The sequence below is a fragment of the Carcharhinus amblyrhynchos genome, chromosome 21 (genome assembly GCF_965287045.1).
Source record: "Carcharhinus amblyrhynchos chromosome 21, sCarAmb.v2.hapA, whole genome shotgun sequence".
NCBI classification, from domain to species: domain Eukaryota; kingdom Metazoa; phylum Chordata; class Chondrichthyes; order Carcharhiniformes; family Carcharhinidae; genus Carcharhinus; species Carcharhinus amblyrhynchos.
The window spans coordinates 45,616,098-46,192,813 of NC_137344.1; the positions used below are offsets into that span (position 1 = coordinate 45,616,098).

Sequence of the window (576,716 nt, forward strand, 5' to 3'; positions counted from 1 at the left end):
ACACACTGAGAATCTTCTCTATTTATTTTAAAGCATAATTTAAAATTCATTTTCAAATCTACATAAAAGTAGGGCTACTGCATAAACATTTGAGAAAATCAGGACACAGTTTATCTAAAAGGAACTAATGTTCTGCACAAGAATATGGAGCAAAAATGTGGTAATACAAGACACGTTTGCCACTGAACACATATCCTCCCTGTTTTGCTTTTGAACGTTCCCTCATCTCTTTCAAAACTGCTGCGAAAAACAGTGAAGAAGCCATTGGGCGCCGGTCCATTCAGAGAGAATTTGGACATTTTCAGACATTGCTTTCAGACATTGTCCTTTAGAAGCTGCTAAAGCTGGAGATCTCTCTCACTTACAAGCCAGCAGGAACAGGAGGAGTAGGGAGTGATACTTTATACCTACCCTGTATAGACTATCATACAAATACATATCTTCTCCTGCGCAAGTGTGTTTATTGATTCATATCAAATGTTGCACATTGATTATTGAGAGGATTTCAGTTCATGTTGGTAACGACAAGTATATAAATATATATTGGTAAATATGTTAAATTTTCCCGAATGCACTTGACTAAAGAGATGTACAGACTAGATACGTTTCCATGTACAGAAATGGAATTTACAGGATGGATGACATTGAATCTTACAGGTTTTAATTGATAAAGGAAACATAATTAAACCAATTAGAAAAATGTTTCTGGATCTTGAACAACTATGGGAGGATAGGGTGGGGAGGGCTGGAATCTATCACTCACTAGATAACGATTATAGTTATCAACGCACAATGAACTCCAGCAGTTAGGTTATGTTTGACGAATATAACACTGTCATTTGAAAGGTAATACTTCTTTTATTGTTATAAATTTTGAACTCCCTTCTTCCCAAAGCAAAACCCAGCTGCGCGACCTGAATATCACACAACTTGTGAGCACAATTAAGGTGCTGAATATACTAAATCTTGTCCCTGCTGGCTGATAAAGGAATACAGTTTCATCACAATTAGCATTCCTCACTTTTTGGTAAAACACTATTTTTAGTATATATAGCAGTGTGCATTTGACTTGAAACCCCCAAATGACAACATTGTTTATTTTAATGTCTGACTGGAAATAGATGCCTGAAACCAGAATTATCACCTCTGAATGACCTTCCTATGAAATGGAAGCATTTTTTTGGAAAATAAAACAGCTCTGTTATGAAGTAACTTTTTCATTTTTTTTTTCTTTTTTTTGCAAAAATAGTCTCTTTGCAGCTTCAACAATTTTCAAAAGTTTATTTTTAAACAGATGTACAAATCTTAGAGCAGAACATCACCTTCCCTGGGTTTGACTCTTTTGCCTCTCCCTTTCAGCTTTTGCCTCGGTACAAATGTTTTGAAAGGTTTTTAAAAAAAAGTGTAGATTTTAAATTTTTTCTGTGTTTTAGTGATAAACAAAATGTGGTTTAAAAAAAGAACAGGGCTGCTCAAAACCTGCTCTTGTTTTCTGTTACAGAACTGTGATATTTTCAAGGGCAAAAAAAAGTTAGATTGTTGAATTCATCACTCACTCATCAATTCATCTATTTCTCTGCATTATAACCAACAGTGATTTTTACACTGTACTTTATTCAAATGTAGATCTATCTTTGGCAAAATCTATTAACGTGCCCATAAAAAGAAAAAAATCAGGAGATCCTTCGCACTACATTAAGTAGGAGCCAACTTGGAGTGTTCGACAGGTACCTTTTTATAGAACTGATTTGCGTGAGAGTTAAGCCAATTGTCAGTAACCATCAGCTAGTAACACTTTAGAGCTGTGCCAATGTTTTTCCTCAATTTCTTTGAAAACAAGGGTGATTTTGAGACAATTTTTTAAACTATGGAGCTACTGAATGGAGCAAATCAAATGATTGTAGATGTGTTGAGCGTAAAGGAAAGAACCCATACTGTCTGAAGTGTGCAACATTCTTATTTCTCTAATGGTGAAATGGGAGGTACATTAAAAATGAAAGCACTGCTTTTAAGATTTCAGGAACCTGCGATATTATTAAGATAATTCTATATGTAGCATTTTGTTTGGTGGAAAAAAGCTCCTCAGTCAATTGAAGTTATAGTAATGTAACTAATTATTAACCAAGACTGGACTGAGCGAAGTGTCAATTTGATGTAACTAAGATCAATAAGATCATCATTTATCTTTCTTTGAGGTTCTTATGTTTGATCTTATTTTTTGCTTTTCTTCCAAAATGATCACATTTGGGATATATGAACAGGGGGAGGCCATTCTCCTCCTAGAGACTGCCCCCTCATTCAGCTAGATCATTGTGCCTTAACTTAATTTAGCCACTTTGGTGCATTAACCCTTCTACAACAAAAAATCTTCAGCAGCTTTCTGGGGGAGAGTTCCAGATTTTCACTACTCTTTGTGTGAATAATTGCTTGCTGTCACCATTGCCCAACAGTCTAGTTCTAATATTAAGGTTACGTCCCCTTGTTCTGGATATCCCCACTGAAGGAAACAGTTTCCATCTCCTCTTGGGCAGCAGAGAGCTTATTTCATCAGGTGCTTGATGGTGTTGGCCTGGTGATCTAATCCCATGACCAGGTTAAAAATTTAACATCTTGGCTACATAGTGACTGAAATCAGAAAGTTGCTTTTCAAGTAGGTGCTGACAGCCGACGACAGACTCTGATAATTGACGGTTAACAATAGCACTTGAACCATTTTTGTCATCTATCCAGGTATTCAATTGTGATGGCAATCCTCAGTGCTGGGTCTTTGGAAAGTATTTTACAACTATCGGTCAAAGCATCTCAAAGCATCAAAAATGAGATCAACAAAATTGCATACGTCACATTTCCGAAAGTCTAGGTGATCCCTAACAACTCAGAAGAATTTCTGCCCTAAGAATCCATTTAGTTTAATTTAATTTCTTAATGAAGAGCCACCAGTTTTGATGCCCTGATCGCACAGACCCACTATATGGTCCAAAATATACCTGAATACAGCATAGAATTCAACAACTATTAAATACAATTTCTCTATAATATATACTACATAAATATTAACATTGCACTGCACTGTGTCTATTTGATCAGTATTTTCTCTGCAATGTATTCTATATGGAAGATAACAGGATAGGAAGAAATAGGTTGCAGCAGTGGCTACTTTTAAACCTTTGAAGTTGTACATTATCAATAATTTCCTCCTTGTGCTGGAGTGATTTCTACTCAAGCCCAAGGAACGTGTTACAAATACTTACATTTAAATAAACATAATTTTTAGCTGGTAAGATCTTAACAAGAGTGGTCCTATAAAGTATGTGCAACGGCTGTAGTTGGATAACCTACAGTATTCTGACAAATGTTTCCACACTTACATACACACACATCCGCCCACGCACGCACAAACTAGCAATGATAGAGATCACTGTAATGCTCAGACTGTCTGTATACAGTAATCTGCAATGTTAAAGTGCTGGTGTGCTTTGAACTAACCGAATCAATGTGATTGAGCTATGAGGGTACAATGTAGAATGCTCTCGAACAAAGATCTGGCACACGTATAGCACTGGAAAGTCCATGACTGGGTCTGTGCCCCAAGAAATTAAATGTCTTAAAATACTGCTCCATATATTGGACATCAATAGAACAATTTGCTCCTTGTCATTGGTAAGATCAGAATTCATTAACACTCCCTACAAAATACATAGCATGATTTCAATCTAGCTTTGGCTGCTTTTGGTGAGATGACCTACAACATAGGCCTTGACAGTTTGTTACATAAGGTGCAGTCACTGTGGTTTTAGCAGCCTATGCTAAGACCTTTAAATTTCCCATTCCCCAATTTTCCCGCTATTTGGAAGATTGTTTTTGCCTGATCTCCTCTGATACCATCAACACCTCGGTCTTTCCGCAGGGTGTATGTGACTGAAGTTGCTGTGGGAAAGTACTCAGCAGGTATACCTTTGAGAGGTTCAGAGTCAGGGACCTTACATCTTACTATATAGACCACTCGTAAAGAGAACAGGAATCACTGGGACTTTTCTCAAAATGGGCCATAAATGTTATCTTCATCAAAATACTGACTTTCTTATTGGAATTAATTAGATCCTCAAATGACATTGGTCCAAGTTTTGATGGAAAGCAATAAAATCTGATTTGGGATTGGACACATAAAACTTCAGGGTACTATCACATCTGGAGATATGTAGGAGGAGTTGCCTAAAAGAGATAGCACTCTCGACAGGACAGCCCCCAAGCCTAACAAGGCGAAAAGGTCAAATTCAAGAAATAATAGCTGGAATTCTCTGGCCGTTCACACTCTGCCGCTGTTGTCAGCAAGAATGGAGAATTTGGAGCTCAGCCAAATCTCCCTTCACTGTAGCAGGACCAGAGAATCCCAGCTTTGGGCGAGGTCAGAGAATCCAGCCTAATGTTTTTGGTTTAGAAGCCCATGGTTGTCCTTGGAAAATATTAGTTTTTAGTTTATTTATTTGTGTCACAAGTAGGCTTACATTAACACCACAATGAAATTACTGTGAAAATCCCCTAGATGCCACACTCCAGGGTCTATTCGGGTACACTGTGGGAGAATTTAGCATGGCCAATGCACCCAAGCATTACAGGCTCTGGGAGGAAACCGGAGCACCCAGAGGAAACCCACAGGGAGAATGTGCTAATTCCACAGACAGTGACCTGAACCATGATCAAACCCAGGTCCCTGGCACTGTGGGGCAGCAGTGCTAACCACTGTAACACCCATTAAGCTTTAGGGCTCCATCTCCCACTGCATCACAACACTTCCCCACTTCCTACATTCCCCTTGTTTGGAGTTGCTACCGCATTCTGAGACATGGAAAATATCAAAATATAATGGTTCATAGCTGCTGGAGGTATGTTTTCCAGTGTGTGCAATATATCTGGTCAGAAAATTTACTGATTTGCTTGGGATTTTAAACAAAAACTGACATTTGGAAGTGAGTAATTGACTGGAATCTTTCAATATACTTAATGCAGGTTCTAATTGTTATTTATCTTAGGACATAATTATGACACCCTCCATGGATTCTTGTTACAAACGTATCTTACTTCACAGTAAAAGTCTATATGATCTGAACTTGACGACATTCAGGTAGCAGAAGGGGCAACATGAATTTTGGGGCAACATTTGCAGAATTATTCCTCGGAAACTCGGCAGCGTTCCTGCACCTTCAGGGAATCACAGGTGGTGTGGAATTTGAAAACAAGTGGAAAAATGGGACCGAGTCACCGAACCTGACTGAACGCGAATGGTTACGGTGAGACCAATATCCTGAGGAGCAAACTATTTGACAAATAAATAAGCAAAGATAACAGATCAGGAAATAAACATCAGACACAGCAATACCCTGCGACCCATACAAATGCCACAACATTAAAATCATGTCTTGGTTATATTATCTTTTAGAAATTCAGATGACCTCACAGAGTCACGGTTACAGTGGAGTGCCATTTTTCAATGCCAGGCAATCAATAATTTCAAGTTAACCACACAGATTGAGTAAATATTGCAGTTTATTTTATTTATAAATATTACTTTTTTTTCCTAATATATTAATGGCTGGAACTTTGCTTTGTGACTTGTGGAGATTAAAGGAAAATGTCTAGGCCAACTCAATTGAATTCTGATAAAATGGGTGTCAATTGATAATGTTTATAAAAATAATAATTCTGGGGACACAGGTGTCACTGGCAAGACTGGCATTTAGTGCCCATCCCTTGCTGCCCCATCTGAGTTACAAAGCAAATTCTGGAATGTTCTGGTATTAACCACTTGGCATATTACCTCCCAATTTCATAAGGGAAAATCTTTTCACATTAAAAAAAAGTGACGCTCCACTGTTCAGCCTGGATGAATGATCAGCCAGTCATCTGCTTGAGTGCAAAGGCAGAGCAGCATTGTGGGTGGGGGCTCCAGTAACCCTGGTTACTGTTTGGTTGGGGGGAAAGAGGAAGGGGGGGGGGCTTGGTGGGGTTTTGACCTCCAGTGCCAGTCAGAATGCAGAAATCTTCATTAATGTTAAGAAAGGATGAAAAAAGTGTCTTTTTGGCAACAAAAACCATTTAACGATTCAGTTCAGTGGTCCTCCTCTGGCTGATCCAAGGAAAAATTGGAGAGAGTCAGCAAATCCTTCGCCGGGGAAGGAGACGTGGGCGTGCTTTCTGGAAGCAGTGGGTCCACAAGGTCCACGGACTCTTTGTGAGGGGCGGAGTCACAAGATGGAGCACGCCTTCTCAAACACATGTCACTGCTGGGCGTTTGCCCATGAGTGCCTTGCATTGCTGTGTGCTGGTCCTCTGGTGGCTCTATAGAAATGCAAGGTGGGCTCATTTTCTGCTTCTGCCGTGCAGCTTGCTGGCTGTCCACTTCCTTTGCTGCCTGGCCAATGGCCCAGCAGGATGAGGAGGAGAAATGGTGCTGTGGAACTGCGTCAACGGACGAGCAGATCTCAATTGAATGTCTCCGAGGGTCATCTAACCACGATGTGGGCTTGGCCAAGAATCCTTGAGTGTCCACGCTGTAGAACCTTTTGACGTCTTTCATTGCGAGGTTTCCTGTGCTGCTGCACATTTTTGTGGGTAGTGTCGGGCACATGGGGGGTTTGGAAGCTCTCTTGCTGCCACTGTTGATTTGAGAGACTTCCTGGTCTGCTGAGTCAGGGAGTTCCCTGAAAGGGTTCCGAGTGTGACGTGGTGAAACTGTCACATAGTTAGTAATGTTGCATTGGTTACGGCTGTGCTGTTGGATGTGAACACTATGCTTGGTCGGTGCGCTGGGTGAGGCAGGCACTAACACCACAGACGGTTGCACAACAGAGACATGGGGTACAGACACATTCAAAGGTGTTGGTTCATTAGGCTGTATCTGCAAATTTTCCTTGGACTCCATACAGAGTGGATCTAGAGAGTCACTTGTTACAGCAACCTAAATTGGGTGTTAAAAGTGTGGGGAGTGGGAGGAACAGAATAAGCCAAAGAAAGGTTAGCATGCTCACAGTTGATAAATGCTTCGGTGCTTTGGTAAATTATTTGAAAATATGTCAACTAATGCTTTTTGTGCAAAATCATAAAAAAAGCAAATGTTTCCGTGCCCAACACAGCTGTATCTAATTTCACATGTGCTTGTCAGTCCTGGTTAAGTACTAAATAAGCCAGTAATAATTAAATGCAGGCAAAACACTATTCTACAATGGAGCTTCCACTGATAAAAATAACTAAAATTGAGGGATTTTAAGCTTTCTAATGCTGGAAAAATACAGTGACTTTAATTTGGTAGTTATGCCGTGATAATATTTTTCTCCACACATCCAGATCCCATGGAGTTTTAATCTAGGATTTTCCCTTCACCAGAATAATTGAGGCTGTCAGCAGTAGGGTAGACAGCACATGGGTTGTGGGAGGAGTGCCGGATTTAGCAGCCACTTCAGATGTCAGGGTAATTTTAACCTACACGTTAATGGCACACTGGTGGAGTGCAAGATTGAACAGAATGGATACCTGCACCACAAATGAATACTTTGCTGAAACCTTTTCCAGCTGAGGAGGTGCAGTTAGAGAGGCCTGATCATTAAAGTCCCTCAGTTTTATTGTTTTCTTTGCCCTCCAGTGCTACAGTGATAACGGCCCTCAGCATCCTTGGGCTTGTTGCTGAAACTGCACCATTGACTGGCTTTTTCTACCTTCACTACCCAAGACTGTGTGCATAAAGACTAGGTAAGGATTCTCTATTCCTCTTGTCACCTCCCAAATACATGTCTGGCCTTCCTGCATTTCAGTGTATGGGTCTCAGCAATCCTCTGTGACTGACTGCGGTCCACTTGCTCTCCTCATCTTTTTCAATAATGATGTAGTCTTCAATGGTTGACCACACCATCCTTCTTCAATGCTTCCCCTTCATCATCCGGCCTTGTAACCACAGCATCTCCAGCAACACTTCCCCTCCTTACTGCTGCATCATTTCCTGTGTAATTCCTGAGGGACTTGTCTTTGGCTCCCTTCTCTTCCTCATCTATATGCTGACCCTTGAGGTCAGGCTCCATACGTACACTGACAATGCAGCTTCTCCTGATCCCTCCACTCTCCCTTAGCTGTCAGGCTACTGATCTCCATTGAGTTCCCTATGACCAGTTAAACATTGGGAAGACTGAAGCCATTGTCTTCACCTCCCTCCACAAACCCGTACCCATATTATCAATCCCATTTCTCTCCCTGGTCACTGTCTCAACTTAAAGCCAGCTGTTCAGAACCTTGTGTCCTTTTCGACCCCAGCTCCGTTTCTGACCCCTAATTCTTTCCCTCCCAAAAAAGCACCTATTTCTATCTTCATAATATCACTCTTTTCCACCTCTGCTTTAGTACACTGGTGGCTGAAATCCTCACCCATACCTTCAGCACAGCCATATGAGGATATTTCAACAATGTCCTGACCAGCTTTCCATCCACCACTGCCCTGTAAAACTTCAGGTCACTACAAAACTCTGCTACCAATACTTTGTTCTGCAGCAAGCCCTGTTCATCCAGCATGCTTGTCCTCGCTCATTTGAATTGGTTTATGATCCTGCAATGCCGCCAGGTTGAAATTCAGAAAGGGCAGGATTGTGAAGGTAAATTGGCTGATTCTCCTCTTCCATGTATCATTCAATTGCAAAATGGGCAAAAAAAGATAAAGGCCTATTACGCTAAGTCTTCACTACTTTAAACTGACAAGAGATTTCACAGGGTATGGCCAAGGGGGTGCAGAGACACTGAACAGAATTTTGAGTAGACAATCTAAATTTGAGGATATAGGTGAGAAGACAAGATGGAAACTGGAAAAGAAAAAGTAACTTTCTTGTACAGGTACTGGCCATCATCATTGGGTGTGACGTCAGTATGGCTGCTGTTTGGAAATGTTATTGCTGCTGATCAGGCCTCTCAGGTTGGATTTATGCTCCATTAATGGTAAGGTAACGCCATTAAAAAAAAAGCCTATTGTATGGTTCCACCTGGCCTAAACTACCAACTTGGACACAGAGTTCCCAGTGCGTTTGGAAAGAGTTTTGGGGAAAGTCAGTGTGGAAAAGGAGGGGAATTCCTCAACAGCCTAATTTGATTCTTGCTCACTATTAATGTGAAAGGTGTATAACCAATCAGTACTGTGTAACTGTAGGGGGCCTTGTGGTGCAGTGGGTAGCACCCCTACCATTGGAGCAGAACTCTGAGTTTGAGTCCAATGCCAGGAATTATTGGCCATGGAAGCCATAGTTCAACAGGCTGATGATCAACTAGGGAATCCTTCTATTGTTTCTACCACTTCCCCACTATTCCCCCTAAAGGGTGTGAAGATATGGTAACAACAGCAATAATGTATAACCAATGAATAATGATATGAGAATATTAAAATGTCCACATCAACTTCCAATCTTTAGCAATGTCTTTCGCCTTCTCGCATTGGCGGCAACAACATGAGGTTTGATCCCTGCTCCAGCTGAGGTGGCTTTAGGACCTGCCCCTTTGCCCTACCCAAGGTGGAGACAACAGCACTGGGGGTCAGTTCCGCCTTTGCACAGAGGGCTGAAGGAGAAGACAACCCCCAAATGGAAATCAAGAGCAATGTATAACATGGACATCTGAGTTAGGTATTCTACACTATTGCATAAAGTCAAAATTACCCTCATTCTAAACTTTTAATGGCCCGTGACTCTATTCCTCACTGATGCTTGTCAGCTGTGCTGCCTTTTTTCAAACACAATTAGAGCATTTGCATGCAAATTATATTTGTTGACAATAATCTCACATTTTGAATCTAATTATTTAAAAAAGTATATATTCAAAAATAGAAAATTTTTGCACCACAATCGGAGATTAATAATCTAAAAAGCCTGTCGAACATCAGATATGTAACCACTCCTACTGAAGTAAGCGGGTGAGTGTGAGGTGCAGGAAACTCAGCTTCAACACACAAGGGAAAAACGTTCCACACATAAACACATTCATTGTGACCACACTTCAGTTAATGACCTGTGCATGATGACTGTATAGTTGAGTGAGAGGGGGAATGGGTGAGGAATGGATTAATAACAGGAGTTTCTGTGAAGAACAGGATTATCGCTGAGAGAGCCAGGATGAAAATAGCTTAGCTATCTGGTGTTGAAACATAAAAGAGAAGGTGGCGGGGTCGGGGGTAACATCAGACAGAAATGAAGAAATTCAGCAAGAATAAAGCAAATAACACACGATGTAATTCCAATTCTCTCAAATACACCATATACAAAAAAACATTGCATTTCTACCATGATAAGTAATCTTCTAAAAAACAGTTATTAATAGGAATTTTCAGGTCATAAATCAAATATTTCTGTTTATAGTGGAACTGGCTGGACACTGCAAGTCAAGATGTATACAGGGAGTAAATAAATCTGAAAGCACTCAGGCAGGATCTACAGAAAGAGACTTAATGTTCCAGGTCAAACTGACCTGTTTCCAGCACTTTCTATTTCTAATTCAGGTTGCAGCATTCACATTATTTTGTTTCTGTGATGCAATAACACCGCTGTGAACACATGAACCACTGCCATGTTTGTATCACAGTTTCTGTATCAAATTTCACCCTACGAACCCTTTTTCTTATTCTTTCATGGGAGGTCAGTGTCGCTGGCTAGGCCAGCATTTGAGAAGGTGGTGGTGAGCCGCCTTCTTGAATTGTACAGTCCATGTGGTGCAGGTGCACCTGTTAGAAAGTGAGTTGCAGGATTTTGACCTGTTCTAAGTCAGGATGGTGTGTGCAGTGGAGAGGAAGTTGCAGATGGAAGTTGGGGTTAGCACTGCTGCCTCACAGTGCCAGGGACCCGGGTTCAATTCCCGGCTTGGGTCACTGTCTGTTGGAGTTTGCACATTCTCCCCATGTCTGCGTGGGTTTCCTCCGGGTGCTCTGGTCTCCTCCCACAGTCCGAAAGATATGTTGGTTAGGTGCATTGACCCAAACAGCCGCCAGAGTGTGGCGACTAGGGGAATTTCACAATAAGTTTTTTGCAGTGTTAATGTAAGCCTTGCTTGTGACTAATAAATAAACTTTACTTTTTGGTGGTGCCCCCCTACACATCCATTGTCTTTAACCTTTTAGGTGAAAGAAGTCAAAGGTTTGGAAGGTATTGCCAAAGGAGGCTTGCTGAGTTGCTTCAGTGCATTGTGTAGATGGTACACACTGCTTTCACTGTGTGTTGGTGGAGGAGGGAGTGAGTTTTAAGGTGGAGGATGGGGTGCTGATGAAACAGGCTACTTTGCTATGGATGGTGTCGAGCTTCTTGACTGTTGTTGGAGCTGCACTCATCCAGGCAAGTGGGGACCATCCCATCACACTCCTAACTTGTGCCTTTTAGATGGTGGATAATGTTTGGGGAATCTTAAATTAGAATCGCTGAAGAAAATGGTCAGCTTATCATCCTCTTGGTTAATTTTGGTATTAGTCATCTCAAGTTCCTTTAGAACACTTAAAATGCTCAGCTTGATAGCCCCTTCAATGCCATGGCGAATGAAGCAGGGAACTATCGTCCCCTGAGTTTTTGTTTAATTCAAAAAATTGCAATACCTGGACATGTTCTTTTTTGCTTGCACAGGACAGGTCCCTATACATGAATATATTCAGCTTTGAGCAAGCACTGCTGAGCCATATTGAAAACCAAACCTTTAACCTTGAGTTTGTTGCTAATGTAATTCTTAGAACACTTGAGTCTGGAAAGGAACTATTAACAAAGACAATGCAATCATTGTAGGGGGGCTTTAATTTTTATGCAGATGGAATAAATCAAATTGGCAAAAATTGTATGGACAGCAAGTTCATGGAATAATTTTGAGAACTTGTTTTGTCTGATGAGAAAAAGTTAACTAATAAACTGACAGTAAAAAATCCTCTGGAAAATAATGATCATAACATGTTAGAATTTCTCATTGAATTTGAGAGTGATGCACTTAAGTCTAAAACTAATGTACTGAACTTAGATAAAGTCAATTATATATGCATGAGAAGGCTAAGGTAAGGAAATTAGATTAAAAGCTATAATGAGAATACTTTTATTATTTAAAGAGCTATTTCAGAAATTTCAACAATCCTCCATTTCGTTGATAAATAAGAATTCCACAGGCTAACTAAAGAGGTTAAAGACAGTATTTGATTAAAAGAAGAGGCTTAATTTGTGAGCCTGAGGATTGGAAGAGTTTTAGACCCCAACAAAAGATGAAAAAATAGATAGTAAAATATGAGTAAGCTCAGCATAAGTATAAAAATAGATCAGAAGAGCTTCTATAAGTTTCGAGAAATGAAGTAGCAAAAGTAAACGTAGGCCCCTCAGAGACTAAGGCAAGAAGATTATAATGGGGAATAAGGAAATGGTAGATACATCAAGGAAATATTTTACATTTGTTTTCGTAGCGTAAGATACAAAGAGCATACCAGAAATACTGAGGAATCACTGTTTTAATGAGAGTGAGGAATTTAAAGTAATTGATATTTGTAAAGAGAAAGTACTGGAGAAATTAATGGGACTAAAAGTTGACAAATCCCCTGGACACACTAGGGTCATAAAAGGGGTCGCTGAGTTGTTGGTAGAAGCACAGGTTGCGGTATTCCAGGATTCCATAATTCTGGAGAAGTCCTACTGGATTAGAAGGTGGTAAACGTAAATCCACTATTCAAGAAAAAGAGGGTGATTAGAAAGCTGGAAATAGATCAGTTAGCCTGACCTTGATCGTTTATAAATCCATTATTAAAAAAGTGGTAGCAGGGTGCTTACTAATATGAATAGGCGGAGTCAATGTGGTTTAGTGAAAGGGAAACTGTGTTTAACAATTCTATTAAAGTTTTTTGAGGATATAAGTAGCAGTGCAGGCAGCGTGGTGGCATAGTGGTTAGCACTGCTGCCTCACGGCACCAGGGACCCAGGTTCAGTTCTGGCCTTGGGTGACCACGCACTACAGAAACAGACAAAAGTCTGACCTACGTACTGTCAGGTGCAGAAAGGTTGAGAAAAAGAACTAGCAGTGTATGTTAGGGGGATTAGTGGGATAAGTACATGGCATTACAGAGGATAGGGCCTGGGTGGGATGCTGTGTTGGCGAGTCAATGGGCTGAATGGTCTCCTTCTGCACTGTAGGGATTCTATGTAGTAAAGAATAATTAGGGGATGGAGTATATTTGGATTTTCAAAGGGTTTTTGACAAGGTGTTATACGGAAGATAACAGCTCATGGAATTGGGGATTGTATAACATGGATAGAGGATCAGTTTACAGACAGATTACAGAGTTTGAATAAACGGGTAATTTTCAAGTTGACAACTGTTGCTTGTGGGTGCTGCAATGATCCATGTTGGGGCCTCAGTTATTTATAATTTTAATATTAATGACTGAGATGTATTGAGCGCAGCGTATCCAAGTTTACTGACAATACAAAGGTGGTTGGGATAAGTTGTGAGTATACAAAGGGCTCTATTTAACCATTGCGTCGTGTCTGTTTTTGGGCACAAAAACGTGGTAAAGTTGGGTGTGAGGCCATTAATGCAATCTCTGCCCGCGTTCCCGCAGATGGCCACTTTACTGAAACCCGGGAATGGCGGCGATCCAACTCACGCTCGAAACGGGTACAACAGTGATTTAAATGCATTTGCATGCATTTCAATTGAATTAATGAACTGCCCGCCCAATTCCACCTTTACAGCTGCGTTTGCTGATCTGGAATTGCGCCAAAATGAACCTGCAAAAGGCTGAATTGGGGGCTCCAGCTGCTGAGGAGTGCGTTCAGTTCTTTCAACGGCTCTTTGACTCAGATCAGTGGTGGGGGGGAGGAGGGAAGCGGGTTAAATCATTGTCTGGTTGGGGGGGGTGGCGGAGGAGGAGGAGGAGGAGGCAGGTCAGATGTATCTCTGGTTGGGGGGGGGGAGAGGGCCATTCGTTGTCTGGGGGGGGGAGTGCCGATCATGTCTGGTGGTCTGGGGGGTGTGGTGAGTGAGGCCAGACCATTCTCTGGGAGGGGATGAGTGAGGCCAGACCATTCTCTGGGAGGGGATGAGTGAGGCCAGACCATTCTCTGGGGGGGGAATGAGTGAGGCCAGGCCATTCTCTTGGTGGGGGGGGGGGGGGGGCGGAATGAGTGAGGCCAGATCATTATCTGTATGGGGCGGGGGGGTGTGGTGGGGGGAGGTGTAGGTGTAGGGTGAGGCCAGATCATTTTCTGAGAGAGTGAGAGGAGGGAGGTGGGTAAGATGTATCCTTGGTTTGGGGAGGCCCAACTGTTCATTGGTGGGGGGTGGGGGCAGATGGATCTCGGGTAGGGAGGCAGGGGGTGGGTAGTGGGGGTCCGCTGCCACTTTGTGGGCGATCGGTGGGGGGGGGGGGGTGGGGGGATAAGGGAGCAGGGGTGGCGATTGGTCTGGGTAGTGGGGAGGGGGGGTGGATAAGGGGGGCAGCGATGCTTGTGGGGGCCTTCGTTCCCAGGCCTCTTCCTCTGCTGTCAGCAGCCTGGGAGCGATGTGACACGGGCACACTTTTTCAATTTTTTTCTAACTCCACATGCGCAGTTCAGAGCTCCGACTGTTTCAGCAGCGCTAAGCCCCGCCAACAGCGTGAATGGGACTGGTGATTTTCTTTTCAGGCTGAGTGTGTACGGGGGCGACTGAAAGCAGACTTCTAAGTCAGATCTACATTACGCCCAGATTCAGCACTTAGAATAAAAATGGTAAAATCGGGACCAAAAGAGTTTGCAAGGGGATTTGGAGTGGTTAACTAAATGGGCAAGAAGGTGGCAGGTGGAGGATAATGTTGGGAAATGTGAAGTTATTCACTTTGATAGGAAGCATGGACAAAACAGAATTTAGTTAAATGCTGCAAAGTTATTAAAAGTTGGTATCTGGAGGGAGTTCACTAGATTTTTCTTGGATAAAAGGGCTTTCCCATGAGGAAAGGCTGCTTAAGTTGGGCCTGTGTTATGTAGAGTTTAGAAGAACGTGAGGTGATCTCACTGAAAATTGTGGGATTCTGAGAGGCTTGACAGGTTGGATACTAGAGAGGCTGTTTCCTCTGGCTTGAGTCTGGAAATGGGGATATAGGCCTGGATTTTCATCCTTGGTAGTGTGATTTTGGAAAAACTCATGTTGAGCCCACTCATCTTGGGAGAAAATGGCTTCAAAGGTGAGGTCTCCATTGGGGTCATGCTGGTTGAATCTGGAAAAGGTTTGGAGGCAGTCACAGGAACATACATTGGTTTGGCTGATAGCTCAGACACCATTAATCCTGTTGAAGCAGCGTTACCCCAAAGAAAATGTTGTTTGATTGGCAGTTCAACCCCTCGGTCTCTGCTGCCACTTTCACAATGTTTAGTTACATAAGGTTAAGTGGTTTAAGGGGTTTGTGGTTTTTGTTTTTGATGCTTTAAAGGGTATGGTGATTGACTTTTTGTGACATTTTTATTAGTTTGGCTTATTTTCAATACAGAAAGTCTTGAATTGATTACTTTTAAAAAAAACTTTTCTTCCACTTCTTACTGTCAATATAGGGTTCATTGGTTCTATACAATATATAATAGGGTCAATAGACATGAGTGTTTCATAGCTTGATATAAAGGCATGGGGTAACATGGGAGTTGGGTGGAAGGGCAAAGCCTGGCATAAAGAGGACCGTTTGAACTTATCTTTTAAAATGACCCCTCAAGGGTTCACAATTTCTCTGAGGGGCTATGAACCATGGTTCTTTAAAAACCTGGTCTGACACCATGAAAATTATGGAGGAGTAAAAGATGCCCACCTTGACAATAGAGCCAGCTAGGTTGAGAGTGCAAGATTTGGGCCTCTGACAGAAACCAGCTTGCACCCTTTAAAGGCACTCCAGAAAATCAGAGAGCCTGGGAATGAGGTCAGGATTCTCGGAATCGGGACATGCCCACCATTTTCAAAGGATTCCCGAGTCACTCTGACTTGATAAAAATCCAGGTCAGAGACCCAGGATAAGAGGATGGCCATTTTGAGATGAGACAAAGAGAAGTTTTTTCTCTCAAAGGGTTTTGTATCTTTAGAATTCTCTACTCCAGAGAAGGTCAGGCACTGGATATGTCCAAGATTGAGATTGATTAACTTTTGAACTTTGAGGGAATCAAGATATGTAGGACTTGGTTGGGCAAGTGGAATTTAAGTCAAGGATCAGAATGATATTAAATGATGGGGTAGGCTTGAGGGGCTGAATGATCTAGGACTAGGGGGCACAGCCTCAGGATAAAGGGGGGGCGGTTTAGAACGGAGTTGAGGAGGAACTTCTTCACTCAAAGTGTGGTGAATCTCTGGAATTCTCTGCCCGTTGAAGTGGTGGAGGCTGCCTCACTCAATATTTTTAAGACGCGGGTTGATAGGTTTTTGATAGGCAAGGGGATTAAGGGTTATGGGGAGAGGGCGGGAATGTGGACCTGAGCCACGACAGATCAGCCATGATCTTATTGAATGGCGGGGCAGGCTCGAGGGGCTAGATGGCCTACTCCTGCTCCTATTTCTTATGTTCTTATGTTCTATTCCTCTTCCAATTTGCTATGTTTTTCTGCAGGCTCGGTAGACTACACAGGATAGGATGAGTACATAATAGGAGTACACATGATGGGAAGGGTACATAATATCAGAAAAGATAATGGAATGGGTGGATGGCAAACACATAGAAAGATGAGGCACAGATCGCAAAGTGCTACATTGCTTTCCTAGAGAGGGTTGTAGGATTGATTCACGGGAAGATCTAGAGGGTGAGAAAGAGATCCAAACTTTGAATCAAATATCAATTTTCAATGAGAGCCGTTCTGTTTCGGTTCTATCTTTTGGGAAGAAAGCACTGTCAAAAACAATATGAATAAGTGTCAGTGTAAAGATATGGCCATATTTCTAGTAATGCGTAAACAAGCAAATTGTGCAGATAGAAAGCACCCTTCAGGGAACCTGCAAATCAAGGTCTTGTGTTGAGACTGGTACAGTCTGCCGTCGCTGAAACCTACCTGCCGACGCAGCATTCTGTGAGCACTCACGGACCTCCTTGGGGGAGGAATCTTCGGGATAGTCTCAGAATCAAAACTGTTCTGCCGGCTGACTGGGTGGAACAGCCCGATTGGAACCTGGAGGTGTCCAGTGGTACCTATGGGCTGGGATTGAACTGATGTGGTGGAACCTAGGGAACAATATGCAGTAACAGTTAGTTATTTACCAGGCTCATCCATGCCTGACAAGATATTCTTCTGACATTTCTTTCTAGTTAACAAACAAAATAGCTCACATTTACATCGCATCTTTCATATCTGCAGAACACCCGAAAGTGCTGCCTATTAATTTTGAATTGTAATCATTGTAAATTTGGAGACAGGTTAGGCTGCAAATTTGGCCAAAGCAAGTTTCTATGTTCGACAGCCTGATAAACAACCAGTTAGTGTTCAACTCATCCCAAGAGACAGCACCTACAACAATGCAACAGGTCCTCAGTACTGCACTGAAGTGTCAGACCAGTTTACATGCTGAGTGGGGCTTAAACATACAACCTTCAAGCACAGGAAGGAAGAATCACTGACTGAAATTTAAAATCTATAGAATCCCTACATCGCAGAAGGAGGCAATTCACCCATCGAGTCTGCACCGACAACAATCTCACCCAGGCCCTATCCCCGCCATTCATGACATTAGTCCATGTATCTGAATCAAGGGATTAGGATAGGTAGAATAATGGTAGTGATGACGGTGAGCTAGAAGCTGTGATATAACCACAGGCTTACATACAGAAAATTAAAATGGATTCCTGAGAGTGAGTTCCAGGCTGGAAACTATTCGAAGAGTTTGATACTTCATATGAACAAAGTGTTAATTGGACAGGCTAGAATCCATTCAAACAGTTCAGATGTCAACATCAGCAGTGTTTATAACCAGGGCTTAGAATGTTCTCTGAGCCCTGAAATGAGTTGGCAGTTTGCAGTCAATCTCTTGTATTCATTTTTTCCCCTGTAATAGATATTGGGAAGCTCTCAGAGATAACAATCTTATATTTTGGGTCTGCTGTTTTGCTGGTGAGAGCATTTTACAGCGAACATCAGCAGAACCCATGCAGTCTACACAGGAGGAATATCAGAAAATGCTGGAAATACTCAGCATTGGCAGAGAAACAGAACATGATGACCTTTCATCTGAACTGTTCTATGAAAGGTCATTGATCTGAAAATGTTAACTCCCTCTTCACAGCTGCTGCCTGACCTGCTGAGTATTTGCCTTTTATTTTAGATTTCCAGCATCTGCAGTATTTTGATTTTGTAGTCAATACAAGTTAGGGATTGACTATTAATTGTGCTGTAATTCCAGCGGTGAAGGTGGCCAGGTTGGCATGTGCACTAAGGGCAGGACCAGAATACAAACCAGTCATCACTGCCTGGAGAAAAAGTTAGATTTAACCAGGGGACAATTCCTTATCGCGGTGGCACTGCTGCCTCTGGTATTGGGTGAATGTGTGTGAGGTTTGCACATTCTTCCTGTATCTGCGTGGGTTTCCTCTGGGTGTCCCAGTTTCCTCCCACAGTCCAAAAGATGTGCTGATTAGATGGATTGGCCATGGTAAATACATGGGGATTATGGGGATAGGGTGGAGGAGAGGGCCTGGGTAAGATGCTCTTTCAGAGGGTCAGTGCAGACTCGAATGCCTGAATGGCCTCTTTTTGCACTGTAGACCTCCTAAGGTTCTATAGTTCCCTTAACAGCAATTGCCACCATGACAAAATAGAATCTTGTGCTCGGGTGAGTTAGTTTGGTCAGATACAGAAAACCAACTTGAGTTTCTCTTTGCCAGATACACTGACAATAGTGAGTACTGCATTGAGTAGATCAAATGAATGATTGACAACTAACCAAAACTCATTCAAACATGGATGAGGCATACCTGACTGTAACTTATGATTACTCTCTGACCTCTGAAGGCCCTGCAAGGGAGCAGGGTCAACAGGTTGAAACATGTAGCTATCATTGGGTAGAGAGTGTGTCCGGCCAACAAAAGGCTTCCTCACAGTGAGGAGGTTCTTCTCTGCGATCTCCTCCTTAGCCTCCTGTTCTTGAGTGCCCTCACCCTGCAGGACAGAAAAGGCACCATTAGATTTGTGGGACACAGGCACAGATGAAAACTGAAGGAAGCTGAGCTGTTGATAATGTGAAACACACTCATGCAAGAAGGTCATCAACGGCACAGTAACATCCTACAATTACAGCAACAGAAATGCAACAAAAAGAGAAGTCAAAACATTTCAGCGAGACATGTTACATCACTTTGCTATAAGGCAATGGATTACAATATAGTTACGCGGCAACACAAAAGACACAGTGGTGTGTCACAGATTGATAAGTCACAATACTGGGCATTCTCTGCAGTACATGAACCATGACAATGCCAATTCCATCAGTCGGCCGCTTCATGCAAACATCTCATATTCTCTGCTATTTTCTTCATCCAATGTCTCCAAATGAATAACCACAAGCTATTAGCCATTTTACTAGCCATCTCTTCAACTACTGATGCAAACTAGCTAGCTGTTACACAAAGTCAGTAAGGTACGCTTGACAGCAAAGAATAATTATTGAAAAATAAATGTTTAATGAAAATCTCGGGAAAAAATTAAAACTGTAAATTAAAACGATGGGCTAGAAACTTGCCTTGCCTGTTATTGATTTACTCTGCCAGATATTCAATTCTATTGACGTTAATGTTGATTAGGTTAAATCACTAATTTTGCCCCACTACCCAAGACAAATTCCTACCCCTTCCCATTCCTTTCTTTATTGATGCTACTTCAACATAAAATGGGAGCTGCATGAGTCCAAGTCAAGGACTGAAATGCAGGCTAGAATCCAATCAAACAGTTTAGATGAAGATATTAATATTTTATATTCAACTTGTCTCCATTTATTGGCCTTTGTCTAGAAAGGGGTATGATAAAGACAAAGTTAGAATTGAATGAGACAGGCCCTTGGAATTTGCTAGCATCTGTAGCAGTTTGGAGAAGACCAAAAAGCCATCAACCAAATAACCGACTCTTACTCTGCACAGAAAAACTGGTCAAAGAACTGGGAAAACTGGTTATTATCAGAGACTAAGAGGTGACTTCCATTCGTTGGTGCTCATTCACTCAGATGTGCTAGCTGGTGTGACTGCATGACCTGTATTAGATGGTGCTAACCTCATAAATGCATATCAGCTAGTTGATGTTTTTTGTGCTACCTTTTAGTCCCCAAACTACCTCCAGAGTCTATCATGTAGACACTCCTCCCGTAACAACTATCCTGTGAATCCTTGACTTAATCAGTGGATCGTCCACTTCAAAAGCTTCCCTTCTGTTATTGTGTTTCATCTGTGTGACCTTATTCTGGTATACATTCTGTAACACAATGTCCAAAATGAACAACTTTTCACTTAGTCAATTCTCCCCAGTCCTCAAGGTGTGACTCCTGGCAGGGGTTGGTTTCATAGGCACTGGTTGTCCCCAAGTATCAGATTCACTCAAATGTCCAAGAGTGAAGCTGGAAGTAGATAGACTATCTGATCATAGGGGAGTACCACAATCAAGCCTTCTATCCTTACCCTTCCCATTTATATCTACTCACAACGAGTCCAGAAATGAATTTCTGTTGTACAGTTATGTATCCGTGATGAACTGAAGCTGCAGCCACATTTGGGAGAATTGATGAAAATGTCTAAGAGCAGGGACAGCAAAGGTGGCATTTATTTCTTCCACCTTTTCAAAAAAAACTGCCTTGCCTCTTCAGCCCATGCAGAATCTTTAACCTAGAATAGTTTTTAAAAAATAGCAAAAACAGAAAATACACAGGAATTAGAAGAATGCGTTCCCTTGTCACCCCAGGTTTGTGGAAACATTGCACTAATTCCAAATACTTTGAACTATTTAGGCAGTGTTACTTTTATTCAATTGAACCTGCCATTACACATCTGTGTCTTGTGACTATTAAGAAAAATTGTTTCTGTGCACAGGGTCCATTTCTCTGCTTAACAAAACCCATTAATTCAGGACAAACTGGCTGCTGGAACCAACGCTGGCCATTAATCACATGCTCTTGCATGAGGCATGATGGGAATAGTACTCATTGTCATCGGCAACGGCTACAACATAGCACAAAAACATTTCTGTGCCACTGTACCACAGAGACACAGTCAACGATGGGATGACACCAACAAAAAGCACAGCCAGATCTAACAGAAGACAGATACAAGATCCAGAAATGTTGGCTTGAGAAAAAGGAACTGTTTGTGCGACAGATGAAAGCATTAGTCTACACATCAGCCTGGAAATGTCGAATGCTTGGGCAGTGGAGAGGAGCAGATGGTTTTATATATAAATCAGGGCTAGAAATACTCTTCCTTTATGCATTTCCCACCAAAGTGAATGCACAATAATATCACATTAATAGAATTAGATGCCCGCAGATCATCACCTGTAACATTTTGCCTTCAGTTTGAAATGTCCAGAGTCATGCTAGCTGTCAATAGTTTTACAACACGATGTTCCTTAGCCTCCTTTATGGTTTTGTAATGTGAGGACACAATGGTGTTCCCAGTGTAGAGTCTAATCAATGCCTTCCCATCAGATGTTCTCATTTTTAAACAACATTTTTCTGTGGCTAACACTATATGACGAACTCAGAATTTAAAAAAAACTCATGTTTCTTCGAGTAAGTGTTTTAAGTACCCTATGTTGTGGGTCCCATAATACCACGGTCAGGTTTTCTAGGCAGTAGTTGAACGGAAGCATAGAAAAACCACGGCCTGAGGCAGGACTAGCTTAGCCCAGCTAGGGGGCATTGTGTGCCTGCTACACCTGGTCTGTGCAGCTGTGGAAGGATTCCTTCTCCTGACAGCTATTGAGAGGCTCCTGTCTGGGGACAGCTTAATACCATTTGCTGTTGAAGTGCTCGCTGACGCGAGTTACCACCGAATGAAGTGATGGAAAGTGACCATACCTTTGGGACCAGAATCTAATAAGGGGTCACCACCTTCAAGAAAGGAGGGGGCGGAGAATTTGTTCTAAGGTCTATAGTCGAATGTGTTGTAGGTGGAGAACTGTCAAGGAGCCCAAGGGTCAGTGGGATTGGAGGAAGTGACCATCGATTGGTGTTTGAGTAACAACATAGGAGTTGTTTCTCAAAGGTCTGTTTCAGAATCACATCGGGTCACATTTAATCTATTGCTAATATACTTGTTTTCAAATGAATAGAGTCACATCCCTTTTCTCCTGAACTGTACAGGACTTAAGCTGGCGTAGCCATGTCCCTTGTATACCTCTCAATAGCTAGATGATCAATTCTTTTTATTGGTTTACCTTTACACCAGACTCCTTATTTTTCCACTGAGGATCAATTTATCTTCGACTCCGTCTCAAGCCAGGTCAGTGAGCTAACAGTGAGAGCTGACTCCTTTACATCTTTCTCTCACCCTGGGTTTTACCTTCCGTCTCCTGAAGGTGGCGATTCCTGCAGGGCAATTCCGCAGCTGCTGGGATCTGCTTAGTTGCCTCTGTACAAACTTAGACAAGAAATACCTGCCTATTCTGCAGCTACTGGGGTATCACAGAACAATTCAGTCCCCAGCATGAATCAGCATTCCTAGCAGGGGTCAGGGGACAGGGTTTGGAGAAGGTGACCTCTCCACTGCCATTTGGTTCTGATGAATATTGAGGTCCAATTATAGTGCCCATGATACTCGGCTTAACAATTCAGCAGAGAGCAGTTGCTCTCAAGTCTCCAGGAGTTAAAGATTAATCCCAAAGACTGCTGTGAGCAAACCGGCAGACAAAAGTCACAGGGACATTTGAACAATTTTGCTTCTCAGTTATAAGAAAAGAGTTACGTGACTAGGCAGAGTCATCTCTGATGAAATCTCTAGAATACCCAAGTAGAGCTGGTAGCAGTCAATTTGGTTCTATGAAGGTCTGAATACTTAAGTGTCACAGACAGGTACAGTGCAATAACTGAGCCAAATGTAGCAGCACAGGCAGGTTGTATATGAGTCACTGTGTTCATAAAGAACAGAGATAGGAGATCAGTGACGCCAAATACAATGGTTAAGCCAGCTCCAACGCAGGCACATATTAACTTACTGACCTAAATATTAAATACAAATCATAATCTAAAGACACTTCTGCCTATTTTATTGTAAGGGTGAAACTGGCTAGGATGCTTATAGAGCATGTCTGAAAGGCATTCTGATGGTGAGCCAATCAAGTCATTAAGAATAAAGGCATCCATAAAACTGTACAGATCCCTTTGTACTGCAATGGCACTTATAGGACAAAGCAGATGACAAGGATATAAACTTTCTACATCCAACCTGCTTTGAGTTCTGTATTCACACACTGCAGAATATGGAATTTACAAAGCAGGGTTACAACATGGTTAAAATTTGAGCTGGTGATTTTAAGTGCTTATGTATAAAACTTTTCAAAGAAGGACAGGACTTTGAACCATGTGTTGTATCTTGGAATATTATGGAGCTGACTTCAAAAAGCTGGAGAACGATGTGTTAGTTGTTCCAAAGCCTAGGATCACAAAGTACTGAGCCTGAGGTCAGTCAGGGTTCGGTGCGGTCCTTTCACTCACATTATAAACGGATAACATAAAGTAAAAATGGATGAGTATTTCGAGCCCTGTTATAAATAGTGGAATACAGGTGTGAAGTATGTACATTGCTTTCCAGCGTATTTAGTAAGAATACGTTAGCATCATCAGGCAAAGAGTCATCCGTCAGTGCTAACGACCACGATTTCTCAGACTGAATATCAGACGTCAGAGAAACAGCCTCCATCTCAGCTAGAGGGATCTAAATAGGGGAGAGACGACCAGTTGTGAGAAACTAGGACAACAGTTCATAGATGGACTTCACACCTCAACAGTCTGCACGCTCACTTACCAGAACTCTCTCAAAACGGTAGCAGGTTCTTAAGTACGGATCCACTACAGCCATTGTACATTCATCTTGTTTGTTCACTTCCAATTTACTCCCCGGCCCACCACATTCTCTCCAGTGAGCTATTACTGTCAGTGCATTATTGTAGGAATGTTCACCACTGATTGGGTCTGCCCTAATTTAATTGACTACAATCCTTGCGAGTTATTGCCTGGGTTCAATTTGGTTCTAGAATGAGACCCAACTTTACATGTTGACGTTGTTTTAAAAGCACATTTGTATGCTGTCCTGAGTAAATAGGCAAAACACCCAGAAAACTGACGCCACTGCCCACAGGTGTGAAAAACGTTACAAATGTGCACTCACTTAGTCTGACTGCACACTTCCTACCAAGTAACATGAAGGAAATATGTAGACTATTCAGCCCCTTTGGCCTGCTATACCATTCAATTAGATTACGGCTATTCTGTACCTTTTCCATTTTCCATAGTTCTTTGAAAATTACCCCTATCCATTGGCTTCACATCACGGATGGCTTCATCATTCCATCCTGCTCACTGTCATTCAAAAGGTGTGGTTATGAAGTCGCTATGTGGTTACAGTCAGCATTGCAAATCAGTCACACATCATAACCAGGTTTGGAAAAACTCTCCTTCAATGCCAATATGATAAAAAGTGGTACAAGAGAAGATAGGTTAATTGATTCCTTTGCGTCCATCTCAACTGGAGGCAATGCTCCTCTATCATACTGATTTAGATTATTTCTCTGTTTTCATTTAAGTTTGGGCCTTGGCTCAGGCCTGGTTCCTTCCAGAAGGAAAAGCCAGTTCACAATTTTCAAATCTTTGTAAAAATCACTCATACTGGCAGCAGAAATGCTGGTGTCCATTTTAAGGTGTACAGGGCCAGTTCAGGCAAGGTTTACTGCTACTCTTCAATTCTGAGATTTACTGTGTTTTTCCTACTTGTATGGGGATTCCTCTGATTCCTCACCAGTGATTATTCTTCCTGTGACAGATCCTGGGCACTAAGTGTCATCAGAGGCCAGGATTCTGTGGCCCCCTCGTGTCTGGTTTTCCAGTGGCAGAGGTGGCCCACCATTAGTCAGTATCGATATCTTCTGATCCTGCCAAAGGCAATGATGTTTTCCATGGCTTACTAGCCATGCTATCGGGGAACCGGCCAATGGCAGGCTGCCTCTACCACTGGAAAACCCACTGCGGGGACAGTGGGGGGGGGGGGGGGGAACTTAGCCAGAGTTTGCAGTGTAATGTGCACTTGTTGCACTGCACAGTCTTGATAAGATTGATGTTAAGATGAACATTGCTTGTTTGCAGCCCGTTTGTTCCCTGCACAGCATATTCCCAATTGCTGCATAGTCACACATCTATGCAGTTTAGAGGGAATGTTGTTGCCAACCTTTCAGGATCATCTTGGATTCTCCAGGAATTAAAGGTTAATCTTTAGGATAGTGTTGTAGGCAAACTAAGGAGTAAAATCATAATGAGAGAAGGGGCTGGTATTAAAATAATCTGTGTGGTATTTACTTTCTTGGAACCCTTTCATTTATTTATTATATAAATACTGATAATGTGAAGAGGTTGGGAATTAAAGGCTGTTTGATTGGGCAGGGTGGCTGCAGGATGGAATCAGATGTTGAAACCTCCAGGCCACAGCTGGAGCACTGCGTGCAGTTCTTGTCACCATATTAGAGGGAAGATGTGATTGCGCTAGAAAGGGTGCAGAGGAGATTCACCAGGATGTTGCCTGGGCTGGAGCATTTCAGCTATGAAGAGAGGCTGGTTAGGCTGGGGTTATTTTCCTTAGAGCAGAGAAGGCTGAGTGGGGGACCTGATTGGGGTGTACAAATTTATGAGGGATATATATAGGTAGACAGGAAGAAACCTTTCCCCCTAGTAGAGGGGTCAATAACCAGGGGGAATGGATTTAAGTTAAGAGGCAGGAGATTTAGAGTGGATTTAAGGGAAAATCTTCTCACCTAGCATGAGGTGAGAACTGCAAATCACTGCCTGAACGGATGGTAGAGGCAGGAACCCCTCACAACATTTAAGAAGCATTTAGCTGAACACTTGAAACGCCACAGCATACAAGGCTAGGGATCAAGTACTGGAAAATGGGATGATAGGTGCTTGATGGCTGGTGCAGCTATGATGGGCTGAAAGACCTCTTTCTGTGCTGTAAAGCTCTAAGACTCTTTGAGTGTAATGGGGGCTGCCAAGACCAACTGTGATGGATACAGTAGTGGAGCACAGTCCTTAGCTAGTTTGAAATTGGGGACTGTACCTTTGGCCTTTCAAAATAAATCATTTCAGAAATGTCTCGTCATCTGCATAAAGTCTGATTAGGATTGACGAACATTAGCAAATCTTGTAAAGTGGATGGCACAGTGTCTCACACTGACTGCAGATATTTTGGAATTCTTGCAGATACTCAATTCAGTGAAGGGCTTTGACCTCTGTTATATTTTTCTCTTGGTTTTTCTTACTTGGTAAGTCTAAGCTGGATATTTCTCCACTTAGGCAAGCTAGCTCTCCAACACCATCTGTATCGCAAATTTATTAGAGATTTTTGAGCGTGTAACTGGTAGGGTTGATAAAAATGGAGCCAGTTGAATTTTCAAAAGGCAATTGATAAAGGGTCACTCAAAAGATCAAGATAAGGGCTCTCAAAGTTGGGGATTATATATTAACATGGATGGAGGATTGGTTAATGGACAGGAGGCAGAGAGCAGGGATAAATGAGGCAATTTGAAATTGGAAGGCTGTAACTAGGGGAGTGCTGCAAGGATCAGTATAGGCAATTGATATTAATGACTTAAACAAAGAGACAGAGAATAATAGATCCAAGTTTGCTGGCAATACAAAGCCGTTTAGGAAGGTAAGTTGTGAGGGGGACACAAAGTGTCTGCACAGGGATACAGAGTTCCGAAGAAGAGTCACATTGGACTCAAAACATTACTCTGTTTCTCCTTTCCAAGACAATGCCAAACCTGCTGAGTTTTTCCAGCACATACTGTTCTTATTGCAGATTTTCAGTATCCACAGTATTTTACATTTTTATGGAAGAACAATGCATACCAGGAATCTCAGGAATGCTGTGATTGTGACTATATTTAAGAAGGGGGTCAAATCTGGTTCTAGTAACTATAGAGGTGTCTCCCAGTGTTTGCCACAGAAAACAGCATCACAAGGATTCTCCTCAATTGACTCCTCCCAATGGCAAGGAACTCTTTCCAGAGTCACAGTGTGGTTTTCGCCCGTTGAGAGGCACCAGACATGATTTTCACTGTGTGGTAAATTTAAGAAAAGCACAAGGAACTTCACCAACCTGATTACAGTACCAACCTTTCTTTGACCTCAAGAAAGCTTTTATGCAAAAGCTTATGGGCTATCCCTCAGAAATGTATCACCATCCTGATGATATGCAAACCATCATCCTCACCAATGGAACCACCACAAACACTACTGTGCCCTGTTTTCCAAATTATACTCCTCACTTCCAGCAAATTCCCCAGAGGTGTGGAGATAATCTACAGAACAGACATTAAGCCTGTCAACTAACACCACCTTTAATCCAAAACCACAACCACTGCAACCGCAACCGTGGAGCTTCATGAACTCCAGGTCATTGTTAAGTCCTTTTGTGAAACATATGGAAAAATGAGCCTTTTAACAGACACTCAGAAAACTAGGCTCCTCTTTCAACCAGCACAACAATTCCCCCATCGATTAAGACAAACAGTGAGATCCTGGGAATAGTGGACCATTTTCCATTTCTTGTGAGTCCTTTTTTCGCTGAAGGTAGACTTTGATGATAAATTCATTTTTGCCTCCAAGGTGCCAACTCAGCCTTTGACTGACAGGAGAAGAGTATCTGAGGATGAAGACTAAATTCATAGTTTACCAGACAATGGTAATCCCTGTGCCCCATAGGCTTTGAAGACTTGGACAACCTACAGCAGACAACTCAAAGGACTGGAGAAGTGCCACCAGTGGTGCCTCCAAATTTGGCAACAAGAAATTCGGACCAACAGTAGCGTCCTTTCCCAAGTCTTGTCCAGGATCCACATAATTCAAATCACTCAAAACTAGCTCCACGTGCTGGGACATGTCGTTTGTATGTCTGAAAGCAAAGTCCAGAAACAACTGTTCTACTTGGAACTCAGTCGTGGCAGAGACCCTGCAACTCATGGGAGTCTCTATCTTGTGACCAACCAAAATAGAGGAAGCTCACTTGGGAAGTTATTGAATGCAGAGACTTCAAATGGGAACATACAGAGGCCAAGTTGAGGCTTTGGAGGGAGTACACAAACATCCAAAGAACCCATCTATTCAACCCTTCAAATACCACCAACCACACAAGGCAGAGTCTACAGATCACACATTGCATTTAGCAGGTCAGAGTGGGCAGAATCTTTTCCATCCTGAGGGACTGTCTAAGAAGAGAGGGAGGAAGGCGATTGGCATGTTGGCCTTTATTGTGGGATTGGTGTCCAAGAATAAGGCAGTCTTTTTATAATTGTAAGAGCTTTGGCGAGACCATACCTGAAGAACTGTGCGCAGCTTTAGAACTCCTGTCTAAAGATGGATAGACTTGCCTTGCAGGCAGTAGAGAAAATTCACTCGATTGGTTCCCTGGATGAGACGGTTGTCCAATGATGAGATGCTGAATAAATTGGACCTTTACTTTCCGGGGTACTAAAGGCAATTGACAGGGTAGACACTGACAGGTTGTTTCCCTGGCTGGTGAATCTAAAATATAGGGGCGCAGTCATAGGATAAATCAATCATTTAAGTCTGACAAGAGGAGAAACTCTTCACACTCAAAGGAGTTGTGAATCTTTGCAATTCTCTATCCCAGAATGCTTAATTGTTGATTGTATTTAATGCTGAGACACAGATTTTTTGTCTTCAAGACAATGAAGGAATGTGGGAGACTGGTAGCAAAGTGCAGAAGGTCAGCTATGATTGTATTAAATGGAGGAGCAGGCTCGAGGGACTGAACCATCTACCTCTACTCTAATTCCTTATGTACTTAATGGTCCGGATTAATTGTCTCTCCACAAGCCCATTCTCTATGATTCAAAGACAAGGCTTCTTCACAGATTTTTATCTCTTTCTCCTCCTGCCTCCTAACATGCAGAAGTAGTTCACATAACAGGGGTTTGTCAAATTCTGCCAAAGAGAATAGGTGAGGTTAAGCAATTACCCCACTGTAAATTCAAAACATATTGACAGTGGGGGTAAGGGCAGAATTCAGACAGAGGATGAGAGTATCATTACTTATATCCTCCTTCATTATCACTGGTGAAGACAGTTACGACCTAATGCCAAGCAGACCCAGTTCAGCAAAGATATCATCTTCCTCCCTCTTTTCTCTTTCTGCTTTATCCATATTACATGCGATTGTTGCAACTTTATTTGATCACCTTTCATATCAACCATCTTTTTTTTGGATTGGCAGATGGTCCTGCAGCTGGATGCCTTTCCTGCTGCTAATCCTACCCATTAATCCAGGCTGGAGACTGGCACTGATACCTGTTGGCTTTCTTGCACCAGTGGCTGTCATTGCACCACTTAAATCAATCTTCGATAATAGCTTTCACCAGGCGAAACACACTCAGTGTTGACCACTGAGGGATTACTATGGACATCGTGTGTGTCTGTTAAGCAGAGCAGTAAGTGATTCTCTGATGGATCTGCTCAAAGTTAACCTGACAGGCCTCTTCCTGGATGAACCTCAATTTATTAACTTGATCAGAATGTCAATTTGAAAGAGTTGTTGCAGCTTTTCTTTGCAAACTAGATGTGACGGTGTTTCAGAATAGAAATCAAAATCAGTGGAGGATGATGTCTTGTGTGTTATCACTGGGGGAATAAAGTCAGGATATTTGAAGGTAGCCCCAATTACTGCTGGATATCTCAAACTTGAGCCGACGCTTATCCAAGTGCAATCGTATATGAACAATTCTTCCAATCTTCATCAAATGTATACAGACAGGGTGGAAAAGAGGAACCATCATCCCAGGCTTGGTTAAGAGGCAAACCTCCATCCAAAATCCATCCAAAATGCGTCTTGAAATAAATACTGTTGTGCTGAATAAGTAAGAAATGCATTGTTGTTGTTTTTAATAAGTGCTCAACATGGATTTTGTTGTGAGATCTTTTGCACCTTATGATCTCCAGGATGGTAAGTATTCATTGCTGAGAGCATCTCCAAATGTAACATGGGAATCGATCAGGATCCATGATTACAACAATCATTGACTTCTACCAAAAGACAATTATATTCTGGCAAAAACTGTACTTCAGGATACAAAATAAGGAAACGGGAACTTCCTGTTGGCAGGATACAAACGGAGAAAAGCATTGATCGTTAATGATCCATATTTGCTTTGGAGGACTCCTGTTGTAGTAATAACATTGGGAAAATTCTGTAACAAGTAGTTCCACCAGTTCACTGCCTCAGAGGTGAAGGTGAAGACTAAAGCACAGTTACAGTGCTGCAAGAAGAGGGGTCCTTGAAGATTGTCAGCAGGGTACAAGAGAGAGTTCCATTTCAATATTGAGCATGGCTACTGCTGTTCTCCCAACACAATCACCTGACAAGAGTAACCATGGAACAATAACCTGTGAGTGCATCTTTTAGTACCAATCCTTTCTAATAACCTTCTGCCAATAAATAAGCTTATCTCTAATTGATAAGCGGCAGGTTAATCAATGACTCTTAAACATTCAAATTTAAGTTACCAATGACTAGCTTTATATTCCAGCTGGGCAAAAAGGATCAATTTGTACCCCTTTTGTGAGGAATTTCTGCATTCCGGTCAGAGACTGCTGTCTCCTCATTTATTCAAACGTATCACTCATACAATTTTGTGTTAACAAAATTTCAGACTTAAAGCAGTGCTTCTTACCAAGTATTGCTGGCACATTACCATACCATTCTGATTCAGTATGCAGAGAAAAGCAAGTCAGTAAATTTACGCCACTGAGTTGAATATCACGTAAATATCACATGTATATACAAGCTCATCTCTCACTGTTGACAGTCATTGCAGACATTTGCAACATAATTGTCTAAAGAAAACGTTTTAATATTTTGTAGCAAGGCTCGCTCCCTGCAGCTTATGGCTTATTTTTGTTAACTTTCTCCCTTTCTTGTCAGCTGTGCTGATGGACAGTTCCACAAATCCTCGTGACTCAGCTAATTGACTATTCTTCACGTGTAACCCAGCTCATCAGTGGACTGTCTGGCCATGGAGGCTTGTCCTATTGTGTTCTTGTTGGCAATCACACTTAAGGCAGTAGCCAGCAGGACTCAGAATTCCAGGGGCTAATTTCCCCCCTTCTCTAACTGACTGTGGCAGAAGCCCATTGGAGTGTCCCCACTGATACCTTGACTGAGGTTAGCTAACTCAATCCAGACGAAGGGTTAAACCCTGAAACCTTTCCCTGGCTGATATGATACAGTTGCACAGTAGGGAATACCTTGCACCATACGAGCAGGACCCAGCAGCCTTGGGGGTCAGCAAGCCAGTCAATAAAGTAACAAATTCCTATCACAGAGGTGAAAAATAAAACAAGGTAAGCATTGCTATAGTCACTAACAGGACCACAGCATTGAGAGTTCCTGGTAAGAAACAGAATGGAGAGTGACGTTACATTAATAAATGCCTTCTATCACTTAAACTGTTGCCATGATGAGGAAAATAAGATACTTCAATTTGTTTAAATCAAGTACTTTCTGAATGTGAATGAGCTTTGTTTTCAATGTCACTTTTCCCCCCAATTCATTGATTTGACACCAGCACAGGTATGTTTTTGCATCATATTAATTCTTTCCAGTTTCACTCCTTTTCCTGCATGCAGTGTTCATTTGTAAGGACAAGAGGTATCATCATTTTCCCAGGGAATAACCATGCACATAAGGATTGCAGTTCAACTAAATGGGGTGAATGTAGGCAATAAGTAGTCCCAGACGTAACTTGCCATCAGCTAACCAGCTGTAGGGATATGCACTCAACCTTGCTACCTTCATGAGTAAGTCATGGCAAGTTCTCAGGATCAAAGGTCAACCTTTAGCAGTACAATTATTCTGACCATTGGCTTCCATTGTTGCCACCTGCTCCAACACAATTTTCAGAAGGCGTTTGACAAGGTACCTCACAAGAGGTTATCGCAGAAGGTAAGGGGGCATGGAGTTGGGGGTAGGGTGTTAGCGTGGATAGAGGATTGGTTGTCAAATAGGAGGCAGAGAGTGGGGGTTAATGGGTGCTATTCGGATTGGCGGTTGGTGACTAGTGGAGTGCCCCAGAGGTCGGTGCTGGGGCCTCAGCTATTTACCATTTATATAGAAGATCTGGAGGAGGGAACCGAATGTAGGGTGTCGAAATTTGCTGATGACACCGAGATTGGTGGAACGGCAAATTGCGCGGAGGGTGTGGAGAGTCTGCAGAAGGATCTAGATAGGCTGGGCGAATGGGCCAGGAAATGGCAAATGGAATTTAATGTTGGCAAGTGCGAGGTGGTCCACTTTGGTAGGAATAATGGTAGGAAGGACTATTACTTACTGGGCGACGGTGCAGAGGGACCTCGGGGTCCTTGTGCATGAGTCGCAAAAACCCAGCCTGCAGGTGCAGCAGGTGGTCAGGAAGGCTAATGGGATGCTGGCCTTCATTGCGAGGGGGATTGAATATAAAAGTAGGGAGGTCGGCATTGGTGACGCTGCAGCTGGAGTACTGTGTGCAGTTTTGGTCGCCATACTTACGCAAGGATATTTTGGCCTTGGAGGGAGTGCAGAGGAGGTTTACTAGGCTGATACCGGAGTTGAGGGGGTTGAGCTATGAGGAGAGGCTGAATAAACTAGACTTGTACTCATTAGAGTTTAGAAGAATGAGGGGAGATCTCATTGAGACGTATAAGATGATGAATGGGATGGATAGGATAGAGGTGGAGAGGCTCTTCCCGCTCAGAAAGGACAGTAGGACTAGGGGGCACAGCCTCAAGATAAAGGGGGGGCGGTTTAGAACGGAGTTGAGGAGGAACTTCTTCACTCAGAGGGTGGTGAATCTCTGGAATTCTCTGCCCGTTGAGGTGGTGGAGGCTGCCTCGCTAAATATTTTTAAGACGTGGGTTGATGGGTTTTTGATAAGTGAGGGGATTAAGGGTTATGGGGAGAGGGCAGGAATGTGGAACTGAGCCACGACAGATCAGCCATGATCTTATTGAATGGCGGGGCAGGCTCGAAGGGCTGGATGGCCTACTCCTGCTCCTATTTCTTATGTTCTTATGTTCTAACCTGGAATATGCTGCCTGAAATGATAATGGTAGTTTTCAGAGGGGCATCGGGTAGATGTTTAAAAATGGAAAGTTTGTAAGGCTATTGGGAAATAGGAGGGGAGTGAGACCAATTGGATAATTCTTTCAAAGAGCCTGCATAGACACAATGGACACATTAGCCCTCTTGTGCGTTGCATGACTCTATGATAATTTATGATAATCTATCACACTCTTGAGAAGCTGACTGGAGAAAATATATTGCTATTATAATGTGACCCTTTCTCAAAGGGTGAACCTGGCTCTTAAGTAAGTAGATGCATCAGAGTGATAACTAGGAAGATCTCAGGATCAGTCTTTAGCCTGGTTAAGTTCAGATAGAGTAATAGGGTATGATGGTTAGCCTCCATGGGTTACAGTGAGGAACATGAGTCAGGGTTTCCACTCCCAATTGCTGTTTAATTTCCAATGGGGAAGAAGTAAAACTGACTTCCTGATCAACGACACCCATTTTATACTGTCACATGATGTGAACAATACCTTCCCCTCCCCCTACATCCTTTCCTTCCTCCCCATCCACTGGCTCTCTAAAATGAGGAATGCATTGAAAGTCATATTATATCAAATTTCAGGCAAGATCACTGAGCTTCTGATAGTGCTCAGATCGTGGCAACATGTAAGGAATGGAAAATCCCCAGCGGCTCAGGTGAGGTAATACTGAAGGGGAAATGACAAAAGGGGGTCAACAAGAGTTCTCATGAACATTCTCTTGCTCAGCAACATGTTTTCTTTAAATGTTTCCATTGAAGACATTTACATTTTCTTGTTGCTTCCAGTCACTGCCATGTGACTCTATTGACCAGTTACCAGGCCGCAGGGTTAGCAAAGGCCAGGGAGGAGATTCATTGCAGAGAAACCTGAGAGCAAGTCATCCGCCAACCTTCCATCATGAATGGTCTGCACTGTGTGGGACACAGAAGGGATGAGAGGGGGAGTCTTTTCACATTGTTCAAGGCAGGTCCTTTACCCAGAGAAACAATGATCTGTCTGGTTTCAGGGTGTGTGCAATACGAAATATTTAAAGTGATTTGGATTCTTCATGGTCTGGGGCCAGCGAGCATTGAAGGTATTCAATTGATTGCATTAAGATGGCACCAGTTCAAAAAGCTTTCTGACAACCTTTAAAGTGAGTCCTGAGCCCAGCTAAAGGAAAAAAAGGAAACACAATTACGCACAATGCAAGGCAAATAGTCCAGTCTCCAGATCAGGAACCCCAGTCTAACTCTAAGACAAGACCTGAAAGGCCTGGAACAGGCAAGCTCTATGATGGGCCCATGTAAAATATAAAAGTTTCCTTATCCAAAATCTTGGATCTCAGAATTTCATTTTGATTGCTCTTCTCCTGTTAGCTAACATCCAAATCAATAAAATGGATCATAATCTCACACTGACAGAAGCAAAGAAGTATTAAGTCATTACAAGGTAATGAGACTGGGGTAGTTTAGAAATTTTTTTTTCAATGTTCTCCTTTTGTTCTCCTTCTCCCAGGAATGCTGACTATTGCTGAGGAACCAGGTATCTTCATGTGTGAGTCTAGAGAATGAGTGTCTGGAGTTATTTTAAATCATGGAGGAGGGACGTTCCTGTTTAGCGCAATCCTGCAGTCACCCCACACTCTTGTCCAGAGGAAATCTGTGAACGGAGGTCAGGACAGTGCCAAAGGGGAGGCAGTGGCATCGTGATATTGTCACTGGACTAGGAATCCAGAGATCCAGGATAATGCAGTGGGGACCTGGAATTCAAATAACACGCAGATAGCTGTGTTTAAAGTCAATTTTTAAAAATCTGGAATTAAAAGTCTAATGATAATCATGAAACAGAGATGTCAGGGGTAAGTTTTTCACTTGGTGGTGAGTGAGTGGAATCGGCTGCCGTTGGTGGTGGTGGAGGCGAACTCGTTGGGGTCTTTTAAGAGTCTTCTGGATGAATACATGGGATTTAATGGGATTGAGGTTATAGATAGGCCTGGTAGGTAGGGAAATGATCAGCGCAACTTGTAGGCTGAAGGGCCTGTTTGTGATGTAGTTTTCTATGTTCTATGTTCTATGAAACCATTGTCGATTGTCACAATAAATATCTGGCTCAATAATGTCCTTTAGAGAAGGAAATCTGCTGTCCTTACCTGATCTGGCCTACAGGTGACTCTAGATCCACAGCAATGTGGTTTTCTCTTAACTGCCTTTTGAAATGGACTAGCCAGCCCTTCATTTCAATGGTAATTAGGGATGGGTAATAAATGCTGATCCAGCCAGCGATGCCCACACCCCATGAATGAATTAAAAAGATAATTTCCAATTGCATCACATAAGGGTGCAAATACAAACTGAAGCCACTCTGCTGCTGCCCATCCAATCCAAGGATTGAAACTGGTGCCTCCCTAATCCATACCAATAAATACCACATGTGGGGTCTGTATTGCTCTGTCCCTTTCAACATTATTGCAGAGTATGTTTAAATACACTTCATTGGCTGTGAAGTGGTGTGAGGCATCCTGAACTTGTAAAATGCAAGTTCTTCTTTGAAGGTTGTTGTTAATTAGAATTAGAAGGCTTGAAATAAGATTAGAAGTTTTCATTTTAGCCTGATCCTAATTAAATTCAGTTGAACCACAAAGTGGTTTAACTCAAAGTGAGAAAGTCAGTGTTAACTGGCACTGACTTTTTGAACTGATCGTGTACAAACTGTCACGTCCACATGTCTCTCCACAGGCATTAGCCTCGTCTCAGTTTGAAGCACTTCTGCCTCTCAGTCAGAAGACTGGGGTTTAAGGCTTACTCCAGACGCTTGAACACAAATTCTATGCTGACATGTCAGTACGGTACTGAGGGAATGATGTAATGAGAGATGTTGTCATTCAGATGTAACATTAAACTGAGTCCCTGTCTGCTCTCTCAAAGTTACATAAGAGACCCCACGCTACTATTTTGACAAATAATGGGGCATTCTCTCTGATGACCTGGTCAATATTTAACCTTCAACCAACATTATGAAATAAAGATTATCTGGTTATTTGTTACATTGCCACTTGAGGGATATTGCTGTGAGAAATTTGCTACTGTTTTTCCCTAAATTACAGCAGAAAGTACATTTCAAAGTACTGCATTAGCTGTAATGTGCTTTGAGATGTTGTAAGGTTGTGGAAGTTGCTCTCTAAATGCAAGTCTTCCTTCACTTCAAGGCAGCTTGTCCTTTGATAGGCATTCTAAAGTTTCCTTCAGAAGGTGAAACACTTCCCAAAGAGACTTAGGACTGGATTTTCAAAGGAGATTTGAGGTTGGGACCTGGAGCAGGCAGGGTTTAAAATTTGTTGTCCCAGAGGTTGTCTTGGCATTTTCAAAGGACCAAATGGAGTGCGGGAATGGGAAACTCCCCCTTTCCTGCCAATTAATGACCCTTTAAGCTGCTTAATGAACTTGCAATTTTCAACTTTTAATTCGATAAACTCAAACAGTCAAGCACATGTTTGTGCTCACCTGTCATTTTCGCTACAAGGCCATCTCTCACCATTTAGTTAAAGTTGATCTTTCCTGGACTTCCTTGTGCCAGTTTCAGCATTGATCTGTAATCTATCTTGAATGGTCCTTTTGTCACCATGGACACTACTGATCCTCAAGGGAACTGTTTGCTCTCATTGGCAAGAGAGCAGCAGGCTTTTTCTCTGGCACCAGGCAGACTGCTCTGAGCTGCAAGAGGCGTCCATTGTCACTTATTGGGCATCAAGATCACCTCCTGCCCAACTCGGCCATTTGAAATTAAAAATAGCATTGTGAGTGTGAAACACTCAGGAGCAGGGTTGGGATGTATCCAGGTCAGGTTCCCAATCCCAACTTTGAACATTTAGTCCATGGCAAGTGCGGAAATATAGAGAAATATAAATGATAATGCGTTATTTACTGTGCAGTACATTCTATCAATTTCCACTCCTGCAAATTAAGAAATGACCCTTATACTATATTGATCAAAAGTGACACTATTGAAAGGCCCCTGCTGTATCATCTTCAATGCATTCCCTTCGCCTCATTTAGCCTTAGTCTTTTGAGCCATTCTTAGGTTCCAGATCTGAACACAGGACTTTGGCAGAGAAGCTAGAATGATTAACCTGTTTCTCAGCACAATGTTTGTTTTGCTGTGGGATGGCATAGTTGTGGCAGACTGAACCTGAGAGGTTATCCATGAGGGTCAATTCGCCTTCCAATGAACCTTGGATCAGCAGGGAGACGTTGTCAAAAAATTGCTTGTCCTGTGTATGCAAAGTATGCGGGAGGGAAGGGTAAAGAGGGCAGAGGGTTTAATCAGGGAAGGGAATTGGAAGTGGAAGGATTGCGTCAATACATAAGGTGTGGAAAGGAGATGGAAAGGAGAAAGAACATGTAATTAAATAAAATCCACACTTGGTAACAGTGAAAATATTGGTGCGCAACATTGAGAAACAAAATGATTAATTGCGTTCTGATGCTGTACTTTTAAGGAATGGTTATTTCTCATTGGCTGCTACTACAGATGTATCATACTTCCAGATACTTGTTTTCAAGAGTTTTGATGACACGAGGTATTAAATAATCTTTACACCAACATGTCTGACAGAGTAGGATTAAAATTTGCTAACAGTTCTCGTTACTTATTCCAAGATTTCTCAATCTGGTTAACTGCAAATGTATTTTCCTCTATTCATTTTTACTGTATTACTTCACCTGACTGACCCTGTGGAAAATGATTAAATCAAATTAAGGCAAAAGAGGGAATAAAACCCACAACATTCAGCTTACTAAGAACACATATTTAGTCTAGTTTCAATGTGGAACAAGTTGTTTGGACTCCTAACCATGATTATGGTTGCCGACTGCTTTCAGACAGCACTGATCCTTGTTCTGTTATGAGCACATTCTGCTATTTGACCTTTATGCCACTATTAACACCTGCTTTAGTCTTTAACACTATCATTACCACTCCCTTTGTCCAGTGTCCATGACATCTTTGTCAAATCTTTCCTGAACTCCCACCTATTGCTGACCTTCTACTTTGCTCTACCTCTTCCATATCCTCTCTTCAATAGCTCTGAAGAAGTCAGATGGACTTGAAACGTTAACTCGGTTTCTCTCTCCACAGATGCTGCCCAACCTGCTGAGATTTTTCCAGCATTTTTCTATTTTTATTTCAGATTCCCAGCATCCGCTTTTATTTTAGAGTTGTTGGTTTTCCAGGAATCTCCAGAAATTAAAAACTAATTTCCCGGATACTGCCAGCAATCCAAGGAGAAAACTCAGAAGAACTGCTAAAAATATTATCGAGTTTTTTCTGATTTTCTTTGAACACTTTCATTTATTAATTGAGGCTATTGACAGTTCAAGAATTATCCATTCAAATAAGTTCTGTTCACTTTACTCTAGTTAAGGGAATGTGTTGTGTTGTGGAAATAGATGTGTTGGGTGACCGATGTGGAACTATGGGAAAGAGGTGGTTAGAGATGAGAAATCATGTGATGAAGTTTCCAGGAATATGACCAGAGTTGGCAACTCTATCTTTGACTGGACGATATTTAAACCCAAACCCAGGTATTGGATAAGCTATTACTGTTGGGGCTTTCTTAGTTCTACTAACAGTGGTGTGGAGGAGGTGCACAGAAATAGGCCATGACTCAGATCCACAAGGGCTTGAAATATACCACCAAATTTGACTTAGTAAGGGACCTGCTGCCTGCCATTGAGCCAAAGAGATAGGGATTGGGCCTGCACTGGGGTCTTCCAAGGCTTGGAGTTTTGATTTCCCTGCATCTCTGTGAGTCCTGACAAGCCTATATGCCCAATGTGATGAGGCATACCAGTTTCTAAGCACAACTGGGTTGCATGGGGTTGCAAGGCATTAATTGTCCATTTAAGGGCCTAAATTGGGAGTGGGGCAGGAAGGCTGTCCATGGACTTTTCCTCCTCAGATTTAATTGTGGAAAAGGTGAAAAGGAGGCAGGGTCCCCAACCAGCACCTCCCATTTGATTAAATGCTTCCTCACCTCCAATCACATCTCAAGAGAGGGCATTAAATTCATCTCATAATAAGGGAGGAGCCCAAGAAGGAGCGTTAGCAAGAATGATCAAAAACTTGGCCAAAGGAGTTATAAGAAGGGTCTTAAAGGAGCTCAGTTAGAGAGATGGAGAGTTTAGGTGATTGAACTTATGGATGCCAATGGTGAAGAAAAGGAAGGAGGGGGGGGGAGATCAAAAAGCAAAGCCAAAATTTGCACTTTTATCACACCACTAATGTAAGAAAATGTCCATCTTTGTCAGAGGTATTGTGGACCTTTCTGTTTGGAGGCCCCCAGTGTCAACAGCAAGTACACCCATGCCACATGCAGCATAAAGTTCACTTCACTTTGCTTAAGCATTCAGTCCAACACACCTTTCAAAACGAGCCATTTTGTTGTCTGGGTGAACTTGCCAATTTAGTGGTGAATTTAGAGTTTTATTGTAGGCTCATGGATATTAATGGCTGCCCAAACTTAGTTCAAAATCTGCACGAATGCCAATCGTTCAGTGAACGGTTGGGGCAAAGGGGAGAGAGATATATTGGTGATTAGAGCTAGAAGAGGGGAGAATTTCGGGGTAGTGTAGTTGTTGGATAGAGGAGGTTACAGAATTAGGGATGGGTCAAGGGCATGAAGGGTTTTAACGCTGAAAGCAGAATTGTAAATTTTACGTATTAGGGGAGCCAATTGTAGTCAGGAAGGTCAGGGTTGAAGGGTGAACAGGCCTTAGTGTGGAATGGGATACAGCAACAGAGTTTTGGATGAGTTGATGTATGTAGAGCAGTTTATGGAGGATGAAAGGCTGGCTAGAAAATTATTGGAGTCTGAAGGTGACAAAAGCACAGATGATGGCATCAGCAGCAGACAAAGTGAGGTTAGAGCAGAGGCAATTGCTGAGGCAATGTGATGGAGATGGAATTACAATCTTTGTGGTGAAGAGGATTTGGGGTGGCAGGCTCAGTCAAATAAGATACTGAACTTTCCAACAACATGGCTGAACCTGAGACAGTGAGAAAGGAGTAGGATGATGTCACTGACAAAGAATACTGTGTTTGCAGCAGGAGATGAAAATAATGACCTTGGTCTTCCCACTATCTAAGCGGAAGAGGTTGCCGTTCATCCAAGTCTGGATTTCTGACCGAATTTGACAGTCTGAGATAGTGAAAAGATCGAGAGAGAGTAGCGGAGATGGATCAGCATATAAGTGGAAGCTGATCTCATGTCCGCAAGTAATTGCAGTAGGGGGAGGCAGAGAGATAAAGGTTCCAAAGTTAAATCCCTTGGGGAATTCCTCAGGTAATGTTGATGGGATGGTTAGAGAAGCCACTGCTTGACAATGATTGGTTTGGTGAAAATGGAACCAAACAAGAGCTGTTCCATTGAATTGAACAATGAATGAGAAACTTTGAAGGAAAATGCAGTTCTCTACTGTGCCAAAGGCTGTAAATTCAGAGAAAAATGAAGAAGGATAGTATCCTAATGTCACAAAGAGAGGCAGTGCACCAGGATCACAGTCACACAGGATGTAATTTGTGGCTTTGACAAGGGCCATTTCAGTGCTACGGCAGAGACAGAAATCTGATTAAAGAGATTCAGAAATATGGAGTAATGGGAAAATCATGCATGGATTTATGAGGCAACAGCACCAACAGGCCTCCTCAGACAGTATCTCTCACATTGTCAACCATTGTCATCTCGAAGGACAAGGGCAACAGATACATGGAAATTCCCTTCCAAGTCACCATCCTGACTTGGAAATAGATTGCCGTTCCTTCACTACTGATGGGTAACAATCCTGGCATTCCCACCCTAACGGCCATGGGTGCACCTAAACCAGAGGGACTGCAGCTCACCTTCTCAAGGGCAATTAGGGATGGGCAATAAATGCTGACCAAGCCAGCGACACCCACATCCCAAGAACAAACTAAAAAAAAAGTTGAAGAACATTGGAGAGGAAGTAGGATTTGGAGATGGGGCAGTAATCTACAAGGTCAGAACAGGTGATTTTACTTTTGAAGTTGGGATAATGACTTGAACGTTGAAAGGGAGAGTGAAATTATCCCTGGAGAGTTACTTGCAGAGGAGACAGGAAAGCAGGTGTGGTGGTCAGCAAAGCTCTTTACTTCTATTGAGAGAAGCACTGGGTCTTTATTACTACCTTCCAAATGACATCCCAAAGTGGTGGTAATCAGGATAGAAAAAAAGAGAAAATCCCCTGAAGACCCAGGGCCAATAATGTGTCATTTAATTCACTCATAGTCGGGAACTCACAACAGGGGAACATAATCGTTCAGTTAGAAATAAATCAGTTGAAAGTAAATTATTAAACCTTCCCTCAGGGGTTGTCAAATGCATCGTTTCAGAGGCTGATGGATGCAAAATTGATAAATGTTTTGAAATTCTCTTCATTATTTTAGGCGCCTCAGCCACTCTTTTCCTTAATTTCCTAATCCACGCCCTCGTCCAAGATATTAATCTTGGAAATTGCCATTGAATTTAAAGATAAACTATATTCTTAAAGTGAGATGGCCAAAACGGAACATCGTGCACTAATTGTGATCTGACCAGCACACTCTATGAATGAATTAGTGCTATAGTTGCATTTAACTCTTTGGGCAAACCCCACCGCCCTTCATTTTCACTGTGAGCTTACACAATAGTTTCTCATGACTATTTTACCCCAGTCCATAAATTCACTCTCAAGTGTTTTCCCATTTATATTGTGATCCCATCTGCAATCCATACTTTCAAAGTTTACACTAACTGTAGGACTGGCAGATGGGAATATGTTGAGCTACATCTGCTATCATTCTACCCACACAGTTATGTCCTTATGTTCCACTATTATCATACCTAAATCTGCCCTTTCTTGATGCATATAAAAATATTTTCTATTTAGCATGATACCATCTGCAAGTGAGTTTTGTTACATCCTGGTTTTGGCACATGGTAATGTCTTCTTTTGTTGCATTCTTTAATTCTCACTCTTTCCATTCTTGCCATTATTATTTGCCTTGAGATAAGCTTTCTTATCTTGTTTAATATTGGTTCTGATGACTCACATGCAACACAGTCGTTCTCGCTGGGATTAAAATTCTTTCACTTGTAATCCACCTGCTGACTAACAATTTCTCCCACTTGCTGGTGCTCGGAGGCCTCAGAGTGGATGGAGATTGAGCTCCTCATGAGAAAGGTTTGTAGGGATGGCAGGGAGATTTGCTAGATCACAGGGGATCTTCAAACAGGCAAACTGGATCCAGTAGGTAGGTGCAGAGGTAAACCATCTCCTCGATCCCCAAGTGCTCGCTTTGATGTTGCTGCCAGGTTTTCTGAGCGCAGAAACCCAGCCTACCAGAGTTAATGCTGAAAATTATATTTAAATTACCAACTCACCTCCTTGGGGCAGGTTGGTCACCTGCCTATCATTTCACCTCAGTTAAAGCCAGAAGTAGGCAAATTGGAGGCAGGCTTGGATTGGAAACCTGATTTTTAAGACTTTAACCCCTTACCCAACCCAAACCCACTTCATCTTGGTTAAAATTCCACTCATAATGACTTCTGATAGAAATTCAGTAAAATAACTGGAGCGCAGTGCTGAGGGAGTGAGTGCTGCACAATGAGATGTGCTGTTTTATGGGTAAATCTTTAAATTGAGGATCTATCTACTCCCTTCAGTGGATGTAAACGATCCCACGGCACTATCCAAAGAAGACCAAGGACATTCTCCTGGCTAATATTTATCGCCCAATCTAAAACAGCTTGTCTGGCTATTTCTTTGGTTGCTGTTTGTGGGATCTTGCCATGCAGTAACTGCCTGCCACATTTCCCTAGATTAAAACAGTGACTACACTTCACAAGTAGCCCTTTAGCTGGGCATCCTGAAACATGAAAAATATTTTATCAATGAAAATTTAACCTTTCTTCTGCCCTTTGGCCATTTGACTTCCCAGTGGCTTCTTAAAATGGAAGATGATGAAGACATTAACAATGAGCAAAGCACTGAAACTCCAGAACTAAAAGGGGGCATTATTAAGCAGATCTTCAAATATGAACTGACCTAAAGGCCCCATTGGATTGAATCCCACACAATATATAGTAAGGTTGCCAACTGTGATTAAATCTATTCCTGGAGGTTTCACTACATGACTTGTTCCCACACTTCAGCCATTAGTCGGTCAACACATCCATCTTTTGTGACTCTCTGCCTCTCTTACACCAATTGGAAAGCAAAAAGACTCATTACCCATTTGGATGATGTCTGACTATCAGCCAAAGAACCCCCTCCCACTCCCCACCATTTAAAATATTTATCTGGTAAAGAGATATGTTTGAAGAAAATTTTAAATAATTCCTCTTTCATACACCTATAATTTCTTTTCTCCAGGGTCGCACACAGCAGTGTCCTGGAGATCGATCTTCAATTCCTCAAGACTCCAGGCCATCCTAGCACGTTGGCAACCCTTAGACATAGGCAGGTTGATTTGTTGATTGACACATGGCTAACAGAATTAGCCTGGTTTGAATAAAACATAACAAATAAATCCTCTTATTAATATCTGACGTAAAGATGCTATTAGGTTGAGGAATAAATTAAATGGAGTCTCCTCTTGATCAATATTATTCTCTTCTTGATAACCTATTCATTTGTATCTCTTTAACTGTTGTACTGCGGTAATTAGAAATACTTTATAATGCAATGTACTTTCCATTAAATCTCTATGGATGAGAAATAGTCACCCTAACTTTCTGTTTCTTACCAGTGGTGGTTCTAAAGAAAATGGCGAATCCACTTTAATTTGGAGTGATTCGGATGGACTCCCTGGGCTGTCACCTGCATCTCCACCTTCACTGCCTCCCCAGGTCACACCTTCCACATTCCCTTGATTGATATTTAACATTTTTAATTCAAGTTCCAGTTCTGCCTCGAGTTCTGCTTCCTCTTTCGCCTCCTTGTTGCTCTCTTCCAGGTGTTTCATCAGCACCGCGATGACTACATTCACCAGCACAAACTGAGCTGTCAGCACAAACGAGACAAAGTAGATTGGGGACACCACGGTGTTATAACAGGTGCCCTCTTGGTTACAGTCTCGCAAAGTATCCTGCCAATAAGTGGATGGGAAAAGCAGTTAAAAAAAATGAAATGAGGAACAGTGCAATAAGACAATTTGATCACATGTTCAATAAGGGAAGGAGTTTTTCATTGAATTGAATTTTAATATGCTTCAGGCTATCCTGTCAGTAAATTGCTCCCTGATATACACTTGGCTCAATTAAAACATTGGGCAGGATCAGGATTCCGCACCCCCAGGATGTGATTTACAAAGGTGGCCCACCATTGGCTGGCGAAGGGATCTTCCGGTCCTGCTGCTGTCAACTGGTTTCCTGTCATCCGCACCCTCCACTACCAGTGAATCTGCAGCAGGGGATCATTGTCGATGGGACTAGAAGATTCAGCTAGAGGGAATGGCTGGAAAATCCTGCCCATCTACTTCCAATTCGATGCAGAAAATGAACTTTAAAAGTTCTATGGTGCTCCAGTTTGTAGGGGTTTAAAATTTGGGGGCACACAGCCAGAATTCACCAAGGGCCTCTTTCTGCACTGTAGGGTTCTATGACTCTACGATTGAAGGGGACTCCAGAGATGTGAAAGTATAGCTATGAGGATATATTAGGATTAATTCCACTGGAGCAGAGAAGGACAAGATGAGATTTAGTGAAGGTTATTTAAAGGATTTGAATTAAGAAAGGCTTCTGATTAGGAAGTCAGTTGAAATCAGGAATTTAAACTATTTACTAAACAAGAGGGAAGAGAGATTAGGTAATTTTCTTTGCACAACATTGTTATGAACATGGACGACATCATTTATTTTCAGAACGGTCAATGAACATTTAAAGGAAATACATGGATACGGAGGAGTGAGCGTGTCACCCCAACCCCTCACAAGGATGATATGGGAGAGAGAACAGGCCCATGAGTTTTGGATTACTCTAACCTCCTGTCTTGCAACATTTTTCACGAGAAAATTAATCTTGGGCAGTATTGCAGAATGGATTGGTGCTTGTTATAAACAATATCGCCCGTTTGGTGTTGTTCCCAAGACACCCACCCTGACAGTTTTAGACATATTTGTAACATCTCTGTGGAATTTCCAACTTGGGTGAGGGGCGGTTGAGTGGATTGATTATCTACAGTTAACCTGCTCAAAGTTTGACAAATTAGACACATAAAAGAGCAGAGACTAAAGTGTCCAAAATATGTTGGGCAGGATTTTCCGGCCCTTTCAGCTGGCACGATCTTTCCGTCCCGCAGAAGGTGACACCCTGTGACGTCTTCCCTGGTGATGGGATGGGCAAGCCATGCAAAACACTGTAGATATTGGCGGGACTGGAAAATCCCATCGGTAGCAATGACAAGTTGCCTCTGCCACCGGAAAATGCACAGCAGGAGGAGCCAAAAAAATCCCAGTCAATAATATGCCAGAGGTATAAGACAAATCATGAGAGGTGCTTGATAGTTATTAGCCAGAAGTTAAGAAAAAGACCATTAAAAGGGCAGAAAGAAAAGCAACTGCAGACAATCCATGTCTTTAAGAGCTGCTGATCTCCAATATTTTCCAGTTCTGGTGAAAGATTATCAACCTGAAACACTCACTCTAGTCATTACTTTTTCCACAGTTGCTGCCTAATCTGCTGAGTGTTCCCAATATTTTCACCAAAACAGACGATTTGGATATTTGTCTCCTTGTTGCTTGTGGTTCCTTGTGTATGAATCAGCAGCTGGATTAGGTTAAAAAACAATAGGGACTTTGCTTCAAAACTAATTAATGTTAAAAGATGTGTCAGTTAGGTTGATTGGCCATGCTAAACTCCCCCTTAGTGTCTGCGTGGGTTTCCTCTGGATGCTCTGGTTTCCTTTCACACTCCAAAGGTGTGCATGTCAGGTGGATTGTCCATGCTAAATTGCCTCTTGTTGTCAGGGGAATTAGCAGGGTAAATACGTGGGATTATGAGGATAGGGCCTGGGTGGAATTGTGGTTGGTGCAGATTTGATGGGCTAAATGGCCTCCTTCTGCACTGTAGGGATTCTATGATTCTATAATAATTGTTGCAAGTATTGGGAAACATTCTGAGGACTTGAAAAGTGCCACGAGAATATTGGTTATGTTTCCTTCCTTATAGATGGAAAGAAAATAGAAAAATTGCCAGCATGTGATATTAAATTTGACTTTCACCAGAGAATGGTGTCAGATCTTATTTGCTGAATTAGAGCCTTGTGTTTTTGAGTGAAAGCTTCTGTAGTGGAGAACAAAGGTTGTCAAAAACTTGCTTTGAAATGTGTCAGGCAGCCAATATCCATTTGATACACCAGGAGAGGAAGCGTTTCCCTAGGGAAAAGTAGGGAACGTTGCAAAAGGAGAAAAAGCTCACCTTCATTATCCCATTCCAGTTGTCTCCAGTTGACACTCGGAACAAGGTGAGGAAAGCCATCCCAAAGTTCCTGAATGTGGCATGTCGCCCCAACCCCTCACAAGGATGATAGTCATCACATTCTACATTTAAAATATTAAAACAAAAACATACATTTAAACAAAAATACCCCAAGTACATCGGGGACAAATATGAGTTACATGGTAACTGTGTGAGGAATATTTCTGAAGGACCTTCCTTTTGAATTAGAACCTCAATCAATGTTAATCAAAGGAACAAGAGTAGGCTGTTCGATCCCTCAGACATGTTCCACCATCCAATTAAATCATGGCTGATCTGTATCTTAACTCTATTTACCCATTTTGCTCCGATATCTCATAACATCCTTGCTAACAAAAACGTACCAATTCATTTTGAAATTTTCAATCGAGTCCCAGCCATAACCGCTATTTAAGGGAGATATTTCTAGGTTTTCATGGTCCTTTGTGCAAAGAAATGCTTCTTGACATCATCATGGAATGGTCTATCTCTACTTTTAAGGTTATGCTCTCTTTGTTATGAACCCCCTCCACTTGAGGAAATAGTTTTTCATCCTTTAATCACCTGGAACACTTTATTGAGTCATCTTTTATACTCAATATACTCAATGAGTATATGGCCTGGATTTTATCATCATCAGCAAAGCAATTGGGTTCTCCCCTCTGACCTCAAAGATCTAGTGATCCTGGTGTTGTGATATTCCCCTAATTCGACAGCAGTTTAAATCTGGTGTCAAGTCAAGCAGCTATCATAGCTTATAGCAACAGTGACGGCAGCGAGATAGTAGGGAACCAAACACATTGAAGTATTTACAGATGGCAAACCAGGAAGTTAAAAGCACTTAATATCCTTCACTTTTAATTAGATTTTCAGATAGTGAACTAATGATTATGATTGGATTAATATAGATGGTAAAATGATGGTAAACAAACCTCAAAAAGATTTTTTTTCATCATATGTGGAGAAATTTTACATTTCACAAATATAAAATAAGACTTTTAGGATCACTGAAGGTGTTTAGCAGTAATTGTAAAGTTAGTTCAGTTTTAAAATCAGTTACACTTTATTCACCAACTTTTCCAAGGAATTTTACGGTGAGGCTAATAGCACGAGTGTGAAAGTTTTGGTCAATTCAATTGATTTCTATGAAATGCTGCCTGGGATGGTGGTGAGGGCTGTCTGGGATGATGGTGACGGGTGCCTAGGATGGTGGTGAGGGCTGTCTGGGATGGTGGTGAGGGGTGCCTGGGAAAATGGTGAGGGGTGTCTGGGATGGTGATGAGATGTGTTAGGGTGGTGGTGAGGGTGTCTGGGATATTGGTGAGGGTACCTGGGATGATGGTGACAACATAAGAACATAAGAAATAGGAGCAGGAATAGGCCACCTAGCCCCGCGAGCCTGCCCCACCATTCAATAAGATCATGGCTGATCTGATAGTGGTTCAATTCCACTTACCCGCCTGCTCCCCATAACCATTAATTCCCTTATTGAACAAAAATCTAACTGTTACTTAAACACATTTAATGAGGTTGCCTCCACTGCTTCAATGGGCAGAGAATTCCAAAGATTCACAACCCTCTGGGAGAAGAAGTTCCTCCTCAACTCTGTTCTAAATTGACTCCCCCTTATTTTGAGGCTGTGTCCTCTAGTTCTTGTTTCCTTTCTAAGTAGAAAGAATCTCTCTGCTTCTACCCTGCCTAGCCCCTTCATTATCTTATATGTCTCTATAAGATCTCCCCTCAGCCTTCTAAACTCCAATGAGTACAGGCCCAGTCTACTCAATCTCTTCTCATAAGCTAACCCCCTCATCTCCGGTATCAACCTGCTGAACCTTCTCTGCACTCCCTCCAAAGCCAATATATCCTTTCACAAATAAGGGGACCAAAATTGCACACAGTACTCTAGTTGCGGTCTCACCAGATCTTGTACAATTGCAGTAAGACCTCCCTGCTTTTATAATCCATCCTTCTCGCAATAAAGGCTAACATTTCATTTGCCTTCTTGATCTACAGATGGGCATTAATTAGTACAAAAGAATATTAGTTCAAGGTAAATATATTTGTGTTTGCAATATCTTACCCAAGTCCCCAAAAAGTTCAACTCCAAGGGCTGCAAATATGAAAAACAGCAGCATGAACAACAGTCCGAGATTCCCGACCTGCCGGAGAGATAAAGACCATGAAGGATTTTTCTATTGGCGAAAATGCAGAACTCACACATTGGGTAGCTTAAAATAGCTGTCTCATCCTCTGTCTTCTGATCATTAACCTCGGATCATTCAAATGCAAGTACATTTTTTAGTTTGATTGATGCTGGAAGCTTCTCCTCTGAATAACTTTCAACTGGCATCTCAGAGAAATTTCCAGAATCAATTATGGTAGTTACGCTTTAATTATGGAGGGTTCAAATTGAAATTGTGGACTAGAAATTTCTGATTGGAATATCAGCATTAGCTTATTACAAACTCTTTATTGTGACCTTATGTTTTCACTTCAAAGGTGGCATTAACCTGTTTAAAACAGCAGAAGATGGTCACATGAATAGTTAATAGTTCAGAGGCAAACATCACAAATGGTAATCTGTAAGTTCATATTTATTACAGCATGAAATAAATATTTCATTTAGCTGTCAAACAATGAGAGGATTAATAAACAGGCACATCAAATATTTTTGCAGTAACACAAACTCGATTGCTTGATAGCTTCATCAGGGTTGAGGTTATGGAGAAAGGAGACAGATGAAATGTTTTTGAGATACAATGTTAGAACCAGTCTTGTCTGCTCTCTGAGATAAATGTAAAATATTACATGGCACTATTCACCCTGGTGCACTGGCCAACATTCATCTCCCAATCAACATCACAAAAGCAGATTATCTGCTCACAGTGCCATTTATGGAAGCTTGATATGCTTCAACTGGCTGTTATGTCACCTACATTATAACAGTGACCATACTTCAAAAAGTAATTCAGGAGCTGTGAGGTGCTTCAGGACATTGAAGTTGGGAAAGGCGCTATATAAATGAAAGTTATTTCCTCCCTTGTTCACAACTAAGAGACACAAACGAGTGTCATGCAGAATGCCATTGAGACAGGAAACTGGAGGAGTTCAGATGTCAAGGACTACTGTCTAGGTGGAGTTAAGCCAGTGGTTTAAAAACCAATATATTGTAATCCTGGGCAGAATTTTATGTAAGCAATGGGGGCAGAGCAAATGTCCATTTCTGAATGAATCTGAGTGACAGCAGACCAATTAGCACAACGAATCACTTGAGGGAAAGGGACATGCGGAATCAGATGTTAAAGCTATGAAATTGCTTCTGACTTCTCAGTTTCATGCAGCTCTTTGCAAATGAGGTTATTTTATTGACGTAATTCCCATTGACTTGTGCTCCATTCATGGCCACAAGCCAAAATGCAAATCTCATACCTTTCAATGCTTCTATTTTTTTTTAAACTGGAGAACATTTGAAAAAAAACATCTAATTATAGGATGATTACACGACTCTTCTGAAAGCACTGCAAATTTTCAGACTGTCATTTTCATGAACTCCCAGACCTGTGAAACTAGATTGATTGAGTACTGTTCTTTCATGCCTAGCACTTGGACCCAGCCAGAGAGGGCTGGCGGAGGTGTCACATTCCATTAGGGAACTTTCAGGAACTGAGTTTCAATTTGACCCTCCAACAGAATTAAAGTTGGTGTCTCTCCCCTGACTATTGAAAGCCGAAAGCAAAATGAGTTGAGGCCTCAATCTGTCTTGTGGCGTCTGTGACTCCTGCACTGATGTGACAGTCGAGCAAGTGTTAGGATGGCTGGTGTGAGAAAAGGAATCACTCATGCTGTGACCATTAACTTTCTCTTCTGGGGAATTCAGATCCCCTGCTACAACTATCAGCCCAGAGAGAGCGCAGAATTGCAGCACAAACCTGTGACAGCAGGCGCAGCAATAATCCAAAGAATAATTTGCAAAATGTGCAGGTCTTGGCAAAGGGAGAAGGGGTGAGACTTTCAAGGCAGACCTGAAACAGGTGTCCTGACTCTGTGCACTCCACCCGTTTTGGCCTCAGCGTGCCTGTATTGAATGAGTGTTGAGAGTTTGGTCCCCCATAGCCCCTCATGTCCTCCATGCCAACCTTTACCCCTCTGCCCAGCCCACATGGTGCCTAGATAGGGTGAAATAGATAGTGTATTTCTTAAAAAAAACACTCCAGACATCTTTTTCAAAGCTTTAAAGGGCAGGCATTTTAAACACCTTGACATCTTGATGGACACTTTTGACAACTGCTTTTGATAGTTCCTTTTGAGATTTTTCACAGCTCCAATAAGCTTGACAGCTAATGCATTTATGCACCTTTTGTATACATTCTTGTCTACTTTTAACAATCCTAAAGGGTACCTTACCTCTTCCAAATGGCACTTGACCTCTTCCAATGGGCACCTGACTTCCCCCAAGGAATATGGGACCAGGTTCAAAGGAATATCCTATTTTTCCATAAGGATACCTCACCTGTCCAAAGGACTCCACAAAGTTCAAGCCTACTCCGACTAGGTCATATCTGTGCACCTCATGTTTCACTCACTTGGGTCACCAAGTGCGGCATTAGTGGAGGCAACTGCTGATTTATGTGAGCAGCTGCCTCTGCAAAATGCACATGTGCAAATCCCGGCATGGCTCCATCCCCTCCCCTGCAAAAATGGCATTAGGGGCAGGACTTGCAATTTTTGGCCAATGTCACATTTTCACTACACTGGAGCATTGCAGTCTTGCAATACTCTGTCATTGCACAAGTTCAGGCATCAGTTTTAAGCATCATTGTTGAGCTTCAAAGTGATGAGGAAATGGCCTGGGACGTAGTGCTGTACTGATATGACAGCTCCCATGAAGACCTTAGTTTCCCTTGGGATTGTTACAATGCTGTGGTGTTGTATTCAACAGCTTCTCACACCAGGACATAATATAAGACAAGCAATGGATACAAGCGTAGTGAGCTACCAGAGCTATAAAACAGATTTGCCATCCTATGATATTGTGAATTTACAGCAATGCGCTTACCTGTGGTAGAGCCTGGATTACGGTGTTCAGTAAGGCTCTCATCCCCACTGCCATCTTCAAGAGCTTCAGAACTTTTGGGAACATAAGTAAAGGTTATAAATGCTGCAGATCTGATAATGTCACAGATGTTTCCCAATCACTTGTCCTTGTGTTGCTAAGTAACACAATTCATCGCCTAACAATGTTCTGTTTTAAATAATTCAGTTAATAAATCTTATTTGAATGAAATGCTAAAATTCCCTTATAAAGTTAATGATATCCTTCTGCCAATCAAGACAAAACAGTTGCTCCTCAAACCCATCTGGTGCTGACCTGATAAGGAACTCTGCTCCCACCTGATTTTTACCCAGTGTTTACTGTTGTTCAAAATTAACAGGCAGAACTAGGACGAGTACAGAAAGTCCAGAGGGGAAGCGATAAAGGAAATAAAGAGGCAAAGAACACGCATGAGAAGAGACTGGCAGCCAATGTAAAAGTGAACCCAAAAATCTTCTAGGAACACTCTAATAATAAGCAGATAGTAAGAGGAGGGGTGGCCAGTAAGCCTCAAAATAAGGGAGAGCAGATTTAGGACTGAGTTGAGGAGGAACTTCTTCATCCAAAGGGTTGTGAATCTGTGGAATTCTCTCCCCAGTGAAGCAGTTGAAGCTACTTCATTCAACGTTTTTAAGGCAAGGATAGATACATTTTTGAATATAAAAGAATTAAGGGTTATGGTGAGCAGTGGGTAAGTGGAGCTGAGTCCACAAAAAGATCAGCCATGATCTTATTGATTGGTGGAGCAGGCTTGAAGGGCCAAATGGCCTACTCCTGCTCCTAGTCCTTATGTTCAATTAGGGACGAAGAAGGGGATCTGCACATGATGACAAAGGGCATTGTTGGGGTACAAAATGGGTATTTTGCATCTGTCTTTATTAAGGAAGAAGATGCTGCTAAGCTTATAGTGAAAGAGGAGGTAGTTGAAATACTGGATGGTCTAAACATATATAAAGAGGAGGTATTCGAAAGTATGAGTTGCCAGGGCTGACTGGAATGCATCCAAAGAGGCATCCATACAGACCCCAGAGATAAGAAGGTTTTTCCTTCTGTTGCCCATTCACTTTTGTCAGAATAATGATTTCTCCTTCAAAGCTTAAATCTAGATAGCACAAGGAATGGTGGGAGGTGGTGGTGGTGGGAGGGGGTAGGGGAAGGTGGGGGTGGGTTGATTTTGAGCTGTGACAAGTGTTCCAGAGTGTTTCCTTTCTTTTTTAGAATCACAGAGATATTTTGACCAGGTACTGTCGGTGGAGAGAAGGCTGCCGAGCAGATGATGGTCGCTGATTCTTCTAACTCTAACCTCTAAGCATGATTCCTGCATTGACAGTGGGACTGATGGGAATCTTGGTAACCCCACTGTCTCCACCGATCATACATCAGTGGTGTACCTGCAGTACAACAGATCCAAATGGCTGTAGATTGAGAGAGCGATGATTACTGTTTGGAGAGTGGATAACCAGCGCATGATCAATAATTGATTCATATTTTTTGCCCGGTATCTCTTAGGTCACAGGGGCTTCAAAATACTGCTGAGCCTAGAGGAGGGATTCTCAACAGAGCCAAGCCAGGTGGCCAAGAGTTAAGGGACTCTAGCCCTGGAATTTAGAAGAGTAAGGGTGGCGAGAAAGGAGTAGAGCAAGGTCCCATCCTGCAATACAATTCCTGGGGGATAGGACTGAATAGGTGGACCATAATTTGTAGTAATAATATCTGGTGGGCCTATAGGGTATTGTGATATAGTTCGAACTGAATAACTCAAAAGGCTCTGGTATCATGATGAAGTAACCAACGCTGGCAGAGAGAGTGTCACTGGACTATTGGATCAAGTGGGGCATCATTGTATTGCCTGACCCTGATCTCAGATCATACAACATAAAAGGAGACCATTTGGCCCATCATGTTTAGGCTGGTTCTATGAAAGAGCCATCCAATTAGTTCCACACCCTATTTCCTTGGAGCCTTGCAATTTGTGTTCCTTCATGTATTCGCCCAATTCCCTTTTAAAAGTTACTATTGGATCTGCCTCCACCATCCTTTTGGCAGAGCTTTCCAGATTCCAACAACTCAAAGCGTAAAAATAAAATCCTCACTTCCTTACTGGTTCTCAGTTCACCTAATGTCAAAAAATATACATACAATCTATCAGCTAGGAGTAACTCCATGAAGAGATGTGAATTCTTAGTTTTAAGAGGAGTTTACACAAACTACAGCGAATAATAAGGTCCAGCTTTACTCACCTCTAGCAATCCGGAGGACTCTCATAATTCTAATGATTGTGGGGTTGATTGGCAAGGAAGCGTTCACCTCAATCTCCTCAAGGGTGATCCCCATAATGGACAGCAGTACAATAGCTAGATCCAACTGGTTCCATCTGAAGTTAAACCACAAAGGAGTTATCACAAGCAACTTTCAAAACTTAGCAGCTGGGCCAAAACTAACATGTGTTTGAAACCTAGGGAGCTGCAGGTAAACCCGAGGGCCCATCAAAGTTCTGTTTCATTTTATTTTGGGAATTTAAATTAGATTAAAGCCTTGTGTTGTTTCTGATGCTGATAATGCATTATGGTACCGGGCACCTAGAGGCTTGACTTCCCTGGTGAATATAATCTGTAATCAACAAAATATTAAAGAGAACATGAATTTCCTCAGCTGTTGTAGATTGCAGATCTCCCAGATAGCATACTGAGGGGAGAATTTTCCAATCTTAGCAACATTGCATTGAGAGATAACACAATTTTATTTCATCGATAGTAATTTCAAATGTTTTCTGATTTCCACATGCAAGATTAAATTGATCACTGTGTATAATGCAGGGGATTTGACAAAAATAACATGACATTGATAGGTCTGATGTTTTAGACAGTCTGGTGTTATTGCATAGACAAAGGTTATACAGTGCCTTGCAACTCACACAGTTAAATTCTCTTCTGGAAGATTTCAAGCAAGTATGGTATGAGGAAACTGAATTTCAATTTCCATTGAATGAATATACGTAAGATCAATGTCCTGATACGGTAATTGTCCTTTTAAGGGTAACACAGCAGAAAAGAGGTCACCTAGTTTTGGTCCCAATGGGGACTCAAGTGTGGGTAATTATCCCAGGGGCGGAGTCCTCTTCAGCAAGAGACATGTAGAGACTGGCTGTGGTCATGTGGCTGCTAACTATTCTCATTAATAAACCTTTAACCTTTTGGGTTCATTAATTGAGTCTCCGAAAGTGCATCTTTACACAAGGTTTTTTTTGACATTATGTGCCCTTTGATACTAGCAGAATTACACCAGAGTGAAGCTATAACATCAGCAATGCCAAACCTTTAAATGCAGCTTTGAAACTGGCAGGCTTGTGTCAGGTTGATCTTAACTTTTGGAGCAGTGGTGTGTACCAGCAAACCCACCCATTTCTGCAGCAAAGGGGCTGGAGGGATTCTGAGGTCCAATGAAACCTCTGTTGAGTAGAGCTGGCGGGTTGGCTCGCCCCTATCAGGCAGCTGTCTCTGGGTTCAGGCTTGGCATGGATATCATGTGGCTTCAGCTGCTAACAAGTTCAGGAACGGATGAGGACTGGGGCCATGATCATGGAGACAAATCTGTCTGTGTCTGGGGTGCTGGTGGAGCCTTGTCTTCCTTCTGACCCCACCAAATAATTGAAAGGATACCTTTTTTTAGCACCTCTTTCATTCTCTTGCCAGTTCTGGCCATAGGTCCCAAATTTGCTGATTAAAAGGGGACCCACTGAAACAGGTTGGTGTTTTTGGCCAACAGTCAGCCTTTGTAAGAGCTACAGAGAACAGAGTTTTGTGTTAACAAGTGCTCAGTCTGTCAGCCCCATTTTGAAGTCTTAGTCACCCCATTAACTCTTTGGGAAGTTAAACCGCTCCTTACTTGACCCCATGATGATGTGGAACCTGAATGGTAAATGACAAATACATGCAACTTGTTATTGTTCCATGCAACAGATTTTCTTGTAAGCCAATAGATAGAGTATCTGCTGCAAAGCATGCGTCTGCACTGCTTCCACTCTGTGCCAGAGAATAGTTGGGACAATTATCGTAGAATCCCTACAGTGCAGAAAGAAGCTTTTCAGCCCTTCGAGTCTGCACCGACTCTCCGACAGACAGGGTGACATTAATGTTACAGCAGAAAAAATGCTGACTGTGAGATTATAGCATCTCTGGGCAATGAAAATACCTTTCTGCGACGGCTGCTCCAATTAAACAGAGTATAAAAGATAAAAAGGTTCAATCCACCTAACTCTCCTCTGTGCCAACAAAGCTAAATAAGTCATACAATAAAACGAGCAATGATCCAACACTTAACAGCTTAATTGTTGCTGCGGTATTTTACCTATCCTTGAAGAATCGGCGAAAACCAAAGGCAATTAGTTTGAAAACAGACTCCAGGACAAAGATAATCGTGAAGATGTAGTTACAGATCTTCAGGGCCTCATCGAGAACCTGAGAACATTAGAGATTAAGATTGAAGGTAAAACATTAAATTAGAACAATTGCAAATTTGTCCTTTTGTGGGTACCAATTTATATTTGACATAGAATGAAATAGCACTGAGGGGAGGTCATTTGACTTCTTGAGTCTGTCCGGGCTCTTTGGCAGAACTGTCCAGTGAATCCTACTCTCTTGCTTGTCCCCATAGCCTTGTAATATTTTCTATTTCTGGTTACTGTTTGGAAAATTACTACTGAATCTGCTTGGTATTATGACATGTTGATTTATTTTGTTCCGGAATTCTATGACTTCTTAACCTTTACTACTGTTCCCTTGAATTTACAGTTGGGAGTATTCACATTTTAATCTAATAATTAAACAACATATCATGTTATTTACCAAGATATATTCATTAGCATTAGCCTCACACCCTTCGGTCAGCTGTGGTTCACTGCAAGCACTCTTGCCTCCAAGTTAGAAAGGGGAATTCCTAATGTGTGGAGGGGCGAGAGGGTGGCAAAGCCCATTAAGCGGCAGCACAGTGGTTAGCACTGCTGCCTCACAGCGTCAGGGACCCGGATTCGATTCCCGGTTTGGGTCATTGTCTGTGGAGTTTGTACATTCTCCCTGTGTCTGCGTGGGTTTCCTCTGGGTGCTCTGGTTTCCTTCCACAGTCCAAAGATGTGCGAGTTAGGTGGATTGGCCATGCTAAATTTCCCCTTAATGTCAGGGTGACTAGTTAGGGTGATTGCATGGGGTTATAGGGATAGGGCCTGGATGGGATTGTGGTTGGTGCAGACTTGATGAGCTGAATGGCTTCCTTCTGCACTGAAGGATTCTATGTCTAAGTGTAATGAAATTAGGTTCTTAACCTTCCTGGGAGAGATTCTCATTTTCTGAGTCTCTCAATATTTTGTGCTCACATTGCCATTTACACTCGCAGTGAACACGGGCTCAAAATCCTGGCAAATCTTTTTTTATATATGAATGGAGGTTTGGGACTTTAAAAGTTAATTCACAGAAATCCTGTCTTTTCCTGATTATTTCTAATATAGGGAAATGGAGGAGCTACTGTGATACCAAGGAGATTATGAAACTTTTGAAAGTGCAACTTGGACGAGTGGGAAGCTGGAGTTGTTAAAATATCTCTTGATTACTGCAAGAATATTAATTCAGATGAGAGCTGGTGTTGGGTGTCAAGAAGTGTGCTTCAGGGTGAGCGTGGGTGGAGGGGGTGCTTGACAAAGATGCCAAAAATGGTGTTTACAAAAGTTGCCAATTTCATATGAAACAGGTGTCAGTTTAGAGTCTTACCGCTTCAATAGCTTCCTCCAGAATAATTTCTACTATTTACATAGGAATCCTGTTAGTTTACTCTGACAGTGGCCAAGAGTTGAAATTGTGTTGCTTGCTGACAAGAGAGATGTCACTGTAGTTGTTCAATAAATGTAGTATACTATTTTCTTCAGTTTTCCAATCAGCCAAATCTTATATGCTCAGCACTGTGCTGTGAATGCGAGTGTCCAGCACTGAGCAACAAACTTTAACACACATATTATTGGTTACCCTGCCAAAGGTATACAGCAGCAATGCTGTATACCAATATTTTGTTCCACAAATGCATCCAGCAGGCTTGAAAGCATTTACCAATAGACATCATTAAGCAAGCAACAACATCAGCAGGACTTCTCATGCCCTTCAATCCTGAACATGTTCTGACGTACGAGATGAGTTGTTGGCTCTTAGTCACATCGCCTGCCAACTCTTACTCAAATGCAGTTAGCGTTAGGAAACTGGAGGTGGTCAGCTTTAGAACTGTGACCAATGCCATTTTCCTGTTTCTAGTTTGATTACAAAATAACCATCCTTACCTTTGGCTGCTGATAATGTTCCATTGCCATGGTGATTACATTCAGCCCAATCACTACAGTGATGAACAAATCCAAGTAATGGCTCGTGCACATTTTGTGGATGAAAAGCCGAGCAGGAGAATAGTCAGAGTAATAAGGTTTACACTGTGCTTCTAAATGGGGGCAAGACATTAAACAAAAATCATTTAGATTTCAAAACCATGACGTATTCTTCTAGTTGTTACTTAGCCATGCATAATTGAGCAAATCTCCTGCCAGAGTAACTCCAGTGTTTATTCAGTGTCAAAAGCAGTCTACAAGAAAAACAGAAGGGCATCCACTTCTAGTGGCTCAGATCTACAAAGCACATCACAGGAATCCAATAAGGTCTGTTGGTGATCAGTGGTGATGAGCTCTGGGAGGATTAGCTTCTTTGCATACGTGACCATGAGTCAGTGACACAAAATGCCCTGAATTAGTCTCCCTCCCTCAGCTTTCAAAAACTTTGGATCTAATATCTTAAGGGGCTGATAACTTGAAGAAGGTGCCTAGCTCCATCCACGAATCATGACTTGAAGTCACAAGAAAAACCAATGTCTTACATTTCCTTGAACTCAGTTGATTAAGATTAAGGGCTTATAACTCAGATTCTCAGAAGTTATGTCACTTGAGCATTCTGTGCACCTTCTTTTAATCACAGTCATCAGAAAATGATGCAGTCATAGACTGTAGTGTAATCGACCAAATTTAAAACAGGACACAAATGTATGAGTCTAAAACCGTTAATTTTGGATTGGGCACCTTGCTTCTGTGATGTGCTTGGTGGAAATAAAACCTTTTCTCACTGGTACAGATCACAAGACTTAAATCAATGGCAGTTTTCTTCTATTTGTGTATACTCTTTAATTGATTAGCTCAATATTTAAAAAAGAAATTGCTCTTCTGCAAAATTCTTGCAAGTTCCACACTGGGTAATGTTGACAGGGTTGTTCTTTTGACACTGAATGCCTGAAGTGATAATCATGAGTAATGTGCAGGTATAATTAGTCTCCAAAGAGACTTGACTACATACAGCCTGTTGCTTTGTGAAACTCTTAACACTTTAGCAGCAGCACTGTAATTCAGTTAGTTGTGTTTTACAAGGACTGCTCAATACAATCATGGGCAAGTGTACAGAAAGAGTAACTTGGAAAGATGAATTGTCACCAAATGTCCCTCTGAAGTTATAGTGAATGTATCTTGATATACTATCTTATTACCATTTTGTTTCCTTCTTTTCCCCCATAAACATAAATTGTTTGAATTCACCTCCCATTTAATCTTCCTTTCCAGTTTAAGAGCTACCCCTCGAGAAAAGATGGATGTAACTTAAAGTTCACTCATGACCTAGTGTGATGGCACAGGCTCAAGGGGCTGAATGGCCTACTCCAATTCCTATATTCTTAGCACTTTTAACATTTTTCTTAGTCAGCAGAATGGGGATGACACAGCCTGATTTATCCCTCGATACCACTAATGCTGCCAGATCTGGTTGGACCACTATTGGGTCCTGCTATCCTCTGCTAAAACTGCTTCAATATTCAAGGCTCATCCTGAAATGTAAAGATAACCCTCGGGTTCTCTTCTACACCATAAACCATCTTCATAAACCCCTCTTCCCCGGGGTCTTCCATTCCCACCTCCAACAACAACTGTGAGGAGCTCATATACTTCTTTGTGAGCTGCCTTTACCCCTTCCCTTAGTTCACCTGCTTTGGCATTGAACTCAGTTTTCTCTAGGATCTTTCCTTTGTCCCCTCTCTGGGCTGAGCTTGTCCATGATACCATCAATCCTCCTCCCACTGCTGACCACCCAACTTTCCTTCCTGGTTCCTATGTCAGCTGGTATTGTTAATGGCTTCCTCTCTTTGGGTTTCAACCACACCTCCTCAAAAGAAACACGCTTGGCCCCTGTGTCCTGCCTCACATCCAACCACCTTTTCCTCTCCATAGTCCCTCAATTTGTTGACTCCTCCCATACTTATCTTCCACACAACTCCATTGCTTGAATTTCTCTGATGAGATTTCCAATCCTGCCATGGTATTGAAACAGTTTATATGATGGTAGTAAATTATTCCTTCTTAACCTTCCAGACCTATCTGTGGCCTTTGACATTGTTCACCTCAATATCCTCCGCCAACACCTCGCCACTGTTGTCTGGCTGGGTGGAGCTGCTCTACCTGGTTCCATTCTTATCTATCTAATCACAACCAGAGCATCACTTGCAATGGCTTCTCTTCCCGCTCCTGCACAATTACATCGGGATCAGTCCTCGGACCCTGATATCATTTGAATGTCAATTTCCATTGGTCTGCTGATGCCATGTAGCTCTACCTCACCATCTAGTCTCTCGACTCTTCCATCAATTCTACATTATCAGGCTGCTTCTCTGACACCAAGAAGTGGATGAGCAGAAATTTCCTCTGACTAAATATTAGCAAGACAAAAGCCATTCTTTGATCACCTAAGCCATTGATTCTATCCTTATATGAGGTTGAATCAGATTGATCACAATCTTGGTGTCATGTCCAGCACAGAGGCGAGCTTCCAACAACATACCTCCTCCATTGCTAAAACCTCTTATTTCCACTTCTACAACATCACCTGATTATAGCCCCTCTCTCAGCCTATCAGTTGCTGAAAGCTCCCATTCATGCCACTGTTAAGTCTACGAACCGTTAACTATTTTCTTGATCTCCTGGCTGAGCTCCCATCTTTCACCCTACATAAACATGAGTTCCTTAAAATCTCTACTGCCTGCATCAAGTACTGACTGCCCTGAGTGATGAGTTCCTTCATTACTGAGTACTGCTAGCAACAAGTACTGATTGCCCTTACCCCAATGTGCGCTGCAATTGCTAAAATTCTCATCATTGTATTCAAGGACTTCACAAGCGCCCCCCACACCACCTCGATTTCTTCAACCTCTCCAGCCTTACAGCTCTTCTTGTTCTCGTGTTTGTCTAATTCTGACCCCTTCCACATCCCTGATTTTAATCACACCACATTTGGAGGCCACGCCTTCAGTTGCCTAGGTCTTAAACTTTGGGAACCCTTCCATCTCTCTTTGGCCCTTTATGGAACTCCATGAAACCAAACTGCTGGCCATCTGGTATCTCATCTCCTTATGTGGTTCAACATTAAATTTCACTTGACAACATTCTGATGAAGTGCTTAGGGATGTTTTGTACATGAAGGACGTTATACAAATGGAAGTTGTTTTTTTTAAACTACTTGCAGATTTGGGCATTTCTTAAGACAAGAAATTTCTTAAATATTTAAAAAACAACATTTTGATCTTAAATTCTAATACTTCCAAATGTAGGACCTTGGGGAGCTAGAGTGACAATGCTTCAGCATGTCCAATCAGCTAAGCCAAAATTTAATTATTTTGTAATGTTATTCCCAGAGGAAAAATGATATTAAAAGATGTTTTTGTAGATTTAAAACTATGACAAAGATTTCCTTTGGACCAAACATCAAGTTGATGCATGGAGATGTTGCTGGGACTGGAGAATTTTAGTTCTTTAGTCATTTTGAATTTGAAATGTTAATTTGGTTTGTCTCTCCACAGATGTCCCACCCCTGCTGAGATTTTCTGGCATTTTCTATTTTTATTTCAGATTTTCAGCACAGTATTTTGCTTTTATAATATTTTCTATCCTGAATGAATAAGAACCAATAATAACATACTTGTGTTGGACATTCATTGCTTGGCAATGGCAGTATATTTTGCTCACCAATGGGATGGCTCCTTGTTACCACCCTTTCAATTCTATGGGAATAGAAATCCAACATTTTAATGTAGATTGTGGGACTTCTCTTTATTCATTCATAGGACATGGGTATTGGTGATGGGCAATAAATACTGGCCCATCTGTAGTTGCCCATCTGCAGTTAAGAGTCAACTACATTGCTATGGCTCTGAAATCATATGTAGGCCAGATCAGGTAAGGATGGCAGATTTCCTTCCCTAAAGGACATTAATGAATCAGATGGGGTTTTCCAACAATCAACAATGGTTTCATGGTCATCAGTGGATTCTTAATTCCAATTTTTTTTATTGAATTAAAATTCATCTGCCATGGCGAGATTCAAACCCGGATCCCCAGAACATTAGTTGAGTTTCTGGATTAACAATCTAGTTTACTAGCCCATTGCCTCCCAACACTGTGCTAATCCCCACCTTTTTGTGTCCCTCTTTGATCACCTCCTTCCAACTTGAAGGAGAACAGGAATGAAAGGGAACAAATTCAGTAAAATTTCCACCAAAATAATAGCTATACCAATGAGTTCCATTATATCATATCCTTAAAGCTTGCTTACACTTTAAACCTTTCTGCACAATGTGTGTTGATCGACTGAGCAGTCCCTTCAATCACACCCAGAATTGTAATTAGTGCTTTCACTGTGCAGACTCTCTTTGCAATCCAAACAAAGTGGTTGGCTAACCAGAAATAACTTGTAAACTTAAGCAATCCAATTTAGCATTTTGAAAATCCATCATGCTGATCATGCAGCTGAATACCGTTAATAGCAACTTTTCTTTTGGTCCTTAACAGCAGAATGTATCTTCATGCAGTTGGTAAAGCTTCGATTATTATAAGACAAATCTTCATGGACAGTCTTTAGTAAGGAGGCATGGACTATTATCCATTTTAGACCATTGATTTGACCCCCATTTATACACTGAGTCAAAGGAAAAGCAGTAACTTTGAAACCTGGATGTACTAAGTTCAGAATTGCAATGGTCTCTTTAAACATTATCTGCATTGTTTTTTCTTCTGGTAATTTAGAGAACAAAAGAAAAAAAAAAAGTAGAATTTAAAAATCACCTCAAAGAGAGTATTTTGGGCACTATACTTCAGAAAAGGCTGTAGGAAGGGTCTACTGGCATATTATCAGGGACGACAGCCATCAGATAGGAGGAGCGATTTGAAAAGTTAGCACTAGTTGTCTTTGAACTTCTAAGTGTTAGAAGTTGAGGGTTTGGAAACTGCTGTTGGAGGAGCCTTGGTGAGTTGCTGCAGTTCATCCTGTAGATGATTTACACGCCTAAAAATGTCTTGAGCTGATTGCTTTGCTTGTATTATGTCATTAACCAATCCACATTCGCGAAATATTACTGAGATTGCAAGCCCAGATGATGCTATTTTCCAGAAGGGATGGGTCAAAAAAAGAAATACAAAGCAACAGTCATTTCTACTTCTATGAATTTACTTATTTAATAGAAATACTTTTAATGCTTTTGGGATGGGTTCCTCAGGACTACTAGTTTCAGTCTGACTTGGTGACCCATCTTCAATTGTATTTATCGTACAGCCCAGCCCTGTGAGCCTAATTAAGTTACACTGTCTGTCAGCGTCAAATTGTGGACAGTTTCGTACCATGCTCCTGCAATTAAGAGGAAGACTGGGTAAAGATGACCCAAATAATGTATAATTGTTATGGCCTGATAAAGGAGGCGACTCACTGTTCCACGATGGTTCCAACTGCAGGGGTTTCAGAGGTGAAAGGACAGCCTGCTCAATTATAGACTCCCTACAGCATAGAAGGAGGTCATTTGGCCCATCGAGTCTGCATCGACTCTTTGAGAGAGCATCGCACACATATTCACCTCAACAATCTCCCTAATTTACACATGTTGGGACACTAAAGGGGGCAATTCAGCATGGCCAATCAACCTATCCTGCATTTCTGCCACTGTCCCCTAGACTGGGTGTTGTTTCCACATTGATTAAGAGTTCAGTTGCTGCTCAATGTAATAAAGCAAACGCATTCAATGAGATTTCTATCATGTTTAATGAGACCATCCTCTGTTTGCAGTTCCCCAGTAGCTTTCATCAGTGGTCCATGACTCCTTACGATCTGTTCAGTAGTTCAAATAGCAAACAGTTTAGTCTTGGGAAATACAGACAATTTCTGTGCCCTTAGTCACACATCAGAATACACATGCTGGCACAGCTAACGAAAGATATTACAGAAAACAATGAGTGGAGATCAGAATCTGAGACCACATCCATGTCCTCAAAGCTTGATTGGACTGGATTAGACTGACTGACACCAAACCTAACAGGTATCAAACACTACAGCATGTGGCCTGGAACATGTGGGGAACAGGAAACAAATCAGCAAATAAAAGTCGCACAGGTCATCAGAACATAACACGTTGGACATACTAAAAGCTGTAAACTCAGCCACTGGACAACAAATATATGAATTTGACATTTTGACGTGATATTCTGAACACAGTTATATGAAATTTGGTTCTGGAAAAGGGGTAAGCGTGTTCTTCTGAGCTCGCCCTCTCATCATCAGCAAGAACTGTTGAATTCTCAATCTGAACTGAAGCAGGCTAACACAACGATAGGAGTTTCATTCACTGCTTCTTACGCTGCGAGACAGGACAGTTCCATTTGCTTGGTGAATCATTTTCATCTGTTGACACATTGAGAATTCAAAGGATCTTGTGGAGATGGTGAGGGCAGGGTGATAAGGGGGTGCTGGTGAATATGACTGCAGCTTTCTCAGGCTCAATTAAAAAAATTAACAAATTCAGATTTTAATTGTTTTATCTCAAGCACTGTGCTCAGGGTATATCACTTGAATAGGGGCAGCTTGTTTGAGTCTGCGTGTTGTGTGCATCAGCAGCCAAGTAGGTTGCAAGTAAGAATGTGGTTTTAAGATAAGGACTAATTTTACAGCTTTTTTGCAGTGGTACATGAGCAAAATATCTTTATCACCCCATGAAACCCTTCAGTAACATTACACCCTGTAACAAGCCATTACTGTGACTCTAATTGAGTAAGTAATTCTTAGAGCCAGGAACATTCAACTCTTGTTAACTTGAGATACTGTGACAGTGTGCAAGCAAGTACATGCCTTGGGACATTTTTCTATGTTCAAGGCGCTATATAAAGGCAATTTGTTGTGTAGGTGTGGGAGTCCTTTGCTACATCTTTCGAGCGTTGCTGTTTGTAGATCCTGGGTCTGAGAATGATGAGACCTGGACTCCAGAATGCTTCAGAATATGATTTAGAACACACTTCAGTCACAGCCAATTATCATTCTGCCAGACAGTAAGAGTGCTGAATCTAAGCTATCACTCCATTCACCCCCTCCCCTAAAACAGTACAAATTTCACCCCATTTCCAGTTTTCTTTAGCTCTGACAAAGATTCATCCAGCCTCAAAACATTCGCTGTTTTCTCTGCACAGCTGCTGTCAGACCTGCTGAGATTTTCCAGCATTTTCTGTTTTTGTTTCAGACTCCAGCATCCACAGTAATTTGCTTTCATCTTAGTTGTTTAATTCACTACCCTGAAGAAGTACTGTTCTTCTCTCTGACAGGATTTCCATTTCTCTTTCACCCTGTCCACCTTCCATTCCCCTCCTAGTGTTAGCCAAGTCTTGATTGTTGATGATGTCCAGATCTGTGTCTTTCCCAGTTTGTTAGCTTACAGATCTGTGGATGCTAGGTGCTTACATTTTTGCTGCCTTTTCTTAAATAATTTTTTGCCAAAAGAAAACAGATTTTCTTATATCACCTGAACATAGCATGTGTGCATCACCTGAACCAATGCATATTAAATACTGTACTGTAAAAGCTTGCCTAAAAGGAAGTAAAGTACGTTTTAGAATATGTAAAATAAATGTTTGATAGATTTGGGAATTTATAATATAAATGTAATTTTTTCAGTTATGCACCAAGCTTTGACTTGTTCAACATGTAATGCTCTGAAGGCTTTGAAGAAAAAGACATGTGCATTGCTAATGGCAGGATGTGTTAGTGTCCTTACTGATATTCCCTAATTTCAAAAATCATTAGTATACATTTGCAAGGGGATACTGAAACATTGCGACACAACAGACAGTTGAACGAACTATGAAGAATCGGTACAAATACATATTTCACACAGACAGTACTAAATCATTAAAAAGAACATGACAAACACACACATGGAGACAAACCACAGTGGTCTTTCTGAGTCTGCCTTTGAAGGGTGGGAATTTTTGGAATGAAAAAAATGGACATAAAATTATGAGAGCCTTATACTTTACACTGTTCAGGATACTATTCAATAGTGTAATCAGCAGGCTGGGGGATTGTGTCCTTACAGAATTTGCCTTCCAATGAGAGACTTCCTAGCCCAGCATGCTCAGGTTTAACAAATGCAAATCTGATTTAAGTTGACTGCAAACTCTGCTTGATATTTATCTCAAAGAGCAGCATTTGACTTAGACTGCAGAATCTTTGAGCTATTAGTTTGGACATTATTGAATAAAGAATTTGAATGTCTGTTTTTGAATTACAAATTGTGATGTAAAATTCAGCAACAACAACAGTACTGTCAATAAGACTATCAAGAGCAACTGGAGCCAAAAGAAATAGATTCCTACAAATGTTCTCCAAGCACGACCCTACATGCATCCATGTCAACATTGACAAACCTTTTCTTTGTACTGAGTTTTATTTATCTGTGCTGATTTTAATGAAGTTTTTTAAGGTGCATCATTGGATTAACCCTGGGTGGGGAGTTAGACCATAACAACAATTTTAGTAAATTCAACAGTTCCACGTTAACTAAATCTTATCCTGCCAACTAAAATCAAATTCTGTGCGGCTGCAGCAATGTGCACTGTGACTAGTAGCGTATATGTTTATTTGTGTTTACTCCAATACTGAAGATTTGCCATTTGTTAGTGGCAATGCAATGTCACCTGTGTGCTCGACAGCACATTGCTCGACTCAATATCGCGTCAGCCTGGTTAACCTGACAATTAGTGAAGCAGATTTACCAGTGAGTTAGCACATTCTTCTGTGCTAACTCACAGGAGAGTTAGCACAACCATCAGAGCCTTCAATCATGAGAAACAACAGTCTGGAATTTCCCAGGGATTGGGTGGGTGGTTTGGAGGGTCCCAATCCTGCTGGAGGAATGGCATAAATGGTTATGGGGCGGGGGGAGGGGGGAGAGTATCCACTGGGGCAAATTCTACCCTTACTTCGTCTCAGGGAAGATGTAATCTGGCAAAAAAATCTATTCTGTGGGCCAAAGCTGGTAAGATCTGCGTGTCACATGAACATTGCACAAAGGTGAACAATTGAGATTTGAGGCATTTGTTTATCAATGAGAAAAGATTGGCCAAGAGATTTCCTTAAACACCTAAAAAGGTGACATTTTTCATAGAAACTCTACAGTGCAGAAGGAGGCCATTCAGCTCATCAAATCTACAAACACAACAATCCCACCCAGGGCCCATCCCTGCAACTCCACATATTTACCCCACCAATCTCACTAATTTACGCAACCTGGGACACTAAGGGGCAATTTAGCATGGCCAATCAACCTAATCCGCGCATCTTTGGACTGTGGGAGGAAACTGGAGCACCCGAAGGAAACCCACAGACACAGGGAGAACGTGTGCAAAACTCCATGCAGACAGTGACCCAAGGCCGGGAATCGAACCTGGGTCCTAGCTCTGCGAGACAGCAGTGCTAACCACTGTGCCGCTTGAAAGTTCCAAACTGGACTGTAGGAGGGTCATATTGTGGTGCCTTAAGAGGTGACTTCACAGAGATGCAATATCACCTTGCTAAGGAGTACCAACTCTGGCACAGCCTTTGACACCGAGAATCTGGCTGGTTTGCCTCTCAATTATGTTTTATTTGCTTGGGGAGCTGTTGGCAGAAATACGCAATGCCTTCATACACTGAAAAAAACTCCCTGAGAATGACATTTAAAAGAAAACTTTTGGACTTGATTCCACAACTGAAATGAGAATCAAAAACAGAAAATGCTGGAAAATCTCAGTGGGTCTGACGTCGTCTGTAGAAGGAAATAAAGCCAATGTTTCAAGTAAAGGGTCACCCAGACTTGAAATATTGGGTCTATTCTCTCTCCACAGATACTGTCAGACCTGTGCAGATTTTTCAGCATTTTGCTTCTGTTTTTGTTTCAGATTCCAGCATCCACAGTATTTTGCTTTGATCTTACTGAAATGAGAATATTCTGATTCGTTACTGCATTTTTTCCCAGATTGAGACTTTTCCAATTAACACTGATTAGCCGAAACAGACAATAAATCAGAAATATTCCAGAGAGAGCATTCTAGGTTTGAGATGACATTCCTAAAACTGCCGAGTGGTGTTTGGTGTGAGGGGAGCAGGGAGAGTGCGATTACTACTCAATTTTCCAACAAAAGTATAATTCGTTACATAAGCCACATTGAAAGGCAACCAATCTAACCATCCCACAGCTGCCTTATTAGATTTACTTGACATTTAAAAGTTAATAATCACTTTAATGTTTGTTGAATAAAATCCAAACCTAGTCCTTATTTATGAAGAAAGTTCTTTCCTGCACAATTTCATTTCATTAACTTTTACGAGTGGGTTTGTCAAATCTTCTTCCCTGTTTATATTGGGGTGTCACTGAAGGATCATCTTCATGTACATCGATGTTATCAAAGTCTAATATAAATGTGCATAATACTGGCTTCAAGTCAATGGGAGATGTTGCCACAGGAGCAACAGAGACTGCCCTTGCTGTGATTATCTATCAATAGGATCAATGCTGCAGGAGCAGGCTAATGAGAGATTTGTTGGGCCAGGTGTGATTTAAATTTGGTAAGGACTCCCCTTAGTACATTAATTTTGTAATTCCAGGCGCTGGGTTTATGTCATGATGTAACCCCAAAACTTAATCTTACTGGGATGCCATCTGTTAGGTGTAAATAGCTCCCTGCCGGATGCTCTCTCTGCCTGTACAGCGACTGGGGACACAAATTAATTCACGTCACATTTGTGGCCTACTGATCTGTTTGCCTACATCTGTATTTGTATCATTTAGTCTCAAACACTAGCACCATACATCTCTTTCAAACATTTCCCCCCTCAGTCTCAACCTATGCCTCTGAGTAATTGACCCTTCGACCCTGGGAAAAAGCCTCTGATTTTCCACCCTATTCAAGTCTGTCATAACCTTGTAAATCTCTATCAGGTCCCCCTGTCATCCTCCAACACGCCAATAAAAACAATTCAAGTTTGTTCAACCTTTCTTCATTGTCCATATACTTCAAACCAGGCAACATCCTGGTAAATTTCTTCTGCACTCTTTCCAACGCATCAACATCCTTTCAGTAGTCTGGTGACCAGAATTGAACACAATATTCCAAATGGTGCCTAACCAAAGTCTTATACAGCAGCATGATTTTCCGATGCCCATGCTCAATGCCCCGACTGATGAAGGCCAGGGTGCCATATGCCTTCTTGACCACTTGCCCACCTGAGTTGCCACCTTCAGGGAACCGTGGACCTGCACGCCTAGATCCCTCTGTATGCTAATATTGCTAAGGGCTCCACCATTTACTTATACGTTTCTTCTGCAGTAGACCTTCCAAATCGCATCATCTCACATTTGTCCATGTTAAATTCCATCTGCCATCTTTCAGCACAGGTCTCCAGCCGCTTTATATCCTGCTGTATCTTCTGACAATCCTTCTCACTATCTGCTACTCCCCCAATTTTTGTATCATCTGCAAATTTACTAATCAGACCACCTACATTTTTCTCCAAATCATTTATATACATTACAAACAACAGAGGCCCCAGCGCTGTTCCTTGTGGAACACCCCTTGTCACAGACCTCCAGTTAGAAAAGTACTTTTCCACTGTTACTCTCTGCTTTCTGTGCCCAAGCCATTTCGTATCCATCTTACCAGCTCATCTTAGATCCCACATGACTTCACCTTCTGTGTCAGCCTGCCATGAAGAACCTTATAGAAGGCTTTATTAAGGTCCATGTATATAACATCCACTGTTCTGGTCAATTTTTTTTGTCACTTCCTCAAAGAACTCAATCAGATTTGTGAGACATGACCTTCCCTTCACAAAACCATGCTGCCTATCCCTAATAAATCTATTCTCTTCCAGATGTGAATACATCCTGGCCCTAAGAATCTTCTCCAATTATTTCCCCACGACTGATGTAGGGCTCACAGGCCTGTAGCTTCCCGGATTGTCTCTTGTGCCCTTCTTAAACAGAGGAACAATGTTAGCTACTCAGAGTTTGTCTTAGTCACCATCAAGTTCCAGGGGTGGAATTCTACATGATTTTCTTTTGGAGATTAAGGATTGGATTTTCTGATCTTGTTTGTACCTGCCTCACTGTCAGCGAGAACGGAAAATTTGGTGCTCAGGCAAATCTCCATTCATTGCAGCGGCACCGGAGACTCCCAGCCATGAACGAGATTGGAGGTTTTCAGCATAAATGTGCACAGCAGGACAGTGAGATTGTACATGGGGCAAGATTCTCTAGCCTTTCCTCAGCATTTTTCTCAGTGGCGTGCCATTTGCTGATGGTGGGACCCTCTCTCTGATCCTGCTGTGGTCAATGGAATTCCTATTGGAAAATCAATGGCAGGGGCTTCACTGCTGATGGGACCAAAGAATATTGCCGATGTGAACGGTCGGGGAATTCCGGCCTTGGATTATGGAAAGAGCAGCCTAGATGGACTAAATGATCTTTAGTTCCTGTTCTTTTTATGCTTTTAAATATAAACAGGAATGTTATTTGGAATCATTGGAATGTTGTTTGTTAGTGTGAGCCCTTGGACTTTAATAACAGTGGGCAGTCGGAGTGGGGATTGATTATAGCTCTGATGCAGATGTTTGAATAAATAATGATAATATAACACCCAATTACTTTATGGAAAACTATAGGTCCAATTTTCTAAGGATTACTGAAGCCATTAACTATGAAATACAACTGGCCAGGATTGCATAATACAGACTGCAAAACACAATCGATATCTGAAGATTACCTGGGAATTAGAGTGAAATTTCACAGAGGCAGGAGGTTAGTAAATTGGATACAGTCCAACATTGTATAATCTGTTGGAAAGAAATGACCTTTTGTTGTGCATCATTTTTAAATGCTTTAATGTTGACACGTGTATTTATAAGCAATTTGTACGGAGACTGCTTCTAACAGTTGGCTAAATTAAAGAGCGTTGAACGATCAATTCAAATTACACGCAGTAAAGAGGCTGAAACATTACCTAATAAGTATAAATAGTGGCTCCTTCGTGTCAGACCTGATTGAAAAGCTGAGAGTCCAGCTTCAATCCCTGTTCTCTGTTGATATTTGCATTTGTATTTTCTTCAGAGGGCAAGTTCCAATATTGGCAGACTGTTAGACACAATCCAATTGGGGGAAATAAATAAAAGGAAATTGAATGGAGACCAAGCTACTCTAACCTGGATCTCCCAGTGGATCCAGAAGTAATGCGTTGCAATTTGCAGATGGGTCAAGTTAGCCTTTTTATATGAATACTCAGGATGATTTGAGCTTTATTTCCACCCTTAGTTGTCTGGAGAAAGCAGTGCACCTTCTAACAGAAAACCACTTCAACTGATGTTCTGATACAACCCAGTACTGGAGTCCAATTTATATCAGGCCAGGAAAGGATGACAGACATCTTTTCCTTAGGGACATTATTAGATTAGTTTTGTTTTTTATACTACAATTCGTCAATTTACCAACTACTATGGCAATATTGTAAATTCTCATTGTCTGAATTATTAGTCACCCCCTTACTCCAATCCCTTTACGATGAACGAAGATAATCTTCATATGAGAGATTAAATAAAATTCTCTAATTTATTTAATTGCATTATCAATCTAATATGACAGCTGTCCTCTATATTGTGAACATACTTATTTTATTGAACCAATTACATCCTTCACCTTTCGCGATCAGTACAAGCTATTTTCGCAACAACAGCTCTACTCATTCTTGAACATCCTTTATCAGAACAATTTCTGATTCTCATTCTTGGATGTGATAATAGGTGCCTAGTCACAAAAAAGAAAAAGTCAGACTTATGAGGATATGTTCTAACTTATGCACGAGACCTTTTAAGGATATAACTTGTACGATCTGAGTTGGCAACAGTTTTTAATATTTTACTGTGGTCCATCTCACATGCTAGCCTCTAGTACTTTCTGCACTCATCTATGTGCTGTCATTCTCAAGAGCAAGGGCCTTGCGCATGAAGATTGTCATAGACCTGCTGGCAAATGGAGTTGAGTGTGCTGGAAAGGAGTTCTCCTTTCCCAGGCAATTCTGCCCAGTTCTCACACCTGAGGCATGGGTTCACGCCCCACTCCAGAGACCTGTACAAAAATCTAAACACGCTGTCCAGTTCATCACTGTGCCCTCAACGGCTGTCTTCAGAAGGGGTGTTAAAATGAGTCCCTACCCTCTGCAGTGGATACAAAAGACCCTTGGTACAATTTTGGAGAAGTGGGCGGGGTGGGATTCTCCCTGGTGTTCTGATCAATATTTGTCTTTCAACCAACATCGCTGAAACAGATTATTTGGTCATTATCATATTGCTGTGTTGTGCCTTGCTGGGTGTAAATTGGTTGCTGTATTTTGCTAAATTATAACAGCGACTACACCCGTAAGGCACTTCATTGACTGTAAATATTTTGGGAGGTTTTCAAAGGTGTGAGAGAAATACAAGTTTTTTTTTCTTTTATTCCACTTCAGAGATTCACATTAAAGAGAATGGCATCTTGCCCAGATTGGATAATTTATCTGTGGCAGAAGGGAAATTTTGCAGGGATTTAAGAAAGAAAATCAGGACTTAAATGGCTAATAGCTTTACTGGGGATGAGGAAAGTCAGATGGTTCAATTTGGGTCTGCACAGGCTAGGTCATTGCTGTCCAGGTTGTGAACTGTCCACTATGTTTAGATGCGACCCGAGCGTGAGTTCATTCGATCACAGTTCTAATGTGTTCACAGGGGTTGGGTCATCTGGACTGAGCACCATTTGCAAGTGGGCAGGCAAGTTTACATTGCCTGCTTGTGCAAATCTGTGATCTGTCATCAGAAGGTAACCAAGGGCAAGTGCTCTCTCCCTGTCGAGGCCAAGTGGCTGATTCTTGCTCTATCAGTCCCTGAGACTGACTCATGGGCTCATATTCTGCCCTGACTGCAAAGCTATTGGTCTTCTGCTTGTGCTAGCTAGCTGGGTGTCCAACACTTATGGAAGCTCATCACCCTTCTGAATCACTCAGAAACCCATAAATATAGAGCTTCTCTTTGCCAGAAATGATGTACATACATTCACCCACTTGGCGATCTCATGCATGGCACCCAAATGCATGTGCATACGTGTGTATAGGTACTGCTGGAATTTAGCTAACAAAAATGACATAGATTATCAGCAGTGTACAGTTACCTGCTGCTTGTCTGTCAAGGCCCACCCTCTTAGCTACCGCATTCCCTTGCAAAGTCACCGTTGGTTGAGTAGGGAGAATCCAGCTCCGAGAGAGGATGGTCCCTCTAGTTCTTGCCAATCATTTGGGTCAGCTGGACAATATTGGCCCTGGAGTAATGTTTGGCTAGCGTTTTAGATTACCAAGTCTCCTATAAATAACTGATAGTTTCACCCAATGATCTTGGAGCAACCTTAACCTCAAAAATTCATCTCCCTTACCCTCTGTGCTTGTTGTTCGTAAGCATAGGTTTCAGCCATTACCATCTTCTCCTAGCTCATGGCCAAAACAATATCTCATTGACTGGAGAGCGGAGTTTTAGCAATACCCGATTTCCTCATTGTAACCAAATCAGGGGCCAGTGAATTCTGGATAAAAAGTATGTTTTCCTATCTGGCCTCCAGGGTCAGCAGCCCTGATAGGAGTTCCCTTATCAACAATGCAACAAAATAAACCTTCAGTGAAGTGGAAGGACCTATGTTAGACAGTTAACAATGTATCTATATCCCAGCCACCCAAATCCAAAGTGCAGCAAGGATCATTTACCAATTAGGTTCTGATGTGAGTGGTTTAGGCAAAGAGGCAGACTCTCTCTCTCTCTCTCTCTCTCAGGGCAGAAGGTGGTCAATAAAAGACTGCAACCCTGCTTCCCGCACACTATGAACTCACCAAATCCGACTGTGTCACAATCTGAGTGCTCGCGAGTGGATAATTTCAAGCAGCAGGCAGACAGAGGCCTCTTTGACCTAATTATAATGACACATTAAAGCAGAAAAATGCTTCAATGAAAGAAATCAGCATAAGTCTGACTTGCTGTCCGTAAAATTGCTCATTGTTCCCAAGTGATTCAAAAGGAAAATCACTTACGGGCTCTCTCTGGAATGTGTTACAGGTAAATATGAAATTTTGATATTGACACAGGAAAGAAACAGGAAAAGAAAGTTCTGGAAAAGTCAAGAGCAGTGATAATATAGACAGGTAGAGAAGTAAAGATAGCTACCTACACTTCACTAAACACCATCCTACAATTACTTATTTAATGACTATTTCTGAGGAAGGATCCGATTTAACTGGTGAATTTGTTGATGCATCTACCAATCAGTCACTGAGAGAATGCCCCCCAATATATATTGCATGAGGCTGCACCTCACATCAAAAGTGTATCTAAGGCCAGCACCCTAACTATGATCTGTGGTCAGAAAATAAAATTAGCAATTGCTGCATTCTTAGGGAGCGGGGAGGAGGAAAATCACTGCAATGGGACCATGAACTGATTACAGCACAGCAGAGAAACCAATTTATTAATACTTGAGACTAAGTCACTAGGAGAACTCTCAATTTTCCAAAGTCCCCTGAGGGACCAGGGTCACAATGAGACAGAAAACTACTCTTTCTTCAAGGACCATCTCAATTTGACTTTGCCACCATCAGAGGAGGAAGGCTTGTCTTTCAGAACCCTAGTGCACATCCCAGTAACTTTTAAATGTGATGAGGTTTCCTGCCTCTACCACCCTTTCGGGCAGTGAACCCCAGGATCCTTTGGGTGAAAACAATTTATCCTCTGACAAGTCTGTTCAGCCTATTTCGCGAGGCAAAATGGCAGGGAGGTTCTGTGGTGCATGGGTAGCGACCCTACATCTGAACCTGAAGCTTCAGGATGGAGTCCCACTTCAGACCTTGACTTGCGTTTGTAATCATCAACCTGGAAATTTTCCCAATATTTCTACATAAATCCTAATCTCTTTAAACTTCAACACACAGTGGGTAAGAATGCTGTGCCTCAGAGTTTAGAGGTCAGGAGTTCCCTTTTGATTGGTCGGGAAGGTGTGGGGTGGGAATTGTACCACCTTCCCGACTCCTCCTCCAGCCAGGCTCCAGGTGGGAAGGATGGAGGAGGGCCTTCCTGCCCGGAGGCCAATTGAGGCCATTAAGTAGCCACCCAAAGGCCATTTAAGGGATGAATATGCCACTGCTGGAATGCCACCTGCGGCCAGCAGGGAACTCATGTCTTGGGAAAACACATCCTTCCCTCACTATTCCCCAAAAGGGGGAAAAGAACGCTGCACGGGTGTGAAGATACAAGAAAATAAAAACACAGCAAACATTGTCGTGTTTACCTGTGGCCTACTGGATGGGTCGGGGCCCTTCGTACTCAGACACCCTGGCTGGAATCTTGTGGAGGTAATGGCTGGAGAGCTGGCATGAGCCCCATGTTGCCTCTTTCCAGAAAGACCTGCCGCATCTTGTTCCATTCAGACACTTGGCAGGCCAATGATGGGCTTCCTCTGGGATCAAGGACCTTGAGGAAGGAAGACCTACGCATCGGGAGTTGCCGGCCACCAGCGGCTGGCAGATTTATTGAACATGGAGGAGGTGGCTGCTACGGGTATGACACCTACCCGAGACCCAGAATTACCCCAGGCCACAGGTGAGCGATAGTGGGAGGGATTGGCAGGGTGTTGGCCATTGGAGAGGAGGGGCTTGGCAGTAAGAACAGAGGACATGGCTCTTAGGAGGACCCCCCCCTCCTTCCTGGTATCCCGCTCCTCGATCAGGCATTGAGAATCTTTGAAAGAAAGACCTCCCCCACTATAGTGTAGCGAGGAAAGGCTCGAACTCAGGCCAATGAACTGATAAGAGATTTACTAACAGGTTAACTATGCACATTACAGAGTATGGGAAAAGGTCTTAACTCTACAGGCCCAAAACTCTGACTGCTGGAACAAGCCCAAGTGAGTCCCCAACTCAGCTTGAGATGGGACCAGTGGGTCACATGACCTTTTCTGGGAAAATGCCCCTTAAAGGGCTCCTTCACTACACCCAGCACCCTGTGAGCTTGCAGTTTGCTCCTTGTGCTCCCACTTGGCGAGCCCCAGCCTATCCTCAAGGATATTTATTGGTGATGGTGGTGCTAAAAGCAGATGTAACAGCAATTTCTCTCCTTGGAATTTCTAGCAAAGTGCACAGTCAGTACTGACTCAGTGCACAGTCAGTGATTTTCCTTCTCTTTGAAGGGACTGTCAACATTGGAATTATTCAGCAAGGCCCAGCCTGAGAAAGATTAATCTTTAACAATTTAACTCAGTTTTCCCCGACTCTGGGTTTGTGTAGTGACAGCTTAGCGGGGGACAGAGCAGACGGTGACGGTTCACATTAGATGTTGGAACAAAAGGGGCAATTTAGTCAGGCATTAGACAGGCACATCGCATCACAATGCATCATCTCGTGCTGCTTGAACTTTCCAAGGTAATTACCTTCTCCAGCATAACATCAACAAGGAGCAAATGCGTAACACAAATAACCCCTTGGAGAGCGGCAAGGCTGTAAACTATTTTGAAATAGCTACCTTTTCCTTTAGCTTGAAGATTTTATTCTTTTACTCTTTCATGCTATTTATTATAAACATTTAAGCTGTGCAAGTTTAAAACAACCACCTCGATGCACAATTTTATCAAGGTTTTACAGGTTTCTACTTGAGAGAGAAGAGGTTAGCTGTTGTGGCTCCAAGTTTGCTAATTTAGTTTAACAGTGGAAGAGTGAAGGAAGAGAGTAAGGTGCAGAAAATGTGAGAGGATGGAAGTAGACACAGACTGTAGAAAAGCTGAGCTGACACCACCAGAAAAGAACAGACAATAGATAGAAAGGAGGAGGAGGCATGCAAAGCAAAATGACAACCTCTGACCTCACCGCAAGTAAATCAGACTACATCACATCCTGCTGAAGCATCTTTACTCTTTGAAACATTGAAAAGGGAAACTTTTATGCATCACTTCTTGTGTCAAAAATTAATTCAATATCGTTGCAAAAATATCTGCAAAGCTACAGTCTACTTTGAAAAAGGTACCTTTTTTAAAAATCTTAAAATAATTTATCATCAATGAAAAGCAGTTTGCTGTGTCTGGCTGCAACAACATGTAATAAAGCAGCTTTGCCTCTATTAACTGTCACAGATGTGACAGTCCATGACCTACTTAAATATTTAGAATGTATAGTGAGTTATTACATGTATAATGTGACCTTTTATCTGTATTTCTCAAGGGGTATTTGATAGTTTTTAAAAAAAATTCGGGTCTTTTTTGCACTGTTTGACTTATTGGATTTTTGAGTTACCACCTGGAACACGACTGCTTCAGTACTCGACTATATTTTAAATCCTCAATCTTTAAACCGTGGTAAAATCGCCAGGGAAACGGCCAAGGCACAAAACAATTCATCCTCCCATACTTGGGGCTGCAGGATAACATCAATTATCTGAAGGAATTTTACCCAGTAGATGGGTCAGTCTACACCTGGACACTCAACCTAATGTGGTGCAGGTACCTATCTACCTGTCATGCACAATCGTAAACATTCATAAACGTTTTTGCAAGGGTGATAGCAAATCTAAATTAGCCAGGCTGAGTAAAGACAGTTTGGTGTTGAAGCCACTATATGCAAGGCTTTAGGGGAGCAAAGTAAAATACACAGTACCTTGAAGACCAGAGTCATAGCTTTTTTTGACCAGGCTCTTCATAGAACTTCTGAAATATGAAGTTAATTGATACCAAAGACATTATGAAAGAAGCTATTTCTCCACACCATTCCCCCACTCTCCTCCCTCAGCATGTGAGCAAAGCTCAGTACTAGCCAAGCGTTGCGCTGATAATTTCAGTCCCAATGTCACCCTGCTATTTCTGATCCTAAGTTATCCATGTGCCTCGATATTATTTGTCCCTTCACTTTTCTGGTGTCACACTATTATCTGTCCCTGGACTATCCTGTCCATCATTGATCTCACACCACTACTGGCAGAGTTACACTAGCTGTCATCTGTGACCTCAGTGCTTTCCTGGATAATAAGATTCTCACACAGCCCTAACATCCTGGAGTGGAATGTGCTTTGATTCACTGGTATGGGCCTGACCTTCCCAAGATTCACAGCACCTGACACTATCCCAGCTCCCTCTTGAAGTGCATCTGGAAAAGCAAAAGTGCTGTCAGGTTTCTGACTTGACAGATGTGGCCGTAATCAAACTTCTGTGGCCTTGTTTAGAGTCTGAGCAAGACATTTCATAAGCTACAGATTTGAAGCTTATAGGGTAGCACTGGCAAGATTTTATTCTGACTTCACTCAGTTTCCACACTTGTCAGCAAGGATCACTGGAATGTGATCAAATGCAGGAACCCTGGTTGCTTTGTCTTTTCTCTACAACCCTGAGTTATTGAGGCCAATTGAAGCCCCCATAAAACTACCTCTTAACTCTGTAGGTACTGCAGATTAAGCCTAGAACCTCTCTGTTCTTCAAGACTTTGTTCTACATTAACTTAAGAACTGAAATGTTTAGTAGGATCTGCACTAAACTAATTTTGTAAAAGTGGCAACTCATTTGAAAAGACTTGCTGACTCTTTTGGAGCCTTCCACTTTTTCCGCAATTGAAATAACTGACTTTGAGTTTTTAATAATTGCCCCATTAGCAGAATCTATCAGCTGGCCAAGGCAAGAGAGATGCACAACCACTTAACTAGGGGTGAAAAACATCTAAGCAAGGCTAAGTCTGGAAACAAAATGACAAAAACTGCACTAACCACCACTAACTACAAGCCTGTCTGGGGGTTGGCATGCAATGCTATGCAGAGGATTATTTTGTGACAATTAAGAGGGCAATGCTGACACTTTCAGTTTGGAAAGAAAAAGGATAAGCTACACCTACCCTACAGAGTAAATTTAAAGTGGGTTCAGAGATAGGTGTGAGTGCATCATGACCTTCAGGGAACAGAATTTAAAATGCCATTGCATCCAGACTCAAAACGTTAGCTCTATTCTCTCTCCACAGATGCTGTCAGACCTGCTGAGGTTTTTCAGCATTTTCTGTTTTTGTCTCAGATTTTAGCATCTGTAGTAAATTACACCAATATATTCCAGTGTTATGTTGAAATGTGTAACATATGGAATCTACCAATATTGGTTAGATTAGCTCAGTTGGCTGGATGGCTGGTTAGTGAAGCAGAGCAACACCAACAACACAGGTTCAATTCCTCTTCTGTCTGAGGTTATTCATGAAGATCCTGCCTTCTCAACCTTACTCCTTGCGAGAGGTAGGGTGATCCTCAGGTTAAATCACCATCAGTCAGCTCTCCCTCTCAAAGGGGAGAGCAGCTTATGGTCATCAGGGACTGGAGCAACTTTACCTTTCCCCACTTATAACAGCAGAATGACATACCAATATAGAACATGAGGTTATGTAGTTGGATATCATGTTGTGCTCTGTGAGGTTCCTAAACATATACTACAACCACATAACACTACATTTTCCTATAATAACCTGCTGCTTCAATCAAGCCATTATTATTAAGCATATGAGAGATCAGTATCTTGTGAGTTCATCTATTCCACCACGACTGAAATATGTGCCACAATCATTACGAGTGGAAATTTCTCCCTTCCATCTCTAATTCCTGATAGATTTTATCTTCTGAAAAGAACTGGTTTCCGCATGAGAAGCCGTTTGACTTAAGCATCCACGCTGTTTGGCATTGGCCGTAGATATGCCGTGTTTAAAGTCATCACCGACATGTCCCTAGTGAACGGTCGAGAAGCAGTCATGATGTATGTCGTAACCCAAAAACCCAATTAAACAGTGAGTGCACTCACAGGTCAATTGTTCAAGACTTCAGCCCCTTTATTTTGCTCAGCATTGTGCACCAGTGACAACCACTGATGGCACAATGGAGCCAATAATATCCTTGCATACTGTGTACTATACTCATGAGAATGCTTTGGGTAAAAGACAGTTTGCCCCCTGGAGAGGTTGCTGCTAAAACATGCAAGCGAGGTAATGACAGGGCAACTGTTTATTTGGGCTGATGGGATTTTATTTCTGGACCATGCAGAGGCCTAACTGGCATGCTCTGGGATATCCCAATTATCAGGCACTGGGGAGGTGGGGGTCAAAGGTCAAGCATGACTCAGAAAGATACAGGAAAGACTACCGACCAGCCAGCTGTTTCTCCTTACTCCTTCTCTTTTTTTCCATACGTCTGAGGCGTTTTTCCTCACGGCGCTTGGCCTCCTCCACCTCCTGGTGTTTCCGGCACTTATGGAAGTTCTCCACCACCACACCAACAAACATGTTGAGCACAAAGAAGGCCACGATCAGCAGGAAGGAGATGAAGTAAAGGAGCATCCATGGATTGTAATTCATGATTGGCTGGAAACAAGAAAACAGCAACAAATAAGATGTCTAAAAGTCATCGATTCACACAGCACAGGAGGCCGTCTTTCAGTCCATTGTGCCTGTGTTAGCACTTTGAAAGAACTATCCAGTTCGTCTCACTTCCTCAAGCTTTCTTTCTCACAGACCCGCAAATGTTTCCCTCTTCAAATACATATCCAGTTCCTTTTTGAATTTGGTTATTACATCTGTTTCCACCATCCTTTCAGGCAGTGGAGTCCGGATCAGAATGACACACTGCATTCAAGAAACCTCTCTTCGTGTTCTAGGTTCTTTTGTCAATCACTTTAAATCATGTTTCTTCTGGTTATCGGGCCTTCTACCAGTGGAATCCGTTTTGCACTATTTATTTTACTGAAACCTCTTGGAGTTTTGAACAGCTCTATTCAATCTCCCCTTAACCCGAGCTCTGATGAAGTGTAATATTAGATTCATGGGGTCAGATTTTCCAACTTTGCTCGCAGCCAAGATTCTCTGTCCCGCTGCAGTGAACAAAGATTTAGCCGAGGGCCAAAGTTCTCTGTCCTCACTGGCAGGGGTGGTGGAGTGTGAACAGTCGGACAATTCCAGCCATTAACAATGCTTCTCTATCTCCACAGGTGCTGCCGAACCTGCTGAGTTCATCAACCATTTGCTATTCTTATCCTCATACCACTGGGAATGGTGATTCCTGTATCTCTGGGACTGGTGATTCCTGTATCACTGGGAATGGTGATTCCTGTAACACTAGCCTGGATATAGCAACCAGTGAGTACTGTCAAGAGCATATAAAGCACAATATTGCCACAACATAGATACAACTCCCAGACACAGAGTACAATTTCACATAGAGCAATTTATGACATTTCAACTTGACATTACCTGTTGATCCACTCCTACTGCATCCAATCCATCATACATAATGTCAACCCACCCATCCTTCGATGCAAGAACAAACAAGGACATCAGGGCCTGTTAGTGGAAGAGGATAAAAGCTCATTAGATGCAGTCATATACTCCGCAGTGTTAATCACTGAGAATTGACAGCAGGAGAGAGTCATTCTGACCAGGGCAGCACAGGTCAAAGACTTTGCTATGTTCTCTTCCAGCAAACATCTTGATCTCGTGCCACCTAACAACCATCATGGCAGCAGTGGAACATATTCATTTCCAAGGCACAGTGCATGCCAAATGTAAGAACAAAGCTAACTAATGCTAAATGGTTCAGAATTGGCAACAGGCGAACAATGTGGACAACATTTTGGACATAGAACAGAATTGGCAACAGGCTAACAATGTGGACAACATTTTGGACATTGAACATTTTAGAATAGTTGACAACTAATTTGAATGCACTAAAAGAATGGAGAGAACAGCCTGAGAACTGTGCCCCAAGTATTTCATAGCTCAAGAAATGCAAATATGTTGTTAACTAAAGGATTAGAAAATAACCACTGACGTTCCAATTTTAAAGTCAGAAGCATGATGCATACAATTGTTTACCTATTGACTAAGTCCTTGTAATAGGAAAATACATAGGACTCTGTAAATATAAATAATTAGAGTGAACAGGATAAACCAATCCAAAGCTCAATGGCGTGAACAAATTTATAAAGTGGCCCAGCTGGCAGACCTTTCAGTTCTGCTTTAGTCCCCTACAGCACATAATCTTGGCCGGACACAACAGTGAAGCCATTAACTACTGGAGTTTGCAGAGACTTTCTTCTATAAGATGTTAAACTCAGGTTCCATCTGTTGTGCTGTGGGATGCACAATGGCATAGCATTGCTGCCTCACTGCGCCAAGTTTCCAGGTGCAATTTTACAACTCATCCACTTCATCCTGGACCACAATGTCTTCATCTTCAACAACCAGTTCTTCATCCAGACACAGGGAACAGCCATGGGGACCAAATTCACACCTCAATATGTCAACATCTTCATGCACCAGACTCGAACAAGACTTCTTCACCGCACAGGACCTTCAATCGATGCTATACACAAGATACATTGATGACATTTTCTTCCTTTGGACTCATGGTGAACAATCACTGAAACAACCATATGATGACATCAGTAAGTTCCATCCCACCATCAGACTCACCATGGACTACTCTCTGGAATTGGTTGCATTCTTGGACACATGAATCTCCATTAAGGACGGTCACCTCAGCGCCTCATTGTACCGCAAGCCCATGGATAACCTTACGATGCTCCACTTCTCCAGCTTCCACCCTAAACACGTTAAAGAAGCCATCCCCTAGGGACAAACCCTCTGTATACACAGGATCTGCTCAGATGAGGAGGATTGCAACAGAGACCTCCAGATGCTGAAAGACGCACTCATAAGAACAAGATACGGTGCTCGACTCATCGATCGACAGTTCCGACGCGCCACAGCAAAAAACTGCACTGACCTCCTCAGAAGACAAACATGGGACATGGTGGACATAGTACCCTTCACCGTCCAGTACTTCCCTAGAGTGGAGAAGCTATGACATCTTCTCTGGAGTCTTCAACATGTCACTGATGAAGATGAACATCTCGGCAAGGCCATCCCCACATCCCCATTTCTTGCCTTCAAACAACTGCACAACTGCAAACACACCATTGTCTGCAGCAAACTACCCAGCCTTCAGGAGAGCAGTGATCATGACACCACACAACCCTGCCACAGCAACCTCTGCAAGACACGCCAGATCATTGACATGGATGCCATCATCTCACGTAAGAACACCATCCACCATGGTACATACTCTTGCAAGTCGGCCAATGTTGTTTACCTGATACACCTGATACGCTGCAAGAAAGGATGTCCTGAGGCATGTTTCAGTGGGGAGTCCGTGCAGACGCTACGACGACGGACGAATGAACATCGCTCGACAATCAGCAGGCAAGACTGTTCTCTTCCTGTTGGTGAGCACTTCAGTGGCCGGGGCAGCTGGCCTCTGATTTTCGGGTAAACGTTCTCCAAGATGGCCTTCACGTCACATGACAGCGCAGAGTCGCTGAGCAGAAACTGATAGCCAAGTTCTGCACACATGAGGACAGCCTCAATTGGGATCTTGGCTTCATGTCACACTATTTGTAACCCCTATGACTTGCCTGGGCTTGCGACATCTCACTTACTGTCCTGTCTGGAGACAATACAGCTCTCTTTTACCTATGCTTAATGCTATCTCCACTCACATTGTCTGCACCTTTAAGACTTGATTAGCTGTAAAGACTCACATACTAATCAGTATTTGGTAGACTGAGTGTGTGCCGTTATATGCGCTGTTTGTGGTCAGAATTTCCCACTCACCTGACAAAGGAGCAGCGCTCCGAAAGCTAGTGGCGTTTGATACCAAATAAACCTGTTGGACTTTAACCTGATACCGTGAGACTTCTTACTGTGTCCACCACACCAAGGGCCAGGGACCTGGGTTCGATTCCCGGCTTGGGTCACTGTCTGTGCAGAGTCTGCACAATCTCCCTGTGTCTGCGTGGGTTTCCTCCAGGTGCTCCAGTTTCGTCCCACATTCCAAAAGATGTGCTAGGCACGTGCATTGGCCATGCTAAATTCTCCCTCAGTATACTGGAACAGCTGCCAGAATGTGGCGACTTGGGGATTTTCACAGTAACTTCATTGCAGTGTTAATGCAAGCCTACTTATGACACTAATAAATGAACTTTAAAAACTTGTTAAAATGAATGTTAAAGCTGCAAAGGCATTAATTAATTAGAGAAGAGCAAATGTTCGTCTTGTCCCTTGGCCAGCATTTTTCCCGCAATCAAAACCACCTTACAGTGGAGTTTGTGGGATGCTGTTGGTATAAAACAGCAGCTCAGGGTACGAAATGGCAGCTGCCACTGTCCACATAACAACAGTCAATGCATCCCAAAGTTGTTTGTTGTGTTCTGAGACATTTGTGCTACACGGCTAGCTAATGCAAGTGACACTTTGAAGATAAAACATAGGAGTTGACGATATAAATTGTAATTTCTGAAAGTGACTTGAAGGGCTGCCTTATAGTATTGTTTGTCTAGATTGAAAGCACCAGGATAAAGGATGCCATAATATCTTGCACAATAAATTGCCTCAATAATTAGGAAAGGCCACTGGTCCAATAAGTAGCAATTCTAATATGACCATCAGTCTCAGAACCTGATGTTCACCATAATTATGAACGATTTAGGGGGTCATTAAAAATACAATGTCTAAATCTATGGATGTTAACAAATTAGGAGGAAAAGTATAACATTCAAATTACAGGAAATTAGTGAGGGCATAATGATAAGTAAAAAAATTACACTTAATATTGGGAAATGCTAAAAACAGGAACTATATACAAACAGTAAATTAGTGGCAAAATATGACTGAATTAATTAAGTAACACAGAGAACTGAAGTTCTATAGTTGATCAAACTCTGAAAGAGATATTATGGTTGTTAAGGCAAATAAAATATTGGGAAATGACAGTGGATCCATAACTAAGGAATACCAACTGTTGGTAAAATTAAGTATCAATCAGATCCATTTCCCAGGATGATACAGGACCAGTACCAGAATTGCCTTATATTTGGGGTCTGGGGTCCTGGTCCTGGCAATTGAAACAACTTTAGGGCAAGTCTCCTCAATTTCAGCCCAGGTTTTGTGCTCAAGTTTCTGGGGTTTGGCTTGAACCCACAACCTTCAGGCTCAAGAGGGAAAGGTACTACAAGCTAAACCATGGCTGACACATTTTATGGATGCTTGACTTCATGAAGATTGCTAATTTGATGGTGGGCATCCTGTTATTATTGGATTTGGAGATCTTACGGCTCCCAAATACCTAGCACATCTCACACAAATATTGTGCAAAATGCATTAAAGCCCTCCCAATACAGGGGCCTGTCCATAATATGGCTGATTAGTATCCCTGAGGCACAGTGCTCATTACTGACAGGGGCTGGCTCAGAGATTTGCTACTTTCCATCCCTGAGGACTGCCTTTTCTGACCAAAAGCTGCACTGAATTGTCTCAGCCCCTCCCTCTGAAAAATGGTCAAAGCCTCACAGGTTCCTAACAGGATGGCTCATGACCCCGGTGCCACGCCTGGGGCATCAGGCATGACCTCCCAGTGCACCTAACAGAGGCTGAAAGCAGCTTGCCTTTGGCTGGAGGTGTGGCCACTACCCAGTGAGTACATTATCAACCCGGCTATCCCCCCACTCTCTCAGAGAATGCATAACATACTTTACAAAACCTCCCCTACCTGCCCCAGGTTGTCAAAGTTGTACTTGTGACGGATCCACTTGTAGTTGGCTTGGAAGCAATCCGATTTGTTGGTGATATTTCTTGTGTCTTCTCCAAGACAGATGTAAAATTTGCCTTTGAAGAGCTGAAATGCAAAGAGATGCAGACAGATTGGAATTGTTTCTATGTCAAATTATTTTATTGGGGAAGGCTATGTGACCAGTGAAAGATGCAGTGCAGAAGGAGTCCGTACAGCTGATGCTGAACCTGAAAGAGTGATCCAATCTGTGTTCTTTCCCATAGCCCTGCACTTTCTCCTTTTTAACTGTACATCCAATTATTGAATCTACCACCTTTTCATACTCTGCATTCCAGATTGTAACAATAGTCTGTCAAAGATAACAATGGGCTGAATTCTATGTGCCCCTGGCATGCGTGTAAATTGGCGCACATCCCACCACCTTGCTGCCCACCCCAAGCTCTCCCTCATTATATGTAAGGTGGGCGGATGCTGAAATTGGCAGCCCTACTACGATATTCAAATGAATAAATTAATCATTAGACTTGTTTTCAAGCTATTTGACCTTGACAGTACACTGTTCCCATCATAAAATGTTTGAGGTAGCCAGCAGGTTGGGAGCAGGAAGCCCAATTTTTAAACATAAGTGTTTAAAGTGTGGAAGGAAGGGGAGGTTGGGGTTTGCATTTGGGGGCTTGCTGTCTGCCGATAGGGGGAGGTGTGCAACACACCTCCTCCCCTCCCCTTGGTTAAACCCCGCCTCTCTTCCTACTCACTCCATCCCCTAAACCACCTCCTTCCCTTCCCCTTCACCTAACCTATCTGAACATGCCCATCCCATGATGCCAGACTGACCTGCCCCAGGAATCCATCAGCCTTCACCATCTTTTCCTTCTGCACACCAATAGTGAAATCTTTCTTGGGGATGCCAGGACTGATGGAGCAGTTTGCCAATTGGATTGGCTGACAGCTCCAGAGGATGGGACTTCCTCCCCAGTCAGGGCCCTTTGTCGGTCCACTTTGCAGGGCTGTATGGCTGAGGGGCGGCTCGAAATGGAGCATGTGGGTTGTACACCAACATGGTTTCCGGGTGAGGCATGTCTCACAATGTTTCCCAATGGCTGACACCTTTTATGGATGCTTGGCTTTACGAAGATTGCTTGTAATGATGGCGGGCATCCTGCTTTAATTGGATTTGGAGATCTGATACCCAAATACCTAGCACATCTTTCGCAAATATTGTGCAAAATGCATTAAAGCCCTTTCAATACAGGGGCCTGTCCATAATGTGGCGAACTGGTGAATTGGAATGCTTGCCATCAGTCAGGAAGGTTCAAATTATTCCTTCCCTGGTCCCATTCTCTGTGTCCTAATTACCTTATGCTCCAAGATTATTTAGGACTGAAATGAGGAGAAATGTCATCACTCAATGGATCGTAAATTTTTTATCCCAGAGGGTTGTGATGGTAAATGGGAAGAAATCAATATTTAACATGAGTAAGTCTGGGTTTTCGGAAACATAGCAACAGAAATAGTCCGTGCAGCCTGGTTGGAGCTTTTTGGCTGAGGTGTTTGCAAACAAGAAGTGATGAGTGAATGATCCAGCCTGCCCTTTTCCTGAGATCCCCACCATCATGGATGTTAGACTTCAACCAATTAGATGCGCTCCATGTGATATCAGAAAACGTCTGTTAATTTTTCATTCGAGGCATGTGGGCTTCGCTGAACCCTGATTTATTGCCCGTCCCTAATTGCTTTCAAGAAAATGGTAGTGAGCTGCCTTCTTGAGCCATTGCAGTCCATGTGGTGTGGGTGCACCTACAGCATCGTAAGGGAGAGAGTTCCAGGATTTTGACCCAACGTCAGTGAAGGAAAAGTGATATATTTCCAAGTCAGGATGGTCAGTGGCTTGGAGGGGAACTTGCAGGTTCCTGTATATCTGTTCAGCTCGTCCTTCTAGATGGAAATGGTTGTGGGTTTGGATGGTGTTGCCTGAAGGAGTTTTGGTGAGATGGTACACATGGCTGCCACTGGTGATCAGTGGTGGAAGAATTAAATGTTTGTGGAAGGGATGCCACTCAATTGGGCCTCTTTGTCCTGGTGGTGTTGAGCTTCTTGAGAATTGCTGGAGCTGCATTCATCCAGACAAGTGGAGAGTATTCTATCGCACTCTGAACTAGTACCAGCAAGTTGTGGACAGAGTTTGGGGAGTCAGGAGGTGAGTTAGTTGTCGCAGGGTTCTTAGCCTCTGACCTTCTGTTGTAGCTCCTGTATTTGTATGGCTAGTCCAGTTAAATTTCGATGGGGAATTCTGTAATGGTAATACCATGAAAATTCAAGAGGTGATGATTAGATCCTCTCTTGTTGAAGGTGGTCATTGACTGGCACTTGTATGGCATGAACTTTATTTGTCTATTGTCAGCCCAGGCCTGCATATTTTCCAGGTCTTGCTTCGTTTGGACATAGACTGCTTCAGTACCTGAGGAATCTTGAATGGTGCTCAACATTGCTCAATCATCAGCAAACATCCCCACTTCTGACTTTATAATGGAAGGAAGGTCATTGATGAAGCAACTGAAGATGATTCAGTCTTGGGCACTACCCTGTGGAACTCCAGCAATGGTATCCTGGAACTGAAATGACGGACTTCCAACCATCTTCCTTTGTGCTATGTATGACTCCAACCAGGAGAGTTCCCCCTCGCCCCATCCCTCTACTCCCATGATTCCCATTGACTCCAGTTTTGTCAAAGTTCCTTGATGCCACACTTGGTCAAATGCTGCCTTGATGTGAAGGGTAGTCTCTCTGTCTCACCTCTGGAGTTCAGTTCTTTTGTTCATGTTTGAATCAAGGCTGTAATGATGTCAAGAGCTGAATGAACCTGGCAAAACCCAAACTGAGTGTTCATGAGCAGGCTATTGCTGAGCAGGTGCAGCTTGACAGCATTGTTAATAACCCCTTCCATCATTTTACAGATGATCAAGAGTAGAATGATGGAGCAGTAATTGATTGGGTTGGATTTGTCCTGCTTTTTGTGTACTGGGCACACCTGGGCAATTTTCCATATTGCTGGGTAGATGCCAGTGTTGAAACTGTACCAAAACATCCTGGCTAGGGGCGTGGCAAGTTTTGGTGCACATGTCTGTAATAATAAGCCAGATAATTGTCATGGCCAATAGCCTTTGCAATATCCAGTGCCTTTAGCCATTAATCAAATTGGCTGAATACTGGCATTTGTGATGCTGGGAATCTCCAGAGGAGGCTGAGATGAATCATCTACTTGGCTTCTCTGGCAAATAGTCATACAGTCATAGAGGTTTACGGCATGGAAACAGGCCCTTCAGCCCAACTTATCCATGTTGCCCTTATTTTTTTAAAAAATCCCTAAGTAATCCCAATTGCCTGCATTTGGCACATATCCCTCTATACCCATCATACCCATGTAACTATCTAAATGCTTTTTAAAAGATAAAATTGTACCTGCCTCTACTACTATCTCTGGCAGCTTGCTCCACACACTCGCCACCCTCTGTGTGAAAAAATTGTCCCTCTGGACACTCTGTATCTCTCCCCTCTCATCTTAAACCTAATTTCTAGTTTTAGACTCCCCTACCTTTGGGAAAAGATATTGACTATCTACCTTGTCTATGCCCTCATTATTTTACAGACCTCTATAAGGTCATCCCTCAGCCTCTTACGCGCCAGAGAAAAAAGTCCCAGTCTATCCAGCTTCTACTTATAACTCAATCCATCAAGTCCCAGTAGCATCCTAATCTTTTCTGCGCTCTTTCTAGTTTAATAATATCCTTTCTACAATAGGGTGACCAGAATTGCACACAGTATTCCAAGTGTGGCCTTACCAATGTTTTGTACAACTTCAACAAGACATCCCAAGTCCTGTATTCAATGTTTTGACCAATGAAATCAAGCATGCCGAACGCCTTCTTCACCACTCTGTCCACCTGTGATTCCAGTTTCAAGGAGCTATGAACATGCACCCCTAGATCTCCTCGTTCTGTAACTCTCCCCAACACCCTACCATTAACTGAGTAACACCTGCCCTGGTTCAATCTACCAAAATGCATTACCTCGCATTTGTCCAAATTAAACTCCATCTGCCATTTGTCAGCCTACAGGCCCAATTGATCAAGATCCCGCTGCAATTGGAGATAACCTTCCTCACTGTCCACCATGCCACCAATCTTGGTGTCATCTACAAATTGACTATGCCCCCTATATTCTCATCCAAATCATTAATATAAATGACAAGTAACAGTAGGCCCAACACTGATCCCTGAGGCACATCGCTGGTCACAGGCCTCCAGTTTGAAAAACAACTCTCTACAACCACCCTCTGGTTTCTGGATCCGCACATACATTACCTTGTTGATCCTTAAGAAGCCCTACTCTCTCCCTTGTTACTCTTTTGCCCTTTATGTATTTATAGAAGCTCTTTGGATTCTCCTTTGCCATATCTGCCAAAACAATTTTGTGTCCCCATTTTGCCCTCCTGATTTCTCTCTTAACTTTACTCCTACACCCCCTATACTCTTCAAGAGAGTCACTTGGTCCCAGCTGCCTATGCATGTCATATGCCTCTTTCTTCTTCTTGACCAGTGCCTGAATATTCCGAGTCATCCAGAGTTCCCGACTTCTGCCTGACTTGCCCTTCACTCTAAGAGGAATGTGTTTACCCAGAACCCTGGTTAACATACTTTTGAAAGCATGCCATTTACCAGACGTCCCTTTGCCTTCCCACAGACTCCCCCAATTAACTTTTGAAAGTTCCTGCCTGATACCGTCAAAATTGGCCTTGACCCAGTTTAGAATGTTAACTTTTGGGTCAGACCTATCATTCTCCATAGCTGTCTTAAAACTAATAGAATTATGGTCACTGGTCCCAAAGTGATCCCTCACTAATACTTCTGTCACCTGCCCTTCCTTATTTCCCAAGAGGAGGTCAAGTTTTGCCCCCTCTAGTTGTGTCATCCACATATTGAATGAGAAATTCCTCCTGAATACACTCAACAAATTTCTCTCCATCCACCCCTCTAATACTATGGCTGTCCCAGTCAATGTTGTGAAAATTAAAATCTCCAACTATTACGACCCTATTTTTCTTGGAGCTATCTGTAATCTCCTTACATACTTACTCGTCAATTTCCCAACAACTATTTGGGGGCCTATTGTACAACCCTATGAAAGGGATTTCCCCCTTCTTATTTCTCAGTTCTACCCATATAGACTCATTGGCAAATGGTCCAGGCTTTTGATTGCAAAGTATATAGCAAAGGCTCCTGATAACATATTGTTGGTAGTGCTGAAGACTTGTGCTCCAGAACTATTTAAACATCTATCCATCTATCTAAACATCTATCCAAGCTGTTCCAGTACAACTATGACAATGCAATCTAGCTGGCAATGTGGAATATTGCCCGAGTATATCCTGTCCACTAGAAGCAGGACAAACCCAAGCTGGGTAATTACTACTCCATCAGTCCACTCTCAATTAACAAAATGATGGGGTGGAACTCTCTTCTCCTGGGACTAATTCCCATTGTGAGGTGGGAATGTGGAGTATTGCCTGCTGCGGGGTTAGTGGGAAATCTTCCAGCTCTGACTTCAACAATTATGCAACCAGATGTTTTGTGCACTACTCTGTTGTGGGCCAGGCCTGATGGCACAATTTTTAAAATTCACTCATGGAACATGGCATCATTGGCTGGTCAGCATTTATTGCCCATCTCTAGTTGCCCAGAGGACAGTTGAGATTCAACCCCATTGCTCTGGAGTCACATATAGGCCAGATGAGGTAAGGACAGCAGATTTCTTTCTCTAAAGGGCCTTAGTGCATCAGATGGGTTTTTCCGACAATCGGTTTCATGGTCATCAGTAGATTCTTAATTCCAGATTTTTTTATTGAATTCAAATTCCACTGCCTGCCGTGGCAGGATTTGAACCCGGGTCCCCAGAATATCAACTGACTTTCTGGTTTAATGATCTGGCGATAATACCACTTGGCCACCACCTCCCCTTAAATAGTCTACTGTCCTATCCGGGTGCTTTATTGAAAAGGTGTCTGACATCACTGACCCACTACTGAAGACGGAATGTGGACTTCCTGAAAATGAAGATGGGTCTCCAGGAGCATTCTGTGGCTGGAAGACAGACCCCCTCGAAGACACGAATCTGCAGACACTCGCACCAGCCACTGCTGTGGTGTTCCAGGGTCTAAGTTGCTGGTGGCCTTCATTCTGAATTCCAGAGGCAGTTCAAATGAGTCTCCACATCTGCACCTATTTTGTACTGGTGTGTTTTCCCGCTGGTGCTGCGGAGAATTAGGCATGGGTGGTTAGGCCTTCATCTGTAGCCCATTAGTGGGATGCTAATGACTTCCATGCTCATCTCTGGGGTGTTTCCTGATCTGCCATGGCAGACACCAATAGAAGATTCAGCAGGAAATTCTCGCGGGCATGAAGCCAACTTTTGGTCTACCACCAAATCCTTCATCACTTGGTCAAAATCCTGGAATTCCCTCCCGAACAGCACTGTGGGAGTGCCTTTACCACATGGACTGCAGCAGCTCAAGGCAGCTCACCACCACCACCACCTTCACAATTGGGGATGGACAATAATTCCTGAGCTTGTCAATGTCACCCTGACCCCATGAATGAATAAAAAACACAGAAAGGAATCTGATTTATAAATTGCTGAAGTGTGCAACCTGATTTGGTTAATTCGCTAAACTGAGGCAGTAAGAGAACAAAGAATAAAGAACAACACAGCACGGGAAACAGGCCCTTCGGCCCAACGAGCCCACGCCACCATTTCAACATTGTGACTCCCCTCTTCCACCCATGACCCTTGTCTACGCTTATGGCACTCCACATTGGAAACCAGATTGATGGGAGACTAATTTAGGGACAATTTGTTACAACAATCAGCCTAAGAGCACATCTGAGAATAGTGAGAGAAATCTGACAATCATGAGACAGAGCATAAACGATAGTTCATGAATCAGCAGAGGGAAAGTTAAGACTTGAAAAGGAAGCTGGAAATAGTGGGAAAGTGGAGTAAGCTTCTGCTTGGCAAGAATTGGAAAACAGAAAATGGCAGATCAAAACAACTGGCGAGAACCAGTATCCCTCATCCGGGACACACCGGACCCCCACCTGAACACACAGAGAGCCACCACCAGCACGGCACACAGATCTCTCACCCTAGGACACAGAACCCTCACCCCTATCCCAGGACACAGTGCCCTCACCCCCACCCCAGGATACACACAGCCCCCATCCCAGGACATAGAGAGCCCCCTACCCCTGTATGCTAGGTTGATTTCAAGAAGGTACAAACCTGCACTCCTAAAATGCCAAAGATGATAAAGAAGGCGCAGCAGATCACCACAATATTCCCAATAGGCTTCAGTGATGACATCAGTGTTTCGACCACAAGTTTGAGGCCTGGTGCTCGGCTAATTACCCTGTTTGGAGCAAGAGAATTTGTATTAATGATTGTTCTGAGGCAAATGATCTTTACACCAGTGACTACATGGGCTAAGTGTTTGCTTTGGAGTGGGAAACAGGAGCCTGTTGGGGTGGGGGGAGGAGGTATTGGCGGGGTACGGGCACAGGGGTTGTGGGAGAGGAGGGGAAAGAACAATCACTGGTGCTCTGGACTCCTTCCACAGTTCAAAAGTGTGCTGGTTAGGTGGATTGGCCATGCTAAGTTGCCCTTCAATGTCCCAAGATGTGTAGGTTAGGGGGATTAGCCATGGTAAATGCGTGAGGTTATGGCAATAGGGTGAGGCCTTGTTAAGACACTCTTCCAGGGAGTCAGTGCAGACTTGGTGGGCTGAATGGCCTCCTTCTACACTGTAGCAATTCTATGAACGAGCATCTTAGAAGATGGAAAGAGAAATGAAGAGCAATCAGTTGAGACAGGGCAGGTGGTGGAATTCCATCGGCCTTGACATACTGAAACCACGGCCGCCAAGGGTGGAGTGATTAGATTGGGAATGCTAGAATTTGGGGGTGAGTTAATATGTCGAAAGATTCTAGAGCTGGAAGAGATTGGAGGACAGGGAGTGGCAAGGCCATCTGGGAATTTGAAAAGAATGTTGAGAATTATAAATGGGGCATTGGTTAACTGGGGGCCAAAGTGGGCCAGCAAGATGTTGTGCAAATGAATGCGAGCCATTTCTGAGCATCGGTGTTTTGGAAGACCACAAGTTTATGAATGTGGGAGGCTTGCCACATTATATTGGAGGCAACAAAGGCAAGGACGAGGGTTTCAGCCGCAGATGAGCTGAGGCAGAAAGGGAATCTGGTTATGTTTCTGAGATGAAAATAGGCAGCCTTAGTGATGGAGTGGAGTTTTGTTCAGAAATCCATCTTGGATTCAAGTAAGACACCAAGCTTGTGAAGAGTTAAGCCTTGGCAGATGCTAGAGGAGAGGGATGGAGTTGATGGCTGGGAGGAGATGAAATTTTTGCTCATCCAGAACTGGATGTCAGATATGCTGTTTGACAAATTAGAGGTAGTGGCAGAGTTAAAAGAGTTGATGGCGAGATAGGGCTGGGTATGATGTGGAACTTTACATGTCTACAGTTGATGTTGCCATGGCAGCATGTAGGTGAAACATAGAGGCCAAGAATGTAGCATTGAGAGACGTCACAGATAACAATGAAGTAACAGGACATTGTGAAGTCATTGAAATTAATTTTCAATGTAGATAAGATTGGAACCAGGCTGTTGTGGAGAGGCCCTGGAGGAGGGGACAATGTGATCAATAGTACCAGAAACTGCAGACAGATTGAAAAGGACAAGGAGGAATAGATTGCCATATTCACAGACATCTAGAATATCACTTATGACTTGAGAAGAAGTGTTTAGTGTGGCAGGGGAAGAAATCTAATTGGAGAAGATCAAACATTGAATTCTGGAAAAGGTGGGCATGGATTTGAGAGGTGACAACAAGCTCAAGGACCTTGAGGAGGAAAAGAGAGATTGGAAATGGGTAGGTGTTTGCAAGGGCAGGGGGAACAAGCATTTTTTTTTAAGAAGAGGAATAATGAAGGGGAAGGAGACATTTTTTGTGGAAAGAACATCAGCTAACATGGGAGTCAGGGTGAGATGTTGGGTGGTCAGTTTTCTGGGAATAGGGTTGTGGAAGCAGGAGGTGGGTTTCATGGACAAGATGAGGCTGGAGTGGACACAAGGAGAGATAGGGGAGCAAGATGCAATAATTATTACACTGGTAGCATCATTTTCTCTATTGAAGATGGATGAAAGTATTCTTTATTGCCTCAACTATGCCCTCTACTCCACAAGATGATCTCATTTTGCGGCCCCAAACCCCTTTGACTATCCTTTTACCACTTATGTGACTTTTGGGTTCTATTTTAAATTAACCATTAATCTATGCTCATAATTTCTTAGCTCTCCTCTGAACCATCTACATTCAGCTTGATTCCCAATTGTATTACGAAACCTATTCCGTCTCATCATTCTGGGAGCTGTAGCTATGGATGCCATTTCTTTCCCACTGAATGTGTTGTGTTTTCTCCATACCTACACCATCTCCATTTTGTTTAATTACAAATTCTCATTCCAATGTATCTGTGCCTGTAACATATCATTGAAACACAATAGCACATTGTGTGTGGATACAGTAACTCCACATCTCCTCAACTCACCTGTGACTCCTTGGGGTTTTAGGAATTTGTCTTGGCTCTTGCCAATAAATATGTCCTCCTGCTCACCTACATTGAAATCAACCTGAAGGGGAATTACAGGCCCCTAATTGCAGTTTTGTATCTCAAAGTGTTAGATTATCTGTCAGAAACACACCATTTCTTTCAAAGTTCACCTGTAATGTAGCTAACTCCCAGGTGTGAGCTCAAGTCTCATTGATGTTATGAAGGTACTTAGCCCAGCTGTTGCCCACGCAGTAAACTACACAGAGATTAAAACGTAATTATTCTTCATCTGTCGGGGGTGCATCTGAAAGCCTTTATATAAAAACTGTTTCTCATTTCATTCCTTTGTTACTGTATAGTTTTAAGCCATCAAATCAGTGTATGATTTTCATTTTTCTGCAGGGCTTGCCCGATTGCTGAGAGTAATATTACGAGGATCACCAGCCCTGTGAAATGCTTTTGCCTTCTCTCAGATACTGAAGCAGATTTTTCCAACTTGTATGAATCATCCCAAAGAGGTCTCAAGAAAAAACGTCCATAGGAATACGTTAAAAAAGCTCCTGCGCGACAACTGTAATGTTTGCCAATATGGTTCCAGCAGGCTGCTCACATGGCTAAACAGCTAATGGAACAGAAATGGAGGTGAAACCACCTTAGGGGCCAAAGCAGTTAGCAATTTTCACAAGTCAAGAGCAGCTGGGTGCACGGGAACACTATCATCTCCATGGCTCCGTCAACTTACACACCGTCATGACTTAAACATGTATCATTGTTCCTTCAGCGTCCGTGGGTCAAAGCCCCACTCCACAGCACTGTAAGAGTATCCTCATGGACAGCACGAAGGCTCACCATCACCTTCGCAAAGGCGACTTGGGATCAGCAACTGCACTCAGCACTTAGTACCAACTGTAACCCAGATTAGAAAAGCTTAGGTTGACAAAGATAATTGAACATTAACGAAGTGTTATTTACATATATTTGTTCCTGGATTCAGTTCACCCTAATGAGGTGTGAACTAATGAGTACCAAAAATAAACAGAGTACTTAAGTCGCCAGACCTAGCAACTTTGAACACAAATAAAGATTGACTATCACTTGTTGGCTGACATAAGCGTCTTCCCAGTTTAAGCAGGGATATTTTAAGTGGTGGGCTGTAAACAGAAAGCTGACACCAGCCTCGCTCTGACTATATTTGATGATATTCATTTTTGCACGCTAAAACAGATTAGAGGGGTTTGCATCTCTTCGTGTAGCACGCTGAAGGACTGATGTGGAATTTCCTCTAGCCCACAGACAAGATTTAGTTTACTAAAGCAGGTCAATTGTGAATCATCCATAATTTTGTGGTTTGTCCATTGGGCCATCCTTTGCCTTTCTAATCTCCTCTGGGGCAGGAAATAGTCAACAGCTGTCACACAACAGCATCGCAGCTGTTTATCTTTCCCGGGCAGCTCTCCTTAATCCTTACACTAGGGTATTCCCATCTATAGTCTAATACAAAGTACCCTCTGACAACTCAAGATTCATAGAAATGCACAGAACTTAACAGCACAGAAAAAGGCCCTTTATCTGAACTGGTTTTTGCCAATGTTTATAATCCACACAAACCCACTTTATCTCACTCTATTAGCATATCCTTTTTCCGAGCTCCCTCATGTGTCTATCCAGCTTTCCTTTAAAGACATCTATTCCATCTTTACTCATCTTTACTGAATAACCTATTCATGAGTTAAACAAGCTAAAGAACGCATGTATAAATAAAATTAGTTTTACCTCAGTTACAATGCCAAAATATCTTTCACTGAAATGCTGATGGCTCCCAGCCCAAAAGGGCCAGGAGTTTGGTCAAACTTTAAGTTTGCCAAATCTCACTATGGGAACACTTACTAGTTAGGAAAGAAGTTGGGCTGGGTAAAAGGACAAAGACTTCTATATGTGATCTACGGAGCGCAGGTTCAAAGGGCACCTGCTCTGGTGGAATACAAATTCTGTAACTCTACTAGCTGGGATTCCAGCTGAATGATGATGGTGGCAGAATTCCCCAGACTGGGCATAAGTGCATTTGTCAAATTCTTGGAGAGTGCCTGAGGAAGTAACACTTCTGACATGAATAGAAGTAGTGCGGGTAAAGCTAAATTGATTGATGTATAATTCCAGGAACCCATGACAATGTACACCTTATGTTCAGAACAATGAATGGTTGGTAATGTTATATATTTAAAAGGTTGCATGATTGCTTTAAGAGCTGATCACATGGTGATGTCATTAGGGTGTTGCACAGGCTATTGTTTTCGTTTCAATTTGTATTCTGTATAGGCATCTCTTTCAATAAATCTGTTGTTGTTAGTTTGAATTTGCATGTGTAAACCACATCTTTTCTTTTTGTTTATAAACTCTTAACATTACTGATGGGAAGTTCACCCTTGCCCCAATTAAGGACCTTAAGGCATCACTTAAAGGCCATTTAAGAAACTTTTCCTGCACAGGCCCACTTTTCAGGTTGGCAATTCGATGATAGCTCTGGTGGGATAGGGGCCCAAAATTGGGTGACACAAAAGGCAGGTTGGCGCTTCCAACAGAAGCCCTCTTCTGATGGGATACCCTTCTCTCAGGGTCTGGAGACCTCCAGCCACATCTTCTCCTTGACCTATCCCCCGAGACCTCAATCACTGCTGTCCTGACACTATCAGGCCTCCGCTACCCCCACTGCAACCTCCTTGACTCCTGTCACTTTGGCTCCTGTACTTAGCTCCAGGCAGCTAGCTGCAGTGCCTCTTCCAGCCACTGCAGCGCTGTTCCTGGAATGACTGGAGGGCTGCCAGCCAATATGATAAAACTAGATTGGATTAAGTTAAAAGCTAAAATTAAGCTTGTAAAAATAAAAAAAAAGTATTTTTGGGAATATGTAGATTTCTTTTATCATAGTGGAGAAATTTGAAATTTCACAAATTTAAAGTTAGTTTTTCAGGGCCAGCGAGAGTGTTTAGCAATAATTATGAAGTTAGTAGACTGTTAAAAACTCAGTTCCACTTCATTCAATGAGGTGCAACCTTTTCAAGGGTTTTCAAAACTATCAATGGAGGTTCTTGTCAATTCACTTGATTTCCATTGATTGCAGTGATTGGGGTGGAGGTTTTCAACACTGCACCGTCTGCCAAAGTTTCTAATCATTGACACCAACTTCTGGATTTCTTTGTTATCCTACATGTGAAGATTTCAGAAGTTGTGGAAACAAAAGTTGACACTTTTGCTAACATTTCTACTGCAAAATCTGAGTGAATAAAAAACATTATAAGGAGAGATTTTCCTCTGACCAACTTATGTGGGGGACTAGAGGCGTGTGTGAGAATGTGTCTGTATGCATGTGTGCATGTGTCCGTCAATTCATTTCCAGGTGCAGCCAGCAGGAAATGGGGTGGGGAATCTATCGTGTTGGGCAAAACTAGAGACAAGCCTGCAATAAAGGGAAACTGGCCACCTGCACTTTAAGGAATAACATATGTTGGTCTGAGAACATAAGGTGGTAATTCAATCTCACAGCACTCTTATGCAATTGAAGCTCTTGTGGCTCATAACATCGGCAGAATCCTATGATTATATCCCTGCCTCCTGCTCTCTCTGCCAGACAATTGTCAATTCTCAAAATACAAAACCTGCCATTTAATTTTCCAAATGATAATTTTTAAAAATTCATTAACTCTAACATACTGTGATGTGACCAAGCAATAAGAAGAGAGATTTTACACACGGCAGGAGCGACAGTTACAAGGGGAGTTGAAAGTAATGATATATTTATTAGAAAATATTTTTGAAATTGAGCTCCCTTACAATAAATATTGTTTCTATTCTATCTGCTAGCAACAAGATCAGAAACCCCAAGGTATATTCTGAAGTGAGACTAGACCCCAATTATTTTTTTATTTTGGCATTATTGTGACAATAAGGTGTTTCACTCCAGATCAGACACAGTAGGGAGCTTTTATCAAAACAAACTTTATTTAAACAATTAATTAACTTAACTTTTACCAATTGAAATACTTAAACATGACACAGTACAATTCTTAACTGCTAGCGTATCTCTATTCATTCAATTCAAGCAATATTCCTCATAGTCTTAAACTCCTCTTCTTGTTCGCAAACAACACAGGTTTGTGTGTTTGCATTTGTTACCAGTCCTAGAACTTTTGAACGTCCCTCAACAGAAAGGGACAGAGAGACACCTGACAGCTCCAAAACAGCAGCCTCCAGAGAAAGAGAGAGAGAAAGAGAGGGAAAGAGAGACTGCTTCCTTCTTTCAGACCTAAGGAGATTAATTGTTGTTCCCTGTAAGCTTATCTCCTCCCCCTCACATGACTCTGTCTCTTGTCTGAAACTTACCCTGAAACCCCAGGGGAAAAAACAAAAAAAAAACGAATGAGCCTTCACTCAGATTAAAACGAATACCCAATTAACTGGGATCAATTATTCTCCTGCATTTTCAGCACGAAGCTGACTGGTTTGCAGACAGATCAGCACCAGGTAAACTGGAGCTGAATTTTAAACATACCCCTTACGAGAAACGTGATAGAAATACATTTCTTAAAGGCACTGTATTATCACAGATCATAGATAAAGAGTTATTGTGCAAGGGACTGTTACCATTGAAATGTCAATTGGCAGCAAGGAATCTCACAGTTGGAGGGTCAGAATGGGGAGAAATTACTGTTGGAAGATTATTGGTTGGGGGACTACAGGTATTGGTAAATTACTGGCTGAGGAACCATCAATGTTGGAGGATTATTTTCTTTAATTTTCCACTCTTCTCTCAGCATCATCCAACTGCGACTCTTCTTCCTCAGTTCCTCTGTCTCCATTTTTGAGGATGTGGTATCAATCGATGCTCACAATAAACCCACTGTCTCCCACAACTCATCGAGTAACTTCCTCATACCTTGCTTCTCGTAAGACTATGTTCCATTCTGCCAGTTTCTCTGTCGCTCTTGCATCTGTTCTGATGATGCAACATTCCAAATTTGTGCCTCTGATAAGTCTTTCTTTTTCCTCACTGTGGTTGACAGAGCTCTCGACCATGTTTGTTCTGTTGTCAGTATTCTTCTCTCATCCTTTTCCTTCCTTGATCACTACCATTGACCAGAAACTAAACTTGACTAGCTATACAAATACTGTGGCTATAAGAGCTGATCAGAGGCTGGGAATTCTGTGGAGAGTAACTCACCTCCTGACTTCCCAAAGCCTGTCCTATATCTACAAGGTACAAGTCAGGAATGTGATGGAATATCTTCACTTGCCTGGATGAGCGCAGTTCTAACAACACACTTGAAGCTTGATACCACCCAGGACGAAGCAGCCCACTTGCTTTTTGACTTGATTTGATTTATTATTGTCACATGTATTACAATGAGTGAAGAGTATTGATTCTTGTGCGCTATACAGACAAAGCATACCATACATTGGGAAGGAAAGGAGAGAGTGCAGAAAATAATGTTACAGTCATAGCTAGGGTGTAGAGAAAGATCAATTTACTGAGTATTGTTAGGAAGCTTAGAAGAGTTAGAATAAAGTTTAAGAAGCAGAGAATGAGGGTAAAAGATAGAATTAGAAGGTATTCTGGGCACAGCTTGCAAGAAGTCGCCTTGTTCTGGCACAATCTAGAGTCATGCTCTAGATTGGCAGCTCATCCACCACCTTCAACGTTCAATCCCTCCACCACCAATGTACAATGGCAGCAATATGTACCATCTACAAATTGCAAAATGCAACTCCCCAAGTGTTCTTCGACAACACCTTCCAAAACCTACGACCTCGGAGGACAAAGGCACCAGAGGCATGGGAACACAATGGCAACCTCCCCTCTGAGCCACGTACCATCTTGACTTGGAACTATACCACCGTTCGTTCACTTTATGGGGTCAAACTCCTGGAACTCCCTCCCTAATAATACTGGGGGTGCTCCTACAGGGACTGCCACAGTTCAAGCAGGCAGCTTATCAAGGGCAATTATGGACAACATATACTGCCCTAGCCAGCCACACCTCATGAATGAACATTAAAAAAAGACTGCTGTATGTAATCTGGAGAGAGAAATTGGCCAGATTGCGTAAAGATGGCAGATTTCCTTCCCTTATCGTGAACTAGGTGGGTTTTTCCAACAATCATCATGATCACTATTAGAGTGACTAGCTTTATATCCAGATTTTAATTATTGAATTTAAATTCCACCAGCTGCAGTGGTGAATTTGAACCCATGTCACCAGAGGATTAGCCTGGGCCTTGAGTCCAGTGGCATTACCACCTTCCACATTGGTAAAGTATAAGTAGCATTTATGCCTCAACCCGTGGCTCTGCTAAAAGTGTTAAGGAAAGCTTCTGTGCTGACCTTTATGAAGTCCTCATTGCCATCTCATAAGAAGAAAAGATCATTCTCCTGGGGGACTTCAATCCTAGGGTTGGTGTGACTCCGATGTCCAGAGCAGAACCACTAGGGAAAATGGGGTGGGAAAAGCCAATGCAAATTGTGTCCTTCTGCTGTCAGTGTGCTCAGCACGGCCTCATTATAACCAGCACCCTCTTCTGTCAGAAGGACAAGATGGAGACATCCTGAATTCTCCTGGACGATGTCATTGTTCAAGTCAAAGATCTAAGTGATATCTGTATTACTTGATGCCTGCTGCTCAGATCACCAACATGTTCAATCAATGATGAACATCCACCGAGCACCAAGACATCACAAGGTGTAAAGATCCAAGAGGAAGAAGATCAACGTCTCGACCATAACGTGGCCTGATCGAAGAGAGGAATTCCAAATGCAACTCACGACCAATCTGAGAAATCTTTACACACCCAAACCAATTTCCAAACTGTGGAATGACAGGCAGTCAGCTGTAATAGACTCCTGTGTCCAGACCATTGGGTTCCAGCATCATCAGCACCAGGACTGGTTCGATGAAAATGATGCTGAAATATGTGACCTTCTAGCCTTCATTGCCTGGAAGAACAACCCAAGGACACAAGCCAAGAAGCCTTTGTGAAGCCACCAGGGCCATTTATTGGCCAAGGTCAAATGGGAAAAAACTCAATCACTCTTCGTAAAGATGACAATGTCATCCATCAATGCTGGTAAGGACATTTTCAGCAACTCCTCAACCATGAATCCACAGTGGCAGCTGCTTCTCTCCAGGCTATCCCCATTGCCCTGTGGTAGAATCCACAGTGAACTAGCATTGAGCTGAAACAAGCAATCAAATGGAAAAAGAAATGAACAAAGCCTGCAGCCTGATGGTATCCCAGCTGAGGCTCCAAAGCTGGTGGGCATTTGCTCACATGAAGATTACACCCACTCATCCTAAAGATCTGACAGGAAAAAGAACCCCCTCCCCCTATTCCTGAGTTCAGGAATGTGACAAGTGTAAATATCTTCAAGAAAAGGAATAAGTAATCCAGTGGAAACTATTGAGATATTTCCCTCTGGTCCACAGCAGGGAAAATCCTGATACTTTTTTTCTGAATCACCTGCTTCCTGTGGCTGAACCAATTCTCCCAGAGACGCAGTGTGTCTTTAAAGAGGAACCTCAGACATAATCTTGGTTGCCAGACAAATTCAAGAAAAATGTCAAGAACAACAACCAGAATTCTTCATTGCAATTATTGACCTGACCAAGACATTAGACTCAGTAAATCATGAGGCTCTGTGGATTGTGCTCCAAAGGTTGGATGTCCAAAAATCTATCTCACTCTGCAATTGCTTTTGGGCGATGCAATTGCAACTGTCTTGAATGGGAGATCAGAAACAGACACCTTCAAAACCTGGACTACAATCAAACAAGGCTCTGTGATAGCCCCAATACTATTTACATCAAAGATCCACTGCTTCTGACGTCAGGATTAAATACCATCTTGGGCTCAGGGGACGTCCTGCCCCAGGCATTGAAGAATCTGTGGGAGAGAATCAACCTATTCAGTCACAGCAAGACCCTGGGCAGAAACTCAGGACCACGATTAGATGCCATCCATGATTTGAGGGGCAGCCAACGCCACTGATAAGTTGGAGAACTATCCCTACTGGAATGTTATAGGTTAGGAGTTTATGTAATAGTTAGAAAGTTTGTCATTCTTGTAAGATTATTATTGCCTGCTTGTGTTTGACAACAAAGACCGCATCAAGTTGACATTACTGATGTTAGAGGTATTCACTATTGGAGGGTTATTGGCGCAAAGGCAGTTTTTCCTCAGCACACACTAGAGTGTCCGAGATTATTCCATGGAATGAGGCTTTGAACCCACATCCTGTTGACTCAGAGGCAAGATTGCTTTCAACTGAGCCACGTTGACATTTGGCTCCACCAAGATTATTGATGCAATTCCAACAGTTTGCAAATGTGCTGTGCAGCCCTGTTTAACAAAATGCTGCAAGGCAAGGATTTTCACCCTGCTTGGGTTGGACTGGGTGTTCTCATTTTTAAGTGGACTATCTAGAAAGTAAAAACAATGTAAACCGAACTACAAAGGTTGCTTTTATTTAATAGCATTGAAAGGAAGTTGTATCTATATCCTTATGAGCACCCAGAGCTTCTGTGCGAAATGACATTTACAATTCATTTTCACCATCAGTGAAATAAACACGAAGGCGGCATGGTGGCACAGTGGTTAGCACTGCTGCCTTACAGCTCCAGGGATCTGGGCTTGATTCCAGCCTTGGGTGACTGTGTGGAGATTGCATGTTCTTCCCATTTCTGTGTGGGCTTCTTCCGGATGCTCTGGTTTTCTGTCATGGTCCAAAGGTGCGCAGGTTAAATGGATTGGCCATAATAAATTGCCTCTCAGTTTGTCTGTGAGTGAGAATGTGTGCCCTGTGATGGACAGGCATCTCTGTCCTGGGTGTATCCTGCCTAGCGTCCAGTGTCTGTTGGGATAGGCTCTGACTCCCTGTGATCCTGAATTGCAGTAAGCAGTGAAATGAAAGTGAAGTGGAGCAAACACCTGGAGAATGTAGCAGGAGGGGAAATATTCAGTGTTGGCAAGGGTAGAAAACTGGATATATTGGACTGTTACCTGTTATATCATGTAAGATTTCCAATGACTTCAACTGACAAAAGAATCCAATGGAGTGTATAATGTGCAGTCAACATAACAGCTTTCTAAAACAGGTGCAGGAGCAGAGGGATCCGGGTGTATAAGTGCATAAGTCATTGAAGGTAGCAGGACAAGTTGACAGAGTGGATAATAAAGTTTAAAGCATGCAGTATCCTAGACTTTATTAATCAGAGCATGGAATACAAGAGCAAACAGATTATAGTAAGAGAACAATAGTTGGGCCTTGACTGGAGTATTTTGTTATTCTGGGCACTGCACTTGAGGAAGGATGTGAACACATTAGAGAAAGTGTAGAGAAGATTCACAAAATGGTTCCAGATTTGAGGAAATGTATTTATGAAGATAGATGTGAGAAGTTAGAACTGTTTTGCTTGGAGAAGAGAAGGTGGAAAGAAGACTTGATTGACTGGGGTCTGGACAGAGTGGTAAGTGAAAATGTACCCAGTTGTGAAAGGATTGAGAACGAGATGGCACAGGTGTAAGGAAATTGGCAAAAGAAGCAATGGCGACATGAGGCAAACCTTTTTCACATGGAGGCATGTTCAATTGAAGCATTCAAAGGTGAATGGTTTAGTTTTCTGAAGAGGAAAGATGTTCAGGGCTACAGAGAGAAGGCGGAGTTGTGGCGTGAAGTGAACTACTCATTCAGAAAGCTGGCACAGGCACAATGGGTGGAATTTTCCTCTCCTGCCTACCATGGGAATTGCAGTGGGCGGGACACGGACTATGCAAAGGTCCATTAACCTTGGGCAGGATTTTCCAGTTTTAGGGCAAGCGTGGCCAGAAAATTCCACCAGTTGGGTCAAATGACCTCATTCTGTGTATAACACTGAAAATGGCGGAAGCATTGAACTGGTATTTTGTGTCTGTATTGAATGCAGAAGACTTAGAGTGCTTTCCAAAGGCACTTGAAAATCAACAGGCAAAGAAGGAGGAGGAATTTAAAATGATCATCATCAGGGAAAGGGTACTGAGAGAACTGTTAGACATAAAGGCTGACAAATCCCTAGGACCAGATGACCTGCATCTTTGGGTCAATAAAGAAGTGGTTGCAGAGATCGCTGTGGCATTGATTATAATCCTGCAAAATTCCTTAGAAGTAAACCTTAGAATTAAAAATGTAACACTACTGTTCAAAAAAGGAGGGAGGCAGTATGCTGGAATGTAGGGGCAGCACGGTGGCGCAGTGGTTAGCGCTGATGCCTCACAGTGCCAGGAACCTAGGTTCAATTCTGACCTTGGCTGACTGTCTGTGTGGAGTTTTCACATTCTCTCAAGTTTGTGTGTTTCCCCCAAGTACTCCAGTTTCCTCCCACAGTCCAAAGATGTGTGGATTAGGTTGATTGGCCATGCTAAATTGTCCTTTAGTGTCATGGGGAACTAGAAGGGTAAATTCTTAGGCTAAGGGGTTAGGGCCTGGGGGTGGGATTGTTGTTGGTTCAGGTTTGATGGGCCGAAAGGCCTCTTTCTGCACAGTAGGAATTCTATGATTCTATGAAACTGTAGACCAGTTAGCCAAACATCTGTTAGAGGGAAATTGCTGGAATCCACTATTAAGGAGGTTATAGCAGGTTACTTAGAAAATCTTAATGTGATCAGGCAGAGCCAACAAAGTTTTGTGAAATGGAAATTATATTTAACTAATTCATTTCAGTTCTTTGGGGAAGTAATAGGCAAGGTGGATAAAGGAGAACCTGTAGGTGTGGTGTACTTGGATTTCCAAAAGGCATGTGTTAAGCTGCCACATTAAAAATTACTACACAAAGTAAAAGCTCATTCTGTTGGAGGTAACATATTAGAATGGATAAAGGCCTGGTTAGCTAACAGAAAGTACAAAGAAGAACAAAGAACAACACAGCACGGGAAACAGGCCCTTCGGCCCAACGAGCCCGCGCCGCCGTCCCACTGTCTCAGTGACCTATTCATGATTTTAGTCTACGCCTAACGTGCGAGGATCAGGGAGGTCCAATTTAGGGACAATTTAGTACCCAATCAATCAGCCTAAAAGCACATATTTGGGGATGTGGGAGGAAACCGGAGCACCCGGAGGAAACCCACGCAACCACGGGGAGAACGTGCAAACTCCCACAGACACAGGCCCAAATCCATGTGTCCGCACAGCAACAGAGATCGTCTCTGAGCTGTCATGTTGCCCTCGAGATGGTCCAGTTTAAGCACACTAACGACATGAAGCAATAGGCAACTCCCGAAGCAACGTCCAAGAGCAGCCCACTACAACCTGCCGCATGCATGCCCCTTGCTGGACTTAAATGCTTGTGGAGACAAAAAAATTCATTATTAAACAGGCAAAGACTAACATCCCTGAGGCAAAACGTATTCCCAAGCCTACAATGTTTAGTAAGGCCTACTATATCCCCCTATATGTAGCCCGCTCATATGGCTGTCTAAGTGACTCTTAAACAACCCTAGTGTGCCTGCTTCCACCACCTTACTCGGCAGTGCATTCCACACCCCCACTACCCTTTGCGTGAAAAACTGCCCTCTAATATTTGTCTTATACCTAGCCCCCCTCACCCTAAGCCCGTGACCCCTCGTTTTATCCATTTCTAATAGCGGAAAAAGCTTACCACCATTTACTCTATCTATCCCCTTCATAATCTTATAAACCTCTATTAGATCCCCCCTCAGCCGACGTCTCTCAAGGGAAAACAGCCCAAGTTCATTCAATCTTTCCTCGTAAGACAGCCCTTCCATACCAGGCAACATCCTGGTAAATCTCCTCTGCACTCTCTCCAGGATCTCTACATCCTTCCGGTAGTACGGCGACCAGAACTGGACGCAGTACTCCAAGTGAGGCCTAACCAACGTTCTATACAACTGCAACATCAGACTCCTACTCTTATATTCTATACCTCTTCCTATGAAGGCTAACATACCATACGCTTTCCTCATCACATTCTGCACCTGCACCGACACCTTCAGGGACTTGTGCACTTGCACCCCCAGGTCTCTCTGCGTATCTATACTCCGGATAGTTCTACCTTTTATCGTATAACTCCCCTCTACATTATTCCGGCCAAAGTGCATCACCTCGCATTTCTCCGGATTAAATTCCATTTGCCATCTATCTGCCCAATCTACCAGCCTGTCTATGTCCTGTTGCATTGCCAGGCACTGCTCCTCAGTACCCGCCAATCCAACCATCTTAGTGTCATCAGCAAATTTGCTGATCACACCACCTACCCCCTCTTCCAAGTCATTAATATATACCACAAATAGAAGAGGTCCAAGTACCGAGCCCTGAGGCACACCACTGGTGACAGACCTCCAATTGGAAAAGGAGCCTTCCACTACTACTCGCTGTCTCCTCCTCCCAAGCCAGTTCTCCACCCATCTACATACCTGGCCTTGTATCCCATGAGCCTTCACCTTTTCTATCAGCCTACCATGAGGGACCTTGTCAAACGCCTTACTGAAATCCATATAGACGACATCAACGGCTTGTCCTTCGTCAACCGTTTTTGTCACTTCTTCAAAAAATTCCACTAGATTCGTAAGGCACGACCTCCCTGTAACGAAGCCATGCTGCGTATCCCTGATCAGATTGCAGCGCTCCAGATGTTCATACATCCTATCCTTGAGGATCCTCTCCATTAGCTTGCCTATAACTGAAGTCAAGCTCACCGGCCTATAATTCCCTGGGTTATCCCTCTGACCCTTCTTAAACAACGGTACTACATTTGCAATGCGCCAATCCTCTGGGACCTCACCTGTGTCCAAAGAAGAGACAAAGATTTGCGTCAGAGGCCCAGCAATTTCATCCCTCACCTCCCTTAACAGCCTGGGATAGATGCCATCAGGCCCCGGAGATTTATCCGTCTTTATACTGTCTAAAAGTCCCAACATCTCTTCCCTCGTGATGACTATATCCCTCAACGGATCCTCAAACTCCTCAAGCACAGCACCAGACATCAGGCCCCTCTCCTGCGTGAATACCGATGCAAAGTATTCATTCAGGATCTCCCCCATTCCCCCAGGCTCCAAGCATAGTTCCCCTCCTCTGTCCCTGAGAGGACCAATCTTCCCTCTAACCATCCTTTTATTTCTAACATAGGAGTAAAATGCCTTAGGATTTTCTTTAATCCTACCCGCCAAAGCCATTTCGTGGCCCCTTTTTGCCTTTCTGATGCCCCTTTTAAGTTCTCTCCTACATTCTCTGTATTCTTCTAACGCTATCTCTGTCCTCAAATGCCTAGATCTAATGTACGCCTCCCTCTTCCTCCTGACCAGGTCCTCAATATCCCTAGTTACCCACGGCTCTCTAATCCTACCCTTCCCATCCTTCCTCTTGACCGGCACGTACCTTTCCTGCAAAGATTTTAGTTTTCCCTTGAGAGACTCCCACATACCCAGCGTCGACCTGCCATCAAACAGCTTACCCCAGTCCGTATCTTTAAGATCCTGTCTAATCCGGTTGTATCTAGCCCTCCCCCAGTTTAACACCCTCCCCTTAGGCCAGGCTTCATCTTTATCCATTAATATCTTAAACCAGACAGAGTTGTGGTCACTGTTAGCCACCTGCTCTCCTACTTCAACGTCAACCACCTGCCCAGGCTCATTCCCCAGAACCAAGTCCAGTATAGCCCCCTCTCTGGTCGGGCTATCCACATACTGCTCCAGGGATCCTTCCATTACACACTGTACAAATTCCTCCCCGTCAGCACCCTCTGATCTCGGCACCTTCCAGTCTACCCCGGGGAGATTAAAATCTCCCACTACCACCACCCTATTCTTCCTGCACTTATCTAGAATGTCCCTGCTTATCCCTTCTTCCACAGCCCTCGGGCTGTTGGGCGGTCTGTAGTACACACCCAACATAGTAACATCTCCCTTCTTATTCCTCAACTCCACCCATAGCGACTCGATTCCTATATCCTCTATACCTCCCTCCCTCTGCACTGCTATGATGCAATCCTTAACTAACAACGCCACTCCCCCACCTCTCAGCGACCCACCCCTATCACGCCTGAAGCACTTATACCCGGGAACATTCAACTGCCAGTCCTGCCCTTCCTTTAACCAAAGTAGAGAATAGGAATAATTGTGCCTTTTTTTCAGATTGGCAAGCTGTAACTAGTGGAGTGCCCCAGCCATCAATGCTGGGTCCTCCACTATTTACAATCTAAATCAATGACTTGGATGAAGGGATCAAATGTATGACAGCTAAATTTGCTGATGATATAATGATATATAGTAAAGTAAATTGTCAAGAGGAGCTAATGGATGTATAAAAGGGATATAGATTGGTTAAGTGAGTAGGCAAAAAATTGCCAGGTGGAGGATAATGTGGGAAATTGTGAACTTGTCCACTTTGGCAGGAAATATACAAAAGCAGTATACTATTCAAATGGAGAGAGAACACTGTACCCTAAGGGATCTGGGTACATGAACTACAAAAAGTTAGTATGGAGGTGATTAGGAGGTGATTACAGCAAGTGATTAGGAAAATAACCCAAATGTTATTGAAAGCAACTCAAAACTTATTGCAAGGGGAATGGAATATAAAAGTAGGGAAATTTTACTGTCGCTGTAATGGGATCTTGGTGAGATCACATCCGGAATTGTGTGTACAGTTTTGGTCTCTTTATTTGATAATGATAATAATTACATCAGAAGCATTTCAGAGAAGGTTCATCTGACTCATTCCTGGGATGATATCTTTATCCTGTGAGGAAAAGGTGAACAGTTTGTGCCTTTACCAATTGGAGCTCAGAAGGATGAGAGGTGATCTTATTGAAACGTATAAGACATAAGAACATAAGAAGTAGGAGCAGGAGTAGGCCATCTAGCCCCTCGAGCCTGCCCCGCCATTCAATAAGATCATGGCTGATCTGTCGTGGCTCAGTTCCACATTCCTGCCCTCTCCCCATAACCCTTAATCCCCTTGCCTATCAAAAACCTATCAACCCACGTCTTAAAAATATTGAGTGAGGCAGCCTCCTCCACTTCAACGGGCAGAGAGTTCCAGAGATTCACCACCCTTTGAGTGAAGAAGTTCTTCCTCAACTCCGTTCTAAACCGCCCCCCCTTTATCTTGAGGCTGTGCCCTCTAGTCCTACTGTCCTTTCTGAGTGGGAAGAGCCTCTCCACCTCTATCCTATCCATCCCATTCATCATCTTATACGTCTCAATGAGATCTCCCCACATTCTTCTGAACTCTAACGAGTACAAGCCTAGTTTATTCAGCCTCTCCTCATAGTTCAACCCCCTCAACTCCGGTATCAGCCTAGTAAACCTCCTCTGCACTCCCTCCAAGGCCAAAATATCCTTGCGTAAGACTCCGAGGGGACTGGGAGGATATTTATTCTTGTTGAACAAATTAGAACCAGGGCATGCAGTTTAAAAATAAGAGGCCTCTCTTTTGAGATAGAGATGAAGAGCATATTTTTCTCTTAAAGGGTGTGAGGTTCTCTAGCAGCCTTTTCACAACACTATTGTATGCTTGAGAATCATAAAACACTACAGCACAGAAGGAGGCAATTTGACCCTCTTGGTTATGCTGGCTATGTAGCTTATATGCAACATTAAATGGGTCAGTTAGTTCAGTTGACTAGAGTACGGAATAGAATAGTACTATGGCAAGGGCCCAACTTTACTGGCTAGGGTAGTTCTTGGGGTCTGCCTCCTTGCTTTAGCTAGTAGAGCTGTCATGCCATAAGCCACGTTTAGCAACCCTAGTCAATGAGGATGCTGCATGAAAAGAGAGAAAATAACTGACATTCCTCTTTCACCATAGCCCTGCAAATCTTTTGTCTTTACCTATTTATCTACCCACCGCCCTATCCCTGTAACCTCATGCATTTACCCTGCTACTTCCCTAACCTGCATATCTTGAGTGTGGGAGGAAACTGGAACACAAGAACAAAACGCATGTTGATACGGGGAGAACATGCAGGCTCCACCCAGACAGTCACCCAAGGCCAGAATTGAACCCAGGTCCCTGGCACTATGAGACAGTGGTGCTAACCGCTGTGCCACTGTGCCATCCCTGCATTCTGCCTCCCTCCTTTTTTGAATAGCTGTGTCACATTTTTAATTCTAAGGTTTTAATTCTAAGAAATTTTGGAGGATTATAACCAATGCCATGGCTATCTTTGCAGTGATTTTTAATAACCCAAAGATGCAACGGTTAGCACTGCTGTCTCATAGCGCTTGAGTGTGGCCACAATATGGCCGAACAAGCTGGGTATCAGCCTGTAAAGACGCCCATGGCAGGGACTAAGAGTGGGGGGAGCTTCCTGGGCAGCCAAGCTTGATGTGGAACGATGTTCTGCTGGTGACCTGTTCCAGGAATGACCATCTATAAAAACAGGCACAATTACATGTTTTGTCTGCATCATTAGACATGAGAAGCTTCCAAGTTTAAGTAACCTTCTCTGCTCAAAAGAGATCCCAATAATGGAAGCTTCCCATCACTTTAAAAATGAGCTAAATTTATTTTTCAACCTTGTAGGATGTGAGTTAGTGAACACTTTTTCTATCTTCAAATGTCCTCTCAGCACTCGCAAACTATAGCCACATGCAACCTTTAAAGGGAAGATGGTGTCAGGGTTAAGAACACGTTAGGGTTTCTGTGGAAACAACGGCTAGCCCATCCTTTATCCAGTTGATGAGTTGCGATTGAGATTGATTTCTGAAACTGGCATGGACAGTGCAGTCTCTCAGCATTCCTGTTGGTTTTTTAAAACAAAGTCTCGATTCCTTTGCTTAGAAACCTGCCTCGATTTACTTGAGTTTTTCATGTGCTTCACACATATTGCAGAGACTCTTCACAACACTGTTAGAGTTGCTCCTACCTGATTGAACAACTATAAGAAATGCAGAAGCAGGTGACTGCTCCATGCTAAAAGAGGGAAAAGACACACAATGAAACTGTGTGGACAGCAACAAGCTGATCAGAAAGTTCATGATATCACTGTGGGTTGCCAAGAGATTTTAGAGAAAGTACGTCGAGCCAGTAACTGCAGTCCCACAATGAGGATTCCTTCATGGAACCCTAGTCAATGAGGATGCTGCATGAAAAAAGAGAAAATAACTGACACTATCCTTTCACCATTCAAATTGAATCAGAAGATCCTTCAGCAACATCAGACATTAGAGTAAACATTACTAATACCAAGACTGTCCTCTATCTTCTCAACAGGTCCCTTCAATCCCCTTTACTCTCCTGCAATCCTCTGAGTTGCCTCTTGAACTACAGAAATGAAAAGGATTCTCAGCAAGGAGCTGTCAATTTTGGAACACAGGAATAAAAATCAATTGTTTTCAGCTGCCCAAGCCTTTCCCACCACTCAGTTTGATTGCGGTTGGTTTGTATCTTCACCCCACTTATCTGACTTGGTTCCATACTCATTAATTCATCTGACTAACAAAACTTAATCAGTCAAACCCTCAGCAACTTTTTGGGGGAGGGAGTTCCATATTTCCACCCACTTAGTATGAAGAAGTGCTTCAGGACACTTCCCTGAATGGCTCAGCTTGATTTGTTCTGATCAGAGCAATTGGCTTCTCTCTATCTTCCTTATTAAATCCTTTAATCAATTAAAACAGCCCAATTAGATCATTCATTAATCTTCCGTACTCGTGGGAGTACAGCATAAGCCCGGTTGTCCTGTGCAACATAATTATATCTTCATAAAAACATGAATATAAATAAAAATAGAAAGTGATGGAAAAATTCAGCAGTTCTGAAGCATCAGACAAACAGAGTAAATGTTTGAGTCCAATATGACTCTTTTGTTTGTAATATGCAAATATAATGTACAAAAATCAAAGGACTGGCAGAGTACAGATTAATGCTTACAATTCTCATTTGTTAGTCTCCTAAATGTAACTGGCAGGCCTGGGGCAGAGGATATAACCCATAATTATATGTCACATTACCTTGTAATGGTGGCACCAATTATCTGTTTGGAGCATCAGGATATCAATAATCCCCAACACTCATTTTGTTACCGTTGTATAAGGCATTCATGAGACTACACCTGGAGTACTATGTTCAGCTTTGGTCACCTTCTTTGAGGAAGGATGTGGTGGCACTGGAGGCGGTTCAGAAGAGGTTCACGAGATTGATTCCAGGTTTGAAGGGGCTGTCGAATGAGGAGTTGCTTGGGCTTGTACTCGCTGGAGTACAGAAGACTGAGAGGGAATTTGATTGAGGTATATAAAATACTCAACAGGCTTGATAAAATAAACGATAACCAAATGTTTCCTCTTCTAGAACAGTAATAGGCAATAGGTCATAGTTTTGAGTAAGAGGGGGGAGGTTCCAGACAGAGATAAGGAGAAGCTGCTTCTCACAGAGGGTTGTGAATCTATGGAACTCACTGTCCTAGAGTGCAATGGATGCAGCATCACAATGGATTTAGGAGATTGATAAATATTTGATCAAAACCAGGATAAAAGGCTCTGGGAAGTGGATTGAGGATGAGATGGAGATCAGCCATGATCATATAGAATGGCGGAGTGGGCTCGAGGGGCTGAATTGCCTACACTTGTTCTTAATTCTTATGTTCCTACGTTCAACGGAATTAAATAAAATGCAAGTATACCCGATCATTATAATTAATCAATTTTGATCTGCAGTTGTCCTCCCTATGACACTGGACCCTTCCCAGTCTGTCCTATTGTAGCAGGAAACCAAGCAGAGCTCCCCAGATCTTTAATATTTTGTTGTGGGAACTTTTACGTTGACCCAAGAGGGCAGACATATCCTCGTTTTAACATCTCATCTGAAAGGCTGGGAGTCTCTGGCCCCCACTCGCCCCAGCGGTGGGTTTTCCAGCAGTGGAGGCAGTTTGCCCCAGCGGTGGGTTTTCCAGCAGTGGAGGAATCTTCCAGTCCTGCTGAAGTCAATGGCCGTTTGTGTTGCCCACCGGCTGCGCCGCTGGGGAACCTGCTGTGGGGAGGGGAGGGGGTTGCCTTCAGCGGAACTGGAAGATCCTGCCGGTGGCAAGGGCCAGAAAATCTTGGCCAGTATCTCTGACAGTGTCGTGCTCCATCGGTGCTGCTCTGTGACAGCTGCTGCTGCCTCTCAGTACCAATGATCCCTATAGGCTGTGCAGTCATGTGGCAATGTGGCAACTCAGAGGTTCCTGCATAGGTTGAGCACAAGTCTGCCCCTTTAAGATACTGCACGTGTGCAGCTGCCCAAGAAATCTTAAAGGGCCCGCACAATTCAGTGAATTGGTGATGTACAAAAGCACAAACATTAGAGACATCATTGCTCGATGCTGCCTCAGAGCATCAACATCAAATATTGGGCAAGATTTTCTGCACATCCATCCCTGCCCCGTGCTTCAGGGCAGAGGAGGTGACCTGCCATTGGCTGGTGGTGGAATCCACTGGACCCCCCACCGTCAGCGGGATTTCCTGTTGTTTAGAATCTCTGCTGCCGGGAAACCTGTGGCAGGAGTTCACCGTCGGCAGAAGCGGAAGACCCTGTGGCAGGAATGGTTGGAAAATTCCAGCCATTGTGTTCAAGCTTGGAAGTGCTGCTCAGAAGTGATAACATTACGTCTGATTTTAGGCTAACATATAAATGCACAAGACCCAACCAAATTCCTCACATACACCTCCGACAAAATGTCCTCCCTGTTGGCGACAAATCCGTAAAATAACACTTAACCTGTTCCTTAAAATCTCGGCCCAGCTTTCAATTGTCTGTCTGAGCCCGAACCCTGTTGGAATGTGATGAGTTTGGTTACCGGAGGGGGCGGAGAGTCCGCAGAAGACGTAGGACTCGCAGCATTCCGAGAATCTTTGTCCCACTGTCGGAAACCATGGAGACCAGGATATCGATGACGGAGATCATCACCAGCAGACCATCCAGAACGTTCCAAGAACTTTTGAGATATGTCCGCTGACCAAAACAAAGGCCCATTGCCACCAGCTGCAAAGGGGAGCAGGAAAGAAGTATTTCAGGCTGGGCTATGGCGGTGCGGTGGTTATTTAACTGGACAAATCACCTACGGTCATGGAGGCCTCATCAAACTTAACAAAAGGGTCTGATTTGTATAATTTTAGTCAGGCCAACCACAAGCTTGCAGCAAGAAGGAATGGGTAAGTCATGTCATGGAGCAGGGTCCCCAGCAGTCAGTGGGGTTGTGTGGGGTGTGGGAAGGGGGATTGCACTAGGCCACGGTCAGGGCTGGAGGTGGTAGTGAGGCCAAAGGCTAACTGTGACACTTGGAGCCAGCACTCCTGCCTCGTTTGGCCCCCAAAACAGTGCCAACAGGAGCTGACCTTCAATATTTCTTTGGTCAGTTGGTGTTTCCCACCTCAGACCTCCTGCCGGGAATCCTTTCTGCTTGGGTCATCCTCCCCCACCTGAACAAGTGAAGTTAAAGTTGTGCGTTGATGATGTCATGAGGCAGGGATACGCAGCTGTTAATTAGGCCCCTTTGCAGGAGCCTCACTGATTGCCCGATTTGTATTGCTAAAAATTTAAATGGAAGTGAATAGGGTCAGGTTCGAGTTGAGTTTCTTGACTCCAATAATTTAGTGCACTCCCCAACCCTCACTGTCACAGGAGGAGACGATGTGGCAAAGAACAAGACCCATCAATTCAAATCCACCATTGCAGGGTGGAAATTTGAATTCAGCTTTTTTTAACAAATTAATCTGAAATCTAAATAAATCTAAAATAAAGCTGCCAATTCATTGCTAAAATGTCAATTGGATCCATAACTGCCCTCTAAGAAGTGGCCTGGTAAACAACTTATCAAACCAGCGGTTCACGGGGAAGTCCCACACTGCTGTCTCATGGCAAATGGGGAAGGGCAACAAATGTCAACCGTGGTCCCCCAAGGGCTGAATAAATATATTTATTTTAGAGAGGGTTCAAAGTAGAACAATAAAAATGGATCATTGGGCTCTCAAATCAATTCTCTAAGATGACAGAAAGGGACATTATCCAGAGGGGAAGTGTGGAGAGGGCTTCGGATTTGTACATTCTCCATGCTATAATTGTTCAGGCGGAGTGAGTGTCCGATGGTGATGCTGGGCCAGGTAAATATGGGTAGATTTTCTATCTCCAATACTAATCCATTCCATCTTGATAAGCACAGACAATGGGAATTTCCTTCAGCATTCTCCGGATCACCCATCACAGCTCTGGAACAAGTCTTTCATAAATGAGATTTATTCTCATCAAATTAATCTACAATGGTTTTTAGCTCCACGTGATCATTTCATGGGTGAAATCATCATCACCTGACCCCACAGTGATGAAAACAAAAATGGACAGAAAGTGAACTGTTTGTTCAGTCAGGTTCTGCTCCCATTATCTTGTTGAGGTATGGAGATGCCGGCTTTGGACTGTGGTGGGCACAGTAAGAAACCTCACAACACCAGGTTAAAGTCCAACAGGTTTATTTGGTAGCACAAGCTTTTGGAGCACCGCTCCTTCATAAGGTGAGTGGTAACTCACCTGATGAAGGAGCAGTGCTCCGAAAGCTCGTGCTATCAAATAAGATTGTTGGACTTTAACCTGGTGTTGTGAGACTTCTTACTCATCTTGTTAAGGGTGTGGCATTCTCCCTCAGATACAGACAATTTTTTGACATTGTTTCAGCTTTTACAAAACATGATGACTGAGGCTTACCTTTACTGCCATCTCAGTCAAGAAGATGACTGTGAAGATATAGTTCGAAAGCGTCAAGAATATGCGCTCCTTTAAGAGAAGAAAAGATTCAGTATCAGAACAAAGGCTAAGTACTGCTGAAGCTTAAAACCTGCAATCAAACCAGAAAATGCTGGAAACACTCAGAGGGTCTGGCAGCATCTGTGGAGGGAGAAGTAAGAGTTAATGGACTGGATTTTGCAGCATGCCATGTTCCCTGACCTCCACCATGAAGGAGCCAGCTGCCTCGCAGACACTTAACATTTTGGTCGGGTGTTAATAGGCTCGGGGTGAGACTTAATCCCCCAATTTGGAAAGGAAGTCCCGCCTCAGATAGCTGCTGGCCAATTGAATTCACTGGCAGACAGCTCTGTAGAGCCAGTAACACCAGGCTTGAGTGATAGTCACTCTTGGGATTATAGCCAATCCTTAAGGAAGAGAGGCTTATGAAGCCTGACTCCAAGGCAAGAGTGGGACATTGGCCGGGAGAGAAGTACGAAAGGGGAATGTGACAACAAGGTGAGGCTGCTGCCTCTGATGGATATTAGGGAATTTCCCAAAGGATATCTGTTCTCTTCTTGCCCGAAATTAGCTCACCCAGTCAAAGCTTCTGGGATACCCTGGACCTGGACCTCAGCGACTCTGCGCTGTCGTGTGTTGTGAAGGCCGCCTTGGAGAATGCTTACCCGAAGGTCAGAGGCTGAATGCCCGTGACCACTGAAGTGTTCGCCAACAGGAAGGGAACAGTCTTGCCTGGTGACTGTCGAGCGATGTTCATTCATCCGTTGTCGTAGCGTCTGCATGGTCTCCCCAATGTACCATGCTTCGGGACATCCTTTCTTGCAACGTATCAGGTAGACAATGTTGGCCGAGTTGCAAGAGTATTTACCATGTACCTGGTGGATGGTATTCTCACGTGTGATGATGGTATCCATGTCGATGATCCGGCATGTCTTGCAGAGGTCTTGCACAACACACGACAGCGCAGAGTCGCTGAGCAGAGACTGATAGCCAAGTTCCGCACACATGAGGACGGTCTCAACAGGGATCTTGGGTTCATGTCGCACTATCTGTAACCCCCGTGACTTGCCTGGGTTTGCAAAACCTCACTTACTGTACTGTCGGGAGACAATACACATCTCTTTAAACTGTGATCAGTGCTCCTACCACTCACATTGTCAGCGACTTCAGGTCTTGAACAGCAGGTTAGGTGTAAGGATTCGCATTTTAATCAGTAATCTCTAAACTGTCTGTGCTTTATATGCTCTGTCTGAGGCCAGAACTCTCCATTCACCTGACGAAGAGGGTAACCCCTCGAAAGCTTGTGAGAATATTATCAAATAAATAGGTTGGACTAAAACCTGGTGTTGTCAGACTTTTTACTGTGTTGCTGGGGATCACATTGCCCTGTGAAACTCAGCCCCTGGAATCTTAAGAACATAAGAACATAAGAACATAAGAAATAGGAGCAGGAGTAGGCCATCTAGCCCTTCGAGCCTGCCCCGCCATTCAATAAGATCATGGCTGATCTGTCGTGGCTCAGTTCCACTTTCCCGCCCTCTCCCCATAACCCTTAATCCCCTCTCTTATCAAGAACCCATCAACCCGCTTTTTAAAAATATTTAGCGAGGCAGCCTCCACCACTTCAACGGGCAGAGAATTCCAGAGATTCACCACCCTTTGAGTGAAGAAGTTCCTCCTCAACTCCGTTCTAAACCGCCTCCCCTTTATCTTGAGGCTGTGCCCCCTAGTTCATCGACTGACTTGAGATATCTGGTTTCAGTTCTTCCAAAATGCCTACATCTGAGTTACAGTTTCAGAGTTTTTTAATAGCGATCATGTCTGTTTACTATCTCACCAAATGTCTGCAAAATGTGGGCAGTGAGATTGAGCTGGAGATTCTCCGTGGCTAGGTGTGGGGATCAGAACAGAGCACTGGATAGAATAGAAAATGGAGGGTCTTAGGAGCAATTTATTAAAGGACTCTTTGACCACAGGTATTAAGATTAATAATAACAAACTATGAAATATTTATATGAAAAAAATTGCAAATACATTCAATTACATAATACACACCACAGCCTTCCTCTCCATCTGTATCCGTGCTAAATAATAAAGGAATGTTCAAACTGATTTAATGAGGCTTTTGCCATTTCAAATTCAGCTGTTAACTGGGATTTTGTTTAAATTGTGACTTTTCCATAGATAGAGTTTAAAGTTTAGTTTATTCATTAGTGTCACAAATAGACTTAGATTAACACCACAATGAAGTTACTGTGAAAATCCTCCAGTTGCCACACTCTGATGCCTGTTTGGTTACACCAAAGGAAAATTTGGCACAGCGAATGCACGTAACCAGCAGGTCTTTCAGACTGGGAAGAAACTGGAGCACCTGGAGGAAACCCACGCAGGCACAGGGAGAATGTGCAAACTCCACACACACAGTGATCCAAGCCAGGAATCAAACCCAGGTCCCTGGTACTGTGAGGCAGCAGTGTTAACCACTGTGCCACCAATGGCGCCTACTCAATAGATAGAGGAACATTTCTTCAGTTATAGAAACTCTTACTCTTTTTTACACTGATTAATCTTCTCACCCAAATGCATGACAACCAAAAAGTCTTTTTCAAAATTTGTGATGGTCTTTTGAATTGTTTTAGTCTGATAGTTCGCCTGATGGGACTTTCCCCATTTTCCCACTCTTTACACTAACACCAGTCGGACTTAACGTTGTTTATCACCTGTTGATCATTTTTCACTGGTCGAATTCCAGAACTGCCTCACTCTGGAAGAGTATTCGTCATTTCTATGTTTGAACAAGGGAACCAACATTCTTAGTAGAAATGGACACTGCTGTTGTGATATTTTAGATTCTGGCCCTTACTTGCCAGTGCATAGTTTAAGTTGGTAGAACTAGTTAGGTGATTAGATGGTTCGGTGGATTGGCTATGCTGAATTGACCCTTAGTGTCAGGGGGATTAGCAGGGTAAATATGTGGGGTTACAGGGATAGGGCTTGGGTGGGATTGTTGATCAGTGCAGGCTCCATGGGCCGAATGGCCTCCTTCTACACTGTAGGGATTCTATTCTATTCTTTTCTAACTTGCTCCTCTCTTTATATTTCTCAATGTCGTTTTGCTTAACTTTCTTTTATGAGAGGCCTTCAGCAAGCATTTTTGTTGCTGTTGTTAATTTTACTTTATTTTAGGACGGGGGCAAGACTGGAGCAGAGGCAGGCAGGGAAGAGTCTCAAAGCCTGAAGCACTGGTCTGTCACAGCTGAAATAACCAGCTTCAGACAGCTGCCTTAGTTTCTGATACCCCGGGAGGTCTGGGGGTGATGTCTGACGATTGGCCCCAAGCTATCATTAAGTGGTTACCCGTCATTTGTGGGTAGGTAGTCTTGTACCCCCTTGTCACCCCCAATTTCTGCGAAATGAAAACAAGGGATAGGATGGAACTGGGGAATTAGTAAGTGGGCCAGAGATCAAAATTCCTGCTCCACCATACTTGACCCATCAGGGCCTAAAAATCCAGTTCCAATGTTGCTATTATGGAACGTGCAACTGGAAGAGAAAGGGAATATTTAGCCATGATGTTTGGGTTGTTATGGTGTGAGATGGGCTCGATGCACCGCTTGGTCTTTTCCTGCTGTTGATATTTAATCTTTTATGGGATGCAGATATCACTGGCTGCTCCAGCATTTGTTGCCCCTCTCTAACGACCTTGGAACTGAATAGCTTGCTCAGCCATTTCAGGGGGCATTTAAGAATCAACCACATTGCTCTGTGTCAGGAATCACATGTAGGCCAGACTGCATTAGGATGGCAGATTTCCTTCCCTAAAGGACACTAGTGATCCAGATGGGTTTTTATGACAACACTGTCATGGTCACCAGCACGGAGATGAACTTTAGATTCCAGATTTTCTTAACTGCATTTAAATTCCACCAGCTGCCCTGGTGGGATTTGAACGCATGTCCCCAAAGCATTAGGTTAGAATCCTGGATAATCAATCCATTGATATTAGCACTATGCCAAAGATCTGTGTTAATGAAAAAAAATGCCTCAAGACAACACGGGTGGGATTTTCCGTTCTGACCAGCATCAAGCATCGCTGTGGGCAGGATGGGAAGACTGACTGCACTTCCAATTTTTCTTTTGCCCAAGCAGACTTCTCCTGCTGCTGGCGGGAATGGAAAATCCCGCCCACAACTTCTAATAGACAACTAGGTACCACAGTGAGTAAATGCAATGCTGACTGATACAATATCCGTTTGTGTTTAAATAATCAATTTAATGATAGCAACAAAATATCAGAGGAAAGCTTCTGAATGCATCAGGCTGATATCGTAAGCAGAAATGTTCAGGCTAACCATAATAATGACGGGACAAAGTAATCATGAGCTACTTTACTCCAAATTTCACTTGGAGTAGGGAATTGCCGAGAGATTCCCAGGCTCCCTGTTCCAAAGTTCCCCAGCCTGGAGCTCAATTTCCATGCATTTCGCCTGCTTTATGTGGTGGTCCCAAATTCTAGTCCCAATGATTGAATTATCACCACGGTGACAAGGGAAACAGCTCTATGTGACTGGCTGTCAGTTTAATAACAACAGGATGTAGCAAAATGCTTAGATTGTAAATTCATGACTCGAAGGCTGCCCCCATCACTTGCCAACTTTACTTATTTCAAGGCCAGCTTCACTCTGTGATTAGTGTCGCCTTCCTGCTACTGTAGCAGTTTTTAAAGAAAATATTTTTTTTCGGTTGATTCAATAAGCAGTTCTCGCATGAAGAATGTAAGAACATATTGCAGGAGAACGGCTTATAAAAGCTTTGGGAAAAGGCAGGAGCTAGCTGGAATCATTGAAGCATGCTGACGATAGGAGTTTCTGATGCCGATCCTTCACAATACAGGATGAAATTAAACTTACGCAGCTTATTCCTCCTTCATGGTTTGAGCTCATTTTGATGCCGTTCAGTGCAAGTCCTGTTCTGATGTTGCTGCTGCATGCACTAGTTTGGACCTCAGTGTCCTGTTCCACATTGAGCTGCATTTTTAAAATCCCCCTCAGTGAGTGTGCAACTTCCACCAGCCTTACAGAACATTTAAAATAGCAAAATACTATGAATGCAGGAAATTGAAACAAAAAAGGAGAGAAAATAGAGGATGGGATTTTCCAGCCTCGCTTGCCCCAATCCTACCCGAGGTCAATGGACCTTTGCACGGCCCACTACAATTCCTGTGGTGGGTGGGATGGGAAAATTCTACCCAGAGTTAAGATTTCGAGTCCATTTCGAGACCATCCTCCACAGCTAGAGAGAGGGACGGTTTGCAGAAGGACGGGGGTGGAGGGTGCAGAGGAAAATGCTGTGCAACAGAGTTCTTTAGAGTTTTGAAGCTCGGATCTCATCCTGTAACAGAAGAAGGAGCTGATGAACAGTTTCATCAAAGTTTTGCTTGCACGAGAAAACCTTCAGCTGTAAGCAATTACTTCTTGGCTTCCTAATCCAGTGCGCTGTGTAAGGGCATTGACAGACTTCAGCAGTCTGGCAAACTATCAGACACTTGCGTGCAGACCATGGAGAATTCCCCTCAAAACACCAAGGGAAGTATTAGAGGAATTTCCAGGGAAATGCTGCTGTTGAACTATAAGCTGGAGGGAAGTCAATGGATCGCAAGGCCAATAATTTTCCCTTTGCATGTTCCACATTAGGTCTTATTAAAGGGGATAGCATACTGAATCATAGGGCGTGAGCTATAGCAGTCATTCCATCAAGGCCACTCAAAGTGGTTCCTGATGGACTGTTGTAACACTGGGCTAAATCAGTCACATTCATTCAGCAGACTGCTATTCAGATTTGACATTCTAAATTTGTAACCGCACTGATTCTAAAGAATGCCCATGGAGAAAGTTTGGCAAAAGAAGAGACTGTTTGGCCCATCACACTTGCTGCTTTCCCAACCTGAGGATGACCTCAATTATAAACTACGGCCACAACTTTCCCAGAAAATAACTAAGTGTCATAACAATGAGAAAACCGATCCATTGGCACAGACGGGACTGCAATCATCCCACCCTTAGGAAATTTATTATTGACACGGCTGTTTGTAATCGAATCACTCTCACCAGCCTCTCAGGTAGTGCATTGCAGATTATAACAAACTTGCCACTGAAAACAAAATCTCCTGAATGCCCCTCTGATTCTTTTGTTAATGATCACAGATCTGCGTCCTCTGATTACCAATCCAGCTACTTTTAAAGTTTATTTATTAGTGTCATAAGTAAGCTTATATTAATATGACAAAAAAATTACTCTGAAAATCCCCTAGTTGCTACACTCCGGCACTGAGGGAGAATTTAGCATGGTCAATGCGCCTAACCAGTACATCTTTTGGACTGTGGGAGGAAACTGGAGTACCCGTAGGAAACTCGTGCAGACAGTGGCCCAAGCTGGAAATCAAACCCAGATCCCTGGAAGAAATGACAATTGGAGGGTAATTCCTTTCTGCAGCATGAGTATCTTGGTTTCCCTCAGTGGTATCTATTCTGTGACTACCATTTGGCAAAATGCTTCATTTTCAGGGCTTTTAAACAAGCAGCAAGATGTAGACTGGCTGATAGTTAGAAGGGCTTTTTTTGTCAGATCCATCATGTGTATCTGGAGACTCCACCACCGCACGCCATCTTCGGATGGGGAAGAGATGGTTGCCCACCTCTTTCTGGAATCTGCCATTGCAAAGAAACAGGGAGAGATGCTGTAGTTTTGCTGAGATTCATCCTGCGCTGTTCTGTAACGCTGCACTCTTTGGCTGTTCCCAGGGAGGTACACTGACACAAACGTTAACTCCTGCTGCAGGACCATCAAAGCTAAAGGGTCTCTATAGTCTGCCTAAAATCTGCTGGTCTTCCAATGAAGTGAGCTGTCCTTGAGTGAAGGTTGCAGATTTGCATGTTCCAAGATCCAGAAGTGTAGGAAAGGCCACAGCCTAAGACCTGCAGCCATCTTTCAATGAGGGGCTGAAACCTGTGCAGAACCTCTCAGGCTGCACGCACCAGTCAACGTTTGACATGAAATGCAAGCAGATATTGTAAAAAACCTGAAATTCTAGGTGTAGTATGGCACCTCGAAGTTTGGCAGCCTGTAACTGACAGAAAACTGGATTGCAGTACATTTTACGTCATGTCAAATTTGAATGGTTATTCACAGTACTTTCACCCATTTCAAGAATAAAGTATATTTTCTGAAAAGAAAAAACTTTGCCCTGTGTGTCTGTCTCTCTCACATGCAAATATCAAATTAAAAAGCCATCAGAATGTTTAGTTAAACTTCAGCTTTTTCACATGTTCTTTATTTACACAATGGGCCAGAGATCAGAGAATGTTGACTGCACAGACAAAATATGAAGTAGTAAGTACACTTGCAACCCATGGGCATTTTCAGCAGCCCATGACAACTTCAAAAAAAAACACTAGTATATTTGTGCTGGCCAGCATGAAAATATCAGAGCTGACTTTTCAATTGTAGGTCAAAGGAAGCGATGGAGTGTTTACCTCAGAACGCCAGGATTCCACTCTGAGAAAAAGCAAGGATTGTTAACAAGATCCGGATCTCATCACACATGACGTACTCAGATCAATATTGAGGTAATGTTAATCGTGCGGGACCTGTTTAATGCCAGATGTAAAGCTTATACTGAAGTGGTATTGCAAGTCTGTCTAATGCTCTGATTATACTGCACGGAAATATCTGTGTGATTATCTGGTACTGTGGCTATGTACCCATGGAGCAATATTGCAGGCTTGGTTAATAACCGATTTGCACTGTGCAGTAATAGCGCAACCTAATTTCTCATGTGGATCCATAGCATATTCTGTCTAACACCCTCTTGTCAATCATAGAGCTTTAGCACAGATCTATCCAATTCCACATACATACTGTAGCGTGATGCAGCAATTCTGCTGAAGGATGCTTTTCATGTATCTGCAACATGATGGAGCTGCTCACTTTGACCCATTTACATCTGTCGGAGGAGATTTACAGCAGTGACAATAAAAGTGTCATCTTTCAACTTTCCAGCATTGATCCCAGAGTTACTCAGGGAGCCCTGTTCATATAACAAAGTTGACCCCAGAGTTACTCAAGGAGCTCTGTTCTTATAACAAAGCTGACCCCAGAGTTACTCAGGGAGCCCTGTTCATATTACAGCACTGGCAATAAATATAAGTGGCTTTGGCAAGCTGTAGCACAGTGCCAGCTTTATCTGGTTTGCTCCCTCATCCTTTCTGATAGCAGAGTTATTTCTTTCCTCTCTTTTCACAGCATATCTTCCCCCCCCCGCCACTTTATTTAAATGTCTGCCAGAGAACAGTAATTGAATTTTAACAAAATGATACTAAGCCCAGCAATAAAACATCACCATGTATACAATCCCCTCCAGCATTGTTTCCATAAATAAGTAAAACATCTTCAATAAAAGTGATCTTTTAATTGTTGCCCTAATTTATAATAATAATAATTTGGTAAAACTGTAGATACATGGACTTTAACCTACATGGGCATTTCAGGATTTGTTGTAGAATAGGTGTTATGAATCCATTACAAACTCTGGGCTCAGATCCTGAACATCTGCATATGACTGTCAAATCTCAGGACAATGACCAAGCTTCTCTTTAACCCATTGGCAGCCAATGTGTTTCTGTCTCTTCTTCTCAGTTGACACTTTGCTGCTCACACACATACCGTGAAGGTAAGATTGTCATTAATATTACTAAATGTGCGCAGCTGATTAATTACTCTTTACTTTCAGGGAAGTGAATCTTTGGAATTCTCTGCTCCAGGTTGCAGTGGAGGCTCAGGCATTGAGTATATTCAGACAGAGATCAATGTTTCTGCATATTAAAAGCATCAAGGGATATGGGGATAGTGCAGGAAAATGGTCTTGAAATAGAAGATCACAACAGATTAATCGTGATCTCATTGAAAGGCAGAGCAGACTTGATGGGCCGAATAGCCAACTTCTGCTCCAACATATTATGGTCTTATGAGCAATGATCTCATTGAATGCTGGAGCAGGCTTGAAGGGCTGAATGGCCTACTCATGCTTCCATTTCTTATGAGGAAAGGTTGAACAGGTTGTGACTATACTCATTGGAGTTTTGAAGAACGAGAGATGATCCTATGGAATCATGAAAGGTCTTGAAATGGGCTTGACAGGTTGGAGGCTGAGAGGCTGATTCCTGTCATGGTGGAATCTAGAACTAAGACGCACAGTTTAAAATAATGATTTAAGACAAGGATAAGGGGTAGGAATTTCTTCTGTCAGTCAATCATCGGTGTTTGAAATTCTCTTCCCCAGACAGGAGAACTGAAAATGTTAAGGGTTGAGAAAAACAGATTTTTGATCAACAAGGCAGTCAGGATTTATGGGGGTCAGGCAGGAAAGTGGTGTTGAGGCCACAATCAGATCAACTACCATCTTATTGAATAACGGAGCATGTTTGAGGGGCCGAATGGCCTAGCCTGTACCTACGTTTCTATATTTCTATGCCTATACTCATCAGCATACTAAATTTATTTCTCTTTATTTCTTTATTTCTCTAACTTTAATTTGTCAGCTCCCCTGTTTGATGTTAATGATGTTCACAGAATTTGACTCATTCAAAAGAAATAAATGAGATGGCTGAAGATGAGATTGTTCTCTTTGGAGCAGAGAAGGCTAAGTGGAGATTGGGTTAGCAAACAGGAGAAACTGAAGGCTGAAGGGTACAAGAGGGTAGAGTTATAAATGGTATGGATGTGTGAAGCAAATATAACATTTCCAAACATGTTGATGACACAAAACTAGGTGGGAATGAGAGTTGGGAGGAAGGTGCAAGGAGGCTTCAAGGGGATATGGAAGGTTAAGTGAATGGACAAGAAAATGGCTGATGGAATATAATGTGAATAAGTGTGAAGTTATTTACTTTGGTAGGAAAAATGGAATTGCAGAATATTTTTTAAATGGAGAGGTTAGGAAGTGCTGATGTCCAAAGGGACCTGATGTCCTTGTTCGTGTGTCACTAAAAGCTTGCATGTAGCTGCAGTAAGCAATTAGGAAGCCAAATGATATGTCGGCCTTTATCTCAAGGGGATTTGAGTACAGGAGTCAAGATGTCTTGCTGCAAGTGTATAGAGCATTGGCGAGACTGCATAAGGAGTACTCTTTACAGTTTTGGTCTCCTTACCCAAGGAATGATATGCTTGCCATAGAAGGAGCACAATGAATGTACCAGACTAATCCCTGGGAAGGAGGGATTGTTTTATGACGAGCGGCTGAGGAAAGTGGGCTTGTCTTCCCTAGAATTTTGTAGCATGAAGCATTTGAAGCAATTGAAACTTACAAAATTGTTCCAGGGTGTGAGAAGCAAGATGTGGATAGGACCCTTCTCCTGGGTCTCGAACCAGGGGATACGGAATAAGTGGCAGCCTATTTATGATTGAGATGAAGAGGAATTTCTTCACTCAGAGGGTGGTGAATCTTTGGAATTTTCTACTCAAAGGGCTATGGAAGCTCAGTCATTGAACATCTCCAAGACAGAAATGAACAAATTTCTGGATACTAATGATATCAGGGGATATAAAGAGAATGGCATTGAGGTAAATGATCAGCCAAGATCTGTTTGAATGGAGGACCAAGGTTGATGGGCCAAATGGCCTACTGCTCCAATTTTTGCACAATGAGTGGTTCGAATTTCTGTGCACTGCCTGATAAAGTGGTGGAAAAAGATTCAGTAGCAGCTTTCAAAAGGAAATTGGGTAAATTCTTGAATGAGAAAAAAAATGTAGGGCCAGGGAGAAAGAGCTGGGATTAACTAGGTTGCCCTTCGGAAGATCCAGTGCATGGCTTCTTTCTGTGTTGGTACTGTTCTACAACTGAACAAAAATAGCCTCGTAACCAATGTTTTCTGATCATTTGAAAAGATAAATTTCTTCCTTTTTTGTTCTTAGTTTTAAGAATGTAAACACATGTCAAACTGGGAAGTCACTCTGCAATTTCCCAGTTGATGGAAACAAGGAATTGGACAAGACCCAGGCTTGTGTGATGCCATTGGGATTATAGCCTAGAAGTTAGCCCTGCCTTAATCATTTTTTTCCTTGTAATATGTCTCATTATTTTATTCATGTGATTCCGTTACTTTGTCTTATTCATACAATCTCACAGCGTAGAATGAGGCTATTCAGCCCATCAAGTCTGTACCAGCTCATTGATAGGACTATCCAATCAGTCCCAATTCCCCATTCTTCGCCCCAAGCCCATGTGAACATTCCAACTGGTATGTAAAATTAAAGCGTATCTTTCATCTTCCTCCAATCCTCATCCTTCAGTTTGAGTTGGGCAAAAGTTCTAAAGTACTGAGTATCTCCGGTACTTCAGCCAGACACGACTTTCCTATCACCAAAGAATCTCTGCTGTGTACCAAAGGGAAGGACTGCAACTGCGGCTTAAAACTAGACAGTCTACACTTGGGACCTACAATGCCAGTGCAAATTGGGCAGCAGATTTATAAGCTCCGCTGTCCACTTCTCATTGGGTGAGCCTCTGCTCGCTCAATAAAGATGCTCATATTCCACAAAGCCCATGGGCTATCAAAGATCTATCAATGATCTCCTGTGTGACACAGTAAGGAATATAACGGAAATGTTAGCATTCGTAATGTTAGTGGATTAATCTTTAATACTCGATCTGTTATTTTAGTATGCAACCCAGGCTACTGCATAGAGGAATGTCATGCAAGTGTGTTAAGCATTATCCTGTTCATAGGATCAAGAAGGGTTTCTATTTGTAACTGTCTAATACAAATGATATGAAAGTCAGCTTGATAAAGGATGAAATGATGGTGGAAAGAAAGTGTAGATTGACAGGGGATGAAAGACTGAGTGAGTAGAGAGTGAGGAATGGTCAAAAGTAAAATAAGTCAACTTGTGTTCAGTTTGTTGGTAGTTATAGTTATGAGTACAATAGAGTAATCCTCATCCTCTTAAAAGCAACAGGCTTTCATACCAGAAGAATCAAGAATCATGCTATTATTGCAAGTTTATTAAGTAATTGGCAATTGCCAACAGCTATGTTAACAATATACTACAATGCTTTAGCTCTGGGGTCAGATTTGTGCAGAGTTGGGCAGATTCTTGAGACCCTTAAAAATGGTAGGTAGGCCCTGATTCTTGGATTCCTGCCCCCATTCCCAATGTGGCAATTTTCACCAGCATGAGATAAGGTACAGGTAGTGAGCCCACACTGTGCACTCCCTTCCTGGTTGGATTCTTTCTGGGCTGGGCATCTCATACCCTCCTACAATGTTTGCACAGTATTTCAAGGACACGTAGTTTACAACCATTCTGAGTAGTTGTGAGCCATTGTCTCGATTCAATAACCATTTTAATAGGTCTTATCCATGCCCTCAACGCTGCCTCCATGTCCTTCTGCCTCCCTGCTCCGACCAGACAAGGCAACTCCATGTCCTCAAACCACCTCCATGCCCATAGCCCCTTCATACTCCTATTCAAAAATCTACTTCAAAAGCAACTGCTGCTCTTACAACTCTGTAGAAGTGTCATTCAGGTCAGACATACTGATTATAGTATCAATAACTAGCTCACTTCAATCCTTTCCAACTAAATATTGACATTGGAAGAAACTGTTCAAAGAAAGAATAACTTATTATAACCTAGTACAGATGTCAATCAATCAATCAAAGCAAACACCTTTGAAGTTAGGTAGAGCTAATCTATTAATGGGTCTTGGAGCTTAGTCATGCATTCATAATGAGGCTATCTGGAGAAACGTATGTCTGGCTATTTGTTTCTATTGTTATAGTTCATAGATTGCCTCAGGATGTGGCATGGGAAGTAGATGGGCGCATGAAAGGGTGTGAGGTGTGAAGACTGAAGGGCCTAACAGTCTTTAATACAAATGGGTCTGCCAAGTTCGGAAATTTCCTGACTCGAGTATCCTGCCTCGATGGCAAAAATCGGGCCCCTAGCCTTTACTTACTTTTTCATCCTCACAATTACTTCATTTGAACCCTTAATGTGGTGTCACAATACTGACCATAGCAGACAACAGAAGTCGATTGTGTCAAAATCATGGGATGATTGTTGAACCATAGAATACCTACAGTATAGAAAAGGCTATTCAGTCCATTGAGTCTGCGCTGATTCTCATAGAGTATCTTACCCAGGCCCTCTCCCTCACCATATCTCCATAAGTCCACACATTTACCATGGCTAATCCATCTAACTTATGCATCTTGGGACACCTCGGGACAATTTACCATGGCCAATCCACCTAACCTGCACATCTTTGAGATGAAACTGGAGCACCCAGAGGAAATCCACACTGACACGAGGACAACATGCAATCTTCACAGACAGTCACCCAAGGCCAGAATCGAAACCATTTCCCTGGAGCTATGAGGCAGCAGTGCTAACCACTGTGCCAGCCAACCATGATTAGATGCCACTAAGTATTTGGCAATGCCATAACCATTTGTGTGCTGTAAGGCCACTAGGGTCCCCTCCATTCATATGGGGAATGCTAACCTTCTCTCCGTTCATACAACTCTGCTTTCATGTTGACAAAAAGAGACACTGTTCATAATTGCTTGACCAGAACAACCAGTGCTCTGGCTGAGAGCAGGAAATAACCACATATAGTTGGTCTTGCCCTGTTGGGATTGATAAGCTATTTTCTTATAGGTAAAGGGACAGGGTCAAGAGGGGGGAATAAATCTGTAGCTCAGAAGCACACTGCTGCTACAGCCAGGCAAGTGTCACTTGGCAGTCATGGAAGTCTTGTAGAAGAACGTGTTCAGCAGAATGACCACCTGGAAATGAGCTCCTGCATGTGGATCTAACTAAGCAATTGGTGTAAGCAGATACTATTGCTCTGTGGCTTAATAAATATTTCCCACAGAAAGTGGAAATTGTATCCAAAGTGTGTTTCATGCCATTGAGACTTAGCACAAAGTCCAGATCCTAGAGTCAAGTGAGTTACCCTGTTTAAAAGTCTTAGAATATCTATGGGTCTGAATTTCCACAGAGGTGGGAAACAGGATTCAGGTTTGCCTTCAGATCAGAACCCCATGTCTGAGGGAAAACTGCTTAAACATAAGAAACAAGAGCAGGAATAGGCCCTCAAGCCTTCTCCGTCATTTGATAGAATCTTCTGGTTGTGGCTTTAGCTTCACTTTTTTTCCAGCCCCCTATCCTGTAACCCTTGATTTTCCTGAAAATCAAAAATCTGTCAAACTCACCCCTCAATTTATCCAACGACTCAGCCTCCAGTGCTTGTTGACAAACAGAATTCCAAACACTACCGACCCTCAGAGATGAAATTCCTCCTTATCTTTGTCTTAAATAGGGGACCCCATCAAAGTTAAGATTTTCACATGGGTGAGCCCTTAATTGTCATAGAGACGGGTTCCATGTCCAATTAAGGGTGGTGGACAGGCTCGTGAAGCTAAGGGGCCAATTCCAGGCCTTCCCAGCTTCAGATAGAAATAAAAGGTATGTAACTGGGAGGGTGCCCTGTCAGCAACATATATAAAAATATAATAAAAAAGCAAATAGCATCCAGGCCACCATGCGGTTGTGGGGAGATTTTACAGCTCGACAGGACAGTGGTTGGCTGTACCAATACCCAGGCAGGCGGTGAAGGCCCATAGGCTGCCGGTGCTTGAGCAGCTTAGCTTTCTGCTAGGTATCTGCCTCGAGGCATCTGAACTCTGCCGTCGCATTGAGAGACAGGAGGCCAACTGAAAGACGCCAGTTGTCCTCTCAAACTTAGGTTCTTCACAAGCCTGGTTGCCTGATTGCTTCCTGGATAGAAGTGGCCTTCTAAGTCTGAAATGCACCTCCTCTAAAATGGGTACAACACTCTTAAGCTGACTGGTGCAAACATTTGCTTCATCATTCCCATTAGTCCCACCACGCCCAATTCTGTTTCCAATTTCAGGGTCAAAGATTTGAAAAGGACAATGAATGACTAAACCCTATAGCAATCCAGAAGGACTGCGGCAGTCTTCTGTGGCTCTCTATATTCCTACCTTCCCATGTATTCTGCCAGCATTTCCAGATCCACATACTCACATCTTGAATTTGCACTGAGTCACCAGCAGAATGTGTGCTGGATTTCTCAGGGTTCACAGATGAGTTTTTTTTCTGTGGCTGCATTGCAACTGTCCTTTGTTACAGAGTGTGTGAAAGTTCAGCCCAAATCTCAGATGAAGCCAGATCAAAAGTGGCACAATGGTGGTTCTTCAGCCGCCGACTATTTCTGATTTGCTGTTACTTTCCAGTCCATTTTTGAAGTATACATTTCAGCAGATTTTATGAAGGACAATGCGACCAATTCTAGTTCATCCCACATTATAAATCTTAGTACTCTAACCCACCATAAATTACTCATAGGCATTATAATCATACAAATCATGCAGACTGTAAAAACTGAGGAGGAGAAATAAAACCTACTGCACTCTTAGGATCGATCTTTGGTCTCTCCATGGCAATAGTAATGCAATTCAGGAAGATAATGACCAGAACAATGTGGTCGAACATCTTGTGCGAAATAATTTTGCTGCAAATGAGACGGACCCTGAAAAAGAAAAATATCCATTTACCATTTAATGGGACAAATACACATGCATCACCTCACAACGGGTGACCCATCTGAACAGACATTATCTAACTCAATAGATTCATAATCTCGCAGGGTTTTGAAAAGAATAAATAAGGAGAAACTGTTCCCAAAAGCAGAGGAATCAGGAACCTGATGACACAAACTTTACATATTTGGCTAGGGAATCAGGGGCAACATCAGGAAATGAAATGGTTGCTCACTGGAACAAAGGTTGGCTAGGGGAAGCAGGTTCAATACTAACTAATTCAAAGATGAATTGGTTAAAGATTTGAAAAGGACAATGAATGACTAAACCCTACAGCAATCCAGAAGGACTGCGGCAGTCTTCTGTGGCTCTCTACATTGCTACCTTCCCATGTATTCTGCCAGCATTTCCAAATCCACATATTCACATTTTGAATTTGCACTGAGTCACCAGCAGATGAGCTTTTTTTCTGTGACTGCATTGTTACAGTCCTCTGTTACAGTCCTTTAGTGCTGCAGCTGCCTATTTGAGGAATTGGCGCACCTTCATTCAAGTGACACTGAGCAGGGAGCAAAGAATAGGACTGTCAGTGGTCTGAACTGAGCGCTGGGCACATGTTAATGGATAAACAAATGGAATACTTGCATTTACATGGTATTCTTCATAATCTCATTACATCTCAAAGCATAATATATTGAATTGGCGCTTTTCAAGAGTAGTCACTGTTGTAATGTTAGAAACAGTCAGCCAGAGTCTACAGATAACATAAACATTGATGAAATAAATGACTGGATCTTCTGTTTTAGATATTGATTGGGGGATAAATATTGGCCAGGAGATCAGGGAAAGCTTCCCAACTCATCTTTGAAGATGCTATTACATTCTTCTATTTGATGTAAATGTACCAATCATATGAGAAGGATTTAGAAAACAATAAAGTGGATTTTTTTAATTAGAAGGTAAGACTATACACAGATAATGTTCACTGGGAGACTGAGAGGCACATCTGATCTTGACTGTTGCTGCTGTACACTGAGTACAGAGTCAAGGGATTAATATATTACATCCGCAGTCAAATTGGGTAGTGATTGACAGTAGTTTCAGAAATGTACCCTTGAAGGTCCATGCACGTCATATCACAACATCTCCTTTTGTTCGAAACTAGAGGCGGAATTAGAAAATGAAATTATTATACCCTCAAAGATCATATAACACCAAGTGTTACTGGATCTTTGACATCCACATGTGAGGACAGATAGGACCATAGTTTAAAATCTCAGTGAAAAGACAACTGACTCCCCCAGTGCCAGTATTAGAATTATAGCCTAGATTGTCTGTTCAAGGTGCAAATTTTCCTTGGAGGCAGAGGGCCTGCCCTCTGGATGAAAGTCTAGGGGTGGGCTCACCTCCACAGGGTGAGGATGCCATGACTTGACTTTATGGCAGTCAGACTGTTAAGTGGCTAAGGGTGTGACTTATGCCTCCTGTCCCAGCAGCGCCACTGGAAGCAGTGGCCACTTTTGGAGGCCAGGTATAAAAGTGGGACGGGGGGGGTGCTATGCCAGATCAGTCAAGCAGGACCCCAATCCAGAGCCGACAGCTAGTTTGCCAGAATTTACCATGTTGTGTGGGCAGGTAAAATAATAAATAGTTGGTCACTTAAGGGCCCCCATTGGCATGAGGGTGGACATGTTTCTTGCCATCTATTCCACTGCTGGTAATGTAGCAGCAGGGGCAGGTAGGTGCCAGGTCTGAGACCCCTGCATACTTCCTAATTTTATGGAACCCCACCTATCAGCACACTCCTGAGGATTTGGGAACACATAAAAACATAATTCTGGCCTAACTCTCTGGAGTGGGATTTGAACCCACAACCTCAGAGACAAAAATGAGGTCAATTAAGCTACCCAGGACTGCTCAGGGTTTATGATGTCTGTGACTTATAAATGCTGTTTTGGCTTATAAATGATTGTTAAAAATAATTGTCTGGGATCTTTTCAAAATTTAGCTTGAGTCTATTAAAAAAATATTATGTACCGTATTTTCTGGCCTCATTGCCCTGAAACTCAAAAAACCCACCCGAGGTCAACGGACCTTTCCATGGTCCATCCCTCAGCTGCTCTGATTCCCATGGCGGTTGGCGGGGGGGGAGCGCATAACATTCACCTCCTTTTGTTTGCAGCTCACAATCCTTAAGATGTACGTCTGCTATTCAAAATTGAAATTGTTTTCAAATCAGTAACTTGAAACTGTGATTATAGTGCAGTCTGCACATTGGTACAATGCCCAGGTGAAAGTGTGACTATCCCATAAATCTCGCCTTTGATGTCAATATAGGCAGGATTCTCCAGTCATGCCTGCTGCCGCTGCCAGCGAGAATGGAGAACTTGGCATTCCAGCCAAAACCCCATTCACTGCAGTGGGATTGGAGAATCCCAGCTGCGGATGAGGTCAGCGGTTTGCGACGATGGTTACCGGGGGAATCAAGATGAATTTTAATCATATATCTACTTTATCACTAAGACCACCTACAACATCGCCTGACTCTATCCTTGCCTCAGCTCCTCTGCTACTGAGCCCTCATCCGTACCTGTGTTACCTCCAGCTTTGATTATCTTAATACACCCCCCGCCAGAATTCTACCCTCTGTCAACTTGAGCTTATCCAAAACTCTTTTGCCTGAGTTCCAATTCTTAAGTTAAAGCCAGGGCGGCACGGTGGCACAGCGGTTAGCACTGCTGTCTCACAGCACCAGGGACCCAGGTTCAAATCCCGGGTTGGGTCACTGTGTGGAGTTTGCACGTTCTCCGTGTCTGCGTGCGTTTCCTCCGGGTGCTCCAGTTTCCTCCCTCAGTCTGAAAGACGTACTGGTTAGGTGCATTGACCCTAACAGATGCCGTAGTGTGGCAACTAGGGGAATTTCACAGTAACTTAATTGCAGTGTTAATGTAAGCCTTACTTGTGACTAATAAGTAAATAAATTTAAGAAGTACACCAAATCCTGTTCATAAGAACATAAGAAATAGGAGCAGGAGTAGGCCATCTGGCCCTTCGAGCCTGCCCCGCCATTCAATAAGATCATGGCTGATCTGTCGTGGCTCAGTTCCACTTTCCCGCCCTCTCCCCATAACCCTTAATCCCCTCTCTTATCAAAAACCCATCAACCCGCTTCTTAAAAATATTTAGCGAGGTAGCCTCCACCACTTCAACGGGCAGAGAATTCCAGAGATTCACCACCCTTTGAGTGAAGAAGTTCCTCCTCAACTCCGTTCTAAACCGCCCCCCCTTTATCTTGAGGCTGTGCCCCCTAGTCCTACTGTCTTTTTTGAGCGGGAAGAGTCTCTCCACCTCTATCCTATCCATCCCATTCATCATCTTATACGTCTCAATGAGATCTCCCCTCATTCTTCTAAACTCTAACGAGTACAAGCCTAGTTTATTCAGCCTCTCCTCATAGCTCAACCCCCTCAACTCCGGTATCAGCCTAGTAAACCTCCTCTGCACTCCCTCCAAGGCCAAAATATCCTTGCGCAGGTGCGGCGCCCAAAACTGCACACAGTACTCCAGCTGCGGCCTCACCAATGCCCTATACAGCTGCAGCAAGACCTCCCTACTTTTATATTCAATCCCCCTCGCTATGAAGGCCAGCATCCCATTCGCCTTCCTGACCACCTGCTGCACCTGCAGGCTGGGTTTTTGCGACTCATGCACAAGGACCCCGAGGTCCCTCTGCACCGTCGCCTGCTGCAGTTTTTCGCCACGTAAGTAATAGTCCTTCCTACCATTCTTCCTACCAAAGTGGACCACCTCACACTTGCCAACATTAAATTCCATTTGCCATTTCCTGGCCCATTCGCCCAGCCTATCTAGATCCTTCTGCAGACTCTCCACACCCTCCGCACAATTTGCCTTTCCCCCAATCTTGGTGTCATCAGCAAATTTCGACACCCTACACTCGGTTCCCTCCTCCAGATCATCTATATAAATGGTAAATAGCTGAGGCCCCAGCACCGACCCTTGGGGCACCCCACTAGTCACCAACCGCCAATCCGAATAGCACCCATTGACCCCCACTCTCTGCCTCCTATTTGACAACCAATCCTTTATCCACGCTAACACCCTACCCCCAACTCCATGTCCTCTGACCTTCTGCAGTAACCTCTTGTGAGGTACCTTATCAAACATGGTCACACATGGTCCCTTAGTTAAGCAAGGTCTACATTTTAAAATTTTTGTTTTTGTTTTCAAATCCCTTTGAGGAGTTTACCCCTTCCGACCTCTATAATCTCCTTCAGGCGTAGAATTCCCTGAGGGGCCGAATCTTCCCAGGAGTGTCAGTCACCGTCAGATTGCCACTCAGTTCCCATTCATCACCTTACACCACAGCTCCGCAATCTTCACCCAGACTTCCGAACCAGGCCTTCTCAGGCATGAATATCCCTGATTTGGGAATTCTTCCTTCAGATAGGATGGGTGGATGAGGGGTAGGGTGGCAGATAAATGGGTGAGGATTAGAATGTGTAAGGGGTCAGGGCTGGTATTACTGTGGTGGGTGCAATTTGATTGAAGTTGTCGTGGGGCTGGAGAGAGTAGTTGGGTGGGGACAGTTGGATGATGAAGTGGGTAGCTGGGCTTTGATGGTGTAATGAGGTTGGAGAAGGGTAGTCGAGGGTTGGGGGTGTGAGCTGATGATCAGGAAGATAGTTGGTGGGTCCACTGGGGAGTTGGGGTAATACAGTTACTTGAGAGTTTTCACCCTTCTAACTTTTCCTGGGTAGCTATTCAGGTAAATCGGAACCATCCAAAGTCTCTGACTTTAACTTAAGATCTTTGGATGGGTCGAGGTCCAAACACCCAGGGCATTTCTCACATTGTCAGTGCATGGGGACTTCCATGGGATCTCCCAGTGCACCTTGAAGGGTATCTCGAGAGTATTACAATTCGGAGATCGGAAGTTCTTGGCTGAGGTATCTGTATTCCACTAACTCCAGCACCCCTGATGGTGGTGCTTTCAGCTACCAAGGCCCAAAGCGCTGGAACTTCCTCTCTGAAGCTCACCAGCTGTCTAGTCTCAATGTCTGCAAATCCTGACCTTTGGTCATTTACTCTCATGTTGGCATTTGTGGCTTGCTGTTGGATTTTGCTTGAGTACATTCCTGTGGAACTCTCTGGGATGCTTTCCAACATTAATGTTACTGTGTAAGTGCAGTTTGTGTGACCGAGTTAGGGGAGGGGGTCAATCATAGAATGCTACACTGCAGAAGGAGGCCATTCGGCCCATTGAATCTACACAACAATCCAACCCAGGCACTATCCCCGTAACCCCACATATTTGCCCCGTTAATCCCTCTAACCTACACATTCCAGGACACTAAGGGGCAATTTAGCCTGGCCAATCAACCTAACCCACACATCTTTGGACTGTGGGAGGAGACTGGAGCACCCAGAGGAACCCCACACGGATATGGGAAGAACGCGCAAACTCCACACAGACAGTTATCCCAGCTGGGAATTGAACCCAGGTTCCTGGAGTTGTGAGGCAGTAGTGCTATCCACTGTGCCACTTCACTGCCCTCAATGATCTGCTGTTTTCCTTACCTCATTATTCTGCTCTTGCAACAAAAATATTAAACATTTTAATGTTCATTTCTTTTATTCAGCAGCATAAGGTCCATCGTTTTTAGTTGCTTACTTGGACTGTGGTGGGAAGAGGTAGAGAGACCAGCCCTCACGCTCCCTGATACAGGGTGGCAACTTGGCTTGAATCCACGCCCGCAACCGTGCTCGTTTGCTCTGCGGAAACAAATCCGCACATGTCAGTCCGACTGTCGAATTTCAGATTTGGTTTCATTTCTGTCACTGAAAACACTTTCAAAGATCAGTATTCAATGATCAGTTTTCACTTCAAAGATCAGTATTCAATGTGCTTCCCTTCTGCAGCGACAAAGCAATAATAGCCATAGCCAACCCTCTTGCAATTAAGTGCAGATATAGTACAATGGATTTAATCAGAAATTCAAACTCCCAAATAAGTTTTTAACGCACTGAATGATCCCGATTCTAACAAATTGTTTCTGATGTGGAAACATCTGCTGCAAAGCACATGTGGGCAAACTCACCGAACATGCCTTGCTGTTAATGTGTTTGCTTTTGGAGAGCTGTCTGATTTATTTGATTATCCTAACCATCTACATCTGCTTCCTCTCAAGTGGTTTTCAAATTTATTATATTTCTGTGGACTGCAGGGAAACAATGAAAGAAATTGCATCCATTTTCTGCTCAGGAATGTTTACTGTGAGCGAGAAAGCTCAGGTCAGCCTGAAACCGTGAATAACCACGGTGGGAGTCTGGGGGTGAAATATAGAGTGGAAGGTAACAGGGAAAAGCTGGAGACAACGAGAAGGTGGGGGACAAGAGACAATGAAGAGGAGAGCTGGAGATAGCGAAACAAATGGGAAGAGTAGCTAAACAAATGGGACTTCCCCTTGCATTTCCATGTTCACTGACGAACATCCAAAGTGCAGCTTAGGCAAATTAGCCATGCTGAATTGCTCCTTAGTGTCCAAAGATGAGTAGGTTAAGGCGATTAACAGGGAATTTACATAGGGTTACGGGGATAGGATAGGGAGTGGTGGGGCAGAAGCCTGGGTAAGCTGCTCTGTCGGAAAGTTGGTGCAGACTCGTTGGGCTGAATGGCCTCCTTCTGCACCACAGGCACTGTATGATATTGCCCATTGTCAGTCTGGGTTAGAGGAGAGAGTAGTGACAAAGCAACCTGTAGGGAAACAGCGTGAAAGAACATCCATTTCTTCTGTTCACACCAGGTCCAAACTCTTGTCCCAGAGAAAATATTCAAGTATAATGTGCAGCTGACTTCTATCAATGTTACAATGTCTGACCTTTCTCACTCATAGACTCCCACTGTGGTTATTCACAGTTTCACTCTGACCTGAGCTTTCTCGTTGTCAGTGAACATTCCTGAGCAGAAAATGGAAGCAATTTCTTTCATTCTTTCTCTGCAGTCCACAGAAGTAGAATTCATTTGATAGCCACTTGAGAGGAAGCAGCTGTAGATTGGTGTCTTGTATTTTTTAGTCACTGCTGTCACTCACCGTATCAATTTCATCCTCAGTATGTTCAAGTTCAGCTCTCTGTTCATCCATGTGGACCTGGTGGGGCGCGGCAGCTGGGGAGGTTTTACCGTTACAGTCCTGGCGATCCACTGGTGGGATCCTGCTGCTATGGATGCTGGGAGACCTGTGAAGACCAGGTACCTGGAGAGTGTCGGGAATGTCAAAGGAGCCCTTAATCTCCAGAGACTCTACGCGCTGAGAGGCTGACTCCTTCCTACTCCCGGCTCGACTGGTTCTCTCATCCTCTGACCCATCACCTTCATCGGAGCTCTCTTTGCCGTCGCCCGAGAGGAGGGACTTGCGCTCGCCTGACTGATGCTTGCGCTTCAGGCTTTGAGCGCGGCCAAGGCTGTTCCAGCTGGAACGCCGGCTGTTCCAGCTGCTGGCTGTACTCCAGGGAGCGTAGGGGGAGCTACGTGCACTGGTCTGAAAGAAAAGAAGCATTGAGTGAAAAGACCAATATACCTGACCAACAGTCCAGGCTCAGTATGGGAACTTAAGGATGATGCCGGAGAACTCTTATTGATCTTGGGCTTTGTATCCCTAGTAAGGCCTAACTCATTCAATATGAGGACAGGGCCAGGCTATTAATCATCGTTGCTATTGTTACAGTAGTACAGGAAGAGAGTGAGCTGGGTGTGTATGTGCTTAAATCATTAAAGGTGGTGGGACAAGTTGGGAGAGAGGTAAATAAAGCATGCAGCATCCTAGGTTTTATTGTTAGGGGGATAGAGTACAAGAGCAGGATTCTGTTAAACTTGTGCAGAATATTGGTTCGGCCTCAGGTGGAGTATTGCATGCAGTTCTGCACACTACACCATAGGAAAGATGTTAAAGCATTAGAGAGAATGCAGAAAAGATTGTGGAGAATGGCTCCAGGGATGAGGAACTTCAGTTACATAGACAGATGGGGGAAACTGGAGATTTGATAGAGATGTTCAAAATTATGAAGAGTCTAAAAAGGGGAGAGATGGAGAAATCCACTGGTGGAAGGATTGTGATGAGTGGTTACGATCTGGAATATGCTGCAGGCAGGTTCGATCAAGGCATTCCGTAAGGAATTGGATCATTGTCAAAAAAGGTTGCGGAGAGAAGGTAGAGGAATGGCACTGGGACAATCACTCATTCAGAGAACTGATACGCACACAGTAGGCTGAATTATCTCCTTCAGTGCTGTAACAATTTAGTGATTCTGTGATAGAGATCAAAAGGACATTGTATTAATTATTGTTTGCATAATGGAGGAAGGGAAGATGAGGGAGGGAAGGATGGAGGGCGCAAGGTCCAGGGAGGAAGTGCCTTTAACAATGTCATTTTGCTTTATAGCCAAAATAAAACTTTTTTTTTAACTGCAGTCACTGTTATACTGTAAAGAATCACAGCTTCCAAATATCATACTGAGAACAACAAGGAGATACTGACCAGATCACCAGTTTTAGTGAAATGTTGACCAACGCGCCTGGGATAGTTTCCATTTCCCTCCTTGGAATTAGGATCTTTTACATTCGTGAGAGGACAGACAGAGCTTCAGGTTTAATGTTGCGCCTGAAAAACTGCATCACCAACAGTGCGGCACTGCAATGTCTGCCCACACTTTGGGTGGGGTTTCTGGTGCAGGAGACAGCTTGCCATTGGTCAGCAGTGGGATCTTCTTGACCCAGTCGCCATGGTACTTAAAATAAAATAAACCTAGCTGCCTGTGTCCCTCAGTGCCTGTTTCCTCACATTGGTAACTCTCATCTCAACCAATGGGGCTGTCCATCTCTGAGCGTTGGACGACCAACACCAGTTGTCCAGTGTTGGAAGCCCTGATTGGATGATGAGCCTTCCCTGCCTTTTGATTGGTAGAAATTTGGAAAATAGTGATGGGCATATCCAAAGCATGAAGTGTGGGTCCAAGACTTGGAATTAGCTTGCACTTCCCAATTCCACCCCGATTAAAACTTCACTCATTGTGTCTGAGTTATTGAGCACTGAGTCCTCATCAACAGAGCTACTGTCACAAGGTATGGAACATTATAAACTGGGTTATTTTTGTCTGTGTGACATGCCCCTATTTGAATGGTTTATAACTATTCAATATCTGGTCTCACTATTAGGAGGACCATCTCTGCTCAAGTTAATGCAGTGGCTTCAATAAAGGAGGAGGGAGGAAGGGAGAAATGATTGCAGATTATTTCCAAACTATCCCCATTCTGTCACAGTAACGTTGCTCTGGTATAGTCACAGCAATGGAAGCAGGGGTGGGAACGACGCTGGTTAAATTTTCTGGCCAGTGTTTCTGTGACAGAATCAGTGACCGATGTGAAAAAGTCATTTCCAAACAAATGGTGTGGACCCACAATATCTCCAGCACAGGGGAAAAGGTTTATTGCAGCATTCCTCGAGCTGCAAAATGGTAACGTGAACAAATTAAGTGATATTGAAAATATAAAGCCAAAAGATCTGCTTCAGATCAGAGAAAATACAAAAGGACTCACCGGTGACCTTTGCTCATAGTAGTTGGGATCAATCGATACGTTGCTTCCTCTGCGGGACTCATTGTACAAATGGGCAGAATCCCCACAAAGCATCCCCTTTGGCGTTGGCATTGGTGTGGCATTGGTATGGATGATGAGCGGTGGCGTCAGACTGGTTTTGACGTCCACATGACCATTCACGGCCATCACTGTCGATGACAAAAGTGATGTTAAAGTATATTAGTCCTGACCCCCTGACAGCTGCAATTTAATCTGTTCTTTCACCATCCTTTTGAACATTTCAGCTCATTGGCACAAGACTGGCATTACCGCCTTGTTGAAATTTTTGAAAAATTATGGGCAAAACTCTCTGAGGTATTGAGTCCCTCAGGTCCCTTGGCAGCAAGGCGGCACAGTGGTTAGCACTGCTGCCTCACAGTGCCAGGGACCCAGGTTCAATTCTGGCTTTGGGTGATTGTCCGTGTGGAGTTTGCATGTTCTCCCCGTGTCTGCATGGGTTTCCTCCGGGCGCTCCGGTTTCCTCTCACAGTCCAAAAGGTGTTCTGGTTAGGTGGGTTGGCCATGCTAAATTCTCCCTTAGTGTCCCAAGATGTATAGTTAAGGGGGATTAGTGGGGTAAATACATGGGGCTAGAACCTTGGTGCTGACTCGATGGGTGAATGACCTCCTCCTGTAGGGATTCTATGATTCCTGAATCTCCAGGAATGCTGTTGGAAGCAAAACAACAGAAGAAAAACCACAAGCATTAAAAATAATTGACATTTTCTTTGAATGCCTTTTGTGTATTAGTTATAAAAATGTCAAATATGGGGAGAAAAGACAATTGAGGCTTATCCAATCAGGGAATGGAGAATTTGTTTGCATTCTGATTTGCTGTGGGAAGATGTTGTGTCATGAGAGTAGGCTTATGGTGTGACCAATGGTGGGAAGGGTGGTTCAAGACAGGAATTCATGTAATAGGATTCCAGGAATATGTCCAACCAGAGTTGGAAAGCCTATCCTTCCTCAAGGTGGATCTTTCATGTAAGATGGTGGGTACTTTGCCTGAGTTCCTTTTTGTCCCCAGCCATTGAGGGAAATCAATAGCAAAGTTCCATTCCTTAACCAATCTGATCACAAAACAGACGCTTAGTCCTAGGTGAAAACTGCTTTGTAACCAGCCACTAGGGCTGTTAGAGAGTGACTCAAGGCAACGTAGTTTCTGCTGTGTGCCATCATTCACTCAGTAGTTGGATAATGACAAACACAATTGCCTATCCAACTCATCCATGGTGACAGGCAGTAGCTCAGAAATCGAATCCCACTGGTGGCATGGAACGTCATGGAGTCTGTCTTTAGTGATTTGTCCTGAATAGTGCACCTGTCCATTAATTTAGCAGAAGATTTGGCACATTGGAGGCGTTGGTGGGACCAGAAAGATGCAGGAATGAGTAGGACTGTGGGTCTAGACTTGGAGTAGAGAATTCCATGATATGGAAATGCCGGCGTTGGACTGGGGTAAACACAGTAAGAAGTCTGACAATACCAGGTTTAAGTCCAACCAATTTATTTGATAGTAAACTCACAAGCTTTCGGGCTTTGCCCCTTTGTCAGGTGAATGGAGAGTTCTGGCCTCAGACAGAGCACATAACAGCACAGACAGGTCTGTGAATTCCAAGCAGGGCAGAGGATCAGAATGCCAAAACAGGGTTGTAGAATTTTATCGTCACAAATTCCGACATAAAAGTCTCATTAAAAAATTTATGAAGATAGGAATTCAACTTTTCTGGGATGTCCTGCATTTTTGTTTACTTTATGTATACCAATAAAACGTATAAATAGATGTCTCAGGAGTTCAAATTACATACAGGATCTCCTGCCAGTTTATGTGGAAGCCCATGTCAATTTTTGAATGCAATAAACCTACATTTGAATCATGTTAAAAAACTGTCTTTTATGGATGGCTATCAAAAAAATGTGGGTTTGCACAGCTGCCACTTTCCTCAGAGAAAAGAAGGCTGAGAGGAGATTTGATAAGAGGTATTCAATAGCTTGGAGGGTATGGACAGAGTAAATAGTGAGAAACTGCTCCCTCTCGTGAGTACATAAAGAACCAGAAGGCACAGATTCAATATAATTGGCAAAAACGGTAGAAATGATGTGAAAAAAATGTTTTCACTCAGAGGGCAATCAGAATCTGGAACGAACTTCCTGAGACGGTGGTGGAGTTGGTTTGATTGAGGTATTCGAAAGGGAATTGGATTGCTATCTGGAAAGAATGTGCAAGAATATGGGATAAGACAGAGGAGTGGGACTAGGTTGAATGATCTTTCAGAAAGCTAGTGCAGACTTGATGGGCTAAATGGTCTCCTTCTGCACTATCACGATTCTGTCATCATGTTTCATATACCCAAAGCACCCACTCAAATATCTGTCTCTACTTCAAACTTAATGGACAGAGCAGCTAAACTTACAGGTGGTGTTTTGAAGGTCCTTTTTGCTTCCACTGTCATCTTCAAGGCTCTGGCAAAAAAAATCGGCCTCGGAGTCTGACTTTGATATGTCTCCCTTGAGTGAAAACGAAATGGAGGCTTTAAGTTACAGACACAGAATGGTGCCAAATTCAGGCACAATCCCCTCATGTTCCCAGTCACTGTCAGTCATCATTGTTAAATTAAACTCTTAGAAGAAAATGCAATGTAATAAATGTGAATAAAATATTAAGGTCCTTACCTCGATTATTGGAAAAACATCTTTGAAAAAGGCGTTAAGTAGTTTGATTTTAATCTTTGAAATAGATTTTAACTTCAGCCGTGCAACAATTATTACAGCATGCTTATTGTGAGCAGCTCCTCATGCGGCACAAAGTGCTTCTTGTTAACCCCAAGATAATAACGCAACTTTAAAAAAATCTCCAGCGTCTATATTTTTCCTCTTTTGCACCACCTGGCTCTTTAGCTCTTCCAAAAAGCCAAGTGTCTCACACATTCTTCATCTGTCAGTGAGACAGGTTTATCATCATAAAGAATTCCATTTGAATGGCATCTTTCACAACCTCAGCAAGTCCCAAAGCACTTTTCAGCTGATTAAATACTTCTGCAAAGTGTAGTCACTGCTGCAATGGAGGAAACACAGCCAATTTGTGCACAGCAAGCTCCCACAAACAGCAATGTGATAATAACCAAATAACAAAGAACAAAGAACAAAGAAAAGTACAGCACAGGAACAGGCCCTTTGGCCCTCCAAGGCTGAACCGATCATGATGACTGCCTAGACTAAAACCGTATGAACTTACAGAGTCTGTATCCTTCCATTCCTGTCCTATTCATGTATTTGTCTAGTTGGCCCTGAAATGCCGCTATTGTATTGTATCTTATCCCACCACCTCCACGGACAGCACGTTCCAGACATTCATCACCCTCTGTGTAAAAAAAACCTCTGTCTCACACCTCTTTTCCCCACACCCCTTAAACCTATGTCCCCTAGTACTTGACTTTTCTACCCTCGGAAAGAGCATCTGACTATCCACTCTGTCAATGCCACTCATAATCTAGTAAATCTCTATCAGATAACTCCTCAACCTCCATCGTTCCATTGAGAACAAACCCAGTTTAAGCAACTCTCCTCATAGCTAATACCCGCCAGACCCGTCAACATTTTGGAAACCTCTTCTGTACCCTCTCCAAAGCATCCACATCCTTCTGGCAGTGTGGCGACTAGAATTGTACATAATATTCTAAATAAGGCCTAACTAAGATTCTGTACAGCTGCAGCATGACCTGCCAGTTTTTATATTCAATGTCTCGACCGATAAAGGCAAGCATGTAGTATGCTTTCTTAACCACCTTATTCAGCTGCGTTGCCATTCTGAGAGATCGCTGACATAAATGCTGAGATCTCTTTGCCTGTCAATACACCTAAGGGTTCTCCATTTACTGTATAATTTCAACATGCATTGGACCTTCCAAAATGCATTTTCTTCAGATTTAGCTCTATCAGAAAACTTCTCTGCCCAGTTCTCCAACCGGTTTATATCTTGCTATATCCTCTGACAATCCTCTTCACAATCTGCAACTCCATCAATTTTTGTGTTGTCTGCAAACTTACTAATCAGACCAGCTACATTTCCCACCAAATCATTTATATATATTACAAACAACAAAGGTCCCAGAACTGATCCCTGTGGAACATCGTTAGTCACAGCCTTCCATTCAGAAAAGTACCCCTCTACTGCTACCCTCTGTCTTCTATGGCCAAACCAGTTCTGTATCCATTTTATAACCTTTCATTAATGTTTGTTGAATGATATATATTGTTCAGAAATCTCAGTCCTTCTGCACCATGGAATCTTTTACAACCAGTAGGACAGTCAGTTTAACATCCTGTCAGGAAGCTTGCACTCCCTCAGTACTGCTCTAAATAGTAAGCCTGGATTTTATACTTGAATCTCTGTTCTGAGACTTGAACCCACAAGCTTCTGACGTAGCTTGGGAGAGAATGCCACCCATTGAAGCACAACAGATAGCTTATTTATCAGTTCGGCAAAATTCCGGTTGAAGAGCAAACATCTTGCACAATATCAACCCACTATTACCTTTTTTTTCATTTTATTTGATCCTTACTATCAATTGTAGCATCTTGACTCACACTTTTTCTCAGGTTGAGTTTATTGTCAGTTAGGGATTATCTCAGTGGAGTAACAGCTTTTCAAATAGCTTTTTTGAAAATGACCACAATGGAATTAAATGTCTGCATTAAATGTTTCCACATTTTGTAAAGATTACTGTTGTCTCCTCCACCCGTGCCACTTAACTATTTAAGTGATCTTGAGTCACGCGTACTGACACTAGGGGTGGGGACCATAATGTGACTTTCTAACTGTTGCCACTCAGCAAGAAATCTCACATTAACAGGGCTTGTTGAATGATGTTAGATCTTCCCTCTCCTCTCTCCTGGTGCTACACCACCTTTCTCCTGAGCTGTTCATTTTCCATACTTGCATCTCCTTGTCTTAATAACTTCTTCTTCTAGCATCACAATTTAGTGCGCCTTCTAGCAGATGTTACTTCTGGCACAACCATCTCAAAGATGCCTGGCAAAATGAGCAGCTTTCCACCCATATAGTGAGCCAGCACAGGACCCCTCTCCCCGACCCCCACTAGTCAGTAGTTTGAGTGAAAAGCATTTGCACTGATCATCCATTGAGCAGGTAATGTTGGGAGAGCCAGCTAATCAGCCTATAACCACAGCAGTGTGGAATAAACTTTGGAACCATTGTGGCATTTTGTGTTTACATTCATTGTGATCTGCACCTCAGAAAATATAAAACAAAAACAGAATTTTGTTGAGAAGGCAGAGTTTATAGTGCTTCCCTGTATCTTGGCTAACATAAAAATGAAGATCTTCATGTATGCCTTTCATGACCTCAGGACTTCACAAAGTGTTTTAAAGTGTAGCCATTGTTGTAATGTGGGAAATATGGCACCCAAGTTGCACACAGTTACAATCTCCCAAAAAGCGATGTGATAATAACCTGTTTTAGAGAAATTGCTTGAGGAATAAATATTGAACAGGACACTGGGTACTTCCCCCCTGTCCCTCACTATTTATTCTTGAAACAGTGCAGAGAACTTTTACACCCACTTGACAGATAGAGGAGGCTTCAGTTTAACATCTCACCTAAAAGGCAAAACCTCCAACAGTGCAGTTCTCCCTCAACAGTGCACCGGTGTCAAACTTGATTTTTTGTATACTAGTCTCTGCAGTGGGATGTGAGCCTATAATCTTCCGTTTGTGAAGTGGGGGCTTCCAACAGAGCTATAGCTGACATCCCATGATCAAATGGTAATGGATAGATGCTTTAAAAATGGTTGGATTCAGCTTTATATCAGAGTATATACTGAGGATAAAACTACAGAAAGAATCCATGCTGTTTAAATCGGAACACTAAGGCTTGAATAAGAATTAATCTGCTCCATCACTCACTTGCACTCATTATATATCAAAGGATGGACTTTCCAGGTCCTCACACAGAGCGAGGAAGTTTCAGACTGCATGCACATCGCAGCATAGCAGCTTGGCTTCATGCTATCTTTCCCATCCGCACTCACTTTGCATCCTATCATGCTGTAAAGCTAGATAACAACACCTTGAAATGGGAAATATTTTACACTTTTTCTTTTGTATACTTCTATTGACTGAAGCTCTGGAAATATACACAGGAGCGCTAGTGTCAGAATGTGAGCTGTAAAGGTGCAGTGAGCTTTCCAGCCACCTCATCACCAAACTCACCACTCACACTCTTTAGATCCCATTGTAACCGACTCTATTGTCAGATCATTAACAGTTAAATAAGGGGGGAGATATGTGTCATTGAGAAAATGTTCTTTTAATCAAAATATCACCTTTAGTTTTGACACTTATCAAATCATTACAATGATAGAGTATAGATAATACCATTGACCTCGACCAAGGAGTGGATCTCTCTGTGCACTCATCACTTTTTATAAAGGATAGGCATCAATGAATCCAAAATGCCAGTGGATTTGGGCCCAAAATAACCAAATTCAATTCCTCTGGGGTCTCAGTTTGAGGTATTGCGTAATTTAACCAACAAACATTGCAACCAATGATCTATTGCTTGCTTCTCCAATGGACCAGGTTTACTTATGGACTGATTTAGTTCATGTTGCAAAAAAATCTTCATTTGCCAATCTGCATCCCTTGTGGAGCATGTTGTACAGGGTTGGCTCCAGATTTGAGGCTTAATTGTGAATTCAGGCTAACACCTTAGATAGTTGTGAATGCTGACCCACGTCCTTTGTGCCTCTCTGCCAAGCAAAATTGTAATTTCTTCACGGACAATAAATATCATATGGCTGCTTGTTGTAATAATTGTTGCATCAGTAATTAAGCTTTAAAAGACATGAGGGGGTGGGGGAGGTTGTGACTTTTGGTCGATTGTGATCTAAACATGAGGGCAAGCAAAGAGATGTAGGATTTCAGGCCCAGAGACCAACAAGAGCTGCGACAGAATAAAGTAGCAAACCAGAAAGTGACAGACACCCAAGAGCGCCAAGAATCTCTCTATGTCTATTGTGCAACAACACCACGGCAGCAACAAGCCAACATCCCAGTCATCATCAGCCTATCATCTATATTCAGCTGGCAAGCAGACAAGGAATGCACTAGGTCTAAATTATTTACCTGAGGTTTTTGTTCCTGGTTGACTTTCTGAACAAAAACAAAAGAGTTCATGAAAGAAAATTTCAGTTCATTCCAGGAAAACTATTTCTGTAAGATAACTGCTTGTTCCTTTATGTTCTATATGACTTGAAAGGTATGCACAGGAAATGTGAGTACTCGGAGAAGGCTGTGTCGAGTCGGCAGAACCCTGCTGTGGTCCAGGAAGAAGAAGAAATGGGACAAAAGCATGATGGGTACAGGACACAAGTGTCAATTGGTCAGGAATGGGGAAATGAGAGAATCAAACTGTTCCCTACACTGTTCATGCAACTTGAGTTTTCCAAAACATACTCCAAATGTCTCTACGTTCTCTCTCAGCTCATTTCAATTGATGCCTCTTGGACTAAAATGTGTAAGACAATTACTTAGTCAACCTTGGTGATTGAGTTAAATGTGATTAATCTGAATACTTTGAGCCAGACCTCTATACTTGATACTTCCTTCTTTTCTTTTGGAGTTACCTGTGATTATGGAGGACCTCAAGCCACCTAATGACCACAAATATCTAGGACATGATGGACAGGAAAGAGTGCAACAAATGTACAAACAATCTGTATCGCTTCAGGTATTTTTGTAATCATTGGCCAATAAGATCATTTTGTAAGTCATGAAGAAAAGAATGAAGTATTCTTGGTGACTGACAATCATTCAGGTGGCTAAGGCGACGTTATTCTTTGTTGTGGAAGGAAGGGCTGGTTTGAATAATGCCACCTACACTAATAGGTCAGGAGAAATGTTTACTACAATCCAGAATTCTCCCTTGATACCTTTTTTCCAATCGTGTTGTACAGTTTGGAACATCCTGCACTACCCTCTGACTTGCCATCTGCTTTGAAATGCCAGTTTTGTTTCATAGCCTGTTGTAAAATGACCTGGGCAATTTATGACTACATAAAAAAAATCCTTTCTCTTCCATCTAATTTCTTACTTGTCCTCTGTTCTCTCTTGGGTAAAGCAGTAGGAATGGAGCGCATACTGTGTAGCCAAAATGTGCCTATTAACACATTGGAATAAAATAAGAATGTTTCTCAGCGTGCATTTCAGTAACAACTGTGAGGACTATCTTCACACTGCTAGCTTGAAAGCAAGGCCAATTGCAAGGTCTTATTGCAAGATGAAACAGAAGGTGATCCAATAGCAAACAGATCCACAATTCCTCTGGACACTGTGGTATTTGTTAAAAATTAGAAACATTATCTTTCCACTGTTCACATCGGCAGGATTTTCCCGTCCCACTGCAGTGAATGGAGATTTACCGCCAAATTCTCCCACCTCGCTACACTGGGAGCATAGCGTGAACAGGTGGTAAGATCATGCCCCATTATCCTAAATGAGAAAGAACTGCAGGGAAGCCTATCCCTGACAGAGTGCTAGGAGCAGTTATCAGGAATAGAATTCTAAAATCGACTTTGATCTTTTCAATTCATAAATGTGCAGCAAGGAATACATTCAAAACAATTACTGATGTCGGGCTTCATACTCCTTGGAGTTTCATTTGGAACTTCAAGATCAGGTGTCAATGAACTAGAGCAGTGCCATCAATCACATCTGGGCTCCTCCGTGATTGCATATAGACAAGCAGTCTGGCAACACAGAGGCAGTGGAGAGGTCAAGAGATATTTGGTGAGATGGGAGTGTGGTGGGGGGAGATGGTGGAGGTGTTATGATTGCCTGGGTCAAGGAAAGGAACATTGACTTTAAAAGATTTGAAACACAGAAAAGCTGAGGGCCAGAAAAGACTCTTCCATGTTCCAAAGAAGAGTCCTATTGGACTTAAAACGTTGGCCAGAATTTTCCGTCTGTTTTTGTCAGTGGGATCTCCTGGCCCTGCCAATGGTAACCCCCCACTGCAGGTTTCTGGACAGTGGGGGGTGCATAAAATGGGAAATGTTGCTAACAGCGGTGGGATCTTCTGGCCTATGGTGGGCTGCTTCTGCTGCCGTGGGACATGCCACAGGGACGTGGAAAATCCGCCTGTTAATTCTGCATTTCTCTTTCCACAGATGTTGCTAGACTTGTTCAGCTTTTCCATCATTCTGCTTTTCTGTCAGAAAAAGACTGTTGGTCCATGTAATCCTGTTATAACTGATGATATCTTGTCCATTTCAATGTTAAACTTAGGTTTGTCCCCAGAACTTTCTTGATAGACTATTCTAAAAACTGATACCTTCAGAGAAATAATGCTTTTAATGTCCTTTTTTTGAAATAAACTGTTCTTAGGATGTGAACATCACTGGCAAGGCTACCTCTTGTTGTCCAAATGTTTATATTCCTATTCCATACCAATTTCAATAAACCACCAATTCTGTGAATTTAAGGAATACTTTCTTTGAGAATAATATACAAAGCTCTTCACAATCAGATAAAAATGGGGGCTGAGGGATGACTATAAACTGGGCCAAAGTGGGGGGCTTCAAGGGATGTCTTAAAGGAGGAGCAGATGATGTGGAAAGGTCTAGGGAGGGAATTCCTGAGCATAAGGCTGAGGTGGCTGAGGGCACAAGTGCCAATGCTGAGCAAAGGGAGAGGGGGTTCAGAGTCAGTCTAGAATGAGGAGAAGAGAGAGACCTAGGGAGTGTAAAAGGGTGGATGAGGTTCTAGAGGTAGGAAGGGAAAGGCCGTTAAAGGATCAAATATAATGCAGAGAATTTTATATTTCAGGGGTTAGGAAATTGCAAGCCTATTTGAGTTGACAGGGACAGGGATGGTGTACAAGTCTGATTTGTTGTGAGATAGGGAATGGGAATCAGACTTTTAGTTAAGCTGAGGTTTATAGAGGGTAGAGGATGTGAGGGGAGAGGGTTAAGAGATCACTGGAACCATCAAGCTTGTCAGTACCGAAAGCATAGCTGAGGTTTTTGGCAGCAGACTGACTGAGGCAGGGATAGAAATTTGCCTTGTTATGAAGGTGGAAATAATCTTTGTGATGGATACATAGGGGTTTGGCAGTTCAATTTATGGTTGAAAATGTGTTGAAAGTGCATAGTCTAGTTCAGTCTAAGACCGTGGCTATGGTAAGGGATTGTAACACATGGTGAAGGTACTGAGTTTATGGTGGGGCCTTCTGTCCTCCCCATATTTAACTTGAAGAAATTGTGGATTTTTCAGTGACTGGAGGTAGAATGAGCAGTCTGACAGCTCAGCGGTGTCGGGATGGGTGGAGCAGCATGTTCCAGCAAGGTCATGGAAGGCTGACCCTATGCCTGTGGATGCCATCTCAAAGGGGCTACATGTAGACAAAGAAAATGATGGGGCCAAGGATAGATGCTGGGCAACCCTGCAGACTCTCCAAGCTCATTTATTCAGATTGGCTGTCAAGCAGTACTGTCCCATTTGTGTGAAAATCAGCAAATGTCGCACTTTTTACATCAAAGGAGATGGAAACCAGATCTTGATGAATACAGACCAATCTCTCACCCGCCAGTTGTGCCAACTTTCATAGGAACCATTCTGTCTATAAAACTTTCAATCGTAACAATCTGTTCACATTCACCAATCTGGTGCAGACATGTTTAAGCTGGTAGAACGGAAAGGGATTTTTTTTTTTGGAGTCCAACGTAAAGTCAAAGCTTCAGCCTTCAGCATTCCTAGAACCTCTGAGAAAATATAGTATCACAGTCTCAGTGGTAAGCTTGTCAGCATCTAGTGAACTGTTGAACTGGGTGCAGCACTTCTCCAGAAGATCCAAACTTAGATTTGTTATTTGATCAGAAAGGTCGCATCAGGGTGATTAGGTAAATGGACCCATTCGAACAAACTCTGTTTCTCATTGTCATTAATAACATGACATTACTCTTTCTGAGAAAAGCTGTTTCTATAGAATACTTAATTTTTTAATTTAGAGACAAGCGCTAACCGAAATAAGGCAGAGATGGACAGAAGGTGGAAAAACGAAGTATTACTTTTGGCACTGAGATTAAGTCACTCAGCTTTTAGAAAGATTGGTTACAATTTGTCACTTTTTACTAAATAGAAATTACACCAACAAACAGGTCATTTGATCCAATTCGTTTATCCAGTGCCTATAGTCCACCCTAAGCTCATCCTATTTCACCATCAGATCCTTTTGTTATTTTCTCCCTCCTGTACTTTTCTAATTTCCCTTCACATTTTCACCAGAGTGGCCTCTGCACATGGCGGAGACAATACTGGACACTGAGATGCCCACCCAAGCTGGCATTGCTGAGCATTTGCATCATTCTGAGGCAGTCACAATTGAGTTGGGCTGATTCTGCAACCAGAATGCTAGATAAACATTCACTAAACAAAGCAAATCTTCTGTTGAGATCTTGAATCTGTGGTCAAAAGAAGTGCTACAGGGACAGTCTGAAGGATTCATTTACGAGCTTTGATATCAACTTCAGGTCCTGGGGGAGGCTCGCCCACTGGCCTCGTTTGAAAGCAAGTGTACGTCAGAGGCAGGGACAAAATGCAATTAGATAAAATCCCAATCTAAGAACTCATCCAAAACTCAATCATCTGCTGACCCTGTCCTGCTTGCAGCAGAACCTTCTAGGTGCACAGAGCTGCCTTAGCAGCCACCATCAGAACCCTATCGAACATCACAGATGACGAGTGCGGGCATCTTCGCCCTGGGAGGACGAACAAGAAGGAAAAGGAGTTTCCCCTGAAATGTATCCACACTATTCATCTCAACCAGTGTACATTGCTGTATGCCCACATTTTCCTTGAACGGAATGGCAACTCAACAGAGGGCAATTGAGAGACAACCACATTGCTGTGTGTTTGGAGTCAGACATAGGTCAGACCAGGTAAAGATAGCAGATTTCCTTCCTTAAAGGATATTAGTGAACATGATGGGTTTTTTAAATGACAAACTTTGATAGCTTAATGGTCACCATTACAGAGTCTGGCTTTATAATTCCAGATTATTTTTTATTAATTGAATTTCAATTCTACTAGATGACACGGTGGAATTTGAACCCAGCATTAACCCGGGGCTCTGGATTACCACTGTGCCGCCATCTCCCCAGTTCTACAGATATAATATGATATGTTAATGGGGCAGAGCAAAGGGCACATTGCTTCATATTCAACTCTGAGCCAGGCTCTAGTCTCAGAGCTTGTGGTAAATCTGGTTCCTGCCACTTGATACGCTGATATAATTTATCTTTCTGTATTCCCTTTTATAAATGGACAGAGTCTGGAATCTAAAAACCAGAGTGTCTAAAACTGGACAATTTTCATAAGTTGTTATGCTGAATTTTCATTTGTTCAGCTAGGTGCTGCATGGCATGGGTGACACAGTCGACTAGTTAGCCACACTGCAGAACAGTCTTTTCGGAAGTACCAAGAGACCCCTGACCCTACGCAAACTAGCTCGACCTGACCCAGCCTGAACTACTCGACCTGATACAGCCTGGGTCCCCCAACCTGAAAACTGGCAAGAACCAAAATCTGACATGGACTCAGTCCCAATGTTGCCAACTGTGAAACACAGAAACTGTGTTTGTGTTCACCCTTATATTGTCATCAGATACATCTACAAGAAATCACAAGTATCATAGGGACAGCATCTTAATAGAGCATAGGAAGAGCCATCGGTCATTCAGCCTCTTGACCCTAGTCTACCATTCAGTTAGATCTTGTCTGATTTGTGCCTTAATTTAATTTAGCTGGCTTAGCTTCCTATCGCTTGATACCCTTACCCTACAATCTGTCAATCTCAGCCTTGGAAGCTCCAATTTTCCCAGCAATCTAAGGAAAAGAATTCTATATTCCTGTGGTCCCTCCTCCTCAGAAAAATTTTTTTCCTAATCCCGCTCCTGAATGGAGGAAGTCTTGTGGAGCAGTGGGCAATGTTCCTCTCTCTGGACTAGAAATGCCAGGTTCGAGTCCCACACCAGGACCTGATGGCCAAAGAAGGCACATTCAAATGCAGCCGAACTGATTGAGTTTCAACCTGCAAAATCCGTCCAACACAAGCCAAAGACAGATGGTAAGAGCAGGAGAGATTTCTGGTCAGCCACAGTTGATGTGGAGCCGCACCCCTCAAGCTATCAACCGTTAGTGAAAGCCTAGCGATCTGTTCCAGGAAAAATCTTGCAATGGGAAAGCCTGCCTTGTGCACCCTCGGTGCGGGAACGAAACAACAACAACTCCTATTTCTAATTTTAAGATTATGCATCCTGGTTCTTGGTTCTCTACCAAACTGCAACCAGTTGTTTAATATTTCAAGCACCTTGATTAGATCACCCATTCCATTCTCAAAGGGACACATGCCAAGGTTATAAAACCAGTCCTCATAATTCAACACACAAAATTCTAGTTATTCTCTCTATTCTGTGTGCTAGAGGGAATAAAACTAACCATTTAAAATGGTTTTTGCCCTTGAAGTGGCCATCACAATGAATATTGAAACACTGATTCAAAAATCAGAGAACACAGCACCTTTCAGTCATTGATACTGATCTATTGATAAATATATTTCGGTTGCACATTCAAATCAAATTCAGAAATATGATCATTCAACCTCAAAGAAAAATACTTCTTTGACATTGATCCTTCGTTTGTCTAAGAAGAAAATCTCTCAAAGGAACCCTGCAAAGGGATCTGTCTTCAATGGAGAAAGAAAAGTCAATCCTCGGCTGGCTTCGCAGTCAGAGGAAATGACTAAGTGTTCACTCAGACCTATTAAAGGACTGTATACGAGAGGAAAAAAGTCAATAAGCAGACAAACACAATTCCTTGTCATAAAAGCAGCCCACAAGGTTGCCAAACTTTGCTTTCCCCCCCAGCCCGCTCCCCCCCACCGCACCCCCACCCATCTGTGCTGTTTTACTTTAGAAATGTCTCAGGTGCGTGATTCATGGTGAACAGTTACCTACCCCAGACGAGTCGACAGGCAGCTGAATACAGCTTAACTGCCCACTCGCGTCCTCCCGCTTCTGGACCTCCTGAAGTGAAACAAACACGGCGACGGCAGTGAGTGAGGTGACTGAAATAAGTTCAACTTAAATATTTCAGACACTTTGAAAGAAAAACATAGTTAATTGAAGAAGAAAAAAGGTTCAAAACAATCATTATTTGTTTCAAACATTTGCATGGAGGTTAGCAGCAGTCTGCATTACGCAATAATATCGTGGTAACTAATATTACTAATGCAGGATATATCATACTTGAACGAATGATACAACCAGATAGATTGTATATCTTATTATTGCCAGAAATTTGCAGGAATAAGCAACTTGAATATTTGGTTTCTTTCATGAACAAAATGATAATGATTTATTTTGGCCACCTTGTAATAGATGTCCAAGCCAGATTGATATAGACTTCTGGAATTCATTTGAAGTCAAAGCCAATGTGAGGCATATGGAACAAGATAAAATTCCCCCTTCTTTATTTGTTCTTGGAGCCATTATTTTGTAAGGGATACAGTAATGCCATCAAGGGCCTGTTACTTGCTGTCGTATTGACAGAGTTTCGTTTAGTTATCCTTGGAGTTTATTTCACTGCTTATCTGTGAGTGAAATTATTAAAACGCAGATTCATTGAATTCCCAGTGGAAGTGAATCTGCAGAACTAAGTGACATCAATTTGGCTTTAATTGACAGCAACCTCGCTCAGAGAGGTCATGGCTCAAGAGGCAAAAAAAATTGTACTGTTGCAGTGAGGTTATGTTGTCAGGACAGAGTAAGAATTCTGCATCTAACTGTTGACACTAGGTGACTGAAATGTTCCATTTGTTGAGTATAATTATCACTTAATGGGTGCAAATTCAAGAAAACAGTTTAAGAGGATGTTGGTAAGTGAATTAACTTCTGAAAAGCATTTCAAGAAATATCCAGTTGAAGACAGAAGAATTTTCCTGAATCTGATTACTTCTCTGATGAAATAAAACTACGTTACATCTATACTTATTGCCAAAATGAAAATCATCCTTAGAGGGCTCTACTGTATTTAAAAAAGGAATTCAGATGCCTCAATATTGCAATGTGGCTTGGTGTTACACTGATTGCTTAATGTACCATGAGCACCTAGAACAATTTATCAGCTGATTTGGAGAAATGGATAACCCAATTAAAATGCGGGAAGAACAATGAGTATCAATGAATGTTAATAACTCCTATCTTAGCACCAAATACATATATATGATTTCTGAGGTCAGGGTTAATATTCTACTAGATTAGTTACTGAAGACTGTAAACAATGATGTCTCTTCAAGAGAGCTGGAGATGTTGGCTGTCTGGTGGCAAATCGAAGTGCTGCAATTGCATTTTGAAATCTTACAGCAAATAAATTGAATGGAAGTGGTGCTGTAGGAAAGTGAGAGAGAAAAGGGAGAGTGAGAAAAAAGAGACAAAAGGAACCAATATAGAGAGGTGCTGTCAGTGATAACAACAACAACTTGCATCTTTACTATAATAAAGAACAAACTTCAGGGAACTATGACTTACAAAGCAAAAGACAGGGGATAGCAGTGACTGTGTGCAGAATATCTTCTAAAAAGAGATAGTGGAAGGGACATGTACGATGCAGTGCACAGGATAACAGAATCAAAACAAATGGCTTTTCTTCACCAGTGGTATAAGACAATATGGGATACTTCTGACAAGTTGACACTTATGCCCAAGGGTAACACTGTCAACAGTAACTGATTAGCTTTCCAGAGGACATCCAAAGCGCCTCACAGTGTACAAGTCAAGTAACTTAATTTACTCTGTGATAGCATACAAACAGCCAGTCACTTCACACACTATACATGGCACCTTCTGTTAAAGCAGCAAAGCCACCAACAAATACCAAACACTTGAGCAGAAACAACAGCCGTTGAAAGCTGAAAGCAGGATAGAAAGGAGAATCCACCTGTATTCCACACAGGATTTGTGCACCCAACATACAGAGGGTTCTCCCTCAAATTTCATGCAGCAGTCAAAGTAACTAACTTTCAGATTATTGCTTCTACCTAGCAGCCAGCATTGTTAGCAAAGCCATGCACTAAACATAACAAAGTGTTTCTGCAGTGTAAATCATTGGCAATCTGGAGAAATAAATGTAGCATAACTGTCAATTTGCTCAAGTGAAGAATTTTCAATGAAAAATGGAAATGGCTTGCATAAGGTGAGTGACCCAAAATTACACTGTAACAATCACTTCCAATGCACAGAGTTTCCCAGCACTCTGGCAAGAACCATCTTACTGTATACCTGAATAAATACTTCGGGTGAAATAATGCTTTTTGGAACAGTTGAACATCTCCCCAAGTCAATGTTGGACAACTTCGATCATACTAGTACAATATAACTTTCTGGAGGTACAGACATGAATCGGTAATCGTGGAAGATTATTATAGCTCTGTCTTGTTGGTTGCTCCAACTCAATTCAAATGAAACAGTGACCACCATTGGTGACTTACATTCAGGTAAAGCTAATCAACTGGGTCTTCTCTTATTAACAAGAAGCTAACAGCTTTCTGAGATTTGCAAAACTCATTTTCATTGGCATTATTGGTAACTAATAACTATGGTCACAGATATACAGATAGCAAATATAAAAGTGATTACCAATGGGTGGTAAAAGGCTGGGAGTGAAAGATTTCAGGTGTAGATTAAAATGGTTCTTGTCAAGAGAATGGACTGATTCTGCTTTGTGTAATATGTTCTGGAAATGCTTGTCAACACCAGAATGCATTTAGAGTAAACCTGTAGCTGTGATCTCAGAGCGCATGAACTCTCTTGGTCGACAACATTTCACATCAGCGATACTATGCATTGATTAACTCACTGCTGCAACATGTTGGAAGCAAAATTAAACCTCTCTGGTAGGATTCAAACAGTACATGTTATGAAAAAAAGTACCAGATACTAGGTAGTGGCCTCAAGGCTGTTATTCAGTCCTGGTTTCAGGTTTTGGGCCATCCGTTTCCATTCATCTCATACAGATTCTCATCAGAATGCCTTAATTAGATTATAAACCCACGATTATTCCCAGGTATTTACCACTCTATATTACTGTTAACATGCTCTATCATTACTAATTAGACCACATCAATTTTATTCTCCTTTTACCTATTTGCAGATTACAAACGGGTGATTTAGAAAGCCAGTTGTTTTGAACAGACAGATTATAATTTGGTCACATAAAAGGCTAGAGTTCAGTGGTTATGATTAATTACATATTTAAAACATTTCTTGTTGTTGCTGGTGTAGCTCTATTTCTTTCTTGACTTTCAGCGCTCTTGTCCTGCTCCAATGCTACATTTAATATTGTAATTCCACCACAGAAAACTGCTCCACGACAGCCAACAGGCACCCCAGCATGTATGGTGGTCAATGTCACTGCCCCACCCCCAGCTACCACACCCTCTGTAGATTTATCATCTGCTTGGGAAGGAGCCAACAGTAAGTGGTCCATGTAAAAGCCCAGGCATGAACTGACCACTTAATGACCAAATTTTAATATCAGATGTGACTGAAGTGGTAGGGAGCTGAATAATTTTCTCTTGGGATAACATGAACATCTTCTGCTAGCAATAGCACTGAGAATGGGCAAGCCTCACTTTTGGGTTGCCTTAACCAGGAATGAGGCAAATAGGAGAAATTTTTGTCTTGCACAGAACAGCATGTCACCATAGAAAAATTTAAACACATTATTGGGTATATTGCCTACCCCTCCCATGACCAGATCTCAAAATGATTCTAACTCACTTTGTGATCAGCTGGGTGTGGAGCTATTTTCCTATTGTCAGAACCTGCTCAGAGATCATGGCTAAAAGCCTCTAACCTTGATGGTGGCTGGGATTCTCCAGTGCTGCTGCAGTGAATGAAGTTTTGGCCTGGCAGTGGGGTGGGTACGGACAAGATTGGAGAATCACTGGCAGCAATTGCGCCAACTTTGAAATAAGCCAGATCCAGTCAATGCTTTGCAATGATCATTTTCTTAACCTGAGGAGAATGGCAATGTTTCTTGAGTTAAGATTTGTTTAAAAAAAGTGAGGTTGGTGTGGTTGTCCATTCCTGCACCTCTTTTAAAATTGCCCCATTTAGTTCCTACTGCCTCAAACCATTTTCCTTACTTCAAACTGGCATTGTCCCAGGCCATGTTAGGAATAAGAGAATGTGACAAAACTGGCTGGCAAAGTCCACTGTATTACTGACATTCTATCTTTTTGACAATTCTGTAAACCCCTCCCCCACTGAGGTTGGTGCCCAGGAGAGGTGCTTAGGGCACCTTAACACCAAGGAGAGCTATTTTTAATTTAATCAAAAACACAAGAACTTAAGAGTGCAATGAGTCGCTGAAATGCCAATAATAACGTAAGACAAGACAGACGTATTCCAACAACATTTGAAAAGTTTTCAACCAAAATGTTAATTGCATGAAAGTTTCTCATGAGCATAATTTTAATGAAAGTTTAAAAAAAAACCTGCCAGTTAATGACCATTAAAATGGATCTGATAGAGCAAGGTCAGAAGCCCCTGGAGCTGCAGGTTGTAGACCTCTGTGCCTAGGGCAAGAGAGTGGAACTGGATAGCTATAGTCTGATTTTAACGCTACTTCCAATCATTTGTAACCAACATATCCAGCTTAAACCCACAGCCAAAAACTAATTATTCGAGGTGAATAGTCCTATCAAAAGTGGACGGTTGCCTGATAATGTGAAATACTCAAAAATTGATGTGTCCTAATGTAGCAGATTGCAGTCCTAACCACCAGAGTTTTGGTTATTCTTCATTAGAGTGCCACTGATTCAGGAACATTCATGGGCTACCTTTGAAAAAGAAGTAGAAACACCGGCATCGATTGCTTTATCTTTAAGGCATTGGAATTTTCAGCTGTATCAATGTTAATAAAAATCTGTTGCCTTTCAAAAATCATTTTTGAAACCTGATTTTGGCATTCAGAGTTAGTGAGGCCGTGAACCAAAGCCAGATCCAATCTGTCTCAGCATCATTGAACCATTCTTGCAGATTAAAGGAAATCAGCGCTCGACAGCAGGGGTTTGTTTTGATCATTTTCTCTCCTCAGGTAGCACACTTTGGGTATGATCCCATATCTCCCAAGTCTCAGGCAAGTAGCAGCAGCCTAGACAGTCGCCTATTCAAACAGCCCAACATGTGACAGCCACTCTATGACAATCAAAAGCTTTCTTAAGAGCTGCATATAGTGGAAGCTCGGAGTCCCAGTCAGAATGGAGATGATTGGTTTAGTCCCTCCTCGGTCAGGCCTGGAGCCGACGCTGATATAAGTGACTGGGTTTAATTTTCCAGGCTGGATTTGTGGTATGTAACTATCCTCCACTCATTGCTGAATAAATAGGGTTGTTTCCATAAAATAGACTCTGTTTGCTGTATCATAGCTCACACTTGCCTCAACCCCAACTCACTGGCTAGCACAGTAGCACCAAGACTCAGTATTGTATATTGTTGCATTACCTGTAAATATCTGTAGCTAGGAATTAATTATTATGTCCTGATCAGTTGGGCCAGTGGGCTGAAGGATGGCAGATGGAGTTTAATTTAGATAAATGTGAGGTGATGTATTTTGGTCGATCGAATTGGGACAGGACCAACTCACTTAATGGTAGGGCATTGGGAAGAGTTATAGAACAAAGAGATCTAGGGGTACAGGTTCATAGTTCCTTGGAGGTAGAGTCAGAGGTGGACAGGGTGGTAAAGAAGGCATTCGGCATGCTTGGTTTCATTGGTCAGTACAGAAATTGGATGTCTTATTGAAGGTGTACCAGACTTTGGTAAGGCCACACTTGGAATACTCTATACAGTTCTGGTCACCTTATATTGAAAGGACATTATTAACCTAGAAATAGTGCAAAAAAGATGTACTAGGATGCAACTGGGACTTGATGGTTTTAGTTATAATGACAGGCTGGATAAACTGGAGCGTAGGAGGCTCAGGAATGATCTTACAGAGGTCTATAAAATAACGAGGGGCACAGATCAGCTAGATAGTCAACATCTTTTCCCAAAAGTAGGAGAGTCTAAAACTGAAGGGCATTTGTTTAACCATAGAGTACCTACAGTGCAGGAGGAGGCCATTCGGTCCATCAAGCCTGCACCAACCACAATCCCACCCTGGCCCTAACTCCCGCAATCCCACACATTTACCCTGCTAATCTCCGACAATAGGGTCAATTTAGCATTGCCAATCAACCTAACCCATCTTTGGAGGAAACCGGAGCACCCGGAGGAAACCCACACAAACACGGGGAGAAAGTGCAAACTCCACACAGACAGTGACCCGAGGCCACAATTGAACCTGGGTCCCTGTACTGTGAGCAGTGCTAATCAACTAAGACTTTAAGGTGAGAGGGGAGAGAAACAAAAGGGTCCAGAAGGGCAGTTTTTTTTCCCACACAGGAGGTGATGAGTGACTGGAATGAGATGCCAGAGGCACTGATAGAGGTGGTACAATTTTATCTTTTAAAAAGCATTTAGATAGTTACATGGGTATGATGGGTATAGAGGGATATGGGCCAAACGCAGGCAACTGGGACTAGTGGTAAATTGGTGGTAAAAAATTGGGCAGCATGGACAAGTTGGACCGAAGGGCCTGTTTCCATGCTGTAAACCTCCATGACTCTATGACTATGACTGTGTAAGCATTCTATGGGACTATATATCGCTGCTGCACTAGAGATAGACATGACGTTTAACAGAACCAGTTCAAACTGTCCTCCTTGTGTGCAAGGCAGCATGGCAAGTTAAACAGAAAAGGCAAAATTTTACGTGCTTGTCCCAAAGCCGTAAAGTCCCACCCGAGGTCAATGGGATCTTTCCATTGCCTGCCCCAATGCCCATGGTGGGCAGGGCAGTAAAATTCTGGCCAAGGAGTTCTCATCTTTCCAAGTTTAACATTTAAAGCTTATTACCTTGAAATACATGTACGCTAGTCCCTTAAGGTAGCAGAACAGGTAGATAAAGCGATTAAAAAGACGCATGGTACACTTGCCTTTATTAGCCAAAGCATAGAGTTTAAAAGCAGGGAGGTTATGCTGGAACTCTATAAAACATTTGTGAGGCCACAGTGAGATTTTTGCACACAGTCCTGGAATCCACATTATAGGAGGGATGTGATAGCACTGGAAAGGGCGCAGAGGAGATTTATCAGGATGTTGCCTGGGCTGGAGAGTTTTAGTTATGAAGAGAGGTTGGATAGACTGAGGTTGTTTTCCTTGGAGCAGAGGAGACTGAAGAGGGACATGGTTGAGGTGTATAAAATTATGAGGGGCATAGAGTGAACAGGGAGAAACTTTTCCCCGTGGTGGAAGGATTAATGATCAAGAGACATAAATTTAAGATAAGGGACAGGCGGTTTAGAGGGAATGTGAGGAAAACTTTTTTCACCCAAACGATGGTGGGAATCTGGAACTCACTGCCTGAAAGGTTTGTAGAGGTTGAAACCCTCACAATAATTTAGATGTGCACTTGTGATACTAAGGCACATAGGGCTATGGTCCAAGTGTTGGAAAATGAGATTAGAATAGTTCGATGGTTTGTTTTTAATTGGCACAGATGTGATGGGCTGAAGAGCCTTTTTCTGTGCTGCAAACCTCTATGACTCTATAAAAGGCAACAAGAACATATAACACCTGCTCTGGTTCTGACCTGTACCCTACCTGCTAGCTGGGATTCAGTGGCTAGTATTCGAGTGACAATTCCTAGAATCATAAAATCCCGACAGTATAGAAGGAGGCCACTCAGCTCATCAAACCTGCAACAACACCAATCCCACCCAGGCCCTATTCAGGTAAGTAAACATATTAACCCTGCTAATCCCCCTGACACTTGCGGGCAATTTCGCATAGCCAATCCATTTAACCCGCACATCTTTGGGCTATGGGAGGAAACTGGAGTACCCGGAGGAAACCTACGCAGACACGGGGAGAATGTGCAAATTCCAAACAGACAGTCACCCAAAACTGGAATTGAACCTGGGTCCCTGACGCTGTGAGGCAGCAATACTAACCACTCTGCCACCATGTCACTCTTTCCCTCCTTATCCTAGCAGTCCCCTAGTCCAGAATGAAGATCAACTAGCCCAGAATGTGGATAAAACTTAGCACCTTCCCAATCATCCTGGCTTTGTTTTTTCCACTGGGGACAATTCAAATTTGCCAATTGAAAATGTTACGGGTTCTTGGAATACATGATTTCGTTACACAGGGTTATGTGACTGGATTTGGGGCACAGCAATGAAGACTAACCATCAATCAATGATTAAATAAAAGCACGGGAATTTAGAAATAGACTTCACAATCGGTTGACAATTCAAATCCAAAATCAACTCCATTAGAAAACCATTTCAAGACATTTTATCGGTGATCATGCAGAAAACAAATGACACCACATTAACTCACGAGGGAATAAACATCCAAGCTTCATTCCGGTGTGGTCCAAACTGCAATCTGATCTCACTAAAGGGAGAGTGCATTCATCTGAATTGCTGCATAATCTTTGCTACTATAAAAGGAAGGTTAGAAGGTGCACCAACTGACATCACAGCCTTAACACTTAGAAACTGTCACGCAGCTCTGTCTACATAAACAGGAGCAGAACCGGAGAATGTTACTGAGGGGGACACACTGTGCACCCTGCCCATTACTGCCTTCCAAACAGCACTTTCAAGAAAACAATCAAAAGGGGTGACTAATTGTGTAGATAACTTTTCACAGCGTTTCAGAACGATGTGTCAATTCTGACATATTTAAAGTACAGCCAATTTTAAACTTCAGAATAACCACCCCAGAACATCAGATTAAGTTGTCAGATCACCACAATTCATGCCAGGTAAACCTATAACAAGGCAGAATATGACAGGGTCGCTAACAATGTGCTGACGTATAAATGCGTTTTTACTGGAAAACCTATTTTTTTATTGACAGCAAGCAGAGCGGCCAGAATTTTCCAGTTGTTTATGCCAGTGGGATTCTCCAGTCCAGCTGCAGTAAATGGAGATGTGGCTGAGTGTAAAATTCTCCATCCTCGCTGCAGTGGCGGCGGGGCGTGAATGACTGCAGAATTCCGACCATAGTGTGGAATGCCACAATTCAGGGCAGCGATGTGGGGTAGGATTGTAAGCCTGCCATGGGTCTGGGGGGAGGGGGCGTAAGATCCCGGGAACTGTAACTCACAATGTATCATCGTACACTACAGTGCATCATGGGATTTTCATTGTATTTCATGGTAATATAATGGGGTACATCACAGCTTATACTGGGAATAATTTATTAAACTGTAATTTCTCATATGGTCTTAGTGGAACAAATATGGTGTCTAACAGCCACTTTATATATCCGTTTTGAACATGGGAATTAATAGAACGCTGATGGAGCATTTTATTGCATTTGTTACTGATGACTTTTAACTTTTTAAAAATTGAATGTCAACAGATTCAGTGGTGACTGCTGAGAGTGCCTTGCTCCCCCAGGTCCTTAAATGGAAACTTTACATTCCATGTTTTCTATCATTGTCTTTGTTCAAGTGACACAGGACCCCTATTGTCCTTGGTTTCTTGTCTACTGCATATTTATCAGGTAGCTGGGAATGCCAGTGAACATTAGAAATCACATACAACAGTAAACCAGGTGGCATTGTCCATTACTGACTCTCATGCATCATTCAAAGATTCATCACATTTTATTTTACCTCAGTCTGAAATCCTTCCACCAAAATGGCAACTAGTAAGTTAAAGAGAACATAGTTGCCAAATGTCATGAGGGCAATGAAGTATAGAGCAGCCAATGGAGAGGTGGAGGCCATTCCATTGTACAGGACCTTGTTCCAGTCCTCTTGAGTCAATATCTGTGGAAGACAAAAAAAATCCATAATGAAATAACTCAAATAAATTTCAAATTGCTCCACACAACTCGTCCGCAGTTTATCATATTCCCAGTAATGTAGACATCCAAATTATTTATATATCAACATTTCTCCATAAATTATGGCAACAGATATACACTAGAGTAAGATTCAGGGGAAGTGGCCTTTGCGAATTTTGGACCATAGAAACTGGAGTACATAAGAACATAGGAACTAGGAGCAGGAGTAGGCCATTTGGCCCCTTGAGCCTGTTCCACCATTCAATAAGATCATGGCTGATCTTTTTGTGGATTCAGCTCCACTACCCGTGCCCCCCTCCCCCCACCAGTCACCATAACTCTTGATTCCTTTACTGTTAACAATTCTATCTATCGTTTCCTTAAAAACATTCAATGAGATAGCCTCAACTATTTCATTGGACAGGGAATTCCACAGGTTCACAACCTCTTGGGTTACGAGTCGGCCACTAAGCCCCTTAGAGTCACAGAATCCCTACAGTGCAGAAAAAGCCATTTGGCCGATCAAGTCCACAAAACTCTCTGACAGTATCTTACCCAGTCCCTCTCTGCTGTCCTATCCCTGTAATCCCATACATTTATCATGGCTAATCCACCTAACCTACATGTCTTGGGACAATAAGGGGCACTTTAGCGCAGCCAATCCACATACAAAGAACAAAAACAGCCCGGGAAACAGGCCCTTCGGCCCAACGAGCCCGCGCCGCCATCTCAACACCACCAGTCCACCTCTCTACCCATGACCCCTATCTAATGTTTTATGGCCATCCAGATTGAGGGAAACTGATTTAGGGACAATTTATTCCTGCCAATCAGTCTAACAGCACATTTTTGGGGTGTGGGAGGAAACCGGAGCACCCAGAGAAAACCCACGCAAGCACGGAGAGAATGCGCAAACTCCCACAGACACCAGCCCAAATCCATGTGTCTGCACGGCAATCAGCGATAGTCACTGAGCTGTCGTCTTGCCCAGTATCTTGTCCAGTTTAGGCACACACTAACGACATGAAGCACTAGGCCAATCTTGAACAACCAAGAGCAGCCCCAGTACGACCCATCGCGTGTATGTCCCTCGTTGGACACGAGGTGGACCGACTTAAAACTTGTGAAGGTTTGGACATCTTTGGACTGTGGGAGGAAACTACATACAGGCATGGGGAGAATGTGCAAACTCCACACAGTCACCCAAGGTTGGAATTGAACCTGGGTACCTGGAGCTGTGAGGCAGCAGTGCTGTGTTGTCCATTGCGACTGCTCCGTCTTTCAATTAGATCATGGTTGATCTGTGCCTCAACTCCATTTATTCACCTCCTTCATATTCCTAATGTAAAATTTCTGGGCTATTGTACCTGAGATCCTCTTAGAAAATGAAATAATTGAGAGACGTTTTTACCTGCTCAGGCATTCATGTATTTCAAACAAGTGAAGAAATGTTCAGTGCATCTACAACTCAACACTTTGGACACGATCTTACCACTCGCTCACCCCATGCTCCCGCTGCAGCGAGGTCGGAGAATTTGGCAGCCAGCCAAATCCCCGTTTACTGCGGCAGGATAGAAGAGTCCTGCCAGCGTGAACAGTGGTAAGATTCCAACCTTTGAGTGCAGTTCCTTCCCTTTCTTTGGATTGTAGAATTATATTCAAAGTTAAAGTTTATTTATTAGTCACAAGTAGGCTCACATTAACATGACAATGAAGTTACTGTGAAAATCCCCAAGTCGCCACACTCTGGCGCCTGTTCGGTGAACTGAGGGAGAAGTTAGCATGGCCAATGCAGTTAACCGGCGCATCTTTCAGACTGTGGGAGGAAGCTGGAGCATCTGGAGGAAACTCACGCAGACACGGGGAGAACATGCAGACTCTGCACAGAGTGTGATCCAAGCTGGGGATGGAACCTGGGTCTCCAGTGCTGTGAGAACATTGTGTCATCATGCTGCCCTAGGGCAGTTTTGAATCTGCAGCAGTTTGGGCTTGCAGCAGTGTCATAAAAACTTATTGGTTAGCCTTTGTTAGAATTCTTAGTTCCATATGGAGTGTGTTTTCTATGCTTAGGAACAAAAGACTCAATAGGATCCATCTTGACCGTCTAATAGTTTAAAATGGTGATACAGAGTTGGCAGTTAACATTCCAAAGTTTTTAGCCAATTTGATAATTCTCCATTGGCCCTTATAGCCTATATGAGATTCATGCAGTTCTGCACTGGTCTTCCATTTGCACCTTTGAAAAACAGCCTTTTAAAAAAGTTAATTCAAAGGATGTGGGCATTGCTGGCTGAGCCAGCACTTGTGACCCATTCATAATTGCCTTTAAAATGAAATTACTCAAATAAGTTTCAAATTGCACTATACAACTGGTCCTCAGTTCATCATATCTCAGGGGAACCTAAGAGTCAGCCACACTGTTATGGATCTGGAGTCACACGTAGGCCAGGCTAGATGAGGACAGCAGATTTCCTTCCTTAAAGGACATAAGTGAACCAGGGTTTTTACGACAATTGATAATTGTTTTGTGGTCACGATTAGACTTTTAATTTCATATTTTTATTGAATTTAAATTTCACCATTTGCCATGGTGGGATGCAAACCCCAGATTACTAGTCCAATAACAATACCACGATGCCACCATTAACAACGCTCCAAAGTCTTGTGCTACCAAATAAATCTGTTGGACTTTAACCTAATGATGTGAGGCCACTTACTGTGAGCACTGACATACTTAGACTCTTTGGTGATAAGCCTCCGTGAACATCCCAAGTCAGTTCTGTTTTGTGGCCGGTGTAGCAGCATTACTTTTATTAAGTCCTGCTTGGCAGCTGATGCCAGCGTCTAGGTGCTTGGCCAGAATTTGTTGCCAAACCTGACCCACTTGCCCAGAAAAAACTTTTGACTGGGTAAGTGGGATGCCAATGCAAGTTAGCAGCTTCCTGTTTCAGACCTGCTCCAACTGTTCTACATTGTGCTTGGCATCCTTACAACAAAAAAAACTCTTATGGGTGCGGATTGTATGGTCGTCAGGAATGCCAGCTGGTCCTTTGCTGATTCAGGTGATCGTGGGAGTCAGTGTTTAGATCCAAGTAGCTATTAATGCTGGACGAGGGCCATTATCAACTACATTGGAAAGTACAGGAGTGTTTCATGATTAAATCTTGCCAATTTTCACTGTATAAACTCCCTGATTTTGAGAATGATGGATCCAGGGTATTGCATAGGGTTTAATTGACCAGCAATTTTTAGAAATGGATGAAAAGTGATTCGCTGGCAGGTGGCTGATGGAAAATGAAGGCAAATGGAAATCTTTTCCTTTGAGAAATGATTTTTAAAAATGACTTGATTCTACTTCTTGCTTGTGGGAGATTGGCAGCTCTACAGAGCAATATTGTCACCATCTGTGCACCAGTTCTACCGAAACAAGTCATAGCTCTGGTGAAGTGCCTTGGGGCATTTTACAATGTTAAAGGCACTATGTAAATTAAAGTGTTGTTGTATAGTCGACTTGTTTACTACATTCTTCTACTGGGGACAATCCATAGGTCAAAAGGCGACAGGCTGGCTCAAAGTTGGCAAAATATTTCTAAAACGCAAAGCAACTTTGTGATCCAACTGCAATAACATCTAGCAGCTCTGCCAAAAGTCATTGCCACATGAGTCTTAGGCCAGGTTGTTGTACGGAAACAAAGTCGGCAATTTTCCATTGCTTTACAACTTATGAAATTGAAACGTAGTTACATCAAGTAGATTTCTATAGATAACTGCATATACTTCACTCCTTAGATCCATTACTTTTGCTCCTGGAAGGCTTCTTCTTAGTTGGCTGATGTAGAGACGTATAAAGCTGCTTGTTTTCACATCACTCTTGAGGGATTGTACAGTTGATGTTGAACTTTGATTATTGCCCAAAACAAAGTTCATAGCTGCGATAGCCTCCAGTTATTCTCCCCTCATCCACTGAACACAGTATTCAGATGGAAATGCGTAAATGTCTGCTGGAACTAGTCCATGTACAGCAGGAAATCTCACAACACCAGGTTAAAGTCCAACAGGTTTATTTGGTAGCGTGAGCTTTCGGAGTGAAGAGTTGGGTGCACAAACAGGGCATGAATAGGCACATACTTAGTTTGCAAGATAATGGTTGGAATGCGAAGGAGCAGAGCTCCGAAAGCCCATGCTACCAAATAAACCTGTTGGACTTTAACCTGGTGTTGTGAGACTTCTTACTGTGCCCACCCCAGTCCAACGCTGACATCTTTACATCATGACTAGTCCACCTAAGAAGCCTTTCAAAGTTTTAATGTATCTGCTGCATGCAATTGCACGTAACAGAATAATCACTAGAGAAACACATTGGCTGGAATTCCTTGATCTCGCAAGTCCTATCACCACTGCCAGTGAGAACATAGAATTTGGAGCTCAGCCAAATCTCCATTCATTGCAGCAGACTGGAGAATCCCAGCCATTGGTGAGGTCGGAGAATTCTGAACATTGTCACAATATTAATCAAGATGGGGTACTGTACTTATTTAATGAGGTATTCATTACAACCATAATAATATTTGTTCATGGAAGGGGCTAATTTTTCACAAATGAGAAGAAATATGCAATAACATTCAGCATTTATATATTACCTTTAAATCAGTAAAAACATTCGAGGCAGTGTTATCTAACAAAATTTGACACCAAGCTACGAAATAAGAAATTAGGACAGCTAACCACTGGCACAGTGGTTAGCACTGCTGCATCACAGGTTCAATTCCAATCTTGGGTGACTGTCTGTCTGTGTAGAGTTTGCATGTTCTCCCCATGTCTGCATGGGTTTCCTTCTGTTTCCTCCCACAGGCCAAAGATTTGCAGGTTAGGCGGATTGGCCATGCTAAATTGCCCCTTAGTGTCCCAGGATGTGTAGGTTAGGATGATTAATGGGGTAAATACATGGGGTTAGGGTTTGGATGGGATGGTCTGTTGGAGAGCAGACTTGATGGGCCGCATGGCCTACTTCTGCTCTATAGGGATCTATGATCAAAGGTTTAGTGAAAGACAATCAAGATAAATGAGGACAGTGAGGTAGAGAGATGGAAAGGTTTAGGGAGGGAATGCCTGAGTTTATGGTCTAGGTAATTGAAGGCAAGGTCAGCAATGATGAACTGTTGAAAACAGGGATATGCAAGAGGTCATAACTGGAGGAGTGCAGAGATCGCAGAGACTGATGGTCTGAAGGATGTTTTAGTGATGGTGAGATATCACATAATGGCCTGAACACAAAGATGAGAATGTTAAAATCAAGTACAGATGTGCATTGTTCCAAAAACTGGAAACTAGCTGAATTCCTGCATTGATGCCAGTGTCATAGTGTGACTATTACGACTGAGCTCCGAGAGGAAATCAAGCTTGTCCAACTCAGAGTATTATGCACATAATTAACAGTTGTACTTGGAATGCTTCATCAATCAATTAGCAATGAGCCTTCCACCTCCCTCTAGTAAATCCAGGCCAATTCTTACTGGAAAGGGATTAGTACCATGCTGTAATGTTTCACATGCTAACTTTTCAACATCAGCTGTGCTAACCAGAGGAGTTGTTGAGAAGGGTCCAAGGACATAAGCACAGAAGGGCGAGGAAAATCAGGCCTATACGGGCATCCTGAAGTGATGTGACAATTGTTCTGTCATCTCTGTCACACTCTAAAATTGAGAGTTACTCTTTCACATCTCTCATACTGTATGTAGCCCAGGAAGAATATTACGAAGAAAGAAAACAATGATATTTTTCAAATCATCGACATAAAAAAATTATTAGCAAAAATGGAGATTTCTGCAGCAATGCTTGGTGGGAGATTAAGAAACTTCTTGTCCACTTAAACCCTGGAGACTTTATTAAAATCCTAGACTGATTCAGCACAGGAGAAGGCCATTCACCCGTTGTGTTTGTACTGGCCCATTAAAATAATTATCCAATTAATCCCATAGCTCTGTTCTTTTCCCATGACCTTGAAAGCATTTCACCTTTAATTATATATGCAATATCCTTTTTGTAATAATCTCATTGAGGCAAGTCTTTCATCACCATTACCATCTATTTACAAAGTGCTCAAAGTGCCGCTTAGCGGCTCCAGAGTACAGGTCAGCCTCATCAACTGCTGGCCTGAGTGGCGCCAGCTGGTTTTAAATCTCTTCGCTGCTCCTTTCCCATTGGGTGAGCTTCCACTCACCTAATAGGGGATCTCGTATTCTATGAGGCCTACAGGGAGTTCTACTGATGAACCATCATAACACTTCTGAAAGTTATTACTGAATCTGTTTAAATCATTCCAAATCAATAAAACTCAGTGCAGAATATCTCCTCACCACCTGGCTGGTTCATTTACCAATTCTCTTAAATATGTCTCCTCAGCTCCTGACCCACCTGGCAGTGTGGACAGTTTCACCTTATTACTAAAACCCTTCAAAATATTGAGTACCTCGATGAAATCTCCTGTGAACTTCCTCTGTTCTAAGGAGAACAATCAGTTTCTATTGTTTCTCTGCCAAAAAACTCAAGCTCTTCACCCCATGATTCTCATAAATCTCCACTGTGCCTTCCTCAATATTTCAACCTCCCTCCTAAAGTGCGATGCTCATAATTGTGCGCCACGCTCAGTCGAACTCTTCCCAGTGATTACTGAAGGTTGAGTATAACGTTTTATACCTGGAAGACAGTTACAATAGCCCAAAGAAGTGAGTCAAAGTTCTTTCTGTCAGGGAGAGTGTCGCCTTCTTTCTCTGATGCAAACTTGCAGCCAAAAAGATGCATTCCCAGAATACTGTAAGGGGAAACAGAATAACATAATTACTGGAGTTAAAGGGTGTTTAATTACAGGATTTAAAAGACACTGTGGGATTATTGGCAACGGTGGCAACATTAAAAAGCTGATACTTTACATAGCTCATTCCGGTGCCTTCCCAAATCCCATTTACTTCATGTAGGTTCTTCCAACAGAGGTTCTGAGCCGTCATGTATTTTTCCCAGTTGACTATTGGATCGATCCTGTAATCTGTCACAGGAAGCAATCTTGGAATAGGATGAGCTATTTTAAGGAGAGATGGTGGATCTGTACTAATGTCACTGGACTGGTGATCCAGGGACCTCAGCTATCACTCCAGGGACAAGAACAGAGAATGCTTGAAAAACCTAGCAGGTCCAGCAGCATCTGGGGGATAGAAAACAGAGCTAACGCCTGGAGTCTGTTTGACTTTTCAGAACTGATGAAGAATCAAATAAGCTCGAGACATTGGCTCTGTTTTCTACCCCTCTGGATGTTGTTAGACCTGTTGCATTTTTCTAGCATTCTCTATTGTTACAGATTCCAGCACCTACAATATCTTGCTTTTTATAATGCTCTCAAGGGATGGGTTCAAATTCCACCAGAGTGGCTGGTGGAATTTAAATTTAGCTAATAAAATCCTCGAATTATAAAGCTAGTCTCAGGAATGGTGACCATGAAACTATCATTGATTTTCAAAAAAATGACAATCACCAATACCTTCTAAGCGAGGAAGTTTGGCCTTTGTGTGATGCCAGACTCACAGCAATGTGGTTGACATGTAACTGCTCTCTGAAATGGCCTAGCCAACCACTCAGTTTAAGGGCAATTGAAGATGGGCAATAAATATTGGCTTGCTAGCAATCTCCACATCCTAAGAAAGAATTAAAACACATTTTCACATTTAGGCACCTCATGGGGGAGATGTCAGACCAAGGAAGTAGTGATTTTGGGATAGTTGGGTGCCATTGAGGTGAATTTATTCTTAGGGTGCTGAATGGGAAATTTTTATAGCACTCTTGCCTCTGAGTCTGAAGGTTCAAATCCCACTCCAGAAACTTGAACACCAGTACAGTGCTGGACTGAGTGAGTGCTACGTTGCTGGTGATGCTGTGTTTCGGTTAAGACATTAAATTTGAGGTTGCGTCCATTCTTCCAGTTGCACATAAATTATCTTATGATAGTACCATCCCTGGTTTTCTGACCTATAATTATCCCCTGTCTCTATCACTAAAACTGACTACCTGGTCTTTCTCACAATGCTAATTGTGGAACCTTGCTCTATGCAAATTGGGCTGCTAATTAATTACATTATAATAGTGACTACAAACATCAGTTCAAAACTGCTTCAATTGACTTTGGGATGCAAATAATATTTTCTTTCCACCATTCTGAAGATTGATACTTGCAAATGTACCCCTGTCCTATATTTACTCCCAATCCATCTTTCTCCTTGAGAATCTCCTAGGAAAAATCCACATTACCCTTCAACAATTCCTTTGTTGTCTCTACATCATTATTTAAAAAAAACCATAATGTTATGGAATAGTTGTTGGCTGGGCCCAGCATTCATTGCCCATCCCTAAACTGCTCCCCATTTCAGGAGGTATCTGAGTGCTGAGTGTCAACCACATTGCTATGGACTCGGAGTCACATATAGGCCAGCCTAGGTAAGGGTAGATGATTTCCTTCCCTGAAGGACATTAGGGAACCAGATGAGTCTCATGGTCATCATTAGACTTTTAATTCCAAATTTTATTGAACTCAAACTTCACCATCTGCCATGGTGGGATTTGAATCTGGGTCCCTAGATCCTGGGACTATGGATTATTCATCTAGTGATGATACCACTGCCTCCTCACATTTAAGGGAGCTGCTGGCATAGTGATATTTCCACTGGCCTAGTAATCCAGGGTCCCAGGGGAAAGGTCTGGGGACCTGGATTTGAATCCCAACACGGCAGATAATGAAATCTGAATTCAATAAAAATTTGATGACCACTAAAACCATTGTTGATTGTTCTAGAAACAATGGCCTTTGGGGAAGAAAATCTTCCATTCTTACCTGGTCTGGGATAAGTGTGACTCCAGGCCCACAACAAAGTGGCTGACTCTTAAATGTCCTCTGGTCTAGGGCAATTCGGGAAGGCCCAGGCAATGACACTCACATCCCATGAATGAATAGGGAAAACAGAAGCTGTTCTTTAATCCCATGATAATCACAACCAAAATATATTGCCCTCTCTCAATTTACTTCAGGATAATCCTATATTCTGTTCTACAAATGACATTTAAACTGAGGTTTGATAGATTTTTAATAAAGGATATGCAAACAAGGCAGTTAAATGGAGCTTGGAGGCAAATCCACCATGATCTAATTGAATGGTAGATCAGACTTGAGGAGTGGTTGATATACTTCTGTAAGTGTGCTCCCTACGTAAACCTTTCAACATTGACTGTGTTCTGCTCTGTGATGCCCGTCTCTCAAACAAAAATCATCCTGATGAATTTGCATCCGAACCTTTGGGCCTTATTTTAACACTGTAAGTGAATGAATGGGTTTTCAGTGAGTTAAAGTCGGTGGTGAATTTACTTCAATCTATTCCGTTGCATGAAATATGAAGACTTAAAGAGTTTGCTTACAAAGTGGAAATAAATTATGGATATGGAAGATCAACTTATTTGAATATAACTGAAAATAGAGATGCTGCAGAAGCTTTATGTCTTGCATTCATCAAGACAAATAGAAGAATGCCAAATTTCCAACAATCATAATTTATACTACACGAGAAAAGGGCTGCTTATTGAACCAATTTGACAATTACTTTCAGTTTATGAGTGAATGGGCCTGGCATAAAGCATAATCTGGGTAGAACATGGAGAAGAACATGAGGCAGGGAGGACTGCATGTCTGGAAGGGAACCTGCCCCAATTTTCTGTCCATTGATTCAGACAGGAGGAAATTCAGGCAGACTCTGTCAGTGGTGATAACGCCCCCATCTGATAGGGTATCAGTAAGATTGCATCTGGAGTATTGCTCACAGTCTTGGTCTCCTTACTTAAGGAAGGATGTAAATGTATTAAAGGTGGTTGAGAGAAGGTTCACTAGATTGATTCCAGGGATGAAGGGCTTGTCTTTGGAGAGAGACCGAGCAGTTTAGGCTTTTAGTTGCTGGAGTTTAGAAGAATAAGAGGAGATCTAATTGAGATTTATAAGATGCTAAAGGAGATTGGCAGGGTAGACATAAAGCGGATGTTTTCCCTTGTTGGTCATTCTAGTATGCAAGGCCATAGTTTTAGGTTAAGGCAGAAATGAGGAGGAATTACTTCACTGAAAGAGTTGCGAATCTGTGAAATTCTTTACTCCAGAGTGCAGAGAACGCCAAACACTAAACAAATTTAAGGGACAGATAGATAGGTGTCAATTAATAGCAGGATGAAGGGTTATGGTGAGTGGGCAGGAAGGTGGAGATGAGGCCGAAATCGTATTGAATAGTGGAACAGGCTCGATGGGCTGAATGGCCTACTCCTGCTCCTAGTTCTTAGATTCTGATTTTCCTCACTACCCTGTTCCCCCAGTGATGCTTTGCAGCCCAGATGCACATAGACTCTTGAGTTATTGTGTGAGGAATGGGGGACATTGCTTCCCACTCACCTGAAGATGAAGATGAAGAGCATCAGCAGCATACAGAAGGTCGCAACATTGTCCATTGTCTTCATCAGGACCACCAGTTGGCGCTGCAGGGCTGGCATAAACCGTACCAACTTTAGCACTCGCATCAGCCGGAAGGTACGTAGCACCGAGAGGCCTCCACCCTGCTGACCTACAATTTCCCAGACACTGGGGAGCAGTGACAAGCAGGACAAATTAGTGAGAGAGTTTGGAATTAAATATTATTCAACTCTTGAACTTCACAACAAGCAGAAATCTCAACAGATGCAGGAGAAAATTGGGGCTTACTTCAGAAAGTCACACTCTCCGATGCAATGTCCAGAATGGGCAGGAAGGGCAATCTAACTCACGATGAACTATGGAGCTGTTTTTGAAATGGGATTAATTAAAACCACAAGTGGGATGATTGCAGGAAGAGAAATTGATCTAATTTGACAAAAAGTCATTATTTGGTGAAGCTGCCGTCATAACACTCGGCATGTGACATCATTGGTCCTGTAAGGGTTCCCTTTACCGAAACAATAAACTCTTGATAAGGATGAAAAAACAAGGTTCGGTTGGGTCGCTTGAGTGTTACAAGGTAGCTAGGAATGAGTTAAAGAAAGGGCTCAGGAGAGCTAGGAGGGGGCACGAGAAGTCCTTGGCAGGTTGGATAAAAGAAAACCCCAAGGCTTTTTACTCTTTTATGAGAAATAAAAGAATGACCAGGGTGAGGTTAGGGCCAGTCAAGGATAGTAGTGGGAACTTGTGCATGGAGTCAGAAGAGATAGGTGAGGCATTCAATGAATACTTTTCTTCAGTGTTCAATAAGGAGAGGGGCCATGTTTTTGAGGATGAGTGTGTGATACAGGCTGATAGGATGGAGGAGGTAGATGTTCTGAGGGAAGATGTATTAGCAGTTTTGAAAAACCTGGGGGTGGAAAGGTCCCCTGGGCCAGATAGGATACTTCCTAGGATACTTTGGGAGGCAAGGGATGAGATTGCGGAGCCTTTAGCTTTGATCGTTGGGTCCTCACTGTCCACAGGGATAGTGCCAGAGAACTGGAAGTGGCAAATGTTGTTCCTCTTTTCAAGAAAGGAAATAAGAATGGCCCTAGTAATTATAGACCAGTTAGTCTTACTTCGGTGGTCAGTAAGTTAACGGAAAGGGTCCTGAGAGATAGGATTTATGAACATTTGGAAAGGTGCAGTTTAGTCCGGGATAGTCAGCATGGTTTTGTGAGGGCTAAGTCCTGCCTCACAAGTTTGACTGACTTCTTTGAGGAGGTAACTAAGAGCGTAGACGAAGGTAGAGCTGTTGAAGTCATATACATGGATTTTAGTAAGACGTTTGATAAGGTTTCCCATGGTAGGCTCATGAAGGAGATAAGTAGGTATGGGATAGAAGGAAATTTGGCCAACTGGGTAAGTAACTGGCTGTCTTGGAGAAGACAGAGGGTGGTGGTGGAGGGAAAATTTTCAGACTGGAGGCCAGTTACCAGCAGTGTACCACAGGGGTCAGTGTTGGGTCCTCTGCTATTTGTGATTTTTATCAATGACTTGGAAGAAGGGGCTGAAGGGTGGGTTAGTAAATTTGCTGACGACACCAAGATTGGTGGAGTAGTGAATGAGGTGGAGGGCTCTTGCAGGCTGCAAAGAGACATTGACAGGATGCAGAGCTGGGCTGAAAAGTGGCAGATGGAGTTTAACCCTGATAAGTGTGAGCTGACTCATTTTGGTAGGACAAACTTGAATGTGGATTACAGGGTCAACAGCAGGGTTCTAAGGAATGTGGAGAACAGAGAGAGATCTTGGGGTTCTTATCTACAGATCTCTGAAGGCTGCCATTTAAGTGGATAGAGCCGTGAAGAAAGCTTATCGTGTGTTAGTGTTTATTAACAGGGGGTTTGCGTTTAAGAGATGTGGGATTATGCTGCAACTATACCGGACGCTGGTGAGACTACATTTGGAATATTGTGTTCAGTTCTGGTCACCTCACTATAAGAAGGCTGTGGAAGCATTGGAGAGAATGCAGAGATTTACCAGGATGCTGCCTGGTTTGGAGGGTAGGTCTTATGAGGAAAGGTTGAGGGAGCTGGGACTTTTCTCTTTGGAGCGGAGGAGGATGAGAGGCAGCTTAATGGAGATTTATAAGATGATGAGAAGGATTGATAGACTGGATGTGCAGAGACTATTTCCCTGGGTGATGTAGCTGTTACTAGGGGGCATAACTATAAGGTTCATGGTGGGAGATATAGGAAGGATGTCCAAGATAGATTCTTTACTCAGAGAGTGGTTGGGGTGTGAAATAAGACTGCCTGTTGTGATAGTAGAGTCGGACACTTCAGGAACTTTCAAGTGGTTATTGGATAGGCACATGGAACACACCAGAATTATAGGGAGGGGATAGCTTGATATTGGGTTTGGACATAGCTCGGCACAACACTGAGGACCAAAGGGCCTGTACTGTGCTGTACTGATCTATGTTTCTATGTAACCCTCCCTCATCTCGTGACTGATTTCCAATATGGTCCCTTGCTTCTCACAATATAATAATGATAATAAGTTTAATTGAAAAGCAAGTAGAAACAAAACACAATTATATAAATTTATAAGACATATACGCTGGAACACCACCACCTTGCCCTCCATGGAATCAGAGCAGGCGAGGGTCTGACAGCGGAAATCTCCATTGGCCTTGGACAGGAATTTCTTGTTTCAGTCAAGTGAGGTGATAAAATCCCAGCCATCGTATTGGTAGATAGTTAAGATTCAGTGTCATGCAAAGCACACACCATTCCTGCGTTGCTCTTGATTTACAGTATTTTGTGGCATCTAATCAGAATCACATTAGCTTGTCAATTTGGAGTTAGTGATTGAAGATTCAACAGAGGGAAAAATATTTTGGACAGATTCTCTTACATTCCCCATGGCGGGATGGTGGAGAGGGGCTGGGGGATGCTGGGGTGAGGGGCTGGTATTTAATTGTGAAAGAGGGTGGTATGTGGCAACTCCACCACCTGACTGCCTCTGCCCTAATTAAATCCGCAATGGCACAGCTTATGGACAGATTTAAGAGCCTCACCCTATGCCACCCAGCAGTGGTGAGGCAGAGGCTTGCCATGCTAGAACTGTGACATGTTTTCTTGCGGGCTCCTGTTGGAGGGGATATCCCTCGTTCAAAGGCACTCCACACCTGATTGAATGTCCTGGCATCAGGAAAGGGGGACTTGCTGAAAACAACCCCTCTGCCCTTGCTGCCAAACCACCTCACCACTCCACACCTCCCTCACCACATCATTCACCTGTGTTTGGATACCTGCTAGATTGGAGCCTTTGTCAGGGTGTTGTGTTGGCAAAAATTACCACCTCCCCTGTGACGCTGCTGACTATAAAGGAGCTGCCAACTTCTAACTGACAGGCAATCCTTGGCAGGTCTCCACTGCTGGGACCCCTGGATCCCAAGGGAAGGCCTACTGCTGACCTGTTTTCTCAAAAAGAAGTGATGCATGGCTCTTGCCAGCTCTACAGGCTGTGGCTGAGACCCCTGCTGCCCCCACAAGATCCCACCAGTTGAAAGAGAATCTGATGTGATGCTCATGACCGGAACTTTCACTCATGATTATCTAAAGGGGTGGCATTATTTGGACTTCATGACACAAAGAGTGGAAAGGAATGTGCAAGATGAGAAAAATGGAGAGGGGAATGAAGTTCACACAAAAAAAAAGACAAGGTGATACGTTTTGCCTTTGTGCATTAATATAAATTGGATGATAGTGATGATAGATCAATAGTCCATATTATTTTTAAAACTTTTTTAAAAAAAATTCCTGTGTTTGATATTTTACTGTCTAATGAAATCATTTTGCATTTACTAATGACAATTTACCTGATGACTACAATGATTCCATCGAAAATGTTGTAAGGGTTCTTGATGTATCCAAATGGCCCATATACCAGAATCTTTAAAAGCATTTCCAATGCAAACAGGCTGGTGAAGACAATATTGCTGATCTCCAGGGCATTCGTCAGCTCTTCTGGCTGAAGGAGGAAACGTAAAAAGTATCAGAATAAATGGAGGATAAACGTTTGTGTCACATTTAGCTATTAGACTTCGGCTCTGCTCATTGGTTTTAGCAGGGTGTTTTTTTTCTGCAATGATCAAAGCAAATGGTGAATACTTTGAAACACCAAAGTATACAAGGCTACAGACTAAGTGCGGGAAAATGGGATTAGAATAGATGGGTGCTTGATGGTCAGTGCAGACACGATGGGCTGAAGAGCCTTGTTTTGTGTTGTAAAGCTCTATGACTCTCTGACAAAGGATGTCACTACTGTAGAGTACGATTGCACTAATGAGGAGTGGCATGTTTGGATGCAGACTAAGACTCTCCCCATTCTGTCTCAAGAATATACCTCAATTCCAAACTCACCAGACCACCCTAACAGCTCCTGTGTGAACTTATCCATGTCCCCACTTACACTGGCCTTTATGAAGACCATTGTTAATTAACGCCCAAAGATGCCCATGCCCATTCAGAGTCAGACTGATCAGAAGCAATATTTCATGTAAAACATTTGTACCTAGCAGAGAGAGAGGACACTTTCATCCCATCAAGTTTGTCTGGTCTCACTAGTGAAGGGCAACATGCTAATCCCATTGTGCCATCTGATCTTCACAATTAAAGGGATTATTATATTAATGTTATCCACTTGATCACAAAAGCCAAGTGATGCTCTGCATGTATTATGTTGAAGGTTCATTATCAACCTGGTGAATGGAGTGCTCTCTTTTTGTTAGCTGAATTTTCTCCCTATTCTTTGATGTAGTAGGAAGGAGGCAGGTACACAGGATGAAGGGTGATAACTAGCAGTGGGAATGTTAGTTGACTTTTCCTTTGTCTCACCCTGGGGAACATTCCTAACTTGATCTCGGCTGAAATTTGCCATCTCAGCTTTGGTCACGGAGTGAACCTGGAACCTAGCTGGCTGGAATATTTCACTGGGCAGTGCATGTAGCCACTGATGGCCAGCTCTCCCCCACTCCCAAAGGTCCTTTAATAATATCCATTTGTAGCGTTCAGCAAGGGTCATGTGCAATAGCGTGAAACATGCTTATGGCAAATTGGAAGGCTGTTTTATACCAGGCTTGACCTTCTTTTCTACGGACTTCAAAACAGAATTGGGCACAATGTAAAACAGACTGACCATCTCGCTTTTGACCTCTTTAGTTTTGTTGTGAAGAACAATTTCATCCTGATTGTCTTCAATGTCTCTATTCCTCAAGGTAGCATTTTGGCCCACCTAAAGTGGACAGCACAATGGCACAGTGGTTCACAGCACCAGGGACCTGTGTTCAATTCTGGCCTTGGGAGACTTTCTGTGGAGTTTGCACCTTTTCCCTATGTCTATATGGGTTTTCTCTAGGCGCCCTGGTTTCCTCTCACAGTCCAAAGACTTGCAGGTTAAATGGATTGGCCATGCTAAATTGTTCCTTGGTGTCCCAAGATCTGTCGGCTAGGGGGAATTAGCCATGGTACGTGCACGGCTGTAGGTCTAGGACGGAGGAAAGGGCCTGGGTGGAATAATCTTTCAGAGTCAGTGTAAATTCAATGGGGCAGATGGTCTTATTCTGCACTGTAGGGATTCTGTGGTTCTATAAGAGAAAGCTGATGAAACACAAGTAAAAGATTCAATGCAAGACATCAAATGTAAAAGTAATTGGAACAAGTTGCAGAAAGAAGACAGGAAGAACATTGGACTTAGCTCCAAAATTTGTGAGGATGGATAAAGTTGTATATAGAAAGACCAAAGATCTACATCTGTGATGTAGAAATATCAAAGTTAAAAACACCAACTGATGTTGTATAGGAACTGAGTGCTTGGGGAACCTGAGACTATCTAAAAAAATTTCAGCCTTCCAGATGGAACTGAAGATTAATTTTAAAATCTTTCTTTGATGCCTGGTGTTGTTATTAAAATTGAATTCATTAAAACAGAGAAAACACTCAAAATCCTCCACAGTATCCTGCTAATCCACCCAGCAGTTGAAAGCACAACTGTGTTTAAGACAATTACTGTGCCTCATGAGTTCTTTGCTAAATTTATTTTGCATAAGGCAGCTAGCTAAACTGTCCTATGAAGAATTTAAATCAAAAGTAAAGATTCGTGTCTTTCTGTGGGTACCAAGAATTGAAAAGTCACACCACTACTAATTACTTAGAATCCATTATTTCCCTCAGATGAGTTGAGTTGCTCATTACAGAAATGTACAAGATGTTTAACAGATGATCATTGGTTGACAATGTGCTAAAAAATGGGCCCTTTTAAGAACTAGGGCAATATTAGTTTGAAGGTCTTTCACAGAAACAGACAAAAATGAAGACTACTGTCCTTAACCATGAACCATGGTTGTACAACAGTGCAGAAAAAAGCAGATTTTCAAACCCTGGGAAATGAGCAGAAAAGACACCCAGAAACCAGAAACACAAAGGTTCAGAATCTGCAAATAAGTTTCAGAAAAATACAAAGGAAATTAGAAAAAGGCTGCAAAGATAAGTACAACTCTGCAAAAAAAAAAGCTGCTGAAGAAAAAAATAAAGAAAAGCACACACAAGCTGCAAGTGTAATAATTGTCTGTAAAGAAGGACAGAGGAAGCACAGACAAAGGCTGCAGGTGAATTACTGAACAAGTAAAAATAGCTGCAATAAATTTTCCAATCCTATCTCCAGCAACATTGGACAGCAATGGGTAGCAAAATAGGTAATTTTTTTGCGTAAGATGGCAAAACTATGAGACTGAACAGACTTAATTAACAAGCCTGAACCAATAACTCTTGCCATACTGTTAATACTGCAGGAAAGGGATTCTGTAAGATGTATACCACTCTAAATCTAACAGGTGAGCAAAGGACACTGATGATAGGGATTTTGAAAGCCTTGAATGCACATTGTGAACCCTGAGTGAATGTTACATATGAACATTATGTATTCAAAACTAGAGTTCAGACTGAAAGTGAGATCATTGAACGGATGCAACTACAGTAATGGAGCTAGCAGAATCATGTGAATTTGGACAGTTAAAAAATGATCTGATTAAAGAGAGATTAATCTCAGCATGAGAGATTCTTCAGTGACAGCAAATCTATAGAAAGTTGAGAAACTGATGCTAAATAAAGCGATTAATGTGTATTGAAATTTTGTGAAACAGCTACAGCATATATGTTGCAGAGGAGACCAGAGAATACATAATACTGATACAGTCCAAGGCCAAAGAGCTGAGCAATTGCAGTCACGTGCAGGATGCAAATACTGTGGATGACAACATTATATGGGAAAAGGAGGACACCCAGCATGAGGGCAGGGGGTGGGTGGGTAGGGAGTGTTTCAACTGCAAGAAGCAAAATCATTTCACAGACAAGTGTTTGACCAAAAAAAAGCAAAAGAAGTCTATACAGATAAACATTGGTGAAGTCAGCAGAAGAGTCTAATGAAGAGCTATACGCGATACAACAGGTTAGCTTAGAGCAAATAATGGTTTGTGACTGTTATAATGATGACCCCCAAAGGGAGAGTATCAAATAAATAAGAAATGTCATATAGACACTGGTGAATCATGCAACATAATGCTGCACGGTGGCACAATGGTTAGCACTGCTGCCTCACAGCTCCAGGGACCTGGGTTCGATTCCCAGCTTGGGTCACTGGCTGTGTGGAGTTTGCATATTCTCCTCATGTCTGCACGGGTTTCCTCTGACTGCTCTGGTTTCCTCCCACAGCTCAAAGATGTGTGGGTTAGGTGGATTGGCCATGCTAAATTGCCCTGTAGTGTCAGGGGAACTAGCCAGAGTAAATGTATGGGGTTATGGGGATTGGGCCTGGGTGGGATTGGGGTTGGTGCAGACTTGATGGGCCAAATAGCCTCGTTCTGCAGCTAGGTTTCTATGATGCAGATTGGCTCAATCTGGTGATTTGAAAATGAAGCCCTCAAAAGTAACATTGAGACTTATCACAGAATCCCTACAGGGTAGGAGGCCATTCTGCCCATCAAGTCTGAACCAACTCTCCAACAGACTATCTTACCCAGGCCCTATTCCTGTAACCTCTCATATTTACCTTGCTAATTCCCTTACCTACACATCTTGGGACACTGATAGACAATTTAGCATGGCCAATCAATCTAACCTGCACATCTCTAAACTGTGGGAAGAAACTGGAGCACCCGGATATAAACCCACACAGACATGGGGAGAATGTGCAAATTCCACACAGATAGTCATCAGAGGCCAGAATTCAACCCGGGTCCCTGGCACTGTGAAGCAGCAGTGCTAACCACTGTGCCAGCTATGATGGCACAGAACTCATACTGTGAGGCCAAATTAGATTGACAACCCAATACAATGGCAAGAGGAAGTTCTAGAGTTCCAGATCATAGATAAGACACAATGGCCCAGTTAGAGCAAGTCTAAAGCCAAGGCTGGTAACACTGAATGTGTCAGTATAAAAAGGGCTGAAACAGACCCCATGGAGAGGGAGACAATATTCAAGTAAATCACAATATGGTTGTGGATCACATCAGAGTAAACTGATGCATGAGCTGAAGGTAAATGACTGGTGAATAAATTTGAATGGCAAGATTTCAATCGAGTGTACACCTTTGAAAATGCACAATAAATTTCAATGAACCAAGCTGTGTGAGAATGCAATAAACAAATTTCAAGAATGCCACAAAGATTGAAAGGTTGAAATTCCACAGCTGGCAACCCATAGTGGGACTTGAAAAAATTCAACCAGATGTAACCGAGAGCATCTGTGCTCAACTAACAAAGCTGCTCCTGCGCCACAATCGGGAAGAAGGAATCTCACCAGTTGAATTAAGTACAGAACTACCATCAAATCCAGAGGTCCATGTGTCCCCAATAACTCATATGGAACAATGGTTACCAAGGCAACAAGTGCCGTGGTAATGAAACCCGCTGAACAAAGAACATTATCCGGATGAACAGCCGATGTCAACGCATGTGAGTTCCATTAAGAGACCTGCGTGCTTTAAAGGCTGTGGGCCGGATGTTCCAACTGTGCTCGCCCCAAGGCTGGAAATTCTTGCCCGAGATCAATGGACCTTTGCATGGTCTGTCCCCATCAGCCATGATTCTTGTGGCAGGTGGGGCGGTAAAATTCCGCCCTGTGTGTGAAATGCATGTGCATTAACTGATGAAGAACTATGTGAGTGGAAAGAGACAATGTGAGTGGAAAGAGCTTTAAGCACAGGTTAGAGAAATGTGTATTGTTTCCAGACAGGAAAGTTAGTAAGATTTTGCAAGTCCAGGCAAGTTGTGGAGGTTACAGATAGTAACTCTTTCCACTCACATTGTCTGTGCCTGTAAGAATTGATTAGCTGTAAAGACTCATATTCCAATCATTATGCATGTAAATTGAGTTTGTGTCTTTGTGTCATTTTTACAATCAGAACTCCCAGCCACCTGACGAAGGGACAGGCTGTCCCGTAAGCTTGCGGCTTTTGCTACAAATAAACCTGTTTGGACTTTAAGCTGGTGTTGTGGGATTTCTTTGTGTTTTAACCCAGTCCAACGCCGGCATCTCCACATCATGACTACCATCGACACTTTTAAAATGTAACTAGTCTGATTTGACAAATCTAGCTTCCTGTCATCACGTGACTATGCTCTGAGACTGCCTTTGCAGGCAGACATCTAAAGGTTAGTTCAATAAAGCCTCTCACAGAAACAGATATTGATGAAGGCAGCAGTCCTTATAAATGAATCACTAACCTAACATTTGTAGCCAAATATCCAACTGTATTTTGAATTTTCTTAATTGTCTCGATATTCTATCATGGCTGACTTCCAAATATTTGAGTAACAAATTTCTAACACATTGAAATTTGCTTAAATTTGTTCACTGAATTTGAAAATATTGTGGATAGACCTCATCAACATTATCTGTTAGCCAGCTTAATGAAGTCCTGATTTGAGTTTCTTTATTCTAGGGTGTAAAACATGTTTGGCATGTTCACTACAGCTCCCACCAACCTTTACAGATGCACCTTGATATGCTCCTGCTCTGACCAAAATCACAAGAAACTACAAAGGATAGTGAACCTGGCCCAGTCCATCACACAAACCAGCCTCTCATCCACTGACTCTGTCTACGCTGCCCGTTGCCTCAGAAAAGCAGGCAGCATAATTAAGGACCCCATGCACTCCGGACATTCTCTCTTCCACCTTCTTCTGTTGGGAAAAAGATACAAAAGTCTGGGAGTGCATACCAATCAACTCAAGAACAGCCACTTCCCTACTGCCATCAGACTTTTGAATGGACCTACCACATATTATGCTGATCATTCCCTATACCCCAGCTATGACTGTAACATTATATTCTGTACTCTTTCCTTTCCTTCTCCAACATTGATGGAGTGATTAAAATCAGGGATGCCCAAGTGTCCAGGTTGGAAAAGTCGTGGAAATGTTAGGGAGTTATCAGTTTTAGGAAGCAGTGAGGCCATGGACACAAGGATGACAATGGAGTCGTTCCAAAGTCAGAAGGCAATGTGAGATGTTGTTAATTGTTTATTGATGAACTAGCAATGTGGTGTAAAATGAACATTGCAACATGTATGTGGCAGATCAATGTCAAATAATGGACTATGGCACTGCATAGAAGAGTGTGGAGTAAAATTACTATTGCTATGAACAGTATATTTTGTTTGTATAGCATGCAAGAAACAATACCTTTCACTGTATCCCAATACATGTGACAATAACAAATCAAATCAAACTCTAAATTGTGCTCAAGTGCAGTACTGAGGGGCAGCTGCACTATTGGAAGTGCTGTGTTTTGGATGAGAAGTTAACCTGGCATCTTCCGGGTGAATGAGAAAAGATCCCATGGCATTATTTCAAAGAAGTGTAGGTCCAATGTGAATTCCTCAATGAGTATCTTACTGATCGTTTGGCAGGTGTGCCAGGGCTTGCAGTCATGCTTGTTGGCATCCTGGCAGGTACGGACAATCATGGAATGCAGGCTTTTCTCTTTGGCAGGATTCTTTTCATTCAGCCCCAGTTATTAAGTGACATACCATTACTGGGGAGCTGATTTGGGGTTAGTCTGGCCTTGATTTCTCACATTCATGCCAGCAAAACAATTTTTAAAAAGTGGGCTAGATGTGGTTGCAACAATTTTTATTCAGACTTTTGAAATTGAACTTGACCACACACATACACACCAGATTCATCCAATTTTCACCCTTTCACTGGGCAAACCAGATCAGAAGACCTAGATTAGTAGACTACCATTCTTGGAAGTGCAGTCCAAGTTACGGTGAAGGTGATGAACTTTGATGAAGAGGCATCTTTGAGGTTACAGATCTCTAGAATCTTATGTATAAGATGGATCTGAATTAGTTCCTGACCATACTGAGACCTATTGCTAAACTAAGCTGTTGCTAAGAGTTAGGCCTCAATAGACCATTCCTTGTTGCTAAGATGTTGATGCAATAATGGGCCACTTGCTGTTGTTAAATTAGTTATGCCTCAGACAACATCGCTGGTTGCTTAACTGGTGATTTGATTGAGCAACAGCTTGCATTTATATAGTGGCTTTTAAATAGTGGCATTTATATAGTGGCTTTAACATAGCAAAACATCCCAAGGCACTTTGCAAGAATGTAATCAGACAAAAATTGAGACTGAGCCAAGGGAGGGGATATTAAGACAGGGTACTGGTGCAAGGCAGCAGGCTGGATGTACAATTTTCCCTTTCAGCAGATCCTTCAAATTACAGATCACTGTCGTGTGAAACCAAGTTTTTATTTTTTTCTTCTCTGCCAGTTTATAAACATTTTCGTTGTTCAGATGCTTCCTTAGCTGATAGGCAATCGTGCTTTTACAGTGAGACTTTTCTGGCTTGTGAGAAATGGAAGAGAAAATCTGCATGAGTTTGCCCTGTACCAGTTAGTTTGGAAATGTGTCTGTTACTTGTGCAATCTGCGTATTGCTCGATTCTGCGCGAGTACGTCTTCAGGGCTGAATACGAGCAGGCCTTGGCAGTTTAATTTTCGTTTAGATTTATTTAGTCAATGCCATGTAACTGCCAAATATAAATGGGTAGTTGCGAGAAGCCAAGTTCCCAGGAGCCATCACACGCTGTTCACTTCCATATCCTTAAAATCTTATCAACATTTTGGGGCTAAATTAATTGTTTTACATTATCGATGTGTCAGTGAAATTAAACTAACTAATTACAGTGCACTTCAACATACAACACACCCGAGACTATCTTACCTGCTCAATTACCATCAAATGCCCCAACTGTGAAGCAATGTGCAATGCAGCGGAACATTTGACAAATGAGCCCAGTAAGTCTCACTCAGCATCAACTGATGAAGAGGTAGGACCCACTCCTTCAGTCTACTCTTAAGGCATCAAGGCTTTGTGTAATTTGCTACGGTTTGGTGGATACTCACCATCTCATTTCTATTTTCCCCAGAATGGAAGGCATGTTCTCTCCTCATAGCAACACAAGTCAGGAGAGTTTAAATGCAAGTTGTTAGAGCCAAGGAATAGAGTGGTCCTTCAAGGCTGTGCAATATAACTGTTGGTGGTCAACAAGTCTATCACTTGGACTTACCTTGCATTAAGTTGATCTTTCTCTCCATCTTAGCTTTAACTGTAACACTACATTCTCACTCTTTTGTTTCCTTCTCTATGACTGGTATGCTTTGTCTGTATAGCATGCAAGAAACAATACTTTTCACCATGTGCTAATACATGTGACAATAATAAATCAAATCAAAAGCAAAAGTTGACTTGTCCTTCCAATCCCAATCTAGCTATCAGGGCTTCCAGTTATAGGTCAATCCATCAGTTTCCATTTGTGAGCCAAGCTGACCAATCAGCAACCTGCAAGCCCTGACAATTTTAAGACTTTTCAGGGGTATTGAGTATAAAAATTGGCAACTCATGTTGCAGCTGTATCGAACTTCAGTTAGGCCACATTTGGAATATTGCATATAATTCTGGTCGCCACACTACCAGAAGGTGGCGGCTTTGGAGCAGGTATAGAAAAGGTTTACCAGGATGTTGCTTGGTTTGGAGGTATCAGCTACCAGGAGAGATTGGACAAACTTGGTTTGTTTTCACTTGAACATCGGAGGCCAAAGAGCGACCTGATAGAAGTTTACAAAATTAAGAGAGGTATGGACAGAATGGATAGTCGGAGTCTATTCCCCAAGGTAGAAATGTCAATTACGAGGCGAAATTGACTTAAGGTAAAAGGGGGAAAGTTTAGTGAAGGTGTGAGAGACAGGTATGTTACACAGACGGTGGTAAGTGTCTGGAATGTGCTGCCATAAGAGGTGGTAGAAGCAGATATAATAGCAACATTTAATAGGCATCTTGCCAGCTACATGAATAGGCAGGAACTACAGGGATACAGACTGTGTACAGGCAAAAGGTCTTTAGTTTAGAAAGGCATCAAATGTCTGCGCAGGCTTGGAGGGCCGAAGGGCTTGTTCCTGTGCTGTATTGTTCTTTGTTCTATTAGCAAGTTTGCCATAGAAACTGAATTGGTTCTGAACTTCTGGGCATGCCATCTTGATCTGAAAGAGACGCACTTACCCTTAGAATCGTAGAACGATTACAGCACAGAAAAAGGCCTCTCAGCCCATCGTGTCAGCGCTGGCTCTCTGCTGGAGCAACCCACCTAAAGCCATTCTCCAGCCTTTTCTCTGAAGCTCTGTTCATGCTTTAGTCATCAGCTGTGCAAAGCAAGGGCAGTAGCCCTTTTCATTGTTTACACATTGTGTCTTTGAAGCTTCTAGATTAAAATACTCAACTTGTTTTTAACTTAAACATTTAAACTCAGTTGTGAACATTGAAATTCTTCCTGTCATGGATATCTAAACTCCCTAACAAAGCATCTGTAACTAGATATGATAACCTTTCATTCTTTCTTTATCCAGGCAGACAAATACATCCCCTCTCTCTTAAGAGCGGCATGGTGGCACAGTGGTTAGCATTACTGCCTCACAGCGCCAGGGATCCGAGTTCGATTCCGATTCCCGGCTTGGGTCACTGTCTGTGTGGAGTTTGCATGTTCTCCCCATGTCTGCATGGGTTCCCTCTCGATGCTCTGGTTTCCTCCCACAGCCCGAAAGACGTGCTGGTTAGGTGCATTGACCCGAACAGGCACCAGAGTGTGGTGACTAGGGGATTTTCACAGTAACTTCATTGCAGTGTAAATGTAAGCCTTACTTGTGACTAACAAATAAACTTTTAAAAACTCTTTTTCTTATATACTGCATTATGTAGCAGACAGAATGTTCCAATGAAAATACGTAAAATGCACAATCAGGCAGAAAGAAGGGAAGTGTTAAATGTAGCCCAAGGTTCTTCAATGCTAGCTTCCATTTAGGAATTTTTCTTTAATCATTCGTGGGACACTTAGATATCTGTGGGTAAGTATGTCCCTTTCACATCAAAGTGGCATGTTCGGAAGTTCAGATCCAATTTAAGCCCACCAAGCTTGCGCCAACACATGAAGCCTTTCTAAACTAAAGACCTTTGGTCTCTACGCAGTCTGTATCCCCCTATTCCCTGCCTATTCATGTATCCGGCAAGATGCCTCTTAAACACTGCTATTATATCTGCTTATGAAACCTCCCCTGGCACCACATTCCAGGCACTTACCATCCTCTGTGTAAAAAAGCTTGCTGGACTTACATTTCTTGCCAATCCCTAATGGCCCTGAACTAAGTAGCTTGCTAGGCCATTTCAGAGAGCATTTAAGAGTCAACCAACATTGTCATCGGGATTGGGAAATCTTTAAAGGTCAAAAGAAAACTACAAAAAAACCTATAAAGAAAAGATGATTTATGAGAGTTAACTAGCTCAGAATATAAAAACAGATAGCAAAATTTTCTACAAATATATAAAACGAAGAAGAGTGGCTCAAGTAAACATTGGTCCTTTAGAGGATGAGAAGGGGGATGTAATAACTGGAAATGAGGAAATGGCCAAGGCATTGAACAGGTATTTTGTGTTCGCCTTCATAGTGGAAGACACAAATAACGTGCCAAAAATTGATGACAGGAAGGCTATGGCAGATGAGGACCTTGAAACTATCATTATCACTAAAGAGATAGTGTTGGGCAAGCTATTGGGCTAAAGGTAGATAAGTCTCCTGGCCTTGATCGAATGCATCCCAGGGTACTAAAAGAGATGGTGGGGGAAATAGCAAATGCACTAATGGTAATTTATCAAAATTTGCTGGACTCTGGGATGGGATTGGAAAACAGCAAATGTGATGCCACTGTTTAAAAAAGGAAGTAGATGGCGAAAAACTGCAGCATACAACGGTGCAGAGGGACCTCGGGGTCCTTGTGCATGAGTCGCAAAAACCCAGCCTGCAGGTGCAGCAGGTGGTCAGGAAGGTGAATGGGATGCTGGCCTTCATGGTGAGGGGGATTGAATATAAAAGTAGGGAGGTCTTGCTGCAACTGTACAGGGCACTGGTGAGGCTGCAGCTGGAGTACTGTGTGCAGTTTTGGTCGCCGCACTTACGCAAGGATATTTTGGCCTTGGAGGGAGTGCAGAGGAGGTTTACTAGGCTGATACCGGAGTTGAGGGGGTTGAACTATGAGGAGAGGCTGAATAAACTAGGCTTGTACTTGTTAGAATTTAGAAGAATGAGGGGAGATCTCATTGAGACATATAAGATGATGAATGGGATGGATAGGATAGAGGTGGAGAGGCTCTTCCTGCTCAGAAAGGACAGCAGGACTAGAGGGCACAGCCTTAAGATGAGGGGGGGGAGCAGTTTAGAACGGAGTTGAGGAGGAACTTCTTCACTCAAAGGGTGGTGAATCTCTGGAATTCTCTGCCCGTTGAAGTGGTAGAGGCTGCCTCACTAAATATATTTAAGACGCGGGTGGATAGGTTTTTGATAGGCAAGGGGATTAAGGGTTATGGGGAGAGGGCGGGAATGTGGAACTGAGCCACGACAGATCAGCCATGATCTTATTGAATGGCGGGGCAGGCTCGAAGGGCTAGATGGCCTACTTCTGCTCCTATTTCTTATGTTCTTATGTAGATGCAAAACAGATAACTGCAGGCCAATTAGCTTAATTTCTGTAGTAGGGAAAATGCTTGAACCTATCATCAAGGAAGAAATAGCATGGCATCTGAATATAAATTATTCCATTGGGAAGACTCAGTCTGGCTTCATGGAAAGCAGGTCATGTTTCACTAATCTGGTGGAATTCTTTGAGAACATTACATGAACAGTGGACAATGGGGAACCTGTGGATGTGGTGTATCTGGATTTCCAGAAGGCATTTGACAAACTGCTGCACCAAAGGCTGCTGCATAAGATAAAGGTGCATCGTGTTATGGGTAATGCACTAGCACAGATGGAGAGTTGGTTAACTAACAGAAAGCAAAAAGTGGGGATAAATGGCTGTTTCTCTGGTTGATGATCAGTGACCAGTGGTGTGCTTCAGGGATCAGTGTTGGGATCACAATTATTTACTGTTTACATAGATGATTTGGAGCTGGGGACCAAGTGTAGTGTGTCAAAATTCGCAGATGACATTAAGATGAGTGGCAGAGCAAAGTGTGCAGAGGACACTGGAAGTCTGCAAAGGGATATAGATAGTCTAACTGAGTGGGCAAGGGTCTGGCACATGGAGTACAATGTTGGTAAATGTGAGGTCATCCATTTTGGTAGGAATAACAACAAAATGGACTATTATGTAAATGGTAAAAAATTGCAGCAAGCTACAGTGCAGAGGGCAGTATCCTTGTGCATGAATGTCAAAAACTTAATTTGCAGGTGCAGCAGGTAATTTAGAAAGACAAATGGAATTTTGTCCTTCATCGCTAGAGGGATGGAGTTTAAAAACAGGGGGGTTTTGTTGCAGCTGTATAAGGTGCTGGTGAGGCCAAACCTGGAAATACTATATACAGTTTTGGTCTCCTTACTTGAGAAAGGATATATTGGCACTAGAGGGGGTGCAGAGGAGATTCACTAGGTTGATTCTGGAGTTGAAAGGGTTGGCTTATAGGAAGAGACTGAGTAGATTGGGACTATACTCATTGGAATTAGAAGAACGAGGAGAAGCATATAAGATTATGAAGGAAATAGATAAGATGGAAGCAGGGAAATTGTTTCCATTGGTGGGTAAAACTAGTAACTAGGGGGCTTGGCCTCAAAATAAGGGGGAGCAGATTTAGGACTGAGTTGAGGAGGAATTTCTTCACCCAAAGACTTGTGAATCTGTGGAATTCTCTCCTCAGTGAAGCAGCTGAGGCTAAAAGACAAAATGTTGTAAAATCTCAGCAGGTCTGGCAGCATCTGTAAGGAGAGAAAAGAGCTGACATTTTGAGCCCAGACGACCCTTTGTCAAGGCTACCACACCGAACGTTAATTAAGGCAAAGATAGATTTTTAAACAGAAAGGAATTAAGGGTATGGTGAGTGGGCAGGTAAATGGAGCTGAGCCCACAAAAAGGTCAGCCATTATCTTATTGAATGGTGCAACAGGCTCGAAGGATCACGTGGCCTACTTCTGCTCCTAATTCTTATGTTCTTATGCCATATGTCGGCCAGACCAGATAAGGATGGCAGATTTTCTTCCCTAAAGGACATTAGTGAACCAGATGGGTGTTTATGACAATTCATTTGATTTATTATTGTCACACACACTGATACACACCACGGTGGTACTACAGTGAAAAGTATTATTTCTTGCATGCTATACAAAGCACACCGTTCATTAAGTACATAGGGGAGAAGGATAGGAGAGGGTGTAGAATATAGTGTTACAATCATAGCTAAGGTGTAGAGAAAGATCAACTTATTATAAGGTAGGTCCATTCAAAAGTCTGATGGCAGCAAGGAAGAAGCTGTTCTTGAGTCAGTTGGTACGTGATCTCAGACTTCTGTATCAGTTTCCTAATGGTACTATGCAGACAAAGGAGAGAGTCCAGAATGTAGTGTTATAATCATAGCTCAGGTGTAGAGAAAGATCAGTTTAATATAAGGTAGGTCCATTTAAAAGACTGATAGCAGCAGGAAAAAAACTGTTCTTGAGTCAGTCAGTATGTGATATCAGACTTTTGTATCTTTTCCCCAATGGGAGAAGGTGGAAGAGAGTATGTCCAGGGTGAGTGGGGTTCTTGATGATGCTTGCTGCTTTCCTGGTGCAGTGGGAAGTGTATGCAGTGTCAATGGATGGGAGGCTGGTTTGCATGAAGCACTGGGCTTCTTTCACAACCCTTTGTAGTTTCTTGTGGTCTTGGTCAGAGGCATACCAAGCTGTGAAACATTCTATGGTGCATTTGTAAAAATTGGCTGTTTGCTTTGAGAAAATGCTGTTGCCATAGTCCCCAGTCCACAGATACCAATGAACCTCATGGAGTATTTGACAATCTCTGCTTACATTTGTCTCTAAGATCGCGATAAGATTAGGACCAAACAACTTACATGCTCACTGAAGAATTAGCTTTCCAAGTGTACCTTGCTGAAAAAAAGGGCTAAATAATGTATTACATTTTGGGTTTAACAATATACCAAATGTTGTGAAATGGAGAAACGAGTACATTTTCTATAGGGCCAGGGAAAATAGCGAAGTAACGGAAATGAATATGCCTAAAAATGAATGCTGAAAAAAATGAAAGGAAAACAGGTGAACCATTGATTTGTGCATAATTACTTCACATACTCGATAAAACCCCAAATGATGATGATGATGATACTGAAAAAGAGACAAGTTGAAAGAGAAGAGAAAGATTGGAGGCTACCGGTGGGCCCAGTATTGATGTGGAACTAGTTTTCATATCCCCATCATGGAATGCTGAGATAAGCTGCTTGAAGATTATTCCTCTCAATGATAAGTATGTGGAAAGGTGCTGACAAGCTGCTTCCAGAATTAGCACAACACTAGAAACTGTGGCACTTAATTACAAGCTGTGGCTTCTGTGACAATCAAAAAGAAGTCAATTACAAGGTGCCAAGCTCCATACAGCTGAATGATAGAAAAAGAGCATTTTTTTCCCACTCTATAACAGATGAGATTAACTGTCATCAACCTATTTTAGACTGGAGGCTTTCAAATACCATGGGACTTTTTAAATGGAATATAGAAACATGGAAAGTAACAAAAGACGGGAACCATTTTGAACACTAAAATGATTTCAGAAAACAACAGCAAGTGACATTATTGAAGCACCTTTAACATACTGCAATATTCCCAAGGCAAAAGTGCACATTTAACATTGATCAGAGAAGATGTCCAATGATGAAGTAGGGTTGCCAGCTGTGACGAAAAGTGTTCCTGGAGATTTCTACATATGACTTACCCCACGCTCCACCATTAGTCAATCAACACATTCATTTTCATGACACACTGCCTTTCTACACCAATTGGAGAGCAAAAATGCTTATTACCCAATTGGATGATGCTTGACCATCAATCAGACTTCTTTTTTCCAATTTTCAATATTTCTATATCTTGTAAAGAGAAATGTTCAGGTAAACAAAACAATTTATAGGTTTACATGCGTAAACCCGTAAGTATTTATTCTCCACCCCCACCCCACCACCACCTTAGTGTGGCAGTGGAGGTGGCCCGCCATTGGTCAGTAGTGGGATCTTCCTGCCCCATTGCTGTCAATGGGGTTTCCTGTTGTTTACAATCTCTACTACTGGGGAACACGCAGCGGGGTGGGTGGGGAGGGAGGGGCGGGGTGGGGTGGGTAGGGAGGGCGGGGTGGGTCGCATATTCTCGACCACACAATCCCACCAGTGGGAAGGACTGGAAAATCCCACTCTATAGGTGGAATTCTCCCATTGCATGGCAGGTTTGGTGGCAGGCAGCAGCAGAGAATCTAGTGGGAGCCAAAAAGTTGGAAACCTGCCAGTGTAAAATTATGTTGCAATTTTCCTAATAGTGCGTTAATGGTGATTAATTGGCTGGTGGTGTGAACACACTTTGCATTCATCCTCCCCTCACAAAACAGCTGCCCATCGGAATCCTATCAGGCCTTCCAATCTGGTATCACACCAAATGTGAAATTACATTGGCCTGAAATGCGATTGCTAAAAAGCGACATGAGCAAGGCGAGTTCGTCAGTTCACTAGAGGCGTCAAGGTGAGCCTTTCTGCCATAGTGCTGCACTGCTCCTGGAACCTGCAGGCCAATCCTGAAGGGTTGGAAACCCTATGCTGCAGTCAAAGCCATAAAGTTTTTAAAGGAGGCTCTTTAGAAGGCACATATAATCCAGAACCAGAGAGCTACAGGGGTTAAATTCATCTTGGACAGGTAAAATCCAGCTCTACACTCTACTAACATTTCCTTTTCACTGATGCATCACACTGCACTGCTGTCCAACATTCTGATGCAGATAGAATGTAGAGATTAATGTAGAGCTCAAACCAATACAGATTGGTCCACTGTCTGATTTATGTAGTAAGTTCCATGAAAACCAAGCATTGTAAGTCTATTGCTTCAAATGCTTATTCTGGCAAGTATCTTTTAAGTGCATTAGATCCAGCCCAATTATAGTGTTTGGAGATATTCAAAAGTATGCATAGACATGATGGGCCTTTTGTCCTTTAACAATTTTGTGGTTCTGTGTTGAATGCTTAAATCTGAGAGTGAAGGAAATTTGATGATGTCTTGGATATTATGCAGTTTGATAAGTTTCTGAAGAAATTATACTGACTCCACGTAAAATGCGAGTGAATTAGGGGAAGCAATATAATTCCTTAGATCAGACAGAGAAGACAGAGGGGGGAAACTGATCAGGTGTACAAAATTATGAGGGGCATAGATAGGGTAGATAGGAACTTTTCCCCTTAATAGAGGAGTCAAAAATCAGGGAGCATAGGGTATGGGGCAGGAGATTTAGAGAGGATTTGTGGAAAAGCTTTTTCAACCAGACAGTGGTGAGTATCTGGAACTCACTGTCTGAAACGATGAACTCTCATAACATTTGTGAAGCATATAGTTGAGCACTTGAAACACCATAACGTACAAGGCTATGGACCAATGCTGCAAAATGGGCTTAGAATAGGTAGGCGCTGGATGGCTGGCACAGACACGATGGGTCGAAGGGCCTCTTTCTGCGCTGTAAGACTCTATGACTCTCTGGCTATGACCAAAATTAATTCAGCAAACATTAAAGAACATCAGGGAGAAAAAACCAAATGGATGATAAAAAGAGAGATATGTAATCTAAGGCAATAGTCGATGATAAGTCTCACATTAAATGCACAAACTCAGTGCTCAGTTAACAAATATCCTATCAATGTCATACAGACCAGGGTCGTCCCACCTTCAATCCCTGATTTCTACCGAATTAATTGATCTCAGTCAGAGGACTGTGAGGTGCTTTGATTGATTTTGATCCCCTGGAATTTGGAAGGGGAAAATAAATTAGAAAGAGATCCTGAATTTGACCACTAATTGGTAGGTCCAAATAGAAAGGGAGTGTGTGAAGATGATGGCTCCACAGTTGAGCAGCTGATCAATACTCAAGATGCACAAAGAATGGCCACATGGGGGGAGCTTCCAAAGAGCTGCTGGTATTTCAGTGCCTTCAGGAGAGCATGTGGGGGAAGGGGAGTTTGTGATAAAGACATGCAAGCAAAATTAACATGTAGGACTAAATTCATGTTAGTGCTGATACAGCTTAAACGTTTTTATAATAGCTCAGCAGCATCACTGACGATCAGCAGACTTAGAAAGGATAGATTGGAGACAGGCTGTGAACACGACAAGCTGTGATACAGATTGTAAGAGGCGGATTTGAAATTTATAATTGCATCTGAATTAGCAACAAAACTGGGCAAGGAAGTCCAGTATTAGTAACAGAGCTGGTGCAAAGAAAACAGTGAAATAGTTGGTGGATGAGAATGAAATGATTGGCATGATGTGTTAATTAAAACAGTGACGGGGGGCGGAGGTGGGCAATGTTTCTTAAAGAAATACACAACTACTCATAACCCATGGTAATTTGAGGCAATAAGATAAGAAGGGATGAGGATAGCCATTCCTCCCATCAACTACAATAAACAACAAATCACCAGATAGTCAGATTTTATGTGTCAGTTGAATCATAAAGCAAAAATTCCTCATACCCCAGAAGCTTGATACAGGAGAATCAACATTGTAGCTCTTCCCAGTACTTGCTTCAATAATTGTATGGCTCATTGGAGTTTCAATTATCAGGTTTGGACATGTAGGTAAGGGTAGAGTCTAATCAGATCATTGCACATGGCTTCATTTGACCTCTGTTCCACTGGTTTGACTATGGAGGTTGTCCTTTGAATAGCTTGTTCCTAATGCAAGAGAAAAGTGCCCAAAGTAAGTGGAAAGAGGAGGTTCAGGCAAGAACCTCTATTTGCTGGTTCTGTGGTTTCCTGATGTTGCTCCCTTCTCCGGAGTGGAATGGTCAAGGTGATAGTCCAGCTTAGTGAGTAATCGGGAATACTGGAGGGTCGCAGCTGGCTGGTGCATGGAATATTGATGAACAATGCTCACAAGAAACTGTTTCACTGGGAACCAGCTGTCCTGCAACTGGCTATGACCACCTCTGTATGTTGTGATATCACTTTAAGAGATAATATATTAATGAATAATTAGCCAGGATGCAAATCATGGGACCAAAATTATTCAGAGGAGATTTCAGCTCAGCCAACAGAATGGAGTGTGAAGAAAGCGTTGCTGCATTTTCCTGTCAACAATAATTGTTAAATTCTTATAGTAAATCTGTCTGCTGAGCAAGCCAATACTACATCCTCAAATAAATCACAACTACATTTAGTTTACCAGTCCTGCGAACCGTTTCTCTTAAACAAGATGACAAAGGTTTGACAATCACAGGAAAAGCCACAGACAAGATTGTGTGCTGTACAAAACATGTATATGCATTGAGGACCCAAAGGACGCAGATGATAAACTATCTAAAAAAGAGACTGTGTTTCACAGAGCAATGAGTATCTGATTTGTGGTATATTGGATAGTCCACTTTGAATTGGTTAGTTGATTTTGAGTCAGACAGTACAATCCACAGGGTCATCACAATGTCCTCGGGTTCCATTCCCCCATAAAAGGCAGAAAGGGTGTGAAACAGAAAAAAAAATCCAACAGTCCAACCAAAATAAAGGAAGGGAAGAGAAAAAGAAAGCCATACAGCTGCTGCATTGCTGAGTCTCCCTGCAGAGTAGGGAAACTACAAATCCACATGTCAACAGAATTCTTATGACAAAGAAAACATCAGGAAGGTGATCATCAAATTCCCCAGCATGATTGGAGGGCCACACATGTCCTATCCAAATTTAAGCTTCTTAGACAAAGAATGGAGCTGAGATTTTTTTTAGAATTTATCCATCACGGAGCTAGATAAACAACCAGTGAAAATAAAGATCACCATTGGAAATGAGGGGTCGCACAGAGTCTGGGGAGGATCAGAAGGATCCTGCCAAGCTGTGGGACATGCTGAAAGACCAGGTTCATATGAAAGTGAACTTTAGAATGCACCTTTTAGAACTGCTGGCTTCCAGACAATAGCTACAAGAATCAATTGATTTGTCAGAAGGTGCTGCGATAAGGGCAAGGACTATGATTTGGAGGCCGAGCAGTTTGACTGGATGATGGAACTTGTGATAGCTTCAATACTAACTGAAGCTTTCCAAAGAGATCTTTCAGAGAGGTTGCACCTGCAACCATTAAGTGCAACCACCAGTATTGGTGTGACAGTCAGGATGCAGTAAGCAAGCAAGTCATGGTGGGAAGTGCGGTCTGCTGGATCCAACATGAAGCTGTCCTGCATTCCAGGATCTTTGCAAGTTATATGTGTAAAAGGACATTGGATTCGTCTATGCCAGGAAGCCACGATCAAACTGTAGCAGTACTCTATTCAGATGGTGTCCTGAATGTTGTGTCCAAACCTAATCATTGAGACACGAGAGAGACAATCAATTGTTGGAGGAAGTGCTGGGAGGTTGTGTAAGCTTGATTCCCTGTATTAGGATTCTGAAGTATGAGGAAAGGATGGAGAAGTTTTGCTTCATTTGTTAACCAGTGTGGTCTTGGGTTTGTAATATATTTGTAGATTGGTATTGCACAGTCTGCAATAATATTATTTGCTCAGTGGACAGTTTTATAATTCATCAGTTTACTGATAAACTGGATGGAGTGAGGACTAGGCTGGCACAGGGGAAAAGCATTCACAGGAGGAGGAAGATGCCAACCAGCTCATGATGCTCACCCTATCTTCAGTCTGCCAACTCAAATTGTAGAAGAAGAAATGTTATTTTAGACTAGTGGAAGTGAAAGAAGGATAAAAACACTGAGATGACAACAAAACTTGTTCTCTGGTACACTCTACCAATATTACAATTTACATTGGCTGTCTTAATGTTGGTACTGAAACATAGAACTGGATTTTGTTGGGTGCCATATTCCCCATTCTCCCACCAACTGAAATGTTCATTGTCAGCCTGCTTTGTCAGATTGCCTGTCCAAAGTCTGGCTGCTCGTTTGGGAACAGAGTGATTGTCCCAGGGTGAGATCTGTCCAATTGCCATCTGGGCAGGAGGGGGAAGTCCTGCCTTAGAGAGCGGCTAGCCAATCAGACTGGCTGGCAGCACTACGTTTAAGCATAGTCACTGCTGGGACTGCTGGTGAACCCGAAGCAGCAGAGGTTACTGGACCTGCACTTGCAGCTAAGTCTGAAGCATTGGTGGGGCCAGGCTGGCAGGCCCAAGCAAGGGCCAGTGAGAGGGTATAGGGTTGACAACCCTCCCAGATTGGCCAGGAGCCTCCAGGAATTGAAGATCAATCTCCAGGGCACTGCTGCGTGCCATCCTGGAGAAATATCATAGGGACATTAATTCATTTTCTTTGAATATTTCACTTTACCAGATACAGTAATTTGAAAATGGGCAAAAAAAAGACTTTTTGGCTGACAGTTGAGATCATTCAACTGGGTAATGAGGCTTTTTCCTTTCTAATTGTCATAAGAAGGTACTGGATCACAAGGATGAGCATGTTGGCTAACTAATGCCTGGAACAAGGGGACAGGTCATGGGATAAGATCTCCAGGAATCTATTTAAATGCAGTTGGCAATAGAGAGGTTGGGGTTTGGTTTGAGAGGCCAGTGAGGGAGCATTAAAGACCAGGTATGAGCTCGTAGGGGGAGACAGGGGATCTCTTAAATAGGCGCAAGGTTGAACAGGCTGCCTGATGCCTCCTCCCACCCATAGTAAAATAGGGTGGGTGGGAAGGTAGTGGGATAGCTACAGACTGTTTTTAAATCCCTCCCCCTGCTTCAAATGCACAAGGAATGGTGGAGGGGGGGTTGTTAAATCTAACCCATATTGTAAGAGATGGGTCTCCCCCTTTTCATTCATTTTCAGAATGGAGCAAGGCTGGTGTTTATTACCTATTTACCCAATTCCCTTCATCATGTGGCTGGCTAGCCCACTTTAAAGGTCACTTAACAGACAACTAAATTGTTATGCGAGTCGAGTCTCACATCAGTTAAGGATGGCAGATTTCCGTCTGACAAAGGATATTAAGGAACCAAATGTTTCTTTAACAATTGACGGTTTTGTGGTCATGTTTACTGAATTACTTGTAACATAACCATTACACTACGACATTCTTAGACCCTCACTGCTGCTGACTTCAGTTAGAACCTGTCAACATGTGAGGTCTGTACCACAAGTGTAAAGCACTAAGAGAGATTCATCTTCAATGCTAAAATTTAAACTCTCTAAAGGAAGTAATAGTCTTCAGATACAGGTGAACAGCTAAAGACAAGATTAATTATGAGACACTGTGGGTTTAGCTGCCAATGATTAAGATTAAATGCACTGGCAGACAATATCCCACAGATAAGAACTTCTGTGCTTCCAACAAGCACTTGACATCTGTACTAAATTGAATAAGCTTTTCAAAAGCCAGGAAGTCAGACATGTGCACAACTCTCTCTTGTCACAAAGAAGTTTGGCTTGGGATTTTCATCCTGTTTGAAAGTTAAAAAGCATTGCATGCTTTATCTTATAATGCCCTTTATTTCGGAAGAATGAGCAGAAAGTCATAATACTAAGAATTTATTTCTCTGCCAATTCCAAGATATAGAGGTACTGACTATGCAGCAACATCTTGCATTTATATAGCATCTTTAATGAAGTAAAATACCCCAATGGGCTTAACAGGACATGATGACACCAAGGTAAAGATGGCAAGGTTACGGCAACACTTGGTCAGGAAGAGGATTTAAGGAGTCTTTTAAAAGAGAAGAGGTAGAGAGGCTTCTGAAGGATAATCCACAACTTAGGCCCAGACAGTAAGAGGCATAGTCAACAATGTTGGAAGGGAGATCTTTCTGGCATTTCTCCTGCTAGTCTAACATTCAGTCTGGGATGAGTCTAACTTTCTGCAGCTCAACACTGGGAAAACTGAAGCGGTTGTATTTGGCTCTGCCACTAACTTTGTATTCTGAATTGTCACTGATTCGATCCATCTCCCCTGGTCTGTGACACCGGCTGAACCTTTGCTTGTCTTGTCTAACCTAGAGCTGAGCTTCAGATCCCAGACCACTTCACATTCTACGAGTGCTTATACTTCCATTGCATTGCGACATTGCTCACCTCTACCACATCTCATCCACTTCGGAGTTGGAGCACCATCACCTGCTTTAATCATCTGTAGACAGGATGACCATAATCTGTTTTTTGCTGGTCTCTCATGCTTCAACCTTCACAAATCCCAACATGTCCAAAATTTTTATCTTGTTTGACACTAATCACCACTCACCCATCACCTTACAACTGTACGCTGGCTCCCTATCCTTCAACATATTCAATTTAATATATTTAATTATGAGATTTTATGCATTCCCGTCTGCTCACCTAAGGGGAGGTAGTGGCACAGTGGTGCTGTCACTGGATTAATATTCCAGCGACCCAGGCTAATGCTTTGGGGACCTGGGTTTGTGTTCTACCACAGGAATTTGAATTCAATAGAAATCTGGAATTAAAAGTTTAATGATGACCATTAAATCATTGTAGATTGTTGTAGAAACCCATCTGGTTCATTAATGCCCTTTAGGGAAGGAATCAGCTGTCTTTACCTGGTCTATCCTATATGTGATTCCAGACCCACAGCAATGTGGTTTACTCTTAAAATGCTCTCTGAAATGACCTAACAAGTGACTCAAGGGCAATTAGGGATGGGCAATAAATGCTGTCCTTGCCAGTGATGCCCAAATCCCATGAAAGAATATGAAAAAAACACTGGTGAAAGAATTGCATTGGCCCTGCTCTGTGGAATCCCTCCTGTCTCTCCTTTCCCCTTTATAAAATTTCACCTTTGATCAGTTCTTTGGGTCCGCTCTTCTAGTACTCTCCTTTTCTGGTTGGCACCTGTTTTCTTCACAGTTTTCAAACACTAATGGCACTTTTCACATTGTGCTGCAGAGTTCATTTGTCACTATTTGGTATTAATGGTACAGCAGAATTACTTACAGCGTGAGACAGCCCATCGCTGATCACTTAAAGGTGGTTAGAAAATCTACAAGGCTGGAATATTTTCACTGAAGTTGTCAAAAATGATTACAACTGTGAAGCAACTAACAATTCAGAAAACTGAAGCATGGCAAGTGATTCTAGTTCTTAAATGCACCCCACTTTGTAATACAAGTTCTCTCAATAAGAGTCTCCTGTGGTTTGTATTACTTCTGTTTTCATTATGGTTCTCAATGTTACAATTCGCAAAATCCAATATTCATACAATGCAGCCATCACAGCGAGAGGGGAAGAAGATGAGGATGTAATGATGCTACTTTGAACTCTGTGGATAATATTTTAACTCATTCAAAACTCATCCACTTATACAGAGTTGAAATTGGACCTGGTGTAAGAGATTCAAGCCATTCAAAATGCTGCCATTGGCTAAATAATTCAGTGAAAACTCCAATAACTTGAAGCAAATATTTAAGTAGCCATTACAAGCACCACAACACCTTGATTTTCATATTTAAGGAGTTTTTTGACAGCTTTCTGGAAGATGACTAGAGCGAATAATGCATCTGGTGCACTAATGGTTCAGATCAAAAAGTAAACTTTTAGACCCAATATGAACAGCTGTTATTTCTTACTGGTACAAGAGGAGCAAACCACAGCTTGGAACTCTTATCCCTTTAAATTAAACTTCTGCGAGGGATTTCAATTACAGGAGCATGGATGTGTTGTTGTAGTTGTATAAAGCCTTGGTGAAGCCACATCTGGAATATTATGGTCTTTGTTTCCTTTTCTGAGGAAGGATGTTCTTGCTCTTGAGGGAATGCAGTGTAAGTTTACTAGGCTGATTCTGGGAATGACAGAACTGATATATGAAGAGAGATAGACCAGGTTAGGATTGTTTTCAGTAGCACGGTGGCACAGTGGTTAACACTGCTGCTTCACAGTGCTGGGGACCTGGGTTTGATTCCTGACTTGGATCATTGTTTGTGTGGAGTTTGCATGTTCTTCCTGTATCTGCACGGTTTCCTCCGGGTGCTCCCGTTTCCCCCACAGTCTGAAAGACATGCTGGTTAGATGCACTAACCCAAACAGGTGGCTGAGTGTGGCAATTAGGGGAGTTTCACAGTAGTTTCATTGCAGTGTTAATGTAAGCCTACTTGTGACTAATAAATAAATTTTACTTTAACTTTAAAACTTTTTCGCTGGAGTTCAGACGAATGAGGGGGATCTCATGGACACTTATAAATTTCTAACAGAACTAGACAGGGTAGATGCAGAAAGGATATTCCCAATGGTGGGAGTCCAGAACCAGGGGTCACAGTTTGAGGATTCGGGATAGACTATTTAGGACGGACGTGAGGAGACACTTCTTCACCCAAAGAATGGTGAGCCTGTGGAATTCATTACCACAGGGAGTAGTTGATACCAAAACATTGAATGTATTCATGAGGTGGCTGGATATAGCACTTGGGGTGAATCAAAGGTTATGGGGAAAAAGCAGAATTAGGCTATTGAGTTGGATTATCGTAATTAATGGGCCAAATAGCCTCCTCCTGTTCCTATCTTCCCTGTTTCTATATTTTCTGTTTCTATGTTTCTACCTATCTCATACAACAATGGAATGTCAGGGCTATACATTAGATAATTTTCCCTCACTGAACTTCTAAAACTAATGGAGTACACAGGGTTCAGTGCTGGGACCACAACTATTTAGAATCTATGTCAATAACTTGGATGAAGGGACCTAATGTATGATTGCTAAATTAGTGAATGACATAAAGCTGGGGAGCAGAGTAATTTGTGAAGAGGACACAGAGAATTAACAAATGGATACAGATAGGTTAAGCTAGTGGGCAGAAAGTTAACATTTTCTTTATTCATTCAAGGAATGTGAGCATCGCTGGCAAGGCCAGCATTTATTATTCATCCTGAATGTCCTTGAGAAGGTGGTGGTGAGCTGCCTTCTTGAACCACTGCAGTCCCTGTGTAGGTACATCCACAATGCTGTTAGGGAGGGAGTTGCAGGATTTTGATTTAGCAATGGTGATATATGCCCAAGTTAGGATGGTGAGTTGCTTTGAAGGGCATTTCCAAGTGGTGATGTTCCCATGTGTCTGTGGCCCCTTTACTTTTAGATGGTAGTGGTCATGTTTTGAAGGTGCTGTTTAGGGAGCCTTGGTGAGTCCCTGCAGTGCATTTTGTAGACGATACACATCACTGTCAGTGTGTATTAGTGGCGGAAGGAGTGAATGCTTTTGTGGAAGGGATGCCAAATCAAGTGGGCTGCTTTATCCTGGATGGTACCATGCTTCTCAAGTATTGCTGGAGCTGCATTCAACAGGCAAGGGGAGAATATTCCACCATACTACTAACTTGTGTCTTATGTAAATGATGGATCATCTTTAGGGAATCAGAAGGTGAGTTACTCACCACAGAATTCCTAGCCTTTGAACTGCTCTTGCAGGCACAGTATTTATAAGACTAGTCCAGTTCAGTGTCTGGTAAATGGGAACCATAGGATGTTGATGGTGGGAGACTTAGCAATGGTAATGACGATGTGAACTAGTCCACTTTGGCAGGAAGGAGAGAAAAAAGTTTATTATTTGAATGAAGAAGAAATTGCCAGAGCTCTACCATAGACAGGAATCTGGTGTCTTGGTACATGAATCGCAAAAAGTTTGTACGCAGCTGTAGCAAATGAAAGGAAAGCAAATTGAATATTGTTCTTAATAGCAAGGGGAATGGAATATAATAGTCTGGAAATTCTGCTACAGTTTTACAGGGTGTTGGTGAGACCACATCTGGAGAACTGTGCAAAGATTTGGACTCCTGATTTAAGAAATGACATAATTGCATTAGAAACAGTTCAGAGAAGGTTCATTCGACTGATGCCTAGGTTAGGAGATATGTTTATAATGAAAAAGATTTTTGATTAGTGGTAACAATTTGAGGTGTGTTTTTTGATTAGAGGTTAAAAATTAGGACTAAGGGATTAGTGGGAAAGGCTAAATATATGCTCTTGGAGGTGGAAGTAGAAAAAAAAATTGACTTGTTGGAAAAGAAATGTCTGAGGTAGTTACAAAGAACTCCTAACAAGATAGTGCTCTTGCCTTTCACTTCATACTGTCACCATGAAGAAGATCACTGATTGCCCCACATAAATTCAAAGAGTTGGACTTCAAGTACATTTCAGATTATTGGAAGCTCTCAGATCAATTTAATTCGTTCACTTGCTATCCCAGAAAGTCCACTCAGCACCCATCAATGCACTTATCTAAAAGGCGACAGTGCTGCAAAGAGTGTTTTAACCAAGAGTGGCTCAATTATCGCATGTCACTCACAGTCACATTCAACTTATCCAATTCTTTGGGGGTTTGCCAACTCAATGCGATTTCAGAGATCACTGGTGTCACTTTCAACAAGTTAACTATCGAGATCAATGAGAATGCCTGAGCTCAAACACATGCAGGCTTTGGGAGAGAAGCAGCTACATGGTATTTGGAGCCGAGAGATGAACAATAATTGATAATGAACCGACGAGTCATTCCACAAAGCATCTTTCACAAATCCAGGAAGTCCCAACTACTCTGCAATCAGTGAAATACTTTGGATATGTAGTCAATATTGTATAAGAATTACACAACCAATTTTTTTCATGGCAAGGCTCCAAAGAGAGCAATGCAATAATGCTCCGGCAATCTTTCAGTGACTTGGGTGAAGGAATGTTGATAAGGACAGTAGAGAGAACTTGCCTTCTCTGATCTTTTATGTCCATCTGGGAGAGCAACTGAAGCCTCTATTTAACACCTTTTTTAAGCATCTCTGAGAGTGCAGTACGCCCTCAGTACTGCACTGGACTGCCAAGTTCCTGTGGCTATGCATTTGATTTGAACCCACAGCTTCCTCAGAAGTGAGACTATTGACACAGCTGACAACAAAACATTAAAGCAAATGCTGCAGGTGCTGGAAATCTGAAATAAAAGTAGAAACTACCCAACGGGTCTGGCAGTACCCGTGGAGAGAGAAACAAAGTTCAGGTCGATGAGCTCAGTTCTGAGGAAAGACCACAGACTTGAAATGTTAACTTTGCTTCCAGCAATTTTTGTTTTTATTATGATATATAAGTATGCTCAGTCTAGACTGGTGCTGTACAATGGATATGATGACAATCCCAACCCCTTAAACAACATAACAGAATTGGTGATGAATTTGTGAGTGCAATAATTCTTATGTTCAAACTGAACCTGAGAAATAGTGCTGGATTAGGCCATTTGGCCCATCAAAACTAGTATGTCATTCAGTAAGATTGGGGCTGAACTCATTTGACTTTCACAGCCTACCGCTATATCCCTCGACTCCCACAGTCTATTATCTTTGTCTTGGATATACTAAACAACTCTGTCCTTTGGGATAGAGAATTCCACAGGTTCATACCTTTTTCAAAATGTTGCCCCATCTCAGTCTGAAATGTCCATCCCTTTGTCCTTAGACTCTGACCCTGGTTCTAGACTCTCCTGCAAACAACATCCCAGATTGACTCTGACATGCCCACAGAGAATTTTTAACATTTCAGTGAGATCATCTCTCATTCTGCTAAAGTCCAGTGGAGCCATTGGTCTACTCATATTGTCACTGAACTAGTAATCTAGAAACCCAGCTCTAGGACCTGGGGATCAAATCCCACCTTTGCAGATGATGAAATTTGAATTTAATAAAAACAAAATCTGGAATTAAAGTCTAATGATGGCAATAAAACCATTGTTGATTGTTGTAAAAACTACCTCGTTCACACTAATGTCTTTCAGGGAATGGCTGGCCATTCAATAAGATCATGGCTGATCAGATTGTGGCCTCAACTTCACAGTCTGCGCATCCATGATAACTTTTGACTCCCTTCTTAGTCAAGAATCTATCTGCCTCTGTCTTAAAAATATTCATCGACCCTGTTTCCACTTCAGTCTAGAGTAGAGTATTCCAAACTTTGCAACCCGCAGAGAGAAAAAAAAGTCTTCTCAGCTCTATCTTCAATTATTTTTAAACTGTGTCCCCTAGCTCTAATCTTGCCCACCAGGGGAAGATCCTTTCAGCATCCAGATATTATAGGCCAATGCAATCAATTGCTCCTCATAAAACAGCTCTCTCATTCTTGGAATCAATCCACTGAAACCCTGTATGCATGGCTGGAATTGTCCAAAATTACCCACTGGGATTATCCAGTCCTGCGTTGTGAATGGGAATGCCAAATTCTCCCTTCTGAATAGGCGTGTGAGTGAGGCATGTGAGACTGGAGAATTCAGCCTCGTATCTTCCAAGATAAGTATATCCTTCCTTAGATGTGGCAGTCAAAAGTGTAACAGTTCTCCAGGTGTGGTCTTACCAAAGGTTAACATAATTGAAGAAATACTGCCTTACTACTCCAGTCATTAAGGTTAGCATACATACATACAATGGTCACCAAGCTGAAATGTTAGTTCTGCCCCTGTCCACAGATATTGCCTCACCTACTGAGATTCTCCACAAATTTAGTTTTTATTTCAAATTTGCAACATCTGAAGCATTTTGCTTTTGTAAAATTAACCTACTATTTACCTTCCTAATCATTTGGTATGCCTGCATCTTAATGTTAGTATGAATCATGTACAATTTTACCCCAATCCGTCAGAAGATGAAAAACATGTCTTCCTTTTATTTATTTCCTTCTATCCTGAGGTTGCTGACTCATTCTGAAGTATAGTGGTACCTCTGCCAAGCAACCTCCGAGACCTTATTGAAATAGATGATGGTTCTTCACTTGAGAGGCTGCATGTTGGGAATTGATTGGGTCCTGGGAGATCACGGGCAAGCCTTCACCCAACAACCACACATTACAGCAGAGATCTCAGACCAAAAAACTTGCAGTCAATTTAAAGTTTAAGTTTATTTTTTAGTGTCACAAATAGGTTTACATCAACATTGCAATGAAGTTACTGTGAAAATCCCCTAGTTGCCACATCCAGCGCCTGTTCAGGTACAATGAGGAAGAATTTAGCATGGCCAATCCACCGAACCAGCACGTCTTAGGACTGTGGGAGGAAACCGGAGCACCCAGAGGAAACCCACGCAGACATAGGCAGATTCCGCACAGACAGCGACCCAAGGCGGGAATTGAAATCGAGTTCCTGGCACTGTGAGGCAGCAATGTTAAGTGCTGTGCCACTGTGCCACCCAAAATATGTGGAATGTTCCTCTTTAGTCTCTGTTGAAAACTGAAACTAGTCTAGGAGACCACAGTGTCTGTAAGTTGAATTACTTGCTATTTCCCCCTTGGGTGATGAGCTTTATCTAGACCAGTGATAGGTAAACTAGGTAACTGAGTGGGCTGCATGAGTGGCCCTCCCTCACTTCATGGGCCCAAGGTTGAAATAGGGTTTGCTCACCAACCTTGACTCAATGAATAAGATTAAATACATTTAACACATGCTGAATGTTTCGTAATGAGTTATAAAAAATGCTTAATCATTTATATGCTAATAGAACTGTCATCAACTTTAATGGTAAGACCAAAAGAAATATTAACATTTTGGACACAGAGGGAGCACACATTTCTCACAGCTAATGTTGTGAGCAATCTGCATGCACCTCACTTCACTTGCCCTTGCTTTACATGCGAATGACATCAATCATTCCGGTAGGAAAAAGCTACGCGGATGGAAATCAGCAGAATGCAGCTACACTGCATGTGGGCAATGGTCAACAAAATGTCTTGCAGGCCACAATCAGAGCCCAGCTAGAATGCATGTGGTCCTTGGGCCATAATGCCCACCATTGCTCCAGACAGTCATTTGTCCAGCTCTTTCTTGAAGGTAGACAATGAGTCAACCTGTTCCACAAATCTATTTATCAGGAAAAGAAGAGCTTCCAAATATCCTACTGGGGTATACAGGCCAACAGAGATATTTCTTCCCTTACATAATTAATACCATTTATTAATTAAACCATATGGGCAGTTAGGGTGTTTCAAACTGGCCATGATTTCTGTGACTCTCCTCTGAACATTTCCCAAAGCCGCAATATCACTCAATGAACTTGGCATAAGAATTTAAATGATGCCTAGTCAAGGTTAATTCGGTGATTAGTTAAAACTGGTTACATAGGGCAGAATTTTCCGGTCCTTCCCGCTGGCGGGATCAAAAGATCCTGTTGAGGAAATCCCCTATGGCAGTTTCCCTAGTGGCAGAATGGACGAGGAATGCAAAGCATTGTAGTCATCAACAGGGCTGGAGAATCCTGGCGGTGGCCAATGACAAACCACTGGAAAACATACCGTGATTTGGGGTGGGAGCTGGAAAGTGCTGCCCATTCTCAGAAGGAGCTTGCTAGGCAGCTCCGAACAGCCCAAAGTTTCGCTAATACACAAGAGACTAGATCGACAGAGCACAACTTTGTCAGAATACTCAATTTGAGAATTTGTTGAGTGTGAAAAGAGGGTCTTTTACAAGACATGAAGCAGTTTGAGAGAGCGAGTGAAAGACAGCAGGAACTGTGACCAAGAGTTGAGGTCTAGAGGCATTAATTATGAAAGCAGCTAGGTGATTACTAAGTGAGATTACTAGTAGAGAGGAGATTGAAGTCCTGTATTAAATATATAGCTTAACTGGTTAAGCTAATTTAACTAATTTATGTAAGTACAAATAATCATTGAGAGTTATTTCAAAACTAGTAATTAATTAGTAAACAAAATACATTGGAATGGCAGACCAGGTGATGTGTTGCAGCTATAGCATGTTGGAAAGTTAAATAGAAGGGATAAAGCAATAGTGCAGATTCACGATATGGGTTAAGATAATTAGGGGATGCATTGGGAAGAAACAGAGCATACAATATAAGGCTGTGCCAACAAATGGGGTCAGAGGTGATGACCTAGTGGTATTATCACTGGACTATTAATCCAGAAACTTAGCAAATGTTTTGAAACCTGGTTTGAATCCCACCTCGGCAGATAGTGGAATTTGAATTAAATTAAAAGAAAATATCTGGAGTTAAGAATCTACTGATGACTATGAAACCATTGTCAATTGTTGGAAAAGGTCATCTGGTTCATTAATGTCCTATAGGGAAGAAAAGCTGCCTCCTTGCCTGGTCTGGCTTACATGTGACTCCAGAGTCATAGCAATATAGTTGATTCTCAACAGCCTTCGGGCAACTGGGATGGGCAATAAATGCTGGCTAGCCAGTGATGCCCATGTCCCATGAATGAATAAAAAAAAGTAGGGAAAATGGTAAAAAGACAGAATGAGTGGCTTCTTAACTGAATGCAGTTAAGTCGATCACACAGATAGAAATAAACGGGTATGATGTGGTAGCCAATACTCCACCTGGTTGCAAGGTGATCAAGGCTGGAAACTGAATATTCAAGAGTATTTGCCATTTTGGAAGTACAGGAAGAAACAACAAGGAAGTGGGATATCACTGTTAATAAAGGATTTTGCTGTCAGTGCTGAATGAATTATGCTTGCCACTAGCCTTCTATCAGAGCAATGTTGCTGAGATTTTGAGAATTTCCTCTAATCCAGTGTTTTGTACTATGGTGTTATATAGGGAATTTGTGGTAGCTTTGGGCGGCATGGTGACATAATGGTTAGCACTGCTGACTTACAGCACCAGGGACCCAGGTTCAATTCCCAGTTTGCGTGACTGTGTGGAGTTTGCTCATTCTTCACATGTCTGTGTGAGTTTCCTCCGGGTGCTCCGGTTTCCTCCCACAATCCAAAAATGTGCAGGTTAGGTTGATTGGCCATGCTAAATTGCTCTGAGGTGTTAGGGAGTTAGCAGGGGGTTTAGCAGGGTAAATATATGGGGTTATGGGGATAGGACCTGGGTGGGATTGTTTTCAGTGCAGGCTGAAAAGGCCAAATTGCCTCCTTCCATACTGTAGGTATTCTATGATTCTCTGTGAAAGGGCAAGAGACAGCAAAGCTCTTCAACAATTCAGATAAAAAAATCTTCATTGAGAAACAGAGTTCAAATAAGGATGTATAAAACAAGAGACATAAATTAGATCTAAATTATGTAAAGAAAGAAAATAAAATCTGGGAAAGACAGTTGGGATTAAGAGAGAATGAAAAAAGCGACTGAAAAGAATGAAAGAAAAATATTTCTTGTTTATTTTAAAATATCTCCAACATTAATATTCTTCTAAAGGAATGAAATACTGTTGTTGTAAAATTAACTTTTCAGGGTCAGAGATGTCAAACATAAGTAATTATTACTTATTATACCATTAATAACTTGCTTATTCCTGAATGAACCAGCTCTAATCTCTTCAGCCATTGTTAGTGTGGAACTAATGGATTCATACAATTTTAGGCTGGTGCAGCCTGAGATCTTGTGATGGGGAATTAATAATGGTAAACAAAGAAATGGCAGAGGCTTTAAACAAATATTCTGGATCTGTTTTCACAGTAAAAGCCAGAATGAGCATGACAAGAATAGCAGAAAACCAAGTGGCAAAGGGAAGAACTTAAACCAATCATGTTCACTAGAGAAAAAGTGGCGGGAAAACTAATGGGACTAAAGGCTGAAAATTCCCTTTGGACCTGAGACCAGCATCTGAATATACAAATAGTTGCAAAGATAGAAACAAATTGTAATCTTCCAAAATTCTGTAGATCCTTGAAAGGACCCAGTGGATTGGAAAACTCCAAATTTGACACCTTTCTTCAAAAAAGGAGGGAGACATAAAGCAAGAAATTATTGGCTAGTTAGCCTAACAGTTGTCATCAGGAAAATGCAAGACTCCAATAATGAGGAGGTAGTAGCAGCACATTTAGAAAATCATTATACAATCAGGCAGAGTCAATGTGGTTTTTTGAAAGAGAAATCATGTTTGTCAAATTTATCCTAGTTCTTTCTGGTTGTAACAGTGGGTTTGACAAAGAGAAAACTGTAGATGTAGTGTATTTGAATTACCAAAAGACATTTGGTAAGGTGCCACATAAAAGATTACCCCAGGTTATGATGGCCACAGGGGGTCATCAATATTTCTCCCCTTGTGGCTATGAGCTCCCCTATTGAGCATGTGGAGGCTTGCCCAATAGGGAAGGAATAGTGAGGGGTTTAAAACCAGCTGGTTCCACTCAAGCCAGTGGTCAAAGGACTCTGGAGCTTGACCTGTACACTGTAGCCACAAAAGTGGTACTTTATGCATGTTGTAATTAAAGGATGTTAGTGATGGAAGACTGGCCTTGGTGAGATTATTACACCCCACAAGATAAGAGCTCATGGTGTTGCGGGTAGTATATTAGCATGGATAAAGGATTGGCTAATTAATGAGAAACAGTATTGGGATAAATACATCATCTTCAACTTGGCAATCTGCAACTAGTAAAGCACCATAGGGATTAGTTAAAGTTTTAAAATTTATTTATTAGTGTCACAAGTAGGCTTATATTAACACTGCAATGACAGTAGCTATGAAAATCCCCTTCTCCGGCACCTGTTTCATAGAACATTACAGCACTGTACAAGCCCTATGGCCCTCAATATTGTGCCGAGCTATGTCCAATCCCAACTTCGTACACTAACGGAGAATTTAGCATGGCCAATGCACCTAACCAGTGTGTCTTTTGAACTGTGGGAGGAAACCACAGCACCCAGAGGAAAGCCATGCAGAAATGGGGACAACTCTGCACAGACAGTAACCCAAGCTGGGAGTTGAACCAGAGTTCCTGGCACTGTAAGGCAGCAATGCTAAGTGTGGTGCCACAGCGCTGCCAGTGCTGATATAGGTAGGTTGTGTGTGTGGGCAAGAAAATGACAATTGGAGTATAATGTGAGAAAATGTGAAGTTGTCCACTTTGGTAGAAAAAAACAGAAGAGAATGAAGACTGTAATACAGGGACACCTTGATGTGCTTGTACTTGAATCACAAGAAGTGAGTATGGAAGTACTGCACGTAATTGGGAAGGCAAATGGAATGTTGGTCTTTATTGCAAGGCAGACAGAGTACAGAAGTAGAGAAGTTTTGATACAACCGTAAAGGGCATTGGTGGGACCACGCCCAAGAGTACTCACTTAAGGAAACATGCGCATTGCATTAGAAGTAGCTCAGAGAAGATTCATTAGGCTGATTCCTGGGATGAAGGGGTTATCTAATGAGAAAAGGATGGGCGTGTTCGTTATCTAACTTATTGTAGTTGAGATGGAGAGGTGATCTTATTGAAATGTATAAGATTCTGAGGAGGCTCGAGAGGATAGACAAGCTAACTGCTACCAGAGATAAATCATACCAAGACAAGCATTTCTTATTGTAAATGATACCACTGATAATCAACTCAATCTTCCACACAGAGAGTTATGGAAAGCTCAAATTAAAAATTCTGGTTTCCTGGCTGTGAACAGGGAAAAGGAATCCTTGAAGAGTGTATAGCAGATTCAAGTCTAGAACATCGAGAAGACAGGGGAGTGGCACTAGGTGAATTGTTCCTTCAGAGATCCGACACAGACACAACAAGGCAAATGGCCTCCTTCAGGGCTGTAATCACTATATAATTCTATGTTATTTGAAATGATGAGATTAGTACAGTAATGAGAAATGATCTCAGCTTAGAAGAGCATGATGTAGAATCAGAGGTACTGACTGACATAAGAAACAGCAAAGGAAAGAAGTCATTAATGGGAGTAATGTACAGGTCTTCTAAAGTACTGGACTTAGGACAAAGAGTAAATCAAGAAATAATGGCTCTTGGAAGAAAGAAATAATCATGGTCAACTTTAATCTTTTTATCGACTGGACAAATCAATTTGGCAGCGGTAGCCTTGAGGATTAGTTCTTAGAGTGTACTTGAGACTGTTTCTTACAACAGCACATTTTGGAACTAACTAGGGAACAGGCCACTTTAGAACTGGTGATGAGATAGGATTAACTAATAATCTCATAGTAAAAGATCCTTTCGAGAGGAATGATCCTAACATTGTGGAATTTCACGTCAGTTCGAATATGAGAACTTCGGTTTGAATATGAGAACCTAGTATCTTAAACTTACACAAAAGGTAATTGTAATTGTGCAGCCAGAGGTGGTTAAAGTTTTCTGCGAAACATAGGTTAAAAGGTAAGGTGGTAGAGAAACAGAGGTAGACATTAAGGAGATGTATTCATAATGCTCAGCAAAGATATATTCCATTGAGAAACAAAGACTATGATAAAGTGGAACTTTCCATGATTAACTCAAAAAAAAGGACGGTATCAAATTTAAAGAAAGGTGTAAATTGCTGCAAAGACTTGTGACAGGCCAGAAGATTGGGAAACCTTTACAAACCAATGAAATGATGGCTAAAAAAAGGGAGAAATTTGTATCTGAGAGTAAAGAAATATAAAAATGGACAGTAAATTTTCTAGTCCAATGGATTTATCCTGTTGGGTTTCCTAGTAAGTTTTCTTTAGTGATGGTAATTATTTTAAGTTCCTCCCTCCCTTTTGCCCTTGATTTTCTACTTTTCTTTGGATGTTTTTAGTGTCATCTGCCATGATGCAGATACAATATAGTGGTTCTGCCATTTCTTCGTTTCCTATTATTAATTCCCTAGTCTCATTCCCCAAGGGACCAGTATTTACTTTAGCTACTCTCTTCCTTCTTTATGCACTTGTAGTAAGTTCAGAGCATACATGATTATAAACAACAGTAGTAAGTTAAAAGTGCTTCGTTTGTTTAATTCTTATTTAAAATAAAGTTTGTTTTTGTTTAAAAATGTGAAATTTTGTGGCATAGCTATGTTGGTTAATGGCTGGGTGATTGGATTTCTTCTTTAAGTGTTAAGTATTCCTAACTGGATCGTAATAGAAGGTGTAACTGCGCTTAATGTTGATAACATTCACATTGCTAACACTACACTCCTCTAAGTTAAATACCATTTGCCAAATGCAGGCCCAATCCCTTGACACACTGAAAGCTGTTTGTATTCATTTAATCTCCTCCAGAACCTTAACACCTGCAAAAATCAACATCATCCACAAACATGTGGATCATTCCCCTGATACCTTGATCTAGATTTTATTTACAATCCTATAGAGAGAAAGAGAGGTGATCCTCAACCCTTCAATGCATGGCTGGATGTAAATGTGACTGTCAAAAGCAAAAAGACTGTACAATACTCCAACCTAGTTTGTCACCCATTCCCTTCTGTGCAGTTGACAGCTGACTAAGGAAAAGTGATTGAATATGCTGCTAATTTGGAAGCAATGCACTGTTGTAGCTCTGGCATGAGTAAGTTATTAGTCCGCTAGGATCCTGTTCCTCCTGTTGCGTGTCTCAGACACTCCTGTTGAATAATTACTGCCCCTTTCATTGGGACTTTCTGGCTGTAGTTTTAATTAACACAGACAAAACACATTTGCACCGTGGTGTCTGCACACAAAACTTTCAGATGCTTGAACAAAAGGCAACAAATCATTTTCTTTGTCACTCATATTTCAGTGAAGCTAGAGTCCCTTTGGAGTAATTTGTCCCAATTCCAGAGTTACTGACTGGCAGCCATGAACATCCATTAATGCTCTCAATGATGTAATAGGACATCTGCGACTCTTCCTCAATCCATTTTTCATGCAAGAATTTTCGTATGTGTGTTTCAACAATGAAAGCCAGGAATTTAAAGCATCTAAAGTCTTGGCTTTTAAATACAAGAGTAAGTGGTAATTCCAGGATCCAGCAAATTCATCGGAAGGCAATACAACTTCCTGACTTTCTTATTCATTCAGGGGATGCTGGCTGGGCCAGTACTTATTGCTTTTATTTGCAATTTAAGAGATTTCCCTCCCAAGAGGAACCAGATGGGCTTTTGCAACAATGGTCTTCATTAATTCCATATTTATAGTGAATTCAAATTTCACATTCAGCCATGGCGGGATTCGAACCTGGGTCCCCAGAGCATTATCCTGGATGTCTCGATTATTAGCTGAGTGGTGAGATCAGTACGTCACAAGCTCTCCACACCTTGCAGTCCTAATTCTACAATCCTACGACAATATTCTGTCAATATGGCAGCTGTTCATGACAAAGGATCATAAATTACTCCCTTTTTTTTATTTTGAGATTGTTTTGTCAGTCAGAAAGGAAAAGAACAAAGAACAAAGAACAAAAACAGCCCGGGAAACAGGCCCTTCAGCCCAATGAGCCCATGCCACCATCTCAACACCACCGGTCCCCCTCTCCACCCACGATCCTTGTCTAATGTTTTATGGCCATCCAGATTGAGGGAAACTGATCTAGGGACAATTTATTACTGCCAATCAGCCTAACAGCACATCTTTGGGGTGTGGGAGGAAACCGGAGCACCCGGAGAAAACCCACGCAAGCACGGGGAGAATGGGCAAACTCCCACAGACACCAGCCCAAATCCTTGTGTCTGCACAGCAAACAGTGATAGTCACCAAGCTGTTGTCTTGCCCAGTATCTGGTCCAGTTTAGGCACACACTAACGACATGAAGCACTAGGCCAATCTCGAACAACCAAGAGCAGCCCCAGTACGACCCATCGCATGTATGCCCCTCATTGGACACAAGGCAGACCGACTTAAAACCTGTGAATGAAAGAGAGCAAGACTTGCTTTTCCTGACGTTCAGAAACCGTAAAGTGCTTTTCCAACAATGAATTTCAGCAACATGTACCATCTACGAGGCGCATTGCAACAATTCACCAAAGATCTGTAGACAGCATCTTCCAAATCCATGACCACTTCCATCACAAAGGAAGGGCAGCAGACATGTAAGAACACCACCAACTGCAAGTTCCCCTCTAAGCTACTCACCATCTGACTTCGAAATCTATCACCATTGTTGATGAAGGGATACAGGTATATTGTTGATGACAGGGTGCATGTGTGATGTTGATAGGAGGGTACAGGTATGTTGCTGAGGAATGGGTAGAGGTGTGTTGCTGAAAGTAAAATACTGGTGTGTCATTATGGAAACCTGGTGTTGTGAGACTACTTATTGTGGAAAGGGCACAGCTGTCTTTTTTAAAAATATCTTATTGGATGGTGGCTTTGCTGGCTAGGAAAGCATCTATCGCCCATTGCTAATTTCCCTTGGGGTGGTGATGGTGAGCTGACTTCTGGAACTGTGCAGTGCAAATTGTGTAGGAACACCCGCAGTGCTGTTACAGAAAGAGTTCCAGGATTTTAATCCAATGCCAGTGAAGGAACAGTGATAGATTTTAAATCAGGATGGTGAGTGGTTTGGAGGGGAACTTACAGGTGGTGGTATTTCCATGTGTCTACTGCCCTTGTCCATCTAGGTAGTAGAGTTTGCAGGTTTACGATAATGCTGAAGAAGTCTTGGTGAGTGACTGCAGTACACTCTCAGGGGGTGGGGGGCTGTAAAAGGACAAAAGAAATGTAAATGAGGATAAGGTCAGCTGAGAGATGGTGCAAGAGAGAGTGGGAATGGAGAAGTGGAAAAATTGAAGAGAGAAAGAAGGATGATAAAAATGGATGAATGAGATAAGAAGAAGAAACAGAATTAAATAAAATAAATGGAAATGGAGGGTGAAGATGGAGGGGAGATTCATGATCTTAAATTGTTGAACTCAATGTTCAATTCGGAAGGCTGTAAAAGGCCCAGTCGGAAGAGGAGATACTGTTCCTCCAGTTTGCATTGAGGTTTGCTAGAAGGCAAAGGACGGACACATGGACAGGAGAGCAGAGCGGTATGTTGAAATGGCAAGTGACGGGAAGTCTGGGTCCTGCTTGCGGACAGACCGAAGGTGTTCAGCAAAACGGTCACCCAGTCTGCATTTGGTCTCTCCAATGTAGAGTAGACTGCATTGGGAGCAGTAAATGCAATAGACCAGATTGAGGGAGGTGCATGTGAAGAGCTGCTTCACCTGAAAGGCATGGTTAGGCTCTGGGATGGTGAACAGGGAGGAGAGGGGTGGTGGGATAAGTGTGTTGCTAACTTGAATTTAAACTGGAGCGATGCAGCTGTTAACAAGAACTAATGAGAATGAACAGTTATGGCTGACTTAAAACTGCTCTTCAATTCACAGCACAGGCACTCATGGTCCTCAACTATAGACCTCACTTTGTCTTTGCATCATCCTTCGCCACTGTTTTCTGATGAAGCAGATGTATCTGTAAACATGTATTCTAATTCTATGGCATCATTAAGAGGAACCAAAGAGATTTATTTGAAGTCTCTGGCTTCTCATAGAGGCCGTTAATAGCTCGTCAGCAAACTCTTCACGTTTCACTTTTCCTTTCTGATACAATAGCTAAATTTACGCAGTGACACTTACTACAAAGGCCTCTGTTAAAATGTCACAATCATCAGTTTGCAGTCTGGGTCAGCTACTGACAGCGAGATTGTTGTGAAATTTGAGCATTAACTCAGCAAAGATCTTTGGATTCTCCTGTGTGCCTGAAGGAGGTCTGACATCATCAAAGTGAGCGTGAATGAGGCCTGAAACTTAGTTTGGCCCATCTACAAAGCAATGAGATTATGAATCACCCACATCTCTACCCTGAACTGAGAGGCAGTTTTGAAGGGTAAGAAGCCCCTTGTTTAGTCATCTCTGGAGAAATAAAAGCTTCATTCGAAGAGTTCACACATCTATTTTGAGAATAAGTTCACCTCTTGTAAAATGATACGGAAAATTTCTGCCATGTTTTTGCATTACAACAGGACCAACCCTTCAAATGTAAATCCATAGCCTTCACACTGGTGTTAGCCTTGCTTTAGTTGTTTTAATCTTACCTCTGAATCAGAAGGTTGAGGGCGATTTTACCTTCTTGCCTGTCAGCTGACGAGCAGGGCAAGCCAGTAAGATTGCGAGAGAGCCAAGAAATCAGGTACATACCCAATTTCTCACCTCTTGCAATCTTACCAGCACTGGATATCCAGCGAGATCTGTCTCATGCCCAAAAAGGGTGCAAAGCTGATTGTAATATTTAAATGCTAAGGCAATTGGCATTTAAATATTACAAACAAGTCTGCGCCAGAATTGTCGGGGCACACTCGTCTCTGTGGCTTCGCTAGTGGAGGTTCTCTCCAGCAAGGATCACTTATGGTCAACGAGGACCAGATGTGATGGCCACGGTAATAGAATCGGAGGCCAATGAAGCTCCCCTGGGAGGTGGGGGGCAGAGAGGAATGCCCTTTGGCAGTGGCAGCCTCGTATCTGGGCAGTATCCACTGGGAACCAAGAGCCAAGGATGCCGTGCCAAGGGGGCAGGGCCACTGCGTATTCTGCAAAGGTGATTGGGGGGGGGGGGGGGGGTGGGCGGAATGTAGAGGGACCGCTGTCAGTCTGCAACAGCAATTGGTGGAATCGGGGGGGTGGGGAGCGTGGATTCGGCTATGATCATACCCGGTGGGGAAGGGAGGGGATGGGGATTTGCAGATACGCAATGGTGCCCTCTGTTGCTAGCAGCTGGCTTTCGGGCAAACTAGACCCTGCCCATGTCCCCTTCTGGCAGAAACCTAGTTTTGCCTCACTTTTATGATTGTCGGGTAAGATTCGATTTTTTTAAGCTCAAAAAAAGGCACATATTTCTCCCATTTTCACACTTGTCCAGAACTTAGAATTTTTTTGGTAAGATCGCCAAGTGTTTGAGAGGACAAAACAGACCTGACACTCCAAATCCACTGCCTCTTTTTCAGAACAACATGATTATATCTTGATAGTACTTCATTGGCTGTAAAGTGTTTCGGGCTATCCTGAGGTCATGAAAGATGCTATATAAATGCAAGTATTTTCTTATTTTTTAGGAACCAAACCCCATTACTAATTTCAAATTGCCTTGTTGAATAAAATTGAAAACCTTCTGGGTTTGTTCTGAAGCCTCAAAAATTAACGATTAATTTCCTGGATACTCTGGCCAAAAACCATGGGGAAATATCAATGCATCAGCAAAAAGAAATTATGGGGTAAAATTACTTGTCGGATCCAACAACAGCAGCAATTTGCATCATCAACAACCTAGTAAAACATCCCACAGTATCTCACAGGAGGGTTGTCAAATAAAATATGACAGCAAGCTACATGCAGAAAGTTTGGGATAGAGAACCAAAATCTCGGTTGAAACTGTGGGATTTAAGGTGCATTTGAAAGGCTGGGGGAATGGTCAAGCAGAGGTGTCTAGAGATGGAATTGCTGAATTTCAGGGTCAGGTAGCTGAAAGCACATTCGCCATTACAAAGTCAATTAAGATCAGTCAGAAATAGACGAGCACAGAGATGGTGGGATGATTGTGCAGAGCCAAGGGGAACTGGGGCCATGGAGGAATGTTTGTTCCATCACAAAGGCCACCTATTTCAATTATTGAGTAATTTGCAAATAATTATGAGTATTTTGAAATTGCTAAACTGGGAGCCAGAGTGGACCAGGGAACACAGGTGCGTTGGACAGATGGGACGGTGCGAGATAGGATGCAGGCAACAGAGCTTTGAATGAGCTGAGGTTTTTGAAGGGCAAAACATGGAATATCGGCAAGGAGAGCACTGGGGTAGACAAGTCTCAAGGTACAGCGGCACGGAGGAGTATGTCAACAGCACCTGAGCTGAGGTGGGAGCAAAATCAGGCAACGTTATGGAATTGGGAGGAGGTGATCTAAGCAATGACACAAAAAGTGGAGCCAGAAACTCAACCTGTCAGTAATAGCAGCACAATCTGGTTGGAATTGGCATGCAAGATCTGGGAATTCGAAATGCAAGTTAGTTACATTCAGAACCAATAACAGATATGTTCTCCATGATGTGGGTTAAGATGCAGTTTAACTGAATCAGGCCTTGTCCATAAAATGGGCAAAGGTCAAAATTGTGACCTTCTACCAGTTATGTTGGGTTCATATGGAGCTAACTTTCTTCAGCAGGGAGGGTGGAATTTTACACTGCTGGGATTTTCTACTCCCCTCCCTGAAGTCAATGGATTTTTGAATGCATCACTGCATTTTCTAGTCCCACCCCCTCTGCAATGGGGCCGTCAAACTTCACCTGTAGACACGGTGTGGAAGCTTTTCATATCAATACGTATTTAATTTACTCAGAAAACTGATTAGGTACACCAACGGATCTATTAAATAGTTCAGTAGAGTTTTTGAAGTGGTTTTCTGAAATTTTAAATCAGATTCCTCTCAGGTTCACGGATCAGGCTGATTAAAAATGCTTAGCCTCAAAGAAATTTCTTTTTCAGCTATGCTGTTAAAACTGCACCATAGATGATTTTAAGTTGATAATCTTGCAAATGTTATCAGAAAATTGAACAGTGACATAACCAGAATCATTTCTAATTTATTTTTGGCATGATTCCCCAAAATAAAACTCTTTCCTTCAGTGTTTTATTCATTTTTGCCTTTGTTTATCAGTTGTAAAGTTAATGGAATTGGAAAAATGGCTGTTTGACTGACCATCAAAATTCACCAAATGACGAAACAGAGTGTGTTGTGTTCTGATTGGCATAGGAAGGTGCTGCACAGAAGGACCAATTGTAAGAGTGTGGGGGAAGGGCAATTGGCAGGGGGGAGGACTTGGGATCAAATCTCCAGGAATATGTACAAGTAGAGCCGGCAACCCTTTTTCTGATTGTCAGGGACCCTGTGCTTTAGGTATGCTTTGTCGCCTATGAAAGTCCGTGTTTATGATCCTCGAACATGGATAACAGGGTTCCTCCCAAGCTCCCGACAAAGTTATGGCAATGGCGGAGTGGGTGCAGGTCCGTGCATGGTTCATAGGAAAAAGAGCCTCAGAAAATTCTTTTGAATGATTTGTGAAAATAATGAATTTACTAATGGAAGTTTCTATTAAAAATGGTAATCCTCAATGAATGGAAAATTGTGCTTAGTATGTTATATCATTTAAATGAAGCCAACACTCTTTCTTGGCATGTCTAAAATGCATGTTGGAAGATTGCAATCGGTGTAATGTGGCACAGCTGAAGTTAGATGGGCCACTGCCAGTTTATCTCACCTGCCTGTTGGAGCCTATTCTGTTCCCAATCTACTGAGCTTAGAGCAGAAGGAAGTTCAGTGTATGATTCGGTGTTGTTTAAATCATGGAGCTGCCATCTAGAATACTTTCTAGACAGAAAACTGGGGACATGATTAGAAGCTAAGGAGGCAGTGATTGCACAATGTCTAGTGCATCATTTATGCTCGTGGGTGGATGGCATTCACACTTTTTTCTGATTCGCAAACCAAAGATGAAGCAAATCTCTCATCAACTGTGTGGCAACAACTTGAATTTATAGAATGTTTTTAACGTGACATACCAAGCTGCTTCACAGGAGCGTCATCAGCTAAGTATAAAGATCAAGCTTAAGATTAAACATTAGGACAGTTGACCAAATGTTTGGACAAAGAAACAAAGCCTGAAATTAGGAGAGAGAGATGGAGGCGCAGAGACTTAAACCACAAGTTTCTAATTTCTGAAAGACTGTGTCAGTCCCACATTCCTGCTGTTGGAACTATTGTATTCTATTAAAAGCAGCCAATTTCCTGAGTAGACTGTCCCTGAGTGCAATGACTCATTGTGCTTGAAAAGGAAACAGGGAGAGATGGTTCCATGGTAGTGAATGCTTTGTGGCTGTGTGGCACCGAGGTCAGTGTGACCACCTGATTGGTTCATCATCAAACATACATTCTTCTTTCAGTCTCGAGTTTCTTTACATACTTCCTAATTTGCCATCAACCCACCAACACCAAAAAGCGCAGCTCTTCTTTACTTTTCTGAGATGAAATTGTGAGAAATGGTTTCTGCAATCTCAAAATATGAAAGAGGGTGAAATTGGACATGGACACAGCTGTAAAAGCAGGTGGTGCTGTATCGGACACCCATTATACGTTTGATGTTCAATCCCACTGTCTTCAATAAAACTAAACATCAGTTGTGTCCTATAAAGGCTAGCAAAGCAATTCCAATTCCTTGAGACTCTGACCAGGTCTGACTTCACTCTTTGCATCTGCAAATTTAAAAGTGAGTGCATACTAAGCTACATCAAAAAATATCTGAGGGTTCCTTGAAGTTTGGTCATATTCCTGCCTCTTGCTTTATCTACTGCTGATCTGAGTATTTTCTCTGAAGATAAAAGTTGGCACAAATGATCTGACTTGTAGCATTATGTTCAGTCTATCATAGGCAATGAATTTCCAGGACTTTGCACTGAAATTGAAAAGAAAAATGACCCTTGCTTATTTTAAATATCGGGGAAAGGTAAAAGCATTTGAGGGTTACAGAAGCAACTTGTTGTGGCTCACCTGTTCGTGGTATTCAATCCCCATACTAAGTGTATTGATGAGAATAGCAATCATAATTCCACGACCAAAATACTTGCTGTCGACAATCTTGCGGCAGGTGTCACAGACTGGTTTCCATAACACCCAGCATTTGTTGGCAGTTATCATTCTCGGTTGACTGCGCTGCGGATCTCTCTGGTCGTTGTAGTGGGCGTCCTGGGTGAACTCGTACACTCCCTCACTGTCTGAATCCAGCGTCTCATTATCCCTCACCTCGGACTCATTGCTCCTGATGCAGATGGGGCAACTTTGTGGGTCGCAGTTCAGAATGTCAGCTGTTCCACCAGGAGAGCCGTAGGGCAAGCAGTGACCGGACAGCTTGCAGGAGCTTTTACAATGGCCTGGCAGGGGAGGGGAAGGGGGAACAATAACATTCGGATGTTTAATGTTTTAAAAATAAAAGTTGCACAAAACAAAAATACTGTGGATGCCGAGAAACCTGAAATAAAAGCAGAAAACACTGGAAACACTCAGTAAACCAGGCAGCATATTTGGACAGAGAAACAGAGTTAACATTACAACATAACCAGAAGATGTAGCATTTACTGACCTGCTAAGTGTTGTCAGTGTTTTTGGTTTTAAGTTGTGGTCCTATGTGTCCAGATTCACCAAGGTATATTCTTTCTCCATTTATTAGCAGTGACATTATTTCAAATCAATGTATAATATCTGAAGGGATTTAACTATTTAAGCATAACTTCCCCTTTACACCGAATAATGGCTATCTTTACCAGGTCTCACTGAATAAAGCAGTGCAATTTATTCGGGATGGCATGGTGGCACAGTGATTAACACTGCTACCTTACTGCGTCAGGGAGCCAGATTCAATTTTGGCCTTGGGTGACTGTGTGGAGTTTGCACGTTCTCAACATGTCTGCGTGGGTTTCCTCTGGGTGCTCTGGTTTCCTCCCACATTTCAAAGATGTGCAGATTAGGTAGATTGGCCATGCTAAATTGCCTCTTAGTGTCAGGGGAAATTAGCAGAATAAATACATGGGGTTACAAGGATAGGTTCTGGGTGGGATTGTTGTCAGTGCAGACTTGATGGGTTGAATGGCCTTCTGCACTGAAAGTATTCTATGATTAGGTTAATCATTTTTCTGTAAAAGACACATCTCTCTCTACAATTTGTTCCTTCTATTGTGATTAGTTTGCTGATCGACTGATGGATTCTGACATTTTATTTCGAATCAAGCCAATTCCATAACTGCTTTGTTAAACTATAGAATTCCTACAGTGCAGAATTCCTACAGTACAAGACCATTTGGTCCATTAAGTCTGCACTGACTCTCCAAAAGACCATCTTACCCAGGGCCACATCTCTGCCTTATCCCCGTAACCAGTGCAATTACCATGGATTTAAAAATGATCCTTGAATTGGGATAATCTTAACTTGCAGCTGATGTAAATTCAAGATAATTTGTTGCAAAACCATCATGGGACTACCAGGATCCAACAACAGAATACTGGTCTAAAGGCAAGGAATATTAAAGGCCTGTTGCTATTCCTTGGCCCAATTTCAGCTCCACCATCACATGGACAATTGTTCAGTGCCTTTAAGCTGATCTTTCTGAACTTAACCCTTGTCTGAACTGATAGCAAGAGTAAATCCATGAGTTTTGAAGGATGCCCTTAGTGATGTTATCCTCCTTTGTAAGGTGCATGCTGTTACTGATATTGAAGATTATGATGGATCACAATTCTAATTCAGGACATTTTAGAATCAAGAGGGGAGGGACCTTCATGAAGATGGTCCATGTGTTTATCGCCCACAGGGCGAGAGTCAGTGTAAGTATAGTCTGTATATCTGGGGCCTGCGGGGACTCTGACCTGCATTAGTATGCTCTGAGGGAATATTTTCTGTGGGGCTTGGTGGGACTGTGGTCTACAAGACTATGGGTTGTTTTAAATGTAACTCTTTCCAGAAGGCATTTTTTCTTTCCTTCTTTGCCAAATCCAGTCCTTGAATTTTGAAGGAAATTGAAACACCCTCATTGGCTTTTATACTGTTAGTTACTGAGCATCCCAACTGGAACTGTGGATTGGAGGTAAAAATCTACCCCTCCCAGTTCAGCATAACTTCACCAGTCAATACTGATGTGAAGGCACCAAGGCTCGTCTCTCTGCTGCATCTTCACTTTCTCCTCTCATAAAATTAAAGTTGAGGAACTCTCATGGGAAAAGTTGCTGTGACAACACTGTGAACATTCTGAAAATAGGAGTGACAATTGTGACTTGCGAAAAACCACCACAGCAACTAAGGCTTAACAAAGACAAAAGGCACAAAAACTACCAGAAGTCTCAGTAGAACTGCCTTCTTAGTACAGCAATTACCCTGCTTTTGGACTCATTGTGTGCACTTTTGGATGCAACTTAGGCCCAAGAACCAGCTTGTCTATATCTTCATCAGTAATGAGGCTGAATGTGAAGTTATTTCAGCAACTTAATTCGAGGGGTTTTAAATTAAAAATTATATTCCAATAGAATTCAATGAAACAGAATGGGAGGAGGCTTGTGTGAAGTATAAATGCTGGCATGGTTCAAATTGGCTAAGTGGCCTGTTTCTGCACAGTAAAATCTTTGCAATTTTTGCATGTATCCGGGACAAGCTTTACGTGGGTGGATTTTTGACTATAAGTGTTTGGCTTTGTTCCAGGAAACTGCATGGGTGTTTTAGTGATATGGTTTGTTGCTTCTCTTAATGATTTCAGCTGGGGAACTGGCAAGGCATTCCCAGGGTAGCTTGAAAGCTGGGCTGAAAATTTAGATGAAAAATCCACATTTTTTTTTTGTCCTTTGCTTCTGATTCCACAAATAATGACATTACTGAAAAATGCAAAGAATAGTATATATTTTGGCTTCATCACTTTCAGGACACACAAGAACTTGAAGCAGGAGTCAGCCACCAGGCCCTTCAAATCAATCCCTCTATTCATATTGATCATGGCTGGTCTATGCTGGCCTTAACTCCTTTTCTGTGCCTCTCTTCCTTGAGCTATTAAATATTTATCCATCTCCACTTTAAATACTTCTAGTGATCCAGCCTCCACCATGCTTTGGGGCAGAACATTCCACAGATTCACCACCCTCTGTGAGAAGAAATTTCTACACACCTCAGTTTTAAATGACCGGCCCTTCATCTTGTAGCTATGTCCCCTTGTTCAAAATGCTCCCACTAGTGAAAACACCTCACTACCTACTCTGTCAAGGCCCTTCAAGATCTCATATGTTTGATTAAGGTCACCCCCTCACTCTTTTAATGCCTTCCCAGTTCCTCAGCTGAAATCATTAAGGGAAGCCACAAACCATATCACTAAAACACCCATCCAGTTTCCTGGAACAAAGCCACTGGAACAGTTTCCTGGAACACTTATAGTCAAAAATCCACCCACATAAAACTTGTCCATGGAAGACAGACCCAGATTACTTAGTCTCGCTTGATAGGACAACCCTCTCATTCCAGGAATTAGCCTGGTGAATCTCCTTTGGACTGCCTCCAAAGTTACTGTATCCTTTTTAAGATTGAGGGGACCAAAAAAGGAGCACAGCAGCATAAATGTTCCTGCATCACTCCCCTTGTTGTCGCACCTCCGACAGGCCTGTATCTTTGTTCACTCTGATGTAAATATGTGGCACAGTTGCAGGTGTCTTCAGGAGGACAGTATGATGGAAGTGAATGAAAAGTGGGTAATTCCACTGCCTCTCCACACTCAGCACAAGCACATAAACAACATGACCTCTGTGTTCCCCACTCAGTTTATATTCAGTAGGATTTTGGCTTCATAGGATTTTTATTTTGCTTTTGCGCAGGGGATGTGGGTATTAGTATTTCTTGCCGATCCCCTACTCCGACAGACTGAGTTAGAGACTTTATAGCCTTGGGGTCCACTTGTGCAGTCCATGACTGAACCCCAGTCCTTTGCTTACTCTTTGGTTGCCATTCCATACATAATTAAACGATTAATTCAGTTCAGTTTTTGTTGGTGCACAGAAAGGAATAATTGTAGACTCAAAAGGTACAACATATTGTTGATTCATCTCAGTATTAATTCCAACGTGAATGGAGCTAATTATTAACAGATGAACTGCTGTACTGAGGAATGGAAGAGATGCAGGATACTATAAAGGACAAAAACTGCAGGCCAAGTTCTGTAACTGTAATTGCAAAGCTCATTGTTATTATTTGCACTGAGGAGGTTCGTTGTTACTACTTAAACTGGAAATGAGCAGTACTTTGTTCCTCAACAATAGGTGAACAAAATTCTCCATCAGCTTTAGATCTCCTCGTGCAACTCTGAATTTATGTTGTCAAAACCTATCAGTCTGGTTGACCCAATTCCTTAATCAGGAGCAGTATTCACAAGGCAGCCCTGGTTGGGAAAATGAGGGTCTGTAGAGTTTGATTCTTTTTGCTCTTTTAAAGTTAATGAACAATAAATCAAGTTTTGTGGGTCTGGAGCTTTTTCATCAGTGCTGCATTTGAGCACTCTGATTATCTTGGGAGCTACTGAACTGACTCCAGCTGGAGAAGGGTTCCTGAGTATAGCACAGTTAGACAAATTAAGCTGTACATTTGCTAATACACAACATAACACCAAATTGCCATAGCGTGCAAACTAACCCCATCTGAATGAGTGTACAGGACACATGGGACATCCCAGGAGGGCCTCACCACCAGGCTACTGTCAAAAAATATGGAACAAGGGATAAGGATTAGCTGGGACTTTCCTTTTTCTCCTCTATTTCAGCACATGTTTTTGTTCCGAGACTGAAGACTGCTGACGTTGCCATTGGGACAGGCTTGGAGGTGATATTGAGCCTGATGGGACAAGGGAGCTCGATAAAAGCATGGATGGCTTAAAATGAACAGCTCCCTGAGGCAGCCTGATACTAATGGGCAAGCAGACTCCACTTCGTATGACTCAGTACAAAGGATGTGATGAACAGTCAGAATCAAAAATGCAGGAGAGGGGAAAGAAATAAGGCAAGAATCTGGAGAATGGGGGGGCGGTGGTGGTGCTGCCCAATTTGGCACATCCAGTTTTTCATCCATATGTTAAATGGCCCAAACAGTGACACGCCCCCCTACCTGACTTCAAACATAACTTTGACACCTTCCCATTCCACACAGTAAAACTGATGCCCCCATTGACACCCTCCCCATTCCAAACCTGGCATTGACACCCTCCCCATTCCAAACCTGGCATTGACACCCTCCCCATACCAAACCTGGCATTGACACCCTCCCCATTCCAAACCTGGCACTGACACCCTCCCCATTCCAAACCTGGCACTGACACCCTCCCCATTCCAAACCTGGCATTGACACCCTCCCCATTCCAAACCTGGCACTGACACCCTCCCCATTCCAAACCTGGCACTGACACCCTCCCCATTCCAAACCTGGCACTGACACCCTCCCCATTCCAAACCTGGCACTGACACCCTCCCCATTCCAAATCTGGCACTGACACCCTCCCCATTCCAAACCTGGCATTGACACCATCCCCATTCCAAACCTGGCACTGACACCCTCCCCATTCCAAACCTGGCATTGACACCTTCCTCATGCCCTTCCCAATCCAAACAGTAACACTGAGCCCCCCCTCCCACTCCTATACCTCGCCCAAACTTGAAAGTGGATGTGAGTAGTTTATAGAACCTATATCCAGCAGCTGGCTTCAGGAAATTCACCCAACCTCTCCAGTTAGAGGCGCAATGCTGACTGAGAATGCCATGCTTTTACTGCTCACCAGAATGTAAAGCATGTCACCACTGTGGTCAGGAGGTTCACATCTGGGCAGTGTGGCAGCTCGGAAGTGCCGGTCTCCATCCTTTAAAGGATCTGTGGAAATTTGCGTTTTGATGAAAGCTTCTGTTTTAATCAACAGAAACGGACAAAGCCAGTTATGATTTTGTTGTTGGTAATTTCAGGGCAGGATATCAGCCTGGGGCCAATAGCATTGATGTGGAGATGCTGGCACTGGACAGGGGTAAGCACAGTAAGAAGTCTCACAACACCAGGTTAAATCCAACAGGTTTATTTGGCAGCACAAGCTTTCGGAGCACTGCCCCTTCATCAGGTGATTGGGAATTATGTTCACAAACAGGGTCTTTATAGAGACAAACTCAATTTACAGGTAATTACCTATAAAGACTCGCATTGTAACCATTATCTTGGAAATTGAGTTTGTGTCTGTATATGCCCTGTTTGTGAACATAACTCCCACTCACCTGATGAAGGGGAGAGCTCCGAAAGCTTGTGTTGCCAAACAAATCTGTTGGATTTTAACCTGGTGTTGTGAGATTTCTTACTGTGCCAATAGCATTAAACAGGAGATATTTAATACTTCATTGATTTGCAGTTCCATTCAGGTCAATGGAATTGAATATTAAGAAAAGATTTAAGGATTGATTAATCTGTTTGTGCTCATTTTGTGCTAATGGTCCAAGATAGGATCATCTGTTAGTTTTACGGTGTTCTCCAATTTACCTGCCTAGACCAACTTACATGGGGGAAGACAGACAAAGCAAATGTTATAAAATTTCTGAGGTAAGGGTCTGCTCTAGAACATTGCTCCTCTCACATACACTCTCTCTCTAATACATACACACACACACACACACACACACACACACACACACACACACACACACACACACACACACACACACACACATTCACTCTCACTCTCTCTTACCCACCTGCATCCACACACTCTCTCTCTCACACACACACTCAAGGCTTGTTCTGGCTTACTCACCAGCACTCTGTGTTTCCAGGAGCCGATGCATTTTGCGATATGGTCCAGCTGGGATGTTGAGGTTTGCCATGGTATTGTCAGGATTCATGGTTGCGTCCTTGAGTGTCTTCTCCCCTGTGGTGTTCAGGTTGATCACCTCATGCGGGGAGCTGGGGTGTACAGTCGGGTAACTCTTGGCATCTGTGTTTTTCTGGAGTCCATCCGGAGGGAGCAGGCCGGCCCCTTGCCTCAGGGAAGACTTACACTGTATCGGTTCAATGTGGCAGTTGGCGTGGTAAATGCTGTGGACAGACTCGGTGTTGCCAGGTGTGGCGGGGGCAGGGGGAGGGTGCAGGTTGGGCAGGGGTGAGGGCAGCATGATGAGTCTGTTGCCCCCATTGTGTGCAGAGTTGGTTTCCACGTCGCTGATCTCAGGGCTGGCTCGCGGTGCCCGCAGGCTTCCGTTGCTGACGTGGTAATGGTGGTGATGGTGGTGGTGGTGAATTAGGTGGTGGACAGAGGCTGCCCGCTTGTGTTTCCGCCTCTTGCGGGTCTGTGGGCCTGACCCACTTCTACTGGCGGGCTGAGGTCCCCTCCTGTTCACCACCAAGTAGCAAACACGCACAACCTCCCGGCGAGCTTTCCGTAGCATGTGGCTGATGTACTTCAAGAGTTCATCGTAGCAACTCCCTGGTTCAGAGAAACTGGCCAGCGTGCTGGCATTGGACATAAAACGAACCCGTTGCTCCTTCATCAGTTGGCTTTCACGCTGTTTGGTTTCAGAAAATTGAGTTGCGATGACAACTAAACATAAATTGATCATAAAAAATGACCCAACCTAGGAAGAGAAAAGAAACACAGGGAAGAAAGAGTTAGAAGACAATGTTGCATTCATTGTTGCAGTTGATGCAATTTATTTATTCCAAACAGTTGGAGGAAGCCTTAGGAATCCTAGGATTGGAAATGAGTTGGGCAGTCAGGGGCAGGATGAGGGCGGGGGTGGTGCGGGGACTGGGTGGGGGAGGGCGGGGGTGGTGCGGGGACTGGGTGGGGGAGGGCGGGGGTGGTGCGGGGACTGGGTGGGGGAGGGTGGGGGTGGTGCGGGGACTGGGTGGGGGAGGCTTCAAGTAGATCAGGGTGGAAATATGGCAGGAATAAGTAAAGGAGAAGTGCTGCAGATGCTGGGAAATTGGAGATAAAAATGGTAAATTCTGGAAGTACTCAGCAGGAATCAACTGTGGAGAGAGGGGAACAGGATTAGCATTTTCGATTAACAACTGTTCACCTGGGGAAAGTTGGATGGGTTTTGAGAAAATGAAACAGTAGTAGGTGGAAAAGAGAACAAAAAAGGAAAGGTCTACAGGGTGGAAGACCAGAGTGATTAAATGCCAAAAGACTCCAAGGCACAGTATGAGTGGTAACAGGACTAGTAAAGAAATAAAAGATGTGTCTAGAGAAGGTGAGAATGGGCAGGATTGCTGCCAAAGGATCATTAATTGTTTTCAGTTTATCCTCTTTATTATTTTGTAAAATAGTTACTGCTCAGTGAGTATTTTAACCGACGGAGATTTCTTATGCATTGTGCTATGGATGACTTTCTTATTAAAGATACATGCTGAATCCTATCTGTTTGAAATAATAAGGGCTAAAGATTTGATAGGGCCAATTTACACTGCCTTGCAAGGGATCCAGCTGCAGGTGAGATTAACACAGGCAAAAGCCAACCTTCACCTCTTAAAGCAAGCCTGCACCCCTGAAAGCTAGTGTGCACCTCTTAAAGCCAAATTGCACCTCTTAAAGCCAGCCTTCACATCTTAACAGAGAGATGCATTCATGCAGTAGGTGTTAGAACTGCTTCACCAAATATTTTTCAGAAAGAATAAAGAGTGCCAATGTAACAATAGCCATAGAGAAGGCTCATGCAGCATAGACAATATAAAGGAGGAGCATGTCATGGAGGGCAGTGGGCTATCCAGGCACACACTGCAAAGGGAATGGGAAAAGATAACCAAAGGATCTGGCCTCAAGAAACTGGCTGCAGCGTCACAAAACATTTATTGAGCTCACAAGGGTGGTCACCTTCAAATGTCACCCCCTACCCATCAATCCCACACACTGCTCAATGCAACATAGTTCATCAACCATAACTGACAGTCTAGAGAAATCAAGATTCATGCCCAATATTCATTTGCTGCACCTCACCATGCACATGTGTACAATCATGCATGCATGCACGTACTTCCAGTTGTTCTTCACATTACTGAAGCACACTCAGTGATCATCTTCCAAGCCTACATCTGCTGGGCCTCTTGGAGTGCTCCGAATCAACAGTCACTGCGACGTCCAACATGAAAGTTTGTTCCCGCCTTACGCACCTTCTCAGATCCCACTTCATCCTCATTCTGCATTTCAGCATGATGTACAAGCTGTGGACGGTGTGACCATACACCACTTCCTATGCATCTAAAGCCCACCTTCCCTGGTGTGTTTATGTTTCCAGAGGACTGGCCAAACAGTGCTGTGTGACATTAAAGAGTGTGAGCAACAGCATGTGTCTGACACAAAAACAGCATCACTTGATCTGACACTCACAGCCACCAGCTTAGATACTGGCACTGGATAGAGGGTAGTTTAGAAGCAGGATCAGCACCAGTCAAGAATGGGCTGTAGCCAGGTCAAGGGGAAAGACTGATACAGGTGCCAGCTCCCCAGGGGACTAGTTTGTCGATAACTTCTGTTGCAGACAGTTTAGACGAGGACTCTGATGGGACGCGTGGGTAGCCCTTGTTGCCAAGCAGCCGCCACTTTCTTTGGCACGGTAGCTGAAAGATGGTGGAAATGGCTGACTGGGTGCATTGTGACTCCTGTCAGGATAGTGGGAATTCATCCTCCTCCTCTGCACATGGTTTCCCCTCTCCCCTTCCTGTGCTCCACAATTGCCTGTCATGCTTCAGCCCAGGAGGGTCTGTAACTTTAGCCCATACAAGTAAGTCGAGGCTATCTGCTCACAGTCCACTACTTCCAAAAGGCCAGCATTACCCGCTTCTGATTCCAACAGCTCGTGTGAGCTCTTCCCACAACACAATGCACAGAACTTCCATTCACTCAGCAAAACAAAAGTACCTCAATTGAAAATCCAAAACTGATGCCCTTTAGTAGCACCAGTGGTGAGGGTCCTGTGTGCAGCTGAACACATGCCCAACTGAGAGCGTTTCATTAACAGAACCTATGAGGTCCAAAACGACAGGTCGAGCATCAAAACTGCATTAGAGGTTGACTGAGGTCATATTCTGCCCACACTCCAATGCTTGCACTGCATGTATGACAAGTTCACTCTATTAGCCATGCCTAGCAATGGACACTGACCATGCTGAAGTGGTCAGGAGAAAATCAGTGACCAAATAAAGAAATGGAATATAAAGAAGTGGAATAAAGAAATGCCTAAGGAATTAAATTTGTGCTTTGCTTCAATCTTCACAAAGGAAGACATGAATAGTGTATCAGAAGTGCTGAGAGAAACAAGTTTTGGTGAGGAGCTGATGGAAATTAGCATTAGTAGAGAAATGGCTTTGGAGAAATTGATGGGACTAAAGGTGAATAATTCTCCAGGTCCTGATAATCTTTATCCCAGAGTATGTAAGAAAGTGATCCTAGAAATATGAGATCTATTGGTGGTTATTTTCCAAAATTCTTTGGTTTCTGGACTGGTTCCTGCAGATTGGAGGTTAAATAATGTAAACCTACTATTCAAAAAGGGAGGTAGAGAGAAAACAAGGAACTATAGACCACTGAGCCTAACATCAATACTGGGGAAGTTGCTCTAGTCTGTTACCAAGCATTTCATAACTTGATATTTGGAAGGCAGTGGGATAATCAGACAAAGTCAGCATGGATTTACAAGAGGGAAATCATGCTTGACAAATCTTTTTGGATTTCTTTGAGAATGTAATTAGTAGAGTTGACAGAGGTGAACCAGAGGACATGGTTTATTTAGGCTTTCAGGAGGCTTTTGACAAGGTCTCACATAACAGCCTATTATGTAAAGTTAAAGCACATGGGATTACAGGTAATGTCTTGAGATGGATAGAAAACTGGTTAGCAGATAGGAAGCAAAGAGTCGGCATAAAGTGTTTTTTTCCTGATTGGCAGTCAATAACTAATGGGATTCCACAGGAATCTGTGCTGGGACCTAACTGTTCACATTATAAATTAATGATTTGGAAGAGGGAACTGAATGTATTATCTCCAAATTTGCAGATGATACAAAGTTGGGTGGGAGGGTGAGCTGTGAGGAAAATACAGAGATGCTTTAGCATCTTTAGGACAGGTTGAGTGAGTGGGCATATGCATGGCAGATGCATATAATGTGGATAAAAGTGAGGTTATCCTCTTTAGTAGCAATAATAGGAAGACAGATTATTACTTGAAAATTGAGAGAGGTGGATACTCAGCGTGACCTTGGTGTACTTGTGCATCTGTTGCTGAAAGTAAGTGTGCAGATATAGCAGGCAGAAAGAAGGCAAACCAGGTGTGTTGGCCTTCATAGCAAGAGCATTTGAGTATAGAGATAGGGATATTTTGCTGCAATTATATAGGGTATTGGTGAGGCTGCACCCGGGGTATTGTGTGCAGTTTTGGTGTCCTTATCTAAGGAAGAACGTCCTTGTTACAGAGATGGTACAGTGAAGGTTTACCAAGATGATCAAAAATGAATAGCAGAGCAGGCCCAAAGGGCCGAATGGCCCACTCCTGCTTCTAGTTTCTATTTTTCTATTTTCAGTCTCTCTAGGTTCCTGTCTGCAGCACTGTGACCTGTGAGGCCATGGAGTCCAATTTTGCAGCTGTGATGTTTCCAAACTTTGTGCTAGGGAAAGCCTTGTAGAGATCAGCCCCTCTCTATTTGAATTAGAATACTAATTAGTAGGTACGGTAGTGTTGTGGTCATATTAATAAACTAACTATTCAGAGGCTTTGACTAATTATCCTGTGAATGAGAATTTAAATCCCGCTTTAGAAATTTGAGAATTCTGTATTTTGGTCTAAAAATAATCTGCAAATTAAAAAACAGGGATCACTAAAAGTGTCCATGAAACTACCAACTTATCATAAACCCCAACTTGTTCACTCATATATTTAAGGGAAGGTAACTTGTTGTTCTTATCCACTGAGGGCTCATATGTGACTCTAGTCCCACACCAATAAGGATATGGTTAGGGCAGATAGGAAGGAACTTTTTCACCTAATGGAGGGGTCAAAAACAGGGGGACATAGATATAAGGTAAAGGGCAGGAGATTTAGAGGGAATTTGAGGAAAAACTTTTTCATCCAGAGGGTGGTGGGAATCTGGAACTCACTGCCTGGAAGGGTGGTAGAGGCGGGTGTTCATCCAGTAGTAAGGATTTTCTGTTGCAAGCAATAAAAGAACTAACTTCAGAAAGTAAATCAAAGAAACAGGTTGAATAGAAAAGACTTCAATACACCAACATACCCAGGCCACACAAGCTCCCCACAATCCCCACTGCTTTCTATTTATACCAGGTCAGCTGACCGCCACATCATTTGCAATTGGTTACATTGGCTTCCAGGTCAGCTGACCCTCAGAGCATGTTACCATTGGTTACATTGTGACAGATTCCAATGATATTATTGGTTATATTATAACAGTGGGTACCCTCACAACATTTAAGAAGCATTTAGATGAGCACTTGAACTGCCACAGCACACAAGACTACAGAATGAAACCCAGTTCATCACGCAAACCAGACTCTTATCCATTGACTCTGTCTACACTTCCCGCTGCCTCGGAAATGCAGCCAGCATAATTAAGGACCCCGTGCATGCCGGATATTCTCTCTTCCACCTTCTTCCGTTAGGATAAAGCTAAAAAGAGAGATCATGTACCAACTGACTCAAGAACAGCTTCTTCCCTGCTGCTGTCAGAATTTTGACTGGACCTATCATATATTAAGTTGATCTTTCTCTACACCCTAGCTATGATTGTAACACTACATTCTGCACTGTCTCCTTTCCTTCTCTGTGAATAGTATGTTTTGTCTGTTTGGCATGCAAGAAACAATACTTTTCACTGTATCCCAATACATGTGACATAATAAATCAAATCAAATCAAACAGGAAATGGGATTAGAATAGATAGGTGTTTGATGGCAGGGGCAGACATGATGGGTTGAAGGGTCTCTTTCTGCTGTAAAACTCTATAGTGACAATTTTCTGGCCTTGCTGTGCCTGGTGCAGATCGCACTGATCCTGGAAAATAGTGTGCAGGCTTAGAAACGGGTTTTATACCTGGCGTCAGACAGCTTGCAATCGTCCCAGTCCCTTTCTACTGGTGGTAACTATATTGCGCCCAGAAAGGTCACGAGGCTGATTACCATATTTAAAATAGCATTTCGAAATGCTTCAGTCATTCAACGCCGGATTCTCCCAGCTCCCGGGATCTTCCAATCCTTGCATGCAGTGCGAGCCCAGTATGAATCATTACTAGTCTCCTCTAGCCGAGGCCAGGTATAATTGCCATGCCAGGAGGGACTCAGACACACTGAAGCCCTTGGGTGGTTGGAGATATGGATGTGCAGTGCCTACCTGGCAGTGCCCTTCTGGCACCCTGGCAGTGCCAATCTGCAATGCAGGACACGTCATGAAGGGGTGGAGCAAAACAGGGCCATGAAGGGACATCCATTGGGAGGGTCCCAATGCTGGCGATTCAAGTCAGGGAGAGGAAACATGCCAACAATGGGGGAAGGGAGGTTGTTCCGATGTTCATCGGGGGAGGGAGGGGAACTCCCAGTGCATTGTGAGATCCAGGCGCCCTTTCAGAACAGTGCCTGATGGCTTTGCAGTCGGGCTCACCAGTATGGTAAGGCCCGTCCCTCCAGAACTGGCACACAACTCACTCAGAAAACAACCAAGTGTGGGACAATTGCTAACCAGGATTGTTCCAGTTTTCCTATCAGTTTTTGGGAAAATTTCACTCAGAGGGTGGTGGGTGAGTGGAATCGACTGCCGTCGGTGGTGGTGGAGGCGAACTTGTTGGGATCTTTTAAGAGACTTCTGGATGAGTACGTGGGATTTAATGGGATTGAGGGTGATAGGTAGGCCTAGTAGTTAGGGATATGATCAGTGCAACTTGTGGGCCGAAGGGCCTGTTTGTGCTGTAGTTTTCTATGTTCTATGAAAATCATGGTCCCTGATTTTATGTTGTTAGCTCTTACCGGTCCAGTGAAATGGCCTAGCAAGCCACTCAACTGTAATACCACCTCCTCCAGGCAATGAGGAACAGGCTGTAAATGATAACGTAATGCCAACAACTCCAGCAAAAAGAACGAGACGACATTTTACTTGAATACTTACTATGATCAGAAGGATGAAGTAGATGAAGTTGTAAAAAGAATGAGCATCCATGACAAAATACATGATATCGACCCATCCTTCCAGGGTGATCACCTAACAGAAAATCAGAGATTTCAGACAGTCAAAGAGTTTGAAATAAAAGCTGATCACGTTGTTCACATTCAACTAGTCATTCCACTCGGTAACTTCAACAACTTCAAGACCTGACGATCACTGTTGCTCATACCTGAATTGTTCTACCCTCTTTTGGCCATTAGATTTGAGGCAATTGATATGCTAGATGCAGGTTATAAACACACAAGGACCAGAATTGTGCAAACACTTTCATTATATAATTTATGCAAGAATGCTAATTATATAATTTATGCAGGCACACTAATTACCTGACTTGATAACTAAATGAGGTTTCAACAAGCAAATATTTCTGACTTAAGGAAAATGGAGAATTTTTATATCCATAAATGTTACTATTTGTAATAACACATAGAAATAACTCCAATCAATTCCCCTATAACAGGCCTGGTCCCATTGTTTGAGGGCAGGTTGTGGGGGGTTCTTGATCCAAGTTCAGCGTAAATAAGGTTTATGCATTTGTGTCACAAATAAGCTTACATAAACACTGCAATGAAGCTACTGTGAAAATCCCTTCGCCGCCATACTCCGGCACCTATTCGGGCACTTTGAGAGAGAATTTAGCATGGCCAATGCACCTAACCAGCACGTCTTTCAGTGGGAGGAGACCAGAGCACCAGGAGAAAGCCCAGGCAGACATGGGGAGAATGTGCAGACTCCATACAGACAGTGACCCAAACTGGGAATTGAACCCAAGTCCCTGGCGCTGAGAGGCAGCAGTACTAATCCTTGTGCCATGGTGCTAGTTAGGGACATCAGTTATTTTTTGATGGCTTGAGGTGATAATATTGGAACAGCAAGTAGATTATTTGGCCTTTCGAACATTTCTGCTTGTCCAACTAGATTACAGCTGATCTGTATCTTAATCCATCTGCCTGATGTGATCCTCACCTGGTGCGGAGGACCTCATCATGAATCTGTTTCTGGTCCTAGCCAAACAACTATAAACAGGTCCAGGCAATGGGTGAATGAGGAGGTCATCTGGCCTGACTGTCTGCCCCTCTAACGTGGCTATATTCACGGCCGGGTGTCCCTGGAGGAGGGAGCATGCGTTGTCCGAGGGCACCATTGAGGCATTCCATGCCCGCTGGGCACTGCAGGGGCTGGGGTGTATTATTGACCTCCTTAATCACATTTTGATTTAATGTTTTAAGTTTCCTTTCTGCTTTGTCTTCTTTCGGGCGGCTCCCTTCTTTTTGGGCTGCCCTTTTTGCTTTGTCCCTGAGTTTGTTTAATTTAGTTTATTTAATTTGGCCATAAAGAAATGCCAGATGTAATTCTGTGACCCTCTATAATCTGACTGAATAAAAATCCAGCAATGTCACTTCTGAAATTTCCTATAGTTTCTCAGCCTCCATGACTCTCTGGGAAAGAAATTTCCAGACTCTCGATATCCCTTGTGTGAAGAAACTTCTTCTTACGTCACCCGTGAATGGCCTAGCTCCAATTTTAATGCTCTGCTGGCTCGTTCTGGACTCTCTCCAGAAAGGAAAATGAAAGGATTCTGACAATCACATCACAGGATACAATGATATAACTGGCTGATTATTCAATTGCAAATCCATGTGCAATTTAATTACAGGGTACCTTGTCTTCAGGTAGTACATAAAGGTGTTCATTACAAAAACAGAACAAAAATAGAAGACACCCACACACTTTCAACATGATCACTTATGGTCTGACAGTGCTCCGATGTACGAGTCTTTTGAAGGTGCCTTTGAAGAATCTTGTGGCTTTGTACATCTTAATCTGAGAGTGCACTCAGACATTTGGGTTTAAGGATTTGATATGATGACCAATTTTCCCAATATTTCCTATCAAGGGCCATTACTACAAAGCTCAGGGTTCTACCACAGTGCTAAATTATTTCAACAAACTGTTAGGCAGAAGGAAAGTCTAAGATGAATAAACAGGCAAAGCTCCCAATAACAGCACTCCTTCTCCCACCACAGCCAAAGTTTCAATGTGGGAGATTTCCAATAGCAGAAGTGGGCTGGTAGCACCCCCAAAATTGTGGGAAAAAGCTTGCTGGTCATTATTGCTTTTGATAAGTCTAACAAAGGGGTCAGTTTAGCCCATTTGACTGGGCAGCTGGTTAGTGATGCAGAGCAATGGCAACAGTGTGGGTTCAGTTCCCGTGCTGGTTGGAGTTATTCATGAAGGTCCCATTTTCTTAACCTCACCCTTTTCCTGAGGTGAGGTGATCTGCAGATTAACTTGCCACCAGCCTTTGATCATCTGGGACTATGGCGACTTTACCTTTTTCATTATCATCAGAAGGACCCATCATTGGGAAACTCCACTGCTATGCGAATTGGACCATCTGGGGACACAAGTGGGTAGACAAATTTGTCCAGTTTCATCTGGCAGTCCATTAAAAATATAAAGCAATAGAAGCAGGAGTAGGATATGTGGTCCCTTGAGCCTGTTCTGCCACTAAATTAGATCATGGCTGAACTTTTATATCCACTAGTTGGAGTCAAACCTGGCACAAAGAAAGATGATTGTGAATGTTTGAAGTCAATCATCTCAGCCACAGACATCATTGTAAGAGTTCACCAGGGTAGTGCCCTACGCCCAACCATCCTTTGCTGCCTCATCAATAACCTTCTCTCCATTGGAGGGTCAGAAATGGAGTTGTTACGGCGATTGCACAACGTTCAGCCTCATTCATAACTCTCGAGATAATGAACCAATCCATGCCCACATGTAGCGAGACCGGACAAAAATCAGGCTTGGATTAATAACAGGCAACTAATTCTCATGCTAGTGTTAGGCAAAGACCATCACCAATAAGAGAGAAGAAAACCACTTTGTCAGTATATTCAAAGATATCATCATAACTGAATTCCTATGATCAGCGTCCTGGAGGCTACCATTGAACTAGAGCAGCCATATAAATATTGTGATTACAAAAGCAGATCAGAGGCTGGGAACTGTGCAGCGTGTAATCACCCCCTGACTCCACTGCTTAGAAGGCACATGTGTGATGGAATACTTGCTTGCCTGGAGGAATACAGCTCCAACCACACTCAAGAAGCTGAAAGCAATCCAGGGCAAAGCAGTCTGCTTGATTTGTACCCCATCTGCCATCTTAAGTATTCACTCCCACCACCACTGATGCACAGTGGCAGCAGTGTGTACCATCTGCAAGATGCACTGCAGCAACTCAGACTCCTTCGATAGCACCGTCCAAACCCGCAACCTCTACCTACCTAGGACATATGCAGCAGACACATGGATACACGGCCACCTGCAAGTTCCCTTCCAAGTCACTCACCGAAATATATCGGCCATTCCTTCACTGTCACTGGGTCAAAATTCTGGGACTCTCTCCCTAAAAGCGCTGTGGGCGTACCTACACCACATGCACTACAATAGTTCAAGAAGGCAGCTCACCACCACCTTCTTAAGGGCAATTGGGGATCAGCAACAAATACCAGCGATGCCCATGTCCCATGAATAAATAAAATAAACTTAATTTTCCTGCCCTATCCCATAATCCTTGATTGCTTTAGTGAGAAAGAATGTATCAATCTCAGTCCTGAATGTACTCAAACATTTAGTACCCACTGTCCTCCAAAGGCAACTGAACAATCCTTTAAGTTAAGATATTTCTCCTTACCTTGGTTCTAAATGGCCAATCATTGATGTTTGGACTATGAATCTTACAGCCAGGGGGAACAGCGCCTAAGCATCTACCCTGGCAAGAGTCTTAAGAATTTTATACCTTCAATAAGATTGCCTCTCATTATTCCAAATTCTAGAGAATATGGGCCCAATTGACTCAATTTGAGCTGAAAGTCTAAAAAGATAAACTTTTAAATATTTTTGTGAGGCCACAGGTTGTTCCCCAGGGCTTCACAGTTACAACGTGGGCTGCTGGCACATCTTCCTTGACCAGCCGAAATCTAATTGAATGTCGAAGAACCCTCTCATGGTTGGATGGCCTAGTCCCATTCCTGATGTTCTGAGATCGGCATCACTAGTGGCACCGTCATGACATGACTCCCACTTGTTGGCGCGCAAGGCTCCTGAAAAAAAAGATTTGGTGGCGAGGACAAGGAGGGGAAAGAAGCCCAAAAGGATGTGTGAGCAAGAGGGGAGTGAAACTCTTGAACAGGGATGGGTGTTGTGTGCGGGAATGAAGCCAGCTGCAATAGGGAGAGAGTCAGAGCGTCTGGGAAGAGAGGCAACATCTGTCGGTTGGCAGACTTGCAAAAGGTTGTGGGGAGGAGGCGGGAAAAGGGAGCAGAAGGGGATGGATTGGTGTTTTGTCTAACGCACTCCAGAAACAATCGCAGCAGTGGCATGTGAGATCCAGAGAACTCATTGCTGAAACAACCGCAATACACACCGCACGTTTAATACAAAATATTTTTGCTGCACGAATTAGGAATTATCTATCTCTTCTGAAATAACATATGGCATTGTTGGTGAAGGGGTGGGGGCTGTGGAAAATGCTTCTCACTAGCATCTGGAACTATTTATTAACATATTGCATTGTGTCACTAATCATTTCAAACAGTTTTCAGGTCCTCCATGTCTCAGTGCTAATGGGAGGAAAAGTATAGATTTGAGGACTATTTATTGTTTCAATTTATTTTTATAGTAAGGGTCTTCTTAGATTGCACACTGGAGATTAAGAGCCTGGCCCTGCACCTCTGCGTCCATTATTGGGTCAAAGTGTGCCTGTGATTTGCAGATACGCAATCCTGATGGATGAATCGCCACACAAGCAGTCGGAAAAACAGTCCTGCCAGACCTGCAAATGAGATGATGTAGTGTTAGCACGACTGTTTAATGTATCAGCACTAAAAACCCCTGTTACTGCCTCAAGAGATCCATTAGCTTGTTTAAAATGAGCTGGCATTTACTTATTTGGTGAATGCAAATCTCCAAAGCCAAACGACAGCCTCCTCATTTGCTGAGTTTGAGGTGATTAATCCACCACTTAGTCCACAGAAGTGACACTCCTCGGTAATGTGCAGCATTGTTTTTATCTCTCCACAAGCACATAAGGGGTTTGTACTGAGGCCCCAGTCCTGGGGGAGCTTGGCAGCAGAGGGACACCAACCTATGTTGAACCTGTTTAACAAGGACCACTCTTGCCCGGGCAGTTCAAAGCCTGCCAATCGACAGATGGGATTTGACGCAAGGAATATTTTAGTGGCTTCCTGTGTTTCCCATTCTTTGGTTCTTCGGGTGTCTGCTGTTGATCATGTGCAGGAAGGTTGCTCCAGATGGAGCACCAAGGTGGAAAGTGGGCAGTAGGTGGGTTGCACAGGTCATCATGGAGTGGGTAAGTGTGGGGCAGCATTAATGCTTTCAACCAGCTTGTGGGTTTTAGTCAGTTGGTGAATGTGTGAGGCATGATGTTTGCAAAGACAAGAATCCAGAGGAAGGGTGTGAGCAAAAGATTCCAGTTACGATGCACATTGTTGTGTTCAATTGAGTGTCAACAAGATGTGTGTGTGATAACCTTTGCCAGACAGGTGCATGTACCCTGCTGCAGGGTATGATAGGGAAAGTGTGAAGGTCTAGAGTGTTGTGGTAGCAGTGCCCCATGTAGATCCAGTAAGTTTGTTTAGTAGATTATTTCTGGTTTAGATCTTTACTGTTGTTTTCTTCAGATGTTTCTGGAAGAGTAGAGTTCTATCTAGCGTCACGCCCAAGTATATTGGCTTGGGATCTTACTTTAATCTCAGTCCTTCCATGTGGATATGCACAGTTTTTCTTGTCATAGGCATCACGGATGTGGAATACACTGGATATAGTTTCAACGTGAGATGCCGTGTGCTATAGGCATCTATTATGTTGTAATCCCTGCATTAAAGATCATGGTGCAGAGTGCAAAATGATGGAGTTTGGGTGGCACCTCCACCAAAATGAGTAGGTTAACACCTGTAAAGATGCATTTTCACAAAGTTCATTCATGAAAACTAAATAAATTTATAAATAAGGATTGTAAAGTAGCCTCATGGATGTAGCTAGCTCCAAAATGTCTCTGTGCCTAGGATACATTCTCATCATGAAGTGTTTCCACACTCTTTCAGTTGGTGGCATACTCCATGTGACCCTTCTTTAAAGGGACAATCACTACATCGGTCTCCCATTCCGTCCTTTATACAATCTTCAGTAACTAATTCGCTCATTCCTAAACGCTAACAAAACATTATATACATGAGTTGGACAATTATAAATTGAACCTTGATAGGTTTTTCTGTTTCTTGTAGCATGTTGTAATTCTGTAGTCCGAGATACTTCCACAGGATGGACATTAACAGGAGCTGCAATAATGGGTATCTCTTCTGGCACAGGCAGTTCATTACAACTTGTCTCCATGGAAGCATTGGTTATGTCTATAACAGATTGACCAGATCCTTAGGTGCTTGCTGGAGCATCTCTCTCCTTCTCAAGTGGTCTATGTGTTTATAAATGATCCATTTCTCCATGTCCACTTGGTGTAAAAGGAGTTTTCGGGACAATAATTCCGGGGATCCACCTAGATCCACAATGCAGTTTCTCATGCATATGATTTCATTTACCATAAATAATCATGTTGTAATCTGTGAATTATTCCTTGCTTTCTGACTACTTTGGCTGGCTTCTAACCTCCCTGGCAAATTTGGAAACACAAGGCTCAGTCTTGTTCAGAGATGACGTTATATTAGCAGTTCTGCTGGTGGAATTCCCGCTGTTGCAGGTGAAGTGGTATCATAGCTAAGGAGGAACTGTGGGATTTTGGTTCCCAAGGTTCCTCCTGACAGTTTCTTTCAGCCAGACTTGGATTTCTGAATCAAGATCGGTTTGATGCTGGGTGGTAAGGCACAGTTCTTCTGTGTTTAATACTGTTGAGAGTGGTGAAGCCTTGAAACTCAGCACTTGTGAATACGGTTCCATTGTCTGTCACTGTAACTGCAGGTCATCGGTGAGTTGAAAAGCATTGGCATAATCATTCAATGGTAGCATGTGATATAGGTGACTTCACCTCAAAAATATCCAATCTTTTAGAATGTGCATCAGTCATGAGCAAAAACATTGTGCCCAGGAACAGATCCACATAATCGATCTGGATTCGTAACCATGGTCGGCTAAGCCATTCCCAAGGGTACAGCGGGGCTGCAGCTGGCAACTTTTGTTGCGGTTGGCACTATTGACCATGTCTGACTAGCTTCTCACCACCAGCATCAATACCAGGCCACCACACATAACTCCTGTCAAACACCTTCATCTTAGACATGCCAGGATGAGTGCTGCGTAGTTCAGTTAGGAGCAGCTCTCTGCCTGGTACAGGAACAACTAATTTTGCTCCCCAGACTATCATGCAATGGTGACAACTCAATTCATTCGTGGGGATCAAGAATGGTTTCATTTCCTTGGAAACTGGTTCATTTAAACATGAAAGAAATTGTGGTGACAGCGAATTGACAGGTGTGGTTTATAATCGATCATCAATTTGCTATTGGTACAGCGTTGCTTCAAGAAAATCTGGTTTCCCAATGTCTGTAGCAATAATGCAAAGAAAACTGGAAGGGAAAAATGGGCTGAAAAAGACTGACATGGCACAGATTCCCCAGTAAATATCTGACCTTCCATTAATACCAGGGGAATTCTGTGGCACAATGAGCAGTACAGGACAGATATTACTGCAATTAAACATGTTTTTCAGCAATTTCCATTTCATTCTCTGCCTCCCACCATGCTCAGGATGTGTCTGGAGATTTGCAAGGGCAGTCTGGGTGAGGTGGGGAGTTTGGAAATCGAAGCAACATTACACAATCCTCCCCTCCCATCACTGCCCATTAAAAGTCTCCAGTTGATTAAGGTCAAACAAGTGTTGAGATCACCAATTTCCATAACGCTAAGTATGCTTTGAGAGATTATCTACGTATGAACACGCATGGATTAAGTTCCAGCCCTAGCACATCAGCTTGGAAATTTGCTTAGGTTCATGTGTTGTTTTAATTAATCTACTGAAAGGAGGAGGGGAAATAATATGCGGATTAGTTCAGCACTGAGTCAAGGATCGTGACAGGAAGCTCGGCCTAAGTTTCCCTCACTTATTAATACAAAATAGCGTTTAACACTACAAACCATCCAGCGGAAATATGCTTCCATCGGATAGTGATAAACAATTCTTCAGCACACCATGCACTAATACGAAGTGCCTAATCTTTTCACACTAGTTTTAATTAAGTTATTATGTAAAGTAAAAAGATAAGTCTTTTATCAATTAATCCTCTCCAAGATAGTTTGTTTACAGGCAATAAGTTTTGCTTCTTGAAGTATTTCAGAAAGATTTTTTAGGGCCTAGGCAGAAGGATTTGGATATCTTCTTTTGCACTAACTTTTTAAAATGATGTTTAAGGCCCAGTTGCTCATTGAGTTACATTAAGCACACAATACAGAAACAGGCCATTTGGCCAACTGGTCCAGGCTGGTGTTTCTACGGAACCTGAGTCTTCTCAGGGTGTCGAAATTTGCTGATGACACCAAGATTGGGGGAAAGGCAAATTGTGCGGAGGGTGTGGAGAGTCTGCAGAAGGATCTAGATAGGCTGGGCGAATGGGCCAGGAAATGGCAAATGGAATTTAATGTTGGCAAGTGTGAGGTGGTCCACTTTGGTAGGAAGAATGGTAGGAAGGACTATTACTTACGTGGCGAAAAACTGCAGCAGGCGACGGTGCAGAGGGACCTCGGGGTCCTTGTGCATGAGTCACAAAAACCCAGCTTGCAGGTGCAGCAGGTGGTCAGGAAGGCGAATAGGATGCTGGCCTTCATAGCAAGGGGGATTGAATATAAAAGTAGGGAGGTCTTGCTGCAGCTGTATAGGGCATTGGTGAGGCCGCAGCTGGAGTACTGTGTGCAGTTTTGGGCGCCGCACCTGCGCAAGGATATTTTGGCCCTGGAGGGAGTGCAGAGGAGGTTTACTAGGCTGATACCGGAGTTGAGGGGATTGAGCTATGAGGAGAGGCTGAATAAACTAGGCTTGTACTCGTTAGAGTTTAGAAGAATGAGGGGAGATCTCATTGAGACGTATAAGATGATGAATGGGATGGATAGGATAGAGGTGGAGAGACTCTTCCCGCTCAAAAAAGACAGTAGGACTAGGGGGCACAGCCTCAAGATAAAGGGGAGGCGGTTTAGAACGGAGTTGAGGAGGAACTTCTTCACTCAAAGGGTGGTGAATCTCTGGAATTCTCTGCCCGTTGAAGTGGTGGAGGCTGCCTCGCTAAATATTTTTAAGAAGCGGGTTGATGGGTTCTTGATAAGAGAGGGGATTAAGGGTTATGGGGAGAGGGCGGGAAAGTGGAACTGAGCAGCGACAGATCAGCCATGATCTTATTGAATGGCGGGGCAGGCTCGAAGGGCTAGATGGCCTACTCCTGCTCCTATTTCTTATGTTCTTATGTTCTCTTGACCTAAAGCTGGCAGGATACCTTTCTATTCCTGCCTACTTTCTGTGTTTAGCTAGCGTCCCCTTAAATCCATCTCTGCTCTTCACCCTGATGAGTTCCACAACTGTGCACAAGCACTGGAGAAAGTACGCAAAGGATTCACTAGGATTACTGGATGCTGGTAGTTGGTGAATGAGGAGTCTCAATTCTTAATACATTTTGTAAAAAATCAAATTGTATTTGTAGTTGGCATTTAACTGAGATCTAGAGTTTAAATTCTAAAGTTGGCTACCTTAAGCAGGGTCAGAACAACATTTACACTGGAAGAGAAGAAGAGATTAGCTAATTGGTAGTAGCTCAAACTGGTGCTTTTGTTTTAGAAACTTACAAAGCCAGCCAGTTTAGTGCAGATTAGCAGTGCGATTTAGAATAGAATGCTGGGAGATTCTCTTTTGCTTTTTGCTTTCTAATTTTCTTAGTCATCAGGAAGTTATCTTACTCTACTACAGGAGAAGCAGCTAGTTAGTTACATAGAACATAGAACATTCGGCCTGCGATGTTGCGCCGACCTGTGAAACCAATCTAAAGCCTATCTAACCTACACTATTCCAATATCATCCATATGTTTATCCAATGACCATTTAAATGCCCTTAATGTTGGTGAATACACTGCTGTTGCAAGCAGGGCATTCCACACTCTTATTAGTAGTTGGTTAGTATCTGGTAAATGACTAAGTTTTTTTTTGTTTCTAAGGTTCAAAATAGTCTAACACCTAAAATAGTCTAAAATACATAAAAACAAAAGTAAAATATAACAAAATAAAACAATTAAGTTATGTATTAGAACACACTAAGCATGGCAGGGCGGGTGATGTAGCACAGCTGCAGCACGTGGAGGCTCTTGGATGCTAGCTTGATCCAGGGTAAACACATCTGCAGTAAGTTTTTGAACAGCTTTGGCTCAGAGTTTATGAGCTGGAAGCTGAACTACAGACGTTGCAACACATCAGGAAGGGAGAAAGTTACCTAGATTCTTTGTAGCAGGACTCACACCTGTTCGGACAGGGTCCTCTGACTTGGTAAGTGGTTAGCCTCAGGAGAGTGTGGTTGTGAATGAGGCGGGTAAGGAGACTCAGAGGGCAGCAGCATAGGAGCCTCAGCCTTTATAATTGTTCAACAGGTTTGAAGATTTTTCAGCTTGTTTGAATGAGAGTGGGGGCTGCAGGATGGATGACCATGGCACCATAGTACAGGACGCCATTCAAGTAGGGGGAGCAAGAAGGAATATAGTGGCAGTAGGAGACAGTACAATGAGGGGGATTGACACCATTCTTTGCAGCAAAGAGTGTGAATTCAGATAGGGTTGCCAGGGTTTGGGATACCTGCTCAGGGCTGGAGAGGATGGAAGGAGCCAATCATTGTGGTCCATGTAAGTGCCAACCACATAATTGGGAAAAGAAAGAGGTTCTGCAAAATCAGTATGAAGACCTAGACACAAAATTAAGAAGCAGGACATCAGAGCTCATATTCTCTGGATTATTACCTGAGTCACGTTCAAAGTGGCACAAGGCGAATCGGATTAGAGAAATGAATGTCTGACTCAAGGACTAGTGTGGGAGAAATGGATTCTGGTTCATGGGCACTGGCACTATGACGGGGGAGAGTGGGGCAAATCCATCCAACTACACATCTTTGGACACTAAGGTGCCCAATCCATTTAACTTGCACATCTTTGGATTGTGGGAGGAAACCCGAGCACCCGGAGGAACTCCTGTTCTCTACAATCACCCAAGGCTAGAATTGAACCCAGGTTCCTGGAGCTGTGAAGCACAGTAAGCAGCAGTGCTAACCACTTGCTACTGTGCCATGTCTGACTTGGAGGAAACTTGCAGCTGTGATGCTCCCATGCTCTTGTCCATCCAGGTGATAGAGGTCACGGGTTTGATTCACATTTGCTCATTAAACAAAGCTTACAACCACTGGTCACTCTGCTTCCCACCAGTCACCTTTTGCTGAGCAATGCTTAAGTGTCACACAAGAATCTAAACAAAAGAGAATGATCTAAAAATACACCATGAGATTTTAATATTCCACTTGTGTTTGTCAGAAATTGAGCAGCAGTCTTGATACAGAATGGGAATAATCTGATAGCAAGCAAATGGACCTCTGTCATTTTGAGAATAACTGAAGTACATGCCTTTACTGAGAAACTACACAATTCAGGATCAGAGTGACTGAGAGTGAGTTGCAACTAAACAAGTCAGAGGCAGTTTTGTACATTCCAGGCAATTTCCTTTACTCCAGGCAAGATAATTTTAGCACATATCATGAGAATTTTCCATTAATATTGATGTTCATATTAATAAATGAAGGTGCACTGCATAACTTGGTGTCAAAGGGCAAAGCTGCTCACTGAAAAAATTAATGCTTACTGATTCTACTCACTGAAGCCGATTTTCTAATCGCACCCTGGATGGGTACCATACACTGAAGATTACTTCCTGCTGATATTATTGTCCTCAATGAGTGAAAACTATTGTCCAATGATGCCAAATGATGGGTAGCCAAAGGGACAATAACAATGAACATAAGGATATGTGAATTAGGAACAGGAGTAGGCCATCCACCCCTTCAAGCCTGCTCCAAATTAAATAAGATCAGGACTGATCTGGTTTTTCTCTCAACTCCACTTTGCCACCTGACCATTACCACCAACCACCAACACCGCCACTCCCCCATAAAACCCTGGACTTCTTTGTCTGTCAAAATTTGCCTCATGCTGCCATGAATAAATACAATGACCTAGCTTCCACTGCTTTCTGGGGAAGAGAATTCCACACAATAGCTATCCATTCTTTGGGAAAATCTCTTGAAAAGAAAGTGAATTTAAAGTATTACTATCAGCAGAGAAGAAGTATTAGAGAAACTTATGAGACTAAAAGCCAACAAATCCCCTGGACCTGATGGCCCACATTCTTGGGTTCCAAAAGAAGTACCTACTGAAATACCAGATACTCTGGTTATGATTTTCCGAAGTTCTGGAATGTTCCCAGTGGACTGGAAGTTACCAAATGTAATACTGCTATCCAAGAAAGGAGGAAGGGAGAAAGCTGAACTCCGGGTCACTTAGTCTGACACAGTCAATGGGAAAATGCTGAAATCTATTATTAAAGAAGTCTTAACAATGCACTTACAACATCATAGCATGATTAGATACAGTCAATATGGTTTTATGAAAGGGAAATGGTGCTTGCCAAATATATTAGATTTTTGATTATGTAACTTGTCGGGGAACCAGTCAATGTTGGATTTCCAAAATGCATTTCAACAGGTGCCAAGTAAAATGTTAATATTCAAGATGCGGGTGCATGGAGTTATCATGGATAGAGGAAACAGACAGCAGGAATAAATAGGGCATTTTCACTTTGACATACTAGTGGAGTACTGCAAGGATCAGAGCTGGCACCTCAGCTATTTAAGGCAGGGAATAACATATCAAAGCATGCTGAAGTTAGAAAACAATGTGGGATTGTAAACTGTTAGGATGCAATGAAGATACAAAGGAATACAAAAGTGAGTAGGCAATAAACGGCAGCATGGGGAAGTGTTATTCACTTTGGTAGAAAGAACAGAAAAGCAGATTTTCTTTTAAAAAAGGCATGCTACTTTTAAATAATGAGATTTGGGTGCACTCATGCAAGAAACATGGCAGCTTAGCATACAGGTACAGCAAGCAATTGGAAGGCAAATTACTTTTTTTTGCAAGACTAGGGCATTGGAGTGGAAGTATAAAGAATTCTTGCCTCAATTGTATAGGCCTTTGGTGAACTTGCACCTGGACTAGTGTGTGCAGGTTTGGTTTCTATGTTTCACTTACACTTAGTATAGAAGAGAGAATCACTAGATTGGTTCCTCGGGAATAGGGTTGCCCTATAGTGAGAGGCTGAATAAACTGGGCCTATATAATCTCTGGAGTTTAGAAGAATGAGATGATCTCACTGAAATATACAAGAACTCGAAAAGTCGAAGGATAGACATCAAGAGGTTGTTTCTCCTGACTGGAAAGTCTATAATAGTCTCAGGATTAGGGATCAATCATTTAGGAAGCTTCTTCACTCAGAGGGTTGTGAATCTTTGGAATTCTTTATCTCAAGGGGTTTGTTGTGCATGCCTCATCATTGAATATATTCAAGATTGAGATGGACAGATCTTTGGTGGATCTGGGAGCAGGTGAAAAAGTGAAGTTGAGGCAAACGATCCGCTATGACCATAGTGAGCAGCAAAATAGGCTATGGACTACTCCTCATTCTAATTCTTTTGTTTTAATGTTTTCTATGTTAACCTTAGATGCCATTTTTGAAGACCTGAATATCAATGAATGAACAGGAACATTATCTTGTAAATGGAAATGTCAGCTTCCATTTCCCAGCCATTCATGCCCCGTTACTGCTGCCAGCAAGGAAAGAGAATTTGGTGCTCAGATAAAACTCTGTTCACTGCAGTGCACCAAAGAATCCCAGGACCATATTTATGTCCATGCTAAAATCAACAACTATCAAGCAAAATTTGATTTGTTAAACATAAATTGCAAATCAATCTACAACAATAATAAGAGAAATATGTTTTCAACTGTGGATCAGTGGCAGCGCTATTGCCTTTGAGTCAGCAGGTCATCAGTTCAACGCTTTCACAGACTTGTGCACAAAAGTCTAAGCTGACAACCCACCACATTATGGAGGAAGTGCTGCAGTGTTGGAAGTGTTTCAGATGAAACATTAAACTGACCTCTAAGGCGCAGGAGCGAGGCGACTTCTTGCAAGCTATGCCCAGCAAACCTTCTATCTTTTACTCTCGCTCTATGCTTCTAAAACTTAATTGTAACTCTGTTACATTCTGCACTCTCGTACCCTTCTCTATGAACGGTATGTTTTGTCTGTATAACGCACAAGAAACAATGCTTTTTATTGTGTGTTAATACACGTGACAATAATAAATCAAATCAAATCACTATCTAGAAGACAAGTGGTGTTGGGGGGGATGGGGACGGGGAGGGGCACCCATATTTATCCCCAAGCCAAGATCACTTAAATGAACATTTATCTGGTCATTTATCTCATTGCTGCTCTGTGGGAGCTTGTTGTGTGCAAATCAGTTGCAGTGTTCCCTCCATAAGATGAACCTCGTTGTCAGTAAATTGCTGTGGAATGTCCTGAGATTGTCAATGTGCTTTATTAACGCAAGTCATTTGTTGTTTTTCAAAATGAAACCATCTCAATCAATTGACCACAAGTGATGGAGCCTACCAGCTTGCCTCAGTAAAAATAGGTGATCTAATAAAGGCAGAAAAACTCGACGTACCTGAAATATTGCTATCCATGCGTATGCAATGTTATCGAAATTGATTGCTCCTTTGAATGGGTTGTGATCTGCAGGCTGGCACTGGGTGTAGTACTGATTCCAGTTTATACAGCTGGTATTGTCTGTGCTGTTACTCAGTAACAGGTAGTAACTTGTATCATCTAGGGTACATTCTATGTTATTCACTCGTCTGTGGGGCACACTGCGGCAGTAGCGCATCCCATTATCCTTCAGGAGGGAGCATATGAAGGGATTCTCATCATCATTTTCGGTGTGATAATATCGATCCAACTCTTGAGAGGCAGGTCTTTGAAAGAAAGGGAAAAAGCAACAGTATTAGAGAGAAAGTGGCTTAAAACTAGGTTGGAAATGTGACTTCGGGGGAGGTTCCAAGCTGTAGCAATAAGACAGATAGGTGGACAGTTAGACTCTTCTGGTTCCTATTATCTTGTGTGCTTCTCACTTAGGACTTGCAATTGATGTTTGCAAAATGGGCACGTGAGCAAATATGCCTTTCCCAACAATCTTCCTCAAGTTAGCAAAAACTGCTTCAGGAGAAAGCAGTCAGGTTTAAAATAAAAAGGGGGTGTTTTCCCAATAAAAACCAGTGTCTGTTTTATAAATTTCTCAATAATGCAATATATGAAACTACTTCACCACAAAGATACGGTAAGTCTTCTCCCCCAGCTGTGCTTCAGACTCAATGGGGAGCTGACCCATTAGGGACTCAAAGGCCTGAGTGAAATTATCTAAGAGAAACATTTTGCAGGAACCTTGCTCTGTATTTGTGATAAAGCAACACTCCTGATAACACTGTGATGTCCTTGTCCGTCATTCTACAAGGACTGCCAGCACCTCATTCACACAGGGCTTCAAATCCAAACAAGTTAAAGGCTGAGAAATGACAATGAACTCTGGAGCCCACTGAACAGGTGGAACTTGCTACCACAAGGGGTATCTGAGACGAATATCTTTAAGAAGAAGTTAATTAAGTATATGAGCGGGAAAGGAACAAAAGGTTGGCTGATTGGATCAGATAAAAAGGCACGTTGTGCGTGGAGGGACTGGAAAACTGCCAGCCCATCTGACTGGCCAGCAACTCTGTAAGGTGGGACTTCCTCTTGAGCGAGGGGCAAAGTCCTCCTTTATGCCAATCGACAATCAGCACTCATTAGAGCAAAATATTGCATCGGGGCTGCTAGAGATGGCAGGGATGGGTTCTGACTGACTCTTCAGATCTCCCACCATCCTGACAATTCAGGCCTATGTTTCATCCTCTCCACAGTAAATCAACACCTGCCTATTCATAGAATCACTGAATTCTTACAGTGCAGAAAGAAACCATTTGGCCCATCGAGTCTGCACCGACTTTCCAATAAAGCATCTTATCCAAGCCCATCCCCCCTATCCTATCCTTAAAACCCCACATGTTTATGCTGCCAATCTCCCTAACCTACACAATTTAACATGGCCAATCCCCCTAACCTATACATCTCAGGACACTAAGGGGCCATTTAGCATAGCCAATCCACCGAACCTGCACATATTCATGTACCTAACTTCTGATATTATCTCCTAGTGTAATTCAGGTCCAGTCCACATATGTTTTGTCGAATGGTGGGTCATTAACATCTCTGAGGGATCCTTTGCTTTCACATTGAAAGCTCATAAACATAGCTTTAAGTATTGGTGGGTACAACTTGAGGCTTGGCTCTGATAAATTTCCATTGCAATTTTGTCTTTTAAGGAGTATTTAGACAATTTCATGGGTAAGATGTGTGTAGAGAGATATGGACAAAATACAGCAATTGAAACTAACTTAACGGTAAAAACTGGGTGGCACGGGCAAGTTAGGCCAAAAGACCTGCTTCCATGCTATAAACCTCTATATGTGTTTCACAGTGGTGATTCTCACTGGTGGTGTGCCTGTGAGGGACATGGGAGATCGCAAAGAGCACATTGCAAGGTGAGAATTTTGCTTGCTGCATTTGTTCAAAAAGGCCCTGGTTCTGAACCTTAAGTTGAGTTGTGTCAGCTGACCACAGCAGAATTATCAGTAAGGTTGTTACAATGTCCTCTGGTGCTCCAGCACTAAGGAGTCAAAGCCATCCCAGCCTCAGTGTTTCCTTCTCCAACACAGAATCAGGCATTGTTACAGTACAGGAGGAGGCCATTCAGCCCATTTTGCTTTCCGAATGAGTCATTCAGCGAGTGCCATTCCCAGGCCTTCTCCCCATAACCCTGCATGTTTTTCCTTTTCAGATAACAGCCTAATTACTTTTTGAATACCTCGACTGAGCCTGCCTCCACCACACTCGAAGGCAGTGCATTCCAGACTCCAACCACTTGCTGTGTGAAAAAGATTTTCCTTATGTCGCTTTTGCTTCTTTTGCCAGTTATTTCAAATTTGTGCCCTTTCCTTCTTGACCCTTTCACAAGTGGGAACAGTTTCTCCTTATCTACTCTGACCAGACCATTGTGATTTTGAACACTTCTGTCAAATCTCCTCACAGCTCTCTCTTCTCCAAGGAGCATAGCCTTAACTTCTCCAATCTATCTTCATAACTGGAAGCAAGTTCCCCATCCCCAGAAGCACTCTTTCCAAGGCCTTCATTGTCTACAAATTGTCCCTAAATTATTCTCCCCTTAATCTGGTTTCCAATGGGTGTACCATAAGCATAGACATAGGTCAAGGGTAGAGTAGGAAAAACACATTGTTAAGATGGTGGCGTGGGATCGTTGGGCTGAAGGGCCTGTTTCCCATGCTGTGTTAAGAACATAAGAACATAAGAAATAGGAGCAGGAGTAGGCCATCTAGCCCTTCGAGCCTGCCCCGCCATTCAATAAGATCATGGCTGATCTGTCGCTGCTCAGTTCCACTTTCCCGCCCTCTCCCCATAACCCTTAATCCCCTCTCTTATCAAAAACCCATCAACCCGCGTCTTAAAAATATTTAGCGAGGCAGCCTCCACCACTTCAACGGGCAGAGAATTCCAGAGATTCACCACCCTTTGAGTGAAGAAGTTCCTCCTCAACTCCGTTCTAAACCGCCTCCCCTTTATCTTGAGGCTGTGCCCCCTAGTCCTACTGTCTTTTTTGAGCGGGAAGAGTCTTTCCACCTCTATCCTATCCATCCCATTCATCATCTTATACGTCTCAATGAGATCTCCCCTCATTCTTCTAAACTCTAACGAGTACAAGCCCAGTTTATTCAGCCTCTCCTCATAGCTCAACCCCCTCAACTCCGGTATCAGCCTAGTAAACCTCCTCTGCACTCCCTCCAAGGCCAAAATATCTTTGCGCAGGTGCGGCGCCCAAAACTGCACACAGTACTCCAGCTGCGGCCTCACCAATGCCCTATACAGCTGCAGCAAGACCTCCCTACTTTTATATTCAATCCCCCTCGCTATGAAGGCCAGCATCCCATTCGCCTTCCTGACCACCTGCTGCACCTGCAAGCTGGGTTTTTGCGACTCAAGCACAAGGACCCCGAGGTCCCTCTGCACCGTCGCCTGCTGCAGTTTTTTCGCCCCGTAAGTAATAGTCCTTCCTACCATTCTTCCTACCAAAGTGGACCACCTCACACTTGCCAACATTAAATTCCATTTGCCATTTCCTGGCCCATTCGCCCAGCCTATCTAGATCCTTCTGCAGACTCTCCACACCCTCCGCACAATTTGCCGTTCCCCCAATCTTGGTGTCATCAGTGTTGTTCTTTGTTCTAAAGTGCAATGCCCAGAACTCTGGCTGAGGCCAAACCAGTGTCTTATACAACTTCAGCAGAACTACTTTCTGCCTCTACTCAATGCCTCTATTAGTAAAGCCCAGGAATTTTATGGCTGTTCATGTCAGTGGGATCTTCTGGTCCTGCTGATGGCTGCAAGTTTCCCAAAAAATCCCACCACTGGCAAATGGCACGCCGTCTCCTGCCCCGAGAAGCATGCCACCAGAAGATCCCCTCGATGTGTGCTTTATTAACCACTCTCTCTACATGCCTTGCTACTTTCACCTTTCTAGCTGGATAATGTGTCTGGGTAGACTGGTGGGTGAGAACAGGATTAAATATGGTTCATCACAGAAATATTCACAGTCAAGACTTCCATAGCAGATCGTCAGAATGGGTGAACCATAACATAGTGTAAGCTAATATCCTTAGGAGGGAAGGGACGATTACAAGCAATAAAATACAGGACTAAAGTTGATCCTTGTCAGTAGCGCAAAGTGAAATGAAATAAAATTGGCAGTCTAATTTACAGATTGCTTAGCTTGACATCCTTGGCTATGTAGTAACTATCTTGTCCCTGAGGTAGAAGGTCATGGTCTGTAGTCCACACTAATTGAATACAAAATCTGGCGCAGATCTTCTAGTGCAGTACAGAGGGACTGCTGCACAGTTCGAGCTGCCCTATTTCAAGTGAGATGTTAAACCAACGTCCTCTCAGATGGATGTAAAAGATTCCATGGCACAATTTCAAAGAAGAATTGAGGAGCTCACCCTGGCGTAGTTGATAATATTTGTCCCTCAAAATTACAAAAACAATAAGCTGGTTATTGTCATGTTGCTGTTTCTGGGAGCTTGCTGTGCACAAATTGACAACTGCATTTTCAATGGTGACCAGGGTCTAAAAGTGGGCTATCAAGAGCTTTTATAGGACGTGAAAGGTGCGATATGAATGCAAGTTTATCTTGCTTTAAATGTTAACAATGTTGTTGGCAGTGAGAACAGAGATTCAGTTGGGTCTTTGGAATTAACAAGGCGAGACAGGAAACTCCACAGAAAAGCTGCAAACAGATTTCCTCCTGATCATCATTTCTGGACTGAAATTCTGATTTCAGAGGTGACAATCCAGCAAGCAGACTCATTCAGCTAAACATTGCAAAATCTCTGCTTCCTATGCAGTCTTCCTACCACTATTGAGTTAATAAAAATATTCAAACAATTGTGATTTTAATTGCTTCTTAATTAAGTTGAATTGCTAATGAATGGACTTTTGAATATTTTAAAAGAAGCTGGGGACAGTTGAGCTGTCTACAGGAATATAAATCTCTACAATCCCTGAAGGTAATCTTCAACAGGCAAGAAGGAGGCAGAGTTTTCACCGCTGGCATGTTTCACTGGCTCACAACATATTTCCACCCTCTTACCTTCTTTGCCTCAATTTTCTCCCTCTCCTAAAGTGTTAAGATGTTAACTATGCCTTAGTGGGTAGCATTTCCATACCCCCCAACCATCCTTCCCCTTGCCCTCCTCAACGAGTCAGGACATCATGGTTCTGATGCTCTGCTACAATACTGAGGGAAAAGCTGCCCTGATGGAAGTGCCCACTTTTGGGTGAGATGTTACATCGAGGCACCATCTGCCACCAAGGGTGGATGCAAAAGTTCCTGCAATTTCTAAAGAGGAGCAGGAGGCATTGTCCCCAGTATGCACCCCTCAATTAAAGCTGCTAAGACATAGTATCTGGCCATCGCCTAGTCTGTGAGAAATTGCCACTCGTGAATTCCCACCTTGTGAACTGGACAAAGGCATTGGAGCCACAAGCAATCTCAGAGACTAAGGGAACGAGCATTGGTGATTGTGGCGGTGGTTCTAGTTATGTGTATCATGGAATTGCTACAATGCAGAAGGAGGCCATTCAGCCCATTGTGTCTGCACCAACCACAATCCCACCTAGGCCCTATTCCCGTAACCCTACATATTTACCCTGCTAATCCCCTTGACACTAGGGTCAATTTAGTACGGTCAATCCACCTAACCCGCGCATCTTTGGACTGTGGGAGGAAAGCGGAGCACCTGGAGGAGATGCACGCAGACACAGGGAGAAAGTGCAAACTCCACACAGACAGTGACCTGAGGCCAGTTTTGAACCTGGGTCCCTGGTGCTGTGCTGTTAACACAATAAAAAGTCTGACAACACCAGGTTTTAGTCCAACCGATTTATTTGATAGTAAACGCACAAGCTTTCGAGGTTTCCCTCGCTGTGCTGTTGGGCAGCTGTGCTAACCGCTGTGCCACGGTGTTGCCTGTATGAGCTGGCATTGTGCTCTGTGCAAAACACTGCAAGATGCTAGCATCAGATTTAGGATAGTGTATGCTGTCAGTGTCTGATTACCCAGAAGGAAAAAACTGTTCACACCAGTATTCTTATTTCTCCACTTTATAGGTGTTCCAATTTAAAATATAGAAGGCCAGTTCAGACCAGTATTCTTATTTCCCCTTTTTACTGTTTTATCCTTGTGGGTAATTACATTGTTAAGGTTTAATGGCAATTACATTGTTAAACGGCATTTATACACCTAGAAATCGGGCGCATACCTTTCCATTTATCCCTCAATTTGTTTCGATTGGTTTTCCTCAATATAGTATAAATGGAGGGGCACCTGGGAGGGGTCGGAGTGGACTGTGAACCAATTCAATAAACTCTCTCCAGCAAAGAAAGCTGCTGTGTCTCAGTTTTAACTTCACCAATCGGCATGGATCCAGTTAATACATGCAGCACACACATTAATGTTTACAGGCTTGGATAACCGTCGTTCTTTTTTTTAAATTGTGTACTTAATCAATCCAACTACAGATTGAGAAGAGGCATACTCACATTGTAAAGTTTTCTTCGAGAAAGCACCTGTTTCGCAGCAGCCCCGCCCACAGCTGGACTCCAACAATGCCAAAAATAAAGAAGACGAAGAAACAGAGGAGAAGTACGTTGCCTAACATAGGCAAAGTGTCCAGCAGTAATGTCACCAGTATCCGCATACCTGTGGGATAAGAGCAGACAAAGAAATAAACCATTTCTTACCTTTCCTCCTCTGGGGACCAGTGAGTGCATTAACCTGATAGCAGCTGTCAAGCATTTGTCAGCCTGCTAATGCTCTGCAAGACAAATTGTCCAGCATAGCAACGTATTAATCATTTGTCAGGTTAATCAATCATCTATTAATATTAATATGTTTCCAAATGGATTAATACACTGCTCTCGTGCTGTGTTGGCTAATCAGATAAGATATCCTCTGCAAATCACATGACAATTATTCATTACTACCTATCATCCCTCCTTGAATACATTTATAACATCTGTCAATTAAGCATTGTTTTGTTATCTTTTGATCATATATATCAATAAATATTGTTTAATACTTGCATCACAATCAATACGTTTTCAATGATCAAGTTATTGATATGTTTTAAACAGTATTTCCATCTTTTGTGGCAGTCTATCACACTATCTCTTTTTCAGGTATCAAAGCTCATATCCATTTACCACACCTGCAGATCTGGAGCTGCCAGAGATCTTGAAGATGGGAGGATTATAGAAATGTTGACTAATCAAGAAGGCCTTAAGTCACAAAGGGAGAACTGTGCAGAGGACCGAACCAGAACACAGTTAAAGCCACCAAGAAATCCCTTGTGACAGATATAGCTTGCTGCTTTTTAACCATATCTAGGTCTTAATCAAAGTGTGCACCTTGGTTTTGTGGTCTTTGCACCAGGTTCAAAAATACTTTAAACTTTATTTTGTTCAGAAATGCACCAAAAGCTTCACAATTAAAAGACTGGATTGTTTTGCTCCCTCACTTTCCTCTTTTTGTTAAGACGTTGGTGAGTCTGTTAAGGGGACTTCTCAAAATGGTATAGAATACCTACAGTGAAGAAGGTGGTCATTTGGCCCATCAGATCTGCACCAACAGCATTTTACCCAGGCCTACCCCACTCCGCCCTATTCCCGTAACCCCATGCTTTTAGTACGGCCAATCCAGCTGATCAGCATATTTTTGGAGTGTGGGAGGAAACCGGAGCACCTGGGGGAGACCCAGATGCTGCGGTTTCTGTGCGGTTTCTGGGGCAATTGTTTCACACAGAGAGTGGTGAGTGTCTAAAATAAGCTGCCAGATGTAGTAGCAGAGACAGGTACAATTTTATCTTTTAAAAAGCATTTAGACAGTTACATGGATAAGATGGGTATAGAGGGTTTTGGGCCAAATGTGAGCAATTGGGGCTAGTTCAGTAGTTTTAAAGAAAGAGTGGCACGGACAAGTTGGGTTGAAGGGCCTGTTTCCATGCTGTAAACTTCTATGACTCTATAAGTGACTGGAGCTAGTTGGATAGTGCTTTGATAAAACAAACACAGACATAATAGGTTCAGTGGCCTCCTTCTGTCTTGTACAATTCTATTATTCTCCTTCTTCCCCTTCTTAAAATTGGAGCCTTGCGGTTTTGTGACAATCAGTAGTTTTCATGTTGAAACATCAAGAAAATTAGCCAGGTGGAGGTACCTAAAGATTGAAGCCCACCCATAAAGATCCAGCACCTTTCAGAAGGTAAGCCAGAAAACTGGAGGGTTAATAGAATGGAATGCTGCTCCAAGGCTGTGCTTTGATTGATTTTCAACATTTATCTCATTAGCTTCCAAGGAAAACGTTATTCATTATCACGATTCTGGCTTTTGCCAGAAGTGGCTGAGCATAAATCTTTATTCAATGTCCATGCAGTATCAAAGCGCTTTTGACGTTGGTGGTCTATACAATAACAGGTCAAAAAATAAATATAGATAGAAAAGTGTCACAGAATGAATGATCTATAAATATTTAACATCTAAAATATTTGCATGAAATCATTGCTGATAAGACATCTCCACACTCCAAAGGTTGTGAAGAGCACTCAATACCCAAAGGGCCCATGTGGAGACAATGTGTGAATAATAAAATTCAGGAGTGTGTAACTTTATGGCACAATGCTGAAACATTGACATCAGTGCTTTGCTCAAATAGAGTTCCCCCTGCCCCCTAAATAATTCAACCACAACAAAGCAGCTTTCCCTCAACAATAAGGAGTCTTAGATTCTGCCTTGGGTCAAATCTTTCTGGAAAAATAATTGTGTTTAATGCCATCATTAATGTGAGAATTAGCCAGCGCATTTAGCAATGAAGAAATGCACCATGAAATGTGAATCTCAGAACTTATCTTGCACAAGTGACATCTCACCTTGAGCCTCTTAGGTATTTTCTGTAACTGGCTGGATTTAAACACCAATGGCTGTGGTAGGATTTGAACCCTTGTCCCCTGAACATTAAGCTGGACCTCTGAATTACTGGCCTAGTTACATTACCATCTTTCCCCCAAAATTACAAAACCTTCTGCCAGTGCAAACAGTTTCTCCCTATTGACTCAATCAAAAGGTCTCATAATTGCCAGCTTCAACAAGAACAGTCCTACTGAGTTGATGGGCTGAGCTGCAAAAAGTAGATGCTCAATCCTTCAACAGTATCCTCCAAACTCATGAGCTCCATCACTTAGAAAGGCAAGGGCAGCAGATGCATGGGATTACCACCTAGCAAGTTCCTATCCAAGTCACTCAACATCCTGACACGATACTAGATTACCTTCCTTCACTGTTGTTGGGTCAAAATCTGTGACTCCCTTCCTAACAGCACTGTGGGTGTGCTTACAGTACATGAAATGCACCATTTTGAGAAGGTGGCTCAAAATCACTTTTTCAAGGGCAATTAGGGATGGGCGATAAATGTTGGCCTCAGCAACAATGCTCACATCCCCTGGATGAATAAATAAAAAAATCAAAATTGGTGCTGAGTTGGTTGATAACAGCCAAGTGTTTGATGATTAGCATCAGCACCAGTAAGCTAGGGAGCTGGGAGATTCACCAGCCCCTGAATACTTTCCGGAAGAAGGATATTGAGTGGACGTTGTGTGAAGGCAGGATGGGAATTAGCTCTAGTGGTTCCGCTGTCGGAGTATTCAAGAACTATCAGGCACTTTGTATCAGCACCCCATCAAGAGTCAGCATTCTCAGGGGAGGGGAGGAGAAAAGGCAAACACAGGAGGCCCAAAATTGTGATGGTGCTATTATCCCATTGGAACATGTGCTGAACGCAGTGTTAGGCAGTTACACTGAGCTTGCCCACGATCTGTGATGTAGGTTAATATAAATAGGCAGAGGCTTGCAGCATGTGCTCCTCGGATATCTGCTCATGTGGGTGCCAAGATACAGGATGAATTTACCCATGGAGTTGCAGCTTACCAGTGTCCTCATGGGATTCAGAAACACAGAGACCAAAGGCTCTTATTACCATTGCAAACAGCATCCTCTGCTCTAAGTGTCCCCTCAGTACACGACCAAGACAGATTTAGAAACAGAACAGGCCAAAGCACAATGGCAATAAGAAACACTTATAAAAGTAGGGCCATTTTGTGACATTTGGTGCAGTGTTCTGAAATGGTGTTTTTGGAGAGAATTTTTCGAGGTCAATTTGCAATTGGATATGCAATTCTGTCAATGTTTCTTAATGAACCATTAGTCTTAAGGAGACCTCTTAAGTCCAAAAATGTGCGGGTTAGGTTGATTGGCCAAGCTAAGAAATTGCCCCTTAGTGTCCAGGGATGCGTAAGTTAGAGGGATTAGTGGGTATAATATGTAGGGATATGGGGGTAGGGCCTGGGTGGGATTCTGTTCGGTGCAGACTCGATGGGCTGAAGGGACTCTTTCTGCACTGTAGGGTTCTATGATTCTAAGATTCTATGATTCCGATTGCTCATGGAGGGAAAGAATGGCTTGTAGAGTCTCATGAAAGAAATCTTGCAGCTAGGATTGTCTTCATTGGATGTGGCTTTATTCATTTCCTTATTCTCATTTCCTCTCCTCCTGCTTTGGTTCTACCTCCATTATAAGAACAGACATGGGAAGGCCCATAAAGAATCCCTGAGGGCTGACACTGTGCTGAAAGGCGGCCTTTGGAATCAGCTCATGGCTGTGCTCCAGAAACAAGATCTTCCTTGTCACATCAGTCAAAGCCTTTCCCTCAACAGCAGGAGGTTTTAGCTTCTCCCGTCAGTCAAAGTGTGCTCATGTTCAAAGCCCCACTGTGAACTCATACACTTCCTGATTTGGCAAGAATTATCCACAGGGTTAATATAGGTCAGGTATAGTTGGTGGAATTTCTGGGACAGCAATTTGTTTCCCTTGTTCATGAACAGGAACTACTTTGAAGCATGTTGATACTAAACCAACAGTGTCTGTCCACCAGGTTCAACGGTGCACGTTAGAACGGGCTGAACTTTCTGTTGTGTTTATTTCCTTCATGGGGCAATCTGCTGAGAGGGTCATGTAACCTGGGTAACTGATCAGGGTGAGGGATCATCGTAGCAAATATGGGCTTCTGTATCAGTACAATCCTGGAAACTGATTGGCAGCCGTGAGGCTGCAAACCTCTGTATTATAGTTATATGTAAATAGACTAATGTCCTTTAGGGAAAGAAATCTACAGTCCTTCCCAGTTTGGCTTACACGTGTGACTCCAGATCCACGGCAGTGTGATTGACTCTCATACGCTCTCTGAAATGGAGGGGAGTTAGGGATGGACAAAAAATGCTGACCCAGTTAGCAATGCCCACATTCCGTAAAAATGAGTCAATAAAAAATGTTGCCGTCGTTATTTACCTAATTGGTGAACTGGAATTATCACACTTTCCTTCCTTTCACACCTTCAGCTGCCAGCAGCCTGAGCGCTGGAATTCCCTCGGCAAACCTCCCCACCTCTCACTGTCTCTCTCCTCATTTAAATCCCTAAAAACTCAATCTCTTCGACCAAGCTTTGGATCATCTGTCCTAATATTTCTTTATCTGATTCACTGTTGAATTCTACTTGATAACACATCCAAGAAGCATAGCACACCCATTCAAACAGCACTGTCGGCAGTGTTGCACATGGACCGCAGCGGGTCAAGGTGGCGGCTTACAGCCACCTTCACAATGACAATTAGGCCTGGGCAATAAATGTTGGCCTAGCTAGCACATCCTGTGAATGAATAAGAAAAAGTGCTGTGGGATATTTTACAACATCAACGGTGCTATATAAATGCAAGCTCTGTTGTTAGCCCTTCTCTTTATTTTGTTTTTCCCCTCTCCCGTATAGAGTAAGGCCTAAAGCATTTGGACATTTTACCAAATCCACAATGACTCCACATTTCAATTCCCCCTAAACTGAAATTTTGCACCAAAAGAGATCGAATTTCAACTCCAAAATGTTCCAACAACAAAGAAGAAAATGCTTCAATAATTGTGACTGAAAATATGCGGATCCAATTGACATTTGTGTCTGTCTCCCGCGTTCAGAATTACTCATTTAATCCAATCCAAAAATACTTCATAGAAAGGGGAGAATTAATGGCTGCTGATAAAATCACTTCTGACAACTGTTAATACTGATGAAAATGATGGATGCAATTATTAGTTGTCCTATCACATCCCCTTATGTCCCGATTCAACCAAAATTATATTTCACAGATATGAGCTATGGCGAGCTGATTCGAAAATTAATTTACCTAATTATAGCAACAATTAAACAGCATAGGCTTGGTTTTCATCATCTATCAGATTGTCATTAAACTTGATAAGATGATAATTTCTGGCCCTGGAAAAGCTGGGGGAACTGCACTTCCACCAATACAATAATTGTTATTAATGACATCGCCCAAATGACTAGCTTTTAATCTGACAGTCTGAATTATAGCTAATGCTCAGCCATTCATCTTCTGGAGCTGCCTGATTGGTAATAAAGTTGACTTGCTGTTGTTTACATGAAAGTAATTGGAGAGAATGATGAGGATGGGGTTGGCTTAATGCGCTGGGCCTTATATGATCCTCACTCTATGGCAGAGAGGAAAGGGAGAGAAGCGAGGCAAAGATGAAAGAGCAAACAACAACTTGCAATTATATAGTGACTTTAATGTAAGAATGTCACTTCACAGGACTGTTAGCAAACAGAGTTTGGACACAGAGCTGCATGAAATGATATTAGGATAGTTGACCAAATGCTGGGCTAAAGAGTTTGGTTTTAAGGAGTGTCTTAAATGAGGAGAAAGAGATACAGCGGTTTTGGAGAGTGAATTCCAGAACTTTGGGGGGTGATAGCTGAAGGCACGGCCAGCAATGTTGCAAAATGAGGGGAATAATAGTGAATACTTTTCATGTGTAACTGGGGCAAGGTTGAAAGATGCCCTGTGGGAGTGTGGCGGAAGATTCTAGATAGCATATGAGGCTTAGGAGGTAAAATTCAACTTCGGTGGTGGCGTCGGGGAAGGGGGCAATCAGAGAGTAACATAACATATCAGCCCTCTGCTTTTCACTCTATCTGACTAAGGTGCCCCTTAATTGGCTATATCTTTAGAGAGGTAACTTATTCTTTTGGATAGCTGGGACAACTTTGGGATTATGAAAAGTGAACACGATTATATGCTTTTTACACAGAAACTCAATGGAACTGTCAAGCTTCAGAAGTGGGGTCTAGCCGTCACAGAAATGTCCAGCTGTTCAGAAATGTTAAGAAGGCACCCAGCTGTCCAGGAACTGTCCAACTGTCAAATAAATGTTAAAAAGGTGTCCTGTCCAACTGTCAAGGAAACGTTAAGAAGATGTCCAGTCCAAGAACTGTTCAGTTGTTATGGAAATATTGAGGAACTGTCCAATTATCAAATTTGTCACAGTTACCGAAAAAATGTCAAAACTGTCAAGGAACAGTTCAAGAATATTTGATATGGAGGGATTAGGGCAAAGCATGGTGGCGGGTGTGTGCATTAGCATAAGTTGGCACTAAGTTGGCACAGAGGATACTGGGGCAAATGATGTGAATAGAATGGCTTTAAGTTGGCATAGGTTGGCAAAGGGAAAGTGTGAGGTGATGGATGTTTTTTGTTTTATTACTGTTCATTTATACACAGTGCTGGACACAGAGACAGGACATGGAGCTAGCCCAGCCCATTCGTGCCCAGCAACCTGTGGATTTGCTCCAGGGTCACCCACCCCAACTCCTGTTTCAGCTCCCCACCCCGCAACTGCCCATCCCACCTGATCAAAAATTCCACCTGCAGGTGGCTATCATTAAAGATTGGGGTCACAGAGCCAGAAAATCTCTCAGCTCAATGAATCCAACCTGGGGATGAAAATCTGCGCTATTTCCTCTCTCCATAGAATTTTTCCAGCATTTTCTGTTTTTATTTCATACTTACTAGGAACTCTGTTAATGGCTCGAAGTGGTCTCAGTACCCTCACAGTACGGACAGCTGATAGACTGACATTCTGTAGGTCCAGTGAATACTCTAACATGCTGAAAAACAAAGAGAAAACAATGGTTATCCATTCCGGGTCGCTCATGACAAGAGACAAGATAATTTCTGGGCATCATTCATTTCTTCTGCTCTGCCACTTGCAACAGTTTCACAGCAGCATCATGATCTAGGCTCGCATTACATTATCTCTATTCCAGATTCTGGTATATCACATGGAGATAAAAGGGAAAGAAGGTAAGAAATATAAAACCCCTCGAGTCCAGTAGACCGGAAAAGCAACACAAGCATTCACAACTGACCCATTAGCACCAGAAAGAAAAAGTCTAGGTTAATGCTCCAGATTGGACCCTTACTGATGGGGCCTGGGTGGAATTGTAGTCAGTGCAGATGGGCCGAATGGCCTCCTTCTGCACTGTAGAGATTCTATGGTAGGGATCCTATGGTTCATTGGAATTGACATGGTCAGGCTCAAGAGGCCTCTCCGTGGAGCTTGAGTTGCCAACTTTGTTTAGGTGCATTTCTGGAGGTTTTATTGAATGGCCTCTAATCTCAAACCCGCCATTGATCCATTCCTGGGCACACTGCCTTCCCACGTAAAGAGAATTGACTCTTTCTCGTCTGAAAGGATTAAACTAAACTGCTTTTGTTTCCTCACCTCTAACATTTTGATAACTTATCAATGAAAATGTTCAAGGGATGGGGGTAAAAGTCACAACTGTGTCTACTGCATCTACAATTATTCTCCTGCTTTATTCTCTGCAGCATTCAAGGAGTTTGATTTTCAATTGCTGGAGACTCCAGGCCAATCCTGGAGGAATGGCAACCCTAAAGTGGGGAGGACAATAGATAGTGGCTCCCAACCATAAAGAAATAGCTGGTGGGTTTGATGACTTGTGAAGGGATTTTAAGTACGAATTGGTGCATGAAATAAGATCTAATAGTATTTTATCAATGGGCATCAGGCAGGAAATAAAAGAAGGAAGCTGCATTTATATAACGCTACCCACAAACTCAGGGTATTCCAAAGCGCAGCCAAAAAAGTACTTTTGAAGAGTAGCCACTGCTGTAATGTCAGCAATCAATTTATGCACAACAAGCTCCCATTAACCGCGCTGTGTTGATGAGAATATGATATTGGATAAATATTAAAGACTGGCCAGGACAGACAGGATTGGCCTGGAGACTCCAGGAATTGAGGATTAATCTCCAGCACACTGCTGCATGCCACCCTGGAGAAAAATCATCAGGATATTAAAAAAAGGTTGTTTCTTTCTGTTAATTTGAACGTTTCTCTTTACCAGGTATAAAAATATTGAAAGTGGAGAAAAAAGGTTGACAATCAGGATTTGGGTCTTTTTGTTTTCCGATCAGAACGTGGAGACATAGTCATGTGACAAAAGCTCTACGAATACATTTGTTAACAGTTGGTACCCGAGGTAGTAGTTGTGGGGAGGGGGAGAGGGGGGAGGGTGGTGCGGGTGGAAGGAGAGTTTGGTGTGAAGGGGAGAGGGTGCCTTTCAGCACCTCCCCCTCCTGGATGCTGAGGACCTCAATTGGCCATCAAGTGTCTGTAAACAATGGACCCCCCACTGCCCGCCACCCCAACCCCCCCACCTCCCCCACACACACACACACACACACACACACACACACGACCCAACAAAGTTTGCTGACAACCCTTCATGAGGTGTGGAAGAGGTGTGCAGCCACTAAGTTCCCATTGCTTAGGGAGAATTGCTGAAGTGGACCAATAAAAAGTCTTAGACATCCTACCTCTACTCCCCCACCTCCTCTGTCTCTCACATCCCACCAATTTAACTGGGAACAGTTTTTCCCAATGCAAGTGACTCTGTTCCAATTCTCCCACTTTCCTCCCTCTCGATATCACTGCTGTCTGGAGGACTCCTTTCGATTCAGCCCATTATGTTCATTTAGATTGGTCTGCTCAAGTCTCTGGTGTGGGACTTGAATCTACAACCTCTGGATTCATTCAATCATTCATTCAAGCAAGAGTACTCAGCATTAAGCTACAATGGAAGGGGAGCAAAGGGCCAGACACACAGCCATGCTTTTAACCAGTTTTTTTTAATACAGATGGGGACAAGGAGGAAGATGAAGTAATTTTGACAGAGAATGCTAGAAGATGTAGCTGCTGTATAGCCTCTGATGGTGCAGAAAAGGTGAGGGAAATAATAAGTTGATTTTGAGAGAAATGGCTGAAGAAGTGTACAATTCTTTTAGGAGAATAGGCCATGGAGGGACATAAGTGAACTTAAACATCTTCAAGTGAATCCACTGGGGGAAAGTTCAACAGCAAACGTGCCTGGTTTCAAACCCAGGACGTTCTGTGTGGAAAGAAAACGTAATATCCCTACAGAAACTCTGTGCTACCCCACTGGGGCAAATCTAGCCAGTGGACCTCGTCATGTATACAGCTGATGTCCATGTGGAACGTGGCTCACAAGGGGATCTGGGGTTGGTCAAGTGAGCAGGACTGTGTGTTGGAAAATGCTCAGCCACCTTGTCCTGGATTAGCTGGAGTTTGTGACAGGTAGAGTTGGCTGACAAGAAGAGCTTCTGAAGTTTGATCATTCTGATGTTGAAGGTGTGAATGAGAATGTTAGAAGCAGGGAAAGTGAGGTAATACACCAGTGAGAAAACCTTCCAGAGAGGGGAAGGAGCAGGTCCTGACAACTGACTGGATGAGGGTTACAAAACTCAGTGACAATCAGAATGAAGAGGCTGGCAATCAGTGGGTTCAACCTGAATGAGCGGCCTATGAGACAGACTAATGGCGATGACTTGGACAACATTAGTTTTGCTAATTAGAACTGCAGGACATTAATCCAGGATTTGATGCTATAGAAAAGTGTGAATGTTGTATTTCAGTTGTGATTAAACACCATTGGCACCTTTAAGCTGATTGAATGATATGGGTGGGGGCAGGACATTGCGATCTCACTGGATTATTATCAGGCTCAACAGAGAATGTTTGATATTTTTCCAAAAATGACTTTTTGCCCACCAGCTACAAAAGTAACATCAAAAGCATTCGCATTTCCATGCTGGACCACGTGTGATGGTGGGCATTGCAAATTCTCTGCCATTCACGTGGTGGAATGCCCACAGTTCTGTTTGGTCAATGATTGCACACACGGTAATGGCTGGTCTGTACAGCCACTTGGCGGTTTGTGCCTGTAGTGTTTATGGTTTCATTTTAGACTTTTGCACAGGCAAAATCAGCAGTAAATTACTGGCCAATTGTGAGCAGGAGCAGCTCTGGGCTGCCTGTGATGTGCTCTCAACCACAAAATATTTCATTTCCATGGTAACCGCTGGCACTCATCACCGGTTTGAATGCTTAAAATATTTTTTTCATTTTTATTCTGTTGCCAGGTATCATTATTCCATTGAAAATACTTGTTACTTTCACTGTAAATGCCAATTGTTAATTGTCAACTTCTTTAAAACAGCTTTCCATGTCTAAAATGCATAATTATTGCACATATAACTAGCACCTTCCCAAACTGATGAATTGCTGTATCATTATGCTTAGGTGTCAGCAGTAGCTCTCTTGCAGAGTCAGAAATTATGGATTTAGGTCTTATTCAAGAGACTTGAGCATAAATTCTATGCTGGCTATTGTGGTATTGAGGGAGTGCTGCACTACCAGAGATACCACTTTTCAGAAGAGATATTAAACCAAAGCCCTATCTACTCTCAAAGGTGCATGGAAAATAATTCATGGCACTATTTGAGAGAAGAGCAGGTGAATTCTTCATGATTTATTGGATAAATAATTGTCCCACAATCAGTACCATTTAAGACAGATTATTTGGTCATTATTATTACATTTCCTCCATTTCAATGGGAACCAAAACCGCAGAAAAATTCTGCATTGTTTTTAAAATGCTTTGCCACATCTCACAGTTGTGAATGACCCTATATAAAGCAGCAGAAAAGCAGAAAATGCTGGAAACACTCAGCAGGTCCATCAGTATCTGCTGGGAGAGAAACAAAATCAACAATCCTTGGTCAGTCCTAGTCTGTCAAGCAGCAGTGGCTCATCAGAAAGCCAGATGTGACCATGATAAGTTCCTGGAGGGAATTTTTGAGGAAGTGGCTAATTAACAGGTCTTGTCTGAGAGCCCTGTCCAATTCAGGATGGCGGGTGGGTTCCATGGGTAAGGGAAGAATAGTGGAGGTGCCAGTTCACTGGGTGTGGCCATTAAAATCATAGGATCCCGACATTCAGCCCATCATGTCTGCACTGATGCTCTGACAGGGTATCTTATCCAGATCCTCTCCCCTGCCCTATCCCTGTAACCCTATGCATTTACTGTAGCTAATCCATCTAACCTACACATTTTAGGACACTAAGTGGAATTTGGCACGGCCAATCTATCTAACTTGCACATCTTTGGATTGGGGTAGTGCTGTCGGAGAGCCAGACCAGGATAAAGCACATAGAAAACATGCACTTTGGGGTGATTTGTTGACTTTTATATGCAATATGGCACAATCTGTTTCATAAATTTGGTTTGGAATGTTATTTTGTGGTGGCTTTATTTTTGCTCAAGCAGATGCAGTGTTAGACAGTGAGAGTGGGAAGGTGAGGTGAACAGGATTGCAGTTACTAATATCACACTTAAATGAGGTATTCGTGGGTGCCAGAACTTCCTCCTTATGCTCTAATCCCTTAGCTGCTTATTGTACAGCATTCAGCAAGCATTGAGGATTCCCAACGCTTGCATTGCCCAATACTCAGGCCTCTTCCCGAGTGGAGTCATTGTTTCAGGATGCCGATGGTCTACTCTATCACATTTTGTGTGGCAGCATGGCAGTCATTGTATGCATGAGTATGTGTGGGTTGCACGCCATCAATCATCAGCCATATCTTCAACAGATAGCCCTTGCAAACTGTTGGCTTCACTGAGATGACTCAAAGGCAGCTGGCACAGCAGACTGCCACAGAATGAAGGTATCCTGACTGCTGCCAGGATACCATTCCCATGGCTGCTGCCAGGATACCATTCATCAACCCTGCCTGATTCACTGGCTACAGTCACATAACAGCTGGATAATGAGGGAGTGGAATCCCTTTTGGTTCCTGTATAATCTCAGAATTATAATGTGTTACGGCGCAGAAACAGGTAATTTGGCCCATTATGTCTGCACTAGCTCTCCAAACGAGCATCATGACTTATTGCCATCCCCCTGCCTTTTACCCTTACCCTTGCACAATGTTTCAATTCAAGTAACCTCTAACCCCCTCTTGAATGCTTTGATTGAACCTGCCTCTACCACACTTCCAGTCAGAGCATTCCAGACCTGAACCGCTCACTCTGTGAAAAAGCTTTTTCTCACATCACATTTGCTTCTTTTGCAAATCACTTTAAATTTGTGCCCTCTTGTTCTTGATCGTTTTATAAGTGGGAACAATTTCTCCCTATCTACTCAGTCCAGCCCCCTCATGATTTTGAACATTTCTAACAAATCTCCTCTTAGTCTTTTTCTCTTCAAGGAGAACAGTCCCAACCTCCCCATTCGATCCTCATAACTGAAGTTTCTTATCCCTGGAACCATTCTTGTAAACCTCTTCTGCACTCTCTCCAATATGTTCACATCCTTCCTATAGAGTGACACCAAGAATTGTACACAATATTCCAGCTGAGGTCTAACTAGTGTCCTATACAAGCTCAGCATAACCTCCTTGCTCTTGTACTCTACGCCTATATAAAGCCTAGGATACTGTATGCTCTGGGTTCAAGTCCAATGCCAGGACTTGTTAGCCATGGAAACAGTGTTCATAATGTGGTTCAGTGGGCTGACAATCAGCTTGGAAATCCTTCCCCCACTATTCTTGACTATTCCCTGATTGAAAAAGCAGTATGGGTGCAAAGACACACAAAAGAAATAACCATAAGGTGTCCCAAAGCAGTTAACAATCATTGGAACATAGAAACAGGGAAAATAGAAACAGGAGTGGGACGTTCAGCCCATTGAACCTGCTCTACCATTCATTTTGATCATGGCTGATCATCAAAATCAATACCCTGATCCCTCTTTCCTCCATATCCCTTGACTCCTTTAGCTCCAAGAGCTATACTTACTTCCTTCTTGAAATCACACCATGTTTTGGCCTCAATTACTTTCTATGGTAGTGAATTCCACACATTCACCACCCTCTGGGTGAAGAAATTTCTCCTCACATCAATTCTAAAAGGTTTACCCCTTATTCTCAAACAATGACCCCCAGCTCTGGACTCCTCCGTCATCGCAAACATTCTTTCTGAATCTACCCTATTAGAGTTTTAAATCTTTCTATGAGATCCCCTTTCACTCTTCTAAATTCCAACGAATACAATCCAAACTGACTTCTCATTTGATGGACATGCCTTCCCAGGAATCAACCTGGTAAACCTTCGATAAAAGTAAATAATTGTGGACGCTGGAATCTGAAACCAAAAGAGAAAATGTTGGAAAATCTCAGCAGATCTGGCAGCATTTGTAAGAAGAGAAAAGAGCTGACGTTTTGAGTCCAGATGACCCTTTGTCAAAGCCAATTTGCACATAATGATCAAGGAATCTATTTTATGATGTTGTTTGGGGAATAAATATTGGCCTGGCTACCAGAGGGAACAGCCTTGCTCTCTTTGAAATTGCACAATGGGATCAGATTCACCTGAGAGAACAGATAGGGCTTCGACACCTCTGGCCCTGGGCTGGGGTTTTAATATTCCTGAACATCTGGGATAATTTGGGAAATGTTCGTGTGTAGCAGGAAATGTGCTGTGAATTAAAGATCGAAAGGTAGTAAATTGAATCAGATCATTCCAAGTTAACTCTTTTCCTCTCTCCACAGATGCTGCCAGGCCTGCTGAGCTTTTGAGCACTTTGTTTTTATTTTGAATTAGAACCAAGGCCATCTTTTTCTGATTAGGCTAACTATGATAAATCATCATAAAAACGTGTTCAGTTGAAGCATGGACAAAGCAGATTCATAACTGAGTCCAAACTGACTTTGCACTGCACAGACAAAGCAAAACCTATTGAGATAAATGTCATGAGTTGACGTTGATTGTAAATTGTTCGCTGGCTGTTTTAAGCTCGTCTCCATAGCAACGAAGAAAAACAGACAGAGAGTTCCATCAGTAGTTTTTAGCCATTAAGTGGAGACAGACGAAAGCTCCCCACCCTCCAATGCTTCTCCCACGGTACAGTGCTGCCCACAGACCATACCTAGGACATGTTAAACATGAACACTCATCTCTCAGACAACAATCAGACCATTATATGGACATAATAAAATACGAAGAAACCATTCAGGGAACTATAGACCAAAGAGCCTAACGTCAGTACCGGGGAAGTTGCTAGAGTCCATTATCAAGAATTTCATAATCAGGATATTGAATTCTATGATCAGCCATGATCAAAACGAATGGTAGAGCAGGTTCGAAGGGCTGAATGGCCTACTCCCACTTCCACTTTCTATGTTTCATCCGGTCGAACCCACTCCAACATCAAATTATTTTATTGCCGATCATTATCTTAACTCCATCAACTTGTCTTCAATCCGTAACACTTAATATCCTTACCTAAGAAAATTGCCAATCTCAGCATTGAAGTTTTCAGTTAGCCACCAAGACAAACATCCACTTCCCCCAGTCCCTACTCAACCTCCCCCCCAACCCGGCCTCAATCAGATTGTTGACAGAATTCCAGATTTCCACTATACTTTGTGTGAACAAGTGCTTCTTAATGTCACTGTTGAATGGCCAAGCTCTCCTTTCAAAGTTATGCCATCTTGTTCTGGATTCCTCACTCCCATCAGAGGAAATAGCTGCTGTCTACCCTATCGAAGTATCTTCCACTGGCAAGGCTGTACAAACAATTCAGTGTATCATAAACTCAGCTAAACCTTGAGCCCTAGTACCTTTCTGATAAATCTGTGCTGCACGCCCTCCAAGGGGATATATCCTTCCTGAGGTGTGACATCTAAAGCTGACTGAAATACCCTAGGTGCTGTCTAACCAGAGCTTTCTATAACTATAGCAAAAGTACCAACCCTTTCAACAGCTGACCCGATAAGTTCTTCCTCAGTTCGCTGCCTGATGATGGACCCACCTGACAGTGCCACAGCCTCCTTCAGGACTTTCTTGTCCCACATGAGTAGGACAAGAAAGTCCTGAATCCACCCTAATTGGAACGGGGATGGAAGCCCCGTTCTGTTCACCACCAGTGCCCACACCCTGTTCCTCCCCCATAAAGGGTTGGAGTTGTTGTGGCAACATACACTTTTACATGCATGCTGTAGTCCTGGAGTTATGAATAGGGATAGTGGGGGCTCCAACTTCATTCCATCATATGGTCAATCAGGAAACTCTCCCGCTCTTATCACCTGCCATTGGCATGTGTTGGAGGGATTTGCAGATTGATATTCAACCTGTTTGGCCATGTACGAACGCACCTTCATTGGTCATCAAGTCCCGGAGTGGGACTCGAACCCAGAGTTTCAGGCTCAGATGCACAGTCAGTGCCCACTGCATCACAAGACTTCCTCCCACTGTGCTGAAGGTCAATATTTTTAAAATATTACTTCTGTGATTGTCCACTGGGGAACTGGAGAGTGTTCAAAAGCAGGAATGCAGTCCATTTGTTTCTGCTCTGTTCCTCGGCAGTATTGTATCCCAGCTACAATTAAGCAACAGGCCACTGATCAGAAGTTAAATATAAGAACATGAGAACTAGGAGCAGGAGTAGGCTATCTGGCTCTGCCATTCAATGACTGATCTTTTTGTGGACTCAACTCCACTTACCCGTCCGCTCACCATAACTGTTAATTCCTTTACTGTTCAAAAATTTATCTACCCTTGCCTTAAAAACATTCGATGAGGTAGCCTCAACTGCTTCACCGGACAGGGAATTCCACAGATTGACAACCCTTTGGGTGAAGAAGTTCCTCTGAACTCACTCCTAAGTCAGCTCTCCCTTATTTTGAGAGCATGCCTCTTAGTTCTAGCTCTCACCTCTGTGTAGAACCACACTGTGTTCTGACCCACCTTGCCATCAGGGAGCGAGACTGGGACCATGAGTCAGTTGCTTCATGTTCACCATTTTCTTGAATAACAGCTTCTCAGCTGAGAAGAAAGATGGTTAGGAATCATTTAGTGGGACCTGCACAAGCAAATGCGGTTTGGAGGTCAGAGGTCATAACTTAGATATATGCCACATTCCTTGATAGAAACAACCAGAATGCTTTAATGAAAACACACATTCTGTTTTCTTCATTCTTTCTTATATCGAGCAAAGGATTAATGCTTATGTTAATTAAACAATGATGATGTAAGCACGATATCAGGGTCAGATGGCCAAGAGGTTTCAAGAGAGCAAGACACAGAGCAGTCTGCATCCAGAGAACAATGTGCTTACCATGAGATTCTGGATATAAATACTTCTAAAGAAATAGTTTAAGGGGATCTAAATGCTGACCATTTCCAAGTCATTCAGAGTAGGTGAAACGTCATCAAAGCACGACCTTTAGTACTGTCACAAGTAGTCATCCCTGAGCTGTGAGCACGTGACCCCGCAAAAAACATTACAGACGAGCTGTATTATCGTCATGGAAACAAACTCTTCCCATCAACCCAAAGAACTATGTGAGGGCTCTGCTCATGGTTCAGCTCGGATATGGACCGTCCAATGTAGAATCATTTTCCAGGTTTGATGTTGAACTTGCTGAGCAGAGAGGCTGTGCTTTCATTTTTAACACACAAGAAGCTCAACATTGCCCATGACAAAGCATCCTGTTTATCCTGGCATCCCATTCGTCAACTCAAGTGTTCACTACCTCCACTGCAGGCACACAGTGGCAGCGGTATGTATCATATACAACTTGTCAAGCCTTCTTTGATAGCAAATCCACGACCTCTGCCATCTGGAAAGAAATGGGCAGTGGACACATGGGAGCACTGCCACTTGCAAGTTCCCTTTAAGCCACACACCATCGTGACTTGGAAATATATCATCGTTCCTTCTCTGTCGCTGGGTTAAAATCATAGGATCCCTACAGTGCAGGAAGAGGCCATTCAGTCCATCAAACCTGCAGAGACAACTATTCCACCAACAACCCATCTCTGCAACACCAAATATATACTCTATTACCTTCACCCCTCTCCGAGCTAAGGGACAATTTAGCATGGTCAATCCACCTAACCTGCACATCTTTGGACTGTGGGAGGAGGAAACCGGGGCACCCGGAGAAAAGCCATGCAGACACGGGGAGAACGTGCAAACACCACACAGGCAATGATCCAAGACTGTAATTAAACCCGAGTCCCTGATGCTGTGAGGCAGCGGTGCTAACCACTGTGCCACCCTGGAATTCTAGAATTCCCTCCTTAACAGCGCTGTGGGAATACCTACAGCCAGATGAATTGCAGCATTTCAAGAGAGTGGCTCCCACCACCTTCTCAAGGGCAATTATGGATGGGCAACAAATAGTGGCTTAAACAGTGACATTCATATCCCATGAAAGAATAAAAAAAATTTTCTACTGAAGGTGGGAGGAGGGATAGTTACTGAAAGGTGTCACAGTTTGTTTGATAATACTCCTGTAAACGGCCTTGACACATCTTACTGTCCCAAAAGCACAATATAAATGTAAGTTATCGTTGTTATATTAGAATTCTTGGTTGATTTGTCTTCTATGTCATGCCAAGATGGCCAACTGTATTAATTCGAGCGTTGCCCCTCACTGAGAACAGCAAACTCAGAGACTGAGCCTAGAATACAATTCAGTTCTGCGACGGTACAGCCCATATACCGACTGAGCCGCTGGTGAAGACTTCACTTGTTCCTCATGTTGATGGATCAAATGAGTTCCTTCTACTTTTATATCTTTTTAAGAGTTTTTACAGTATTTTTTCCTCATCTGGTTAAAGCAATTCCAGCTCGAATTACTGGCAGCAGCTGTTTTTATTGACAGAGTAATAATGGATTCCTTACGAACAACGCAATCACAAATTTGATACCCAAACAGATAAGCTGTTCATGTTCTCAATGGGCTGTTTGATGGATGAAATCACATGTTGACTCCCAGCCATGTTTGTTCTGGCCTTGACACCACTCTCTGGAATAATCAGTACGAATTGTTTTATTTTCAGTCAATTAAGTTCAAAGAGTGATTTCAGGATTTTGAACTTACGAATGGCAATTTTTTATATAGGCGAGTTTATTTCCATGACAACCATGCTGTCAAGGGGCTTTGCAACACTAATAAGGTTTCCTCACTCCCTGTTTCCAATGGAGAGAAGCTCACCAAACAAGAAAGAGAGATGTTAATTTCTATTGCGTCTCAGGATATCCCAAAGAATTTACAGCCACTGAAGTATTTGTGAAGTGTAATCATGCTCATAACACAGGGAGCAGTTGCCAATTTGTGCACAGAAAGATTCCAAGAACTGCAATATTATAATATCAGCTACGCTGTTTTGGTGAAGAATAAATATCAGTCAGGATACCAGCTTCTCTGCGAAATAGCACCATATAACCCTTTACATCTGCCTGAGACAGCAAGCAGAGCCTCTGTTTAATATCTCAATTTAAAGACAGCTGGCTAGATTTTCACAGAGTCAGGGTGGTTTTGCAGACCATTGAAAAGGGTGGCTGGGTTCCAATTCAGGATTCCTGGCCTCATTCCCGATGCCCCCTTTTCCACCAGTACGGCATGAGGTTGTGGCTGGCGTAGGGTCACGAGACAGCACCCTGTATTCATGACTTGGTTAGCTCCATGGCAGGTCAAGGCATGAGCTAGCCCTCTGCAAATTTCATGAAATTGGGCCAGTTTTTCAAGGACTTGTGGTCCATGACCACTCAGTGCGGTGAACCATAGTCTTGATGAGGGAAGCTTCTGAAAGATAAGTTCAAAAGGTCTTACTCATCCTCTTGCCAAGTTATTTTCATCAGCTCCGCCCCACATCCCCCTCCCCATTGGCTACCTAAGGCCCCTTATACACTCCACGCCAACCTACGGCTCTTCCATGCCTATTTGCCTGGCATATACCCTGCACACAACCAGTAAACAGGATGGTAACAACATAATGTGCAAAAAGCTTTAAAAAAGTCAATCAGAAAATTGTTTTTAATACAATCCTGGAAAGGTTTCAATCACACGTATCAGTCACAAAAATTACATGCACTGGAAACCTCTACTTTGATTAATTAAACATTGTGCAATTGACAAAGTAGATAATGGTGTCATGTTCTAATTATGTTGGTGGCTGTGGGTTTTAACAAAGAAAAAGTGCTTTGCACACTTGGATTCAAAATAACACACAGCAGATTTTATATCAAGAGATGTTCTCTATGCTGCCCAGAGTACGAACTGAAATTAAAACAGTAGGCTGTGCAAACACCCTAATGGTATCATCATCAAATCATGTGTTGAGCTCTTAAGGCAACCTGCAACTCCATAAATAGACAACAGAGAGAAAGAGCTGTCAATCAAGCAATTTTTCCCAGGGAAAAATTACTCTGCTGAAAACAGTTTCAACAGAGTAATGGATACCTGGGTCAGAAAAGAGTAAGAGCTAGAGCTGTTGTCAGTACACAGGCTCCCAGGATGAAGGCACTAGCTGGGATTTGGGGTCAACAGCAAGGGCAAAGGGGTTTCTTCCTTCAGCTGCCCTCCTTCCCCTTAATGCTGGGTCCCTCAATCTGGCACAGAGTGCCTTTGATCAGGGGCACTCCAGAAAAGGCCACAAGAATATTTGACAGTGCTTGCTAAGTGGTCTTCCGAGAAGGTGAGTAATCCCATTTAGAATCATACAATCAAAGGATCCCTACTGTGCAGAATGAGGTCATTCGGCCCACCGAGCATGCACCGCCTCTCCTACAGAGCATCTTATCCAGGAACTATCCTCATAATCCCACATATTTACCCTGCTAATCTTCCTAGTCTACACACTGTGGGACCCTAAGGTCAATTTAGAATAGCCAATTCACTTAACCTACACATCTTTGGACTGTGGGAGGAAACTGGAGCACCCAGAGGAAACCCATGCAGACACGGAGACAGCATGCAAGCTCCACCCAAGGAATTGAACCCAGTTGTGAGACAGCAGTGCTAACCACTGTGCCATCATGCTGCCCCGCTGGTTGAGTTCTGAGGGTCATTTCTTTTTGAGAAAACAGTGTTTCATAACTGCTACGTATCGAAATAAACAATATTAAGTCACTGCTTGATCTGGGGGGTACAGAACACCTGAGATTTTGAATGTACGGCTCGGCACCAAGACAAATTTGAGCAACTATGTATCTCATGCAAGAAATGTTCCAGTCTTGTTTCTGTACAGCCTTATTTTGAACAAAGCCCTGAGTCAAGCACTTATCCTTTCAACCTAGTTAATAAATTGGTCTGTATTTCACATTCCATTCATTAAAATCTCTTTCGACACGCTAATGTAATGTGAGTTGAAGAGCGTAATTCAACGACGAGTAGACTTCTTATTAGTAACAATAATCCTCAACATTCTACAGCATCCTTTCAGACCAACAGCCATCGATAAAAATATTTCTTTATAAAATTTAATGTTTGGATAAAGCTATTTACAGTGGAAAAGCCAGGATTCTCTGGCCTCTCTGCAGCACTTTTCTCAGATTTGGGAGGGTGTCTGCCGTTGGCCAGTGGAGGGATTTTTTGGTCCTGTCACTGTTGATGGGATTTCCCATTGATTGCATCCTATGCCGCCAGGGTCGTGCGGCAGGGAAACAATGTTGGCAGGACCAGAATCCCACACCGCCAGGGAACACATGGTGTGGGAACACTGTCAGCAACACCAGAACTACTGGCATGAAGAGCCAAAAGATCACGCCCCTCATGTTCAAAAGAGACCAGTCAGGAACATGCAATTGCTTAGCATCTTTTTATGCAGCATCCATACAAAGTTCTCTCACATCCATGAGGAGGAGGCAGCAGGGGTTGGATGAAAGAAGCCAGTTCAGATGCAGTGGGCCAAATGGCCTCATTCTGGATGTGAAATGATAGGATGATGGTTGAAAGCACGGTTTGGAGGAGTCTCTCGAAGCTGGTCAAGTGTGCAGGGGCACGGTGCTAAAGTTAATATTGTCTAAAATGGGTAATGGGAAGGAGAAGGCAGGCATTGTCAATGGGAATCAGAGGACTGGAGGGACCTTGTTGGGACACAAGACTGGAGGAGATGTTAAGACAGAGTGCGAGAAAACAATTGTAGATGAAAATGAAAATTTTTAAATCCATATTCAGCAATTAATCAGATTTGTATCAGAGAAACCTTCATAGATCACCTTTGGTCAGACTCAAAGTTTAGATTGGAGTTATTTTGTTCAATTCAGGTTGATGTGGGGAAGCATGGCATTTTTATTTTATATTATCATTACATGGAGACAAGCTTCATCAATTGACCTGAATGAACCTGACCACAATATTTCTTAGTGTGTTGACTCATTTTCAAATAGCTTTGTGACTGATATCTGATCTTGTCTGACTAATCACTTTCTCCATGCAAAACTACATTGATTCAGATCACAAAAGATTCCGATGTTATAGAACTCATGACTTGGCATTGGTGGTGTTATATATTGGGCAGGGTGGGCACACATCTAAAATTAAGACACTCAGATCACTTCTGGGAATGAATAGTGCCACAGGAACACCTGCCAACATTTCAAAATCCATCATCATGACTGTTCAGGCGAAGTACCGAGGGCAGTCAGCGCCTGTGCAATTGTTCTTTTTTTAGGTAGTCCCTTGGAGTTGAGGATGACTCGACTCCACACTAACAATCAGTTCTCAGGTGAACGGAGAGTCCAATGCGTGACCTACAGTCACAGGTCGGGCAGGTGGTAGTTGGAGGAGCAGGAGGCTGGGGTGCCTGCGTTACTACACACTACTTTCTCTGTCGCTGCTTGCCCTCAGCAATGAAACTCGAGGTATTCAGCTTCTTCCCTGGATGTTTCTCCTTCACTTTGGGCAGCCTAGCACCACAGATTCCCAGGTGAGAGTAAGGATGTCACACTTTTTCCAAGGAGGCTTTGAGAGTGTCCTTGAAGCATTTTCTCTGCCCTTCTGATGTTCGCTTGACGTGCCAAAGGCATGGAATTGTATTCCACCAGGAGTTGTCGGCATGTTCAGACATGACAAGACTTGAGGAAGGCATTTTAATGAAACCTTATGGCCAATTCTACTGACTAATAGCTTGTTTATTAGGAAGCTGCACTCAGAGAGCACTTACTATTCCATTCATATTCGAAGCAGGCACTCTAATAAAGCCAACAACGCTAATTCAGACTGACTTTCATGCTCCACAGCTTTTTCCAAAACAGTTCACACCATCGTTAAACTCAGAGTGTAAATGAGGTGCAGAGGAACAGGAGGAGGCCATTCAGTTCCTCGAGCCTATTCTGCCATTTAATTCAATTGAGATTGATCTGTATCTTAAGTCCCATCCATCCACCTTTCGTTCCGCATTCTAAATACTCTATCCTAACAAAAAAAAATCAACCAGTCTGAGTTTGGAAATTTTCAACTGGCAACTATTCAACAACTATTCCGTGGGAGCGAGTTCAACATTTCCACTATTCTGTGTGAAGAAGCACTTGCTGAGTTTAGCCCTCAATGACCTTTCTCTAAGTTTGCACACACTCAAACAGACTCCAAAGTGAGACTGCCTCCTTGAGGAAATCTCACTCCCCTTGGTTTCAGCTTGACTTACAGTGTGATGGTGACATGGTGGCAGTGTTGTTATATTCGTAATCCAGAGTCTTTGGGAACATGGGTTCAAATCCCATTACAGCAGCTGGTGGAATTTAGTGAATTGAGCTAATGAATCTGGGATTATAAAGCTAGTTTCAGTAATGAGGACCCTGACAACTATCATCGATTATTGATAAAAAAAAATCCATCTGGCTCACTAATGCCCTTTAGAGAAGGAAATCTGTCATCCTTACCTAGTCTGGAATACAAGTAACACCAAGTCCACAGCAATGTTCTGACACTTAAATGGGCTCTAAAATGGCTTAACAAGTCACTCAGGCCAAGGGCAATGAGGAATGGGCAATAAATTTCCCAGGGATGGTGACTCATTGGTTAACATTGCTGGCTTATAGTCCCAGGGACCCGGTTTCGATTTTGGCCTTGGGTGACTACCTGTGTGGAGTTTGCATGTTTTCCTTGTGTCTATACGGGTTTCTCTGGGTGCTCTGGTTTACTCCCTACACTCCAAAGATGTGTAGGTTAAATGGATTAGCTATGGTAAATGTGCAGGATTACGGGGATAGGGCAGGGGGCCTCCGGGGGTGGGGGGGGGGTGGGGGGGGGGGAGCGGAGGTGGGGGGGGGGGGGCGCTGGTGGAGATACTGAGGGATGGTGGTGCTGGGTAAGATGTTCATTCAGAGTTGGTGCAGACTCGATGGGCCAAAAGGCCTCTTTCTGCACTTTAGGGATTCTATGATTCTATGGACACCCACATCCCATGAAAGACTAAGGAAAAATGTGTGATGACACTTTATTTATGTCATAATTGCAGCACTGGTGCAAATTGCCACATTATAAATGATCACATTGGTCATGTAGCTGCACCCTAAAGTACAACTGATAACTTAACTGAAAAATTGTTCTGTTCAAGTGAAGCAAATGTCAAAAATGTTATGCGAGATTTTGAAAGTTCTCCATGACTTAAAGTTGTAAAAGGTTTTCCATTCATAATCTACTGCCCTTTCGAAAACAAAATCTTCGGTCTTGCATAAAAGTAGCAGAGGATTTAAAAAAAACTTTTGTCCAGTTTACTTCTATGTTTCTTCCTATGGGGCAATCTAGAACAAGGGGTCATAGTATAGGTTGAGAGGTGGTAGATTTAAAATTGAGATAAGGAGAGCTACTTCTCACAGACGATGGTGAATTTATGGAACTTGCTGCCCCATAGCATGGTGTAATTTGAATTTTTGAGTGGTTTCAAGAAGGAGAAAGATATATTTTTAATAAAAAAGAGAAAGAAGGATATGGGGAACTGATGGGGAGGTGTATTTGAGACCAGGGAGAAATCAGCCATGGTCTGATTGAATGGTGAAGCAGGCTCAAAGGAATGAATCTGCTTACTTCTGCTCCTAATTCCTATGTTCTTAAGTTCTGTTATCACTTTCCTGAAGACAGTAACTCATTCCAAGATGCATTCACAGGTGAATGCCTTAATACGGGTGGCCTCCCAGGCAATATTCAAACTCCATTCCAGGGATTTGAAGACATACGCTAGAATTCTACCGCCTCGCCCGTCATTGAATGGGAGCAGACGAGGTGTGGACAACGGAAACATCCGTTGACCTCGGGTGGGAATTTCCAGACTCGCTTGAATGAGGCCATAAAATCCTGCCCATAGTCCAGGCCAATACCTCAATGCATCTCAGGGACCTAGGTGAGGATGGGGGTTGGGGGAGTGGTGTGTTGTGAAGATGCCAGCTTTTGAATGAAATGTTAACTAGCATTGGTGCAAATAAATGATCACATTGGTCATGTAGCTGCACCCTAAAATCTGCTTTAGCGGGTGGACATAAGAAGTCCCCACACAGAATTCCAAAAAGAATTGGCTAATAGTAATTTAAAAATGGATTTTCCATTCATTGTCACATTGCCACTGGGAGAACGGGGAGCAAATTGGTCGCTGCATGCTCTACATTGTCACAGTGATTATGTTTCAAAAAATATTTAATCGCTCAAAAATGCTCAAAGTATTTAAGCGAGCACTTGAAACACCAGGCTACAGGCCATGTGCTGGAAAATGGGATTAGAATGGAAAGGTGTTTGATGGCTGGTGTGGACACGATGGACAGGTGGGCCTCTCTTTGCGCTAAAAGCTCGATGACCATGCAGGGGTGAAGGAAGGTGTCACAGAAATAAAAGTCCTTTTTTGTCTGTCCCAGTCCAGAGCAGTGACACAGCATCCTGCTGCGTACACCTCCAGCGACACAGCATCCTGCTGCGTACACCTCCAGCGACACAGCATCCTGCTGCGTACACCTCCAGTGACACAGCATCCTGCTGCGTACACCTCCAGTGACACAGCATCCTGCTGCGTACACCTCCAGCGACACAGCATCCTCCTGCGTACACCTCCAGCGACACAGCATCCTGCTGCGTACACCTCCAGCGACACAGCATCCTGCTGCGTACAGCCCCAGCGACGCAGCATCCTGCTGCATACACCTCCAGCGGCACAACATCCTGCTGCGTACACCTCCAGCAACACAGCATCCTGCTGCGTACACCTCCAGCGACACAGCATCCTGCTGCGTACACCTCCAGCGACACAGCATCCTGCTGCGTACACCTCCAGTGACACAGCATCCTGCTGTGCACACCTCCAGCGACACAGCATCCTGCTGCGTACACATCCAGCAACACAGCATCCTGCTGCATACAGCCCCAGCGACACAGCATCCTGCTGTGCACACCTCCAGTGACACAGCATCCTGCTGCGTACAGCCCCAGCAACACAGCATCCTGCTGTGCACAGCCCCAGCAACACAGCATCCTGCTGTGCACACCTCCAGTGACACAGCATCCTGCTGCGCACACCTCCAGTGACACAGCATCCTGCTGCGCACACCTCCAGTGACACAGCATCCTGCTGCGTACACCTCCAGTGACACAGCATCCTGCTGCGTACACCTCCAGCGACACAGCATCCTGCTGTGCACACCTCCAGCGACACAGCATCCTGCTGCGTACACCTCCCGTGACACAGCATCCTGCTGTGTACAGCCCCAGCAACACAGCATCCTGCTGCGCACACCTCCAGTGACACAGCATCCTGCTGTGCACACCTCCAGTGACACAGCATCCTGCTGCGCACACCTCCAGTGACACAGCATCCTGCTGCGCACACCTCCAGTGACACAGCATCCTGCTGTGCACACCTCCAGCAACACAGCATCCTGCTGCGCACACCTCCAGTGACATAGCATCCTGCTGCGCACACCTCCAGTGACGCAGCATCCTGCTGCGCACACTCCTAGTGATGCAGCATCCTGCTGCGTACACCTCCAGCGACACAGCATCCTGCTGTGCACACCTCCAGCGACACAGCATCCTGCTGTGCACACCTCCAGCGACACAGCATCCTGTTGCGTACGCCTTCAGCAACACAGCATCCCGCTGCATACACTCCTAGTGATGCAGCATCCTGCTGCGTACACCTCCAGTGACACAGCATCCTGCTGCGTACACCTCCAGCAGCACAGCATCCTGCTGCGTACACCTCCAGCGACACAGCATCCTGCTGCGTACACCTCCAGCGACACAGCATCCTGCTGTGTACACCTCCAGTAACAGAACTTCCTGCTGTGTACATCTCCAGTGCAAATACCACAGAGTACCTGGCAGAGTTTACTGCTGCTGTCAAGTACCAAGGCACCCGTGCCATTGACAAGAATGAATTTGCTTTGATCGGAATAGTTATATAAGGATGAGTAGTTGATAAAATTAACACCTTTTAGACAACAGTCAATAACTTCAGAACTTGTTCACACAGCGGGTAATGAGCGGCTGCCAGGGAATTTGGCTGTTAATAAGAAAATGCAAAGACATAAACTAAAGAACCAGGAGAATGAAACACTGCCTTAAACCTATTGTCGATGTGTGATGTTGTGATATAGGTAATGCGGCAGTCAATTTTCAAACAGTAAGGAATTGTAAAGGTGACCACACCAGTTATGTTACTGCTGTTGGATGAAGGATAAACATTGGTCGGGACACCAAGGAATTCTCCCGTAACTTTCTTCAAAATAACATGATGGGTTCCCATGGTTATGATTTTACCAGCTTGTCTTGCCCACCAATGGGCGGAATCAGCCAGTAAAATCGTGCGAGAGCTGAGAAATCAGGATCATGCCCGATTTCATCGCTCTCATGGTTTTATGGGAGTTGGAATCCCAGTGAGGTCAGTCTCTTGCCAGAGACTGGTCGAGAGGCTGAATAATTTATTCACATTTATTTAAATGCTGATTTGCATATGTTTCGTGAACTCAATTGCCTTTACGGTCTCGCTGGGAGAGGTTCCCTCTAACAAGGAAAACATCTACTCCCCGTGAATGTGGTAGAACCGGAAGCCAATGGCGCCGAGGGTGGTGGGGGGGTGGGGGCTGCCCCTTGGGCAGTGCTAGCCTGGAGGTGCCCCCCCAGCACTGCCAGCCTGGTATCTGGGCAATGCCCAGTGGGCACCTGGGCACTGCCCACACAGCAGTGCCAGGGGTCAGGCCAATGGGGATGTGGGGCCTAAGGGGGGCATGCAATAGCTCCCTCTTCAGGCTAGCTGACGAATTAAGCCCAGCTCACTGCTTGCAGCAGCTAGAAACAGTCTAACTCATATTTTCAATGACAAAATGCAAAAGGTTGGGCGTGAAAACTCACCCAAGAGAATGGAATGGAAATTCTGCCCTTTACATCAATTTTCCAACAGTTCAGCACTTCCCCTACAGTCCTCCAAATAAAGGGTCAGTTCAAATTTCTGGACCAGGACTCAAATGCACAACTTACTGACACTATGGCTGGGATTATCTGGCTCTTTCTGCAGCTAGGATCTTCCGGTCCCACCGCAAAATGAAAGTTTTGCGAGCCCGCCACATTCCCTGTGGAAAATCCCGGCCAGTGACAAGAGTGTTATTACCAAACCACAGTTATCATTAGTATAAAGTCAAGGAGTGCACCAACAGTGAGGCTGACATAGAAATTAGGTGCAGGAGTAGGCCATTCGGTTCTTCAGAGCTAACTGTAGTGGTCGTCCTACCCTCTCAGCTTTGGTCATCTAATTAGCTCTGGCTCAATGGGACAATACAAAGAAATCCCACACCAGTTTAAGGTCCAAACAGGTTTATTTGTAGCAAACGCCGCAAGCTTTTGGAACAGCCTGTCCCTTCGTCAGGTGGCTGGGAGTTCTCTGACGAAGGGACAGGCTGTCCCGAAAGCTTGCGGCGTTTGCTACAAATAAACCTGTCTGGACTTTAAACTGGTGTTGTGGGATTTCTTTGTGTTCTACCCCAGTCCAACGCCGGCAGCTCCACATCAATGGGACAATAGGCAGAGCTTTCACACACTGAGTTTTTAAGGACTTGCCAAATTCCCCGCTGAGGCTCAGCTGCAGAGACAGGAAAAGAAAGCTTAAAACGGGGTTAGCGACACCTTTGCCTGTGACTGCTATGGGTACTTTACTTTGTGTTGCTGGAGTCTGTTTTCAAATCTGGTTGTGTTCTGTCAAAATCGATTGCTTTTGATGAAGTCCAGATGCAAAAAGCAAAAACCCCATACACGAAAACAGTAGTGAGACCAGGGAAAAAGTGAGCAGGCGTAGTCTGGCAAGAGTCACGGGAAGGCAGTCAAGATTGCTGAACTCAAGGGCTTCTCAGGCAGGCTTGCGTGTTAAGTAGCACGGCACCTGTGAGGAGGTCCGGGAATTAATCTACACCGAGTACCACATTCTCAATCCTCAGCTTGATAAAGAGGCTGAAGCAGAAGGCTCTGCCATTGCTCAAGGTGCTGGGCTTTATTTGCTGACGGATTACGTTCCACTGGAGAGGGGAGCACAGCTGCAATAAATCAGCCATTTGCATCACACTTTGTTTCGCTAAAAAAACCCAAATTGATTCCTGGAGGAATCTTACAGCACCAGGAGGTTCTCAGTCAGGCTGAGTTTCTCGATGTTGAGAATGAAGACAGGAATAATAGGAACAGGAGGTGCCTCTCACCCGGTTTGCTTAGCCATTCAATTAAATCACAGCTGATGGTACATTAAACTCAGCTTACTGACCTTGATTCTGCAATCATCAAGACCCTTGATAATAAAAAAAATCAGTCTGACATTTTCAATCAAACCTCAGCCTCAACAGCTTTCTGTGGAGATTCTTCCAGATTTCCACTGTTCTACTTAGGAATCACTACTTCCTGACATCACCCGAATGGTCTAGCTCCAATTTTAAGCTTCTGCCCACTTTGACCTGTGCTGTCCCCACCACAGGAAATCATTTCTCTCCATCTATGATGCCAGATTCCTTAATCTGCTTAAACATCTCAGTTAGATCGCCCCTCAAAGTTCCATACTTGAGAGAATGTAAGCCTAGGACATGCAACCTGTCCTTACAACTTAACTCTTTAAATTACTTGTTGGTGGAGATCTTGTGGCACAGTGCGTAGTGCCCCACCTCGAAGTCAGAAGCTTGAGTCCCACTCCAGGACTCGACAGCCAAGGAAGGTCAGTTCGTAATGCGGCCGATCAGACTGAGTGTCAACCTGCAAATCCTTCCAACACATGTCAAAGGCAGGGTGGCAGGCAGTAAGGGCGGGAGAGATTCCTGGTCAGCCACGTGATAGAAAGAAAATTGGAGCTGCTATCATCCCTATACATACTCGCAGGCCATGACGTGGATGTAAAAGTGTTTGTTTCCACAGCAACTCAGCTCCTTGGTAGAGCTAGCCAACTCAGTGGGTTGGATGGCCAGTGTGGATCAGATTGGTGCCAACAGCACTGGGTTCAATATCTGTTCTGGCTAGGGTGGATTCTGGACCTGTCTCCCTGCTTGAGCCATGATGAAGGTTGTGGTGCGGTGCGCCAGACCTGTTTTCAGACGGAGAATTGAAGAAGAAATTACCGGTTGCAGAGCAAAGCATCTCTTTACAACTGGTAGTTAGTTGATATCCAGTAGTGTTGCTTACACACACTTAAGTCAGAAAATACTTTTTCTCGGCTGCATTTACAGTAATATATTATCAGGACCCTAAAGCCGTGATGATTGAATAGGTGGGATTCTTAGGAATAATCTTAGTATTGCTGAAATAAGTGATATGCTGTCAAGACTTTTTCTCTTGCACTCAACAGGACTGATTTGCAACAATACCAATTGCAAAATGAACAATGTTCCACAAGAACACAAGAGTTGGAAGCAGGACTAAGTCACTCAGCCTATTGAGTCTGCTCAAACAATCAATCTTGGCTTCAATTTCATTATTCCTCCCACTCCCCATATCCCTTTGATTCTCTGAAAGACCAAAAATCCCTGAATCTCAGCCTTCAATATAGTTGACAATGGAACATCCACAACCCTCGGGTAGAAAATTCCAAAGATTTATAGCCTTTTGAGTGAAGAACTGTCTCCCCATCTCAGCCCTAAATAATAGTCCCCTGGTCCTAAGACTATGCCCCAGTGTTCCAGATTCTCCAACTAGTGGAAACAACCTCTCAATGTCTACCCTGTCAAGATCCTTTAGAATCTTTTAGATTTCAATGAGATCACCTCTCATTTTCTTAAACTCCAAATAATTTTGATCCAATTTCCTCAGCCTCTCTTCATAGGGCAACTCTCTCATCCTCGTGACCTTCTGCTGTACTGCCTCCAAAGCAAGTATATCCTTTCATAAAGTGAGCAAACTTGCACACAGTGTTTCAGGTGAGCTCTCACCAAAAACCCTTTACTATTATAGCAAGACTTCTTTCTCCTGTACTCCAATCTTCTTACAATAAAGGCCAGTGTGCCATTTGCTTTCCCGATTGCTTGTTGTATCTGCATGCTAACTTTCTGAGTTCCTGTATGAGAACATCAAAGTCCCTCTGAACATCAACACTTACAAGTTTCAAGCCTTTTAAAAATGTTCTGTTTTTCTATTTGTACGATAAAGGGAACTAGCCTTACACTTCTCCCCATTACACTTCAGATTCCGTCTTTTTGTCCATTCACTTAACCTGTCTACATCGCTTTGTAGCCTCTGTGTCCGCCTCACAGCTTACATTATTACCTAGCTTTGCATCATCAGCAAATTCTATCTTTTCATTTAAGTAATTAATATAGATTGTAAATAGCTAAGACTCCAGCAGCACTCTACAAGTTACAGCCTGCCAATTTAAAAATGCCATATTCATCCTTACTCTTTGCTCTTGCTCCTTAACCAATTATCTATCTGTGCTAATATATTACCCCCAGATGCCTTGAGCCTTTAATTTGCTTATTCATCTTTTGTGTGGAATCTACTGAATCCAAGTATACTACATCTACAGGTCCCCTTTATCTATTCTACTAGTCACAACCCCAAACATTTCTAATAAACTTGTCAAACATAATTTCCCTTTCAAAAAACCATGTACAATTAATTTTAGCGTAATATAATTGTCCAGATGCATTGCTAAGACTTCCTTAATAATAATTTCAGTGCCTTCCCAACCACTGATGTCTGGTGAAATGGCCTGTAGTTTCTCATTTTCTGTCTCCTTTCTTTACTAACATTTGCTAACTTCCAATCTGCTGGACAATTCCAGAATCTGGGGAATTTTGGAAAATTACAGCCAACGCATCCACCATCTCTGCAATTATCTCATTTAGAGGACTGGGATGGAGACCATCGAGATGTAATTCCTGGATGAATCATCCAGAATCATGCAGAAATGTTACCTCTATTCTTTCTCCACAGAAGCTGTCAGACCTGCTGAAATTTTTCAGCATTTTTGAATTTTAGTTGTTTGACAGATAACTGCTACTGTCAGGCAGTTTCTTAACAAGTCGACTTCTTAACAAGCCTGCAGTTTTAAATTTCTCAGCCATGGCCTGAATGTTAATCTAAATTATAACTTGAGAGGAAGTGACCAAAGACAAGCGGCATATTGACACAGTGGTTAGCATTGCTGCCTCACAGTGCCAGGGACCCGGGTTCATTTCCTGGCTTGAGTCATTGTCTGTGTGGAGTTTGCACATTCTGCCTGTGTCTGCGTGGGTTTCCTCCGGTTGCTCCGGTTTCCTCCCACAGTCCAAAAATGTGCGGTTTAGGTTGATTGGTCATGGTAAATTGTCCCTTAGTGTTACAGGATCAGTGCGGCAAATACGCAGGGTTACGGAGCTGGTCCTGAGTGGGACTGTTGTCAGTGCATGGTCGATGGGCCGAATGGCTTCTTTCTGCACTGTAGGAATTCTATGATTTTACTATCCCATCTGAATCAAACTCCAGAGTAAAGGTGGGGGTTATTGAAAGTGTTGGCCTCAGCACACCCTCAGTGCTGCACTAGAGGGTCAGAGTAAATTCTATCCTGCCTGGAAGCTATGGAAGACAAACAACCTTCTTGACACAGAGATAACTGTGTTACCCACTGAACCAAGGCTGAAAACAAGGTAAAATCAGTGCTAAGAGGTAGGGTAGTGCCATATGCGCATTTATTGTTCGGAAAGGACAAGCTCCGAGCAAGGCACTGATGTGAAGCAAACATGCTAAAATGCTAGTGAATGGGTACATCATCACCTCTCACTCCCTGAACACAGAAAAATGATAAAGATACAATCATTGCCCCTTTAATCAAGAGCTAAGTTAGACCACTTGGGAATTAAATTGACACTTTCCCTGTGATAGAAACTAGAAGCAGGAGTAGGGCATTTGGCCCTTCAGGCCTGGGTCGCTATTCCGGTGTGGCCTCACCAACTCCCTAAACAATTTCAACAAAACATCCTTATCCTCAAATTCTCTTGCTAGGAAGGCCAACATACCATTTGCTTTCTTTTTTGCTTGCTGTACTGTGCGCTTACTTTCAGCAACTGATGCACGAGGACTCCAAGATTTCATTGAGTAGCCACCTCTCTCAATTTAACTGCTTCTTGACACCAATTCTTCCTTTACCCACTATGTAGTCAAGGTGACTTGCGATGACTTCTCCCAGAACGCTCATCAGTAAAGTCTCTCTGCCGCCTCTGCTGGATGGTCTTCTCCTGTTTGTCTCTGAAGGGATTCTTCCTCTACTCAATATACGGTCAGGGTGACTGCTACTACTTCTCCCAGAAGTCTCTTTGCCGCCTCTGCAGTGATGTCCCATAATTGTCACTTCCTGTTCATTTGGCAATGAGTGACAAGAGCAAGGCTTTGATGTGATGTGTTTTTCCCTCAGGAAGACATTCAAGGTAAATGATTTTGCAACAAATGCTCAGAGACATAAATTAGTCAATTTTTTGAGTGTGGTGGGTACTGTGACCGTTTCTGAAGGATTTATGTAAAACTACATGTGTCTGAATTTGACAAATATGACAGGGGAACGATTTAAAAAATGACACAAGGTAAATCATTACAGCAAGCCCATCACAAGCTTCTACAGGCAGCATGTTTAATACTTCAGTGGGCTTATAGACTCACTGGGTGTACATCTCCAGCATATTGAAATTCTATGAGGCGTAAAGCATTTTGCACTTTGCGTCATTTGGGAGTTTCCTGATGATTACTTCTGAAGGAAACCTCCTAGATGGATCATCTTTTTGTCGAAGGAATGTCTCAGTGGGATTCATCGGCACTGAGAAACAATTTATGGATTGTTTCACCTCTGCCAACCACCGCAGTCCCCACCCCCCACCTGTCACAGGCTGCTTAAGCTCATATAAAATAAGTCAATCTGTTGTCAGTCTTCCTGTATCAGGAATCATTCACAGAAGATCTCTTATGTAACGCATGGACGAGAACGAGGTTTTCTGTTTTGTAGTATTGAAAAATATTTATTTTGAAAGGAGCCAATGTTCATAGAACATTAAAAAAAGGCAGAGATGTTAAAAAAAAGATAGGAAACGATGGCAGTAACACAAAGAGTGCAGTGCTGTTCTCAAACTGAGGTCAAGATGGATTTAAATTCTTCAGTCACGTCCCTTGAGTTGCTGGGTTTCTTGGGAAACCTACACTGGCAGGGTTAAACCTGTTGAACAGGTTAAAGGTAAGGTTCCCAGCTTTGTTAAAATGTTTAAATAAGCAACCCACTTCTTGGATTAGAATCAGAACCACATGTCCTTACAGTGCAATAAAAGGCCATTCAGCCCATCATATCTGCACCGACTCTCCAACAGCGCATCATAAAATGAGGTCCAGTACTGTCCTCTTTCTTGTGGAACTTCCTACATACTGCCTCAAAAAGCTCTTCTGGATGCACATAAAGAATTCCATCCTCTCTAAGCCATTCATACTTTAACTATCCTAATTAAGATTGGGGGAGTTGAAATACCTTAACATTATTGCACCATTATTTTTACACATCTTTGAGTGATTACATGAATTTTGAACGATCACAAGAACTACATATGTGAAATAAATCCCCATCAAAAATCATAAACTTGAATTTAGGCAAGATTTTAATAGCAGAGTGATAAATCTATGTTTATCAATGTGACTGATGGCTTTGGGGTAATTATTGTATTGGGATTATGAAGCGGGACTAGCAAGGTAAATGCAGGGGGTTGTGGGGATAGGACCTGGGATTGTGGTCAGTGCACACTCGATGGGCTGAATGGCCTCTTCTACACTGTACAATTATTGATGGGGCCATGGAATTACCATGTATGAAATGGATTTCAGCATGTTCAATTGAATGTTTTAATGAAGAGTTTTGAGATATTATTGACAGTGCTATCAAATTACTCCCCAATAACCTGCTCATTGGTGCTCAATTTGTGTTCCTGCAAGTTGGGTTTGGCTCAGCACCTCACTCGTATCCAAACACAAACAAAAGGGCTAAATTCGAGAGGAGAAGTGAGAATGACTGCCCTTGACATCAAGGCAGCATTTGATCAACTGCGGTGTCAAGTAGCCCTAGAAAAGTTGAGGCCAATGGGAAACTGGGGAAAACTTCCACTGGCCGGGGTTATGCTCAGCACAAAGGAAGACGTTTCTGGTTACTGGAGGCCAATCATCTCAGATCAAGGCATTTCTGCAAGATGACTTGGGGCAGGATCCTAGGCCTGACCATCCTCAGCTGCTTCAACAAAGACCTTGCCTCCAAGTTAAGGTAGATAGGCAATATCTTTTCCCAAAGGTAGGGGAGTCTAAAACTAGAGGGCATAGGTTTAAGGTGAGAAGGGAGAGATACAAAAGTGTCCAGAGGGGCAATTTTTTTCACACAGAGGGTGATGAGTGTCTGGAATGGGCTGCCGGAAGTGGTGGTGGAGGCGGGTAAAATTTTATCTTTTAAAAAGCATTTAGATGGTTAGATGGGTATGATGAGTATAGAGAGAAAAGGGGCCAAATGCGGGCAATTGGGATTAGTTTAGGGGTTTTAAAAAAAAGGGTGGCATGGATAAGTTGGGCCGAAGGGCCTGTTTACATGCTGTAAATGTCTATGATACGAAGGTTGTTGATGATTACACAATGTCAGTTCCATTGGCAACACCTCAGATACCAAGGCAGTCCTTTCCCCATTACAGCAAGACCTGGACAACAGATTGTCTTGGCCTGATAAATGGCAATTAACATTTGCACCACACAATCACCAGGAAATGATCCTCTCTAGCAAGAAAGTATCTAACCACCTCCTCTTGATATTTTATAGCATTATCAATATTGAATGCCCTACCACAAACATCCTAATGGTTAGCATTGAGCTGAAACTTAACTGGGCCAGCCATGTAAATACTGTGGCTGCAAGGACAGGTCAGAGGCTGGGAATTCTGTGATGAGTCACTTATCTTCTGACTTCATAAAACCAGTCAGAAATCTCACAACACCAGGTTAAAGTCCAACAGGTTTATTTGGAGAGATAGGTTCACAAACACCTATTTCTCCATTCACCTGATGAAGGAGCAGGCTGGACTTTAACCTGGTGGTGTTGTGAGACTTCTTACTGCGCCCACCCCAGTCCAAAGCCGGCATCTCTGCCTCTTAAAACCAATCCAACATCTACAAGGCACAGGTTCGGATGAACCTGTACTCTCCATCTGCCTGGGTGAATGCAGCTCCAACAAAACTCAAGAAACTTGATACCATCCAGGATAAAGCAGCTGACTGGATTGACATTCCATTCACCACCTTAAGCCTTCATTCTCTCCACCACTGATGCACAATGGTGCCAGTGTGTACCATCTATAAGATGCAAGTGTAACACACCAAACAGCTTCCAAACCTGTGCCCTCTATCACCTACAAGGAGAAGGACATCAGATGAAATGGAATGCTATCACTTGCAATTTCCCTCAAATTCATACACTATCCTGACTTTGAAATATATCACTGTTCCTCTGTTGTTGCTGGGTCAAAATCCCGGACCTCCCCTCCCTAACAGCACTATGGGTGTACCTACAGCCATGGTCTGCAGTGTTTGAGAGAGTGGCTTACCATCACCTTCTCAAGAGCATTTAAGGATGGACAACAAATGCTTATCAGTGATGCTCACATTCTGTGAATGAATAAAAACACAAGCCTTAGATCTAATTTGAGATTATGCCTGCATGTTCTGAACTCCCAAAACATCTCTACCTACATTAACAACTCATTTAATCATCTTTAAACAGCACAATTAGATCCTCACTTAATCTTCTGCACAATTTATACAAAGAAAGCAATGCTCTGAGTACAAAGCCTGACTCTCACTAGTTTAATAGCATCACAGAAGTTTACTGCAAGGTGAAGGCCATTTGGCCCATTATGTTTGTGCCAGCTCTGTGCTTGGGCAACCAACACAAATCCACATTCCCCATGCTCTCTTTACAGTCTCGTATATTCCTCGAGTTTGACTATTTCATCATTGTCGGCTTTAAAAGATATAAGATCAACTGTTCCTCCATTCTGTAACATTCTGTGATCAAACAACTTTCATCATAGAAGAAAATCTCCTAACTTTCCGACAGCACAGTGAAAATTTTAAAATGATAACCTCTCATCACTGACTGCTGAACCAGAGAAAGTAGACTTTCCTTCATAACCCTGTATAAGAATCACTCACATCAGAGCTCTTTGAAAGGTTAGGTTACACAGACAACAACTTTAGTTGTATCTTGCGTGACACATTTCTGCAAGATTTACATCAGTTCTATTGGGGGGTGGGGTGGGGGGGAGGTAGTTGGTGCTGGGAGTTCATGCCATATGTTTCTCCAGGATTTGTTTCATAAAGACCAAGTTCCACAGGGTCCGATGAGATTGTGAAACCATCGAGATGGCAGGAGCTGAGACAGGGAGAAAATTAAATGAAAAACGAATGGTGTTAGTTGGGCTCTGCCAAGAGAACACAATGGAATTTGATTAAGTTAGAAAACCGTGCCTTGTCAAAATCCAAGCTCAAAGCAGTACATTCTGGATGGCAGGAGCTGTATTTAATATAAAGCAGGTGACGAGAAGACTTTGAAAAGGGGAAACATTCACGAAATACAAACATTCAATCTCCCATTAAAATGATGTCAGAGCTGGACAACGCCAGAACACATGGTATCCTGCCCGCTCAAACCGACATCCTGGGCATTGAAGGTGCTGAACAATTATTTCTTGAAAGGAACACAGCAGAACTATTTTTTCTGTCCTACTATAGAAACATTTCAAAACCATCAAGGCTAAGGGAAGAAATATTACTTTTTAGCACGCAGCTACTGTCACATATGTTCAATTCAGTTTCTTTAAATGTTAAGTCTTAATTGATACAATGTGCAGGTGTCTTTAATCCCTGAATCCTTTTCCTGAATGTCCGCTAAAATGTTCAGATAATTACTATCATAAATTTCAAATGTAAAGGCACAAATGACATTTGTTGCATTACATCTGAACATCTCTGATTGGGACATGGGAATCACTGGTAAGGCCAGCAGTTGTAGCCCATCCCTAATTGCCCTTGAGCTGAGTGGCTGACCAGACCATTTCAGAGAACAGTTAAGAGTCAACAGCATTGCTGTGGGTCTGGAGTCATGAAGGCCAGACTGGGTAAGGACAGCAGATTTCCTTCCCTAAAGGACATTAATGAACCAGATGGGGTTTCACAACAATTGATCAATGATCACCACTAGTTAATGGCTAGCTTTGAATTCTAGAATAAAATTAAATTCTAATTGAACTTAAATTGCATCAGCTCTGGTGGGGTTGGAATCCATGAGACTGAGTCACTTGATAAATAGTCCTGTGACTGTCCATTTTCACTAATGGACTACCTAGTCTGTAGGACTTCCTCACAATCATGGCCTTTGGACCATCATATTTCTCAGTTCCCAGCACCATCTCCCACCCAGCTCCTCCCTATCTCAGCCCAGTCTCTCCCGACCCCACTTCTCACCCCAGCTCAGCTGCTATCTTATCCCACGGGTAAGGCAAAGGGAACAATAAGGATAATTTCCCAACACAGAGTCCTGGACTTTTGATTGAAGGAGGGATGGAAGAGGAGTGCTAAAGGGAGATTAATGCTTCCACACGGAAAGGGGCAGGTGATTAAAAAAATGAACATTTTCCCAGATGACAGTTAGCCTCAGGAATGTGCTGCCGGCTTTAATACGTGCGCCATCTCTATAGAAGTGTCTGGTTCTGATGCCCCGGCAAATATGAGAATAGCTGGTCTTCTGCTCTTCCTCTTTTTTGAGTGTTTCCATGAGCAAACCCAGGCCACTTCCTCAGTGTCACATTATTGGCAGAGGCCAGGAAAGTGTCAATGCTTTGGACAGAGAGTGAATAAGGACCTAAAGAGTAGAAGAAAATAACTTCACAAATAGACACATTCGTGAAAAGTGCCATGATAGAAAACAAGTATTTTTTGCAGCAGGATTTGTTGATGCCCAATAAAGACACTCCTTACCCACTGGACCAACTGCAAATAAGATTTTCTTTCAGATAATAACATTTTGGAATGCAGTATAAGAGTAATTTGAAGCACTGGCAGGTGACAAGTGCAGCTTGTTTGGGAGGAACTGGTGGCTTTTTACCCTGAGTCTTCAATGTACATTAAGTTTATTTAATTGTAGGCATGTGGTGGGCAATAATTAGGAATTCACTTGCGCCTCTGTAAGTAGACTGCCCAGTGGCCACCACAGGGAGTGGGGTGTTTTAGCAACCTCATCAATCACATTTTGATTTCATGTTATACATTTCTTTGCAATTTATTTTTGATTGATGAAGTGACCCTTTTAAGGGGCTGATCTCTTGATTAGTACCTTAGTTTGTTTAATTTATGTCAATCCATTATACTAAAGGAGTATAAGTAGACACAGATTGAAACTGTGGTTGTTGGGTTATGAATGTAATGGAAATAAATGCTAATAAGAAAGTGTGCAAGTATTGGCTCCAGTCCTATCCTTCAATTGGCTTTCTGGAGTATAACACATAGAGCAAAGTGATATGGATTTGTTGGACTGGCATTTAAATATGGCGCTGGGACATTCAAACCCGTCAGCTGAGGGCAGATGGACGAATCGAGGAATCGGACGGGATCTAGCCTGTGCATAATTAATGAGGTTCCAAGTGCAGAATCTGGCACGGGATCCTGCCATTCTTGTTGACAGGACAAGCGCCATGGAGCCACCTGTCACCACACTTATTCTCAAAATGGGAGAATTCCACCCTAAGTCTCTGAGACCAGGATCAAGTAAGTGCGTGGGTGGAAGTGGGGGTGGGGTGGGTGGGTGATGGGGTGGCTGGGCAAGGAGGGAGCACCCATAATAGGCAGACTTTGTGTGTGTTGGCTGGTGCCATTGTTGAAAGAAAGCCTTTGAAGGAGGCAAACCCTCTTCTCAACTGATACCTGAGCAATGTGCCTTGCTAGGCTTTGCCAAGCTCCTGAGCTTCTCCCACAAGCCTTAAAACTGATGCCAAGCAGGAAAGTCATTTAACTGGTCACTAATTGCACTTGAGAGCCTCAGATGGAGCAAAGGAGGGCAGGCCACCCTAAGCATTAGCTTTCCCACCATAAAATTGTGGTGAGTCCAGGATGGTGGGTAGTTCAAAGGTCATCTGGGGAATTTTACAGCCACCCCCCCAACCCCCTTTCATACCTGCTGACAGCAGAGCGTAAAACTTAGCTCATTGTTCCAAAAGCTCTCCATCATGGAGGTTTTCTTTGTATCATGGTTATGTATATTGTGGACTAATTGATTGCAATAGTGACTCATTATCGTTGCATTATGCAACTATCAGGATAGTAGACAGTGAACAAGATGGATCTTGGACTTTATTACTGGAAATTCTTATGTTCTGCTCTGCATTTTTACATCCATTGGTTTCCTCTTTCCCACGAAAAAGACAATCTCTTGAACTAATTTATATTCATGTATCAATTAATACTGTTAACATTCCAAAATAAGAAGAAATGCCAGACCCTTTTAAATTAACCTATCTTTCATCTTCCTTTCCTGCTTTATGCAGACCATATCTTTTGGAGGAGCAAGTTGGAGGGTAAAAGCAGTTCCCAGAACTGCTAACACTACTATACCATGAAAAGCCACTTTCACTAACCACAGACAGGCAGGTGAAAGCTCTCTGTTACTTTGAGGCCCTTATGGATTAGATTATTTCCTAGTACAGTGTTCACTGACCCTGCTCACACTTAGATGCTTTATCTTCCTTGCATGCATGCGGATGTTCCTAATCTGCTAATATTGAACCACACATTGTTTTAACACAATCTGCTAAAAAGGTACTTTTATTTCTTTGGAAAATAAAATACCCGTTAAAGAATATATTGGCTCAAATCTTTCCGATCTCGGGATTGTTGGAGTCCCAATGTATGGCTTAGATACGTGCTGGGACTCAACGCAAGTCCTGACGCGTTGACCTACATGGGAATTGTCCGGGAAGTTTGAATTTCCAATCAGCAATTCCCCTGCTTCCTGGGATCATCTGTGAATATCTCTGACTTTGAGTTAGGATCAGAAACTTTGGACGTTTCCTCAGTATTTACCTGAATAGTTACCAAGGAAATATTATACAGATTAAAACCTAGTTTATCACCAAGGTAACTACAGAACTGCCAGAGTATCCACCTAGCCCCAAACTCATTTAACTCATCCATCCTTACTGCCTTACCCATTCACTCATTAATCCACTCAGCCGTTCACTAACATTTAAACTGGATCTTTAAGCTTACCATAAACCCAGAGGATGCTGTAAAAATTCAGTGTGTCCTGTCTTTCACCCCACCCCTTCTCACTGCAATGGAACTCTCTGATGGATGCTGCGCTTTGCATTTCTGGCAAACCTGGGCTCAGAACATTCCATAAGAAATGTGGAGCAGTCAAGTTGGGGGAAAGTTTGAATGGAGTGGCAATGTGACCATGATTGTCCCTCCTCAGAAGATCTAGGCCGAGGAAGGCAAGGCAACAGAACTGATAATAAGATTGTATCACTGATTGTGAAGAGTAAAAGGGTGAGATGTGAAGGAACAGGATCAATAAAATGTGACGGTGGGAAAGTTTGTATCGAACTGGTAGAAATAGCAGAGGTGCTCAATGAATACTTTACTTTGGTATCCACGGTGGAAAAAGATCTTGGTGGTTGTAGTGCAGGCTTGCAGCAGCCTGAAAAGCTTGAGTGTGTGGACATTAAGAAAGAGGATGTCTTGAAGCTTTTGAAAAGCATCAAGATAGATAAGTTGCTGGGACCGGATGGGATGTACCTCGGGTTACTGTGGGAGGCGAGGGAAGAGATTGCAGAGCCTCTGGCGATGATCTTTGCGCCATCGATGGAGATGGGAGAGGTTCTGGAGGATTGCGGATGTGGTTGTTATATTCAAGAAAGGGAATGGAGGTAGCCCAGGAAATTATCGACTGGTGAGTCTAACTTCAGTGGTTGGTAAGTTGATGGAAAAGATCCTGAGCGACAGGATTTGAGTACATTTAGAGACGTATAGTATGACCAAAATTAGCCAACATGGCTTTATTAAAGGCAGATCGTGTCTTACGAGCCTGGTTGAATTTTTTTGAAAATGTGACTAAACACATCGACAAAGGAAGAGTGGTGGATGTGGTTTATATGGTCTTTAGCAAGGTGTTCAATAAGGTCCCCCATGCAAGGCTTATTGAGAAAGTGAGGGTACATGGGATCCAAGGGGACGTTGCTTTGTGGATTCAGAACTGGCTTGCCCACAGAAGGCAGAGAATGGTTGTAGATGGGTCTTTTTCTGCATGGAGTTCGGTCACCAGTGGAGTGCCCTGGGATCTGTTCTGGAACACTTGCTGTTTGTGATTTTTATAAATGACCTGGATGAGGAAGTGGAGGGATAGGTTGATAAGTTTGCCGATAACACAAAGGTTGGAGGTGTTATGGATAGTTTGGAGGGATGTCAGAAGTTGCAGCGTGACATAGATAGGATGCAAGGCTGGGCGGGGAAGTGGCAGATGGACTTCAACCCAGATAAATGTGTAGTGGTACACTTTGGCAGGTCAAACGGGATGAAGGAATATAATATTAGGGGTAAGACTCTTAGCAATGTGGAAGATCAGAAGGATCTTGGGGCCTGGGTTGATAGGACTCTCAAATCGACTTCACAGGTAGAGGGTGTGGTTGAGAAGGCGTTTGGTCCACTGGCCTTCATCAATCAAGGGATTGAGTTTAGGAGTCGGGAGATAATGCTGCAGCTGTACAAGACCCTGGTCAGTCCCCACTTTAGAGTACTGTGCTCAGTTCTGGTGGCCTCATTACAGGAAGGATGTGGAAGCCATTGAAAGGGTGCAGAGGAGATTTACAAGGATGTTACCTGGATTGGGTGGCATGCCTTATGAGGATAGGTTGAGAGAGCTCACTCTTTTCTCCTTAGCGAGATGAAGGATGAGAGGTGACCTGATAGAGGTGTATAAGATGATGAGAGGTATTGATCAGGTGGACTCTCAGAGGCTTTTCCCCAAGGCTGAAATGGCTGCCACAAGAGGACACAGGTTTAAGGTGCTGGGGAGTAGCTACAGAGGAGATGTCAGGGGTAAGTTTTTCACTCAGAGGGTGGTGGGTGAGTGGAATCGGCTGCCGTCGGTGATGGTGGAGGCAAATTTGATAGGGTCTTTTAGGAGACTTCTGGATGAGTACATAGGACTTAATAGGATTAAGGGTTATAGGTAAGCCTAGTAGGTAGAGATAAGATCGGTGCAACTTATGGGCCGAAGGGCCTGTTTGTGCTGTAGTTTTTTTATGATTCTATTGCTTGCTTAATGGAAAACCTGTCTGGAGAAAGTGCGAAGAGGTTTTGAGAAGATGATAACAGAGTGGGGAAGTTATGACCATGAGGGAAGACTGAATAGTCTGGGATTCTTCTCTAGAAAAGAGAAGGTTAGTGGGTGGCTTAACAGAGGTCATTATGATAATAAAAAGTAGATGCACGAAAGATGTTTTCAATTGTGGCAAGTCCAAAACTAGTGGCTATGAATACAAGTAGTCAGTTTTAAATACAGTAGGGAATTTGCAGGCAGAATATTACCCATGAAGTGAATTGTACAGAATAGCACAGAGGGGAAGCTAGCTGAGGACCTGAGGAAGAAAGGAATAGAATTTGGGGTGAGGAGGCTCGTGTGGAATATAAGCTTCTCTAGAGACTCAGCAGGGACCATTTCATTTCAAGAATTTTTCTTTTATTTCTGCTACCTCCAATAGGGGGAAATAGATCCCACACCTGCCACATAACAAGCCTGTTATTATTAAAAATAAGAGGCACATGGAACCTATGTTGGTAATCACTTGTAGGGAAGCCTTAGGAGAATGAACATGTTTTTTTCGGTGTTCAAATGTAATTAGGCAACAGCATCTGTTCTCATTGGAAAATGGAGAATCTGGGACATGATCCAAATTTTTAACATAAAGAAAGGATTCAACAGGTGGATTAACAGAGATGGTCTCGGCCAGTAAAGGACAGGATACGATGTAAGGTAAGGGAGCCACAAGCTATATGCTATTTAAAAAGTTAACTATTTCACATTCAGTTTGGCACCTGTGAAACAGATTGAGTCCACGTAGGGCAAATAGTGACTCTATTTGTGCATAATGGATACATACGGATGAGTAAATCATCAGGAAGTAGAGATATACACGCTTGGGTAGGGTGGTCGAAGGTACATGATCAGAAGCAATGCTCTTTGCTGACTGCTACTTTGCAGAAAAATAAATCTAATTGTGTTATATATTGGAGTTTCTTGTTAGTATAATAGTTTGTATCTCTGCCTGTCACACAGGAGACCGGGATTCAATTCCCCGACAGGGAGGATAGGAGTTGTATCAGAGTTGTGTTGGCAGTGAAGGTGTGTTGTTTAGGGCAGCACAGTGGTTAGCACTACAGCCTCACAGTGCCAGAGACATGGATTCAATTGTTGCCTTGGGTGATTGTGTGGAGTTCATGTATTCTCCCTGTGTTTGCGTGGGTTTCCTCCAGGTGCTCCAGTTTTCTCCCACCGTCCATAGATGTGTGTGTTAAGTTGATTGGCTTTGCTAAATTTTGTCTTGGTGCCCCAAGATGTGTAGGGGGATTAGTGGAGTAAATATGAGGGTTATGGGGATAGGGCCTGAGTAGGACTGTTGTTGGAGTGTCAGTGCAGACTCAATGGGCCGAATGGCCTCCTTTTGCACTGTAGGGATTCAGTGATATTACATTGCTTCTCCATAGTGCATAGAAAGACAAGTATGTGAATGTGTATTGAGAAGGTGTGGACATCTCTCCCACTTTTTCTATCTCTTGCGATGGGCTTTCCACAGATGTCTAACTCCCACGTTCCTATTCCACATTGTGTAGGTACTCTATCCTGGTCACCCAGTTTTTCTGTCTCTATTGAATCTATTTTGATGACTTTACCTTTTGAACCAGAGTTTTTAAAATGTCCTCCTTTTTCCTCAGCTGAAGATTTTCTCTGTTACATGCAGCAAGGACCTTGACTGGTTCTACGCCATTTCCCATTCTTCAATCTTGACCCCGTTTATTTGCTGGTCTCACAACTGTGACAGAACTCAGTTGGTTGTCTTCATCAATCTCAATTGTCCCTGGTCATCTTCTTGCATTCTTCTGAGGATTGACCATGTTTTCACCATCAAACACTTCTTCCTGTTATCTGCTCTCTCTCTCCTGTTATCATCTTCTCTGTAACACCCTGAAACACTAACCCCTACTTGAGTTTGCTCCTCCTCTATTACCATCCTGTGCAAAAGCTGCAAGAATGTGCAACGATGGTCTATTCACTTTCCCTTACACAGTTACTCAGAGCCCCAAACACCCCTGCCATGCAAGGCAGCAATATATTTTATCTGTTCTACCAAGTCCACTGTCCGTGATGTGTGTCCTCCACAATTTGGAAACCGGAGGCAAATTAGGTGCTGGTGTTATTAAACACCTTCATCTTTCTAGCCATTTGTGGCTCACCTCCATACCCCTCCAATTCCATCTCTGTTCGTGATCTCAGTTCCTGTTCCACTAGTGTTCAACACAACTATCAGGAATAACACTTCACCTTTCCTCTAGACACCCTGCGACCCTCTGATCTGAATTCTAATTTCCAATTTTATCTATATCCCCATTTCCACCTCTTCATCCAGTAATTAAATGTCGTCCGTGCTGATTTCCCCTGCTTTCTCTCCAAATGCAAGAATTCAGAAGGGCAGAAAATGTTAGAAGGTGTGAGAAAAGAATGTTTTTGAAAATGCTTTGAAGTTATTCTTCAGTTAGAAATTGGTGTTTGAAGCATTCAATGAGGCATTCATTTGACTCCCAATGGTACAAGACTGAAGCCTTAAGAGATATCAGGGGTTTATAGCTGGCAATATTCTGGTGGGTAAAGGGTTTGAGAAGTCTATAACCTGGGTTCAATTCCAGCTTCGGGTCACTGTCTGTGTGGAGTTTGCACATTCTCCCCTGTGTCTACGTGGGTTTCCTCTCACACTCCAAAGAAGTCCAAAGATGTGCAGGTTAGGTTGATTGGCCATGCTAAATAGACCTAGTGTCAGGGAATTAGCAGGGTAAATATGTGGGGTTATGGGAATAGGGCCTGGGTGGGATTGTGGTCGGTGCAGACTCGGTAGGCCAAATGGCCTCCCTCTGCACTGTAGAGATTCTATGATGAGCATTTCTTCCATGTTTGAACTGCCCACAGCTCCATACAGATTGGAATAAAAAGAACAAAGGATTCCAGCCATTAGCAGAATGACTTGGACTCCAATACAATTAGATAAGTAGTGAAGTGACTAAAATATTATGTTATCCCTAATGCCAAAAATAGTTGGAAGACAATGGAAATACACCATCCACTAAAGTTGCTAAAAATAAGCACTTGCACGGGCTGTGCACTTAACATTGGAAGATAGACATAGGATAAGTCCATGCACTCCCTGGAGTCTGAACTACCAATCTATTAGATCAATGTCTGCTAAGTACATCAACTCAATCTGCCATTGAAACCAATGGCAGCTATTCAATAAATGGAAGCCTACAGATCTGCGTGATGTGACAGCTAATGCTTTTTATCCAGAGGTGAACAGATGTGTGCAGCAATTCTATTAATGCCTCAGGAAAAGTCAAACAGTTTTCTTCTGGATGAAATAAAGAGCCAAGCAAAAGCTGGATTTTTTTGGCATGTGGAGTGGGAACAGAGAGTGAGGGCAGCCAAGGATTCTATGAAAGAGGAACAGAATGGGAATAGATGTGTAGGTGACCAGAGGATTCCCTAGGAAAGATATGGAAGCTTCCAGGGAAATGGAGTTTCAGCAAGGCTAACCAGGAGTGGAGCAGGAGACCCACTGGACAGAGAGACAATTTCTTTATATGCATTACAGCAAGACATCTAGGTGAAGCAAGACAATTAAATTTGGGGAAAAGAATAACCGAAAATCTCAGCAGGTCTGACAGCATCTGTGGAGAGAGAATAGAGCCAACGTTTTGAGTCTGGATCATTCAATGAAATATTGGCTCTACTCTCTCTCCCCAGATGTTGTCAGAACTGCTGAGATTTTCCACATCTTCTGATTTAGTTTCAGATTCCAGCATCTGCAGAAATCGCTTTTATCACAGGCAAAATAATTCTCAGTTCATTGTTGAGAATTCAGTTTCCCTATAATCCTCTGACCGAACTCTTGTATCGAAAAGAAAAGATAGAAAGAAAGAACATGCCTTTTCGTGGCACCTTTCATGACCTTAGAGCATCCCAAGGTGCTCGACAATCAATAAAATATGTCTGAAGAAATACAACAGGTGAAAGAAGGGAGAGCAATGTTGCACAAATTAATCGCCTGGTTTGATGAGATTTAGCTCTTCAGCATGAAAGAAAAAACACACACGAGGAAACATGTTTGAAATGTCAAACTAAGAGAGTTTGAAGAACCATCTGGGCTATTTGAGTTTTAAGAGGGGATGACCTTTATGTTAATCAGTACGCTTTTGCACTTAGCATACTGAGCATGGTGTGCATTTATAATCGATAGTGGAGCAGTGTCAATTGTTATGCACTTTACAGTTGTCTAATGGGATGGCAACTGATTGATTTTGTGCTAACTCTGTGAGAGCAGGAGCAAAGATTCCCAAAGAAATGGCGTGAAAGTGGACCTGATTGTCATGCGAGTTTATCAATGTCTTGGGCCATCCCATCTTCAGCAATCGAACCTGATGAATTTTTGTTAAAGCTGTGGCTGTATGCAACAATGACCCCATAAAGTGGCAACGGAAGACTTAACCATCACCATCACACTGACAAATCTGAAAAATGACTGAATTCCAACAGTGTGCACTTCAGTGCATCCTCCATTCCCAAATCTGTTCAATAATACAGTCAATGGACAAAAGCAATGGACAAGACACAAAGAGCTCAGGGAACTTACCCGGCAATAACAATGAAAAAATCGAGACGGTTCCACGTGTCACCGAGGTAACATTTCGGGCCAAAGATGCCCAACGCAATCATCTTGGCAATCATCTCCACCGCGAAGAATGCAAAGATGAAATCATCAAAACCCTGAAAGACAGAATTACCAGTCAGTATGACAAACTTGAGTGAAACCTGAGCTAAAGTGTTCGGCTGTTGCTGCCAGCCACTATAGAAGAACTGACAATTCTAGGACTGGATCTCAGAGAACCTGTCAAAAGGACAACCAAAAAAATTGCAGAGGGAAGTTATTTTCAGTGTTAGGTGATGGTGCACCGTCAGCTATTCATCCAGGAACTGGACTCGTCTCCACTTCCCATCTCTCTGAACCTGAAGTTAAACATTAAAGGAGCAAACACATCTGTCTAGTGAGCAACTTGTTCTAACATGGTGGAGCCAAAGTAAAAAGTGATTTGGACCTTTCCATTGCACAATCCCTCTCGGTCTATGTTGGAATGTTGGAATGCAGCACAGTAGGAACAGCAAGAGGTCATTCTACCCTTCAGAGAGTCCCACAATTCAATTAGATCATGGCTGATCTCCATCCTAACTCTGGGAAGTATTTAATGGAGGTGATAGGTGTTTTGCTTGCCAGCAGGAGAGCTGGCATAAATCCTATGCTGCCACTTTTAGGGAAGGCCATCACAACAAATATCACTCAGGCACATAACTGGACAGTGGCAGGATCAAAGACCCCAGGAGCAGAAGTCTACCTGCCATGAGCTACTGTTTGATCTACAGAACAGCAGGCCATAGAGGAGGAGGTGACTGCAGTGGTACAACACCCACCTGAGGCCCAATATTGTCACTGGAGCCCAAACCACAGTTGAGGAGCATCACAGAGTGGGTGAGTAGCGAGGGCAGGGGGTGGTTCTCAGCAATACCAAATTCCACACTCAGCCTTTGAATGAGGCTACCCCCCCGCCAACCCCAGGAGCCCAGAAGCAACCAACATGAGTTTGCTTGTCATGACATTAACACCTATGAGACTGATTCATCTCCGCATGCTTGTAGCCCACTGATCTCCATGAAGGAAGACCTCATTGGACTTCGATCTGGACTCTGGAATCCATATGAATCAATAATTATTTTCCCTGTGGTCTCTCTACAGTATAACCTGATTTTCTCTATCCCTCTCTTTATTGTCTGGTGGGAAGTAAGGAGGAATTAGTTTTGTTTAAAGTTACGCCTCCTCCTGTCCATGAAAGGGGTAAATCAGGACAGAGTGTAAATCAGGACTGGTGTAAATGGGGATTGGTGTAAATCGTGATGGGGTGTCAACTCATTGGTTTACCAGTGGGGCAGCTGTCAATGAAGCGGGGTGTAAATTTGATAGATTGTTTAAATTGTGAGGGTATAAATTAGATGGGTGTACATTGTGGAGAGGTGTGAATTGCATGGGTTTAAATTTGACCAGTCACTCTATAGTGTCTTTCCCAGAAGATTGGTTGGGACAAATGTACATGTGGGGACCGCTGTGCTCCACCATCCTCTCCATATTTAAAATACTCCCAGGCTATCGGGTTTGAACAGCTAGAACTTGTCCATCTTATCTGACCTGACTGCCTGTTGTCTCTTTTTGATGGTTTGATTTGCAGCTTAAGTGAACCCAGGGTTCACTGTGACTACCGCGAGTGCAAACTGTACCAAATCTAATCAAAAAATCTTTATTTTAATATGAGCAGCAGTTCTCATCTACTGACACCCATGTCAAAGTGATGATTGACAGGGTGAAACGTGAACAGAATGTAAATTTCAGATACATCCTGCTCACTACAATTAGGCAAACATTAATGTTGCATAAGATAAACTCAGTTTTTAAAAATGTGCAATTACTTGCTGAAGCTTAGTGATTAGGAAACTGTCGCTGGTTTCAACCTAGCATTAAAAACTACTTTCACATTGACGAGACCGGGGGGAATATAAATCTATATAAATATATATGCATTAGTGAACCCTACGTGAAGGTCGGGGTTAATGTTCCTGATTCAACAAAGGATTGCCCTTTGAGTTTCAAGAAATTATGGATAATCCCTGAGGGACTGCTGGGAGCAAATACAAGCGAGGAAAATAGTAAGAAAATTAAAAGAAAGATATCAGCTGACTCTTCCCCACTGGATGTGCTTTTGGCAGAGGTGGGGAGCATGGTGTAGTATGCTCGTCCACTTCATTCCTGCCCACCTCCGACCCATTTTCCATAATGCTGTAGGAGAATAAGGCACCCACAAAGCTGCCTGTCCTTCAGCCTATTCATGACCTTAAGTGGACATTAATTACCTCAATCTGCCTCCACTGCCATCATACACTGGGTAGTGGAAGATTGGTGAGAGTAGGGTGGCCATTTTCACTAGATTGGTGAACGGGTGAGGGGGTGGGGAGTGGTAACTCCTTCAGGGTATGCACAGTAAGATGTCTCACAACACCCGGTTAAAGTCCAACAGGTTTATTTGGTAGCATAAGCTTTTGAAGCTCCTTCATCAGGTGAGTGAAGAGTTCCCAAACTGGGCATATATAGACACAAACTCAATTACAAGATAATGGTTGGAATATGAGTCTTAACAAGTAATCCAGTTTTTACTTGGTGCAGACAATGCGAGTGGAGGGAGGATTAAGCACAGGGTAAAGAGGTATGAATTGTCTCAAGCCAGGACAGGACAAGTCGTGAGGGTTAAAAATGGTGTGACATGAACCCAAGATCCTGGTTGAGGCCGTCCTCATGTGTGTGGAACTTAGCTATCAGGGTATGTATGCAGTGTGTTGTGTACAGTGGGGTCATCTCCGCTAAAATCGTATCACCTCTGTTTTGTGCGTCTCTATTCGGCCTTTAAAACCTGCCCCACCTCCCCTTTCCCTTCCTCCCCTCCCTTGTTTGGCTGATCTCTCCTCATCCAAGAAACCTTGTCCATTGTCAGGTGAACTCCCCACTCACCTGACGAAGGAGCAGCGCTCCAAAAGCTAGTGGCGCTTACGACCAAATAAACCTGTTGGATTTTAACCTGGTGTTGTAAGACTTCTTACTGTGTTTACCCCAGTCCAACACTGGCATCTCCACACCTTTGCAGTCCCAGTGACACCCACTGCTCTTCTGGGGCTGTTGGCACTGATGTGGATCCAATCTGGATGGTCGGCAGCTGTCGAGGGCAGGACTTCCACTGAGGAATGGAAGTACCAATCTTAGCTTCTTAATGATGTCCACAATACATTGCTGAGGTGCAGCCCTTTATTTCAAGTTGGCTTTACCCATGATTGAGGTGTGGCTGTGGTGAGCAATGCATTCCCCCACCCTGCCTCTGGCTCCTGTCAAATTCAGCCCTTCTCAGTCATTACACGCTGTTGTAGGTTCTTTTACATTCTGAAGGCACAGCTACCAATGGTAGCGCAATAATAAATTAGAGGAATGCAGGAGTCTCGAGGAGTTGTAGGGTCGGAGGAAATTACAGAAGTGGGGAGGGGTGACACCATGAATGGATTTGAAAACAAGGATGAGAATTATAAAATCAAGATGTTGTTTGACTTGTAGCCAATGTAGGTGAGTGAGCAAAGGGGTGAAAGGTCAACAGGACTTGTTGCAAGTTCAGACTCAGGCAGCGGAGTTTTGGATGACCTCAAGTTTACAGAGGGTAGAATGAGAGCATTGTCAGGAGTGCATTGAAACACTTGAGTCTGAAGGTAACAAAGGCCGAGGTGAGGGTTTCAGCTGAAGAAGACCAGAGACAAGGATAAAGTTAGATGATTTCATCCTCACCTAATGCACGCTCTTTACAGTAATCAGGAGTTGACATTTTCCTTTCCAGACCTCTTGTAGCACCTCTAGTACACCCAGCACAGCCCAGTCACTAAATCTGGGATCTTCCAGTTCAACAGGACTCAATCTCTTTCATCAGAGTCCACTTCCCAGTTCAGAGAGCCATTGAACCACAATCTTTGGCCTTTCTTTATCCAGGTTTCCCACTCCTGGTGACTGTTCGGTGACTATTGGAGAATGTCCTTGTATCACAGGCTCAGCAAAGAGGCTAAATAGCCTAACAATGCTTGCTGCCTTTACTGATATATAAAGAATGGACACTTGGGTGCGCTACCTACCTTTGTAAATCTGTCATATCTTGTGTTGAAGACAGTGGACTTAGAGGAATATTAGATTATAAGAAATAAGATCAGGATAGACCATATGGCTGCTCACGCCTGCCCCACCATTTAATATGATCGTGGGTCGCGGATGAGCTTCTGTCTGAATTCCATTTTTTCCACCAGCTCTTCATATCTCTAGGAGAAACCAGAAATCTGTCTACCTTAGCCTTGAATCTAGTTAATGCTCCAGAATCCACAACTATCTGAGGTAGAGAATTCCAAAGATTCACGATGCTTTGAGTGAAGAAATGGTCACGCTTCTCCTAAAAGAAAGCGTTGCTGCCAGCAAGAAAACTGGAGTGCTTCCTGTTGATGTGAGCAGCATCTGTCAAGTGGGAAACTCGCTGGCCAGCAAAAGCAAGTACTTGACGCTGACTGGATTGTATCAACAATGATCGACAGAGTAGATCAAACAGTCCAGAGGAATACAAAGGCTTCACACAGCAGGTGTAGCTTTTCAAGCTTTGAAAGAGAATTCCTCTAGTCAAACTGCATCAATGAGGAATTCCTCTGGTGTAAATGATTTCTCCTGTCAGTCTAAGGAATTCAAAGGGGGTTGCTTACACCTGGGGCTTCCAAGGGAGAGCAATGGGAGTTTCTTCTGTGGAATGGAGTGCTGCTGTGATTTTTAAGCCTTTTACGTGTTCAGGGACATGGATATTCATGTGACCAGACCACTACAAAGGTTTCACAGTACAGGAATAAAGATATTAACTAGCAAAATGCCTGGAATCACCATACGAAGAATGATTTCCATTTTTCCAAGGACTAATAGGGGCAGTCCAGTAATGAGAACCCCACTAGGGATGACAGTCCCAAGGTCCCCAGCTTGATCTCACTCAACCCCCAGATCCCTGGTGGGACCCTCATCTGCAGCCTGGCAGCAGCAGAGAGGTACACGGGCACAGTTCTTACCTCCTTTCTCCCTCAGTTGCAGTCTAAGGCGCCAGGTCCATGCTTGGTCCCCTGCACCAAATCCTGCCAGCTGGACATCCTGCTGGACTGGGGTACATTTTGGGAAGGTTTTGAATTGGGCAATGACATGGAAATGAATATAATGATTATTCATGATTGGGACCCATGTGATGGATTGGCAGTCTTGCAATGGGTTTGGTGCCCTGTGAGAACCCTGTTTTGACGTTCTCACCGGATTCAATAGGCGAGCAGCGATCCCACCTTTAGCTGGAATGGAAATTGTCCCTTTTATGTCAATCCTCAATGTTGCTGGGGCTATTTCCCCCTGTTCTCAATTCCCCAAACAGGGGAAACAACCTCTCAGTGCCCGCCCTGTCAAGCTGCTTCAGTATCTCGTTTCAATGAGATCACCTCCCATTCTTCCAAACAACACAGAGTGTATATCCAAGTTACTCAGCCTGGCATTTGAGGACAACCCCCTTATCCCAAGGACCAATCCAGTGAAGCTTTGCTGTATCGCCTCCAATGCAAATATATCTCTCCTTTCCTGAAGAGTGATGTTATATTTGCTAACTTCCAATTTTCTGGGAGCATTCTACAATCTAGGGATTTTTGGAAAATCATCACCAGCATATCCACTATCTCTGCAGTTATCTCTTTTAAGTCTCTTTAAGGACAACACAGCAGAAGAGGGTCACTTGGTATGAGGGACCAATTGGGACCAAAAATGGGTAATCACCCCAGGGGTGGAGTCCTCTCTCAGTCAGAAGACATCTAGAAGACATGTAGGGACTGCAGCAACCAATGTGCTACTCCAGGGCAGCTGAGGAGCTTCCAGCCTCTGTAGAGTTTTTACTTATTAATAACTACACTTTGTGTTCCTGATAAATTCACTGTGCATCATTACAGACTGTGGACCACCAAAACCTAGGGATTTGTCACCACTTAGTCTCTTACGTTTCTCCAATACTTCTGCTCTGCTGATATTAATCATCTTAAGTTGCTCACTTTTATTGGCCTCTTGACTTTCCTCTAACTTGTCTTCAACTTTGAAGACAGACACAATTGTTTAGTGTCTGCTATTTCCTGATTCCCTGTGGTAATTTCTCCAGTGTCTGTCTCTAAGGGAGGGTCTGGAACTAGAGGATACAGTCTCCGAATGAGGCATAGGCCATTTAGGACTGAGATGAGGAGGAATTTCTTCATCCAGAGGGTGGTGAAGGCTCTACCCCAGGTGGTGGAATTCTCTATCCCAGAGGGCTGTGGAGGCTCCGTCATTAAGCATATTCAAGATAGTGATTGATAGATTCCTCAATATTTAATACCTGACGTATTAAATCAGAGGAAATGGGGATAGCTTGGGAAAATTATGTTGAGGTAGAAGATCAACTGTAATGTAGTTGAATGCCAGAGCAAGCTTGATGGGCCAAATAGTATAATCTTGCTCTTATTTCTTATGTTCTTACCCCTCAGATTTACAGAATTGTTTGTGCTAACCAGGAATGCTACATAAATTGTGTAAGAAGTCTGACAACATGAGGTTTGAGTCCAACCGATTTATTTGATAGTAAACTCACAATCTTTCGAGGTTAACCTCTTCATCAGTTGAATGGAGAGTTCTGGTCTCAGACAGAGCATATAAAGGACAGACAGTATATGCTCTGTCTGAGGCCAGAACTCTCCATTCACCTGATGAAGAGGTTAACCTCGAAAGATTGTGAATTTACTATCAAATAAATCGATTGGACTTAAACCCGGTGTTGTCAGACTTCTTACTGTGTTTACCCCAGTCCAACGCCGGCATCTCCACAACATAAATTGTGAACAGTAATTGTATTCTTCTTTAAAGGCCTTTGTTACTGTTTGGTAATGCAGTAATTTTAATATGTACGAAAAGATATATCTGACGTACGCACATCTGATCTTGTACTACTTATGTGCAGACACTAACAAACTATCTGTATGCTAATGTGTACAAAATGAAAACATAATGGCTTTCAGATACTTCATGCCTGCTTAACCTTTGAAAGGATGTACAAGGCTTTCAAAAGAGCTTTTCCAATTTATGTCAAAACTGTCTCTGATGAAAAGATTCTATTGACCATTAATCTCATGGTTTGCATTTCAAATGTACCTCTCTTTAAAATTCTGAAACATCGATGTCTGTGTTTTGCTGTAACGGAGAGAAAAGTCATCTTCAGTTTTCAACCCCGACACCTTTTTCTCCTCAATATATTAATGGCTGTGCTTCAAAATGGCTGATGGCGACCATTTTGCTTCTGCTCCTGAATCATCCTATCACAGTCCTTCCTTTTTGTTCTTTCCTGTTCTCCATTTTCCTGCCTCCGCGCTTCCTTAAAAGTTCTTTACATCAAGCGTCTTCCAATTCTGATAAAAGGCTATTGGCCTGACATATTAAAGCTTTCTTTCCCAACAGATGCTGCCTGACCTGCCGACAGTTTCTGTCATCTTCTGTTTTCATTTCAGATTTCCAGCATCTGCAGTATTTCGTTTTCATTTTACTGAATTCACTCATATGATGCGTCAGATTTTGCCCAATTTTGGACTAATTAAGGATATGGGTACTGGAAGCCAAAACAGCTCCTGACTCTGCAAGGTTCTGTCGATCAAGCAGGCCCCCAGATGTCACATTCACATTCCATAGAGTCAGGAGTGGGATGGAGTAGGGCCTCTGGAGCAGTCCTGAATGAAGGTGGGAGGATGGCAAGGCTGGCATGCTGGATCACCTGCCTCTGTTTATTGAGATGTCAGCGCAGTTGTAATGTTGGATAATAAGGCCTCAAACTATTACTCATCTTCCCTTCAATGACCATCGACCCCACATGGCCCCCATGCCACTTCCATGTCCCATTATCCTTTATACTCATTCTTCTAGAATTCACTATGTTCAGAACCAATAGGTTATTAGCAAACCTGGCAAGTCTTTGAAATAATCCTGAAACTGACACAATAAGTAAAGGTTTTGAAAAAGAATCTTTGAAAACAAAGACTCCATTCACATTCCCTTACAGTTGTCAATCAATTACGCCCATTCATAGTGTCAGTATCAGAAGCTCTTCTCCACTTCAGACATCTTAATCTTGTGTAAATAAACAGAAGGGTGGTGGACAAAATCTCTTTAAAGTAACAGCAGGTTATTACTAGGTAATACAAAGTTTCAAACAAAGCATTTCCTCTCCAATACTGCTGTATAAACATTGCTTACTGAGATCTAAATGCATTAGCCATTTTTGGAGATCAGCCAGGCATTCATGATGAGGCCATCTGGCAACTGTATAAATAAAAGCAGGCTGAACAGGTTAGTTTGGAAGGGTTAATACAATAAAATACATTTTGTTGCCACTCTGGTTTCTTATTGTGTGCTCTTTTAGTCTAGATCATCACCAGGTGGAGAACCTCTCAGCTGTGACAAAAATCTCAAAAAAAAGCAAGATTTCTAAGTCCCACCCCAAAATACAGTATGTCCCATATTCCAGTGAGTGTGGTCAAGCTGGGTTTCATGCATGAACACAGTATATGGAGGCAACTGGCAATTGAAATCACCAGTTGCCTCCACCGAAGTGGGATTTTGGTAGCCAGTGGTGTGAAACCCAGAGTGTGAAAATTGAACCAGGTATGAGGAGGTCTGAATGTGGTGGATTAATCTGAATAGTCAGGGCACCCCTTTGGAGGGGAAAGGCACCTCTTTGGATATGGCCTCAGAACACCTTGGAGAGAGGTAAGGCACCTTTTGGAATTGTTAAAAGAAAGATTGTGAGCGTAAAAATTGCACAAACTCGTTTGAATTGTCTCAAGCTTCAAGATTGTCCAACTGCCATGAAACTGTCATTGTTCCTTGGCAGCTTTGAGAGCTAGCAAGGAACTGTTAGAGGTGTCAATGAACTATCAAAAGATGTCAAGGAAGTGTCAAAAGACATTAAGGTGAGATGGCATGGAGTAAATAAGGGCAAAGAGTAGTAGGTCAATGGCAGGAATTGTCATGGGGGTATGGGAGGACATATGGTGGGTGGGGGGGCGTGACATTGCATAGGTCAGCATTGAAGGGCATGGAGGGTGTGTTGGGAGGTCAGCGGGGGTGAGGGCTGGAGGACTTTCATTTGTTTTAACTTTTAAAAAAAATAACTTAAACAAAGTGCTGAAGCACAGAGACAAGCCTTCTGCCTAGCATGCCTCCGTATCTGTCAGTATCTGCACTCATTCTGGGGGCAGTGGGCCTGACTTCTAGTCCAGCCTGCCCCTCCTTGGAACAAAGATCAGAATTGCGGGCGGCTATTTTTAAAGGTAGGGATCACTGGGTCAGTGTTTCACCTGTAGCCAACAGATGGGGTTGATACTAAGAGAGGACTGCCAACTTACTATGTTTTAATGGTGAAGGCAGTCCTGGAATAGTCAGATTTGGAAATCTGCCCCCTTCATGTCAGAGGCTGCTGAAGCTTGAGCATCTGCTCTAATTTACATTTATAGGAGGGAGGAGGAAGTAAAGCTGTTGTGACTATTAAGATCCATCTTGCAGAGATAGTCTTAGGTCCCATTAAGCAGAACCTGATTTGAACTCTGACCTCAGATGTTTTACCATCACTGCGCTCCATATTAATCATTTGTACCAAAGAGAGAAACAGCAAGAGCTCACCTGTAGAATTTTGCAGCGTTCTGAGTCACAGGTGTTGTCCTCGCAAGGCTGGAACATTCCAAGGGTGACACAATTCAGCAAGATGACCAACATGCTCATCCGTTCAAACCACGTAAGAGAGGAGGGAGTCAAGGAAATTTCAAGTAATGGACATAATAGCAAATAGTGACAAACTTCAGCTGCAAGGAATCTGAGCACACAATACATAAAGCCTGGGCTCCTGCTCCTGAGGTGGCTGCAGAGAACTGGACAACTTTCTGGCTCACCTCTGGAACAGTACCTCAAATGGTGAGATCACTGTCCAGAGAGATGGTAGGTGAGGGATGACATCAGGCTCGCCACCCCCAGAGCACAAATCAGAGATGGCCAAGTGCTGAGGCAGGCTGGTTAAAAGGCCCGAATCAGTGCTCTGGATCTCCTTTCCTGTTGTGTTCTGAAATATTAGATCCTCTATCCCTCACCCCTCAATGCTCACCTAGTCCCCATGTCCCAACCATGCTAATCTATGACCCCTAATCCATCACTTTTTGTCCTCCAGTATCCACAATAGGCTGACAGTATCTATTTAGAATTTACTATGTAAAAAGCACTCTCATTCAATACATTTCAATCCCCTCAAGTAACTAATCCTTTATAAAAACTGTATTGATAACCCCAAATCAAAAACAGCTAATCATTTAAGAATCTTCTGAATTAAATTGTGAAGTTTCAAGCCCCCTCCCCCTCCCCCCAACCTCCACTGTGATCATGACAGCTTATGAAAACAGTCAAGCAGTTATAGTGCGATAATGGTTGCACTTCAGGTTATGTATACAAACATCCACTGATGCTAAAAGAACAGATGTTTTCCAACGCTCACACACAAGCAGGCTGTTTTTTTAAAATGCAAAGGGCAGAAATAACTTGACGGCTTCAGAGTTCTTCTAACCTTATCTACGCTTGCCAAGCATTTACATTTATTATGAAAATTTGTACCTCACACTATGGGATGAGGCTCTCACTCCAGTGAAAATGGGGTCTGCTCGAATTCAGCAGCCTTCAAATTGCCCTGCTGAATTTGGATTTCCCCATGTGTGAGTAACACTCACCCCCTTTCCTCAACTCGTAAATAGTATCTATTGGAAATGGGGGCAGAACCACTGGATCCAGACTCCAGTGTCATTTTGGATAAGATGTGGTATCTCCACAATTCCATAAAAACCTAGGTTGAAGGGTTGAGGGCAATGGTTCACTGATGTGGCAGGTAACTGACAGGATTGAATCAGCCTCTTGTTTAACATAACTGTCCGGCTTGGGTATGAAACTGATCTGATCCTCCCAGTTTCCTGCAAGGTAGGCCAATTCAAAATGACCTCACAGATCTAGGTTTCAGTCAGACATTCTTCATGTGACCATAGAGAATATGTCAGATTCAAGGCTTTGGATATTCCATTTCTGTGAATTCATGCTTCAAAGGAAAAATTAAGTTTCTATTCAAACACTTTAACATGTAACACTTAAACACTGCGAGTGGAGAGTTTCTCTTTGAACAGGATTGGTTTATTGCAATGTCTTCCTCAACTCATTCCTTTTCCCTTCTGAAGATATTGACTCTCAATGGATCAAAATGGCTCTTCTGAGCATGACTCAAGGAGCGAGATTTCCAGTGTATATCTAGACAATGGGAGGCTTGCAGAGTCTTTCTGGTTGGATATTCCGGGAACTTGACCCATGAATGGTGATATTGGTCTAAGCCGGGATGACCTTTGGGCTGGATGGGAATATGGAACTGATGGTTTTTGCCAACACATGCTGCCCTCGCTCTTCTAGGCAGTGGAAGTCATGGGTTTGGGAAGCCCTGTCACACCAGAATCTAACCTTGCTCTCAACAAGTTTGAACATGTAAAAAAAATGTGATGTTCTGTTCAGAGAGGCATTCAAGCGGGCATTAGATGATTACTTAAATAGAAACAATGTGAAGAGATACAGGGAAAAGGCAATGGTACTAAGCAATGATGCACATTTGGAGAGCCGGTGCAGACACAATGGGCCGAATAGCCTCCTTTGCCATAACGATTCTGTGAATTCTGTGATTTTTAACAAGTAGAATGGGCTCCCAGGCACCGTGTGAAGGTAATACACTGGAATTGTATAAGAAACCAATTGGTTGTGCAATGGGAGATGTCCAAGAATTTTAAGAATAGATGGACTAGGTTAGGCTGAGATTTAAATTGATGATCTGCAAACACTGGCAGATGAATTTCTTTGTTCCACTCTGGGGAGCACTGAAATAGTTAAAGTGCATAACTGTGGTCACTCAAAATGTAGCCTGACTTGGCACGGCACTTGGTTATATCCAAGCGAGCTATCATCTTGATCAATGGAAATACCGTAATATGTTTACAAAGCTGCTCAAATTTCAGCTATGATCTGATTTTAAACAATTCAGAGCTGGTCTGTACTGCTGCAGGGAACCTTTGAATGACTTTTGTGCATTGCTACTCAAAGCGCCAACATGCAAGCGAGTGGCATAATATTCCCTGGGCACTATTCTTGTAAACAACGGTTAAAGAATAATTTGAAGCAATTAGAAAATTAGACTGACAAGGTGAGGTGAAGAGGGCTGGGAGGAGGCTTGTTTGGAGCATAATCACTAGCACAGACCAGATAGGCTGCATGGTCTCTAATGTTGCTCTACACTTGGTGTACCTTTTGAGGTGTTAGACAATCATTGCTATTTTTCCCAGGGCTTTCAACAAGGGCAGCATGGATCCTCAGCACAGTCTCATTAAAGTATGCAAAAAGGAGTCCCTATGATCTATACATCAGCCCTGATTACACCTGTGTTCAGCCCAGACATTGAGGAGAGTCCACTAGTGGTCCTTAAGGGGAGGCTGCTTGGAACATGACTGAAAATGCTTCTGGAATGTCATTTCCTGAAGCCAGGAGAGGTGGCAGTGCCTGGTGAAACTGGCCTAGGCTCAGCTCTGCTAGTCTACAATCCAGGACCAGTGTGTGCTCGGTAATGTGCCTCAGCAGCAGCCCATGCCACAGTCCCAGTGAACCTGGGATTGTGTTGCTATTGTGCTCCTCTCATCTGACTCCTGCTGACCTGTTGGAGCATGGGTGGGATGCTTTGTTGGAGAGTTGGTCCAGACTCAATGGGCTGAATGGCCTCCTTCTGCACTGTAGGGATCCTATGATTCTATGATAGTACTCAGCAAAGATGAGTGGCTAATCCTTGGCTTTGACCCTAAAGAGTTCAGGTGGCTCTTCTACCATGGGAGTATTACAGAAACCCCTCGACTTGCTGTCCATATGTACACCTTCTATCAGGGCCTGATTGGAGTTTCTCCTCCTTGTCTTTGCCCGAAAAATGGAACCCAGTTCACAGCTACATTTCCGTTGGGCCATGCTCCCTGCTGCCAGCGCAGGCTCGTAAAATAACCCCTGCTGCACTCCTCAGGGGAAATATAGGTTTTAGTTGGAGGAGTTACAAGAATCTGATGAAAGGCAAAACTCAAAGCAGGTTACAAAAAAGGTCACAGACCCAAAAGGTTAACTCTGCTTTTCTCTGCACAGATGCTATCTGACATGCTAATTATTTTGAGCATTTTCCTTTTTGTTGTCAGGTTTCTGATGTATTTTACTTGGATTCCTGGGGTGACAGGATGAATGTACGAGGAGAGATTGAATCAGATTATATTTGCTAGAATTTAGAAGAATGAGGGGGATCGCATAGATATTACTGAATTCTAACAGGACTGGACAAGGGTAGATACAGGAAAAATGTTCCCAATGGTGGAGCTGTCCAGATCAGGAGTCACAGTCTGAGAATATGGGGTAGACGATTTACGACTGAGAGGAGCAAAAGTTTCTTCACCCAGAGAGAGGTCAGCCTTTGGAATTCTCTACTACACAATCAGTTGAGGCCAGAACATATGTTTTCAAGAAGGAGTTAGATATCGCTCTTGGGGATAAAAGGATCAAAAGATATGGGAGGAGTGGAAAGGTGGGAACAGGTTATTGATTTGGATAGTCATAATGAATGGTGGAACAGGTTCGAAGGGCTGAATTGCTTCCTCGTGCTCCAAATTTTTATGTTTCTATGAAATAGCGTTTACCAACAGTCTTGCTTTAACACAACAATCTGCCCAACTATTAATCCTTCAGCAACTTTCAAAGTCTAATGAATGACAGCTTGTGTCTTTGAGCTGAGAAATCCCCATCCTTAATAACAGGAAACAGATAAAGGAAATCCTTTTGACAGATTAACTGAGAAATAAATTCAGAGCAGTTGCAATCAGATTGTTATAATTGCCAGGCAGTCGTCTGTTACTATGTTCTCTCCTGACAAAACTAGATATAGAAAATGCTGGGAAAATCTCAACAGGTCTGACAGCATCTGTGGAGAGAGATCAGAGTTGACGTTTCGAGTCTGGATGACCCTTTGTCAGAGCTCGAAATGTTGGCTCTATTCTCTCGCCACTGATGCTGTCAGACCTGCTGAGATTTTCCAGCATTTTCTGTTTTTGTTTCAGTTTCCGGTATCCGCAGCAATTTGCTTTTATTGTTGAACTCAATATAAAACTATCGATTAGGATTCTTACTGCTAGTGCCTCAGCCTGCCACTGTGTGAAGGCTATAGTTTCTACAAAGCTGGTGGCCCAGTTGCACTCAGCCAATAGTGGTGTGAATTTAGCTAAAAATAGGCTCAGGAGTTACTGGCACTTTAGAGTGGGCATTCTCCCCATAAACAGTCTAGTAGCATTAGATTGAGTCAAGAAAGAAAGGACCTTTTATAAAAGTCATTCATGGAATGTGGGTGCCACTGGCTGGGCCAGCATTTATTGCCCACCTCTAAATGCCCTGGAACTGAGTGGCTTGTTGGACACTTGAGAGGGCACTTAAGAATCAACCACATTGCTGTGGACCTAGAGTCACGTGTAGGCCAGACCATGTAAGGATGGTAGATTTCCTTTCCTAAAGGATGTTAGTGAACCGGATAGGTTTTCACAACAACAATGCATTAATATTACATCTCTTTCCACCTTGAAATGTACCAAAGCTGTCCACAGGTGGCTAACTACTTTTGAGATGTGGTCATCATTGTAATGTAGGAAATGCAACAGCCAATTTGCACACAGCAAGATTCCACAAACAAAAATAACCAAACAAACTGTCTTCAGTGGTGTTAGTTTGAGGGATAAATATTAGCCAGGACACAGGCGAGAGCTCCAATGATCTTTGAAAAAGTTTAATGGGACACTTCACATCCATCTGAAAGAGCAGACAAACATTTAGTTTAACATTTCACATGAGCAACAGCACCTCTGCCTCTGCAGTGCTCCTTCAGTCCTGCACTAGTGTCTGCCTATATAACGTACTAATGTGCTGAAGTCAGGGCTTGAGCCCACAGCCTTCTGATTCAAAGTCAAGTGACAAATGCACAACTATTGTCTTATATTAAATACTTCTGATGAACAATAGACAACGATAGTATTCATAGAATCTTACAGTGCAGAAGGAGGCCATTCGGCTCATCTAGTAAGCACTGACCACAATCCCATCCAGGCTCTATCCCCATAACCCCATGCATTTACCCTGCTAATCCCTCTGACACTAAGAGGCAATTTAGCATGGCCAGTCGACCTAACCTGCACATCTTTGGACTGTGGGAGGAAACTGGAGACCTGGAGGAAACCCATGCAGACATGGGGAGAATGTGCAAAGTTCGCACAGTGACCAAACCAGGAATCGAACCCAGGTCCCAAGAGCTGTGAGGCAGCAGTGCTATCACACTGCCCCATGATGTTAAACTTCCTTTGTATTCTCCCGGGTTGCAAAGTGTTTCCCTCTGAGGGTAAACGATTCTGAGTTTCGCTTTGTAATGTAGAAATCTAGTTCCCAACAAGAGGAGTATGCATGGTTTAGCTCTACACTGAACAATGTGAAATCTCGCTAGCTAAGTCCAATTACACATCACCATTACTGACAGGAGGAAATAGGTTAGCTGAACCAAGACCTGGACCTTTCCTGGCCTGTAAGTCAGTCTCAGTACCACCCCAGGAACAACTCTCACAACTGAGCCACCACTGGAGGCTTTGTCCTATATGGGCAGGGTAACTTACAATTTTGTCCGGGAGTCACAGGTTGCCCAAAAAGGTCATAGTCCTCGGTGATTGAAAGCAATTTATTATTTAAGTTTAGATTTGATACATAAGTTAAATAGACAAAAAGGGCATATCACCATAACAATGGCTCCAAAAAGGGCAGCACGGTAGCATTGCTGCTTCACAGCTCCAGGGACATGGGTTCGATTCCCAGCTCAGGTTACAGTCTGTGTGGAGTTTGCACATTCTCCTTGTGTCTGCGTGGGTTTCCTCCCGGTGCTCTGGTTTCCTCCCACAGTCCAAAGATGTGCAGGTTAGGTTGAATGACCATGCTAAAAAAAAATTACCCCTTAGTGTACTAGGATGCTTAGGTTAGAGGGATTAACGGGTAAACGTGTAAGGATATGGGGGTAGAGCCTGGCTGGCATTGTGGTCGGTGCAGACTCAATGGGCCGAAGGGCCTCTTTCTGCTCTGTAGGGTTCTATGATCTAAAAAAGAGAAACAGGGCAGCAGAGGGTGCAGATCTCTCTGGCTGATGTGGAAAATCGCCTTGGAAAACACTTACTGCTTCTGGATTGGACAAATGGACAGATGAAGGTGGTCTCTGTAGTTGAAGGTGGCAATCTGTTCTGTTCTCTGTCTTTTTGAGCTGGACAGTGTTAGGCCAAAGCTAGCAAGGATCAGTTCATAAAGCTCTTTTCTATCCAAAGTGATGTTTCCCTCTTGAGAGCTGGTTTATATACCCTAGTTCTCCTGTTTTAACTCAAGTAGTGGATTTATGTGTGGGTCATGACACCGCACCTTATCAGGCTTTAAGAATGTCTTGTTTCAGGGTCTGTGCTTTCTCAGCCCAGAAACCTGCACTTTTCTTAGTAAGAGGGATATATCCAATTATTTGAATAAGATCTTGAGAGAACTTTTTCATACATGACTAGATTTCATCTTCAACAGCTGGTGAAATGAAAGTTGCCATAATTCCAGATAACCATAGGCTGCTGCCCCTTTTTGAGAGAGACAGCTGACTGTTGATGATATAATTTGAGGATCGCCACATCTCAGGTGAGGGACAAAGATGAGAAGGTGAGGGCTTCATGGATAACCTCAGACAGTATGAGAATTGAGCCTGCACTGTTGGTGGCACTCTGCATCACTAACCAGCCAACTGAGCTAACTGATAGTTCCTTAGAGAAGTTGGGTTTCAATCCACTGATTTTTGCTTTGCCAGATTACTGCCTGGGCACTGAAAATGTACATCGACCAGTGTATTGTTAAATACAAACATGCTTGCTAAGAAAAGTTTATTGAGAGAACTCGTATATTCTGATATAAATGTCTGATGTTCAAAAGGATCCATGTATTAATATTTGGTCATTTTCATGCAATTGATCTAAGCAGTAAAAATCAAACACCTTTTACATCTGAAAACAGAGTGTACAATGTTATTGATCAATGCTGTAAAGCAATTGATTTGATCCTGTTCTATACACAGTGTTGCATCCCATCAGTGGTATGGTCATGGAATAGCTATGGGGCCGGGTTCACAGTCCAAATTCTGTCATGGCAACCGATAACTGAGCTCAATAAGCCTGGGTTGGCACCAAACAAAATGACAATGAAAAATTGCAGTATTGCCATAGCCACCCAACAGGATCACAAATGCCCTCCGGGGAAGGGAACTGCCAACCCGACTCATTCCAGCTGGAGTGTGGCTCCAGTCTGACATTATGTGGTTGATTAATCCCTTCCCAAGTTGCAAAATGAGCCACTCAGTTGTAACACCATGGGCGAGATTCGGCCTCCGAGCTGCGTGTTTTCTGCCGGCGGGAGGTGATACTTCGTTTGCTAGCAGTAGGATTCTCTGGTTCCACCACTATCAATGGGAATTCCCACTGACATCACCCTACAACAGCGGGAAACCTGCGGGCGAGGGTGTGCTGCCGGAAGGACCAGGGAATCCCGCTGGCATTACGGCCAGAGAATTCTAGCCCATTACTTTAAGGGACCTTTAGCATACCTCAGAATTGGGCAATCAATGTGACTCTTCCAATAATGTCCATGTCCCAAGAACAGATTAAAATAAAATAGCTGAGGATGTTTCCAGTCATGTGTTTTGGAGCCACATTGTTATAGATAGTATGCAGTGTCAGTGTTATGCCAGTTAGAAATGGTGGGGTCGCTCATTTGCCCATCACATTTGGGAATAATGGCCGGAATTTTTCAGCCATGCCCAGTGGTGGGATCTTCCAGATCCACTGAAGTCAATGCCCGCAAAAGGCCAGAAAATCTGTCTGTTCTATCACCACACCGACATTATTATGCAGGAGCTAGGGAATGTAGACGGGGATGGCTGTTTGAGGGTAAATCCACATCCATAAAAAAGATGTAAGAGGCAAGTTTTTCACACAGAGGGCGGCAATGTCTGGAATGTGCTGTTGGAGGAGGTGATGGAAGCAGATTCTATAACAAAGTTCAAGAGGCAGCTGGATAGATACATGAATAGGCAGGGAATCAAAGGATATGGACCACATAAAGACAAGAAAATGTTAGATTAGAGAGGTACCTGTGTCAGCACAGACTTCGTGGGCCGAAGTGCCTGTTCCTGTGCTGTACTGTTCTTTGCTCCTGTGTTCACTGACTTCTGTTTGCTCCCAGTGAACTAATATTATGATTTTAAAATTCTCATCCTCATTTTCAAATCCTTCCATGGCCTTGCACTCCTCCACCTCTGTAAACTTCCCCAGTCATTCCCCCCGCAACCTCCGAGATATCTGCACACTTCCAATTCTGGCCTTCTGAATATCCGTGATTTTAATCGCTCCACCATTGGTGACCTCACCTTCTGTTGCTCTGGAATACCCTCCCTCCATCTCCCTTTCCTCCTTTAAGACACTCCTTAAACCCCATCCCTTTGATCAAGCATATGGTCATCTGACCTAACATCTCCTTATATGGCTTTTAGACTTATTCTGTTTTCCAATTCTCCTGTGAAGCTCTTTCTTGTTTTATTATATTAAAGGTGCAATATAAAAGTAAGTTGTTGTTGTATTTGTTGTTGAGATTGGTTCGTATCAAGGCCTATTGCTCTTCAGTACAATTGTAATTCTGGTCACCGTGACACAAGTAAATCTCTAGTTCTGTATTCATTGTGAACTCCAGCCAGAGGACATTGTGCCTCAAGATGGGTCAAAATCCTGGCACTGCTCCCCCCCTGCCCCCCCCAAATAACACTGTAGGGGCATCTTTATCACATGGACTGCAGCTGTTCAACAAAACAGCCCATCATCATTGGCCTCTGTTACACAAGAGATAGGCAACAGCTGTCAGCCTTGCCAGCACACCCACATTCCAAAGAATAATAAGATAAACTCTTAATGGTCCTATTGTCAATAGAAGACAACACTTATCCCACATATACTGTTTCTGTACTGTAGCTTCCAGTCTGTTTCAGTGTTTACAGGAAATCTCTTTTGGGAATGAATAGTGATTATGACTTAAAGGAGAACATTGTATTTCAAACTGACAGGGTTTACAAATGGTAAAGAGATGTACTGTGGCTTTAAATCTCTCTGTTGCCAATTTACAGTAAACATTTGTCCAGACAGTTCTTTATATCTCCCCGTTCCACTGTAGCTCTTGACTGAACTCAACGTCATCCCTAGCTCACACAAATACAACCGACGCCACCATCAGTCACTCGCAAAGTTCTTTCAAACAAGCCATCTCATGTCATAAAGGGGCATTCAATATCTTAGATTTAAAGATGGTCACAAATCACCTGGGCCAGATGGCATACATCCTAAGGCTCTGATGGAAGCTAGGGAAGGAACTTGTAGTGTATTGGCTATTCCTCGGAAGGAATTACTGGACTTCAGAGGGTTTTCAGAGGAAGAATGACCATTTATCTTGTGTAACTAAGAGCCATTGGCCAAATGTTATGAACATTCAACACAATGGAAATCACTGCAGGGAGCTAGGCTGGAAGAAGAAGGCCTCGTGGCACAGTGGATACTGTTCCTGTCTCTGAGTCAGAAGCTCCAGGTTCAAATGTCAGTCCAGAGCCTGGGAAGGTGTGATCATAATGTGATCAAACAGGTTGAACATCAATCTGTAAATCCTTCCAATATATGCCAATGGCAGGCAGTAAGAGCAGGAGAGATTCAGGCATGTGTTGGAAAGATCATTGGAGCCTCTACCATCACTATCCATAGCTCCGGGCTATGTAAAAATTCATATTGCCACAGGGGCAGATTGGCTTAGTTGGCTGGATGGCCAGTATGGATCAGATTGGTGCTAACAGCACAAGGTTTGTTCGGTTAGATTAGGGACCTGCCTCCTTTCCCTACCCATGGTGGAGATCACAGTGCTGTGGGCCAAAGCTCCTTCCAGGCAAATAACTGGAGAAGAAGCACGGAAGCGTATCTGTGCAGTAGTGGCTTATTAATGTGAACTTAGGAAGGAGAATGTAATAGAAGTTACAGTGATGAATAATTGGAGGAGTTCAATTTTTGCAGTGTTGGAGTGACTTTATAAAATAGTCAATGAAATAATTCTGACAAACTGAGGGAACATCATTTCTCATTGAAAAAGGAATGTAGGACCACGGGAATAAAGTCATTGCACCCAACATTGGGCTTGATTCAACACTTGATCTATTACTGCTGCTTGGTAAACCATGACCTTAGCTTCAGGTTTGAGATCCTGGTTCTCAAATATTCTTTTGCTCAGTTAGTCAAAGGTTGAGCTGACCTGACACTCTCAGCACCCAATTCCCCGACTAACATCATCTTTGTAAGGAAACAGTAAGTTGTGCACTTTACAGTGAAGCTCTGCAGTGAATCAAGTGATTGGGATACATCATTACTGCATTCAGAAACATTCCTCTTTAAATGGACTAAAACACAAGCAGAGGAGAATTAGTGGATAGATACAGTGAATAATATCCTGCATTGAAAGCTTTATGATGGATGGATTAAGCTGAGCCCCATCAAGTGTCATGTCTATGTGTTACTTTTATAACAAAATCCCAGACAAGAACCTCAGCCACTGCCTCGTCATTTTCTGTACAATATCCACCTCACTAAACAGCTCAATTGTCTTCACATAATGCAGTCTAGATCCAATCCTGAAAAATGTTTACCTGAATTTGACTTTTTTTGTGACAGATGTGACAGGAGCAGCTGTGCTTTAGGTAAATATGTAACCATTGCTTGAGTGGTAATCAGCGTGGGGATATGATCAGGGAAAGGAGAGGGGGAAAGAAAGAAATTTGAATGGTGAGTACTGGCACCAGATGTTTCTCGATATAGACTGACCAAAAGTGGTGCCTTCTTAAAGTTTCCAGCCACAAACAAAACTTCCACTGTTTTTGTAACATTTGATTGCTTTCAGTTGGCAGAACAACGAGAATTAATGTTAGGCTGATCAAATTCACTAGTTAAATGGCTGTCTATGGCATTGCCAGGTTAAATTTAGGGGGAGGTAGAGAGGAATGAAAAAGGAGACATTTCTTCTTACAGCTCCTGATTCAATCCTGGTCATTTGCAGGATTCTTACATTTTTGAACACACAAACACACAACACACATACACATACATCACACACACATGGGCTGGCAATCTGAATTTGTTTGAAGTCCTAAAAGTCAATCTTGGTGCCCATTAACAACAGTGACCTGCCAGATATTGCAGAGTTAGACATTGAATATATCTGTCACAACTCTGCCCAGCAATGTTCCACAATCCCTTCTATGTTGGTTTGGTCCACACCTTCTTTAATGCAGGTAGTGTTTCATTTATTAGCCACAAGTAGGCTTACATTAACACTGCAATTAAGTTACTGTAAAAATCCCCTAGTCGCCACACTCTGGCGCCTGTTGGGTACACTGAGGGAGAATTTAGCATGGCCAATGCACCTAACCAGCACGTTTTTCAGACTGTGGGAGGAAAACAGAGCACCCGGAGGAAACTCACGCAGACACAGGGAGAACATGCAGACTTTGCATGGACAGAGACCCCAGTTCGGAATCGAACCCAGGATCCTGGCACTGTGAGGCAGCAATGTTAACAACTGTGCAACCGTGTCACCCCTGACACTGAATGTGTGCAGGTGCAGACCCTGCTGCCTCAGTGCTTTGCTTGATGATGGGAGGAAAGAGTTCTGACCAGGAGCAGTGTCCCTCCAGACTCATTAATTGAAGCAATGAGGGAGTGCTTTGAAAATCATGTCAGAATGAACGGGCTGACTCCCCGTTTTTTGACTAGAGTATGAGCTTTGCAGAATATATCCAAGGTGATGCATTTGGTTTGAATGGCAGTGACTCGCCCCTCCCTGCCACTCCCACCCCCAACAACCTGTGGAATGGCATGATTCCTATGCCACATACTGTGGTAGAGTGCTCTGGCCCCAGGCTCACGCTCTGGGGGAGGTTCTGGTGTTGGTGTTAGTGCTGGCTGGGCGGTGCGCCATTGCATGTCTTGAGACGCTCTTTCTCTGGGGTCTATCACTTGTGTACACGACGTGGGATTTAGGTTAGTCAGCTATGCTATAACTAACCCCACCACCCTTTCCTGAATATCTAATAATGCACTGACTCATTCTGGGACGAGGCCATTGGTTCGGATTTGTGGCAAAGCTCTGCTTTCGAGTGAAATGTGGGAGGAACTCATAGGTTTGAAGGAAAGATTTTCCCTCCAGTATAAAGCATGTTGGTTTAATTGCATCTGTCTGTGTGACCTCCTGGACTCTTTTACACTGCACACTGTGGAAAGTTCATCAGCATTTCTTGCTTTTAAATCTTGGAAAGATTTCAAAGAAACAGGATGGCACAGTAGTTAGCACTGCTGCCTCACAGTGCCAGACACCGGGTTCAATTCTGGTCTTGGGTGAGTTTGCACTTTCTCCCTATGCCTGTGTGGGTTTCCTCCGGGTGCTCCAGTTTCCTTCCACAGTCCAGGGGCGTGTAGATTTGTTGGATTGGCCATGCTAAATTGACCCTGAATGTCAGGGACTAGCAGGGTAAATACGTGGAGTTAAGGGGATAGTGCCTGAGTGCAAGCTTGGTGGGCCAAATGGCCTCGTTCTGCATTGTAGGGATTCTATGAATCTGCTTTGAAGTGCGAAGCAGCTGGCTTTTTAAATCAGCTCTTATGCCACACCACCAGCTTTCTGTGACATCACTTCTGGTAACATCTCTTGGAACATATCTGGCCATAGTTGGCAACCTTCCTGCTCCTTCAGCGCAAGAATCAGTCACGTGAACCTTTTCTGAACTGCTTCCAATGCCAGTAATCAGCAAAGTTGGAACTTGGAGCTGAGATGATACCATTCGACTGCACTACGCTATCTAGTTCCAGAGAAAACACCCACCAGCGAATCTTACAAAGCTTTCTGCTCAATAGCTTTCAAGTTGGTTGAAGGAATTTTGCTTCAGGTGGGAGATGATAGTGTAGTGGTAATGTCCCTAATGTTCAGCGGTGCAAATTCCATCATGTCGGCTGGTGGAATTTAAATTAACTAATCTGGGCTGGGATCTTCCAGCTCCCACAATGGGTCACCACTCGCCTGCAGTTTTCCTGGCAGCACGACTGGCAAGCAACGCAAATATCCATTAACATCAACGGGACTGGAAAAACCCACTGGCAGCCAATGGAGAGCTGCCTCTATCGCTGGAAAACACCAGCCCTGGAATCGAAAACAAGTCTCACTGATGGTGACCAGGGGACTAGCATCGGTTGCTGTAAAAACCCACCTCATTCACTACTGCCCTTTAGGGAAGGAAATCTGACATTCCTACCCAGTCTAGCCTACATGTGGCTGCAGACCCCACAGAAATGTGGCTGACTCTCCACTGCCCTCTGAAATGGCCTAGCCAATCACGCAGTTCAAGGGCAATTTGGAATGGGCAACAAATGCTGGTTTTGCCAGCGACACCCACATCCCATGAAAGATTAAAGAGAAAAATAGGTCTGTGAAATTGACAGTTTAGCACACTGACTTTTACACAACACCAGCACTCCATTCCAAGGACAAGACTATTATGGATGCTGTTAACGATCCCGCAGATCACACAATAACTAGTTTAAATTAAATGCTTAGCTGTAAGGACAAAAAAGTGCCATTGCAAGGCCTGATATCCTAATGTGTTACAGATTAAATGGAAGTAAATCCTTCATGAGATTAAAGTGAGTTGTTGTGATCATGCCGAGTGCATATGGGTTTGATGCACCACATGGGCTTTTCTCATTCTGTTCCTTTATTCCTTTTGTCTCCAGGTTTTGTGTAGGAAAATCAATGTGAGGAACAATTGATTTGACAGCCTGGAAACAGCTGTAGCCTGCCACAGGATGAGAACGATTGAACCAAGCAAGCTTGCTTGTCTGCTCAGGCTGAAGAGGTACTCGCCAGATATCAAAAAAGCTATTTGTGTGCATGTGTACCTGTGTATGAATGTATCTGCATGTTTGTGTATATTCGTGTTTCAGTTTATGTCCATTTCTCTGAATGAAGAGCTTTAATACAGCATATTTAATGAAGAGTTAGTGAAGAATAAAGCATTTTAATTTTAATTAAATTCATCTTAAGTGGACATTCAGTTCACTTACAATGGAAAATACATTTACATGGCACGTTGTTATTTTGCATCCAGGTGCTGCCCAGTGAAAGAGCAATAACAATGACTAGTCCTGATGGGATTACAAAAGTAACCTGGCATTTTAAATGAGTTTTATAGTGTGCACTCCAGCTCGATATGAGAATGCAGGAGTTTAATGTTAAGCCCAGTTAGAAACACTGAAAAAGATCTCATTTTAATCCCAAATTTCTCCCAACTCTGTGAAGTTCCGACAATAGAAGGATTTCCATTTTTATTTTGGTGATATTTCCAGCTTGTCACTTTTACTGAAACAGCCCACGCTGCAGTTTACATAACACAAGGCTCAATGTAATTTTTTTGTGTTGCTCAGTCTTGTCAAGTTATGCAAATGCAAAGTAATCGTATGTCACATTGGCAGCTGTGGATGGAGGGATAGTACCTGATGATTCACTTCTGGTCCTTGTGGTCCATGGATTTCCTATCAGGAAAGAATGGCACGGGTTTACTGCTTCTTCAGCTTTGTGCATCCTTGATCTTACTACGACACAACTTGTGCTTAAATAGTGTCGTTAACATAATAGGATATCCCAAGACACTCCACAAAAGCATAATAGAATGATATTTGACTCCGAGTCACACATGAAGTTTTTAGGACAGGTGATCACCAAAAGATTGGTTAAAGAGGTAAATTTTTAAGGAGTGTTTTAATGGAGGAGGAAAGGATAGGGAGGTGGAGAGGCCTAATGAGGAAATTATAGCGCTTAGGACTTTTGTCCTGAAAGGTACGGCCATGAATGGTTTTGTGACTAACATTGGTGAGACTTGAGGTCAGTGTTAGAGGAATACAGATATCTTTGAGATGCGTACAGAAAAAGGGAACGGTCAGACCATGGATGGATTTATAAACAAGGATAGGAATATTAAAACCAAGACACTGCTCAACCTGGAGCCAATGGCAAGGGTTGGGCATGGCAAGTGTATGATGTGTGAGGTCTGAAGGGACTTTCTGTTTTGTTTTAACTGGAATAAAGTCTCAAACAGCTCAGGCTGCCAGCCCTGGTGGCTACCTTCAAACCTCTTCCTAGGTCAGCTGGTCCGATTCCAGTCTGCATGCATCCTGTGGCAATAAAGATCCCACCTTTGTGACAATTTCTCTCCAGACCGAGAACTTTCTCGACCCATATTATCTTGCCCGGTGACAGAGATTAAGGTCAATGTACCCCATTCTTGACTCCCCAACCAGAACAAGTAGTTCTGTGTCTAGGTGTTGAATCTTTTTAACACTTTAAACAATTTGACCAGGCCACCCTCTGATCTTCTACAGGTAAAGTAAAACAGGCCATGTTTATGCCCTAGCTCCCTATCTGTGACTTGGTTGGTAGAACTCTAACCTCTAAGGTACAAGTCCCACTCCGGAACTGGAGCACAAAACTCAAAGCTGACATTCCAGTGCACTGCTGCAGGGTATGCTGCACTGTCAGAGGTATTGCCTTTTGGATGAGACATTTAAACTGAGGTTCAAACTGTCTTCTCTGATGGTTGTAAAAGATCCCATGCCATTATTTTGAAGGAGAGCAGGGGAGTTATCCCCAGTGTTCTGGCCAATATATTTTCCTCAATCGACATCACAAATACAGATTGTCTGCTTATGCTCATATTGCTTGTGGGGGAGTTTGCTGAGTGTTAAATTGGCTGCTGTGTTTCCCCCATTCCAAGCATGACTACATTTTGAAAGTACTTCATTTGCTTAAAACATGAAGATGAGTGGAAAAGCAAATTGCACGGAAGGCGCGGAAAGTCTGCAGAGAGATCTGGATAGGCTGAGTGAGTGGGCGAGGGCCTGGCAGATGGAGTATAATGTTAGCAAATGTGAGGTTATCCACTTTGGTAGAAATAATAGTAGGATGGATTATTATTTAAAGGGCGAAAAGCTGCAGCATGCTACAGTGCAGAGGGACCTGGGGGTCCTTGTGCATGAATCGCAAAAACCCAGTCTGCAGGTGATCAAGAAGGCGAATGGAATGTTGGCCTTTATAGCGAGGGGGATAGAATATAAAAGCAGAGAAGTCTTGCTGCAACTGTACAGGGCACTGGTGAGGCCACAGCTGGAGTACTGTGTGCAGTTTTGGTCCCCGTATTTGCAAAAGGATATACTGGCCTTGGAGGGAGTGCAGAGAAGGTTCACCAGGCTGATACCAGAGATGAAGGGGTTAGGCTATGAAGAGAAATTGAATAGACTGGGTCTGTACTCGTTAGAGTTCAGAAGGCTGAGGGGGGATCTTATAGAGACTTACAAGATAATGAAGGAGCTCGATAGGGTAGAGGTAGAGAGATTCTTCCCGCTTAGAAAGGATAGCAGAACTAGAGGGCACAGCCTCAAAATAAGTGGCGGGGGGGGCGGTGTGCAGTTTAGATCGAAGTTGAGGAGGAACTCCTTCACTCAAAGGGTGGTGAATCTCTGGAATTCTCTGCCCATTGAAGTGGTGGAGGCTACCTCGCTGAATATATTTAAGTCACGGGTAGATAGATTTCCGATAGACAAAGGAATTAAGGGTTATGGGGAGAAAGCGGGAAAGTGAACATAAGAACATAAGAAATAGGAGCAGGAGTAGGCCATCTAGCCCTTCGAGCCTGCCCCGCCATTCAATAAGATCATGGCTGATCTGTCGTGGCTCAGTTCCACATTCCCGCCCTCTCCCCATAACCCTTAATCCCCTCGCTTATCAAAAACCCATCAACCCGCGTCTTAAAAATATTTAGTGAGGCAGCCTCCACCACTTCAACGGGCAGAGAATTCCAGAGATTCATCATCCTTTGAGTGAAGAAGTTCCTCCTCAACTCCGTTCTAAACCGCCCCCCCTTTATCTTGAGGCTATGCCCCCTAGTCCTACTGTCCTTTCTGAGCGGGAAGAGTCTCTCCACCTCTATCCTATCCATCCCATTCATCATCTTATACGTCTCAATGAGATCTCCCCTCATTCTTCTAAACTCTAACGAGTACAAGCCTAGTTTATTCAGCCTCTCCTCATAGCTCAACCCCCTCAACTCCGGCATCAGCCTAGTAAACCTCCTCTGCACTCCCTCCAAGGCCAAAATATCCTTGCGTAAGTGCGGCGACCAAAACTGCACACAGTACTCCAGCTGCGGCCTCACCAGTGCCCTATACAGCTGCAGCAAGGCCTCCCTACTTTTATATTCAATCCCCCTCACTATGAAGGCCAGCATCCCATTAACCTTCCTGGCCACCTGCTGCACCTGCAGGCTGGGTTTTTGTGACTCATGCACAAGGACCCCGAGGTCCCTCTGCACCGTCGCCTGCTGCAGTTTTTCGCCACGTAAGTAATAGTCCTTCCTACCATTATTCCTGCCAAAGTGGACCACCTCGCACTTGCCAACATTAAATTCCATTTGCCAGTTCCTGGCCCATTCGCCCAGCCTATCTAGATCCTTCTGCAGACTCTCCACACCCTCCGCGCAATTTGCCATTCCACTGATCTTGGTGTCATCGGCAAATTTCGACACCATATACTCGGTTCCCTCCTCCAGATCATTTATATAAATGGTAAATAGCTGATGCCCCAGCACCGACCCCTGGGGCACTCCACTAGTCACCAACCGCCAATCCGAATAGCACCCATTAACCCCCACTCTCTGCCTCCTATTAGACAGCCAATCCTCTATCCACGCTAACACCCTACCCCCAACTCCATGCCCTCTTACCTTCTGCAATAATCTCTTGTGAGGTACCTTGTCAAACGCCTTCTGAAAATCAAGAAAGACCACATCCACCGGCTCTCCTCTATCCACCGCCCCAGACACATCCTCATAGAACTCCAATAAATTTGTCAGACACGACTTCCCCTTAACGAAACCGTGCTGTGTCTGCTCTATCAAGCAATTCCCCTCAAGGTGCCTCGCTATGGCCTTCTTGATGACGGATTCTAACATTTTACCTACAACAGACGTTAAACTAACTGGCCTATAATTCCCTGCCTTTTGCCTGCCACCCTTCTTAAACAACGGCGTAACATTAGCCATTTTCCAATCTTCCGCAAGTGGAGCTGATCCACTTCAGATCAGCCATGATCTTATTGAATGGGGGGGGCAGGCTCGAAGGGCTAGATGGCCTACTCCTGCTCCTATTTTTTTATGTTCTTAAAAATACTTTGAAAGGCCCACTGCTCATGAAAAGCGCTATATAAATGCAACTTTTTCTTTTCCTCTTCATACGATCAAATTTAATTACATACTGTAGGAATGGTTGTGTTGATTTCTGTGTGCTTTAGGTGTTCACATTGCTCACTTTGCAGTACCTGGAGACAGCAGAACTCGGAAATCTCCTGATTAATGTTGTGACACCCTGGTGAAAACAGGATAGCTGAAAAGTGTGCTGACTTTACAGCAACACTGTACTGGCTGAGAATTACAACAGCGGCTTAGGATAATACCAAGTGCATATAAATTGTAGAACAGGCTTTGATGTATCTGGCCCTGGTGTCTCATGTCACTGGAGACGTGTAACAATGGTTTTAAATGCCTTCAGACAGGGGTGTTCACTGTTGATGTTCCAGTTCCTGACTGTAATAAAAGAAAAATAAAACTAAACAGCTCTTGAAGCCAGAGCGACGGAATGTCCTGACATCACCCCTTTCTATTTAAACTCAAGCTTGGTTGCCTCACTTGTGTTCAATAACAATAACTGATATTGCAAGAATAGAAAAGGGACAAATGATACTGAATGTATAGCAGATTTAATCAATGTACAGTTTGATTTGATTTATTACTGTCACATGTATTAGTATTGTTTCTTGTGCGCTGTACAGACAGTATACCGTTCATAGAGAAGGAAATGAGAGGGTGTGGAATGTAGTGTTACAGTCATAGCTAGGGTGTGGAGAAAGATCAACATAATGCAAGGTAGGTCCATTCAAAAGTCTGATGGCAACAGGGAAAAAGCTGTTTTTGAGTCAGTTGGTATGTTCCCTCAGACTTTTGCATCTTTTTCCTGATAGAAGGAGGTGGAAAAGAGTATGTCTGGGGGTGAGTGCGGTCCTTGATTATGCTGGCTGCTTTTCCAAGGCAGTGAGAAATGTAGACAGTGTCAATGGGTGGGAGACTGGTTTGAGTGATGGACTGGGCTTCGTTCACGACCCTTTGTAGTTTCTTGCTGTCTTGGACAGAGCAGGAGCCATACCAAACTGTGATACAACACAGAATGCCTTATATGGGGCATCTGTAAAAGTTGGTTCGAGTCGTAGTTGACATGCCAAATTTCCTTCGTCTTCTGAGAAAGGAGAGATGCTGGTGGACTTTCTTAACAATAGCGTTGGAATGCAGGGACCAGGACTAGGTATATTGGCGATCTGGACACCTAAAAATTTGAAGCTCTTAACCCTTTCTACTTTGTCCCCATTGATGTAAGAAGTCTCACAACACCAGGTTGAAGTCCAACAGGTTTATTTGATAGTAAACGCCACAAGCTTTCAGAACACTGGTGACAATACACGTCTCTTTAACCTATGCTTAAATGCTATCTCCACTCACATTGTCTGCACCTTTAAGACTTGAATAGCGGATTAGCTGTAAAGACTCGCATTCTAATCAGTATTCTGTAAACTGTGTGTGCCTTTGTATGTCCTGTTTCTGATCAGAGCTTTCCACTCACCTGATGAAGGAACAGTGTTCTGAAAGCTTGTGGCATTTACTATCAAATAAACCTGTTGGACTTTAACCTGGTGTTGTGAGACTTCTTACTGTGTTTATCCCAGTCCAACGCTGGCATCTCCACATCATGACTCCCATTGATTAGCCAGGGGTATGTCTTGCACTGGCTTCCTGAAGTCAATGACTATCTCCTTTGTTTTGTTGACAGTGAGGGAGCGATTATGGTTGTTCACCAGTTCACCAGATTCTCTTTGTCTTTCCTATATTCTGTCTCTTCATTGTTTGAGATCGACCCGCTACAGTGGTGTCATCAGCAAACTTGAAAATTTAGTTGGAGAGGAATATGGCCACACAGTCATAAGTATATAAGGAGTATAGTAAGGGACTGAGGACACAGCCTTGTGTGGCATCTGTGTTGTGGATGATTGTGGAGGCGATGTTGTTGCCTATCCTTACTGCTTGCAGTTACGTGGGTTAGGAAGTTCAGGATCCAGTCACAGAGCGAGAAGCCAAGCCCCAGGTCACATGGTTTGGAATTGAATTTCATAATGGTGCTGAAGGCTGAGCTGTAGTCGATAAATAGGAGTCTGACATAGATGTCTTTGTTATCTAGGTGTTCCAGGGTTGAGTGCAGGACCAGTGAGATGGCGTCTGCTGTGCACGTGTTGCGACAGTAGGTGAACGGTAGTGGATCCAGGCAATTTGGGAGGTCGGAAATGATTTGAGCTGTGACTAACCTTTCAAAGCACTTCATAATGATGGATATCAGAACCACCAGATGATAGTCATTAAGGCATGCTGCTTGGCTTTTCTTTGGTACCGGGATCATGGTCATCTTCTTGAAGCAAATAGGGACTTCAGATTGTTGTACAGAGAGGTTGAAAATGTCTGCGAATATCCCCACTGGCTGGTCTACGCAGGATCTGAGTGCTTGTCCACATACCATATCCGGGCCAATTTCCTGGGTTGATCTTTGAGTAAGTTGCTCTGTCATCTTCAATGGTGACCTTAGATACGGGTTTATTAGAGGCTTCTGGGGTGTGGGGCATGCTCTCGCTGATCCTCTTGCTCAAATGGACATAGAGTGCAATTAGCTCATCAGGGAGGAGTGCATTGGTGCCAGCGCTTTTACATGCCTTCATTTTGTAGCCTGTTATGTCTTACAGACCTTGCCGTAGTCGGCAGGGGTCCATGTGGCTAACCTGGTCCTTGGTCCAGCACTGTCTTTTGGCATTTTTGTTACGGTTTGGTATGCGAGTTCACCAGTGGGTTTTCTGAAGCCTGAACTCCTTGATGATGGAAATTCAGGGCATGCTCAATGGTGAGAAGATTGCTAAATTCCTGAAAAACATTCTCATTTCTGCCCTGCTGATTCTTTTCTCTCACCACACAGACAGTCACCCAAGGCCGGAATCAAATCCGGGTCACTAGTACTGTGAGGCAGCAGTGCTAACTAACCACTGTGGTGCCATGCCACCCAAACTGGGGTTCCTTTCTACCCCATCATTTGCTTCTTGAAGAAGTTGACATTTAGGTGAGGGGTTAGAGGCTTTCCCTGTTAGGTGCTTGTAAAAAATACCACTATTTCAGAGAACAGCAGTGGTATTACCAATATATATCTCTCCCCCAGTATCATGAATACCAGAGAAGAGCAGTGGTATTACCAACATATATCTTTCCCTCAGTATCATGAATACCGATTATCTTGCCATTATGACATTGCTGTAAATGGGAGCTTGCTGGCCACAACTGATTGTTCTTCAAAGAACCAAGCTAATTGTAAAAAGCTCCATTGTAATTTATATCAAGAATAAGTCAAGGACCATGATTCATTAACAATTCTGAATCATTACACATCGCAAATCAATAGTGTACACACACTCATTCATTTTTGTTTCAAGGTTACAGGCCAAGTGCTGGCAAATGGGATTAGGTAGGTTAAGTGTTTCTCACATGTCAGTGTGTCTTAATAGGCCAAATGGCCTCTTCTGCACTGGGTGATTCTGTGAATTTAGGCCATGGTCGGGGTGGGGGGGGGGACATCAAAAAACACTGTAATACAAAGGTCTAATCACTGTTCCATAATTGCATTAATTAATTCATTTAAGTTGAATCTTCACCAATGTCTTTGAGTTCTGGCTGTAATGACCAACCTAAATATTATTGCTAATGACCAGTCTTGACATCACTGCACTTCTGCACTCTGCCCCTCTATCCCACCACCAAATTATATGGCACTTCATGCATTTGCCTATGGTCTGGACTCTATCCATTGTGAACAAGCAAAGGAGGGACATGTTGTTTGATTTAATCAGGCAACCTTTGGGATATACGGCCTTGCTCCTGGCATTGTACCAGCAGAATATTGATTGCACTCAAACAACTTGTGTTTGCAAACCCCAAACAAAACATCTGTTGTTAGATATGTTACCATGATTGGGCAGCACTTGCTGAATAATCCTGAGTGCGTTAATACCTGCACTAATTAATTAATGCAAGATAAGAGTAATTTCATGGTTCATTTATGCTTACTAGAAGTGATATGCATTCATACTCAGCAAGCCATTCTCAAAAAACTAAAGGGGTATGTTTAAGTCTTGTACAGGTATTGCATTACTCAGGAGCTTGGGAAACCTCATGTTCCTAGTTGATTTCATCATGACAATGCCAGTCAGAACCAAGTTGCTAACCTGTCAACACCCTTTCTCTTAAACTACAAATTATGGTGCTTGTTTGAAATTGGACATTTCTTGCATTGTCCTGATGAGTGCAAGATGAAAAACTTTGACAACATGCCTCTCTTTTCAGCAATAATCAGCTTCTGTGCTACCAAGCCACTGTGTCAATAAACATTGCTAGAGTGTTGCGAAAGTCTTGGAAAACTGCCCTAGAAACAGAAGGTCTCCTTCAAAGTTTTGTGAGCAAATGAACACAAAACGGTGAGCATCTCTTTAAGTAGCACTTGAAATCCACATCAACACCCTGTTTACTCCCAAACAGCTGGTCGTTGTTAGGAAAGGGCATTGGCCAAGCGCTGGCCACTAAAATGTCATGCAGTCTCTTTAATGATGGTTAGCAGGCATTTTACGTGGCAGTCAGCCCCTTAGTGAGCTACCAGGTGGCCGTTCATAGCGCAGATTTCAACTTCTTCACTGAGCTGGCATCTTGCACTAAACACGGGCTAATCTAATATTTCAACCCTAGACCTCACCCTGGCCATATTGGAGGGTTGTCAGTGCCTGAACGAAGTGCCAAAACTTGCCCTCCCAATGAGTTAAAGGGAACTCCATCCTCCAGAACTACTGCCCAGGCTGAGATCAGTCAGCACAAGACAGGATAACGAACCTGGGACCTTCTGATCTGGTTGGCTTCATTCCAAATCAAATGGTGTCTGTGGAGCCTGTAGAACTGTGCAGCTTCAAGCCTGTAGGCTGTGTGCAACCTGTCATCCCTGATTTATTGTAAATGTTAATCAAAGCTTGCCAGAAACTTGCAGTTGTAGACTAAGAGCTTTGGTACAGAGTTTTACCACTGTTCATTACTCATTAACCAGTAATTTTGAAAAGAATGCAATTTATGGTTAAATTAATTTTCATACAGAAGCTGAGAGACATCCCAATCATAATTTCATAATGGACTGGTTATTGATTGTGTTTCTCATTTGTTAAGGGCGCCCCAAAGGCTCTCAAATTGAAAGGTTGGAGATCACAATCATGATTTATAAGCCCAGTCTGGAGAGTTAAGTTCAGTGAAAAAAATGAATGCGCTTAAAAAATTGAAATATAATGCATGTTGGTAATTTGCTATTTTTAATCAGTTATAAATTCAATTATTTTTCAGGTCTCCCTCATGTTATTCTGATGCATGTCTGAGGAAGCAACAAAGAGGGGATTGCAAAGAGGGAATGAGGAGGGCACCGTGAAGTGGTCATGAAGAGAGCACAGCAAAGAGGGCATCATGAGTGCAGGGACTGAATCTTCCTCCAGCAACATGTCACCTTCCCCCCACCCCCACCGGCAACCTGTCACACCTCATCCCCGTTGCTCCTTGTTGCTGGCACTCCAAAGCCTGGCCCCCACCAAACTCTCTCTTGGCTCTTGGATTCCTCCTCAGTCTAAAACCTGAGACTTGCCTGAATGCTATGGCCATTGCTCTCTTCTGTACTCCTCCTTGCAGTCCCGGCAGTGCCCAATAACGAGCTCTAGTGCTGCTGAGACTCTTAACATTGCTGGCCAATCACGTCAGGTGGATGCTCATGAAGATGTCTGTCCCAAAGAGGTGTGGAAGTCTCACTCTCACCCAGTTTCACCCGCCCCCACGTGCATTATACTTGTGGGGTGGGCTTCTTCTCAGCTGATTTTCCTTCTGGGAGGAGGGGTGGGAAGGTGACCGCTTGCTCACACTTTGGAAAATCCAGCCCACTGTATTTAGAGCACAGAAACAGACCATTCAGCCCAACAAGTCTTATCAGCTTTGTGCTCCACTTAAACTTCCTCCTTCATCTCACCCTATCAGCATGTTAAAAAAGGAGGCCTAATGGAAAGCTTTGAAAACAGAGAGGAAAGGTAATTTTGGGAGAAGAAAGTTGCTGGCATGCAGCAGGTATTAGAACTTTGAAGGGGTTTAGAGCAAAGTTTACTTGACACAAAAGAACCAATAAAAATGAAGTATGCAATGAATACAGTTCAGAAGTAGTGGCTGGAAGTTTAGTCATGGGTTTAAGGATGAAGCTTGAAGGTGACCTTCTATTCTTTCTGCCAGCTTTCATCTCACACAGCCTGCAATGCGGAGTGTATAAATTGAAGGAAACTTGCACGTAATTTGTTCTTGGGTGTTAGTTCCATTGGCTGAGCCACACTGACCAAGCCACGCTGGCCACCCACCTTCAATCAATCCCAAGATTCTGGTGATGGTGATGCTTCTCCTAGAGCCACTGAAACAGATGGAAGAACGGAGATGGCTGGGGAATGGGGTCAAATCTTCCATAATTAGCCATAGGCCATGAGATACCATAGACACCTCTTTAGGTGTCCATAAACATAAAGGTGTACCACAAACACCTTTGTTTACACCTCAATCATATCCAAGAGCATTCCGCTTTTAGCACCTGCTATGGGCATGTTGGAAATATTAGTAGCTTGAATGTCAACCTATTTGCACGTATCATGAGCTCGTGTAGGAAACAAGCCCTGGGATTTGAACATGAAGCCTCTGGCCCAGGGGCAATGATCCTATTGACTGAGCCACATGACTACCCAGGGAAGAGATGGAATAACCTATTTTATTGATGAGATTCCTTGAACCATGGTATGCAGAGTGAAGGAATGAAGTAATGTCTGCTAATGGGCAGACGGGCAACCTCCTGCAAACCAGAGGATCAAGTAACGGGAGAGGAAAACACATTGAAAATTAACACAATCTCCATTCCACTTAGAAAGATGTGAAGGAAAAAGCAACCTGCTTCAAGAGAAATGCCAAAGTAGGAATGAGAATTACTGCAACATATGACCAAATCTGTTACGACTGCCAATGGCACTGCTATAAATTGACAATTATTTATATACACGTCAATTCTTCAATGTTGATAGGCATAGTGTGGATGGAATATAAAACTTCCATTCTGTGCAGTTGGACTGTTTTCCGTCTGGTTTCCTGTGCTTTGACCACAGGGATAATAAAAAAAGTTTGCCCACAAAGACCCAAACACTTTACAACATCTGATAAATTTTTCTAACATAGTGAATGGAATCTACCTGCAAAAAGGGAAAGAGATCAATACAATCCTTTGGTCTCTTAACCCGAGCTAAAGAAATGTGGAGAAATTACTGAGAGAATTTTGAGGATAAATGGGTGCATGTTTTTACCACCCCAATGGAGCTTTTCGCTTTTCAGGAAGTTTAATTAGCCGAGGCAGATGCGGAGAGCAACTGCAGCCAGAATGCTACTTCAAACTGCCACCTGACAATTCTTATTGCAAGTGAATGTTTGCGGATTGATTATGGTTGAAGAGAGGATTAGGCTTTGATCTGATCTGAAGGAAAGGCTAATGGAAGGCTAGCCTTTATCTCAAGGAGTCTGTATTATAGAAGGAAATGAAGTTCTGCTTCAGTTGTACAGGATCTGGGTCTGATCTCACCAGACGACTGTACTCACAGTTGGGCACTGCACCTCAGGAAGGATTATAAAGGTCTTGGTGGGGTTCAGTACAGGTTCATGGGAATAATGTCATGGACAAAGGGGTTCAATTATGAGGAAGAGTCCCATAAATGTGTCTCGTGTTTCTTGCAGTACTGGAAGACTGATGTGCAATCTGATTGTGGTGTTGACAATGTGCTCAGCTGGGTGGACGAGGAGAAACTATTCCCTCTGCTGGGGGAAAGAAGAACAAGGGGACTTAATCCTCTGAAATTAAAAGGCAAGCTATTCGGAAAAAGATCAGTAGGCGTACTGAAGCGGGAAATGATCGAATGTGCTGACGGAATCCATTTGAGTTATTGTGTTGATGAGGAATCTCTGAAGGGGCTGTTGAACTTAAACCCTCATTCAACTATTGCCCGGAAACCCTGCCTAATCATTAAGATGTTAAAAAATTGTTTAATCCTGTACATTTATTTAATTTCTCTTCATAATTTAATCTTTTAAGACATAGGGCTCGATTTTACCAACAATTTGTGCCTGTTTTCGGGCGTGAAATCGTGGTAAAGTTGGGTGTGAGGCTTTAACACGATCTGTACCCGAGTCCACGCAGATCGCCACTTTACCGAGACCCGCGAATGGCAGGGTTTCGTTCCACGCCCAAATTGGGCACAACGACGATTTAAATGCATTTGCATACATTTAAATTGAATTAATGAACTGCCCACCCTACTCTATCAGCATTTCCCCCTTTACCACCGCGTTTAGCAAACCGGAACCGCGTTCTTAGGAACCTGCGGAATAAAAGTCTGAGTCGGGTGCTCCAGCCTCTGAAGAGCGCGTTCAGTGATTCCAACGGCTCTCTGACTCAGATCAGTGGTGGGGGTGGGGGTGGACGCAGGTCAGATCATTCTCTGGTTGGAGGAGGGAGGAGTGGAGTGAGGTCAGATTGTTGTCTGGTTGGGAGGGGGAGGAGGAGGAGGAGGAGGTGGGTCAGATGTATCTCTGACAGAGGGAGTGAGGGCTGATTGTTGTCTGGTGGTGGGGGTGGAGGAGGCGGGTCAGATGTTCTTCTGTGGGGGAGAGGGCTGAGGCAAATTTGTTGTCGGGGGGGGGCAGGAGGAGGAGGGAGGAGGGTCAGATGGATCTCTGGTAGTGGCGGGGGCGGTGGCAGATGGATCTCTGGTGGGGGAACAGGGGGTTCTGCTACCACTCTGCGAGCGATCAGGTGGGGGGGGTGCGGTGGGGGTTAAGGGGGCAGGTGTGGAGATCAGTCTGGGTACTGGGGGGTGGATAAGGGGGGGGCAGTGATGTTTGATCGATTGCCACCCCTGCCCCCCTCTCCTTCACAATCGCCCGAAGGTGGCAGCAGACCCCCCTGACACAAACTGCCCCCCCCAACTCCCACACACATCAGAGATCCAACTGCCCCCCACCCCGAGATACACCCTTGCTCCCGCTTTTTGCTCCCGGGCTGCTTTCTATGCTTGGGAGCGATCTGTCACAGGTGTGCTTTTTCCAAATTTTTTCTAACTGCGCACGTGCAGTTCAGAGCTCTGACTGTTCGGGCAGCGCTAAGCTCCAACCACAGCGCAAATCGGACTGGAGGTGGCTGAGAGCGATTGGAGGTGCCTGAAAGTGGGTTTCTAAGTCGGATCTGCACTACGCCCAGAATCAGCACTTAGAATGAAAATGGTAAAATCAGGCCCATAGTTTCACTTTGGTGAGTTGACACAGTACCTCTCCAATACACCTTTTCTAAGGCACGGTGATGAATGTAGTTCTCCAGATGGGGTTTGATTTAGGCTCTGTATAACTGAATGTATAACAGAATCCACTCTCTGCTTATTGCTCCCACCCCACTGATGCGCCTTCCTCTTCAGTTACTCTTAGGCATCTGCCACTTGCAATTTCATTTGCCAGTATGACTTGGGAAAAGAGTACATGAGGTGGTTTCCTGCTGCATTCCGCAGGGGTACTTAATGGAAACATGTCCTCTTTCCAAAGGATCCTCCGCCTGGAAGCAACTGCAAGCAGAGAGGTTCCAGCTCTCTCACTACTATCACTAAACATTGCTGGTTCCACAGTTGGTCATGGCTCATGGGGTCCTTATCTGGGCCTGGGGCGACTTAAAAGGGGCAGTAACATCCATGCCCTGAGGTGTCAAATGACAATGTTGACTACCATTGAATCATATGGCAAATCAAATATACGTCCACATGCCTTTTGAAAGCTCCTGTAGAACCTGATTGCACCACACTTTCAGGTAATGTATTCCAGATCACAACTTTCTGTATGAAATAAATCCCCCTTTTTTCCCTCTAAATTATTGGTCAGTTAACTTAAATCTGGTTAACCTCTGGTTACAGATCCACTTCTCACAGGAAACAGTTTCTCCCTACTTGCTTAATAATATCCCTCATCATTTTGATTACCTCCCTTTAACAATCTCTGTATTAAGGAGAATGATCGTAGCCTCTCTCATCTCTCTACATATTTAAACTCCCTCATCCCTGATAAACCTCCTCTGCGTACTAGGACTCTCCTCACCCTTGGTTATTTTGATTCATTCACGAGATGTGAGCATTTGTTGCTCATCCCTAATTACCATTCTCTGGAGTTGCTTGCTTGGCCATTTCAGACGACATTTAAGAATCAACCACATTGTGCATCTGGAGTCATATGTAGGCCAGGCCAGGTAAGGATGGCACGCTTCCTTCCCTAAAGGACATTAGTGAACCAGATTGGGTTTTACAACAATCAACAATGATTTCATGGTCATCATTAAACTTCTAATTACAGGTTTTTACTGAATTCAAATTTCACCATCTGTCCTGGTAGGATTTAAATCTGGATCAACAAAGTATTACCCTGGGTCTCATGATGAGTAGTCCAGGAGTAAGTATGTAAATATGGTGTTCAGATTTATATACAATATATATGAAGGCCTGTGATCAGCGATGTGCCCTAGGGATCGGTGCTAGGTTCACCGACATTTGTCACTTATATTAATGACTTGATGAAAATTTAGGAGGTATGGTTAGTAAGTTTGTAGATGACACCAAGATTAACGGCATAGTAGACAGTGAGGATGGTTATCTAGGATTGCAATGGGGTCTTGATCAATTGGGTCAGTGGGCTGATGAATGGCAGATGAAGTTTAAGTTAGATGTAAGGTGATGCATTTTGGTAGATTGAACCAGGGTAGAGCTTACTCAGTTAATGTTAGGGCACTGGGGAGAGTTACAGAGCAAAGAGATCTAGGGGTATAGGTTTCATAGCTCCTTGAAAGTGGAGTCACAGGTGGACAGGGTAGTAAAGAAGGCATTCAGCATGCTTGGTTTCATTGGTCAGAACATTGAATACAGGAGTTGGGACGTCTTGTTGGAATTGTACAAGACATTGGTAAGACCACACTTGGAACACTGTGTGCAGTTCTGGTCACCTACTATAGAAAGGACATTATTAAATTAGAAAGAGAGCAAAAAAGATTTACTAGGATGCTACCGGAACTTGATGGTTTGAGTTATAAGGACAGGCTGGACTGACTGGGACTTTTTTTCCTGGAGTGTAGGAAGCTTCGAGGTGAACTTATAGAGGTCTATAAAACAATGAGGTAGATAGTCAACACCTTTTCCCAAAGGGGAGTCTAAAATTAGAGGGCATAGGTTTAAGATGAGGGGGATAGATACAAAAGGGTTCAGAGGGGCAATTCTTACACACACAGGGTGTGAGTGTCTGAAATGAGCTGACAGAGGTATTAGCAGAGGCGGGTACAATTTTGTCTTTTAAAAACATTCAGACAGTTACATGGGTAAGATGGGAAGAGAGGGTTATGGGCCAACTGCAGACAATTGGGAATACTTTGGTGGTGAAAACTGGGCGGTATGGACAAGTTAGACTGAAGGACCTGTTTCCATTCTCAAATCTCTATGACTCTATACACTAGCTGAGACCTGCACTAGTGATTTTTAAGTGTTTCCCATGACATCCCTGTCCTGTATATTCAATGTCTCCCTTCATAAAACCAATTATCCCATAAACTTTAGAATTGCCAATCAACTTACCCTGCCACCTTCAAAGATACAATAGGTCCCTATTGTATCACACAAAATAATACCACTTAGACTACACTGCCTCTCAATTTTTTTCTCAGAGAGCATCATTTCCTACTTATCAAAACTAAATTGTTCTACCATGTGTCCACCTATTTCACAAGTCTATGTCCTCCTGAAATTTTCTTGTAATAGCCGTACTATTTATTGTACTGCCAGGTTTCATATTCCTGCCAATTTTAAAATTTCATTCCCTGTTCCAAGTCCAGATGCTTTAGTGAAATAGCCCTTGCACACTTAGCTACAGATTTTGACCTCCATTGATGAGACCACCTTGGCAGGTACTGAGGATTTTGGGGATCTGGCAAGGATGTGTCCAGCCTAGCCTAATCACATGGTGACAAGCTCATGAATATATGTGACATGGGCTTATCGCCAGTTCATGTGCCCAAGGCACCTCTGATATTGGGGAGCCCATGTCACCTGATCCCCATGCAAGAGATGGGCCATATGTAAAGGGAAGAAAGCCCTATTTAAAATCTAAAATTCTACAGTCTCTCTAAGGGAGGAATGCAATTGAATTGGTCAGCATTGTCAGATATGTGAATGCCACAACACAATTCTCTTTCAAGTCCAAATTGTAGGAATCTCCATTTTTGTAAAAATTCAGTTAGTGTCATCAATAGATTCAGCTGCATTCAGAGATGTCCCAATTCACACAGCACATCGGCCAACAGTTCAGCGAGGGTTCCCTGTGCTATCTCCTTCAGGACATTCAGGAACACAGAGATTCTATTTCCAACTGATGGCCACAAAAGGGAATGACAATGGCAGCCCACCAGTGGTGAGTGTTGTGGGGCCCATCTGAGGGGTAGAGTCCTGTGCTTAGAAAGGGTGAATGCAAAGGTAAGCTTAAGTTTCATACCGTCAGGTAGATGAGAGGTAGGCAGGGGAAATAGGGGCACTAAATGATTAGGGACAAGAATGGGCATTGAAGTGTAAAGTGTTCCCCCTCACCACCTCCATAGTTAGATAGGCTGCATGCGTGTGCATCACTGGAATCTCCACCTTTTTTTTGGTGCCTTACCCAGGTTTCCTGAGTTTGTGGATTATTGGACCATTTGGGCCAAAGAGCCTGTTTCATGTTGTATTGTTCAATGACTCAATTAACATCCTGGGAGTTACCATTGACCAAAAACTGAAACACACTCATCATATAAATATTGTGGCTATCAGAGCAGGTCAGAGTTCCTGTGTTGAGGAACTCACCTCCTGACCCTCGAAAGCCTGTCCACCATCTTCAAGGCCATCCTCTCTATGGAGGAAGTGATGCGCTCTCCCACCAGAAGTATGGCAGATGCTAGGCCACAGGGGATTCCTCCAATGCCTGTACATGTCCATTTAGTCCTCTGACGGCCAGTGACCTCACCTGTCACTGCTGTCCACATCTGGATCTGCGTGACTGTGCTGTTTTTAACCAGTTTGTGACCCAGGGTCAGAGTGCAATTGACTTTCCATCAAGATGTATGTATCTGTGCTGGTGCTGCACAGGAGTCAGGAGTGTGACGGAATACTTTTCACTTGCCTGGATGAGTGTAGCTCCAACAACACTCAAGAAACTCAATACTATCCAGCACAAAGCAGCCCGCTTGATTGCTATCCCTTCCGCAAACATTCAGTAGGGGATTTTCATGGTAGCTTCATTGCAACATGAATGTAAGCCTACTTGTGACTAATAAATTAACTTTACTTTTTTTCCAAACTCTCCATGCTCTGCAGGAACTCACCAAGGTTCCTTAGGCAGCACCTTCCAAACCCACGGCACTACCATACAGAAAGGGCAGCAGATACCTGGAACACCACCACCTGGAAGTTCCCCTTCAAGTTACTCACCACCTTGACATAGAAACATATCACTGTTCCCTCACTGCCGCTGGGTCAAAATCCAGGAACACACTCTCTAATAGCACTGTGGGTGTACCTGTATCTCAGAGACCGCAGTAGTTTGAGAAAGTGATTCACCATCACCTTTTCAAGGGCAACTAGGGATGGGCAATAAATGCTGGTCTGGCCACATCCCATTAAGTGAATCAATTTTAAAAAACATTATCACTCCAGTCATTGGCAGGAATTTTACCGTACCGTCTGCCGTGGGAATTGGACCGGGCGAGGGGCAGACCACGAAAAGGTCCCTTGACCTTGGATGGGATTTTACAGTTTCAGGATGAGCAAGACTGTAACACCCTTCCCTTATTTCTATGCTTCATCTGCAGGGTTGACAGCCGCAGAGAATCATATCCAGCCCCTGTGTGTTCCACCTGACACGTCCTTGGAGGATGACAGTGTGGGTGTTTCTGAGGACACAGCGTCACACTTGTCCCCAGCACCCAGCATCAGCACAGATACATACATCTTGATGGAAAGTCAATTGCAGTCTGACCCTGGGTCACAAACTGATTAAAAACAGCACAGTCACGCAGATCCAGATGTAGACAGCAGTGACAGGCGAGGTCACTGGCAGTCAGAGGACTAAATGGACATGTATAGGTATTGGAGGAATCCTCTGTGGCCTAGCATCTGCCATACTTCTGGTGGGAGAGCGCATCCACTTCCTCCATAGAGAGGATGGCAACTGATCAGATCACACTGTGGATGCCTGGTATCAGCACAAACCTATAGATCATAGCTGGCACCATGAGCTCACTGCAGTGGGGCAGCGAGAGGAGAGGGGACAAATTTTAAAAGAGGACTATCAACCCTGCAAATTTTGGCTGAAGTATGCATCAGCAGCTGTATATCTATTACACAGATCCATAACTGTAAGAATTCTCAACATCTGTATCTTAATTAAATCCAACCTAATGAGATTAAGAGGTGATTGTAAAACTTCTGAATGGATTCTGGTGAAACTCTTTCCAGCTGAGCTCCACATGATGACCACCAATGAAACCTCTTCTTGTCATGTCAAAATAATACAAACAGGCAGAGTCGCTTACAGTTCTGTGAGCGATTCTGCCTGTTTGTATCATTCTGACATGATGGTTAAATCTCTTGTTACAGAAAGAGAGAATTTATATGTTTGTAATGTCTTTCTTAACCTCAGGATGTCCCAAAGTGCCCAACAGTTAATCAAGTATTTTTGAAGTGTAATCACCATTGCAACCTAGGAAACAGGACAACTGATTGGTGCATAGCAAGATCCCACAGATTACAATAAAATTAATTCAGAACTTTACAGTACAGATGGAAACCATACAGCCTGGCATGTTTGTGCCACCTCTTTGAAAAGGCTGTCCTACCAAGTCCCACACCCCAGCTTTCTCACCATCATTCTTCAACTTAATCTTCCACAAGAGCACATCCAGTTGTCTTTTGAAGTTTCCTGTGTAATCTGCTTCCATCACTCTGTTTAGTGTTTATGCAATAGTAAGGATACTCCAGTAGCAAGCAATGAAAGAACTATTTTCACAAAGTAAAGGTTTAATACATAAACTTCATCACATCACCAACACTTAGACCACACAAGCTCCCCACAAGCCCCACCTGCTTTCTACTTATTGCAGGTCAGCTGACCACCACACCAGTTTGCCATTGGTTACATTGTCTACCAGGTCAAATGGTCAGCTGACCCTCACAGCACGTTATCATTGGTTACTTTATAACATCTGGCACTACATTCCAGACGTTAACAACCTTCTGCGTGAAAAAGAAAATTCCCCTCGCTTGTGAAAGCAAATTGTTTCTTCCTACTTCTTATCAGGCCTCCTCCTAACTTTGAACACCTCCATTAATGCCGCACCCCTCTTTCATCTTTGATCGCAGGGAAACAATCGCAGCTTCTTCAATCTCTTCACAAAACTGAACTCCCTTATCCCTGATGGTAAATATATGCACAGCGTCAACTGCAATATCTTCATCCACTCTCTTATTTCACCATGGAACTCAACCAGGTTAGTCAAACATGATTTGTCTTTAACTAATCCATGCTGGTTATCACTTATTAACCCATGACTCCCTACAACCGAGCATGCAACCCATCTGGATCAGATAGCTTATCAACATTGAGTGACGCTAAGTTATTTGAAATCTCCACCTATTTTTAACCTAATGGGAATGAGCAGATAATTTGTTTTAATCTTGTTTGAGCAATAGGTATTGGCCAGGACTTAGAGAAGCAGAACATAAGAATTTGGTGTATTTTTATTAAAGAAAATCAGTAGCAATTCTGATGGTCAGTTCTGATGTTCATTAACTGATCATCGATCTGAAACTTCAGGCTGAATTTTCCTAGCCCTGAGGTGGTGATTTTTCAGTTGGAGGTGGCCGGCAAAATAGAAGGAAGCCAGGTTGGGACATCTCATTGAAGCATTCCCACTTCCAGGTTAGTTTTCCAGGTGCAGGCAGGAATGTTGTTTGGTTGCCCACTCCAAGGAATTGAGCAACCAATTTACATAATCGGCAGTTTGCAGTGCAGCCATTCCCCACCCCCAAAAAAATCGATGGTAGTCGGGGGTGGTCTTTGCAGCCAGAGGCTTCAACCCCCAAAGAGTGGGGTTTGGCAATCAGCCCCAAAGACCCAACAATCCAATTGGGGAGGTTTCCCCTCAGAGACCTCCCTCCTTTAAAACAATTATTTATTTTTTGCCTCCAAGGGTGCATCCATTTTGACGTGCCCTCACTGTCACCTACCTGCCTCAAGAGCACCCACCTCTCTTGGTGGGACTGCTGTTGTTGGTCCTCAAATTGGGCTGGTAGCATTGACAGCCTGCCTGCCATCATTAATATGTGGTAAGCCAATTTAGAGGCTGCCCCCAGGAATATCGCTGTTCCTGTTTTGCTGCAGGCAAGGGTTCATTGCCAGCCTTGGGTAATTGCCTGTGTGGAGTTTGCATGCTCTCCCCGTGTCTGCGTGGGTTTCCTCCGGGTGCTCCAGTTTCCTCCCACAATTCAAAGATGTGCGGGTTAGCTTGACTGACCACGTTAAATTACCCTTAAGATTCCAAGATGTGTAGGTTAGATGGGATTAATCAAGGTAAATATGTGGGATTACAGGGATTGGGCAGTGAAGAGGACCTGGGTAAAATACTCTGACAGTGTTGACTCAAAGGGCTGAATGGCCTCTTCTGCACTGTAGGGATTCTATGATTCTAAGTGCAGATTTGTGACTCTGCACCATCCTGAAGCCCCTGGTAAAGATTTGTCCAAGTGCTCACTTTACAGAGAGGAGGTTTTTGTGGTACAATGGATTGCAAGCTTGCCTCTAAATCAGAAGTTGTGGGATTGAATCCCATTCCAGGACTTGATGACTATATAAGGTATGCTCACAATGTGGCCAAACAATTTGATTATCAACTCATAAATCCTCCCGATACACCAAATGGCAGGCAGTAACAGAGGAAGAGTCTCTGGGTGGTGCCCCAGACAGTGTGGCCTCTGGTGACAGTGTGTTCCAGCAACAACTAGCCATGGAAATAGATATAAACATATGCTTTGTCTTCTTAGTGTGTCGCTACTTACAGGGGAGAACTAAGGCAGAAAGGAAAGAAAGTTTGCTCAACATGATCAAGATTGTCGTGGGCCGGGTTAGTGCAGCAATAGTCACCGATTTAAAAATAAAATGTCAGTGCTGGATGGCCAACAAGTGGGGTTAAAACCAGGCAGGTGCTACAGTGGGCCATCAATCTGTCCCTCCAGCTCAGGAATTTCAGCTGAGGGTGAAATTCCCCTGTCTCCAGCTCTCCCATTACATTAAAACAAATTTGGAAACACTATTGCATTTCCATAAAAATCAATATTTATTCTATAAAACTCATATTTATTCTAATACCAACACTCCTGAGTGTTGTTATTTCCCAAAAGAAATGAGATACACCAGAAAGCAATGTTCAAAAAATCCAGGAGATTTAACAGATTGTGAAAGGTTTACACTGAGTAGCTAGAGAGAAACTGTTTCCACTGACAAGAAGGCTGTTAACCAGTAGACACAAATTTAATATAATTGGCAATGCAACAGGGGGAAAATGAGGAAATGTTATTTTCGCGCAGTGACATGCTATGATATTTATTTATTTATTTATTTAATTAGTGTCACAAGTAGACTTACATTAACATTGCAATAAAGTTACTGTGAAAATTCCCCAGTCACTGCCAGCTTCAACATGCAGACACAGGGAGAATGTGCAGACTCTGCATAGACAGTCACCCAAGCTGGGAATTGAACCCAGGTCCCTGGCACTGTGAGGCAGCAGTGCCTCCTTGTGCCACCTCCACTGTACCACCTTGCAGCCTTATTTGAAATGATCTAGAAAACACTATCTCAAGGGATGTTGGAAGCTGATTCAATAGGAATTTTCATAAAGGAATTGGAGAAGGAAAACTCTGTAGAGCTATGGAGAAAGAGCAGGGTAGTGGGACTAATTGGAATGCTCTTTAAAGAACCAGTAGAAGTATGATGTACCGAATGGTCACCTTCTACGCTGTAAGATTCTTTTGGTGGGATTTTTCTCCACAGAGTGTTTTGCGGCAGGACACAGCATGCTGCTCGCTAGCAGTGGGGGCTTATGGTCCCACTCTTGTCAACAGGGTATCCCATCGAATGCACCACTTGCCACCCAGAAACACATGGCGGAGATGCACCATTGGCAGGATGACAAGTTCCTGCCGGTTTAAACGGCAGCAAAACTTAGGCGTTTTATATTTCTGCTGTCTTGATATACTTCAGTGAAGTGTGATTCCTCCTCATGGTTCTTTAATTTAAAAATGCTTTTGTATAAAATTCTGATTACGGATGCACATTCTTCATATCCATCACAAATTTAATGTATATGTTTTACGTATCAAATTCCAGCGACCAAAAGAATGAAGTAATCTGCACGCTATTTAAAATAAAACGGGTTAACACTTCTGCCAGGCTAGCCAGGTAATCAATTTGACACGTGCATTAAGGATTTATAAGTTTCTAGGCCAGGGATTCCAACAACATTGTGTCTGTGGGCGACATGCACAAAACGTATCACACAGCCTGGAGCACTTATTCAGTTTGTTTTACATTTTTCCATTAATTAACCTGTAGCTCAAGCTGCTGATGCTGAGGGATATTGTTCTAATTCAGGAATGATCCACTAATGAGACAAACAGTGTTAAAGATAGCCGTTTGTAAAACACCCAGTCTCAATCATATATTTCAAGTAAGGCAAAGCACTGAATGAGAAATACCAATGCAAACAGGAGTGAAAATTGCCAGTGCCTTGAGAACCAGATTACTGAAACCCATATGCTACAGGTTTAATGGCTTTGTGAAAAGTATAGGTAATCGTTCGGGAGCTGGGATACAAGGAGTATGGTCAGGAATATTTTATAGAAATTAAGAGCATTCTGTGCATTTTAAAAATGATTTGAAATTTTTAAAACAGGAATTTTGGGAGCTAGGGTGGAAGCTGAGAGCCAGGACAAACCATGTTGTCATCTCTGACTTATTGCCGGTGCTACGTCCTGGGAGGGGAATTTACTACGGCTCGCGGGGGCGGGGGCAAACTAATTTGTCAGGGTGATGGGAAAATGAGATGTAGTCCAGAAGCCAATGTTGAGTGTAGTGAGGTACTGAGGAGGGTATCAAGGTTGCAGGAGTGTACAGGTAGACAGGAAGGTGGGTTGAAGTGTAACTACTTCAGTGCAAGGAGCATCCAGAATAAAGTAGGTGAACTTGGAGCGTGGATTGATACTTGGGACTACAATGTTGTGGCCATTACGGACACATGGTTAGAAAAGGGACAGGAATGGTTGTTGGAAGTTCCGGGGTATAGATGTTTCAGTAAGAGTAGGAAAGGTGGTAAAAGAGGTGGAATAGCATTGTTAATCAAGGATAGTTTAACGGCTACTGAAAGGCAGTTTGAGGGGTATCTGCCTACTGAGATAATATGGGCTGAAGTTAGAAATAGGAAAGGAGCGGCCACGTTGTTAGGAGTTTTCTATAGACCGCCAAATAGTAATAGAGACGTGGAGGAGGAAATTGCAAAACAGATTATGGAGGTCCCAGTGTAGTTGTCATGGATGACTTTAACTTTACAAATATTGATTGGAACCTTTACAGGTCGAATAGTCTGGATGGGGCAGTTTTTGTACAGTGTGTGCAAGAGGGTTTCCTGACATAGTATGTGGATAGGCCGACAAGAGGTGGGGCCACATTGGACTTGGTACTGGCTAATGAACCGGGCCAAGTGTTAGATTTGTTTGTGGGGGAGCACTTTGGAGATAGTGACCACAATTTGGGTGTCCTTCATTATTGCAATGGAGTGGGATAGGGCCATATGGCAGGGCAAGGTTTATAACTGGGGGAGGGGTAATTATGATGCTATTAGGCAAGAATTAGGCAGCATAAGATGGGAGCAAAAACTGTCAGGGAAAGGCACAAATGAAAAGTGGAGCTTGTTCAAAGAACAAATACTACGTGTCCTTGATAGGTATATCCCTCTTAGGCAGGGAGGAAATGGCCGAGTGAGGAAGCCATGGTTCACAAAAGAGATTGAATATCTTGTCAAGGGGACAAAGGAAGCGTAAGTGAGGATGAGAAAACAAGGTTCAGTTGGGTCACTTGAGGGTTACAAGGTAACAAGGAAGGAGCTAAGAAAAGGGCTTAGGAGAGCTAGGAGGGGGCATGAGACCTTGGCAGGTCGGATAAAAGAAGACTAAAGGCTTTTTACTCTTATGTGAGAAATAAAAGTATGACCAGGTTGAGCTAGTCAAGGATAGTAGTGGGAACGTGTGCATGGAGTCAAAAGGGATAGGAGAGGCCATGAATGAATACTTTTCTTCAGTGTTTACCAAGGAGAGTGGTCATGTTTCTGAGAATGAGAGTGTGATACAGGCTGAAAGGCTGGAGGAGGTAGATGTTTTGAGGGAAGATGTATGAGCAATTTTGAAAAACTTAAGGATCGATAAGTCCCCTGGGCCAGATGGAATATAGCCTAGGATTCTTTGGGAGGCAAGGGATGAGATTGCAGAGCCTTTGGCTTTGATCTTTGGGTCCTCACTGTCCAAGGGGATAGTACCAGAGGTACTTGGTAATTATAGGCTGGTTAGTGTTACTTTGGTGGTCAGTAATTAATAGAAAAGATCCTGAGGGACAGGATTTATGAGCATTTGGAAAGATGCAGCTTAATCCGGGATAGTGAGCACAGATTCATTAGGGGTAAGTCTTGCCTCACAAATTTGATTGAATTCTTTGAGGAGGTAACTAAGTGTGTAGATGAAGGTAGAGCAGTTGATGTTGTATACATGGATTTTAGTGAGGCATTTGATAAAGTTCCCATAGTAGGCTCATGAAGAAAGTGAGGAGGTGTGGGATAGAGGGAAATTTGGCCGATTGGATAAGTAACTGGCTGTCTCGTAGAAGACACAGGGTAGATGGAAAATTTTCAGACTGGACACAAGTTACCAGTGATTTACCATAGGGGTCAGTGCTGGATCCTCTGCTATTTGTGATTTTTATTAATAACTTGGAGGAGGGGGCTGAAGGGTGGGACAGCAAATTTGCTGATGACACCAAGATTGGTGGAGTAGTACATGAGGTGGAGGGCTGGTGTACGCTGCAAAGAGACATTGACAGGATGCAGAGCTGGGCTGAAAAGTGGCAGATGGAGTTTAACCCTGATAAGTGTGAGGTGATTCATTTTTGGTAGCACAAATTTGAATGTGGATTACAGGGTCAACGGCAGGGGTCTGAAGAATGTGGAGGAACAGAGAGATCTTGGGGTTCATGTCCACAGATCTCTGAAGGTTGCCACTCAAGTGGATAGAGCCGTGAAGAAGGCCCACAGTGTGTTAGTGTTTATTGACAGGGGCTTTGAGTTTAAGAGCCGTGGGGTTATGCTGCAACAGTACAGGATCTTGGTGAGACAACATTTGGAATATTGTGTGCAGTTGTGGTCACCTCACCATAAGAAGGACATGGAAGCATTGGAGAGAGTGCAGAGGAGATTTACCAGGACGCTGCCTGGTTTGGAGGATAGGTCTTATGAGGAATGGTTGAAGGAGCTTGGGCTTTTCTCTTTAGAGCGGAGGAGGATGAGAGGCGACTTAATAGAGGTTTACAAGATAATGAGGGAGATAGATAGAGTGGACATTCAGAGACTATTTCCTCGGGTGTTACCAGGGGGCATAATGATGGGAGTTTTAGGAGGGATGTCCGAAGTAAGTTCTTTATTCAGAGAGTGGTTTGAGTGTGGAATGGTCTGCCTCCTGTGATAGTGGAGTCGGACACTTTAGGAACTTTCAGGTGGTTATTGGATAGGCACATGGAGCACGCCAGAATGATAGGGAGTGGGATAGCTTGATCTTGGGTTTTGGACAAAGCTTGGCACAACATTGTGGGCTGAAGGGCCTGTACTGTGCTGTACTGATCTTTGTTCTAATAATACAAAATGAATGATGAATTTAAGTTAAGTTTCGGATTAAATTTTTAACTTAGATGTACTTATGTTAATCTGAGGCAGTAATTCCACCTCTATCCTGGCACTGACAGCCTGCTGTATTTTCATCCCAGGAGATAACATCAAGCTGCAGACTGGCCAGAGGTGGCACTGGAGGTTGGTGAATCCTAAGACTGACAGGCATAAGGCCCTCTTGGCTCAATTCTCAACATGATTGTTAGGTGCCGTGGAGGATGTGTGGAAGGGTTGGATGTGTCATGGGGGTATGGCAGTGGTATAAGGTTATGGGAAAGGGATTTTTCCCTCAATCTGAATGGCCATAAAACATTATGATGTGGGTATGCTGGCGTTGGACTGGCGTAAACACAGTAAAAAGTCTGACAACACCAGGTTTTAGTCCAACCTATTTATTTGATAATATACTCACAAGCTTTCGGGGTTAGCCCCTTCGTCAGGTGAATGGAGAGTCCTGGCCTCAGACAGAGCATATAAAGCACAGACAGTTTAGAGATTACTGATTAGAATGCGAATCCTTACACCTAACCTGCTGTTCAAGACCTGAAGTGGCTGATAATGTGAGTGGAAGGAGCACTGATCACAGGTTAAAGAGATGTGTATTGTCTCCAGACAGTACAGTAAGTGAGGTTTTGCAAACCCAGGCAAGTCACGGGGGTTACAGATAGTGCGACATGAACCCAAGATCCCTGTTGAGACCATCCTCATGTGTGCAAACGTTCTCAACAGGGATCTTGGGTTCATGTCGCACTATCTGTAACCCCCGTGACTTGCCTGGGTTTGCAAAACCTCACTTACTGTACTGTCTGGAGACAATACACATCTCTTTAACCTGTGATCAGTGCTCCTTCCACTCACATTATCAGCCACTTCAGGTCTTGAACAGCAGGTTAGGTGCAAGGATTCGCATTCTAATCTGTAATCTCTAAACTGTCTGTGCTTTATATGCTCTGTCTGAGGCCAGGACTCTCCATTCACCTGACGAAAGGGCTAACCCCGAAAGCTTGTGAGTATATTATCAAATAAATAGGTTGGACTAAAACCTGGTGTTGTCAGACTTTTTACTGTGTTTACGCCAGTCCAACGCCAGCATACCCACATCATAATGTTTTATGGCCATTCAGATTGAGGGAAAAATCCCTTTCCCATAACCTTATACCACTGCCATACCCCCATTTTTGCCCTAATTGAAGTCGTTAGATGGTCAATTATTGATACAGTGATTGGCAGGAAGGCCCTCGCCTTCTCTTCTCACCATAAAATCCCCTGCACTTAACTGCTCTGGACCCTGGGACTTAGAATCTAGGGACCACTTGTAGTCCAGTCTGAGTCATTGATGACATTGGTACAGCCAAGACTACAACATTGCTGACCAATCAGATTGTCTGTCAGCTCTCTGAGACAGTGTTTCCACCCAGGTGAGGGCAGTTAATTGATACTTCTCAGCAGATTTAGTTGTTGTGAGGTAGCGATGATTAGAGAGGATGCGTTCGCCACCAACTCTTCAGGCAGCAGGGTAGGAATCTCCACCATCCAACACACCTTGCACTAATATCTGATTCTCCATATTTCAGAACGCAGAAGAGAACTTTCTCCACTGGAAAAATACTCTAATGCATCCAAACACTTTCAGAATGCTGGTCAATTTAAAGGTCACTTACATTTTAAGAGAAATGCTCTCTCTCCAATCATTGCAATTAAAACATACCAAAATTATCATATACCATCTAAATATGACATATGAGATTAGAACATATTTTAAACTTAACTGACAAAAGATTCCTGACTCTAGAATATGCATCCATCATTCCTCCTGTGAAGAGCTGCGAACCACATCTCTTCCAAAGGTTTGCTAGATTCCATTTCTAATTCAGGGCATTTGAAGCTCAAACCTCTTCCTGGAATGGGCAAATACGGTATTGCTGAGTGAGGACTTCCCACACGTGCCCTTACACTGGGGCTACAAATACCCCACAAGATGGGAGTGGAGGCAGGGGTCGTGAAACTAGTCTCTCCTATAATTTTTAAATCCCCTGCCTCTATTCTAATCTGGATTGAGGCACAAGAATCTGCCCTTTAATATATTAAGCTGAGAGGAATTGTGAACACGATGAATCACTTTTACGATTTTAGTTTAATTTGAGTCCTTTATGGATTTTCTAAAATAAACAAATGAGATAAATGTTGAAAATTTCTCAAACAGAAAGGTTGTGATTGCCATCAACTCTGCTTTGCTGATTGTTAGAACATGCAAATATTCTAATTAGTGACATCTTGGGGTAAACAGAGAGAAAGCAGAGAGACATGAGTCAGAAACTAGAGAGAGACAAAGAAAGAGAGAAAAAGAAAGAGAGAAAAGTACCTGACCATGAATCAATCACAAATTCACTATTTGTGAATGGCTTCTGAGGATTGAGGTCTTCTGGCAATGTAGCTAACATCCTTTCCTCTTAGCTTAAAGTTTCGCATTTGAGTCTTGTTCAAGGACTTGTTGGTCAAAGAATGTGTGTCCATAACACAGCCAAACAGGTTGAATATCAATCTGCGAATTGTGGGCAGCACAGTGGCACAGTGATTAGCACTACTGCCTCACAGTGTGAGGGACCCAAGTTCGATTCCTTCTTTAGACAACTGTCTGTATGGAGTTTGCATGTAGTCCCCGTGTCTGCGCAGGTTTCCCCCAGGTGCTCCGGTTTTCTCCCACATTTCAAAGATGTGCAGGTTAGATGGATTGGCCATGATAAATTGGTCATTGGTCATGGGCTTCATGATGGCATAGAGGTTAGCACTGCTGCCTCACAGCACCAGGGGCCCGGGTTCAATTCCCAGTTTGGGTCACTGTCTGTGTGGAGTTTGTACATTCTCCCGGTGTCTACGTGGGTTTCTTCCAGGTGCTCCAGTTTCCTCCCACAGTCCAGAGATGTGTGGGTTAGGTTGATTGGCTATGCTAAATTGCCTCTTAGTGTCAGGGGGATTAGCAGGGTAAACGCGTGGGATAATGGGGATAGGGCCTGGATGGGATTATTTTTGGTGCAGACTCGATGGGCCAAATGTCCTCTTTCTGCACTGTAAGATTCTATGATTCTATCCCAATCCCTTCTATAAATGTGTGGAGTAATGGGGATAGATTGGGAAAAAGGGCCTTCGTAAGATGCTCCGTCGGAGAGTCAGTGCAGAGCTGACGGGCCAAATGGCCTCCTTCTACACGATAGGGATTCTACAGACTCACTGTGTGAAATGCAACATGCCACCACCACTAAAACATTCCCAGAAACTAGCCACCCTTTACATACCAGCATACGAATTAGGCCACCCAGCCCCTTCAGCCTGCTCCATTATTCAATAAGATGATGGCTGACCTGATTGTAACCCCAATCCCACATTCCTGCCTATCCCTGGTAGCTACAGAATCCCTACAATTCAGAAGACGGTCGTTCTGTCCATCGAGCCTTCACACTGATGTCAGAATTGAACCCGGGCCCCTGGCGCTGTGAAGCAGCAGTGCCAGCCACTGTGCCACTGTGCTGCCCTAATCCCTTGCTATTCAAGATTCTATTTAGCTCAGCCTTAAAATATTCAAAGATTCTACTTCCATTGCTTTTGAGGAAGAGTTACACTGCCCTCTGAGAGAAAAAAAAATTGTCTCCTCACCTCTGTCTTAAATGGGCGACCCTATCTTTAAACAGTGACCCCCAAGTTCCAGATTCTCCCACAAGAAGAAACATCCATTCTCCACCATTATTTTAATTGTTGTTAGATATCAGAAACCGCACAGTTTGTACATCCACTTTCCACTCAACGTTTCACCAAAGCATCACTTTCCTCAACCCAGAGCTGCTAAACTTCAAAAACTGCCTCTCATTAACCAGCCAACCCCCCTCCACCCAATGCCCCATCACCCCCATGGAGCTAAGCCCCACTCTTCCGGCATCTGACATCTACCTCAAAAAGGGAAAGAGATGAAAAAAATTAAAAGCGTACAGAAATTAAATGTTAAAAAAGCCAATGACTGTTGGGGTCAAGGCTCACAGCATGTCATTTAATGACAAATGTAATTTAATTTCTCTGTCACTTCAACCAAGTGGTCTTCATCGTTATGCCCCACATGACACCAGCACTCCTTTTATTATAAAGCAGCAAATTCTCTGAAAAAACCAGCAAAGCCACAGGATACCTGCTATTTATTTATGTAACTTTTTCTCACTCAATGCTGTGTCTGGTAAAAGGCTAGACAGGGTTAGGTGGGGACAATGACAGAAGAATCGTTTTGGAAATAATCAGCTAGGGGCACTGCGCTGGGCTCTGTATATTAGAGATGGAAGGCAAAAAAAAAAGGACTCTCGTTTGACAGGCCTTATTAGTGAAGCAAATTACTGTCAGTTTTTATTCTTCCCCTCCCCATCTCCCGTATGACCTGACAGGATTGACTTACTGCAGCGGCTCTGAACTCCTATTTGTCTGCGCACCATTTTCTCTTCATACTTTGAGACAGATAACAGTGCTAATAGTACCTCTTCAGAACACAATTCAATATCCTCCAGCCACAACTAATTCTCACTGCAACGAGAGCAAAAAGGAACGCTTTAGAGTGAAATAGAATGGAGCCACAGAGGAGGCCATTTGGCCTGTCCTGTCAATGCTGCCTCTCTGGAAGGGTAATTCAGTTAATTCCATTTGCCTGGCCTTTTCTGTAATGCTTATCCAATTCCGTTTTCAAAACCAGTATTGAATCTGCTTCCACCACATTCCCAGGCATATTCTAACTTTTCACAACAAAAATGTTGTTCCTCATCTTGTTGTTTCTTTTGCTAACTATCTTTAATTTTCTGGTGTCCTCTGGTGCTTGACACTTTACCAAAGGAAACAGTTTCTCTCCATTTATAGTTTAGACCCCTTCTGATTTTGAACAACTCTAACCAATCTTCTCTCTTCATCTCTTTTCTAATAACAACCTAGCTTCTCTAATCCATTGATATAATTGAAGTTTCTCATCCTTAGAAACATTCCTGCAAACATTTCCTGCATCCTCTCTAAAAGCTTCATATCCATCCTAACATGAACTCCAGTTGAGATTGAACCAACATTTTACTGAGGTTCATCAGAACATCGTTGGTTTTATACTCTACGGGCCGGACAGTACCCTGCTGATGCTGAGCAAACTTGCATTGGCAGGACATTTAAATGCCTGCACCAGGTACAATTTTCCCTTAAGTTGCTATTTTTCATTTCAGGTGGGCTTCTGAAAGCTGTGGGTACCACAACAGGTGAATCAGTTCATGAATCTAGTGGGAAGTTTGCTGAGAAGTCAGGACACTTTTAACAGACAAGTTTTAAGGCTCTTTCCATCTTCAACTGTCATAATTAGATGGTGTTTTAAAAGTTACTTATGTTACTAAGGCTGTTATTGACTACATGGCTTAGTACATTAAATTGCCCAGCATTCTCTAAGGTGTTCAGATGTATTAGAGTAATTTATCCATTAGATAAAGCCATCTTCTGCATTTAAGGGTATTGATAATCGGCTTTTAAGACATGTAGGGGACCCTGCAGCTTGATTTTCACATTGATTTAATGCCCTGATACTTGCATAGCCTTGAAGAACATTTCTGGTATTAACAGTTTAGACCCAATGATCCATGTATTAATGATGGCAAGGCTTGGAAATGTTCATGGAATTAGTGAAAAACAGTCAACCATTCAAAATCCCCATGAAAGAATTGCCCCTTTATAAGGTCATAAAACTGTCAATCAAACACACTTATTCATACTGCAATTGAAACAAGCTTTAGTCTACTTAACATCTCTCGATCTTTCCAAATAAACAAACTGTCATCAGAAAACTACTTCAAAGAAAGATAAACATATTACAGACTCATAAAACTATCAGCAAAACAAAGTTTCGCAGCTGTGTAAACATTCTACAAAAGGTTGAATCCATTTGTGGGTTTGGGGCTGAGCTAAGTATTCAAAATGATTCCATGTTGCAACTATATCAACAATGCAAGGTGAAGGCATAGGGAGGTGATGGGTGAGGGCTAGAGGGCCTAACAAGCATGAATAGAACCAGGCCATTATCCCAGTATCTGGAATTGGGCCCTCTAACCTGCCAGCCTCCACATCTGCTCATTTCCTTCACCACCACAGGTCACTTCTGGAAGCAGCAGCCATGACTCTAACCCAAACTCTTGGAGGTCAAAATTCTGGCTGAATAGCTAACGTTGTGAAATGGCCCAACTGATACTTCCCAAACCTGAAAAGATGGAAATTCTGCCATATGCCTCCATTTATAAAGCTCAGAAACTCATATGCCTTTTTAAACACTTTCTCAACCTGCCCTGGCACCTTCAACAATTTCCGCATATACATCCCCAGGTCCCTCCTCCCATTCCTGGCCCCAGGATTTAAAAAAATACTTTTGTCAGCTTTGCCCTAGCATCAGACGCAACCATCAGAAAGCTTTGAAACTCAGCCTTTTAGGAATTACTGCTAACACATTGGCTGATCAGATGGTCTTTTCTGTGATCTGGATTTGAATCTATCTCAGGCTGAGGAGATGACAATTTTCATTCATGTCCTTAACTGTCCTGTATGAAATAGGTTGGGTTCTCTCAGGTCAGGTCACAGATGGACTAATCTTACTTTCTAATTGACAATCTCAATGAGGTAGACCACAAGAATAAGACGGCAAAAGAGTCAGAAATATAACACTCGTGAGAATGCTGAGAGAGATTGAGTAAAAAGACTTTCATTCATAAAATGCCTTTCATGACCTCAGCAAATTGCAAAGTTTTCTATAGCTAATTAAATGATTTTAATGGGCAGCCATTGTTGTAATGTAGGAAGCATGGCAGCTGGGCGACATGGTGGCACATGGTGACATGGTACCGCTGCCTCACAGCGCCTGAGACCCATTTTCGATTCCCGGTTTTGGTCACTGTCTGTGCGAAGACTGTACATTCTCCCCATTTCTACGTGGGTTTCCTCCCACAGTCTGAAAGATGTGCTGGTTAAGTCTTACACCTACATTGACCTGAGTGTGACGATAGGGAAATTTCATTGCAGTGTGACTAATAAATAAACTTTACTTAGCCAATTTTCACACAACAAAATCCCATAAACAGCAATACAATATTGACCAATCTGTTTACTAATGTTGATTGAGGGATTAAACAATGATCAGGCTAACAGGATGAATTCTTCTGCTCACCTTTGTAATAACACCTTAGGATCTTTCCCATTCACCTGAGCAGATACGATATCAGTTTAATGTCTCAGCAAAAAGATGATACTTCCAACCCTGCAGGGTTCCTTCAGTATTAGGTTTTTCTGCTTGAGTCACTGGAGTGCCTGGACTTGACTCATAATCCTCTGCACTATCATGCAAGGCTTTCCCTTCCTCTACAGCACTGCTCTCACTCACTACATCCCAATAAGATGATTGTGTGCAGTTTTGATCTCTTTTTCTGAGGAAGGATGTTCTTGCTAAAGAAGGAATGCAGAGAAGGTTTACCAGGCTGAATGCTGGGATGGCAGGACTGGCATTTAAAGAGAGATTGCGTGTGTTTGGATTGTATTCGCTGGAATTCAGATGAAGGAGTCGGGGGGGATCTCATAGAAACCTACAAAATTCTAACAGGATTAGACAGTGTTAAGGCAAGAAATAGGTGTTCCCGGTGGCAGGGATATCCAGAACCAGAGGTCACAGTCTGAGGATATAGGGTAGACCATTTAGGACAGAAATGAGGAGCAACTTCTTCACCCAGACAGTGGTCAGCCTGTGGAGTTCGCTACCACAGAAAGCAGTTGGTGCCAAAACATTGTATATTTTCAAAAAGCAGTTGGATATAGCACTTGAGGTAAAGGGGATCAAAGGATATAGGGGCGGGGGGCGGGAGGCAAAATCAGTTGATCAAACATGATCATAATGAATAATGGTGTAGACCTGAAGGGCCGAATGGCCTCCTCCTGATCCTATTTTCTATATTTCTATGCTGCAGCTGATTGTTGAAAGAAACTGCTAAGGTCACAGTACATACAATATTGATGGACTGACTGACCAGATAATGATAGAGCCAATGCCACCTCACCAAATCACATTTCAAAGCAGAAGACCAAAGATCAAATCAACTTAGGTCCTCACCATCTAGGTGAATTTGAAAGGTTTCAAGGCAGCCACAGAATTTTATCTAGGCCAGAATTTGCGATGCAAATTGAGAATTTGTACACAATACAAAAGTGAATAGCTGTGTAATTAGCCTGCTGCCTCCATCTAATGAGAACCTTGCATTAATGGTTGAATAATTTAAAAAATACAGACTATCTTTCCACTGTGTTATTGTTTGCCATCGGTATCATTAAGCCATTATCCTAGCAGGGATGAAAATTATAGCAAAACAACGTGGAGACACTGCCGGCCATCTTGAGGCCTAGTTAACTACACTAACTCATTTTCCTTTTTTCTGCACATATAGAAAATCACTTAAAAGCTGCTCTTGTTCATTAGGGGATTGGACACAAAGTGTTATTGCCATTTGTATAGTGGTTCAGTTTGACTCCATGAAATAAAAATGATTGTTTTGCTGAGCGCTTAAATGAAAGAACAAGCTTGTATTATCTTGCTTGCCTGAGTTTCTACTGTGTACCTTGCCCAAGGGATCTTTTGCATCAAAGAGCAAAAAGAGGAAAATCTCTCCCCAAGTTCCCACGGCACATCAGTCAGAACTTTCCTCCACAGTTTGATCTGTGGTGAAGAGTGTGGTGAGGCTGTCTTTTGCCCATCAAAGATGTGACTTGGATTTTATCTGGTTGGCAGCGCAAGTGTGGATACATGTAGTGACTTAAAAGGGTAAGCAGCTTCCAAGAAGAATTCCATGTTGCCATCACTGATGAAAGATTTGACCAGCAGTCCACTGCCTCTCCATTGGTGTGGAGGTTCAAGGTAATGCTTTACATGTGCACATTTTGTGTCACCTTTGCTGGATGCCTGTACTATACCAATGGACGGAGCTTGCACTGGGTGGTATGGTGGCACAGTGGTTAGTACTTCTGCCTCAGTTCTGCCCCAGCTTCAGGGAGCTAGGTTCGATGCCTGACTTGGGTCACTGTCTGTGTGGAGTTTGCACATTCTCCCCGTGTCTGCATGGGTTTCCTCTGGATGCTCCAGTTTCCTCCTATAGTACAAAGATGTGTGGGTTAGGTGCATTGGCTATGCTACATTGCCCCTTTTAGTCCTGGGATGCTGGTTAGAGGGATTAGTAGGGTAAATGTGTGGGGTTACGGGGATAGGGCCTGGATGGGATTGTTGTCGGTGCAGACTCGATGGGTCAACTGGCCTCCTTCTGCACTGTAGGGATTCTATGATTTCTAACATTACTGAAGTGAGAGTAATAGAAAATGTGACGCATGACGTTACACCAACAATATCATCTGGTGAGCGTGCCCACCTGCATTAGGGAGGGCATTTTAAGAGTCCTGCAGGATTAACACTGGAAAACATGGAAGAATAAAATGGGGAACAGGCTATCTAGCTTCTCAGACCCAAAAGCAGAAAAAAACAAGATTATCTTTCAAATAAAAGTGCTGTACAATGAAGAACAAGATCCACTACAGTTGCAATGTAATATGTGTGAAGTACCACCAACCCTGATCTGTTGTGATTCCAATTCTGAGTTCCCAGTGCTGCACCTGTCTGATCTTCTCTTCCATGTCAGACACGTTTAATGCCTTGCCACTGCTGTCTTTCTGCAGCACTAGTAGCTGTTCCTTTGCTCCCTTGTCGAAGCTGGTTTCTTGTTCTTTTCCAACCCTCTATTATCCTGATGGCTCAGCCACTCCCTCAGCTAGAGAAAAGCTTCCCTTTTTTTGCTTTTCCAACTCTCTTGGCAATTTGACAGAGAATATCTGTCTTCTTCTCCATTCTACTCTACCAAAAGCACCAGGATGATTTTGTTCTAAGTGGCTCCACATCACAATTTAAAAAGTACTTCAGTCCCTGTGCAGGGCACTGGAATATCCTGAGGTCAGGAAAAGCCTTAAATAAATGCCAGTTCTTCTTTTGTTTCACCAAGACTCCAAAAAGACCTCAGGTAGAATTTTCTATATTGGAGACCACGTTTACACGGGAAAGTCGGCGTCATTCCTGCTTGAGCAATGGGACAGCTGAACGGACACAAGCTTCCACTTTTTAATTCATTAATTATACATCAGTGAAGACTGCGGCTAATCTCGTGGTGGGACAGGTAGGAAGTTGTCCGCTCCATTGTTAACTCATGGGGTTGAAAGTCCTGGCATCATATTCACTTAACGCAAGCCATGAGCTCCGCACTAGCCTTCCAGCTCATCCTGGAGAAACTAGCAGTTGTGAGTAAGCAAATGCCAGGATTTTGAAGGTGCCTCCAGTATTGCCTTTCAATCATTTTAAGATAAAAGCACCACCTGCGATACACGTTTAGATTCACATATGCCAAGGCAGCGGAGCCGAATAGCCAGCATCTTGATTTTCTGGAGCCCCGCTGCTCCTTACTGTTCAGGCTTTTGCTCCTCTTAACTCTCTGCCAACCTGCAATGCACCCTTTTTTTCCTCTTTTGGGTGTAGCATTACCAAGGCAGGGTTATCTGCAGCCTGAGTCATCAACACCTCAGTAGATCTTTGAACTAACTTAAGTGGTAAATTTAGTAAGCATGTCCTTTACAGGTTTCCCTTCATCTCAAAGCCAGCAGGCCAGTGCTAAACTTGGCTTCCACCAAGACATGGCACCACCACACATCCTTTTCAGCACATCCTGAAGGGACAGAGATGGGTATTCCTCTTGTTTATACATGATTGTGCATGGAGACCCTGCTCTTGGATCAGGGTGATGAGAGTCACATGCAAGAAGCCTCCCACTGACACTATTTTAAGTGTGTACTGTACAGGCTTGAATCCCCAATAGACAGCAGGCTGCAAAGACCCTGAAGATGTCACAGAGTAATCATGTGACTGTCCTCTTCAAGGGGCCATGCCACATATAGTAATTCCCTGAATACACAACAGGAAATGGGAAAAGCTTCACTTCAGGAAGGCTGCTTCTGATCTTTGACCACACTGTGGGCAGAATGAGCTGGTGGGGGTTGGGAGGATAATCGCTAACTTGCTAAGACTAGTAAGTGACTGGATAGAGCTTCAGCCATACAAGACTAGCAGATCTTAGTTTTGGATAGTGTCAGCTGTGAAGGCAGTTTTCTTTATTGCCTCTGGGTTAGGGACCCCTCGTGGCAAGGGAATGTACTTGGGAGTGAGGTACAGCTCAAATTGTTTATTTTTAGTCCTTTAGGTTTGCATTGAATTACACAGGATGTACACTATAGAAACTGGCCAAATCAACCAATGTTGGGATTTATGCTCCACAAGAGTCTCCTCCCATCTTTCCTCCTCTACATCTACCGTTGTTACTCAGAGTTACGCGAATGGGGGGGTGGGATGGTGATGGCGGTGGTGATGGTGGACTTGGGGAAAGATGCTCTTTGGAGAGTCAGTGAAAATGTGATTGGCCAAATGGCCTCCTTCTACAGAAGGCCATTTGGCCCATCACATCTGTAGGGATTCAGTAAGATGAGGAGGAAAATTGAACTCGAGCTGCAGCAGTCCTCACCAGCCTTTCCAACCTATCATTTTCAGAACTACTGAACAAAGTTTCTTGTAACTTTAGGAACAGGAAAAGCCCAACAAGCCTCTCAAATCTATTCTTCTATTTAGTGAGATCGTGACTGATCCTCTACTTAACTCCATGTATCCTTTTACATTCCATATTGCCAAATATCCTGTGGTTAATAAAAATCTATTAGTCTCAAATCTAACATTAACAATTCACCCAGCTTCAATTCCTGTTTGCAGGAGAGAGTTCTAAACTTCGACCAGCCTTTATGTGTGGAAGCAGTTCCAAATTTCCTTCACTGAAGCTTTGTTTCTAATTTTTAGGCTATGTCCTTGGGTCCTAGATGTAGAAACATAGAAAATATTTGGCCCTTCAAGCCTGCTCCACCATTCAACATGGTCATGGCTGATCTTTTATCTCAATGCCATACTCTAACATTCTCCCCATTCCCCTTGACACCTTCCGTGTCTTGTTTCTTTTCAGTCCTTCAGAGTTACATAGAATTACACAGGATGTGCACCATAGAAACAGGCCATTCATCCCAACCAATCCCTGCTGGTATTTATGCTGCACTTGAGCCTTCTCCCATTTTCCTCCTCTAAATCTACCATTGTCACACTATATTCCCTTTTCCCCCATACACTTGTTCAGCTCCCCCTTAAATGCATCCATGTTATTCACTGTAGTCACTCCCGATGGTAATCAGTCCAGCATCCTCACCACTCTTTTGATGAAGAAATTTCTCCTTAGTTCCTTATTGGATTTCTTCGTGACTGTCTTATAATTCTTAGCCTTTAGTTTTGCTTTTCCTCTCTCTCTGTATCCATTCTTTCAAAATCTTTCATTATTTTAAAGACTTCCATTAAGTCATCCCCCAAGGGAAAGGAGTTCTAGCCTGTCAATCCTTTCCTGATATGTACACCACACATTTGTAGTATTGTCCATAAAGCTCTTCTCCAGTGCCTCCATTTTACAATATACAATCTAGAGCTGCACACAGTATTCTAAGCGTGTCTGATACAGGTTCAGAATATTAGATGTCAATTTTATGTACCATTGGTGTACTGTAATTTAGAGGCAGCATTCATGAAATGTTGAGTTCAATGGTAGAATTTTAGTTTAAGGGTTACAAGCAAATCACAGTATGTTAACTCATGTTGGGTTGCATAGGGTGACGTACCTGATGTTGGACTGACTAATATGAGCTCATTAAAGACCTGTGTACACACACTAGAATCCAGTAATGTGATGTGTCTGAGAGCACAAACTGGATTGTGCAGTGTAAGGTGTAGTCAATGATCTGTGGGTATTACAACTGATGCTTCTGTACTCCAGTGATTAAAGTAACAAACCATATTAGACAAGAAAACATACCCAACACAATGCGACATATGCAAACATACTACAACCACAAACATTCCACCTTACACGCATATCACACAGATACAATCATTTTACTAAAATACAGGCACCAAGTTGGAACATCTTAATACATAGTGAGAAATATCAAGGGAACTTTGAAATATTACATGGCTGACTGACTCAGGGGAGACCTGGCCTTCGATTACTGATGTTAAGCCTGATATTAAGATACTGACATTTACAGGCCTACAGAAAAGACAGTCTGAAGTTACAGTTGATGCATAACCCACACAATTACCGCAGGCCAAAGGAAGACTTGATTCACTGTTATCGACTCTTTCATTAGCTGTTTCTGCTGTCCCCTGACCTTTTAACTAAGTATGTTTTAAGGCAATTTCCCTGGAGGAGCGTGTCAGTGAGTTGGAGCTCACTGCCTTTTACCTCTGTTGACCTGAGTTTAAGTCCAGCTGCAATGGATTGAGAATGTCTTTGTGCCTGCTATAAGAATCCTACATGAAATTATTTAGGGCAGTCTTCACCAGATTCTTGAGGGTGCAATTTTCTTGTGCAAAGACACTCATAGATAAAGCAACTTTCAGATCAGAAAAACGTCTCAGAGAACTTGAAGCTGAATCAGAAAAGGAGATATTCGGAAAGGTGGACAAAATCTTGGTTAAAGGTATGGGTTATAACAAGGAGGAAAGGGGAAGGGTTTAGGTTTGCCTGTCCTGGGTAGCTGAATTAATCAACAATGATAGGAGTAATTTGTTTAGAAAGGCACTGGTACTGCAATACACTCTTTATAGAGGTCATCCTGTCAATGGAGAGATGACTAGAAAAGAATAATAATATGGCCCTGTGAGAGGAATATTGATGGGAAGATGACCAAAGTGGGCAATGATGATGTGATGTAATATTTAAATGGTGCCCTGGAAAGTCTTGTGGTACAGTGGGCAGCATCTCTCCCTCCAAGATAGAAACTCCAGGTTCTCAATAATAAAACAACACTTGTGAGAAATAAAAAAAATGGTTGAAAGTATCTTGTCAGGAGTTTGCTCTATGGAAAGCATTGAGGGATGAACCACTTAGATGGGACTCAAGTCCAATTCAGACAGGAGATGAATCATGTTTAGTTGACTACTTTAACAATTTAAGTGCCAATAGTTTCCCCAGAATAAACAGCTTGTCAGTCATCTGGATATCTCCTTTGACAATTGTACAGAGCGTTGGTTAGGCCACAGCTGGAATACTGTGTGCAGTTCTGATCACCTCACTATAGGAAGGATGTGATTTCACTAGAAGAGTTAAAGAGAAGATTCACCAGCATTTGAGCTATAAGGAGAGGCTGGATAGGCTTGGCTTGCTTTTTCTAGAGCACAGAAGGCTCAGGAGAAACATAATTGAGGTATAAGATTATGAGAGGTATGAGCAGATGGTTAAGAAGTAGTTGTTCCCCTTGGTTGAGGTGTCAATCACAAGGGGGCACAGTTTTAGTGTAAGGGGCAGTGGATGGGTGGCATGGTAGCACAGTGGTTAGCACTGCTGCTTCACAGCTCCAGGGTCCTGGGTTCAATTCCTGGCTCGGGTCACTGTCTGTGTGGAGTTGCACATTCTCCTCGTGTCTGTGTGAGTTTCCTCCGGGTGCTCCGGTTTCCTCCCACAGTCCAAAGATGTGCGGGTTAGGTTGATTGGCCATGTTAAGAAATTGTCCCTTAGTGTCCAGGGATGTGTAGGTTAGAGGGATTAGTGGGTATAATATCGAGGGATGTGGGGGTAGGGCCTGGGTGGGATTGTGTTCGGTGCAGACTTGATGGGCCGAAAGGCCCCTTTCTGCACTGTAGGGTTCTAAGATTCAGATGAGATTTGAGAAAAATAAATTCACTCAGAGGGTGGTGGGAATCTGGGACGCACTGCCTGGGAAAGTAGTGGAAGCAAGAAACTTACAATCTTTAAAACGTATTTGGATGAGCACTTGAAACATGGTAACATTCAAGGATATGGGACAAGTGTTGGAAAATAAGATTAGCACACCTTTAATGGTAATTATTGTCAGTGCAGAGTTGATGGACCAAAGGATCTTTTCTGTGCTGTATGACTCTCTATACATTGACAGATGGCATGGAGTTCAACTGGATACATTGGCAGTTGCTATGGGGGGAGGGGGAAGAAATCTTAAATATTTGAATAGTTTTGACGAAGAAAAATTGAGCAATTAAGTGAAATTACAGAATGCTGTACTTCCTTTGCATAGTTTGGCAGTGTGGAATAGTTTATATTGGACCAAGACAGGCTCCTAACTGCCAACTTGATCACTTCTTGATAGATCTTAATTTACCTAATCATCTCCTCACAATGCCCCTCAATCCCTTTTCTGTGCAGAAATATGCCTAACTGTCCATTAACCTGATTTATACTGCCTACTTTAATGACCTTCCCTGGTACATTATTTTGCAGATCTGTCCCCCTTTAGGTGAATAAAGTTTGGTTTAATTCCTCTTTTTACTCATAACTTCTACATCTTTAATTTGTATAACCTATTATTTAAAGTGTGTTAATATAAAAATGTGTTTGCACTTATATAGCACCATGTCACATGTCCGAAAAGAGCAAACAAGTAAGTATTACCCTTGTCACTTTTATTATGTGGGCAACAGTATAATGAGTAATTTGTTTTGATCAACTTCACTGCATCATCTGGATGAGGTCAATAAGTCTACCTTAAAGTATTCTGTTTCTTTTCAAGAGGAAATTACTCAATTTTTCTTTGTTATAACTATTCAAATATTTAAGATTTCTTCACCCTCTCCTCCCCATAGCAATTGCCAGTGTATCCAGTTGAACTCTATGCCATCTGTCAATGTATAGAGATGATGTGGATGTGCTGGCGTTGGACTGGGGTAAATACAGTAAAAAGTCTGACAACACCAGGTTTTAGTCCAACTGATTTATTTGATAGTAAACTCACAAGCTTTCGAGGGGACTCCCTCTTCGTCAGGTGAATGGAGAGTTCTGACCTCGAACAGAGCATATCTGTGCTTTATATGCTCTGTCCGAGGCCAGAACTCTCCATTCACCTGACGAAGAGGGAGTCCCCTCGAAAGCTTGTGAGTTTACTATCAAATAAATCGGTTGGACTAAAACCTGGTGTTGTCAGGCTTTTTACAATGTATAGAGAGTCATACCACGCAGAAAAGACCCTTTGGCCTATTGAGTCTGTGCTGACAATAACTATCATTAAAGGTCCGCTAATTTCATTTTCCAACGCTTGTCCCAATCCTTGAATGTTATGATGTTTCAAGTGCTCATCCAAATACGTTTTAAAGATTGAGAGTTTCTGGCCTCCACTATCTTCCCAGGCAGTGCATTCCAGATTTCCACCACCCTCTGAGTGCATTTATTTTTCTCAAATCCTGTCTGAATCTCCTGCCCTTACACTAAAACAACAAGACTAGTCATCTGAAACTGAAAAAGCCAGAGGTCCTCATTGTAAAGCAGTTTTTCATATCCATGAAGACACATAAAGACAACCCAGGAACAGTGTAGCTCAATGGGAGATCAAGTCAGAACCTAGCTCAGTCTCTGCCAATGATTGTCTGGACTTTCTTTGAGTGTTGAACTGCCAATGGCAGTATGATTGTCACATGGAAGTCAAACGGCTGACCAATGGAAGAGGGAGAGGCAACAAAAGATGCAAAGGTAAACTGGTGAGAGTGTCACCCCTCCAGTCATGCCTTTATACTCCTGATGTGAAGCATTGATGAATAGTTACAAATTGTTTGGCTGCCTACGGGTTATGCCAACCAGAATCCAGAAAATATGAGCAATACAAAGGGAAGAAGATGGAGCTAACATAAATTACAATTTTTTGAAGTAAGTCCTCTCTATAATTTGAATGAACTGGAATATGTTTATCTAAATTTGCCATTGATGATTATCCAACTGATCATTGTTTATATGCTGCTGGGAGTCAGTCTCCATGCAATGCTATACACTGGCCCAGGAGTCTGTTCTTATTCTAGTGTTTATAGCCTGACAGAAATCAAGCCCGTTTTAGTATTATACACCAAACAGTAATTGTGACTTCTGTTAATACATACATGACTGCAAATCAGTCCTCCTTGTGACGTGTGTGCACTGACCAAAAACTGATCTGCTTGTCAGTGTTCAGACATTGACCAGGAATTGGCTGCTTTACAAAGTTAATAAGAATGCTAAATATTGTTCTGTGTCAAGGACAATGATACATCTTCATAGTCAAATACAGTGCTTCAAGTAGTTGGGTGGAACCTCTTCAGGAGATTTAATTTCTACCTCTGTCAAAGGACAGAACTATCTTGGTTGATAAAATCAGATTACAATATCTAATGAATATGTAAAACATGATTTATTTGGCCATGATTTCATGTTCATGTAAAGTCCAAGCTGTAATCATTGAGGTAGTTAAAAATTCCTTATCAGAGCCTGAAGTTGCTTCCCTCCATAAGGCTCTGAGGCTGCAACGTTTACTATTTACAGAGTGCATTGCAGGAACTTACCAAAAGCGTCTGAGACAGACCCTCACAAAACAAACGATTTCCATCATCTAGGGAAGCAATGTCATGGGGACATAATCTCTTCCAAGTCATACACCATTCTGATAGGGCATGTATCATTGATATATCATTGTCACTGGGTTAAAACCCTGGAACCCTCTCCCTTACGGCATTGTGAAAGTACCTTCACCCCAAGGCTCGAATGGATCAAAAAGGGGGCACACCAAGACCACCACCACCTACTTGGGGGAAGTCAGTGATGGGCAATGCCCTGTGCCTTATAGCTGAATTTTAGAAAAGCACAACAAGAACTGGCATGAGACCTAATGGTGTCAATTCTTTTCACGTATACAGAATTTAGGGTAATTCCTGTGTTCCAAGAAGACATGAAAACTACAAGACAGTAAGCACAGAAACAGGGAGATATTGTGGCACAATCTTCCTCTGCTTGGTATAAGTTTCTAACAGCCTTTGACTGGCAATAATGACCATCTTTCAGCAACATCAGCTGGTGAAGTGCGAGTGTTAGTATGTAAACGATATTCCACTGGATCTATTGCTGACTACAGGGATTCCTGTTCCATCACTGGAGGGTGGTAGGTGGGTGGAACAAACGAGATGAGAATTTCCGCTGATGTAAAACATCATTTGTGCCTCTCAAGAGATTTTTCACTCCCATCACCAAACCTGCCCGAGAAGAACAGGAGCAGAAAATTTCAGCCGATGTATTTTAAAGGAATGCACCTTCAATAATACAGAATCACACTTGAGATCACTCAGCTTCAATGCTGCGTTCAACTGCTGGTGTAGGTTTGGAACTCCCATCATCTGATCAATGGTAAAAGAGAAAAATAGGGAAGATTTCTTGAGGAATATCCTTGGACAGGAAGTTGGAGGGAAGTGGTCATGAGGATGACTTCCTATATTAAATCAGTAATGCTAACAATCTAATAGGGACATTCCTCCTTTGGGAGCAGAGATCCGTTGAGAGATATAACTTAGGATAACAAATAAATATGTGTTTTCATAGTATAATTGTATCTAAAAGACAAACAAAGTGCCAGAAAGTAAGACAGCAGATGACTTTTTTTAAAAGATCGGCATTAAAAAGTCCCATGGCACTAATTTGAAGAAGACCAGAGGGATCTTGCCAGTGACCTAACCAATATTTATGCTTCAACCAACACTCATAATAAGATTATCTCATCATTATAACTTGCTTTTATGGGGCCTTGATTGCAGCCAAGTTGACTTCTCTGTTTCCGATATTATTGCATGGGTCACGACTTCATAGAATCATAGAATCCCTACAGTACAGAAGAGGCCATTCAGTCCATTCAGTTTGCTGATAGAATATCTTACCTTGGCCCTCTCCCCTGCTCTATCTCTGCAATCCCATACATTTACCATGGCTAATTCCATCTAACATAAACACCTTGGGCAGTAAGGAGCAATTTAGCATGGCCAATCCACTAACCTCCTGGGTGTTCATATCTTTTCTATGAGACACTAGCAAGTGAGATATAAAGATGGTAGACATTGACAAAGGAGAGACAGTCACCAATGGCAGTGACCTACGGAGGGACATTGGAAGAGGCGAGCACAAATGAAAAGTTCAAAATGGCTGAGAAGATGTTCCTAGAGAAAAGAGAAACCACCTTCTTAGACACTTCGTCTCAATTGCAGCAGCGAATCCCATGTCTGAGTGGAGCTCCTGGACCCTACCAGATGATGCTTAACACCATCGCAGTGCATACGATCCTCTTATGAGACAGAAAGCTGCCTGACAGAACACTTCAAAAGTATTTAAGGGAGTTACAAAATGCTTTAGAATATCCTACGATTGTGAAAGATGCTATCTAAATGCAAGTCTTTCTATTCTTTCTCTGTCTCCCTTGGAAATGAACAATCTGAGAGAAGCAGAGATTATGCATAAATGCATTGCAATTTTCACCCAGTTGATCATCTTGAATGTTAGCAGCACCGTAAAAGGAAATTTTCAAGGTTGTGAGCAAATTATCAGGGACACACTAAGTAAAATACAACTAATTTCAAAGTAACAGTCCCTATCCTTTATTTGTTTCTCTCAGAGATATCATTTCACTTTTGTCCCATTGCCCATGACCTGCCTCTTACTGTTTTCAATCTGTGCCCTGCAGCACAAATCAATCAGAAAGTGAGCAAAGTGGGGAAATGAGAAAGGCACAAAGTAACAAACACGTGAGATAACCGTGGTCAGGGTCTTATCCATTTCCTCAATCACTAACATGCACATGTTTTTTACAGCTTCTGGGCAAATAGCTATAATTTTTCTGGGGGAAAAAAAATCACTAGAGAAAATGTTACATTTTAACAAATTAGTAACACCCAACCAGCGAACAATGGGGAACCAATGAATTTCATATCATTCTGATGCGAAGTCGATGCACAACGGTTGTTTCATGCAGCAAGGATTGAACCTCCAACTGGTTCTTATGAAAGAAGGAAAGCATAAATTCTTTTCACAATCTGTTGAAAGGCACGTTGGAGAGAAAAACAAGGATAGCTTTTGACAGAAAAAACAGTGGGCATACTCCGACTGTGCAGAGAAAAGGACAGAACAAAAGAACTCGCATTTATATCGTGCCTCAGGTCCCAATGTACTTCACGGCCAATGAATTATCCACATTAAGGACATTCATTTCCTACAGGGAGCTTTAGCAGTCAGCTGCATTTGTTGAGATCTAAACTCTAATGGATTTACACAAACTACAAAAACCTAAACTCACATTTAACTAGATGCTATTTCTTGATCATTGGAAGGACGATGGGATTGATTTTGAATGGCCAACACCCGATTTTAACACAGGGGTAATGGTTTTAGAATGAGGTGGTGGTCTCACTGCTCTATTAACATTGGCGATGTGACTGATGACATTTTGAAATGGAACAAACACTGGGGTGACCAAAGCAATGGCCTATTTCAGGCGATAAACCCCCTTTAATCACAGAGGCTGATGTCCGAGGATGTAAATAGAATCCCAATTGCCATTTTAGGTAGAAACTAGTCGGAACTTGCACTGCCAACTGTCTCTATTTGCAATTAAAGAAGCTCTTTGAAGATAAGTGTTCAATTATTTATTTGTATCCAGAGGTGCAGGAAAGCACCCCCAGAGTCCACGTAAAGAATCTGGACCATTGCAATCTGGGGGCCATGCCCTCTGCACTTGTGACCCCACTCTGCACAATTCTGAAGGTGGTTCCAGCTCGATTTTCAGGATTCATCCTTATGAGTTATGTCATAGCTAAGGAAGAATGTGCTGGCCTTGGAAATGTCCAGAGGAGGTACGCAAGAATGATCCCTGGAATAAACAGCTTGTCATATAAGGAATGGTTGACGATTCTGGGTCTGTACTCGTTGGAGTTTAGAAGGATGAAGGGGGGTCTTCTTAAATCTTATAGGATCTTATAGGATATTGTGAGGCCTGGTTAGAGTGGACGTGGATAGGATGTTTCCAGTAGTAGGAAAAATGAGAACCAGAGGGTACAACCTCAGGCTAAAGGGACGATCCTGTAAAACAGAGAAGAGGAGGAATTTCTTCAGCCAGAGAGTGGTGAATCTATGGAACACTTTGCTGCAAAAGGCTGTGGAGGCCAGGTCATTGGGTGTCTTTAAGATAGGTTCTTGATTAATAAGGGGATCAGGGGTTAAGGGGGAAAGGCAGGAAAATGGGGATGAGCCATGATTGAATGCAGAGCAGACTTGATGGGCCGAATGGCCTAATTCTGCTTCTATGTCTTATGGGATTATGGATGCCAGTTTGGACCTTCTATAACTCACCTACTGAATGTAAACAAAGCTGGAGCCTCAGACTGTCGATTGCCAGAATGAGTAGCCAGTCAATGGTGAACATTGGGCTCAATGTCCATTTTCAAAATTAAGATTAACTAGAGCACAGAACATCAACTGGTCCATGTGTCCACGCAAAAGCTAACAGATGTGTTGGGTAAATTAATTGGGATTAATCCAATGTATCGTGATTGTGGTAACGGGCTGTGATGGCCACAGCATTTCTCCCAATCTCACTTCACAGAATCATAGGATCCCGACAGTGCAGAAGTCATTCAGCCCATTGAACCTATACCAACAACAATCACAGCCAGGCCCTATCCCCAAGTATTTACCCTGCTAATCCCTCTGACACTAAGGGCAATTTATCATGCCCAATTAACTTAGTCTGCACATCTTTAGGCTGAAGGAGGAAACCAGAACGCTCAGAGGAAACCCATGCAGACATGGAGAACTTGCAAACTCCACGTGGATAGTGACCCAAGGCCAGAATTGAACCGGATCCCTGGTGCTGTGAGGCAGCAGTGCTATCCACTGTGCCACCATGTGGCCTGTCATAACGCTGCTATATTTAATTGTTTCATGACAGTGGTGCTGTAAATTGCAACTGTTACATGGAATAGCTCCACACAAGCCTCTTCCCACCTTGTTTCAGCAAGCCCTAGCAACATAACCTTCTATTCTTTTCTCTCTCATGTATTCATCAAATTGATGATGGATAAATACAACTAACTTCTAAATTCCTGCTGGCTCTGTTCAGCACAAATGATGGGGCCGAATAAATTCACCCTATTGCTGTTGGTTCTGAACATGGTGTGGAGATGCCGGCATTGGACTGGGGTGGGTACGGTAAGAAGTGCACAATGCCAGATTAAAGTCCAACAGATTTGTTTGGAATCACAAGCTTTCGGAGCAAGTTACCTGATGAAGGAGCAGCGCTCCAGAAGCTTGTGATTCCAAACAAACCTGTTGGACTTTAACCTGAAGTTGTAAGACTTCTTACTGTTCTGAATAAGCCCAGCCTGCCCAATTACCTGATCATAGATGTTGCCATCTGGAATATACCTCAAAGGGTGCTGGAAAAATATTTAATAATAACTTTCAAAAGGGAATTGGATATGTATTTTAAGATTAAAAATAAAATTGCAAATCTATGAAGAATGATCTTTCAAAGAGTCAGCACAGATACATAAGAATATCAGAAAATAAGGAATAAGAGCAGGAATAGACAACACAATTCATCTCAATAGACCCCCGTTCAATATAATCATGGATAATCTTTGGCCTTGACTCCAGTTCCACACCCACTCCTCATATCCCTTAATTCTCTGACGGACCACACATCTGTCTATCAAAATTCTTCAGCCCACTTTTGAATTAAGGACCTGTCACATGTAAAGATGGGCCACATTGTCTCCAGTGCTGTGTAAATCCACCTGGATTCCTTTCCGTGACATTGTCTGTTCCTTGGTCATCCTGACATCCTCTTTCATGTACCTTTGTGCTCATAGCTGGGAGAGACATTCTAGTCTTCCCATTTGTGAAACATTCCTTCCAATAATAGAAGGGGCCACCAGAGGCAAGAATGAAGGAAAAAGCCTGGAATTTCAAATGGAATTCTGAACATTGTGGTAGGAAATTTAGACCTCGAGAAAAATTGTGAAGCTGGCGATTTTGAATCAGCTTCTTGTCTTGTGTCTTTGATGGGAATGAAAGTAGTGAGAAGTGTATAACAGATAGTGGATCCGAATATTGGCCTTTTACATTAGAGCCCAAAGTCAAAATTACTATTAATGGGATTTTGAACAAAAGTAGTAAAAGATGAGAGGCGGGTCATGTTACATCATAGAGAGTACTGAAGCACTCTTTCGATTCTCTGTTTAAATGCAAGAGAAATCAAATAAAAGAGTATTTAATGTAAAACAAAATCATCCCTGAACCCACTGCTTTAACAGAGTGGGAAGCACAGTCGTGTTGGACTGGAACACCAGCACGCTGTGTCACTCATAGCTGACATTTGAAATCGAGGATTTCCCATTCTTCGCACATACTAATTAAAGGTGTTGATTCTACCGAGCAGAAACGCCACTTTGAAGTCTGGTGTTTCCTCGCATATACCAAAGGAATATCAGATGGAAAGTCGTCCCTCGTCCTTTCCAAACTAGCAGCAGAACTGAGAGCTGTGCCCACAGTGTCCTGAGGGTAGGTTGTCCATCTGTTCAGCTGGCTGCCGATTGCACAGAGAGACCAGCATGGGACATTGTGAGCTAAAAGCTCTTAAAAGAGAAAACCTTGGCCTTTCTTTGGCGGTGTCTCCTGTAACCAGATACAGATAGAATCATTTCTGCACCTTTCTTCCCTTCTTTAAGGCACTCCTTAAAATCTACCTCTTCACCAAGGTTTTGGCCATCTGCCCTAATATCTGCTTCTGGGGCCCAGTGCCAAGGTTTGTCTGATAATTTATGCACCTGTGAAGCACTTTAGGAAGTTTTATCATATCAAGGCACTAACAGATGCAAATTTCCATTGTTTTCTTTAGTGTTTCATTTTATTGGTTATATTCATTTTATTTATGACATAGGCTAAAGTTAGCTTGAGGCAAATGGATTTGCAAGAGAAATAGTTGTCAACTCCCATTGAACTCAGGGAATGTGGGAATGTATTCAGTAATTAATAGGAACTGTCGGCATTAAATGGCTGGCAGGTCATACTCAGCACTTGTGCCTTTTACTAACTGTATGAGAAATTAGTTTGAAGGGTTGAGAGAGAGCAGGAGATAGACTGCAGTCCACTTCAGGCAGAACTAATATATATAATTAGGGCCTAGAGTCTCACGTTCTTTTCAAGAGGCTCTATCTAGCTTCCAAGGGATTTTCAAAACTGTTGTCATCCTCTTGTTTCCCTGTGTTATACTTAATGGTAGTTTATATTTATTGTTTTCAATGGTTTTTAATGAGTGTTGGAGCATGTATGACCCCCTTGGTCCTCCAGCTCCTTTATAAAGAGTGTATAAAGTGCTGATGGCTGGAAACCAGTCTAGATTTGATTGCAAATTATGGACAAAGTTATGAGTCATTGTAAGTACTATTTTCTTTTTTAAAATTCCTCATCCAGGGGTCAACCAAATCAAGTTCTGCATCTGCTAATGACACAGACCTGTTCTGATAAATGTTCACCAATCTGAAGGGTTGACTCTGTGCTTCTCCCCCAGGATGCTGCTTGATCTGCTGAATTTTTTTTAAGTGTTCTATTTTTATCACAAAGCTGATAGTACAATCAATTTTTGTCTGAAATAACTAACCCCCACCTGACACCTCTTAAGAGGTGTCAACTCTGGTTGGATGTATTCCTGCAAGGTTCATCACTTGACCTCCCGTCATTGGTCACTGTACAGATGTATCCTCACATACCACCTGTATTCCTGTGGCAATTGGAAAATGAATAGACTCTGTTACTTAATAAAGTAATGCAAATGATACTCTTGATTGCCAGTCAAACATTCTTTTGCAACCTCATCCCTCATACTTTATAACTACCAAAATGGAGAAGATTGATTAGCTCAATTGCCTGGATAGCTGGTGAGTGATGCAGAGTAATGCCAGCAGTGGGGGTTCAGTTGTCATATAGGTTGAAGTTATTCATGAAGACCCCATTTCCTCAACATCGCCCCTCACCTGAGATGTGGTGAACCTCAGGTTAAATCACTACCAGTCAGCTCTCCCCCTCAGAGGAGAGCGCAGTCTATGTTCATTTGGGACTACAGCAACTTTATCTTATGCAATGTCAAATAAAAACAAAAAAATGGAGGAAATGCTCTGGACATTGTTTATGCAGCCAACCCTGCTGAATATTTCCAACATTGTCTGTTTTTATTTCAGATTTGCAGTAGTTTGCTTTTGTTTAATATCTAGCTTGTCAGATTTTTCTGCAGGGTTTGCTCTCAGAGTGTCCTGGGGATTAATCTTTAACTTCTGAAGACTTCTGGATAGCCCTGGAGGGTCAACACTCTGCCTTTCTCCCTGCCTGAAGATTCAGGTTCATATTGTGCTTACTTTGTGTGATTTTTCCTCCAAGTATTTGGAGCGATTGGATTTGATCCACTTTTTTGTTTTTTAGAAGAAATTTGGCATGGTTTCAGACTTTTTTCTCATATCTTTTCAGTTCATTGAGAGGTGATGAATGAGTCTCTGCTTATTTCTGATGTAGGTGAAAACAGACGGCTTTGTGATGGATGACAAGAAGGGGGAGATTAGGCCCAGGCTAATATTCTTGGGACATGGGTTCAAATCAAAACCCAGCGACTGGTGGAATTAAAATTCCATAGAATCCCTACTGTGCATCAACTCCCCAAAGGGCATCTTACCTGGGCCCACTCTCTGTCCTATCTCTGCATTTATCACAGCTAATCCACCTAATCTACAAATTTGACACTAAGGAGCAATTTAGTATGGCCAATCCACATAACCTGCACATCTTGTGGGAGGAAACTAGAGCACATGGAGCACATGCAGACAAGGGGAGAATGTGGAAACTCCACACAGACACCCAAGGCAAGTTATGTGCCCATGGTGTTAAGGATAAGATCCTGGCATGGACAGAGGATTGGCTGACTGACAAAAGGCAGAAAGTGCAGCTAAAGGGGTCTTTTTCAGGGTGGCAGCCAATGATTGTTGGTGTGCCTCGTGGTCAGTGCTGGGACCACAACTTTCCACAATATACATTAATGATTTGGAAAAAGGAACTGAAGGCACTGTTGCTAAGTTTGCAGATGATATAAAGATATGTAGAGGGATAGGTAAGATTGAGGAATCTGGGGGGCTTGCAGAAGGACTTGGACAGGTTAGGAGAGTGGGCAAAGACGTGGCAGATGGAATACAATGTGGAAAGGTGTGAGGTTATCCACTTTGGAAGGAGGAATGGAGGCATAAACTATTTTCTAAATGGGAAAATGCTTAGGAAATCAGAAACACAAAGATTCTCTTAAGGTTAATTTGCAGGTTCAGTCGGCATTTAGGAAAGCAAATGCAATGTTAGCATTCATGTCAAGAGAATACAAGAGAAGAAATGTACTTCTGAGGCAGTATAAAGCTCTGGTTAGACTTCATCTGGAGTCTTGTAAGCAGTTTTGGGCCCCATATTTAAGGAAGGATGTGCAGGCCTTGGAAAGGTTCCAGAGGAGGTTCACAAGAATGATCCCTGGAATGAAGAGCTTGTTGTATGAGGCATGGTTGAGGACTCTGGTTCTGTACTCGTTGGAGTTTAGAAGAATGAGGGGGGGATCTTATTGAAACTTACAAGATACTGCGAGACCTGGATAGAGTGGAGGTGGAGAGGATGTTTCCATTAATAGGAAAATCTAGAACCAGAGGGCACAACTTCAGGCAAAAGGGATGATCCTTGAAAACAAAGATGAGGAGGAATTTCTTCAGCCAGAGAGTGGTAAATCTATGGGACACTCTGCCGTAGAAGGCTGCAGAGGCCAGGACATTGAGTGGCTTTAAGATAGAGATAGATAGGTTCTTGATTAATAAGGGGATCAGGGGTTATGGGGAAAAGGCAGGAGAATGGGGATGAGAAAAATATCAACTGTGATTGAATGGTGGTGCAGACTCGATGGACCGTGAGACCTAATTCTGCTCCTATTTCTTAAGGCCTTATGGTCTAAGGTTGCTCTTGTTAGTCCCTGACACAGTGAGGCAGCAATGCTAACCACTGTGCCACAATTAATAAATATAAAGCTCGTCTCAGTAATGGTGACCATGACAACAGTCACCAATTGTGGTAAAGCCCCATCTGGTTCATGAATGTCCTTTTCGGAAGGAAATCTGCCATCCTTATCTGGTCTGGTCTACATGTGACTCTTAAATGTCCTCTGAAATGGGCAAGACAATCAGTTCAGAGCAATTAGGGATGGGCAAAAAACATCAGTGATGCCCACATCCCATGAAAGAATTTAAAAAGTATAAAATTAGCACATCTGGAGCTATCCCATGATAGTTGAGAACATTAGTCTTACTTGCCCTCTCAAATTCCACACTGGGTACGTGGAACCCAGTGGTGGCCAGTAAAAATAGCAGAGGCAGACAAACAGCTCCTTTAGGAGAAGGTTTGGGAATATTACCAATGCTAAAAGGGGTAACCCAATCTTCAAGTTGGCAGAATGATTCTGATGCTGCTCAGACTGAGTGTAAATGGTGCCAGGGCAGGATTGAATAATAGGGATACGAGCAGGAAAAAATATTCTGAGACAATACTAGATCATCTTTGGGGAACAGGGAGGATTTACATTGAATTTTATCTTGGGTGAGTGTCTGGGTGTGGTAGAGACCATGACGAGGGGAGATTGTTGAAGGAAGGGTTAAGGAGGGGCTAAGAGACAGTTTAGTAGATGCTAAGCTAATATAGTCTGCTCATCCTCACCTCTGTTAGATCGCATTGACTGCATCCTGTCAGCAAAGAAGGACAGCTCCATTTAAAGTACGGCTACTCTAATGGAAAGACATTCCATCTGATAACCTTGTAAAAATGCTCGATTTCTCCTCGCTCCTGCTGATATCACAAATCCTCCTTGGCTCCTGGCTGTCATATCACCAGGTCTCTAATGCTGTTTGCTGCTGTTACGAAGCAAAATCTGCACTTAGATCTCATTCTAATAAACAGCCTGCCTGGCGTTCCTGCATCCGGCCTACAAACAAGAACAGACAAATGATCCGATTGCAACGCAGCTGGGGACAGTATCACCGAGAGGCTGGAAGAAAAAACAAAGTACTATTGGCCTGAGGACACCAAATGTCAGCCTGGTAGGGAGTATGTTAGCTGCAATCAATAACCTTCTGAAGGAAGATACACAAATAACAAATTCATGCTGTTAGTCTTGCAGCAAAAGGTACAAGTAGTTAATGGTCCAGTGTTAAACAGTTGGTATCTTTGGTTTTGGGCAAGTTTGCCCATGTTCCTCCCCATGAAACAACTGGACTGTTAAATGACTATCAAGTTGTTACGGGCATGATAACTGAAATCAAGTGGTCATTTCACAAGGTGATCTACTGGAGGAGGTGCTGCCCTAGAATCTCATTCAAGATCTCTCTCACATGGAGTATCACCATGGACATCCCAGTTAAAGAAATAGTCCTGGCACTCGCTCCCTTTTAGAAAGGGGAAACCTTTGCCATCAGAACCCTTTTGGTACAACTGGAGAATCTAATAAAGCTCTGGACCCTGCAAACATCCCAACTGTAGCACTGGAAATGTTTTTTAAAAAGTATTCAGGAGACGTGGGCATTGCTGGTTAGACCAATATTTATTGCATATCCCAAATAGACCTTGAGAATCATAGAATCGTAGAATCCCTACAGTGCAGAAGGAGGCCATTCGGCTCATCAAGTCCACACATCTCCAGTGATCCCACATATTTACCCCCCTAATCCCCCTAACCTATATATCTTGGGACACTAAGGGCCAATTTATCATGGCCAATCCAGCTAACCTGCATATCTTTAGACTGTGGGAGGAAACCGGACAGGTGAAGAGTGTGCAAACTCGGTCACTCAGAATTGAACCTGAGTCCCTGACACTGAGGCAGCAGTGCTAACCACTTTGCCAACTGCTGCCCTGATGGTGTTGAGCTGCTTTCTTTAACTGCTCTGTCCATGTTGTGCTGTCAGGAACGAAGGTCCAGGATTTTAACCCAGCGATGATGAAGAAATGGTGTTATACTTCCAAGTCAGGATGGTGATGACTTGGAAGGGAATTTCCAGGTGGGAGTGTTTTCAGGTATCTGTTGCTCTTGTCCTTCTGGATGGCAGTGGTTGTGGTTTTGGAAGGTGTTGCCTAAGGAGCCTTGGTGAGTTCCTGATGTGCATCTTGTATGTGCTATACATACTGCTGCCAATGTGCATCAACGGTTGCAGGAATGAATGTTAATGGATGGAATGCCAATCAAGTGGCTGCTATGTCCTGGATGGGGTTGAGCCTCTTTAGTGTCGTTGGAGCTGCACTCATCAAGGCAATTGGGAGTTTTCCATCAATTCCTGATTCATGCCTTGTAGATTTTGGAGAGTCAGGAGGTGAGTTACTCACCACAAGATTCCTATCCTCTGATCAGCTCTTGTAGCCACTGTATATGGATATTCTGGTTACGTTTCTGGCAACCCACAGGATATTAATAGTAGGGGATTCAGCAATGGTAATACTATTGAGTGCCAAGGGGCTATGGTTAAATTGTTGGAGACAGTCATGCCTGGCATTTGTGTGACAATGACCATCTAGCTACATCCTGAACCATGCTGTCCTAATACATTTGGCGTTGTGGAGATTTGCCCAGATATGTCCTGCCCATAAAAAAAAGGACAAATCCAATCATGCCAATTACTGCCCCTGTTGGTTTTGCAAGCATCATCAAAGCAATGTAAGGTGTCATTGACAGTGTTACAAGCAGTCCTTACTCAGAAATAACCTGCTCATTGATGCACAGTTTGAATTTTGACAGGGTCGTTTGCTCCAGACATAATTACAGCCTTTGTCAAAGCATTAGACTTAGAACTGAATGCCAGAAGTGGGATGAGATGACATCAAGACAGCATTGGACCCAGTGTGGCATCAAGGAGCCTTGGCAATGAAGTTAATGAGAATCAGGGGAAAAACTCTTCACAAGTTTGAGTCATAGCTAGCACAAAGGATAGCACTTGTTGGTTGCCAATCATTGCAATCCCGGGACATCATTTGTCCTTTTCCTCAGGAAATTACCATACACATAACCATTTTCAACTGTTCCATCAATGACCTTTCCTCCATTACAAGGCCAGAAGTGTGAAAGTTTGCTAATGATTGCACAATTTTACTTATCATTCACAACTCCTCAGATAATGGATCAGTCTGAACCTGTATGGACAAAGACCTGGACAACAAGCAGTCTTGAGCTGAAAAGTAGCAAGTAACATTCATGATGCACAAATGCCAGGAAAGGGCCATCTCCAGTAAGAGAGAATCTAACCATCACCCCTTCATTTTCAATGGCATTAACATCATTGAATCTCCTACTATCAATTTCCTTGGGGGTTACTGTTTGCCAGAAACTGAACTGGACGACCCATAAAAACACTCTGGCTAGGAGAGCAGGTCAGAGGCTAGGAATCCTGTTATGACTAACTCACTTCCTAACTTACCAAAGCCTGGCCACCATTTCCAAGTCATGAGTTGGCAGTGTGATGGAATACTCTCCACTTGCCTGGATGGTGTAGCTTGAACAACATTCAAGAAGCTTCCATGGGACCATTCAGGACAAAGTACCCTGCTTGATTGGCACTTCATCCAGCACCTTAAACATCTACTCTCTCCACCAACACTGCACAGTGGCAGCAGTGATGCACTGCAGCGACTCACCAAAACTCTTTGAACAGAACCTTCCAAACCTGCAGCCTCTAACACCAAGAGGACAAAGGCAGCAGATGCATGGGATCACCACCACCTACCAAGTCCCCTCCAAGTCAGACATCATCCTGATTTGGAAATATATTGACGTTCCTTCACTGTCACTGAATCAAAATCCTGGCGCTCTCTTACAGCACTGCGGGAGTACCTACACCGTATGAAATGCAGCAGTTCAAGAAGGTAGCTCACCTTTCAGGAGTAACTAGAGATTGGCAATAAATACTGGCCTTGCCAGCAATGCCTATATTCCATGAATGAATAAAAGACAGATATATTGCTTACCAGGTGGAATCAAGAGAACTATTTCAAGATAAACCATGTGTAACAAGATGAAGATTACATGTGAATCAGTCAAAAACTGAACCCTAGGAAATCATCAAGACATAACTTCACACAGCAAGTGCTGTAGGTATCGGCCAAGGCTCCACAAGAGCTCGGTCGCTCTGAAGGCTAAGGTCTGAGTTCTCAGGCTTCAGCACATCCCCCCAAGGGTACACTGCACTGTTAGAGGCACCATCTTTCAGTTGATAAGTTAAAGTGGGATTCCTCTGTCCTCTCAGATGGATGTTGAAAGTCCCATGGAACTATTTTGAAGATGAGCTGGGGGAGGGGGGAGGGGATGAGGGGGGAGGGGGGAGGGAGGAGGGGGAGGAGGAAGGAGTGGTTATGCTCAATGTCTGAGTTAATATTTATTGGTTACCCAATATCTGGTTATTATTAGATTGTTGTTTGTGGCATCCTGCTGGGTGCCAATTGACTCCTAAACTTACAGTATTACAGCACTGATGACACTTCAAAAATTCCATATCAGCAGGCAGATACATGTTGTGATGGAATAGGAAGCCTTAGGTTTTTATGGAAGCTCATCCAGGAATGAAATCCAGGTTAGGTTAACTATGACAAGAGGCCTGACCACTGACCTCAGCATGAAGGTGAAAAACATCCAGTGCAGTCACTAGGGTGCAGTGTTATGCTCTCTTAATGCAAGAGCTCAACTCTAAGAGGTGAATGACAGTTTTTGAAAGCTGGGTATGGGGGAGAATGTTCAGAATCAGGATGGACAGAAAGGTGAGTGGGTTAGATCAAGAGTATAAATTCAGGAATCAAAAATGTTGCTAAGGACGGTCAGAGAGAAAAAAAGAGAGCCAAGTAAAGACACAGAAAATGCTGGAAAATTTCAGCAGGTCTGACAGCATCTGCGGAGACAGAACAAAGCTAATAATGTTTTGAGTCAGGACTCAGACTCAGAATGTTAAATCTATTCTCTCTCTCCACAGATGCTGTCAAACATGCTGAGGTTTTCCAGCATTTTCTGTTTTTCTTTTAGATTTTAGTATCCACAGTAATTTGCTTTTAACTAAATATCAACATTCTCTGGTGAGATTCTCTGGGCTCCCAGAGGCATTTTTCTTGGCGGCAGGAGATGGTGCACTATTGGCTGGTGGAGGGGTCTTCTATTCCCACTGCGGTCAATGATAACTCCCATTGAAGTCAGCCCATGCTGCCCAAAACCGATGGCAGCGGATGCACCATCGGCGGGACCAGAGAATCCTGCAGGCGTGAATGACCAGAGAATTCCAGCCATTGGAAATGAAGACTTGACAGCCTTGACCCTGACAACAATTGAAGAAGAAATGAGAGGAAAAACAGAAGAGGAAGAAGAAAAATTCAGTGGGTGGATACCATTGAGATGTGGCCAGAGGGAGACTTGAAGAAAGTCATAGAAGAAACAAGAAAATGCCAACACGAAGACTATGGGGACAATGAATGAGTTGAATGAGATAGATGAATTGAATGGTGCCCCTCCTGTGTATTCAGCTTTGTGAACAAGAGTCCCAGTGTGATTATTCTGTACTGTGCAAGTGGTGATACGAGCCTACTTGTATTGACAATCTTCCTGAACATTAGGTGCACACATGTAGTAACAGCATTTTAATCCTGTTAACGGTGTAGGAACTAGGGCATAAAGGAAAACAAGAAAATTGTACTGCCTATGATATCTTTATATATTTAGATGAAGGGGATAACACAGAAGATAATCAAAATCTGACAGTGCAGTTCAAAGTCAGAGTTAATTAATAGAAATATTTAATAGGCAGTCTTACTGGTGGACCAGTTGGAATATTAGGATACTCAAGAAACAGGAAAATAACAAAATTAGACATGATGAAGAAATACATTTATCTCACAGAAAATGCACAATAATCTAGAGAAAGACTCCCAATATTTTGAGAAAGGAGCACACAGGAATTTGAAAGAATTTCTAGTTTTTGTTATAATCCAAAGGATCACTCATAAGAATATAAGAAATAGGAGCAGGAGTAGGCCATCTAGCCCTTTGAGCCTGCCCCGCCATTCAATAAGATCATGGCTGATCTGAAGTGGATCAGTTTCACTTTCCCACTTTCTCCCCATAACCCTTAATTTCCCTGTTTATCAGAAACCTATCTACCCGTGACTTAAATATATTCAGCGAGGTAGCCTCCATCACTTCAACGGGCAGAGAATTCCAGAGATTCACCACTCTTTAAGTGAAGAAGTTCCTCCTCAACTCTGATCTAAACTGTCCCCCCCCCTTTATTTTGAGGCTGTGCCCTCTAGTCCTGCTATCCTTTCTAAGCGGAAAAAATCTCTCTACCTCTACCCTATCCATCCCCTTCATTATCTTATACGTCTCTATAAGATCCCCCCTCAGCCTTCTAATCTCCAACGAGTACAGATCCAGTCTATTCAGTCTCTCTTCATAGGCTAACCCCCTCATCTCCGGTATCAGCCTAGTGAACCTTCTCTGCACTCCCTCCAAGGCCAATATATCCTTCCGCAAGTTCGGCGACCAAAACTGCACACAGTACTCCAGCTGCGGCCTCACCAGTACCCTGTACAGTTGCAGCAAGACCTCCCTATTTCTATATTCTATCCCCCTCGCTATAGAGGCCAACATTCCATTTGCCTTCTTGATCACCTGCTGCACCTGCAGACTGGGTTTTTGCAATTCGTGCACAAGGACCCCCAGGTCCCTATGCACCGTAGCATGCTGCAGCTTTTCGCCTTTTAAATAATAATCCCTCCTACTATTATTTCTACCAAAGTGGATAACCTCACATTTGCTAACATTATACTCCATCTGCCAGGTCCTCGCCCACTCGCTCAGCCTATCCAGATCTCCACACTCCCCAAGCAATTTGTTTTTCCACTCATCTTCGTGTCATCAGCAAATTTCGTCACCCTACACTCAGCCCCCTCCTCCAGATCATCTATGTAAATGGTAAACAGTTGAGGCCCCAGCACCGATCCCTGTGGCACTCCACTAGTCACCAACTGCCAACCAGAGTAGCACCCACTGATTCCAACTCTGTGCTTCCTATTAGACAATCAATCCTCTATCCACACTAACACCTTACCCCCAACTCCGTGCACCCTAACGTTCTGCAGCAACCTTTTGTGAGGCACCTTATCAAATGCCTTTTGGAAATCTAAAAACACCACATCCTCTGTTCTCCTCTGTCTATCACACTCATGATAAAGTATATCGTGACTGGCTGGCATCTTGTCAGCAGTGTCAGTCTTTGACATCCTTCCTATTAAAATAGAATATATATGCAGACCTCTGACTCTGCACATCTGTGTCAATTAATGTCCCCATGAACTAATCCAATAACTTTCAAACATTAGCATGGTTTTGAAGCCAGTCCCACAATTGGCGGCATGGTAGCACAGTGGTTAGCACTGCTCTGCACTGTAGAGTCCTATGATCTATGATAATTGTACAGCATTGCAGAAGGCAACGCGGCCCATTGTGCCTGTTCTGGCTCTTCAAAAGGACAACCAATGAGTCCTAACACCATGGTCTTTCCCCACAGCCCTGAAAAATTCCTTTTCAAACATATATCCAAATTTACTTTGGAACTTATTATTGAACCTGCTTCCGCCAGTGTAAGCTTTTGATAATTTTACCAATGTTTAGAACCTGTAATCCAAATGGATCTTGTTCTGTAATCACAGTTTAAGTTAAATAGCTCAGTTTGAATTTCTGCTAGTTGGAATGCTTTACAGGAGGGCAAGTTGTTTGTGAAGAAACAAAACTGTTTTATGACTAAATTAATTTCAGTCTTGAGTTGAAGCAGCTGTACGTGTCTTAATGGCCCATAATACAATTACGGTTTTCTTTAAATCAGTTTGAAGGAATGGCAATTTAAGATGACACTACGTTTAAAGAAACCATATATTGTTTTAATTTTTTTATTCATTTGTGGGACATGGACATCTCTGGTTCATCAGCATTAATTGCCCATCCCTAGTTGCAGAGGGCAGTTGGGAGTCAAGCACATTGCTGTGGCTGTGGACTCACATGAAGGCCAGACTGGGTGAGGACAGCAGATTTCCTTCCGCAAGGACATCAGCGATCAGATGGGTTTTTCTGACGATCGACAATGTTTTCATGATCATCAGTAGACTCTTAATTCCAGATATTTTTTACTGAATTCACATTCCACCATCTGCCGTAGTGGGATTTGAATCCAGGTCTCCAGAACTTCGGCTGAATTTCTTGACTAATGGTTTAGTGATAATACCACTTGCCCATCACCTCCCCCTTATTGATCAGAACCAGAGGAAAACCTTTATTGTCTGATATCTGTGGGGTTTGCTTTAAAATATATTGGCAAGAGAATGTGACTTCACTGATGGCTTCTCTGTATCTGGAAGGAAATGTGCATTTGTTTGTAATGTAATATCAACTTCTGAGGAGAAGGGATGAACATTTGTCTTTAGTCCTCACAGCTCTAGCTACAAAGCTGGGGTGACGCAAGATAACTTTCACCTTATATCCATAGGAGGGGTGAATTTGGACCATCTTCAAAAAGGAAAGAGAAATGAGATACTGAAGTATAAAAGTTGGAAAACTGATATCTTTGTTGGCAAAGTGATATCATGACTTCTGGGATATGACTGTTGTGGACACAGTTCAACATCACCTCAAAGGCAAAAGAGAAAGACATTGGCTGTGTTGGCAACACCAAGAGTTCCTGGAATCTTGAGAGATGAGAAACTTCTATGTTGTCTTCACTTGTTCTTATTAAGTATATTATAATCTTGTTTAATAAATTCCACTTGATTCATAAACACTAGTTATTCATCAACTTCAGCTATGGACTCCAATTTTTTTTTTAATTAAAAGGGATTTACAACTTGAAACCCTAATCCTTACACCAGCCATCCAGGCAATGCAGTGAATATTGTAACTGCCCTCCAAATATAGATATGTAAGGAAACAATGCTTATTTTATAGAAAATGTACTTGGTTGTATCAGGGCCCGGTATTAACTTCTCCAGGGCAATAAGGATGGGCAATAAATGCCAGCCGAGCCAGAGATGCCCACATCCTGACAATGAGTTAACAAAAAATGAAAGCAGGTGATTCCTTTGTCTGTTTTGTCAATGCACAGTGGGCAGTGAGGCTGACACTGCACAGGGTTACATAATAGAATCTCGTTCAGTATCATTTGTGTTATTAAATGAGGGTGTCACTACGGGGGGGTGTTATAATTAGGGAGTGGTGGATTAAGTTCTGGTTTTCTTGAAGGTGCTGTTGAGTGTTATTCCCTGCATTCTAATTACTAACAATTATCCTGTAATTCCACTGATGGCCCTATTCAACTGCGTCAAAATCCACCTGCTGAGTAAGATGCGGGCGTGAAATGCTATTAACTGAACGTAAACACAGGTGCTAATCCAAACGGCAACAGAGGGCACTGCTAGCGAGGAAAAAAATGTTGTTGAAACCTAATTACAGGTTCAATACACACTGCTCTCAAAGTCTCTCAGTTGTCAGGCAAAACGACCTGTTGTGTTGTTAAGGCCCTCGAGCTGTAGATTTGTACCACTGACTTCAGTTAAAGGAGCAACGTAATTGTGAGCACTGTTTCATTGCCTGTGGGAGTAGTCTTGTGGCTGCCACCCTGAAAGTACAGAGATGTTTAATGGGTACAGAGACTGCCTGTTGATGAATCATGTTGAGACTCTAGCTGGGAGACAGGACTGACAGAAACCAAGCATCTCTTTGAACTGTCACTGTTAATTCAAAACCCAACAAAACTTCATTCTACCATAGCAACCAGTGCTTTAGCTCAGATTGGACATGACGTGAGATGCATCATTCCTAGCAAGATATGGGACAAGCAATCTTTATTCTGCTACACTATGGCTCTACAGTAGGTTGCCAGCTATGATTAAATGTATTCCTGGAGAGTTCCAGAGACCTGGCTCTTTCAGATTGATCTGTTCCTGTTTCTGGAGGTCTGGAGACTGTGCCTGCAGTACATACAGACAGAATACCCAAAATGTCAGGGGGACTAGCTAGGGTAAATGTATGGGTTATGAGGGTAGGGCCTGGATGGATTGTGCAGACTCAATGGGCTGAATAGCCTCCTTCCGCACTGTAGGATCCTATGATTCATCACAAGATTGTCCCTCAAGCTGCTACTATTAGTTGGCCAACACATTGATCTGTATGATGCTCTGCCTTCATAAACCAGATGAAAGCAAAAAGACTCATTACTTGGTTGAATGATGCTTGGCTATTTTTTCAATATTTTGTCTGGTAAAGAGAAAAGTTCATATAAAATTACAAAGAAAAACTATCTTTTAACGCCCAATGATTTCTTTCTCTAAGGTTTTACACAGCCATGCCCTGGAGATTGATCTTCAATTCCTACAGACTCCAGGCCAATCCTGGAGGGTTGACAACCCTACTCTACACAGCAAGATACCATGAAAACTAATGGGAGAAATTCATCAATGGCACTATGTCCTCTAGCTTGTCTTGCAATGGGCCACAGTTTGAGGTTGTTATGAGTGACATTATCCTAAAGTATTGAGCTGTAAAGAAAATCTAGTTACACTGTATTCAAGCCTGAGCTGTTCATTGTGTGGAACGGCCCCTTTAAGAAGTTACAGAACTGTCACAGCTCGGGTAAGCATTCAAGAAGAAAATTATTGATTCTATAAATTACCTCGGCCAGGATTGAGGCTCACAGCAGAAGACACCAGCAACATAAATACAGCAAAGTAAAAGGTTAAATGATGCTGAGCTGGGATATTAAACATCTGCAAACAGTTGGCGGAAGGAGAAACTGCGGGGATGAAGGAATTGCACAGCTTGGAAATCCGGGAAGAAATGAGTGAGAGTAGGAGACAGGTCTGAGAAATCCTGATTCCAACACAAGCGAAGATTTAGGGAGGAAGGGAACAGCTGGTAGAAATGGTCTATTTGTGATGTGGAAGGTGTGAGTGAGGAGAGAGCAGAGATGCTTTCAGGGGTGTGACCAATGACATAGTTCTGACACCCTTTCATTCTTAGGTGCTGAACCTCAGCAGCTGGGGCTTTCCTTCCATGGTTGGCATCAGAAGAGGTGGGACCACTAGAAATTCCAAAAGTTTTGCCTTTGCTGCTTCTTCAACATAGAACATGTCTGAGTTTTACCAATTCTTTCATGGGATGTGGGCATCATTGGCAAGACCAACACATTTGAACCCATCCCTAATTGGTCTTGAACTGAATGGCTTTCTAGGCCAGTTTGGAATCAACCACATTCCTGTGGGTCTGGAGTCACATGTAGGCCAGACCAGGTAAGGATGGCAGATTTCTTGAAATGGCATTAATGAACCAGTTTGTTTTTTAAACAGCAACTGATGACAGTTGTCATGGTTACCAGTCAGTCCATCTTGGTCTAGACCCTGTCCTGAATGTTGGGAGATCAGATGTCCAAGATTTAGGCACTCACACAACTGTGGCATTCATTCCATAGAGTGAGATTGGTGTGGGGTGGGGTGGAGGTAGGGTGCTCTAAGAACTTCAGAGTGCTACCTTTCTGCTTGGTCAGGAATTGGCCTGGTTCAATTTAGCTATGGAAACTTTAAAGAAAATCAATTGCTATGTTGGAAAATCTTCATTTTGAGTCCACTTCTACCAAGATCTTATCTTGACTCACAGAAACAGGGGAGACAATGGGTTATTGGTAATATCACTAGGCTAGTAATCCAGTGGTCCAGCCAAATGCTCTGGGAACAGGCGTTCAAATACCACAATAGTGGAATTCAAATAATTTTATTTTTATTTATTTGCTTGGGGGATGTGAGTGTTGCCAGCTGGGCCAGCGTTTATTGCCTATTCCTAACTGCCCTAATGGCTTGCAAGACCATTTCAGAGGGCATTTAAGAGTCAACCACATTGCTGTGGGGCTGGAGTCACATGTAGGTCAGACCAGGTAGGAAGACAGACTTCCCTCCCTAAAGGACATTAGTGAATCAAATGGGTCTTTACAGCAGTCAGCAATGATTTGTTCTTTGTTCTTTATTTCATGGTCATTGTTAAACATTCAATTCCAGATTTTTAATGAATTCAAATTTTAACATCTGCTATGGTGAGGTTCAAATCTGGATCCCCAGAGCATTATTCTGAGGTTCAGGAATAGGGATATCTTTTGCGTGGATTCGAATCTCTCCCTAGCGTCTTGCCCTGGGTCACTGGATTACAAATCCATTGATAATACCACTATGCCACTGCCTCGCCTGGCCTTCAATACTAATGAAAAGGGACAGTATCAACTTTGCCATTTGTATACCAGTCCCAATTTTTATTTTAATTGTTTGCAGATGGAGATAAAGGGACTTCCAATATGAAAAGTATATGCAGCACTCGTGGTCCAAGGAATGTGTGTGAATCAGGGAGTAAGCGGGTGGTAAGGTGGAATCAGGGAGTGAGCGTGTATCAGGGAGTGAGGGCATGTCGGAGAGTGAGAGTGAATTAGTGGTTAGCACTGCTGCCTCACTGCACTAGAGTCCTGGGTTCACTGTGTGGAGTTTGCATGTTCTCCATGTGTCTGCAGGGGTTTCCTCTGGTTTCCTCCCACACAGTAAGAAGTCTCACAACACCAGGTTAAAGTCCAACAGGTTTATTTAAATAAACCTGTTGAACTTAAACAGGTGTTGTAAGACTTCTTACTGTGTTTACCCCAGTCCAACGCTGGCATCTCCACGTCATTCCTCCCACACTCCAAAGATGTGCAGGTTAGGTGTGTTGGCCATGCTAAATTGTCCCTTAGTGTCCAAATTTCAGTGGAATAGCCATGGTCAATGCACAGAGTTATGGGGATGGGGTAAGGGGTTGGACGTGGGTGAGATGCTCTTTGGAGAGTTAGTGCAGACCCAATGGGTTGACTGGCTACCTACTGCACTGTAGAGATTCCATGACTCTATGAGGGTATATCGGGGAGTGAGGGTGAATTTAATGCCAGCAATGGTGACCCCCAGTGGTTGGCAGGAAGGATGGGGAAAGTAGCCACAGCTGTCTCTGGGAACCCTGATGCTAATCTATGACCCTGAGACAATGAAGTGCCTGGTGTTAGTGCTCCAATCACTTCAGGGGTGAAGATTCCACCTTGAGAGCTGTTAGTCAATCAGGATAGGAGTGTGTATCTTGCTCCTTTGGTACGGGGAGTGAGTATGAATATACAAGTAAGTCATGCATTCAACACCAAATCTGTAGCCAATCCTGGCGACACAGAGTGAGTGTGGATCCAATGTTCAATGATTCAGTGGCTGATTGGGCCTCCACTTGCTGCCTGGGTAGTCTATGCATGAGTGAAATGATCATATGTCAGAGACCTGGCTTTTCAGATTGATCTGCTCCTGTTTCTAGAAGCCTAGAGCCCAGGTCTGCAGTACATACAGATGGAATATCCAACCTCTGCCTCTTCTATATGCTGTTGGATTGAGGGGCATGATTTTAACAGCAGAGAATCTGCTGCCCTTTTAGATTAAAGAGAACACTGATGCGAATTTGAGCTTCTAATTCTGGCTCCCATCAATTAATGAAGTGCAAGTTGAAACATTGATTAATAATGATGGGTTCAGTACCATTCAGAAGCTTTCTCAGCTATTTTTAGCCTCTTGTTCTCATTAAGGTGAGGGATTACAAGCTGGGAAATGGAACATTACCTTTCTTCTAATGATAACTACTCTCAGGTATGGTCTAGCTAAGCAATCTTTGACAAACATAAGGTTTTCTAGACTTTAAACAAAACAATCTGAAACAGATGGGCATTACTTAACATTGTTGGCTTAGTGCAGCAACAGGCACCTATTAATGACAGTGCTTAAAGGCAAAAGCTTCTCATGCACCAATTGATTTCTTAATGTACATAATGCAGGCCTGATGCACATTGTTTGGTTGGGTTAATATCAACATATCCAAAATGTCAGCAAATCAGTGTTAACCATCATCATTAATAGGTGTCTGTTCTCACCTGAGAATAACTACTTATGCAGACAATACCCAAAGCTTCAAAGCTATGGTTAGTTCAAAACACACATCTGTGGCAATTGAGAAACCTGTACTGCTGTCCCCATCCTGCAATTCACTTCAGATTTGCATTTAGCTTCATTTCTTTTCATAAAACATTCTGGAGCCTTAACATTTCTGAGTTCTATTTCTACCTTGCAGCTATTTATTAATGGTGGTCAGCCCATATTGTTTGAGATTAAATGACATTCTTGGACCTCAGCAAACACAAAAGAGGTATGTTACGGATATTCTCAGCCACATCCAGTGCACAGTCCTTGGGCGAGTGACTCGCCATCAAAGATTCATGAGCACAGTTGGAGATTACAGAGAGAGCTGAGAAGTGAAAGCAACGGGCTTATAGAAGAGGAAAGGTGTTGTAAAAGTGACAGCCCTTGTCGCGTGTTTTTGTAATGATACAAATGCTCAGAAGAGATTGTGCAAACACGTTGTGGGTCCGTTCATTGTGAAGAGATAATTCTTGGACAGGAAACTGGAAGCCATCAGGACTGCGTTCTGCTCCAGGCCAATGTGAAACGGAGGCTGGATCACATGACACACTTTCCTTAAAATGATGGCATGCTGCTATCCCTTAAAGGCATAGTCCACCACTCCTCGAACAGGAGCGGTGACGAGTAAAATTTCTTTCTCAAAAGGAGTGCTGAAGATGAGCTGTTATTCAAAACAGAGTGGCAAAGGAAGACATTCTCTGTAAATAGCCCCTGAAAGCAAGAAACCTTCATAAAAATGATCTGAAGAGAAACATATCTCTTTTAAAAATAATCCAAAGGATGATGAGAAACATTTATATGGCAGCTTTCATAACCTCAGAGCATCTTCAAAGCCAATAAAGTATTTTCTTTGAAATGATTGACTGTAATGTAGAAAATGCAGCAACTGTTTTTTACACTGGACAATTTCACAAATAGCCATACGATAATGACCTAACTGGAGTCATTAAAATTCCTGTCTTGGCCTGCCAACCTCGGAGAAAATACCCCATAAAGGCAGATGAGGTTCTTCATTGTTGGGGGAGGGGGAAGGATTGGGGCATAGTTGGGGGTTGGGGGTTGGGTGGTGGAGGTTTGGGGATGGTGAAGGTTTTCAGTGGGGGGGCGGATGCAGGCTAAATTGTGCCAGCCGAATGGGGAGGAAGTTTGGATGCAGCCATAGGGGCAGCAAGGTGCAATCTGGTACTGTGGGACTGTATTCTAGTTAAAATAAAGACGCAAAGGCTGAATTTTATCGTCCTGCCTGCCTAGGGAATCAAAGTGCGCATGGGGCGCAACTTGGAAAGGTCCGTTGACCTTTTATTTTGATTTATATTGATTTTATGATTTCAGGATGAGCAAGGCTGTAAAATCCTGCCAAAAGACTCTTCAGTCCTATTCCCTTCCCTCTGACCTACTGTGTAGTCTAGAACCTATGAACTGTATAGTGAGAGAAAGATGTGCAAAAAAAAGCTTTGAATCAAAGCAATTCATGTAAGACTTCCTCCTATGTTGTAAGGCACTTCAAGCCAATAGAAATATCAATTATTTGAAGTATCAATAACAAAAACCACAAGTTCTTGAAGCCACTTAATATTGTGTGAACAAACATTGTGAAATTGACAGCAGAGATCAGCTAGCCTGAGCAGTCAATCAAACAAACAATATTTTCCCTGGGTTAAAGCTATTTCAGCAAGTTTAATGGTTGTCTGGGTTCTCAGCCAATGAGACTTGACTGAGGATCCAGGCAACTATTAGTCTGATGGACCTGCTTGCCATTCTTAAATGGAGTCATCCTGATTCTGTGACAATCTAGGCTCTCATCTGTAAGGCAGCAACTCTGGCTATGCAGCACTCCTTCGGTTTTGCAGTGAAGCATCAGATTATGGGCGGAATTTTCCAGCTGCACTTGCCTCAAAGCCAGTAAATCCCGCCCGAGGTCAACGGACCTTTGCATGGTCCGCCTCCTGCCCATTATGATTCCCATGGTGGGAAGGATGGGAAAATTCCACCCTATGTGTTCAAATCCCCAGAATGACCTTCTGACTGACAGACTTTACAGAGATACAGAGGGCAAGCCTCTATTCTTGATGCTTGATATCCTGTTTAAAAGGGGTTTCAGGATGAATTCCTGCGGTGATGAATATCCATTTAGTGTCCTGATTATACTTTACTGTTTAAACATGACTGAGAGCTAAACAAAAGACTATTTATGCCCAAGTCACTCCCCATCTTACTGATAGAGATACAACTCTATAACTTATTCATCCAGAGCAATGGTGGGCAACCTGAGGCCCGGAGGCCACGTGGTCCACAAGACATTTTGTTGACTGTTGCCCAAGTTCAGAGTTTTCACATTCCTCTCGTTTCCATCCATCTAGCTTTTTTCCCCATTGATATAACTGAAGTGATAGGCATGTAAAGCAAGGACACATGAAGTGAGGTGTGTGCTGATTGCACACATTATTGACTGTGAGAGCCGTGCACTCCCTCTGCATCAAATCAAGACCAAATATTTATTTTGTTTTTACTATGTGAAGTTGAAGTTGATGACAGTTATATTATGTGAATGATTAAACATTTTCTATAACTCGTTCTGAAATATTTGGCGTGTATTAAATGTATTCAATTATTTTATTCAAATGTCATTGTTAGTGAATAACCGCGATTTCAATCTTACGGCCCACTGAGATGGAGGGCTACTCATGCAGCCCACTCACTAGCATAGGTTGATCTAGAGTGTATAAAATGAACCATAAATACCCTTTAAAATGTCCTTTCCCAGCGCTTCAAGTCTGTCAATCTCCTTAAGACAGTATATAATTTAAAGCTGAGAAAAAGAATGATCAGAACAGAGAGAGGCAGGCACAGAATATTGCAAGGTATTTAATACTTGGGCAGCAACGCCCATCAGGATGCTGTATTTTTTTATTGTTGATTAAAGGAATAACATAATTTGCAATTAAAATAAGTGATTGACTGAGTTGAAGCAAGAGCTTTATAAATCAAATCAAAACATTGTTAGGGAAGTTAAGCCCGCATTATAGCATATATGGAATATTCAGAGATTGTGATGAACATTGATAAAATCTTAAAATGACATTTTAAAATTTTGCAAGGCCATTACAATTCTTTCTCATTGGCTGAGGAACACAATCAGGTTGTGAGTGATATGCAATCAGAATATGTTATTGGAATAAAACTCACTAATACACAATAATAAAAGCAAAATACCGTAGATCCTGGAAATCTGGGTTCTGGAGAAGAGTCATATTGAGTTTGAAACATTAACTCTATTTTCTCTCTCCAGAGGCTGCCAGACCTGCTGAGTCTTTCCAGCACTATCTGTTTTTGTTACTAGTGCATGATCTCTATGACTGCACTCTGGATCACTTTCAGGCTGGATATCTCTTGGTTATTCATCAAGACCTCGGATTACTACTCCATTGGCATAACTAGTACTGTACCCTGATTGTGGATATGAGATTCATAAGGGCCATGGAAGCAGGGAGCAGGGAAGAAAAGAGATGTACAATGCAGGGTAGATGGGGTGGGGAACAGTGGGAAAAAGGAGACGCAAGTGGCTGAGTCATGGCTGGAATTGTAAAAATAGATGAGTCCCATTTAAGTTCAGGATGCCTTGGGATAAGATGCATTTCTTGATCGATTTCAGGAACTCGGAGCTATTGTTAACTAAGAAGAGTCAAATCTGGAAATCTACAGCTGGCCTACCACCACGTGGAAGGAGAAATTAGTGGTCAGTGTTTCAGATGGAGATCATGCCACAGGAACCCTGCACTTGAAAAGTATCTATATTTGGTTCATCGTAAATGTGGTGCATTTGGATTGTCCAGCATATTTTGTTGGAGCCGGATTCTCTGATCTTCCCTGCAGCTGGCATTCTCTGGTCCCATTGCAGTGAACAGAGAATTTGGCACTCAGCGATGGTATGGTGTGAACGGCTGGAGAATTCCAGCCCATGGTTTCATCAGTTTGCGGTTCTGTGCCCAACAATATTTAGCTGTCAAATACATTGGTCTGGGAAATTATTCATACGAAGGATATAACCACTGCCAAGCATGTATTTTCACATTTTAGAAATGTTCTCATCAGTGGCTGTTCAATAATTCATAAAATAATTCACACCTGGTGTTGGGCGGAACAAGTTGAACAGAGTTATGATGAAGGATCATCCAAACTCAAAACATTAGCTCTGTTGCCACAGATGCTATCAGACCTGCTGAGGTTTTCCAGCATTTTCTGTTGTTGAACTAGAATAGGGATTCTGGCCAGTGTGACCCACATCAAACAAATGAGTTTTTAAAAAAATGTCTAATGTGCTTTATCATAAGTCAAAGATACATCAGGTACCATGAATTATTTTGAAGCTCAGTAACTTGTTATGGAGGCAAACTACACAAAGCAAGATCTCACAAACAGAGTGCCATGAGATCCTAAATGTCACCCTGAAGCACTGTAACAGGAAAATAGGGCCTCAGATGCCTGAGGAATAGCACAGTCTTCCTTCAATAGTGTACTCGATTGACAATTGAAGTCGTGAAATGCTCTGACCGTCAGCCAGTCAGATGCCACCTTGCCCACCGCTTGTGAGGTCTTTTCTCTTCCAATTTCAGAAAGTGCTGACTTTCTGTATTGGGGGTTCAAACCTCAGGTGAAAAACAGGTCAAAGAGCATTCCAGATGCTAGATTCTATCAAATGGAAAGGAAAATGCCCATCCCAATGATGTACAGATGAGTTTACAAACTAGACTGTGGTGGAAGCTGGTTCAATCAAAGCATTCAGGAAGGTCATGGATTGTCATTTGAAAAGGAAGAATGTGTGCAGTTATGGGGTGAAAGCAAGGCAGTGGCACTTGCTGACTTGCTCATTTCAAGAGCCAGCACACACATGATGGACAGATGGCCTGCTGTGCTGTAACAGTTCTGTAATGGTTTCGAGTAGTGCTGAAGCCAAATCAATGGGATTATCAGATGAAGTGCATGGGCACGTTTGGGGAATTGGAGAGTAAGTTATTTTGTGATATGACAGTGTGTGCTGGGTCTCTGCAGCATTGTTAGTGGGACTGCAGTGCACCCAATGGACTTATTAATAATGTCATCTCTCATCATTATCTGCATCAAACTCTATACACAGGAAGTCAAGCATTTAGCAGCACAGACATCATGCCTGGCTAAGGGGAAGGGTAGTAAGTAGTCTAAGTCTCATTGTGTTTTCAGTCTGGAATAGTAGCAAAGAACAGCCTGCAAAAGGTCACAATTTGCATACGTGTAGGATCTCTCGCTAGCAATCTAACAAATTTGATTTGAATAATTTGCACATATTTAGATATTAATACTTTACTGGCTTCGTTGCGTGAGGGAAGGGCCAGGAAGTGCAATAATATTTAGATGAGGAAATGTGCTAGTGATGCAGTTCATTTTTTAACCCATTTCTTTCACACTTTACCATATTTAACAGATAGTGGGAAATAAAACTTGGTCTCTTTCCATTATCTTAATAAAAGACGTAATTTATTATATTCTCAGACTCCTAGAAACTGGGTAACACATGTTGAGCTCACTGTGGATACATCTTGTGTTTCTGCACACGTCTTTTCTTTTACTGTATAATCCGACAAAGCCAGCAACGGAATGATTTTGTTCACGTATCGGGTGGTCAGTAAACAACAATGTCCTGAGGGGAAGAAAGGAAGCAAGGATTCTTGACTTTGTTTGATAATGTCAAACCTGGTTTCAAGGCCCACAGACACAAGGTTAAATAAGGCCTACTGAAGTTTGTGGTCTTAATCCTCAATCTTCCTTTGCATCATTACCACTCAAATAAGCCTACACTATGACATGATAGGTACCTTAACGAGGCCTGGCTGGGGCTGGAGGTGGTGGGGCTCCTCAGGGCAGGTTTCAAATTTACCTGGCCTACCACAGGAAGATTTGAATTTCCAGGGCTTCACAGCCTCCTGCTCCAAACTGTGGGGAAGAGTTAAGTGACTAGTGGAGTGCCCCAGGGGTCGGTTCTGGGGCCTCAGCTATTTACCATTTATATAGATGATCTGGAGGAGGGAACTGAGCGTATGGTGTCGAAATTTGCTGATGACACCAAGATTGGTGGAACGGCAAATTGCGCGGAGGGTGTGGAGAGTCTGCAGAAGGATCTAGATAGGCTGGGCGAATGGACCAGGAACTGGCAAATGGAATTTAATGTTGGCAAGTGCGAGGTGGTCCACTTTGGTAGGAATAATGGTAAGAAGGACTATTACTTACGTGGCAAAAAACTGCAGCAGACGATATTGCAGAGGGACCTCGGGGTCCTTGTGCATGAGTCGCAAAAACCCAGCCTGCAGGTGCAGCAGGTGGTCAGGAAGGCGAATGGGATGCTGGCCTTCATAGGGAGGGGGATTGAATATAAAAGTAGGGAGGTCTTGCTGCAGCTGTATAGGGCACTGGTGAGGTGCAGCTGGAGTACTGTGTGCAGTTTTGGTCGCCGCACTTACGCAAGGATATTTTGGCCTTGGAGGGAGTGCAGAGGAGGTTTACTAGGCTGATACCGGAGTTGAGGGGGTTGAGCTATGAGGAGAGGCTGAATAAACAAGGCTTGTACTCGTTAGAGTTCAGAAGAATGAGGGGAGATCTCATTGAGACGTACAAGATGATGAATGGGATGGATAGGATAGAGGTGGAGAGACTCTTCCTGCTCAGAAAGGACAGTAGGACTAGGGGGCACAGCCTCAAGATAAAGGGGGGGCGGTTTAGGACGGAGTTGAGGAGGAACTTCTTCACTCAAAGGGTGGTGAATCTCTGGAATTCTCTGCCCGTTGAAGTGGTGGAGGCTGCCTCGCTAAATATTTTTAGGAAGCGGGTTGATGGGTTTTTGATAAGCGAGGGGATTAAGGGTTATGGGGAGAGGGCAGGAATGTGGAACTGAGCCACGACAGATCAACCATGATCTTATTGAATGGCGGGGCAGGCTCGAAGGGCTAGATGGCCTACTCCTGCTCCTATTTCTTATGTTCTTATGACCAGGAGTGGGAGTGGCAATCCGGACCACAGGAGGCTGTTGACTGGGGCTCCTGAAGGAACAGTTGTTGGCAATTGTCTAAGTTGTTGAGACGAAGGAAGGGGATGCCTCATGATGGCATGGGTTTCCTTCGGGTGCTCCGGTTTTCTCCCACACTCCAAAAGGTGTGCGGGTTAGGTTGATTGGCCATGCGAAATTGACTCTTATTGTTAGGGGGATTAGCGGAGTAAATGTGTGGGGTTACAGGTATTGGTGGAATTGGGTGGAATTGTTGTCAATGCAGGTTTGATGGGCTGAATAGCCTCCTTCTGCACTGTAGGGATTCTAGGACTCTATGATCAGAGGAGTGAAAGACACTCCAGAACCAATTTCCCTGCAAGCAAACAGAAGAAAAAAACTGTGCCCATCTGGGTCTCTCCTGATCCTGGGTTCTATTACTTTGCCACTGCATTATAATTGCAATGGGGGCCCCAAATAATATTATCTGAACTCAGTCGACAATCACTTACAGATAGACTCTGCTGTCTTCCTAATGGTAACTTATCTACTAAAAAGAGTAAGTTAAAATTGCACCCCAGAGGAAGGCAATGGGAATAGTGGGTGTAGGTGGGTATGATGATTTTAATTGCCTGCCTATCCAGTTTTTGCCAGGCAAGTTGGGTAAAGTTTCACCTTTATACTCACACTAATATATAAAAAGAACACATATTTCTGTTCATTTATTTTGCAGACATACAAGAGGTGAATCACCACGGGTGTCCGTGGAGCACTCCTCTATAACTTTGGCAGAAGAACTGTGCAAACTTTGAGATCGGAATAATTCCATCGCAGAACTTCAGCCCACACAGTGTTTTGGCTTGTAGTTGCTGTGTCACTTTTCTCAAACTTCGTTATATAATGAAAGCTACTGACAAGAGAACGCCCTCGTGGGTGACCTTGATATGCAGGTGGCCCAGTGCCAAGACACAGCAGAAGGGGGCAGGGATGGAGGGTGGGGGGGCCGTGGTTTACAGGACTGTTGTTTTAAAAGTTGTGGAAGGAAGTAGATAGGAAGCAATACAGTGAGTTCCCAGTGCCTCCTGCAGAGAGGCTGTCCCATCTCATCAACATGATGGATCAGGGAGAAGAACATTGAAACAAAGTTAGGATACCAAAGTTCGAAATAATTAAATTATCCCTTTCACAGGCTTTAGGTAATCGTTATTGCCCACGTTGAGAGATGGTATTGGATAAACAATCTGCTTTCTAAAATCCTTTTGCCATTCTTCTGTGAGTTTGCTACAATGTTGAAGCATTATTTATCATATAGCGTTTCCATGTAAACAATGCAGACAGCATCACTGGGATTATGTTATCAACCCAATGATAAACACAAGTTTATAAAAGGCCCATTCACATGACTCCCATTGTCCCTAGGGAGCTGTCTGACTTGGCATATTTAGATTTTTATTCTGTTGTCAAGTGAACGGTCTGCTCACCGTGGCTGGGAGCTGCAGGCTGCCATGAAAAGAACAGCTCTTTATGATCAGGCTCCATCCCGGAACAAGAGAGTTTTCAGCATCTGTTTGTTCACTAGAACAAGGAAGACACACAGCCTGAAACACTGACTCATGGGACTGCCTCAGTGTGGGGAATCCTACTGATTTCTGGAACCACAACCTATGATCAGTTGGGTGAGGGGAGTCTCCTAGCTTTGAGCATAGTTGAACATTTGGACTTGGTGAGTTGTGGGCCAAAGAGTACAATTCCTCAGCAGTGAGGTCTGCCTGGGATTTCATCAAAATTAAAACTATCTCATAGATTGACTCTCTCAATCGTGCTATCTTCTAATCTGCTAGCCTCAGATAATATGATATAAAGCAGAAAGAAAAGCTCCATTTTATAAAGTTATCAATGGATAATGACCATGATCCTGTTTGGCACTGGGCTAGTTACCCAGCGGAGGTGAAACATGTTCTGGATACATTAGGTTTAGTCATTTTTGCAAAATAACTGTCCAATTACTGATCCTTTACCCAAACCCAAATGGTCATTCATGTCTTTCAAAAAGAGAAGAATTACATTTATAAAGCAATTCCTGACCTTAGAATACTACACAGCCAATCAAGAATTAATGAAATAGTAGTCACTGTTATAGCATAGGAAATCCAACAGCAAACTCCCACAAACAGCAACAAAATAAATGACAAAACAAGTGATTGTAATGAAGTTGGTTGAGGATGACAGGGGGACATCTCTGCGCTTCTACAAAATGGTGACATGGGATGTCTGACTGAGAAGGCAGACAGAGCCTTTATTTAAAGTCTCATTGGAAAGGTAGCATCGCTGACAGTGTAGCACCGTCTCAGGACAGGAAAATCGCCAATCTGTCACCTTAGTCCCATACTATCAAGGGTGAACTTTAACAAGATATCTCCTGCTCACCTGATGAGCCTTTGGTGACTCTTTCATCAATGGCTTTGCTGAAATTAGTCTCCACGAATCTAAATGCTGCCAAGGCTGCTCAGTAACTTGGGAAGGACAAACATTGTAACATTGTCAATGTCACTCGTATTCCATAAAAAAATTGAAGAGTAGTAGTTTATTGAAAAAACTTTATTTTCAGCAATTGTAAGAACATAGGAACTGCTTGCCAAAGAAAGACAAGGTCCATCTATACCATAGAGTCAAATGGCAGGATTTTCATAGAGGCATAGAATGGAACAGAAGGAGGCCATTCGGCCCATCGAGTCTGCACCAAACACAATTCCACCCACGCCCTATTCCATAACCACGTCTGCTACAATTCCTGTGATGAGCAGGATAGGAAAATTCTGGTCAAAGAGTCATTGAGATCTACAGCACAAAGAAAGGCCATTTAGCCTATCAGGGTCTGTGCTGGTCAAAGACAAACCACCCAATTATTCTAATCCCATTTGCCAGCATTTGGTCTGCCACCTTGTTTGCCTTAGCATCATAAAGTACATCTAAATACTTCTTAAATGTTATGAGGATCTCTGCCTTCACTAACCTTTCAGGCAGCGAGTTGAAGACTCCCATCACCCACTGGGTGAAAAAGATTTTCCTCACATCCCTTCTAAACCTCCTGCCCCTTACCTTCAAAGCATCTTGATAGTTACATGATACACCAATGGAACTGCTTACTAGTCATAGCAATCAATCTCTATTAGTTAGTCTAGAACACTGCCAGATGTTCCACAGTGGTGGAGTATCCTAGGAACCATTGCTCTAAAGTCAAATGTTCCTCCCAAGCCTGTGACACTTACTACACATTGGATCTCAAGTTACACCTATATTGTAATCCAAACTCTGAAAAAAAGCTCTCAAAACCATTATATTAACTTAAAACAAAGTAATACCAGAAAAGCTACTCACAGCAGGCTCTGTGTACACTAGAAATTAGTTCAACTGACTTCTTTCAGACTCAGTGTAGAGTGGGAAGGATAAGAATGAAAAATACATTGATGGGAAAGAAAACATTATTACCATGGTGGCAATTGTCTGCGAGGTCAACCTAACAGCTAAAACAGATGAGAGGGCTAAAATCACATTGATATTTGTCAGAGCTTTCTCTGTAAAAGTTGGTCACTATGGAGGGAATTTAATGGCCCCTCTTGTTGGAGGATTTTCCTATCCCGCCAAAGTCAATGGGCGTTTGGATGGCTTGCTGCATTTCCTGTTCCCACCTCTGCTGCAACCAGGCCATAAGATTTCACTTTACGTTTTCTACATTGCAACAGTGAATGCACTTCAAAGTACTTGATTGGATTTAACATGTCTTGGGACAAATAAGGGTTGTGAAAGGAACTGTTTGTAAGTCTTTCTTAATGATATTGATTTGTGTGATTGAGAATGCAGGACCTCTTGGTTGCAACGTCAACTTTTCTTCAACTGAAGAAGCTGCAACTTATGATTTTCTGCTGAAGCTAATTGGCTCTAAGCGCCTGGTATCTTTGCGTATTTGTTCTTCTCACTTCCTTCAAATCAGTTCTCACTTTGTGCTCCTGGAACTACATTGAGCAATTTACCCACACCTTCTTTTCTGTTAATTTGCAGGCAGTTGATACGTGCATGGGTCGATCATGTGTTAACTCAGTCTTTGTCTCGCACTGCACGAAAACTAGCAAGAAGTGACTGCTTGGTACACAATACTGGGGAAGGAGAAGAAGGTGAAAGCGAGAACAGAGACTTCCATCAGGATAATCGGGCTGGAATTTCCCACAGCTGCTGCTTTAAAGTGCCTTATTTGGCTGGACATTTATTGGTTTAAATATGGCGATTCTTCCTTCTCTGTCATGCCTGCACATATCACAGAGACATTCAGTATCTCTCTCAGTTTGTCAGAGAGAGAGTCCCCCTAACTATCTCTCTGCATCGTCACTCAGCAATCACCAAAGGGAGCATCCCACATTCCTGTGAAAACCAAGCAGGCATATGGAACAATCTTCTCTATAGATTTTAACAATTTAACCATTGGATAACTCAGTACCTTTCCTGACTCAGGAATATTTAATTTCCTGGTCACTGCACATTGGAATAGAATGATTAAAAAGGGTCAGATTTGAGACAGAACAACTAAAAAAACTGCCTTAAAAAAAAGGAGCACAACTTCAGAGTTTTAATTAAATCCACAACCTTCTGATTCAGAGGTAAATGTGTTATCCATTGCCCCACAGCACATAACAACAGATATTAACTTATTATAGCATTGTTGACCTACTAAGATGCCCCTGGGTGATTCACAGGAGTATGATCATACAAAATTTGACACTGAGCTACATAATGTGATATTGGGACAGGTGACCAAAAGCTTGGTCAAAGAGGATGGATTTAAGGAGTGTCTTAAAGGAGGAGAGAAAGTTAACGAGGCGGAGAGCTTTAACCAAAGGCGAGCCCAGACTGTAGGGCCCAAGGCACAGCCACAGATGGTGGGACAGTGAAAGCTGGAGAGTGGGGATAGAGGGTTTTTGGGCTAGGGGAGGTTAGAAGGGAGAGGACATGGAGAGATTTGAAAACAAGGATGAGAATTTTCAAATGCGAGCATCCATATGAGCATGAACAGTCAGTGCCTCAAGCAATTGAGCCATGTCCCTGCTAATCAGAATAGCTTCACTGCCAGAACCTTTCCACATCTCTGTCTACTTAAATCAGAATTGGAAAGAGAAACAAGAACTCTCACACATCAACCCCCTCTCAGGTATAGGGTGTGGAGGGAAATTACAGATATCCTTGGTGAGATCAGTTATATGCTGAATTTGGGACACACTGTTCCACAATTTGACTCTGATAAACTGCAAATCAACAAAAACATTTTGTTACACAAAGGGCTGCATGGCTCAATTTTCAACAGTAGGGGAAAATGTTAACAGTTTTTCAAAGGCAAAAGAACTAACAAATATTAAATATTGTCTGGAGAAGCTCTGGGGAAGAGTCACACAGATTCAAAATATTAACTCTGTTTCTCTCTCCACAGATGCTGCCAGACCTGTTGAGTATTTCCAACATCTCCAGCATCCACAGTGTGTTGCTTTTTATTATTAATCATTTTCTCAAACCGCAGTTCTTTTCTAATTGACAGTGTACTTAACCCAATGCAGACTGTTGAATAAACATTACTTTGTGAACAATGACTTTCTCAGTCAGTTCCTCTTGCTGAGTAGAGATTAACAGTTGAAGATATCACTAATGTAGTGATTATTCTTCTTGATCACCATTCTCATACCTGGGCTCAGTTCTTTTTCATGGGCCTTGTTTTCATAGAGTCATTGAATCTTACACTGAAGGCGGCCATTCAACTTATTGTATCTATGTTAGTTCATTAGAAAGATATATTGAAAGTGTCTTGTGCCCCTGTCCATTCATAGAGTCATAGAGTTTTACAGCACATAAAGAGGCCCTTTAGCTCATCATGTCTGTGCCAGCACCTATCTATTCTAATCCCATTTTCCAGTACTTGATTGCCTTGTACACTATAGTATTTCAAGTGTTCAACTAAATGCTTCTTAAATGTTGTTGAAGGTTCCAGCTTCTAGTAAGTTCCAGATTCCAAGGTTGTCCTAAAATCCCGTCTAAATCTCCTGCCCTGACTTTAAATCTATGTCCACTGGTTATTGACCTCACAACTAAGGGGACAAGTTTCTCCTATCTACCCTATCTCGGTCCCTCATAATTTTGTACACCTCGATCATGGTCCCCGTGCAGCCTTCTTTCCTCTAAGGAAAATAACTTCAGCCTAACCAGCATAGCCCTGTCATTTTCTTCCTTTTCATTAATCGATTCCAGATTATAACACACTGCGTACAAAATGATTCCCTCAGCCTCCCTGGTTCTTTTGCCGATTAACTTAAATCTGTGCCCACTAGTTCCTGATCCTCCCACCAGTGGAAACACTTTCTTCCAATTTATCTATCAAAATCCCTCAATTTTGAACACTGCTTTATAAATCCCCTTAACCTTCCCTGCTCTGAAGAAAACATTCTAAGTTTCACAAATCTCTCCACATAGGAACATAGGATATAGTAGCAAGTGTAGGCCTTTCAGCCTTTCGAGCCTGCTCTGCCATTCAATAATATTATGGCTGATATGATTGTGGTCTTAATTTCACTTTTCCAACGGCCCCCATAACTTTTGATTCCTTGTCTCACAAAATCTGTCCAACTCTGCCTTGAATCAACTTAATGACCCATCCAATGATCCAATTACCTAATATGATGACCACAATACTGGACTGGAGTCAGCCTAGATCATGTGCTCAAATCTTTGGCGTGGGGTCTGATTCCATCAGTTACTGACTGCTACTGAGCCACGGCAAACACAGGTTAGCTATGGCATTTCTAGGCAAAGTGTAAAACCCTCTGCATCCATTCCCACCATGTGCCCAGTGATTACACTCTTACTGCAAAAGTGCATTTGGCCATTCTTAGAAACTCTTTGTTTCTTGGAAGATGGGTGGAAGATGGGTGGAAGACCATGGAAAGATGGAGGAAGACCAGGAGAAGATGGAAGAAAACCAGGAGAAGATGGAGGAGGACCGGGGGAGGATGAAGGAAGACAAGGGAAAATAGAGGAGGACTGAAGGAAGATGGAGGAAGACCAGGGAAGATGGAGGCAGACCAGAGGAAGATAGAGGAAGATCAATGGAAGATGGAGGCGCACCAGAGAAGGTGGAGGATGATCAGGAGAAGGTGAAAGAAGACCAGGAGAAAGTGGAGGAAGACCAGAGAAGGTGGAGGAAGATGGGGTGAAGAGTTTCTTGACAAGTTGACTAGAAAGTAGCATGCCGACACCTCAAACTGCAGAGATCAACACTCACTTAGCACCATCCAACCATTCATCCTCCAACATCAGTAAAGTGTTACCCAGCACGGGTATTATGATGATATATTTAGCTTATGTATCATTTAAACTGCTGTTTCCTAATTAATTTGATAAACTATCCTAAAATCACTTATGAGTTCTCAGCCATCTATTTTGGGTAATCTATAACTCACCAACCTTAAAAATTACACAGGCCCCTAAAGCTCTAGTCTATGTCCGTTTCATGGCAATGTGTTAAACTACTTTATGCAATCATAGTCTTATTGGTAGCCTTCAGGTCAAGGGGATATTATTCTAGAGCCCTGAAGTATCATTCCCACTTGCTTGGCTAAAACAGGTGAAGGATCATGAACAAAGCTTCAGATATTTGGATATTACACTTAAGATTTGCAAAGAAATCACTCCCACCTCTCTCCTTGATGCTTTTATCTGTGTGGGTGTCTTTCTTTTTACAAGATTGCTCTGTATTTTGCTAACAAAACAATGCAGCGTCTGATGGTGTTTCAAGCAGAAATTGCAGGTTGTCATTTGTTCCCCCAACACTGCTGTACCCCTCCTTCAGGCTCTTTCACGAGGCTCTCCACATTTAGGGATGAGGTAGGTGGCTGCAAGATCAAATAACAACAATAAATAGGTGGCAGGGGGTGGGGGAGGGGATAACTTGGTGGATTTCTTGGCAATATTCATACAATCTTTGTTGCTAGTTGTGTGGGTGTGAGAGGAACGCGACTCTGATTAGTTCTCCTATGCCAGCTTCTTACACACACAAAGAGAAAAAACAGTCTTCCCAGAACTGAAGGAACGTCATAGCAATCGGGCTACCACAACCCTGAATGTCTGGGCGCTTTCCTCATCTCAAATGACATCATCTAAATAAACATAATGGCTCAACCTCAAGAAAGATGGGACAGGTTAACATGTGCAGGAAGACAGGAGTGTGACATCTAGGACAAGGCACGCTGAATATCGATGCCTCCCTCTTCAGAACAGGACATCATCAATTCCCAAAGCCCCTATGCAACCAATTGTTAATCTTTGTCCCACCTGAAGGATTCAACACTGTGCAATCATTTCGATAGCCTTGAGATATTAGTGCATGCTACTGCATAACACCTTGTATTTATATAGTATTTCTAATGGAAGAAAATGTCCCAGAATTCTTCACAGGAGAGTAGTTAAACAAACAATGACAGCAAGCCAAAGAAGGAGATGTTAGAGCAAGCATTGTCCAAATGTTTTGTCAAAGATGGAGATTTTAAACAGCACACCAAAGAAGCAGAGAGGACTGGTGAGGTTTATAGTGCACATCCCAGTGCTTGGAGCCAAGACTACTGAAGGCACAGCTGGTAATGTTGGGACAAAGAAAGAGTAGGAATGCACAAGTGCCCAAAATTGGATGCAATGAGATTTCAGAGGCTTGTGGGACTGGAGCATATTACAGAGTTCAGGAGGGGAGAGATCATGGGGGGGTTTGAAAACAGATTGAGAATCTTAAAACGGGAGCATTGATGGTCCAAGACGCAATGTGGGCCAGCGAGCAGAGAGGGTGATTTAGTCTGAACCGGGCATCAGGCAGATGGATTTCATACATACCGTGTGGGTTAACCCAATGTACAAACTAACATAAAACAATGGTGGGTGTGAAATATGTATCATTGCATATTCAAATGTCAGATGAACACACAAGACCATGTTTGTCTCAGTTTGCAAATATAGTGTGCGCCGGTATGACAAACCAGCAGAGTCAGTCACTGCTCTCAGGCAATCTTAGCTCAGATAGTGGCAAGTGCCCACTACTGAACACCATGATCTTGTACCACAGAGGGGGAAGGTCAACTCCAGATTCTGATTGTTGTCTGGTGATTGGGATCCAATTAATGGTGCTCCTCTCTGCTAATAGAATAGAATAGAATCTCTACAACGTAGAAGGAGGCCATTTGGCCCATTGAATCTACACCGACCCTCTGAAAGAACATCTTACCCAGGCTCACCCTCCCCCCCCTCCGCAATTTACTTAGCTAATCCACCTAACCTAAACATCCTTTGACACTAAGGGGCAATTTAGCACTTCACCTAATCTGCACATCCTCCAGGAAGAAACCAGAGCACCTGATGGAAACCCATGCAGACACGCAGAGAACGTGCAAATTCCATGCAGACCATCATCCAAGGTTGGAGTTGAACCCACATCCCTGGCTCTGTGAGACAACAGTTCTAACCATCGTGCCACTGAGCCCTCCTAATACTCAACCATTTGGCTCTGATGTAAGTGACGGCATCCATTGAATTGTAGAGGCTTCAGAGCAGATAGGGGAAAGAGATTGGTGAAAGAGAAACAAAAAGAATAATAGTGCCTTGGTGTAGTGTAGCATCCAATACTTTTGCTTTGATCTGCTAATTTCTGCAAGTCTTCAACACCAATAATTGGGCAAAAACGTGCAACCTGCTAAACACCAGAAGGCAGGCTGATGGATGTTGGTGTGGGAACAGAGGGTGGGAAAGCTTTCTACCGATCCCTAGATTGGTGAATCTTAAGCATGTGGCCTCTTGTTCTTTTCTTGTTTATTGTCAATGCCAGATGTGAGCATAGGGGCATTCAGCTGAAATCATGCATATATCAAAATTTAAATTAAAAAAAGGACCAAATGTAATCTCTCCGTGTATCTTTAAGGGCTGGGGGTCCAAAACTCCTCAGTCTTCATTATCCTATCCCTGTGGAGAAGCAACGCCAACCTCCATTACACCACACATGTTAAACTGGCATGGTTCCGAGGGTACAGCTTTTTGCTGTGTCTCACGAGTTACCAGCTTATATTCTGATTGGCATCTAGTTGCACTGAGCCATCACTCTTGTGCTCACTGACCTACTTTGGAATCTAGTCTAACAACAGCATGATTTTGAAACTCTCATTCTAGTTTTTAAATTTCTTCATAGCCTTGCCACGCACTGACTATCTTTGTAACTTAGCCCAGGTCTACAAACCCTCCAAGATATCTGTGCTTTTTCAAATTTGGCCTCTTGAGCATGTTCAGTTTTCAGCACTCCACTACTTGTACCATATACATTTAGCTGCTGAGGACTTTAGATCTAGAATTCCCTCCCCAAACCTTATGCTTCTCTATCACTCTTTCCTCATTTAAAACCTCTTTGAAACTTAACTCATTGATCAAGCTTTAAGCCACTTGATCTAGAATCATCTTGGGTGATTGAGGGGCATATTTGGTTTGTATTCTCCTATAAAGTGCCTTGTGATGCTTTACTATAACAAGGGGACTATATAAACTCAGGTTGTTTTTATCCTTGTTAACAATGTGGCACAACGTGCCCACCGGTTCCAGAGGGTTCCAGTTAACTTTAGGCAGCTCCAGGATTTGTTGATAAGATTAATGGAGCAGAGGCAATGCAGAGTGCAGAACATTCTCCATGTTATCTGTAATTATTCCTGACATTATCATTTCAGCCAATTCTGCCCTAGTTTGACTCAATGCACTGGGTCCACTTGAAGAGTGCGCAATACTGGAGTCTGACATCTATCTGGCACCAGCATCTCAGCCGAATGTCAGAATAGCTCAAGCAGTCAGTATGATGTAATATAGTTTATACAACTGACAGTGCGATCTATTTTCCTGACTTAAGTAAATTTTAGGGTAAAACGCAGAATGTTTTGGTCTTGTCTTTCCCCCTTTCTTTCCCACAGATGGAGTGAGATCCAGTACCTTGTCAAAATGGGCACTCATTCCAGGTGACAATGGATGCCAAGAACACTGAGCTATTCACTACAGAGGGCATCACAAGGACATTCAATGTTAACAGGATCTACCCAGGTTGGTGAAGTCAAAAACTAGACAGAATTGTTCTTTGCTGAGGGAGTTTCTTGACTTTATTCACTATCAACACTCCTAACCACCGCTTAGTATTACAGCTATCTTCTATTTATATATGTGTTCAAATACCCATCACTGTTTCCCTTAACAATGTAATTGGCATTACCATGCATGAACAGACCTTATCAAGCAACATTTTTCAATGACAATACTCCTTGCCCAATTTCCCAGCTGTCCCCTATTTTTATGAGTGTAATTGACATTAACAAACCTTAACAATGTTATTGATGTGACATTGACAACAGATTCCCTATTTACTCAAGTTTACTACAAGAGCATACGGAGAGGAGGAGAAGGCCATTCATGTCCACAAGCCTATTGTACCATTTAATGAACTCACAGCTGATCTGCATCTTCATTTTACTTACTCATCTTAATCTCTTTGTTCTTGATACTCTTGCTGAACAAAAAATTATTGATGTCAGTTTTAAAAGTTTCAATTGACCCCAAACCTCCACAGCTTTTAGGAGAGAGGGTTCTAGATTTCCACTAATCTTCCTGTAAAGAAACACTTCCTGACATCACCCCTGAACTGATTTTAAAGCTTTGCTTCCATGTTCTGGACTCCCCTACCAGATGAAAAAAAAAATTGCTGCAGTGCATCTTGTAGATGGGAAACACCACTTCCACAATGTACTGATGTTGGAAGAGGGAATGAATGTTTGAAGTGGTGGATGGGATGCCAATCAAATGGGCTTCTCTATCCTGGATAGTGTTGAGCTTCTTGAATGTTGTTGGAGCTGCACTCACCCAGGCAAGTGGAGAGTATTCCATCACACTCCTGATTTGAGCCTTGTAGATGTGTGAACAGGCTTTGGGAGTCAGGAGGTGAGTTGCTTGCAGCAGGATTCCCAGCCTTTGGACTTTTCTTGTCGCCACTGTATTTACATAGCTAGTCCAGTCAAAAGCTGTTGATATTGAGGAGATGCCACTGAATGTCGAGGGAAGATGCTTTGATTTGCTTTTGTTAGGAGATAGTTACTGTCCATCATTTGTGTGTGTATATGTTACTTGCCACTTATCAGCCCAATTCTGAATGCTGTCCAGGTCTTGCATGCACTGACTGCTTCAGTATCTGTGCAGTTGTGAATGGAACCCAAACACTGTGCAATCATCTGTGAACATCCCCATTCTGGCCACATGAAGGAGGGAAGGATATTGATGAGGCGGTTGAAGATGGTTAGGCATGAAGTACGGATACATCAAAAGTTCACACCAATTTTTTTTCATGTTGTGAACTTTTGGGATGATTCCTGAAAGATATAGGAATTTTTACAACTCAAAGATTGGCTGCGGAACATTCTACCAATTTTCACTTGAAAAATCCAAATAAAGAGAGAAAATCAGAGAAGGAAAGTTCAATATATCACATGGTGCTAATGTAAATTCCAGTCTCTTCTCATTTTGTTCATTGTTCAAAAATGCTAACAGACAGACTGTAAAGGAATGATCTGCAACATGTCACTCGACAGATATTATGAACTGTTTATTCCGACAAAGAGAATTCCTTTTTTTATCGCTCACTTCACAGAGTTGAAGGGAGATTATACTTGCCTCATTGTTTGTGCAAAAGGTTGTATCATTTTTCAGTGACTTCTAACCACAACAAAGACACAAACTGCGCTACAGATATCTGCTGTAACCTGCTAGAATAACATCTAACTGACAAGCCCATGTTGCATAGCTGGCTCTGCACCGCTCCTCTACCTAGGGAAATCTGAACCGTGTACGAACTTTATATTTGTACAGAGCTCTGGACAACGGCCAGTTAGATTTTATATTGACAGGACAATTCACTACCACTTAGCATTAAAAAGGTTAAATGAAGTTTAAAATGTTTCAATTGCAGGGTGTTTTTTAAAACTAAGTCTCTAATTTTCCTTGCAGAAAGCAGGGACTCTCATAGTTGGTGAGATTCATTCATCTTAAAGGTTGTCTTGCAATGCTAAGCTAAATAAATGTGAAGACAATTTCCTTGATGGATAAAGGGTGCTGTACGCTGTAAATGCTTAAGACAGAATATTTATGGATGGAGTACAGTGTTGGTAAATGTGAGGTCATCCATTTTGTTAGGAATAACAACAAAATGACTATTATTTAAATAGTAAAAAATTGCAGCACGCTGCTGTGTAGAGGGACCTGGGTGTCCCTCTGCTAGTTTGCAGGTGCAGCAGGTAATTAAGAAGGCAAATGGAATTTTGTACTTTTTTGCTAGAGGGATGGAGTTTAAAAACAGCGAGGTTACGTTGCAGTTGTATGAGGCGCTGGTGAGGCCACATCCTGGAGTACTGTGTACAGTTTTGGTCTTCTTACTTGAGAAAGGATATACTGGCACTGGAGGGGGTGCAGAGGAGATTCACTAGATTGATTTCAGAATTGAGAGGGTTGACTTATGAGGAGAGACTGAGTAGACTGGGGCTGTACCCTTTGGAATTCAGAAGAATGAGGGGAGATCTTATAGAAACATTAGATTATGAAGGGAATAGATAACAGGTAAGTTGTTTCCATTGGTGGGTGAAACTAGAACTAGGTGGCATAGCCTCAAAATAAGGGGAAGCAGATTTAGGACTGAGTTGAGAAGGAACTTCTTCACACAAAGGGTTGTGAATCTGTGGAATTCCCTGCCCAGTGTAGCAGCTGAGGCTACCTCATTGAATGTTTTTAAGGCAAGGATAGATAAATTTTTGAACAGTAAAGGAATTAAGGATTGTGGTGAGCGGGAGGGTAAGTGGAGCTGAGTCCATAAAAAGATCAGCCATGATGTTATTAAATGGCAGAGCAGGCTCGAGGGGCCAGATGGCTTATTCCTGCTCCTAGTTCTTATGTTTATCAATCAATCTTATGAATGGAAGGGAGCTCGTGACAAAGCAGCTATTCTTCATGTGTAAGCTTATACCTGGGTTTCGAAACCCCTGGGTCGATGATAATTTGTGATCATGAGCTCTGAGACAGCAATGGCAACTGTTGAGCAGAAACTCTGACTGTCCCATGTGAATATCTTTTCCCTAAACAGTTTGGCAATGGGGCAGCTTTCCGATGCTTTGATTGGTCATTCTTTCAGTGTCCTGATTGGCCTTCAGTTCAGCGCTCCACTTGGCTAATCAGAGACTTCCATGGACTACTGATAGTGTCCATTAAAGTCCAACAGGTTTATTTGGAATCACAAACTTTCAGACCGCTATTCCTTCATCCACTGAGTGAAGGATCAGCACTCTGAAAGCTTATGATTCCAAATAAACTTGTTGGACTTTAGCCTTTTTACTGTGTTCATCCCAGTCCAATGCTGGCATCTCCACATCATGGCACTTATAATGGAGGGCAGATTTTGAATGTGTGCTGTTGCGAATGGTGGGGCGAGCCCACGATCAGCACCAAGGCTCCAATACACATGAATGCACGATTCTCCATTCCAAGGCCCTATCAGAGCTTTCAAGGCAATTGCAGACTAAACCAACTGTCCCTGATCAATAACTCAGGAACTCTGCTCTGCAATCTGCTCAACAATCCATCTCCTCTTCCACTCCCACAACACCCCACTACCCTCCTACTCATTCAAGTTGCACCAATCCTCAAGCATTAATATGGGGAAAAAGTTGGGGAAAACTGGTTTAGATGATACTGATGAAGACTATTTTGCCATTGAGGGGGTTACACACAGGCTTAATGCCATGCTTGTCCAAAGATGGTCGAATAGCGCCTGGAATAGACTGGTTAGATATTCCAGCTGCATCCACATTCATATTGTTATTATTACATAGTGGGTACCTCCTGTCAATGGAATAACATACTGCTTAATAAGTGGTTACTTTTTATAGTTTTCTGATCTTTATGTTCCTGCAACCTGAAACATGCAAAGTATACACAGGTTTCTCCCAGTTAAATAAAAAACATCCTGTGCGCCGTAACCCAGTTTGTGTGTTGGCAGACACAGCAGGTTTAAAGTCAACACTAATTTTAGAATGAACCACAGGCATTCCGAGGATGAGTAGTCATGCGAGGAGGAGATGGTGGCTTGTGGGGGAAAGGAATTAAAGCCTTAGACTGAGTTAACCTCCAGTCACACCTCTCCAGACCACCTCAAAATATAGATGGGTTAGAAGTAATCTAATTGTGGTGTTTAAGATAATGAGAGAATTTGATGGGTCAGGTAGAGAGAAACTATCATAAGCAGAAAGGGTAGACTGAAGTGTGCTCAGTGAATGAGAAAAGCTGTGAGTATAAAATATTCCTGCTTCTATATGGTTATATAAAAGACCCAGATTCACACCAATGTTGTAATTGCCTGTGGTGAGTTCTGCATTTGAGTCTTCCACTTTGATCTGCCGCAAGAATGGGAGAATTTTTAAAAATTCACTCATGGGATGTGAGTGTTGCTGGCAAGGCGAGTACTTATTGTCCATCCCTAATTAACCTTGAGAAGTTTAAAAAACCAGAACATCAAGAAGGGGCAGAGCAAGCCTTCCCCTGCCTCCCAATGCTGCTAATGCATGCCACAGTATGAAAACTACACATCCCATGAGATATTTTTAGTTAGACGTTGATCAACCTCGAATGGCAGAACAGGCTGGAAGGCCTACAGTTCCAACTGTTCCGACATCTCTATGGCTACTCATTGAAATATCCGATTTTTCTTTCTTTATTCATTCGTGGAACATGGGCGTCACTGGCTGGCCAGCATTTATTGTCAATCCCTAGATGCCCTTGCTAGGCCATTTCAGAGGGCAATTGAGAGTCAATGACATTGCCGTGGCTCTGGATTCACATTTCCACCAAACTCGGTAAGGACGGCAGATTTCCTCCCCTGAAAGACATTAATGACCAGATGGGTTTTTCCGACAGTCAACAATGGTTTCGTGGTCATCAGTAGATTCTTAATTCCAGATATTTTTTATTGAATTCAAATTGCACCATCTGCTGTGGTGGGATTCGAACCCATGTCCCCAGAACATTAATTGAGTTTCTGGATTAATAATCTAGTGATAGTACCACTAGGCCATCCCCTTCATTATGCATTAATCATACATAATGTGAATTAGTGACCACTTCATCTGTTGCAAGCTGGTAACCACAAACAGGTTACTATCTGATCCATGGTTACTGAGATTATTTACAGCGATCCCACGGGCCAATCTGTATGTATCTGTAATGATTTGACTTCAATTGGAATAAAAAGGAGGCTGCTTCATCCTAATCTGCTGATTTTCATCAGGAGGATTAAGATACTTAACACTGAAGCATTTATAGCTGTCTTGCCCCTGGATGTGACACTTGGATATTCCAATGAATCATTATTAAACATGAAGATAGTTTAAATCTAATTAACTGGCCTATTATTTTAATTTGAAGTTACTTTGTTCATTAATTAGCACACAAGGAAACTCAAAAGACAGTAATATGGATCTGGCTACATTGTCAAAGTGAAGCCGTAGCTTGAAGTTTGTTCTTTTGCTGCAACCGATAAGTATACTTGTTTAATCCGATAAACATTGCAATGAATTGTTTTGAACATATTAAGCTTAGCTTTCAGGCCCTTTCATCCTTCATTACAACACTGACTACACTTCAAAAGAAACTAATTAACTGTGAAGTGCTTTGGAAAGTTCTTGGATCATGAAAAGTGCTATAAAAATGTAAGTTTGTTCTTTCTCTCCCTTTCCATTTTACCTAATGAGCAAAGGGGTTTGCAATTCTGAATGAAAGTCAAGTTCACATTGTCTTATTAGTTGCCTCATAAATGTCTCAACTAGCTTCACGTATAGGGAAGCACGTTGATTGCAGGGACTGCTGCTTGGTAAAAGCTGCAGCCATTTTGCCTGCGGTGGGATCTCACAAATGGCAATGATCTGTTGGAATGAAAACAGAGAATGCTGAAAAAATGCTCCTGAGAAGAGTCGTACGGACTTGAAATGTTGGCTGAAACCTTCCGTCATGGCTGAGATTCTCCGATGACGCTGAGACTGAATGGAGTTTTGGCTGGAACCCAAATTTTCCCGTCTCGCTCGTAACGGGTCCTGCCATGGACGAGATCAGAAAATTCTGCCCATTAACTTGGTTTCTCTCTCCATAGATGCTGATAGACCTGCTGATATTTTCCTGCAATTTTTATTCTTATTCCCTATTTCCAACAGTTTCCTTTTATTTTAATGATCTGTCAATCCTTTTCCGGTGGTATTGTTTGAGAAAGATAGAAGGGTTTGGATAGTTGTCAAAGTCCCTATTTTTCTTCAAATGATATTTTAGTATTTTTGGCACTCACCTGAATTGTTGGAACTGGCAGACACAGTCTGCGTTTGCTGGCACAGTGGTTCGCACTGCTGCCTCACAGCGCCAGGGACCTAGTTCAATTCCTGGTTTAGGTCACTGTCTGGGTGGAATTTGCACATTCCCCCCGTGTCTGCATGGGTTTCCTCCGGGTTCTCCAGTTTCCTCTCACAGTCTGAAAGGTGTGCTGGTTAGGTGCATTGGGCATGCTAAATTTCCATCAGTATACCCGAACCGGTGCTGGAGTGTGGCATCTAGGGAATTTTCAATGTAACTTCATTGCTGTGTTAACGTAAGAATACTTGTGGCTAATGAATAAACCTTAGTGTTTTGTTCAAAAGACAGCACCTCAGACAATGCAGGACTTCCTCAACACTATACTGGTATAGTAGACTAATATGCTTAGGCCCTGGTGTGGGTCTTGAACTGTTGGACTGGATTCAAATTTTTGCTCTCGATATATATGAGGCTGTCAACTGGAATTTCCCATCTGTCTCCAAATGCCATATGTTGAATGTTACCATGGAGACAGACAGGTGAGCTGCTCTGAGGCCTACACGAATGCTAACCAGGCATGTGAAAGAAAACAGTAATATTTCACCTCCCCAAGATAGCAACTCTCCTGCAAAGGATCTTGTGCACCCTCACCCCACCCACATTGGAGGGACACCTGGCAATGCTTTAATAACCATTTAGACTTTTCACAAGGCCTGTTGCAGTCTCTCAGGCTTTGGACGGTGAAAGAATGACACTATCACGTTGACAACTGACTGTAATCCAACACTTGAAGCCTCACCAATTGGTGACAGTACCAGGGCAGCACTGTCGAGCAAATGCCTGGAGTCACACCTTTTAGCATTAAAGAAAACTGCATTCAGCATTTAATTAAAGGCAACAAAATTTACCAGCCAGCTATATACTTATTGTTCAAACCGTGACTGAATCTTTTGTTTTCAGTCCACCCCAACCCACTCCATCACCCCATTCCCCCGTGCCTCACCAATAAATAAGGCTGCCTCACATATCTCCATTACCTCCCGCAGAACTTCAACCCCTAATGACTGAACTATGAGGGAATGAGCAGGATTTAGCTCTGTGTTATTTTGCATAGATTCCAACTGACAGGATGCTCGACATGTTAAACTAAGAATGCTAAACCTGGTTCCATGCCGGGTCTAATCACCATCCTGTCAAAGGAATTTTCTTCAACGAGATGAGGCCTATTTGAGATCTCAATGTGCAGGTATAAAGTATATACGATACAGGGGTTGAGTATAGCCCAACCTCCTGGGCAGGAATCGCTTGGGATTGACTGGTGAATCAATATATCTACCAATATTGGGCATGGTGCATGCTGCATTCTATCACATTCCTGATGGGTGGGTTAGGTTTAACATGCAATCTCCTTTTGAAATAATTCTTCCAGGGCCAGTATCCCTTTGCCAAATTTAGATTTATTTACATAATAAGCAACACTCAGGCAAGTATTTTCTCATACAGAGTATAAGCCCCGAATGCCAGTAACCCTGACATTCTGCATTGACACATGCAAAACTCCCTGAATGGACAACCAATTACTGCCTTAATCAGGGAGCTCATATTCTAAGAGGTCCACATCGTGGGCCTCGTCAAAGTCATTACATCTTTCTATGAATCATTGAATTTCTACAGTACAGAAGGAGGCCAATTGGCCCATCGAGCCTGCACGGACAACAATGCCACCCAGGCCCCATCCCTGTAACCCCATGTATTATCCTGCAAATCTCCTTCACTCAGGGGAATTTGAGCATGGCCAATCAACTTAACCTGCACATCTTTGGACTGTGGGAGGAAACCGGGGCACCCAGAGGAAACCCACACAGACACAGGGAGAACTGCAAACTCCACACAGGGAGAACTGCAAACTCCACACAGTGTCCCAAGGCCAGAATTGAACCCGGGTTCTTGCCGCTGTGAGGCAGCAGTGCTAACCACTGTACCAGCGAGCCGCTACAAAACGAACTTGGATCGAATATATACTTGAAAGGAAAAGGATTTACAGAGAAAGAGCAGTGAGGGAGTGGGACTAATTGGAAAGTTCCTCTGAAGGAATGGCACAAGCTCGATGAGCTGACTGGCCTCCTTCTGCACTGCATTACTGTAAAGATTTTAACAGTGGAGATGTTCTCTGCATTGATCCGAACCTGGGTCACAGATGTGAGTCATGATTAGAAGCTGTTAACAATTTTTAATGTAAAACAACTCAAAGGCAAAGCCAGAAGTGAAATCAGCCACAGGCATTTCATGAACAAGCAGCATCCCTGCCGAGCTATAACTCTCAGCAAGGGAACAATATAAAAGCTGAAAATATTCTGATACTCAAGTGAATTCGTATTTCCAGTGAAAGAACTTCTCTTTAAATCCAAAATTTCCTTTGCAAAATGTAACGCAAGTAGTAGAAAACGTTGACAGCCTAATCAGAGAGAGAGAGAGTGCACACCAATCTGTAGTCAGTAGTCACAGCTAATGTACAAATGATAACTTTGCAATCTCACATACCCAGCAAAGAACCTCTACTTCTGTAAAAGCAAAATACTGCAGATGCTGCAAACCTGAGATAAAAACAGAACCCAGCAGGTCTGGCCGTATCTGTGGAGAGTTAATGTCAGAGACAATGCTTGTAAGGAGTTCAAGTCAGAAAGTGGTGGGGTGTGTGGGCTGTGGTGGGAGAACTAATGTACATCTGTTGGAGAAGGTGTTAAACTGGGGCCCACCTGCCTGTCTCAACTGGATAGAAAATCTCTCATGGCACTATTTCAAAGAGCAGGAGTGGCGGGCGAAGAGTCTCGATATTAATTATCCCTCAAACAACACCACTTAAAAGATTATGTCATCATTATCACATTGATGTGCATAAATTGGCTGTCATGTTACCTACATCACAGCAGTTGTCACACTTCAAAAGCACATCTTTGGCGTTAAAGCAGTTGAGGACATCCAAGGCCATGAATGGTGCCATATAAATGCACCTCTTGTTTGGTGGTCACAGATTCAATGCAGTGTGACCTTAAGCTTAAACATAGGACCTCAGAAAGGAAAGCTGCAATTCTCCAAACTAATCAGTGTCACCTCAATCTGTATACAGAACTTTCCCTTTATGCCCCTAATCGGTCCTATTTCTCCTCCAGCCATCCTTTTACTATTTATATATCAAAGACGACTTTGGGAATCCCCTTCATATCGGCTGTCAGTATTTTGTCATAATCCCTCTTCTCTTCCCTGATGTGCTTTTCCACCTCTCCTCTGAACCTTCTTTATTCCCCTTGGTTCTCAATGCCATTTTCTACCTGACACCAGTCATATGGATCACTTTTTCTTCCTTATCTTAATTTCTGTTTTTTTTAATCCATGAAACTCTGAATTTGCTTACTCTACCTTGCCCTTTTGAGGGAATATGCCTTAACTGTCTGAAACATTTCTTTTTTGAAGGTAGCCCACCGTTCAGCGATAGATTTTCCTGCCAACATTTCATTCCAGCTCTGACAAAGGGTTATCCAGACTTGAAATGTTGGCTCTGTTCTGTCTCCTCAGATGCTGTAAAAAGTCTGACAACACCAGGTTTTAGTCCAACCTATTTATTTGATAATATTCTCACAAGCTTTCGAGGGGTTACCCTCTTCGTCAGGTGAATGGAGAGTTCTGGCCTCAGACAGAGCATATAAAGCACAGACAGTTTAGAGATTACTGATTAAAATGCGAATCCTTACACCTAACCTGCTGTTCAAGACCTGAAGTGGCTGACAATGTGAGTGGTAGGAGCACTGATCACAGTTTAAAGAGATGTGTATTGTCTCCAGACAGTACAGTAAGTGAGGTTTTGCAAACCCAGGCAAGTCATGGGGGTTACAGATAGTGCGACATGAACCCAAGATCCCTGTTGAGACCGTCCTCATGTGTGCGGAACTTGGCTATCAGTCTCTGCTCAGCGACTCTGCGCTGTCGTGTGTTGTGAAGGCCGCCTTGGAGAATGCTTACCCGAAGGTCAGAGGCTGAATGCCCGTGACCACTGAAGTGTTCGCCAACAGGAAGGGAACAGTCTTGCCTGGTGACTGTCGAGCGATGTTCATTCATCCGTTGTCGTAGCGTCTGCATGGTCTCCCCAATGTACCATGCTTCGGGACATCCTTTCTTGCAACGTATCAGGTAGACAATGTTGGCCGAGTTGCAAGAGTATTTACCATGTACCTGGTGGATGGTATTCTCACGTGTGATGATGGTATCCATGTCGATGATCTGGCATGTCTTGCAGAGGTTGCTGTGACAGGGTTGTGTGGTATTGTGGTCACTGTTCTCCTGAAGGCTGGGTAGTTTGCTGCGAACAATGGTCTGTTTGAGGTTGTGTGGTTGTATGAAAGCAAGAAGTGGGGGTGTGGGGATGGCCCTGGCGAGATGTTCGTCTTCATCAATGATATGTTGAAGACTCCGGAGAAGATGTCGTAGCTTCTCCGCTCCGGGGAAGTACTGGACGACAAAGGGAACTCTGTCCACTAAAACCTCACTTACTGTACTGTCTGGAGACAATACACATCTCTTTAAACTGTGATCAGTGCTCCTACCACTCACATTGTCAGCCACTTCAGGTCTTGAACAGCAGGTTAGGTGTAAGGATTCGCATTTTAATCAGTAATCTCTAAACTGTCTGTGCTTTATATGCTCTGTCTGAGGCCAGAACTCTCCATTCACCTGACGAAGAGGGTAACCCCTCGAAAGCTTGTGAGAATATTATCAAATAAGTAGGTTGGACTAAAACCTGGTGTTGTCAGACTTTTTACTGTGTTTACGCCAGTCCAACGCCGGCATACCCACATCATGACTACTATCCTCAGATGCTGTCAGACCTGCCGAGATTTTCCAGCATTTTCTGTTTTTCTTTCAGATTCTAGCATCTGCAGTATTTTGCTTTTATTTTGATTTGTTCCAATCTATCCAGCCCAGCTCTGTTCTTGCCTCATTGAAGTCGGCTGTCCCCAGTTAATTACTCTTACTCTGGATTGCCCATTGTTCTTTTCTACCATCATCCTAAACCTCACAATACAATGATCGCTGTCTCCTAAATGTACCCTCATGTCATTTTATCTACTTGACCTACCTCATTTCCAAGAACCAGTTCCAACATTATGTCCTTTCTTGTTGGACTGGACACATACTGCTGTAGGAAATTCTCCTGAATACAATGTAGGATTTTGCCCCTTTTCTCCCTTTACATGACCACTGTCCCAGTCTACATTCAGGTAATTAAAGTCTCCCATTATAACTGCTCTCTAATGTTTGCATCTCTATAATTTCCTTGCAGATTTGTTCTTCCCCAGATTACTCTGAGCAATGTAACTACAGCCTTTTTGTTCCTGATCTTGAGCCAAATTGATTCTGTCCTTGAATCCCTTGGGACATACTGTTTCTGCAATGCTTTCCATAACCAATACCAAACCCTTCCCCTATCCTTCCTTTCCTATCCTTTCTGAATACCTTGTACCCAGGAATATTTAACACCCAGTCTTGCCCTTCCTTGAGCCAGGTCTCTGTTATCACCATAACATCATATTTTCACATCACAGTCTGTGCCTGTAACCCCTCAATCTTATTTATTATACTCTGTACGTTCACATACATGTACAATAACCCTCATTTAGATTCATTACTTTCTCCCTTACTCTAGTTCCACCTATCAACTTATTATTCTCCATATGAGGGCTATCTGTCCCTCCCAGTATTTTTTGCACCCTGGTGTTCCTCTCTACTATTCTCTCTTGGTTTCCACACCCCTTACAAGTTAGTTTAAGGCCCTTCCAACATCACTAGCAAAACACCCCACAAGGAACTCAGTTCCAACTCTGTTCAGGTGCAACCTGTCTGGCTTGTACAAGTACCATCTCCCCCTGAGCCAGTCCTAGTTTCACAGGAATCTAAAGCCCTCCCTTCTGCACCAGCTTTCCAGCCTCTCATTCATCTGCCTTATCCTTCTATTTCTGGACTCACTTGCATGTGGTGCTGTGAGTAACCTGGAGATTACTATATTTGAGGTCCTGCTTGCTAATTTTCTGTCTAGCTCTCTATGTTTTGACTGCAGGATCCCATCCCTGTTTCTACCTAAGTCATTACCAATGTGGACCATGACCTTTGGCTGTTCACCCTCTCCCAGAAGAATGTCCTGTCGCTGCCCTGTGATGTCCTTGAACCTGGCACCAGGGAGGCAACATACAATCCTGGAATCACGTCTATGGCTGAAACTCCTGGCTATTCCCCTAACTAATGGATCCCTACCACTATTGATCTTCCTTCCCCCCTAAATGGCTGAGCCGCTTGTGGTGCCACAAGCCTAGCTCTGACTGCACTTCCTTGAGGAAGCAGCTTCCAAATGGAAAACTGATTTGTGAACAAGACTCCAGGGGATTCCTGCACTTCCTGCCTAATTCTCATGAACTGATTGGTGGTCATCTATTCCAGGCTTTTAAGTGGAGGTGCGAACACCTCTCCGAATGTGCTATTCACATTGCTCTCAGCCTCGCAGATGCACCACAGTGGCTTCAGCCACCGCCTGATCTTTGAAACCCGGAGCTCATATTTCTGCAACTGGCAACACTTCCTGCACATACAGTCATCCAGGACACTGTAACTTCACAAATATTACTGGACTCGCATTCCACCCAACTGAACTGGCCTGCCATGTCTTAACTTTACTTCCCTTACATTAACATAATTCTACTTTGGTTACTTATGTCACTGTTTGTATTGAACATAACTTTCCCTTATTCCTGACATTTCTCTATTAAATCAAAGTGCTACTGGTTAAAAATTACTCTTTTCTAATTTACAGCAATTTGAAGACAGCCGCTAATAACAGTTTCTTACCAACCAATTAACTTATGCTTTTGCAACGATACCACTCTTTGTTTTTGAATTTAGTGCACGCTGGTTCTGAACAGCTGAATGGTTTTGCTGCCTCTCCAGCTAGTGCTGAAATCCTTCAGCCTTGGCCTCGATTTGTACTCTTTTGCTCCCAGCTGCCCTCTCACAGTTCCATGCCTATCTGACTCCCAGGTAAGTGGTGTAGGCCTTAAGCTTACACTCCTATTTATACTCTAGGCTGTTCCCTCACCCATCCGCTGCCTCTCTGACTCCTAGGTAAGTGGATTAATGTTTGATCTATGTTGATTTTGGTTTGTTGCAGTAAAAGTCTTAAGAAGTGAAAGCTTGTCCTTCAGTACTTTTGTTTGGTCATTGGGAAATTCATCTCTTTCAGAAAGCCTCTACAGGGATCATAACAAAGGATGGAGATAATCGTTGGCACCATTTACACTTGATGGCAATGTCAGCAATCGGAAAAGAATTGGACTGACTTGCAATCTCAAAGTCCACTGGTATATTCAGACTTTGCTGATTGATAGAGTAGTTGATGAAGGACATATTGAATCAGCAGGCAATTCAATGTATGTCGAAGGAATAATATGTAAAATGAAAGGAGGAAAATTGAAGGAACATTCAGAGTGTAGCTTCTGAGAGAAAATAATTAACTCATGATAAAAAACATTCAACTCTCACACCGTTCTCTCCATTGCAGTTCCCTGAATTGGCCGATTGCTGGTTGGAGGGTTCATTTGCAGTCCAGTTAAGGATGATAGGTGGGTTCCCAAAGCTGGAGGGGCAATATGAGCCACAACCTGCAGTTCAAGTCAGACAGAGAGGGCACTCCCATTTTGAGAAGCCTTCTCTTCAATGTTTTAAAATCTTAAGTGCCCTCAATAGACCAATGTGGCCTTGGCCAAAACGGTGGCTCAAAGCCTACCAAGAGTGCTGGGGCCCAGCCTGCTGCTAGGACACTGCCTCCAGGCAACTGATCCAGACCCCACACCTGGGAGGGGCCTGCAGGCTGACTTCAAATTTCAGTCAGCTTCTGGCAATAGATCATAATGAAGCTTTTAACTATCCTTAACTATTGCTTGAGGGCAGGTAGACATGTCAACTCCAATTCCAGCCCTGAGAACTCGGCCAGGGGCAGGTATGGTGTTGGCAAATTGGCTTGAATTTTCATGCTTGCCTGCCTCTGTATTGAGGTGAAGACATTAAGAAGTCTCACAACACCAGGTTAAAGTCCAACAGGTTTATTTGATAGTAAACACAACAAGCTTTCAGAACGCTGTTCCTTCACCAGGTGAGTGGAGAGTGGAGAGAACTCTCCACTCACCTGATGAAGGAACAGCGTTCCGAAAGCTTGTGGCATTTACTATCAAATAAACCTGTTGGACTTTAACCTGGTGTTGTGAGACTTCTTACTGCGTTTACCTCAGTCCAACACCGGCATCTTCACATCTTGAGGTGAAAATCCAGCCCAAAGACACTGTTGCAATAAAGTTGTAACAAACATCACAAAAAGGAAGAAGGTGGGGAGAATGTGAGAGAATAGTGAATTGCTCACTCAGAGAGCTGGTACAGACACAATGGGCTGAATGGGCACCTGGCGTACTATAACAATTCTCTGATAATTCTTAAAGGCACATTGTCAGCAGAAAGGGAAGTTTTGGGCAGGCTACTTTAACATAAAAATCCTTGACTCTCATTGCTGTCCCAGAACCTTGCTAACAGTCGCAGTAGGTTCACACAATAGCAGATGTTGGGTTGATCTGATGATAACTGATGTGGGATATGGGCAATGATGGCAAGTTAACATCCAATGTCCACCCTTGGCTATCCAGTGGTGACGGTGTTGAGAGTGAACCCACGATGATGCCTGGTAGGGATTTCAGGATTTTGACCGATTAAGTGACGATTAAGGAATGATGGTGCCTGACTCTTATTGCGGTCTGTAGTAGGGGTTGTGGAGCCACTGTTCAAGTAAGCTCAGCAAGTTTCTGCTTGTCCACTTCTATCTAGTACACATCACAGGCAAACAGTGCTGATGTTTTCCTGAGTTACCACCCCTTCCAAAACCCACCTTCAAGAAACTTAAACTCATCCAGAACTCTGATGTATGTATCCTAATCTGCACCCACCATTCCTGTGCTCACCAAACCTACTCTAGCTCCCAATCCAGCTTTCCCTCAATTTTAAAACATTCATCTTTGTTTCCAATCTTTCCCTGAACCCTTGCTTCCGGATCAATGTAACCTTTGCACACAAACATCCAATTTTCTAGTTCAGGCTTCTATATATCCACAATTCTCATCACTCCACCAATGGCAGCTGTGTTTTCAGCTCCCTAAGCCCGAAACTTTGGAATTCTCTCTCTAAATCTCTCTGCCTCCCTTGCTCTCCCCACTTTAAGTCACTCCTTAAAACCTACCTCTTTGACTCTTTGAGCCTTTGTGCACCTGTCTTAATATCTCATTATGTGGCTTGTTTCAATCTTTTTCTCATAATCTTTTCTTAATGTACAATGGGATGGTTGTATTACATTACCGGGAGAGAGGGTGGTGTTGTGGGAATGTCACCGGACTAGTATTCTTGAAACCAAAGCTTCTGTGTACAAGGGTTCAGATCCCACCATTACACAGATAGGCGGAATTGAAATTTAATTAATAAACCTGGAATTGAAAGCTAGGCCAGAATTCTCCGGTCTTGCACGTCCTGCTACTAATGCCAGCAAGAACAGAGAATTTGCTGCTCTGCCAAATCTCTGATCACAGCAGTGGAACTGGATAATCTCAGCCGCGGGCAAGGTCAGTGAATCTCAGCCCTTAGTCTCAGTAATGGTAACCATGAAACTTTCATTGTTGTAAAAATCTGATTCAGCATTGTCCTTTAAGGTAGGAAATCTGCCCTTGTTACCTGATCTGGCCTACATGTGACTCCAGACCTACAGCAATGTGGTTGATTTTAACTGCCCTCTGAAATGATCTAGCCAGCTACTCAGTTCAAGGGAAATTGAGGATGAGCAACAAGTGCCAGCCAGCCAACGATGTCTACATCTCAAGAAAGAAAGTTAAAGGCTATATATAAATGCAAGTTGTGGTAGTTGCCGAGGAATGATTTCAGTTCTTCCCGGCAGAGTTGAAAAAAATAGCAAGGCAGGGAATTGTGTGTCAAATACCAAAGAATCAGGCAAATCTAAACATAAATTTTTGGTAATTAACACTTGTTTAACAAGCACTTTGAAGAAAATAAAATTACCCACAGGGAATAATAGCATTGTGGAGTAAATGCAAGGGCATTTATACAGGTTTGACTTCACTCCTGGCAGACTAGTTAGCAACATGTGTAACTGATTTGCTCACGTTCTTTAGGATGTATTCCAACTCCTAGCTAAATGTGACTAACCAGTTTCCCAGCACACAATCCCATTAATTCCAGGGAAATACAGCAATTCCATTAATCCCAGGAAAACACAGCATTTCCAATAACCGCAGGGGAAAACAGAAATTCCGTTAACCCTTAGTTTAAGGGCTTTTCTAACCAGGTTGAAAACTCCCTCTTTATCCTCTTGCTCAATCCGTTCCTTCAACTTGGCTCCTGCTGGTGAGATTCCTTTGTAAAAACAATTAATGAACCTAATCTTCCCCGAGGTTTTAAACTGATACAGGGCTCATTCTCAAATGTATCACATTCTTTGTATTTACTAAAGGTACATAGCTAATGAGAATCTGTGAGACAAAATCTATTTATTTAGAATAATGAGGTCTCACATTGACAATATTAAGAACACAACAACTAGGAGCAGGAGTAGGCCATTCAGCCCCTCGAACCTGCTCCACTGTTCAATACAATCATGGCTGATCTCATTTTGGCCTCATCTTTACCTTCCTGCCTGCTTTCCATAACCCTTCATCCCGCTACTAAGTAAAAACTGTCTAACTATCTCCTTAAATTTGTTCTGGTGTCCACTGCACTTTGGGCTAGAAAATTCCACAGATTCACGATCCTTTGAGTGAAATAATTCCTCCTCATTTCTGTTTAAAATCTGCCGCTTCTTAGCCTAAAACTATAGGCTGTCATTCTAGAATGTCCAATAAGGGGAAACATCCACTCTACATTTATCCTGCCAATCTCCTTTAGCATTTTATACACCTCAATTAGATCTCCCTTCATTCTTCTGAACTCCAGCGAGTATAGGCCTAAACTATAGAATCATAGAATACCTACAGTATAGAAGGAGGCCATTCGGCCCAACGAATCTGTACCAACCACAATACCACCCAGATCCTATTCCATTAGCCCACACATTTACCCTACTCATCTCCCTGACACTACAGTCAATTTTAGCATGGCCAATCAACCCAACCATGCATCTTTGAACTGAGGGAGGAAACTGAAGCACCTGGAGGAGATCCATGCAGACACGAGGAGAAAGTGCAAATTCCACACAGACAGTGACCAAGGTCAGAGTCAAACCCAGGTCCCTGGTGCAGTGAGGCAGCAGTGCTAACCACTGTACTGCTCAATCTCTCTTGATAAGTCACTTTAAAGAGTGCTGTGTTTGGCATTTACATTGGTTAGATTCTAGTTACTAGGTAATGATGCAGTGGAAGTTATGCTAAAATGTGCTGCTCTCAGCTCACTGTGTGAACTGTCTACCAAACAAATATCACCCCAGAATCCTGTGAAATGCAAGACAGACAGCTAGACTTTGTAGAGCAGAGCATTAATGTTGTATAACATATCCACATTTGTCAGGGTGGTTACTGTGAATAAAAGCAAAATACTGTGGATGCTGGAAATCTGAAATAAAAATAGGAAGTACTGGAAAAATTCAGAAAGTCTGGCAGCATCTGTGGAGAGAGAAGCAGAGTTAATGGGTGGGATTTTCTCCCCCTCTATGGCATATTTGGTGGTGGCGGGGGGGTAGTGCGCTGCTTGCTGGCAGGTGGATCTTACAGTACCACCATTGTTCCTGTTGAACACACACCTTGCCACTGGTGTAAACATCAACAAGATTTTGGTGAACGTTTTGTGTCTGTATGACTATTCTTCTGAAGTAGTCATACAGACTTAAAATCCACAGGTACTGCCAGTCCCACTTTTTTTTCTGGCATTTTCTGTTTTTATGATCATAAGACAATAAAAAATATGAACAGGAGTAGGCTGTTCGGTCCCTTGAGACTGTTATGCTGTTCAATAGGATGATAACTGATCTTTAATTCCCATACTAGTCAAAAATCTAGCTATTTGAGCCTTAAAGATACATAAAGGGCATGTTCTAACCAGCAGTTCTCAACATGCTCCTGCTGCAGTGAAGTTGAAGGATTTGGCTTCCAGCCAAATCTCCACTCATTGCAATGTTGGGAAAATCCCACCTTGAATGGCCGTAAGATTCTAGCCCAGGACTTTCCGTCGCAAGGAGTTTCAAAGACTTACAACCCTCTGAGAAAAAAAGTTGCCCCTTATCTTGGTTTTAATTGGAGTCCCTTTATTCTGGGACTATGCTGTCTGGTCCTAGACTCCCCCATGAAGAGAAACATCCACTTAGCACTTACCTGTCAAGCCTCTTAAGAATCCTTTAGAATACTTCTAAATTCTCATGAGTCCCAACCTGTTTAACCTTTCCTCATAAAACAATCCCTGCATACCAGGGATCATCCTAGTGAACCTTCTCTAAACTGCCTCTAATGAAATAATATCTCTCCTTAAATATGGGGACCAAAACTGCTCTCAGTACTCCAGGTGTGATATCACTAGTACCTTGTATAGCTGCAGCAAGACTTCCCTACTCATACTCTAACCCCCTTGACATAAAGGTCAACACTCCATTTGCCTTCCTGATTACCTGCTGCACCTGTGCGCTAGCTTTCTGTTTATCGTGCACAAGTACCCCAAGTCTTTTCACGTTGCAGCTTTCTGCAGTTTTTCTCCATTTAAGTAATAGTCTGTTCTTTTGTTCTCCCTTCCAAAAATAACAACTTTGCATTTTCCCACATTATATTCCATTTGGTGGACGACGAAATTTGAATTCAATAAAAATCTGCAATTAAAAGTCAAATGATGACCAGTAACCACTCTTGAATGTTGGAAAAATCCACCTGGTTCACTAATGTTCTTTAGGGAAGGAAATTTGCCGTCTTTACCCGATCTATCCTACATGTAACCACAGACCCACAGCAATGTGTTTGACTCTTAACTGCCCTCAGGGATGGACAATAAGTGCTGGCCCAACCAGTGACATCCACATCTCATGAACAAATTTTAAGTACTTATATCACAGTATAATCCTTATGCCTCCTTCACTCATTTTCAGGAAACTTGCATTTGAGGGCAGAATTGTCACCCTCATATGGGTGAGAGTAGGGATGTGGGTGGGCAAGAAAATACATGCCAGCCACCATGGCAGTTTGACAGCATAATTCAAACCCACAGGCGACTTTCTCAAGAGCAGAAGGGACTACAAACCTACTAGTGCAGTAGCCATTTCAGACAAGTAAAGAGCACTTAAGACAAATTAATTGAGGCCAAATGGAATTTGCTAGTTGTCTGCAGTTCCCCTTGAGGTGGCGGGGACTCTGCCTGGAGGTGGCCACTCAGTGACAGGCAGGGTGAAGAATGAGGCAGGGGGGACTGCTGCAAACAGAGGCCATTCTTTTGAGGGGACTCCTCTTTCACTATGGAGGCCCTTTGCTGATGCTGAGGACATTTTTGAATTGAAAACCTTTAAAAGTTGCCAGAGGATTGCTGGAGGGGAGTTTGCATGTTTGGATGGAGGTGTCCCCCCTCTCTCTCCCTCTTTGTCTAATTGCAAATATTTGCTTTTCCCATGCCTTTAGGCTTCCTATTGAACTCTCAGCTTTGTCAGCTTACCTGCCAACCTTGGCTGGATGGTAACTTAAGTTTGTCCTTTGGCCACTAATTGGCCAATTCATGGAAAGTCATTAACAGGTGACTGTTTCCCATGCAGTGTGGTGGGATCATGATGTCCATTTGACCCTGATTTTGGGATTCTGACCCTAAACCCAAATCCTTTCCCCCAGTCACACAGTAAGGGAGGCTGATGCAACTCCATTTCTGTAATGTAGCATACACCATGGTGTGATGATGTACCAAGATCCAGGGTGTAAAGCATCTGTGTACAACATATATAATGTGTAATGTGACATGAAGTATAATGAGATCTGGAAAATATAGAGATCGGGCATATACAACAAACTGCTCTGAAATGTGTGAAATACATGAAACTACTGCTCTATCAGATATAAGGCAGCAGTTTAGTCCACTGGCTCCAGACTGATACGTAACCATTTGACAGTGATAAATTACCCTTGTCATCTGTCTTTCACAATCCTGATTGATGTATTTGGTTATTAATGACAGCATGAAAAGTGCTCTGTATAACTAGATATTGACCATCCGTGCTTCTATCACCAGATTAATTCCGTATATTGCAAAAAATTGAATGTCTCGACACTAAAAGAAGCAACCACCTAATCATGTCTGAGTAAGTAAAATCCAGCCCCATCGCCATTTCATTACTGTTGATCAGATGGTGCGTACATACATTTCATTATTTCTTTACCCATAGGCCTGAGTTACTGCTAGGGTAATCCTGAGAACAATCTCAGCTCTGAATTCAAAGGCTGAAAGATGAAGGCCCAAGGCTTGAGCACATGATCCAGACTGATACAGCAATCCGGGAAAAAGAAAGATTTGTGTTTTGATAGTGTCTTTCACAGCAACATGTTTACAGCAATGAAGTACTTTTGAAGTGTAGCCACATTTAAATTGGAGCAGCCAATTGGTACACAGTATGATCCCACAAACAACAATGTTATAATGATCAGGTCATCTATCCTGGTAAATTGTGGGGTAAAATGTTGGTCAGGGCACTGGGGAGAATTTCCTGGTTCTTCATGGAAATAGCACCATCAGATCTTGAGAAGGCAGGCAGGCTATGTTTCAAAGTGAAAACAGCACCTCCAAAGAACAGAAATCCTCAGTACTGCCGGCTTCAGTGTTGTGTTCAGTCTCTGAAGCTGGACTTGATTTCACAACCTTCTGACACAGAGGTAAGAGCGCTGTTCACCCAGCCATTGCATGCACATGCAATGCACGTGTACAAGCACTCATGTGTACACATGCACACGCATACACATAAACATAACATGCAGACACACGTGCAACACACACACTCACACACACACACAACACACACCCCTGACTGAGAGACAAGGTTGCTGTATGCAGCTGGAATGTTGGCAGGCTCAAGCCTTTCTCTGGGGACTCACTCTTTTGCCTGAAAAAGATATAACTTGTTTGGAAAAAAGACCATTCTCTCACTTAGTATTCTACAGAAAAGAAAATGTTGACAGTTTGTTTGAGTGGACAAGTTGCCAGGAAACACGTTCAAATGAGAACAGACTGAATGATAATCGTAAAACAGAAAAGGATTCGAGGGAGAAATGAGAAATGTGAGGGGAGAGAGTGAGGAGTTGCTTGGGAAGGAAGGCTGGAAGGGGAGAAGAGGGAGTGGGTCAAGGACAGAATAAGAAATTGGAAGAGAGAATAAAGATGAAGAAGTGAGGGAAAAAGGAGAGAGAAATGGGCAAGAAAGTAATGGTGTAAGGAAAGGGGAAGAGAAGACATGGCAGGTACGGGTGAAACAAGGCTGGGTATTGGGTGAGAGATGGAGCCAGGAAGGAGAAGAGTTGTAGAAACAGAGTAGATGGTGGGCAAACAAGGCTGACAGGAAACCTGAGATGTGGGTGATGCAGTGACAAGGGCAGGAAAAAATAGCGGAGGATGGGAAAGAGCTGAAAGTGAGACACTTATAGAGCAGTTGAAAGGAAATAATCTCTCTGCCAGTTTGTCCCCTGTGAGAGGAATACAAGTTATTCTCAGCAATTTTTCTTCCTGAGATTAGTAGGTTTATGATAATAAGACAATTAGCACCCACAGTCAAATCTACATATATGCAAATCTAACAATGGAAAGAAATTCTTACAATAATTGCAGTTTTTAAAAGAAAAATCCTAATTCCTCTTGTTAAGTGCAGGCACTGCATTGATGGAAATCACCAGGATAGTTGGAAAGCTATTTTCCTGAAGTCTTGCCTATAAACATTATGCTAATAAGTTGTGAGCTATGAAAGAGAAATCCCACAGTTTCAAAGCTCAATTTTTCTGAGTCAGAGCGATGTTGAATTGCTGAAAATTCCATTGAAAATGTGAAGACTTTGATTGATTGATGTTTAAACGGGTAAGGCTCATTAAGGGATATAGCACCAGGCAATTAAAAGATGTTAAGATACAGATCAGTCATGATCTCACTTGAGTGGCAGCACTGTAGGCTCGAGGGACTGAAGAGTTAATCCTGTTTGTATGCTGCCCACCCTGTTGCATGAACTTCTGACTCTCCTGACATAGTGTCATGAGTGGTACAATACAAATTACAATTAGTAATAAGTTCCTCCCAGTCATTGATGTCAATGCTACTGCGCTTCAAGATGAGTTTCAGCGTGTCTCTGAAGCATTTTCTTTGGAACGCAGGTCATTTGAGTATGAGCATAAGGACACAGGCGGCAAGGTGGCACAGTGATTTGCACTGAGGCCTCACTGTGCCTGGGGTTCAGGTTCAATTCTGGCCTTGGGTGACTGTCTGTGCGGAGTTTGTATGTTCTTCTTGTGTCTGCATAGGTTTCCTCGGTGTGCTCCGGTTTCCTTCCACAGTCCAAAGATGTGCAGGTTAGGTTGATTAGCCATGCTGAATTGCTTCTTAGTGTCAGGGGGATTAGGAGGGTGAATATATGGGCTATGGGGATAAGGCCTGGGTGGGATTGTTGTCAGTGCAAGCTCAATAGGCCAAATGGCCTCCTTCTGCATTGTAGGGATTCTACGATTCTATGATAGTGTCTGAAGTGCAATGCAATTCAGGAGTGTTGCATGTTTAAGGACAAGGATGCAAATTTGCTTAGTCAGAGGAGATCCACGGCATCGATTGCCCATGACTATGTTGTGTAGCTGAGTGCTAGAGAGTTCCACTTGGTTGCTAATGAACCAATATAGGCCAGATCAACTGAGGATGATTGTGTTTTGATGGCCACAGAAGTTGGGGGGATTCATCAATAGATCTACCTGGGGGCTTTATGGGTTATGAGTTGGCTTGTTGAGCGAGTGAAGCCTACACCCAAGGGGGAGCAGTCAGCAGGGGCTTTTAAACCTGTAACTGTACCTGGACTGAGGTTTTAGGTCCCAAGGTGAATACTATTTGACTGTAAACAATAAAGGGTGTCTAGTGACGGGAAACTGGTGTTTGGCTGAATTACTACATTGGTGATGAGGATGGGGCCATTCTTTGGGGTCCAGAGTAATTATTATAGTCCCAGGACAATGTCCAATATTAACGGAATCATATAATGATAACCTGGGATATGATCAAGAAAGTGCAGCAAAGCTTCAGAATACAAAGAATACTGGAAAACCTAGTTTCTAATAATGACATGGTCTTCACTAGTGATGAGTTCCAGAACTTTGCCGTCTCCAATGTCATCCGACACGTCCAGACTGTACCTTATCACCCATCATCAAATGGACTGGCTGAACAGGCAGTTCAAACCTTCAAAAAGGATGTGAAGAAACATCCTGTTTAGCTTTCATGGCGGCATCCATGAAAGCTAAGCAGGTGCAATATTTGTTTGATGACAGGACCACACCACACATCACAACAGGTGTTGCCCCAGTGGTGCTGTTGATGGGACAATAGCTTCGTATCAGGTTGAGCCTATTATTCCCAAATTAGGCTAGAAGGATGGAGTCCCAACAGGAAAACCAAGAAAGAAACTACAATTACGCAAGGACAGAAAGAAGTTTAGCAACAGTTGACCTGGTTCATGTAAGGAACTTCAGGGATGGTCCCAGATGAATTCTTGGGACCATAATGTAGAAAACAGGACCAGTATATTACAAGGTCAAAGTTTCATCTTAGTAAACTATTTAAAAAATTCTTTTGAAGCTGGATAATTGTACTTGGACCTTCTATTGATAGAGAGCAAGGACAGTGTGTTATCCTGCAGGTTTCCCACTGTGAATGGGGGCCCAAAGGCAAGAATAAGGCAAATTTTGGATGGCTGGAACCTAAATAATTCACTATCTTCCTAAAGTATGCACGCCGTTAACGAATTAGCAGGAACATAACCCTCGCAAATGGTGAGATTTTACTGCATCTAAATTCAAATGATTATTTTTTTAAAACCATACAATGCAAACTAAACAATTCACAAATGACGCATGATTCAAACATCTTGCTGAATAATAATAAACGGGAAAGATATTTTCAGTTTACACGCAGAAACTTGACTCCATGTACAAAATAGGATACCAGCTGGGAAGCAGCAATTTGTTGAGTGGAGGTCAGGCTGGAGACAATCTTGGAGACAAGTAACAAAGTTGGACTCTGTAGATCGGAAATGAAGATAACCCATGACTGTCGCCTGGGGTTTTTTAACTATAGCTGTGTTTTTTATTCCTCCGTAGGAGTTGGGTTTAGCTTAATCTGATTTGGGAGGCATTGTTGGGTAAAGACCCTCGGGTCCATCCAGCCTGTCCTACACAACCTTGTGGATCAAAATATGTGGGCTCTCAACCCTATCTGAAACTATATGATCTGCTGTGAGACTGAAAAACCTACACACTTGTGAAAATAAAATCTGTGAAGTTCCTCTCCAATTCTTCTAGGGGATCAAAATTATTTCAGGAGATCATTCTGAACTGAATTTCTGAAATACTAATATTTTGTAAGATGTGATGTCTGCCACCAACCAGAAACAGGCTCAGTTCTCGCTCGAGGGAATTTGGCGAATCAGTGTCCACTGCAACATCTGGCAACCTGTTTCAAAGGTCCACTATTCTCTGGACAAGGAATAACCTTCTAATGTTCAGCCTAGTTCTGACCTTGCACAACTTAAAATGTGACCACAGGTTCTTCCTAATTTACTTCATCACCTGATGAACCTCAGTCAGATCATTCTACATTTCTCTAAAGCGCAGAGTGCCAACACATTTAATCTACTTAGTAAGTAAAGCGCTTTATGGATGTTAGTCTAATGACCCTCATTTAGACCAGTTTTTAATAGCTTCATTATCACCACCATGTACCACAACTGGGCACTGTATCCCCAAGTCCTGACCTTTCCTTGTGACAGTTATGGGTTAGAAAATTGTTTGATTGAGGTCCGGTGTTACTGCAGGCTGCTGAACTTCAGTGAATCATGGTTCGAGGCCTTTTTGAATAATAGACATCACAGTTTTAGCTTCCGTCACCTGAGGCGGCCATTTTGGAAGTGAGAATAATAACACCATTTTTGTTGTGTCTGAATGTCTTTTCTTTCAATGATAAGGATGCCAGAAAGAAGAAGATTTGGATTAAAGCAATAAAGTTATTACAGGTACAGGATGTGGGAATTCAATGAAGGGCAGAAAGCTTATTTTATGGCAAACAAAATCAAAGACCTTGAGAAAAAACATTTGAAATCTCTTAACGTGGAAGTCAGGCTTATCGAGATTTTGAGTGGGCGAAAGCATTAAACAGGTAACAGCAGATTGGCAGCTCACCCACAGCTCCTTGATCTTTGTGTCCATGTAAAATATTTGTTTGTAGTTAGCTAATTACATATAATTTGTCAGGCTGGTTTTTTGTAGAACTATAGAATCCCTACAGTGCAGAACGAGACCATTTGGCCCATTGAATTTGCACCAACTTTCCAAAAGACCATTCAACCCAGGTGTGAAATGAAATGAGGAACTATCAAAGTTAAAAGAATAAAACAGAAGAAAATAATTTCTGCTTTTACATGCACGTTGTATGCTGGAGCAATAGATAGTGATGGTGGAAGCTTTTTGTCATATAACTGATGCACTTTTAATGCCTGCTGTTGGTGTCTGTAGGAAGGACTGGAGGGTCAATATTCAACGTGTTCTGAATGCACCTTCCTTGGTCAGCAAGTTCTGGAGTGAGACTGGAACCCGGAGATTCTGGCTCAGAGGCAAGCACACTACTCACTGCACCACAACATCTCTCTTTATTATCTTCCAGCCCCTACTTCTATAAGTAGTGATATACCTAGAACAGATAGAACCACGTTGGTATATTTATTCCCGAGTTCCCTGAATTGGAATACAGTTGAATTTCTTGCGCAACAGAAATGAACGATTAGGTCTTCAAGACAAATGCTTCACCTTCAATGAATTACTTTTGATGTCTGATCATTGTTATTATGTTATCAAATCTAGGCACAGCAAGATCCCATACCCCACAATCGAGGTGAGTGGAGAGACCATCTGCTTTTGGTGGTAATGATTGAGGGAGAAACTATGGAGAGGACATGGGATCTTTAGCAACTACATGAGCAGGCAGCAGGGCTTGATTCTAACTCCTGACAATGTGGCACTCCTCAGGCGTCAGCCATGGCACAGTGTTCTGTCTGTTGAAGAGAGAAGGAGTTAGAGAGGCAGCGAGGTTAAGACAGCAAACTGCAGAGCTTAGGGCCCAGGCAGCAGAAGGCACAGCCACCATTGGAAAACAAACCGGGATGCACAAAAGACCGAAACTGGAAGGACACAGAGACTAAATAGACTGGGTCTGTACTTGTTGGAGTTTAGAAGGCTGAGGGAGGATCTTATAGAGACGTATAAGATAATGAAGGAGATAGGTAGGGTGGAGGTAGAGAGGTTCTTCCAGCTTAGAAAGGATAGCAAGACTAGAGGGCACAGCCTCAAGATAAGGTGGGGGGCAGTTTAGATCAGAGTTGAGGAGGAACTTCTTCACTCAAAGGGTGGTGAATCTCTGGAATTCTCTGCCCGTTGAAGTGGTGGAGGCTACCTCGCTGAATATATTTAAGTCATGGGTGGATAGATCTCTGATAGACAGGGGAATTAAGGGTTATGAGGCGAAAGCAGGAAAGTGGAACTGATCCACTTCAGATCAGCCATGATCTTGTTGAATGGCGGGGCCGGCTCCAAGGGCTAGATGGCCGACTCCTGCTCCTATTTCTTATGTTCTTATGCTCTTATCTCAGGTGGTAGTATTTCTGGAGGAAACTGTAAAGATAAGGAGGGGTGAGACTACAGAGGGATTTAATAAAAAATAAAAATGAAAATTTCAAAACCAAGATGTCACTGGGAGCAGAACTTGACCTCTATTCAGCATTCGGGGTTTTCACAGATCATTTGCAGGAATACAGCTCTGAACATTTTAATACTCTGACAGGTGGTTCTATCAGAAATCTGCTTATCAATATATATGGTCCTGGTGGAGGCTCCTCCCACCTGTTCCTGCTCCCCACCTGTCCTGATGTGGTTGGACTAAAACCTGGTGTTGTCAGACTTTTTACTGTCCCCACCTGTCCCTCAGGAGAGTTGTGCAGTCTGTCCCACTCTCTGTAGTTTAACTACGTGGTACCAAACTCCCTCCACCTACCTCTCTCCCCTAGCGATGGCTACTCACTATCTTGCAAGAAGGATAAAAAGGAACAAGGAATGTCAGATTGCCTTACAGCATTAATTACAGATTCACATGTGACCTACTCACTTGGAAAAGTGATACAGGCTGTAATTAATTAAGTCGGCCACACTATGCCAAGGGCAATTTACATACATATGAAAAAGCAGCATTAAATTTGAATATGCTTTGAAGGTAATTAAAATGAAAGCGAATGGAAAAGAACTTTATCAATTAGAAGCTAGTTTGTTATTGACATTTAAAATTTCACATCTGTACTACACTGTTCACAATGTTGTTGTAGCCGTTAACCAATTTCCCCTTACCTGCCCCCGCCTTAATTGCTGAATCCTGAGAGCTCACTTGCTTTTGCTACATATTCATGTACAGTTGCCCATTCTGAACACAATGGGCCTTCCCCTAGCCTGCAATATGTGTTCTCCACCTTCTTAGTGACCATTTTTCCAGTATCACTCCTGTAAACCAGGTGGCTATTCTATGCATGGATCTATTGCGTTAATCAGTGACATTTCATGATTTAAGTGGAGAGGAATGGACTTTGATTTCAGATCAACAATTTTCTCTGAAGCCCCCGTCCACACACTCCCGAGGATAAAATACTGTCGTCATTTGGCTTATATCAACAAGCCAATGCACATTGCGCCAATCATAGAATCATTGAATCACTAAAGTGTAGAAAGAGGCCATTCGGCCCACTGAGTCTGCACTGACAACAATCCCACCCAGGCCCTACATATCCCCATACCTCCATGGGGAATGATCCCTGGAATGAAGAGCTTGTCGTATGAGGAACGGCTGATGATGTGTCTGTATTCGTTGGCGTTTAGAAGGATGAGGCGGGATCTTATTGAAACTTATAGGACACTGTGAGGCCGGGATAGAGTGGATGCGGAGAGGGTGTTTCTACTAGTAGGAAAAACTAGAACCAGAGGGCACAACTTCAGGCTAAAGGGACAATCCTTTAAAACAGAGATGAGGAGGAATTTCTTCAGCAAAAGAGTGGTGAACCTGTGGAACTCTTTTTGCCGCAGAAGGCTGTGGAGACTAGGTCATTAAGTGTCTTTAAAATAGGGATGGATAGGCTTTTGATTAATAACGGGGTCAGGGGTTATGGGGAAAAGGCAGGACAATGGGGATGAGAAAAAAATCAGCCATGCTTGAATGGCGGAGCAGACCTGATGGGCCGAGTGGCCCAATTCAGCTCTTACGTCTTATGGAATTTATTTTGCTAATCACTGTAACACTAAAGGATAATTTAGCATGGCCAATCAACCTAACCACACATCTTTGGAGTGTGAGAAGAATCTGGAACACCCGGAAGAAACCCACGCAGACATGGGGAGAACATGCAAACCTCGCACAGTCCTGGCACCTAAAGCCATTTGAATGCATCGGTCCAGTTTTAGCTACTTCATATAGTGGCATTGGAAAAAGTTCAGTCACAAGAATGTCTCCCAATTTGAAGAACATTTTTACTGAGATGGGGCAAGTTTCCTGGACAGTTAGTGTGTTAGGTTCAGAATAATGGTGACAGTGTGGAGCTCAATCCCCCTTCTGACTAGAAGGAAGACCAGGAGCCTGCCTTCCCACCTGCCCTATACTAAAATCATGGCACTGGTGACCCTCAAATAATCTAAGATGCTTCCAGAAGAAATTACTCAACTAGGCTTAAAAAAGGTGGGTCGATTTACTCTGGAGCAATGTGGACATAAATTACAGATAATACAATAATGATAAAGGCCATCAGTTATGACTCAGTGGCCTGTCTTTCTGTCTCTTGAAGAGATAAAGAGATAGCGGGGCAGCAACTGTAGAATTCAGGGCCCAAGGAACAGAAAGCATGGCTGCCACTTGAGGGGCAAGGCAAACTGAGGATGCACAACGGGCTGAAATTGGAGGAGCACAAGGATCTCAGAACATTGTAGGGGTGGGGGAGTAGGGCAGGGGTGGGGTGGCGAGGCCACTGAGGGATTTGATCAAATTAAAACTGAACATTTCAAAATTGCTGGGAGCAGAACTTGGCTTCTCTTCAGCTATCTTCTAAGCAAGAGGACAAGATTAGGTGCTTAATGAAAGATTATTTTAGCTGAACAGATTGAGCTAGTCTAGGGAACATGGTTAAACTGTGCAAGAGAAGAAATAGGCTCAATGTTGGGCAATTAGTAATAGGCCTCAGGAATACACTGTCAGCCTGTGCAGTGTGCTGACTCCGAACACCTTCAAGCTGACTAGGCTGCGCAGATTTAGAAGGTATGCGATCTTGACTGATTTTCAGCATCTGACCACAAGAACAAGAAGATTTGGGAATACTCCAGATGTGATCTAACCTGGGATTTGTATGGCTGCAGTAAAAGCTCCACCATTTTATACTCTAGATGTTTGGCTAAATCAATTAACATTTTTGATTATTGACCATATTTTAATGATTGACTCCTAAATATCTTTGAACCTGCAGTGTTCCTAGCTTTTCACAATTTTAGTGATACTCGGACCCAACCTTTTCAACGCCAAAGGTGTACAAGTGTAAAAATAGCTCTGGATTAATGGAAGGATCTCATTTTCTTCTACAATCAATAAGTGGCCACCAATATCTTGCACTTTAACAGTGAAAAATAATGGAGGTGAACTTTAACAAAACAAAACTAGACAAGGGATTCTTGTTACAATACAGTCAGGAAGGGGACCAATATGTTTGTGCAGTGAAGAGCGTCAAAATCAGCCTACATGTTTCACATCACTGACAGATTTGCTAACTGAATGTGTGACACTTCATCAAATTCAACATTCTTTTGCGCTGATTGAATATTTTCCATCAGGAGTACTGGGGGTTACTGCGGCATCATCATTTATCTCTGCCTAATATGTAGACATAGCACATATTCAGGTCGATAGCAATTACAGCACTAGATGTGTGAATAGGAAATGTTTAGCTGTGCACCACACATGTACAGAAGTTGACATAAATGGATCCACATGAGGTCCAATGTACAGCTTCAGATGTAGAGGCATGAGTAAATCTTCGCCATCTCTATAAGTTACATACACCGTATTGGATGGATCTTGCCTTTGTTTGATAGAGTAAAACAGATGCTCGGAAATCTACATCCCATTTTACACTGACAAGATCTATCTGTCAATGTGCAACCTAAGCAAAAGAAAGGATTTTCATTCCTTGCTGCCCAATTTCAGGGCACAATGGTGCACAGAATGGAGCATGAGTCCATTCCCTGCCTCTCTTTCTGTCTGGCATATTTTCCAATGTTACTTCCACCGGAGACTGATGATACTCACCCAAATATGGGCAGAAGTGTTCAAGTGAACCAAAATGTGATAGCTTTTATTCCCATCATTAATACCTCATCAATATTGGACACAAGCAACACAAGCGGAAACATATATTTCAGTGTATCCAGAAACAAAATTTCTACCGATGAAATAGATATTTTGCAATTAAAGGAAGTCTTGTACTCACATTACATCTCTCAGAACATCCCAATGTGTTTTAAAGCTTTTCAAGTACTTTCTAGAATGTATTGTTGTTGCAGGAAATTCAGCTGTCTTTCCTACTCAACCAAGTCATTTTTGCCAATCAATCAAAAGGCCAGTTTTCTATTACTGAGGTGGCACAGTGGCAAAGTTGCCTTACAATGTCAGGGACCTGGATTCAGAATGACCTCAAACCTCTCAGCTTCCTATTTAACCTGTATGAGGAAGGCGTTGGGATAATTCTCCCTTCTGCCCCCCAGGAATTACACATGTGACCGAGAACCCAGAGATTTAGATTATTTGACCAGAAACTGAACTGGACTAACCATATAAATACTGTGGCTACAAGAGCAAGTCAAAGGCTAGGAATTCTGCAGTGAGCAACTCACCTCCTGGCAGGAATTCTCTGGCTGTTCTCACCAAGGGATTCTCTGGTCCTGCCAGCAGCTCACCCCTTCCTGTGAGTTTTCCAGTAATGTGGGGGTGGGGGGGTGGGGGCTTCAATTGAAGATGCCATTGACAGCGTCGAGTTCAGAGAAGCCTGCCACCAGTGAATGGCATGCCTCCTCCCGCCACCAAGAAACTGAGTGGCTGAGAAGCTGGACAATCCCATCCCCTGATTCCTCAAAGCCTGTTCACCATCTACAGGCCCAAGTCAGGAGGGTGATGGAATATTTTCCACTTGCCTGGATGAGTGCAGCTCCAACAACACTCAAGAAGCTTGACACCATCCAGGATAAAGCTGCCTGCTTGATTGCTACCCCTTCCACAAACACTCAATCCTCCACCACTGATGCACACTGACAGCCATGTGTACCATCTACAAGATGCACAGCAGAAACTTACCAAGGTTCCTTAGACAGCACCTTCCAAACACATGACCACCACCATCTAGAAAGGCAAAAGCAGCAGATATCTGGGAACACCACCACCTAGTCACTCACCATTCTGAACACCCCTCCAAGTCAGTCACAATCCTGACTTAGAAATATATCACCATTCCTTCACTGTTGCTGAGACAAAATCCTGGACCTCACTCTCATAGTGCACTGTGGGTGTGTCTACACCACATGGACTGCAGCAGTTCAAGAAAGCAGCTCACCACCACTATCTTGAGGGTAATTAGGGATGGGCAATAAACACAGGCCTAGCCAGTGATGCCCACTCCCTTAACTTAATTTAAAAAAAAAGTCAAAATTGCTAGTAATTATCCAGTAGAGAAATAATTCACACTGGTCACAAGACATGTATTCTCTTATCACGATACATTAATTCAGTAAAAGCACATTGAAATACATATGGCCTTCTGCCAACAGGAAGCTTGTTATGAAAGAACAGAGCATCTAGAAAAAGATCTTGGATTAAATAAACTGCATTGCATCGTAAGTAGGCCAATTAAATAAACAGCAAGGTATACATAATGCAAGTGTGGATTATTAACCTGAAATATTGATTGTCAACAAACAGAGTTGAACAAAAGAGTTGGTTGCATCTCTGTAGCGTCTTATCATTTTGAAATGTCTTAGTGTGATTCAAATTGGTGTGCATGTCAGTTTAGGATTTCTTACCACAGATTTAAGTTGTGTTTACAGCAAACGTCCTGATTCCAAAATAGAATAAGCCTCCTATTAATCAAAATCCACGCTCTCTGAAAAAGTGGGATAATGAGCTTCTTTTTAATTCTAACAGAATGGATCGGAAACCATGCGGGATTTCCGTCACATTATCCAGCCTATTCCGAAAATCTTATTGTCAGCCCTTGGCATTGTGGCTAAAATCAGCATTCAGTTTTATTTAGAGTAGAAGGTTGGTACTGAAGGAAGAAGACAGCAAAAAATTAGGAATGCAGACACGGTACAGAAACTATTGCAAAACAGAGGGAGCACAGAATTCTTGCAGTCTTTTCCACTGTCATTTATGCCTGAGTTTCTAATGGATGTTTTGTGGTAAGTTGACTTTGTACACATTCCTATTAGCCCTTTCCAGCTGATTGAAGAATTGCAAAGCAGAGAACTAAAAACAACTAGCTGACACTTAAGATATTTCGGTTGCCCCTTTGGAATGGAGGAACAGGATTTCAGCCTTGGGTGACTTTCTGTGTGGAGTCTGACATTCTCCCTGTGTCTGCGTGGGTTTCCTCTGGGTGCTCCGGTTTCCTCCCGCAGTCCAAAGATGTGCGGGTTAGATTGATTGGCCATGCTAAATTGCCCCTTAGTGTCAGGAGGATTAGCAGGATAAATACATGGGGTTACAGGGATAGGGACTGGGTGGGATTGTTGTCATTGCAGCTCGAACGGCCTGCTTCTGCACTGTATTGATTATATGATTCTATAATTCTGGCTGACATGTATTTAAACTCCATCTACCCCTTGGTTTCTGAATCCTCAAAACACCTGCCTAACCAAAATTGATCAATCTCAGTTTGAAATTTTTGGCAGCATTTCGTGGACAGTGTTCCAGACTGCTCCTTCCCTTTATGTGAAGCGATGTTTTCTGATACCATCCCTGCTGGTCTAGCTCTAATTTTAAGGTCATGCCCCTTTCTTCTGCATTCCAACATCATAGGAAATGTCTTATTTCTTACTACTGTATTAGCTTAAACACCTCACTGAGATCATCCCATAATCTTCCACACTCCAGACATGATGCTCTCATAATTCATGCTGTGTTTGATATGAAACTAGTCCCTGAGATAGGCTATTTGCTGATGGCAATGCTGATCATGCCCAGTTCTGACAAACCTGTTAATGATTTTAAACAATATATCCAGCAGAACTCCATTTGGAACAATACCCTCTTCAGAGTCCAATCTCCCACGATGTGACGTACCTGTTTGCGTACTTTCCCATGGAACGGGGAGATGATGAGATGGTGGTAATGTCGCTGGAGTGGTAATCCAGAGATCCAGGCTCTGGAAACATGGGGTTCAAATCCCACCATGGCAGCTAATGGAATTTGAATTCATTGAATAAATCTTGAAAGCTGGTCTCAGTGACGGTGACCGTGACAACATACATTGATCAACACTGATGCCCAAAATCTGCCATCCTTACCCAATCTGGCCTACGTGTAATTCTGGACCCATAGCAATGTGGTTGACTCTTAACTGATCCTCTGAAATGTCATATTCAGTTCCAGGGCAGTAAGGGTTGGGCACAAAATGCTAGCCTTGCCAGTGACCCCCAGATCCCATGAAAAAATTAAAAAATGGTCATGGGGTCCATATCTCAAATGTCCACCATCCCTCAGAAAACCAGTGATTTAATAATTGTCTAGAACTTGACTTCTGCACTGCGCACCGACCACAGAGCCCAGAACCTGTACTTGTAAATAGTTGGGCTCCTATACCCACGTTCCAAGTAAAGATGTCAATGTAAAACAAAACACAGAAAGTTTCCTTATTTGATGCTGGATTAAAAGGCTGTTTTTGTTACAGTAGACTTATGATAATGAGTTATGATTATAAGGCAAACAAGTTAATAACGAAGACTCTGTTTTCTTGAGAGGGCAAGAGATCAGGGAATCGGGTTCAATGCCAGCCTTGGGTGAATGTCTGTCCGGAATTTGTATATTCTCCCCCTGTGTACATGGGTTTCCTCTGAATGATCTGGTTTCCTCCCACACTCCAACACGCCACATGGGTTATGTAGATTGGCAATGTGAAATTGCCCCGTACTTTCCAAAGGGGTGTAGGTCAGGGGAATTATGGGGAATAGGGTGGGGAGGCCTGGGAAAGGTGCTTCGTTGCAGAGGTGGTGCAGTCTTGATGGGCTGAATGGCCTCCTTCTGCACTGCAGGGATTTTATGATTTACTATCCTGGGCAAAGTCAATGCAAAATAAATATTATTAAAATATGTCATTTGACACTTAAGACAAGAATATCAAATTTCCTAGCCCTGCAACACTCCAGGCTCCAATACTACTCTTGATGAAGACAGGATGTTAAGGTGCACACTCCTTGCTACCTCTTGTTTAGTGTTGCCAACCCTCCAGAATTGCCCTGGAGTCTCTAGGAATTAAAGATTAATCCACAGGAAATGGCTGCGAGCAAACATGGGAGGAAAAATAAGATGGCAGTTTAAGAAATGGTTTTTTTTTGCTTCCTTTGAGCACTTACATTTATTAGTAATCAAAATATTGGAGATGGAAAATTTTAACTGATTAGCTGACAGTTAAGAATCATCCAATCAGGGATTGGCTTTATTCTTGGCAAGGGTCTGACGCCATGGCAATGGAAATGTTGGGCGACCAAATGATGAGAATGTTGGAGGTCATGTTTTAAAGCCTCCAGGAATACGTCAACTCCACATTGGCAACACCGCCCCATCCTGGTCCAAGGCTGAAGGCCCCATTAAAAGTAAATGTACCTAGTTGGGGAGCTGGACACAAGGCAATCCCACAAATGATTTCCCACATCAGTTTGGAAAAAGCATCATGTCCATGATATCTTTGAGACATTTTTTGTCAAAGCTTTTTGTCTTGCCCTCACCAGGGCATTTTGCAAGAACGCAAGTCCAAGGGAGACAAGAAATCCGAATGAGAAATGGTATATTCCCTGGCAACACCTCTACCAATCAGAGTCCACTTGCCAACCAATCAGCACTCTTTTCTCATACAGTATGAATTTGTTGTTTCCCATAGGTTTAGAACAAAGAACAAAGAAAAGTGCAGCATAGGAACCGGCCCTTCGGCCCTCCAAGACTGTGCCAATCACCATGCCCTAACTAAACTAAAAAAAAACTTCTGCCCTTACTTGGTTCTTATCCCTCTATTCCTTCCCTATTCATATACCCAACCCAGATGCCTCTTAAATGTTACTAATGTGCCTGCTTTCACCACTTCCTCCAGCAGTGTATTGCAGGCACCCACCACTCTCTGTGTGAAAAACTTCCTCTGTACATCTCCCTTACACTTTCCCTCTCTCACCTTGAACCTGTGCCCCCTTGTAAATGACACTTCCACCCTAGGAAAAAGACTCTGACAATCCACCCTGTCTATGCCTCTCATAATTTAGTAGATCTCTATCAGGTCTCCACTCAGTCTCCGTCTTTCTAGTGAAAACAATCCTAGTTTATTCAACCTATCCTCATAATAACACCCTCGAGTCCAGGCAACATCCTGGTGAACCTTCTTTGCGTTCTCTCCAAAGCTTCCACATCCTTTTGGTAAAGTGGTGACCAGAATTGAACGCAATAGTCCAAATGCAGCCTAACCAAGGTTTTATATAGCTGCAATATGATTTCCTAACTCTAGTACTCAATATAGCCTCAACATGATTTCCCAACTCTTTGCATTGTTGTGAAATGCCCTGATGAGTGCCAGACAAAAAGCTTCAACATTTTCAGCATCCTGTCCTACCAAACGACTAATCTTTCTTTGTTTACCCACCAAGTTAGCTCTGCAGTTTGGATATTGGTTCAGATTCTTAGTATTTGCATTTCCCTTTCTGAAGTCCTATTTTTCAAAAATTGCATTGCTTTCTATTGCTGATTCGTTCCATGCTTATACAGGTCAGGTAGGGGTTAGACAATGTATTGGATTTATTCCAAAATCTCCTATACAAAGCCTAGGCAGAAAAATGAGGTCAGCTTGCAGGAAGCTGGCAAAATGCAGACGAAGCTCTCAAAAATGGAGCAGATACAAGGGGCAGGAGAAACACTTATCTGTCTGAATACAAGCAAAACATTCTTCATCTTAAAAAGAGGTTGTTAAACATTCCACATATATATGACAGCAGAATTCTTACATTAAGTAACAATATGACCCTGGAAACAATAGGTTCTCTAAATATAACATAGAAACCTTCTGCACCTTCTAACTACACTGTTCATTCACAGTGACTGGAGTCAAGTGTGCCAACAGCAAGATTTTGTGTGATATTTTTGTAACACAAAGAGAATCTGTTATGTGGAAATATGCATTCCATAAATGTTAATGTGGTCTAAGTTAATTGATTTGAAATCATGGCTATGATTCTCCCATCCTGTCCACCACTTTTCTGGTGGATCCGGCCAGGAAACGTGCATCTGCGGCCTTCAACGGGGATTTGCGCATACGTAGGGAATGGATGTGCGTCTCCCAGAGCCACCAAGCAGTTGCCAGCCAGACCATGCTGGAAACTAGTGGGAAGATAGGTAAATAATTTAAATCTTTTTAAAATTTATTTTAAATGTGCAGATTAGTTAATTATCGGGGACTTTCAGGGCCCGATCGAATCTCTCACCTTGCCAGGATACGAAGGGCCTGTTTCCCGTGCTGGGTTGTTCTTTGTTCTTTGATACTTTATTCCGGCAGGGTTCAGATTAACTCCCTGCCAGAATGATGCAGGGAAATCGGGACTCCCTGGGGGTGGGTCAGGAGGGGTGGTAGGGCAGAGGCGGGTGGTGTCCCCTGGACATGGGCACTGCCCAAGGGGCAAAGTGCCCATGCCCAGGGGCATCTTAGCCCTCATTGGGCTTTGGGCAGTGCCAAGGGGGCAGGGTCTATGTGGGCAGGGCAATGGTACAATTGATGAGGGGGGAATCCCAATTCATTCTGCATTGGGAATGGTCTGGGATGGAGGGAGGGCAGCAATTGGGGCAGGCTGGAGAAGGAGGTGGTGGTCTGCCAGGGTGGGGATGGGGGGGGGTTTACCTCCAGGGGAGGTCAGCTGGGAGTGATCTGCTGGGGTGATGGGGTGGGGGGGATTGCCATTGCTGGGATGTGGGGCCTGGGTGTCTGGACGGGGAGTTCAGGGCTGGTGCAGGAATTGTGCGGGCTGTGATTAGGCCATGGGGGACAGCAGGGGTCCTGTGAAGGCCAGCGATCGGGCTGGCCAGCAAATAGGAGATTGACAGTTTGGGGCCACTGTGCATGGGCAGAGTTCCAGGACTGTTAGATTCTGGTGCAAATAGGCCCTGCCCCACTGGGTTTTTAATGAGATTCACAATTGGGACTTCTTCAGTCACAGAGTGCAGAGATTGAGCTGAGAAGCTGAACTATCAGAACTGTCACGATCTAGAACAGTTTTTCTACCAATTCAGCACTTATGGGAGAATCGCCCCCAATCTCTTTTTGAACTGCAGGAAAGAATAACAAGATAGTGAGATGGAACAAAATATGGGGTGGGATTCTCCCCAAAAAATTCTAAGTGTCGAATTTGTGTAGAAACTGCAGTAAATCCAGCTGGTTTTTTTCGCAGGATTTTCAAAATGAATCTCCCACGTTCTGTGCACTGCAGAGTGCACTGGTGTGAGTCATGTGAAAAATCAGGGATGGGATCTAGAAATCCTACAGTACAGAAACAGGCCATTCATCCCACCGAGAGTGCACAAAATCACAATCCCACCGAGGCCCCACTCCCATATCTTTACATATTTACCCACTAATCTCTCTAACCTATGCATCCCAGGACACTAAGTGCAATTTTTAGCATGGCCAATCAACCTAACCCGCACATCTTTGGACTGTGGGAGGAAACCGGAGCACCCAGAGGAAACCCACACAGACACGAGGAGAATGTGCAAACTCCACACAGATAATGACCCAGGCTGAGAATCGAACCCAGGTCCCTAGCACTGTGAAGCAGCCGTGGTAACCACTGTGCTACTGTGCTGCCCTGTGGATCTATTTCCGCTGGAGAGGCTGGCAGCATAGCGCTGAGTGGGCCACTACACATGCGCCGAACTGTCAGCGCTGCTGGCCTCCAGATCGCTGGCCAGCTCCGCAATCCTGCATTGCTGTCCCACCAATCCCCCCAAGGTCTGATCGCTGCCCTTGTCCTCCATCCCCTACTACCAGATGTGTCCAGGCCAGCCACCCATCTCTCCCCCAGAGTCCCTGCCCCCATTAGGCACCGTTCCCATTAGGCCCTTGGTCATTGGTGCTTTGCCTCTTGAGCAATGCCGGGGCAAGGCTAGCATTGCCAAGCTGGCAATACCCAGTTAAGAATATACAGACTATCTGCTGATACAAATGCAATAGTTTTGCATGTGCCAGAAGCAACTACACTCTCTTACCAATAAGATCTGCTGTTCTTTTCTAGCTGGTGCAGAGTGGGAGAGACTGAAGGGGTGGGGGGAAGGTGATTGGAGCAATTCTAATTTAGCTCACTTATTCAGAAACTGATGGGATTGTGAGTAAAGCTGGTTTATATTCCATCCATTGAGGTCACTCAAGAGTCATAAAGGGCAGGATGAAAAAACACATAGTCTTCCTGCTCAGTGAGTTGGGATAACATTGCATACGTAGTCTTCCATTTGGGAAAAGGGTGTCTGATGAGGTCAGCTCTATCCACACTCGTATCAAGTTGTTCTTATCACTGTGGCCATTGTAATATTACCTAATGGACAATATTGATAGTGGGACCGATTGATATTGGCTGGTTGGTCATGTCTTAGTTAACAGGCTGTACCCCATCCACAGAACTAGAATGGGAAACACAATAGAATTCACCCTACTGTGATCAAAAGAGTATGCATAATGGAAATCATGCTCCCTCAAGTCTTAAAAGAAGAGAAAACCAGAGGCTCAAAGCCCCTCTCTTCCACTATTGTCCAACCTAGCCTTTGGTCTCAGAGGCTGATCGACCCCATTGGATGACAAGTGGAACATGTTGCATTACCCTTTTAATGATTGTCCTTCTTTAGCAGCAGATTAGGAGATGGTGCCTGTGGCCAAGCTGCAAGCTTCTTCGACTAAATCCACACCCCCGCCCCCCAACCCCACAAACTGCCCTCACTGACTTACTGGGGTATAGGTTCCACACACACACACTGACTCTCACTGGAGTACAGTTCCACACAAACTGATTCTCACTGGGTACAGGTTCCACACACATTGACTCTTACTGGGATACAGTCCCAAATATACTGACTTTCACTGGGGAACGGGTTTCACACTCCCTGGGGTACATTTCACACACACTGACTCTCACTGGGGTACAGTTCCATACTTGCTGTCTCTCACTGGGAAAGGGTTCCATACACACTAACTCTATTGTTCTATGGTAATAAATAAAATGGAGGGAAGGATGTTAAAAATAAAATAAAAAATGTTATATATGATGTTGATGAATTTGAAACCAACAGAGAATGCTGTGGTATTTTGCTTCTTTCAGTTGATATATTTGAACTGCTTTCTCTTCCTATTCCTGGGAGCTTAGTTGCTTTGTGACTGAGACGGTTCGAATGGACCTGGTAGTCTTTGTCAATCCTAATCTTGCTACATGTACATGTTCATGCAGACACATCTCCACACTTTTAAAAACCTGTGACTTGCCCTGAAGTGAAACTTTCAATAAAAGTATAAGGCTCTTCCTGAGGAAGGCATTCGGTTACACAGGCTGACATGATTTGAAAAACATCAATTTGGACAAAAAGATGACACTGAAGTAAAAAATGACTTTCTCACCTGTCAGTGTAGAGGAAATGAGAATTTCTCCAAAATTACTGGTTGAGAATATCTGCCAAAGCTGACAGGTGTGTATCATTGAAGATCTTTCCTTTCCCAGTATCAGCATTATTAGATGCCAGGTAATAGGCAGCATGATCTGGCAAAATGCTTACCTGTCAATGCAATGCATGAAGGCAAAGATTTCTCTTAAAGTTGCTCACATTTCTGTTTGAAATGTACATTAAGATTTGACCGGATCACTTCACAGCTACACATACCCTGCATCAAGCATCTACCGCAGGGATGTAGCAGTAGACCTCCAACCTTGTTTGATGATAAAATAGGGAGTGGTAATTGGCCTAATTTCATCATTGATGGATTTAGGGTAAATTAAAATTATACAAAGAGTTGGCAGCCTGCTTCACATTGAAGTCAACTGGAAATGGAAATGAGGTAATTGTTAAACAGACTGTTGACTTCCTATCACCCATTGTGAAGAATTGCACGGTTAAAGGTCTTCCCTGTAAACTTTGGGGGTATTGTAATGGCTCATGGGAACAGGTGGAGGCTGATCGTGGATGGGTCCCTGTGTGAACACTCTACAGCTAAATACTGGAGTATTGGAACTGATTCCAAACGTGCTGTCAACTTCCGCACTTTTAACAACCACTTGCTCCCAAACTCACTGATTCCTTGAAGTTAAAATTCCCATCCTTTGTGTTTTAATGGAGTGAACCAAATAAGAGCTGTTAGAGCGTTAAATATTTCCAAATGCGTGCTGTATAACTGCAATGACACACCACTGAACTCCCTGATATCAAATACCATAGTGAGACTCAGAAACTTACTTGGAAATGCCACTCATGATGTGATGGAAGTTTCCACTATCTGGTCGCGGATACGAGTCTTAGAAAATGGATACAGCTCACTTTTGACATAATTCCCACCGTGGCACATGTTTTCTTGTTTACTTTATATTGCAAAAGTAAATGTGTATACAGGGAGAACAAGACACGGTGGAAAAGCAATAGTTGACTTCTGTTTGTACCACTGCTCCAAGTGGTTCTTTCAAACTAAATCGGGTTCGTGAAAGCTTTGTGAAATCTCAAGGCAATTCATGTGTTAATATTTGGTGATAAAGACAAAAACAAAAAAAAATCAAACACCAGCTGTTGTGTACAACTCTAAACATTTCCTAAGCATCCTAGCCATGCAACAAGTTGCTTTATTTTATCGAACGTTTATGTTTTCACTGAATTACTACTGAAGGGCATTTCCTCACCCTTTAGTCGGGTCACCACCAATAGGGACTGAGGAAATCCCACTTTGTACTATCTGTAGGAAATTGTCACACAGCTTTCAAGAAAATAGGGTCACCATAAACAAACTGAAAGAAATGTTTACCTCTGTTGGCAATTGTAAAGTGGCAAATGGTTTAATTGGTTTTGGCTGGTGTCAATGTGGGAGATGTAACTGCTCTATTATCAAACACTATAAGCTATTGATCATTTACAGAGCAATACAAGCATTTTTTCTTTTCTATTGTACTGCTTAATGCAGAATTGCAGATTACCAAGAGAAAGTGCATTTATATTAAGCATAGCAAGTAAATTGCATTGATGTAGCTAGCTTGATGACAGGGGTGGCACGGTAGCACAGTGGTTAACACTGCTGCTTCACAGCTCCAGGGTCCTGGGCTCGATTCCTGGCTCAGGTCACTGTTTGTGTGGAGTTTGCATGTTCTCCTCGTGTTTGTGTGGGTTTACTCCAGTTTCCTCCCACAGACCAAAGATGTGCGGGTTAGGTTGATTGGCCATGCTAAGAAATTGTCCCTTAGTGTCGAGGGATGGGTAGGTTAGAGGGGATTAGTGGGTATAATATGTAGGGATATGGGGGTAGGGCCTGGGTGGGATTGTGTTTGGTGCAGACTCAAAGGGCCTCTTTTTACCCTGTAGGGTTCTATGATTCTAGTATCTTTCACAAGCCCACCAATGCCTCTACTTTCTCAGGAGGCTAAGGAAATTTGGCATGACTGTTACAACTCTCACCAACTTTTATTATATGCAGCATAGAAAGCATTCTTTCCAGTTGTATCACAGCTTGTTATGGCTTCTGCTCTGTCCAAGACCGCAATAAACTACAAAGGGTTGTGAATGAAGTCCAGTCCATCACACAAACCAGTCTCTCAGCCATTGACACTGTCTACACTTCCCGCTGCCTCAGAAAAGCAGCCAACATAATCAAAGACCCCACGCACCCTGGACGTAATCTCTTGAAATGTCCCGAAATGCTACATAGCAATTGAAGCATTTTTGAACCGTGTACCGTTATCAAACAAGGTAAAGATCCACGACAACATGACACAAATACCAATGAGTCAAGTAACTGTGGAACCTGGTTCAGTGATGAGAGATACTGGGAGAGTTGCTCTGCTCTTTCAAAAGATCTATGGACATTTCTTTTACATGCTGAGAGGGTAGACAGGAACCAGGCTCAACATTTCATCTAAAAGATGGCAGCTTCATTAGTGCAGCACTACCGCAATGTCACACCTTGGCTGAAGTGTCAAACTTGATTGCCTATCCAAATCTATTGAAGGCAGCTTGAATCGATGATATTCTGGCTTCAAGGCAACAGACAAGGCTAATCCATTCTAGATTTACAATTGCAGAGTTCCTATGTATGATATGTATTCATATGCATTGCCTATATGGATATACATGGCTTGTATTTGTGTACGAGAATGTTCAAATGCACGACCTGTACTCATATATGATGGGTGGGATTTTCCAGCCCATCTTGCTGGCAGAATCTCCTGGTTCCACCAAAGGTAACCTCCTCCAATGGGCCCCAATATTGGTGAGGCACACAAAATGTGATAGACATCGGTGGGACTGGAAGATCCCATTGGTGGCCTCCAGCATCAGAAATCATGCTGTGGGTGTGGGGGGGGAGGTGGGTGGTGCTGGAAAATCACACCCAATGTGTGTTCATACACAAGGAGAGAGCTCATATACACAAATCTGCTGCCCTTGTTCTTCTAGGTGGTAGAGGACATGGGTTTCGCTGATAAGGGAGCCTTGGTGAGTTGCGTAGGGTACCTGCACACTGCTACAACTGTGTTGGTGGTGGAGGGCATGAATGTTTAAGTAAGTGGTTGGGGTGTTTTGTCCTGGATGGTGTGGAGTTTCCTGAGTGTTGTTGGAGCTGCACTCATCCAGACAAATGGAGAGTGTTCCATCACAGTCCTGACTTGTGCCTTGTAGATGGTGGACAGGCATTGGGGAGTCAGGAGTTGAGTTACTCCCCTCAAAATTCCTAGCATCTGACTTGCTCTTGTAGCCACAATATTTATATAACTGATCCAGTTTGGTTTCTGGTGAATGTTGACACCCAGGACGTTGATAGTGGGGGATTTGGCAATGGTAATGCAATAGAATGTCAAAGGCTGATGGTTAGATTCTCTCTTGTTAAAGATGGCCATTGCCTAGTAGTAAAATGGCATAAATGTTACTTGCCGTTTATCAAACCTGGATATTGCTACATTGGGATATGGACTGCTTCAGTATTTGAGGAGTCGTAAATGGTACTGAACATTGTGCAGTCATCAGTGAACAACCCCACTTCTGATCTAATGATGGAAGGAAGGCCATTTCTGAAACAGCTGAAGATGGTTGGGCTCGGTCACCACCCTGAGGAACTCCTGCAGTGATGTCTTAAGACTGAGATGATTGACCTCTAACAACCATGGCCACCTCCCTTTGTGGTGACCTGGGGTCTTTCCTGTGACAATTGACTGTATTAAATCAGCCCAAAATGTCAATAGAAAAGCATGTTCTTGACTGTATCCAACTACAGAACAAACTTTCCTATCTGCTCCACTGGCATCATGAGATATTTCTGCAAGCGTAAACTTCACAGAAAAAGTCAAACATTTTTCGGTAATTAGCTGTTCTCAGGAGGAGAACAATCTGACATCTCTCATATTTTGCTGCAGGAAACTCCTTCATTCAGAAATGCATTACGGCACATAACAAATCATCTCAAAATTCAATGGCTTGTCACATGGGCCAATGTGGCAACCATTTTTCACACGGCAATATGCCCCCAAACAGCAGCAAGATGAATGATGAGTTAATCCATTTCTCTTAGATTTGATGAAGAAATATTTGTGAGAAACCAGGGGAATTCTCCCCATTCTTCCTTGAATAGAGCCTTGGGATCATTAACATTGACCTACTCCACATGAACAGACAGCAGGGGCTCAGTTTAATTGCACAGCAGAAGAAAGACAGTTCTGCTTCGGCGCTCCACTGCAGTATTAGATTAGATCAGAGCATCCAACCATTTAGAGCAATGGAGCAGAACCCTGTGTCATTGGTAAGCAAGGTAAACATTATGTGCTGGACATGTAATGCGAGCAGAGTCATTGTTGGCTGTCCCTCTATTTAAGGATGATGTCTACTCAGGGTCACCAGTTTCTATCATGGGTGTTCATGTGACTGAACAGACTGATTCTGAAGCACACATCTTTGATCACATGGGGCAGGATGGCCCATGAGATATTAAGATTTGACGTGCAGGATATTCTTATTTTTCTTTCCATCTCTGCCAGTGTTCTACCGTATCATTAACATACTGTGGCTCAAAGTGTGATGCAGTTTGATGGACGAGTTGTCCAACTTGAACAATTAGTAACAAGTTCCTGCAGTCATTGATGTCAATGCTGCCGCGCTTCAGATTTTGCAAGTTTCAGAGTGCCTGTGAAGCACTTTTTAAAACCTGCTTTGGAACACAGGCCATTTGAGTATAAGTAAACAGGCGGCATGGTGGCACAGTAGTTAGTATTGTTTCCTCACAACACCAGGGACCTGGGTTCAATTCTAGCCTTGGGTGATTGTCTGTGTGGAGTTTGCACATTTTTCCCATATCTTCATGGGTTTCCTCCAGGTGCTCTGGTATCCTTCCACAATCCGAAGTTGTGCAGATTAGATTGATTGGCCATGCTAAATTGCTCTTTAGTATCAGGGGGATTAACAGAGTAAATACATGGGGTTATGAAGATAGGGTTTGGGTGGGATTGTTGTTGGTACAGGCTTGATGGGCCGAATGGCCTGCTCTGTGCTGTAGGGATTCTTTGATTCCATGAAAATAGGATCTGGCAGGGAAAAGGACTACTGAGTGTCTGGACAGTGTCCTAATTGCAGAGGCTTTGCCTGAATGTTCAGGGAGCTGGTTTCAAAGACGTTAGAGGGTGTTCGACAATCTTCCCATTAAATTTGAAAAGAACAGAGGCACTGTTGATGAAGATTTTTGAGTGCTCTTATGTGTAGTTGATACACGAGGTCTCACTGCAATCCAGGAATGCCTCAATGAAAGCTGCTCTGTTCACGAGAACTTTTGTTGACTTGTCGAGGTTCTTGTCGTCATTGCTATAGTATGGAGAAGGTTGAACTGGCTCTACTGATCTGGTGCTGGATCTCCTCATCAATAGGTCTTTTGAGAAAGGTGGCTCCCAAGTTATGGGAAGTGTTCAATATATTCTAGAATCCCTCCTCCAATGTTTATTTGAAATGGAATATTTGCTTAACTTGGTGTTGGTTGATATGAGCTTTTTTTTAGCAACAAGTGACGGCATGGTGGCACAGTGGTTAGCACTGCTGCCTCACAGCACCAGGGACCCGGGTTCAATTCTGGCCTGAGGTGACTGTGTGGAGTTTGCACATTCTCCCTGTGTCTGCGTGGGTTTCCTCTAGATGCTCCCATTTCCTCCTACAGTCCAAAGATGTTCAGGTTAGGTGGATTGGCCATGCTCAATTGCCCTTAGTTTCCAAAGATGCAAAGGTTAGGAGGATTAGATGAGGTAAATGTGTGGGATTACAGGGATAGGGCAGGGGAGAGGAAATGGGACTCGAGAATCAGTGCAGACTCGATGGGCTGAATCGCCTCTTCTGCACTGTAAGGATTCTATGAACATTCAGGGACGGGCCGAGTGTCTTCTGTGCAGAATCAAACAGATTGAGAACGACTTAGTGGAGGGCGGGTGGAGATCAACTGCAAACTGTAGATCTAGCGAGTCTGTGGTGGCCAGTTTAATTTTGGTATGGAGGTGACTGAGGTTAAAGAGTTTTCCATCTAAATGGTATTTAATACTAACACCAGAGGGCACCTGATCTTTGATGGTGTGAATGGTCACTTCTCAGGTAGATTGTCAGGTGAATTGTATTATCTGTTGGAAAAATCATGTAAGTATGGAGATTGTAAGAAGGGTCATATACTATGAGTGGGGACAAGTCTTGTGATCCAGACAAAAAATATCAATATTCAGCTCATTATGTATTGCACGGAGCCCACAATAACCATTTTAGAAAATGATGAAGATTTCCAGCATGATATTCACTCATTAGAAAAGATCATCTGAATTTGCCCAGAAGAAGAATAACTTCATTTGCATTATTATACTCTGAATTTGCTAAGATTTATTTTGATTTTTTTTTGTGCTGAGTAATGCCATTGAAAAGATTTCACACAGGAACCGAATCAACAACTGATACAAGTGTCTGCTCTCAACTGGGTGCCCACAACTGGGACTCAAATCAATTATTTGTAAGTGATACCCGTCATTTTGGATTGCAATGGGGAGAAATTTTTTCACTCAGATGGTGGTGATCCTGTGGAATTCTCTATCACAGGAGGTTGTTGGGCCAAATCACTGAATATATTTAAGAAGGAAACTACGATGTTGTGGGACTACGATGTTGTGGGACTACGATGTTGTGGCCATTATGGAGACATGGTTGGAATAGGGACCGGAATGGTTGTTGGCAGTTCCGGGGTATAGATGTTTCAGTAATTGTAGGGAAGGTGGTAAAAGAAGTGGAGGAGTAGCATTATTAATCAAGGTAGTTTAACAGCTGCTGAACGGTATTTCAAGAGGTATCTGCCTACTGAGGTAATATGGGCTGAAGTTCGACATAGGAAAGGAGCGGTCACGTTGTTAGGAGTTTTCTATAGGCCCCCAAATAGTAATAGAGATGTGGAGGAGGAAATGGCAAAGCAGATTGTGGATAGGTGTGGAGGTCACAGGGTAGTTATCATGGGTGACTTTAATTTCTAAATATTGATTGGAACCTTTATAGGTCGAACAGATCGGATGGGACACTTTTTGTACAGTGTGTGCAGGATGGTTTCCTGACACAATATGTGAATAAGTCGACAAGACATGGGGCCACATTGGAATTGCTATTGGGTAATGAACCCAGCCAAGTGTTAGATTTGTTTGTGGGAGCGCACTTTGGCGATAGTGACCACAACTCGGTGTCTTTCATTATTGCAACAGAGAGGTATAAGGTCACATGGCAGAGTAAGGTTTATAATTGGGGCAGGGGTAATTATGATGTGATTAGGCAAGAATTAGGGAGCATAAAATGGGAACAGAAACTGTCAAGTAAAGGCACAAATGAAAAGTGGAGCTTGTTCCTGTCAGGCAGGGAGGAAATGGCCGAGTGAGGGAACCATGGTTCACGAAGAAGGCTGAATGTCTTGTCAAGAGGAAAAAGGAAGCGTATGTAAGGAAGAGAAAACAAGGTTCAGTTAGTTTGCTTGAGGGTTACAAGGGAGCAAGGAATGAGGTAAAAAAAAGCGCTTAGGAGAGCTGGGCGGGGCATGAGAAGTCCTTGGCGGGTTGGATCAAAGAACATAAACATAAGAACATAAGAAATAGGAGCAGGAGTAGGCCAACTAGCCCTTCGAGCCTGCCCCGCCATTCAATAAGATCATGGCTGATCTGTCGTGGCTCAGTTCCACATTCCCGCCCTCTCCCCATGACCCTTAATCCCCTCTCTTATCAAAAACCCATCAACCCGCGTCTTAAAAATATGTAGCGAGGTAGCCTCCACCACTTCAACGGGCAGAGAATTCCAGAGATTCACCATCCTTTGAGTGAAGAAGTTCCTCCTCAACTCTGTTCTAAACCGCCCCCCCTTTATCTTGAGGCTGTGCCCCCTAGTCCTACTGTCCTTTCTGAGCGGGAAGAGTCTCTCCACCTCTATCCTATCCATCCCACTCATCATCTTATACGTCTCAATGAGATCTCCCCTCATTCTTCTAAACTCTAACGAGTACAAGCCTAATTTATTCAGCCTCTCCTCATAGCTCAACCCCCTCAACTCCGGCATCAGCCTAGTAAACCTCCTCTGCACTCCCTCCAAGGCCAAAATATCCTTCATGTTTTTGAGGATGAGTGTGTGATATAGGCTGATAGGATGGAGGAGGTAGATGTTCTGAGGAAAGATGTATTAGCAATTTTGAAAAACCTGAGAGTCGATAAGTCACCTGGGCCAGGATGGGTTACATCCTGGGATACATTGGGAGGCTAGGGATGAGATTGTGAAGCCTTTAGCTTTGACCTTTGGTCATCACTGTCCACGGGATTGTGCCAGAGGACTGAAGAGTGGCGAATGTTGTTCCTCTCTTCAAGAAAGGAAATAGGAATGACCTTGGTAATTATAGGCAGTTAGTCTTACTTCGGTGGTTGGTAAGTTAATGGAAAAGGTCCTGAGGATTAAGATTTATGACCATTTGGAAAGATGCAGCTTAATCTGGGATAGTCAGCATAGATTCGTGCGGGGTAAGTCTTGCATCACAAATTTGATTGAATTCTTTGAGGAGGTAACTAAGTGTGTAGATTAAGGTAGAGCAGTTGATGTTGTATACATGGATTTCAATAAAGCATTTGATAAGGTTCCCCATAGTAAGGAGGTGTGGGATAGAAGGAAATTTGGCCAATTGGATAAGTAACTGGATATCTCATTAAGACAGAGGGTGGTGGTGGAGGGAAAATTTTCAGACTGGAGGCCAGTTACCAGCAGTGTACCACAGGGATCAGTGCTGGGTCCTCTGCTATTCATGATTTTTATCAATGACTTGGAAGAAGGGGCTGAAGGGTGGGTTAATAAATTTGCTGATGACACCAAAATTGGTGGAGTATTGGATGAGGTGGAAGGCTCTTGTAGGCTGCAAACAGACATTGATAGGATGCAGAGCTGGGCCGAAAAGCGGCAGATGGAGTTTAACCCTGATAAATGTGAGGTGATTTATTTTAGTAGGACAGACTTGAATGTGGATTACAGGGTCAATGGCAGGGTTCTGAGGAATATGGAGAAACAGAGAGATCTTGGGGTTCATATCCACAGGTCTCTGAAGGTTGCCACTCAAGTGGATAGAACTGTGAAGAAGGCCTATAGAGTGTTAGTGATTATTAATGGGGCTTTGAGTTTAAGAGCCATGGGGATATGCTGCAAATATACAGGACCACATTTGGAATATTGTGTGCAGTTCTGGTCACCTCACTATAAGAAGGATGTGGAAGCATTGGAGAGAGTGCAGAGGAGATTTATCAGCATGCTGCCTGGTTTGGAGGGTAAGTCTTATGAGGAAAGGTTGAGGGAGCTAGGATTTTTCTCTTTAGAGTGGAGGAGGATGAGAGGCGACTTAATAGAAGTTTATAAAATGATGAGGGGGGTATATAGAGTGGACATGCAGAGACTATTTCCTCGGGTGGGTGTAGCTGTTACTAGGGGGCATAACTATAACGTTAATGGTGGGAGACATAGGAGGGATGTCTGAGGTAGGTTTTTTACTCAGAGAGTGGTTGGGGTGTGGAATGCGCTGCCTGCTGTGATAGTGGAGTCAGACACTTTAGGAACTTTCAAGCAGTTATTGGATAGGCACATGGAGCACACCAGAATGATAGGGAGTGGGATAGCTTGATCTTGGGTTCGGACATAGCTTGGCACAACATTAGGGCCGAAGGGCATATACTCTGCTGTACTGTTCTATGTTCTATGTTAAGGAAACAGATAGATTCCTAGACTTTAAAGGTGCCAAGGAATATGGGAAGAGCACTGGAGTATGGTGCTGAAATTGAGGATCAGCCATGATCATGTTGAATGGTAGAGCAGGCTTGTAGGGCTGAATGATCTATTCCTGGTCCTATTTTCTATGTTTCTCTGTTCTATCCCATTCTGCTGCAATCCAGCACATTCTAAAGTGGCAGCAGTCCACCAATTGTTTTCATTGTTTTCTCTCCAGCTTGCTGGAATGTTTGGATTCATGACCCCCTGCTGCACTGGTGTCAATTGCCTTCTGCCACCTCACTCAAATGACCGCTCCTCTTGTGTGAGCCTTGTTACGCTATTGGTCCATAGCCTGCATCAGTCTCAAGCTTGATCATTTTGTTCACACAACACCACAAACCTATTCTACAGTTGAAGCTACTTCACAGCAATCAGGAATGAAATTCCTGGCTAAATCTTCCATTAACCGACAACAGGGGACCTGGGTAGTCCTTCAACTGCTGCCTTCAGAACAAACCAAAGATCAAAACTTGGGACTTTCGGGTTGTTATAGAGGATTGTTTTTTTCAAACTGGAAGCCAGTGACCAGCGGTGTGCCTCAGGGATCAGTGCTGGGTCCACTGTTATTTGTCATTGATATTAATGATTTGGATGAGAATATAGGAGGCAGGGTTAGCAAGTTTCCAGATGACACCAAGATTGGTGGCATCGTGGACAGTGGAGAAGTTTATCTCAGATTGCAACGGGATCTTGATCAATTGGGCTGTGGGCTGATGAATGGCAGATGGAGTTTAATTTAGATAAATGTGAGGTGACGCATTTTGGTAGGTTGAACCAGGGCAGGGCTTACTCAGTTAATGGTAGGGTGTTGAGGAGAGTTACAGAACAAAGAGCCTAAGGTACATGTTCATAGCTCCTTGAAAGTGGAGTCACAGATGGACAGACTGGTAAAGAAGGCATTCGGCATCCTTTGTTTCATCGGTCAGATCATTGAATACAAGAGTTGTGACGTCTTGTTGAAGTTGTGCAAGACATTGGTGAGGCCACACTTGAAATACTGTGTACATTCTGGTCATCCTATTATAGAGAGGATATTATTAAACAGGAAAGACGGCAGAAAAGATTTACTAGGATGCTACTGGGACTTGATGGTTTGAGTTATAAGGAGGCTGGATAGGCTGGGACTTTTATCTCTGGAGTGTTGAAGGTTGAGGGGTGATCTTATAGAGGTCTATAATAATGAGGGGCAGAGATCAGCTAGATAGTCAATATCTTTTCCCAAAGATAGGGGAGTCTAAAACTAGAGGACATAGGTTTAAGGTGAAAAGGGAGAGATACAAAAGTGTCCAAAAGGGCAATTTTTTCACACAGAGGGTGGTGAGTGGCTGGAACAAGCTGTCAGGGATAGTAGAAGAGGAGGGTACTATTTTGCCTTTTTAAAAAGTGTTTAGACAGTAACATGGGTAAGATGGGTATAGAAGGATATGGACCAAATGTGGGCAATTGGGACTAGCTTTGGGGTTTAAAAAAAAGTGCGGCATGGACAAGTTGGGCTGAAGGGACTGTTTCCCTGCTGTAAACCTCTATGACTCTATGACTTCTTGGTGCTAGTTGCTCACTGGTCCATTTGGAAATGCATTTGCTGATAGATTATGGTTTGATCACATGAGTATGGCACACATAGAAACCCAACACCACTTTTTAATACTCTCCATTTTGTAACACATTCCAGTGTGTCAGACTCCTCTTTCATTCCCCTTGTCTAGAATTCCTATGAAACAGATCCCAACCCAATCTTTCCACTTGTCCAGAATTCCTATACATAGACCCTTTTCCATTCATTCCCTTGCACAGTATCCCAATGTAACAGACTCCATTACAACTTTCCCCTGCGCAGCATTCCTACGTTTAGGCTCTTTCCCATTCATTCCCCTTACAAAAAATTCCAAAGTATTTTCATGCTTCATATGGATTTCCACTGCGTGGAATTTTAAATTGGCAAAGCATTGATGAGCAGTTTTTCCCCTGATAAGGTTGTAGTGACTGAGAGATTGTGCTCAGAAAGCATTATTACTGTTGGTAACTAGCAGTAGAAGCAGAGAGATTGTCTTACACAAATTGTTTTGCCAGAATCCACTGCCTGAAAGGATGGAGGGAGCAGAGACGACTCAAAAGTGAATTAGATTATTACATAAAGTGGGTGGCATGGTGGCACAGTGGTTGGCACTGCTGCCTTACAGTGTCAGGGTCCCAGGTTCAATTCTGGCCTTGGGTGATTGTGTGGCATTTACACATTCACCCCATGTTTGCATGGGTTTCTTCTGGGTGCTCCAGTTTCCTCCCACAGCACAAAGATGGGTAGGTTAGGTAGATTGGCGCTTAAGTATCCCAAAATATGTAAATTTTGGGGATTAGCCATGGTAAATGGCACAGGGTTACGGGGATAAGGCAGAGGGTTGGGCCTGAGTAAGATGCTCTGTCGGAAAGTCTGTGACTTGATGGGCTGAATGGCTCCCTTCTACACTGTAGGGTTTCTATCATAGAATCTGGAAGGGCTAAGGGGAAATGACAGGGGGTCAGTAATGGAACTAAGTGGACAGCTCTTTCAGGACAGCTAAGTGGACAGCTCTTACTGCCAGGCACAGTAGGTCAAACTCTGCGCTCTATGATTCTATGATTGTAGGGAGCACTAGAGTCACAGGTTGGCCACAGCCTCATACATCTTCTGCCAACCCAAAGAGAAGGCCTGCATTGCACTTAATAGTGTCTATCTAAGGACCATGTCCAGGACATGACATTGTACAGGAGACAGTGCCAACACCATGAGAATAGCTCACCACTGCACAATAAATATCAGCAATATTGATGTGTTGTAAAAATATACTGACAGTCAATGATTAGATTAGATTGCTAAAGGCTGACAGTAGTGAAATGCTTCATGCAATTGAGCCAGCTTTACTCACAATGAGAGACCTTCAAGTGGGAAATCCCTTTGAATCTCAATTTTCATTAAATGTTGCATTGAATATGAATATAATGACAGTTTTTGTATTTAAGTGTTTTTCTTAAACAGAAAATGCCAATGTCAATGCCGCAGAGATTACAAGTGATTTAAATTTTGCTGATGCATTTTCCCAGTGAGGGTATTAAATCATTTATTAAAAAGTGAGGAAAGTCATGTGAAAATTGCTAATATTCATAAATATGCAAATCAAAGTCCTTAAAATTCAACATCATGAATTAATGAAGATGAAATATGAGCCCAGGAAGCTGTTTGGAGCAAATATACAAGATGTAATGTCAGTGATGTTTTAAATTGTCTGGCTCATTAATAAATACATCATCAGCTCATAAGAAGTTAATGATTACGGTTGATATAATTAATTAGGCCACTATACCAAGTCACGTAACCAATGCAGCCTTGAAATGTCGCAAATATTCAGCACCTGGCTGTATTCCTTAGATACTAAACTATGCTCAGAAAGCATACACTGCAATAGGACAGTCGGTTGATTCGCACATACTCTTTAACTGAAGCCCTGTTAATAGGACATACCTTTGGGTGCCCATACACCTTGCGCAGTCTTTGAAAGGAAACTCAATGAGAAGCTGCTAGCTTTGCAAGTAACTCAAGAGGCTGTGAATGATTCAACCATTCCTTGTTGCCTGTGTGGCTAAAGCAAGTCAGAGGCCATTGCCTTTTCCAGACTGTTGCACTGGGCCCTGACAGGTAACAAATAATAGCAGCCAACAAATAGCAGCATGCAACTTGATTTCACCATCATTTCTTCTTTCTTACAGCTGCTGTAGATGTCAAATAACTAATATAATTTTATGGTCAGATAGGTTAAATAATTGCAGTAGGATTCGCAGAGTGCATCACTGTAGTACGTTCCTCAGATTTATGAAGGAGCTGTTGAGCCATTACATGTTCCATGGTCCGCTCTGGGTTCATTCATGGGATGTGGGTATTGCTGACAAGGCCAGTATTCATTACCCATTCCCAATTGCCCCTGAGAATGTGATGTTGAGCTGCCTTCTTGAACTACTGCAGGCCATGTGTTGTAGGAATACCCACTATGCTGTTAGGAAGGGAGTTCCAAGGTTTTGATATATTTCTAAATCAGGATAGTGAGTGGCTTGGAAAGGAACTTTTAGGTGATGGTGTTCCCATATGTCTGCTGCCCATGGTAGTGGTCATGGGATTAGAAAGTGCTGCCTAAGAAGCCTTGGTGAGTTCCTGCAGTGCATCTTATAGATGATACTGCTGCTACTGTGTGTCAGGGAGTGAATGTGTGGAGGGAGTGAATGTTTGTGGATGGGGTGCCAATAAAGTGAGCTGCTTTGTCCTGGAGCTTTCTCCAAGTGTTGAGCTTCTTTGATCTCCATTTGCTCCAGACAAATGGAGAGTATTCCATCACACTCCTGAATTATGCCTTGTAGATGGTGAACAGGCTCTGGGGAGTTAGGAGCTGAGTTACTCACTGCAGGGTTCTTAGCCTCTGACCTGCTTTTGTAGCCAAAGTATTTATATGGCTGGTCCACTTCAGTTTCTGGTCAAGGAAACAAGAATATTGACAGGGTGGCCACAGTCACACACTGGAGAGTTTTTAAATTTGCAACTTGTGCTTCAAGCATCTGCATTTGCCTTGATTTACGCATAAGCATTCTGAAGATCAACATCAGGCATCTATTGCAAGGTGCTGTCACCATTCCACTAAGTGCAGTGTGGCATCATCATCACTGGCTGCCTCTTGATTTAAGGATGATGTTAGAACCATGAGGCCCGGCTGTGGGTTTTCATATGACTGAACAGGTTGATTCTCACCCCGCAGATCTTTGGGCACATGGAGCAGGACGTCCCATGAGGTAGCAGGGTTCAGAGTGGAGAATTCCTATTTGTTCCTTCCCTGCTACCATAATGCCTCATCAATGAGCCATTTGGACTTAAAGCATGGTTCAGCTTGATGGAGAGATTGTCGCCATTTTGAATGATTGGTAGCAAAATTGTCCCAGTCATTAATGTCAACACTGCCACATTTCAGAGTGCTTCAGAGTGTCTTTGAAGCATTTTCTTTGTCGTCCCCTGGAATGGAGGCCATTTGAGAGTTGAGAAAACAGAAGCCAGTGGGGGAGACATTCTCTGGTCATCCAGACACATAGCCACTCAGGGTATTGAAGGGAAAAATATCGTACAGAAGACAACAAAGACAGAGCATATAAATCCAGGAAGCAGATTCAATATCAACATTCACAAGGGAACAGTATATGCAAAGCGTAAGTACTGCCAGGCAAAGTACCATGTGTCTCAGTGTCAGTCACACAAAGCATTTGACGTGATACTTGGACTCCATTAGTGGCCCAAATAGGAGCAGTTGGAGACTGGTTGTGCCTGGCCTCAGTTATCTGCTGGAGGTGACTAATGGATACCAAAGTGCCATAACATACGCAATCGATCACCAGCAATTGATTGCCCAGGCTTTCAATCCTTTTGCTGTTAATTGGTATTCCTCTGCACAGAATGTTGGATGACTTGCACGTGAATAACAGCAAGCACTGTTAAACTTACTATTAGTTTGTCAGCAACGTCTGAACCATTACAATTAGATGTGGTGAGATGCACTGTTGTTATGTATCTCAGAACCTGCAGCCAAATGTTTTCAGAAGATGGCAATTCATGGGTATGCATCATCATAGACAGGCCTTTCTCTGGCCATTCACGCCCGGATACCGCTGCCAGCCAAATCTCCATTCACTGCAGTGGGATCAGAGAATCAGGGATCACAGGCAAGGTTGGAGAGTTCTAGCCAGAATCTGTGTGTGTTGCAGGAAAATGTTTCCCCAATGATTCTATCCACAATGGCAACTTAACAGGGTTCCTCTCTGTTCCTTCAAGATAAAGGGAACCACTTGAGAAACAAAACCTCCATAGCAGGACATTAGTAAAGCTAAAAAAATCAGAGCAGAGAGGGAGAGATATCGGGAGTTGGTGGTTAATTGACATGACGCTTGGTTTTAAGTGCCTGAGGAACGTAAGGGGGAAAGAAATGGGGGAATGAAAAAGGGGAATGTGGAACACAACATAACTACTACATAATGTTGTTGAAAGAATGAATGGAAATAATGAGCAAGTTTCTGTTTTAGTACAATGGGACTGTAGGAAGAGTGTGTTCATGAACAGATGTGAAGCTTTCAGAGAAAAACCAAAAAAAGAAATTAGTGATAGCCAACTGATAGAATAGGAAAAGTCGGAATGGTTACAACAGAAGGAATAAAAGGATCAGGTCTCAGGCTGACAAAAATTTCTTAGTATTTTCTTGTTTGCCATCTAGGAATGCAAGGCGTGTGGCAGAAGAGCCTCTTCAGATACGATTATAATATCCAAATCACAGCCACATTTAGGCTTTGTAGAGAGCTAAAAGTTGTGGAGAAAAATTAAGTGATCGGCACAAGGTAGAAACTTCTTAAAGACAACAAGCAGTGGAAAAAATACGGGGATACAACAGGAGTTGAAAGAAGATGGGGAGGTCAAATGAAGCCAAGAGATGAGGGAGGAATCTGAGTGGAGGGAGCAAAAGTAATTCTGAAGGACTGAGAAGGAAACAAGATTGTCACTGCTCTATTGGAGAAGGTCAGAATATGGTGACTCAGTCAGTGCAGTGAGACAGAACCTGGAGGTTTCAAGCAAGCATGTTGACCACAGTTGAGTGAAATTAGTTGATTGAACTGTCCTTTAATATTGATGAATAGTCTACCATATGGGCAGCACGGTTGCACAGTAGATGCCTCACAGTGCGGGGAGCTAGGTTCGATTCCTGGCTTGGTTCACTGTCTGTGCAAAGTTTTCATGTTCTCCACGAGTCTGCATGGATTGTCTTCAGATGCTCCAGTTTCCTCTCGCAGTCCGAAAGACGTGCTGATTAGGTGCATTGGCCGCGCTAAATTCTCCCACAGTGTACCCAAACTGGCACTGGAGTTTGGTGAATAGGAAATGTTCACAGTAGCTTCATTGCAGTGTTAATGTAAGCCTACTTGTGACGCTAATAAGTAAACTTTAAACCATATTCACAAGGGAGGCTTGGTGTGCTAGATTCCGCCCAGCAATAACAGCCCATAATTTCAGACACTGTGGCATTACAAATTTTTAAGTGAGCCAGATAGAATTAATTTAAACATAAATAGACAGCAGCAAATATTATCATTATTACTCACTGGTTTGACATTTGTTCATATGTCAGTCTTCCAGCTTTCCCTGTTGACCTTCCACATGCCACATACTGAGGTTAGCCTCTCATCCCATACATAATCCCATTTTGCATGAATCATAGCTTTTGTTTGGCATCTTTGTGTTGTTTCTTGTTGCTTCCACAGTCCCATGCTGCTAAAGTTTGCACCGACCATCCAAACCCATGACCACTTCCATTTACAAGGACAAGGGCACCAGATACATGGGAACACCACTACCTGCAAATTCACCTCCAAGTCACTCACCATCCTGACTTGAAAATATATCATCTTTCCTTCACAGTCAATATCCTAGAATTCTCTCCCTCCCAACATTGTGGGTCAACCCACAGCATGTGGACTGCAGCGTTTCAAGAAAGTAACTCACCGCCACCTTCTCTCGGGCAACTAGGAATGGGCAATAAATGCTACCCAGCCAGTGACACCCATGTCCCATGAATGAATTTAAAAAAAGTCAGTACTTCCTTACTTAAGGGACCATGAAGATGCTATGTTATAAGAATATAAGCTTGGCAAATGGCTTCAAGCAAAGTGACTTCTTTTTAAGTTAACTTCAATAGCAGAAAAGGTTCCACCATAATCCCACTACTTTAATCTGTTCTGGTTACAGAGTGTAAACAAGTGGAAGGTTTGCTGAATGTAGTTCAACAGATTGTCTTTGTGACACAGCTACATTGCAATGCAGGATTTAGTTGCCTATATTTGTCCCAATAGTTTTCTGTTCAGCCCAGTTTAGAATTCCAACTCCTTAAAAGTCATCTCAGTTTCCTATAGCAGCCAACATTGTAGATTTTCTGAATGAGCCATTTGTGTCAAGAAGCAATCAGTTGGTGGTTGTTGTGTCCTTTAGGCTAATGCCAACTATTGACAGGTTTCAGGCTGTCCAAATTAGTACCCCATAGAGACAAAGCTTTCAAACGTCCTTTCATCCAGCAATTTGTGCATATAATCTCAGCTGACACTCCAGTGCAATACTGAGGGAATGCTGCACTGTAGAAGGTGCTGTTTATTGAATGAGACTTTAAACTGAGACCCATCTACCCTTCTCAGATGGAATAAAAGTTCCCGCAACATGATTTGAAGAAAAGAGGAGGAGCATTAATTGATGTCTTGGCCAATTTTGATTCTTCAACCAACAAAAATCGACTATCACCATCTCATGTCTGTTTGACAAACCTTGCAAACTGACTGCCCTGTTTTCTGTATTAATTTTTTAATGGTCACAAGTCTACACTACAGAAGTATCCACAATAACTTGTCTCTTGTATGCATGCATCCACACAAAAATCACATTTATTATGCAATAAATGTTCAATCTTATAGTTGTTTAGCAGTACAGAACTTGAATATTGCTGAAAAATGACATTTTGTTGAGGCTTTTAGTTTTGCACCCATCAAGACAATTGCAAGAATGCCAATGTTGGGGGAAACAACAACTTTGTACAGTATAAAATTGTTGTTTCCCCAGTAATGGTATTCTTGCGATTGTCGTGATAACTGCAAGACGAAAAGCTTTGACAAAATGTCTTCTTTCAGCAATACTTACTTTCAATCTTACTTAAAAAGAGCAACAGAGCTGCTACAGGAAATGGTGTCACATACTGTCTAATGGTGAGGAGCTTATGCTAGTGAGTAAGATTATTTTTGCTGAAGGTGAATTCGCTTGTCAGAATAAAAAGCAAAATGTTGCAGATGCTGGAAATCTGAAACAGAAACTGAAAATGCTGGAAATGCACAGCAGGACAGGCAGTGTCTCTGGACAGAGAAAAGTCAATCAACTTCAGTTGCGAACCATGCCTCAGAATTGGGAAGCATTCATAACCAAAACACTTGTCAGAACATGTAGAAAATCATAATGCTATCAGGAAGAGTCATGTGGTTATATGAAAGGGAAATTGTGCTTAAAAAAACTGAGATTTTTGGGGATGTCAAAAGCAGGGCAGATAAGAACATAAGAACATAATAAATAGGTGCAGGCTTAGGCCATCTATTCCTTCAAGCCTGCCCTGCCATTCAATAAGATCATGGCTGATCTCATAGTGGTTCGGTTCCACTTACCCGCCTGTTCCCCATAACCTTTAATTCCCTTATTGGTCAGAAATCTACGTACCTGTGACTTAAACACATTTAACGAGGTAGCCTCCACTGCTTCAGTGGGCAGAGAATTCCAAAGATTCATTACCCTTTGGGAGAAGAAGTTCCTCCTCAACTGTGTTCTAAATTGACTCCCCCTTATTTTGAGGCTGTGCCCTCTAGTTCTTGTTTCCTTTCTAAGTGGAAAGAATCTCTCTGCTTCTACCCTGTCTAGACTCTTCATTATCTTATATGTCTCTATAAGATCTCCCCTCAGCCTTCTAAACTCCAACAAGTACAGGCCCAATCTACTCAATCTCTCCTCATAAGCTAGCCCCCTCATCTTGGAATCAACCTCGTGAACCTTCTCTGCACTCCCTCCAAAGCCAAAATTGCACACAGTACTCCAGTTGTGGCTTCATCAGCACCTTGTAGAATTGCAACAAGACCTCCCTACTTTTAGACTCCATCCCCCTCGCGATAAAGGCCAACATTCCATTTGCTGCACCTGCAAACTGAGTTTTTGTGATTCATGCACAAGGATCCCCAGGTCCCTCTGCACAGTAGCATGTTGTAATTTTTCACCATTTAAATAATAGTCTATTTTACTATTATTCCTTCCAAAGTGGATAACCTCACACTTAAAAGGGTACAAGTGGATGTACTGTAAAAGTTTAATGCACAAGATAAGAGTTCATAGTTTTGGGGGTGGTATATTAGCATGACTAACTAATAGGAAACAGAGAGTGCTGAGTGAGTCATTTTTAGGATGGCAAACTGCAGCTAGTGGACTGCCGCAGGGATCAGTGCTAGGGCCTCAATTACTTATAATCTATATTAATGACTTAAATGATGGAACTAACTGTATTGTTGCCGAATTTGCTGCTGATATCAATTTGCCAATGAAACCAAGTTGTGAGGAGGTTAAAAAGAATCTGCAAAGGGATGTTGATAGGAACATGATTGGGTAAATATTTGGATGATTTGAGTATAATGCGGGAAAATGTGATGTTGGCCACTTTGACAGGGAGAATAGAAAAGTAGAATATAATTTTAATAATGCAGAAATTGTGCAGTAGAGAGAGATCTGGATATCTTTATACATGAATCATAAAAAGTCAGTGCATAAGTACAGCAAGTAGTTGGGAAATCAAATGGAATGTTGGACTATATTGCAAGGGGGACGGAGTCTAAAAGTAGGGAAGGCTTGCTACAACTGTACAGGGCATTGGTGGGACCACACCTAGAGAACTGTGTACAGTTTTGGGAATGCATCCTGCCAATACCTTCTGAAGCATAGCAACAGAGACTTCAGTCCAACTGGTCTGTACTAGAAGCACTTCTTCACAAATGGTGGTAGACGTTTGGAACTCTGATCCACAAATGTTAGATTAGTTGCTAACTTTAAATCTAAGATAGATAATTTGTTGTTAAGCAAAGGTATTAAGGGATAGGGACCCAAAGCAGGTATATGGAGTTCAGCCACAGATCAGTCATGATCTCATTGAATGGCTTTGGTTTGATTTATTATTGTCACATATATTAGTATACAGTAAAAGTATTGTTTCTTGTGCACTATACAGACAAAGCATACCATACATAGAGAGAACGGAATGGACAGGTTCGAGGAGTTGAATAGCCTACTCCTGTTCACATAAGTCTTCTCCTACCCTATGTTATTACACCTCAGCATTTCCTTTTATTCATTTCTCTGGCATGTACTTGTCTAGTAAATCTAGTGATGTAATTCTCCTCAACCTGTGGAGGAAGCTCCAAATTTCACGAAGCATGGGATATATGTCTGTCTGTATTGATGGCTCACCACGTATACATCAATGTGACCAGAAAGCACTGTAGATCCTTCTAACTTCATGTAATTTTTCAAAATACTTCCAAACAAATAATTCCAACAACATTGAAAGGGCTTGATCATTAACACATCGAGCCATTATTGTATGTGGCAGATTGCAGAGAACTTAAAAACATCAATCAATATATTTATTTGCAAATATTCGTGTGTGTAAATTAAAGGAAAGCATGAACTATTGAGTGATCCCACACACAGTGAGGGCTTGTTAATGGGTTGAATATGTGACTCCTGACACTTTGGAAATAGCAACTTCTCACTTAAAATATACATGTCTGTTGGGAATTCGATCTCCTTTTCAATTTGCTTGATCCTTATCATTACTACGGCAACACTTTGGGGATCATCTGACTTTAATGTGTCATTTTGGAAGGTAACTGTAGTTAATACAGTCATCGGGCGAGGTTTTCATAGAACCACGTGGTGCAGAAGGAGACCATTTGGCCCATCAAGTCTGCACTGACCACAATCCCATCCAGGCCCTGTCCCCATAACCCCATGCATTTATCCTAGCTAGTCCCCCTGATGCTAAGGGTCAATTTTGTGTGGCTAATCCACCAAACTCACATACCTTTGAACTGTGAGAGGAGACCAGAGCACCTGGAAGAAACCCACGCAGGCACGAGGAGAACAAGCTGAGAATTGAACCCAGGTCTCTGGCGCTGTGAGGCAGCAGTGCTAACCACTGTGCCACGGCGCTGCCCATCTTTTTCTGGCCATTCATGCCAGTGGGATCTTCCAGTCTGACTGACACATACTCCTCCCATGGATTTCCTGGTGGTGTGGGTGTATTCAGTGGGAAACACCGTTGACAATGGCTGGACCAGAAGATCTTGCTGCTGGCCAAAGGTGAGGCACCTCCGCCATGGCGTAACATATCACAGGTTGTGCGGGGGATCCCATTTTACAGCATGAAAAGAGACCCTTCAGCCCATTATAAATTAATCTTTGGAAAAGTCAGGAAGCTTTCTTTCTGAGCTCTATCTCCTTCCTTTCAGGAGTATTTATCACCTCCTCTGAATTTGCTCCAATCTCTCTCCATACATCCTGAGTTTGGTTTTAGGGGGGCTATTGAGGAACCAGAGGCTGCCCTTCTCATCAACTACTCCAACATTGTTATCAGAGGAATGATTTCACCATCGTGGCGGGCAATCTACTTTTAGTCGATTACAGTAATGCCCAAGTCCACACCTGCTTCATTGAGAAACAGCCGAGATCACTTTGTGAAAGTGAGATAAAAGACCCAGTATTCACCTATCAAACCTCAATGTTGGCGCTGTTATAACATAGAGGAGGCAGTGGTTATTTTCTTATGTTCTTTCTTATGTAGTGTAGTGGTATTGTCGCTGGGCTAGTAACCCAGACCTCCAGGACAATACCCTGAGGGCCCGGGTTCATGGACTGTGATACCCACATTAAAAAAACACAGGAAATAGTCTGTGCACAGCAACATCCTACAAACAACAATGAAATAATCCCCAGGTAATCATAGAATCCCTACAATGCAGAAGGAGGCCATTCGGCCCATCATGTCCATACTTATTCTCTGACAGACTGTCTTACCCAAGTCCTGTCGCTTGCCTAACCCAGTAACCCTGCACATTCACCACAGCTAATCTTCCTAATTTACACTGTTCGGAACACTAAGGGGCAATTTGTCATGGCCAATTCACCTAATCAACACATCTTATGAGTGCGGGAGGAAATGGGAGCACCCAGATGAAACCCACGCAGATACAGGAAAAATGGAACCTGTGTCACTAGCACTATGAGGCAGCAGCACTTACCACTTTGATTTTAGCAATACTAGATACTAGGAGAGCTCTTTGCACTTTGTCAAGATTGTGCCCATGGGATCTTTTACATGCACCAGACAGGTTTTAATGAATTATCAGAAAGGCTGCACTGCTGGGAGCGCAACACTCGCCTGCGATAGCATTTGTGCTGAAATCACTGGAGAAGAACTTAATTAATGTGTGCCGTGAGGAGGATGCTAAGGGGTTGCAGGGTGACTTGCACAGGCTAGCAAAGTGGGCAAATACTTGGCAAATGCAAAGTAATGTGGATAAATGTGTGATTATCCACTTTGGTGGCAAAAAAGAAAGATTATTATCTGAATGGTGGCAGTTTAGGAAAAGGGGAAGTGCAATGCGACCTGGGTGTCACAGTGGAACAGTTGCTGAAGGTTGGCATGCAGGTACAGCAGGTGGTGAGGAAAGCTAATGGCACACTGGCCTTCATAGCAAAAGGATTTGAGTATTGGAATAAGGATGTCTTACTGCAGTTACACAGAGCTTTGGTGAGGCCACACCTTGAGTATTGTGTGCAGTTTTGGTCTGCTAGTCTGAAGAAGGAATTTTTGCTTTCTAAGGAGTCCACCGGAGTTCACCAGATTGATTCCTGGAATGGCAGGACTGATATATGAAGAGAGACTGGATCAACTGGGCTTGTACTCACTGGAATTTAGAAGAATGAGAGGGGATCGCAAAGAAACATATAAAATTCTGATGGGACTGGACAGGTTTGATGTGGGAAGAATGTTCCTGATGTTGGGGAAGTGCAGATCTAGGGGGTCACAGTCAAAGAATATGGGTAAGCCATTCAGGACTGAGATGAGGAAGAACTTCTTCACTCAGAGAATTGTGAACCTGTGGAATTCTCTACCACAGAAAGCTGTTGGGGCCAGTTCATTAGATACGTTCAAGAGGGACATGGCCCTTGTGGATAAAGGGATCAAAGGGTATGGAGAGAAAGTGGGAATGGGATACTGAAAGTGCATGATCAACCATGATCATATTGAATGGTGGTGCAGGATTGAAGGGCTGAATGGCCTATTTTCTATGTTTCTATAGCCCATACCTTCTGCCAAAAGTGCTACCAACTGAGGGAATCAGCATCATGCAGGTCATCAGAGCTGCAACTTGAAGACTGCACCAACTGTTGGCACCTTTCAAAGATTGGAAAGATTTTGCTGACTACAGTAACAGCTGCCCTGGCATTTCCGTTCCAGTTTTATACCCAGGGTACACATCCCCTTCCTTTTGTTAAGCGATTTCCTTCCTGTGCCGGAGCTATTGTGCATTCAGCAAGGGGCACCTACGCCATTCTGAACCACAAAAACAGGCATTGCCCTCAGAGCAGCCCAAGGATGAACATTCCATGGGCTTTCCATTTGGGAAGCTCTGGATGCTTCCTCACAGTGAGGATGTGTCATTCTTTCACCGCAGGATCGCAATCCAGGGTCTGAGTGCGCATCAGGATTTCACCTGGAGGTGAGTGCCGCAGGTTCACTGAGAGAAAGAGACCATTTTCTGAATATTGCTCAACACGTCTGCACACTTCACTGACTAACTGGATTTAAGTCAATTCCGACAAATACCCCCACTCCAACCTGCATCTCATTTGCAGCATCTCTACACCATCAGGTGGTGTAGCTTCAGGGGATTACAGACTGAAGCAGGATTCCAAACTGATTGCGTTTCAAATTGGAACAGAATTATTTATAATAAAAAAAGACAGTTCTTCTCATCTGTGGAAAAACTGACAATTTTAAAATCCCGCTGGATAAAACATGGACTCATGCCTGTGTGGCAGAAATATTTCATTCGAAAAAATTGCAGCTCCATCTATCATTCTGTGAAAAATATAACTTAGTTTATGTAAATATATCTGGGAGATGAGACACTCTTGCTGAAGGTTTAACCTTGGCATGGGTGGCAACGTAAAGTGTCTGAGGCAATACGTTTGAAGGTCTGAGTTCAGTTGCTGCTGGAACCCTCATTCATACCTCTGGACTCAGCCATTCCAGTGCACTCCTGGCTGGTTCCACACATAGAATCATAGAATCACAGTGCAGAAGAGGCCATTCAGCCCATTGAGTCTGCACTGACCACAATCCCACCCAAGCCCTATTCTCATAGCCCCGTGCATTTTACCCTAGCTAGTCCCCCTGATGGGCAATATACCATGGCCAGTCCACCTAACCCGCACAAATTTGGACTGTAGGAGGGAACTGGAGCACCTGGAGGAAACCCACACAGACACAGGGAGAATATGTAAATTCCACACAGACAGTGACCCAAGCCAGGAATCGAACCTGGGTATCTGGTGCTGTGAGGTAGCAGAGCTAATCACTGTGCCACAGTGCTGCCCAATGAACTTGATTTCATCCAAAGCTCTGCTTCCCACATCTTAACTTGCAGCAAGTGTTGTTCACCCATCATCACTGTGTTCGTGGACCTACACTGGCTCCCAGTCAAGCAATGTTTTCCTTTAAGATTGGTCTAGGAAAAGATAATAAAATGTTGCATTTATATAGCACCTTTCACAACCACTAGCCAATGGAATATCTTTAATGTGTAGTCACTGTTATCAATCAGGAAATGTAAATGTAGAAGCAAACTGCCAAGTTTAAAAAGCAGTAAAGGAAGGTGTAGAGACAGTTATTGATGAGGTAGGGGGCAAATAATAATAGAATAAGATGTGTGCAGTGCAGTGCCCAATCATACATAAAGCAGGTGGATTCCTTCACACCATTCCAACACAGCAATGGTGGTGTCAATACTTTTATTCCTGACATAGTTCCAAAGAGGACCCTGTCTTTAAAATATCAATTCTACTTCCCTTATTTCTGTCTTCACAAAGGAAGACATGAATAATGTACCAGAAGTTCTGAAAACACAAGTTTTACTGAAGAGCTGAAGGAAATCAGTATTAGTAGATAAATGGTTTTCAGGAATTTTATGGGATTGAAGGCAGATTACCCTCCAGGGCCTGATAATCTTCATCCCAGAGTACTTAAGGAGTGGCCCTGGAAATAGTAGATCCATTGATGGTAATTTTCCAAAATTCTTTGGAGTCTGGAAAGGCTCCCACAGATTGGAGGGCAGCTAATATAAGCACGCTATTCAAACGGGAGGTAGAGAGAAAGCAGAGAACTATAGACCAGTGAGCCTAATGTTAGTGGTAAGGAGAAAGCAGGGAACTATAGACCATTGAGCCTAACGTCAGTAGTAAGGACGTTGCTAGAGCCATTACCAAGGATTTCAAGCACAGCATTTGGAAAGCAATGGTATAATCAGACAAAGTCAGCATGGACTTATGAAAGGGAAATCATGCTTGACAAATCTACTGGAATTCTTTGTGGATGTAACTAGTAGAGTTGACTGAGGAGAACCATTGGATGTGGTTTATTAGACTTCTAGAAGGCTTTCAACAATGTCTCACATAGCAGATTAAAATGGATGGAATTCTGGCAGAGTCTTGAGATGGACAGAAAACTGGTTAGCAGATAGGAAGCAAAGAGTTGGAATAAATTGGTCTTTTTCTGATTTACAGTCAGTGACAAGTGGGGTACCTCAGGGATCTGTGCTAGGACCCCAACTGTTCACATTATGCAATAATGATTTAGACAAGGGAACTGAATGTATTAGCTCCAAAATTGCAGATGATACAATGTTGGGTGGGAGGGCAAGCTGTGAGAAGGATGCAAAGATGCTTCAGCATCATTTGGACAGGCTGAGTGAGTGGGTTTACGAATGGCAGATGCAATATAATGTGGAAAAGTGTGAGGTTATCCACTTTGGTAGCAAAAATAGGAAGGCAAATTATTATTTGAATGTTTAAGTATAGAGAGGGGACACTCAGGGAGACTTTGGTGTCCTTATGCATCAATTGCTGAAAATAGGCATGCAGGTACAGCAGGCAGTAAAGAAGGCAAATGGTATGTTGGAGGTAATAGCAAGAGGATTTGAGTATAGGGATAGGGATGTTTTTGTTGCAATTGAATAGGGTGTTGGTGAGGCTACACATGAAGTATTGTTTGCAGTTTTGGTGCCCTTATCTGAGGAAGGATGTCCTTGCTATACAGGGAGTACAGCAAAGGTTTACCAGGTTGATTACTGTGATGGTGGGATTGTCATATGAAGAGAGAATAAGACGGCTAGGATTATATTCATTGGAGTTTAGGCGAGAGAGAAAGAATCTCATAGAAATTTCTAAAATTCTAACAGGATTTGACAGAGTAGATTCATAAAGAATGTTTCCGATGGTGGGGGAGTTTAGAACTAGGGGTAAACCTTTTAGGACTGAGGTGAGGAGAAATTTCTTCACCCAGAGTGTGGTTAATCCGTGGAATTCACTACCACAGGAAGTAATTGAGGCCAAAATGTTGTGTGATTTCAAAAATAAATTTGATACAGCTCTTGGAGCTAAAGGGATATGGGGGAAAGGCAGGATCAGGATATTGAATTTGATGATCAGCCATGATCAAAATGATATTGAAGGACTGAATGACCTACTCCTGCTTCTACGTCTATGTTTCCATATGCATTGACATTAGATAACCAGGCAGAGTTGGTAGTGCTCTTGTTTTTGAGTCAGAGGGTTGTGGGTTCAAATCCCAATCCAGGACATGACCACTATGAGTAAGGCTGTCATTCCAGTGCAGTACTGAAGCAAGGCTGCGCTGTCAGAGAGGCCATGAGATGTTAAACTGCAGCCTTATCTGCCCCCTCAGGTGGACGTAAAGGATCCCAGAGCCCTATCTTGAAGAAGAGACAGGGAGTTATGTCCGGTGACCTGGCCAATACTGATCTCTCAATCAATGTTGCAAGTGCAGATTGTCCGCTCATTATGTTTTTGGGAGCTTGCTATGCACAAACTGGCTACATTACAACAGTAGCTACAAAAGTGTTTCATTATGTGGCTATAAAATGCTATGGGATGTCCTGAGGTCATGAAAATGCTTTCTAAGCAGAACTTTTTTTTTCTATTTACCCCTTTATTTGGGGAAATTATTTGGAATCCCTGTTGGCACAGTTTCAGATTCTCATCATATTTACATTTAGTCTGAGTGGCAGTCAGTCTGCACAATGCAGTGTGCTGCCCTCTTGTGGTGACATACATTTTGCTCAGTGCAGATAAAGTTGTTGAACCTTTTCTGCACATTCGAGCTTTTGTGCAACTTGTTGAATTCTTTCTGACCACAGTCCAGAGAAGGTGGGGGCCGAGGCACTCACTCTATCCCTTGTATAAGACACGGAGCCTGTACTCCAGTCCCAACTACAGCATCTTTCAAATGGAAGCGAGGAAGCTCTTTCATTGTCCTAGCCCACAAACCTCTCAGGACAAACATTTGATTTTGTGGGCAAAAGGCTGTCAGCTTTGGCTTAGTTAGTAATGCTCTCACCTGCTGTACTAGGAGGTTGTTGCTATTACATTCCTGTTTTTGTTTTAACACGATTTGTAAATTAAGGAACTTAGCTGAACCTGTATTACTGTGGTTACTATATATGCAGCAAGAACCATCATGTAACTGTGCATGCTCTATCTCTTCTTCAAACACTGTCTGCCAGTTTGCTCACATTTCCCTGGCCCCTCACTCTCTCCCCTGCTTCTTCCGACTCCTCATTCTCTCCTGTTCACATCTTCCTCCAACCCCTCACTCTTCGCTGCACACTGCTTCTCCCGACCCCTCACTCCTTTCCACACATGCCTCTCCCAACTCCTCACTTCTTCCCGCACACTTCCTCTTCCAACCCCTCACTCTTTCCCGCAAACTGCCTGTCCAAACCCCTCACTCCTCCCAGCACACTCCCCTCCTGACCATTCAATCCTCCCTGCACACTGCCTCTCTTGACCCCTCACTCTCTCCACTCTCTGTTTCCCTCTCCCGAGCCTCTGCTCGCAGTAAGGCTCAGGAGAGGAGTGGCAAGAGGGAAACAAAGAGGAGACGGTAAGAGGGAAAAGAGTTGGAGGGAGCAAGGGAATCCGGAGAGGCAAATGGCAAATGGGAAGGAGTGAAGAGGTTGAGAGACAGAAAAGTGGCATGCAGGAAGGAGTGAGGGAGTAGCAAGTGGATGGCAGGAAAGGACAAATAGGAGGTAAGCAGAAAAAGAGTTTTTGGACCATTTAGGTTCAAGGTAGCCAAGGTTTTTAATGTAAATGTAATGGATCGTTACTACATAGTTTCTCATGGGAATGTGATTTTAAATTAGCACATTTCCCCTCGGGTGGACATTAAAGATCCCTCTGGATTTTCAAAGACCTGGGGCATTTTTCTAGGTGTGCCTGCAAGTATTTATTCTTTAAACAACAGAAACAGATCATCACATTACTATCTGTGGGAGCTTGCTATGTGCAATTTTTTGCACATTCAGAACTACCTCATTGGCTGTAAAATTCTCTGGGTTGTCCTTAGTACGATATAAATGCAAGAACATTCTTTGCTTTTTAAAAATTAGATGCCAAATTTGCTGACACATCAAACACTGCAATTTAAAAGTAATTAGTCGAATGTGACGCATTCTGAGTTCTTTCTGTGAAAGACAAAGTGAATTTTAATAACACTGCGCATATTCTCCATCACAATTCTGCGCACTGCTTTCAAACATATAATTGCCACCAGCTTCAGCCATTTACTTTTTCAGAAGTATACACTTACGGGAAGTACATACAGAAAGTTAATTTATTTGGAAGAATGCTATTTTATACAGTAATAAGACAGCTCCTGACAATCTGAAGAGCTTTGAGTGTGATGTTTACAATGACAACCTAAGTGGATTGATGAACAGTTAAGAAATTAATATTTGGAATGGTGGAGTTGAGGGTATCAAATGGAACAACATCTCCTCAGGAGAAATTGTCCCAAACTCATATCCAAATGGAAGAGGCTCCTTCAGATAGGTGGAGATACAACCTTCTACCAGACTCACACACACCAAACAGGTAACCAGTCCCCGTGCGCAGAGCCTTGCTGGGGAAATGAAATGCCTTATGGGTTAATCCTTCCTCCAGCCACGGGCTCCAGCATTCCGCAGAACCCTTTCCCGTGTGACTGTACTTTAAACAGTGCTCTGCGATTACTCAGCCAGCCAGTCACCATGTTTATGTTACCGTGGCTTGAAAAATAAAGGCTGACAGATTGAAAGGTTAGAGTCTTGGCATTAACTCAGGGGTGGTGCGGTGCATGCAGCGACCCACTCTGCTTGTGCAATCCGGGGCTTTCTTCCATGTGGGTGAGTGGGGGGAAATCCAATCTGCTCTCCACAAGATCTGGCCTTGATCCATGGACAGTAAAATAAGGATATCATTGCAACCCACCAATCCGCCATCAGAATAAACATTAACTGTACAATATGATGAGGAGGAGGAGGCAGGATCCTTGTGAACGCCTGATGTCCCACTAATGAAGAACAGTAAGAACATCTTCAGAGAGCCAAGTTGGCTAAGACATGTTGCGCTCATGGTTTATATTTCCAATTCAACCCAAGCTGACAAAACAGGCCTCTCACTTCCTGCCTTGGGCTTGATCTATATGATCCAATCTGATTGGAGCAGGCATTGCACCTTCTGAGGCTTGATCTCAGCCAAAAGACCGAGATGCCGCTTTAAAAAATTGCTTCAAAAGAAGCCTCAGTGTAACCTCATGACTTCAACCAAGTGCAGGTTGTTGATACTACACTTGGTCTTAGCCAAAAAGTTGAGAGGTAATGGTATGCTTTCCACTTCCATATCTCAGGCACCCTGGGCCAGTCATCTGGTTTTCCACCACATTTCTCGGTTGCGCCTTCCCTCCAGATCTGCCTAACCTCCATTTTCTTTATCCTCTCTTCACCCCTGTTCAGGTCAGGGATGTCAGTGCTGTGACTGGAATGGTCCTTTTCCTGCTCACTGCCAGAAGTCACCAGTCAGTTACAGCATTAACATAAAAACATCAGAAGGTAAAAAACAAGACTATGAGTTGGCCTTATAGCTCCTCGAGCTATAGCTATAGCGTCCTGCTCCAGCGTTCAGTAAGATCATGACTGAACTCCTATATCAACTCCTCTTTCCTGTCTTGACTTCTTTCATTCCCTCAGTGCTAAAAAAGGCCATCAATTTCAGGCTGGAATATACTTGATGGTCAAGTGCAGCGTGATATAGAATTTCAAAGATTCACAACCTCTGGGTGAAGAGATACTACTTCATGGTGTTCTCAAATGACTAATCACTGATCCGGAGATTGTGACTGGGATTTACTGACCAACACCCCACCCCCCGCTCTCCCTACCCATTTTCTCCCAGCAGAGATGGCTCTGCTGATGGGATTTTCTGCTCCTGTCGAAGTCAGTGGCCATTTGCATTGCTTGCTGACCAAGCTGGTAGGACTGGAAGATTCTGCCAGCAGGAAGGGCTGGAAAAATCTCACTCTGTGACCTCTCATTCTGGTCTTTCCAGTCAGAATCAACACTCTCTCAGCTTCTGTCGATCCCTGTCAGGATCTAATATGTTTCAATGAGGATACAAGTAGGGTGATGTTCCCTCAATTAGGCATGACTTCAGTATGTGAAAGAGGAGCTTTTACTCCATCATTCTGAGACTTCCAATATCCTCACAGTATTAAACCATGCACTGTGTAACTCAGGGCAACTTGTTACTGAATTAGGGAAATCTTATAGGTTTTGCTGGGCTGAGATTGTGTGCATTTATTTTCCTCAGTTACCAGTACAATTAGCAGGAGGAACAATAATTAGCACTTATGCATAAAATATTCCGGCACCTTTTGCAAAGTGTTAGCAAGGAGAATGAACCTGAGGAGCAACTTGGGCAACAGCAGTGCGATCTTTGAGTAGATTTTTTAAAGGAAGAATGAAAAGCAGAGGTTCGACTGAAGTCGTAGTAGTTTGTTATGGTTCAGGTCAGTAACTGCAAAGTGTTTTATGGAGCCTGCCTGGATCATAAGTTTTGCATCTTGAGTTTGGCTAGGATAAGTATGATGTGTTTCATTTCAGATATGATTCAAATGATCCACTGGGGAGCTTTTATCAAAGAAAGTTTATTTAAAAATATAGTTTACATGCATAGTAAGAAAATTAGCAAGAACTTTTATCAATTACAAACAAGAAACATAACAAACACTATAATGTATAACCCTTAACAAATATATCTGATGTGTTCCAATCAAAACCAAGCTTTTTTTGGACAAAACCCTTTAAAAATGTTGATCACAGAACAGTTTGAAGTCAGAACAGCTTCCTAAAACACCAGAGACTCTAGGCAATCTACTAACAGCAGATTCCCCCCTTTAGAAAGGCAAGACCTTGCCTTCAGCTAACCCGCAGAGGTTCCAAAACCAGGGTGAGAGAAACTTCTTGTCTGCTTGATGCCCTTTCTAAACCTAAAACTTAAACAGAAAAAAAACCTTGAATTCCCTAGGAAGGAAGAAAAAACCTGACCAGAACCCATGATCTTTCTCCTGACAATGCAGGCCATAAAACCAATCCCAGAGTAAACATGCACAACCCCCATTTAAGCTATTAGAAGTAGCAAGAAAAGCCCGACCATCATCTTCTTCGGGAAATGGGAGAAATACAATAGATTCTAGTTTTGCCAGTGAGTGCACATCTCAGAATGGAAACCAAAAGTCATCCAATGTGCGTCTCCAATCTAACACAATGATATAATGTTTATAGTTGATGGATTTGTCTGGGGGAAGGGTTAAGTACCTACTTGGATCTTTAATGCAACTGAATTGTTGCTCCATTTAATTAATTGAGGAACTTGGGTGAAAGGCTTAGCACACGAGAAGACAAGGTCGAGAGAATTCAGAGGGGTGGGGAAATGAATGAGACAGTAGCTGTCAGATAAAACAAAGCTTAAGTACACAAGCAAAATGCAACAAATGCTAGAAATCAGAAATGAAATCAGAGGATGCTGGGAAACCCTGAGCCAGTCTGGCAGCATGTGCACAGAGAGAAACATTTCAAATCCAGTATGACTCTTCTTCACAGCTCAGATTTGAAACATTAACTCTGGCTCTCTCTCCACTGATGCTGCCAGACTTGCTGAATTTTTCCAGCATTTTCTGCCCTTATCTCAAGCATGAACGATCTGCAAGTTGTAGGAGGCAGAGGCAACTGAGTGCGGTAAGAGATATCCATAATTTTGAGATTCAAAGAAGAATAAGTTGAGCAAAGAGGCGGTGCAATGAGTTTTGATCTGAATTTACAGATGAGTGCAGGAAGCAGGCATTTAATGGGACAATGCATGAAGTGACTTGGCTTTAAGGTTCTAAATCTCACCACCAAAAATGATCAGTTTATCACATCTCCAGACAAAAGACTAGACAATATTATAATGACTGGGGCATGTCAGTGTGTTTTTTTATTATTCATTTATGGGATGTGGGCATCACTGGCTGGGCGTCCATTTCAGAGGCATTCAAGAGCCAACCACATCACTGTTGGTCAGGAGTCACATGTAGGCCAGACCAAGTAAGCACAGCAGATTTCCATCCCTAAATGACATTAGTGAACCAAATGGGTTTTTCCAAGAATTGACAATGGTTTCATGGTCATCATTAGACTTTTAATTCCAGATTTTTATAGAATTCACACTTTTCCACGTGGCATGCTGGGATTCAAACCCAGGTCTCCAGAGCATTATTCTGGGTCTCCTGCTGCCTCCCTAAAGTTCCAGTGAGGAGGGCACTGAGGGGCTAATGTTCTCTGCACTGGTGGGTTGTGATCAAGCAGAGCACTCCCACCTCAGAGACTCAGGCAGGTAATGTAGGCTGACATACCAGGGCAGTACAAGGGGGAGTGCTGCATAGTCAGAGATGCTGTCTATTGGGTGACATTAACCACAAGGCCCAAGACCTGGGCTGCTCTCCTGGCAGCATCTAAATTATCCTATGCAAAAAATTATCCCGCAGCCATAGCACTGAAAGAGCAGATGATCTGGTTATTATCAGAGTGCTGTTTGTGGCAGTTTGCTGTGTGTAAATTGGCTGCTGCATTTCCTACATTACAACACTGACTATACTTCAAATAGCCTTTCATTGGCTGCAAAGATCTTTGGGGCGCCCTGGTAGAGTTAAAAAGTGCCATATAAATGCTATTTCTTCTTTTCTTTCTTTCAAAACAACTTAGATAAATTACCAGAAAAGTGCAATTTCTTCCAGTCCCGGGTAATGTGAGCTCAAAGCTCCAACTCTGCACAAAGTCATGATTAAACACAGTGTAATGTAACATGACAAGGCGGACCAGAGAGGATCAGAAGATACAGCTGTACAAAGAATATGGTTTTAAACCAAATCTTGGCTTTTAAGACACGAACATAAATTGTCAGTTTTCAGAAATGTGTTAGCTTGAGGGAGTGTAGCACGGAGTAGGAAACATCGCACACAGCCCATGAGCAAACCTGCAGCCAGTGGGACCTGTATGTCAGCAAGTCTCGAGTACAGAGTGTTCCGAGAGTGTGTGGACAGTGGTCCACTCAGCCCCATCATTAATGCTATTTGCTCTCTTCTCTAAAAAAAATCAATCTATCCCTTATAATTCGCGTGCGTGGTTTTTTGTGCATTTATTTTTATTACCAGTCTCTGGCCTGTCTTGTGCGAAAGAAACCCAGAGTCAAATGAATTTTCAATGGAATCTTGGAACAAAGAATTAAAGTACAGTCTTATTTTTGCCTTTCAAGCTTTCTGCTTTTCTTCACATTTGCTGAATGCTAAGACTTGCCTAGGGAATCATACATGCTCAATAACATTCAGTAAATTGTAACACAGCCGAGGTCCCCAGTTCTACAGAGTTAGGTTCTCAATGAACCAGGGTGAAAGAGAGGGAGTTTGCTGCAATTCTTCTTGTATCCAGAACAAAGCCCATTTTAACACCCTACTGCCTGAGGGAGCAATTCTCCCTAAGGATTTCTAAGTGTTGAGATTCCCATCAGGTGGGTGGGCCTGATACCAATGGCAATCCACCCACACCGAGCCACTTGTTTGGAGTGTGGGGTGATCTCTGTCGAGAATCTAAAGATGTCAGTACGTCTGGCTCCTCAGAGATTGTGGAGCTGTTTTTATAGGGCGGCCCAATCTCCAAACAACTCAACAAATAACCCCCACCTCTCTGCCCTCACTCATCAGCAAAGGCACCCCTCCATTAGCTGGCATCAGGTTCCCCCAGTCCCATTCGTCACTGCCAGTAACCCCCTCCCCCCAAGTAAGAGAAACCTAACTATGGGGTCACTAAAGTCCCCATCCTTATAGGTACCCACCACATCCTCCCATTCCCCTCTTTGGAAAAATGTGTGGAAAACTGTTATGCCTGGTCTTGTATCCAATTTGAAATTAGCAATGTGTTCACTGACACAAATGTCCGCAGTCCAGAAAGTCTATCTTGGATCTTTGAAACATTATTATTCCTCTTCAGTGAGACTCTTCGATGTTATTGATTGCCTTGGGTGTGAAGAATGCCTCATGAGTCTCTGCCTATTTAGATCTTTCGGTTCTGCACATCTTTCTAAAGTGTCGCAAATTTTTACAATGAAAGCATTCTCTAGCAGGACACTGTTCATACCAGTGGAGGTTTCAGTGCCACAGCATTGGCATGGTTTACTCATATGTTGAGGTTTTGTTCCATAAAGTCTTTGCCTTAGAGTGCCTTTGATATTATTTTGTTTAATAAGCTGCACCATCACTGGGGGTGTTCTGAACCATGGTTTGTGCTCGCTGTTTAACTGGGCTCTATTTTACTGATGAGTCTCTGATTGCCTTACTAACTATATTGCCTTCTCCTAAGTTATGTCTTTTTTGCAGTAGGTCAGAAAAGGCCGTTGCATTCCCCAACTATGAGGCGGTTTCAATCAGATCAGATTTAAGATCACCGTACTCACAATCTTCAGTCACTCATATTTGATGAAACTCATTGGCAAATATTCATCAGCTTCTGGGCCATTTTGTTAAACTTGGCTCTTTCTAATATGCTGTTACTATATGGGTTAAAATGTTTATCAAAAGCTTTTAAAAGCTTTTTGAATTTGTCTGGTGTTTCATTAACATCTGTCTTGCCTTCATCAGCACTTGCTCCAATAGAGTACAACAATGTATTGACTTGTTCAGCCTCTGATTTGTTGTTTAATCCAGGTGCAATTCTGAACCTTAAGAATTCAGAATTCCTCCCCTTGGGGAATCATTTTGAACAACTGATTTGTTTTTTTCAATTTCTGCCACTCGACCATCATGTGTAATGGTGCCAACCCCTGACCCGGGCTGTTGAATGTATCAATCTGTGTTTATTAAAATGAAATTTCTTCCAGGGCTGCATGCTTACTGTACCTTTAAGCCCTTTGAAGCTTTTAAGCCCTTCTGAAGGTTTGCTCACCTTTCCTCAATTGTTGCTAGGTTCTGGCTGCTGGATTGGGATTTTTCACAGACCACCACATGCTGTGATGCAGTCCTTAGTAAGCTGAACAGCTGATTTTTTTTCTCTGTCTCTCAGCCTCCAAGTCTTCTATCAAATCAATTTTCAACTCTGTTACTAAAGTTTTCAGTTTTTGGTGCCTTTCCTTAGGTCAGGCTCGCAAAACATTTTTAAAGCTGATTTTTGAAGATTTTGGGGTCCTTCACTGCTGCCACCATGTTATATAAATTGGCTAAAAAATAGGTCAGAGACATAGATATGTCTGAACAATAACTGGTTTGTAAGAACAGAACTATTTACAGCTCTACAAGGTTACAAGTCTTACACAGTCTAAACTATGAAAAGTCTCCTGCTTAACTCCTGGGTCAAGTGTCTTTTACATTATTCCACACATTGGTTCTTTCAGCTCTGAATACTCCACAGGGTCTCCAGGAACAAGTCCAACCAGATTGGCAACCTCTCATCAAGGGAGTCACTGACTTTTAGAGCAGTTGTTTCCACCCGAACCCAGTCCCAGCCAAATATCAATATTCCAGAGCAAGTTTAGAAAGTCAAACAACAACCACGGAGGACTATCTATATAAAGCGGTCTACTGCAGCGTTGCTGGAAATGATTCAGAGCGGGTAACAATAATTATTTTTCCTGATCATTAGTCCAGAGAAGCTGAAGTCAAATGTAGCTTTCAAATTACCAGCCTATATTTGATTGATGGACAGCAGTTCAAGAAGGCAGCTCACCGCCACCTTTTGAAGGACAAATAGGCATGGGCAATAAATACTGCCCCCACACCCCATAAGTGAATTGTTAAAAATTACACACAGCAGGGTTCCAAAAATAACTGTGCTGTCCAGGGGAGGTGTAGTGGTAACATCACTGGGTTAATAATCCAGAGGCTCAAGCTTGTGGGGACATGGGTTCAAATCCCACCACTGCATCTGATGGAATTTAAATTCAATTCATAAAATATTATATTTCATATTCCATTAAATCTGGAATAGAAAGCTAGTCTCAGTAATAGTGACTATGAAATTATTGTCAATTATTGTAAAAACTCATCTGGTTCACTAATGTTCTTTAGGGAAAGAAATCTGCTATCCTTATCCAGTCTGGCTTACATCTGACTCCAGACCCACAGCAATGTCAGCACGGTGACACAGTGGTTAGCACTGCTGCCTCACAGTGACAGGGACCCAGGTTCAATTCCGGCCTTGGGTCACTGTTTGTGTGGAGTTTGCACTTTCTCCCCGTGACTGTGTGGGTTTCCTCCAGGTGCTCCAGTTTCCTCCCACAATCCAAAGGTTTGTGGGTTAGGTTGATTGGCCATGCTAAATTGACCCTCGTGACAGGGGGATTAGCAGGGTAAATGTGTGGGGATACACCTAGGGCCTGGGTGGGATTGTGGTCAGTACAGACTTGATTGGTCAAATGGCCTCATTCTGCACTGTAGGGATTATGTGGTTCACTCTTAATTGCCCTCTGAAATGGATAACAACACTGCACTTCTTTGAAATAATGCCATGGAATGTTTCACATCCATTTGAAAGGGCCTTCGTTTAATGTCATATTTGAAAGCTGACACTTCTGACAGTGCAGCATTACCTCAGTACCCTCAGTCTGCATGATGTGCTCAAGAGACTGGCATGGGACTTGTACCTAAAACGTCTTTACTCAGAAGTGAAAGTGATACCCAAGGCTAAACAGGCTATCAGGCTGCAACTTGCAATTTATTCTGATCCTCTTCTTCAGGCCTCTGGAACCAGTAAAGCACAGCCTGTTTTTTTTAATTCCTGCTATTCTTGGCCTCTTGCACATTCAACAATACATTTGTTTCTTACATTAGCCAGCTTCTTCAACACCTGGGTCAAAGCAGGTGGAGGGGGAAGGGGTGGAGTTGGGGACAGGACTGTTTACAGCTCATTCTCGAGGGAATGGGATTGTGTATATCAGGTGTACTTTGCCCAAGAAAAACAGCTCCCGCTTCATCTTCACTGCACACGGCTTCAGCCCTGAGGTGGAGTGCATTCAGCAAGCAGTTTCACTTTTTAAGCTCCAGTAAGTGAGTTACGTCTTTCGCTTTGGATCTGTTAGCTGCCAAGTCTGTGGGGAAACATCGTGTGTCTTCAATTGGAATGAGAGAAAAAAATGAACATGACATAATGAGCTGGGCCATAAAATTCACAGGATGGAGGCCTGGAGGAGTTATGCAATAGCTTGTCATTAAAACCAAGCATGCTCCCAAAGCACAGAGGCAGAATCCTGGGAGGAATCTCAAGCCACATGTTGCTAATGTCCACTTGCACTCAACATATAAGACACACCCACCCACACACACATAAACACTCATGCTCTCACACATATGCGCAGTCACACATACACAACTTACACAAAGATAATGCAAAGACAAACATAGATGCAGACACACACATACATATACACACAGATATCACACACAGACAGTGCATTGACAGACACACACAGGAACACCACTAAGACAACAGGCACAGACACTCATGGGCATATGGACATAGTGAGAAGTCTCACAACACTAGGTTAAAGTCCAACAGGTTTATTTGGTAGCAAACACCACTAGCTTTCGGGGCTTTGCCACTTCACCAGGTGCAAAGGGACAAAACTCTGAAAGCTAGTGGCATTTGCTACCGAATAAACCTGTTGGGCTTTAACTTGGTGTTGGTGAGACTTCTTATCGTGTTTACCCCAGTCCAACGCTGGCATCTCCACATATGGACATACACTTAGGTTCAACATTCACAGATGCAACTACACTGACACAATGTATGGACAGGTAACACGCAGAGACAGCACACCAGAGACACGTACACAGGTGTTGACATACACGCGCATGCACATACACACACACACAATTATATATAACATGCACAAAGAGTTAATGCATGGACAAACACAGATGTGGAAACACACACATACATATACACACATACCACTCACAGTGCATTGACACACACACACACACACAACATATTAGAGACATGTACACAGGCGTAGACACACACACACACACACACAGCTACTGGGAAAACAGTTGCATGGCCATCACCAGGTTGGGATGGATTTCAATACTTTCCCCATGTGAGGAATATTGTTCTCCGCCAGCTTCTTTGTGAATTATGATTTTCTTTAATATTGTTTGCTGATTATGGACATCATAAATGCGCTCATAAAATATTTCATAAAATATTCCAAAAATGAGCAACTGCCAACAAATGTATAATTGCACACAGATGGACAAATGGAAGATGTTTAGGCTGTGATGCTCATATCCATAACTCTATGACTCAGAGGCTACCTTGATGTGGTTAGGATGGGAAAAAGCAAGACAAGGCAGCACAGTGGGAAGTTAGGGAGAAGTGACCATGAGTTGGAGTGGAGGGGTGGGAGAGAAAGAGCTGATTGGGAGGAGGCAATGATTACAGTCAGATGGACATTTAAAAATGTTTCTTTAGTCCCAGGTCCAGGAAGTTGACAGAATGTGTAAGGGTGCATGGAGCCACCTTGCTGCCAGGAATTAATGTGCACAGGATGTCCAGATGTTCAGTGAGGACAGCTGTACACTCAGCTCAGCTGTCCTGTGTAGCCAAAGAATCAGCAGATTGTCCAGTCTCATGGATGACTTTAGGACAGAGTTGTCAACTTACATTGGACTTATTCGGGAGGCTTCGTACCATCACCTCCAGCCTCCAATCACCCCACACTGTCAGACAGAGGGTGGAATTTTCCTGTCGCGTCCACCACAGGAATCATAGTAGGTGGGGGGCAGACAACACAATAGTCCGTTGACCTCGGGTGAGAATTTCTGGCTTTGAAGGGAGCTCAGCTGGAAAACCCAGGCACTTTGCACCCATTTGCAAGGATGGCATTAAATTATTTGGCCAGGGAATTTGCAACATCATAGAACCATAGAATCCTTACAAGAGGCCATCGGGCTCAGCAGGTGTGCACTAACTCACTCTCTGCTCTAACACTGTAACACCATGCATTTACCATGGCTAATCCCTCTAACCTACACATCTTGGAAAATAAAGAAGCAATATACCGTGGCTAATCCACCTAACCTGTATATTTTGAAGTGTGGAAGGAAACAGGAGTATCCAGATTCGGGGAGAATGTGCAGACTCCATACGGTCACCCAAGGCTGAAATTGAACCCGGGTCCCTGGTGCTGTGAGGCAGCAGTGCTAGGTACTCTTGGAGGAAACATTAGTCCCAGTGTTTTGAGGAGGGACAGGTTGGTTGGAAAGCGGGAAAAGAAAATGTATGAAGTTTGTTATGTATAGGCATGACAAATAATAATCGGCTGTGGATCCTTGGATCAGGGAAAATAATGGCAGCCCACTAAATGCTCTTTTTTAAAATTATAAAAGGGCTTTCAGTTAATTGATGGTTCAGTAGCAACAGGCATTGACTGAAGGTTATAACCGGAAATTAGAAATGTTTTCCAATAATCAGGTGATTCAGATATTGTTTTACCATCAGTAGCCGTTGAGATAGCAACTATAAAATAATTAAGTGGCCCAGGTATAAGTAGGAAGACTTCAAAAAGACAAATGAATGGAGTTTTGAGCAGACAGCTCTTTGTGATTCTCAATGACAATTGCAGCAACTCCAAATGTCAGTCTAAGTTCTTGACCAGGTTGTGTCAGTCTCAATTAGTGATTAGAAAGTCATCAGAAGGGGGAGCAATGTTGTCAATACAGTCAATACAGTGTACCTTCATACACTGGAGTGCAGTCAAATGATGCAGTGAGGGCTTTAGCCTATAAACTTTCACCCCAGAGGCAGGTGCGAGAGCTTGCAAGTGAGCCAAAGTGATACCAAGTGAAGGAGGACACAATGGAGCATTGTGTCTCACAGTGGTCCAAGCAAAATCTTGGAAGATGCCAATCATTGTCATCAGTGGGCTCATTGGGCCGAAGGGCCTGTTTCCCGTACTGGGTTGTTCTTTGTTCTTTGTTCTTTATCATCATTTCAATCAAACAAAACTAGAAATCAAAATAAACCATGTTGTACAATTGCTGTGGCATCAGGGATAACATCTGCTACTGTGCAAATATTCCCACAGGGACAAGTTAGCATTGAAAGACAGGCATTTCAGAGTCTACATGTGCCACAAACCTTCCCCAACATGGTAGGCCACCTCAAACTTTTTTAAGAATAATTTCAATGGATTGAGCATTGCCGACTTGGCTAGCATTTACTGCCCATCCCTAATTGGCCTTCAGAAGTTGCCTTTTTGAACCGCTGTGTCCATGTGGTCCCTAATCTCGAAGGAAGGGAGCATGCATGGAATTCTCAGAGACGCCTTAACTGTGACCATCTTCAAGAAAGGAGACAGGTTAACTGCGGAAATTACAGAAGGACTTTCCTATTCTTCAGCACAGGAAAGGTCATTGTGAAAATCCTCCTCGACTGCCTCCTCCCACTGGCTGAAGAGCTCCTCCCTGAGTCTCGGTGCGTTTTCCGCCCATCAAGAGGCACAATGGACATGATCTTCGATGTGCGACTAATCCAGGAAAAGTGCGGGGAGCAGCATCAACCTCTGTATGCAGCTTCCTTCGATCTCACAAAAACCATTGACTCTTGTCAACTGTGAGGAATTGTGGAATGTCCTCCTCAAAATCAGTTTCTGCAGAAACTGGTCACCAATCTCCGCTTGCTCCACAATGCCATGCAAACCATGATCGTCACCAACAGAACCACCACAGACTTAGGATGAGTGCAAACTGGGGTCAAACAGGGCTGCGTCATCGCACCAATGCTCTTCTGCATCTTCCTCGCAGCAACATCCCACCCCATCACCTTACAGTTCCCCACTGGAGTGGAGCTAACCTCCCAGACATGTGGGAAACTGTTCAACCTCCGACGCTTGTGTGTGCATACTCAGAGACCAAGCTACAAACCATTGGTAGGGCATTCACTAGGGCATATGAGAGAATGGGTCTCAAACTAACCCAGAAAACAAAGCTTCTCTACCAGCCCACTGCTGCCACACAAAACTGCCCCGACCATCAAGAACCATGGTGAATCCCTGGACAATGTGGTTCATTTCCCATACCTCGGAAGCCTCCTCTCAGACAGACATTGATGATGGAATCCATCATCGACTCCAATGTGCCTTTAGATGCCTGAAGAACAAAAAGTGCAAAGCCTGAGACTCAAATCGAGCACCAAGTTCATGATCTACAGAGCAGCCATGGTCCCTGCCTTCCTGTATGCATAAGAAACTTGGACAATGTAGTGCAGTCACCTCAAATCTCTGGAGAGATGATATCAACGTTGCCTTTGCAAAATCTTGCAAATCCAAGGACAGGATAGGCATGTCAATGTGAGCGTTCTCTCCCAGGCCAATATCCCCACAATCTAGGCACTGTCACACTCGACCAACTGTGATTGATGGACCACATTGTCCACACACTCGACTCAAGATTCCCAGAACAAGTGCTCTACTCCGAGCCCCACAATGGCAAGCAATCACTAGGAGGGCAAAGGAAACACTACAAGGATACTCTGAAAGCCTCCCTAAATAAGTGCAGGAGTCATGTAGGAATCATTTGCTTTAGAACGCACAAACTGGAGAAGAAGCATTTGCAAAGGCACCAATCACTTTGAGTGTCAGTGGGTAGAGCATGCGGAGACCAAGGAAAGAGAATGCAGAATCCAGACCAAACCTATGGCAGTCTGTGGCTCCAGGATTGGATTATTTAGCCACCACTGTTAGACCCCACCTAGAAATCTGTGAATAGTTCTGGTCCCCTCATCTAAGGAAAGATATACTGGCATTGGAGGCAGTCCAGAAAAAATTCCCTGGGTTGATCCTGGGTATAGAAGGATTTTCTTATGAGGAGAGGTTAAGTAGGTTGGGCTTGTATTCACTGGATTTTAGAAGAATGAGAAATGACCTTACTGAGACATAAGGGATTCTCTGGGAGTTTGACATGGTAGATGCAGAGTGGTGCAGTCTAAGACCAGAGGGCATAATCTCAGAGTAAGGGGTCACCCACTTCAGACAGAGGTGAGGAGGAATTTCTTCTCTCTGAGGGTAGTGAATCTGTGGAATTCTTCACTGCAGAGAACTGCAGAGGCTGGGTCATTAAGTATGTTCAAGGTTGAGATGGATTTTTAATCAGTAAGGAAATCAAGGGTTATGAGGATAAGGTAGGAAAGTGGAAGTGAAGTTGAAAATTATATCAGATCAGTTATGATCTCATTGAATGACGGAGCACACTTGGTGAACCGAATGGTCTACTTCTGTTCCTGTGCCTTATGGATTTAATTTGAATTGGTTTTCAGAGCAAGCAAGAAGATGGATTGACGGCTCTCCCTGTCCATTCTGCGCACTGGCTTTGTAGCTTTGAGAAGAATTAAAATAACAAAAAAAATTCAATGTCACACTATGGCTATCAAACCAAACAAGCTAACTGATCCCCTTGCTCCCTATGCTAAAGGAATAAGTGTAGCACCAGGCAAGGCTTGATTCATTATCCATGTGGAGTCAGCTGATCTAGTGGGTTGGGTTTTCTCAGAGCATTGCTACAATTGGACCTCAAAACCTCTCGGTTCAGTGGTGGGGAGGAGGTGGGAATGTGAAAAATATAATGAAGGTTCCTCCTCCTGGCCCCATTCTCTGTTTCTTATTAGTCATTCTGAGCATGTGGACAATGTATTAAAATCAGCATTTATTATCCAACTAGAGGCACCTGAGAAGTTGTTTGTTGTATCATTACACTGCGCAGTTTAAATTCTTGTGGGACTGGAGTCACATAGAGCTCAGACTGGATAAGGATGACAGCATTCTTTCCTCAAATGACATTATTGTACGAGATGGGCTTTTATGACAATAGCTTAACAAGATTTCAGCTTTTCATTACCAGATGCACTGAATTCAAAAGCTCAAACTATCATGGAGAGATTTCAACTTACGTTTTTTTGGACTATTACTCCAGTAACACAGTCACCCCCAACGGCCAAACAACAGCAAACTGACTGCGGCAGGTAATTGCATCTGAGTCAGGTGGTAGCAGTCTTGTTTCTTGTCACAAGGTGCCAGGTTCAAGTCTTACTCAAGAACTTGAGTACAAAAATCAAGGCTGATGCCCCAGTGGCAAAAACAAAAATTGTTGAAAATGTTCAGCAGGTCTGGCAGCATCTGAGGTCAGAAAATTAATGGGGGAGTCTTGTTGGGGGTCTCATCTGCCAGTGGGAGAGCCGGTGAGAGACTCACAGTGCCTCATTTGGGAAGACCCACCAAACCACACATCAATCAGGCAGTGGCCTGGCCACCAGTGGGGCTTCCCCTGGAATCAAGACCCTGACGGCAGAAGTCTTGGCCACTGAGAGTTGCCAGCCAATCAAAGGCTGGCAGCTCAGATTCAGCAATGTCACAGAGACGTCAGTGGCTGCTGCAATAAAAACAGCTAATGGAGTCCCATCCAGGTCATAGGTAAGTAATATGAGTTTGCAGGGTGGGGAGTTACGGGGAGAGGGGTGTAGGAGGGACTGGCAGCATGCTACATGAGCAGGGAGGTGTGGCCCTCAGTGCCCTCTCCACCCACTTTCAGATGCCCAGTCCCTCGATCAGGCACTGAGTGCTATTGATCTTAACTCTCCATTCCACCCCCCTCCCCTGCCCCGCTCCCCCACCATCACCCCCCTCCCCCACCTCTCACCCACTCATAACCTCTGTAGGTGACAAGGTGGGCCCACCTGCACACCACATGGTAACAGGCTCACCTGCAGCTGAGGTAATCCCAGTGGTAGCAGGTGAGCCTGTCGCTATGTGGTGTGTAGGACCTTCAGTGGTCATTAGCTGACCACTCAATAGGTGCTGGGATTTCAGTATTTCAGGCCACTTTATGGGCCTTCTGCCCAGAACTTAACTCTGACGGAGGCAGGAAGGAGGCAGATTTCTGGTATGCCACCATCCCACCAAACGCCCATCCTGCTTCTAAGCTTACCATCAGCGAGAGTCAAAGATTCTGCCCAATATTTCAATGTTCTGATCAGAGGCCATGGACCCAACAAGTAATCTCTGTTTCTCTCTCCACAGATTTCTGTTTTTATTCCATTCTCTGTTTCTATCTCAGATTTACATAATCCGCAGTATTTTGCTTTAATATTAGTGAGGATGTGCTGTGCTGTTGGAGGTACAGGCTTTTAGATGACATATTAAACTGAGGACCCATCTACCCTCTCAGTCGATGCTAAATATTCCACGACACCGTTCCAAAGAAGAACAAAAGAGTTATCTCCAGGGTATTTATCTCTCAGTCAACAAGACAAAGACAGATTACCTGATCATTATCATATTGCTATTTGTGGGAGTTTGTTGCGTGAACATTGGTTGCTCCTTATGTTGTCTACAACAGTGACTACACTTTAAAAGTAATCCATTAGTTGTGAAGCAATTTGAGAAATCTGCTGGTTGTGCAAAGTCTGTCTTCTTCTTTTAAAGGCATGGACTGGAATTCTCCCATCCCACCCGCCAATGGAATTCTAGCGGGCGGGGAGTGGACCACGTAAAGGTCCATTGAAGTTGAGAGTGAATCTCTGGTTTTCAGACGAGAGCGGCTGGAGAATCCCACACACAATGTCCTAAATTCTCCAGTGAAACTGCTTCTAGCGGTCACTGCCTTGGCTCACACGTAAAGAAAGGTCCTATCTAGCTGGGATACTAGATGATGGCTGAGGCCTAGGCCCCAGCCCAGCACGAGGGGATGAAAATGGGAAAACTCATTAACCTCAAGATATGAAATCACCTGTTCTTTCAGGGATCCAAAAGCTCCAATTATTCATGGGATTGTATTCAGCCGTGGACAGAATGGATAGACCAGAATTTTGGGATTGGATTGGGGTGTGCAGCATGGAAAGGAGATGGCAACGGTGGCTCACGATCTCACCACTGCCTCTGAAAAAGTGTCATAATGTGGAGATGCCGGCATCGGACTGGGGTAAACACAGTAAGAAGTCTCACAACACCAGGTTAAAGTCTAACAGGTTTATTTGGTAGCAAACGCCACTAGCTTTCGGGGCTCTGACCCTTCGTCAGGTGAGGAACCATTTAACCTGACGAAGGGGCAGAGCTCCGAAAGATAGTGGTGTTTGCTATCAAATAAACCTGTTGGACTTTAACCTGGTGTTGAGAGACTTCGTACCCTGAAAAAGTGTGCCAGCAAAGTCCTCCACTGTGTCCTCCATCACACTTCAGTTGGGGAATGGGGAATTTGGGAAGGCATGCCTTGTGTTTTGTGTGATATGTGGACCTCAGAAGAGGATTTAAAATGTTGGTCAATCTTCTGGAAATGAATTGCCATCTGATTGGCAGGAATCTAATGAACGACCAAGCAAGTGATGCAAATTGAGGCTCACAGCAGCCTGTGGCTCTTGCCTTCTGATACTCTCTTCTGCTCTGGGTGACTGGAAGTTACTATTAAGGACACCCAGCCCCAGCTTTCGAGAGAACGATGAGACCAAAATAATGGGTGGAACATCCACCATACACTTCCAGTGACGCAGTGGGGAATTGCCAAGACACAGTTTTCAGCACTTTCCTTGAAGACGGTCCTTACACACCCAAATCCTTTTTGTTAAATTCTGAGCATTTTATAGCAACAGCTTGAACAGAAGGCAAGGTAACACATACATTGAAAACTGACTGTAAATCCTGTGCACTAATTACTGTTCACTAGAGAGGATGTCGACCCACAAGCTTCCTCTGGGGCTTCCTCAGAATGCAGTGTGTATGAACTTTCTTGTTTTTCTAATAGGATGCATCAATGGCAAAAAAACCTGCCTTCACACAGCACCTTTAATGATGCAAAAACTCCCAAAATTTTTCACAGGAGCATTATCAAACAAAGAAGACTGACACTGAGCCTCATTGAAACATATGAGGAAAGGTGACCAAAGGCTTGGTCAGAGATGAGGTTTCGAGGAGTGCCATAAATCCTGCATCGGATTGCTGAGAGTAAACTCTTGCCTAATTCATTCAAAACAATCAAAATAATCTCAGACAAACACAGCTCTTCAGCGTGATTGATTTCCACTATGTCCTGTGGTTCAGCTAAAGTCAGGTTAAAGTTTATTTATTAGTTACAAGTAAGGCTTACACTCACACCGCAATGAAGTGACTGTGAAATTCCCTTAGTTGTCACACTCTGGCGCTTATTCAGATCAATGCACCTAACCATCATGTGTTTCAGACTGTGGGAGGAAACCGACGCAGACATGGAGAGAACGCGTAAACTCCACATAGACAGTGACCCAAGCTGGGAATTGAACCTGGGTCCTTGGCACTGTGAAGTAGCAGTGCTAACCACTTTTCCACCATGCTGGGAGCACTCTTGCTTCTGGGATGCAAGGTTCTAGGTTGAAGTCCCACTTCAGGGCACAAATCAAGGCTCCAGTGGAGTATTGAGGGAGTGTTACACTGTTGGAGGTGTTGTCTTTCAGATTGGCACCTGTCTGTTTGGATAATGCAACAGATCCCCTAGCACTGAAGACGACTTGGGGAGTTATTCTTTGTCAATATTTATCCTTTAATCAACATCACAAAAAAAAACAGATGATGATAGGATGTTTCCCTTCACGAGGGAATCTAGAACGAGATTCAAATTCAGGAGTTTCGGAGATGAGAACGAATTTCGGTTTGGAATTTTCTTCCCCAGTGAGCAGTGGGGGCTGGGAGCCATTATCTGGGACCTCAGCGAGATATGACCTTTCTTAATGTGTGACCCAAGCAGTGACCATTCAAAGCTATTTCTCTGGACAATTTAGGACATTATGTCCTTAAAAGAAGAAAGAGTTTCCAAGACCATCAGACTCCTCAAATTGCTTCACAGCCAAAGGATTACTTTTGAAGTGTAGTCACTGTTGCAGACATAGAGTCATAGAGGTTTACAGCATGGAAACAGGCCCTTCTGCCCAACTTGTCCATGCTGCCCTTTTGTCTTAAACCCTAAGCTAATCCCAATTGCCTATTTGGCCCATATCCCTCTGTACCTATCTTATCCATGTAACTGATAGACATCATAAGGAGCAACCAATGTGCACACAACAAACGAATCAAGGGTTATGTGGTGGGAGAGGTTGGGGCTGGCAGGAAAGTAGAGTTAAGGTCACAACAGCTCAGTCACAATTTTATTGAATGGTAGAGAAGATTCGAGAGGTCACATGGCCTACTCCTGCTCGAATTCTTATGTTCTCATCTTTTGTCCTGACTATCACGCTATTGTTTTAGGAGCTTGCTGTGAACAAATGGGCAGTTGCGTGTCCTACATTAGGACAACAATGATGTTTCAAAAGAACTTCATTGGTTGTAAAGGACTGAAACCTCCAGTAGCTATTAAAAGTGCTGTATGAATGCATATTCTTCTTTTCTTTATTTACTTAAGAAGTGTTATAGCGAAGGTTGGCTTGGGGAATACAGATTTCACTTTGGTGGGGGGAACTTTACACCCAAAAGATTTTGCAACATGTTCAGTTTTGCAGGAGTTTAATTCCTTTTGCAAGCATTCTGTGATTCTTTCTCTCTAATACTGTTCTCTGGCAGATTACTTACATCACTCACTCAAACAGCAGCAGTGGAAAATACCCCTGTCCCTACCCTTGGCTACCTACAAAACATGCAAAAGCCAAACTAGCCTTCATAAACAGATGATATTAACCTACAAAATAGCTGGCAACCCAAAACACGTTGGAATTTAGCCCCACTGCATGTAATTACACTAAGAGGGCAGTGGGATATGGGCTTGTAATAACTCAGTGTTGTGATGTCTTCAGCCTCCCCTTCACCATCATGCCAAACCAACATCCATTCTCCACTTTCTCCCCTACACTGAGCAGCAAGCTTAGCTGCTCAGGTATTGCTCCAAGAGTCTAAACATTATTCTGAACGATGATCCATTGATCTACTCCAGTGAAAGTTCTGAAGTACCATATCCGCAGCATTCACTTTATTGAGCCTCACTATAATGTTGCAAAACAGTCCAATTACTCAAATGTGACCTGTCCCATAAAGAAACTCTTTCTCTCCCTGGACCATGCGAGTGGCTTTCCATGGACTCATGAGCTATAACCTGATGATTCTGAGGCAGTGGATCTTTCATTCATGTAGAACAGGAAGACAAGCTCCCTTTGACTCGGGAATGCTGCAGTGCCTACTTTCTGTCACTGGATGGATCTCTGCTATTTACCAAACAGCGAGGGTCTGTGCTGGAGGAAATCTAGCTTTGCAATAATTTCTTCAGCAAGAGGTCGAGGAATCTTGGATAGACCATAACCCTCACTGGGGTAAAAATTCACCTTGGATGGAAGCTAATCAGCAGTCAATCATACATCCGCCCTATCTTCCTTATCAAATGTAGTGAATAATCTGGGAGCGTGGAAAATGGCTGCTGATTGGCAATCGCCCACTTCAAAGGGGAGGCGATGGCCTAGTGCTAGTATTGCTTGACTATTAATCCAGAACCTTAGCTCATGTTCTGGGGACCTGGGTTTGAATCCATGGCAGATGGTGAAATTTGAATTCAATAAAATATATCTAAAATTAAGAATCTACTGACAATCATGAAACCATTGTCGATTGTCAGAAAAACCCATTTGGTTCACTAATGTCCTTCAGGAAAGGAAATCTGCTGCCTTTACTCAGTCTGGCCTGAACATGACACGTGGTTGACTTTCATAGAAACTGGAAGCAGGAGTAGGCCATTCAAGGTAATAGGGACAAGTTCAAGGTAAGGGGTGGCAGGGGTGGGGGGGAGCAAGGCTCAATACAGACATGCGTGGGACGTTTTTTATACAGAGGGTGGTGGGGGCCTGGAATGCACTACCAAGCAAGGTTTTTGAGGCATACATGCTGGGATCATTTAAGACTTATCTAGATAGTCACATGAACAGACTGGGAATAGAGAGATACAAACGGATGGTCTAGTTTGGGACACATGATCGGTGCAGGCTTGGCGGGTCAAAGGGCCTGTTCCTTTGTTTTTTATTCAGCTCTTCGAGCCTGATCCACCATTCATTTTGATTATGGCTGATCATCAAATTCAATATCCTGAACCCCCCTTCCTCCCATTTCCCTTGATCCCTTTTAGCCCCCAGAGCTATAAGTAATTTTTTCTTGAAATCAGATATTGTTTTGGCCTCAATTACATTCTGTGGCCTTCCAAGGGCAACTAGGGATGGGCTAAATGTTCACTGGCCAATGACGCCCATATCCCATGAATGAATAAAAGACTCATACTGCAGGCCCAAGGTTAACCAATGTTTCCAATAGGTACAGAATCCTGAACGGGTGTTCATGTGAGCACATTAGGTAAGCACCCTGCAGTGATCCACACCCAGGTATGTCTTTGAGAATATGCTTGATCAGCCCAGCTTTTTGAGCATTTCATTCTGAAGCTTAGAAATTGTGCAGAAATATCGTCCGAAAGCTTAATACGTGGCTCTCCAGACCTTCGGCCCAGTACTATAAGGAAGGCATTAGGTTGGTAATTTAAATTGAGTTTTCACCTCTACCACAATAGCTGACAAGGCAGCCTTAAGGATTCATAGCAGAATATTTCACAATGCTATTTTCAGACTTACATCTCCTCTGCAAAATTTCTCATTAAATACAAGCCTAGTGCAAGCTATTAACTGTGTAACTGTCCTTCAGCAATATTATGATCCAGTATAGTCACATTTTATAGCTGCTTAAAGAGTGTAAGAGTATAATATTTACACAGAGCAAGCCCATGAAGATGAATAGATAAGCTGACTGATGCTTGAAGCAGTGAAAATGAGGGCAGAGACGCTTTATGATGAGTTAAAGGTACATTTATCTAACACTGATGGTCCCGGGTCCCCACATCATTCAACAGAGACATGTTAAAATACAGTGCTCTCAGAGGCAGCAAGTGACAGTAAAGTGGAAGAGACAGTATGAGGGGGAAGAGAGGCGGAGTGGGGGGGGGGGGGGGGAGAGAGGCAGAGTGGGGGGGGGAGAGAGGCAGAGTGGGGGAGGGGAGAGAGGCGGAGTGGGGGGGGAGAGAAGCGGAGTTGGGGGGGAGAGAGACGGAGTAGGGGGAGGGAGAGAGACGGAGTGGGGCGAGACAGAGAGACGGAGTGGGGGGAGACAGTCAGGAGAGAGACAGAGTCAAGTGTGGAGAGGGAGTGGAGGAAAGAGGGAATGAGGTGAGAATGAGGTGAGAGGGTAACAGAACAAGGGGGAGAAATGACTGAGGGAAGAGGAGGAGGCTAGTGAAGAAGAGAGAGCAAGTGAGGAGTGAATAGTGAGGGAGAGGAATATTGGGTTGAATGCAGTGGTGGTGGTGAGTGGGGTAACATGGCATTTTTGTCAACCTGGCTGCTGCTCCAGCTTTGCTGTAAACCTCCTAGCTGGTTGTAGACAACACAAAGACAGCAAATCGTGGGCAGTATTGGGTGTAGAATGAGGATTGCTGAAATCTGCTACTGAAATAACTGTCATTAAATTGTGTGCAGCATCAGCAAGGTTTGATTAATGGCTTTTTATTAATTCTTTATTGCCAAGAAAAAGTAAAAACTGTCAAGAACAACAGATGTCACATTGAAATGATTGCAGGGAAAGCCACCCTAATAGACATCATATCCGGGCCCATTATTAGCCCAAGAAAAATAAGCACATTACAGGGAGCTGGATTATTAAAAGAAATCACAGAATATTGCAGTCATTTATCTGGACACGGACAAAAGAAAGTTAATTTAAAACCATCTTCTGTTGAAGGTGACTCACATCTCACTCGGTGCTGTTGGAACTCAATTTACTGGAGCAGTTAGTCAGACTCTGCTCATGAAGATTTGGAGAGATCTTCCAGGCCGCCCTGCAGATGCAGATGGTAAATACAAAAAGGCCTGTTAGAAAGAGGCAGACCAGGAGACCCCACACAGTTTGATCGTTTTATCTGGCCTTGGTCGGGATAGTGGATAAGGGAACTGCCAATGAACACGGAAAGACAAATTCCTGATTGCAGTCTAGTGCCTCCTGCTGGTCAGTATGTGCGAACAGATAGCAGCATCAATGGTGATGCCCTTACAGTTCAATAGTCAAGCTTTAAAAATGCACCCTTTCTTTCAGGGAGTCAACAGGTATCACTTGTGACTGAGTCAGGTTGTGGATTCAAACCCCACTCCAGAGACTCAAGAACATAATGCAGGCTGACACCCCAGTGTTGCATTGAGGGGGTGCTGCACTGCCAGAGGTGTTGTTTATTGAGTGAGATGCCATTTTCTCTGTCATGTGGATCACATGCAGCAATTCAAAGAAGCGCAGGTGTGGATCTCTCTGGTGACCTGGACATTATTTATCCCTCAGCCAAAACCTAAAACAGGTGATTTTGTCACATGCACACATTGTCTTGTGTGGGAGCTTGCTGTGCACATCAAGTTTCTTACACTAAACAATGGCCACATTTCAAAGATCCTTGATTAACTGTTAGATGAAATGAAGCATTCTGAGATTGCGAAAGGTGCTATATAAATATAGGGTTTGGCTGGATGGCTGGTTGATGATGCAGCGTGATGCCAGCAGTGCGGGTTCAGTTCCTGTACCAGCTGATGTTATTCATGGTAAGCCCTGCCTTCTCAACCTTCTTCCTCACGTGGGGCATGGTGACCCTCAGGTTAAATCGCCCTCCCTAGTCAACTCTCCCCGTCAAACAAGAAAATCAACTTATTGTCATCTGGGATTATGGCGACTTTACACATAAATGTAATCTTTCTTTAAGATACACAACTGAAAAATAGGTTCTTCGATCACAAGGCATAAGCATAATCATCTGGGATGGGAGCAAAATTGACCCTAGTGGATTGGAAGAACAATATGTAAAACACATTCTTGTCTTGTTTCAGGCCAGGATAAGGGAATTAATTGCGTGCATATACATATGCGCATTTCTATTGCCAAATCTTGCTGCCGCTCATGCTGGCAGGTTTTCATGGTCCCACTGATGGTACATCACCATCACCCCTCCCCCAGCCATTGGATTACCCGGTGGCAAGGGGTGCTTTCAATGCAAAACCTCGTTGACAATGGCAGGACCATAAGATTTGGCTGCCAGCGAGCGGCATGCTGCCACTCACCATTGACAAACACACCAAGGAGAGGGAAAAAAATCCCGCCCAGTGTGTCTGTGTGTGTCTTTATGTGTGAATGTTTGTGTGAATCTGTGTGTGTGTGTCTGTGGCAGAGTGGTGGGGCGGAGGTGTGCATCTGATAGTTGACTAAAGGAGATATTTTTGTGATTTAGTTATATCAAGACTGCTTGAGGTTTTTATTTGGTTTTGTAAACTAATCTCACGTAATATCTCGCATTCTTTTACACATAAATTGAGGATCAATGAAGCAAAATATTTCAGTTTTTTTTATGTTAGGTATTTAAATATCATTGTGCAAAGGCAGCCACGGGCCTTTCAGCTTCTCGAATCTGTTCCGTCATGAATTAAACCAGTACTGAACTGTACCTCAACACCATTTGCCAACCTTCACTCCCAACCTCTTGACAACCTTACCCCAACAAAATTATATCAAGCTCAGTCTTGGAAATTTCGATTGCAGCCCCTAGTATCCCCAGCCTTTTGACAAAAAGTGAAAAGTGCTTCCCAGATTCACTCCAGAATGTTCTAACTTCTAATTTTATACTCCCTTCCTCTCACTGTTTCAGCCTGAGGGAATAGCTTTTCTGTATCTGCCTGATGAATTATTTAGATGAATCAATTACATCGCTCCTCAATCTTCTGAAGTCAGGGAATGCTATCAAATTGGTGGAACTTATTAAAGGATAAGCCCAGTTCAACTGCCCTGTACCTTCACCAAGGCCGATGAATCTTTCCTTGGGTAGGGCACCCAAACTTAAATATTAGCTGGTGTCTCACCAGTGAAATGAGCATAACTGAAGCATTACTTGCTCGATTTTGAATTCCAACTCCTGTGTGACAAAAATCTAACACTCCATTAGTCTTTTTGATAACTTTCTGTACCTGAGCTTCAGCTTTTAGTGATTTATGTTCATGGACGCTCAAGTTCCCTTTGCTTCCCCACAGCTCTTAGTTCCTCACAATTAAGAGACACCCTGACTTGATTTTCTCACATCCAAAGCGAAAGAATTCACACTTCCACACATTGAACTCCAGCTGACATAAACGCGTCCGCTCACTTACTCTGTCCATGTTCCTTTGTCAGCTACTCCTCCCATCTGCACAACTTACTGGGCCTCCTCATTTTGTGCCGTCTGCAAGTGTGGATAGATAGAGAACTCTTGGCCCTGTCATCTGGGTTATTAATAACAGTGGTGAGATGCTGAAGGTCTGGAGCAGATCCCTGGGGAACATCACTAGCCAATTCCCACCAATTGGAGAGGAATCACTTATCCCTGCCATTTTCCTGTTAACTAATTTCCAATCCATATCACAAGGTTAACTCCAATTCAAGTTCATTTTAGTGAAGAATTATTTGTACAGTTTGTAAGAACAATATTTCTTGATACACTGGTTGGATCTTGCAGTATCCCTGCTGCAGGTTTCCTGGCAGCAAAGGTGCATTGAACAGGAAACCCCATTGACATTGCTGGGATCATCAGGTTTCACCGCCAGCCAGTGGAGGGAATCACTGTTTCACAGCAGATTGTGTGGAAAATGCTGCCTATTTTGTTAGTGACCTGGAACAATTCAACTACAGGAACTGATGGGGCTTCTAGTTAATTTTGTTAAAAAAAAGATAAAGTTTGGAACTGAAATCTAGTCTCAGTAATGGTGTGCATTTAACCATCACTGATTGTTGAGAAAAAACACCCATTTGATTCACTAATGTCTTTTGGGGAAGGAAATTTGTGTTCTTACCTGGTCTGGACTACATGTGACTCCAGATCCACAGCAATGTGGTTGACTCTTAACTGCTCCTCTGAAATGACCGAGCAAGCCATTCAGATGAACCAATCTCATAGCACAGATTGTAGCAGTTGAAGAAAATAGCTTACCATGACTTTTGTAAGAACAATGAGGGATGGTCCACAAATGTTGGACTTGCCAGTGACACACACATCCCACAAAATAATTAAATAAAAGTTAGACTTTCATAAAGCCATGATAACATATATATGTCATTGTTTAGTCATTAGTTATGTTGTTTCTAAAGACCAATTCTGTTCAATTTCACCACAACTAATGTAAAACTGACAGATTTGTTGGATGTTCTTTGGTTCCTCTGTTATTCTCCTCCTATATGATACAGGAACATTTACAATGTTTGAATCTTAGTTTTGGAATTGTGCTAACGATTCTTCAATTTCATTAATACCAATCACTCCTGACATCCTGAATGGAGACCATCAACGTCCTGGAGATCTGTTCACCTTAAGTCCCATTATTCTCTCAATTTCTCTGTTTAGATTAAATCCACAAAGTTCCTCCCTTCGACTTTTTTTAGGTTCACTTGTACTGTTGGCATGTTGTCCTATACAGTGAAAAGTGATTTAAAAAACTCAATTAACAAGATTGCCATTCACTTTTTATCCAGCTGCCTTTAATGAGTCCATTTTGCCATTTACCATTCTCTTCCTCATGCGCTTTTAAAAGACTTTGCTGTTAACTTTGATATCCCTTGCAAGTGTTTTTCCCATCTTCTTGTTTTGAATCTCTTTTCATTTTCTTTTCTTCAAACTGCATTCTTGCTTTTTTGTAGCTGTCCCAGTTTTCTAGATTTGCACTGTTCCTTGCATCTACGTAAGCCTTTTAACTTGATGCTGTCTCACCACTCAGATAGACACTGCAAACAAATTGAATCTGTCAAGAGTTTTTTGATGTATCACAGTTTTGCTGAATGGAGATATCAAATACTAAACTAAGAATTGTCCTGCTTGCAGATGTAATTGCGGTTTAAAGTTGCAGTACTTGCCTCCAGTTTCGTAGCCTTGGCATCTGCAATGAGAAAATGCTTGATTTGAACCATCTTGGTGAACAGGCCTTTAAGTGTGAGAGAGCTGATGGTGGCCAAGCAACATAGTGAGATTTAGTTTTCTGCCTGGGCAGGAAGTTGAAAACTTATCCCCCAGTATGTCAGTGAGTTTGGATTACTTAGACCCCCCAGACAATGTTGGTTCTATGCTTCAAATTTATAAACTAACAGGCAGTTAGTTATTCCCCAAGTAGCGTCCCCAGATATCTTCGTATACTTCAAAAGATGAACTTAATTGAACTGCATCACTGAAACGTGTGAACGAAATAGGGAGAGGTGATGCCAAGAGATTTGTAGGCATTTGACACCCTCATTAAATTTTCCTTAAAATTCCAACCCCAGCTAACTAAAGCCTCATATTTCTCACAGCCAAGAGGGTGAGCATTCAGCCTGATCAGCTGTGATCTTATTGAATGGCGGAGCAGGCTGAAGGGGCTGAATGGCCTACGTCTGCTTCTATTTTGTATGTTCACAAGCCTCTGGAAATGATGCTTGAATGATGCCAGAATCCAGGATTCTGAGACAGTGACAGTAAAGGGACGGTGTTATATTTCCAAGTCAAAATGGTGAGTGGCTTGGAGGGGAACTTTCAATTGGTGTCTTTCCATATGTCTTCTCCCCTTGCCTTCTTGTCTTTCTAGGTGGTAAAGGTTGTGGGCTTGGAAGGTGTCATGCAGTGCATCTAGTATTTCGTATACACTGCTGCCACAGTGCAAATCTGATGGGTAGGGTGTTATTCAAGCAGGCTGCTGTGTCTTGGATGATATTGAGCTTTCTGAGTATTGTTGGAGCTGCAGAAGCCAGGAAAATGGAGAGTATTCCATCACACTCTATAGTCTCTGACTTGCTTTTGTAACCACAGTATTTATATAGCTGGGTCAGTTCAGTTTCTTGTCAGTGGCAACCCCCAGCATATAGATAGTGGGGGAATCCCATTGAATTACAAACCTAAGCCTGAATTTTGTCCAGGTCTTCCTGCATATGGACAACCTTCAGTATTGAAGGACTTGCAAATTGTGAACAGCCCCATTTTTAACTTATGAAGCAGTTGAAGTTGATTAAGCCTTGGACAGTACCCCGAGGAAAACCTGCAGCAATAACCGGGATGAAGATGATTGATCTCCAACAACCATTGCCACCTTCCTCTCTTCCAAGTTTCGACTCCAATCAATTGATTGCTCACTGACTCCAGTTTGACTAGCGCTCCTTGATGCCACACTCAGTCCAATGTTGCCTTGATGTCAAAGGCACTGTCTTCTTACCTGTTGAAATCAACTCTTTTGTCCATGTTTGGGCCAAGCTGTAATGCGATCAGGAGCTGAGTGTGCCTGGCAGAACCCAAACTGATTCTTGCTGAGTAAGTGCTGCTTGATTGCACTTTGCTGATAATTGAGAAGTGACTGATAGGGTGGTAACTAGTTGGTTTGGATTTGTCCTACCTTTTATAGACAGCACACATATAAAATACTGCAAACATCAGCAGGACTGGAAAATCTGTCACTTTGTACTTAAGTCACACAAGTGGAATGGATCATGAACTTCCAAGACAGTATGGTCACAAAACACACTAATAACTGATGGCGGCAGTATTGAGTGTGCCACGACTGACTTAGTGAATGAAGAAGAAATGCAAATTAGACCAACTGACAGCTTTATATGATGACCTGACATAGGCACAATGGGCTAAATGGCCTGCTTCTGTGCTGTAACATTACTGGAGTTTGGAGCCAGTGCAGGGTGGTGTTTAGTGGTGTATAGTTTGGGCAACCAGGTTTTCTTCAACCTTGCCTTCTCCTGTCAGGGACAGATTTCCAAGCTTTCTTCCTCCCATTACTTCCCAGGAATTTCGCCACCCACTGCACCAAGTTCCATTGGACTTTTCCTTGCAGTGTCAGCATTACTCATAGTTGGAGAGAAGGAATTAGAATGTTTGCCACCTGGAGTGAGTATGGAACAGTGCTCATCTTTCCCTTTTTTCCTTCTGTTTGTGTGTTCGCCAAGGGTGAAAATGAAGGAGAGGCAAGGTAAGGTCAAACTGAAAAATGAGGCATACTTTCAAAAATTTCCACCTTGCACTCTTCAGGATAGTTTACAAGAAATTTTCCAACTGTAACAACAATATATAGTGTATGAGAAGAGAAGGCCAAGTTATTGTCAAAGGGACTGTGATTGGTGGAGGTGTTAGTGCGGAGAATGCAGCATGGAACAGTGAACTGCCAAGCATAGTTCCAATTCAAACAGGACATGTTGACTCTGGTCATGGTGTCGCCCTGGGGAACTGTTCCCTAAACTTCTGTTTAGTTGAAAAAGGCACAATGTGTGGAGATGTTCTTCCTATCTATAGTGGTCAGGGCCCTGTATGTGAATAAATGTGGCTTCTTGCCTGTGTAAGTGATCCACACTGTGAGCCTGACTGACAATATAATCTCTTCTCATGCAGTATAAGTTGTTGTTCCAGCCGTTACGACTGAAAAAATTTTTGTGAGCTGTCCTGATAATGCAACACAAAAAACTTTGACAGCAGGTTTCTTTTTTTCAAGCAATACTCAAGTATTGCTTGAAAAAAAAGAAATACTAAACAACTATAAGGACAAGCTTACAGAGAATGATGAATGTTTGCCTGCCTACACTCCTATTCAAGTTTCAGAGCACAGAGGTTATACCAGCTGCCCAAGTGGTGAATTAAGATATAAAGCCCTCTAAGACCAATATTTCATTATAATATAAACCAATCCAGGTACAACTACTTCAAACTTGTGTTCAAAACAAAAGCTGTCTTCCAACAATCCTGGTCAAGTGGGGCTAAAAACACAAAAGGAACTGCCAGTGAGTACTGTGGACTGAGAGAGAATAGATCCAGACTCTGATTTGCATTAGAAATCAAACAGTATTAGCAGCTACTTGACAGCAATTGTACATCAGGCGTGTCCACTTCTTCCTGTCTGATTATCACAGTCCTGTTCTGATGTTTGCTTTTGAGCCTTGACAGGAATTCAAATTGAATCATGAAAGTTGTCCATCGCAGCACTGATAGCAATATGTCCATGATACTCAACATGCCCACATCGCAGTGCCACTTGAGGAAATGGATCTGTGTGTGGGAGTGAGAGACACAGAGCAGGAGAGAGATTAAGAGAGAGAGAATTTGAGAAAGGAAACAATGATCTAGCACGAAAGAGAAAATGCATTGGGGTGGTCGGGGTTGGGGGGGTGTGGTGGTGAGAGTGGAGATAGAAAAGAATGGAATTATTAAAAATATATAATGAAAGTGGTAGATCTCAGGTCAAAAAGTGTTAATTGAGAATCTACACAAACCTTAGGCATTTGCTGGGGTGGGTGTATGGAGAGAGTGACAGACTGAAAATCCAAGCAGTCATTTAGCCAGGGAACAATCGGGAAGAGTTACACTTTGTGCAGGAATCAGCAGCTGCCATTGGAAAGGTATGGGGCCTGACGGATCTGTGATGTGTATACTGAGTGTCACGCTGTCAGCCCCCATATATCATCACTTCATCCTGAGGAAAAGAGGCAACTCATTAAAATCATTGTACATCTCAATCTCAGCACAGGTACATGGACGCAGCGGTCCAGAAACACAATAGACTGTGTCAGCTGCAGAGTAATGACTGAAAGATAGAAAGGGACAGATTTATCTGTCCCCTTGTGAAATAGGGTTTCATTTTGTCAAATAGTCATTCAAAATTACTGCCCTTTGGCATGCTTGCCCATGATTCCCCACCTTAGCTATAAAAGGAAGGCTTGCATTTATTAGATTGCATCCTTCACAAAGCCAGGCCATTCCACAGTGCTTTACAACCAATGAAGCACTTTTTGTGTTCAATATTGTAAATTTAGGCAGCGTGGCAAACAATTTGTGCATAGCAAGCTCCCACAAACAGCTGTATGATAATGACCAAACAATGGATAGAACTCTATGGGTCCGCTGTGGCGGGACAGGACTGGAAAATATGATGATCTGTTCAGTGGTCTATTGACTTTGATGGGATTGGAAAATAACGTCAATAGGAGGGGCCATAAAATCCTGCCCATCTCTGATGGGTGAGTGATAAATGTTGGCCCTTTCACTGAGGAGAATTCCCTGACTCTTCTCATGAATAATGCCATGGGATCTTTCGTGCCCCCTTCTCCAACACAGGCCCTTGGTGGCAGACTGGGCCTCAGTTTAATGTCACAGTGATACTCTGCAGTGTCAATCTGGATTTTGTGCTCCTGTCTCTGGAGTGGGTCTTGGGTGATCAATCTTCTGTCTATGAGGTGACAGTGGTGTCACTGAACCATGGCTGATACCACATCTGTCAATCCACTGAGCAGTCAAAGTGCCTTGCCTTTCACATGTGAAGTCCAGCTTCACAAATATCTAATACATGTAAGCTTGGACACTGGAAATCTAAAATACAAAGAGAATATGTTGGAAATATTCAGCAGCCTTGGCAGCAAGTGGGGAAAGAGCAACAGAATAAGTGGCTCAGGTCAGATGCTTTTTGACTTGTTGAGTATTTCATAAGAACATAAAAACTAGGAGGAGTAGTAGGCCATCTGGCCTCTTGAGCCTGCTCCGCCATTGAATAAGATCATGGCTGATCTTTTTGTGGACTCAGCTCCTCTTACTTGCCCGCTCACCATAACCCTTAATTCCTTTACTGTTCAAAATTGTATTTATCCTTGCCTTAAAAACAGTCAATGAGGTAGCCTCAACTGCTACACGAAGCAGGAAATTCCACAGATTCACAACCCTTTGTGTGAAGAAGTTCCTCCTCAACTCAGCCCTAAATCTGCTTCCCCTTATTTTGAAGCTATACCCCCTAGTTCTAGTTTCACTCACTAGTGGAAACAACTTCTCTGCTTCTATCTTATGTATTCCCTTCATAATCTTATATGTTTCCATAAGATCTCCCCTCATTCTTCTAAATTCCAATGAGTATAGCCACAGTCTACTCAATCTCTCCTCATAAGCCAACCCTCTCAACTCTAGAATCAACCTAATGAATCTCCTCTGCATCCCCTCCAGTGCCAGTATATCCTTTCTCAAGTAAGGAGACCAAATCTGTACACAGTATTCCAGGTGTGCATCACCAGTATCTTAGACAGCTGCAACATAATCTCGCTGTTTGTAAACTCCATCCCACTAGCAATGAAGGACAAAATTCCATTTGCTTTGTTAATTACTTGCTGCACCTACAAACCAACTCCTTGTGATTCCTGCACAAGGACACCCAGGTCCCTCTGCACAGCAACATGCTGCAATTGTTTACCATTTAAATAATAGTGAGGTAATAATAATTCTTGAGTAAGTGAGAGGGCATGGGATCCAAGGGGCTGTTGCCTTGTGGATCCAGAACTGGCTTGCCCACAGAAGGCAGAGAGTGGTTGTAGATGGGTCTTTTTCTGCATGGAGGTCAGTCACCAGCGGAGTGCCCCAGGGATCTGTTCTGGGATCCTTGCTGTTTACAATTTTCATAAGTGACCTGGATGAGGAAGCAGAGGGATGGGTTGGTAAGTTTGCCGATGACACGAAGGTTGGTGGTGTTGTGGATAGTCTGGAGGGATGTCAGAAGCTGCAGTGTGACATAGACAGGATGCAAGGCTAGGCAGAGAAGTGGCAGATGGACTTCAACCTGGATAAATGTGTAGTGGTCCATTTTGGCAGGTCAAATGGGATGAAGGAGTAAAATACCAAGGGTAAGACTGTTACCAGTGTAGAGGGTCAGAAGGGCCTTGGGGTCCGGGTCCATAGGACTCTTAAATCGGCCTCACAGGTAGAGGATGTGGTTAAGAGGGCGTATGGTGTACTGGCCTTCATCAATTGAGGGATTGAGTTTAGGAGTCAGGAGATAATGCTGCAGCTTGAAAAGACTGTGGTCAGACCTCTCTTGGAGTACTGTGCTCAGTTCTGGTCACCTCATTATAGAAGGGATGTGGAAGCTATTGAAAGAGCGCATAGGAGATTTACAAGGATGTTGCCTGGATTGGGTGGCATGCCTTATGAGGATAGGTTGAGGGAGCTTGGTCTTTTCTCCTTAGAGAGACGAAGGATGAGAGGTGACCTGATAGAGGTTTATAAGATGTTGAGAGGTATAGACCGAGTGGATTCTCAGAGGCTTTTTCCCAGGGCTGGAATGGTTTCTACAAGAGGACACAGGTTTAATGTGCTGGGGAGTAGGTACAGAGGAGATATCAGGGGTAAGTTTTTCACTCAGAGGTTAGTGGGTGAGTGGAATCGGCTGCCATTGGTGGTGGTGGACGCAAATTTGATAGGATCTTTTAAGACACTTCTGGATGAGTACATGGGACTTAATAGGATTGGGGGTTATAGGTAAGCCTAGTAGATAGGGATATCATCGGCGCAACTTGTGGGCCGAAGGGCCTGTTTGTGCTATAGTTTTTCTATGTTCTACAGTCCATTTTGCTGTTATTCCTACCAAAATGGATGACCTCCCGTCTACCAACATTGTGCTCCACTGCAGACTTTCAGTGTCCTTTGCACACTTTGCTCTGCCACCTATCTTAGTGTCATCTACAAATTTTAACGCACTACACTTGATCCCCAGCTCCAAATCATCTGTATAAAACAAAAACAATTGGGTTTCCAACACTGAGGCACACCACTAGTCACTGATTTCCAACCAGAAAAACACCCATTTACCCCAACTCTTTGCTTTCTGTTAGTTAACCAATCCTCTATCAATGCTAATACGTTACCCATAACACCATGCACCTTTATCTTACGTAGCAGTCTTCGGTGTGGCACCTTGTCAAATGCCTTCTGAAATCCAGATACACTATATCTACAGATTGCCCATTGTCCACTGCATGTGTAAAGTTCTCAAAGAATTCCACCAAATTAGTCAAACATGACCTGCCATTCATGAACCCATGCTGCATCTTCCCAACAGGACAATTTATACCCAGATGTCTCGCTATTTCTTCCTTGATAATAGATTCAAGCATTTTCTCTCCTACAGAAGTTAAGCTAACCGGCCTATAGTTACTTGCCTTTTGTCTACCTCCATTTTTAAACAGTGGTGTCACAGTTGCTATTTTCCAATCTGCGGGAACCACCCCAGAGTCCAGCGAATTTTGGTAAATTACCACTAGCGCATTTGCTATTTCTCCCGCTATCTCTTTTAGTACCTTGGGATTCATTCCATCAGGATCAGGAGACTTGCTTACCTTTCACAGAATCCTACAGTGCAGAAAGAGGCCCTTTGGCCCATCGAGTCTGCACAGAACACAATCCCACCCAGGTCCTACCCCCATACCCCTGCATATTATACCCACTAATCCCTCTAACCTAAGTATCCCTGGACGCTAAGGGGCAATTTCTTAGCATGGCCAATCAACTTAACCCACACATCTTTGGACTGTGGGAGGAAACCGGAGCACCCGGAGGAAACCCACGCAGACACGAGGAGAATGTACAGATTCCACACAGACAGTGACCCGAGCCGAGAATCGAACCCAGGACCCTGGAGCTGTGAAGCAGCAGTGCTAACCACTGTGCTACCGTGCCGCTCTTTAGCCCCATTAACTTGCCCAACACTACCTCTTTCACGATAATCATAGTTTCTAGGTTCTCACCTGCCATAGCCTTCCTGTCATCAATTCTTGGCACGTTATTTGTGTCCTCCACTGTGAAGATCGACATAAGCTATTCAATGCCTAAGCCATTTTCTCATTTCTGGTTATTATATCCCCTTTCTCATCCTCTGAAGGACCAATGTTTACTTTAGCCACACTTTTTCGTTTTATATATTTGTAGAAACTTTTGCTATCTGTTTTTATACTCTGAGCTAATTTACTCTCATAATTCATCTCACTTTTCTTATAGCTTTTTCCGTGGCTTTTTGCTGACCTTTAAAGATTTTCCAATCCTCTAGGTTCCCACTAATCTTTGCCACATTTCCCTCATTTTCTGTTTTATACCTAAATATTGAACTCAGCTATATTCCTGGCTGAGTGAACAGAATAAACTTATCCCTTTGGAGTTGTATTGAATGTTCTCCTCACAAGATCCTCACATGATCTCACTTTTCAATAATTTATTAATATTTCAAGTAGGCATAATAAATAGCTTCATTCTGGGTGCTGCCTTATTGGTCATTTAACCACAGAAATGTTATAATGTCAGAAAGAATTTATTTGGACGAAACCTAATTTGTGGCAGTGGGATAGACAGCACCAAGCATTAGCCTTGATGACAACTGGATGAACGAGTAGTTTGGATCTAAATTATGGATTTGCAATGTTTTCATTCTTGAAAGTTGTTTATGTTGAATGGATGGAGGAAAATGCTCACATCTGTAGCCCACTACTCTGCCATAATGTATCAGCATTTTGTCTTTTGAATCCATTTCTACTGTCCTTTTCAAAGGCCTTCCCTAGGGGGTAATCTAGTCTGCAACTCTAATACACTCAGGAAGAGAGTTCCACTTGACTTCCTCTTTTACTCATAACCTCTCTTTTCTAAGCAAGCTATTTTAAGATTCCAACGTAGTGAGCAATTTGCCTCAATCAATTTGGTCATTTCCCCTTAAGAAAGAAAGATTCACATTTAAATAGCACCTTTCAGGATTTCAGGGTGTACGAAAGAGAGGAATTTTCCCGTTGCATCCACCCCAGGACCAGAAATCCCCGCTTAAGTCAATCGACCTTTTGGCTTGTCCAACATATTTACCGTCCCGCCCGTGATGGAACTAGAAGATTTAGGCTGATGTGAAACACTTTGGGCTGGATTCCCCAGCCTCATTCACAGCCAGGATTCTCCCATCCTGCTGCAGTGAATGGAGATTTGGCTGAGTGCCAAACTCTTCATCCTCACTGTCGGCAGCAGCCGCGTGTGAATGGCCGGAGAACTCCAGCCTTTATCTCTGACTAAATAATCTGTTTTAATGATGTTGCCTGAGGAATAATTATTTGTCAGGAGAGTGTTGGCAACTTTGCTACTTTTCTTCAAAATGGTGGCATAGATTTTTTTTTCAATATGCTGACCTGCCAGGGTAGACATAGCTGTAGGTTAATATGTGATCCTGAACAAACAACACAACTTTCCCTCAGCACCACAATGAAGTGTCTGCTGAGATTTTATGCTCAAGTCCTGGAGTGAGACTTGAATACACAACCTTCCGGTTCAAAGGCAAGAGTGGACTGATAACTATGTAGCACTACGACATCAGGCTGATAGCAACAGACATAATCCCTGTGAATTGTAGTTAGTCCAGACTTTACCACTACCTGTTTGACGTCAATATATTTCGATTCATTTTAAATATCCGACACGTTTTGCAGCATAAATCATGGTTTATTATAAAATGAGACACCAGCCACAAAACTGATGAGTTTTTCCAATGTTGCCACCTGGCATAATATGTCAAAACAGATTTACATCAATGCACCGTTCTGAGTGGACACTACAGGATACATTAATATTATATGGAACAAGGAATTCATACATTTTGATTGGCACAATCTAAGCTACCCCCTACAAGGATATACTTATGGTAACAGGGCCCATATGGTTAAAAGCACCACAAATGACAGAACATTCCAGAAACTGGCAGCACAAAGGCAGCAACATTTTGCAAATCTCGGTGTGAAATGAGAGCAAAGACATAGGAGATGGAAATCAAACAATAAATTAAAATAATTAATAAATGTTACAGGTAAACCTTTCTACAAATCAGAGATAAGGCTATCATCAATCTTATTAAGTGAGTTTAAAAATTGTACATGTGTATCAAACAAAGACATTCTTTTCCTATTGTTCATTAGAAATATGTGCAAAATCAACAAAGGCTTTGGGTAAATATTGGAACAGTGTCAGGTTTACTGAACTTCTTGGCACATTTGCCGATCAAGACCATTTATGTTTCTTCCATCAACAGATGGTCCAAATGACTACAAGAAAAAGAATGGGAAAGTCCATCAGTCAAAAGGAGTTTCTCATGGCTTGCCCAGATTGGATTAATTTATGCAGACGGATCTTCAGGCGGACTCACACTAATGTCATCAAGCGATTTGGGGATAGTGTGGAAAAGTGATGATCAGCCATGATCTCATTGAATGGCCGAGCGGCTCAGTAGACTGAATGGCCCACTCCTGCTTCTATATTTCCTATGTTCCTGGATGAAATGGGAAGTGGAAGGTTATGGATTTGGAGGAAGTGAGGTACCTTTACATCAGGACTAAAGAATCCAAGGGGACAGATGAGGAGATTGTCATTTTTAAGACTGCTGAGTTACTGCTTTCATTCAATTCCTACAGTGCAGAAAGAGGCCATCTGGCCCATCATGTCGGCACTGACTCTCCGAAAGAGCAACCCACCCAGATCCAGCCCTCCATGCAATTGCCATACCATTGCTAATCCATCTAACGTTTACGTTTTTGGACACAAGGGGGCAAAATCCTTCTAACATGCACATCTTTGGACTGTGGGAGGAAACCGGAGCGCCTGGTGGAAATCCATGCAGACATGAGCAGAAAACTCCACACAGACAGTCACCCAGTCTGTGTTCCTGAGGCAGCAATGCTAACCACTGTGCCACTGTGCCTCCTTGCTACAATGTTGAATGTAAGTGTTGGGTGAAATGTTCGAGGTGAGGAGACACATGAGAATAGTGGTGTACGTCTGCTCTGTTTTGCAAGTATTGGCAATAGCTGTAGTCCAATCCCATTTTTCTGCATTCCATTCCATATTTATCTTCTTTAGTTCCCATTGAATGTCAGCTTCAATTGCTACTGGTTATAAACAGTCCATATCCTAATAAATCTTGCGGTTAAAAAATTCTATGCAACCTCCTCTTTTATTCTTCCAGTCCTTCTGAGATTCTGCCACCCAGTTACAGTTCATTGACATTGGAAATCTTTAACTTTTCTTAATTTTGAACTCTTTTATTCTCTCACCTATCCAGTCCTGCTTCCTCCTGCACTAAAGAATTCACACACCAACCATTAAATACATTGTTTTGCTTCACTTTCAGCTGATGACCAAGCAGCAACTCTCTTTCTCTCTCTCTTGCACCTTTCCTAATTTTGAACACTTTCATTTGTCTCCCATTAATGCACCATGGGGGTGAGACTTTACAGCCTCGCTTGTCCTGAAACCGTGAAATCCCGCCCAAGGTCAACAGATCTTTCCAATGGTCTGCCCCTCGCCCACTCCGATTCCTATGGCAGGCGGGATGGTAAAATTCAGGCCCATTACTTTTTCTTGTGGATCTCATCGTAAGTAAATTTCATTGTCTTGATTTCACCCAATTAAACAAAATTCTTCATTTTCATGGATTTTATTGGCATTTTTAAAATTGAGTACCAGAAACTACACAAAATATTCCACCTGTTGCCCCACTGGGATTATATTTGACAACTGGACTTAGACAATAAAAAGGGAAAAGATCAGAGAAGGAGAGGCAAGAGAGTGTGAAAAATCATGGGAAAATAGGCTGCCGAGAAAAATAGGCAGTGAGATAGGCAAAGGGTGAACAGAGGGCATAAAAAGAGCTCAAAAAAAATTACATGGGAATATGACAAAAAGACTGGAAAAGGCGTTAGGGAGAGAGCATGGGAATAGAGCAGGAAGAGAACGTAGGAAGAAGAAATGGGGAGCAGGGAACAATGGGAGAGATAGAGAGAGAGAGGGAGAGTCAAAAGAAGAAATAGGGGAACAGGAAACAGAGAGAGAGCAGGAAGAAGAATTGGAGAGCAAAGAGACATGTATAGAGAGAGAGAGAGGGAATAGAAAGAAGAAATGGAGAGCAAGGAACAAAGGAAGAGGAAAAGAGAGAGAGAGAAAGAGAGAAAGGGAGAGTCGAAAGAAGAAATAGGGGAGCAGGGAACCAAGAGAGACAGAGCAGAAAGAATTGTAGAGCAGGAAACAAAGATAGAAATATAGGGAGAGAGAGGGAGGGAGACAGAAAAGAGAATGTGCCATTGAGAGAAAAAGAGGGAAGATAATGGATATTAAATTCTCCACGTTCGGACACTATGTCAACATGTGACCTGTTTTTCAAATCACTGAAGTCATGGGACTCATTAAGGAGTTATCCGTTGATCCTGCATTTGTCATTAGCATCACCCAAACCAGCGTGATCTCTTATTTTCCCACCTGTCTCATCCTGCCTTCTGTATTATTATACCTCCTGCACTAAAGGATTCACACACGAAATACTAAATATATTGTTTTGCTGCCACTTTGGGTTAATGGCCAATCAGTAACTCTCTCTTTCTCTCTCTCTTTTTGTATATACCCAGCTCTGATGGGTGGCTGAAAGAAGGGGAATCCACATCATGAAAGAAGGGGAACATGGGTTCAATTCCAGTATCGCAGGTGGTCAAACAGTGTGACAGCATAGAGGAAATGGAGGAGTGAGGATCCAGCATAGAGGCAGATCTAGGGGGTCATCAACGAGCACGTGAATACTGACCAGTTGTCTGTGGATCTTGCTGCTAAAGGGCCTGATGTAAATGAGGAAAGGAAGAGTCCCTGGAGTGGGGTGAGATGATAGTGCTGGGGTAAGTATGATGCACTGTTAATGATTGTAAACATGTGTAAGACCAAGTGAGGGTAGTCCCACTGATCTGGGCATAGAAAGAGAAAATGCCGACAGGTTAGGAAGGATGAGAGGGCAGGGGGATATTGCACCATTGTCACAAGTATTCATGACAACAATAAGGATTACTCCAATACTGTGATAGTATAAAAATGAGATCAGAAAAATTGCGATTTGGTTGAAGGAGGTGATGGTATTGATATGAGAGGTAGAAACAAACTGAGTTCTGCTGGAGAGAACTGAAAACTTGGAGATGGTCAGCAGTTTGACAGGACAAAGGATTCTTTAAGGAGTAGTTTTGCAAAAGGAACGGGGAGAATGCTGGAGGAAATTAACCACTTACAATACCGCTTTAGTGGAGGAGGGAGATTAGGTGGTCAGTGGGTTCATGAGTATGGACTAGAGGGAGCAGGGGATGGGTATCAGATATGGCATGAGAAATGATGAGGGATGGCAGTGAACAGGAGGCTTAGGGTGAAGAAGGGTGGAGGTTTGGGTTGGTGGGCAAGGAGGGGAGAAGCAGAATAGATATAGGGCAGTGGGGGAGGGATGTGTGTGGAGGTTTGATCTGGTGACCTAGCGGAAGGGAGGGAAATGATGAAAAAAAAGGCTGGTTGGATGGTCTTAATCTGAGTGTCAAAGAAGTCTATCAGTTCTTTATGTTTATTGTTGGGGGCTGAGGGCAGAGGGGGATCTAAGGGTAGGATGGAGAAAAGAAACCAGGCATGACCTTTACTCTCTAGGATGATTTGAGAGCAGTGGGTGACAACAGAAAAGGTAAAGTAGCAACAACCATCCTCAATAATGTTTCTCTATCTAAATAGGAATGGCGCGCAAGTCCAAATCTTCATATAAATGTGTACTTTTGTTGAACTGTTCTCAACTCAACTACTTGGTAACCAGTTTAATATCAATAGCACATTTTTTTTTCACCATATGACAGACAGAGATACTCTTGATTTAAAAGAATGTGATGTACTCGTTTTATGGTCTACTTTATGGCAGCATTTCAGATACATTTATCCAGGATTTAGCTTAAGAATGCTTCAACTATATTTCAAACTATAACCAACTAATAATTGCCCAACAGAATGAGCTGGAAAGGAGCTACAATTCTGACATTTTCCATTTCATCTCTTCTCACATAATTCCAAGGACTCCAATGGCATCCTAAGCAAAGTCTTGGCAGGATAGATGGGGAGAGGATATTCCCTCTTGTGGGAGCCATGATGTGGGGATTCTGGCGTTGGACTGGGGTGGGCACAGTAAGAGGTCACACATCACCAGGTTAAAGTCCAACAGGTTTATTTGGAATCACGAGCTTTCAGAGCGCTGCTCCTTCCTCAGGGTGAGTGAGGTAACCTTGTGTTGTGAGATTTCTTACTGTGCCCTCTTGTGGGAAAATCTAGGACTATGGGTCATTGTTTAAAATAAAAGGCTGCCCATTCAAGACAGAGATGAGGAGTTTTTTTCTTTCTCTCGGAGGCTCTGGAACTCTTCCTCAAAACATGGTGGAAGTAGAGTCTTTGAATATTTTTAAGTCAGAGAAAAATAGTTCTGATAAACAAGTGGGGGGGGGGAGGTAAAGGTTATCGAAGTTAGGCAAGGGGTTGCAATCAGATCAGTATGACCCAGACATACTCTCTTCCACCTTCTTCTGTCGTGAAAAGGATACAAAAGTCTGAGATCATGTACCAACTGACTCAAGAACAGCTTCTTCCCTGCTGCCATCAGCAGGGACCTAACACATATCGATTTGATTTTTCTCTACACCCTAGCTATGATTGTAACACTACATGCTGCACCCTCTCCTTTCCTTCTCCCTCAGGTACTCTATGAACGGTATGCTTTGTCTGTATAGCATGCAAGAAACAATACTTTTCACTGTATCCCAATACATGTGACAATAATAAATCAAATCTAATCTTATTAAATGGTACAGCAGGCTTGAGAGGTCGAGTGGCTTTCTCCTAATTCGTACGTTCAAACTTGGGGAGGAGAAAGTTGGCTAAAGAAGACTGCCTTTTAGTTTATTCCTTTATTCAAACCTTCCCCCCACCCTGTCCTGCACAACACTTAAACAATAGTTTCTGCATGGTGACATTGCAATGAAAATGGCCTGTGTCCAATCTGGATCTGCTCCAGCCTCAAACAAAATGCTGTCCAAATAATTTTTCATTTCTCTTTTAAGATCATTGCACACCAAACTGTTGCCAAACTTCTTTAGGAGACAATTTGTGATATTTACCAAAAACTGTTCCTGCCTCAAACCATCAGCTTTAAGATCTCCTTCTGCAAAATGCCTTTCTTCCTTGACTTGGAGATTGGGGGGAAGGATGCTCATGATATCTGCCCACCATTTCTCTTGTGTGACACAGCCATGTAAAAGGCATGGTAGACAGGGTTCTTGATATAACTTGTATCTTATAACTTTTCATTCCACTGCCTGTATGGCTACTGGGGTTTCACTTCTGGACAATTAGCAGTGGGTAGCATGGAAAAAAGAAGCCAGACATGACTTTTACTTTCCTGGATGATTTAAGAGCAGTGGGGAATAACAAAATACAAAGTAGCATCAGCCATCTTCAATAATGTTCCACTAGCTAAGTGGGAATAGTGCGAAATCTAAATCGTCACACAAATGTGAACTTTTGTTGAACTATTCCCGATTCAACCACTTGGTAACCAGTTTACTATCAATAGCACATCTTCTTGTTTCCACTCTATGACAGACAGAGATAATCTCGATTTAAAAGGAATGTGATGTACCAATCTTATGGTCTACTTTATGGCGTTGGATCACCAAATATCCCTATTTTGATTGACGATGGTGTGGAGCACTTTTCAGCAGGAATCAGCATAACAATCAGAAACAGGGACTCTGGCTGATTTCTCCCCCTTGTCCCCGAATGGTGTTCCCAAATGCAATTTCCTACAGTTACGCACTGGAAAGACCAAAACTATTATCTGTGGGTCTGGCCACAAACCCTTTCCCAGTGCCACAAAGTCTATACCCTTCCCAGGATACCGTCCTAATTTGAAGTGGACTGTTCATAAACTCAAGTTCAATCTTAGGCTCAGTTTCCAATACCAAATCCTCTCCATCATAAATACCACCCCCTCTCACCTTCCGAATTGTGACTGTCTCAGCCTCAGTCTCAAACTACTGTAAAACACTCATGATTTTGGTACCTTGAAACTGAGCTATTTCAATATTTTCCCGACTGGCCTCCCATTTTCTACCTGCCATCAACTTTACCCCATCCAACTCTCCGCTCTGATTCCCTTCTAGCCCCTAATCTGCTCACCCACAATCTGGGCCTTTCTGCTTCACATTGGTTCCCAGTCCTCTAATGTCTCCAGTTTAAAAATCTCATCCAGTCTGCTGTTTATATTTCTTATTGGCCTCACCCCTCTCAGTCTCTATAATCCCCTCTAATCCTACAATGTTTCCAAATTCCTGTTTCCCTGATTCATCCTTCAATCGCTTCACCCACCATTGTAGCCATTTCAACTGCCTCAGCCTAAAGTTCTGTCCAAAACCTCCTCTACAGTCTCCACATCCCCCTTTCTTATCTAAGACCCGACTTAAAAATGACCTTGTTCCAATCTTTTGGTTAGCCTTCTTAATATCTCCTTCTTTGTCCAATATTTGTCTGATGTGTGAAGGGTCTTGCATTGTCTTTCTATATTTTAAAGGTGCTATATAAATATACATGGTTGGTACTGTGCCAGCTAAAGAAAGAAGGGCCTTGCAGTTATATACCACTTTTCACAACTTCAGCATGTCCTGCAGACTTTTTACTGTCAATGAAGTATTTCTGAAGTGCAGTCATTGTTGTAGTATAGGAAATTCAGCAGCCATTTTGCACACACAGCAAGCTCCCACACACTGCAATGTGATAATGACTAGATAACCTACTTCAATGAAGTTGATCGAAGGATAAATATGGTCAGAACACCGCTGCTCCTCTTTGAAATAGTACCTTGGGTTCTTTTGTATCCACCTGAGACAGCAGACATTGTCTCAATTTAATGTCTCATTTGAGAGACAGCACCTCCAATGATGTAGCACTCCCTCAGTACTCTACTGGGATTGTGAGCCTGAGTTTTGGTGCTCAAGTCATTGGAGTGGGACATAAACCAACAACCTTCTGAGGTGAGAGTTGAGAGTGCCGCCACTGCACCACAGCTGACACTAAGATCAGTTAACTCAGGGCAGACCATAGAATCCAATCTTCTGGTTTACATGGCCCAGTACCATACCATGTGAAGCGTGTAGTCACTGAGCTGTCAAGGGAGTCAGATTTCAGGATTCAGTGAGTCATTAATGCTTTCACTCCTGCCTCCAGCATGATGTTGGCCTCCTCCTTGCTACTTGGCAAAGCTGGCCATCCCAAACACTGTTTATCTGCCTTTGACTCCAAGAGTATTTATAAAAAAAGAATAACAGGTTGTTAAGGACATTGCTGTGATATGTGAAGTATGCCAGATGCAGTTGTACCTTTGACGTGTTTGTGAAATACATTCTAGAATCTGACCACAACATTTAAGGAACACAGGAAAAAAATCTAAACTTTGCAGAAACACCTCCTATCCAGGATATAGACATATATTTAGCAGCTGGATTCAGGCTTTGTTTCATAGTTAATTCATGGAGGTTGTGCTGGGGGAGGGAGGAAGGCAATTAAATGTTGTTTTCAGTTTTGGTTAAATGACGTGATGATATCTTTTACTGCCATGGAATATAGTAACAGAAAGATCCTCCTCTATACAATTTCAAAGCAATAGCTAAAATTACATCCCCATCACTTCCTGAAATCTCCAATATTGCCCCTTTTTTTTTACAGGAATTGATTCCTGCAGTTCATGGTCCATCCGGCCCAAATGGACAATCTTTATGTGTGGTCATTGACAAACAAGCCTTTTGACCACGGGGTGAAATCGCAGCTAAACATGTCCTCACTCAATGCTCATCCCAATGCACTTTCTACTGAAGTGGTGGGTCTGAGTGTCACTGCCTGGCATGTAGGTGGGACAATATTGGCTAATGTTATCTCTCCATATACTGAGGCAGTGTGTAATGGTTTCCTTATTACAACACTGATTGAAATCCACTTAACACAGTAGAGTGCGGCATTTCCCTGCGATCTTCCTGGTTCATTATGGGTCTATTGCTCACTGGAAAGTATATTCACCAAGGGAGATACATTGAGTAGAATGCAATCTTCTATGAAATGTACAGCTAGAAACATAACCAACTGAATTCATCAAACAGGCAATGACCTCATCAGCATTCTTCCCCCCTCCTCTGCATCAACATTGTACAAAGCCTCAGTTCTCCTGCATCTCTTATGATTGGGAATGTTTGATTTTGATACCACTACAGATGCTGGAAATTGGAAATAAGAACAGAAACTGTGGGAAGCACTCAGCAAATCTGGCTGAGCAACTTATGGAATAAATTTTTTGGTCCTGATTGGTGTGGGAATCATCCTCAGGTGGGACAGAAAATTTGATAGACCAATTAAAGGTCTGTTGACCACAGACAGGATTTTCCAGCCTCAGGAGGATGGGACCAGAAAATCTTGCCTGTTTAACTTCTCAAGTCGATGACTTTTCACCAGAAGAATAATGATGGTGCCATACCTCCTAAGTATTTCCAGCAGGTTCTGTTTTTATTAACAAATTGCTCTAACTGCAGTAGGATTGCGCACGGATTCTTTTTTTCTCCAAATCAGTGGATGCATTACATGCTAGGCCAAATTTGTACAGCTAAAATCATCAGCGTCTTTATTTATACTTTAAAAAGTTGACAGTGCTATAAGAACGAGACAAACAACACACAAGGTCCTCAGGGTTATCTTTTCACTCGATGACATGGTAATGCCAGCTAGCAGTCTGCTCAATCTTCCTCTTGAGAATCAGAATGAATAACAATTCAACTCAAAATTGGGCTTCCAAGAAAATCTTTGCTGCATTGTCCGACAGCTAGCACAACAGTCACATCCGAGTGGAATCAATTGGATTACTCATCACTGAAGCTCATACAATATATGAAAATAATACTAATAAATCTTTCAAGTATCTAACCTTCCTAAATAGAAACGTAAGCCTGGTTTGAAATGTTTAAGTAGGTTTATGCTGCCCCCTTATCAATAGCATTATACAAAATGCTCCCCACACCATGCAGGCATGGTTCTATTTACATAAGCATTCTTCCATATGCTTCTATAAATGGAATGAAATTCTCCAAATAATTGATCAAAGTTACTAAGCCAGACACCTCAAGTGAAAAGCTCTTAATTTAATTAACTTTTGATCAAGAAATGTTTAGTGCCTTTTAACCGTAAATCTGACAACCAAACACATCCAGAAACCACATTTTGTTTCAACCTCATCGACCTTTAGTGCGGGAAGCCTGTGACCTGAGCTGACACAAACTGCAACCTGTATTTATTATTCAGTGGTAGATCTCACTTTTCCAGCCATTTTATTGACTTTAGATTATAGACTGGGTAGACTTAGTCCAAATGTTATATTCAAAAACCCAAATGATCTCAAATCTGAATTCCATTGTCCCTGAGGATTTTGGATAAAGAATATTCGACTTGCAATATTCTCATCCTTTTCAGGGATGATGCCATTTTTGGTTTTCCATCATGAGAAAAATCCATTTTGTCTTAAGTTAATTCACAACTTATGTTCGCCTAGCGGATGAGAATGGCTATATTTTTACCCAGTTCCCAGTTGTGGATGTAGAACCAGATGGTATCATTCAGCTCTGGCATTTCTTCACCTACTCATGAACTCGTATTAAGCCAGTTCACTCTTTCCTTTCAGACATTTTTACTGTTCTCCCATTTCTTTCCACACACTGTATGAACTCCGAGAAATTCTTCATGTGCCAAGTTTGATCATCTCAATGTAGCCTTCCTACCAAATGCAGCACACAGATTCATGGTAACTTTGACATAGGCTGGCCAACATGGTCAGGCCAGTTACTACTAGTTCTGGTCTGCTTCCTATACTCTTAGATTCTACTTTGTTCATCACTTGTGTAAGAGTGGTCAAAGCATCTTACATGCAGGAGTACACCCAATGAGTCATATAGCATAAATAAAGGGTGTAACAATAGGACACCTCAATTATCTGAACTGGGTTTTGGCCAAAAACCTCTGTCCTCATTCGTGGCTGGGGTTCTCTGGTGCCGCTGAAAGTGAATGGAGTTTGGCAGGAACGCCAAATTCTCTGTTCTCACTAGCAGCAGGGCAGGTACGGACAAGATTGGAGAAACCCACCCATTGCGTCTTTTGTATATTCCATCATTCACATTTCTCCAATCTTTGAGGTAAACTGTAAATAGAGAAGTAAGTCCAGTGATGATAAAATACACAGTTTGATTTCCTGGATGGGAAGCAAAAGGTGCTGTGTGGCAATCAGAGCAAAACCCATTCTCCTCACTGAGTCTCTCTTCAAAAGAAATGGTTAAATAAAAATTAATCAAACACCCCAACCATTTCCTGGGCTAACTTACTTGGTTTCGATATTAGAACCCTTTTTAGACAACTCATTACCAAAAATAATTATCTTCTGCAGCTTAAGTTTCAGCCCAGGTCTCAGGCCTGGTATTAGTTCCAGTTCTGAATCTGGATAATTCCTTTGATATTCTGATGCACCCCAACAGATGCTAGTAGCAAAAGGAACATTTCAGCTGCATTAATAAATAGCGGTATAATAAATAAATTAAGTCCAAGGGAAATGTCACAGAGTTTCTAATTGGAATATATTAAAACCAGCATTTCTGCATAGCGCACCTCAACAACCATCATATCAGCCAGCTCCAAGTTCAAAGGTAGATTAACAACTCAAGCACAAATCTAACTCCTTCAAGAAGTAAAGAGAATGTCTATTGCACAGTTGTAAGTACTTGGATTTATACAGCATCTTTCACTTTGAAATATCTCTTCATGCAATAAACTACTTTTTGTAGTGTAGTCACAGTTATTCAGACAAAAACAGAGCAGCCATTACACACAAATGCTCCATAAATTAACTGAATGATAAGTTGACCTGTTGTAGGATAAAAATTGAAGGAGAATGTTGATTGGGTGAAATCCAATCATGCCATGGGATCTCTTATCTCCATTTGACCTTCTGGAATAGCGGAACAAGACTTTACTGAGCATCTCATTATGGCTGCAAGAGCAAGCCAGAGACTAGGAATTCTGCAGCAAGTAATTGACTTCCTGACTCCCAAAAGCCTGTTCACTATCTCCAAGGCACAATTCAGGAGTGTGATGGAATGCAAAAACAAAAAATGCTGGAAAATCTCAGCAGGTTTGACAGCATCTGTGGAGAGAGAACAAGATGTAGAGATGCTGGCATTGGATTGGGGTAAACACAGTAAGAAGTCTCACAACACCAGGTTAAAGTCCAACCAGTTTATTTGATAGTAAACCCACAAGCTTTGAGAAACACTGTTCCTTCGTCAGGTATGTGGAAGGTTCTGATCAGAGAAGGGTATATAAAGGCACAGACAGTTTACAGAATACTGATTGGAATGCAAATCTTTACAGCTAACCTGCTATTCAAGTCTTACAGATGCAGGCAATGTGAGTGGAGATAGCATTAGACATAGGTTAAAGAGATGAGTATTGTCTCCAGACAGGACAGTAAGTGAGATTTTGCAAAGGGGTTACAGATAGTGCGACATGAACCCAAGATCCCGGTTGAGGCTGTCCTCACGTACGGAACTTGGCTATCAGTCTCTGCTCAGCAACTCTGCGCTGTTGTGTGTCGTGAAGGCCGCCTTGGAGAAGGCTTACCTGAAGATCAGAGGCTGAATGCCTGCGACCGTTGAAGTGTTCGCCAACAGGAAGGGAACAGTCTTGCCTGGTGATTGTCAAGTGATGTTCATTCACCCGTTGTCATAGCGTCTGCATTGTTTCCCCAATGTACCATGCTTCAGGACATCCTTTCCTGCAGCGTATTAGGTAGACAACGTTGGCCAAGTTGCAAGAGTATGTGCCGTGTACCTGGTGGATGGTGTTTTCACGTGAGATGATATCATCCATGTCGATGATTCGGCATGTCTTGCAGAAGTTGCTGTGGCAGGATTGTGTGGTATTGTGGTCACTGTTCTCCTGAAGGCTGAATAGTTTGCTGCGAACAATGGTCTGTTTGAAGGCAAGACATGGGGGTGTGGGGATGCCCCTGGCGAGATGCTCATCTTCATCAATGATATGTTGAAGACTCTGGAGAAGATGTCGTAGCTTCACCACTCCGGGGAAGTACTGGACGACGAAGGGTACTCTGTCCACTGTGTCCCGTGTTTGTCTTCTGAGGAGGTCCTCAGAAGTCTTCAACATATCACTGATGAAGATGAACATCTCGCCAGGGCCATCCCCACACCCCCGCTTCTTGCCTTCAAACAACCTTACAACCTCAAACAGACTATTATTCGCAGCAAACTACTGAGCCTTCAGGAGAACAGTGACCTCAACACCACACAACCCTGCCACAGCAACCTCTGCAATTCATGTCGCACTATCTGTAACCCCCATGACTTGCCTGGGCTTGCAAAGTTCACTTACTGTCCTGTCTGGTGACAATACACATCTCTTTAACCTATGCCTAATGCTATCTCCACTCACATTGTCTGCATCTTTAAGACTTGAATAGCAGGTTATCTGTAAAGGCTTGCATTCTAATCAGTATTCTGTAAACTGCCTGTGCCTTTATATACCCTTCTCTGGTCAGAACCTTCCACACACCTGACGAACGAATAGCGTTTCCAAAAGCTTGTGGGTTTACTATCAAATAAACTGCTTAGAATTTAACCTGGTGTTGTGAGACTTCTTACTGAGAGAGAACAAAGCCAATATTTTGCTTCTTGACAACGGGTCATTCAGACTCAAAATGTTGGTTCTATTCTCTCTCCACAGATGCTGTCAGACCTGCTGAGATTTTCCAGCATTTTCTGTTTGTGTTTCAGGTTCCCTCATCCACAGTAATTTATTTTTAGCTTAGTACGATGGAATACACTCCATTCACCTCAATGAGTACTGCTCCAACAACTCAAGAAGCTCAAAACTATCCAAGACAAAGCAGCCTGCTTGATCAACATCCCATCCACCCACTTAAACATTCGATCCTTCCACCACTGATGCAGAGTGGCAGAATGTGTGTGCATTCTACAAGATACACTGCAAGAACTCATCAAGGTTCCTTTGACAGCACCTTCCAACCCCACGCCTTCTACCACCAAGAAGGACAAGGGCAGCAAATACCCTAGAACACTACTTCTTGCAAGCTCTTTCCAAGTCACTCACCATCCTGACTTGGAAATATATCGTCGCTGTTCTTTCACTGTCACTGGGTCAGCACTGTGGGTGTACCTACATCACATGGACTGCAGTGGTCCAAGAAGGCAGCTTACCATCTCAAGTGTAATCAGGGCTGGACAATAACTGCTGCCTAGCCAACGACATCAATATTCTGTGAAACAATATTAAAAACAGACATCCCTCACGATGCCATCCTCCATTAGTACTGCAAAAATGATCAGCTGCTATCCTCATAAGACCCTCAACTCACTGCTTCTGTGACAATGGGAAGACTGTGACCAACTGAACCCAACTAGCAAATTGGTAATGCAGGACCCTCACTTACCTAATCTGGGCAACATCAAACAAGATGGAAAAGCTTGCATTTGTGATCACAGGATTACCCAGGGTGCGTTATTGCCAACGAAGCACTTTTTGAGGCATGGTCATGTTGTAATGTAGGGACCATCTCCAAGAAGAGAGAATCTAATATAACCATTGCTGAATCCCCCACTAACAACATTCTGGGGGGTTACCATTGATCAGAACTGGACTAGTCATACATTGCAGCTCCAACAACACTCAAGAAGATTGACACCATCCAGTACAAAGCAGCTTGCTTGATTGCTACCCATTTCACAAAATTTAATCCCTCCACCACTGACGAAAAACAGCAACTGTGCACACCATCTACAAGATGCACAGCAAGAGCTCACCAAGGTTCCTTAGGCAGTACCTTCCAAACTCACGGCCGTTACCATCCAGAAGGACAAGAGCAGCAGACAGACGGGAACACCACCACTATGGTTCTATGGCTCATATACTTGCAATCTAAGATTTAGAGAGGTTGATCCGATGGGCCTCACTGGTTAACACAAGAAAGAACTGTTTCCTCATCCTGCTGTGAGCTTTGGGCAAGATGAAACCTTCATGTTCATAGTGTGCAGATGTGTTTACACCCGTAAAATAATAGATTTCAGGCTCACCCTTTGGATTAATGGATAAATCCACTTTCCTTCGGTTGGCGTAGGACTGAACTATCAAGGTCAAAACAGTTCTGGGTTCAACAGGGACTTCAGTTATATTTGGAGGGTCTAGGGAAACTAGAATTGTTGTTGTTAAAAAGTTAAGAAGGGACTCATCTCGAGTAGATAATGAGGAACTGTTTACACTCTCAGGGGGTCAGTAACCAGAGGACATCGATTGAAGTGTCAAAAATGTCAGAGGGGAATTGCAAAGAATTTTTTTTATGCAGTGGGTTGTTATGATCTAAAATGCACAGCCCGACTTGTCAGTGGCAGGGGACTCAGACAATAACCTTCAAAGGGGAGTCGGATAGTTATTTGAAAAGAAACAAAATTGGTAAAGTCACAAAGAAAAAGCAAGGATGTAAGACTGATTAGATAGCACTTTTAAAGGTTCTGCATGGGCATGGTGGGCTAGATAGCCTTGTTCTCTACTGTATTCTCTGAATCCCTTACCTGGATGGAGTTACCCAGTTTCAGTACCGGGACCATATCTGTCTCTCATACGTGCTAGTTAGGGAAGGATCAATGGAAAATCAATGATTATCTATATGTAGTAACTGGATGTGACTCATTGTAGCTCCAACAATGAAACTATGATAACTACACTCTAAGGTCTGACAGAAACATCGCATAGGTCTGCTCTCTTCTCCTCTGTGGCTCCAACTGAACTCTTCCCAGTCACCAGTATACCCTCAGCATTGAATGGTCCGGCTTCCTGCACTTCTGTTCCATAGGGTCTGAGCTGATGACCTGGCCCACAAATGATCGCCCCTTAAAGGGGCCACATTACCCATCAAATAAGCCCTGTTGAGAAATCAGGAGCTGCCATTTGGAAAAGACACCAGCAGATTGCTGGCAGCATGAAAGGATAAAGCACTATATGGCCACAGGAAATAGGAGTAGGCCGTTTGGCCTCTCGAGCTTGTTCTGCTATTCAATATGAACCAACATTACTCACGTCCACTTTCCTGACTTCTCCCCATGACCCTCGATTTCCTGACTGATCAAAATCTAGCTGTCTCAGCCTTAAATATGTACAAGGACTTTGCCCCCAAGCTCTTTGTGGCAAGGAGTCCGAAGACTCGGAACCCTTAGAGAGGAAATTCCTTCTCACCTCAGTCTTAAATAGACTCTCCTTTATTCTGAGACTGTGTCGTCTGGTCCTAGACCTTCCCATGAGGGAAACATTCTCTCAACACTTACGCTGTCAAGCCCCTTAAGAGTCCTATATGTTTCAATGAGATCACTTCTTATTCTTCTAAATTCCAGTGAGTAGAGTTCCAACCAATTTAACCTTTCCTCATTAGACAATCTTCCAGACTTTCTCTAAACTGCTCCAATGAAATAATATCTTTCCTTAAATAAGGAGCCCAAAATAGACTCCAGATGTGGTCTCTTGTATAGTTGCAGGAAGACTTCCCTACTGTTATACTCTAACCCCCTTGAAATAATGGCCAACATTCCATAAGCCTCCCTGATTACCTGCTGCACCAGTGTGCTAGCTTCTGTGTTTTGTGCACAAGTACCCCCAAACCCCTCTGTGTTGCAGCTTTTCTTCATTTAGATAATACGCTGTTCTTTTGTTCTCCATTCCAAATGAATAAGTTCACATCTTCCCACATTATATTCCATTTGCCAACTTTTTCCCACTTACTTAATGTATCAGTATTTCTTTGTAAACTGCTTATGCCCTTCTCACAACTTGCTTTTCCACCTATTTTTGTTTTGTCTTCAAAGTTGGCTACAGGTACATTCGCTCACCTGACTGAGATAAGAAGGAAACAAAAAGAAAATCCAAATCAGGACTGTGCAACAGAAAGTGCAGTAAGAAGTCTCACAACACCAGGTTAAAGTCCAACAGGTTTATTTGGTACACAAGCTTTCGGAGCATTGCTCCATCATCGGGTGACTTACCTGATGAACGAGCAGTGCTCCGAAAACTTGTGCTACCAGATCAGGCATTGACCAGAAAATGCCCTTTCAGTTGAGCTGGGCGCCACATGTAGCCTACTGAGTTTAAATAGCAGTTTTAGAATCTTTGTAACTCCAGTTACACCCAAAATGTTTAAGTAGTATGATTATATGCACTGCTACCATTCCCAATGATAAGGAAAATATTTATTTTGTCAAATTGGAGCTATTCCATTTTATAGCAGGTTGATAGCATTTTTCAAAGCAAAGTTATGGTTGTTGCTGTGGTGTTATGTTAATGCTGTGATAACCTGCTAACCTGTTTAATAAATGGCTTACTACTTGATTTGATTTATTATTGCCAAGTATATTAGCATACAGTGAAAAGTATTGTTTCTTGCGCACTAAACAGACAAAGTATACCATTCATAGGGAAGGAAATGAGACAGTGCAGAATGTAGTGTTATAGTCATAGCTAGGGTAGAGAGAAAGATCAACTCAGTGTGAGGTAGGTCCATTCAAAGTCTGACGGCAGCAGGGAAGAAGTTGTTCTTTAGTCAATTGCTATGTGACCTCAGACTTTTGTATCTTTTTCCTTTCGGAAGAAGATGGAAGAGAGAATATCCAGGGTGCATAGGGTCCTTAATTATGCTGGCTGCTTTGCTGAGGCAGCAGGAAGTATAGATAGAGTCAATGGATGGGAGGCTGGTTTGCGTGATGAATTGGGTTATATTCGTGACCCTTTGTAGTTTCTCACGGTCTTGAGCAGAGCAGGAGCCATATCAAGCTGTGATACAACCAAAAAGAATGCTTTCTATGGTGCATCTGTAAAAGCTGATGAGAGTCATAGTGATATGCCAAATTTCCTTAATCTTCTGAGAAAGCAGAAGCGTTGGTGAGCTTTCTTAACTATGGTGTGGGCATGGTGGGACTAGGACAAGTTGTTGGTGGTTTAGATACTTAAAAACTTGAAGCTCTTGACCCTTTCTACTTTGTTCCCTTTGATGTAGAGAGGAGCATGTTCTCCTTTATGTTTCCTGAAGTCGATGACAATCTCCTTTGTTTCATTGACATTGAGGAAGAGATTATTGTTGCCGCACCAGTTCACCAGATTCTCTGTCTCATTCCTGTACTCTGTCTCATCATTGTTCAAGATCCGACCCACAAAGGTGGTGTGGTCAGCAAACTTGAAAATCAAATTGAAGGGGAATTTGGCCACAGAGTCATAGGAGTATAGTAGAGGGCTGAGAACACAGCCTTGTGGGGTACCAATGTTGAAGACGATTGTGGAGAAGATGTTGTTGCCTATCATTACTGATTGTGGTCTATGAGTTAGGAAGTGCTGGATCCAGTTGCAGAGGAAGTTGATTCCCAGGCCATGGAGTTTGGAGATGAGTTTCGTGGAAATGATGTCGTTGAAGGCTGAGCTGTGGTCAATAAATAGGAGTCTGACATTGGTGTCTTTGTTATCAAGGTGTTCCAGGGTGGAGTGCAGGGCCAGGAGATGACGTCTGCTGTGGTTTTGTTGCGGTGGTAGGCAAACTATACTGGATTGAGATAGTCTGGGAGGCTAATTGATTCATGCCATGACTAGCCTTTTGAAGTACTTCATAATGATGGACGTCAGAGCCATCAGCTGATAGTCATTAAGACACGCTGCTTGGTTTTTCTTAGGCACCAGGATGCTAGTCATCTTCTTAAAGCAGATAGGGACCTCAGATTGTTGTAAAGAGAGGTTGAAAATGAGTGCAAATAATCCCGTCAGCTGATCCACGCAGGATCTGAGCGCTCGTCCAGGTACCCCATCTGGGCCGGTCACGTTCCGTGGGTTGACCTTCGAGAAATCAATTTAAGTCAATTGGAAAATGCGAGTTGAATACGTAACAGTAAAACAATGGTAGCTGTGTTCCTGAGTGCACCATGGAATCACAGAATCATGCAACACTGAAGGCGATCATTTGGCTTCCTGGGGTCTGTGCTGTTTCTTTGAAATGGAAGGTAGGATTTTAAGGATGCCAAGTGATCAGCATTCCTTATTCCAGGAGTCAGTGCATGACGCACAGCTGCGGACTTTCAAACTCCCACCACCATTTAATGCTCACTTGAGCATTGATTGGCAGTGGGTGGGACTTCCATTTGTCCTTGGGAGGAAGTCCCACCCATGAGAGTTGTCAGCCAATCATATTGGGGGTGTAGTCTTGGGGGAGGGAGATCTGCAGCTTCAAGGTCTTGGAGGGGAGCATGCCCCAACACTGAGGGGGAGTTCAGAGTGAGGCACCTTTTTGTCCAAGATAGAGAATCCTTCTTTTGTCAGTTGCCCACCCTATCTGCATCCATTTCTGCCTACCTAAAGATTGAGTCTGAGTGGGAAAAGACCCTTGAGTAGCTACTTAAGGGTCTTAATACATGAATGGATGGGTTTCCTGCCAAAGGCCTGGTCAGCTTAACAGTGAAATGGCACCTGGCTTTGGGAGGATGGGCTCCCAAGGGAATCCCATGCATTCAACTTTATGCTTTCCCGCCCCACCTACCCTCCCCCACCCCGCCTCAGGACCCGCCTAATGGAAAAGTAAAATTCTGCCGGGGTCACCATTTGGGCACAAGCAAACTTGTCCCTTCTGGTCCAGAATGAAGGTGGGAAACAAACTTGGGTAAGTTGCACATTAGATGGGAGACCTGCATATTTTAATCTCCATTGCCAGCCCACTCAAAATATCACCATAATGGGGCTAGAGGGCAAAACAGAAAACCCCAAAACAGGCAGATTCTGTGGTAAAATTTCTGGGCTGCTCATCAAATGGTTAGCAATTTGATTTCCCACTTGAAGAGCCCAGCCTCGCACTAGTACTTCAGCTGCAAATACACTGATCTCAAGCAAGGCTAAGCACAGGAAAGCCAGCAACAGGGCTTGGAGTGGGTTTCAAATCGGTCGCTCAATTAACTTGGAAGCTATCAGGATAAAGTTCTGTGCCGTAGAAGATGAATATTTCGGAGGCTGGGGAGCTGTGTGTGTGTGTGCGTGTGTGACGAAGGCAAGGCACTCAGGGGAGCAGCAACCTAATCGTTCCTATGCAACTTCTATAATTACACCACAAAAAAATGCACTTCCAGTTTCAAATCTGCAAACAACAGGCTGGCAGAAAAGGAAGGAAAAAAACACCAATTTTATAGAAACCTCAGATTCTACAGGCAAGGAAATTGAATACTACAGTGGTGTCTCATTACTGAGAAAGTAAAGAAAATGCTTGCACTATACCCACACAAGATGAAGGAGCCTCCTTTCTGTGCTGTAATTTGCTGATTTAAAAAAACATATGCTCTTTGATTTCTGTTAGTGAATGCAAGGCAAGTCAAGCCTAACAGCCAACCATTGTGAATAGCTATCAACTCACATTAATCCCACCGCAGTATGTAATGTTCCCATACATCTCCGACTGACTTCCCTGTAGAGATGAGTCTGGAATATGGGTAATTATTTTGGTCAAAATATTATAAAGATTTGCACCAATACCTGTCATCCTTATTAAGCCTGACATATTTTGGCTCTTTGTCGAATTTTTTTTAGAATGCCCTGTGGTATTGTTCATAGATCACATGCTGTTTTGTAAGGACAGGAATAATGTACCAAGCATTATATATTATTGTGCTACTAAAGTGTGCTTGTGTTCAACTTGGCCTGTTTTAAAGTCACAAAGCTTTCTTCACTCAGACAAGCACAACCCAAGGCTTGATACAAGTCCTGCATAAGGGAAGGCAGCTCTGGTTGTTGAGCCCAAACATCTCAGCCTCAGGACATCTCTGCAGGAGTTCCTCAGTGCAGTGTCCTAGGCCCAACCATTTTCAGCTGCTTCATCAATAACTCTGTCACCAAAATTAATTCAGAAATCAGTAATCGGGATGTTTGCTGATGATCGCATAGTGTTCAGTTCCACATATAACTCCTTGGATAACAAAGAAGCCCATTCCTGCATGCAGCAAGACCTAGACAACATTCAGGATTTTGCAATGTTCCAGTGAACCCCCACGCAAATTGGAGGAACAGCACCTCATCTTCCAATTAGGCACTTTACAGCCTTCCAAACTGAACATTGAGTTCAATGGTTCCAGAGCATGAGCTCTCTCCTTCACCTTCACCCCATTTCCATTTATCTTATTTCATTTTGTCTCTTCGTTTCATCTCATTCATCCATTTTTATCATTCTTCTTTCTCATTTCCATCTTCCAGTTCTCCATTCCAGCACTCCTTGCTAACCACCCCACCTACTTTTTCAGGGCAGCTGTCATAATCCTTAGGCTGTCCCTTAACCATCTGTACCTCTGTTCTGCCATTCAAACATTCTGATCACTTAATGGACACTTTTCACATCTCTCTCAGCCTTTTTCATCCTCATTTACATTCCCTTTGTCCAATTACACCAACAATCAGAAACTGAACTGGATCAGCCATACAAATATGTGGTCACAATAATAGGTCAGAGGCCGAAATTTTGCAGCATGTAACTCAACTCCTGATTCCCCAAAACCTGCCCACCATCTACAAGGCATAAGTCAGGAGTGTGATGAAATACTCACAAGGCTCGATAGCATCCGAGATGAAGCCACTCACTTGATTGGCACACCATCTACCACCTTAAATATTCATTCCCTCCATAGCTGGGTTTACCATCTACCATGGTTGCTGGGTTTACCATTTACAAAATGCACTGGAGCAACTTTCCACATTCCTTTTACAGTATCTTATAAACTTGCGTCCCATACTGCCTAGAAGGACAAACCAACAGGGATATGGAAACACCACTGGCTGCAAATTTCCCATCAAGTCACAAAGCAGTCTGACTTGGAAACATATTACCGTTCCTTCACTTTTGCTCAGTCAAATTCCTGGAACCCTCTCCCTAACAGCATATGGAATGAAGTGGTTCAAGAAATTGGCTCACCACCACCTTCTCAGAGCAATTAAGGATGGGCAATAAATGCTGGCTTTGGCAATGATGCCCACATCTCATGAACAAAGTAAAAAAAAAATTGCTGTTGATGAACGAACCAAGTGTTGTGAGTTTCCAGCTCCAATTCAAAAGAAGCCAGAAGCATGAGACTGCACTTTGCCCATCCTCTGCCAACAGCAGTGATAGCGACACTTGCGCCAGGTACTGTAGGAGAAGGAGGGTCAAAGGAATACTGTCAAAATGTCCACAAAACTCCTCAGTTTGATTTGAGATGTATCTGACCTTCCATCTGAATGCAAATCTTTAAACAATGTACAGAGCTATCATTTTATGATAAAGGCGTGTCTGAACCAGATAAGTAGGCATAAAAATTCACCTAGCAATTGTGAAATAAGAATCATGAACATGTCAAGATTAACAGAAGAACTAAGGATCCACTAAAGATATGAGCTACTTCAGATGACCAGTTCAAAAGCAAGTTGAACTACTGATATTCATTGACTAGAATACATGTCATTTTGACAACACCCTACAGAGTCCATAGACCACTCTGTCAGCAGAAATGGGTACGGACTGTGATTTTTCAAATGCAGAGCTAGAAGACAGAATTGTTGTGTTGGTGATAGCATCCACTCCCAATGAGCTTTCCATAAAGACCTGCTAAAACATACAGCATTGAAGAGGCACTCAAGGATGAACGTAAGTACGATACAATCCTTGCAGGTTGACGAAGCTTACCGGTCCCAAGTACAATTCCAATTGTTGACACAGTCTGTGGTACACCCAAATTTAGCAAGGCATGTGGCCTGCTGCATGCACTCTGGCAATGCCCAGATTTCCATCAATCCTGCAAAGCATGTGACAGAAAGGGCCATTGGCAGCAGAAGTGTGCTGGAGCAAAAGCGAAAACAGCTACAATGAATTATGCACATATCCTAACAGACTGTTAGGGTACCTTCAGGCAAGAGGAATGACTTATACAATATCCTGTCAGATACATGATTTGCTGGACAATACAAAGCATGATGATGATGTGCACGATGAGATGATGAGCTGTGGGTAAACACATGTTTCACATTGCCAACCTCATGGAAAACACACATATCGTCACATCATTTGATCTGCCCCAAGGAAGTTATTAACTGTTCACTATTGCCCATGATTGACACAGCGACAAGTGCCAACGTATTACCCCTGTGAATTCTAAAGGACATGTATCCGCAAACATGGGACGCCATGGTAAAACTTCCTACTGTAAAACTTTCAACATACAATGGTTCACCAATTCCATGTGCAGGATCCATAGTCCTGGAGAGCAAATACAATCAATCTTCCTAGGTATCACAGATGTTTTACACTGTGGAGACTAAATCCTGGCAACATTAAGTCTACTGGCGTGCCATGATCTCACATGTGACAATTCCATGGAATCAGTCATATCTCCTAAAATTAGCCTCAGAAACTATTCCTATCACTTCAGTTCATGACTTAACATTGAAATATCCAGGATGTTTCAGTAAAGTTGTCAGTTTCAAGGGATCTGTAACATTACACTTGCAGGAAATGCATAGTTGTCACTTGATCCACCACTTAATGTAACAATCACTTACAAGACTAGTTAAAGATTATAATAAGCAAAATGGAGAAAGATGAAATCATTTGAAGAGTACAAGAATAAACAGGTTGGTGCATTTCAATCACATATGTCTCAAAAAGGATCTCTGAGAGTATGCCTTAATCCACAATGTTTAAATGCAGTTTTAAAACATCATTTAGACAAAATACCCACATTAGAAAGTTAAAGCCAAGGTTTACAGCTACAAAATTCTTTTCAAACTTTGATGCCAAACATTGCTACTTGTTGGTATATCTCACAGAGATGTTCCAAGAGCTTGCTACATTTCATATCCCATTCCGATAATATTGGGGCAGCGTTATGGCACAGTGGTTAGCACTGCTGCCCCTCAGTGCCAGGAACCCAGGTTCAATTCTGACCTCAGGTGACTGTCCGTGTGGAGTTTGCACTTTCTCCCGTCTGCGTGGGTTTCCTCCAGGTGTTGAGGTTTCCTCCCACATTCCAAAGATGTGTGGGTTAGGTTGATTGGACATGGTCAATTTACCCCTTAGTGTCAGAGGATTAGCAAGGTAAATACATGGGATTATGGGGATAGGGCCTAGGTGGAACTGTTGTCGGTGCAGGCTTGATGGGCCAAATGGCCTCCTTCTACACTGTCAGGATTCAATGGTTCTATTCTATTCTGGCTATCTATTAGCCAAGATGTCTTTCAAGTTCATATGGGCTACATTCCATGCATTGTGCCAGGAAGCATCCATATCGCCAATAACATTGCTGTTGGGGGTAGAACGAAGCAAGGAAATTACAATAATCTTTTCTTATTGATGAAAGCCGCACAAATGACAACAGCTTCAAGAAGAAATGGCAGAAAGTTCCACGCTACAGCAACTATGAAAAACCATCACTGAAGAATGGCCTGATTCAATTCAACATATCTACGACCATGAGAGGCCATTTTGGCTTTATCAGGGTCAGCTAGGCATTTTTCAGGGAGTCATTTTAAAGGCAGTCAGGTCATCACATCAAAACCTTTGCAACCTGATATGCTTCTGCAACTTCACCATTTACCCATGGGCATGGATTGGACGAGAAGACTGGCAAAAGAAACAGCCTAATCGCCAGATATGAACAAAGACATTGAAGTCATCACCAATACATGTCAGTAGCATGTGACAAGCCAGCATAAAGAACCACTGATTCCACATGAAATGCCAACCCAGCTTTGGTCCAAAGTCACATTCAACTTCTTTCATGTCCATGGCACTGACTTCATCATCATTATTGACTATTTTATCATTGTCAATAATTGTACAAGCATCAAGTATAACCATCATCCACATGCTAAGTATTATTTTCAGTTTTCTTCATGCCTAGTGAGAACATTATGGATAAAGATTCATAATTTATTGGTAAGCCCTTCTGGAACATTTTTGAGACGTGCAATGTTCATCACACTACTTCTTCTCATTACCTAAGATGTAATGGCCTACCTGAACAAATGTTTTGAACAGTGAAATTATTAATTCCCAAATGTAGACAAACCAAACAAGGTTTACACATTGCAATGTTATATCTGAGAGCGGCATCTTTACGCACAACTATTAGTTTACTGGCAGAGCTCGTGTTCAGTAGACCAGTGTGTACCAATTTACCTACTATTACCCATCCAATTGCTCAGAAACTAGATACCAACAGAATTGCCAGGTTTAAAGTTGGGAGAACAAGCTTACATCCTGCATTCCATAGAAGGTCCGTGACAACCAGCTGAAGCAACAAGGATTTGCTTAGGCCCAAGTTCCTATGAAGTAATTGCACAAAAAAGCGCAATAGTGAGGCGTAACCAAGGATAAACCTAACCTCGTCCAGCTCCTCGACCACTGTTCAGCCTTATTGCACTTAGGACAAGATCCCAAATACAACCATGAACAGCTTGCTATGCATAAATTAGCTTCTACATTTCCTACATTACAATAATGATTACACTTCAGATATTATTACATTGACTGTAATGTGCTTTGGGGTATCCTGTCATCATGAATGACACTAAAATAATGCCAGTTCTTTCCTTTAAGTCTAGAAATAAATATCCAGGGTGGTAGTGTCTTACAGATCATTCAGGGAGTCCAGATTGCTGTGGAAACATATACTTTTACAGGCATATTGTAGTTTGGAACTATGGATAGTGATGGCAGAGGCTCTAACTTCCTTTCCATCACATGGCTGACCAGGAATCCCTCTCCATTCTTTACCATCTGCCATTGGCGTCTTTGGAAGGATTCACAGGTTGACACTCAACATGCTTGGCCAAATTATGAACACACCTTTTCCTTGGCCATCAAGCCCTGGGATGGGCCTCAAACCCAAAACTTCAGGCACAGGGGCTGGGACAGTACACACTGTACTACAATTCCTAATGTATTCCAGGTACGCAAGGCAATATTGCTGCTTGTGGTACAGCAGCGCCTCAGTTCAAATTCTTTCATGTCAATGCTAAAAACCTGCCAACCTGTAAACCCAGTCCTATGTCCATTGTGTTGTTAACTAATCTCCTCACAATAAGCCACAGTTGTTACTGAGCTGGGCAGGGAAAGTTCAGCCAGGTTCCTGACAAATTATTACTTCCCAGTGATTCCAGTTGGAAAGAACCTGTTTAGACTGAGCTTAGATTATGCAGCTCTTTATGGAACATAGCCCACTGACATTATTGTATGGGAACTAGAATCTCTACAGTGCAGAAGGCGGCTATTTGGCCTATTGAACGTGCACTGAAACTTACCCAAGCTTACCACATAACGCCACTTATTTACCCAGCTAAGTCCCCTAACCTATATACCTTGGGACATTAAGAGGCAATTTAGCATGTCAATCAACCTAACCCGCAGATCTTTCGGATGTGGGAGGAAACCAGAGGTCCTGGAGGAAACCCACGCAGACACAGGGAGAATGTGCACCTGAGGCTGGAATTGAACCCAGGTCCCTGATGCTGTGAGACAACGGTGCTAACCATTGTGCCATCATGTTGCCCACAACCACTTTGCCATTGTACCACCCACATGAACTAAGGTCCGGGGAGGTACTCATGAGCGCAGTGGAACAGAATTCCAGTAGAAGCCAGCAATCCTCAGGAGAAGTGGGAAGGATACATGAGGGAATAATTCCATTTTCAAAAAAAAGTCAGTAACAACTCGATTTCAAAAATAAAAAAAAAACACAAATTGAAGCGAAGAAACATTGAAGATGCACAGCAGGTCCATAAAAAGAAATGATAGATTGACATCATGTGGGTAAGACTATTCTGCAAAACCTGTGTGTTGAAAGCCAGCTCCTGTGCAATCAGACCATTGAGTGCCAAGTCAACTGCCCCATCATTATTAGCTTCTTGCTGATTCATCAGCTCATGCCCATTATATTTGGACATCTCTCTGCAAGTTCATTTTGAAGATAAATAATGATATTCGCCAATGAAGCTGTCACTAAAAAGTCTGAAATGCCTTGAAGGCTCAGTGTGCTGAGAGACCAGATGACAAATGTGGCACTGGTTGCCATGCAATGTTTAAGAGGTTGCCATGGTACCTGAGCCCAGCACTGAATACTTTTAAAAAAATGAGCACTTAAGGGGAAGAAAGATAAAACAACCTCAGTGCAACATACTTAATCCTTCAGTGCTTTCTGGTACAGAGTACTTCAAATTGTTAAACACAAGATATTAGCTGTAAATAGTTGATATAACAAAAGTTCAAATCTTGATCCCCGGAGCAATTCTCCATTCAGTAATCGAGTGAAAGTCATCAGGAGCTTCAACTTACAAAAAGCTTATCATAGATTATATTTTACAAATACAGAAATGCTTTTAAATCTGTAGAACAATGGGTACCTAGGAGTGAGTTACAAGCTGGAATCAAATCAACAAATTTCAAGCCTTATATATAGAATAATGCATAGCTGGAAATAAGTTTACTGTGAAGAATATAATCGTGATGATGATTCTTTGTGCCCATCAGGAAACCACAATCATATGGCTCAGAGCAGAAAGCCAAGGTCACAATGTTAGAGCCTTGATTCTGATCTATCCTCCCTTGTCTCTCTTCACTGCAAGCATGGGATTAGTGAAGTTACCCTGAAGATTGATGGATAACTGGGAGTTGATTCCAGGCTGGAATCAACTAGGAGCTAGCAGCGCAAGAAATTTCCCCCAGTATACATTTTCTGCTGCCTTCGTGCCCTCTATCCTGCATCCCCCTCACCATCAGTGAGCCCCCCACCCTTGGCGGCAATATCACTAGTTAATGTCGCACATAAGTTTTGGTGATGTCACTCATCCCATTTCCACCAGTTTCTCCCTACTGCAAGAGAGGTGGCACCCACTCATATGGCAGGAACATTCTGGATTAGTTGAGGGCAGAGTGAGAGGCTGGGGGATGGGGTTCTGGAAGAAAGGGAATCTACGGTCCAGAGAGGGCTGGGGAATGGGGATCAGCGAGGAAGGAAGATGGGGAATGGGACTCTATAGGGAAGGAGACTATGGAACTGGAGAGAGAGAGAGACTGGAAAATGGGAATCCAGGAGAGGGAAATGGGGAAAGGGGGTCCGGAGAGTGGGGATGTGGAGAGAGGGAGACTGGGGAATTGGGGTCCGGAGAGACGGAGATTGTGGAATGGGGGTTGAGGAGAAAGGGAGACTGGGGAATGGGAGTCAGCAATAAAAAGAGACTGGGGAATGGGGTTCTGGAATGAGGGAGACTGGGGAATGGGGTTCTGGAATGAGGGAGACTGGGGAATGGGGTTCTGGAATGAGGGAGACTGGGGAATGGGAATCAGGAGAGAGGGAGACTAGGGAATGGAGAACTAGGGAGAGAGGGAGAATGGGGAATGGGGGTCTGAGAGAGGGAGACTGGGGAATGGAGGTCTGGGAGAGAGAGACAATGGGTGTCCAGAGAGAGGGAGACTGGAGAATGGGTTCTGGGAGGGGAAAACTGACGGGGTTTGGTTGGGTGTGGACCAGATTTTCCTGCAGAGTCGGGAGCAAATAAAGTAAAGGAATGGGGCTGAGAAGGGAAGCAGTCAAAAACAGTAGAGTGAAGCTAAGAGATCCTATTCTGGATACATCCTGAGAATCAGTTTCTACTGGTGGCGGCATTGGGAATCTAGGGAATAGAAATTGAGGATTCTCACAGAACCACAGGCAGATGGATCAATGGTTTTTACATGAGGAAGATTGAATGCTTCATCAAGTATGAGTATTAGGTGAAGACTAAAAAATAATTGATAAGAGAATGGGGTAAATATTTGAAGAGAAGTAATGTATGAGGACATGCAGAGGATGGAGAGAACCAGTACCCTAGGCTAAATTATCTCCTCCCTCTGCTGTAATTTCTATCAGTCTTTAACAAAACTTTCCTAAATCAAGTCCAAGCCCTGGGAAAGACTTTGAAATATCACTGCCGAGCTGAGTTGTGGGTGATATGCCTCATAAGCAGTTCCATAAACACTGAGCCCACTGACTTTTCTGCAATCTTTGTTTGGTTGAGTTTGGTCTGTGCTGCCTGGTTTTGCATTTGAAATCCAGGCTCAGACCATGTCAGATGGAGATTCCCGGTTCAGAATTGCCACCTCTAAACTGGAAATGCAAGGGGATTGGGAGACAGATGGAGCCTGTTCAAAGAGACATTGTTTGGGGAGCCTCAGTTTTACAAGTGGATTCCAGATGCAGATTCAGCATGAAGATCAGCAGGTGATAGGATTGCAACAAGTAAGATATTGGGGGTTCTATCTATTGCTTCAATTTCTGGATGGACTACCAATGAAATTATATTGTAGCTGGTGTGAGGAGAACTTGAGTATTACCTGCATTACTTACTACTCGAGTAGTTGGAGAGTTAGAAACCATGCTATCAAAGCTTTTTATCTTGCACTGATCAGATCAGACCCAAGAATGTCAAATTTCAAAGGGAACAACAATTTATACTGTGTAAGAAAAGATAGTTGATTGGTTGACACATCACCTCTTATTGGTCAAAGCAGCGCCATGGAGAATGCACCAGGAAGCTTTTGGCCCCATGTTGTTTAATTCAAGAATGGCACAATGCCGGGGCATATTCCTTTTGCCTGCAGAGGACAAGTCCTGGTATATTTAAAACTTCCAGCAAACATCAATGGAATTCTTGCATTTGTCCTGATTAGGCCAAAATGAAAAACTTTGACAGCATGTCTCTTTTTCAGCAATTCTTTAATTCTGTACTACAAGTGATTTTATATACTATCTATTGGCAGTGCATTGAGTTACTATGAATAATTTCAGCTGAGTATCACTCCTCCACCTTTGGTTTCCTGTCTCCCCCATCCCCAGTCTCCTCTTTCCACCTGCTCAAGGTTGACCTCTGGATTTCAGAGCTTCTTGCACAAGAGTTGCTAGTGCAAAAGCAGTGAGCAAGAACACTCAGCAGCGGCAAACCCAAGCAAGGTAAATGCAGTGGCTTTGCAAACATCAATTGATTGGATGTCATATGATCTGACATCAAGTGGGTTAGAGCTCTCATGTGATCAGACCTTCAGAAAGGCCTCCAATCAGAGTCACCAACCCTGAAAAACAGGCAATCAATTGATCTCTGCTAACCCCTCAATGAGACAGCACAGGTACAGGAGCGCAAACCCAACTCAGCCTCCAGTGTGAATTCACTAACTGGGGCAAGTCTGTTTCATCTAAATGGTGAATGAATGTTATTGTAAAAACAAGTCATTTGATAGCTGGAAGCCTTCCAGCTATTACAAAACCAATGAACATCAACAATAGCGTATATTTGTTTGCTTGAGACTTAAACAAAATGTTTTTAGAAGTTAATTCTGCTGTTTGGTATAAATTTGATGCTATTTTTAGGCTTGCTCATAAGATAGGAACGTGACATCATTCAAGACCTTCAATCTGTTATCAAGCAGGAAAAATGTTGAGGTCGACTCGTTTAATTATCCTCGGTCAAAATGAAGGGAGAAGCTAACTGCTCGCTTACGCAACATTTAAAAAATCTTTTCCTGAATTTCATGACAAGAGATGATAAAAACTCATTTGTGTTGCAATTACCATGTCCACAGGTTTCTCAAAAGTGCTTTCTGTCCAGCTTTGAAGTGTATTCACTGTTATAATGTAGAGAAAGTGACAGCAACTTGCTCACAGCAAAGTCCAACAAACAGTAACACGCTAGCGATCAGATAATCTGTTTGTAGTCTGTTGTAGTGATAATGTTTAATTATTGGCAGGAACACAGGGGAGAAGCCCCCTGCTCTTAAAAATCCCATCCATGACACTGATGGGATCTGATGGGCAGTTGGGGCCTTAGTTTAATGTCTGATCTGAAAGATAGCGGGGGAGATTCTCTCATCCTATTATGCTGCTTTTTTAGTGCAGCGGGCCAGGTGGCCAATTCGCGCTGGGCATCTGGGCCTCTGCGAGTCTCCCAGCGCTGGATTTCCAGAGCCATCAACTCTGCACTGGAAATCGGTATGGAGCGGCCTAATATATGGAGACTCTCATTTAAATATATTTTGAATCTCATTCGCGGGTCCAGGATTGCAGTCTCCGGACCCACCAGCCTCTCCCCGCCACCTCCAGGTATAATTCAATCCAGCAGGGTTTACTATAGTCCCCACCTGCGGGGAGCTTACGGCCTGACTCCACTGGAGTGAAGGAGGGGGACAATTGAGGCCCCAAAGGCTCGGGGACTGGGGGGAGGGGGGTGCCCCCTGGAGGACATTGCCACCTTTGCAATGCCAACCTGGATTCTCTGGCACTGCCCAAGGGGCAAAGTGCCAATGCCTATCAGGCTTGGGCCAGTGCCAAGGGGTGGGGCCTCATGAGGGCCGGGGTCTTTTGGGGTGATTAGTGAGGGTGGGGGGAGTTCCTGCTGCTACTCTGCAGTCGGGACCTGTAGGGGAGGCAGGGAGACCAGCAATCAGACCGTGATGGTGGTGGTGGTGGGGTTGATAAGGAGGCTGACAGTCTGATAATGCGAGGATTGCGGGGATAGCCAGCAATCGGAGAGGCCGGCAGAAAGAGGCCACTGTACATGCGCAGTGGCCCAGTCAGCGCTCTGCTGCTGGCCTCACCAGTAGAAATAGGCCCCAATCCCTGACTTTTCACACTGAGGCCCTCTGCAGCACACAGAGTCCATTTTGAAACTCCTGCAGAAAAAAAGTGTTATTTACTTCATTTTTTATGCAAATTTGACACGTACAATTTTTTGGGAACAATCCCAGCCAGCACCGCCTATTCCTGCACTGGAGTCTTAGCTTATTGTATGGGCTCAAATCTAGAAAGCTGTGTTTGAACTCACAACCTTTGTAATGTGACCCACTGTAACACAGCTAAAATTCACCTTGTGGTGGACTGTAACAGTGCGTGTTATTATTAAGGTCTAGCCGCTCTCTTGTGCACATTCGGCATTACTTCACTTCCTTGCTTTACACAAATTAGAGATGTTATCTACCATCAGTGGTGCAGCCAGGCAGCAGCTTGTATCACAACAGACATTGCAATCAAATAATCCTGTCAATGAATGCCCTGCAGACTAGTTTAATAAGGACAACACCAGCATTTGTGGTTAGAATAAAACTAAGAACTGTCAAGAGGATCAAAGGAATAACTGATCAAAATTTCTTCCGGAATTAGGTCATTATGGAAAATATACCTCAATATTTCATATCAATCCATGAAGAGAGCTGCTGTGAGTTTTTTCCTACAAAATTATGGCACCTGCTCTTAAAGGGATTCCTCCCACCCTCTCCTCCTTCTGGGTAGTCTCCTTATGCTCTGCTCAAAGAGCAACTACTTCTTTAAAGCAATAGCTTGTGTTTAAAGCATCTGTTTGGAAGTGACTGAGGGATGTCTGCTTTTCCTTATGGGGAACTATCTGTTCCTAGTTTATTTCCTCCTTTGCTCCCCATTGCTGAAATGTCATGAACAGTTCTGCCTGCCACTATCATGAGTCTGATCTCTTAGTCGCAAGATATAGCCCGCAGGGTACAGTACTCTCTACAATACTGGCAGGCATAGTGTTTATACACCAGGGCCTGTGAATGCAATGGAAACAAACTAGTCCCCAGCTGAATCATTAAAGAATCTTCCCATTAGGTACCAGCTGAGATCAGAGCTGATAATTACATCCAGGGACAGATTGCCGGAGCCCAGCATGGAAAGGATAAAATGTCCAGAGTGCAAAACATCACATTTGGAAATAAAAAGCTCAAAACGCCTTCCAGCTCATTCTGAGGAACAAAACCAATGTTCAAATCTCAGGAAGAGTCAATGTGTCCAACAACTGACTCACCCTTCCAGGATCACAATTGCACCCATGCTTCTACAACGCAAACCCCAGATGTCTCTGAATGAATTTGTGCTCCCCTCAACTTTCGCAGCTCCTTGGGCTGCATTCGCCAGGGTGCATTTGGATTGCTTGCCATGGTACACAATGCCAGCAGACTCTTCCTTGCTCATCCAACCAAGCTCCTCACTGGGATGGGTACACATTCCAGGCCCCCTATCCTGCTTCAGCGTGGCGAGGTTTATTGTGTGGGAGGAAGGGGGTCACAATTCCAGGTACTAAGGCTGGGGGATTTCTGACCCCTCAGCCATAGCTCTGTTGCCAATGTGCAGCACAATCAGGTAGTTGGAATGGGTAAGAGGACGGTTGTTATCAATAACCTCTGACAGAATATGGCAAGACCCCAGCTCACTAAATCTGTTTGAACGACAACATACGTGAGTTAAGTCCTGAAGCTTTTTTTAATTTTTTCGATGTACAACACCATCTCACAATCAGATATCCAGTTGTTCAGACAACAAGCCCGGTCCATAATGTTTATCCTCAACTGTTCTGTAAAGAAATGGAAGAATATGAGAGCAAGTAGAGTTGAGGTAGAAGTATTGAATAAAACAGCAGACCCGAGCAGCCTACTCTTGCTTCACGTTCTTATGTTTAATAGATTGCATTTAGAATCCAAAAGCAGCAGTGGCCTCAGATAAGGGGAGGGCAATTTTAATCATATTTACCAGTTACCATGTTATTAAGTGGAATTTTGGGTTTATTTCCTGCCATTATTGTGCTCGATGATCACACTGCACAGTAATATCAGACAGGGTATGAACCAGTGTTTCCTGGGAGGCGGGTTTAGTTAAGATGCTCCCCTAATGTTTACATGGAGTTCAGCTGGCACATTACCAAGTTACCTTGTCCTTCAGTGAATAAGCAAGATAGGATTGTAGAGGGGCACGGAGGTGAAAAACATAGAAAGTAGGAGCAGGAGCGAGAATTGATAATAGCCCCATTAAGGGGCAGATCAAAATAAAATATGAACTTTATTTTATCAACTTGTTGTCTGCCTGATGTTGTCAAGTGTACTATTTTAATAACAATCACAGTGATAGTTCTATTCTGCTTTAGGTGCAACAATGCAATAACCTGGATGGTTTTCTCAAAATTGTGATTCATAAGGCTACTGAAAAGTGGATCCTTGTGGTGAAAAAATGCAAAGGATAAGTATTCCAGTAATTGCTGGGATTGAATCCAATCTGCACAGGTTCATTGAAATTCTTCCTTTTCTGATTGTTGGCATAAAGCAAAGCCAGTGCAGCTTCATCAGAGACCAAGCAGGTCAACAATTCTCAAACTGACAGCAACTTTGAGCTGCTGGACCATTCTGCTCAGAAAGGCAACTCGGATGGCTGATGTGGAAATGGAAATACCACACGAGGCACAGTAGAGGAATCCCTGTTCGTAATTATTGTGGTTAAGCAACATACTGCTGCATGGCTTTTCCCATTTGCAGTTCAGGCTATTGCCTTTTGAAATGACGATGTGCAATCATATGACCCAAAGAACTTAAATCAAATGCCATTCACAAAGAAATCCAAATTTGGTTACTTCAGATTCCAAATTCAGTTCCGTATCTAATCTTGCAACTTGCTTTTTGCCTTGATTGTGCCAATATTTCTAACTGCCTGTAAATTGAAAGCAGCAACTGAGATTGTAAATAATTATAAGAAATATTTATTTTCTTTATTCTTTTTCATGTTGTTGGTCAGCATCCGTTCCACACCTTTGTCACCAACTGAGAAGCTTGCTGACTCACGTTGGCGTAGGGCTATAGTCACATACATCCAGCAAAGACAGCTAGTGATCCAGCAGGTTTTTCTTACAGCTTTATAACTCTTTTATTAATTCCAGCTTCCTGTTTCCACATATTTTAAACAGAATTTACATTTTCAAACTGCCATGGTGGGACTCGCATACGGCTGTCCAGAGTCCAGGTCTCTTGATTACCTAATCATTATACCACCATACTTTAGAAAGCTGGAGTGATCCACTTTCTTATTCAAATCTTATAGGCCTTGACCTACCTGCATTGACAATGTAGTTGCTCGCTGAAATCTTGCTGCCGTTCATGTGGCGGGATTTTATGGTCCCTTATGTTAGTTCCCTGGTGGCAAGGGGTGTGTTCAATGGAAAACCCCATTGACAATGGCGGTACCATAAAATCTCACTGCCAGTGAGTGGTGAGCCTCCTTCCGCCGCCAAACACACTGCGGAGAGGGAAAACTATCCTATTCGTAGTCTGAATTACACCATTAGCTGACCATATGGATCATTTCTCCATTGCCTGGTCTGTGGTGGTTGAATACAATCAAACTAAAATCAGGTACGTCTGACAAGCTGGCAAGTTGCTCTGCCTTATTAAGTTACTGCCGAGATATTGGCTGTGAGAACGCCACCATTTAGCAGGGCTGCCTCTTCAAGTTAACATGACAAGCACAGTGCCAATCACGGTAAGCAGCTTATCTGAGCACACGGTGCCTTTCAACATCCTGTTCATTCCTACACTTGGGGTGGAATTTTCCCCGTCCCACCCACAATGGGAATCGTAGCAGGTGGGGCAGGACCACGCAAAGGTCCATTGACCTCAGATGGGAATTTCTGGTCTTAGGGGAACGTGACCATAAAATCCTGCCCTTTATCTTTTGGGGCACAATTGGAGTGCCAAACATTGCAATTTTTGTATAACTTTCCAGGAAAGAAGAAAGACTTTCATGATCTCGGAATGACCAGAAGCCAACTTCCAAAGTGTAGTCATGGTTGTAATTTAGGAAACCTGGCAGCTAGCTTAAACACAGCAAGATCCCATAAACAGCTCCACGATTAAAAACTAGGGAAGCAGTCTTAACTGTCCTGTTGAGAGGTAAATACCGGTCAGAACACAAGAGACACCTCCTGTGTGTTGCTTCTGTGGGATCCTGTGGGATCCTGTGGGATCTTTTACTTCCATCTGACCAGGCAAACAAGGTTTTGGTTTAATGACCCATCTGAAAGGTAATGCTGGAATAAAGCAGCACTCCCTCAGGACTGTCCTGGAGTGCCAGCTAAGATTTTGTGATTGAGTCCCTGGAGTGGGATTTGATCCCATAACCTTCTGATACAAGAAACAAGCATGTGGGCAGCTGATATCTGGAGCCTGCATAAACATTTATTGGACCTGGAGAGCACCAGAGACTCAACTTCAAACGTAAGTCATTGGTTCAAAAGCAGAGCGGATGTCCAAAGGGTATGATAGAATGCGGTAGAAATGCAAGTCCCCAAGTACTTTGAACAACAAGTAACAAATGAAGATGTCCTGCTTCGGACAGTATGTGACAAGTCAGTAATGGAAGCCAAATGAAGGTGGGTCCTGCAGTGTGAGCAGCAGCAACAAACATGACAACTGGCATTTATAAACCATTCAGAAGGACAAGGGCATTAGTGTCAGGCATATTAGCAAGGTAAATAGGTGAGGTTATGGGGATAGGGCCTGGGTAGGATTGTAGTTGGTGCAGGCTCGATGGGCCGAATGGCCTCCTTTTGCACTGTAGAAATTCTATGATTCTACGGTACTTGGGAACATCACCACCTGCAAGTTCGCCTTCAAGCCACTCACTATCCTGACTTGGAAATATATTGCCGTTCCTTCTCTGTCACTGTGTCAAAATTCTGAAATTCTCTCCCTAATAGCCTGGTAGGTGCACCTATACATCAGGGACTGCAACGGTTCAAGAAGGCATCTGACCATCATCATCATGGTAGATGCAGTAAAGTGTGGCTGAATATGAAGTTATATACTTTGGTGTGAAAGATAGAAAAGAATAGTATTGTCTGTATGGTAATATATTGGGAAGTGTGAATGTACAAAAGGATCTGGATGAATTTGTATGCCAGTCAAAACAAAAGTGGAGAGGTTGGTGCAGCAAGCAATTAGGCAGGCAAATGGAACGTTGGCCTTCACAACAAAAGGATTTGAGTTCTTACTGCAGCTGTGCAGACCGGGTGAGACCACACCTGGAATATTATGTGCAGTTTTCATCTCCCTACCTAAGAAAGGATATACTTGCCATTCAGAGAATGCAGTGGAGATTCACTAGACTGATACTAGGATTGGCAGGACTGTCCTATGAGGAGAGATTGCATTGACCAGGCCTGTAATCACTGATTCAAAGGATGAGAGAAGATTTGATTGAGAAGTATAAAATTCTAACAGATCTGGACAAACTAGATACAGGGAGAATGTTTTTCCTGATTGGATAATTTAGAACCAGGGGACACAATCTCAGGACAGACCACTTAAGACTGAGATGAGGAAAAATATCTTCACTTAAAGGGCAATAAACCTGTGGAATTCTTTACCACAGAGGGCTATGGAGGTCAAGTCACTGAATATATTCAAGAGAGAGATGGATAATTTTTTAGATTTTAATGGCATCAAGTGAAATGGAGGTCAGTCAAAATTGAGAATATGGCACTGAGATAGAGGATCAGCCATGATCGTATTGGAGTAGACATAGAATCATAGGAAATAGAAATAGGCCATTCAGCCCTTCGAGTCTGCCCTGCCTTTCATTTTGATCATGGCTGATCATCAAAATCAATATCCTGATCCCACCTTTCCCCCGTTTCCTTGATCCCATTAGCTCCCAGGACGATATCTAATTTCTTCTTAAAAGCAGACAATGTTTTGCTCTCAACTACTTTCGGTGGTAGTGAATTCCATACATTCACCACTCCTTGGGTGAAGAAATTTCTCCTCACCTCAATCTTAAAAGGGTTTACCTCTTATCTCAAACTATGACCCATAGTTCTAGATTCTCCCACCATCAAGAGCATTCTTTTGAATCCACCCTATTATCCTATTAGAATTTTAAGTTTCTATGCAATTCCTTCTCTGTTTCACTCCAGTGAATACAATTGTAACCGACTTAGTCTCTCCTCATCCCAGGAATCAGCTCAGTAAGCCTTCGCTGCACTCCCTGTATAGTAACGCCTTCCTTCCTCAGATAAGGACACCAAAACTGTGCACAATACTCCAGGTGTGGCCTCACCAATTCCCTAAACAATTGCAGCAAAACATTCCTATTCCTATACTCAAATCCTCTTACTATGAAGTCAACATACCATTTGCCTTCTTTACTACCTGTTGGACCTGCGTGCTTACCTTCAGTGACTGATGTGTGAGGACACTAAGGTCTCACTGAGTATCCACCTCTCTCAACTTACACCCTGTCAAATAATAATCTGCCTTCCTATTGCTGCTACTGAAGAGACACATTATACTGCATCTGCCATTCAGATGCCCACTCACTTAGCCTGTCCAAATCACACTGAAGCATCTCTACATCCGCCTCACATCTCACCCTCCCACCCAACTTTGTATTGTCTGCAAATTTGGTGATAATACATTTAGTTCTCTGTTCCAAATCATTAATGTATAATGTGAACAGTTGGGGGCCGAACAGTTCCCTGCGATACTTCTCAAAAGGGCCGAATGACCAACTTCTGCTCCTAGTTTCTATGTTTCTCAAGGGCAATTGGGGCTGGACAATAAATGCTGACCTAGTCAGTAGCCAGTAATGCCCACATCCCATGAATGAATAGAAATATGCATATAGGGGCTAGAATTTTACAGATGTTCCTGCTGGCAGGATCTTCTGGTCCCATTGACAGAAAAACCCTGTCAGAGATCTCCTGGTGGCAGAAGGTGCATAAAATGGGAAATGTTAATGACACGGCAGGACCAGTAGATTCTGCCGCCAGTCAATGGTAGGCTGCCTCCACCATCACAAAATACGCAGCAGGAGGCTTGGAAAATCCCACCCAAAGTCTTTGACGTAATAATATCTTCCAAGGTATTTCATGAGTGTTATAAAAAAGACACACATCAAGCAGGAGCTGTGTCTCCTATATATTTAATCCACATGCTCCCTGTACAGGAAATATGTCATTAAATGTGTCCAATTTACATTCCAAGCCTTAGGTGCTCTGCATGATATTAAATACCTGCTCCCTGGTGTGCTGCATGCAAAACCAGTCCAGTGTTTGAATGTACAAGTTGAAACTGTGGTGTATAGTGTCAGTGGAGAAAAAGCAGCCCACATCTGAATCATTCCCCAGCGCTTCAGCCAACACCTGCTGGACAGCATGATAAAGGGAGCTGTCAACTGTGGACAAAGGTAGCCCCGCTGGCCCTGAGTGCCAGTCACCAACCATCGTGTGAGAAATACTAAGCAGAGCGCAGAGCGACGTGAGACATGGAGGAACCAAGAACACCGCACTAATGTACCAGAAATGTAGGTTGCATTTTAGAGATAGCAGCTAACCTCCACCTGCTCAGCATTTAACCCTTGAAAGCATTCTTCCTCCCAAATTAGCACCAAACATGCTGATAAAGCTGAGTAAATTCCTGTATCAGTGACTCAAGAGGTTTTAAGAACAGGAAAAGTTGACAGACTTGGAAATTCCTTGTTTTTTGACCAATCAACCACACTTTCCCAGCATTTCCCTCTCTTCAGTAACAGATCCAATTGTCTCTTGAATCCATTTGTACCTCCCAAATGATTTCCCTCCCTGACAGTGTAATTTAGGATGACATAGGATGTATGGCTCAAAAACAGACTTTCTGGGCATAGTAGTTTGCATTTATGCTCTACTCAAGCCTCTTGCCATTTTTCTCATCTAAATCTACCATCAAAACCATCTATCTTTTTCTCCTTCAATTGCTTGCCTAGTGTCTGCTTAAATGCATCGATATCATTCTCTTCAACCACTCCCTGTGGTATTGAGTTCCACAGTCTCATTTTCTATTGGATTTCTTGGTGGCTATCTTACATTGATGGTCTTCAGTTATGCTCATCCCCGTACGAGGAAACATTATCACTGTACCCATTCTGTCAAAACCTTTCATAATGTTAAAGAAAGGTATTAGTGCAGCCCTCAGTCTTTATTCAAGGAAAAAAAAGTCTATCAATCAATTCTCTCCATCTTCCAGGTAAACAAGTTCTGCTTTCCTTTCTTTCCCACCCCTAAGACCTTGACTTTTAACCTGTGTGGCTGCCACTTGAATCCTTTACCTTACCGGACAATATATCCAATTCAGCTTCATCAATCCATTTCATGATCAATCACAAACTAAGCTATTGCTTTACAAATGCCTAGCACCTGTTGAATACAAGCAGTGGACCAATGCATTATATATTTAGATTACAATTTTGATTGAATCTAGATAAAAATAGCCAATTTATAAATTTTTCTGTCACAGTCATTTAATGATTCAGTGATACAAAACCTAGGAACAAAAACCACGCAATATATTTACTCTCAGCTGGCTTTATATGCCTCAAATGAAATGGGCTTGACATAGCTTGCAGTGAATGCAGCAGAAGATTGTCCATTACTCAGTGATAAATGGATTGTTGCGCTCAAAGAGGACAGAGGATGGCTGTCATGCAAAGCAAGGGGGAATACACCATTACTGCATGGATGGGAAGCCAGTTAAGTACACAAGGGAAAAAGGGATAGAAGGATGGAGTTAGATGAAGAGGGATAGGCATAGGCACAGAACAGTCGGGCCGAATAGCCAGTTTCAATGCGGCAAATTCTGTGCAATTCTATGGAATTCAAAAGGACATGCTTTGTAGACTATTTCAATGGAGGCTTTTACACGCGTGAAATAAACAAATTAACATTGCCTTTGAAGCAATAGACAATGGATTTCAATATTGGATGTCAGCACATGTACTGTTAAATTTAAAAGCCAGAGTAAGTGTTTGCTCCGCACAGTGTTGTCTCTGTGAGCCCTCTAAAGAAAATTCACTGCCTGGCGATTGTGGGAAGAGTTCCTTTAGCGGGCTTCTTCTGCCTGGTTTCAAGGTGCTTGTCTGCCAGAGTAGTCTAAATTTTTCCTTGCCTTTTCGGGTAATCTATACAGTATTATATTCATCCTTCTTTAGAATGAAATTTAAGGGAGATTGCAGCCATCTATTCAGTGGAAGCCCTGCTGTCGGTATCCAGCTTTGAGCTGGCAGCACAGAGGATGGTCGATTTTAATATAGGAAATTAGGCTCAATTACTAGCAATGGGCTGCTGCAGCTGTGGTCCAGATTGAGTTATACTACAGTCAGCACCGATTCATACATTGCCTGCTGAGGGTGCCTAGAGGCAGACAGCTCCATATTCAGAGGTAGAACTCGTTTCTCACTCAAAAATATAACTGTGGGAAGGGTATAAATGGGACCCTACAACCAGAACAGTTCAACAGATTGGGCTGAGAGAATTCTCATCCCTTCAGCACCCCAACTCATATACAGAGCTTGTTAGATATATATTTCCCACTGGACGATGCTGTAGTTGAACTGGAGGGAGCAATACTGTTTGATGATCAATGAGGTTTTCACAAAAGATAGCATTTCTGCAGGGCTCTCTGTGTTGTGCTTCCTGATGATTGACAACGGGAGGGGGTAGGAAGGCATCATCTACAGCACCATTCCTAGGAAAGGCCTGGGCTCAGTTTTGTACACTGCACTGTGCTGAGTTAGCTAATCATGATGTGGAGATGCTGGCGTTGGATTCGGGTAAACACAATAAGACATCTTACAACTCCAAGTTAAAGACCAACAGGTTTATTTGAAAGCAAACGCCATTAGCTTTCGGAGCGCTGCTCCTTCATCAGGTGAATGGGGGTTCTTTTCATAGTAAAAAGTCTGACAACACCAGGTTTAAGTCCAACCGATTTATTTGTCAGACTTTTTACTGTGTTTACCCCAGTCCAATGCCGGCATATCCACATCAGTTCTTTTCATAAACAGGGCATATAAAGACACAAACACAATTTACAGAATAACGATTGGAATGTGAGTCTTTATAGCTAATCAAGTCTTAAAGGAACAGACAATGTGAGTGGAGAGAGCATTAAGCACAGGTTAAAGAGATGTATATTGCCTCCAGACAGGACAGTGAGTGAGATTTTGCAAGTCCAGGCAAGTCGTGCAGGTTACAGATTGTGTGACTTGAACCCAGGATCCCAGTTGAGGTCATCATCATGTGTGCGGAACAACATGTCATTGATGAAGACAAACCTCACGCCAAGGCCATCTCTGCACCCCCACTTCTTGCCTTCAAACAACCGCACAACCTCAAACAGACTATTGTCTGCAGCAAACTACCCAGCCTTCAGGGGAACAGTGACCACAACACCAGACAACCCTGCCACAGCAACCTCTGCAAGACATGCTGGATCACCGACACGGATGCCATCATCTCATGTGAGAACACATCCACCAGGTACACGGTACATACTCTTGCAACTTGGCCAATGTTGTCTACCTGATACGCTGCAGGAAAGGATGTCCTGAGACATGGTACATTGGGGAGACCATGCAGACGCTACAACAATGGATGAATGAACACCGCTCGACAATCACCAGGCAAAACTGTTCTCTTCCTGTTGGCGAACACTTCAGCAGTCACGGGCATTCGGCCTCTGACCTTTGGCTAAGGTTTCTCCAAGGCGGCCTTCATGACACACGACAGCGCAGAGTCACTGAGCAGAGACTGATAGCCAAGTTTCACACACATGAAGACAGCCTCAACTGGGATCTCTGGGATTTTGGGTTCATGTCACACTATCTGTAACCCCCATGACTTGCCTCGACTTGTAAAATCTCACTAACTGTCCTGTCTCCTGTCTGGAGACAATACACATCTCTTTAACCTGTGCTTAATGCTCTCTCCACTCACATTGTCTGTACCTTTAAGACTTGATTAGCTGTAAAGACTCGCAGTCTAATCATTATTCTGTGAATTGAGTTTGTGTCTTTATATGCCCTGTTTGCGAAAAGAACTCCCACTCACCTGATGAAGGAACAGCACTTCAAAAGCTGATGGTGTTTGCTCCCAAATAAACCTGTTGGACTTTAACCTGGTGTTGGATGATTTCTTACTGAATTAGCTAATCCCAGCTTAGTTTTCAGTTGGGCCCTTACAATTGGTCTCAGCGTTTCGCTGGTCTGGAGAAGAAATAGATCAGCAGGGTTTACTGCTTTGGATCATATTTTAGGGAGAGCCCTATAGGGCAGGAATGTGGATCTCCCACTGGGTCCTTAGGCTGTCTTATGGCTTCATCAACTTGCTGACACTCACTGATTCATCCTACAAATGGCCACATGGGTGTCCCATGTGACTCTTAGCCTCAGGGTCAGAAGGTGACTCCAGAGACTTGAAGACAAAAATCAAGTTTTTTGATTTGATTTTGATTTGATTTATTATTGTCACATATATTTGTATACAGAGAAAAGTATTGTTTCTTGCATGCTATGATGTGGAGATGCCGGCGTTGGACTGGGGTAAACACAGTAAGAAGTCTGACAACACCAGGTTTAAGTCCAACCAATTTATTTGATAGTAAACTCACAAGCTTTCAGGATTTGCCCTTCGTCAGGTGAATGAAGAATTCTGGCCGCAGGCAGAGCGTATAACAGCATAGACTGTTTACAGATTACTGATTAGAATGCAAGTCTTTACAACTAACCTGCTATTCAAGTCTTCAAGATGCCGACAATGTGAGTGGAAAAAGCATTATGCATAGGTTAAAGAGATGTGTATTGTCTCCAGACAGGACACAAAGTGAGGTTTTGCAAACCCAGGCAAGTCATGGGGGTTACAGATAGTGCGACATGAACCCAAGATCCCGGTTGAGACTGTCCTCATGTGTGCGGAACTTGGCTATCAGTCTCTGCTCAGTGACTCTGCGCTGTTGTGTGTCTTGAAGGCTACTTTGGAGAACGCTTACCCGAAGGTCAGAGGCCAAATGCCCGTGACCGCTGAAGTGTTCACCAACAGGAAGGGAACAATCATGCCTGGTGATTGTCGAGCGATGTTCATTCATCTGTTGCTACGATGCTTTCTATGATGCATCTGTAAAAGTTGGTGAGAGTTGTAGCGAACATGCCAAATTTCCTTAGACTCCTGAGAAAATAGAGGCATTGGTGGGCTTTTTTAACTATAGCGTCGGCATGGAGGGATCAGATCAGATTGTTGGTGATTTGGACACCTAGAAACCTGAAGCTCTTGACCATTTCCACTTTGTCCCCATTGATGTTGACAGGGGCTTGTCCTTCACTATGCTTCCTGAAGCTGATGATTATCTCCTTCGTTTTGTTAACATCGAGGGAGAGATTATTGTCATTGCATCAGCAGGTTCTCTTTCTTGCACTCTGTCTTGTCATTGTTTGAGATCTGACCCACTACAGTGCTGTCATCAGCAAACTAAATCAAATCAAAATCAAATCAAAACATTTGATTTTGTCTTAAGATCTCTGGAGTCACCTTCTGACTCTGAAGAAATTTGGCTATACAATCATTGACTTATAAAGAGTATAGCCTTGTGGGGTACTGGTGTTGGAGGATGATCATGGAGGAGCTGTTGTTTCCTATCCTTACTGAATCTAGTTTGTGGGTTAGGAAGTCTAGGATCCAGTCACAGAGGGAGGAGCTGAGCTTCAGGCCATGAGTTGGGAGATGAGTTCTGTAGGAATAATGGTGTTAAAGGCTGAGCTGTAGGCAATAAATTAGAGAATAGCATAGACGTCTTTGTTATCTAGGTATTCCAGGGTTGACTGTAGAGCCAGGGAGATGGCCCTATACTCATGAGTCTGGCACACAGCGCAATACTGAGGGAGTGCTGCATTGCAAGAAATGCCATATATTGGCTGCCCTCTCAGGTAAGTGCAGAATATTCCATAGCACCGTATGAAGAAGCCCAGGAGAGTTCTCCTGGTATCCTGACCAAGTGTTCTCCTCAAACAAACTTCCCTAAAAAAGAGATTATCTAGTAAAGTATCTCATTGCTTGTGGGGCTTAGTTGTATGAAATTGGCTGGATTCCAACAACGACTACTTTCATTAGCTGTGAAGCATTTTTGAACGTTCCAAATCATGAAACCTGCTGGATAAATGCAAGTCTTCAGTTCTTTCTATATTTTACGAGTAGTTCATGGTTCAGTACAAAGAACAAAAAGCAAAAATTTGCAAAAGCATTCAGAGCCATGGGAAATGGCTGTATGTAACAGCGAGGATTACAAGATCAGGTTCAAAGAACGTGACTTGGTAATTGAAGCAAGTACTAATGGAGATCAGGCCAGAACCAGGCAAGGAAAGTACAATGTGACACTGTCCTGGCATAATGATTTGCAGCTGTTTATATATTAATATAAAAATATATTTAAACATGGATTGAACAAAATAAATTTAAGACACGGTTCTACAAAATGCCAATATAAACGGAGGTTTGAGACAGGTTTTTTTTAAACATAGCATTCAGTGACTTGCAAGTCATCCCAACAGCATGGGAAGTTGACAAGGATGGGGCTTCTGGTCTTTTGTTGAAGCTGTATTTACTCCATCAATAACCCATTCACATTCTTCTAACACTTGGCAGGAAGCATCATCAATTTTATAGTGGCAACACAAACTCTTCAGCAACTTTTCTGGCCCCTTACAGCTCGCCCTCCGGTACCTGCTCCAGCTGTATATCCCTCACTGATTCTTCACACTGCCTGCTCGAGAAAAACAATCTGCTCAGATACAGCAAGGGACTCTCACAATCAGAATCGGGCATATTCCCTATTGCAGTGCATTTTGGGTACCCATGATGCCATTGAATGTCAGAATTATTAAATGACAAGTCAGTTTCAGTGCTGCAATTAGCACAATGTTGCATCATTGCGAGTATGACCTATACCTCTGAACACAGTATTTGCATAAACAACACTTTTATGAAAGACACAGACATACAATGTTGAGTAGGGTGAAATACAGTCAGATATAATGCAAGTGGAGTCTTACAAACCAGTAATTTTTGTGCCAGTTATTTCACCTTTTGCATCAATACAGGACAGTTGCGGACAATGATGTATAATCATAGAGTCCATTAGGCAGTCAGGCTGCATACTATCTTAACAGTTGGATTCAAAGTCACGTTTAAAAGCTTCTCCAGCAGTCCATTGGGCCATTCATGAGCTAAAGACTTAATGTAACTAAAGAGCTGGATCCTTACAATTCTTAACAAGACTCACTGGCCTGTATGGGTTAGCCAGAGCACATACTGACTGGAGTTGGCCGTAAAGTTCATTTCTACTAGCTCTTCACCATGTTCCCCAGTTACTGACCTACGCCCAGTACCTGTAACACAGCTAGTTCCTCCGTCTGGGACTGCACCAGCCCCCATTAGCTCTAAGGAGCTTTTCTTTGCACAGGGAAGCTGTGCAGATGTAAATCTACAACAAGTACATTTTCAACTTGTTGCCTGGTCGACAGCCTGTTCCAGGAACCAAGTGTTGAAAAGTCAAAGCTTCCTGAAAGGACATGAATTCAATGAAACTTACCAACAGCAAAATTCTCCAATCCACCTAGACCCCATCCCCAATACCAGTACCTCTCCCCTCAAAACTTGTAAATCCGCAATTACAAATATTGCTCTTTAGTTATTTATTTTTAATGAGTTTTGAATGTAACTGCATCCTAAGAAGTCTAGTTCAGTTCTCACTGCACTCCTGTTGTAACTATTGGGAGCATTAGAACAGGAGTAGGCTGTTCAGCCCACCGAGTCTACTTCATCATTCAATACTATTATGGTTGAGTGGATACTTCAATGAATTTCAATGCTTTTTACCCACGTTATCTCCATAACCCTTTAAGTTATTGTTAATCAGAAATCTATTGATTTCTACTTTAAACAGACTCAATGACTGAGCTTCCATGGCCCTCTGGGGCAGACTTTTTATATGTCACACTTGAGGAAAAAGGAATCAATTTGCACAGAAAAACAAACTTAATTATGGATTGCGATCCACAAAACACTAATAAAACTGTGAAACCCATGTAGCAACAACAGATTCAACTTGTTCAGTTACTTTGAAGTGATGGCCTTGGGTCCAATTTGAACTCTTGCATATGGGTTGGGCTTTGAATAGGTTAAATGGGGCCCCTTTATTCTGGAGTGTTTTTCAGCTGCACATTTCATTTTGAATGGTCAGATATTTTTTGTAGCCACTGGTTAGTTTTTACAAGTCACAAGCACAATTTTTGTAAAATTACTTCAGAATCTGAAGATTCTAGGCTTCAGGGAGATGATACTGGAAAAGGAAATAAGTCCACAGGGATAAGAAATATTGTATAATAGAACAGCACTGCCCTTCAGGAGACAACTTCGGGAGTCATTAGTGCCAAGCGGGGGACGGGAAATAAAAACAACAAACAATCTGGGATGATTATGTTTCCATTGTGATTTCCACATATGCAGTCCTGGCAAACGTATCTTGGTGAGAAAGCTGCCCTGCCTGAAAACTAAGACTGCTTCAGTGAGATAGACATCTGTTCCAAAGAATTAATAATAAAGAATTAATAGCTTAAGGCATCTTCAGAGGAAGCTTGGCCATCATGGAGTCACAAAGATGACAGGAAGAGGAAAAAAAGCCTTTTTCCCTCCACCTGAAGTTTTAGTCTCAAAAGCTGGCTTTTGATTGCATAGGCATTGAGTGGTCTTCAGTCGCCTATCTGGCAAAGAAGATGTTTGACTTTAAATTATTCATTCGTGGGACATGGGCATCGCTGACTGGCCAGCATTTGTTGCCCATCTCTAGTTGCCTGAGGGCAGTTAAGAGTCAACCACATTGCTTGGCTCTGGAGTCACATGTAGGCCAGACCAGCTAAGGGCAACAGATTTTCTTCCCTAAAGAACGTTAGTGAACCAGATGGGGTTTTCCAACAATTGACAATGGTTTCATGGTTATCAGTAGATTCTTAATTCCAGATTAAGGAGGAGGGTCAGGGAGAGGAACTCAGAGACCACGTGGCCAATTGCAGAGACTTCCATCACTCTCTAAGTGGATATTAGCTCTTTTAATACACACAGGGATTAAAGCTATGGTTTTCCTCATCACAGCATGGGGCGCTATTTCCCACTCATGTCAACATGTAACCCTCATTATAGGCTAATCTCGATGGAAAAAATTTCACATGTGCATGCCTTGAGAAAGAGCAGTTATACTCACGTTGTGAAATTTGACTGAATATACTCCTGGAGATTTTTGCCAAAAAGCTTAACCCACAATCTCCAATATTTTTACAATTGATAAAAAATGTTCAAAGAAAATTTTGAAAAATACACAATTTGTTTATAGTTCTCTCACCTTTTTGCTATCCTTTTGCTCACTCAAAAATGTTTTTTAATTTCTGGGACAATCCTGAAGCGTTGTGAAACTTACTTTGAACAGCAACTCAGTAGAGGCAGAACGATGGTTGTTGCCCTTGGTGGTGAACAAATACAACAACGTCTCCAAAGCTTTAACATCTCCTGAACAGAGCAATCTACACTCGGGGTGGAGATATTACCGAGAATAATTTGTTTTCCCTTTGAGCGGTCATCAATAAAAGAAAAAGACACCTCTCATATTTCTAGCCTGCAACATTTAAAAACAAAACCTGCTATTTGTGACATTAAATAACAACATCAATGATGTGCTCTGAATGCATCTTTCCAGATCAATGCAAAGGATATTTGCAATCTACCCAGATGATCTGTTTCCGTAGAGTTAAGAAGTAAACTTATATTTTATGCACAACTAATGTACAGCTTCACAAATCTCAATCATTGTCAGGATTATGCTTCTATGTCAGAGTGGAGGAAGTGGCATGAGGACACAGGATTGGGTCAAAGTGTTCATCCATCAGCTCATTCTTTGAGAAAGTTCCACTTGATTCCCCCATTTTGTCATTGGAGCTGGGGGGGCGGTGGTGGACAGAAGCACCAACATTTGTGTCCTCACACAAGCAGGCACCACAAGCATTGAGGCTATGGTCATCCACCATCATCTTCACTGGGTTTACCATTGAACTTGGATATCAGCTTCCAAAGCTGGTCCGCTTCACCCACAGCTTGGTCAGGGCAGGCAAAGCACTTCAACAATGTGCTGGAAGCCAACATGAAGAAATGCAACATTGACATCAACTCCTGGGAGTCCGTCATTGTGGATCAAATCAGATAGCAGCAGAGTTTGTGGGAAAGGTCCCAGGGTTTTGAGTTCCAAAGGTGACAAAATGAAGTGCAAAAGCAAAAGTGACAAAAACAACACGCCTTGATTTGAACTGATAACACAGTCAGACATCCCATGTGACTACAAACATCCTGTGTGCTGTAAAGTTTGCAATATTCGATCTGTCTCATCAGCCATCCTTGAATACATGGAAGACAACCATCTTTACTAAAAGAGATAGACAATATAGGAGGGCATGGTTTTGGTGGGGTCAATCGTGGAGTAAAATGGGAAGTCACGGGTTGGAATTTTGTGTGCGGGACAAGTGGAAATTTATCCCTCAAAGAGGAAGCTAATTGGTTTAGGATCAAGTTGCAACCATGCATATATGGCCTGTGATGTGGGGCTGCCATTTACAAATTTACAAAGGGAAATTTGTATTTCATGTCCCTCAGTATTTTTAGTCATGTTTCGGAAACCTTTGGAAAACCTGCCAGCTAAGGCAGCTCAGGAACCTTGCTTGACAGGTGAGTGTTAAATCTTTCAACAAATTTTAATTATTACATTTTGTATTATATGGGTGTATTTGTTTTTACTGCACTAATTAATCATAGGGCTATGTCCTGAAAAGATAATTTGATCATTACATTGGCTTGTGTAAGTGCTGAAATGCAACAGAGTACTTTTGCCTTTGGACAACACACTGCTCTGAATTCGAAACTATAGAAAACAGTGCTCCAGCCATTCACTAGAGTCATGATCTGACATAATTTAAATGTCTATAATGTTTTCATATTGGAAATAAATGGCCTGCAGCTTTGATTTAGAAAAGAAAACAACTGTTTATGCTCAGAATTCTTTAACTGAGGGACCGTCTGGTGTAACTTAAAAAAGAAAACTAGCCATCCGTTATATGAGCTTCAATATAATCCATTGTTTCGAGCTTTAATGGTTTATTTTGACAGCTGAAACCAATATGAATTCTTGACTGAGCTTCAAAAGCTTCTGAATCACTTAGCTCAGCAGCAGCTTGTTTACAGTTTAAGCTGAAGTTTTGAGAGGTTATTAAAGGGTTATCAAATTTTTCAATATGATCAGTTGTGTGTTTGAGTGACAGCTCTATTGGATCATCAGTGGTTTAATTTGTGATTACACATCTCCTTTGAGTGACTAAGGAGGTCACATGGAGGCATAGAAGGGGTATAAGTGTTTTTGAGGGTTGGGTGAGGTGGGGAGGGGTAAAGGTTAGGGTGGTAATAACAATGTGGAGAGCTGGGCCTATGGTCCTGAGAACCCATTGACATGTGAGGAGCACTACAGATAAATCTTTGTGGGATTATTTGCATGGTCCATGTTTGGTGGGGATGGGGGTGGGTTCTCTTGTTCAAAACCACTCAGTGATCAAGGAACCCGGCATTGGACACCACTGAGAGCCCCCCACCCACCCACCACCTTTGTTATTGAACTCTCTCCAAGTAACCCACAACCTGTAAACTTCCTTTCTGCTGTCACCTGTGTCCTGGGATCCAGTGACAACAATAGGCCTCAGGTAGGGATTGTATAGGCAGAACCACCATCTCCCCAGTGTTGCAGCCATTCACTAGAGCTGTCAACCTCTGATTAGCTGACAGCCACTGAAGGGTGGGACTTCCACCCACAGGGTTTTTGATTCTGGAGAAGGTCCACTGCTGCTGGAGTGGTATGTTGATATGCTTTTCTTAAAAGAGGCAACAAAGGCCTCTCAACAGTTTTCCAGCTGGCAGACGAGACCCCCATCAACTCCATTAAACACTGCTCCATATATCCAGCAACATCATAGAACAGAGACATAGAACATAGAACAGTACAGCAGAGCACAGGCCCTTTTGGGATCCCTTCATTCCATTTCTGTAGTTTCTCTCACTTTACTTAAATAAACAATTTGTATTTTTATCATGCCTTTTCTCTATATGCTTTACAGGGATGTTATTAGTCGGAAAATGGACACCTAGTCAGAAAATGAAATGAATGGAGGACAAGCGAACACAAGTTTGGTCAAAGAGGAACTTCTTGAATGAAGAGAGAGAGAGAGAGACTGAGAGGTTTAGGAAGGGACTTCCAAAGATTCGAACCCAGGAGGTTGAAGACAGTGGCAGAAAACTGCTGTCAAGGGTAGGAGTGGATGATGAGGCCAGAATTGGAGGGATATGGAATTAGAGTTGGAGGTCACAAAGAAAGGGAGGGATTTGATCACAAGGATGAGGATTTGAAAATGGAGGCATTCAGGGACCAATTGGGTCAGTGAGCATTGCGGCAATGGGTGAGTGGGACAGGATGCAAATGAGGATACTGCAAGCGTAGCTTTGCAGGGGCTGGAAGGAATGGGAAGACAGTGTGGGAAGAGGTTGGTCTAGAGCTTATAGATAGGGGTTTCAGCATCAGAGAAGCTGAGGCAGGAGTGAAGGTCTCAGATTCTCACACTCTGCCATGCAGCCACACACTTTCTTTCAGAATTGAAGTCTCCTCCATAAAGACATGAACGCTCATCTGTATGACATACATGCTCCTGGGGACTGCAAAAAAATCAATGGGATCTTGCTGTGCACAAATTGGCTGCCATGTTGCCTACATTATAACAATG

General features: G+C 42.9%; 1 protein-coding gene and 1 non-coding gene across 2 annotated transcripts; both read right to left on the reverse strand.

Moving 5' to 3' along the window:
- Positions 1-6,017: 6,017 nt before the first annotated feature.
- LOC145356398 (voltage-dependent T-type calcium channel subunit alpha-1G-like) lies at positions 6,018-319,401 on the reverse strand. Its single transcript, XM_080209098.1, has 35 exons — positions 319,290-319,401; positions 309,552-309,685; positions 268,962-269,059; positions 261,541-261,700; positions 254,945-255,251; positions 240,054-240,146; positions 232,707-233,523; positions 225,904-226,283; positions 181,015-181,166; positions 177,129-177,314; positions 173,360-173,474; positions 166,491-166,646; positions 156,711-156,779; positions 145,092-145,185; positions 142,639-142,826; positions 140,138-140,584; positions 138,718-138,818; positions 132,892-133,015; positions 117,361-117,429; positions 115,463-115,647; positions 93,302-93,428; positions 85,946-86,071; positions 81,592-81,681; positions 80,514-80,706; positions 58,210-58,361; positions 56,241-56,350; positions 54,134-54,267; positions 51,858-51,928; positions 48,882-48,960; positions 46,763-46,884; positions 44,092-44,433; positions 37,418-37,558; positions 18,935-19,118; positions 17,022-17,191; positions 6,018-6,955 (listed from the first exon to the last, which is right to left on the reverse strand). The coding sequence occupies exons 1-35, from the start codon at positions 319,386-319,388 to the stop codon at positions 6,107-6,109; spliced, it is 6,864 nt and encodes a 2,287-aa protein (XP_080065224.1). The 5' UTR covers positions 319,389-319,401; the 3' UTR covers positions 6,018-6,106.
- On the reverse strand, positions 130,861-130,984 carry LOC145356739 (U6atac minor spliceosomal RNA). Its single transcript, XR_013889210.1, has one exon. It is a non-coding gene; the product is annotated as a U6atac minor spliceosomal RNA (small nuclear RNA).
- Positions 319,402-576,716: the final 257,315 nt, after the last annotated feature.

What these genes read in the sequence shown, in the direction of transcription:
- LOC145356398 (XM_080209098.1), bottom strand. Translation starts at nt 319,388, where the DNA reads ATGAGCATGTTGGTCATCTTGCTGAATTGTGTCACCCTTGGAATGTTC. An exon ending in AACGCTGCAAAATTCTACAG is followed by an intron (nt 309,686 to 319,289) that starts GTGAGCTCTTGC and finishes TCTGTCTTTCAG; the next exon opens with GGTTTTGATGATTTCATCTT. An exon ending in CTGAGGATGAAATTGATACG is followed by an intron (nt 138,819 to 140,137) that starts GTGAGTGACAGC and finishes TTGTTTCCGCAG; the next exon opens with AGCAAACGAGCACGGTTGCG.